The sequence below is a fragment of the Xiphophorus couchianus genome, chromosome 6 (assembly GCF_001444195.1).
Source record: "Xiphophorus couchianus chromosome 6, X_couchianus-1.0, whole genome shotgun sequence".
Taxonomy (NCBI): domain Eukaryota; kingdom Metazoa; phylum Chordata; class Actinopteri; order Cyprinodontiformes; family Poeciliidae; genus Xiphophorus; species Xiphophorus couchianus.
The window spans coordinates 12,863-585,084 of record NC_040233.1 but is presented as its reverse complement, the minus strand read 5'-3'; the positions used below and the strand labels follow the sequence as shown (position 1 = coordinate 585,084).

Sequence of the window (572,222 nt, the reverse complement as noted above, 5' to 3'; positions counted from 1 at the left end):
AGACTGTCTTAGACTTCTTGAAAAGGCATAGTTAGCAATATCTTATTATTTGTATATTTGTGTTTTTGTGAATGCTCTGGTGGACAAGTGATGGCATTTCATTGCCAATTTCACTTATGTGTCTTTGTGCAATGACAATAAAATAGGTCTAAGTCTAAAATGCTACTTTTCTTTTTGCTAAATAAATGTGTTTTTGTTACATTTCAGTGTTGCATAGTCCATATTACTGAGAATCCGGTCATCCTGAATCCTACTAATAATGGTTTATTAGTAGAGGAAGAACTAACTCGGCAGACATGGCTACATTGTACTCAGGAAACGCGCATCTTGTCCTTAACTGATGTGGTGAATTGGTTCTGAAATGGTCAGCTAACACTAACTCACTCTAACTCTCAGTTATTCTTATATGTCCGAGTGTAAGTATACCTTCCTTTAGTGGTCCTTGTTAGGTTATTTCTTTAGTCCTTCTAGTTGTTTTTATTTCAGCTCCCTCATTGTGTGTCTAGTTTTCTTATCTAGCTACCTTAAGTTTAGTTCTGTTATGTCTGCATCCACAGACATAACTTATCTTCCTTTAGTAATTCTAGTTAGGTTATTTCTTATTTCAATAATAACCTCTTGTAATTTTTTTTACAATGAAATCTACATTTTTCCCTCTTTTCCAAACAGCTCCATCATCTGCAAAAAGTGAACATCCCATTTCTTTTCCAATATCTTTAAATACATAATTTATCATAATTGAGAACAATAGTGGACTTATAATACTTATAATGCAGAGTTCCATTTTCTACTTTATATTTTCCTGAGATCACCTCACCAATTCTAACTTGTATTTTCCTATTTGTTAAAAAGTCTTTAATCCATTTAAATATTTTCCCTTTAATGCCCAACGTGTATAAATTAATTATTAATCCCTCAACCCACATCATATCATATGCTTTTTCTATATCAAAAAATACTGCCGCTACACTCTTTATTTACTTGTGCTCTTCGGATTTCATGCTCTAAACATAGCGTCCTCCCTTTTGTCTTCCCCAGCAGATCTTCTTAGCTTCCCTGTGCCACCTTCTCCCCGCCCCTACTGTGCCAACCACTCTCCCCTGCAGTCAATTAAGCTGATCAGCCCTAGTTTTGTCTAGCTCTCTACCTCCCAGTATTTAAGCCTCTCATTCGCTTCCATTCCTTGTCAGAGCCTCATGTTCACTTACCTCAGTCCTCTGTGCTTCCCTGTTTTCCTCTTGTGTCTCCTGAAGAATCCAAAAGAATAAATTCTTTTGGATTTATTTTTGTTGCAACCTTGGATTTTATATTTTTGTAAGTGCCCATCATCGTTTCTACATTCATCATTAAATCATCTAAGAACTCAGTAGCTGCTGCCGCTTCTCTGCATTTGGGTCCACCTTCAACAACCAATGTCATGACATATTGTTGACTATTTCTATCTGCTTCTAACATATACAGGCAAAGAAGTCACCTTCTATCCGTGGTGAAATATTTTTCACATTTCCTCTAAAGTGTACCAATTCTTCTATTGTGCTAATTTTCATAAGCATGTTGTCTGTAAACTTTTAATATATTAACAATTTGTACAATTCTGTAATAGTATAATGGCAATGTGCTCTTGAAAAATGTGACTATGTCGAATACACAATGTAATTTTTTTCAATTGGAAAGTGTGCGGAAAGTCCTTTTGTGTACTGGTAGCCTGATATTTTTTGCAGTACTGTAGTTTGGATGAATCATGTAATGTACAAAGTGGCAAAGAAGAATAATAAGAGATTAAGTAATTAAAAAGTGTACTTTGTTACCAATTATAATAAACCAAAGATGTAGTTTGGGCATACTGTAATCACACTACTAACATAAAATATGTAATACTTTAGAAGACATTCTAAATATATTTTAAATGTAAGTCAATCATAAAAATAGTACACTTAAGATATACTAATCAAGCATGTTATATTGCATAAAAAGTCAGAGACTTGAAGTATACAAAGTCTAACTTTAGTTGTTCCAAAAAAGCACGTTATATAACACTTTAAATTGTGATTTTCTACAATTTAATTACTATTAAAATACACTAAGTACAAAATTAGTTGTTCCAAAATAACACACTTCAAGTATACTGATGATTAGTCTGGCTTCAAGTTTGCTAAAATTTAACATGCTTAGTATGTTTATTTTCCATCTGGGTGGATCTGAAGCCAGGCTTCGAGGCATGTACCGAGTAAAAAGGGAGCCTATCAGATGAAGCCTTGCTTCGAGGCTTATGTCGGTTTGCTGAAAACCACGTGACTGTCAAAAAACAATGCCTCGCACTAAGTGGGACATGTGACTGCTTAATTTTGCTTGACGGTTTTCAAAACAAAGCGCTATGAGCCATGCTGCTTCATGGGTTGTAGGTAATTTGGTAGAGCATCTTAGGAGAGTATAGTCATCAGCAGTTGCAGAAATAAAAGGAACATTGACCAACATATTTGATGTGTATTGATGATTTTGATGATGGCACTCTTCAAAATGTAATATTTGTTACTGGTTGTTCTCAGTTGCTGACGGTGTTTTTATGACTTTATGTTTTTGTGTTCTTATGATGTAAAGCACTTTGAACTGCATTTTTGCTGAAATGTGCAGCACAAATAAACTTGATTGATTGACTGAAATGGAGTAAGCAAGAGGACTCTGACATCTGGGAATACTTTGAGATGATCGCTCTCAATAAAATTCTTAAATAAAAATAACCCTTCTACCTTCCAGTTTCTCACCTTCTGGAAATTTCCACTATTTGTAGTCCGATCAGCAAAGATATATCAGTCTTGCACAGTAGAAATAAAATGAAAGCTGTTGCAAGATTAAAATTATGTGTGTTGTTTAATATAAGTGATCAGAGCCAATTAAAAATCCATGAAAAAAAGAACTTAGAAAATGTTTTGTTTTTCAAGAAACAAGTCGAAACACAAACAATACTGTCTGCCCCAACAAGCACCACAAGACACTAAAACATCAAATGTCTTTATTGTCAAATCAGTCTATGACATTAAAAAAAAAAAACATAACTCGACTACTGCACTTTGAATTGCCTTGTTGCTGAAAATGTGCTATATAGTCACCAGGTGACTCAGAGCCCATCCAATCACTGAACAGATGCATAGAACAGATAAATGTGTGGATGTGCCAAAACTTTCTCCAGCTGAACAGAAACAAAAGTGAAGTTATTATTTTTGGACCTAAAGAGGAACAATCTAGAGTTATAGATCTAGAGTTATAGATCTAGAGTTATAGCTCTAGAGTCAATGCACAGCTTCAGTTATTACAACTAAAAACCAGCAATCAGGCCAAAACCTGGGAGTAGTGATGGACTCTGTCCTGAATCTCCAGAGCCACATAAAGACAGTTACAAAGTCGGCCTTCTATCACCTGAAGAACATTTCCAGGATTAAAGGACTAATGACTCAGCCAGATCTAGAGAAACTCATCCATGCGTTCATCTTCAGTCGTATTGATTATTGCAACAGCGTCTTCACAGGTCTGTCCAACAAATCAATCAAACAGCTGCAGCTGATCCAGAATGCTGCTGCTGGTGTTCTCACTAAAACCAGGAAGATAGAGCACATAACACCAGTTTTAAAGTCCCTCCACTGGCTCCCTGTAGCTCAAAGAACAGACTTTAAAATACTGTTGTTAGTTTACAAATCACTGAACGGCTTAGCACCACAATACATTAAAGATCTGCTGTTGTTGTATCAACCTTCCAGATCTCTCAGGTCTTCCGGTTCTGGTCTGCTCTACATCCCCAGAACCAGAACCAAACGAGGAGAAACAGCATTCAGCATCTATGCACCACAAATTTGGAACAAACTTCCAGAAAACTGTAAAACAGCTGAAATACTGACTTCTTTTAAATCTCGACTAAAAACCCACCTGTTTAGAATTGTATTTGAAATATAATCAATTACAAATTTATTTATGGAACTTGACTTAAGGCTGTGTTTTGACAGTTGACTCTATGTTGCATTGTGTTCCTGTGTTTGTAATGATGTACAGCACTTTGAAATGCCTTGCTGCTGAAATGTGCTATACAAATAAAATTTGATTGATTGATTGATATAAATAAAATTAACTACCTACCTTCTGACAGTCAACATATTCCAGGATTAGTTTTTCTACAAATCATTTTAGTAACTTAAAAATATCAAAATCTTTAAGTTAAATAGGATTTAATTGACTCTCCTGTTACTAAACATGAGTTTGACAAAAACTTTGTGACAATATTGCTAATTTGTTGAAGTATGATTTATATCTGAGTGACGAAGCTATTGCAGTTTCAGCAGCAGATGTCGCTGGTGAGGAACGAATGACAAAGAGTAATGAACCTTTGGGGAAAGCAAAGAGCTGGAAAGGTTCATTGCTTCTGGAGGCTAAATTTGGCCATCACTAGTCTTTGAAAGCAACAGTGTTTTCAAAGACCAACTTAGTCTTTAAGAAGTTGCAGTGTTACTGAGAGAAAACCATGCTTTGTATTTTCTACCTTGTCCTAAGAAGTCATTAAAAGAATCATTTTTATGACTTCATCAAACAATGGCAGACTCTTAAATATAATACCTAAATTCCGCCACTAGATGGCACCAACCGAACACGTTATTGATGGAACCAGAATGCTGGTTCCAGAATGCTGTGAAGATCAACAAACTGACATGCAACAGGATAAATAATATTATGTTCTCTTTGGAATCAATAAAGTATTTTTTATTTTGATTTTGAATATAGGTGATGTAGTCAACATGAAGCCATTATATCGACTTATGCCAGGGAACGTTTTTACAATTAAAATAACGGTTTCACATATCACAACTTTCTTTTTTATGTTAGTATAAAATAACCTCAAGTCAAGTTCGACCTCTCAAAGTGTAGCTGTGAACTCTATGTAGTTTAATGGACTCATGTTCTTATGTTTATAGAAACCCTTTGCAGCCAGGTCTAGTTTTTCTTTTCTGACTCGTATTCTTGATGTGTTAAATCTTAACAGTTCTTTGTCTTACATCTTGCAGAGCTTAAACCCCCTCTTTTTATGTATTGTGAGAACATCTCGGCGCGTCCTGCATCTGAGCCCTTCAGGAGCTTTAGTATTGTTATACATCATGGGCTGTACCATACCGTAAGGAGGTAGGGGTGGATGGTGTCCTTTACTTACGTTGGACACCTTCTGTCTCTTTGCCTGTCTGCCTGACAATGGAGCCGCAGCCCGACAGCGGTCTGGACGGAGATTGGACGGTGTGGACCAATCTTTCGTGGGTTTTTGGTGTTTGTTAGGGGGAAACAAAGCAATAGGCACCAAGCTAAGCGAGGCAGACATCCATTCTGTTTCATCGCAGAGAGAAAACGAAGTCTGTTGTGTTATCAACACACAGCGGGGGGCGGGGAGAGACACCTGGAACCACTCAGTTTTCGTCTTTGTTTCCTTTTCTGTGAAGATGTCCGCTTTGACTGGGATGTTAATGCTGCTAGTTACGTCTCTCATCATCACATCTAATGGCGCATGGTCAACATCCCGTAAGTATATTATCATTTATCTCTCTCTCTCCTTCTGTGTGTGTCTCTCTCACACACGCACACACACAGAGTTTTTCCCTGCGACATATGAAGACAGTTTTTTTGTGTGTTGAGAACAGAGCAGCGGACTATGCAGGGTGGTCCGTTGAACGAGATCAGCGGCCCAGCATCACCAACCGCGCGATACTTTCATTCATCAAGGACGAGAGAAGCAGAAGCTGCTTCCCGTAGAAAACACAGAGGCAGGGCCGGTCTTGTGCGCTATTCGGTTCCCCTGCGAAAATCTATATCGGTGTACCTCGTCAGATTTTGATGGGTAGCACAGATAGTTAGAACACCTGCTCAATCCTCCATGGCGCCCTAACGAAATTTGGTTTTGGGCCCTCTATTTCTGCTTAGATCATTGGCATACCTGCTATAAACATCCCCGACAGTGCTGTTTACATTATATCCTATAAGTATGTATCATATAGGCTTCATTTATCGGTTAGTCAATTTATTCATGATATTGTTGGATTTAATTCATTTTTGTCTCTGTGCACCACCAAGGTTCGTTAACCAGTTTCAGAACCAGACCAGAAGCCCTCAGTGTAATTACCTTGAGAAATAATGAGATTTAGTTATATATAAAAACAGGCTTCAATGCCAGGAAATGATCAAATGTTACAAGCCATACATGTCATAGAAATGGATCAGATAGAGAGTTACATTCACCGTCCAGCGAGGGGCCACAGTTAGCTCACCTTATGGATGTAACCAAGTGAGGCAAAGATTGTAGCGTGAGTTAGCTATTTATTCTTCTCTGCAATCTGTACCCTCCCTAAAGGGTAGTCTAATCAGTTTCAGTCTGTTTACATATGACTGCCAGCAGTCACACATAAACATGGTTATATAAGCTGCAGCATGTGCTGTAAGCAGATAAGAGGCTAAAAGAGACAGAGGAAAAGACAGAATCCATAACAATATTTATTTGCGGTTTCCTGAATTTTATGAAGAAGAAAGACTACCTGGATATGGACTGGGTTGAACTTATTCAGTTGATGTGTGAATAGGATAAATCAGGAAACAAAATATGCAATCAGTTTTGCCTTTTGTTATCACCTTTACACTTCTACATTCTTATAAAGTGAATAGGAAAGGTTTTTCACTTTGTTCTGTAACAACAATGATAACCTTCCAGAGTTCAGCCACTCTATTTTCTCCAGAGCCTGTAGTGTGGAGTAAGTTTTCCTTTGCTCTGTAACCAGCCTCCTTAGCAGCTCAGATATAACTTCAACCCTCTGTTTCAACAGCAAAAGACAAGCTTGAAAAAAGTTAATTGCTCAAAACTATTTTGAAAACATGTCAGAAGTTAGACTGTTTTTATTAGCCAAAATGTAAGTGTAATTTTGTTGGTGAGAAAGTTCTTTTATATTCTGATTCTAGTAACCTGAAATTTCAGTCTTTGTGATAAAATGTCAATGTTTACTTTCTTTATTTGGTGTGTAGATGATTTCTGTTTCACCTTGCAACTGCTATTACAGAATAGACAACTTACTGTTTAAGGTGATCTTTGCCTTTATTTTTTATCTTGCTGGTTTAGGGAAGTGTGATGACAGCTTGGTGACACCCCTTCCCATCAAATCCTTCAACAGCTCATCAGAATATGGCAGAGGATATGCAGCCGCTTTTGCTAAACTCAACAGAATGCAAGGTATGGCAGTGTAATGTCAAGCACTTTGCAATTCCTGATGCTGTGCGAAGATTGATTCCCTTTCTAAGAATGTTCATTCTTTATATCTACTGTTTTATTGAAGTTTTTGCTTACGTAATTGGTTTAAGATGAGGGTGTCTTTCTTTAAGTTTGTAGGGGTGATATTTTAATATTCTTAATGGATCCGAGAGCAGAGACAATTAAAAACAGTAGAGCAGGGAGCAGATGCCACTAGCCTACATCTTCTATATTTAGTCCAGTTTAATGTAAAGCTGCATAATTATTCTAAATACCATTGTGATTTCAATGTGAGTACAGCAACAGGAGGGACTGCTTGGAAAGGGAGGCTGCAATATGTACAGTAGTCTCTATACATTTCAATTCTGTTCTCATGTCATATAGTTAACTAGTTAAATGGAAGTTCACAGTTTTTACAATCATGTATGCCTAATATCAACGATGTTTGTCTTACAAAGGGTTTGAACCCTCATCCTCTTGGACCAATACCCCGCACCTCACCTGCTGCAGCAACTAATACTCAAAGCGGGTGGCAGGGACATTAGAGAAACCTGAGTAAAATGGGGGCTCATTATAATTAGTATTTTCACTGTAATATTTAACAATCAATTGTTTGCACATTGCTGAAGTCAGACATATAATGCATGTCTCTGCACTGAGTTCACTCACAGACTGAACAGTTATTGTTGCCTGCTTTGCTCTACATCTCACCTTTTTTGCAATGGCATTACGCCTTATAGTTCATAGTGGCTGTGGGTTTATTAATACCCCTGGTGGTGAATTGGAGGTACAACATTGATAGATCGATTTTAACTCCTCAGTGTTTTGTGAAACATTCCAAACACAGGATGGTATGAAATAATCCAAAGTGGCAATCCTGTATAAAGGCTTATGTAACTGGACATGGGACAGGATAGAGCTTATGTTCTGTCTAAAACATGAATGGATGTTGTATTCTCTGCCCCCTTGCGCTTTTAATGTTTTCCACTAAGGTTTGACCTGACTACTTGCAGCATTAGATCTTTAGTACTTCTGTACTACTGGAGGTTTAGTCTGTGATAAATGTCAGTAAATGTTGTGTTTGAAATTTCTATTGAGAAAACCTCAGAAGATGTTGATACTGCTTTCTATGTTTATGACTTTGATCGGTCCAGGGCAATGTTTCTCAGTTCCGGTCTTCAGGGACAGTAGTCTGAAACATGCCGTTCAGTAGAACGGCATTTCCCTACTGCCACACACCTAACTTTAATAAGTCATTCTTCTGCAGTACTTGATTGCATGCAATCATTTGAATCAGGTGATCTGGAAAAGGAACACACTTAAATATGCAAGGCAATGGTCCCTGAGGACCGGAATTGAGGAACACTGGTCTAGGGCCAGGACAGTAGTCTGCCTCACTTAAGACAAAAAAAAGCCAGAATCTACCACAGATGACAATTCATTTCAGGATCCAGTTACTAAATAATTTATCATACCATCATGACTTCTCACTCAGATGTAGACTGTTGATTAGAAGTATATATCCACAGTAAAGTGAGTTCAACAAAATATGTTTTAATTATCTGTTTCTCCATATTGACAGGAGATTTGTCATGTTTCTCTGACTTGGCTTGAAAGAAGACGCACATCTCAAAACGAGATGTTAGTGAAGTACTCAAATTGAGATTGTTTTTTTATGTTCTTTGCTTGCCAGTGGCTGGTTTTAAATTCTCCAACAAGCTTTTCCTGACTCAAAGTATTATTGTTTTGGAGAGGATAAGCCAGAGTCTCAACTTAAATCTGAGAGATGATAAAGAAGCTCTCCAATCTCTAGACCTGGAGCTTAGAGTGGTAAGTGACATATAGGTAAAGCGGACACCCCTGTCTGGAGTTCAGTTCCCAACCCTTGGACCTTTGCTGCATGGAAACTGTAAATAAAGATCACTCGTGTCAGAAAAACCACTAAAAGAAAGTGTAAATATGGTTAGAAATATTTTTTTTCCTAGACGTTATGGTTTTTTTAGCTATGTATAAACACATGGATCTGGAGCTTGCCTATTGCCAATTCAGTTTATTGTAGCCCACTCACTGGTCAATGGTTAGATTGATTCAGCCAAGGCTATTGTCAGGAGTTTGTGTTTTTGGCCTTGATTGTAGCAACAGTGAATTTGTTGAAAGCAGAGATAAAATGTTCATGAGCTCCATAGCAATGAGACTAGAGCCATTAGTTAAGGGAAGACAAATAGATTTGATAAAAACACCAAAAATCTTTGTGGAAACTGAGTCATACCTGAGTCCACTGTAGAAGTGGATAAATTATATAAAAAATTCTTCCTCCCCTGCTTTTAACATTTCTCACTCTGAACAACCCAACACCAGGTGCTGGAGGCTGGTCACCTTTGGATACAAATCGTTACCAGTGGCTGCAGGTAGACCTGGGCTCTAGGAAGCAAGTAGTTTCCATAGCAACTCAGGGGCGCTACAGAAGCTCAGATTGGACAAGTCAGTACCAGCTGCTCTACAGTGACATAGCCAACAACTGGAGGCCATATTTAAAGGATGGAAACATTTGGGTAAGATTAAAATGAAAATTTTATTTGCAGAAAAAAGCACAGTCTTGTCACACAGAGACACATGTAGTTTGAACAGTTTTATTTTAAATTAAGTTAGCTCATTTTATTGATATAACATCAAATTTACAGCAAGTGTCATCTCATTCTTTAAGCAAAAACAGGTTTAATTTAAGTGCACCCAATTAAAATCCATATTAATTCCAATTATCCTAAAATATCTCCAATTCATTACAAACAAATATCAAAAGCCATCAGAAATATGGTTCAATCATAATAACAAACAAAATAAAGTGTAGCTACTTTAGTAACTGTAACCCTCTAGCAGAGTTAACATTCTGTCTCTAAACCCCACACAATAATTATGCTGCATGATCTGTTAAACAATGTATTTTGTTCTGAAATACATTGTGTTCAAAATTATTATGCAAATTGGATTTAAGTGCCATAAAGATTAAATTTTTTGTGGTGCTATTAAATGTATAGATGGTATTGTGTGTCAGGGCTCTTTGAATCACTATAATTATTTTCAGAGAGCTGGTTGATTAGTTTGGTTGATTGAGAAGCTCAATTAAAGAAAATCTACTTAAGTAGGATGTTCCACATTATTAAGCAGGCCACAGGTTTCAAGCAATATGGGAAAGAGAAAGGATCTCTATGCTGATGAAAATGATCAGATAGTGTAGTGCCGTATGACAAGGTATGAAAACATTCGATATTTAACGAAAACTGAAGCAGGAAGGTTTTTGTTAGACAAATTCATCGGATTAAGAGAGCAGCTGTTAAAATGCCATTACAAAGCAGCAAAAAGTTATTTGAAGCTGCTGGTGCCTCTGGAACCTCAAGGTGGAGGATCCTCCAGGCAGGGGTCTCAAACTCCAGTCCTCAAGGGCCGCAGTCCTGCAGTTTTTAGATGTGCCACAGGTACAAAACGCTGGAATGAAATGACTTAATTACCTCCTGCTTGTGTAGATCAGTTCTCCCAGCCTTGCTAATGGCCTAATTATTCTATTCAGGTGTGGTGCAGCAGAGGCACATCTAAAAGTTGCAGGACTGCAGCCCTCGAGGACTGGAGTTTGAAACCCCTGCTCCAGAGGCTTGCGGTGCATGAAATTACTATTTGGCCAGCCCTAACCAGAGCTCACAAGCAGAAATGGTGGCAGTGGGCCAGACTTGTTCACTGATGACTGCTGTGCAACTCTGGATGGTACAGATGGACACAGTAGTGGATTGGTGGTGGATGGCCACCATGTCCCAGCACAGCTGTGACGTCAGTAAGGAGGTGATGGAATCAAGCTTTGGGCAGAAATCATGGGGAGAGAGAGAGAGAGAGAGCTATTCGGCCCCTTCAGAGTCCCCAAAGGTGTGAAAATGACCTCAGCAAAGTATATGGAGTTTCTGACTGATCACTTTCTGTCATGGTTCAAAAAGAAGAGCCGTACTTTCCGTAGCAAAATCATCCTCATGCATGACAATCCACCATCTCATCCTGCAAGAAATACCATTGTGTCATTGGCTACTATGGGCATAAAAGGGGAGAAACTCATGGTGTGGTCACCATCCTCCTCTGACCTCAACTCTATTGAGAACCTTTGGAGTTTCCTCAAGCAGAAGATCTGAGGGTGGAACGCAGTTCATATCAAACCAGCAGCTCTGGGAAGGTTTTCTGACATCGTGCAAAGAAATTCAAGCAGAAACTTTCCACAAACTCACAAGTTCAATGGATCAAGAATTGTGCTGTGATATCAAAGAAGGTCCAATGTTAACATGGAACTCGGTCTGTTAGGATGTTTTTGATTGAAATAGCTTTTGATTTTAATGCTGCACATTCAAATAATGAGTGTTTGCAGTTCTTTGTAAACCATAAAATGTTTAGAAAATCTGCTGTGCATAATAATTTGGAACTGCATTTTGAGTTTTTTATTTTTGAAAATAAATACTGTTCTCATGGGAGCTTTGTTCAGTAAAATTTGATTTACAGTGAACCCTCGTTTTTCGCGGGGGTTGCGTTCCAAAAATAACCCGTGATAGGCGAAATCCGTGAAGTAGTTACCTTTATTTTTTTACAGTTATTATACAGCATAATTAAATACTCTACATTGAAACCAAAAAACAAAACCTGTTTTCAGGACCAAGCATTTTTTTAACAAATAGAACGCTTTCTTACAAATAGCTACAGTAAAATAATCATTTTAATCATCAATACGAAATTCAGTAGGACAAATTGTGACTCGCGTATTTCACTCTTCCTCTGACTGTGACTCTGCGGCCTGACTCCGCTCTCTAGTGTCTTTTTCTTCTGAAGTCTGTGGTGCAGGTGTGTTTTTTCGAGAGAAGAACATAGTTATCGATAGTTGTTGTCGCTCTTTTTTTTCTTCTGGGCAAAAATATTAGCCAAAATATTTAAATACCGTAACGTTATTGGCACACAGGTAGAGAAGAAGCGCGGAGACTGTTTAGCCAATCAGGACGCAGAACACAGTGCACTGTGAAAAAAAAAAAAAAAGCTGCACAAAAAAGTCCGCAAAGCAGCGAGACCGTGAAAGGTGAACTGCGTTATAGCGAGGGTTCACTGTATACTGTAGTAGTTCATGACTTGAAAATTATACTGGCCATCATTTGCATTGACCATTTAAGAAAATCTGAGAAAATATCACTTGCATAATAATTTGGAACACCGTGTAATGACTACTAAGTGATAATGTGTAACAGAACTCTAACTGGTAACTGGTAAGTCTTTCATAAAAAAATTACTTTTTAAGAATCTAATAATAAAGAACTTTGAAATAGATGGTCTCATTTATAGTTCCAGTCAGCACTACTGTTGCAATAAAACAAAAAAGACGCCAATCATCTAATTACAAGAAATAGAAATACAATATAATTTATTGCAACAGAAACTACAGGAATAAAATATTTTACTCTATGTGGAATTAATCTACATAAAACATAAGTTTAAAATTTTGAAATTAGTGACAAAGCATTGGGCTTTTTCACTATATTCCAACTTTTATTTGCTGTGGTCCTATCAAATTTCAGAAACTTAAGAAAATATTCAGTAGTTCTTTAATTGTGGAGGATTTAAAACTAGTCTCAATAAATTAATTTCTTTTACTGTCTAATGTGCTGAGGACACCTTGCCTCAGCCAGAGATTGCAGAAATTTGAGCTCTCCGTTTACTCTGATAGCAATATTTTCTCACATATACTGCTATGTGACTGCAGGTCATAATTGTCAGTCTGATACATTACTGTACTGACTTACAAGGACCTGACGAGGGACTTTTATCACTTAGTTCAGCAGTCTCAACCCAAAAATTTAATTTTTCTAAGTCATCAAAAGGCTGGTGGATAGTTACGAAGAACCTTTAACATCAAGATTCTTGTTATTAATGACCTTGATGTCATGTAACAGAACAGTATTTCCAGGTCATCCAAGTAAAAATTTCTAAGACCTTGAAATCCTTCATCCAAAAGGAACAAAACACAAGAATGGAAATGTATTTTATTGCACCAGAAAAATGAGAGAAAATAAAACAGCCTAATATTAATCACATGTTTCAGACATTTAAGGGGAATAATAACAGTGACGATGTTGTACGTGAAGAATTACAACATGCCATAGTGGCCCGCTACATCCGCTTCATCCCACTGTACTGGAGCCAAAAGGGGCGGATTGGAGTCCGCTTGGAACTCTATGGCTGCTCATATTGTAAGTAGAAATGCACAAAGGAACAAACAATGTAAAAATTGTGAAATGTGATAGACTGAATATAATACAGTTATTGTGTATTGCTGAAAATTAACAAGGCCCTTTAATCCTTAAAGTACCTGGAGATTTTTCATATAAAACAGAACTGATTTATCAATAACTGCCAACACTCTTAGGTTAGCACTCTTAGACATTTTCTGGTTTGTGATGCCAGATTAATTCTTTATGCAAAATATTGAATTAGACTCTTTTTCCTATGTCTCTAAGGGGCTGATGTAATCAGTTTTGATGGCCATAGCATCATCTCTTATCGCTTCAGGAGTAAAAAGATGAAAACTGTGAAGGATGTTATTTCTCTAAAGTTTAAAACCACAGCCAGAGACGGTGTGCTGCTTTATGGGGAGGGACAGCAAGGAGACTACATCCTGCTGCAGCTTCACAGGGCAACAATGGAGCTGAGCATCAACTTAGGTAGGAACATTAAAAGGTGAAAGGACTGTATATATTATCTTTCAGAAATGACTTGTGGGCTGTTTATCACCTCTGTTGTTTGTGTTGCTTTTCTCCAGGTAGCAGTCAGTACAATCTGATTAAGGGTCACACCTCTGTAACCAGTGGAAGCTTATTAGATGATGGTCACTGGCACTCTGTTGTCATTGAGCGTTACCGTAGAAATATAAATTTTACATTGGACCACCGAACTCAACAGTTCAGGACTAATGGAGAGTTTGAGCACCTGGACCTCGACTATGAGGTAAACTGTCCATGAGGTATGCTGTCAAGCACCCCAGGGATCCATTTTATTCACTCTTAAACCTTTTTCTCTTTCATCATCATTAACTATGTCATATAGAAAGAATGGTTGATGTGCAGAAAATTCTATAAAGTTAATTTTTTTGTGGTTTCCTTTAGGGTGCATATTTTTTTTATCTGCATTCATATCAGAATCGGCCAACGAAAGTTGTTTTGTTCTATATTGGTATTGGTCAGATAAGAAACAAACATATGTTTGTGAGGGGGAAGGAAGGAGTTGGTCATGTGGTATTTATTTTGCTATGTGATAGTGATACAGTGCTAAATTGTGAGTTCGGGGGAGGTGTTTAACTGGTAGTTTTTTCACTGTGTCCAAATTGTACGGATTTGGACACATTTAATTGTTCATCTCCATGGCGATTTGTGAGCTGGGAATGTCAAAATGCACATTGTCCTAAAAATGTTAAAGACAATTTTTTTATTAAAAACAATCTTTTATTGTCTCAAACAAAGCATCTCAGTTTTAGAAATGTTAAGTCTAAATTAGTTGTTCTTTCATTGGAAGGACAATTCATCATTACAAGAAGTACTATCCATAAGTCTACATACTACCTGGTTTTAATCTAAACGTTCGTTGCCGTGTTTTTTAAAAGCAAAATTTACCACAGAGCACACCAGTCTGACTCTCTTCTCTCATCTTTTAATCTGTATTTGAAAGCATTGTTCAGTCTGTTTACGTTCAGACAGGTGTGACTCCAATTAACTCAAATGTGTCAAATCAGATGTTTGTGGAAGGAATCCCAATGTTTGGCCCAAGTCATACATTTAAAAAAATTGTTATCTAAAAAGCTATTTCAAAAATGTTTTTGATATTTATTTTCCTCTTTGTCTATCAACATATATCTCTGGAAAAAAATTAAGAGACTGCTGCACTGAACCTCATTAAAAACTTGTTCCACCAAATAATGATTTCTGAACTCTTCTCGAATTAAAACATTAGTATTGTTGTTTCTAAATTAATATGAACTTGTTTTCTTTGCATTACTTGAGGTCTGAAAACACTGCATCTTTTTCATTATTTTGACCATTTCTTATTTTTTGAAAAAAAAAAACACTAAATCTATGCTTTGAATTTCAGAGACATGTCAGTAGATCATAGAATAAAAGAACAATATTCATTTTACTCAAAACATATACCTATAAAAAGTAAAATTAGAGAAACTGATAATTTCAAGTGGTCTCTTAATTTTTTCCAGAGCTGTATTTAAATGTCATTTTTCACTTGTGTGGTGAATTTCACACGTTCACTGATCACACTCTTGGCATGTTTCATTTTAAATGAGTTTACACGTGTTTAGTGACTACAATCCAAACTGTGCTGTGTGTTTTCTCAGCTTACCTTTGGAGGACTTTCTGAATCTGCAAGAATGAGTTTAGGTGGCAAAGAGAACTTTGCTGGCTGCATGGAAGGCATCACCTACAACGGAGACAACATCACCAGCTTGGTGCGCAGGAAGAAGGTGGACACCTCCAGCTTTGTAAGAGTCCCTACTTTTTCTTGCATGTTTCTTGTTTAACATTTTGTTTGAAAAGCAAAAGGCAATGATGAGGTATTTTTATAGCCATATTAGGAGATATCAGCCTTAACATTTTCCAAATATTAAACGTGCTTCTCAAAATCTTTCAAACAAACCCGACAAAGTCTCTCTGGTGTGTCTAAGGTGTGAATTTATGAAAAAAAGATAGACACTTCATTTCAGTGAATATGTTACAGTATATAGCTATATAAATAAACTGCAAAGGACATGTATACACAGGAAATTGATGGGTTGGTGCTGAATGTGTAACCATTTTAAACTTCTGTCAGTGTTTTTGGTGGGGAGAAAATCTAATTTTTGATTCATTAAGATGCATATATGGACAATTTTGACTAGAATAAGAATGACAAGAAACATCAAAACTTTATCTTTATTTATGACCAAATTTCCAAAAATGGAATTCTTAAGTGCGTAAGTGCAGCACCAGGATAGTTAATGACAGTCCTGCACAGTACGTCCTCAAACCAATGCCTTAGTTTTTTTCCCCTGATCATCACACCTGAATCAAATGATGGTTCATTAGCAGGCCTCTGCAGAACGTTGACATGGAGACGTGTGGACTATTTGAATCATTTATGGTGAACACATATACAAGTTAGTCACCACTTTGCTTACTCAGCTGGCCATAAGAGGTTGAGCATCTAAATTCTTTCCTTTCCTCTGCCTACATCCCAAAGAATACTGTGCACTTCTGGATCAGAGTTCAATGAAATTATTGAACAGTTTATTGTTAAGTTGATTACATGTCTATACATATTGGTTTTTGTTGTTGTTTTTCCATTTTTTTCTCTGAAGAGTTTTTGCGGCGTTAGTGGCTCGTATTTTTTCGACAGTAGGCAGACAGGAAGGAGGGTGAGGAGAGGGGGGAAGACATGCGGTAAAGGGACCGGGAGTCGAACCTGCGACGTCCGCGTCGAGGACTAAGGCCTCCAAACGTGGGGTGTGCTAACCCCCTGCGCCACCACACCACGCCCCGTCTATACATATTGTTATTGATTTATTGCCCAGCCTTACCTCTGGGTTAAAAAAAACTCTCCAAGCTCACCACTGCTGCTCAGATGCTACCTGTAGCTGCTCACACACACATCACCGCTTTGCTGTACACTGCAGCAGGTGAAATGTCAGTATTGGAGCACCATTACACAATGTGACAGTTGCTGTGGTATAGGGTTAGCATCATAAGTCTCTAAAAGCTGCCTTTTTAATTAGTGCTGGATAATATAATCCTTGAATTTGTCCTGAGAATTTGGCACGTTTTGAGTTCCATTCGCAGGTAAAAGCCAGTTAACAAAAACATTTCCAAAACAATTTGCTTTGTGAGAGACTCAAACACTGATTTGATCCTTGAGTCTAAGTACACACGGCCGGTACAGTGAAACGGCAATGGCTCTTTAAATCAATTATGGTTCCTCCACTGTGATAATCTCACAGTGGAGTCAATTTCACATTTCACATGACTCAATCAACACATGACTTAGATGAGCGTGTATTGATTTTTATAAGCTAGTTAGAAGCAATAATGACCCGCTGTGGAATTCCTACTACTTAATATTTTGTATTGTTTTCTTTGCCAGTTGGTTTGTTTGGATTTGCAGTTCAAAATGAGAGGTATTCAGGGAGATGCATCCTAAAGGATACCTGTTCACAGTTGTAGTCAAGAGGCCTGATGGTCAGATTGACTCACTCGGTCAAAGACTGTTTTAAAAAAAAATAAAGACACGAGTGGAAGAACACTGAATCATAAGCACTTAGGAAGCAGGAAGTGGTTTGTTTTGCCTTTTATGGTTATTTCTTGCAGCTAATTTTTCTACCATTGGATTTATGTTTCACTGCAGCGTAACCTGACATTCACCTGTGCTGAATCCAGCTCTTTTCCTGTCTACTTCAACTCCACATCCTTCCTGCGGCTGCCGGGTCAGAGGGACAGTGACACTCTTTCAGTAAGTCTGTCTTTCAGGACGTGGAACCCCAATGGAGTGCTGATGTTCACACAGCTGGCTGAGGGTTGGTTGGAGCTGTTACTGATTGAAGGAAAGATCACTGTCTACATGAACGTGACACAGAAGAGGAGCACACGTATTGACATTTCATCAGGTGAGCTCAGCTCTGTGTTTAGAATGGCCTTGGAAAAACTTTTGGTTGCTTGGCTCGTGTTGCAGACAGCAAGTGGAAACAAGTGAAAGCTGGATTGATTGATTATTTTATTAAATTTGATGAAAATAGGTTTATATAGAAGATCTCTGCTAAACTATGAGATTTTGTGACTGGTTGTGCTGTAGGAAATCACTGACCAATAATCTTATGTACGGTGAGGATCGAGTGATTCTTTCTTGACAACAGGTTGGGCCTGCGGCCATTCCTCTGTGTGTTCTACAGTAGCTTTGGGCTGCAGAACTACCTCAAGATTCACTCCTAGGAAAAGACTCCTCCTAGAAAGAGTAGACTCATGACTGTTAGAGCTAAAAAGGGTCAACGGCCAGCTTTGCCGCTGTTTTCTCTCATTGTGTTGCATGTGTGTTACGGATACTTAAATATTTTACCATGAAAGTTTTATGTGGACAGATGGTGTTAAGCTTGATATTCTTAAGATTATATTACTCCACTTTCATGTCTGATCTACCAGGGCCGTGCAGAGACCTATGGAGGGGCAAGGGCTCAAATTTAAAAAGGGGGCACATTGAACAAAAACTCAGTACAGCAACATATCAACAACCCATATTAATCAAGAATCTAATTGGATCCTACCATACCATTGCCATCATGAAATGCAAAGCAAATATAGTCTATATTTTCCCCAACAGGTAAAAAGTTTCTGTTTCTGCTGCTGACAGTCCTGGAGGGGTGAGTTGATCTGAGACTGTAGCTGATAAACAGACGAGAGGAGAGAAGGTTTCTGGTTATGAAGTTATGAAATAAGCAAAATTGCTGCCATTTTACTAATTAAGCCCTAATAATATCTATTTAACCTCTAGAACAACTTGGCTGCAGACTGATTCATAGATCCAAAAAACTCAAAGGGGTTAACTCTATATAACAGTTTGATGTTAACACCTGTGAGACCTAGAATTATAAGACTGGAATATCAAGGCAAAGAAAACTCAGTAGCTGCTGGTAGGGGCCATTCAGGGGCCTCCAGACACTCAGGGGCCCCTAGAAATGGTTTAATTGTAACACAGACCATAGATCTAAACACGAAGCATCATTTATAGAGAATGACAATGTTAATACATTTTATTTAATGCATTCAGCTGAGAAAAATAAATAGTACATTTAGGATTTAATTAGGAAGTTTACTTTGTAAAAGTTTAAAGAATCATCTTGATAGTTTGATTGTCAAGATTAATTGTCAAGATCAATTGTCAAGTTTGATAGTTTGATGAAACTATCAAACTATCTTGACAATAGAGACAACAGAGAGCAGGTGGTACCACCCGGTACTGGGTGGTACCACCTGCTCTCTGTTGTGGTGGTACTGGTGGTACTGGGGCTTTGATCTGAGTTGCGACTCGCGGTGACAGTCGGTACCGTGTCTTATATCAGGATGTCTGATATAACGACAGACATCTGTCTATCTGTCAGTGGGACCGACTCAGACTGCCTGTAGTGAACCGGGCATTTAGCAGAATGATGAAGTTGAAGTCAAACGTTTTCTCTGCAACCGAAGCATTTCTGTGTTTAGAAGCGAGGCGGGTTTTGTCCCGCTATTGCAAGGATGATTATGAAAATATAAATAGAAACAGTTTTTCTAACGTCAGCATCAGACCTACGTTTTTATTCACAAACCAGTGTATGAAAAAATATTCTTGCCCATAATTTGATAGTTAGAGGACACAGATCCGCCTTCTCCTCACCATGGACCCGGAGTCTGAACAACATGGAGGCTCTGAGAGTCATTATTAGACTGAGGGCAGCCAGACTAGTTTATTTTTACTAAATTATTATATTTAGGTAAATATTATTGCTGAGGGGCACAAACAGGCCTTCTGATACAGATTAAAAATAAAAAATGTTTTGAAAAAAAATAAAAAACTCAAAAAGGGCACTAGGGGTATCAAGGATAAAAAGGGCAGGGGCTCAAGCCCCCTCGCTCCCCCCTCTGCACGTGCCTGTGATCTATGGCACTACTGGTTGCTTATATTGGTACATTTAGAATTTTCTGAAACTTCCCAGGTATACTATGGCAATGTGGCAAGTTTTGATGCTGCATGGAGATATGAGTCTTGGCCTCATCAACATTCTGTGACATAAGAAATTTTTCATTGAAAATTTTGGATCCTCAAAAACCACATGAGGAGAAACCCTTCTGATACCAGAAAAACAGAAAATGTATGCTGCAGGAATGATGGAAGCATGGACTCTTGTAGGCTCCATGCTGATTAACGCAGCATAGAGCAATGAAGGCACCTTCAATGAGCCAGACTCTGACTTGTCACCAGAATATCTGAACATAAGTGGTTATTATCAGGGGTGAAAGTAAGCCAGTACTTTTAAAAGATTCTGAGCTGGTACGCAGTACTGGGAGGACGACTGCAATAAGGCCATCATTTAGAACGACTGCACTTTGAGTCAGAATAGATCTGCTTTGAAATAGGCAGTCTAATACACAACTTAATCTGTTCACAGTTTTTTTCTCATTCCAAATTCTTTCTGAACTGTCTGTATTGCGTGATGGATCCTCTCACTCCAGGCATCTCTCTCTCTCTCCTCCACCTGCTCCCTCCCGGAGCTTGTAGCTTTTGTCACCAGCCTTCAAACCGTTCTCCGCTATGTTTACGTCTGTCTGCTGGTTACAAAATGTCCCATTTAAAAGCAAACAGTGATTATCTAGTTGTGTTTTATATTAGTTTGTTCAATTAAAACAACACAACACACCTCAAAAACAACTGCTTATTAACTTGACCGGAGATTTCATTGGTTTTAAACGATAGTGTATGGCACGCACGTCTTCTTCCAAAAGACTGTGCTTGCTGATCGGATTTGTGTGTTTGATCTATGGACTGGAACATTTTATACAAGTGGTCCACAGACATAAAACATGCTGCTCGCACTGGAACAAGATGAACAATAAATCACTTATCATTCATAAACTTTAAAATAAAAACCAGGAAAATACCTGGGGACAGTGAATTTTTAATTCAAGCAATATCAAAACCTGACAAAAGTGCAGAAAACAATAACTTGTTCAAAAGAAAAGACAGTGATGCAGAAGTTGGTTTTGATAAAAATGTGCACTTAAATACAAGTAAAGTTAGTAATATAATCAGTATGCCATGAGGTTCCAGTCAGGGTCTTCAATAGATGTCAACTATACCTGAACAATACACACGTCATGCAGGACGGTGCAAAAACTATGCACCACCCCAAGCCACAGGCTTCCATTAAGCAAATAAATAAAAATACGCCAAGTTAAACAGCAAAACAGAAATTTTACAGCAGATCCTGAGGTGGAGCAGCTCGCCAGATGTGTTTGAGGCACTTTTTAAAGTAGGAAAATAAAATGAAACCTCAGTAATACCAATAAGCAATTTGTTTGTAGAATAAAAAATAAATTATAGATAAAATTAAATATGATTAAAACTTTTTACACGTTTTCGTTTCAGTTTTCTAGGGGCTAGGAGAGAAGGCCCTGTTGGCCCTCACAGCCCAGCACTGCATGTAATAATAATTTCCTTTGTGCTGTTACGGCCATGCTCAGATCACCACAACAAGAAACTGAGGGGACATGACACCATGAATCATTTTAAGCCCTTTAAAGGCTTTTATTAAAACAATGTCTAGGGGAAGTGGGCGGCAGCCTCTGCACCCGCGTGTCCTCCTTTCGGTCTGGTCCTCTGTCTGGTACAGATCTCCCTCAGTCATGGACTGGTTCGACCCACAGGTCCCGGCATCCATTTCCAGGTACGGTCAAGCGATGCCTCTATATGCGGTCTATCCGAACTGGTTCCCACACTGTGTCAAGTGACCCACCCCTTCTGGTTCCAGCTCCACCTCTGGATCTGGTCCAGGGCCAGATCCAGGACCAGATCCAGTCCAGTTCCATTCATCTGCCATGAATGGAACAAGTGCTCCTTATATATGGTCCAGGTGGACACTTGATCATAAGCGCCTCACATCTCCAAGACCTTCTTTGAATAACAGTTAAAAGGCCACAGTGCAACACAGCAGGAGGCTGTCACAATGCTCATCACAAAGGAAATAAGAAGATATTGGTCTCAAACTATTTTTATTTAAGAGAGCACATTTATAAATTAAAAAGCAACAGAAAATGTTATGTGTATTTTTAATTGGACATTAATTTTCAATATTTTATGTCAGCTGTTTGTCCCTCCTATATAATAGTTTTAAATAACTGACTCCAAACTAAGTACCTGATTTTCTGTTTTCAGTTTTAGTCAATACAAATAATAATCACAGGTACCTGATAAAATTGACATTTACATTTGTTGCTAAAATATTCAAGTCGACAATGTCTGATATACAGTACAGACCAAAAGTTTGGACACACCTTTTAATTCAATGAGTTTCCTTTATTTTCATGACATTGTAGATTCACACTGAAGGCATCAAAACTATGAATAACACATGTGGAAATATGCACTAAACAAAAAAGTGTAAAACAACTGAAAATAGCCCTTATATTCTAGTTTCTTCAAAGTAGCAACCTTTTGCTGTGATTACTGCTTTGCACACACTCTGCATTTTCTTGATGAGCTTCAAGAGGTCGTCACCTGAAATGGTTTTCACTTCATAGGTGTGCCCTGTCAGGTTAATAAGTGGGATTTCTTGCCTTATAAATAGTCATGAAAATAAAGAAAACCCATTGAATTAGAAAGGTGTGTCCAAACTTTTGGTCTGTACTGTAGCTGTTGCCTTTCTCATACTTACAGTTAACTTGATGCATTAAATTCAGTGAGGGGTTTTCTTTTTCTCAGAAGTTAACTTGAACTAAACTTTATAGTTTCTTCTTACTCTGTCTTCCAATTGATGCAACACCATGAGATCTTAATGCAAACCCAGTCGAAAGATAAATGCTGTTATGCTGGTGTTTGATTTGAAATGGATATAATTTCAAATGTAACTGAGTAACTTTATTCAAAACAAATTCAAGTAAAAGTTCAGGTTTGGTAAAAAACTTAAAGGACAAATTAGACAAACTGTAATTACATCAATAAATGTAAATGGTCTCTAGTTGTTATGGTAACGTTTAAACATCCCTTCAAAATAAGATAAAGATGCACAACAAAAACAAACCGTTTATTTTCTGGAAAAGTTTTACTCACAATAACAACAAATTAATGAGAGCTTGTTTTTCTGCAACGAGACGGTCCCATCTGGGAGACAACGACACCCGCAGTGTTGCTTATGCACAGGGTGCTTGGTCTCTACATGGCGAAGCAGTTTGAAGGCTTCATTGCCTCATCAGCGAGCCGGTCACCGCGTATTATTTAGAGCGGGCTGGTAATGTGAGAATAACCTACCGGGGTAAATCCATTCTCCTGTCTCTTCTCTGGGTCTTTTCCCCTTTGCAAAGACATCTGATCTGTTTCTTACTCATTTTGCTGCTTGTGGGCTCAATGTTGGCGCACCGAAAGAATCTGATTAAAGGATTTTCAAAATAAAAGATCCGTCCAGACTCAAATAATACATAATACGGAAATATTTAATTATTTCTTGTGCGGCCCAGTACCAATTGGTCCACGTACCGGTCCGCGGCCCGGGGGTTGGTGACCATTGGCCTATAGGATAGTAAAATATTCATGATTTTGTTTTGGTTTGCACAATGAGCCACTGACGATTTTCGTCATAGTACTGGCAAGACTTTAAAACTACTTTCCCCCTTGGTTATAATCACAGCAGGTTTTTCATTTTTAATCCTGTTGATTAATTGTGATACTTCAATGTTCAAATAAAATCATATTTTCACCTTTTAGGTATAGGTCTGAATGATGGCCAGTGGCACAGTGTCCATTTAAATGCACTGGACAACTATGCCATGCTGACAGTAGATGGAGATGAAGCATCTACTGTTAGGACTGCTATTCCTGGCCAGATCAAGACAGGAGGAACCTACTACTTTGGAGGTGATTGATGATGATTTAAAAAGGATGATGATTTACTTTCCAGTATTTTCTCATAAGAGTCACTTCTATGTACACAGTTTGAATGTGAAAGGAAAGTAAAGTAATAGAAAATGGCACTCTGAAATGATTCAGATATGGTTTTCTGTTTTGGGTCTTTTGCTTTTGACTTTAGCGTCTCAAAATTATTACTAGAAACTACAGAAACAAAAACACAGTGACAGTGACCACAGCTAAAAAAAACTTTCAGGTTCAGTAACAAGCCAACAATTAGTATTTGATATATTTTTTAGTATTTGAATGAGTCAATCTCTCTCCTAAGTTTGGAGAATATTTAAATGTATATGATTTGTATCATTCTTAAGGATACTTAAGTGTTTTAGAATATCATTATTTTCCCCCACCTGTCAGTGGTGGGTACGTTGTAGAAAATGTTAAGCAAGTGAAAGCTGTTTTTGATTCTGCTGAAAGTAGTTTGATAGCTTTGATGCTGCATCATCTCTTTCCTTAAACCTGATTTAAATTTCAGCAGATTTGGACTCAGACTCTTGTAATAGTGCCACACTTTCAAGACCATTAGGGATGTTCTGAATGAGTTATTTTGGTGGGTTGCTTTCAGCTCTATGTTGCATATTTCTGCTCACAGGTTCACAAAGCTGTTTGTTGGTTAATATGTTTTCTATTTCAAAATTTACAGAATTTACTAATGATGGTGTTTCTCCTTTTTTTACCGTCTTCAGGCTACTTTCCACACACTAGCATTTGGTCACTACAGCGCTCTTTCCAGGGCTGCATTCAGATGATCCACATAGATGACCACCTGGTGGACCTGCGGGCTGTGGAGGAGGGTCACATTGGAACCTTCGAAAATGTTAGCCTGGATATGTGTGCAATTATAGACAGGTATATTTCTGAGAAGTACTGTAAAAATACAAATTTGGGAAATTTTAGTGAATACCTGATCACCCGGAGGCTTTAGGCTTAAAACTTGGTTAGAGCGCTGTGATCCTGCATCTCCTCTTATGATTTGGAAAGAGCAGAGTTCTTGCCGACTTCACATTATTTTCCTACTGCCATGTGTGAGGACAGGTGTGTTCCCAACCACTGTGAGCATGGAGGGAAATGCTCCCAGACGTGGGATACATTCAGCTGCAATTGCAGTGGTACTGGCTACTCTGGAGCAACATGCCATACATGTAAGTTCACACACAGATCACCTAGAACTGCATGTCAAATATTTTGTGAATTGTAATTCTGTTAAGAGATGCCTGATCCAGAATGACAGTCATGACAAAAAGTACATTTATTTAGAGGCTTTAAGTAATTAGTACACAAAACCATTGTGAAAAGCAGAGCTACTTCAGGATGCTCAACACAAAGGGCCAAAACTATTCATACCTGTGGCATATCTAGGTTAAAATATTGTCATTTCACCATGTCTCTTTGGATTGTAATATAAGAAATAGCAAAACTTGAGATGTTTTCTGACCACAAAGACTTGGAGGATTTGTCAATGTCAATTTTATTCATAAAGCACTTTAAAAACACATATTAACTGTACCAAAGTGCTGTGCAGTATTCATAAAGCGCAGATAAAACACAATAGAATTGAGTGCTGTTATGTTGGGTTCAAGTCTTTTTGCCCACATACAGAACACAATCAGGAGAAGAGGAAAGCAGATAGTTTATTTTGACAATGTTGAAATGTGAAATTGTGTGGTTCTTGTCCTGTGGATGGAAGTCCAGGTCATTGGTTCTCAGAAGACAGTGGGAGAGAGATGGTGAGTTGAAGGGGTATCGGACAAGTGAACAAATGTACTGATCTTACTTGGTGTGGTGATGCGTTTCCACCAGAGGGGATTTACTGTGATCACTGGGGTAGTGGTCTCTTTGCCTCTTTGTCCTTGAGATGTTCCAGGTTCCAGTGTGAGATCCAGACGGAGAGTTAATTGGAGGTGGATGGGAGAGGGCGGACAGGTAACTTCTTGTGAGGAGCGATCTTACTGCTGGTCTGAACAGGTTTGATTTGAGAAATGTGGAAAGTGGGATGGATGCGAAGGGATGATGGGAGGAGGAGTCGGACTGATGACCTTTTCAATTTTGTAGAACCTGGGGGAGAATTCTTTGGACATGGATTTAAGAGGGATGTTATCAGCAGAAAGCCAAATCTTTTCTCTGGGCGAATACTGTGTTCTCTTGCAGTGAGCATAGCGTCGGTTTTGTTCAGTGGTGTGATTGAGGGCGGTGATGGTTCTGTTCCAGATATTTTTGCAGCTGCGGATGCAATGTTGGAAAGATTTCACGAAGATCTCTTTTTCATCAGAAGGAAACAGTGGTAGTTGGTAGCCTAGGGAAACTTCAAAAGGAGAAAAACCAGTAGCAGTAGAAATGTGTGAGTTATGTCCATATTCAACCCAGGGGATGTACTGACTCCAATCAGACGGTTTTGTAGAAGTGAAGCACCTGAGGGTGGATTCGAGTTCTTGATTCATTAGAAACTGGGAGTCCAGTGACAAAGTCGATGGAAATGTGTGACCAGGGACTTTGGGGATCGATAGAGGTTGTAGAAGACTGGATGGAGGTTGATGGGATGGTTTATTTCTAGCGCAGAAGGACCAGGCGAGGACGAATTCTTTTACATCTTTGTGGATGGATGGCCACCAGAATCTTCGGTTGATGAGAGCGATTGTGCGGCTGTTTCTGGGGTGAGCTGAAAACTTAGCAGTGGATCCAATGGATGAGACGTGCTGGGACTGAGGTAGATACATAGATCTTTTTATGGGGGCAGGTGCCAGGATCAGGTTCAGTTTGTTGAGCTTGGCGAATGAGGTCTTCAATCTCCCAAGTAACAGAGGAGATGGTGCAGCGAGGAGGTAGGATGGTGGCAAATTCTCTCTCAGAATCAGGTGAGCGGAATCGAGACAGGGCATCGGGTTTGATGATCTTGGAACTGGGGCCATAAGAAATGAAGAGGTTATATCTATAGAACAACAATGACCAATGGGACTGACGGGGGTTTAATCTTTTGGCACACTGGGGATGGAAGAGGTTCTTGTGATCAGTCCAGACCAGCACAGGATGTTCTGCGCCCTCCAACCAGTGCCGCCACTTCTCCAGGGCAAGCTTAACAGCTAGCAGTTCACAATCTCCCACATCATAATTGCGTTCAGCAGGGGACAATCTGCGGGAGAAGAAAGCACAAGGATGGGTTTTATTGTCCGAGTCTGAGACGGGTGTGACCTATTTGCATGGGCTTGAACTCAGAGTGGTTCAGCGGACGAAACGGAGTGCTAGTTGGAGAGGTGGAAGGAAGCAATCTGACAGATGAGTTTCTCTTGTTTCTTTCCTTTGTTATACAGTAGCTCTGAATCTGTTATCTAATCGGATAGTTAAACTGATTAGTTCTTCTAACGTAGCAGGTTCGTCTAATGTGGCTAGCCCATCTTTTAAAGACTAACTGAGGCCACGGAAATAGGCACTCTTCAAAGCGGGAGCATTCCAGCCAGAAGCTGTCACTCTAATCCTAAAGTCTATAGCAAAATCTGCTACTGACCATTGGCCTTGTTTTATCATCCATAAGTCTTGGAAGTTGGATGTTTTATTGGACTCTTGACTACATACTTGCTGAAATTCTTTCAGAAAATCATTGAATGTACAACCAAAGTCTGTAGAAGTTGGAAATCTTGCTTCTGCCCAGTCTAAAGCTTGGCCTGTCAACAGTGAAATTATGAAAGCTATTTTAGCACCTTCATAGGCGAAACTTCCAGGGGAATGATTGAAAACAAGAGAGCACTGTAAAAGCTATCCCTTATATCGGTTTATGTCACCTGAAAACTTGTCTTTGGTAGGTGGACGGATTTCAGAAAAAGTGGAGTGCATCGGTGGTTCTAGACTGGAGCTGGAGTGGAGGTCTGAGAGAGCTTTGTAAAAAGATAGACAATTCTTCGAGACAACAATTTGTTTCAACTTGCCAGCTACCCAGGTCTCGTAAAGCGGAATCATGAGACTGAATGAGGGAGTGTTCTGCCAAAATTCTCCTGAGAGCATCTGCGGGACTTGACTGTTGGCTTGAGTGTTCTGTCATGTTGGGTTCAAGTCTTTTTGCCCGCATACAGAACACAATCAGGAGAACAGGAAATCAGATAAAGTTTGTTTTGACAATGATAAAATGTGAAATTATGTGGTTCCTGTCCTGTGGATGGAAGTTGGGGTCATCAGTTCTTAGAAGACCGTGGGAGAGGGATGGTGAGTTGAAGGGGTATTGGACAAATGAACTTCAGAGGAAAAAATAGACTGATCTTACTTGGTGTGGTGATGTGTTTCCACCAGGGGGGATTTACTGTGGTCACCGGGGTAGTGGTCTCTTTGCAGGGGTTCTTGAGATGTTCCAGGTTCCAGTGTGAGATCCAGACGGAGAGTTAATTGGAGGTGGATGAGAGAGGCTGCGGTGGAGGGTGGACAAGTAAGTTATTGAGAGGAAAGGCGAGGAGCGATCCAACTGGCAGCCGTGAAACCAGGAACTGTCAACGATTTTTCAGCAGAGGCGGAGAGGGATTTGGGCAACCAATGCTGGCAGCCCACTCCTCATATACGCCTAGATGATGAGTAATAGATCACAGGTGCGCTGACTCCAGTCAACAGACACGCCCTCCAGGTAGTGCAGCCTATAGGCACCATCAAGTGGATGATGAGGGAAACAACAGATGAAAAGAAAGTCCCCACAAAGAGCCAAAACCCCAGTTCCCAACAGTTGTAAAGTTAAGCAACAGTGGTTTCCAAGGATTTTGGAGGATATAAATATTTTAACATGCTATTTTATTTTTTTACCCCTCCAGGGTGTCTTTTGTGGGCTCTAGTGTCCCTTACATGAAAGTAGGCTGACAAGAAAGGGGGAAGGAGAGGAGGGAAGACGTGCGGCAAATATCGTCGGGTCCAGGAGTCGAATCCTCGTTGAGGACTCAAGGCCTCCAAACATGGGTCGCGCTATCCCCTACGCCACCACGGCACGCCCTAACATGCTATTTTTAATAAAATGACAACTAAAATGGCTGGTCTTTTTCTTCAAAATTGACACATTATTTCTTATGAATAAGAATCATGTGTTGTATAGAATGGGATGAAAAGACAAGTGGAACTGATGTGTGTCTAGAATGACATTTGTGATGCATGGCGAATGCAGTAGAGAACAAATTTCCATTATGGTTACAACCACATCAGTTTAAATAACAGTGTGAACTACAACATGAAAGTTCTGGTGCTGTGATTGAATGGTAGCCTCCCCCCTGTCAGACTGCCCTGGGCAGCTGTGGCTACAATGTAGCTCACTGGTATTAGTGTGTGAATGTGCATATTGATCTGTAAATGACTGATTCTAGTGTAAAGCGATTTGGAGTTTTTGGATGTGATAAAACGCTACACTACACTACTCAAGATCATTTAGGATTACAAACCTTTGGTTTTGAATTTTTCTGCCTGGTCAAATATTTGGACACAAGTAAATCAAAAAGTTAAATCTGCCTGGGATCTGAACATGTAGGCTCAGGATAATCTATACATTCTCATGAGAAGGTTGATCTGCAAACCTTGACAGCTTAGCTGTATAAACCACATACAGTATGTGTGGCGGTCTTCTTCTTCTCCATTCTGTGTGTTGCTTCGTCTCTCTAGCGCTGTATCAGCAGTCCTGTGAGGAGTATAAGCATCAGGGGAAGAGCTCAGGCAACTTCTGGATTGACCCTGATGGTAGTGGTTCTCTACCCCCCTTCAGAGTACACTGTGACATGACAGGTGAGATGTTTAAGATAGAATAATCAGAATTAGTACAGACTTAGTAGTAGAATAATCAGAGCACAGGTTAATGCTATCATATGACTTGTTTAGCTGTGCACAATGTAACAAGCTTACCTATGTATTTTAGTGCCCATTTAGTTCTTTGTCTCAGCATAATGTGTTTCTATGTATGTTTGTAAAGCATTGATAGATTTCTTTTCATTTTTTCTTTTGTTTTATGTTTCTTAAATTTATCATATCTTTAGCTTCTTTTCCAGATTAGTTGTTATGCATAAAAATAATTGAGCTTTTTATGGAATCTTTTAGATACAATGGTTTGGACCACTATAAGGAACAACATGTCTCCTCAGACGTCAGTCTCTGCTCCAGATGAGGATGGAAAAGCAGTACTTCCGATTACTTACAATGTCACTGATGAACAGGTATATAATGGCTGCTAAATTTAAATGACCCTTTAAGTTTCACTTACTTTAAGTAATCTCACTATACTGTCTGTTAAAGAACTTTAACTGGTGAAGTTTTTTCAACATAGATTACTGTATTTGTGTTTTATTAATACACTTAAAATGGGACCAGTGATGGGATAGTTACTTTGAAAAACAAATTTTAATCAGATTACTGATTACTCATTGAAAAAGTAACTTAGTTAGATTACTGATTACTTGATTTGGAAAGTAACTAAGTTACATTAAAAGTAACCTTTTAGTTCAGCAGCTGCTAACAACAACGCTCCGCCACCTGTGAATATTACGTTGAGCTTTGCCAATTCTTAATTGCAAGTTATTTTATAATGGTAACATCAACAATGTGATTCCACTTACAAGGTTGAACTGGAGGGGAGATTGTTTAATGGTTACAACAGTACAAAAAGAACTTTTGTAATTTGGTCATTTGTCCGTGTTTTGTGTGTTTTAGTATTGTCCGGAAGACTATAAATAGGATTTTATCCCTCTCATCCCCCGCACTAAAAGCGTCTAGGTTCTGCGTTACGGCCCTGCGTTTGGTGTCAGAGTGCAGCACACAGCTCTTCTCCTGCGGCTCCACAACTCAGATGGCTCCTGCACAGATTTGTGACACTTATCTTAATAATAATAATTATAATGGCGTTTAGTTGCACAACTTTACGGACTCGTTCATTCGTGGCTGTTTTCACAATATAATGTGAATGTTTTCACGTTTATTGCGCTGTTCAAATTAGTCTCGATGTTTGCAGTTTTCTGGAGCGCAACGCAAAGCTCGACGTAAGTCACAGGTAATATATTAACTTGACATTAACAAAGACACAGCGGGACGGATCATCCGGGAAATGATGGACATGGAGAGCCTGACTAAAACTAACTGGATGTCAGACACATTCTGGGGTTTATGTCTGTTTATTTCCCAGCCCAAAAACTGCAACCCGTGACTCATTAAATTTGCAAGCGACTTTAGATTGCAAGTCTGATTGCTTACAATAATCGGACTTGCCGAGCAAAACTCATAATAGTTCCTGTTTTTCCAGCAACAAAATGCTCATCTCCCTCTTCCCTCCATTGTATATGTTTCTGTCGCTGCTGATACTGTCGCATAGAAACGGTGGTCACTCCCCAGGACACATAGAGGAAATAAAATTAAATTACAAAAGAAAATAGTTACACACAGTAGCGCAAAGTGGTTTCGATAAGTAACTCAAGTCTGACTACTGGATTTGAAATAGCAATGCTTTAGATTACTCGTTACTGAAAAAAGTGGTCCGATGTCAGTAACTCGTTACTAAGTATCGCTTAAGTAACGCGTTACAGACATCGCTGAATGGGACATTGTAAATGAATGTGTGTGTTATATATGTCACTTATATTGTGAAAATTTGCATTCATGCAAAAATTTTCATTTTTCAAATTTCTAATATTTAAATTATCAATAAAGAAGGCTTAAGTAGTTAAATAACGCTGCAGCTTGGGACATTTTTTTCTGATATCCAGGATAATTGATTACTAAAATAATTCTCATTTGCATAAAGTCAAAAATACATAAAAATAAGCTATTTGAAAAAAATCTGACATCCCATCTGTGTAAATATTAATTCTATTTATTTATAACTTAAATCATCAACTGTGCCTTTGTGTCAGGTATTGTCAGTCACCAGCAGAGCAGAAAGGTGTGAACAGTATGTGGCTTACACCTGCCGAATGTCTCGTCTGCTGACTGGTCCAGGTAAAGTATTCATTATCATATTCTCACTCACCTAATGCTGCCTCTCATTTTTTAAGGATGTCTTTGTGTGATTTTCAGTGCTGCTTAATCACCTGATTACCTTTAGCATGGTTCAAGAAAAATTAACAAGCATTTTTTACAACATTGAAATAATCTGAATGGATTCCTCGGATTCTTTCAGGGCCCGCGGCCCTTTGAGCTTAACCCCTTTGAAACCGAGATTAGCTTCAAATCCTCCTCAGAGATTCGTTGCACATTATCTAACAGTGTATCCTTATCATGCTTTGTATTCTTTGAACAAGTTTATCGATGGAGAACAGACAACTCGTGCTCAATGAACAATCTGTCATCCATCAATTCCAGAGTTCACAGGTTGAAAGACACCGACTGCTAAGGTTGACAAAAATGTGCACAAGAAAAATAAGCAAGAAACATTTTGTGACCAAAGTCCTTAAAGACTTTAACAGATTGCTTAACAGAAGTTAGATCATGGATGAACCAAAATTTTCTTCACTTGAATCAAAACTCAAGTTATATTGTTTGGACAAAATAACTTTATTGTAAACTTAATATATTTTTCAGTTCCCTTGCCCTCTTTCATCAATCTTCTGTTAGGAATTTTGGTGTCATTTTGACAATTATTTGAAAATGGATAAGCAGGTGAGCACATACACATTGTGGAATAACTTACCATTCAACATTAGATCTGCCGATAGTTTTAAATATTTCAAATCACTCCTTAGAACTAATTTTTATTCTTTATCATTTACATAAGACCTGACATTGTAATCCAACTGTCCAGTCTGTTTAATTTATTGTGTTTTATTCTTTTGATATGTTTTTATCTATGGTTTTAAAAACACTGTACAGCACTTTGATGCAGTTCATAGTTGTTTTTACAGTTCTTTATAAATAAATTGACACTGGCATTAACAAAGTCTTAGTTAAAAAAAATTGAAGTAAACTTCATAAACTTTGTTGGATTGACTCCTAGATGGCACTCCGTTTACCTGGTGGCTAGGAAGAGATAATAAGAGACATTTCTACTGGGGCGGGTCAGGACCTGGGATACAGAAGTGTGCCTGCGGTATCGAAAACAACTGTTCTGATCCCAAACACTACTGTAACTGTGACGCTGACCTGCGAGCCTGGTGAGTAGAGCAACAGAACAACTTCATGTATGTGCTGCATTTGTTGTTTATTAGGCCTGAGCATCAAGGCACTGCAAAGGCCTATTGTAAGATTTCTTATTCTTATTTTTCCAACAAAGTATGCGGCTTTTTGGAAGCTTTAACATCCTAATTAACAAAGATGGTGCTGTTTGGTAAATGTAAGTGACCACAAAAAGCCAGGAACACTTCTACTCTGGGTGAATTCAGTTATTTAGAGATTCTGAAAGTGTAGTTTGTAAGCTTTTCACTGATGTCAAACGCATGGAAATAAAAAAAAGAAGTTGTTCTTTTCTCCCAAGTGTTGTGTGCATTAATAACATTCATGCCTATTGATAATTAGATGCACAATAAAAGAAAAAATAGACTTGAGTTGCTTTGACAGAAAAAAAAATCTTTTTCTGCACTATTAAATAAAAAAATTATTCACTCTATTAATTGTTTATTTCTTGTATTTAATGAATTTAATTTAATAATTTTAATTAAATAAAAATAACATTGATGTGTGAGCAGAGCATTATAAGCAAGCAAAGTTGTAAAGAACAAACTGAGTATCACTAACTGAGACTTGAATCAACCTTTGACAGTATAGAGCTGTTCAGAAGAATCAAATCGCAAGTGAAACACACATCAAAACTCTATTGGCTTCCTCCCATCATATAAGTAGTTTTAAGCTATTTTTAAACACAATCCGTTGATAAGCCAGCTGTACATGTTACATTTTGAGCTGAAGTCACTGCAAGTATCTTGCAAATCACTAGGGGGCGCCTGCGGACCACTAGTAGTCTGGGGATCACAGTTTGAGAAAGACTGTCCTATAGCTTTGGGGATGCAGGCTTCACAATTACTCAGCCTATGTAATCAATGCATAGTCCTGATCCATTGAAGGTCAATAGTTATCAAAATCTTTTTCATACATCAAAGCATGTGGGCATATCTCACCATATGCCATAAAACATCTAAGTGGAATAACTTCCACACACAAGCTTCCAGGTTAATCAAACTTTGTTTGTGTGATAAGAGACCAGAACTCGTCACATACACATGATCAATTGGTGACATCACCTTAGCCCGCCCTCTTTCAACAGGAAGTCACCTGTTTTCCTACTAGTTTTCTTACTTTTACTCTTTAATTCATACAGATATAAACCTGTGTTTAATGAAATAGAACAACATAATGGTAAATCTTTTTCTCAACACTGGCTGCTGGCTGGAGGATGTGGGCGTGGCAGAGTGTCTAATTCCATTCCCTCGCTGTTTGCAAACGGTTGGCTTCAAATCAGATATGCAAATTTTGTCTGCTCCAGAGTTGCAAGTTTGATTCTCTCAAAATCTTCTTCTTTGAAAAGTGCCAAAATGAGGCATATTTTTCATCGTCACGGCTCAGACGGCAAAAGGTACATGCATGAAGCAAGATGTGACTATTCACTGACTCTTCGTGATAGTGACACGAAGGGTCACTATTACCCTTCTGTCAGTATACTGCCGTATACTGACAGTATATGGCAGTATACTGATTAAGACCACTTGGCTGCTATGTACTTATATGACAGTAAAAGGTTGTCATATCGATATCCTTTTACTTTTCTAGACAGAGGGAATAGTTTGGGACCAAGTAAGATAATTTACAGTGTCCAGTCCTTTTATCAACATATTTGACACAATTTATATGTTTTGAAAAAAATTTAATGGGACAGAAACATTCTCCTATTTGTGCTGATAAAAGTACTGGGTAAATGATATTCATAGCTTTTACTGTATGGTTCCTAATGTATCGCTTGCTGTTGGGAGTCATTGTTTGCTGCTTTAAAGCCCTGAGACAAGCTGGCTGCGCCGTCTCCCCCATGAAGCTAGACACAGGCTGACTTGCACACACACAGGGGTCCCTCCGTAATTTCTGCTTTATGGTACTATTGTTGAGTTTTTTGTGTTGTTTTTTCTTTTCTCGTTTTGGTGTTATTTTGCCTAAAATTGTGTTCCTGCCTGATGTGCTTTTGTGTGACAGGATGGAAGATGCTGGTTTGTTGGTGTATAAAGACCATTTGCCAGTCAATACAGTTGTGGTCGGTGATACAAGCAGATCCGGATCTGAGGCCAAGCTGACTGTTGGGCCTCTTAAATGCCAGGGAGATAGTAAGTGTTCTTATGATGTATTCTAAGTCCTGACACTTCATCTTAGACCCCATTCACACCAGATTAAGACCACATGGCTTCTATGATCCTTGTTACAGTTTGAATGTTTAAGAATTGCAGCAAATTGAGAAAACCCTGTTTCAGAGTGACTGGTAGTCATGATGGTAATGTACTCTTAGTATATTAGTATATTATTTTTTGCCAAACAGGTTTTTCCCTGCTGCTTTCTCGGCCGTACCCTCATGCTGTGGTCAGTGGTCTGAGAACCGTTTTTTATGTTTAGTTTTTACAGTCTACCAAATTTCCCTATACACAGAGCTAAGGTGTTTCTAACATTTTGGATATATTTTGTTGTTACTGTTCTGTCAAAGCTAGCGTTTCAATAAGGGGTGGAAATTAAAATTTTTCTCCACCATCCACAGTGGCTGGTAGAGAAATTTTTTACTGGCCACTCAGACATTTCACCAGCCACTGTTTTTTTTTTTTTCCTTTCGATTACAAACCCCACCAGTACAAGCAAATTATATAAAATATATGATTTATTCTTAACTCTATGAAAACCGATTTACTGACAATAAGTTTACCATACATATGTACGTATACAGACTAATTTAACATAAAGCGTGGACACCTTATCAGAAGTGTAGTGTAATAAGTTCATCTGAAGTACGGTAATTACTAACACCAAACTTTAACTGCACAACTCTAACAATCTTGCAAACATTTCCTATGTTGAATATTTCCACATTTTGGCTACAACTTCCCCAGAAGGTATTTATTGAATATCTGTCTAGTCATATTAAAACATTTTTAAATGGTATCAGTAGCTGTTTTCTAACTCTTCAATTTGTTTTCCCTTACTTACTACATTTTCTATTGAAATTCACAGTTATTCTTATTACTAAAACATCTCGGAACATGTTCATTGTTAATTCATTTTTGCATCATCATTCCTGTGTTATCCCAGTGTTTTTCTGACTGCCTGCTAGCTTAGTGTTGGATTCCCCCTCCCAGACTCACACACACACACACACACACACACACCTGCCCTCCTGCCTGCATGGAACATTCCTTCTTCATGAACATTTCCACTCCTCCTTGCCGGGCAGCAGCTAACTTAACTCTTCCTCAATCGGTCCGTGGTCATGCTTCTCTCATCATCATCCTCCTCTGACAATAATGAATCCCCTGAATCACATATTTTTCAGAATGGGCATATGCGTTTTTTAGCTTTTGTTGTCGTAGTTTTAATGACCCCCCCCCCCCCCCCCCCCACACACACACACCCGTCTCATATGCGCTCTCACTTTTCTCGGACTCCGGTTACCTGAAATGGCACTATTTATAACCTCCGGGGGAGGGAGAGTGGGGGTGGGGGACAAGGAGGACTTAGGGGTTTTATTGGATAAGCCCAATGTCCGTCAATAAAATCAACCAATGGGCTGTCGCGGTCGATAAAAATTTAAATTGAATATACTTTTTTTTTGTTAAATTATGACAGCCTAGGGCTGCCAGATATGGACAGTAAGTGCATCAGTCTGTACTACAGTCAGCCACTCCTCGCCTGGACAGAAACTGAAAAAGAATACAGCTTTTTTTTTTCTGTTGCAAATTGTCAACCCGCCACAGTGGCGGTGCATTGCTCCAATTTACAGACCACTTCATACTTTTATCCGCATTTGACTAGTGGGGAAGCTAATTTCCACCCCTGGTTAAATGCTATCTAAACCAATATGACCATTTGTGAAAAAGTAATGACAAACCCAAACCTGATCACTGGTAGAATTAAGATTACTATCTTTGCTGAAAACATTACATTTTAAATTTCATTGTGGTCTCTTTCTTGCACAATGACAGTAAAAAGAATTTTGATTCTGATTGTGATCAACCTGCTTGTAGAATTTGAAAAAGCATCACATCATGCTACAGATCCAAAGGAATATGTCTGCTCCGTTTAGTCTCCCAGCACTTAATCATTGTATTTCAGATCTGTGCACATTTCACCACATCAGGGAATTTAATTCCAAGGTGAGCCCTGTGCAAAGCACTTTCAACATTATTTGCAGGGAGTCTATGTGTTTTTTAAATTATTTTTCCTTGAATGTTGTTTTTTTTTTGTCCTTACTTTTTCTACCCCATGGGGTTGCTGTTGGTTAGTCAAAGCAGTGTCAAATGTGTTACAGTAAATTTCTTGCAGGTCTGCCCACCCTGTGTGGGCTTGATTAGCTTGCAGCCTTGGCATGTGACCAGCAGGTAAATGACCAAACCTTGCAGGTTTCACATGGGTCACCACTTCACCAAGCCAGTTTATTACATGCAATACCAAACCCCAAATATTATACCACCATATTAAGACTTGTTAGGACTTCTAAGATGAATTCTGGATGCATCTTAGAAGTCCTGTTCAATAACCAGCATATACAGTTAATGTTCTGGCTGATTTTAAATGATGGGCTGTGTTCTTGGTCTGCTCTAAAGGGCCAAATAGATTTCTTAGCTCAATGTAAACTGGCTTTACTTTTTAAAAATGTGTGAAGATGTGAGTCATATTTTTATTACAATGCTGGTGATAACACGTCACTGACATGTTTTTTGACAGTTCTTTACCTCTTGTTTTCAATTGATTAGAAAGACAGTAACTCTTAGAGAGTTTTATACCTCTTATAGTGTGCTAAAATCTACTGATCAACTTGTTCATAAAATGAGGCAAAAAACCCAGAAGATCTCCTATGACAAACTGATTTCTATCTTGGAAGTTTTTAAATAAAGATTTATATCTTTTTACTCTTTGGATTATAATCCAGCAAAAGAATCACGTGGGGTCCGATTGCATTTGTGTCTTATTGTTCTTTTTCCTCAATTTTATTTGATATTATCAATTTAAGTGTAATATTTTAGTGTTAGTGTATATGCAGGTTTTATAAGGTATTCTGAATGGTTGGCTGTGCATGTATCCATCTATATACAAAAAATTTGTTTAAAGGATTGGTATTTATATTGGTGGAAAGTATAATGTTTCCAGTGTTTTTCATTAAATGTTTCTTTTTGCTTTAATTCTAGGAAACTTCTGGAATGCAGCTTCCTTTAACAGCCCCGCCTCTTCACTTCACTTCAAGTCCTTTCAAACTGAATCGAGTACTGATATCTCATTTTACTTTAAGACATCTTCCAAATATGGAGTCTTGCTGGAGAACCTGGGAGCCAACAACCTCCTTCACATTGAAATCCGAGGTGTGTATGTATATGTAGTACCACAATAGTAGTACCATGAAGCAGTATATATGATACAAATCACACTTCTTTGTTGGTGTTGTTAAAAAGTGGATTACAAAATCGAATTTTTCCCAAGAGCATTACTTGTGTTTATGGGGTTATGATTGCCATGACACAGTCAGTCATGCACTTACCTAAAAGGGATGGCGCTTTTTATCACTATCGTCGTTGTACTGAAACTTATTGTGATAAAAATCAAGGTTCATGTCCTCCACCCTTACTCTGAGGTGTATAGAGTGAAAAGCAATTGTGAGAGTACAGTCCTCTGTGGTGCTCCTGGACTGGGAGCCACTGGCCACTAACCACTGGGTTAGACAGACAGTCTTTCAGTCTCTCAAATTTTGATCTGTTTGTCAGGTAGTCATAGATGCAGGTGATTGTTGAGGCCTCCACCTGTGTCATCTGAAGTTTCTGACAAAACAAATCACACTTACAAAAATGAACATGATCCTCACAGTGCTGCCTGTTTTGTCCAGATGCTCGAATAGCAGTAGGAAGAAGTAAGAAACTCAGTGAAGTCCTACCCCATAAATCCATACCATATTTTCAGATGGACCCTCATTATTAAATTAAAAAACAATTTAAAAAGACATAGGTTAATTAATTTTCCATTTTATCTGGATTTACATATGGCTGTATATTATACATCCATACCCACACATACTCATATGCGTTAGCACAATAGTGCTGAATCTCACCCATATGCAACAACATTTTCTTGTGAAAATTACCTCCTTATATTTCATTTTAAATTGTATTAAATTTTGACTCTGTTTTAACTCCTCGTGTAACTTGTTCCATAATTTTACACCATGAATTGAAGTACAGGAGCTGTCTGTGCTCTATGAATGTTTGAGTAACCCTTTAAGATATCCTCCTTCTCTTTCAAAAAACATGTTCTCTATGTGCTCAGGTAACAGTTTATTTGATGCCTTAAATTGAGCAATTTTAAATTCTACCAGATCTTCAAATGTGCATTGTTGCATTGATCATTTCTTCTATTAAGTAAATTATGGCTAGTGGTGTTGTTGACCAATTTGCTCTGAATCCATTGACTACTGTTGAGTAGTGTATGTTTGTCTATTAATTTTTCTAGTCTCTTCTTAAAAAGGTTTTTCTAGAATTTTAGAGAACTGAGGGAAAAGAGAGACAGGTGATTATTGCCAGTTTTATACATTGGTATGATCCTTGCTATTTTCATGTTTCATGTTGTTTTAAAATTGGCTCGTTTGGAATGATAAATTACAAATGTAAGTTAATGGTTTAGAGAAACCCTCAATTGCCCTTTTAATTGTTTTCATGTCTAGATCATCACAGGCAGTGGATATGCTTTACTTTTACATTTATTCACGATATGAATGATTTCTTTCTTTTGTATGGGGTGAAGATACATTGCATTACTCAATGTAATTTAAATGAGTTGCTGTTTATATTGTAGGTATTTTTCTGCTAAGTGAGGTCCTATATTCACAAAACAACTATTGAATTTATTTACAACTTTCTTCATATTGGCAATATTCTGGTCATTACCTACAATTGCTACTATTAGAAGTTTTCCTGATAACACTATTTAAAATGTTCCATGTTACCTTAATAATAAAGATAATTATTATGAATTCATAATAACATTCCTTTTTACATGCCTTTATAACATTAGTTAACTTATTTTTATATTTCTTATTTGTTTTCTGATTCAGTAGTTCTGTGTTTTATAAATTCCCTAAAATGTTTTTCTTTTTACATGAGTTTTGAAGATTACCTTTACTGCCTAGACTTATGTTGTTTGAGACATCTTGAATTGGTTAGTCAACTTTTAGTTGCACATATTTTGAATTCACTTTGACATAAAGTCTATTTATTTAAATTTTAAAAATCTGAGCTGCCAGATGGAAGATGTTATGTTAATGTTGTTTTCACAGAAGGCTCAATGGTCCTGTTATCTTTTGAATTTGGAAAAAATCGGATTGAACTCACTGTTCAAACACCAAAGCCTCTAAATGATGACCAGTGGCATCGTGTGGAGGCTGAGAAGAACACCAAAGAAGCAGTACTACAAATTGATGGTCATTACAGAGAGGTAAAAGCTACCCCCCCACTGGGACACAAAGAACTGGAGTTCTACAGTGATGTATATATCGGTAAGTAACAAATTTACATTTTTATATCACAACAATTCTACTGTATTGCAGTTAAGTAGATGAAGGAATGTTTTCCACAGGGCCGTGCAGAGACCCCTACCCTTCCACCCCCTGAAAGCACTAACATGTTTAAATATAGATAAGGTGAAGTCTGTGAGAGGGAAAACAGGTTTATTGGCCGAGTTTAAAATCAATCACTGATTATTTGTGAACAAATCCAACTCAATCACAAAGATTACACCATATTGTAGTTATGGTAACACAACAATCAAACTATCAAGATGATTTTGTAAACTTCCTAATTAAATCCTAAATGTATAAAAAAAAAATCTAAGCTTGATGCATTAAATAAAATTTAACAACATAGTCATTCTCTATAAATGAATTCTACAGGTTTAGATCTATGGTCTGTATTACAATTAAACCATTTCTAGGGGCCCCTGAATGTCTGGAGGCCCCTAACAGCAGCTACTGAATTTTCTTTGCTTTGATATCTCAGTCTTATAATTCTAGATCTCAGAGGTTTGAACATCAAAAAATTATATAGAGTTAACCCCTTTGAGCTTTTTTGATCTATAAATCAGACTGTAGCCAAGTTGTTCTAGAGGTTAAATAGATATTATTAGGGTTTAATTAGTAAAATGGCAGCAAATTTGCTTATTTCATAACTTCATCACCAGCGACCTTCTCTTCTCTGGTCTGTATAACAGCTGCAGTCTCAGATCAACTCAGCCCTCCAGGACAGCAGAAACAGCAACTTTATACCTGTTGGGGAAAATATACTACATTTGATTTGCATCGATGTCAACAGCCCAGATGAGCTTAAACGGATGTCAGTTACCGAAGGGGGTATAAAATTCCCCTGAAACCACAGAAGGAGGACTTCCTAAGCTTGGTGGCCTTATGGATCCAAGACAAGGGGTCATAGAACGCAGTGGGAGATGTCAGACTTGCGCAGGCAACATGACTGAATGTCCGGGCCACTTAGGACACATAGAGTTTTGTCAGCAGTATGAAACAGCAGCTTTTGTCCAAGTAAAACTAATATGTTTTATCTGTGATATCATCAGGTGCTTTGAGTGGCCAAAGGGGCTTCCTGGGCTGTATGAGGTCTCTGAAAATAAATGGGATCTTCTTCGATCTGGAAGAAAGGGCAAAGGTGGCTCCAGGAGTGAAGCCAGGCTGTCAGGGCCATTGTAGCACCTACAAAATGCACTGCAGGAACGGCGGGAAGTGTGTGGAGCAATACAACGGATACTCATGTGACTGCTCTCTCAGTGCATATGATGGACCCTTCTGCACTGATGGTACCATCTTTCACATTTTAATATACTGGGTTATATTTAATGAAGGTGAATATTTAATTCCCCCTTTTTTGGTTGCTTCTTCTGTGTGTGGTGCGTGTCAGATGTAGGAGGATATTTTGAGGCAGGAACCATGGTGCGCTATGACTTTCTGTTGGATCATGGCGGATTATTGCTGGGCGACCCAAGGAGCTTTTCAAACCTTGCCTTTTTAGGGGAAACCAACCTCACCCAGGAGGAGCTGGTCTTCAGTTTCAGCACATACAGTGCTCCAAGCATTCTTGTGTACATTAGTTCAAGGACCCAGGACTACATGGCAGTGGTGCTGCGACACAATGGTGGGCTTGTTAACATACCTTTATTTGCCAGTAAAAACTTTGTCTGTTACATAAAATGTGTCTGCTTGTGTGTAGGCTCTCTCCAGGTCCGGTACAGTCTTGGTGGACTTGTAGAACCTTACACCATAGATATTGACCATCGCAACATGGCCAATGGTCAGCCGCACTCTGTCAACATAACAAGGAATCTGAGGGAGATTCGACTGCAGGTTGGGGCACTCATCCAGCTGGTAGCTAAAGTTGATCATTCATAGTGAAAATGTGCCAGAAATTCTAGTAAGTTGAAGATGGATTCTTGACTTGTGTTTTATAACCAAATCTTCAACAAAAAGTAATCCCTTTGAATTAGATTGAGTATGACTACAGGTAGCTCTGGGATAAGAAACATCATGGCCATCAGCCAGATTATTTGATCTAAGGTATCCCTTAAGAGCTTTGTTCAAAATCCCGGTTTACCAGTAGACCAACCTTTTTTTTTTTTTCAAAGGTTTTATTGGCTCCAGTGGCCTTTATTTGATAGTGACTTGACAGTAAAGTGGACAAGGAGAGAAGGGGAAGACATGTGGCAAAGGTCGCCAGGCCGGGAATCGAACCTGCAACAGTCGCGTCGAGGACTAAGGCCTCCATATGTGGATTGTGTTTAAACCCTGCACCACCACAGCACCCCCAGTAGAGCAACCACTTTAAATTAAGTTCTTATTTCTACTAGGAATAGTGACCAAAATTGTAAAACAAAAATCCTAACCCTACTAGTACATGCATCAAAGCTTAGCATACGAACCAAACTGATAAGTGATATGTAGCTGGAAATAGCACATCTAACAATTTTATTTAATTCAATCAATTTATTTAAATAGTGCCAATTCCCAAAAGATGTCATATTTTGCCCCCTCCAAACAAAAAAAACAAAACCATCCAAATTATGTTCAGGAATATAAAACATCAGGCATGGTGGTCGAGCAGGTGGTAGAGCACCTGACCCATAAGTCCTCAATGGTTCGAGTCTGTCTCTCTTGCAACCCATTTCCTATCAGTCTATTGTGAAATAAAGGCCACTAGAGCCAAAAAAATCCTTAAAAAAGATGTATAAAAAATCTAATAAACTTCTCCTTTTCTCTGTTTTCACCAGCTTGACCACTACACTGTGTCGACACACACCCTGCCTGAGTCTTCTGACATACAGTTCAGCTTGGTCAAAAGTATCTTCCTTGGAAAGGTTTATGGTAAGTTTGTTAGTTTGTTGAGAGTTTGTGAATGATATAAATAGGATAATTGATATATTTTTAAGACCTATATATTGGTAAAGCTCCACAACTCAAAGCTTCTGCAGCATTTGTTTTCAAATTGTATTAATTAATTTTTAGTCTAATACTTGCAGACCTAGAAAGCCAGAGTAATATCTGCTGGACTTTGGATCTGATTTTGTGCCTTGGAGGTTGTTGTAGATCATTTCAGAATGACTATTTTATCCTACACCCGCTGAGTGAGTCGACACCCCACCCAATTGAACATTTTCAGCAAGCAGACTTAGTGGTTAGAGCTCCATTTGTGTAGCTTTGTGCTGCTTTGGTTTCTGAGATATTAAGAATTATTTTTTCAGGTCATCCAGATGTCACCATCGCCCCATCTTTCTCCAAAACAAACCATACTGGGCTAGTTTTTCAGTGCTCCGTTTGTGTGGGTTTGTGCTGTTAAAACCATCATTTGTGCAGCTTTCCTTCATAATATATTAGAACAATCCCTCGTGGCATGTTAGAATAGAATAGAATAGAACAGAAGTACTTTATTCATCCCAGCAGGTTGATCAAATTGCTAACTTTGCCTGAATTCACACCACCACTGATTTATATCACTGATGTATCATCACTGATATAAATCAGTGATGATACATATGTTTTACAAATAGTCATCATTGATTATATAAATCACTGTGATGATATAAATCAGTGATTTATCTCATCAGTGAGGATTTATATAAATCAGTTATGATTTATATCACTATCATAAACAGTGTTTCTCCTTACATCGGAGCAGCCTTAAAAACATACAAAAGACGAAATACTAACCAGTTTTTATTATAGACGTTCAGCTTCATGACAGTGCAGAGTTGTCTCCGTGGTTACTAATGGTTAGATGTCTACTTTCTCCATAATGCGATATTTGATATCTTTCTAATCACACTTACTTCTAAAGTATATAAACTTTAATGTAACCTTGTAAAAAAGTGTTTGCTGCAAATCTGCGATTACACTGAGGGCTACCAGTCATATTGATTGACTTCTGCTATCGATCGCCGCTGTAACCTCCCTTGTTAAAAGTTAGGACCACTTTTGGTTCCTATTTCTGCACTTCTGCTAAATGACAAATTTGTTTTGCATCCTCGTCTGTTTGTGCAGCTGACCACCCAGGGACATAAAAAAGCTTGACAACCTGATATACTAAGGCTGGTTCTGTTCTGGGGACGACTGTGGAACCTCAGGAGATGATGTTGCAAAAAGGAGTCTTAATAAAATAAAGAAATTTATGGACACCATCCTCTTCATGAGACTATCTTGAGAAAAGAGTGTCTTCTGTTAGAGGCTTCATCAGATTCGCTGTAATACAGACCGGTACAGGAGATTTTTCCTGCAAACAGCAATCACCATCTACAATAACTCTTTGAAGTATCTGAATTAATGAGTTACAACATTTAATTTCCCTTTGGGATTAATAAAGTATTTTTGAATTTAAATTTGAAAAGAAACGTATTCGGTTCTTATTTTCTTTACAGTTACCATTTTGACTTTTAAGCAAATCTCAGGGTATAGGGGAAGAAATTTGATGTCAGTATTCCTTATGAATTTCTTATTGCATTCTTTCATCTATAAAGTCACAGCCATTCATAATCAGAGATGGTTCCTTCTGAGTAACAGCTGGATATACTGTATCTGTAATGATACCTTTATATTTATATATATATATATATGAGTTGTATATTTAAACACAAATTTGTTGTCAGTGCAATCTATACAATCCACTTTGAAGATGACAATGAACCTTTCAGAAGTTTGGACAGTTCCTTGTTAATACACAGTTTGTCAGACTTTGTGATGGCCTGAGCATATTAAAGATTCCTCTTTTTTATTGCAGAAACGGGACAGATTGACCCCATTCTAATAGAGCGCTACAACAGCCCAGGCTTTGTTGGATGCTTATCCAGAGTTCAGCTGAATAATGTGGCACCGCTGAAAGCTGCACTTCGCTCAGGCACGACTGCTCCAGTCAGCATCCATGGAATCCTGGTCCAGTCCAACTGTGGAGCCTCACCCCTAACCATTCCCCCCATGCCCCTTGCTAATGACCTCTGGCAAATAGAAGCTGGTAGAATCCCACTCAGATAATCAGAGAATGTAATGATAAAATGTCCTAGTTCAAATTGATAACATATTTGTTTAATCTGCAGGTGGAGCTGTTTTTCCCTTCAAAGACGAAAAGATTGGAGGTGATCCTGCTCATCAGAATTTTGCTGTAATTGCAGGTAAGTATTTTTTAATTTCAAATGTATTTACAGCTGAAGCCAGGCAGCCAGCTAAGTGAGAGGGTCTAGCATTCTTTCTCTGCTGGCAGTGACCAGTGCATCCCCTCTCCAACACCAACTCTCACCCTGAGCGGCACACAGGGCAGCCCCCACATGCCCAGTCTGCCAAAGAGCAGTGTTGCCCCTACTCCCTTTCCTCAGCATCCAGGTCCATGCCCACTAAATGATGCATTCACTAGACACCAGATCTGTTTGAGTTCAATGTTAGTTTTTCTTGCAGGCAGACATTCTCTTCATAGAAACATAATCTATGTTCTCAATTCACTGAAACAACATGCTTTGTCAACTAAGCAAGGTGTGAGCATGTTATGAGGAATCAAAGCAGAATTTTTTTTTCAGATCTGCCCTTTAAAGGGGTCTTCATTTGTGTGTGGTGATAGTCGAGGACTTAAGTCAAGTTTATTTGAATTACACATTTTCAGCAATAAGGCGTTTCAAAGTGCTTTACATCATAGAAACATTATACAGTCACCAAATATGAAACAAGCAGTAAATATAAGATTTTGTCAAGTGCCAGTATCAAAATCATCAACATTATATATGTGGATCAGTGTTCCAGCTACTGTGAATCAAAAACAACTATAAACAGGTGGATGTTTAGATTTAAATGAACTCAGTGTTTCAACTGTTTTGCAGTTTTCAGGAAGTTTCTTCCAGATTTGTGGTGCATAGAAGCTGAATGCTACTTCTCCATGTTTGGTTCTGATTCTGGTTCTGGGGATGCAGAGTAGACCAGAACCAGAAGACCTAAAAGGTCTGGAAGGTTGATACAACAGCAGATCTTTGATGTATTGTGGTCCTAAGCTGTTCAGTGATTTATAAACGGTCTATTCTTTAAAAAATACTGTTTTTAAAGGGATTAGTTATTAGTTATAAAAATAGACCTTATTTTGGAAATATTTATTTTAGATGTAAAAACAATATAGTAATAATGCAGAAGGTTATTTAGTTTTTATAAATTTTAATAAAATATTGTCACATTGTTGTTCAGGCTGTAATGCATTATGGGTAAATGACGTCAAATGTGGTCCAACTGCCTGGCTCCCTCCAGCCTAAACAGTGATGAGTAAAGTTATTGAGCCTTTTCGAATTGAACCGGAGTGCGCCGAAATCAATCGGAATGTAGAAAGCACAAACAGTGATGAAGATGAGGACGACCAAACAGAAGAAGAGGACAGAGTTGGCCTGAGGAGCAGATGCTTGTTGCTGCTGCCTTCAGCTTCGTAAATGAAACAATGAATGACACTTACCTCTGTTCGGAATGTGTGGTCCGGTAAGTAGTTCTATAACTCTGTGTCCGGTTCGGCAACAATTGTTTAGGTTCTGATCTTCAGCCAGTGTCAGTAATGGTTTCGCATTCAGTATCTGTGTTCTAGCTCCGTTAGCATCTCCAGTAGTAATAGCTCCTTTAGCTCTGCTTGTCTTTGATGGTTCACCCATGGGTCGTTGAATACAGAGCAAAATTTTATGTATTCACACATGTACAGTAGAGTGGAACAAAAATAATTTCAATTTTGTCTGTTGCAAAAAACTGCTTTTTTGCAATAGACACAGCTTGCTTAGTAAACATTGCCATATTTCCAACAGCAACATTTTATTGTACAATGATTGTCAAAAGTCTTAAATCTTAAAGGCAATTCCTCCTGCTCTGATTCTGTAGTGTAGCGGTGTGTCGTGTTTGGCAACAGCTGTGCTGTTAAGGGTCTGGTGTGGGGGTAATAGGTACACTGGACTTTTTTACCACCCCCGCCAGACCTCCATGGGTCCTGTCGGATCGATGGTTTCAGTAACGGAGGCTGTTAGCATTTCAAAGAGCGTCCAGTTCTGCCTGTCTCAGCACAGCATTTATTGTTAGCTTGTTAAGGTAGCGATCAGCTGTTCGAGACGTTGTCAGTTCTGCTGGTATAAATGACTCAAAGTATTCTCGAGAAATGTTGAGGGCATAAATTAGGTCCTTCGGAAGTTGTGTTTCAGAACGACAGCAAGTCAGCCACAAAGTGGTAGGCAACGAAAACTGACGAAGCGGAGTTATAGAGGAATTTTTCTGTCATAATCCAAGAGCACACATTTTCAGTCTGAAAGCATGATTTTATGTCTTTTATTCTCAAAACCTTTAACGTCCTGACAAGATAAACGTGTACCAAGTTTCATAATTCTAGGTTAAAGCAGGGCTTTGGGCTGATTTTTTTTTTATATTCGAGGGGGCGCTGTAGAGAAATTTGACCATGCCCATCAACGACTTTATGGATTCTTGTTTGGGGATGGATAAGAAGGCATCCTAGTGAGTTTGGTGCAGCTCGGCTCTTAGCACTTCCTGTTCTGAGGGTGTGGTGCTTAGATGATGTCAAACTATGACAATATAGGATCCTCAGGCATCCAACCAGATCACTCATGAAAAGTTTGGTGCAGCTCGGTCAAAACATGTAGAATCTAGAGGCAAACGTATGGCAACGGTGTTACACGTCACTTCACCACACCCACCTGCTCTATCAAAACCAGTTGGGTTTGGAATCCACATCACACCAACATGTCTTCCGTCTCTGGACACAGTTTCATGTTGACTAGGTCAAAGGGGTCAGATAGAGACCATTGACAGTAAAACATGACCATTCCTGTTCTCAAGGGGCGTGGCTTAAGTGATGTCATCATTTGACCACTGGTTATTGTAGGGGACCCAATGATGATCAATCACTGAAAGTTTGGTGACTGTGAGTTTTTGTGTAGGAGATACAACAATTTTGTGTTTCATGGCAAGTAGGCGAACTTTGACCCCTGATAACGCCCCTTCAGCATGCACGAAAACTCACTGTTTTGATAACTTTTAATCGACCATGCCTTATCAACAATCTGACCAAGTTTGAAGTTGATCAATCAAAATCCCTAGGAGGAGTTCAATCAAATGCGAAGGTTGTAAACAGCCAAAATGGGGTCAAAATTGGAACTTCAATCCAAAATGGCTGACTTCCTGTTTGACTTGCACTATGACATTAATTGTATTTTCTGTGCGTCTTTGGGAGCTCGAAGAGTGTACCAAATTTCATGTCTCTACGATGAATAAGGTTATAGCAAAGGGTATTTTGAAAGTTGCTAGGTGGCGCCATTGAGCCGTTTCTTTTGCGATTTTTGTGACGACCTTAAAATACTTAAATTTTAAACAGGCTATATGTGTCCGCCAAGTTTGTTGAGTTTTTGAATACAATAAAGTCCCCAAAAAGCCCCCTCTTTAGGGGGGCAGAATCGTAATCGTAACAGTATGAAAACAATAGGCCTTACAAAACAATAGGATACACATAGATGTGTTTGGCAGCGCTCCCCAATGACGCACTAAAAATCTGGTGCACATTGGCTGATATAGCGAGGAGATATAGCTGATGGATTAATCTAGGGGGCACAGTGTAGTCAAATTACAATTTAATGCTATTGGGCTTTTTCGAGGTGAACAAAGGTCATACAAATCCAGTTGGTTGCAAATCGGATGATGTATGTGTGATTTAGAGACGACCGTATGCTTATGGCGAGAGATTGAAAGTCACCATTAGGCCACGCCCACACGATTCAGCCAGCAGCCAGCATTGACAGAGTCCATGTCATTTTATGTCAGTTGGCACAGGATTAACCCTATATGAATCAAAGAGTAAAAGTAAGACATACAATAGAAAAAACAGATGACTTCCTGTCGGAAGTGGGTGGGGCTAAGGTGATGTCATCAGTTGGACATGACAATGTGATTAGGATGGGTCTGTGTGAGACATAGTTAGTCTGATGCAGCTGTGACCTTGCATGTGGAAGTTATTGAACCTTGATGTTTCATTGCAAATATTCAGTTTGACACTAAGCCACGCCCACATGCTTTGCTGAATGAGAAATCTTTTGATAACTTTTGACCTTCAATGCCTCTAAAGTGTGCTGAATGATTCTGAAGTCTGTATCTGAAAAACTGTAGGACGAGTTCGATCAGATATGACATCTATGAAAAAGAGAAAATGACGGCTTAGATCCAAAATGGTCGTCTTCCTGTTGGGTTTGGACCATGGCTCCAAGAAACTTCTTTGTAGATCCTGACAAGATACACATGTGTACCAAGGTTAATAATTCTAGGTTAAAGCATGGCTTGGGGATGATCATTTAAAATATTGTAGGGGGCGCTATAGAGAAATTAGGCCACGCTCACCAAAGATTTTTATGTATTTCTGTTGGGGGTTGGATAAGGATCTATCCTAGTGAGTTTGGTTCACTTCGGCTCGAAACTGTGGAATTTAGAGCCAAACGTATGGCAAGGACGTTACAGGTCACTTTGCCACGCTGCCACGCCCACCTACTTCATTGATACCTGTCAGGGTATCACAACACACCAACAAGTCTTCTGTCTCTGGACACAGTTTGACGTTGATTAGGTCAAAGGGGTAAGATAGCGACCGTTCACAGTAAAACATGACACTTCCTATTCTCAGGGGGCATGGCCTAAGTGATGCCATCATTTGACCATGGGGTATTGTAGGGCACCTGATGATGATCAATCACTGAAAGTTTGGTGCCTCTGAGAGATTTGTGTATGAGATATGAGTTTTGTGTTTCATGGCGAGTTGGTAAACTTTGACGCCTGTTAACACCCCTTCAGCATGCATGAAAACTCACCGTTTTGATAACTTTTAATCAGCCATGCCTTATGAACAATCTGACCAAGTTTGAAGTCAGATTGTTGATCAATCAAAATCCCTAGGAGGAGTTCGATCAAATGCAGATGTTGTAAACGGCCAAAATGGGGTCAAAATCGGAACAATCCAAAATGACCGACTTCCTGTCTGACTTGCACTATGACATTAATTGTATTTTCTGTGCGCCTTGGGGAGCTCTACAAGTGTACCACATTTCATGTCTCTATGATGAAGTAAGGTCATAGCGGAGGGTCTTTTGAAAATTGCTAGGTGGCGCTGTTGAGCCGTTTCTTGCACAATTTTTGCGACGACCGTAAGATACGTAAATTTCACACAGGCTGTATGCAACCGCCAGGTTTGGTGAGTTTTTGAGTATGATAAAGCCCCCAAAAGCCCCCTCTTTAGGGGGGTAGAATCGTAATAATAAACAGTATGAAAACAATAGGCCTTCGCAGCGCTTTGCTGCTCGGGCCTAATAAACAGTATGAAAACAATAGGCCTTCGCAGAGCTTTGCTGCTCGGGCCTAATAGTATTATTTGGTTCAACTTAGATTCAGACTGATAATATACACTAATTTCACAAATAACTTAAAGCTGCAAACAGCGTTTTAGGCTCTCACAGCTTTGCGCCACGCTGGCCTTAGGGGGGTCGCAGGGAGCTCTGGCAATGCCACCCACTCTCTGTTGTTGAGGCTCTCACGCAGTTCCCGCAGCCGTCCACCAGACGATGCACATTGACATATTGAGCAGCACTCCCTGATGATGCACAAAAAATCTAGTGCAGAACAGCTGATGTATTAAGGAGATGTAGCAGTTGAAATAACACAGTGGGCACAGTGGAGTTGAATTACAATTTAATGCCATTTGGCTCAGTGGAGGTTAACAAACGTCAGTCATATCAAGTTTGGTGCAAACTGGAGGATGTATTTGTGATTTAGGGCCAACCAAATGGCGATAGATTAGAATTCTCCATTCAGCCACAAGCTCCAGCCAGCAGCCAGTGAGAGATGGATTTGCCATGATGTTGTTCTACATCATTAAACACAGGTTTCAATCTGCATAAACCATAGAGTAAAAGGAAGACAAACAGTAGGAAAACAGGTGACTTACTGTTGAAAGGGAGTATGGCTAAGGTAATGTCACCAATTGACCATTTGAATATGATGAGGGTTGATCTGTAATGAGACATAAAAGTGCAGATCTGACTTTGTATGTGGAAGTTATTGCACTTTTTTTGATGGCGAATGGTCAGATTTTGAGGGTTGGCCATGCCAACATGCTTTGATGTATGAAAAAGATTTTGATAACTTTTGATGTTCAATGATTTTAAAGTCCGTGTCTCAAAAGCTGTTGGAGGAGTTTGATTAGATGACATCTATAAAAACGACACAATGGTGACTTTGATCCAAAATGGCCGACTTCCTTATGGGTTTAGACCGGGGGTTGGCAACCCGCAGCTCTAGAGCCGCATGCGACTCTTTAGCGCTGCCCTAGTGGCTCTCTGAACCTTTTTCAAAAATGTTTGAGAATAGAAAAAAGACGGGCGTGGAAAACATATTTTTTGTTTTAATACGGCTCCTGTAGAAGGACAAACATAACACAATCATTCTTAACGTTTTCCAATGCTACAAAATGTGTAAAATAAATATAAAATTTCAACATTTCTGTCAATGACGATTTGCGTCAAGGCCTGCGACACGTTTCTTTCAGTTGGGCGGGGTGTGAGGCTGTTGTAAACAAACCGATGGGTGTGTGGTGGGAAGAGAGGAAAATAGCCGAGAAGAGATTCTACAATTCTTGGATCGAATCATTTGTATTCATTGCCATTGCAGAATAATTAGCTGAATGTTTGCTATGTAGTGAGAAGTTGTCAAATAACAAATACAGTACTTTCCGTACTATAGAGTATACCTTATTATAAGCTGCACCTACAGATAAAAAATAGAAAAAAACTGGAAACATGTATATATAAGCCGCACCGGGCTATAGAATGGTTCAAAGAATGGGAAAAAAGTAGCGGCTTATAGTCCAAAAAATACGGTAATGTGGAAAGACATTTCCAGGGAAGGTACATTAGCTGCCGCGTCAATATTAAAGTTACATCTTACATACCCCATGTTGAGAAGCTGATGTCCGTAAACAGAAGTCACATTAAACACGTAAGAAACACAATCCTGTCTTAGTCACATATATTTAGTAACAAAGTGGTAGTTTTTATAAATTGATTAGTGATTTTTGTCGGTATATATTTAGAATTACACTAGTTTAGAATTACTATTGTGTTTTGTTGCTGAAGTCCGAGGATGGTTGTGTGTCAAAAGAGACGAGGATGCTATGTTTTACCATTACACTGACTTGCACAGAAATCAAACTTAAACTGTATTAATTAAATTTTTCAAAAGGCAACTGCTTTAGTTGTATAACTGCAGGTTGCGTTTTATTGCACTCCATGTGTTGCCCAGATAAGGGGCACATTATGCACGTTCCGTTTAGTTGTTTTTTTGATCACACACTTGATGGTGATTATTTACAAAGAGCGATCATTATGCAATCTGCATTTGGGAGCAGATTTTCCGAGTTCCAAAAGGAAAAAAAAATTACGCTTTCCTTGTCGATCTTCATAATAAAAATGACATTAAAAATCTGATTTCTTTATTGCATTTCTTTAATTTTATCAATGCAACAAAACATAATACACTAATATTGTAACGGAAGGTAAACTTAAAGCAACATTGTACAACAGAATAGTCACGTGGTGGGTCATTCCTTCCAGGACCCACTGCAGGGAAAATAAACATTTAATTATGAATGCTAATTATGTATACCCTTAGTCATTTTGATAATAGGCTAAACTGGCTAATATAAACACTGAAAGTCTGTTTTGTGTTCAATATAGGCCTAATATAAGGCTCTGTATTTTTTGCGGCTCCAGACAGATTTGTCTTTTGTTTTTTTTGGTCCAATATGGCTCTTTCAACATTTTGGGTTGCCGACCCCTGGTTTAGACCATGGCTCCAAGTAACTTTTATTTAGGTCCTTTCAAGATGTACATGTGTACCAAATTTCATGATTGTCACTCAAAGCATGGCTTGGGACTGATTTGTTAAATATTCTAGGAGTCACTGTGGCAGAATTAGGCCACACCCACCAAATATTGCATAACATTCCTGTCGGGACATGGACAAGGATCGATCACAGTGAGTTTGGTGCAGGTTGGCTGAAATATGTGGAATTTAGAACCAAATGTATGGCAACAGCGTGATCTGTGACTTTGCCACACTGCTATAGCCATGCCCTTCCCCGAAAACTCTTGGCACTTTAAAGCAAGTGAGACCAATTTGTGGTCTGTTTCCTGAAACAAGACCATCTTGATTAGGTCAAGGAGGTCAGTAATGGAGCTTTCCAAGTAAATAAAAGTCACTTCCTGTTTTGAGGGGCTTAGATGACGTCACACAGTGACAACATAGGATTGTCAGGCATCCAACCAGGATCACTAATGCCATGTCTGATGGCAATTCACCTTTTAATGTGAAAGTTATAGCATTTCGTTTGCTTTGGCGAGTATGCCAAGTTTGCCACTCGGCCACTGAACATACAAAGACTACATTTTTTGGATAACTTTTAAAGCCCGACCCCTTAATCCCAATAGGTTGATAGCCGATAATAGGAGTTTGTTAAATTTTGAGGTGTGTAAAAGTGAAAAATGGCCAAAATTTGCCCTTTGACCCAAACTGTTTGCCTCCCTGTACATTTTAGGGAGTACGGGACTTTTTTTCTTGATTTGGGGTTATCTACCTACATTCTGAATTTCAGATCTCTATGACCTACGGTTTGTCCTATCTCACGTTAGGGGGTACTGCAGTTCGGCCACACTCACTTGCAATTCCACAGGAATCTGAAAACCTCAGTTGAGAGACAATTTTGGTTGAAGTTTGGTGAGTTTTTGAATATGTTTAAGCCTCCACAAAGCCCCATAATTTGTCGGAAAAATAATAAGAAAACCTGAGATTGAAATAGGCCTTTGCAGCACTTTGCTGATCGGGCCTAATAAAATAAAATGTAGACAAAACATTGTATCTAAGCAGTGCAGTACCAGACATTAATTTGGCATGAACTATGTAAGAAAAAAATTTATAAAACAGCAACAAGAGATACAAATGACTGGACACATTGGATACAGCTCCCAACACAGAAAACTCCCTGTATTGGCCAGGAGATAACAGTAAATACTGAGACTAAACACATTATTAAGATAACAAAATCAAACACAGAGCTTATAGAAACAGTTATTATAATCTTAATTTTATATTTTGGCACCTTCTTAGCAACTAAATTTCATGTTATAGCTGCTATGTAACTCATTGGAAGATCATGGGAAAACCCCAACCAGCACAGATGGCTTATCTCAACTGTAAGAGTGAGAGGCAGCTGGATGCACTAATTAATTAGTGTAATTATTTACACTAATTACAAGAAACACCCGGAACTACCAACTTAGTAACAAAAATAAGGAAATTAGTAAACAAATAGTACCAGTAAAAATAAAAGATGTTCCACTGCAAGATTTGAGAATGTACACTATAATAAGAAGATCAACTTGCTGCACAAGGCCGTGTGTATTTCATTAATATCTTCACTCTGTCCTTCTATACTTCTTGTCATCTTTCAGTATATACCTCCTAAGCATACCTTTTGTTTTGTTTCTTTCTCAGGTATTATCTCCCTGGTCATCTTGACAGTGCTGTGCATCATGGTGTTCGTGATTCGCCACATGTTTCGTCACAAGGGCTCATACCACACTAATGAGGCCAAGGGAGCAGACTCAGCAAACTGTGCTGATGCAGCCATTATTGTCAATGACCCGGCCTTCACTGAAACTATTGATGAGAGCAAGAAGGAGTGGTTCATCTGAAGTCTGGATAGGCCTTGAAAACATCACACATGGACATTGGTCAATTTTTTTTTTTTCTTCCAAGCTTTGGGAGTATTTAGGAAGTGGCAACCTGTGGAACCTTAAGCATGTATGAGCCTTTATTTTTTTATAAAACTTTTCAATAGACATTGCATTGTCCATTTCTCCTAAATGAACAATGCAATGAAGTAAAACCCTTCACAGGATTGTGCCATAAAATCATAGAATGAAATTGTCTTAGAACATATCAGTTTTGTTTTTTACCATTCTGAAATAAATTTTCTATTAAGTGTCAAGATTCTTTTTATTAGCTTTGTTAGCCTTATTTATATATTTATGTATTTTTTCTGTTCATATTTGATCTCCATAAAATTTGACACATTGTATCCATCATTATGCCACAAAACATCCATAATTGTAGCTAATATTTAAATTCTTTTTGTTTTTTTACCATATTTTTAAAGATTTTTGGGCTGAGCTTTTATTGAACCCTGGATGTGTACGTTCTGGCTGGCCTGTAAGTACAGATGATGAAACACAATAAAGCTGCATTTTACATGATAGACAGCATTGACTCTTCTAGTTGTTGGTTATAAAATTCAAACTGAGGCCAATTAATCTAAACAGGTTCTTATATTTAGGTATTTTTGTATTTTTCTTATTTTTCCACACTACATTTACTTTTTAAGACGTATGAAAACCCCTGACTGGACTATGTTTTAAGTTGGTAAGATAGTTTTACGGAATTATTTTAAAAGGTCTCGTATAGCATCAGTCTCTTGAAACCAGATATTTAATAAGTTATTGCAAAGGAATGTTTATTAGTTACATGTTTAGCTCCACCTTAACTCTGGACATTTGATTGTATTTGATTGTAATGCATTTGTATTTATTTATGTTCTTGTGCAATAGTATGCTGTTTGACACTGACTTGCCCTATATTTTTTCTTTGAGACACTGTAGAACCACATAGTTTTCTTCATGTTACATGGATAAAAAAAAATCCAAAACCTACTTGTAAATTTGGTTGACTGGTTTTCTTGTATGTTTAACTTTGTAGAAAAAACCCCTGAGAAGGCACTGAGGAAGCCGCTGGTTTAAGATGAAAATGGTCCAATTCATTGTCCTTATAAGGACAATAAAGTCCTTTATTGTCCTCTTCTATGGACTCTTCTATGTGATCAGATGCACACAGCATGTTCGTTTTTGGATTTTCCACAAAGTCTTATATTTACAGACATATTTCTCTTTATTCCATATCCACTTATCTAAATGTTGACTTCCTTCATCCATCATGCTCTCTCCTCACTCCCTTATGTGTTTCTTTCTATCTTTCTTTTTTTCGTACTGTATGCTGAATGTTGTACTGCATGCTGTGTGGTGAATGGACTGATGTAAAACTTTTTTTCTAACATTTTTTTCACTTATTTCTGTTCTTTGTAGATTGTTATAAGAGATTGTCGTTTTTGTGGTTTGCACAATTATGGCAGGACACCGTCCCTCTCATTGAGAAACATAATGAGAGTGGCTCCACAGCCTCTGTGGAACAGGTGCTGTTAGCAGTTGGAGATAAAGTGGGACACGGAAACATTTCCTATGTCTCATGTATGGGTTGCTTCTGTCAAGCAGCCAGAGTTTGTTACTCAACGTGTTGAAAGTGGGAATGGAATAAATGAGTTTCAAATTTCTCCTTTAGTTGTTCCATCCACCTGGATTACATTGTCTGGATTTCCGCCCTGTTGATGATGACTAGTGATGATGGCTTATTAAAGCCAAATAAATTATAACACTGTTTAGGAACAACAGAGAAATAGTTTACTGTTACAGCGCTGATCCACTGCCATTCACCCTTAAAAGGATCCAAGATTAGTTGAACATGTTGGCCTAAAAATGTTGTAATTTTCCTAACTAAAAAAAATGCTGTTTGTGATATGCCACAGCTTATAATTTCTTCAAGAATTTTATTTCTTGTTATATTTTTATCCATGGAGGTCGCCATTTTTTCAGCTGCTGGGCTCATGATGCAGGTGTGTTTACTGTTTATTTTACAGAGCAAACACAGGAAGGCTCTAATATGATAACCTGAGTTATCATATTGCGTTTGACTGGTGTAATTTTAGACAATGCCACACGTCACTGTTGGCTGTAACTTAAAAAGAAAACAGTGAGGTGACTCTGGATCACTTCCCACATGAAAGAACGAAGAGCACAGTGAGAGAGAGTTGAACACAATGTCCGAGGGACCTACATTTGTGCTCTTAACATTTATCTCCAGAAGACTTTGATTCATTTGTACAAGGAAAACTGACAAAGGCTCTAACAGCTGATTATTACCTTTACAAGCTAAAAACAAATACCATGCTGACAGTTTTTATGCACAAAGCGCCTAAACCCCGCTGCCGCTGGCTAGAGAGCAAAAAATGCCAGGAGAAACATCAGACAGACGGCACCGGAAGCTCTTTTAAATGCTAACAGAGCTCTGCAGCAGTACTGCCGCCCTATTTACTTCCGAACCGAAGACCTGACCCTGACCATAAACTGCTGTTACCAGACCAGACACAAAGTTACAGAACTACTTACCAGATCATACACTCTGACCAGAGGTATGTGTCATTCTTTGTTTCATTTATGAAGCTGAAGGTAGCAGCAGTAAAATACCAGCTCCAACTCTGTCCTCTTTCTCAATTTGGTTCTTCTCATCTTCAATATTGCTCTTTGTGATTTCTACATTCCCATTGATTTCAACGTGCTTAATGAGTAAAGGCTTAAAGACGTTACTCATTGCTGTTTTGTCTGGATGGAGCTAACGAAGTCAACCTTTAGACGTCATTTACCCAGAATGCATTGCAGTGTGAACAACATGGCGATGTTCATGTGACAATATTTTATTAAAATTTATAAAAACTAAATTGCCTACAGTGTTATTACCGTGTTGTTTTTATGTCTAAAATAAATATTTCTCAAATAAAGTCTAATGTTACAACTAATCATGGATTCCTTTAAGGGACAACACAAAGTGGCCCCAGACAGTAGATTTCCACTCCTTTTGGCTCCTACAGAAGCTACCCCGTAAAGAGGGCATTCCCATGTGATGTCATTTCTTTACCCTTATACTGTATGTATGTACACGTGTGTGTCCATGAAGCAGCTAAAAGAGATAGAAGAAAAAGACAGAATCATTTATTTGTATCTAACAAGGTGCTAGTGCAGGTGCTAAAACGCTTCAGAAGACTGGCTTGGTGGGTTCAAGACTGTCAGTTTGGGACGTACAGATTCCAAATTTAATCATGTTCTGTCTTTGCATAGACAAGTGTTTATGTATCTGGATTCACCAACCTGGTTGTTAGATGTCTCTTTCCATGTTAAACATGAGGAGGGATATATGGTATATGCAAGCTTAAGTGTGATGAAGTGTTTTGAGTGTGGAGATGTGGGGCACAAGCAGATTAAACAGGAGGCTGAGGTCACTGCAGCAGCCACTGTAGGCAGAAGCAGCCAGGAAGAGCTGCCTGAGACCACTGCCCCTGCACCAGTGGAGCCGATGGTTTCAGTCAGCATTCCAGGTGAGAGCAAAACTGTTTCTTCTGAGGATGTTGGAGACCTTGCTGATTCTGTGGGGGCCGGTGGAACTGCAAAGACTGGGAGTGGTGTCAGAGGCTTCACAGCTCTCAGTGTTGACACTGGTGGCAAGTCCTAAAAAAATCATGACATAGATCTATCATATGTGTAACTTCCTGAAGGACTGGTGTGGACAGTCCCCACCAGGGCCGGCCCCAGGCATACGAAAACTAAGCAGCTGCTTAGGGCCCTAGGACCACTAAGGGGCCCCCTCAGTGGAGCTGATTTATTTTATTTTTTTAGTAATAATTTTTGTGTCATTATAATATCAAAAACACACAATTTCACTATTAACTGATTTGTTTTTACAATAATATATATTTGTATGTAGAAATTATTATTTTATTGATAAAAAGAAAACAAATAAATTGCTCTTGGGGCCACCTGGTGGCTGCGGTAGGTATAGCACGCTTCGCTGGTAACATGAGCTGCCGTGCAATGAGCAGAGCACATCCAAAGGTCCAAAGCTTCCGGTCAGAAGATAAATAAGCAAACAATGTCTCAAAAAAAGCTCTTATCCTTCAGGGAGGTAGAAGAGAAAGGCAGAATAGAAAAAAGCCAAGATAAAGGTTTGTTTTAATGTGTCTTGGTAATGTAATGTAAAAGACTTGTAAAGCTGCTAATAGAAAATTAGCTTGAACGGTCCAGTTCAACAGCCAACCATATATGCTAGGGCAGGGGCGCCGCCAGGAATCTTGGGTACCCTGACAACAAATTCAATTGGGCCCCCCCACGCAGCTGCTGTCAATCTGTGATTGAATTGTCATAACTTTTCCCCCCTATACGGCGCCCCTGTGCTAGGGTCTTTGTGTTTGTGTGAAACTGAGTTTGAACTTTAAATGAGTTGATTCTCATGGTGGCTCTGCATATTTCTGAGGTATTTTTGGCTTCAAAATGCCGTGTTTGATAACAATAATTAAAGCTTCTCAATGTTTGACATTATCTAGCAAAATGTTTTTACGTCAGCTACATAGCTGCTACATCAATGAGCTGCTCTATACTGTAGTTGGGGATTTGTTGTTTGCTGCTGAGCAAAATCATTTTGTGGCCAAAACAAACATTATTTTACATCAACTTCTAAGTTCTGTTAAAATCATTTGAAGGGTCAGAATCAGTACCAATCCACATTCTCAGGGGAGAAAGACTCACCTGTGTTACGGCCCAGAGAAGAGGGAGAAAGGAGAGAGGGTGGCAGGCAGACAGAAAGGAATGGGGCAGCTGGCCAGAACTTGGTCACCTGAAAGAAAAACACAATGTTCAGCTTTCTTATCATACAAACGCTTCATTTTTTTGTCTGTGCAGATGATAGTTTCTCTTTTGCCAACTGTGTAGCAGTAAAGAGTCTGCTTAAACCCATTAACATAATGCAACAAGTTTTGTGGTGGTTCAGCATCTTTCCACTCATCTCGCAAAACGGTTTCTGGCCCACACACAGTTTTGAAACAGCTGCCTGACCAAAATTGCCTCATTGCGACTCCAGAAAGGTGGAAGAAACGGCAAACATTTCATGTCAACTTCTTAAAACCTTACCATGTTCGTGCTGAGACTGTATTGGTGGATGAAATTCACCCTGTATGCATTGGTGAAACAGTGACCTCTGCTGGAGGTGAATGGAATGGCGATGGGTTGCCTGCTCCAGATTCAGCCATTCTAACTGGTCGACTTAAGAATTCTGAAGTACTGAAAAACTTGGACATTGTGCTGAGTTATTGTGACGTCCCCCTCCACTTGACGTGGAGGGATCCATCAGTTATTGTGTTTTGTCCTGAGGCGGAGCAGAGTGGGCGGGACCAGGATTCGCCAGGATCAGCGCATCATCGCTATAAAAGGGAGTCGGCTTCTCCACCCAGCAGGGCTCTACAGAGGTGGCTCTTCCCTTACCTGTCTGGCCACCCTGTTCTGGTTATGTTTTGTTTGTTTGACCTTTCTTTTCTTTTGCAGAACTTCTCCGGTTATCACTGACTTCAGAGATGCCGTCGACCACCGAGGGGGATACCCGCTTGTCGCTGTTTGGGCTTTGTTAATGTGTTTGGGTTGTTCAATAAAGAACATATTCTTTATTTGATGGCCGTGTTTCTCTGGCTTTTGTTACGGCTCACGAGTCAGGTCGTAACAGTTATTTACCAGAGACTCGGTGCTTCGAGTTGATTCAGTTGATAAAATCTCACTCTGATTTATTTGCCGATGTTCCATCCTGCACACACCTGATCAAACATGATATTGAGGTGGGTGATGCACGACCTATAAAACAGCATTTTTATAGGGTTAACCCAGAAAAACGCAAACATCTGGATGCTGAGGTTGACTACATATTAAAACATGGCATCGCTCAAGCATCATGTTCAAGCTGGTCTTCACCTTGCTTGCTAGTTCCAAAATCAGACAAAACCTATCAGTTTTGTTCCGACTTCAGAAAAGTCAATAGCATAACCAAACCTGATTCATACCCTCTACCTCTTATGAATTGACCAGATTGGTAATGCTAAATTCATTAGTAAGATAGACCTACTAAAACCCTAGTGTCATTGCAGATGCTTTGTCAAGAGCACAAAGTCAGTAACTTTTTTTCTTTTTCTCTCCTTTCCTGTCTAACAGAGTCACTTCAAGGTACCAGTTGTTGCCTTAGACCGGAAGGGATTTAAGTTTTGTTATTATTATTTTTGCTCCATCTCAGCTAGCCTGAGATATTGTGACTGCATTTAATTTTGTTTTTTCTATTTTTCTAGATGTTAATACACAGGTTGCCCACGGTTCCGGTGGGATGCTGTCTTGAAGAGGGGGCAGGGGAGGGATTACGGCCCAAGGCCCCTCCTCAACTTACTTCAGAAGATCAGGAGGTTTTAAACTCTGATTTAGCATTTAAAGAACTTACAGCTACTGTTACCACAGATGGCATTGGGAAGATTGTTAGAATTATTATGTGTTGTTATCATTCTTACATTAGTAGTTTTACATGCTATGTTGAAACTTTTGATCCAGTTACAGAATGTCTCTGCAGCATGATTATATTTAACAACAGAATGTTCCCCCGCCCTTGTGAGAAATTGATCTCACAAGAAAGGACTAGATGACCTGTGTGCAGACAAAACTTGCTTTTCCTTTTTATCTCTCCCTCCTCTGAAAATAAAAGGTTGGCAGAAGACACGGGTGAGCAGCTTGTAGGAGCGGCTCGCTGTGTCTTCTCCTTTTGCAAAAGCTTGGTTGAAAAATAATAAACGTCTGCGGTTCTTTTTATGTAGGTTGAGAAATTACTTATCAAAGATCTCCAGGCATTTCTGGAAGTGGATGGGTATAATTAGTATTTTGTTAAAGGAACACTTCCTGCATTTTGTTGGCAGAGAATTTTCCTTCCAACTGGTGTCTAGAAAGAGGAACTTGGCTCATTTAAAGAACTGGAAACAAATGACTCTTTTAGGCACAGATTATAAAATTCTTTCAAACACCTTTGAAAGAATTTTATAATCTGTGCCTACAAGAGTCATTTGTTTAAGAGACTTAAACATTTGATTGACCTTTTAGTTCCAGACAGATCTACATTGAATAATTTATTTATTATGAAATGTTTGTAAGACATGATCTGAATGAGGGGATTATCTCTATCAATCAAGAGAAGGCTTTTTATTGTTTTTTTGTTTACAACTTTGCAAGCTCTTGGTGGTTTTATTTCTTGCCTGAAATTACTGGTAACACTTTATTTGACAGGGTGTACATAAGACTGACATGACACTGTCATAAACATGAAGCAGTCTTTATTAAATTAATGTTTTTTAATTAAAAATATAGCAAATGAAGCAGAGATACCTACTTGTCAAGCAGAGGTGTGGTTAACTCTGGATCGGTTTTGAATCCTTTGAGGTGAATCCTCATGTCTTTGCCATTTCTTGCCCTGTCTGTCTGTATAGCTTATTATTTTTAAAAATTGTGGACTTTTAGAAATTGTGGTGTATTCACTATTTAGACCAATATTATACTTTTTAGATTATTATGCAGAGAAACTCCCACTAGTTCTTCCAAGGAAACTCCTTCTGTTTAGAGTTGCTTTTGAAACCTAATCATGAAAAGTTAATCAATAATCTGATGAGCAAGATGTAATATTGTTGACTGTTTTATATGACTTTGTATTTTTGTGTTTTTATGATGTAAAGCACTTTGAAATGCCTTGTTGCTGAAATGTGCTATGCAAATACATTCTGATTGATTGATTGATTGATTGATTGATTGATTGATTGATTGATTGATTGATTGATTCATTCATTCTACCTTATAAGTTATGGAGTACTTATAAGTATCTTGCAACCCAGAAAAGAAAATGGAACAAACATAGATTCCAGAGAAACTATAACTGGTGAAAAAATAGTATACTTTATTATACTTAAGTATATTTTAAATATACTCTGTTTTCTGAAGTACATTTTAGTATGCTATCATGTGGGCATACTTATTAAGACTATACTAAAAGTGTAAAATAAATACATTTTAAAAAAACATGATTCTCGTACTTTTTTTAAAACTATATTTTTTGGTACACTTTCTAAAAGTATATGTTTTATAAAATCTACTTGTAGAAGCCTAAATTCAGTTTTTGTTCATTCAGACTTTAGGATAAGTTATGTTCATATTTCTTATTATAATTTGTTTATTTGGATAAAAATGATAACTAGTTAAATCTATTGCATAGTAATTTACTATATTTGACTGCACTAAAGTCTTGAAAATGTGCATATCTAATTGCAATTAAGGATTTTAGGGTGTGGCTAGCCAGAGTCAGTTGGGCAGTTGGAGTGGAGCCACACAGTTTTTTGACCTCACTCTCTTTCCTTTTAAATTGTCGTTTCTCTTTATTTTTCGTGGAAAGGTAACCTTTGTACCGTTTTTATTATTATTTCTGAATAATAATCAGAACTAATTTCAACTATATTAAGAGGATCCAGTCCCTTTTTTTGGTTTTGTCGTTTTTGTCATCAAGTGGACCGAGTGGGAAAGACGGAGAGCATCAAGCTTATGGCTTCATTATTTAGGAAATTACACTACTTTAAATTCTAATTAAATATATTATTAAAGTTATACTTTGCATTTTACATTTTAAAAATACACTTTGCATGTATTAGTATAAATGCAAATTTTAAACGTGCATTTTAAAAATATACTACAAATATATACAAAAAATACTTTTCGGAAGTTGCCTTTTGGTAATATTTTTTTAGCTATTTATCTTAGACTACTTATAAACAGTGCAGTACATATATAAACAAACTTATGTTTGTTTCAGAAATAGGTATTTTATCAATTTTATTGTGATTATTATAATTTTATTATAACAATCATTCAACTTCATGTTATAACTGCATGGAGGATCTGCTTTCTTTGACTTAATATAGTTCTCAGTAAACTGGTTTTAATTAAGCTCAGTATCCCAAAGAGATTGTGATATTGTGAGGCTGTTGTTATAACTTGTTCATCATTGCTTTTGTCTTCATATTTTTGCTGTCTAAGCAAATTAAGATGAAAGAGGAAACCAGGGATCAGGAATTAGAAAACCTAAAGACTTTCCTGTCTCAGAAGAGGCTCTGGCTCCACCAGATGACCAACCAGTTCTGAGGATGAAGCTCCACATCCTTCCATCCTTTTTTTTTTTTACACTGAGCAGCTGGCTACATTTTTAACAACAGCAAAAACTGGTGTGTTTCTGACACTAAGTGCTTAATAAACATGATTTCATTTAAAAATAATTGGACAGAATTTATTCCCCTTGTTAATCTACCATTTGTCTCTCATACATTTTATTCATTGTTAGCTTTCAGTGTCCAGGGTGAACTCTGCCTCTCATCTGATGACTGCTGGAGATGGGCTTTTAAGGTAGCTTTTAAGGTAGTATTTCTCCCTTAAGTTCACATTTAAACCAACTTAATAGAATCAATAGATTCTATGATATTACTGACTATTTTTTCTACTTCTAACATTAACAGGCAAATAAGTCACTCAGAAATGTTTTTTCACTCCAGGCATCTGGTCCCAATCATCATCAGTTCTGATGATGTCACATACATAGCGAGTCCACAACATCCTGAAATTGTAAGTCTGACTTTTATGCCGTTTTTCTTTACTCTTTAAAATACAAGTGCTTTCTCTGATTAATTGCTCTATTATTTTATTCTTTTTTGTAGGTTTCTGTAAAGTGCAGTGAATGGGAACTGGAGTTCACTGGAGTGCAGTGAACTCCAGTGTTACTGCAGTTTGTCTGCAGTAACACTGGAATACTGTGACATTGTATTAAAACAATATTTTGTCCTTGGTGAAACATTTTTCACATTTCATCTAAAGTGTATTTGTTGTTTTATTGTACAAATTTTTATAAGCATGTTGTCTGTAAACCATTAATACTGTATATTGACAATTTATAAAATTCTCTGATAGTATATTGGCAATGTACTCTTGAAAAATGTGAATATATTGAATACACAATGTAATTAGTTTCACCTGGAAAGTGTGTTGTAATTGATCCTTCTGGGTACTGGTAGCCTGATATGTTGGCAGTTACTATTTTGTTAAACATTACATTAAGTTCCACTATAAAGATTTTTGGTTTTTTTTATTTGTCATTTTAACAAAATAGTAAAAGATTATTATGGCTTTTATTAGCCATGAGCCATTTTATTAGCCATGACTTTAATTAAGCTTTAATTCCATCTCAGTCTAGACTGAGATGGAATTTAAATCATGCTGAAATTTCAGTATATTTACTTAAAGTATACTTTTAGATAGTATATTTCTTAAAAGTGTAATGTGGTACAATTATATTTAAGTGTGTTTAAAATCATAATGTCAAAATTGGGACAAGCATGCTGTTGGCATACTTTGTATATATTTATGTAGTACACTTAATACTTAGTATACTTAAAATGTACATAAGCAAATTTAAGTATGTTTGAAATATACTAAAGTATTTTTTTCCCCCACTAGGGTAGCTACCACTTCAATGACTGTGCGCGCTAAGACACTTCTAGTGGCTCTGATTGGTTGTTTTGATTCGGGAGCTTTTTTTTCTTTTCTTTTTTTTCTAAATGCTTTTAGTGGCACAAGAAAGAGGGTCAAGATTACCTCTCTTCCATTTTCAGGATATAGTAAAAATTTTAACAAAGATGAAAATAAAGTTACTTACTGTAGCTTTAATGGTACAGAAAATTGTTGGTTTTGAAATGCTTGATGAAAAGAAATAGTTGTTTTGAAAAGCACATGAAAATGTCCAGAGACAGTTAGCAAACAAAGGAAAGATTAAAACTTCAGAAATAACACTATGATTATAGTACATTGAGTGATCTTGTTTCTACTGTCTCTGCCTGTTTTCTCTCTCTTTTTCACCTATACACATAATATCAGGGTGTGCTCATAAATATATACAGCATATTACATATTGGAGTTTCTGCAGTTATGAAAGCCTTACATTTCCAGTTCTCTTCTGTCCTGGAATCAGCAGAACACAGCTGAATCAGGATCATTGACTTGTCTCATACAGCCTTATACATTTTGTGATAAACTGCATGATGCTCTCTCTGTACATTATAAACTGGGCTACTTAAATGCATACTCATGACTGCATTTCATGTTTGCCAGCTAAGAAGCAGGCAGTCACCCTTCTGTCCCCAAACTTGATCATCCTTTTCTACTCTTAAAATTAAATGCTCAGACAAAAAAACTGAGGTGTCTTGTCTCAATACACAATTCAACTTAATTCAGTTCAAAACTACTTTATTGTTCTCAAAGGGAAATTAAATGTAACTCATTATCTAAGGCTCTTCAAAGAGTTATTGTATATGCTGAAATATGTGTTCAAAAGAAGCCTGAGGAATACATGCTATTGTTGCATAACAGTCTCATGAAGAGGATGGTCAGGGTTGTCCATAACTTTCTTGATTTTATGAAGAATCCTTCTTTGCATCATCATCTTCAGAACAGAACCAGCCTTCTTTATTAGGTTGCTGAGGCTTTCTATATTCTTCTGCAACAACCCAAACCACCTTCAGGGTTTGAGATCTTATTATAACAACTAAGGTCTTCACACTGCATCACCTTGTCAAGTGCATACAGATAAGTTTAATTAAACTGTTGGAATGTTTAAAGTCTTGCATTTACAACCTATAAAAGACATACTTCATGTTTTTTATATAAAATTTGTCCTAAACATTTTCTACACAATTAAATGCAATTCAGAAAATAATTTATTAAAAATGTAACTTAATGTAAAACCTTTAATGGGTTTAGAAGTACAAAAAAGAAGGATAAAATACACTTATAAAATAAGCTCTCACTTGACTTAGGATTTCTGTAGAGAAAATCCAAAACAAGACATAAAAACTAAATCCTAAGCGGTAAAAAAAAAAAAACTAAACGGCAAATGCTAGGCATCAGGGTTTATCAGGTGGCCAAAATAAGCAGTTACAGTCTTAAGCTTGTTGTTAAGGAAGTTCTGCTCCACTTCGACTTTCCCGCCTGGACCTGCCAAAGAAGCGACCTGTGATCAAGGAGACATGGATATAAATATTAGAAATTTTTCAGCTCATTCTAGCTGTTGCCACATGTCTGCGAAGCTCCTCCTCTATAGCTCTGTTACTGGACCAGTAAAGTTTTTATGTTATGTGCTACTGTTTTTTAAATGAATTGTTCTCTATTATTTGGTTCAAACACAACAAAGAATCATGTTCAATGTTCAGTGTACAAATTAAAAACATGTAAAAAGTCTACATATTGAATTTACATTGATTCAGTGCCAACTAGTAAAGGTCCAAAGAAATGATTTATCTAAGAGATAAAATCTATGGTCTGAAACTCATAAATCATGATTACTGATTTTCATTTTTATTGTGTCTAAATTCATTATGTTTATTAATCCAGCGATTTCATAAACATATGTTACATCAAAAGCATTTCTAGAGTTTCCCACTCAAGAAGATGTTGATTAATTCATTAATAATTCACTATCTGCACATTTCAACACTTTGGCTCTCCTGTTATCGCATGAAGAATTCATCTTGTGTTACATTGGTTGTAGCACAACTATAAGTCCACACTAGATATTATTTCTCCCTGACTGCTAAAATAATTCAATAATACCACTGTAACAAACCCGGCTTCACTATTTAACTGTGTGTGAAAGTTTCTGGTATTATGGAATTAAAAAAGAAAAATGCTTTCAAACAACCACAATGTTGAATTTTATATTAAAATCTTTAAAACATTTTTTTTTGCAATCCACTCTGCTTTATATTTGTTTTAAAATTGCATTTTTCACACCAACTGTAGGTCACATAGTTAGTGTGCCCTATCCCCTCTCTCGTTTTTGAGAGAGGGGATAGGTCAGAATATTATTTGATTGTTATTAAAACACATTTGCTCCCAATCTCCATCTCAAGGGCAGATATGGAGAAGGTTCAATCTTACAAGTGCCTTGGTGTTACTTTAGACTGGAAGCTACAGTGGACTACAAACACTGATGTAGTCCACTGTAGCTTCCAGTGCAAAAAGGCCATGAGCAGCCTCTATTTTTTACGGAAGCTCAGGTCTTTTAACATCTACAGTAGGATGCTCTTCATGTTCTATCAGTCATCAGTGGCTAGTTCCATCTTCAATGCAGTGGTGTGCTGGGGTGCTGCAATGAAGGTGAAAGACTCAGACTCAACAAACTGATAAGGTTGAGTCAGTTGTAGGGATCAAGCTGTTTTCAGTAAATTGTTGAATAGTTTATTTGAGTTGTGACCTGAAAATCTTGGGCCTATTTAATTGAAAAAGATGTGATTGTGAAATTGTAGTCACTTATGAACATTATTCTGAAGTTCAAAGGTGTGTTTCTATAGTTGAAATCAGAAGTTGACAAACTTAATAAAAAGAATGCAGGACCTTCAAGCATCTGGAAATTGTGAATTCTCTGGTGCAGCTGCACAGTTTGACTTTAACATCACAGGTCCACCTCCAATGAACTTGTGTGTGCTTAATAAGCAGTTAACCTATCAGACTTCTCCAAAGCCGTCACATCATCATCTGGGATTCTCTCATTGTTTAGAGACAGTGATCATTCTGTAAATTTATAATTTTAAATACTTTACTAAATATTTTTTTACCCATTTCTTCTCCCATTATTGTGGAATTTAACAAAGAAATAATTTTGGTAATTCTAAAACAAGAGAAATTTGATCTGATTAACTTCAGACAGTGAGAAAAAAATGTCTGTTTAGTGTATGTAAACTTCTAATTTCAACTATATGTACAACAAGAAAGGCTTCATCAGATGCAGAACTGATTTGCATTTATTTTTCACTGCTGAGGCTGTGAACATCTGCAGTGATCCTTTATCATGCCTGGTCTGGTGTAAATAAGGAACCACTTTGATACCATATACTCAAAGTGGTATCAAATTCATCAAATTTGATACCACTTTGACAATGTATTTGTGACAATGTATGCAATATTTCTGTATAAGAAAAAGGCTTATTTCTATATTAAATTCTGTAATGAATTACATAAGTACATAAGGAAAACGTATACCTGATTCATATCTGCGTTGCGGGGCAGGAAATACACAATATTTTCTGTTATCTGTTTGGCTTGGCTGAAGATCCTGAAGGTGTCGTTGGTTAAGGATGAAAACAAATCTTTATCAATAGGAAGATTTAGTTCAGTTCTTTGACAATTTTCACTGACAGGAATGTCTATTATGAATTCTGATGTTTGTTAATTCTATTATGTTGTTGTCATGTAAAAACTGAACTGGCTTATTGCTGAAATGTGCTATAAAAATAAACTTTACTTCACTTAAAAATATTCTCTTTAGGAGACTAAAATGTATTTAATGTGTTAAACAGTAAAAGAGTTTAGCCACAGCTTTTGGTACACTCACACACAAATGAACAAATACAACATTTCAACTGGCCTCACTTTAAAGGATATCCATCAGGTTCTATCATGGTCTGAATGTCAAACACATCCGCATTCAAATAGTCCGGTCCGCCCCATGGTGGGGACAGGAAGACTACGTCACCACGCAGAGTGGGCGCCAGCTGAAGGAAGTCTCCTTGAAGGAAGTCAATTTGGTCAACAACATTGTAGACCACAGAATTGTGCCGAGCCATGGCCAGCCGCTCTGCATCTATATCAATCGCCACAACTAGAAAAGCCACAGATCATAATAATTAAAAAACAAAATAATAAATTAAAATGAAAAACAAAAAAATCAACTCAGCACTTGCACAATGTAGTGGGCAATTCTGTCTTCTAGAGGGTTGACGTATCAACACAGGGAACTAACTACATGTTCCGTGTTCAGTCATAGGGGAGTTCAAAGTGTTCAGCAGAAGAATTGCTAAACTCATTGTTTTCTTTTTTATATTCTAGAGAATGTAAAGTTCCCTCCACTGGGATGTGAAATCAAGAGAGCACAAAATAAATAGTAAGCTCACCTCTCTTTCCAGTGAGTGCAAACTGGATGGCATTGCCTCCCACACCACAGAAAGCATCGATCACCACCTGGGAGTCAGCAAAGCTCTGTTCCACCCTGAGGGCAATGTGCTCAGCAATCTTCTCTGGTGTCACAGAAAACCAGCCTTCTGCAACACGGAGTAAACATCCAGAATGAACACAGAGGGTGGAGACCACCTGATGGGGAAGAAACGTCCAGAACTGCACAGCTCATAGTAGAATCTCAAAGTAGGTAAAATTCAAAGGATACAGAGCTAAGAGCATGTGGGTCCATAACATGCATGGAGTTTAGACCTGAACCATGAGAACAGAGCAATGTGACAACCTCCTGTTGTTGCACCAAATCTTTACTTCAGAGGCCTGCATTCCTTACCAAAAACATCATGTAAAATTTCTTTGAGTTCAAAATACGAATCATAGTGTTGTTGTGTTAGCCAGGACACTTTTTATTCTAAATTAGTTTTTCTTCCTGGTTAAGTAAAATAAATACAATGAATCAGTCCAATAAGAGCTTTAAAAATGCAATGAGAGAATGATTTAAAACCATTTGTTTGATATGAGTTGCATTTATAGCAAGTCACATTATAATGTTCTCCAATTTTATCGCATATCACATGTTTTTCTAATAACTTGGATCCTTAGCTTGTGCATGATTGCGTGTGTGTGCCTAGGTGCAACTTGTTTCTGTGCGTGGCTCTGATCTTACAGACGAGGCAGCTCCCTCTCAGACGCAGAACTACCTCTATTGATTAGGACTGATGCTGCATGCTTATGGAAATAATATGCCCCTTTCCACTGGTTCTAATGGACCTGACTCCACTCTGTTAGGTCTGCTTTGCGAGCGTTTCCACTAGCATTTTTCCAGCCTGGTACCTGTTTTTTCGAGAGACAGCAAGCTAAATCGTGGCAGTGAAGTGGCACTTCCTGTGACACCTGCCACCACTTGCCATGACCTGCCAGTGAACCTGCCACAGTTTTTACAGCTGCCAGTGGACCTGTCACAGCTTTATAATGGCAGCTTCTAGCTTTGGTGACATATACCACAGCTTCTGTGTCAGATTGAATATTAATGATTTTATTTAGAAGAAAAACAAAAACAGCCACAGCTTACAGTAGTAGCGGCAGCTTCCAGCTTCAATAACGTCACGGGCTTCGCAAACCTGAAATTGGTTTCCGATTGCAGCTTCTGATTTGGGAAATGCTTAAAGGCCAATTCCAACTAATATTTCACTACATTCAGCATCTTTAATTACTCTACTAAAAAACTGCAACACCAAGACTCTACAAACCGAGGTTTATTAGTTTATTCTCAACTAATAACAGAATATCTAAAGCCATGTTTGGGATTTGTGAAACCTTTATTTGATTTGTGAAACTTCAATAAAGGTTGAATTTCACCACTTTTTATGCATCGGAACCACACCAGAACTGCTATAATTCCAAAACCGCAACACCCAGACACTTCAAACCCAAACTAGATTTTATTACTCTAATAGCAAAATATTTGAAACCACCTCATCATGACACCATATGAGTAGACAACAGTCAATGATGCAGCTATCTGGGGTTCTGTTCCCTTTTCCTGCATGCCATCCCTTTCAGTTTCACCTGTCCTTTAAGTTTATTAACTTGTGCAAAAAGACCATTAGCTAAACAAAAACATTTTTAAAAAGAAATATGCTGTTTAAAAGTCCACTAGTCAGAGATAGGTAGAAATGGGTGAGGAGAAGCAGGGTCTGAAATAATATTACACCATATGTAACAACATATTAGTGTAAAAAGAAATTGAAGATTTGTAAATTATCTTTATTAAAATGTAAAGCAAATATTTGTGTTTCTAGGAAGCAGTTTTTAACATTACATTTTTAGATGTAATTCAGGCATCCATAAATGCACTGGAAAACAAAAGGTTCTAGCCATGGATGAGGCAGTGGAACAAATTGAACATGAACAAATAGTGGAGATGTAAGAGAATTAAAGTGACCGAATCAATATGAGAAACCAAAAAAGAAAAACATCATGTATAAAACACAGAAAGAATAATTTAACTGAATGTCTGAAGTGAGAGAGAAGAGATTCTCATGAAACTACAAGCAAAAATAGTTAGGCATTCAAATCTCTGAAATCAAAGAAAAGCTGTGAAATAAAAATGTTTACAAGTTTGAAGTTTGGCATTTTATCATTATATATTATTCTTCCATGATGACCGCACGTCACAGTTTTTTAACTAGAGTAGATTAAAGATGCTGAATGTAGTGAAAAATTTGTTGGAATCACCCTTTAGGCATTTCCTGAATCGGAAGCTTCAAACAGAAACCGACTACAGGACATAAAAATGAGAAATGAACATCATAAAAACGAGAGTGGTATGGCTGTATGTCTGTATAGGTCTAAAACTTACAAGTAATTATGTTTTGTCTTTAATTTATACATCAGTAACTTATAATTTTGTATGTCTGAATGGTAAGAAAATGTGTTTGTATACATTTAAAATAACACGTCAGTTTTAAATAATTCCTTCTGTGTATGTAACTGCCACATTGGTATGCCTGTGTCATTTATCTACATTCATGTGCTATAAGCTATAACATCTGATTATTTTTCCCAGGGAACAGAAGAAGGGGAACATGACTGAAATGATGACGGGAACCGTCAGCAACATGAACAGCAACAACTCCTGGATGAATCTCCTTCAGGAGGAAGCAGCTACCAGCACTGAGATGCCAGAGCTCAATGGGGAAGAGTTGAGGGAAACAGAAGAAAAATAAACACTGTTGTGCTCTCAACCAAGTCTCTTTTTTATATACCCACTCCACACATTATTGTTCATACTGTAGGTAATACAGTCCTAATACAATCCTCCCAAAAATGTGGAGAGCTTTAGATTCAGTGAATAACATTTTACATATTATATATGCATTTCATTGACACTTGCCTTCATTGGGAATTTATAAAGCTTTCCAAAAGTAAACACATACATTATTCAGCAAATCAAACATTTTGACATTACTGTTAGGGTTGCTATTAACAAGAACACAAAATACAAGGCATGCTTGTTAATTTCTACTTTGTACAATGTAATTCTATCCACTAACTGTTTAGCTATCTTCTTGGCAAATGTTCAATGTAAGAAAGTGAGGAAAATGTGTCTAAAACCTGTAACCATTACTGGATTCTGTTTTGTTGTTGTTCTTTGAAGATTATAAGTTTAAACTTTTAAGCTCCCAAGCGATTCTTAGTGACCAACATGTGAAAACATGGAAGGTTTGATCAAAACCAAAACGAGTCAGATCAGTATCATTATCAGTATCATTTTCAGTATAAATTGAACATCATATGAATCATAATTAAACATATCGACTAGTTAAAAACAACAGATTGTTAATGCACTTCAACTCTGTTAGAATATCAGGCTCAGCCACATTTTTTAAAAATTAGCAAATTTCTATCATTGAGCTCATGTGATCCCTGCTCCTGAGAGGTGAAGGTCTCCAGACATCCTGAAGGTAAACACTGATTGGCAGTCAGGAAGATGGACACTGATTAGACATCCTACAACTCAGAGGACTGCAGGAATAACCACACCGATGGTCTGCGACCGTAATTTACCAACATCTAAAACATACTGGAATATATTATGAATGTGCGGCGCCAACATAGAACAATTCACAAATCACAAACAGGGCATAAAAATAAATCAGCTCTCTCTTCTTCTTTTGTCTCGGAAAAATAACTCACGTACAGCCACGCAGTAATGAAACAGAGCACAGGTGCCTGGAGGTAGAGCACCAAAGAACTCAGATGAACTCAAGCCTATGATAAACTGGAAGATGATGATCCACTGTGAAGCAGGTTGTATATTACCCTGACTCAGAGCCTGATACCTAGGCAGGAAGCTTCAGCTTCAGAATTGATATCTTTCTGAGATTAGCATTTGCTAATGTAGACCAGCCTTTTCATTATGCTTCATGAGTAAAGTTTTAGAGGAGACAAAAAATGACATTATTTTGAGGAGCTTAGCCCTAAATGGAATGACCCACTGTCAGGCATATTGGTAGTAACATCATTCTGACACTCTGTTTGGTCATACTGATGTGTTGCTGACAGAGGATGGAGAATAGAGAACCTTTAAATTATCAATCTATGCCTTAAATAATCAATAATCTACTAAATAATAAAAAACTAGACAACTGGGTGTTCTCACAGGACAGTGATTCCAACTGCTCATTGAAACTGGTTTCTGACATGAGCCAGATGTGTAAACTAACCTCGATCCAACCTAATCCCTTCGTCATACCGGGAAAACAGGCGGTAGCGTTGAGCCCAGTATTTGACAAGCTCGGGGTCTGCTGCCATCTCTGCTGGAACCTTCGGCTTCTTTCTTCTTTTACGGTTTTTATTTGGCTTCTTCACATGCTTTACCATGTGTCCTATGTAGACATACACAAGATTAATTATTACACTGAATCAGCATTTGTTCAACTAATCTGCATGAACAATTAGAAAATGTATAGTATTTGAAGATTAATTTTACTGCTGATCAACGACAGGGCTTTCAGTAAATCCAAGATGTTTTTAAACTTTAAAACTATTTAAGAAAGCAAAAGTGAGATCTAGGTATTCTGAGGAAAATATTAATGTGATGAAATTTATGAAATTTAATAAAAAAAATGATCTCGTTTCCAAGTAACTTGTTAACTCAAATTTTTCAAATAAATAGTTCAGATACTAAAAAAAATAAAAATAAACTAAGGAACAAAAAAAGCACAGTTTTTTCAGGGTCTTGTTTTGAGTGTTGGTTTCGGGTTTTGAGTCGATAGTCTTCTATACATAGCCTCATGTAAAGTCACAGTTTCATGAACTTTATAACTAAGCCATCTTGACAGGCAGTTTCTATGGAGTTTTTTTTTAATTATTTGTTGTTTTTAAGGCTCCATAGCTGTTAAGTTTTGCTGGGTTGCAGACGTCAAACACAGATGATGCGTGAAATTCAGATGGGGATCATAAAGAGGATTTTTCTCTTGCTCTCAGTGAAGGCAGACGCTTTTTTCCTCTGCTCCCTCCCTTCCCATGCCTGCCCTGCTTGCTCCGTTTCTGTCCTGTCTTTTTCTATATTTTTGGAGGCTTTCTTTGCACATCCTCCAAATCTACAAATTATGGATCATGTTGCTAATTGCTGCTTCTTTTGATACATACCCCTGTAAACTTGGCGGTCCCGGCCTTCGACCCCTCGCCAACATGCTTGTCACAGGTGGTGTGTATCAGCGTCTGTTAGCAGAGTTCCCATGTTTAACGGTTCCCACATTTTCTGCTACCGTGGCAAAGCATGGAGTGGAACATTGTATACCTACGGTCGGTCCACCGGTTTTTGCGCGAGCGGCGCCGCCTAGACATAGCTAACTTAGTGATTGCGAAAGAGGAGTTTGCAAACATGGAGCGTCTTGGCATTGTACGGCGCTCCAAAAGTCCATGGGCATCTCTGTTGCACATGGTTCCCATAGCAGATGGGGTCTGGCGACCCTGTGGGGATTTTCAGCGCCTTAACAATGCAACTAGTACTGACAGGTACCCAATTCCTAACATCCAGGACTTATCTGCCCACCTGGCTGGAGCAACCGTTTTCTCTTAGGTGGACTTGGTGCAAGGTTACCATCAGGTTCCAGTGCATCCCTTGGATGTACCCAAGGGATGCACTGCAGTAACCGCAGTTATCACGCCTTTTGGTCTTTGAGTTTTTACAGATGCCCTTCTGTCTTAAAAGCGCACCGCAGACTTTCCAGCGGCTTATGGGTTTGGTCCTGCAGGGTGTGCCGTTTTTATTCATCTATTTGGACGACATATTGGTGGCTAGTCCCTCTGCAAAAGAACACATGGTGCACCTTCGTCAGCTGTTTGTTAGGCTCAGTGAACATGGCCTGATGGTGAACCCAGCTAAATGCCAGTTTGGACTGCCTGCTGTTGTGTTCCTGGGACACTAAGTGTCTTCTCAAGGGGCGGTTCCCCTACCTGCAAAGTTGAAGCAGTTTCCGCTTTTCCCCGCCCTCCCTCAGTGAAGCCCCTGCAGGAGTTTTTGGGCATGGTAAACTTTTATAACCGTTTCATCCCATGGGCAGTTCACCTCATGCACCCCTTGTATGAAGCACTTAGAGGCAAAAAGGGGACCAGGAGATAGAGTGGACCCCCAAGAGGGTGCAGGCATTCGATGAAGACAAAAAGGCCTTGGCTAATGCTGCGCTTTTGGTCCATCCATCTCCAGTGACTCCTGTGGCTCCAACAACTGATGCCTCTGATTATGCAGTTGGGGCATTTGGTGGAATTGGGGGGTAATCAGGAGAGTATTTCGATGGACCATTTGAAGCCAGCTCATGTGTTACCAGGGGACCCAGTTGAGTTGGCTCAGCCACCTCGCCATGGTTGTCCCCCAGTTTCTTTACCCACTCTTCCGGGTCCTCCCCTTACAGCTGGTTTGTCCCCTCAGGTGGACAGTTTGGTAGCAGTCGATCTGGAGAGTCTATTTCAATTTCAACCCCTGTTACTGTGAAAAGAAGCCGTGGTGGCCGACTTACTAAACTCCCTAGTCCAGGGGTGGGCAATCCTTGTCCTCGAGGGCCGGTGTCCTGCAAGTCTTAGATGTCTCCCTCGTCCAACACCAGGACCAAAAGCTGAGTCACCTCCTAAGTGAGGTCAAGTTCTCCAGAGTCCTGCTAATGACCTCATTATTTTGACTCAGGTATGTTGAAGTAGAGGTACATCTAAAAGTTGCAGGAGACCAGCCCTCAAGGCCTGGAGTTGCCCACCCCTGCCCTAGTCGTTACCGTTAGGTATTTCAATTGTTTTGTTTGTTGCTGCTGTTTAGTTTTTCCTTTGTGTGTGTTTTCTTTTATGTACTTGTGATTTTGTTTCACATGTTGTGTTTTTGTGTTTGTGACGTTGTATGTGTTCCGGGGGGGCCTGTGTGGCATATACAATGTATATATTTAACCCCCGACTGTATACTATTAATGTGAAGGGGGGAAGGTGAGATGAGAAGACACGAATGGTTGTACTTAATTCTATTTTTGGTTTCGATTGGAAGACATTGAGAATAAAACAAGACTCAAATTATATGTCCGTTTTTTTCTGCCGACTTCCACAAGATAAAGGTTTGTTTTAATGTCTTTGTAATGTTTATAAAAAGATTTGTGAAGTTGCTAATAGAAAATTAGCTTTATAGCGACCTTGAATGATTCAGTTCAAGAGCCAAACATTTATGCTAGTGTCTTTGTGTGAAGCTGAGTTTTATGAGTATGCCAAATGAGTAGATTCTCATGGTTGGCTCTGTATATTTCTGAGGTTTTTTGGCTTCAAAACAGCGTATTTGACAATGTTTGATAACATTTGATAACAATAATTAAAACTTGTCAATGTTTTAACAAGAAATGTTTTAATGTTTGTTGTTTTAACAAAATGAAAACATTTTGCTATTGTCTAGCAAAATGTTTTCCATCAGGCTACATGGCTTTGGGTCATGTCAAAAAGAACGAGATCACGGATACAAGCGGCTGAAATTGGTTTTCCCCATAGGGTGTCTGGGCTCTCCCTTAGAGATAGGGTGAGAAGCTCTGTCATCCGGGAGGGACTCAGAGTAGAGCCACTGCTCCTTCATGTCGAGAGGATACAATTGAGGTGGCCCAGGCATCTGGTTAGGATGCCTCCTGGACACCTCCCTGATGAGGTGTTCCGGGCACGTCCCACCCGGAGGAGGCCCAGGGGTAGATCCAGGACATACCCAGTAATATTTTTACATTTTCTGTCTACTTAACATCTTGTAATACAAAACACGGTGGACCGCTGGTGGAACACCTCGGCACCCCGACCACTGGGCTTAGCAAGTTTTCTGGGGGAAACTCTGCAAAGGTGTTGCATCCCGGAGTTTACAGCTAAAAGAAGCGAGGGCTTACGAGGTCCTAACCTAACGGATAACTCTGATTATGCTGCTGAGTGTGTGGACAATGGTCCACACACTCAGCAGCATAATCAGAGTTATCCGTTGTCAGAGCCACAGGAGCCGCTGGACATGGATGGACTAAAAGCGAAGGCCTTTTAGGCATCATCACCCTCTTGGGGGTTCACTCTATCTCTAGGTCCCCATTTTTGCTTCTACAGTCCTGCTTACGATTATTGGCACCAATAAAGTTTAAGAACATCTAATGGAATATTTACTGAAGGAATTTCATCAAGTTAAGCAACATTTTACTGCAGACAGCTTTTGTTTGATACAAAACAGCAAATGATAAAGAACATTTAAAAAGATAAACATTATGAGGAAAACATAGAAAAATGTAATGTTTCCCATGTCAATGGTATTGGCACCCTTTGCGCTGCAAATCGGCATGGAAACCCAATTCGGCTCACCTACTGCAAATCACAAATAAGAATTTGCAACAGGATCACCTGTGATAAACTGCCTCCACCCATGTGACATGAATTATCCAAGGAATTATCATGTTGGTGTTTTAAAAAGTCACCTGTTATTCCTTCTTCATGTGCGACAATAGTAAAGAGAAAGGAGCTGCCTGAGAACACCAGAAATGCTATTATTTGCCAGCACAAGACTTCCAATGGTATAAGGCCATCTCTAGAGACCTTGGTATCCCTGTCTCTGTCAACACCTTCGGCCTTGGGAAACATGTGCAAAGATGTCCAAGGACTTTTGGAACATCGTAGAATGCCAAGATGCTCCATGTTTACCAACTAGTGATGCAATGCTCCACCCCATGCTTTGCTACGGTGGGAACCATTAAAGAAGGAAACTCTGCTAACAATCGCTGATATTCATTAGCAAGCATGTTGGCAAGAGGTCGATGTTTATAGGGGCAGGTATCAAAAGATACAGTGTCTATTAAGCAGCTAATAGCAACATGCACTAATAATCTGAAAGGACACAAAAAATCTGGACCCAAAATAGATAAAGACAGAGTAGTTATCACAATGTCCCACTGAAAGTGATGTCTGTTGAAACTCAAAGTCAGCAACCTTGATCCAAAACTGCAAATGGGGATGCCATTAGCTGCATCCAGTGGGGGTTTGTTACTTTCACACAAGATATCCGCTGCCAAAAAGTGGCATCTTTTTGGCATATTTGCTGACAGTGTTTCCTGGATTCACCAGGAAACACTGTCCAGAAACCTGATCCATGATGAAAAGCAGCTTATCTGAGCTGCTAGCATACTAACTGCCAGCAAGCAAGCTTTTTTGGTCTCTCACCCTCAGCTTTTATGAAACATAAGATTTAGACTGGGTTCCAGTTTGTTTGAAACAGCCATGTATTGCGAGAGCTTAAGCCAGAACCTCCTTCCATCAGTGAGAGCAATGAAGATGGATTGTGGCTGCGTTTTCCGGCATAACAATGATCCCAAACACACCACTCAGGCAACAAAGAAGTGGTGCCATAAAAAGCATTTCAAGGTCCTGGATTGGCCTAGTAGTCAGTCTCAAGAGCTCAACCCCACAGAAAATTTGTGTAGGAGGTTAAAAGTCTGTGTTATCTAGCAACAGCCCCAAAACATCACTATTCTAGAGGAGATCTACATGGAGGAATGGGCCAAAATACCAGCTACAGTGTGTGTAAACCTGGCAAAGACTCCATCATTGTTTGCAATGACAAAGGTTATGTCATTACCTCAATGACATGAGGTAACAAAAATTATGTTAAAAAGTATTGAGCTGACCTTTTGTTATTGACCAGACACTTACCATAATTTACAAATAAATTCTTTAAAACAATTCTACAATGTGATTTCCTGGATTTTTTTTTTTTTCTAAATTTGCTGTCATAGCGTAAGTGCACCTATGATGAAAATTACTGACCTCTTTTATCTTGCACAATCAGTGGCTGACTACTTTTTTGCCCACTGTATATTATAGTCACAGATTTCCCAGTGCAGTGTGACAGAAGCAAGGTTGTCATATTTTATTAACTGAATTTGATAATGAAAATCAAACCAAAAAACAAAACAAAAAATCTGTCTACAGATACTGATTGCCCGAGTCTTGATGTTTCAATTATTTCTTATTCACAGTTGGGCATGTTTCGGGCTTGCTTACCTTGACCTTAACTTTCTCCAGATAGGCTCCAGTTTTGAATTGCAACAGCACTGGGACAGAACAGGTTTCTGGCAGTTATCAGATTGGTTCTTTTAAAATCTTTGGCAGTTCATTAGTGTTTTTTTTCTTAAAACCTAGTAATAATGTACACTCTGATCTAATTAAGTCACACCTTCACTCACTATTCACACATACCCAAATGCTTACTTGTCTAGTAATTGTGAACAGTGTGTTACAGTACTTTGAGAATAGAAACCCAAACATATTCAATTAATGAAAGAAAATTGATACCTTCAAGTGTGTGTGATGGAACAAGGTCCAGCTTCTCTTGAAATGTTAGTGATCTTCCAGGATTCTCCACATCACTTGGCTCTTCCACAGATCTTTCAATGAAGTTGGAGGAAGAGGAACATTCATTGTCCTCCATCATTTTTGTTTCTGAAGTGGATTCATAAATGCATCTTTCTTCTTCTACAGGCTTTTCCTCTTTTACATCCGTCATCTCAGCTTCCCTTGGCAAGTTTTGAAGAAAATTTTGAACCTACAAAACAGTATCCATGTATTTAGAGTTCCGTGTAACAAGACTACAAATAACTGCTCATTTTTATTTTCTAGGACTTATGGTATGCTAGAATTTCCTCCCAAATTATGCCTCCCTCATATCTTTCCATAAACCTTCTGAAGAAAGTCATCTGAATATCAGAAGGACGAGAACATACTAACAGTGTATCCAACGTGCTAACTGCAGTATCACCTGCTGCCACTATTAGCACTGTGCTTGTACAATCTCAACTTAATTAAAAAAAAAAAAAAAAACATCAAAGGTGGAAAATATTAAGTTAACGCCACCCTCGCCTGGCGTCAACCTCAATTTCATTACCTTGGAGATATTTCAATTTAAGCAAACAGCATTCTCTGTGTGCTTCGCTACACTTTCAAGAGGGGACAAAACCTGACATTAATTAAATTTTTACTGCTTTCGTTTATAGACTACCATTGGACTAACCACTGTGACTTCTCCAGTTTTTAGCTTTTGTCACCAGGAATGATTGATTGGAGAGCAGTAGGGTGGAGCAGTGTGTGCATTGTGCCTACACCAACATCAAAGAAGCATTCAGAGCAGCCCCCCGCCCCCACCTTGGCTCTTCAGACCACCTATCTGTTATGTTAATTCCTGCATACAAGCCCCTGCTGATCAGAACAAAACCTACAGTGAAGCAGGTGAGAATGTGGACTGAGGGGGCCATGGAGGCACTTCAGGACTGTTTTGAGTGCTCCGACTGGGAGATGTTCAAGGCAGCAGCCACTTACAACGACCAGATCAACATCGATGAGTACGCCATGACTGTGTCAGCCTACATCAACAAGTGCACAGAGGACGTCAGCATCACTAAGAACATTATCACCCGGGCCAACCAAAAACCATGGATGACTAAGGAGGTACGGGAAATGCTAAAAGCACGGAACTCAGCCTTCAAGTCTGGCGACAAGGAGGCACTGAGGACAGCAAGAGCTAACTTGAACCGTGCTATCAGGTTAGCAAAGCGAACCCACAGTCGAAAAATACAGGAGTTCTTCCACGACACCAGCAACACCAGAAGTATGTGGCAAGGCATAAAGGCGATCACAGATTACAATCCATCCTCCCCCCCAGTGGGTGAAATTGATGCTGACCTTCTAAATGGACTCAATAACGTCTTTGGGAGGTTCGAGGCACTGAACAGTACTCCGGCAAAGAAAACTGTTCCCCACCAGGAAGAGGAGGCACTCTACCTGGACACAGCCGATGTGTTGAAGACTCTGAAAAGAGTCAACCCACGGAAGGCCCCAGGCCCCGACAACATACCTGGGCGGGTGTTCAGGGAATGCGCAGGTCAGCTGGCTGGTGTCCTAACAGACATTTTTAACACCTCACTGGACCAAGCCACAGTGCCAGCCTGTCTCAAAACTGCCTCCACCATTCCGGTGCCAAAGAAACCTCAAGTCACCTCTTTCAACAATTACCGGCCTGTGGCACTGACTCCCATCATGATGAAGTGCTTTGAAAGGCTGGTAAAAGAACACATCGTCTCCAGACTCCCCTCCACATTCGACCCGTTCCAGTTTGCCTACCGCCGAAACCGCTCCACTGAGGACACTATCTCCTCCACCCTACACCTGAGCCTGGCTCACCTGGAGGAGAAGAACACTCATGTGCGGATGTTGTTCCTGGACTTCAGCTCAGCGTTCAACACAATCATCCCACAGCATCTGGCAGGAAAACTGGGACACCTGGGCTTCAGCACCCCCCTGCGCAACTGGCTGCTAGACTTCCTCACCGACAGACCTCAGTCAGTCCAGATCGGACAACACACCTCCGATGTCATCACCCTCAGCACAGGCTCCCCTCAGGGCTGCGTCCTGAGCCCTCTGCTGTTCACTCTGATGACACACGACTGCGTCCCCAGGTTCGCCACCAACCACATCGTGAAGTTCGCGGACGACACAACGGTGGTGGGCCTCATCAGGGACGACAACGACCTGGACTACAGAGAGGAGGTGGAGCAGCTGGTGGACTGGTGCAGAGACAACAGCCTGATCCTGAACGTTGACAAGACGAAGGAGATGATCGTTGACTTCAGGAAGAACCAGCCCAGCCACGCTCCACTGCTCATCAACAGCTCGGCTGTGGAGGTGGTTAGCAGCACCAAATTCCTGGGGGTGCACATCACTAATGACCCCACCTGGACTGTGAACACCACGTCTCTGGTCAAGAGGGCACAGAAACGTTTGTATTTCCTGCGGAGGATGAGAAGAGCACACCTGCCCCCGCCCATCCTCAAGACGTTCTACAGAAGCACCATAGAGAGCATTCTGACCAGCTGCCTCTCTGTGTGGTGTGGAGGCTGCAGCGCCTCCGACTGGAAGAACGTGAGGAGAGTGGTGTGGACAGCAGAGAGGATCATCGGGGCCCCCCTTCCCTCCATTCAGGACATTTCATCCCAGCGCTGCGTGTCCCGAGGCCGAAACATCGTCAGTGACCCCTCACACCCCCACCATGGACTGTTCTCCCTGCTGCCCTCTGGAAAGAGGTTCCGCAGCATCCGGTGCAGGTCCACCAGGTTCCGAAACAGCTTTTTCCCACTTGCCATCAGACTGCTGAACTCTTAACTGGACTGCACTTAAAATCTGGTCTCCACTTTATACCTTGCACATGTACAGAGCTAAGTAACTTCCATTTTACTGTCAGTCCTGCACTTTATATTTTATATTTATATTTATATTCATATTTTATACTGTATTTTATTTTATTCTGGAGTAACCTCACAACATTGGAAGCTCAAAACATTGTCCTGAACCGTATGCAACGAAATTTCGTTCTGTATACACCCTGTGCGTGCAAAATGATAATAAAGTCAGTCTAAGTCTAAGTCTAAGTCTAAGTCTAATTGTGCAGTGCTGGTCACAGTCTAATGAACATTTACACTTTATTTCATTTCCTTCCTTAACGAGACACATACTTCTCTATATAGACTATAATATGTAGATTAACACAACTTGAATCCAAAGAAAATGCTCAATCTGTATATACATAGACACGCATATACATATTCCTACACTGCTAAAAAAATTATAAAAGGAACACCTAAATAAAACAATGCAACTCCCAATTGGTTACACCTTTGTGGAGTCAATGTCGTCAGTTGGGTAGTAACATTTATTATGAATCGATTTCATCTGATGCTGTACAAATGGAACATACAATAAGTGGAAAAGATAGGCAGTTAGCAAGACAACCACTATAAAAGAATGCTTCTGCAGGTGGTGACCACAGAATCCTCTGTTCTCCTACTTTCTGGTTGAACTTTCAGTCACTTTTTCATTTTGTCAGTGCTCTCAGCTCACTGAAGTTGCTCAAGTAGTGCAGCCAATCCATCAAAGGAGATCCAGAGTATGGATTAGGTGCCAGGAGACAGGCCAATACACCAAGAGACACAGAAGGGGACGTAGAAGGGCTGCTACCCAGCAGCAGGACCACTACCTTGTCCTTATTGCAAGGAGGAACAGGAGGTCCACTTCCAGGGTCCTACAAAATGACTGCTAGCAGGCCACTAATATGCATGAGTCTACTCAGACTGTCAGAAACAGACTCTATGAGAGCCTTATGGGGGCCTGGCATCCATATATACAGTAGGTCCTGTGCTTACAGCCCATCACCGTGCAGGATAATTGCTGTTTGCTAGGGAACACCAAAATTGGGAGATTCATCAATAGAACCCTCTGCTCTTCACAGATGAAAGCAGATTCACACTGCCACACAGTCCTCCATGTGCTAGCCACAGGCACCATAACTATCATAAAGTAGTGGGATGAGGTCCTCAGACCCATTGAAGACCTTCTGCAGTTGGCCCTGGATTCCTTCTTACATAATTTGGGCTTCCAGCTCATGAAACCCACAAAAACAAGAATATAAAAAATAAGAATACTGTGAAGAAATCAGTCCAAACCTTTTGCAGAAAAAAAAGAAATTAAAATCAAAATATGGTACTTTAAAAATGATATGTCAATCTTCAATATTTTGCCTTAATCACTGCCTTGATGCAATGTGGCATTGCCTGGGAGTTACAGAAGCCCAGATTTCCTTGATGCTTGCTGTCAGTTCTTCTTTGTTGTTGGGTGGTTTAAGTCCTGCGAGCTGGCTGGCCAATCAAGCCCTGTGATGGTGCGGGCATCAAACCAGGCTATGGTGCTTCTGGTGGCATGGGCAGGGACCAGGTCCTGCTGGAAGATAAAATCTGCATCTCCACACAGATCCTCAGCAGATGGAATCAAAGTCCTCTAAAACATTCTGGTAGACTGTTGACCTTGGATTTAAGTCAGCAAAGTTTACCAACACCTAGAGCAGAAATTTCACCCCAAATCATGACTGTGATTTCACACTGGACCTCAAGCAGTTTGGGTTCTGTTCCTCACTTGTCCGCCTCCAAAACCTTGGACCTTGATTACCAAATTGGAAAAGAGTACCTTGGACCACTGGCCAATGGTCAAGCCTTCCTTCTGCTTGGCCCAGCTGTGACTCTTCCTACGTTGGCTCAGGTTCAGAAGTGGGTGGACCTGAGGAACCTGTCAGTTGTGGTGTTTTTTCAAGCTGTGACTTCCTCCTCATTCCACTCTTTCTGCCAGATTCTTAAATCTTCTGTTTGATAATCCGTTGAAGCGCACAGTCACTTCGTTTGCTGGTGCATCTTCTCCTGTCACATTTTGCCCTTCCTCTTACTTTGACTTGATAATGAAAGTCTTGGCCCTGTCTCGGTCTCAATACACTCTGGTCTTGACTTGGTCTCGGGTTAGGTGGTCTTGACTACAATAAACATGCAGGCTCACACAAACGCATGCACCCACCTACACACATACACACACATATACATACATACCCCAAATTATGTAAAACTAAGTCAGAGTGTGAGGAGTTCAAAGAAGTTTGGAAGTCTATCTCTATCAATCTGATTGCTGCATGACTTCACAAAGCAAGCCACACTACGTATAGTCCTGGTTAAGCTTTCCCACTGTCAACTAAGACCTACCCTGACTAATAATACACAGACAAGCTGAATAAAAAATGTCAAAACAGTTTAAACAGATTACCTTGTAGAGGGCAGGGCTAATTTGATTTGATTTAATTTCATCTTCATCCATCTCAGAGAATCTGGTGTGTTTGTTGATGCTTCTGACTACCTTGTTGGTCTTTTTAGGCCTTGGACCATTGAAATGTTTATAGTTTATGACAATTCCCGACCTGAGAAAATAATAAGCAAAAAACATGGTTACTTTTACACTTTCAAAAAAGACAACAGACCATTTTCCCATATACTGAAATTTGAAAGAAATATCTTGAAAGACATTTTTTTCATATAAAAACATTTTGTGTTTTTTACCCCTTAAGGTAAGTAATATCACACATATTGACAGCGTATTTTTATTGCTAAATCCTGAAGATTAATTTTCAGTGCGAAGTTAATCTGCACTGAAGATTAACTTAAGTACATGGCAGGCAGTTATTGTTCTACACCCAATAAGGTGTCTCTCTATTTATTTATTTATGCTTGTTCCCACACTTTGAGAACCACTGAGTTAGTCTAATAGTTGAATCTTCACTTTCCACAGCCATTTATAGATTTTGTGTCCATGTGAGTGATGAAATCTTTGGCACCCATGTCACACATGAACACATCTACCAGCAATACCAGAACGGTGCACTCCGCCACCCATTTGTTAAAACTGGATTGGTGGGGTCACATGATGCAAATGGCGGAGTAGCAGCTCGTTGCCAGAGCTCCCGCAGCTGAGTATGTTTAAGCCTCCTTTTGGTCTGAAGAAGTGTGATTATTGTGAGCCGAAGTTTTAGTTTACATCTAGCAGTACCCAGAAGAAACTCAAACTCATGTCAAAATCCACTAAATTAGGAGGGGACCAGCTCTCAAAGTGCAGCCAGGCGAACATGGTGGACTCACGGCCATTGCTGGGCCACGTGGATGCGGTCAGCTTGTGGGAAATAATAACTGTTTAGTGCTTAAAGGGGTGGAGGACTCATTTGACTGCAGATAGACCCAGTGCTAAAAAAAAAAAAAAGCTTGAAGCATGCGCATCTAGAATCACTACCCTGGATAAACTAGTCTCTAAAGCAGAGGGCCTCCTTCACAGGAGGATCTGAAAAGCTGGACCGCCGTCACCACGGTCATCTGGGTCCTGACCAGCGATCCTGGGCAGTCATGTTGAAGTTGTGTTGTCCCTCATACTTTTCCCCATACCATAGGGGAAAAGTATGACACTTTTCCCCTATACAATCTGCTGACTTCATCTCTCAGGTTTTCACCTTATTCACAGATTGGATTGGTGATAAAACAGTCATGGCTGGTGATTTCTATTGCTACTTTTCTCCTGTGTTGGTTGGTTTAGTCGCCCCCGGTACGTAACCCAATGTCCAGAAGAGCTAAAGCTATACTTGACACCTGTAGGAAATTTGATCTGATGGACACTAAGTGTGGGCTACATCCCAATGATAAAACATTTACATTTTATTCCAGTATACAAAAAACTTGCAATGGAATTGACTTTTTTTTCCCACCCCTACAACTTCAGTAATTTTAAGACTTGTAGTACTGGTGACATTATAAAATCATTCACCTACTTATACTTCTCTAATTATAGTAACCCCTGGATGTCCAATTCAACCGTGGAGATAAGGTGTATTTTTTAACCAAGACACAAAATTTGAAAAATGTATTAAAAGGCATTTAGATTATTTTTTAAGGAGAATAAGATTCGTGAAGTATCTCCTGAGTCATTGTGAGATACCAGGAAAGCATACACTCGAGGACTGAAAATAAATTCACTGAAGATGAAAGCATAAACTAAAAGCTGGAGTATAGACATTTTTTGTAAGCATATTTGTGAGCCTACCTCTTCATTATTAAGTTGAATATAATTTCTGATTTTTGTATAACTTTTCTTCAGGTTAACTTAGAAAGGAAGCTATTATTGTTACAACTTCATTTTCTAAACTACAGAAAAGTAATTGTTAGGGATGCTCAAATATGAAAAATTGGAGTGATGTTGATATCCGATAGTAACACTGTTGATTTACTAATGTTTTATTTTATCAAATTTTTTTTATCCGATTACACGGTTAATCATAAGAATAATCGATAGAATACTCAATTACTAAAATACTCGTTTACAACAGCCCTACTTTCCACACTCTTGTTAAGGGGTGAAGCATAGGTGTTGTTGAGAACCGGTTGATGGTTCTTCCTTTGTGTAGCTGAGTTGGGTCTTGCATTTGAAGATGGGAGGTAATGGTAATTAAATAAACCATTAATTATACACTCCTGTTTCTTGTCTCTTAATCCCTTAGACATTTATTGTTACACCCCCACCCATGCAACAATAAAATGTATATTTCTTTTATATTTCAGATACCCAAGAACATGCATTTGACAAAAGAGCAAAGAATTGAAAATATACCGATGGCTGGATCGGGTGGCAGTCGCATGGCTGCACGAAACTTTAACAGAAAATATGGAATGAGCATCACACATGCAAAACTTATTTGCAAGTTTCAGAAAACTGGAAATGTTGCAGATCAACCACAAAGTGGTCGAAGATGTGCAGCGATTACACAGAGTCCCACAAAAATAATAATACGTGGTTGTCAGATGGTCACTTGTTTCAGTTTTTAGACCCATATTTACCCAGGTATCTCCTGGCTCTCTAGCATGAACAGCAGACATAATCCATATCGGCTTATTGCAAATCCATTTCATCATGCAAATCTGTCCATCATAAGTGGCTAAATTGTGCTGAGATACCTCTTTCAACCATTTTCACTGTTTTGTCAGTTGGTAGCTTCACAACTTCAGTGGCCTGATTCATATTGTACCAGAAACATACATCTACTTTGTCATAAAGCATTCCACACTTTGAACAGATGTGAAGATCCAATCACAGTAAACCTTGGCGCAGAGTCTGAGACAGATGATCTATCATCAAGCCCCTCAAGTCCAGATTCCAAATCTTCAATCTTTGAGATGTCGCCACTACTTAACCCCAGTAATGTCATTACTTTTGACACAGACTAACAATCTGAAAAAAAACACCCTTGAAAAATCTAGTAAAAATCTCTGTAGATTTATTTGTACAACATGCAATATCTGCTTGTTCTAGTGTAAACTTCTAAAACCCAAAATATAATTTTATTCACACATTTTGTGACACCAGGCCCCATGCAGAGAAAAATTTAGTACTGTGGACTGGACAAGCCAAATTGTGATGCCGATATATACCAGGTCCTTGGACCACTGCTGGATTTTTTATACACTGCTGGACAAAAAATCCAGCAGTGTATAATTAACCTCCTGCGAAAGTAGGAGGTTAATTACTCCTACTTTACTCCTACCTTACTTTCGCAAGGCATACAGTTCAACCTTTGGATTTGAAAAGTTCAATAATATTGCATGCGCCTCTTTGCAGGTTTTTATTTGTTAAAAACCATCTTGGCAATAGATTATTTATTAGTGGATAATACTCAGCCTAAATCTTTTACTTAGAAAGTGTATAAAGGCCCTCAACAACCTCAATGTAGATAATTCCTGTAAGATAAAAGGCAAATGGGAAACTCATGTGAATAACTCCTTTTGGGAAAGATAAGTTAAAATCTTGCATAGATTATATATAATTCCTGAGGCCAGACACAGGATGAATCCAGCACTGTCAGAACTTTGTATTAAATGTCCATCTGCTGTTGGATTCACTCCTTGTAGAATTGCCCCTACATTCAACAGTTGTAATAGCTCAACAGTTTGATATAATTTTTAAGCGCAATTTGCTTCTGAGTGTAAGGACATGTTTGTTGGGACTAACTGAGGATCTTTCTGCTGACATCCGCAACAACAGCCCCTTACACATTCTACTTCATTGTGCTCAGAAATGCATCCTGGCCATATGGCTCAACGATAAAGTCCTGATCCTCAAACAGTAGAAGCAGACTGTGGCTGGCATCATCACGTATGAAGTGTTCTTTACAGCATTGAAGGATAAGCCCTTTTTATCCGTCAAACTTGGGATTCATTCTTTTCCTACCTAGGTGCCACAGCATCACGCAGGATGATATCAGAACTTATAGACCTGGCCTGGTATAAACATGCTGAGTGAGAGTTTGATATTGTAATGATCTCAAACTTTAATATGTTTGATATCGCTGTAAAAACTTTATTACAGCCTGGACTAGTATTTTTTTTTGTTTTTGTCTGTTTAGATTACTGTCAGATTATTCATTTATTATATATAAATATAATTGATCACTGTCTGTTTATCTTGTATTGCTGATACAGTGATACAAAAGGGTTCAATAAATATATGTGTGGAAGAAAAAAATGGGATAGTATGGAATTTATTTTCCAGTTCATACATAAAGCTATACTACAGCCCTGGAGCGCCAACTGTCTATTGGGTCGAGAACCGACCCAAAGTCGGTCCTCGAGGGCCGGCATCCTGCATGTTTTAGTTCTCTCCCTGGTCTAACGCACCTGGATCCAATGATGGCTCGATAGAAGGCCTAAGAAGAACATTGACCTGCTGAGACCAGTACAGTGCCTACTTTGCTGCACACATTGCATTTATTTGTAATTTTAACAATAATAATACTTGAGTGTAATACCAATATGTACAAAGACTCGTCGGAATCAAGTTTTTGGATTGTTTAGCAAACATTGTCATGGTTAGATGACAATGTTTGCCATTGTTAAGGATGTAGCTGAAGGTTAATATTCAAAGACATTTTATATGAATTGATTAAACTTAAAATGTCTCCAGACCACCTTACAACCAAACTAAACTGGATTGACAAAGAATGTCTTTTTCACAACTCTAAATAGAACTATCATACTCACTAACCTTTGATCAATATACTGTGAATATCATCACTTTTGGTTCATACCACAAATGTTTCTTTTGATATCATGTTTTATGATCTTCTCATGGAGGTGTAATTTGCAAATTTTAATTCAGAACAATAGAAAACGCATTGTTGAATTATCATAAGAATCATAAGATAAACCAACTTATGGTTGGTTAATATTTTGACTAGTGACACATTTTATATTGGATCATATAGCTAACTTTCTGGTAGTTGTTTAAACAAAAGCAAGCCAAATTAGAATAGAAAAATACTCGAATAGAAGGAAAAAGACTTACTGGGGTTGCTTGTGCTTGAGTCCTAGTTTGGACCAAACCTCCTTCAGTGTAAGCTGTGGACACTCCTCCACATCCAGCTCATGACTACAGACAAACAAAAAAGACAGCTTTAAGAAGAGACAATTGGTTTACAGCCAATGCCTCGCTGACTTTACAAGCCTTTATCTAGAGCAGTGTTTTACAGCCCTGGTATGCGACGCACACTGCCCTGCATGTTTTTGGCATTTCCCTGCTTCAGCACACATGATTTCAATTGATGGTTGAATAAAAAAAATTGTCACGTTTATTTGTATGGCACATTTCAGCAACAGGGCAGTTCAAAGTGCTTTGCATCATAACAACACAAAAATACAGTCAAAGAAGACAGTCAATAATTGAAACATAACATTTCGTCTGGTGGCATTATACGTACATCAGAATGTTTAACAATGTTTCATTATAATGTTTCAAAAGCAACTCTAAACAGGTATGTTATAAGTCTGGATTTAATGGAACTCAGTGTTTCAACTGTTTTGCAGTTTTCAGGAAGTTTGTTCCAGATTTGTGCTGCAGATAAGCTGAACGCTGCTTCTCCATGTTTGGTTCTGGTCTGCTCTGCATCCTCAGAACCAGAAGACCTGAGAGGTCTGGAAGGTTGATACAACAGCAGATCTTTAATGTATTGTGGCGCTAAACTGTTCAGTGATTTATAAACTAACAGTATTTTAAAGTCTATTCTCTGAGGTACAGGGAGCCAGTAGAAGGACTTTAGAACTGGGGTGACATACTCTGTCTTCCTGGTTTTAGTGAGAACTCCAGTAGCAGTGTTCTGGATCAGCTGCAGCTGGAGGATTGATTTGTAGGACAGACCTGTGAAGACACTGTTGCAGTAATCAATGTGTCTAAAGATAAATGCATGAATGAGTTTCTCTAGAGCTTGCTTCGACATTAGTCCTCTAATCCTCGATATATTCTTCGGGTGATAGAAGGTCGATTTTGTAACTGTCTTTATGTGGCTCTGGAAGTTCAAGTCAGAGTCCATCACTGCACCCAGATTTCAGACCTGATCTCTAGTTTTTAGTTGTAATAACTGAAGCTGTGAATTGACTCTGGATTGTTCCTCTTAGGTGCAAAGACAATAACTTCAGTTTTGTTTCTGTTCAGCTGGAGAAAGTTGTGGCACATTCCAATATTTATCTGTTCTAAGCATTTATTCAGTGATTGAATAGGTTTGAGTCTCCTGGTGACATCGTAATGTAGAGCTGTGTATCATCTCCATAGATATCCTAACTAATATTATTTTCTGTTATAACCTGTGCCAGTGGAAACCTATGGATATTGAATATGAGTGGTTGTAGGATTGTGCCTTGGGGTACACAACATGTGACTTCTGTCTGATTTGATGAGAAGTTACCTATTGAAACAAAGAAATTCCTGTTTTTTATGTAATATTCAACCAGTTGAGTACTAGACCGGAAAGTCCGACCCAACTCTCCAGTGGTTTCAATAATATGTCATGGTCAACAGTATCAAAAGCTGCACTGAGGTCCAACAGAACCAGCACTGTGGCTCTTCCACAATCTGTGTTTACATGGATGTCATTGAACACTTTGACTAGGGCAGTCTCAGCACTGTGGTAACCATGGAAACCTGACTGAAAGACATCAAAGCGGTTTGTTATCAATAGGAAACTATTCAACTGTTGAAACAGCTTTTTCAATAATTTTGCTGATCACACACAATGACAGGAACGACTTTCTTAAGGAAAGTTGTGGTGGTGATATTTAGTCAGCAGGAGGAAGGGCTTCATTTTATATATGATGTATTCTAAGCTTTCATGGATAAATAGTTGAAATTGAGTAATTTTTTTTCTGTATTTGTAATGTGTGGGCATGTCATTGATACTGAGTGTAATGTGGATATGCAGATTAATCCTCTAATCATTTCAATTTTCTCTGCAAAGAATTTGGCAAATTTGTTGCAGGCTGTTCGATTGGAGTTCAGATGGTTCAGTCACAGATGGGTTTGTGAGCCTGTCAACTGTGGCAAATAAAGTGCGAGTATTGTTAAGGTTTTTGTTTATGATTTCAGCAAAGAATGTTTCCCTTCCATGTTCCAAAGACTGGCTTTTTCTGAATTGCAATCATCTGAATGGGTGTGTTGAAGCAGGGGAACATCTAAAACAAGTAGATTTGTGTGCCTTGAGGACCAGGAATGGGAAACACTGGTCTAGAGTACGGCTCATACTATAGTCATTCTTATCAGTAGGCCTGTCATGATAAACAATCAATAATCGCATGATAAATTAAAATAAGCTAAATAATTTCCATTTGCATGATTTATCATTTTTCTCTTTTTTCTCTCTCTTTCCACCACTCTGTTGCTTTGGTCTCACATTTCTACTCTCCTATGAGAATATAACAAACAAGTTGGGCTTTCTTGTCTGGTCTTGGGACATCAGAGGCCTTTTTGCACAGCAGGGCCAATCCTGGCCCGGCCCAGGCCACTTTGGCCCAGCCATATTGTACTCCGGTGTTATGCTGAGAACGCATACCTGCCGAGAATTACGTGCCCTGTCGCAGGAATGCACATCCCTCTAAACTCTTGCGTATTGATGAGAAAACGGACTGAAATATGACCGAAGAGTAAAAGATATTTGTAACATTATCATGTTTCTTAACCATGTAAGTCCTAAAACAATGGGTTTTATTTTACAGATGAATTGAAATAAATCCGGTTTTGACACCTTTATTGAGACATATGAGTCGAACGTTTTACAGTCAGTGTATGATGAATATGTACTCCGCTAATGGTTTGCAATTCCATACTTTTTCTTTTAAACACCATAACAGCTTAAGTCTATTAATACAAGAGGGGATGCATTTTAATTTCTGAGCTTGTCAATATCTGCATTCACTGTCTATTGTCCTATTGATATGAAACTCATACCAGTGTCTCATAGAAGTGTGATTATGTAGAAAAGGTGAAATCCCTCTTTATTTCTCCACGTTAGCAAGGGGATGCATTTTTGGCAAAGCAAATTATTACCCTGCCAATATTTGCATGCCCTATGTATTTTCCCCAAATATTATTCTATTGATGTGAAACTTATACCAACATGCAGTGGATTTAACTCATTATCCAGAGCTGTTTTAGGCTTTGAGCATAATTTGACCTCTGTTCAGGTTGTTGAATATTTTAACTGAAAAAACATCAGCATCTCTAACAGCTTCTGTGTTAGATTTAGTGAAATCTGGGAGAGGGGGAGTAGTTTAATTTAAAACGCAATCAGTGGTAATTGCAGTTTAATAATTTGTATTTGTAAGCTCAAATTCAAAGATTAAACTCACAGCATCAGATTGTAGCTGCACAAAACAATCTTACTGTGAATATTGTTCTTTGAACTTTTACAAAGTAAACTTCCCAGCTCCATAAAATCTTACATTTAAATGTAAAACAATTTAAAATCTTTTAATTTATCTATGCTGAAAAGATTAAACCATATTTAGCAGCATTAATATTCTCAATAAACAAATGTTACGTTTATGTATCTGTGATCTGTGTTAATCTATTAGCTGCTGAGTTAATTTGGATTAAACAGAAGTGGAAATAATTGATATTCATTTTTATTGTATTTTTTTATTTGTTATTTTTAAGACTAGTTGTGGGTTTAAATAGCGTTTGACTGGAAATGTTTTCCTGTAACATTGGGAAAATATATTACATTTCCTGTAATATGTAAAATTATTACAGGAAATTTTATATTTTTACATTTCCTGTCTACTTAACATCTTTTAATACCAAAACACGGTGGGCCGCTGCTGCGCCCCGACCACCAGGCTTAGCAGGTTTTCTGGGGGAAACCCTCCTTTAACTGAAAAAAAAAAATCTCCTCTGAGTGTTGTCTCTGAGCTGGACTACCGTCCAGCTGAACTGCCTGTGGCTTGTGGGATTTCTCCTAAGCCAGATGCGGAAATCTCCTACTTCACAGTCTTGCTGACTTCTGATGCTTCAATTAGAGAACTCTTATTTACATTTTCATTAAAGTCTTTGGCTGAAGTGGAACTTGTAATCTCAGTGTAGCACAGAGAGCAGATTCATCCTCCAGATCAACTTCAAAACCCTGAGATATTTGATTATGCACAACCGATGCAGACCAGGAAGTTATGAGATTATATACATTCAGGCTTCCGCAGATGAATAGCTCATAATTTAGGTGAAAACATTAAATTTTATTATTTATATGCAGCTGGGCGGAACAAAGCCAGTGTATGATTTTTCTTTCCACTGCGGGAAAAAGTTACCGTACATATATTTATCTGCTTAATCTGGTGGCACAATATGGATCCTCTGTTCAGTTTGTTGAATATTTTAACTGAAAGATAATAACATGCCATTAAATATGCCATTATTATCATTTAAAAACTCACGGGTAAGAATAGATTATGATGGGAATTTTTGACGACGCATGTTAAAATGCAAAATAAATGCTCCTACTGACCCAGAGATCTGAAAGAAGACTGGTCTCTGTTCCACCTGCAGCCAATGAACCAATCAACAGCTGACTCCAAACCAGCCCTGTCTGGCCAGCGTGGTTGGAACAACAGCTCACAGGGCTGGAAGTACTAATGCAAAAACACTCTCCCTGGTGTTCTGTCAGACCAGCATACGCTTACAGATCGTCATACGCATATCTGTCAGACAAGTATACGCTGTCATTACCATATGCTTTTATTTAATCAGCAACATGACACCATGATGTAGAAGTTAAATCGTCATACACTTTATTAACAGCTGCATGACAGCCTGGCTTAGCAGTTAACCAGTCAGACCATCATCAAGGTGCAGCTAAATCCTGATACACTTCAAAACCACAAAACCATGTATATCTATCTAATTATTAAAAACAATTTATTGAGTTGTCTTTGTCGTAACTTGTTGCGTATGATGCACTGATAGCTCCTCTAAATGTCGCAGACTCTTAATGCACATGCATGTATACTCACTGCATTTATGCTATTCTGACAGCGTATGAAAGGGGCTGCACAGCCGGGAACACATGGACCTGGATTGAAGCCCAGTTTGTCCAGTTATAAAACAGGAAGTTAAAGAAAATGTCAATCATAAAACCCTTTGTATTCCAGTGCCCACTATATTTTTAAGTTAAAGCTTGCAGACTGAAACTGGAACCAATTCCTCTGTCCTACACAAGAGGGCTAACACAATTCAAATTCCAACTATTATTATTCATAATTCCAAGTCTTTTCACTGACCCAGAATCAGATCAGTGCCAAGACAAAACCTTTTTATTCTGCTAAGTCCACGCTTTCAGCAGCAGACACAGTAAAAGCGATCATCACAGAACTGACCTGCATTTGGTTTTCATAAATCTTCTTGGGTGCTTGTCGTCATCATCATCCTCATCATCACCTGTTCTCTCTGAAGTTTTACTGTTTGAGTCACAGACTCTCTGAGGTAGGACAGCGACTTGCTTTGAATCTGGGTGGAAAGAAATAAATGCACGTTATAAAATTCTCCAGCAGCTCTCTAACCTCAGTTTGACCAACGAAAAGATTCCAGAGCTTTGACAAACGCGCGGTGCTGTTAAAATATCTATGAAGACACTTTTACTAGTCCTCAAAGACAGCACACCTGTTGCCTTGGAATATTACATTCCAATAGCCCTGTAGAGACTCCTATTAGAATACAAGAGTTTTAAAATTAACTGAAGATTTGGCTGAGTGGACTTACTGAACTGCAGCTGAATAACAGCCTTACGTGAATTCTCTTACCCTCCCTCAACCAATTCATCTTCATCCTCATCTCTGACCTCTTCCTCACAGAATGTTTTCCCTGAATTTGTCAGTGCTTCTGTAATAAAAAATTATTTTATCGTAAGGCTTTGTAGACATCTTCTCCAGAATTGCCAGTATCAGGACTTTATTATATTCATTATACTTCTTTATAGTAAAGTATACCTCTTATGACTAAGAGCAATTCAAAGTAACTAGTTTTTTTTAAAGCCGTGTTTTTGAACTTTGAGAAGAAGTCAGGGATAAATGGTAGACCATGCACAAAAACCCCAGGCCAGAATTCAAACCCAAAACCTTCTTGCTGGAAGAGAATACCGTTTGTTAGGTGCAGATTTATTAATCAGAGCAACAACAAGGAAAGCATAAAAACATTCTGGATGGTGATTATTGAACAATAAAGGTTTGATAAGGCTCAGTTTTTATTAGGGCTGTCGATGTTAATACTTTAATGCATGTAATTAATCAGAAAATTTTAACCTGTAAATATTACATAATGCAGATTAATCGAACTACCTAGTTGGACCTAGTCTGGTAAAAACCGTCCCCTTGTGCTACACTTTGTTTCATAAGGAGGATCTGGGTTCTCGGCTATTAAGAAATACCGTATTTTCCGCACTATAAGGCGCACCACATTATAAGGCGCATCTTCAATGAATGGCCTATTTTAAAACTTTTTTCATATATAAGGCGCACCGCATTATAAGGCGCATAGAATAGACGCTACAGTAGAGGCTGGGGTTATGTCATGCATCCATTAGATGGAACTGTGCTAAAGGGAATGTCAACAAAATAGTCAGATAGGTCAGTCAAACTTTATTAATAGATTACAAACCAGCGTTCTGAAAACTCTGTTCATTCCCAAAATGAATAAACAGCTGTTTTATTATTTTCCCCGAGGTAAAGTAAGTGGCGTAGTATTTTCGTGACACAGTTTATCTTTTAACAACAGCAAGGTACAACATATAGTGGAGGGGAAGTTTTCCTCGATTCAATAAACACGTCAACAACAGTCTGATACTGTTACGGTAAATCAAACGTTAGTGCAATCACAATATATATCCACTTCCGCACCATTGATTCGTTCATGTTAAATTCTCTCACTGCTGCTCTATTCCCGTGTTCTACTGCGTGACTGATCGCCTTGAGCTTAAACTTTGCGTCATAAGCATGTCTCTTACTAGGAGCCATTTTGGGGTCTTTACACAAAACCCAGCATGCACCGCGCTCTTCTTCTTCTACGGGGGAAAATGAAGTCGGCGGCTGCTTACCGTAGTTGCAAGACCTGTTGTGGCTCAATATTGGTCCATATATAAGGCGCACCGGATTATAAGGCGCACTCTCGGCTTTTGAGAAAATTGAAGGTTTTTAGGTACGCCTTATAGTGCGGAAAATACGGTAGTTGTTTCTCAATTGCTGGCTGGAGTCATGGACTGTGTTTAGGTTTTAAAAGTTTACCCAGTTGCTAATTTAATGTGCCAGTTCGACACTATGAAGCTTACTGTAAACTGCCCGTACTGCACACAACCATTCTCTACTGCGAAGAGAGAAGCAACTGTTAATGTTAATTAAATATTTAAAAGCGCAGCCAACACAAACTGAATGGCTTCATTAACTTCCTCTGATGCCATTGCTAAAAATAAAGGAAGATTACAATTCTAATACAGTGCAGAAAATCAATGTCATCATCTCCTTCTGTTCGCTGATTCGCCCGGTCAAAAATCGACTGGAGACAATTAGAGTCAAGGGGAGAAAGCCCAGACCCTGCTGGAAGCGAGAACTTTTTTCGAGAAGAATTGCACAGTTATGAACTCTGTACATGGGAAGCGAGGAATGACAGGAAAAGGCCCCCTCCGCATATCTAAACTAAACTAAATTACCTGCTCTCTGTTGGGGGAAAAAAAAAACAAAAACAAAAAAAAAAAATACTGATATCTTACATTTAATTAGTTGGAGTGCAGCAGACGGGGGAGCTGCCCAGAGCAAAACTCCTCCATGAACATAACTGCGTGATTATTTACAATTCAAACTTACAAAGTTAGGCATAGTGATTAATCACAGCGCTGGAGTGTAATTAATCTAATTAAGTGTTTTGATCAACTGACAGCACTGTCAGTTGATTTGTTGCAGAACTGGTTCTGCAACAAATTCATTCAGTGAGAGTAATAGAAGGAACCATCAGCAATTATTGAAAATAGTGATAGGCCAATTGTACCACCATGTGCACACACACAAGCACTTGGTGAATTGGGACTGTTCTCAGTGAGCACATTTATCAGTAACATTATATGTAAATTATCCATTAGCCTTAGATATTTATGAATAACAAATGACCTCAGTGTCAGGCGTCAAAATGCCAAAGTAAAAACTATTTAATCAAAAAGCTAAGCAAGGCCGGGGCGTGCTGTGGTGGCGCAGGGGGTTAGCACGCCCCACGTTTGGAGGCCTTAGTCCTCGACGCGGACGTCGCAGGTTCGACTCCGGGTCCCGACGACCTTTACCGCATGTCTTCCCCCTCTCCTCACCCTCTTTCCTGTCTGCCTACTGTGGAAAAAATACGAGCCACTAGCGCCACAAAAACTCTTCGGAGAAAGAAAGAAAGAAAAAAAAAAAAAAAGCTAAGCAAGGCCATCTTCAAGGGTTCTTTTTACTTTTCATTGGATACATTATTAATAAGCAGCTTAGGTAATCATGCTGCAAACTGCAACATTATTTCTAAGGCACACTACCTGTTTGTTTAGCCGAGCTGTCCTGAGAGCGACCAGCAGGTTCCTTCTGATCATCCCCAGCATCTGATGGTTCCCCACAGTAAATCTCCTCATCTGACTGCTTTCCAACATCAGCTCTAAAAAACAGGAATCTGCTGGTCTCCAAGTCAACTGCACAGCTCCTGCTTTGCTCTACTATGCAGTTTTCTCTGAGCAGATTACTCATAATAACAACTTCGTTTTCTTCCTCTCGGCTCCCAGCTCCAGTTTCCCCTTCACTTTGTTCTTCTGACTGTATCAGAGCGTCAGTCTCCACTTCATCACTAGTGTTCGAGTTACACATTTGAGGCTCAGTAGTCCAGCCCAGCAATGTCCAATATGAAAATCGCTCCCAATACAAGTAGTAAGTCTCTGCAGCCAGTTGGTCCCAGAGAGCTTTCGTGTCTGGATTATTCCAGGGAGCAGTGACGGCTCCAAGATGGTCTCCAGACGGAGCACTGGTGTCTGGATGGTTTTCCAGCCAGGAGTTCCACAGCAGGTCCTGTCCATTCTTAACTTTATGGTATAGAAAACAAGAAAACAAGAAAAAATAGATTTTTAGATCCTAATACATACGTAGTTCCAGTTGAGCGGCCTCCAAGATCTTTTTTAACTATGCTAAAACTCTAAATGGTATTTTAATTCATTCTACAGCTGAAATACGGTCAGCAGGCATCACATGTAATTTTTCATAAATTATACATTGTCAACATCCCATCCTTCAAAATCCTTGTTTTCTGCTTCAGCAGTAAGTAGAGGTTATATTCTGCTCCCTAATGTGCCTATGTGAAAACATGCATATTAATAAGGATTAGGCCTGTCACAATAGCAAATTTTGCTCAACGATTAATTGTCTCAAAAATTATTGCAATAAACGATAATATTGTTTGAAGACCTTTTTACACTGATTTAATGGAAATGACGTAATAATGCATGTGATTTCCTGCCAAAGATAGATACACTTTATTTTCAAAAGAACACTTAAAACTGGAACTGATAAACAAAATAAACAAAACAACCAAAAACAAAAATAAAATGGATTCTCAGTCTCCATTAACAAAAAATGCACTTGAATAAAAACTAAACAACATAAAGCCAAAGTGGAAATAAATACTGCATTTAACCAAAAGAGTGCAGATTATGAAGTCTGTATATTATGTTGCCCTTCAGTAATAATTAGATTTAAATAGAGAAGATGGGCACATCGACTACCTGATGCAATAGTTCACACTACATGATTTTTTGTTCCTATTTTTCCCCTTACAACAATCTTAGAACGTTGGTTTTTCTAAGATTGTGTGGTGTGTTACGGTAGATCGTCGTTGCCGCTCTGATCTAAATCAGGGGTTTTCCCCGACTGGGAGCTTTAACGACACCTGTTGAATGTGACAGGTAGCCAATCAGAAAGCGCGGATTCTTCTCCGAGCTTTCAGAGGGGAAATTACGGAGGGAATCCCAAACAGCTGACACAGCGCAACCCGAAGTCCAGCGGACATTGGAGATGATATGTGGAAACAACATTAATGTTTATTCAACATGCAAAGAATATAGAAATGACAAGAGGAGGAGTTGAAGCCAAATTGCTACTGCAGTTGATAAACCCGGTAACTTTTCAGCTGTTCTTCGTTAACGTGACGTAAACAGGTTCTAATGATTTTCATTCAGTCAGGACTGACACTAGCCGCATGATTAAGCAAGCATTGATTAATGCCTGGTTTTAAAATTAGTTCACTGGACTTGTAGCCATTATTTTGTGCCCACTGTTGGACAAACACACGGCAGGAACGAACCCGTGTGTTTTTTACATCTAGGATTTCTGTCGAGTAATGTGTGATCTGTCAGGTTTTGAAACTGGGCAGACAATGGGCCAGCTCGTGTGCCATGGGCATTACACTAAGTAAAATGAGGAAGGGAGGGTCAGTGGAGAGCACTGGAGTTGAGCCCTTTTTCATTCGGTGTCATCAACAGAAAGAGAAAAGGGCCGGAAGAGACGATAATGCCGATAATTAAAATGACGTCGATAGTTTTAATTTATCGTAGGATTGTTTATCGCGACAGGCCTAATGAGGATATTTCAAAAGCTTTTAGGCTAAAAATTATTTATTTTATTTTGGATTTTTTTCTTTACATTATTCTGTTTGTAATGAACTAATTAGTAATTGACATCAAGGCATTATGTTTTGATTCATGCCATTAGGCTAAATTAGTGTGTTGTGTTCATGAAGAACACAATCTGGTAGGTTTAGCTTCAACATACACATTTACTTCTTCCATTTCCAAAAAGAGGTACAAGTACAAACATTTTTATTTCTACCCTATTATAAACTCCAATAATTAATACTGAATTTACAATATCAAAATAAAATCTAGTTTTGATGTTGCAAAACATAAAATAGAAACAAGAGTCTACTTATTACAAAACAGGAGCAACAAAAAAGCAATTATTTGACTCCAACTCTTTAACTCTCTTTTCAACTCTTTAAAGCTGCACTATGTATCTGTTTTTAGGAGTTTTTTTAAAACTGACTATTTTGTGGTCTGAGACAGATAATATGTGAACAAACTGAGCTTCTCTACTTCATCCCAGTGCTCCTGCTGATATCTGCAGAAATGCACCAACCAGAAACAACCAATCAGAGCCAGGAGAAGGGTCTTAGCACTATCAAACATACTTGTGTACGCGCTGCTTAATGTGTTAATGGCAGACAAACAACTTGATGTTACAGGAAACAGCATCAGCTGTCATTGGTGGCCATGCTAGCTAGCTTGGACATTATTGGCAGACACAGCTGTCTGGAACTAGCAGTGGTGGAGAAAGTATACAAGCAATGTATTACGGTAAGTAAAAGTACAAATAAACAAACATAATGCACTCTCCTAAAAGTAAAACATTAACATTTTAATACTGGCTTTTAGAAATACTTAATGTATTTAAGTAAAAGTACTTGCAGAATGTATTATGTAATGGTTAATACAATATCATTAAGTGTACCTATTGTATTTACTTTTAATACATCAGTAATGTGCCATTTTAATGAACAATGTTGCATATAAGGCATATTTTTATTGTGTTTACTCTCTGCAACACAGTTTAGATTTAGATTTGTGATTCTATGCATAAGAATTTCAGAGATGAACTGCATCACGCTAGTATTCCTTAAACACATCATACAGATTCATTCAAACGAGGCTCATCGGAACACATATTCTAATTTATTGAATATGACTGTAAATATTAATATGAAATGAAGATTATTCACAAGGCGCCAACATTAATTCAATAACCAGGACGTGGAGGAGTTTAACGTTACCTGGAACATTCATGTCAGGAGACGCTAAGCTCCATGTGCCCCCGACCGCAGTAATCAATGTTACTGGCAATTCTAAGCTAGCTTATAACAATTGAAGTTAAGCGCTTAGAGCAGGGGTCCCCAAACTTTCTCCTGTGAGGGCCACATAACTTGTCCCTTCTCTGATGGGGGGCCGGGGTCAGTTTGTAACAGAAAAAGTGTGACTATTGTAAGAGTGCTAAACATAAAAATGTATTGTTTTTCAGAAAGCACAATCAAATAACCTTTTCTGGATTCTTCAGAGAACAAAAGTCAGGAAATAACACTATTTATGAAATAAATAATAACCAAATAACACTGGGTTCTCCACATAAAAAAAAGGGTTAGGGTCAATTATATGCATGTATAAAATAGTTACTAACTAGTAGTTAATAATAAATAAAGTTCATTACTAAGGAACATTTATTTTATTGCAAAAGTCCAACTTATCAAATAAAAATGCACATATATGAAAATACTCTGGTATTGTTCAGGGGGCCGGACCAAATGTGGAGGCGGGCCGCATCTGGCCCGCGGGCCGTAGTTTGGGGACCACTGGCTTAGAGGTTTAACTTACCGCGATATGTTTTTTTTTCAGATTCGACTGTAAATTTTTGAAAGCTAGAAGTTCATGCTTTCAAGGGAGGCAAAGGTGATACCGAAATCATTGATTACTTTCAAACTAATGAACAAATCAAAAAAGCGCAATGTGACTTGGGTGTAACGTATAACACAATGCTTTACAGAAATGTAGTGAAGAAAGTACAGATACTTACTGTAAAATGTAGAGTAAAAATTGAAAGTACCCACAATTAAATCTACTTAAGTAAAGTTCAGATACATGAAAAATGTACTTAAGCACAGTCTCACCACTGGGAAGTAGCTGTAGCATAGCAGAGAGCACGGGGGGAAGAGTGTGAGAAGCATGTACACCAGCATGGTTTACCGCCCTAAGACTCTCTTCATGGCTCTAATTGGTTGTTTCTGACCGAGCAGGGTATTTCTGCAGATAGGACTGAGGGATGACAGAGGACCTCAATTTTCACAGATTAGGTCTGACCAGCCTGTCACAATATAGTAACAGTTTTATCAGTCTGTAGTTGTGTGTGAGAGAGAAAACAATAGTTTTTGTCCTAAATGGCCCCCCAATGGTTAAATGTTCGTGTACCCATTGTGTTGCTCTTCTTACCCCAGTAGGTTTCCCAGGAATTGTCATGGATCTCCTCTGCCACATCCATTACTTGGTGCACTTCATTCTGATGTTCCTCTTCAGAAATCACACCGTGGTCAGACAGAGCTGCTTTGGAGACCTGCTGGAAATCTTTGTCTTCCTCCTTATCTCTAGGCAGTTCTTCTGTACGCGTGATAGGCTTTCTGTTTGGCCTTCTTTTTTTCTGTCGTGACAAAAAAGGAGAAGGTGCCTCAAGCACACTTTACACTAACATGATCAGGGTTTACCCCAGTGTATTATAAGCACGGTGGGCCGCCATAATTTAAAAAATTTAAATAGTGCACGATACAAATCCGTGAAGCAGCGAGACCATGAAAGGTGAACCGCGATATAGCGAGGGTTCACTGTAGTTCATTTTTCCAGAATATTTAGAACTTTCAATACTGGGCATTATTTTTACATATTACTTGATATTAAACCATTATTAATGGTGGCACCGCTGAAGTTTTGATTTCAAACAATTTCAGAACAGAAAAAACAAAAAGCAAAATGAGATTTTAAGAGTTTTAGTGAAAATAAAACACTGCATTTGCACATGAAGTACAGATTTTGCATCACAAATTAACAATTTCAACTCTATAGAATATTACATTTTTTTCATTCTCACTTATTTGTGCAAATAAAAAACAGACTAACAGTTCAAACTATGTACAGATGTTTTTCCCCTCCCTACATTTCTCTTTATATTCCTGAGCCTTGGTGGTATTCCCAAAAGCAGTTTCTCTCCAGCTGTAAGCACAGGCCCACAGCCTGGAGACTTCACATCTCCAGGCTGTGCTTCTGTGACAGAGTTTGCAGCGCTGTTTCCCAATGCTGGCTCTCTCAGACTTTGTCTGCTTGTTGCTGACAGGTAAGTGTTTTTCCCCATGTTGAAGAAGAACACCTAGGTGGTGTGCTGCCAGCTCCTCTTGGAAACTCTAGCAGGTCTTTTGCTTCCTCCTCATTGTGACACATTGGTGCTTGTGAATCACAAACGAGTTTATCACAGCAATATCAACTAAATGATGGAACACAGTGGTGGACCACCTCTTTGTTTTACGGTGGATTGAATGTGTTCCAACCATTTGGTCCTGTGTGTCCACCCCTCCCATGTATTTATTTACTTTATTTATTGTACTCTGTCATCAGCTAACTTCTGCCAGCGCTAAACAGTGTCGCCAGTGTACACGAGGTGGATGGTGGAGCACATCGAGACCACCCTGGTATCCATCCACTTCACAAAGAGAAGCTCCCCATCCCTGTTCCACTGGATGCTGCCTTCTGGGGATCTTTTGGTGAGAGTATTTTATAAGGTGGTGGAGACACAGCCCCTTTTCTGATGATATTTTAGATTTAGTAAACCTGGAAGACCACAGTGTAGCCATTTTTATCAGCCAATATCAAAAATTTCAGGCCCCATTTTGTTGGCTTGGCTTTCATGTATTGTTTTATGCAGGGCGAGGCCAAGGCATAAGCAAACTAAGCAGCCACTTAGGGTCCCAGGGCCACCAAGGGCCCCCTCAGTAGAGCTTTTTTTTTGTCTTAGTAACAATTTCTGTCATTATAATAACAAAAACACACAATTTCATCATGAAGTGATTTGTTTTTACAATAATATATTTGATAATGTATGTAGAAATCATTATTTTATGGACAAAAAGAAAGAATATAAATTGCTCTTTGGGGCCCCCTGGTGGCCGCGGTAGGTCACGCAAGCTTCGCTGGTATGAGCTGCCGTGCAATGAGCAGAGCGCATCCAAAAGTCCAAAGCTCCAATAGAAGATAAGTTAGCAAAACAATGTCTCAAAAAAAACCTTGTCCTTCAGGGAGAAAGAAAAGAGGAAAAATAGAAAAAATCCAAAATAAAGCTTTGTCTTAATATATCTTTGTAATGTAATATTTATAAAGAAGATTTGTGAGGCTGCTAATAGAAAATTAGCTTTATAGCGACGTTGAACGGTTTAGTTCAACAGATAAACATTTATGCTAGTGTCTTTGTGTGGAGCTGAGTTTTAACTTGAAATGAGTTGATTCTCCTGCTTGGCTCTGTATATTTCTGAGGTTTTTTGGCTTCAAAACGGCATGTTTGATAACCTTTGATAACAATAATTAAAACTTCTGAATGTTTGATATTGTCTAGCAAAATGTTTTCCATCAGGCTACATGGCTGCTGCATTAATATATCAATGAGCTGCTCTAAGCTGTAGTTGGTGATATGTTGTTTGCTGCTGATCATTTAAGTGGCTAAAACAAACAGTATTTTTACATCAACTTCTAAGTTATGTGAAACTTCTGTTAAAATCCTTTCAAGGCTCGGAATCAACCCGGTACACCTCCACATTCTCAGGGGAGAAAAACTCACCTGGTGTAAATGACATTTTAAGCTATTGGAGTGTCAAGAGAAGTGGAGTTTTGATGACTACACTGAGCCCTCTGTGAAAACTGAGGATGAAGAATCTGCATCTTCACATCCCAGACGAACCTCTTCTCTTTCTAGTGGATGAGGACGGCGAACTGCAGGAGGGTGATGGACTCCCAGCATGTGAAAGGTCTGACCTCGTGGAGGGGGTGTCAAGAAAATCCGAGCTCATCCCACTTCCCCATGCTGGAGATTTAAGTTTAACAGTAATAATAAATAAAGTTATCTTTAAAATGAATCACTCAAGTGACATCAAGGCCCAACAGTAGACTTAAGTGTCAGTAAAATAAATCTGGTTGTGTGTGTTGTTTTTGTCTCATGCAAACTTTGCTTTAATTCTACTTTTTTCTATCTAATCATAAGAAATCATAGTCAGTCAGAGAAAGTCATTAAACAGGAAAAGCAGGTTTCCTGGAAAAAGAGGAAGTTTCCAGCCTGCAGATTTATAAAAATAGCTGAGACTATTCCTTAGTTTAAAGGTAAAGTTTTAAAGAATGAAATCTAAACATTATTAGTAATTGGATAAGATTCAAAGTAAAATACTTATATTAATATTGGTTTACTTGTAATAATACTTACACTTATATTTGTGGGAACACTTACAAGAAAAACAAGTAACTGTAACTTTAGTAGTAAATAATTAGAATCATGTATTATTCTTGGTTTCTTTTCAGAAAAACATCTGTAATAACTCACATTAAGATCATAATAAGAGTAACTAATAAGTTATGGTTATAAAATCATAAATGAATGATAGATCAGAGAAGCTGAAGAAAATAAATGTGATATAAGTTATGGTTATAAAATTATAAATGAATGCTAAATCAGAGAAGCTAAAGAAAATAAATGTGATATAAATGTGATTTTGACATTAAACTTGAAATGGTGTAAAAAGGTGTAACTGCAATTAAACATCACTGATATGTTGGAGGTAGAGAGTAGGTGAAAGGTTGTGCAGGCAAGGGAAACAGGAGGTTGAGCAACCCTGAGACATTAGCACAGACATCATGACATGATGTCTCTTAAGACAGTGACGGATATGAGATCATCTGTCTAAGCAGACAGATAAACCCTATAAAAGGTGGGTGCAAAAGAGGAACCTTTCGTTGGATCCTCCGGGCAGCTTCGAGCCAAGATCGAGATGGACAAAGAACTCTGCAGCTGAAGAAGAGCCGGGGCCACAGAGCCGGAGACTGTCCTGTGCATGCATGGGGACCAACCCGTCTGGCCCACAATCTGTGGCTTCGAATCGCACTTCTCTCATCGGCTGGGTTCAGACCCCAAAGACAAAGATGAAGACAAAGGCAAAGACAAAGAAGAAGAACTGGTGCCTTTTTTCCTGCCAGCACCAAGTCCTGTGTGACCTCACCATCCATGCGGAGAAGAAGTTCATCGGACCTACAGAGATCCCTGCCTTCGTCGATCAACTTCCTCCTCCTGCTGCAGCACCTTCTTCGTCGTCGTGCCAGGTCTGGGGTTCGAAACGCCAAACTCCGTCCGTCTCTCTCTAAGGTTCCTTTTTTAGTTCTCAGTGTCAGCAGTAGGGAAAGATAGACTAGATGATTGATTTTACTTATTTGATTATTTCTGCTACTGAATTAAGCTGTACTGACCCTTGCAAAACTGCCTTACTAATAAAATATTTAGCATAAAGAAAATCTAAAAGATGTTGTGGACATTCAGTTAATGAGTCACCTTAAAGTTCTTTGATGGTTGTAAAATAGCTATGATGTTTGATTCTGGAGAGGAAAAAGTGGAAAATGTTTTTAGGTTGCTGGTAGCCCAAATGTAAAACATCATCCTTGGGACTCGCCCGAGTTACTAAAACCTACCTGGTTCAATAACAAATGCAAGTTGTAAAATAGAGAACGAGCGACCGTTAACAGGTGTGCTCTGTGAAACTAGTTGGCTGTAGGCTGCTCAGTCTGGCTAATTCACAGGGGGAAGAAGGGTGGGACACCTGGATGTAGGCCATCAGATAACCAGGCGAATCGTTTCTCGAAACCAGCTTAAACAGAGTTTACTTCAGTTCTGGACAGGGTAAATCCCAGCAGATTTAGGAAACTCAATTAACCCGTTAGAAGGAGAGCTGGTAGCACATCTCCCCTCTCAGAAGAGGAAGTACGAGAGTGAGAGAGTAGAGACAGAAAGGAGGGGGGGGGTGTTGCGCAACGACAGGAGTTACGCTTAAGAAAAATTAATTTAATCATAGAATGTCATGAATATGTGTATAGGACTGCACCGATTGCAGTTTTCTGGCCGGTTACCGATCTTTAAAGAGCCTGATCTGCTGATTTTGATTTTGGCTGATACCAATTTTTTTGTCTGAAATGTCACTAAATGTAGAAAGAAAGTCACTGAGTTGGCAACAGTGGGGTGAATGTTGTTAGCTGTAAATGTGCAGACCTGACCTGGTGGGCCGGTCTATCAGTCAAACCTCTCACTGCAGAGCAGAAGGGGACAGAGGCTGATTTTTAAACCTTTGCTGACGTAAATAAGATCAGTGGATAAGATGGGCTTCACATGTAAGTATCAGCCAATCACGATCCACCAAAATTAACCCAGAAATCGACTGGCTGATAAATGTATCTTATATTATACATGCATAAGGTATAATGCAAACAGCACCATCAGAGATGCAATAAGTTTATAGCAGGTGTGCAAATGATCTAATCGTCTAACTGTTGATTCCAGCAATTCACATTGTTAGCAGAAATAGAGGGCCCCAAAACCAAATTTTGCTTAGGGCCCCATGGAGGCCCTGGTTTTATGCCAAACCTGCCTTTGGTTGGAACCATCCACTCGTCCACTGCAAGGTGCTGCCTTGGGTGGTATAAAGCACGGCACCTTGTCCCAATCATTTCCATCAGCGGCCTGACTCGGTGGAGGGGGTCATATGCTTCTGTGCTCTTTTGTTCATCATTTCACTGATCCTCTTCTGGGTCATTCATTCAAACATTGGCCAAAATGGCTAAGAACCAGTCCCTGGACAAGATGGCAGCTCGTATTTGATGACTGAAAATATTTCCAGGCGGCTGATCTCGAGGTACAACAGCATGCCAATAAATTTCTTTTCTTTCTCCTGGACTTATTTCAGTACAGGACAACTTCCTCCCTTTGGTCAGAATCCTGGCTGCCCCCTTGTTTGTATAAACATAAACTAATGTGAGAACTTATATAGAGAAGAAATAGTCAAAAATTTCGCCTGATGGTGGATTTCCAAAATTTGAAGGGGGTTGGACACCAGGAGTTCTTTTTGGAAAGAACCTTAGGGGTTGAAAGCCTGGCTTTTCAGGCTCCACATGTGTTCCACCTCAGATGATATGGGGAACTGCTGCGGTGTCTCATACTCCCAGCACGACCTCCAACAGGAACTCTGCCTCTTCCAGTTCTCCCCCTCGGAGCCAGCTGCTCTTCATCAGAAAATTTTCTAAAAGTATTAAATATGTCTAGCAGTAAATAAATAAATAAAAAATAAAAATATATATATATATTCAGTTGGTCTCAAATCCACACTAAGTAGTAAAAAAAGGATAACACTTTATTTGACGGGTTGTGAATAACACTGACATGACACCGTCATAAACATGACATAACACCTGTCATGAACATGAGGAAGTCTTCATGAATATTTATGACTGTTGTCATAAAGTGTCATTTGGTAAATCATGACATTTTTAATACAAAGTTGACATTATTCAAAATATCTTTGTTATTACAACTTGACATTTGACACCCTGTCAAATAAAGTGTTACCAAAAAAACACCAAAAAAATCATAGTAAGCTATACAGGCATACATGAAGAGTGTGGTACTGTACACTGAGAAGTGTCATATATAGTGCGCAAAAGTGCGCCCCTACACATACACAGTATAAATTGATGATTATACTAACTTATAGTATTTTTAATAGTTGATAAACTATTAAAAAAACAAAAGAAAACACAAAATAAAACTATATGTACTGTACATCTTATTATGTGTACCAAGAAAAACTATTATCCACAAAGTAAAAAGCCCCATTCATTCACAAATAAAATTCAAAACGTTATTCAATCAATCAAACGTTACCTTTCTTCAGGAGAAAAAACTGATTCGGATTCTCCAAATTCAAAACCATCCAGGAATCTCTGTGGTGTCTTTATATTCCTTGAAGGGCGTTTGCTTAACACATTTTGTTGCACTCTGCTCTTGATTCTCCGCTGTGTCACTCATTTTTTTCTCCTCACTCTGTACTTTTCGTCCATGCAGGAAGGGGAGACAAAGACTCGCATTCGCGGGCTTCCTACAGTGGCGTGTGGGTAGTTACCGTAATAACACTATGCAGACCTGAATGCGCAATTTGTTTCCTTTCAAAGACATTTTTCTGATAGGGCAAACTGTTGCAGAGTTACAGTAAGACAAAGTTGGCTTGTAAAAATGTGTCGCCAACGACACAGTCATTCTGCAAGGGTTAAACTCATAGCATCAGATTTTTGCTAGGGTAACAAAACAATCCAACTATAAAGATTGTTCTTTGAAGTAAACTTGCCAGCTTCTAAACAAAATTTAAATTGTTTAAATTTTTAACAATTTAAAATATTTTAATTTATCTATGCTGAAACCATTCAATCAAATTTAACAGCATTACATTTCTCTATCTGTGGTCTGTGTTAAAATGTTAACCCGACCACCTGGCTTAGCTAGTTTTCAGGGGGAAATCCTGCATAATGCACAAGAAAATTCATCAAGTACCACTGACCTGAACCTTCTGTTCAGAAGAGCTGGCAAATGCTACAGGCAAACCCATCTTAGCCATCAGCTCAGACTCTTCATCCAAGATTTCTACCTCTTCCTCATCTTCAGATTCTGTCAATGTAAGAAAATCTACATTTAAATTATTAAATTAATACATTTCACTTATAGCCACCTTTGCTGACACTGAAGGACACAGCAAAAATACATTAAATCAATTAAAAGATACAACAGTAAAATAATGAAATCAACTCAACAGAAACAGCAGAAGTCATCAGTCAGACAGAAAAAACAGATGTGATTTGAATTGAGGAAGTTAATCAATATTTCTGAGTTGGGATGGTAATGTGTTGCAGAGACAAGGAGTAGTGTGGCTGAATGTTCTATGACCAATAGCAGTGAGAATTTTGCAATAATTTTCTCTTGTTTACAACTTTTAACAATTATGTGTGCTGTTTGTTTTAATATTATCAGAGTCAAAGGTCAAGTTGCAAATTTGACAAATGCAATCCAAGCCATGGAAGATTAAGAAGCAGGTTGGTGTTCTCAAAGAATCATAAGACTGAGTAGCTTCAAGTGACATCATCTTAGGAAAATTCTTTCCAAAGATGAAAATTTTTCTTCCTAATTTTTTTTCTCAGAATTTTACCGGCGTAAAGCCCAGTTCACACTACACAATTCTTTATTACACAATTTTGCCCTTACAATAATCTTAGAACGTTCGACGTTCTACGATTGTCTCTTGCTTTAATCGTAACAAATCATCCTATAGTCTGTGGTGTGTTACGACTGATCGGGTCCAGGCAGAAGAACGTCGGGACCGCTCCGATCTAAAATTAGGAATATAAAACATGTTTGTCTTGGCCCAATGATCTCAGCATGTGTGGTGTCTCCCGACTGGGAGCTAGAATGCAGCCTGTCGAATGTGACAGGTAGCATGTCACATTTATTTATTTTCAACAGGAAAATAAATAAACACCACACAAAAAATTATAAACTTTTCACATAGAGTACATCTGGTTTAGAAGCTCATTCTAGCCTTAGGTTGAAATGGCGCGAGAGAAAAATTCAACAGAGAAAAATACATAAAATGTTATGTTGTGTTAATCTACTTATAGTCTAAATCAGTGGTTCTTAACCTGGGTTCGATCGAACCCCAGAGGTTCGATGAGTCGGTCTCAGGGGTTCGGCGGAGCCTCTGCCGCGGAGGTAAAGTCACACTTGTGTAAAGTCGTGATGACAGGCCCGGCTTGGCTATCACTTGCTGCAGAGGATCATGTTACATTGCTCGGCCAATCAGTGCTGCGGGAAATTTAGTGTGCGCAGCATCAGCGGCTGTCGTAGTTGTACGTCGCGTGGTTTCTTTCTTAATATTTTAATCCATACTAAATGCTCAGAACAAACTTTGCTCTGAAGATGCACTTGCCAAGGTGAAGCCACGCCTCTCTGAACTGGTCTCCCAAAAACAACAGCAGAAGTCACACTGATTTGCAGGTATGTAATTTGTGCAATAATTTATTCTGGCCCCAAAAAAGTATTTTGTGGATTCAAAATGACAAAAAACAAACTAAATTTAAAATAAAAAAAAATTAAGTTATTAAAAAATTTGTCATTCTTTGAAAAAATCCAAATTTATTTTTAAATTAGTAAAAAAAAAATATTTTGGGGGCTGAAATTCTTTTATGGGGCCAAAATATTTTTGGGGGGCCAGAATAAAGTAACACTGTAACTTGCTGTGAGTTCATACCCATGTCTTGAATTTGGAAAAAATAAATAAATTTATTTATCACTAAAGAAGGGTTCGGTGAATGCGCATATGGAACTGATGGGTTCGGTACCTCAAAAAAGGTTAAGAACCACTGGTCTAAATAGAGGAGCAAAAAAAGAAAAAAATAGGTGCAGAAGTTCATTAAACTGTGACAAGCACAGTGAGCTGCACAAATATTGCGCACGCGGCTCCAAGAGCGGTGTGGGGGATGCCAGAAAATTTGCAATTAACTCACCATGCAGTTTCAATAAATGGAGCTGGGAGACGTTACTCTTCCACAATCAGCTGGGAAAAAAATAAGGATAACTGCCATCTGGTTTTCTAAAAATGAATACTCAGGACATGCACTCTTCTAGCTCAAGCTGCTCTGATCTTTCAATTATTCAGCTTTCTGAAACAAATCCCAGTACTTGCACATATTTTACAACATCAACATAGCAAAAAGTTAAAAACTTATAATTAATCAGACCATGCTCCGTTATTATTAGATATTCAGTTGAAGTCTTATAAACGTAGTCGACCGTTGTGGCAGTTTAATACTCTTTTACTGGCAGATGAATAATTTTGTGACTTTATTTCTAATGCAATTGATGAGTTTCTGGTGTTTAATAAGAATGACTCCACTTCTCATTCACTGTTATGGGAAACACTTAAGTCCTATCTTAAAGGACAAATAATTTACTACACATCTTTGTCTAATAAAAGACATAACTCAAGGCTTACTGAATTGGCAATAGCCATTGCTAAACTTGATCAAAGGTATGCCATAAGTCCCTCACCAGAATTATTTAAAGAGGGTATAGGTGTTCAATCAGAGACTCCTTTAATTTGTACCAAAGAAACTGAACACTTACTTTTACACAGTAAAGGTTCATATTATGAATACGGCGACATGGCTGGCCGTTTATTGGCACATCAGTTACGGCGTCAGGTCAACTCTCGTATAATACCTAGTATTCAAAATACTCAACAGGTAATTACAACCGACCCCACCAAAATTAATGACATTTTTAAATTATTTTACTCTTCTTTATATTCATCAGAATTTCCCACAGATAATAATAAAATGAAAAAATTTCTTCAAAGTCTTTCCATTCCTGCTATTGATATGGATACTGCCAGGAGCATGGATATTTCACTCAGTCTTGTGGAAGTAATAAATTCAATAAAAGCGCTGCAGTCAAACAAAGCCCCTGGCCCTGATGGGGTTCCCATCGAATTTTATAAAAAGTTCATAGAAAAATTGGCACCACTATTATTGGCTATGTTTAACAAATCTTTAGAACGCAAGACTTTACCTCCAACATTAACACAGGCTACTATAGTTTTACTTCACAAAAAGGACAAGGACCCAACTTTATGTGGTTCTTACAGACCATTGTCCTTGTTAAATGCAGATGTAAAGGTGCTAGCCAAGTTGGTTGCTTCTCGTTTGGAGAAGGCCCTCCCTTTGGTTATATCTGAAGAGCAAAGTGGTTTTGTCAAGAGGTGTCAATTATTTTTTAATACGCACACCCTTTTTAATGTCATCTATTCAAAGCATTCTTCTGATATGCCCGAAATGGTAATTTCCCTGGACGCTGAAAAAGCATTTGACAGGGTGAAGTGGGAATACTTGTTTGTGGTTTTGAAGAAGTTCGGATTCGGTGATACATTTGTTTCTTGGATTCGTTTCCTTTATACAGGCATTGGATAAAAGAGCAGAGAGGGCGTGAGCATATGCTTTATTTGGTGTACTATGGAGGTGAGTTTGTTTTTTTCATGTTGTTTCCAAATATCATTCCGATGTCCACTGAACTCTCGGTTGCACCATGTCAGCTGTTTGGGATTCCCGTCTGTACTTATGTCACTGCGCTTTCAGATTGGCTACCTGTCACATTGAACAGGCAGCGATCTCGCTCCGAGTCGGGGAAACCCCCACACGCTGCAGTGATAAACTGGCCAAGACAATCCAACATGTTGACTATGCCTGATTTTAGATCGGAGCAGTTCTGACGTTCTACCGACTGGACGCAATGTGTGTAATAGTGTGTGTATTACACACCACACACTACAGGATGATCGGTTACAATTATTAGAAGCGACAATCTTAGAACATTGGACGTTCTAAGATTGTTGTAAGGGGAAAATCGGGGCAAAAAATCGTGTAGTTTGAACTGGGCTTAAGAGAACTCCAAATGCCTGGTTGACACGACAAGACTTTAAAATAGCTGTTGAATTTTCTAAACCTGAGGGAATAAAACATCTTAGGTATAGCAGGTTTTGTTGATTAGGATGTGGTGTTAAGCCACATGGCAGCACACACACAACACACAGACCAACATTCAGATCACACCTAGCAACAAGGTCAGTCAGAGCTAGCAACAGGGTTAACAAACAGGGTCAAACCCACCTCTGCAGTAAGATAAGAATTTCTGTCATTTCCTAGCACAGAGTTGCTCTCTGAAGCCAGTTCTCACTGGCAGGCCTTTGTGACTAAGACAGAGGCTCTCCAATACAACTCTGGGAGTACAGGCCCTGGTTAATTCTACAGAACATTAAGTGATAAATATAACAATATACAGTACCTGGCACTTCAGTGACTTCTCTGCCAGATGAAAGCAGTCTGTTATCAGAGCGATACAGTTCTCTGTCCCTGTTGAAAGGCAGACATACAAAGACAGTCAATGAAGACAAAGAGTCCATATACATGAACCATATCTGTGACACGTTAAGGGTTTCTTAGGTTAACTGCTGCAATATTTATAGAATAGAATAGAATAGAATAGAAGTACTTTATTCATCCCAGCAGGGAAATTACTTCGCAGTTACAGCATAGAGACGAGACACAATAACAACTACCACTGAGTAGTAGTTGTCTATAAATTGTAAAAATATGAATGTTGTTAATATAAAAAGCAACTTAAGAGCAGTCCTTGCAAAGATTCAAAAAAAAAATGTAGATATGTATATGTAAATATATGTACAGCAAGTGTGCCATAGTGCAGTTGTGCAAAATCGGACCGATTAGTGCAGAACAATGATTTAGCTTTTATTGTACAGTGAGATGGCATGTGGCAGGAAGGATTTCCTGTATCTGTCCCTACGACAGCGGAGCTGGAGCAGTCTATGTGAGAAGGTGCTCCGCTGTCTGTCCACTATGTGGTGGAGAGGGTGCTGTTTATTGTCCATAATAGATTATAATAGATATTAGATATATATCTATTAGATATTAGATAATAGATATTTGTTCCACTTGTTGTGTCACTACTCTGGATTTCTTTGAGTAATGATCAGCCAAACTTTATTTAGTCCATAGCAAATGTTCAGTCCTTTTATTAATGAATGTTTGTGTGAAATGAGCTTGATGAAAAAAAAAAACAGGAGTGATTATCACATTTGAAAAATTGGGACTCAAAGTAAACACACAGCTTACCTAGAAAGAACTGTTCACTACATGTGACTTTCCATTTTAATTACCGTATTTTCCACACTATAAGGCGCACCTAAAAACCTTCAATTTTCTCAAAAGCCGACAGTGCACCTTAAAATCCGGTGCGCCATATATATGGACCAATATTGAGCCACAGCAGGTCTCGGAACTACGGTAAGCAGCAGCCGACTACATTTTCCCCCATAGAAGAAGAAGCGCGCGGTGCATTCTGGGATATATGACTGAGCGAAGCGTGCCATTTCCATTTGTATTTGTGTAAAGACCCCAAAATGGCTCCTAAGAAAAGACACGCTTACGAGGCAGAGTTCAAACTCAAGGCGATCAGTCACGCAAAAGAACATGGGAATAGAGCAGCAGCGAGAGAATTTAATATTAATGAATCAATGGTGCGGAAGTGGAGGAAGCAAGAAGATGACCTGCGCCAAGTAAAAAGGACTAAAAGGAGTTTCGGAGGGAACAAAGCGAGATGGCAACAGTTGGAGGACAAACTCGAACAGTGGGTTGTTGAACAGAGAGCAGCAAGTATAAGTGTCAGTACAATCACTATTCGAATCAAGGCAACAGTGCTAGCACGCGAACTTAACATTAACGAATTTAGAGGCGGTCCTTCTTGGTGCTTTAGGTTTATGAAAAGACGTAATCTCTCCATTCGCACACGAACTACTGTTTCACAGCAACTGCCAGAAGACTACCAAGAAAAGTTGGCCACTTTCTGCGCATATTGCAACAACAATATTACTGAAAAAAAGATCCGGCCAGAGCACATCATTAACATGGACGAGGTTCCACTCACCTTTGATATTCCTGTGAACTGCACTGTGGATAAAACGGGAGCACGTACGGTAAATGTTCGCACCAGAGGGAATGAGAAGTCATCCTTCACTGTAGTTCTTGCTTGCCAGGCTAATGGCCAGAAACTTCCACCCATGGTTATTTTCAAGAGGAAGACCTTGCCAAAAGAAAACTTTCCAGCCGGTGTCGTCATCAAAGCTAACTCGAAGGGATGGATGGATGAAGAAAAGATGAGTGAGTGGTTGAGAGAAATTTACGTGAAGAGACCGGCTGGCTTTTTTCACACAGCTCCGTCCCTATTGATCTACGACTCCATGCGCTCCCATATCACCGATGGTGTCAAAAAACAAGTGAAGCACACTAATTCAGTACTCGCCGTCATTCCGGGTGGATTGAAAAAAGAACTCCAGCCGCTAGATATCGGTGTCAACAGGGCATTCAAAGCTAGACTGCGAACTGCGTGGGAACAGTGGCTGACAGAAGGCGAACACACGTTCACCAAGACAGGGAGACAGCGCCGGAACACATATGCCACTATCTGCCAGTGGATCGTAAATGCCTGGGCTGATATATCATTCTCAACTGTGGTCCGAGCTTTCAGGAAGGCAGGAATTGTCACTGAACCGCTAGACAACACCAGCGACACTGACTCGATTAATGAGGACTTTGACGAAGCGGAGCCGGGCATGTTGGTGCCACATTAGCCCAACTGTTTAATTCGGACACTGAAGAAGAAGAATTCGAGGGATTCGTGGATGAGTAATGAATTAATAAAGTGAGCTTTGCATGTTTATTTTGTGTGTTTACAGCTGAACTGCTGTTTACAGTTTACAGCTACGTCACTGACTCGGGGAAAATAATAAAACAGCTGTTTTTTCATTTTGGGAGTTAACGGAATTGTCTGGTTTGTAATTTATTAATAAAGGTTTGTAATTTATTAATAAAGTTTGACTGACTTATCTGACTATTTTGTTGACATTCCCTTTAGCGCAGTTCCATCTAATGGATGCATAACGTAACCCCAGCCTCTACTGTAGCGTCTATTCTATCAACACATTCTCACTCCCGACTCGTAGTTGGGACGATTTCTGACCATGAGTTGCATATTATGCAACGACTTGGGTCCTTCAGCGTCACATGTTGACGATTTGGGAAAGTTACGTGTTTTACGTGAATTATTAACGCGAAGGGTTCTCGCAACCGCTGCCGAACCTTCAAAACCCTTACGGTAAGGCATAGAGTAAAACCCCGCGCGTCAATATGTGACGAGGACAGACCATCCCATGCGTCAATATAGGATGACTTGGGAGTGAGAATGGGTTGATTCTATGCGCCTTATAATGCGGTGCGCCTTATATATGAAAAAAGTTTTAAAATAGGCCATTCATTGACGGTCAAACAAAGTCGGCGAGCAGTGATCCAGACTAGGTTACCACAATGTGCTGAAGATCAAAATATGATACTCATGTTTTCCAATAAAATAAGAATATATGTAGATCCAAAATATTAAACAATGAAACCATTTTATTCTAAAAAATAAAATATAGAATGATAGTTATTTCCAGTGGCAATTCTAGCCCTGTTTTAGGTGCTGAAACACCCCACCCCTCCCGTAAAATACTGCTAAATGTCTCGTCCCGTATTGAACCGATACATAACTATCTGATAGACAAACCTTTCACACACATAAACACTAAATGTAACAATAATGACCAAAATAAAACACAGGATATATTAAGGTCAGCTAAATTCTCGTGGCGGGAGTTAAAGAGGACCCCCTGAATGCCATGCAGAATGCTACGGACCATGGTTGCCTAGAGACGAACACTATGCAGCCGTGGTGAGCTGCTATCAACCCGCGTCTTTTTAAAATACCACCCGATATTCCACCGTCCTTACAAGCAAACGTTCTTGCAGAAATACAGACGTGAGTGAAAAGATGCACATCCCAGGCTGAACAATGTCAGTGAAGATGGATACTGTGTCTATCGATGGACAAAAATGTGTCCATCATGGTGCAGTGTGCTGCTGTATGATTTGGGACAGAATGGATCAGGAGAGACCCGTCAGAACATAAAGAACCAGACATCAGCGTCTCTTCATCCCTCAGTCCTCTCCTACATTAAAAACGTTTGTTAGGACTTTCTGTGTGTTTTATTCAGAAATGTTGATCTATTTTAAGAATTCAGGGTTCATTAGTCATTTAATGTATTATTTCACTATTATTTTATTAATGTGGTTTACCAGTTTGGATAATCTGACTTCCTATCAATGAAGAAAAAAAACATGCTAATCAAAAATGAACCAGACACAGACCTGCAGCCCAGGGGCGGTTCTAGACGGAGGCTAACGGGGGTACTGAGGAAATTATACTAAATGTGTTTTGTTAACATTTAGTGGTCGATTTTTTAACCTTCACAATTTTACTTTAACAATGCACAAAAAATTATAGTCCTGTACTTTTAGCTGCTGTATTGAGATAGGATCACATTTTCCATCTGTTAGATGAGGATCTGCAACCTGAATCTCTGTAGACACAAGTGGCTCTTTGGGTCACTTAACATATCAAATGATGAAATATATTACTCTGCTTTTTGTTTTATTGCAACTGCAAGACAACAAGGTGAAGGTTCTGGAGTGGCCCAGTCAAAACCCAGACTAACATCGCTTAGAGAATTTGTGAATAGGACTGTTCACAGTTGATCTTCCCCAACATGACAAGACTGTTTCAGTTTTGTCATGTTGGAGAAATAAATGAGCAGCTGACTGAGAGGGGTCCGCTCTGACTCCCTACTGGGGCGGCAGCCACAGAAACATCCACTAAATACCGAGTTGAAGGGGGTAAGTATTTATACAATCACTTATGTCAGATATGTTTTACTTAAATTTCATTATTTTATATAAATCAGTTTTCACTTTGACAGTAAAATCATTTTTTGTCAAAAGAATCCAAATTTTGCTAATTATGATTAAAAGCAGTAAAGGGGTAGAACATGCAAGAGGGTGAATATTTTTTACAGGCACTATATTATCCTCGAAATTATACGAAGATTAAATCGACTTAAGAACAAAAATACGAACTTTCTTTCCTACCCCCATCTCCCAGAAGCACAAACAAATGCTGTAAAACCTTTTACTGCAATTGAATTATAAAGTATAATAAGTAATAATACGTAGCCAGTAAAAATGCCTTTTAATTACATTTTAGCATGGTAATTCCACATGCACTAAAGGTTGATCTAGCCGTGTGTGCTGCGTCCTTAACGTATTATTGAGCATAAAAACAGTGTTAACACAAAAAGGTATTAAACCGTAAAACCGGAAGAGAAGGAAACTTTATGCCGTTTTCAAAAAGGGAACATGAGAAATTCTCACCCCACGAAAGCTCTGGAGCACCGAAGGAGAACAGCATCTTCCTTCTCATGTGTTTGACTGATGGAGAAAATAACGTCCGCCACCACCGTCATTTTTCTTCTTTCCAGCATCTACGCGCTCAGCTCAAAATTTCAGACGCACAATTTATTCGGCGACAAATAAAGAGACCCAACATGCAACATTGGTTCTTGTTTCTTCTTCTGGTGCTTTATGGTGGCTGGCAGAACAACTATAAGGTGCTTTACCGCCTCCTACTGGACTGGAGAGTAGAAAGCAAATCAGCAGAACAACGAAATAGATCCTTTCTAAAAGATTACTGTTTTTTTTTCCCTCCCTTCTTTCGTCGAAGATGTTTCAGGTTTAATTTGTCAGTGCATCTTTAAACTACCCCTGGTTCATATGCATTGCATAAGGAGAGAGGATGCATTCATCCTCTCTAGTTTATGGCATTAAACTACTGCATGAGAGAAGCAGAAATCACTCCTGTTCTCTCTGATTATTGGATTGTAAATAGTAACCCATTAGATTATTTGCTACTAATCTAATGTGTTAGATTAAAATAACGCGTTACTAAGTAAGGTGTTGATAACACCATTTTTGACATTTTACATCTGTCAGGTTTCTGGTATGTCCACCCTCCCATAATAAAGTTGTTCCTACACACGTGTGTGGGAATAATTGTTCCTATATGCAACATCTACACATGCAGCGAACACATATACAACATAGACATATGCAACATCTACATATGCAGTGAACACATGTGCAATATAGACATATGCAATATCTAACATATGCATCACCTACATATGTAACATCATGCAACATCGACATATCCATAAAGCACTAAGACCATAGACATCAACCAAAGACACATAGCAATGACTTAGACCAACAACATGTACACATATGACTTCTACTTATTTTTGACACAAATGGAACCCTATATATGGTGCCTGTGGGTGTGCGCCTATGCGTGGGGGTGTGCTTGTGGAGGCTTGGGGGGCTGCGTGAGCGTATGTGTGTGCAGTTTGGGTCCCAGGAGGGCGGGCGGTTGACATTCAGGGGGAAGAGTGGGAATGATGTCATTGTTTGTAGTCCTCTATAGAAGAACATGGCCGCAGCCTTCATCCTTTCTCTATCATTGCCAAATACTTAATTAGTTGTAGCTTTTGCAACAACTGATTGTAGAATCCCACCAGGTAGGATTAAGGAAACAAGGCGGTGAATATCCTTTAACGGCTGGATGTGAGATGCTCATCAATCACTCAAAAATGAGACATAGACCTAAAACCTGGGGCAACAAGCACAATGCTACGCTCAACCTGGATCTCTGGATTCATCGTATATTATGAGAAGACAGCAGAGTAAAGGAGCAGGTGTGGTCTAGAAATGAGGAGTGAAGAAACACGTAAACGAGGTTTCGACGGACTATCGCTGCGCTAAAAGAGAACGGGGGAGGAAGAGCAGAAGAAATCTACCAGTTTAATATCTTCTGATTACAATGATGGCAGCTAAGTCGGATGGGGTCTTGAAATTAAATAGGAGCGATGTGGCCTTCACGCCGTTGCAGAACTCCGAGCACTCCGGCTCGGTGCAGGGGCTGCACCTGGGACAACAGACCGACTCAGCATGCACCCTGGACGTGGATTTTCCGAACGGGGAATCTCAGTGCTGCGGTCGGGGAGGCTCCAACTCACCTTGCTTCCGTCTAAGCAGAGAACAGCAAAAATATGTGATATGGGACTGCTTGTGGATTGTTGCTGCAGTGTCTGTTTATCTGGCTGATGTGGGAACCGACGTGTGGCTTTCAGTCGATTACTATCTTCGCCAGGACTATTGGTGGTTCGGCTTGACGCTTTTTTTTGTGGTGTTGGGTTCGTTTTCGGTCCAGCTATTTAGTTTTCGATGGTTCGTCGCTGACTTCAGTACAGAGGACAACGTTGATTCTGCCGTCGGTTGCCCCCAGTTGGATGGGAGTAAGCTACTGCTGAGTGGCTCGGCCTCTCAAGGCGATGTTCCCGTTCAGCAGCACCCGGCCACACCGCAGAGGCAGATGTCAACTGCCAGCAAGAACACTGCTACTAACAGCACCGGCAGCACAGCGATGGGCAGAAGAGGCACGAAACGGTCGCCCTATTACTCCGTCTGTGTGTGGTTGTGCCAGTCTATAATACACATTCTCCAGCTGGGTCAGATATGGAGGTAAGGTGCCTTAAATTCTTAACACATTTTTTTTTCCAAGTCGATACATTTTTTGCAGCTTTGTGTCTTAGTTACATTTTTGTTTAAAAGATCTGGTTTGCTCGCTTTGATTTAGCTGGCTTTAGACACACCCTCGAGAAAGCAGTTTGATAATTAACAATTAATTCGTTTGTAAAAAAAAAAATCACATGTAAATGTGGTTGGAACTATGATGTTAGCTTGATATTGAAAACTAAAATTAGCTTCTCAGTAGAGTAAGGGCAAACAATGTCAGTAAAGTATTTACAAATCTCTGAGTTTTTCTGCAGTTTTATAACCATGGTCACCTACAACTTACTACAGTCGTCTGCTGTTGCCCAAAATGATTTCACACAAACTATTAAAAAGTTGCGCTTCTTCTATGCCTACATAAAAGAAGACTGAGTGCTGTCAGCAGTCCTGCCAAGAAATCTTTATTAGATTGTCTTTTGACAGGGCAAGTGGAGAACTGATTCTTTCAAATTAAAAGTCTCAAACAGATACATATTGTCAAGTTTAAGCTTAAAAATAGACATGTTGTCATGTCATTGTATCAATATCAAAGAATAAAAATACAAAAATAAAAACCCAAATACTACATGTAACTAAGACAGCTTATGCTGTCAGATAGAATGACAGGTCTAAGACCGGTTAGTGTTTTCTTTTGTAATACTAAATCTCAGCCTAATTTAAACAGATGCTCACTTAAACATGTAAATACAGTTTTTGCAATTTTAGACAAATAGAAAAAGTATTTACCAAATAAGCCTTGAAGTACATAAACCATGTAGACATTGTTTTGAAGTATTTTTAACAACAAAATACTGAGGATTTTTATGATCAAGACTGCTAATTGATGAAGTTTTCATTTCCTCTCTTTGTTTCATGTTGCCACAGTTAACCTCAGAAATTAGTTTTCTCTTAACAACAACAGCAATAATTTAAAAAATGATTGTTCCAGTAGCATCAGTGGTTATCTTTCTGTGTGCTCGGCAGTCATTTGGCACAGCATTGAAAGCACCCTACACCCCCACTCTAGACCACCCCGGTGAAAAATAAATATACTAACTATGTTAAATTTGAGTTACTTTAAGTCGGACTAATCATGAGTATACTTCATGTTTGCTTAGGATTAGTTAACTTAAAGTGTGCTATTTTGGAACAACTAATTTTGTGCCTAGTGTTTTTTAATAGTATTTAAATTGCATTAAAGCACAATGTAAAGTGTACTAAGTGTACTTTTACATACTTTTTTTGAGACCAACTAAAATTATACTTAGTACACTTTAAGTATATTGCTTTTTATTTAATGTAAACGTGCTTGATTAGTATATTTTGAGTGTACTATTTTTGTGATTGAGTTACATTTAAAACATATTTAGAATGTATCTTAAGTATATTGGCATTACATACTTTATATATGAGTAGTGTGATCACAGTCTACATTACACTTTTAGTTTATTATAATTGCTAATGAAGTACACTTTTTAGTTACTTAATGTCTTATTATTCTGCTTTGCCACTTTGTACATTACATGCTTCATATATTCTACAGCAGTGGTCCCCAACCACCGGACCGGTACCGGTCCGCGGACCAATTGGTACCGGGCCACGCAAGAAGTAATGAACTACTTCCGGATCTTTTATTTTGAAAATCCTAAACCGGATTTTACCGGTTACGTTTTGCGCGTCAAAATTGAGCCAACTTGCAGCAGAATGAGTAATAAAATAACATCGGAGTACTGTGAACCCTCGCTATTTCGCGGTTCACCTTTCGCGGTCTCGCTGCTTCGCGGATTTCCACCTGCATTGTGTTCTGCATTCTGATTGGCTAAACAGTCTCTCCGCTTCTTCTCTACCTGTGTGTCAACAACGTTGCGGTATAATATGTACACGTACGCAAAACAGCTAGCCATATTTAACATAATCGATGGTGGCATGTCGGTTTATAAGAATCTTTTTGCCCAGAAGAAAAAAGAGCGACAACAACTACCGATAACTATGTTCTTCTCTCGAAAAAACACACCTGCACTGCGGGCTTTAGAAGAAAAAAAAAAAACGCTACAGAGAGTCAGGAAGCAGCGGCTCAGTCAGAAGAGCAGTGAAATACACGTGAGTCACTATTTGTCCTACTGTACTTTGTTTTGTTTTTTTTCATAATCATTTTTTATTTTCTCCCGTTCTAATCCAATAATCAATAACTCGGGTCGCGGTGGGGCTATTGCGCTGATCTCCGCAGTTCGGGCACGGGAATCCGCCTTCAGTTCATTTTAAAATTATTATTTTACAGTACAGTAGTTATTTGTAAAAAAAAAAATAAAATGTTTATACAGTACTTTTTATTTGTTAAACAAATGCTTGGGCCTGTAAAAAGGTTTTGTTCTTTGGTTTCAATGTATTATGGAATATTTCATTGTATAATAATTGTAAAAAAAAATAAAGGTTACTACTTCGAGGATTTCAACTATCGCGGGTTCTTTTTAGAACGTAACCGCCGCAAAAAAACGAGGGTTCACTGTACTGCCCATCTCAACCCCCCCCACCCCCAGGTCCACAGCAAAATTGCGAAGGGCTGACCGGTCCACGCGACTAACAAGGTTGGGGACCACTGCTGTACAGTACTGAAAACATATCAGGCTACCAGTACCCAGAAGGATCAATTACAACACACTTTCCAGGTGAAACTAATTACATTGTGTATTCAATATATTCAGATTTTTAAGAGTACATTGCCAGTATACTATCAGAGAGTTGTACCAATTGTCAATATATTCAACGTTTACAGTCAACATGCTTAACAAAATTAGCACAATAAAACAATAGGTACACTTAGAGGATATGTGAAAAATATTTCACCAAGGACAGAGTATTGTTTTATACAATGTCACAGTATTCCAGTACTACTCCAGACAAACTGGCATTTCTTCTTCCCAAGAACAGTGAGGATCAATAACAGAACATTCCCATTGACTGCACCACTGCAATTTACAGAAATTTACAAAAAACAGTAAAACAACAGTGCAATTAAACAGAGAAAGCACTTGTATTTTAAAGAGTACAGAAAGATGGCAAAGAAAAAAGTATGACATTTTAAGATGTTGTGGACTCACTAAGTATTTGACATCATCAGCAGATCGGTTGATGCAGTGAGGAGATATAGCGGATGGATTCAAGTATACATGGACAGGGGGCACAGTGGAGTCAAAATAATGGCATTGGGCTCCTTTGAGGTTCACAAGAGTCAGTCTTAAAATGTTTGGTGCAAATCGGATGATATATATGTGATTTAGAGGCGCCCGTATACAAATGGTGAGGGACTAAATTTCGCCATTTGGCCGTGCCCACATGGTTCAGCCAGCAGGCAGCGTTGACAGAATTCATCATCATCATCATGTCATTTATGTCACTTGACAGAGGTTTAAAGCTATATGAACCAAAGGGTAACAGTAAGACATTGTAACGCTTGGGTTGTATTTAAGGGAGGAGAGGAGGCGGCAGACTCCTCTGGGCGATCAAAAACTCGCAACCACACTGGTACTGGGAATTCCACAGTGTTGTCTTTTAATAAACACACTCTTCACCAACCTTACAAGCCCGGTTGAACAGCTGCTATAATATCAAACATGAAAATTAGCAGAGTCCAAACAACCCGGAACATTACTAAAGAAAGCTAACATGTCCGTAGCACGTTTCTCCCACGCTTTCTACAGAGAAGCCGTGGCGCATGCTTGTGACGTCACTAGCAACACTAGAGTCTCTTAAAGAGACACTACACAATTACGGCTGTTAAAACATCCATCAGAAAAACAGGTGACTTCCTGTTGGAAGCGGGTGGAGCTAAGGTGATGTCATCAATTGACCATGTAAATGTGGTGAGGACTGGTCTGTAGTGAGACATAGAAAGTGTGATGCAGCCCTGACCTTGTGTGTGGAAGTTATTGCACTTTGATGTTTCATGGTGAATAGTCAAAGTTTGACACTTAGGCACACCCACATTCTTTGATGTACAAAAAATCCTTTGATAACTTTTGACCTTCAATGCCTGAAGACTCTGCTGAGTGATTCTGAAGTTTGTATGTCAAACGCTGTAGGACGAGTTCGATCAGATATGACGTCAATAAAAAGGACATGATGGGAGCTTTGATTAAAAATGGCTGACTTCCTATTGGGTTTGGACCATGGCACCAAGAGACTTTTTTGTAGGTCCTGATAAGATACACATGTGTACCATGTTTCATAATTCTGTGTTAAAGCATGGCTTGGGGCTGATCGTTTAAAATATTCTAGGGGGCGCTGTAGAGGAATTAGGCCACGCCCACCAATGATTGTTGTGGATTCCTGTCGGTGATTGGATACGGATCAATATCAGTGAGTTTGGTGCAGCTTGGTTTGAAACTGTGGACTTTAGAGCCAAAAGTATGGCAACGGTGTTACAGGTCACTTCGCCACGGCACCACACCCACCTGCTCCACCGAAATCGGTCAAAGTTCGAATCCATATAACACCAACGTGTCTTCTGTCTCTGGACACAGTTTCATGTTGATTAGGTCAAAGGGGTCAGATAGCGACCTTTCAAAGTAAAACATGACACTTCCTGTTCTCGGGGGGCGTGGCTTAAGTGATGTCATGTTGGGTGCTGAAACTAACAATGAATAAAATGTATGAAAGAGAAATGGTAGATTAACAAGGGGAATAAATTCTGTCCAATTATTTTCAAATCAAATTATGTTTATTAAACCCATAGTGTTGGACTTCCGGTTAGACTGCAAGATGGGGTAGATGCTTTTTCTGAGGTTCCCACCTCGAACACTATTACTATATTAAATTCCACTTTGTGTTTGTTAATTCAACAGCAGTTGTAAAGCTGTATTGGAACTGCGACCAGTTAATCAGACGATGACCAGCAGAGCAAAAAAAGGAGAGCAAAAAAAAGACGAGGGGAAACTGTACAATTAAACATGTGCTAACAGCTTTGTTAGCTGACCGCAAGAAAGACTGCTGAGAGAGACCACAAGAAATCTCTCTCAGCGGAGTTCAATGCGGCGTTCACTAAACTCGAAACAAAACTGGAGCGCTTTGAATCTATCGTTTCTACACACCACCAGCGTATTTCATCACTGGAAACTGTGGCCACTACCATGAGCGACGACATACAGGCAATTCAAGCTGAGCTAGCTACGGTGACCAGAGAGAAAGCTAAGCTAATTGAGTTGGAAGGTAGGAGCTGCCGCAACAATGCCAGATGTTGGTGGGACTTCCTGAAGGCATAGAAGGTTCACATCCAACAACATTTTTCTCTCAACTACTTCTGGTGGTCTCCGGGGAAGATAAGTTAAAAGGGCTCTGGAGCTGGATCGAGCACACCGGATGCTAACGGCAAAACCGGGCCCTGGTGAGAAACCCAGAGACATTATTGTGTGTTTTCCACAACTATCAAATCAGGGAGCTCGTTACATCCAAAGCCTGGGAGTTGCGAGGCAAGTTGAAGTATAAGTGTACCCTGTTTCACATTTTTGAAGATTACTGCCTGGAGGTTTTACAGCAGCGCTCAGCTTACCGTCAGATAAATAAAGAACTGTATAATCAGGGACTCAAGCCTGCATTGCGCTACCCAGCCAGACTGTTCATCATGACCAAGAATGGGAGTCGAAGGTTCCTGGCTTCACCTGATGACGCCAAGCGCTATATTGACTCTCTTCATCCATCCAGCCCAAGCCTGCCAGTGGAATAATTATTAGTTGGATCCAAGCGGTTTATTTGTGGTATTAAACTAGCTACTTGCAGAACTCAGACAGTTCTTTATAGTTTGTTTAATGCAAAGCTGTTTCTAGAATTTCTTTACTTTAATGTTATTCTTCTGATTAACCTGTACAATTAAAACTAGCTCTGGATTTGATTTCTTTTACAGGGACTGGACTAGAATGCTGTGATGACCAACAGACTACTCATTGAGAGCCAGCATAACTATCTTGATGTGTAGTATGCTATTATGTTGATTTTACTCAGTTATGAAGTTTTTCAGAAGTTCTTCTACAGTTACATTGGTTGAATTTGTGGTTGTCTGGTGTGAAATGGTTGCCTTCTGACAAGTGACCATTCTGATTTTGGGAGGAGGAAAATGTTAGTCTATAATGAAGGAAGTCTCGCAGGAGATAGAAGATGCCCTGCTGTGCGATGGACAATTAAATTTTTGTTATTGCTTTAAAGGGGGTTTTCGTCCAGATGTGCGTGTTTTTAAGTGGAGATGTGTATGTGAGTGTGTGTCCTTTTCCGTTTTCGCTTTCTTTTTTTCCCCCCTTTCTTCTTCTCTCTCTACAGCTGTCGGCCAACAATATGCCAAGTGCCAGTCTCCTTTCAGCCAAAACCGGACTGCCTTACTGCAATGTATATACCTCTTCGGGAATAGTAAGGTATGACCAGCACAGGTAGTAATTTGAGGGTTGTTTCTTGGAATGTGAGAAGTTTGGGAAATGCCACCAAGATTGCTAAGGTTATGGCTCATCTGCAGCAAATTAAAGGGGGCATACTCTTTTTTTTACAAGAGACACCCCATGTAATAGAGAGAGAATGTGACTTAAAAGAAGTTGGATTAGCCATGTATTTCATTCTAGATTCAATGCCAAGGCTTGAGGAACCTTGGCATATTATATAAGTATATAATAAGTATTATACACTTATTCGTAATAATATTATGTTTGAACAGCACAAAATAATAGCGGACACGGAGGACCGTTTCATAATTGTATTTGGTAAATTGCAAAACTCTGGTGATACTAGCTTGTGTCTACGGTCCAAATTGGAATGACAATACCTTTGTGTCCAGACTCTTTTCATCTATGCCTGATATTGAAAAAAAATATTTATTTAATTTTAGGGGGAGACTTTAATATGATCCAGGATACCCGCTTAGACAGATCCTCAAAAAAACAATCTCATTATCTAATGCTGCTAAAAGCCTTAATGTTTTTAAAACTCAGTTGGGACTGGTGGATCCGTGTAACCCAGCACTTGAGCAGTTTTCCTTCTTTTCCCATGCCCATCGATCCTATACAGGCATCGATTTTTTCCTTATTGGTAGACTGCTTTCTAAAATAAAAGCCACTATACTATAGCTATATCTGATCATGCACCAGCCTCCTTAGATTTAGAATTGGTCGGTCAAGCCCGTTATTTTAAATTTTGGAGATTTAATTCTATACTGCTTGCTGAGGAGAACTATAAACATTTTTTTTAAATCAGCTTTCACTTTACTTTGATCTTAGTGACTCACCTAATATATCAAGAAGCACCCTCTGGGAAGTCTCAAAAGCATATATGAAAGGTCAGCAAGATAAAATGATAGATTTGCATCATTCTATTCAGAATTGTATGCCTCCCTAACTCTGCCCTCGTTACACGATATACTTAATGATATCAGCTTTCCAATGAATTTATGAGAGTTCTAGGTGGGCGTATTACTACAATGGAGGTGCAAGAATCTATCAAGTCCTTAAATTCGGACAAATCCCCTGTGAATCTTCTGGCGCCAGTCTTGACAGATGTGTATAATGAGGTCTTCTCAAACAGGCGCCTGCATAGCACCTTATCAGAGGCTACAATATCCCTGATTCTTAAGAACGTTAAAGACCCCCCATTGTGTAGTAGCTATAGAGCTATTTCCCTTCTAAATGTAGATTTGAAAATTGTATCTAAAATTCTTGCAACGCATTCCAGCGAGTACTTCCTCTCATTATTTCATTAGATCAGACAGGTTTTATGACTGGGTGACAGTCATTCCACAACACCAGATATCCTCTCAATATTATCCATACGCCAGTTACCCTATCAACTGAAATAATTGTATCTCTTGACGCTGAGAAGGCATTTGACATGATTGAATAGGGGTTTTTATATGAAGAAATGGGAAGATTTGGCTTGATAACGATTTTATCCTTTGGGTTAAACTGCTGTACTCATCACTGGTGGCCTCAATTAAAACAAATGATTTGGTGTCTTCACCCTTTTCTCTTGGAAGGGATGCTCTCTGCACCCCTTGTTATTTGCTATCGCAATAGAGCCTCTAGCCATCTGGTTGCGTGCCAAGGAAGGTTTTAAGGGTATTCTAAGATCTGGTGTAACCCATAACGTGTCCCTTTACACGGATGACTTGCTCTTATACATTTCTGATCCTCATACATCTCTCCCAGTGCTCTTTAACATTCTAGAACAATATAGCAAGCTTTCAGGTTACAAGCTCAACTACCAGAAAAGCCAATTATTTCCCTTGTACTCTCCGGCAAGGAACCTTCCATGTTCAATTTCACCTTTTAAATGGGCAGAAGCAGGGTTTCGTTATTTAGGAATATTCAACTGTTCTTCTATGTCTAGCATGATGAATGATAACTTTTTGCTGTTATTAGAGAGCATGGAGAAAGATTTTGACTAGTGGTCCCTATTACCATGAATATTTGTACCTTTTCCAGCATGTTCCTATACTAATTACAAAGAAATTTTTTGACAAATTGGACAGGAAGATATCTCAATTCTTATGGCTTAAAAACCCCGCCAGACTTCGTAAATTGGTGCTACAGTCCCCAACTTATGAGAGCGGACTTGCTCTTCCCAACTTCAGGCAGTACTACTGGGCAGCTAATGTACATCATATCTCAACTGGAGGTATGATGCTGATGTTTCACCGGCCTGGGTGCAGATTGAAAGGGCGTCTAGCCGTTATTTGTTGTCCTCTTTGCTTTGTTCTCAGCTTCCCCTGCCTCTCTCCCTGGTAGATTACAATCCCATAGTCAGGGCTACATTAGCTATCTGGAGCCAATTCAGGAAACAGTTTGGCCTGCATGGGCCCTAAATACAAACTCCTTTAGCCAAAAATTGTAACTTTATGCCTTCAACTAACTAATTTAGTTTTTAACTTGTGGCATGACAGAGGGCTCAAGACTGTAAAGGATATTTATAGCAATATAAAGATTGTTATAGTTGAAAAGGATGAACAATACCTTTTCATTCTTTGCTGAACTTTCATCTAAATTCCAATTTCCCAATTCTCATCTCTTTCGGTTCTTTCAGGCCTGGGATTATGTCAAAAAGGTGTTTCTGCACTTTCCTAATAGACTCGACTTGTGCCCAGCATGCCTTAATTCAGTGCAAAATACTCTATAAAGTGCATTACACAAACGCAAAATTAGCAAAAATGTACTCATCAGTCAGTGACGTTTACAATAGGTGTGGACAATCGCCAGGTAACCACACCCACATGTTTTGGGCCTGCCCAAGGCTAAGCGGGTTTTGGGGTAACATTTTTAAAGTACTTAGTCAAGTATATAATCAGACAATTCTCCCCAATCCATTATCAGCTATATTTGGCATCCCTCCAGACAAAGACCATTTACGTTCTTTGAGACAGGCACTAGCTTTCACTACCCATTTTGCTCAAAGACTTATTCTACTCAAGTGGAAACTAAGCATCCCACCGTCTCTTGACCAATGGGTTAGAGAAGTTCTTTACAACCTGTACCTGGAAAAACTCTGATTTTCACTTAAGGGTTCCACCAGCAAATTTATGGAGACTTGGAGACCTTTCTTATCTTTAGTGGGTACCATGACTTTGCTCCCTGACACAGAAGGAAATTAAATTATCTGTAGGCCCTCTCATCTATATCCAGCTCTTTTGTTTTTAACCAATATATATTCTTCCTATTATAATTTTTCTATTCTTTATTTGTTATTTATGATATATTTGTTTTACTATTAATTATATATATGTGTATATATAAACAATATATCAGTGACATGCGGTGAGGTTCATAGCTGGTGAGGCACTAACTTAATCATAATCAAATTTACAAATATAGATCCCTGCATGTTATTGTTTACATAAGGAAATTTCGTGTATGCGGACAACGCTGGAGGACAAAAAGACATATACTTCTACATGTGATGCTAAGCCGCGCTGCCGCCGTAGAATAATTCCGTTAACTCAATCAAACTTGGATATGTAGATATTATTAATTTCGTGGTGTGCTCCACAGCAAAGGGAAAAACCGTTAAAGTACAACTCAAAACCACTTCTTTCTCGCTCTCTGTATCAGCGCAGCTACTGTATGGCTAGCTTGCTGTTACTGTTTCTTACTCTACCGTTGTGGAGTCACAATGTCTGAGATCATGAGCGCCCCCTGCCATGAGGCAAGAAAACTACCTGCCTCACCTCGAATCTTCTCTGCTGTTTATGATCGCTCCTCAGCACACGAAACATGTTACACACACAGTTAGTGACAAAAAGCACTGTATATTATAGACATAAGCTAAATTATGGAAAATCAGTTCATACATTAAATGTTTTTAAGCCATTTTATTGGCGACGTACAGACAGGAGGAACATGCTCCCATCAAATGGCAGCCAGTGCAGTTAGCACTCAGCTCGCTGCTGCCTCACCGGCTTCGCTTCTGAGCATTTGTATGGGAAAATGTAAAAATGTTTTAAAAAAACCAAACAAAAACAGAATTTTTTAAGCTTCTTTAAAAATAGGTTACTTTATAGTACAAACCACAGGGTGAAAATAGCAATATGATCTTATTATTATATATTATTTTCCATGATGTCAGCTGAGGCTCTGCCTCACCTGACCGCACGTCACCGATATATATGTATATATATTTTTTTCTCTTTCTCTGCCTCCTTTGGAATGTGTGTGGATGGATGGGTGTGTGTGTGTTGTGTATGTCATAGTTGTTTCAGGAATTGTATCTCTGTTGGCTGTTTGTTGTGCTTAGACCTAGACTGGGATGGGTTTGGTTTTGGGAGAAATCAGCTTGCACTTCTTTTTCTCTCGGTTATCTGTGACTACTGTATTTTTATTGTCCTAATGATTGATGCATGTCAAGCTGTTAAATTCAATAAAGAAAGTTGGAATAAACACATAGTGTTGGAAACACATCAGTTTTTGCTGTTATTAAAAATGTGGCCAGCTGCTCAATGTAAAAAAAAACAAACAGCCTTCCATCACATGAGGACGATGTGGAGGTTCATCCTCAGAACTGGTTGGTCATCTGGTGGAGCCAGAGCCTCTTCTGAGACAGGAAAGTTTTTAGGTTTTCTAATTTCTGATCCCTGGTTTCCTCTTTCATCTTAATTTGCTTAGACTGTAAAATATGTTGAGGATAAAAACAACGATGAACGAGTTATAACAACAGCCTCACAATATCAAAGTCTCTTTGACATACTGAGCTTAATTAAAACCAGGTTAAGTTTATGAAGAACATATTAAGACGCAACAGAGCCTCCATGCAGTTATAGCTAACATGAAGTTGAATGATTGTCATAATAATCACAATAAAATTGATAAAATAACTATTTCTGAAACCAATGTAAGTTTATTTATATGTGTACTGCATTGTTTACAATTAAATAAAGATAATTAGCATTTTGAAATAAACTTGCCACCAGCTAGCAACACGTTGGCAGCCTTCATCCCTTCATGATCCACATTTCATTTCCATCGGTTCTTGTCCTGTTGTGTTGTCATCTAACTCAGATTAGGACGTAACCACCTTCAATTTACCAAAACTAATAACTATTATCAAGACCCTCTCTACTTTAAGGCAATATGTGAGTAAAAAGGGTGAATTGGAACAGCATCTCTTATCTTCACCGGTTTCGTGACTGCTCTTCTTTTAATGACACTTTTATTAAAAAAGAAACTGAGGCTGTGCATTACCGCCACCATCTGGTCTGGAGTGTGAACTGAACTAATGCCTTTCACTAATAGATCTTACATCATACATCTAAAAATGGATTAGGTAAAGACAGCTTCTGTGTTTAAGTGAAAAAACTGAAAACAACAAATCATATTTGGAGAGATGTGAAACTGAAGATACCTACTACATTTAGTGTTAAGGACAAGTATTGTTTTTGTTGTCGAACCTCTGTCACTAAATGTGTTTAGTGACAGTTCATGCCTCAAAGTGTATTTTGAGGCATTATTTACTTTGTTAAACCAGATTACATTGAGTTCCTCTATAAGGATTGTTTTTTTTTCATTCTTTGCCATTTTAACAAAAATAGTCAAATATTATTAAGCCACCTAAAAAGCCATACTTCATTAGCCTAAAATATACGCTGAAATGTAATATAAAACATACTGAAATTTCAGTATATTTAATAGTTTACTTTTAAAGTAACCGTTAAGTGAATTTTAAAAAAATCTATTTTTAGCATATATTTTAAAATATACACAACATATCTTTAAAAGCATATTGTTTCATTGGTACACTTGAACAAATACATATTTTGTTCACTTAAAGTATTCTTTTATTTAATATATTTCTTAAAAGTGTATTTTGGTACAGTTATATTTAACTGTGTTTAAAGTTATAATGTCAAAATTGGTACAAGCATACTTTTAGTATACTTGGTATATATTTATAGATAGTACACTTAATACTTAGTATACTTAAAATGTACTTACACAAATGTAAGTATGTTTGAAATAAACTAAAGTATATTTTTTTCACAAGGGCACTGAATGAAAATAAGTGGAAGACGGTTCAATTATGTGCGAATTAATCACACTTGTAAGTACTGCTGTTCTGTAAATGTGTTTGCAAAACAGCATAATGGAGATCAAGGTACAACCCAAACAGATTAGAAGAGAGCAGCGCAAACATGAAATTAAAAACTGTCCAGAAAACACACCTAAAATGTATTGCTTATTCTTCAACTTGCAATAATTACAAAAACAATGTAATTTTCACAAGGGTTTCCAAAATATTATGTTATTTTCTGCTTTGCAAGTATGTCCTTATTTTGTAGTGTTTCTCATTACCTGTCTTAGAGGCTTACCAAAACTGTAATATTTTTTTTAATGTGAATGTGAATGAGGATAGTAGAAAGAGCGAGAAGGAAGAGAGGAGGTGAGGAGTCTGGCTGCAGTTTCAATTTGTTGATATTAGAGCTTGTTTGGTATGAAACATGGAAAACAACAACATACATATCTTTTCATATTTCAGGTATGAATCAATTGTAAAATGATTCGAACAAGCAGAGAAAACATCAGTAGCATTAGGCAAACAAAAAAGTAATCAGTATTTCTGTCAGAGCACTTAATTTTAAGATACACCTGATATGCAAGATGTGCTACTTGGAATTTCAATTAATGTAAAATACGTATGCAACAACCTGAAGTTTAACAACAAGATGATTTCTTATGCTTCTTCAACAGCTGGCTTAAATATTGCTTCAGTATTTAATGTTCTTTCCTCATGATGCCATCTATTTTATGAAATGTGTCAGTTCAGTCCCACAACAGGAAAACAGTCCCACAACATGATGCTGCTCCTCTCATACCGTCATGAAATGGATAGATTGATGATGGTGGTGAGGATGGACGTGGTCAGACCCAGGTTAGGTGCAAAAATGAGTTTAATGATGTCTTGAAGTCCACAAAAACCAGGAAGCACAGGTAACACAGACTGGACAATGGCAGGCAGGACATTGTCCACTCACCTATCATACACTGGTGAGCAGAGGTGTGACCAAGTCACTGTGTTGCAAGTCTCAAGTAAGTCTCAAGTCTTTGTCCTCAAGTCCGAGTCAAGTCTCAAGTAAAGACAGGCAAAAGTCGAGTCAAGTCTCAAGTCAGGAACCTTTAATTTCAAGTCATTTTTATTTTATTTTTTTTTTATTTGCAATTATACATAAAATTCAAATAATAGACCATTTGTTCGTTTTAAAATATGTATTTATCTCAAATGATAGAACATGTGTAGCTGAACACAAAGTATAAAAACATTTTTAAATTGGACCACTTTATTGCCCAGTTCTGTTAAACTTGATATTCAATAAAAAAAAGAGAAAATGCTGACATTTCCACAGCACAATACAAAGAACCATAACAGCAGTTTTTTCCTCTTTTCTCTCACCTGTCAAAACAATATATTGTCAATATAATTTCCCAACGTAGATGTCTTCAAATACACCAACCATCCTTAGATGATACTAGACCCGGCTCATCATCATGATGGGACAGAGAGACTCTGTTCCCTGTGTTCAGGTCCAGAATCTGCTTTCTGTTCCGGAGCCCCGCTCACTATCCACCGGCTTCCTGAGCTAACACGGTGCACATTATTTGTGGAGGCATTTGAAGGACCGGATTTATGGTAAATAATCACCAATTTAACCCGGAGTACACATGCTAACACGAAGTTAGCTAAAGTCAGCTATCTTACAGCAAAAGAAAAGTGCCACCTACCGATCTTTGTGAAGCTTCAAATGCCGGACAAAGTTGGACGTCGTGGCATCTCCATCCGATATTCTCTTCTTGCATGTTTTACAAGTTGCAGTTCGTTTTTTAGTCGAAAGTTCATAACCTACGTAGCCAAAAGAAATTACTCGCGGAAGCATATTCGAGCGGTTATTTCGTATTTCGTTCCCTGAGCTCTGTAGCTTTGCCGCGGTTTTTTAAACGTCCAAATCCTGTTAATTTGATTGGTTGTGCTGCAGCTACGTACACATACATACATAACGAGAGAGGAAAACCATAGTGACGGTCTGCGCATATTGATACGGAATGAGTGACATTAATTAATGACGCCACTTTATAAATAATGTGTTTTAAATTTTAAGACTTTGAGTAAAAAATATCAAGTCTTTTCAAGTAAACAGCTTCAAGTCGAGTCAAGTCCCAAGTCAATGGCATGAAAGTCAAAGTCAAGTCCGAGTCTTTCAGCATTTTTTCAAGTCAAGTCTCAAGTCGTGATTTTAACGACTCGAGTCTGACTCGAGTCCAAGTCATGTGACTCGAGTCCCCACCTCTGCTGGTGAGTATAATATACAAACCTGTGATAATCAGGGGAACAAGGAACAGCTGGGACAATCGGGGGGAAGGCACAACACTGAGGCTCAATTAACTGAAAGTAGATGCACAAAATCCAAAACCCAAGGGGTGGGACTCACAAGGTGGACTAGGAGGCCAGAGGGACCCACAAAGAGGAATTGGAAGTCGGCCTGGAGGCTGTCTGGATCCACAAGGAGGCTCTGGAGGGCTGCCCAGATGCCTGCGGGATGCACAAGTCGCCCTCCAAGGATAGCTCGGAGGGCGACGTGGAGGGCGGCTCAGAGGCCGGCGTCACTCACAAGGAGGCTCCAGAGCACCAGCAGGAGGACCAGGCTCGGGGACATCAATCACAGGTTCAGGCTCGAGGAGCTCACTGGGAGGTGTCAGGGAACAGATTGCAGATGCCGGGGAATTTCTTGGCCAGTTTACCGGGGCTGGAGGCCCATTGACCAGGGTTGGAGCTGGTAGCTGGGAGGAGGATGGAAAGGTGACTGAAGTTGTGGTGGAAAACAGAAAGAGGAATGTTGTGATGTCAGGCTTGGGTGGTATTGGGTCACCGATCATCACAGGAAAAGCTGATTGACAATCCCACTCCACCTCCTCCATTAACTCTGTCAAGTTCATGAATGGAAAGCGTGGAGACCAGTTCAGCAGGGCAATGATACAATTCAAAACATCTCTGGATAGAGCATTTGTTTGCCACTGCATCAATAAATTCCCTTACAGTTCGTTGAAGGCATGCAAAATCTTCTTGGTCCATATATTCTTAGCTTAAATGCTTCACCACAAACCTCACCGATTCTTGGCCTGATCCTTCTGTCATGAAATGGGTAGATTGATGATGGTGGTGAGGATGGACGTGCTCAGACTCAGGTTAGGTTAAAAAATTAGCTTAATGATGTCTTGAAGTCCACAAAAATCAAAAAGAGCAGGTACCACTACACAGACTGGACAATGACAGTGAGGACAAAACCACAACAAGGATCCGGACAAACACTTTCATATTTGGGACTCAAAAACCATCTCCCTCCTGAGCAGTATGATGGCTGGACATTTGTATCATGGGTTTGCGTATAATTGTTTGATCAAATGAACATGACACCTTCAAGGAACAGTAAATTGTTCCCAAGGATGAACCAGACTTGTGCAGCTCCATAACTCTCTTCCTGATATCTTAACTGATTTCTTCTGATTTTCCTATCATGTCAGACTAGAGAGCAATGTCTTTAAAGCGTTACATTTAAGTTAATTGCCTCCAATGAACTTAAATGTAAGAGGTTTGTGAAAGGAAACACAAAAGGTTTGAACCAAGTCATACATTTTAAAAGATATTCCTGACACTGACAAGTAAACTTCTGAATTCAAAGAAACAAAAAAATCTCTAAAAAAATCACTATGTTTTCTGACATTTAGCATATAGAAATAATTTTGGTACTTTTAGATAACCTTAAACAAGAGAATTTTTAAAAAACTTTTTATAAACAAGAGGATTTTAATCTGATTTAAGTTTGGTAGTGTTATGGGTGGTGCCAGGGAGCGTGGAGGTGGACCTGTGCAGGTGTGCTCTGATACACCTGCATTTCATTTTCACTCATCAAATCATTGAAGGGGTGGGCAATCCTGGTCCTCGAGGGCTGGTGTCCTGTAACTCTTAGATGTCTCCCTGGTCCAACACACTTGAATCCAATAGCTGAATCACCTCCTAAGTGCAGTCAAGTTCTGCAGAGACCTGCTAATAACCTCATTATTTGACTCAGGTCTTTTGAAGTAGAGATGCATCTAAGAGTTGCAGGAGACCGGCCCTCGAGGCCAGGAGTTGCTCACCCCTGAACTACAGTATATGTAGAGTGGGCTGCCAGATCGACTTCAGCTTATAGAAATGAAGATTCAATGGCTGGAGGTGAACTTTGAGATAAACGCTACTTGTGGAAATGAAACAACTCTTCCTCAAATCAACGGAGAGGTCATATGCCCCGCACCAAACAGCTCACCCTGGAATGCTCAGGGTGCCAAGCCAAAACAAAAGTCTCACACTGCAGATCCCATGAGACGTCTCACAGGGAGAACACCACACCTGGACGAATCAGCGTGGCCAGCTCTGAGCTGAAACCCACCTTTAACTTTGACACCTGCTCCACCAAAGAAAAATAAGCAAGCAGATGGAACCAAAACGGCTCCACCAACCCCGCTCCCAAGGTCAAAGCGACCAGCCCAAGCCTCAAAACATTCTGACTCCTTGGGAATCCCACTGAAAAACAGATTTTCTGCACTTCAGCCTGAGCCTCTGAGTGAAACCTCGCCTTCAAATATCAACAATGAGGCAAGGGCAACACATCCACCCCCCAAAGGACAAAGCGACCACCAGGAAAACAAAAGGCATGCCAAAAGTGCTTATTGTTGGTGATGAGGCAGTAAATGGAATCAGCCAAGTTTGCAATGCCACGAAAACGAGAGTGATTTCTTTCGACACTGTATCTGATTTAACTCACAAAGTACTCTCTCTAGGGGCGTGCTGTGGTGGCGCAGGGGGTTAGCACGCCCCACGTTTGGAGGCCTTAGTCCTCGACGTGGACGTCGCGGGTTCGACTCCCAGTCCCGACGACCTTTGCCGCATGTCTTTCCCCCTCTCCTCACCCTCCTACCTGTTTGCCTACTGTCGAAAAATACGAGCCACTAGTGCCGCAAAAACTCTTCGGAGAAAAAAAAGTAAATAAAAAAGAAGTACTCTCTCTTCCCACAGGATCCACCACTCTGCGTTTCTGTCAGGGATTGGGGTGTTTGGGGTTCCATTGTTGCATCTAGGTGTGTCCACCAGGAGGCATCAAGACTCTTTGTTTTACCTGGGAGAGCCTGTTGTGGCTCAGCTCACCTGAACCCAATTACCTCATCCTACCGGGAGTACAAGAGGAGATGACCACCAGTACCTCTTCGCTTGAGTGTTAGCCAGTTACGGTACCCCTGAGCCTCCTAGAGAATTTTCCTTCTCTGAGCCTTCCTCGTTCGCTGTCTTTCCTGCCTTCAGGGTTTGTTTTCCTGTGACGCTCAAGATCCTCCACAGACGATCTCCCCTGGTGATTTCTGGAAACATCCTCCTCGCGACGCCGCGGGTCTTAACCGCTGGTTGCCCGAGTCCACTCTCACTTCCTCCGTCGATCGCTAGTGGTCCTGGACTCCTTCCCCGCTGGTGGTCTTTGCTCTTCGGTCTCCTGGTGTTCCCGCTCTTACCTGTCCGTCCTCCCCCACGTCTGCCCACCTCCGTGCAGATCCGCTACGGTTGTAGCCTCTGCTTCCTGGAACATGGACTGTCAACCTACGTAAGCCCCGACTCCTCAGCCGAACCCCTTCCCTGGATTCGCCGTCTGCCTCACAAGTAAGATTAGCCCTGCTCCGCTGATCACTTCCTTTTCCCATTGTTCCCTGAACTCATCATCTCCTTTGACTGTATCGTAGTGAGCCGACTGTTCCGTGAGTCCATCCTGAGGTGTTCCTTCCCTCTATTCCTAATTATCCACCCTTGTTATAATAAACATCTTTAACTGATTCTATGATCTCCTGTAGTGTTCTGCATGTGGGCTAAGACAATTAACTCCACCATGACAGAACACTCAAGCCAACAACCTAGCCCAGCAGATGCTATAAGGAGAACATTATCCGAACAGCATTCACTACTTCAGTCTCATGAATCAGCCTTACGAGAGCTTAGCGCTTGCCAGGCCGAAACAAACCAACGCTTGTCAGAGCTGACCAATTTTTTACAACGCTCTGTTCCACAGCCGCAGTCTCCTGAACCCGCACCCGCCTCCGTTCCTGCGCCTCCCGTCCATTCCACGTTTTCCAAAGTCCGACCCCCAACTCCAGAAAGATTTGCTGGTGACTTAAACAAGTGCAATGGGTTCATGTTACAGTGTTCAATAATCTTCAATCACTCTCCCCACAGTTTCCTTCAGGATAGTGCTAAAATTGCTTATGTCCTTTCCCTGCTGTCGGGAAGAGCGCTGGCCTGGGCTGAGGCTCGATTCCCTGTTCCCGACAACTACGGATACACCTTTGATGAATTTTTAAAGGAATTCAAGCAGACTTTCAGTCAAGGTGCAGATGAGACGTTTAATTCACGTGAACTATGGAAGTTAAAGCAGGGACAGAGAACGGTAGCTGATTTTGCCGTAGATTTTAGAATTAAGGCAGCTGCATCAGGCTGGAACTCGGTTTCATTAAAGAGCGCCTATTTTCACGCCTTGAATGAGCACATTAAGGATGAACTAGCAACTCTAGAGGAACCCCAGACTTTAGAGGAATTAATTAGTCTTACCATACGGCTAGACAATCGCATTCGGTCCCGGGCTAAAGAGAAGAGCCGCCGAGATCCTCCAGTAAAGGTTTATTCCGTGCCCTCACTTATCTCATCTGTCTCTCCTCCGCAGACTTCTACCGAACCTGAACCCATGCAGGTTGGACATACCCGCCTCACGCCTGAGGAACGACATAAAAGAATGACATCCCGTTTGTGTTTATACTGCGGTGCTCCAGGTCATTTTATCGCACACTGCCCGGTGCGGTTAAACACCCAGGTCCGCCAGTAGTGGTGAGGAGGCTGGCGGACCCCACCCGAATAGAGGAGACTCCTCGCCTTCAATTACCAGCTACCTTGGTCCACAATAGACAATCTGTTCCCATGGCTGTGCTCGTTGACTCCGGTTGCGAGCAGGATCTCATTGATCTGGAACTTGTCCGACAGATGGGCATTGAAACTGTCCCTTTAAAAGTTCCCCTCCGTGTCTCCGCCTTAAATGGCGAAGCCCTTCCCCAGATAACCTGTCAGACCAAGCCGTTGCAACTATTAATTTCTGGTAATCATAGCGAGCTTATCTCTCTTTTTGTGTTCCCCACAGCCAGTTCTCCCATAATCTTAGGTTTCAACTGGTTGCAAAAACATAATCCACACATTGACTGGTCAAATAAGCATGTCGAGTCCTGGTCAACCTCCTGTCACTTGTCTTGTCTCCGCTCAGCTATTTCCCCCGATCCGATACCGGCAGAATTTCAAGAGGCTGACCCTCCAGACCTCTCATCCGTTCCTCCTGACTATCTCGATCTAGCGCCCGTTTTTAGCAAGAAGAACGCTCTCTCTCTACCCCCTCACCGTCCCTATGATTGCTCCATCGACCTTCTCCCCGGAGCTCCATTTCCGTCATGCCGTTTGTATAACATCTCCCGAGCCGAAAGGGAAAACATGGAGAAGTACATAAATGACTCTTTGGCCGCAGGCCTCATTCGCCCATCCTCCTCCCCCCTGGGTGCAGGCTTCTTTTTTGTGAATAAGAAGGATGGTTCGCTTCGACCATGCATTGATTACAGGGGTTTAAACCAAATGACTGTAAAAAACAAATATCCACTACCGCTGTTATCCTCCGCTTTTGAACCTGTTCATGGGTCCACCGTTTTTTCTAAACTAGACCTCTGAAATGCTTACCACTTACTCCGGATCCGTCAGGGAGATGAGTGGAAAACTGCATTTAAAACACCCATTGGCCACTTTGAATATCTCGTCATGCCATTCGGATTATCTAACGCCCCCGCTTTTTTCCAGGCCTTAGTAAATGATGTCTTGAGAGATTTCCTAAATGTGTTGGTTTTTGTCTATTTAGACGATATCCTGATTTATTCTCGGTCCCTTGCTGAACACAAGAAACATGTCAGACTGTTTTACAACGCTTGTTAGAGAACAAGCTTTTTGTCAAAGCAGAGAAATGCGAATTCCATAAAACATCTGTTTCGTTCCTGGGATTCATCCTTGAGGGTGGGCAGGTAAGGCCGACAGAGGAGAAGATCAAGGCCGTCCTGGAGTGGCCCACTCCCCAGACACGGAAACAGCTACAAAGGTTTCTGGGATTCGCAAACTTTTATCGTCATTTTATCCGTAACTACAGTCAAACCGCTCTGCCATTAACCTCCCTAACTTCTGCTAAGACCTTGTTCAGCTGGACGCCTGAGGCTGAAGAGGCATTCAGGAGACTCAAGACCCTGTTCGCTAGCGCCCCCATCCTGATTCAACCAGATCCTTCCAAACAATTTATTGTTGAGGTTGACGCATCTGACACCGGTGTTGGGGCAGTGCTTTCACAAATCTCCGCGTCTGATAACAAAACTCACCCATGTGCTTTCTTCTCCCGCAGAGTATCCCCCCCAGAGCGAAATTATGATGTGGGAGATCGGGAGCTGTTGGCTATTAACTTAGCCATTGGCTGGAGGGTGCTGAGCACCCCGTTCTGGTTTGGACCGATCATAAGAACTTGTCATACATCAAATCTGCAAAGAGACTTAACCCCCGTCAGTCCTGCTGGTCCTTATTTTTCTCCAGGTTTAACCTTTTCATTTCGTACCGCCCAGGGTCCCGTAATATCAAACCAGATGCTCTGTCCTGTCTTCACGCTCCAGAGGATGCCGAAAAGATTCCAGTCACCATCCTCCCCCTAGCTGCACGGTTGCAGCAGTCACGTGGGAGATCGAGGACTTGATCAAACAAGCCCAACTGATCGAACCAGCTCCAGACACCTGTCCACCGGATAAGTTCTACGTTCCTACGGCAGTGCGGTCCCGTTTTCTGAACTGGATCCATGCCTCCAAGTTTTCTGGTCACCCAGGAGTCAGTCGCACGGTCGCACTTATAAACCGTACGTTTTGGTGGTCGTCAATTCATAAAGATACCAAGGAATATGTTCTTGCCTGTCCAGTTTGCTGTAGGAATAAATTATCCCATCAACCACCGGCAGGACTTCTCCATCCGTTGCCTATACCAAGACGACCGTGGTCCCACATATCCATTGACTTTGTTTCCGGGTTACCCCCATCTAAAGGTATGACCACTATTCTCACCATCATTGACCATTTCTCCAGAGCCTGTCACCTTGTCCCGCTCAGAAAACTGCCCACTGCATTCCAGACTGCTCAGCTTCTGGTAAAACACGTTTTTCGATTACATGGAATTCCGCAGGAGATCTTGTCAGACCGTGGCCCCCATTTCATCTCATGGGTCCGGAAAGATTTCTGTAAAGTTCTCAATGTGAAGATCTCCCTGACTTCTGGTTTTCATCCCCAGACTAATGGCTTAACTGAACGTATGTACCAAGAATTAGAATCCACCCTTTGTTGCTTCACTTCTACAAATCCTGCTGGCGGGACCCATTTTCTTCCTTGGGTAGAATATGCGCACAACGGCCATGTTTCTACTGCGACCGGGCTGTCCCCATTTGAAGTTTAGTTGGGTTATCAGCCACCGTTGCTCTCATCTGAAGAACACGACATTGCCGTGACTTCAGTTAAACATCACATCCATCGATGCCAGAACATCTGGAGAAATACCATTCATACCCTCTATAATACGGCTGAACAGAATAAGCGGTTAGCCGACCAAAAACGTATTCCGGCTCCCACTTACGTCGTCGGCCAACAGGTGTGGCTATCCTCCCGAGATATCCCTTTTAAGTCTATGTCAAGGAAGCTTTCCCCTAGATTCGTTGGTCCTTTTGCAATCGAGTCCATAATCAATCCGTCGGCAGTTCGTCTCCGCCTTCCTGCTTCTTTACGCATTCATCCCACTTTTCATGTTTCACAACTGAAGCCCGTCCAGACCAGTATGCTGTGCCCTCCTTCTGAGCCCCCTCCTCCCGCCCGAGACGTTTATGGCCATCCGGCCTATTCAGTCCGCCGGATCGTGGACTCCCGTTGACGAGGTCGTGACTGGCAGTACCTCGTCGACTGGGAGGGCTACGGTCCGGAGGATCGGTCGTGGGTCCCTGGCTCTTTTATTCTTGACCCTTCGCTGATTAGGGATTTTCGTTCGTCACTTCCTTCCTGCTCTTCCTGGCCGCCGAGAGGCGGCCGTTGAAGGGGGGGTACTGTCAGGGATCGGGGTGTTTGGGGTTTCCTTGTTGCATCTAGGTGTGTCCACCAGGAGGCATCAAGACTCTTTGTTTTACCTGGGAGAGCCTGTTGCGGCTCAGCTCACCTGAACCCAATTACCTCATCCTACCGGGAGTACAAGAGGAGATGACCGCCAGTACCTCTTCGCTTGAGTGTTAGCCAGTTACGGTACCCCTGAGCCTCCTAGAGAATTTTCCTTCTCTGAGCCTTCCTCGTAGTTCGTCCTGAGTAATTTGTTCGCTGTCTTTCCTGCCTTCAGGGTTTGTTTTCCTGTGACGCTCAAGATCCTCCACAGACGATCTCCCCTGGTGATTTCTGGAAACATCCTCCTCGCGACGCCGCGGGTTGCCCGAGTCCACTCTCACTTCCTCTGTCGATCGCTAGTGGTCCTGGACTCCTTCCCCGCTGGTGGTCTTCGCTCTTCGGTCTCCTGGTGTTCCCGCTCTTGCCTGTCCGTCCTCCCCCACGTCTGCCCACCTCCGTGCAGATCTGCTACGGCTGTAGCCTCTGCTTCCTGGAACACGGACTGTCAGCCTACGTAAGCCCCGACTCCTCAGCCGAACCCCTTCACTGGATTCGCCGTCTGCCTCACAAGTAAGATTAGCCCTGCTCCACTGATCACTTCCTTTTCCCATTGTTCCCTGAACTCATCATCTCCTTTGACTGTCTCGTAGTGAGCCGACTGTTCCGTGAGTCCATCCTGAGGTGTTCCTCCCCTCTATTCCTCAATATCCACCCTTGTTATAATAAACATCTTTAACTGATTCTATGATCTCCTGTAGTTTTCTGCATGTGGGCTAAGACAATTAACTCCACCATGACAGTTTCTGAGGTCTGAGACCAGGGTCCAGATATTATATTCACACATGTCTTCCTCCAGAATGTGTCTGGTCCCCGGCACTGCCAAACAGTACATTACCTGTCCGGATCACTACAAGAAAATTTACAAAAAACAGAAATACAAAATACAGCAGTCCTAATTCAAACCTCAGACTGATCCCCTGCCTAAAGGAACCTCAGACTGATGAACTATCGGCTACCAACTCACTTAAGCTAGCTCTTTTAAATACCAGATCTCTGTGTGCTAAAGCTCTATTATTTAATGATTTCATCACTGAGCATAATATTGAGGTTATGTTTCTGACAGATACATGGTTGAATAACAATAATGAACCGATCGTACTAATTGAATCGGCGCCTCCTAACTACAATTTTTTACAATATTACAATATTTAAGAATACCATAAATACTAGTAAAATTTCCTTGGGTCAATTCATCTCTTTTGAGTACCTTGGAATTGAGGTAAAAGGCCACAAACGAACTTTGACACTAACTTTATACAAAATTCCAACATATGTTGAAAATTTCTTTACTGACTTGAATGAGCTTCTATCTCTCATATGTATTGATTATGATTGTTTAATAATTGTCGGTGATTTCAACATTCATGTTGACAACTCCCAAGACAGAGGGGCAAAAAAGCTCTTTAATATATTATAGAATTTTGGTCTAACACAACATGTCAAACAAGCAACACACACTCAAGGACACACCCTGGACCTGGTTGTCAGTAAGGGTGTGAATATTTCCAATGTCTCTGTAACTGATGTCGCCCTGTCAGATCACTTCACTGTTATCTTTGAAAATTCTTTATCTTTTAACCCACTTAGAGAAACAGCAACCATCACAAAACGTTCTTTCACAGAAAACACAGCAGAAACATTTAATCAAATCTACTCTTCTTCCTCACCCTTAAGCTGTAATGACGTAGATAAGTTGGCAGATAATTTTCAGTCTAAAGTTTCAGATATCATTGATTACATTGCCCCCATTAAAGTGAAGGTTGTGCCTGGTAGGAAGAAATCTCCATGGAGAAATGCACAAACAGTTCAATCTGCAAGACAACTCTGCTGTAGGGCCGAACAAATATGCCGTAAAACTCAACTTCATGTTTATTATGATATCTATAAAGAAACACTACGTAACTATCACTCAACACTGAAACATGCAAGGAAAGCTTTCTTTGCAGATGTCATAAACAAAAACATTAACAATGCTCGAGCTTTATTTGCAACAGTTGACAGAATCACAAACCCTCCTATGACGTTACCGCCTGAATTCCAATGTATTGCCGCCTGCAACCAGTTTTCCAGCTTCTTGTCAGAGAAAATAAAAAAAATCAGAGGATTAATCTGCACATCCACTCTAAAGCAAGTATCAATGTTGTGCACAAATAAAACAGATACAGGAAAAATGACCCAATTTCAACTACTTAATTATGAAACCCTAAAAGAAATTATAAGTCAATTAAGCTCCAGTTCCTGCTGTCTGGATGTCCTACCCACACATTTCTTTAAGAAAATCCTGCCTGTTATTGCTAATGATCTGATCCAAATAATAAACTCATCGCTCTCATCAGGCATTTTACCCCAGGCTTCGAAAACAGCAGTTATCAAACCACTGATAAAAAAGAACAATCTGGACAAATCACTACTGAATTACAGGCCGATCTCTGACCTCTGACCTCCCATTCATCAGCAAAGTTATTCAAAAAGCTGTGTTTAAACAACCGCTTTGACTCCTTCCAGTCTGGTTTCCGGTCTCACCACAGCACGGATACTGCCCTTGTAAAAGTGTTCAATGACATCCATATAAATACAGACTGTGGGAGAACCACAGTGCTGGTTCTGTTGGACATCAGTGCGGCTTTTGACACTGTTGACCATAACATTTTACTGAATCGACTGGAGAGTTGGGTCGGACTCTCCGGTCCAGTGCTCAACGGAATCTTACATAAAGAACAGGAATAATTGGAAACTTCTCATCAAAGAGGTCAGAGGTTCAATATTAGGAGCCCTCTTATTCAATATCTACAGTATATGCTCCCACTAGCTCAGGTTATAACAGGAAATAAGATTAGCTACCATAACTATGCGGATGATACATAGCTCTACATTACGATGTCACTAGCTGATTCTGAACCCATTCAATCACTGAATAAATGCTTAGAACAGATAAATGTGTGGATGTGCCAAACCTTCCTCCAGCTGAACAGAAACAAAACTGAAGTTATTATTTTTGGACCTAAAGAGGAACGATCTAGAGTTATAGATCTAGAGTCAATGCACAGCTTCAGTTATTACAACTAAAACCTAGCGATCAGGCCCGAAAACTGAGTGTAATGATGGACTCTGACCTGAACCTTCAGAGTCACATAAAGACAGTTACAAAGTTGGCCTACTATCGTTTATAGAATTAGAGGACTAATGTCTCAGCAAGATCTAGAGAAACTCATTAATACGTTTATCTTTAGTCACATTGATTACTGCAACAGTGTCTTCACAGGTCTGCCCAACAAATCAAACAGCTGCTACTGGTGTTCTCACTAAAACCAGGAAGATAGAGCACATCACCCCAGTTTTAAAGTCCCTCCACTGGCTCCCTGTGGCTCAAAGAATAGACTTTAAAATCTGTTAGTTTATAAATCACTGAACGGCTTAGCACCACAATACATTAAAGATCTGCTGCTGTTGTATCAACCTTTCAGACCTCTCAGGTTCTGGTTCTGCTCTGCATACCCAGAACCAGAACCAAATGAGGAGAAGCAGCATTCAGCTTCTATGCACCACAAATCTGGAACAAACTTCCAGAGTGCTATACCTATTTAAGTGCTATACCTGTCTGTCCTCCCACGATCATCGCTTTCTGGCATTTTCTTGTCTCTCCTTGCTGACTCACGAATCCTCTGCCATCACCAACAACACACAAGGACAGAACAATAAGCTTCCACTCACCTCTCTTTGGCGTCTCCACCTGCAGAGATCTGCCACCTGCCTTACTCCACCTGAGTAAGCTCATTTCATGTTCCATCGTAAATCTCACTTTTCATGGTTCCACACATTGTTCCTGTTGCCTCCAGTTCCTTCCAGACCATCATTAAACTCATTATTAATTTCTTTGTAATAAAATCTTAACATTTTATTTGTCTCCTGAGAGTGTCTGTTCATGTGGGTCAGAAGATTAAATATCAACATAACACAACTCTCAGGCCAAGAAGATAATTAGCCAGCACTCTCAGGGGAATTCTAGAAGACACACCTTCACTGAATCTCAAGTTTCAGCTCTCAGAACTCTCTACAAAGAGAACTCTACAATTCAGTGTTTGGACCAATTAACTGCTACAATTCAAAATTTGTCAAGTAACGTTTCTCCTCCTCCAGCAGATGTCTTTGTTGTTCTATCTCCGGCTCCCCTGAGACCTTCTTCCCATTGTGACATCAGTGCCCCCAAGCTCTGATGTTCAGCCAAAAGAGAGGGTCCATCAGTTCCAGGGAATCTGATGGACTGACTCAATTCCCACAATCATCCCTGTTTTCTACCCTCCTTCAATAACGATTCTATTAATCTAAGTGCTCTTATTGACTCTGGCTGTGAATAAACCGTCTTAGCTCATTCCATAATCAAACAGTGCAACATCCACTTTCTTTCCCACCCTTCCTCCAGTTTTATGGTTACCCATAAAACCTGCTCCAACACTGGTAATTGCGGGCGAGAAATAACGACCCTCAGCAGCAACTTTGTCACCTCTAGTTCACTTTTTAGCAAATGGTAAAATCACCTCTATCTCATTGCTCAGCGAAAAGGAAATGCTTGATTAATCATTAGCTACTCATTTATTGAGTGTAAAATAAATCTAGGAATAACTATTAGTTTACCCTTATATAACAAGGAAAATGTAATAACCTTTACCCAGTTATTAGGAAATGTGTTTTTTTAAGTGGGTTTTTTAATTTGACACACAGACACGCAGGTTAGAATTAGAAGTAGTTATTGAATATTTCTACACATATACAACTTATGTTGTCAATGAATACACACATTGACAGTATGTTTCTCTGAACAAAAATTCTATAAAATCAGAATTTAAATCAATGTAATTGTTTCTATTGTGTAGGTGTCTTGCAGCCAAGTTAACATTTTCTTTTTTTTAAGGAATCTGTTTTTTGTGTGGGTCTACCACTACACTTTAATTTTGGATTTGTTTGCAGTAAACTGACACCAAGAATCATATTCTAACACAACCAGACTGCATTCATAACTATTCTTTGGTTATAAAAGGTTTTTATCTGTACCATTTCATTTTTTAAAAAGTTTTACATTATACTTGAAATGCTACAACACAAGCTGTTTAAAAGTAGAAAGAAGTTTTTCCAAACTCATGCAGACACAAGACCGACTTCCTTCAGACAGTGATAGTTACACTAATGTTAAAAATTTCTTTTTACTGAAGTGATTTTTCTGGTGCTGCATACTTGTCATGGTATTAGTACAAGTACAGAAGGTGTCTTGATGAAAGTTTACTGTGCATCGTTGTTCTGACCTGTGATTTTGTACCCGAGTGGTTGTTAAAAACATTTTCCTGTTTTGTGCAGGTATTTCCATACCATGTATCTGGGAATACGGAGTCGTCAGAGTTCGAAGTCAGAACATTGGCGATACTACTGGAAGATGGTGTATGAGTTCGCTGATGTGAGCATGTTGCATTTACTGGCCACCTTTCTGGAGAGTGCACCTCAGCTGGTGTTGCAGCTGTGCATCATCATACAAACACACAATCTCCAGGCTGTTCAAGGTAACCCCCAACACCTTGTTACTGCTACTTCCTATTCAGTAGATTTACATACCATCAATTCTCAAAAAGGTAATAATAAAAAAGAAATCTAGCATGTTTACAAATAATTTTAAAATTTCATGTATGAATTTAATCTCGTGCAGTTTTTTTTCAGCAGCGATTCTCAAGCTTTATGTTCAAATATCACAATATGATTTTTGGATCAACTCAAAGGCCAGGACCAAGAAATGAAAAACACTTTCTTTCTATTCATTTTACTTACAACTTAAAAAGAAATTGCATTTTATGCCTACAATTACCTGTTTGTCACTCAAATTGTGATGGTAATACAAAATTACCATTACAATTACCAAGAAAATGAAAGATAAGCCAAGAATGTTTACTGTCGGAGATCAGGCAGTACATGGAATCAGTCAATTTTGGAATTGTAAGAGAACCAGACTGATTTCCTTCCCAGTGACACTGTCTGATATAAAAGAGAAAATACTCTCTCTAACCAATGACCAGCCGAATATTGAACCTCTAATTGTACACGTTGGTACTAATGATCTGGCCAAACAAAACTCAGAAATTCTGAAAAAGGACTTTACCACTCTTCTGAATACTATTGAAAAACTAAGACTGAAGTTGTTTCTCAGTGGAGTAATACTAAAAGCTCAATGGGGGAACGAAAAATACTCCAGGTTGGTCATGACAAACAACCAGCTCATAAAAGCGTGCTCTGCCAGCTCAGTGACCTTCATTGATAACCACAGGATCTTCTGGGACTGTTATCACTTTGGACGATGTGGACACCATCTTAATAAACATGTGATAAAGCTACTCACTGCCAACCTTTTTTATTTTATCAACAACAACCACCATTTTAGAAGAACAGGCTCAAGGACTTCTGATTAGGATGCAACCCACGAATTATCAGGAACAAACTATTCCAAAACAAACTAACATTCATTAAAGTTCCAAGACACTTCTGAAGAAATGTCTTCTCAAAGACCCGAGTTTCTCAAATTTACTTGTTGATGGAATGAATCAACAAGTTGTCCTCTGCACTTCTCTTCTTAGTGCTCACAAAGCAGACTTTACTTTATCTAAGCCATCTTGGCTCTGCCTCCCCAGAGAATCCACCACTCTGCATTTCAGAGGTCTGAGACTGGGTTCCAGAAAGTAGCTTTACACCCGTCTTCCCCCAGAATGCGTCTGGCTCCCCAGGACTACAAAACAGGACAGAACCTGTCTGGATCATTAAAAGAAAAATTACAAATAAGAGAAATACAAAATCCAACAGTCTGAAATCAAACCTCACACTCATCCTCTGTCTAAAGCAACTGCAAACTCAGGGGCTATCTCCCACCAAGTCACTTATACTGGCTCTGCTAGACAAAATATAATTATCACTAATAATATCGATGTTAATGTTCCTGACAGACACATGGCTGGATGACAATACTGAATTGCCTGTACTAATTGCTGTCATGGTGGGTTCACATCTTTTTACCCACATACAGAACACAATCAGGAAAACAGGGAATCAGATGTATAAAGTTTATTTTAACAATGATGAAATGTGAGAATGTGTGGTTCTTGTCCTGTGAATGGAAGCCGGGGTGATCAACACTCTTGTGTGTTGTTTAACAGTTTTCTGGACTGAACATAGCTTTGAATTAAATAACAACACCCCCCCCCCCCCAATCTAACAAAATAAAGTTAAACCAATTTTTGCTTCTTCATTGTCCTCCATCAGTCTTTCAGGTTCACATTGGAGCGGTCGTTAAATGAGTAGTACGCCTTTTGGAGGAATTACTTAGCCTCACAGGACACAATAACTGGGGTCCTTTGAAGTGCAGTATATTTTATTTCCAGTTGAGACAGATTAAAACAAAGCCGTCTTATTTCCTTACTTTTGTTCAGAAATCAGAACATATGCGTACCAAACATTAGGTAGCTACTGCTGAAATGTGTCAATCTCGAAAATAACAGAGTAAATGCACAAAAAGGAAAATACAACGTATAAAAAACAAGAAAAGAAATACAGCAGTGGCTTCTGGCTACACAAACAAAATACAGAGAGCTGCATTACACCACACTGATTTAGAGAACGTGATTGTGATATGACTTATTTATTAACACTTACATTCCACAGTAACGTCTCAGTTCACTCTTAATACTGGAGCGCATCGATGATCAGACATCTTATCATCACGTGCAGGAAATGGCCGCCCTGCACTGCACATTACAGGTTCCCTGAACCATCCGTTTCACAAACACATCATCTCATTAAAATACTGACTGCTTATTGCATAAATGAAAATGTACCGACATATTTCAACAAGTGATGTATATATTTACCGATTTTCTGTCAAATCTGTGTCCCGCAGATGAAACACTTACAGTTCACATCCACGTTCGGCACATAGCATAGCAACATAGCAAGACAACAAGATGCATTTCCTGTCCCATCTTGGGAAACAGCAATCACATTGAAACACTGCTCTCTGGTGGTCAAAATGTGCAGCACCCGAGACCAACTACCTGCACATATTTAAATATAAAGAACAAGTAAAATTACATAACTGAACCAAAATAATTCAATAGCATTGTTACTGTAATATAAAAGAAAACCAACATTTGAAACAGTACACTCATTCAACCAAACTTTACCACCCGGCTACACTCTGAAGATAATGGGAGAGAGTTGGTGACTTGAACGTGAATCGGACAAAGGAACTTCTGGGGAAAATGGAATGACCTTACTTGATGAGTTGATGAGTTTCCGCCAGGGGGAATTACTGTGGTCTTTGGGGTTATGGTTTCTTTGCAGGGGTCCTTGAGATGATCCAGGTTCCAGTGTGAAGTCCAGATGGAGAGTTCTTTGGAGGTAGATGGTAGAGGCTGCGGTGGAGGGTGGACAAGTAAGTTCTTGTGAGGAGAGGTGAGAAGCGATCCATCTGCCAGCCGCGAATCCAAGAACTGTCAATGATTCTTCAGTCAAGGCGGAGAGGACTCGGGCAACCAGTGGGTAAAATCCACGGCGTCACGAGGGGGAAATCAGAAAGCCAGGAACTCGGCAGAAATGTTTCCATACCTGGGAGGTGAATTGTGGACCACGGTCGGAGAGAATTTCTTGAGGTATTCCATGTAATTGGAAAACATGTTTGACAAGGTGTAATGCAGTCTGGAAAGTTATGGGGAGTTTTCTGAGGGGAAAGAGATGACATGATTTAGGAAAACGGTCAATGATGGCAAGGATTGTGGTCATACCTTTTGAAGTCAAGGGAGATGTGTGACCAAGGGTGCTTCGGGATGGAAAGAGGTTGCAGGAGACCAGAACGAGGTCGATGAGACTATTTGTTTCTTGCATAGATGGGACAGGCCAGGACGTATTCTTTGACATCTTTGTGTACTGATGGCCACCAGAAACTGTGGTTGATGAGAGCAATGGTGTGACTGATATCAGGGTGAGCGGAGAATTTAATGGAGTGAATCCATTGAATAAGACGAGTTCTGACGGAAGTGGGGACATAGATCTTGTTCTGAGGAAAAGAGTCAGGAGGAGGTTCGGATTGTTGTGCTTGAGATCTTCGATTTCCCAGGTAACGGAGGCGACTGTACAACTGGGTGGAAGAATGATGGCAGGAACCTTTTGTGAATCATCAGGGGAATATAGTCAAGAGAGTGGATCAGGCTTGATGTTTCTAGAACCAGGACGATAGGAAATGGACAAATTAAATCTGGAGAAAAACAAGGACCAATGGGGCTGGTGGGGGTTGAGTCTTTTTACTGATTGAAGGTAAGAGAGGTTCTTATGATCTGTCCAGACTATCACGGGATGTTCTGCGCCCTCCAACCAGTGCTGCCACTCCTCCAAAGCAAGCTTAATAGCAAGTAGTTCCAGATCACCCACGTCCTAGTTGTATTCTGCAAAGGATAATCTGCGGGAGAAAAAGGCACATGGATGAGTTTTACAATCAGAATCAGCAAACTGAAAGAGAACAGCTCCTACTCCTGTTTCTGAAGCATCTGCTTCTACAATGAATTGTTTGCTGGGATTGAGATGGATGACCACAGGGGCTTCAGAAAAAAGCGATTTGAGCTGCCAGAAGGCTGCGTCAGCTTTGGGTGTCCAGATGAATGAAGTTTTGGTGGAAGTAAATGTTATGAGTGGTAGTGTGGTTTGACTGTAATTACGAAAGAACCGTCGGTAGAAGTTGGTGAACCCGAGGAACCTTTGGAGCTGTTTGCGTGTTTCAGGAACTGGCCAATCCAGAACAGACTTAATCTTCTCCTCGGTGGGTCTTACCTGTCCGCCCTCAAGAATGAATCCCAGGAATGTGACTGATGGTTGATGAAACTCGCATTTCTCCACTTTGATGAAGAACTTATTTTCAAAGAGTCATTGCAAAACAAGGCGGACATGTCTTTTGTGTTCAGCAATGGTTTTGGAGTAGATCAGAATATCATCTAGATAGACAAATACAAAAACGTTCAGAAAATCCATCAAAACGTCATTAACTAGGGCTTGAAAAAACAGTGGGGCATTGGATAATCCAAAAGGCATGATGAGATACTAGAAGTGTCCAATGGGTGTTTTGAACACCATCTTCCACTTGTCCACTTGTCCACTTGTCCACTTGTCCCCCTGCCAGATGCGGAGAAGGTGATATACATTCCTGACGTCTAGTTTAGTGAAGACTGTTGCATCTTGAACTGGTTTCAAAGCTGAGGAGAGAACGGGGAGAGGGTATTTGTTTTTAACAGTTATTTGGTTCAAACCTCTATAAATAATGCCTGGTCTTAAGAGCCATCCTTTTTTCCCCGACAGAGAAGAATCCGGCACCAAGGGGAGATGATGAGGGAAGAATTATGCCTGCAGAGAGAGAATTTTTAATATACTTTTCCATGGTTTCGCGTTCTGGACGGGAGATGTTATATAAATGGCTGGTTGGAAATGGGACTCCAGGGAGAAGGTCTACTGCACAATCATATGGGCGATGAGGTGGAAGAGAAAGAGCTTTAGAATTACTGAATACTGGTGCTAAATCGTGATAGTCGTCTGGGACAAGCAAAAGATCAAAAGGGTCAGCCTCTGATTCAACTGCCGGGGATGGACTAGGTGAAACTACTGAGCGGAGACAAGTGGAGTGACAGTTAAGTAACCATAACTTTACATGCATTTCAGACCAGTTAATGTGAGAGTTATATTTCTGTAGCCAATCAAGAGCTAGAACTATGGAGGAGTTTGCCGTGGGAAATACATAAAAAGTGATCTGTTCTGTGTGATTACTGGAAATAATCAACTGTAAAGGCCGAGTCATGCGAATGATCTGGGGCACTTTTCACCTTTCAAGGCGGAGAGACATGGTAAGTGGAACCGTTTCTATGGACTAGGGCTGTTGTAAAAGAATATTTTAGTAATCGAGTGCTCTATAGAATATTTTTATGATTATTCGAGGAATTCTCTCTCTCTCTCTCTCTGTCTCTCTGAGTGAATGGAGATAGAGACGGCAGTGTCAGAGTGAGTGGATTTTTGAGTCTTTCTCTACCTTTTTCTGTTCGGTGTTTTGAACACATTTCTCTTCACACAGTTACTTGATTTTAAGTTTAGTTTTGGTTGTTCCAGACTGGTCCGGTAGTTTTTTGCTACTGGTTTGATTTGGCATTTGGCATCATGTCCGTTGTGGAGGGCTGTGGGGAGTTTGAAAAGCTGACACGTCAGCATGCTGTCAAACTCATACCAACAGTGAATTGTTCAGTAGACGAGGCAGCCTTAGCTGTTGGAGGAGTGGTAGATTGTGATAGTGTGAAATCTGCTTCCCGTATATATGGTGTGATTGTGATTTTTCTTGATAGTACATCCAAAGTGAATGATTTGGTATAGGGTTGTCATCATTCATGATACTTTCACATCGGTTCTCCCGCTGGTTAATCCAGCTAAAAAGATCATCATCTCAAATGCAACCAAGTTTATTAAAAATGATCTCCTTGTTAAGGAGTTGCCACGCTATGGCCAGCTGGTTTCACCCATAAAAATGGTTTCTTTAGGTTGTAAATCTGTGCTTCTTAAGCACGTCATGTTTCATAAACGGCAGGTATTTATGATCCTTAAAGATACAGCTAATGAGCTTAAGCTGTCCTTCAATTTCAAAATAGATGGGTTTAATTATATGGTTTTTGCCTCTTCTGAGAACATGAAATGTTTTGGTTGCAGTGGAGAACGTCAAATTTATCGTGCCCAGAAAAGCTCAAGAATAGACAGTTGGTGAATGCTGCTGGTGATGTTGGTGGTTCCGCTGCCGCTGAAGCAGGCCATGGTGCTGCTGAAGCGCATCACGGTGCCACTAAAGTGGGCGGCAATGCCGCCGAAGCGGGTCGCGGTGACGCCAAGGCGGGCCACGCGGCGCTGGTGGTTTCACAATAATCGGTGCGGGTCTTGATGTTGTTGGAGCCTGGGTTCCTGGTGATCCTTCTGTTGTAACTGCAGAGGAACCTGAGGTGCAATCCAGTGGTGGAGAAAGTACTCATACAATGTACTTAAGTAAAAGTACAAATACACAGACAAAAATTTACTCAAGTAAAAGTCAAAGTACCACATTATTATTTTACTTAAGTAAAAGTAAGAAAGTACAAGCTTTTAAAACTACTTAAGTATTAAAAGTAAAAGTACTTGCCGACCATAATACCTAACGGCTTATATAATGTCATTAAGTGTACCTATCGTATTTAGTTTTAATAAATCAGTAATGTACCATTTTAATGAGCAATGCTGCAGATAAAGCATGTTTTTATTGGGTTTACCCCCTGTGACAGTTTAGATTTAGATATTTTATTCTATGCATCAGAATTCCAGGGATGACCTGCAGGGTTACATGTAATTAGGCAAAATGAGAGAAATTATTATACCTTTGAAATGTTTTATTTAATTCAAAATAAACACGTTCAAAAGAAAATTGTTTCCCTGAAAAAAGGGACTTTAAACTGACCTAACAAACATCAAGCGATTTGGAAACATCTAGTCTTTCATCCTAACAAAACATGAACTTAACTTTTTTGCCAGCTATTTTGAGAGAACTCTTAACAGAAAGGGGCTGACAATAAACACCTTCCAGGCAGGGGGGGTCCGGCTGACTCTGTGGGCGGGCATGTCCGCCAATGTCGCCGGACTTGCAACAATTGCGTCTCATTGGAACCCATATTCTAATTTATTGAATATGACTGTAACTGTTACATGGAGATTATTTTAATGGCGCTAACATTTATTCAATAACCAGGACGTGAAGGAGTTTAGCGTCAACTTATATGTAACATTCATGGCGGGAGACGTGATCACGACCGCAGTAATCACTGTTACTTGCAAGTTCATGCTAGCTTATAACAATATACAGTGATCGTATTTATTTACTGCAGTCGAGTTCAACAAAAAGCTTGCTAAGATTACATAAAACTTCACTAACACAAATTAATTTAACATCGATAGCGTTTAGCAACTTAACTTACCTCAATATGTTTTTTCAAATTTGATGGTGAATTTTTGAAAGATAGAATTTCATGCTTTCGGGGAAGGCAAAGGCGGCATTGGAATCTCCAGGAAGCGTTTTTTGACCCAGTTATTTCAAAGAAATCTTTTAAATAAGGCCATGGGTGGGGCAGGTCTTCTGGAGGATGACTATCCTTGGACTCCATTCTGAGAGTTAATGATTCTGCAGGTCCTGCGTACTGTGCTGCTCTTCTTGAGGGAGGGCCTAATGGTTATTTCCCGCTTTGGATTGGTTCAGCGGACTGATTCTGCTCTCGCCATTGGATACTTTCAAACTAACGAACAAATCCAAAAACTGAAATGCGTCTTGGATGTAACGAGTAACGAAACGCTATATAGAAATGTAGTGAAGTAGAAAGTACAGATACTTGCTGTTAAATGTAGTGGAGTAAAAGTAGAAAGTATCCATTATTAAATCTACTTAAGTAAAGTACAGATACACGAAAATTGTACTTAAGTACAGTAACAAAGTACTTGTACTTCGTTACTGTACTTTGCACAGTAGGATTGCACCACCACTGGTGCAATCCTTTATAAATTGTGATCTTTTTTATGAAGTTGACATCACTGATAGTGAGATGAAACATGATCAATCTGTGAGTAGTTTTGATGCAGATTCAGGGAAAAAAAGAATTGAGGAAGTTTTTTGTGAAAGCTTTTGTGAGGATGCTTGATGAGGAATTTTTGAAACTGTCCCAGAAAAGGAAATGTTCTGAACTTTCTAACAGCAGCACTAACACTCTCAGAGCTAAGAGAGCAAACAAAGCAGGAGAGAGCAGTTTAGAGTCTGATAGTGACCTGTGTTTGAGCCAGGATCAGCAGCATCTGTATCCTCCTGCTGAAATTAAAAAGTTTTTACAAAAAACTAAAGGACTCAGACTGATTTAAAGTAGAAGAATATTTTACAGATTTAAAGATGTTTGTTGAATCCTCTTTGGTTTTAACAAAGAAAACTGGACATTTTGTTGATGATGTGTTAACAGATCAAGAAATTTATCGCTTAAAGAAACTGATTTTTTAAGTCAGAGCCCAAGCACTTACTGCTGATGAAAATGAGGATATTTAGAGAAATATTTTAAATTTCTCTGTCTTTTCTTTATTTTCATTTCTATGTGTGATTTTAAAATAAGCACATTAAATTTAAATGGTGCCAGAAATGAAGTGAAAAGGACTGAGTTTTTTATATTTGTGGCTTTAAAGAAAATTGATATAATGTTAATTCAAGAAACACACAGTACTGCTGATAATGAGAGTGATTGGAAGAAGGAATGTGGAGAGGAGTTTTTTTTAGTCATAAGTCCAGTTGTAGTGGCAGTGTGGGGATTGTGTTTTCTAATAATTTTTTGCCTATTTCTTGTGAAGCAGAGGAAATAACTGAAGGTAATTTATTGAAAGTTAAAGCCAAATATAAAAATGTGAATTTAGTTTTTCTTAATGTGTATGCTCCAACTAAAGGGGTGGATAGACTGTTTCTATTGAATATTTTAGGGGACACTGTAAATGATTGCATTGATAATGATTTGTTTTTGTACTGAGATTTTAATTGCATTGAAAATCCGTTACTTGATAGGAACCACTGAATCCTCTCCGAAGCTCAGGCAGCTGACTTCAGCCTCTAACCTTTCAGATGTGTGGAGAGCTTTCAACAGGAATCAGAGACAGTATACATGGAGTAATTCTGAAGATAATCTTATATGCATTTAAACATCATTTGAATATATTTAAGAATTGTCAAATAATTCCTGTTTTTTTTCTGATCACTGTCTGGTTTGTTGCTCTGTGTTTATTAAAAATGCTCGTATACGGAGTGTCTACTGGCATTTTAATACAGCTCTTTTAAATGATAGCTTTTAGAACAGCTTTTGAATATTTCTGGGTCAGTCATAAACAATCTAAATCAGATTTTGCTTGTGTCCAACAGTGATGGGATTATGGTAAATGTCAAATTAAGCAACTGTGTCAACAGTTCACTCGCAATGTCACTAGAGACATAACCAAATCTATGAGGGGCTTGGAGACTCAGATAGCAGAAATGCAGGGTTTGGCAGCGTCTACAGGATATCAAGGGTTTTTTAATTCCCTCAAAGATAAAAAGGCAGTTCTGGCCAACCTGTTGGGCAAAGCAGCCAAAGGAGCCTTGGTCAGATCACGCTTCCTAAGTGTAACAGAGATGTCTCACTTTTTCTTTGGACTAGAAAAAAAGAATGGGCAAAAAAAGATTGTTCACTCCCTAAAGTCTGACTGTGGTTCTACTATCTCAGATTCTTCTGAGATCAGGACGTTAGCTGTCAGCTTCTATAAAGACCATTTTAAGAGTGAACATTTGGAGAATCCTGATGTTAGCAAAGGTTTCTATGAAGGACTTCCTCAAGTGGATGCTGAAGCCAATCGAAAACTGGAGGCTCAGCTCACGCTGTATGAACTGCATACTGTCTTGATTAGCGTAAAGAGTGGTAGATCCCCTAGCATGGACGGTCTTCCTGTTGATTTCTACAAGTCCTTCTGCTTTGTGATTGGCGAGGACTTGTTGGAGGTTATCACAGATAGCCTGCAGAGAGGTTGGCTGCCTCTGAGCTGCAGACGGGCAGTTGTTACTCTGCTTCCAAAGAAAGGAGATCTACAGGATCTAAGAAACTGGTGACCAGTCTATTTACTCTGCATCTACTACAAGATCTTTTTGAAAGTCCTGGTGTCTTAGGGAAGTGATGTCTTCAGTCATTCATGAAGACCAGATGTATTGTGTGCCTGGCAGACGGATAAGTGATAATGTCACTTTAAACAGAGATATCTTGGAAATCTCCAGCTCATTGGGCATAGATATTGGTCTTATTTCTATAGATCAAGAAAAAGCTTTTGACCGGGCTGAACATCAATATTTGTGGCAAACTTTGACTGCTTTTGGTTTCAGCCCTGGTTTCATAGTCATGATGCAGGTTTTGTACCATGACATTGCGAGTGTACTTAAAAGAAATGGAGATTTAAGTGTTCCAGTCAATGTTTTAAGAGGAGTGAAGCAAGGCTGTTCTTTGTCAGGGATGCTTTATTCTTTGGCAATTGAACCTTTGCCTCATAAGCTGAGGAAAGATTTGTGTGGTGGTTCTATTCCTGGGTGTAATGTGTCTTTAAAGTTGTCAGCTTATGCTGATGATTTAATAGTTTTTGTAAACAAGCAGGAAGATGTTTTAGTCAACACCATCTTTCTTTTTGGCTGTATTTCTTCTGCAAAAATAAACTGGAGAAAAAGTGAGGCTCTAACTGTTGGAAGTCGGTTGGGGGATCAACTTAGTCTGCCTGGAGGCCTAGAGAAAAGGTGGGTTCAAATATTTAGGCGTGTTTTAGGGTAATGAAACTTTTGTGCAAAAAAATTGGGAAAACGTATTAGATAATGTAAAGGGTCGACTTTTGAAATGGAAGTGGATTTTACCTAAAATGTCAAGTTCTTGTCATTAATAATCTAGTTTCTTCTGCCATGTGGCACTGCCTGATGTGTGTTGATCCTCCAGTTTCTCTTTTATCAAATATTCAAAGGGCTCTGGTGGATTTTTGGGGGGATAAACTTCACTTCCTCAAAGTATTCTCTTTCTCCCGAGAGAAGAAGGTGCATCTGGCCTGCAGAGGTGCATTAAGTCAAGTGCCATCATTGAATTCGTAATTGATTATGTTTCAAAAGCAACTCTAAACAGGTGGGTTTTTTAGGCAAGATTCAAAGGAAGTCAGTGTTTCGGCTGTTTTACAGTTTTCTGGAAGTTTGTTGCAGATTTGTAGACACTGTGCGCTACATAATTAAACATAAAACATAAATAATTAAACATAACATGAAGCTTCGAGGCAGATAAATTTTCCTCGAGGAATTTTAATAATCAAGGTACTCGAATCATTCAAGTAATCGTTTCTCCCTACTATGGACATCCATTTTATGAAAGTTGAATCGATTAGATTCTGTTCACACCCGGAATCAATCATAACAGATAGAGAGAGTGAATTATTTTCGTGGAAAAGGGTAGCTGGTAGCAGTAGACAAGGAGATTTCTTTTTGCTTAAATGGTCCGCCAGTCTCCTCGCATCTACTGGCGGGCCGGGCTTTTGGTCGAACAGGACAGGTAGCAATGAAATAATAGGGGGATCCGCAGTAGAGAGAGATAGGAGAACGTTCTTTTTTGTCTTTCCTTTGGAGTTAGGCGGGTGTGACCAATTTGCATGGGCTTGGGATCTGTGAGATTCTGCAGAGGTGATGGAAAGTGAGTAGGAATGAAGTAAGAACAATCTGACAGATGAGTTCTTCATGCTTTTTTCCTTAGTTTGAGCACGTATTCTATTATCTAGCCAAATGGTTAAACTGATTAATTCTTCCAGTGTAGCAGGCTCATCCAACATGGCTAGTTCGTCCTTTAAAGACTCATTGAGTGCATGAAAATATGCACTTTTTAAGGCATATGCATTCCAACCACAGGTTGCTAATTTAATTCTAAAATCAATGGCAAAATCTGTCACCGATCTCTGCCCTTGCTTAATCGTCCTTAACTCACGGGAGTTGGACATTTTATCAGATTCTTGGGCAAAGACTGTTTAAACTCTTTCAAAAATTAATTGAAGGTGCAACCAAAATCAGCTGGGATTGGGTGAAATTACAAAAGCAATCTTGGGTAATGATTGGGTAATGATTGAAAACAAGAGAGCATTGTAGAAGAAATCCACCCCATTGATTAATATCACCTGAGAATTTTTCTGGAGTTAGGTGGATGAATTTCGGAAAACATGGAAAGACCGATGGATCAGAACTGGGAGAGGAGGCTGGAGCTGGATCAGAGGTCTGTTGGAGAGGACCTTGTAAAAATTTAGACAATTCATCGAGATGACGATTTGTTTCAGCTTGGTGGTCACCCAGGTCTTGTAAGTGATGTCATAAGTTTGAATGAGTGAATATTGTTCTGCCATGGTTCTCCTGACAGCATCTGTGGGGTTAGACTGTTGGCCTGAGTGTTCTGTCATGTTGGGTTCACGTCTTTTAACCCACATGACTCGACGCAATCTGTTGGGTTTCCTTAGAAAGAAACTTTTTAATCTACTTTCAATTATTTGAGCATACTGTACTGTTTGAGAACTAGCATCAGTTGAAATGCATGTAAGATTGAATTGAATTTTTTTTTCATTTTGTGAAGTGCTTTGAGATGACATTTGTTGTGAATTCTTGTTACATAAGTAAACTTAACTAAATTTAAATTGATCTTAATGTTTTTATTTTGACTGGGTTTAAAATGCTAGTGAGTTCTAACAGCATATGATATTTTTCTACTACAGGTAAAGGAATTTTACCCATAATAAACTTAACAGAAAATTACCTACAAAAAGTCCCAACTCACTTAAAACTGAAATTGCAACAAGAAAAACATAAAAGGCAAGGTCAGAAATTTAGGTGGCAGCTGTGCCAACTTTATTTATAGGCAGTTTGAAAACAGGGCAACTGACCAAAGCACAAATAACACATGTAAGTGTAGCATATTTATAAGAATAACAATATTCTATATTGCTATTCAATATTATTGGATTTTGACCAATAAGGTAAATGGCTAGTTTTTTCCTCAGAAGATAAGTAAGTATGACTCAAAAAGAGCAGATAGGCTGGAAATTGCAGTTGCAAGTTGGTTTATATTTGCAATGTGAATAATATATATACATATTTACAATATTATTGGGAACATCCAAATGGCCATTAACAAACAAAGGAAAAAAATAAATAAAGAACACAACAACAAAGGAAACTAAATCAATCAGTTGTTCCCAAAGTTTCACAATTGAAAGTCCACACCCGTTAGTCCATTCATCCCAAATTGGGATCAATTAGGGCTCTCAACAAGATAATTATGCTTTGCTTGGCTCCAAATCCGGGTAGGAAACTGAAGTCTTCAATCACCCTAAAAAGAGTGAACTCTTTCTTTGGCTCTATGCCGGTCTTCTAGCTCGCCATCAACCTGGCCAGTTCCGCCGTTTTATTTCACTCTACCGGGGTTTTTTTTTTTTTTCCAGCTCCCTTCTGGCTCACACCAGTTGCCTCCTGCAGCTCTGCTCCTGCCAATGTGTTCTAACCTTCGTGCCTCCCCGCTCCAGCTAATATACCTAGCAGGTAACACTGCAGCGGTACACGTGACCCCAATACTCAACCGCAATTGGCTAATTAATAGTCTCGCGAGAATCGCCAATCATTCTATTAAAAGCATCGCGGAGTTTGAGATATAAAAAGGTTAAAAGACTGGAAAATCGGAGGAAGAAATAAAGGTTAAAATTTACACCCGGGTTACATAAGCATTAAAACACAAATACAATAATACATATAAAAGATGTTATAAAGCTATTCCAACAAATAAACTGAGGGTCCAAAGCCAATAAAAATGATTTTTTTAGAGATTAAAAATACACATTGAAGAGGCCTGTCTGATTTGTACTGGCAAAGAATTCCAAAGCTGCCACAGAACAGAGTTGGTCTCTTTCAAGTTTCCGCTATGTCCTTAACACGGCGGGATTGCTGGATGTGCCTAAGAGACAAACGCACAAGAAAGAGCAGCTACTATGTAACAAACATGAAGGCGAGAAAATAGTGAAGTCTCATAGTCTTCGGCTTCTCTGAAATTTATAGATGATCCAAAACCTGATTTTGATGGAGATATGAACACTGGCAACAAATGCTGAAAAAGCCTTTATTATAATAAGCTAAAATAATCTTGATCCACTGATTGAACTCATGAGTTGTATCAAAATTCTATGTCTATTAATTGTCATAATAAACTTTTTATTTAGATGCATGTAAACATGTAATCTTCAAAGTTATAATCTCTTTCTGGTGTACACTTTGTTTTTTTGAAATATGTGCTAACCCTGTAAACACATTCTGCTGCCATTCTTATTCAGTATTATAAAACATTAGAATATTATACTTCCATCTATCCATTATCCAACACGTTTATTACAAGTAGGGGTTGTGAAGCCTGCTGGTGCCCATCTCTAGAGATCAATGGGCGAGAGGAGGGATTACCCTGGAAAGGTCGCCAGCCCATCGCAGGGCAACACAGAGACAAACAGGACAATCATGCACACACACACCCACAGCTAAGGAGATTTTCAGCCTGACAGTCATGACTGTGGGAGTAAGCCGGGGTACCCGGAGAGAACCCACACATGCACAAGGAGAACATGCAAACTCCGTACAGAAAGACCCCTGGCCGGGATTTGAACCCAGGACCTATCGTTGGTAGTAATAGCATACCGGCATCATAGCAAATACCCCACTTATCTTGCCTCTTATGAGATTAGGATGGGGTAATTTATTTGCTGTTAGTTGTTAGTGTTAGTGCTCTAGTGGACCATGCATCCTATCAACTCCAAGAAGTGATGACTTTGTGGGATTATTTAAAAAAATATTAATTTCAAATATAAAATGTGTAGGCTATTTCCCAACATGGTAACAGAGTGACGGTGATAGGAATTTGCCCCACAATTGGCATGTTGCTGGTTTGATACCCACTCCACATACCTCACAGCTTGCCACTGGATAGTAGCAAGCTCATACCCCATAGCTTGCCACCATCACTCCGATCTGTAGGGTGAAGTGCTTTGGGGTAAAGCCATTTACCATAGAAAGAGTTTGGGTCTGTCTGCCTGGGGCTGCTACAGCCAACAGGAATCATGTCTACCTAGGACATTAATAAATAAATGTGTAGATGGCACATTCGTTCTCATTATTATGGCATTTAGCAAATGTAAATAATTGTGGTCATTCTAAATGACCTAATAGAGAAGTATGATCTGCTATATGGTGTCTTTTGTTTGGTATATGTAAAATTCAGGTTTCAATAGTGAGTTTAAAATGAAAACATATTAGTGTCCAAGATGTTTTAATGCATTTTAATACAGTCCAATTTTAAAAAAAACAACAACTTTTCAAATTATACTGCAGTCCTCAAACGCTTTCTTGAAAATTTTAACAATTTGACTGAGACCCATGAAACATTTTTCTGCTTACTTTCTGTTTCTACTGTGTTAGAAGATTTTTACATTAGTACATTCAGAAATATGTGTGAATGATGTTTTTAGTTCAAGCATTGGTCTTTAAACTTTAACCTTCTGTGTTTCTTTCTGTCTGTTCTAGGGATGACAGCAGCAGCCTCACTTGTCTCTCTTGCATGGGCTTTAGCCTCCTACCAAAAGGCTTTACGAGAGTCCCGGGATGACAAAAAGCCTATTGGCTACCTTGCAGTTATCATCCAGTTCTGCTGGCACTTCTTCACTATTGCAGCCAGGGTCGTCACATTTGCCCTCTTTGCCTCTGTTTTTCAACTTTACTTTGGCATCTTCATTGTCCTGCACTGGTGCATCATGACTTTCTGGATTGTCCACTGTGAGACAGACTTCTGCATCAGCAAATGGGAGGAGATTGTGTTTGATATGGTGGTGGGCATAATATATATCTTTTCCTGGTTCAACGTCAAAGAGGGATGCACAAGGTGAAAACACTTATGAGCACACTCTTATCTTAACCTTGTGAAGACATATTTTTTTTAGATGGAAAGTATTTCTAAATGGAAAAGGTTAGCTTTAATTTAGGTTCTGCAGAGTACTTGTTTTAAGGCCCAAAACATTTAACCTAATTTAAGAATGGGGTGAAAACATGGCGTGGCACAGTACGCTCTAAGCACTGTGCCACGCCAAGCCCTAATATTTTGCTGTTTTAAACAATCTCTTTTAAGTCAAAGTACCGTAAATAACAAATGTTTATTAATACGAGTGGATTGCTACGGTTGGCCAGCTGAGCAAGCAAACCTATATTTAGGAATGTGGGAGTTAGCATTTTTAGCATCCATCTCTATGTTTAGCTTAGCTGGGTCATACTCTGAATTTGGTGCATTTTGTGTCTCACTGGTTTATCTCAAAGACTTTTATATAATGCAAACCACATTTTTTGAGAAAATCAATAAGTGGAAATATTCATGTGTCTCAGTAATGTGACATGCAAATATATTTTAAAAATTATGTTTTGAAAAATTTTATGGGTTGTTGAAGCATAGAGGTCAGCCAAATGAGCATGTCCCCACTGACCAATGTTAGTTTTTCAATGAATATAAAACAAATAAAATACCCAGTAACTGCAAGTTATTTCTACTAATATAAACATTTTTAGGTATACTTTAACCTAAATAAAAAAAATATGATAAAAATATATGAATTATTTATAAAACAGCACTTTTTAATCATGTCCCTCCAGTTTTGTTTAACCCCGTAACAGCATACCAATCCCTCCTTTTTATAAATAATGCCTCAGTCTAATTTCATTAACACCCCATTAGTTGATACTACATTGTTATAATTTTTTTATAATAAAAAAACAAATATTAGACTAATATTTGTTGGACTGTATGCAAAGTTTAAAGAATGAGTCAAAAATATTTTTAAAAAGCCTGGTTTAATGTTTTTTTTAAAGTGTATTTTCATGATTTATGAAAAGCGCTTTTACATCAAGTTGCCATATTCTACTTATTAGTCTAATTATTATGATTCAGAATCAAATAAAATATACTTACAATTAGTTATTTTAATCAAGGGACAGGTGATCTCAAAGGAACTGGAAGAATTAGTTTAATTGTGTTATAGAGTTATACTCATAGAGGAATGAAATTGTCCCGTTACGAACTTAGAGCAACCTAAGTAACAAAGAAATTCGTAATAATGTTTGGGATTTCATGCATAAAGTGAGGAAACATATTTTCTTGGAGGTTCAAAGAGTCCTTCAACAGCTGCAGTGTTCAAAAACACAATTTTTTGTGGGATATTTTTTAAGTAACCTGAGACTCCAAAATGAACCAAATTCAGAGAAATCACCCAGCTAGAAAGAAAACATTTAAACTGAGTAAACACATTGCATGATTAAAATGACTGTTTAGAGTTCTTCTAAAATACTGTTCATACCCTTGGCTCTGTTGCCTGATTGTATCCAAGCAGTTTGAGATTAAAATCCTGCAGAACACAGCACAATGAAATAAACCAAACAATATCAAAACTGTTTATCCTAAGCTAGCGTTTCTCAAAGGGGGTGGTAAACAGGTGTTCTGTTTATCTGTGCTACCCATGAAACTGTCCTACCTTGTGGTAATGCGCATGCGCACTTCGATGCTACGTCACATACTGTTTATTCAGGAGATTTCAAATACATCCTACCTGTGGAAGAATAGTTTCATGTGTTTTATTTCATCGGAGATTACGGTACGTTTATTTAATTTATGTTATACCTGGCTTTCATTAAGCTACTGTATTATTTCATGTTTTTAGTTTAAATAACAGGCAGCTTGTAAATATATTCATAAATGGCTTTAGTTTGTCAACTGCAATGTCGTTACTACTGTAAACAAGTCATTGTTTGGTGGTTAATCAGGACTAAATATGTTGTTTTGTGGGTTATTTTGTCGCTATACTTTAAAAATATTTTAGTTTAATTAAACTGTTTTTTTAAAATTAAACCTTGCTAAATAGATGTTGGTAGTGATACTATGTTGGATTGAAGCTGTGTAATAGCAGTGTAAAATTAGTGTATATTAAGCATATCCTAAAATTTCAGGTGCACAGTGACCTATGCAGTTCGGTGGACACATTGTGGCTGCACTGCGTTTGATAAAGTGTCATACAGCATATTAATATGCAAAAAAGCGTTGCGGTAGTTGTACATGTCTTTTTAATTTAATTTCAATAAAAACCTGTTTCACCTGTCCGATACTGTTTTAGTCTTACAATCACCTCTGTATATAAAATATTCTTTAAAAGGCAGGATGTTCTAGTAAAAGGATTAGTGCATACATCTATAGCTTTTCATTTTAAACGGTTAGGATATTCAGATGAAGGAAGTGATCTTCTTGTGTTTTGTCATGTATAGAAATTGTTCCACAGCTATGCTAAGCATAACTCCTAAGCTTACACTTCAATCCTGTCACTCAAATAATGTTATCCAATATATTTAACATTAATACAACCCGCTATAGTTTTCTGTTTGTAAATATGACGGTAGCAGTTTTGGACGCGTAGCACTGACGGATAAACATAGCTATTTATCCATGCTACTGTAGAAAAATCTGATGAGGTAGTAGAGAGAGGAAGCTTAGGAGTTATGCTTAGCTTAGCATACCTTATTAAAAATATTTTAAATGCACAGGTGTTTGTAAGAGTAAAACAGTATCAGGCAGGGGAAACAGGTTTTTATTGAAATGAAATTAAACACAGACAAATACAGATCACCGCAACTCTTTTTTGATCATTACTATGTTGTATGTTATCAAATGCAGTGGAGCCACAATGTGTCCACCAAACTGTGCAGGTCACTGTGCTCCTCAAATGATAGGATATGATTAACATACACTAATATTACATAATTATTACAGCTTCAATCTCACATATTATCGGTACCAACATCTATTAAGCAAGGTTTAGTAAAAAAAAAAAAAAAAAGTAATTAAACTAAAATATTTAAAGTATAGGGACAAAACAGCCCACAAAACAACATATTTTGTCCTGATTAATCGCCAAACAGTGACTTGTTTACAGTTGTAACGACATTGCAGTTGACAAACTAAAGCCATTTATAAATATATTCACAAACTGCCTGTCATGTAAACTAAAAACATGAAATAATACAGCAGCTTAATGAAAGCCAGATATAAATTAAATAAAGCTTACTGTAATCTTCGATGAACTAAAACACATGAAACAAAACTTCCACAGGTAGGTTGTATTAATAGGAAATCTCCTGAATAAACAATATGTGACATAGCAGCGATGCGCGCATGCGCATTACCACAAGGTAGGACGGATTCATGGATAGCACAGATAAACAGAACACCTGTTCGTATAATGGAGCAATGAACAAAATGTGAATTAGGATCAGAGAATCTGGCACGGAACAGTGAAAATCAAAAGCTTATAGTGGCAGATCAGGTGACACACATGATGGTTAGGCGGTGCAGCAGGTGTAAAGATGTGTAAAGCATGATGAGTAAAGATTACTAGTGTTAAGTGTCAATAAAAACGATAAAATAAAACTAGCAACAGGAAAGAAACTAAAGAGGACATAATAAACCAAGAGAGGATAAAACTAATCAAAGGAAACTAAATAGAAATAAATGAAGAACAAAATGCAAGAATTAACTTGCATTTTAGAAACTAAACTAAATGCAGAATAAACCTGTATGGCAAGACCTTTCGAGCAATAATTAATGCAGAGGACTGTATGGCAAGAACAAACAGTTTCCCGATAAAGACGACATAATAGTGTTGAAGTGCCATGGATTTGTTGAGATCATATATAGTACTAAAAGGAAATATATCTCACAGACGATATCAGTAAGACACTTATCACTTATTTGTTTTTAATGTTTTTATTTTATATATTTATTTCTTCAATATTATTTTACATGTCAGTGTTAATGTCATGATGCTGTTTAAGTGACTCCATGACACTTTCAATTTTACTCTTTAGGATTTGATTAACAACCAGCTTTTTTCTTTGCAATTTTTGAACAGTTAAACTACTAATCTATAAATCAATAGAAAGGTCTATTAAAAATATCATCCATGTTTCTGTCTCATATTTGTATGGCAGTAAAAGGATCTGGAACTTTTGTTTTTCCATTGAAAACATTGGTTTGCACAGTAAATGCCATGGGGGTGAAATTTGATGGATTATATGTCCCATTCTCCTGAAGGCAGCACAGAGCTGCATCACAAGAAACTGAGAGAAACACTGAAGAGAAGACGAGTTATGATTAATATAGTTGCGGTTCTACTGATGTTTTAATGTTGCAGAGCACAGATTTTTGCAAATAGTTTAAAGTTGTATTGTTCTACATCTTTTAAAATTTAGCAACTTACATATCGGAAAATTGCACAGAACAGGAATATTTTTTTGGCTGCTGATAGGTCTACCAATTTTAAGTTGAATGTCCATTGCAGTTTTCTTAGATGCCTGTAAAAATAATTTCTATTCATATTGCTTTTTTGTTCTCTGGGAAATTATTTTTGATGATAAATACAGAAACAACCATAAAAACAGGCACATGCAGGAGTGGCGGGGGGGGGGGGGGGGGGGGTTAAAAGGGGCTTGAGCCCCTGCTCTTTTTATCCTTGATGCCGCTAGTGCCCTTTTTTATTTTTTAAGTAATATTATTATTTAAAATAAATAAATAAAATTCAAGTTCTGTTCTCTGCTTCTCCTTAACGTTTCTACCAGGCGCATTAAAGCTGCTGTTGACGGGATCTGGGCTGGAGGGGAGCAGCTGTAAATAGAAGTTATTGCAGAACCTAAAGTGTTAAAGGAAGATTTGGCCCATAGCAACTGGAGTTCACAAAATAAATATCAGCGAAAATACTGTAGCAATAATTAGAACCGCAGCATAAAGCCAAACATGCCAAAATGAAATGAATCAAAATGTCCCCAAAGCATCAGCGGACTGGCATATGGGCCACCGGGGGATTCCAGGTAGATTCCAGGTAGATTCCAGGTAGATTCCAGGTAGATTCCAGAGATGCGGATCGCAGTGGCTGTTCCTCCAGGGCCGGGCCAAGGTAATATAGGGCCTTAGACAGAACCCCCTCCCTCTGGAACCCGTCCTACTAAGAACTTCAGCATCACTAACATGTTTAAATATAGATAAGGTGAAGTCTGTGAGAGGGAGACCAGATTTATTGGCCAAGTTTAAAATCAATCATTGGTTGTTTGCTGTGATGTATTTGTGACAAACCCAACTCAAACACAAAGATTACATCATATTGTAACCATGGTAACACAACAATCAAACTATCAAGATGATTCTTTAAACTTTTACAAAGTAAACTTCCTAATTAAATCCTAAATGTACATTTTTTCTCAGCTGAATACATTAAATAAAATTAAATAATTATGTAATAACATTGTCATTCTCTATAAATGAATGCTACAGGTTTAGATCTGTGGTCTGTGTTAAAAATTAAAAAAAATTAAACAATTTCTAGGGCCCCTGAATGTCTGGAGGCCCCTGCCAGCAGCTACTGAGTTTTCTTTGCCTTGATATCTCAGTCTTATAATTCTAGATCTCAGAGGTGTTAACATCAAACAGTTATATAGAGTTAACCCCTTTGAGGTTTTTTGATCTATAAAGCAGTCTGTAGCCAAGTTGTTCTAGAGGTTAAATAGATATTATTAGGGCTTAATTAGTAAAATGGCAGCAAATTTGCTTGTTTCATAACCAGACCTTCTCTCCGATGGTCTGTATAACAGCTACAATCTCAGATCAACTCAGCCCTCCAGGACTGTTAGCAGCAGAAACAGCAACTTTATACCTGTTGGGGAAAATATACTACATTTGCTTTGCATTGTCCCCACGTAATGGAAACGATACAGTAGGATCCAATTAAATTCTTGATTAATATATGTTGGTGCTATGTTGTTGTACATTGTTTTAAGATCTTGTTTAATGTGCCCTTTTTTAACTTTGAGTCCCTGCCCCTCCAAAGGTCTCTGCACGGCCCTGCATAAAAATGAAAACAACATAAAATATAATACTACTAATAAAATAATATTCAGTGCAAAGTAACCTACAAATTATTTGATGGGGACCGCAAGGGTACTTGATAGTGGATAGGGGGCCGCTGGCCCGAAAAAGGTTGAGAAACACTGTCCTAAGCCAACTTATCTACATCCAGACACTACCTCTTTTGTACTTGACTGACCCTTGAGAACCAGGGACTTTCCAATGAAGAATGGAAGCTTATCGCTTGGTCAGAGGGATGTCTCCACTAGCGGCTTTGGTTTTTTAGACCGAAAAGAAAACAAAGCAAAGATTGCATATGCCTCTAAATAAACAAGCAATAGATAAGGTGTGCTTCAAATTAGTTAACTAGCAACCAAAATAATGCATGAGACCCTCATCATTATCATGAACAAAACAAAGTATCCAGACGCAGAGAACTTCTTAATATTTTGATATTTTAATGAAGCAAAGTTAGTTGTATAATACCTGAGAGTAAAAACTAAACTGATATGGGGAGATGAAAGGTGAAAGCAGTCGAATCCAGGGGTGAATGAAAGAAGAGGAACTTAAATGCTGGGAGCTTGACTGGGTGAGGAACAGATGGCCGATTAGAGAAAGTCACAGTAATGAGGAGACATTAATGGCATAGAGGAGCAAGGAGCAGTAAACAAACTACAGAATGGGCAGAACATAATCTAAAAGGAATAATGACTATTCATTATTAACTAACTAAAATACGAACAGACTGATCTAAAGAAGGAAACAAAGGCTGATCAAAATAAGGAGAAAGAAAACAAGGAATGACAAAAGACTGGCAGAGATATAAATAATCAAAATACAAATCCTGAAAAAAATCCATAACCCAAGACAACCGCTTTCAGTTACCAGCTATTTTCTTTAGTTAAGCACAGCACTTGAAATTCAGACTTTAAACAGTATTTTCTTTGTTTTTAATCTCACTAATACTACAAAGTCCTCCACCTAATATACTTTTTTGTTATTCTATCTCATTTGTTTGTGCAGGTATCGGCTGTCAATCTATTATCTAGTGATCCTGGTGGAGAATGCCACTCTCAGTGCATTGTGGTATCTTTACAGAACACCTAAAACCACTGACGCCTTTGCAGTCCCAGCACTCTGTGTCATTTTCAGCAGTTTCCTTACTGGTCTGGTTTTCATGCTCATGTACTATGCTTTTTTCCATCCCAATGGTGCTCGCTTTGGACGCTCTGCTAGCTGCCAAGGGCTTGATATGAACCCAACAGCTCAGTTCTCCACACTACCTTCTGATGGTGGAACCAACTCACTGCGTTCCAACCGAGGAGCCACTGGAACTTTAGAGCGTGACACTGGAAAGTATTCGGAACGGGATAGCTGTATCCCAGTGTTTCAGGTCCGACACCCAGTGCCATCCACTCCTTCATCGCGTGCTCCACGCCTAGACGAGACTGTTATCAAACTTGACCTTTGTAGGAATCAATACCCAGCCTGGGAACGTCACGTTCTTGACCGCGGTATACGGAAAGTCATCTTGGCTATGGACTGTTCCATGACTCCTCCTCGTCTGATGTACAAGGATGATGCCATGGTGCATGAGCGACTGGAATATGAGACTACGTTGTAGTTTACCTGCTATGATAGCAGCAGTGCAGCATCATGTTGTTCTATAAACAGTTGGAGGATTTGTGACTATGCTTAGTCTATTTTTTCACACCCCGTATGTTTAGTCACTTCAGTCGCCTCTTCAAACTAATGGATCTAGTTGGCACTCTTGTATAGTTACTTTCATTCACCAGAGGATTTTTTCCTGATTTAAAAGAAGAGAATAAATTGATACTCTGTTTGAATTAAACAAATCCCTGTTGAAAACAGATAATGTACACCATGATATAAATGATATTCAGTCAAACATGAACAGTTCCAACATGATTATGCAGCCTTTAACCTCCTGTCACCCTCAAAACACTTACATGTTGGTCAATGGGTACATGAGGACACCAGTGTCCTTATTATAGTCAATGCGTTTTTTAAAAACGACTTTAATTTTTTTAATGTAAGGGGTAGAATGGATGATAAACACCCTGTTTTGGTAGTGCCATGAGGTTCCTGGAACTCATCTTTTAGTAGTTATTCAAAGCACAACTCTAACTTGTCAAGGATTAGTAAGTGTCTTTGTGTCTCTAAATATTAATATTTTAGGGATATCTCTATTCTCCACACACAAATAATGAACTATAGGAAGCCAGCTGTCAAAGTAGCATTTATGTCCAATCATTCCTTTGTTTATTTTTTTATTAAATGGACCAAGTCTGTCTGAATGAAGCAGAAAGGAGCAAACCAAAAGGATGAAATATAAAGAGAAATCAGCAAGTTATTTGTCTACTACACCAGTCACACAGAATCCCAGAAAAATAGCCAGTCTGCTCAGTGGAACCAATCTTTACACATCTGTGGTGGTGATCAAGGAAAATGTGTGGAATGGACAGAGGATGGGAGGAGAACATGTCATGAAAAGGGGAGCAACATGGAGAAGAAGAGAAAATGTGGGAAGGCTGCTACCTTTGTCAGAATAAACACAAGGATTTGTAGTTCTCAGCTGCAATATGAAACATCGTTTTAATTCAAAGAAAAGGTACTGTAAAAATTACCAAAGTCATTGTAATTTATTTGGCCTTTATCTTGAAGTGTATTTACTTTGAAAACCAAGTCTGTGGGGGTGTGTGCGTGTGTGTATGTGTGATTGACAGAATGCAGAGAAGCTCTGGTGGAGTAGTTGCTGCATGCCTGAATTTGCACTTTGCATTTAGTGATCCGCAGGGGGCGGGGGGACGACCGGTAGACGAAGGGACGAAAGTAAGAATGGGGACAATACGGTATATTTACGGCACCTTTGTTCACACTTAGAAACTCAACTACCAGCCAAGTACCGCCACAATGATTGTTGAGACCAGGATGATATGAAATTTATTGTGCGGTTCGTCCGTAAAGCTACATTTACACTGTAACCATCAACTACTCAGTCGCCCGCCGTGTTCAGTCTATCCGCTCATCTGTATAAATACTCCTGCAGCGCTCTTCTCGCCATTCGCTTTCAACCAGCAGGTCCAGGAGGAGAAAGGCTGCCGTACTCAAGGCATCGTGCCAGTCATTTTAAGGATGCTTATTGGTCCTCCGAAAACGATGAAAACTCGGGTATTATCATCAATCAATAAAATCCCCACAGTCCAAACGTGAAAATTGGATGTTATGACGCTAACACTTAGCATTCATCAACAACTCAGAGGTGGAAGTGAGAGCTTCGAGCCACGCAAATAATGTCCCAGCCAACAGTGTGCTAAATAATAAATCGTAAATTAACGAAGCTTCAGGCTTTCCTCTACACGTCTTGTCGAGTGATCACCGTTTCTATGCGACAGTATCAGCAGCAACAGAAATGTAAACAATGGAGGGAAGAGGGAGATGCGCATTTTGTTTTTAGAAAAACAGGAACTACTTTGAGTTTCTGTCGCCAAGTCCGATTATTATAAGCGGCCGTGGGCTTTTTTTTTTTAAAGTCGCTATCAAGTTTAATGAGTCACGGGTTGCACTTTTTGGGCTCGTTTTTGAACGTGAAGTTGCTCATTTGGGCTTGGAAATAAACAGACATAAACCCCAGAATGTGTCTGACCTCCAGTTAGTTTTAGTCAGGCTCTCCCTGTCCATCATTTCCTGGATGATCTGTCCTGCTGTGTCTTTGTTAATGTCAAGTTAATATATTACCTCTGAATGACGTCGAGCTTCGCGTTGCGCTCCAGAAAACTGCAAACTGCAATTGAGACTAATTTGAACAGCGCAATAAACGTGAAAACAGCCACGAATAAACGTGTCCGTAAAGTTGTGCAACTAAACGCCATTATACGTAATTATTAATATTAAGATAAGTGTCACAAATCTGTGCATCAGCCATCTGAATTGTGGAGCTGCAGGAGGAGTGCTGCACTCTGACACCAAATGCAGGGCCGTAACGCACAACCTGGAGGATGGGGGGTTAAAATTCTTCTTAGAGTTTTCCAGACAATAGTGGACCACACAAAAATATGCACAAATTACTATCGTTTTTCTTTTGTACTGTAACCATTAAAAAATCTCCCCTTCAGTTCAACCTTATAAGTGGAGACACATTGTTGATGTTACCGTTATAAAATAGCTTACAATAAAGTACTGGCAAAGATCAATGTAATTTTCACAGCCTTGTTGCTAGCAGCTGCTGACAGTAACTAAAAAAGTTACTTTTAATGTAACTTAGTTACTTTCCAAATCAAGTAGTCAGTAATCTAACTGAGTTACTTTTTCAAGGAGTAATCAGTAATCTGATTAAAGTTACTTTTTCAAAGTAACTATGCCATCACTGCTACACATACAACACAAATTGAAAAGACTGAGAAAGTTCAGTCTATATGCGTCATTGAACCTATCAATTTTTAGAAAAAAATTTCACTGAAATGCAAACAAGTAACTTCTTATGCAAAAACAGACTACTAGCTTACTTAGCAACTACCTTCAGTTTAGAGATATGTTTCCAACACAAAATGAGTGAAGTTAAAAATTAGTACTCTACATGTTAACCTGTGAGTCATTCTGATTTGTTACACTGATGAAAAAATCTACATAATACTGTGAATAATGTTTATAGTATTAAAGTTTTTATTTTTCTTTCAAATGAGCTAAAAAGTAGAAAGAACTTCTGTAGAACTTCTTAATAATGGGCCTGATTACTGAATAATGAAAAAATAGCTTTTCAGCTTACTATATCACATCTAAAATATTAGCTTTCCAACAAAAACAGTCTCAGTTTTTTAATAACATTTTATTCCTTTGGTTACATTAATTCAACATTTTTAAAAGTAAAAATATAGTCACCTTCTTCAAATAATGGCCTAAGTCACTTTTGCCAAAATATAAAAATATGGTTTAGGCAAAAATAAATAAATAAATCACTACCTGTTTTTGCCAAAAGACGTCCGTCCATCCATCCATTTTCTTCCGCTTTATCCGGGGTTGTGTTGCAGAGGTAGACTTAGACTTAGACTTAGACTGACTTTATTGTCATTTTGCATGCACAGGGTGTATACAGAACGAAATTTCGTTGCATACGGCTCAGAACAATGTTTTGAGCTTTCAATTGTGAGGTTACTCCAGAATAAAATAAAATACAGTATAAAATATGAATATAAAATATAAAATATAAAGTGCAGGAGTGACAGTAAAATATAAGTTATTTAGCTCTGTACATGTGCAAGGTATGAAGTGGAGACCAGATTTTAAGTGCAGTCCAGTTAAGAGTTTAGCAGTCTGATGGCAAGTGGGAAAAAGCTGTTTTGGAACCTGGTGGACCTGCACCGGATGCTGCGGAACCTCTTTCCAGAGGGCAGCAGGGAGAACAGTCCATGGTGGGGGTGTGAGGGGTCACTGATGATGTTTCGGCCTCGGGACACGCAGCGCTGGGATGAAATGTCCTGGATGGAGGGAAGGGGGGCCCCGATGATCCTCTCTGCTGTCCGCACCACTCTCCTCACGTTCTTCCAGTCGGAGGCGCTGCAGCTTCCACACCACACAGAGAGGCAGCTGGTCAGAATGCTCTCTATGGTGCTTCTGTAGAACGTCTTGAGGATCGTCGGGTGCAGGTGTGCTCTTCTCATCCTCCGCAGGAAATACAAACGTTTCTGTGCCCTCTTGGCCTGAGACGTGGTGTTCACAGTCCAGGTGAGGTCGTTAGTGATGTGCACCCCCAGGAATTTGGTGCTGCTGACCACCTCCACAGCCGAGCTGTTGATGAGCAGTGGAGCGTGGCTGGGCTGGTTCTTCCTGAAGTCGACGATCATCTCCTTCGTCTTGTCAACGTTCAGGATCAGGCTGTTGTCTCTGCACCAGTCCACCAGCTGCTCCACCTCCTCTCTGTAGTCCAGGTCGTTGTCGTCTCTGATGAGGCCCACCACCGTTGTGTCGTCCGCGAACTTCACGATGTGGTTGGTGGCGAACCTGGGGACGCAGTCGTGTGTCATCAGAGTGAACAGCAGAGGGCTCAGGACGCAGCCCTGAGGGGAGCCTGTGCTGAGGGTGATGACATCGGAGGTGTGTTGTCCAATCCGGACTGACTGAGGTCTGTCGGTGAGGAAGTCTAGCAGCCAGTTTTGCAGGGGGGTGCTGAAGCCCAGGTGTCCCAGTTTTCCTGCCAGATGCTGTGGGATGATTGTGTTGAACGCTGAGCTGAAGTCCAGGAACAACATCCGCACATGAGAGTTCTTCTCCTCCAGGTGAGCCAGGCTCAGGTGTAGGGCGGAGGAGATGGCGTCCTCAGTGGAGCGGTTTCGGCGGTAGGCAAACTGGAACGGGTCGAATGTGGAGGGGAGTCTGGAGACGATGTGTTCTTTTACCAGCCTTTCAAAGCACTTCATCATGATGGGAGTCAGTGCCACAGGCCGGTAATCGTTGAAAGAGGTGACTTGAGGTTTCTTCGGCACCCGAATTATGGAGGCAGTTTTGAGACAAGCTGGCACTGTGGCTTGGTCCAGTGAGGTGTTAAAAATGTCTGTTAGGACACCAGCCAGCTGACCTGCGCATTCCCTGAACACCCGCCCAGGTATGTTGTCGGGGCCTGGGGCCTTCCGTGGGTTGACTCTTTTCAGAGTCTTCAACACATCGGCTGTGTCCAGGTAGAGTGCCTCCTCTTCCTGGTGGAGAACAGTTTTCTTTGCCGGAGTACTGTTCAGTGCCTCGAACCTCCCAAAGAAGTTATTGAGTCCATTTAGAAAGTCAGCATCAACTTCACCCACTGGGGGGGAGGATGGATTGTAATCTGTGATCGCCTTTATGCCTTGCCACATACTTCTGGTGTTGCTGGTGTCGTGGAAGAACTCCTGTATTTTTCGACTGTGGGTTCGTTTTGCTAACCTGATAGCACGGTTCAAGTTGGCTCTCGCTGTCCTCAGTGCCTCCTTGTCGCCAGACTTGAAGGCTGAGTTCCGTGCTTTTAGCATTTCACGTACCTCCTTAGTCATCCAGGGTTTTTGGTTGGCCCGGGTGATAATGTTCTTAGTGATGCTGACGTCCTCTGTGCACTTGTTGATGTAGGCTGACACCGTCATGGCATACTCATCGATGTTGATCTGGTCGTTGTAAGTGGCTGCTGCCTTGAACATCTCCCAGTCAGAGCACTCAAAACAGTCCTGAAGTGCCTCCATGGCCCCCTCAGTCCACACTCTCACCTGCTTCACTGTAGGTTTTGTTCTGATCAGCAGGGGCTTGTATGCAGGAATTAGCATGACAGATAGGTGGTCTGAAGAACCGAGGTGGGGGCGGGGGGCTGCTCTGAATGCTTCTTTGATGTTGGTGTAGGCCAAGTCTAGAGTATTCACTCCCCTGGTTGGAAAATCCACATATTGGTTGAAGTGAGGGAGAACAGTCTTCATGTTGGCCTGGTTAAAATCCCCAGCAATGATGAAAACGCCCTCTGTGTGTGAGGATTGCAACTCACTGATGGTCCGGTAGAGAACACTCATAGCCTCTTTAGTGTTAGCACTGGGGGGCACATATACGGCAGTGATGCTAACAACAGTAAACTCCCTGGGCAGGTAGAATGGTCTGCAGTTAACAGTCAGAAGCTCGATGTCCGGGGAGCAGTAACTGGCGACAGTCATGGCATTTTTACACCAGTTGTTGTTGATGTAAATACACAGCCCCCCTCCTCGGGTTTTACCGCTGAGAGCGCTGCTCCTGTCTGCGCGGAATGTAGCGAGCCCCTCCAGGCTAACAACGTTGTCCGGTATGGACGAGTTGAGCCATGTCTCCGTCAGAATGAGAGCGCAGCAGTTCCTCAACTCTCTCTTTGAAGACAGTTCCAGTTGCAGATGGTCTATTTTGTTGTCCAGAGAGCGGACGTTGGAGAGGAAGATGGACGGAAGCGGCGATCTGTGATGGTTAGCGTTTAGCTTAGCTGTTAGTCCACTTCGACAGCCGCGCTTCCGCTGCCGGTCGCACCGCCTTCGCTTTCTCCTCCTCCGGCTAGTGCTGCTAGGCGAGTCCGCTGCGGGCCGCTGGGTCTTGCTTCCGTAGCACTCCGAGATCACGTAAACACTCCAGAGTAGTCGTATTTATGAGTCCAAAATCACTTGATGATCGCAATTCCAGCAGACGCTGGCGATCATATGCTAACTTACTGAGTGGATGCAAAGTTTGTAGCGTTTTAGGCGGCGTATTTTGCTCAAATACTCGCAAGTTGTCGAGAGCCCATGCAGCCGCAGCCATTTTGGGCGCCGCCATCTTGGAGTAGCAGCTTCAGAAGGGAGGCTCCTGTTCCAGCTCCTCCGGGAGAATTCCAAGGGGTTCCCAAGCCATCCGCGAAACGTAGTCCCTCCAGCAAGCCCTTGGTCTTCCCCGGGGCCTCCTCCCGGTGGGACGTGCATGGAACACCTCACCAGAGAGACGTCCAGGAGGCATCCTAACCAGATGCCCAAGCCACCTCAACTGGCTCCTCTTGACGTGAAGGAGTAGCCGTTCTACTCTGAGTCCCTCCCAGATGACCGAGCTTCTCAACCTATCTCTAAGGGAAAGCCCAGACACCCTACAGAGAAAACCCATTTCAGCCACTTGTATCCGCAATCTTGTTTTTTCGGTCATGACCCAAAGCTCATGACCATAGATGAGGGTGGGAACGTAAGTCGACCGGTAAGTCGAGAGCTTCACTTTTTGACTCAGCTTTCTCTTCACCACGACAGACCGGTACAGCGCCCGCTTGACGGCAGACGCTGCGCCAATCCGCCTGTTGATATCCCACTTTCTTCTTCCCTCATTCGTGAACGAGATCCCAAGATACTTGAACTCCTCCACTTGGGGCAGGACAAAACTTCCCCCCGACCTGGAGAAAGCACTCTACCCTTTTCCGGCTCAAGACCATGGCCTCGGATTTGGAGGCACTAATCCTCATCCTGGCCGCTTCACACTCGGCTGCGAACCGCTCCAGCGAGAGCTGCAGATCACAACCTGATGAAGCCAATATGACCACATCATCCGCAAAAAGCAGAGATGAGAACCTAAGGCCACCAAAACGGATCCCCTCAACAGCCTAGCTGCGCCTAGAAATTCTGTCCATGAAAGTAATGAACAGAATCGGTGACAAAGGGCAGCCTTGGCGGAGTCCAACTCTCACTGGAAATGAGCCCGAATTACTGCTGGGAATGCGGACCAGACTCTGACACCGGTCATACAGGGACCTGACAGCCCGTATCAAAGGGCCCAGTACCCCATACTCCCGGAGAACCCCCCACAGCGCTCCCCGAGGGACATGGTCGAACGCCTTCTCCAAGTCCACAAAACACATGTAGACCGGTTGGGCACACTCCCATGCACCCTGCTGAGGGAGTAGAGCTGGTAAAGTTTTCCACAACCAGGACGAAAACTGCACTGCTCTTCCTGAATCCGAGGTTTGACTAGCCGATGGACCTCCTCTCCAGGACTGAATAGACCTTGCCAGGGAGGCTTAAGAGTGTGAGCCCCCTGTAATTGGAGCACACCCTCCAGTCCCCTTTTTGAACAGGGGGACCACCACCCCAGTCTGCCAGTCCAGGGGAACTGCCCCCGATGTCCATGCAATGTTGCAGAGTCGCGTCAACCAACACAACCCCGCAACATCCAGAGACTTAAGGAACTTCGGGCGAATCTCATCCACCCTTGGGGCCCTGGCACCGAGGAGCTTTTTAATCACAGAGGAGCTTTTTAACCACCTTGGCGACCTCGTTCTCAGATTGGAGAGCCCAACCCAGAGTCCCCAGGTTCAGCTTCCTCAGTGGAAGGCATGTTGGTGGGATTGTTGGTTGGGAGGTCTTCGAAGTATTCTGCCGCTGGCCCCCAATGTCCCGAGTTGCGGTCAGCAGCACGCCATCCCCACTACAAACAGTGTTGGTGCTGTACTGCTTCCCCCTCCTGAGACGCCGGATGGTGGACCAGAATCGCCTCGAAGCCATGCGGGAGTCTTTCTCCATGGCCTCTCCAAACTCCTCCCATGCCCACTGTTTTGCCTCAGCAGCTACCCGAGCTGCATGCCGCTTCGCCCGCCAGTACCCATCAGCTGCTTCCGGAGTCCCACAGGCCAAAAGGGCCCGATAGGACTTCTTCCTCAGCCTGACAGCATCCCTCACCGACAGGCACCGCGGTCACAGCTCCGATAGGCCACCTCTACAATGGAGGCACGGAACATGGTCCATTCAGACTCAATGTCCCCAACCTCCCCCGGAACGTGTTCAAAGTTCTACCGGAGATGGGAGTTAAAGGGGATTCCGTCAGACGTTTCCAGCAAACCCTCACAACACGTTTGGGCCTGCCAGGTCTGACCGGCATCCTCCCCCACCACCGGAGCCAACTCACCACCAGGTAGTGGTCAGTGGACAGCTTTGCACCTCTCTTCACCCGAGTGTCCAAGACATACGGCCGCAGATCTGATGAAACGATGATAAAGTCAATCATTGAACTGCGGCCTAGGGTGCCCCGGTGCCAAGTGCACCAGGACACCTTTTTGCCAAAAGACAATTTAGGCAAAACACAATGACAAAACAAAAAAACACTTTTGGTAAAAAAATTGCTTCGACCATAACTTTAGGAAGTTGATGAAACATAAAATTATAGTGTAATGCAAAAAAGGAAACAATCATGTTAAATCATATTTGCAGTTTGATAAATCTGCAAGATTAAATTTGCAAGGCATATTAGATTGTTTATTTTTCTAGTCTGTGCCAAAAACCTTAAGGTATAATAGAAGTCATGCATGTGATGTCACTGTTTGCATTTCATACCGGTGTTATGCTCATAAGGTACATTACTGAGTGATACAAATAAGTTTGATAATAGTAACTGCATAAAAACATCTTAAAAACAAAATAAATGGGACAATGTTCTGTGCAAAGACTCAGCAAATATTTAGAAGTTTTAAAAGCAAGGAGTGCAGAACATATTTTTTCGAACAAGTTTAATGATTGCCTGCAGCTGCAGCCATTTCATTCTAAAAATATTAAAACCTTTTTTTTTATTATTCTAGATGACTACCAATGATTCTGACTTTCTGTGTGGGAAATGAAGGGGCAGAGGAGCCCTAATCAACAAGCTATGTAAAGAGTTTGGAAATGAATTAAATGATTTTTATCTAAGATCTTTGATAATAACCCTGTGACATGAATCTTGTGGGAACAGACAAACATATAGCAGCACGAGTGTTGGAGGAGTTACGAGAACCAGAGAAATATTGCATAATCTCATTTCTTTATTTTAGAATGTGGCTAATGGATCAGAGAATTCACAGTTCTTACACACTATGTGTGTTGTGTATTTGGATTTGTGTTTTTATGAGTGTCTTTGTCATTTTGTGCCACTGTGATGAGCTGTTGGATCAGGCTAAATGTTTTTTCAGCAGTTCTGTCTACTAGTCTTTTCTTCAGCTGTCAATAAATCTTTATATTGTAGTGCTCTTTATTGTCACTTACTTTAAAAAGTGTATATGTCTCATGTTTTAATTATGGATCACCTTAACCTTGTTGAGGTCTTAGTATGGGACAAGAGCATTTAAAAGTAAAAACAAAAAAACAGGGTGTTCACCTTTGTTCATTGGTGGTACTTGTTAAAGCAAGATTCAATATAATAAAATAACAAAAAGAAATATTTAAACATCAGGCTAGTTTACATTAAGTACTCAAACTTTTCAAAGCTAGCTGCTTTAACTATACCTTCTACAGGACAACTGTGGGAACAGCAGTTATTGATTGTTCAGAAACAAATCAATTTCTTTAAAATCTAAAGTCTCTAGATTAAAGAAATATGTTGTTTCTCAGCGTCCACTATTTCTCTTTAATATTGTGAAAATCAGCAGAAGATATGTATCTCCACTGAACAACACCAAGAGAGTTGATTAAAAGCATTAGACAAAGTTGGCATTATTGAGAGGATTCTATTTAAACTTGTACAGTCTTTGTTTTATACAGATGTCTGTTTTAAGAGTTAGTTGAAGTTGGGTGTGGAGGGTGTTCCCTTCAATTAAAGTACTTGCCTGTAAATACATGTAAGCAAACTGTAAATGCTTAAAAAAAAAAACATTCGTCTCTTCTTGAGTTCAGACTGTGAAAGGTGTCTTTAGAGGTTTTATGCCACCATGTTTTCTGTAACTATGACAATATATTAAGGACAAAAAAAAATACATGTAATGTATGTGGTGACAAAAAAAGTCGTTCAGAGAAAAAAAAAAAATTTCCCCTTGGTTGCAGGCTGTGTGAGTAAAGTCAAAAGTGCTACAACATTCAATAAAAGTATAAAAGCTCACTTTTGATTATTCTTATTTTTGTAAAATGTTATTTGGATTTAATTAGACACTCTAAGTTGTTTAATAAAGTTCACTGTGGTCATTTTCTGGCCTTAATATTGCTTGTTTTTTTTCTTGTTTGTACTGTCAAGTCTGTCTTAAATTGTGAAAATGTAAGTAATTGAAATATTTTTTCATGTGGAAATGCAACACTAAGCAAGATTTTCAAATAAACTATATGTTAGGACATTTTTATTTTATTTACAAGTATAGAATGTGTCATAATCAAAATGAATGAACCAAACATTTGAAACCAAAGGAACTTCAAGCCTTTTTACAGCCTTCTAGGCTGTAAAAAACACATGGACTTGAGCTTGTCTCTAAGGTAACATCATCTAAGTTTGCCAAGAAAGTGAACTGAGGAAGAGGAGTAATTACATTTCAGACACTTGGATACATTTTCACATAACTGGAACCTCTGAACAGGTGGAGAGAACCAGAATGTGTGGGTGTACTTGTGAGGTATATTTTATACACCTTTACTGCCTATGCATTGTGAGTAGGTATTAGATGACGCAAAACCCATTCTGTACATCTTTTAATCTGTATAGTGTACTATGGAAGATTTTGTATAATTTTAATCGTGAATTGAGTTAGTCATTTCAAAAGTTCTTAGACATATAAAGGGACCAGAAATTTTGGTCAAAGTTGACTGACAAATTGATCTCCCATTTCACCATAGGAAGAGATAAATTAATGTATCTTAGACAGGATGCTGTCAAAAATAATAATAATAATAATTTAGGTTATGATTAAAGAAATTTTACAGATGGAACTTTAATCTATGTATTTCTGACCTAAATTTAGTGAGCTTAAATTAATTTTATTATAGATTTACTTTGTTGATATTCTAAAAATTTTAGTCTTGCCAGTCCCATTTTTTTGTATTATTAATCTGTCAAATGGGATAAAGTCTAGCAACTCTTGCACACTTATTCCAGGTCTTCAATTCTTTACACCTCCAACCTGGGAAGTTTATCTATTTGATGTAGGATGTAAGGGTTGTTCAAGATTGGTGTACAATGTCTGCATAGGATTAGTGAAGACTCACTGAAAGAAACTCCCACCTTTACTTTTAAAGCATACCTGCTGTTTTATGTTTGAGCTGTCCTTTTGTCCTTTCATTATCATCATCAGCAGCTTTATTAAATACACAAATGGATCCATAGAAAGATAATTTAAGAAAATTAAAAAGAAACAATCACATAAAAAGATAATAATCACATACAAGTCACTGATTTACAGAAAGGCTAGACCGCCACTGATTCTACATTCTGGACTTAAATCTGACTGAGCTTTGTGAAATATCTGCTAGTATCTGGATGATGTTGTTGGTAGAAACATGTTACCTCCACATAAACCTGTACATAAGGTTTCGTAAGACAGCATGAAAAGAGGAGACATCAACACCAACAAATACTAACTGACTAGCACTAGTCCATCTCGGCATCCTAAGCCGCATCCTCATTCCGTCATTGTATGCCACTTTGAGTTTCTGTAAACTGCTTTGTTGATACTGTCTCCATAAGTGAGCAGTATAGAGAGGAGTGCATCATGCTTTAAAGAGACACTTTCACTGAGACAGAACACATCCTGAATTTATGTACCAGCACGTTGGCTTGTGCACACATTAAACGAAGCGCTCTGTAAATGTCCATATCATCAGTCAGATCATCAGTTATATACATTAAAAAGAAGACGAGACAAAATACTTCCCTGTCTAACCCCATTCCTTATTTTAAAAGGAACTGAAACACAATTGCCCCATCTTACGTATATTAACTGATGCGTGTACCAAAAGGACAAAATTCTAACAATAGATCTGGGAATCCCTCTGTAGTGTAGCTTATAAAATAACTTTTCATGATTAACCCGATCAAAAGCCTTTGAGGCATCTATTAAACACATTAAAATTGTAGAGTTTTGCCTATTATACAAATGTTGGGTTCTGCAGGGGAGTGGTTTCCTTCTCCTTCACAGGGTGGCAGGCTGATGGAATCTAGCTGTTACTCATCACCACCAATCTGCAAGGTCCTTAAAGAGGAGCGGCTTCACGGAGTCAGATGCCAGATTATTCTGCTTCTACAGTGGTACTCTCTAGTTGTCAGTACTGTATTCCCAGTGTCCTCCTTGTTCTGACTCCTTTTCATCTGCTCCTTCCTCTACAGTGAACCCGAGCTGAATACTCTCTGAACCGGACTCACCTGAATCCTAGCTGCTCCGTTGGGCCTTGCACCTGGGTGCGTTACGCCCGCCACTCAGCTGCTGCCTGTCCGCCCTCAATCGCCTGCTGGAACGTCCCCATCTGGAAAACCACCACACCTACTGTTGGACCCCCATGTACTCTCCTCTGCTTACCTACTCGTAAGTCACCATCAGGTTACTCCGTCATTCCCTTCATTACTTCCCACTTTAACCTCTCGCCCTTTGCAGTTCCTCCGCTGGCCCGGTTCCTCCCTGCTGTCGCAGATCGACGCTCTCAGCACATTCAGTTACTAAATAAATCTGTTAAAACTGTTTGGGTGTCCGTAGTTGTTGCTTGCCTTAGAGTCCTAGAAACCTCGCATTATGACAACAAATCTAAAATCCCTTTCAAAACAAAGACACGCATATCTGTGTCATGGTGTGATTTAAAACCAAACTGGCTATCTGAAGTAAGGAGAAATTTTTCAATCTTACTCAATATAATCCTCATTCTTTGAAATAGTCATTCTTTGAATGTGCAGCATTAAGTGGTCACATGTACTAAAATCAAAAGCTATTTCAATCAAAAACATCCTAACAGACCGAATTTCATGTTAACATTGGACCTTCTTTGATATCACAGCACAATTCTTGATCCATTGAACTTGTGAGTTTGTGGAAAGTTTCTGCTTAAATTTCTTTGCACGATGTCAGAAAACCTTCCCAGAGCTGCTGGTTTGATATGAACTGCGTTCCACCCTCAGATCTTCTGCTTGAGGAAACTCCAAAGGTTCTCAATAGAGTTGAAGTCAGAGGAGGATGGTGACCATGAGTTTCTCCCCTTTTATGCCCATAGAAGCCAATGACACAGTGGTATTTCTTGCAGGATGAGATGGTGGATTGTCATGCATGAGGATGATTTTGCTACGGAAAGTACGGCTCTTCTTTTTGAACCATGACAGAAAGTGATCAGTCAGAAACTCCATATACTTTGCTGAGGTCATTTTCACACCTTCAAGGACTCTGAAGGGGCTGACCAGCTCTCTCTCTCTCTCTCTCCCCATGATTTTGGCCCAAAGCTTGACTCCACCACCTCCTTGCTGACGTCACAGCCTTGTTGGGATGTGGTGGCCATCCACCACCAATCCACTACTGTGTCCATCTGGACCATCCAAGGTTGCACAGCAGTCATCAGTGAACAAGTCTGTTTGAAAATTAATCTTCATGTACGGCTGGGCCCACTGAGACCGGTTCTGCTTGTGAGCTCTGGTTAGGGGCCCAATAGTAGGTTTATGCACTGCAAGCCTCTGGAGGATCCTCCACCTTGAGGTTCCAGAGGCACCAGCAGCTTAAAATTAATGTTTGCTGCTTTGTAAGGGCATTTTAACAGCTGCTCTCTTAATCCGATGAATTTGTCTAACAGAAATCTTCCTCATTTTGCCTTTATCTGTACAAACCCATCTTTGCTCCTGTTTTGCAGAGTCCTAACTTTTCAAAGCCATTTGTTGTTCAAGTGGATGCTTCAAATGTTGGTCTTGGAGCAGTTCTGGCTCAGGGAGAAGCTGGTGAAGAAAAACCTGTCCTTTTCTTAAGTAAAAAGCTGTTTGACCAGGCGAAGAAGTACTCCACAGTAAAGAAGGAAGGACTTGCAATAAAGTGGGCTTTGGACTCTTTAAAATATTACCTCCTAGGAAGGGAGTTTACTTTGCAAACCGATCATAGATCTCTGAAGTGGATGCACTTCAAGCAGCATCAGAATGCACGGACATTACGTTGGTGCCTTGCCCTTCAGTTCACCATCCAGCATTGTCCAGGTAAGAAAAATCGTATTGCTGACTACCTTTCTCGTTTGCCTGAGTTTTGTGAACCAGAAGGGGAGGAAGTGAGTAAATGTTAAGAAGCAATAAGGTTTTCTGTAATGACTGAATTCTAGCATGTGTGTATATGATCCTTGGTCTTTGAAATGTTTGTTACCTTTCTGGTGTGTCCCTGCAGTGGCCATCTTGGAACCTTGCTAAGGAAGAGGCCTGCCTCAAACCCAGCTCTTTTATGGAGGAAGCAGTGATGGCTGGAGTTTGATTGGCTGGGGGTAAATTGAGAAGGTGGGGATAACCAGTATATAGGTGGACTGCTGGCTGTAGGAGGGACTGTTTGATGGGAAAGCTGCCATTTTAAACTGTGCTATGATGTTGGAGACCTAGCAAACCAGTTTTGATTATTGTACAGCCAAGTTTACTATTTTTTTTTTTCCTTCCACACCACACCTACAAGTGTAACAACAGGACAATACACTCTTTCATGGATGTCTGAGAAGTTAAAGTCTCTCAGCAACCAACCCAGTAACAACCTTTGCTTCCAGAGCCTCACCAAAACAAAGAGAAAACTTATACGAGCAGAGCCAGAGCCTGTCTGTTGAGAACTCTGATTACACAGGACCACAGACACAAAGAAGAAAAAGATCTTATACATGTCCAAACTTGGGGACCATGGGTCAAATCCAGCCCCACCACAAGTTTTGTGCAGCCATCTAAACTGTAGAAATACAATCTTTGATATGGCGATTGAGTGTTTTACTGGCATTTTGTCAATCAGCTGTTCTGAATGTATTTTGCCAAATTGGATCAAGGTGAGTACATTTTTAACCCTTTCATGCATGTTTTATGATCCTGTAAGTTTTTTTCAAAAGTGTTTTTTATTTTCTTAGGGCATAAAAATAAGTTGGGACCTTTTTTTTTTTTTTTGTACAAAAATACTTTTTTGTAGGATTTGTCCAAATGTTCACTCAGGTGAATAACATTCACTTACACCTTTTTTTAACATAACTACTTATGGACATTTTTAATTTTACAAAACTAACAATATTGAAAATCTACAAAGCACCCAGGTTTCAAACAACATATTGGATGCAGATGTATTTAATTTTATCCACATATCATTGCATATTCATATTGATCATTGCATATTGATATTTTTGGTTGCACGGAGGTAGGACCAGTGTTCCCCAGATATCAGCCTGATCTCATGGGGTGCCTTAGACCAGTGGCGTCCAAAATCAGTCCTGGAGGGCAGGCATCCTGCATGTGTTAGTTCTCTCGCTGGTTCAACACACCTGGATCAAATGGCTCATTAGAAGACCTCAGGAGACATACTGAGGAGGAAGTTACTACCACCAGACATAGAACTAGAACATGCAGGATGCCTTTGACACCAGTCTGCATTTCATCGGTGATGGGATGACACTGGCACTCTTAAGCATGTCTGGACAGAAACGTCATTTATTAGCACACAAGCTACAGGTGCCTTGAATGTAAAAGTTTCACCTTCATAAGTGAAAAAAACACTTGGTATCATGTCAAGATGAAGACCTTGTTCTGATGATCAATACATTCTTGACCTTGGGTATCTGAGGTATGACATAATTCCATGTGTATTGCCTGATGCTCTAATGTCCACCTTAGAGGTCTGTGTGCATTTATGACATAAAATTCACAAGAAATACAAGATCCAAGCTTTTACTATGCATGAAAAATATATATATATTTTGGGGGGGTGGGTCTGTGTTTTGTCGTGGCTGAACTGTTCATTCTTTCTGTGTGGATTTTTTAAAAATCATTTTTATGCCAGTACAACCACATTTGCCTTCACCTTTACAACTTGTATGTTGCTGCATACGTGATGGCAAGATGACGTATTTACGCCATGAAATTACCATATCACAATAAGGTTTATTTTCCTGGGCAACTTTTTTGAACCGGTATTATCGTGAACATAATATATCCCAGCCCTAATTCCTAGTGTTTTATTTGTAATATACATACAAAAAAAATAAATCTAGTGTGTGGTCTGCCAACATAACTAAATATGTAAAAACATATTTTTTTACATATGGACATACAAGTAGAGGGGCATATGTGTGAATATTTTGAGACTTTTCTGGGGTTTCTAAATGTTGTCACATGACTGCATGTTCCTTCCTGTGCTGCAAAGGTCTGCTGAATGGACTGAACTTGAGCCTCATCACAGTAAAAAAAAAGAAAAAAAGAACAAGTTCATGATGTACTTAGCAATTATGCCATGTCATAGGGCAAGTAAACTGATTGCATGTAATTTAAAAAAAACATCAAAAACTAAAATAAAATGCACAATGAGGACTTGTAGTACACAGAAAACTATTTTCAAAACAAAAGATAACTTAAGCACTCTGATGTTTTGCAAAAAAATTGGTTTATAACAGAATGTCAAGACAGCAATTTACCATATCTAAAGGCAGTTGTCTAAGGAATGTCTGTAGTTTTCTTTCAAGCATTACTATGAACTACATAAAAATAACAAGGAATTTTTCAAAGACAACGCAGCAGCTAAATGTGTAACAAATACATTTCTTATGCTGTTATGTCTAAATCAGTTGGAGTTTCAAAACATAAAAGAAGTTACATCTGAGCTGTATTGTAACAGCTCAGATGTAAGTGAGCTGGTGAGAATATAACCTCCCTTAAAATTTAGAGCAGTTCATCAAAAGTGATAGAAATTGTCTTCATGGCAGTCTGTTCAGTTAGCTGGAATAGGAGAGCACCAACATTAAATAACACAGTTATAGATGATTATGTACCTTTTACATATCACCACATGTAAATGTAAATACAACCAAGTGTGATACATCACCACCATCACAAACAAAAGTTTCTAATAATTTCAGCATTTGTTGAATTTATTCGCCTTCATGTGAATTTGTTTTGTCTATATATTTGTAGAGTTAAGATCACAGACCTCTAAACCTTTTCAATATAAACATACATAAAACAGCTGGTCTTTCCTGCTAAAAAAAAAACTAGCGACACCAAGGCTTAACCTAAATCAGAAAGAGTGAAGCTGATCAGTAAGTTCATTCCAAATATCAATGTGAAAGATCTGTGACAATCAAGTTGTTGAGAATCAAAGTTTTTTTTTGCTATGGAGAGATCTTTGGGTATAACATCACTTCACCGATCCACACTCCCTATAGCGGTGTTTCCCAACTCTGGTCTTCTAGGCACACTGCCCTGCATATTTTAGATGTTTCCTTGCTTCAGCAAAGTTGATTTCAATTAACAGGTGTTTGCTGAACTGCAGTCAACTGAATGAGGCACATTAAGGAAGGAAATATCTAAAACATGCAGAGCAGTGTGCCTTGAGGACCAGGGTTAGGAAACACTGCCCTATAGTGAGACCAAAACAAAGTGACAGGACTACAACCAGGTACAATTGCTCATGATGCATAGAGGTCATTCATACGGAATATTGTTACTATAATTGAAAGTACAGTAACATAAACCCCTCACCATTTTTGGATATAAATGAAAAAAAAAAAAAACACCCACTCAGTATATACAATGACATTTTGCACTTATGCATGTACAGTTCATAAAAATACTTCCCATATTCTTTAAGTTTTACCACATTTAATATGGATAAAATGTATTTTATTTTTTACAACTTAATTTTTTTTCCTTTTTCCATCCTACAATAAAATTGAGTATTGTAGAGAGAAATATTATTTGAGGGAATCACCAAGTGACATAATACAAACAGCTAATAGTACAGTGTGCATGCAGAATGCAACCAGTCATTTCCAAGTTAAAATGTTATGAATCAATCTTACAGGTATGATGTGTGAATGTAATGGGATTGGTATTGTTTTGGATTACGCAGCAGTCAGAGTCTGAACCCAAGACAAATTTCCCCCGGGACAATAAAGTTCATATTTATGAACTTTATTGTTCATAAGGTTCATATAAACAATAAAGTTCATATGAACAATAAATATATGTTAAAATATTTTTGATCAATATAAATATATAAGCCAATGATAAATTGGGTCATAAATTATGATCCAATTTATCGGATCATAAATTGGACGTATCATTTTTAATTCTGATGTTGGTAATCTTTGCGTTTTGTGTAGAATCTCTCTAACAAGGCTCTCAAGATGCTCCCAGGGATCTGCTGGTGTTTATCTATCAAAGACTGGACCGCCTGCTGCACCTGGACAACAAAAACAGTTATAAGACTTATATCAATACAACCATTAAAAAAGTCTTCAAATTCATAATGCCAGAGACACACAATTTGGATTGTCAAAATAATTGACACTTTGATGTCCTCAAAAAAAATTTTAATTGTACAAAGATACTTATTTGCGCTACAATTGGACTGGGGTAGAACCGAACCACATTAACTGGGTAGAGTGAGACTTGCCAGTGTAGAAGTGCCTAAAGTGTGACATTTTTTTAAGAATTCTTCATATTTTCTCAAGGACAAGCCTACCATGCGATTTATTTCCACTGTTAGCTTTGATTTACTTAACAATGGAAGTGTCATACAGTCTTTGGGGATAGCTGCTTTTGTCTCAACAGTGAGATTCTGCTGAAACAAGTCTCAATTTAGACTCATGACACAAACACCTACCTCAGTTTCATCTCCTTACCTGCAAGATTAATGTTTCAGGATGGAGTTCCAATAATTAATTCAATAATATCAGTAGGAATCACTAAATAATGTAATTGTGAGCAACATGGGTTTCCATACATCAACAAATATTTCTGCAAATGCTGCCTTTGATGAATTGGGACCATCTTCACTAATTTCTTTTTTGTCATTGGAACTGTGGCATTTCTGGCAAACCTATGGGAATCTCTTACCATCTTATTCATCATTTGACTGTTTATTTTATTTTTTTATTTAACCTTTATCTATACAGGTTGTTCCACTGAGAACCAAGATCTTGTCTACACCTGCTTTCATATTTTTCATGTATTTCACCAAAGCATGATATTTATCACTTAAATTCATACAGACCGAAAAAGATTTTTTTAAAAACTCACTCTTTCTGCTAGCTCAGCAGCATTGATGTTTGGGTCATATGGAATAGGATCACCAAGGAAGGTTTGAAATTTCACAGGAAATCCCCCATAAATTGGAGCTACAGGAAGACGAAATCTTTCATATAACCACCGAAATAATCCTGAAAAGAAAAATACAGGCCAATAATTATAAAGAGATTTATTGTAATGTTGCAGTCCAAGAAAATACAGGTTACAAATACCTCACATCGATGAATGTGTTCCCAGGTAGGTTCATCTCAGTTTTGTGGTAAATTTGATATTCTGACTGGCACATTCCACTGACCCAGAGAGCAAAACAGATCTCTGTCTCCACTGTACCTTTCGGTCAGTACTCATGAGCTTAGATTAACAATGCTCCTGCCATATTTCAACATCTCATGAATAGATGAGACCATGGCACCTGTATGATGCCATGGTCTAAGCTCAAGATGGCAGGACCAAGAAAGTGTTTTAATGTCCCAGGTATTCTCTCATGCCATACACCGGACTTGAATAAGTGGGTGATTAACAGGCTTCTGCAGCACTTGATGCATGAAGAGAAGTGCTGTTATGTGAATCGTGTTCTGGAACAGAGACACATCTAAAATATCCAGGGTAGTAGTCCATGAGGACTGGAATTGAGAAACATTGGGCTAGAGGTTAGCTGAGGTTGGTGATTGTGGTAAACTCAGAAATTAACTTTAGACATTATGGTGATGACCCCACTGCTAAAGGGTCTGTTTTGTTTTTCTGTTTCAGGTTGGAACCTACAACATTAGTGGCATGAGATGCACCTGGGCCAGGTCTTCTCCTGCCTGCTCATCAGGGTGGCTCCTCAGTTGAGTAGAGCGTTCACCCTGTTTATTTTTGGCTGTGTCTGGGTTTCTACATTAGATACCGTTCCACACATCCAGGTATTGAGACCAGACTGTGAGATTATTTTTTGTTCTTAGCGCTGTCAATCACTACCTACACAGGTAGGTAGTGTAGGAGCCACTCATACTCTCCCATTTGCTCTCTACTATGCTATAGTGCCTTCCGACAGTAGAGCTTGCCATGAATGCTCAGGCTAGTTAGTATGGCCACTGATGGCCTTACTAACTAGCCATGAGTGGAAACAATAAATTGTTTCTCTGAAATTAGTACATTGAGCAGCGCTTACATGAGCCAATCTTAGTCTTGATTGCCAGGACTAAGACCTTCCTCCTGGCTCTGACTGGTTGTTTATGACTAGGAGCAAGGAATTTTTGCAGATCTCTATAGTAGCTCAGGGAGGAGATGGAGCCGTTTGATTTTTTTTTCAGATTTTATGTCTCATAACATACTATCACAACAGTGACAGTTATAACAAATATGTAAAACACAGATTTAAAAAAAATAAAAGTTACATTAGCTCTAAGACTGATATGCATTAAACTGTGAAAGTATGTCTTGCACAGTAATGGCGTTATTATGCCATTACCATTATATGACTTGAAAATGGTCTCAAAACAACAATATTGTTGTTTGTCATAAAAATTACAGGGACAATTTATTGTCTAGCAAAATTTGTTATTGTGACAAGACTACCTACAACAGTGAGCAGATTATACCTTAAAATTGATAGTTTACATCATTAATCTAAACATACATGTCATCCATTTCCTTAATAAGCCCAACAAGGGGATACAACAAACTGCAACAAGAGGCAGAGGTGCAAACATATCCCATAGGATCCAGGTACCAGACCAAGAAGCATGAGAGGACAGAAGGATCCCAGGATGAAAAAAATCAACTGATAAACAAAATTGTATCTACTAGTACAAATATCATTATAATGTGAGCGAGCGACAGACAGACAGACAGACAGAGAAACATGCCATGTTTAACAAGCACAGAATCCTCAACACTTACTTATACACAAAACACACTTACTTAGTGTCCCAAGAGATCTGAAACCCTCTCGTAGATTCTGAGTAAACATTGGAATTATTGGCTGAAAAAAATACAGAATAAGCTTAGAGATATGACACCATGATCAATCATGAATTCATGCATATTGGAGTAGGCTTTTTGAGCATATTTAACTGGATCAAAAATAAACATCTCAATTGAAATCTGAATTCTCAACAGGATTTTATCAACCAAATGACACAAACCAACCAAACGCTCTTGCAGATTTCTCAAATGATTAAGCGGTAGTTGCGTCAGTCTTGGAAACTATAGGTAACAAGTGGGAAGCAGAATCAATCAGGATTTCAATCTGTTTCCATGGCAGCGGTTTTCCTCAACAGATCACTGTATTTTTATCAGCTGTACAATTTTCTTTTTCAAAATAAAGCTCATAGATGCTGTTCAAGATAAAGGACTAGTTCTTCCATGAGAAAGATTATTGAGAGAGAACTTTCAAAGTAAACCATTCGTCTACAGCAGGGGTGTCAAACTCCAGTCCTCAAGGGCTGGTGTCCTGCAGCATTTAGATGTGCCTCTGTTGCACCACACCCGAGTAGAATAATTGGGTTATTAGCAGAGCTCTGGAGAACTGATCTACACAAGAAGGAGGTAATTAAGTCATTTCATTCCAGTGTTTTGTACCTATGGCACATCTAAAAACTGCAGGACAGTGACCCTTCAGAGCTGGAGTTTGACACCTGTGGTCTACAGCATAAAAGAAACAAGGTATGTTAGATTTTCAAAACAAAGAGGTTCAAAACGGGACTCTTGTTTTGTTACTGGTCAGTCTATAGCTGAAAAAGGCTCCATATTCCAAATGACACTGAAAGAACAACACTGATGTGCAGTTAGGTTAAAATGGATTTTTACCTCTGCTTTTTCTATTCTCGATCGAGAGAGAGAGGAAGAGAGATAGAGAGAGAGAACCATTTACAGTTAACAGAAAATGTATATATCTATAAACCTATCCATCATAGATAGGTAGATGTGTGGCTACAATCAATAGTAGCCACACAGGCATACCCGCTAAGAGACAACGCACCCAGTATAATACTTTCTCATTGAAATTGGCCCTCTGTCTCTTTAAAAACTCCTGTTCTTTCTGAAACTCCACCTTCAGGAAGTCATCACAACATAACTCCTCTATTAACCCTTTTTCTTACCAGTGTTTCACTGAGAAGAAGCTAGTAAAATAAGCTCAACAGATGTGCAGTTAAAATAGGTGTTTGCTAATTGCTGGTGGCTAGTCTGAAAGAGCTAAGTGGGGGAGTCGCAGAGCAGGGCTGCTCTGTGAGGTGGAAGCTCTGAAGATTGAAAACTGCAGCTTTGACGAGGAGCTGCATGTCGAAGGCAGTGCTCAGTCCACACAGGCATTTTGCACAGCTGAATGGTTACCATGGAGATTAAAAGATTTCTCAAACATGCCTGAAAGAATCAAGCCAACACTCCAGGTATGTTTTTGGTGAGGGAATAATATTAGAACATGGTGTGGAGTTTAAAAAAAAGTAGATTTTACATAAAACTGCCCCTTGAATAATTTATCCGTTGTCATTTTACTATGCCTAACTATGAAAGAGTATGAACTTAATGTAATAATCTGAATAAAGAAAATATACTGCTGTAATCTAAGTAGTGTTATAAGGAAGTTTGCCATAACGCACCACTTGAGAGTCAATGGCAACTTGTGCAAAGCCTTTGCGTTTTCCCCAAAAAAGACGGTAGGTCTCATCACTAAACATTGCCTCCCGCACTCCTCCTGGAGAAATACCAAGCAAGTGGCCATTCCTCAGAGCCCGGACACACTCTTCCTGAGGACCGTGGATCACTGAGAAGACCTCTAATAGCAACTTGAAACCTGGAAGTAGAAAGCAAAATGGAGAAATCAGATACACACAAAGGGATATCTCGTTAAATATGATCAGAACCTTATAAGGTCAAGAGGAAGGAAGTATTATGCACACATTAGTAGGGACTTCAGACCACCAGGTGTTTGCCAATTGCTGCTGGCTAGTCTGGAGGAGCTGAGTGGGGGAGACATGTGAGAGGGCTGCTCTGTGAGGTGGAAGCTCTGAAGCCTGGAAACTGTTTTTGCTTGGCCTTGGGCTTGCATGTGTATGTTTACAATAACAAACAGCATTCTGTCATTTGATTTAAAAGAGAAAATATCTGTACACATATGGTGCCATCAAGTTTTTGCTGAGCAAACGTTTCTCACTGCAGAAAATTATTACATTTGCTTTTTAAAAGCATGAAGAATTTTAAGAAAGGAGAAAGAAAAAAACACAGGACAGCTTGTAAATTTTGTAACCTATTTATGTCATGTTAATGATGAATCGCTGAAAAGTTACTGGGTCTATCAACTGCAGTAGCAATTCCGCTCCAATTCCTCTCATCGTCATTTCTGTGGATATTCCTTGCACAAAATGTTGACTAAACAATCATGTTGTTTTCACCTATAATCTCCGATATCCACTGGAGTCTCTGATGAGCCACGTCAGCTGTTCTTTGTTTGGGATTCCCCTCCATGCTTATGTTATTGGGCTTTCTCATTGGCTACCTGTCACATTCAACAGGCTGCGTTCTCGCTCCCAGTCGGGTAACACCACACATGCTACGATAACCAGGCCAAGACAATCCAACATGTTGAAATGTCTGATGTTAGATCGGAGTGGTCCTGACATTCTACCTACTGGACCCAATCAGTCTTAGCATGCCACACACAGTAGGATGATCGGCTACGATTATCGCAAGAGATAATCTTAGAATGTCAAACGTTCTAAGATTGTGGTAAGGGGAAAATCGCGGCAAAAAATCGTGTAATGTGTACTGGGCTTTATCCATAAAAGCAACCTTTTAAATTAATTCAATTAAATTCAAAAATACTTTAATGATCGCAAAAGGAAATTAAATTTTGTTCTAGCGTATTAATTTAGATCCTTCAAAGAGTTATTGAAAATAGTGATGGCTGTTGGCAGGAAAGATTTTCTGCAGCGGTCTGTACTGCGCTGAATCTGAAGAAGCCTCTGACTGAAGATGCTTTGCCTTCCCAAGACAGTCTCATGAAAAAGATGGTCAGGGCTGTCCATAATTTTCTTGATCCTATGAAGAATCCTTCTTTGCATCATCATCTCCAGAGTTTCCATAGTCATCCCCAGAACAGAACCAGAACAGAACTAGTCTTCCTTATCAATTTGTCAAGCTTTTTTATGTCCCTGGCACTGATGCCCCAACAGATGACAGCAGAAGAGAGAACATTCTCAACAACAGACTTATAGAAGATCTGCAGCATCTTATTTCAAACCTTGAAGGATCTTAGCTTCCTCAAAAAGTCCAGTCTGCTCTGTCCCTTATAGATGCTACATTGTTGCACCTCCAGCCCAGTCCGTTGTGCAGAAGAACTCCGAGGTACTTATAGTCCTCAACCACCTCCACTTCTTCTCCCATGATAGAAATGGAGTTTGATCTAACCCTGTTTTTCCTGAAATCAGCAGTCATCTCCTTTGCTTTATTCACATTTAAGATTAGATGATTGTTCCCACACCATGCCACAAAGTGGTTCACCAGCTCTCTGTACTCAGCCTCTTGTCCATCTCTGATACACCCAACAACTACACAGTTATCTGAATATTTTACTAGCTGAGTATACAATAAGCTGGAAAGTGTCGTTAGACAGAGGGAGGTTTAGCTCTTCCTATTGAATTGGTTATCTCTGCGATCAGATCTCAGATAAGTGAAAGACAAAGGATGGATGGACGGACATGTTCAACATAGTAAAGCAGACTGCTGTGGACTAGTAACTGTTAAACTGGCCAGCAGATATGCTTTTTCTTTGTATAGAAATAACTTCAAAACACACTCAGCAATATTTCTGAATGACAGTAATGTGCCTTAATTTCCAGAACAAATAAAACAGTTGAAGTACCAGGAATCTTGAAGAGGAAATGGTCAGCTACAGAATGGCAGGTACGTCCTTTCTGAATGATAACACGGGCCAGGAAGTAATAGTAATCTATAGGTATGGCTCCATGATAGTACACTATTAGAGCTGGTCCTCTGTTGGGAATCTTCTCCATTCCATGGATCTCATAACCTGATACACAGATCATATCACAACATACAAAAATACATTATATAGATTTTTACATTTGCAGTGCTATAAATAAACATTTTATATGCTTTGGGGAGTAGTTTACATTTATTCATACCATGCCATATGGCTCCATGTCCATCCCACAGGGTAGCTAGTGTTTTTCTGGCTCCATCCCACAAGTTGTTACTATAAGCTTCCTTTAGCTGATTCTTCCTCTGACAAAAGATATCAGAGGTTCAAGAGTTTACTGAGCAAACACTTCTGACTGCATAAAAGTATTACATTTGCTTTTTAAAAACACAAAGAATTTGCTAATGAAGTTCCACTGGCAGATTTTATTAACATTTACAGACAAAAACTATTATGAATGTCATCATGAAAATGGTCTCAGTGGTTTGCCCATAGTCTCGCTTTCCTCAGAGTCTTAATCTTGTTTGTTTTTGAGTCATTCCCAGGTAAGGTGTTGGCAGTGACTACTACAACACTGTTGGGAGGCAAGAAAAAGTCTTAAGACCTTATATCATTATATAAGTGTTGGTAATGTGATCTTACCTGGTTACTTTAGGTTCAGTTAGTCTTTTTGTCTGAATCTGTGTCCATCTTTCTTTAGTGATTCTATTAGGTTATTTCTTTGTTTAGGTTTTCTAGCTCAATGTTCTTATTGTTGTAAGATCAGCCTTATTTCTGTCGTTTGGTTATAGTTTCCCTCAAGTCTTTCTCTCTTCTAGTTTATCAGGTTCTTTTTACTCTTAGTGTGTCTTCTGTATTAGAAGTATTTTCAGCTCCCTGTTTCCTCCCTTTTGTATTCCCCAGCAGATCTTCTTAGCTTCCCTGTGCCACCTTCTCCCCTCAGCTAGCTCCAGTGCCAATTACTCACACCTGCAATCAGTCATCTTCTTCTTCTTCTTGGATTTACTGGCGGTTGGCAACAAACTTTTAGTAGCATTACCGCCACTTACTGGTATGGAGTGTGGTTCGTGATGGTTTGTGTATATATATATATATATATATATATATATATATATATATATATATATATATATATATATATGTATATACTGTATATACACAGTACAGACCAAATGTTTGGACACACCTTCTAATTAAAATGGGTTTTCTTTATTTTCATGACTATTTATAAGGCAAGAAATCCCACTTATTAACCTGACAGGGCACACCTATGAAGTGAAAACCATTTCAGATGACTACCTCTTGAAGCTCATCAAGAAAATGCAGAGTGTGTGCAAAGCAGTAATCACAGCAAAAGGTTGATACTTTGAAGAAACTAGAATATAAGGGGTATTTTCAGTTGTTTTACACTTTTTTGTTTAGTGCATATTTCCACATATGTTATTTATGACATGTTTTTTTTTTTTTTTTGCCAGTTGTTTGTTGATTCTTGCGTTGTGTGTGAATTGTGAGACAGTTATTTTTTGTTTTTGGGCATGTGCACCGACTGATGGCACCCTTTGAATTTCGTTGTCCTTGTGACAATGACAATAAAGATTTATCTTATCTTATCATAGTTTTGATGCCTTCAGTGTGAATCTACAATGTAAATAGTCATGAAAATAAAGTAATATTGAATTAAAAGGTGTGTCCAAACTTTTGGTCTGTACTGTGTATATACCAAAAGTATATACACTTTTGGTATATAGTGTATATACTATATATAGTATATACACTATATATAGTGTATATACTATATATATATATATATATATATATATATATATATATATATATATATATATATATATATATATATATATATATAAATAAATTCTACAAAAAATAAATAAATCCTACCTATACATATAAATATATATATATACACACACACACACACACACAAGCACACACAAATATACATACTTATACATAACTTTGTATTCTACTCATCTATATCATATACACATTCACAAACACATCTACTATAATTAAATTCTATTAAATAATTTAGTTTTCTTTAAAACTCGAATAACTATTTGTATATGTTTACTCCCCAAATTCTTCCTCAAAATATTTAATAAATTAACCTTTTCCTTAATACATTCAAACTCTCTCCTCATATATCTTCTCTCTCTTTCATATTTATGACATTCTAATATAACATGTTCTATTGTTTCATATTTTCCACAGTAATCACATTTGCCAGTATGCTTTTGAATTTTAAAAAGTGTATAATTAAGACCTGTATGCCCAAATCTTAACCTTGTTATCAATCTTTCCTCCTTTCTATTTCGTCTTTCATTTCTTCTTTCTCCTACCATCTTCTGAATTTTATAAAACCATCTTCCTGTTTTTTCTTCATCCCATTTTTTTCTTGCCATTTTTCCATCAGTTTTACTTTTACAATACTCTTTCTCCCATATTTACTTGTTTTAACTGTAAAACTAATAGGATTTTGAATTGCCCTCGTGACCATTTTATCTGCCCTCTTGTTTCCTTCTACTCCAATATGTGCTGGAACCCACACAAATATAACTATCAAACCCATATTTTGTATTCTGAATAATGTATTAAATATTTCTAATAAAGCTTGAATCTGAACAAATTACTGTTTTTAATGGTTTTATGTCTTCTACCCATTGTAAAGCTAATAACATTTCTCCTGTGTATACTGATAATCCGTCTGTAATTCGGTTTCCAAGTTTTATATTGAATTCTGGTACTACAAAAGCTATTCCTATTTTTCCAGTTATTTTTGTTGCATCTGTATAAATTTGAATATATTAATAATAATTGTTTAAAGGTAACTGTACTGAACAACTATCTACAATGTAAGATTTATCTTGTTTCTTTTCCATTATTGTCATATCTACTGTTGCTTCTGGTAGAATCCATGGTGGTATAATTGATATTGGTGTTTGACTAATTTCTAAATCAGTCATTTTAAATTATTTTCTTTTCTTTTCAATTGTCCATCCAAAACTCCTCATTTCTTTCTTTTTTTTCTTTTTACCAACATGGATTTAAAATTTCCCAAGTTGGATGATCAAAATTATTGCCTCGTAAATTTAACCAATATTTTTTTTCTAGTTTTGTTCTTCTTAAATCTAACGGCATTTCTCCCATTTCTATTTCTATTGCTGCTGTAGATGTAGTTTTAAATGCTCCGGTACATAATCTTAATGCCTGATGTTGGATAATGTCTAATTTAACCAGATGTGTTTTAGCTGCTGAACCGTAAACTATACAACCAAAGTCTATGTTAGCTCTTATCATACCTGTTTAAATCTGTTTTAGTGATTAAAATAAAATACAATCTTAAAATATTTAAGATTTTCTTACATCTATCAACAACTTTTTGAATATGTATATTCTATTTTAGTTTTTCATCAAACCATAGTCCTAGGGTGTGCTGTGATGGTGCAAGGGTTAAGCAAAACCCACATATAGAGGCCTTAGTCCTCGAAGCGGCTGTCGCAGGTTCGATTCCCGGCCTGGCAACCTTGGCCGCATGTCTTCCCCTTCTCTCATTACCCTCTTTCTTGTCAATTCACTGTCAAATAAAGGCCAATAAAACCTTTAAAAAAAAAACATAGTCCTAAAAATTTTATACACTTGCTCTAATTTTTGGTTATATAATTTTTATTTTATTTCCTTGTTTATTTTTTTTCTAATTAAATATTATTACTTTTGTTTTTTTTTCAACTGAAAACTTAAATCCCCATTGCAATGCCCATTTCTCTATTTCAAAAATAACCTCTTGTAATTTTTTTACAATGAAATCTACATTTTTTCCTCTTTTCTAAACAGCTCCATTAGCGGCAAAAAGTGAACATCCCATTTCTTTTCCAGTATCTTTAAATACATCATTTATCATAATTGAGAACAGGAATGGACTTATAATACTCCCTGCGGAGTTCCATTTTCTACTATGTTTTCCTGAGATCACCTCACCAATTCTAGCTTGTATTTTCCTATTTGTTAAAAAGTCTTTAATCCATTTAAATATTTTCCCATTAATGCCCAACGTGTATAATTTAATTGATAATCCCTCAACCCACATCATACTACACTTTCGATATCAAAAAATACTGCCGCTACACTCTTTATTTAATTGTGCTCTTCTAATTTCATGCTCAAGACAAAGCGTTGGATCATTAGTACTCCTCCCTTTTCGAAAACCACTTTGGTATTTTGACATATATCCTTTATTATTTAAATAATATACTAGTCTATTATTAATCAATTTTTCAATTATTTTACATAGATTTGATGTTAAAGCTATTGGTCTGCAATTTTCTGGGTTTGAGTTATCTTTTCCTGGTTTAGCTATTGGTACTATAATTGATTCCTTCCAGTTCAACTGCAATTTTCCCTCCTCCCAAATTTTATTATATAATTGCAATATTATATCTTTCGATTTTTCACTGAGTTGTCTTATCATTCTATATCAAATTTGATCTTTACCTGGTGCTGTATTTCTTGTCTTACTAAGTGCATAATTCAATTCGGCTTTTGTAAACTCAACATTTAACAAATTATTTGTTTTTTTCAACATTCTCTAATAAATCTTTATATTTAAGTTTTGTATTTTCTCTTCAATTTCTTCCCTCTTCACTAATATTATTTGAACTGTGAATTTTACTAAATGTTCTTGCCAATATTTCAACTTTATCTACATTTTGTATTATATTTATATTATCTGACAACCCCCAAGACAGAGAGGCAAAAAAGCTCTCTAATATTTTAGAGAATTTTGGTCTAACACAACATGTCAAACAAGCAACACACACTCAAGGACACACCCTGGACCTGGTTGTCAGTAAGGGTGTGAATATTTCCAATGTCTCTAACTGATGTCGCCCTGTCGGATCACTTCGCTGTTATCTTTGAAAATTCTTTATCTTTTAACCCACTTGGACAAACAGCAACCATCACAAAACGTTCTTTCACAGAAAACACAGCAGAAACATTTAATCAAATCTACTCTTCTTCCTCACCCTTAAGCTGTAATGAAAAGAAATCTCCATGGAGAAATGCACAAACAGTTAGATCTGCAAGACAACTCTGCTGTAGGGCCAAAAGAAAATGATGTAAAACTCACCTTCACGTTCATTATGACATCTATAAAGAAAGACTACGTAACTATCATTTAACACTAAAACATGCAAGAGAGGCTTTCTTTGCAGATGTCATAAACAAAAACATTAACAATGCTCGAGCTTTATTTGCAACAGTTGACAGAATCACAAACCCTCCTGTGACGTTACCGCCTGAATTTCAAACAAATGCAGCCTGCAACCAGTTTTCCAGCTTCTTTTCAGAGAAAATTAAAAAAATCAGAGGATTAATCTGCACATCCACTATAAAGTCAGTACCAATGTTGTGCCCAAACAAAACAAATACAGGAAAAATGACCCAATTTCAACTACTTAATCATAAAACCCTACAGGAAATTATAAGTCAACTAAGCTCTAGTTGTCTGGATGTTTTACCAACACATTTCTTTAAGAAAGTCCTGCCTGTTATTGCTGCTGATCTGATCCAAATAGTAACTCATGGCTCTCATCAGGCGTTTTCCCCCAGGCTCTGAAAACAGCAGTAATCAAACCACTGATAAAAAAGAACAATCTGGACAAATCAATAATGCAGAATTACAGGCTGATCTCCAACCTCCCAATCATCAGCAAAGTTATTGAAAAAGCTGTTTAAACAATTAAATAGCTTATAACGATAACCAACCTCTTTGACTCCTTCCAGTCTGGTTTCCAGTCTAACCACAGCACAGAGACCGCCCTCGTAAAAGTGTTCAATGACATCCATATAAATACGGACTGTGGGAGAACCACAGTGCTGGTTCTGTTGGACCTCAGTGTTGACCATGACATATTACTGAATCGACTGGAGAGTTGGGTCGGACTCTCCGGTCCAGTGCTTAACTGGTTTGAATCTTACATAAAGAACAGGGATTACTTTGTTTCAATTGGAAACTTTTCCAAGAGGTCAAAGGTCACATGTGGGGTAGCCCAAGGTTCAATCCTAGGACCCCTCTTATTCAATATTTATAAGCTCCCACTAGCTCAGGTTATAACAGTAAATAATATTCGCTACCATAACTATGCAGATGACACACAGCTCTACATTATGATGTCACCAGGTGACTCAGAACCCATCCAATCACTGAACAGATGCTTAGAACAGATAAATGTGTGGATGTGCCAAAACATTCTCCAGCTGAACAGAAACAAAACTGAAGTTATTATTTTTGGACCTAAAGAGGAACGATCTAAAGCACAGGTGTCAAACTCCAGTCCTCAAGGGTCACTGTCCTGCAGTTTTTAGATGTGCCACAGGTACAAAACACTGGAATGAAATGGCTTCTTGTGTAGATCAGTTCTCCAGAGCCTTAATGACCTAATTATTCTATTCAGGTGTGGTGCAGCAGAGGCACATCTAAATGTTGCAGGACACCGGCCCTTGAGGACTGGAGTTTGGCACCCCTGATCTAGAGGGCTCCCATAAATCACTCTAATTTTTTTATTTTCTCCCATGATTTCTTTCTCCAACACAGTTTTTTTTACAGATATTATCCACATTTAAAGCCTTATTCTTTTGTTCTTCATTTTTACAAACTACCAATAGGTTTCCATCTCTTTACCATATCAACATCTCCAATTTTCTTTTTAATTTCTCTTGACACCACCATGGGGCTGATGTTATCCTGTTCTTCCTCGTTCTTGAGTTTTAATATTATTTTAAATTCCTCCCTCACAACTTTCCTCCTAACTATCATTTCTTCTTCTGAACTACTTCCTTCCAGTTCTCGTTTGCTACCTTAGATATCACCAATTCCCTTTCCTTCATCTATTTTATTTCTTCCACGTCCTCTCCCTCTTCCTCTCCCCACTGGCGTCCACCCTTCAAAATCCATGTCTTCCTCATTTCCTATCTCCACTTCCAACCCAACCATTCACATACCAGTTTATGCCCAAATCTGCCTTTTCCAAATCAGATATATTTATGTGTTTTGTTTTTCCCGCGCTGCTCCAAGTCCTCTTTCACCGGCTAAACCCAACCGCTCCAGACGCAATCAGTCATCTCATCTAGCTAGGCCCTTTGTTCCAAATACCTCCCAGTATTTAAGCTCCCCATCTCAGTCACAACTCGCCAATCTGTCTCATTACCCTGCTCACCAATATGCTTGTCACCTTCCTCATCTCTTCCTGTGTCTTTAGTTTGGCTTTATTTTTGGATTTTGTTTCCCTGGACTCTCACAATTTTGGAAGTTTGATTCTTTGTTGTTTTTTTTCATTAAATCTTTAAACAAAACTCCACCACATCACTCGCCTGCTGCTTTTGGATCCACACCTCAACCGCATATGAGAAGTAGAGTGACCATTCCATGGCAGGTTTACAACTATCACAGCAGAAGCCTTAGAACTGGCTTTGTGTAAATCTTTAAATACTAAAATAAGTCTCTACATTAGTTTCCCATCTGCTTAGAGTTTTTTTTTTGATAATTTTATGCTGTGTAACTTTTTCAGATCTTGTAGTCTATAAAATCTTATCAGACAGGTTTTGTGAGAGATTACTGGCAGGTTCAATTGTAAAACGTGTTCTAATTTAGTTCATTGCATTCACAAGTCTTTTTTCCTCAATTCGTTTCGAAAAACTAAAACTAGCAATAACTGTATAATCAGTCCCTAAAAAAAAGACAATAAGCACTGAGTAGCAATAAATTTCAGCATAAGTTTGATTTTCTATAAACATTTAAGTTTAGCAAGAAGAGATCAATAATAAATTCATTTGTCTTAAAGTTTGTAGCAAGTTACATATTTGTTTCATTTTCAAAAAAGTTGAAGTTTTTTTCGTAAACAGGAGTTGCATTTAGTGACGCTTTTCTCCAAACCAGCAAAATTTTTCATTTAGAGCTATAATCTCCTAATTTTATTAACATGAAATGAAAAGTTATGTTTCACAATTGACTGTTTATACTGTGGACAATATTGAATTTGTACATACCTTATAGACATGAAGGAAGAGTATTGAGAGATAAAGGAGGATAACAATGAGGAATGGCACAAGGAAAACAACAGCGAGAGGGGTGAAGACCCACAAGAGGTATTCCAGAAAGCTCAGGTAGTCCTCGAGCTGCTCCAGGCCGGCCCACTCTTCCCACACATGAAACAAACACACCTGTAGGCAAAGATAAGAGCTAAAAAACTAAGAAGGAAAGGCTGGTTTGCTATTTCCTATTTAGACACAAAATCTGTAAAAAGTTACATTGATATCTGCATATATATGTTTTCAAAATAATAATCAGCACCCTCCTACTGTTGGCACACAGATTTACCAGATCTGACAGATGCAGTTACCTTTAATACCGCTTCTGGACAGATTCATAAATCAACAAAAATACTACATCACAGCTCAAAAAATAGCCAACGGCAGACTAGTAAGTGGGTCCAAGAACTCTCAAAGAGCTGTTACATGTCACAGTTGAACCCAAAAATTACTCATTAAGATTTAAAATTATTTTTGTTCGATATAGAAGTTGTTTTTCTCTGAAAATCAGACAAGCACCACTCAGAAGATAAACACTGTAAACAGAGGTTTTATTCACATTTGGTTCATTAAAGTCATGTCAACCATGTTTCTCCAACCTGCTTAGTCATCAATGGTAAAAATCTTCAACAGCTTTACAACAACAATATCCTATTTATAACAGCTGTTCAGTTTTTTCCTAAAGTTTTAACTTGAATACATATTTAGGTGATGAGTAAGCTCTTGAAGTTGAAAGTTCTCTTTGCCATCACTCTCATTTTCAGCTCCCTCTACAGATTCTCTCCCAGTCTCTAATCAGTACTGAGGAGGCGTCACTCCAAAACATGACTATTACTTCCAGTCAGAAGAAACATGTTGGTAAAATGAAAGGATTTCTTCAAACCTAAATCAGCCAGGGGTATGAATCATTTTGAACTACAGTAGACTATCTACGTAGTTAAGCTGAAAATTACTAAAGTTCATTCAGAATGGAATTTACCTTAACAAACATGTAAATTTAAATAATAAAGTTTAGTGTTTAAGAGAGATTTTAATTATAGTTTGTGTTTTTGATAAAACATCCAGATTTCATAGAAAGACTGCAGTCTAGATCTATGCTAATCACATTGCTTAATGCAGCGTACGGAGGCCCTACACATACTGTGCATTCCTGCATCACATCAACACATTTGAGAGCCTTGAAATATTGAGGCTGCATAATATTTTGATTGGTCAAGCTCACTAATTGTGTACCTCTTCATGCCACTGTATTGGTGTTGTCACAAGTGTTTGCCATGGCACAATAGTTAGCCCTGTTCTGCGTTGAGACATTGGTTGCACTGATTCTCTCTGGGTACTCTGGCTTCCTTCTACAGATCAGAGAAATGTATGCCAGGTTAATCCAGCACTCTACACTGCACTTAGTGATTGTGTGTGTGTGTATGTGGGGGGGAGGTGAGTGCGTGTAAGTTAAAATATGCCCTTCTATAGCAAAACAAGTGATTACATAGATATGCAGTTTGTTTGATTCTCGTAGATTCTATAACTCTCATAAAAATATTCGGTTTGAGATATTTAGAAAAATCCCCAACTAGACAGTTTCCACTCATTTGCAAACTTATTACACAGTACTGTGACGCAGTATCTGCTCCTCCACATTTCCAAATTAAAATGATAAATTATTACAAAGATAATACTATTAGAATTTCATTTAAAAAGTCCAAGAAGATTTATTTTCATTAATTTCATAAAGTGAATTTTATAAATTCATTACATATAGAGAGAAATGTTTCAAGAATTGTAATTCTGTTGATTCGTTATCTGATATTCATCATCTGACATGGGCAAGAAATAATATGCTTTCATAGAATCATATTGTATGTTGAAATATGAGTGTTGCATTACTTATACCAAGAAGGACAGGGTGTCTTGTGATCCTTGTAGGCAAGACTGGTTTCCACTGTCTGCCATCCTGTGGAGCGTGACTTCCAGAGGCTGATGACCAGATCAGCAAAGCATCCAAGCAATGAGGTGGAAATCTCACTGTGGCAACATGTTTTACCTAAGGTAGAATAGAATAGCATTAAGATTGTTCCAGCATTCATTCAGGTCATTCTTACAGTCATATTCAATTGATTAGAATATTCATTATTAGGTCCGAGCAGCAAAGCGCTCCGAAGGCCTATTGTAATGGGGTCTTTGCACGTAAGGCGTTGACGTCACATCCGCATGAGCGAAATGTGCCTTTCTTGTTTCCGCTTTGAGTTACCATGACAGCTATAAAAGACAAAGTCGTATTTCAGACACAAATAAAGCAATACTATGAGCATTGTTATCTTCCAAATATAATTGGCTTTTAAGTTTTCATGGATTTCCAAATGATCCTGAATCAAGACGGTGGCTTGTAAATATTCGTCGCTATAAGTTAAAGCTAACGCGGCACAGCAAAGTTTGCAGCCTTCACTTCACACCAGATCAGCTTCTTCAGCCTAAAACTACCGGGGAGCCTATGTTATTTCCATGGAATCATTTCTGTACTCAGCCTGAAAGAGCGAGTTTATTGGAACTAGTGAGCAGGCCAGAGCCAGACAGCCGAGCAACTGATCCGCCTGTACACACTGCTGTAAACACCATTCTATTTGAGCTCTTCACAAGAAGCATGCAAAAGTAATAAAACGAAATAACACGGAGACCTTAAGGAACATGGCCATAATTTTCTAAAAGCAACCGCTTTGAACTTGATCAGTCAGCTGAACTCGAACTCTGACACCAGTTCTGCCCTACTGCGAAGCCATGGGGCTTGTTGTGCTTCTTCATGCTTCTGAAGCAAAAGCCCGAACCGTAACCCCAATACTTGGTCTCTGTTTGACACCAACGACAATAAACACACATAATATACTTGAAAAAATTTACAAAATAAGGTAAAAACATTGTCCGTTAGAATGGATTGAAATGTTTAGATACTTAAATAGCACATTTTTATAATGAAAATGTCCAAGAATATTGCCTACTAGCATAAGCTAAAGTTAATGTTAGCCACAAAGTTTAAAGAAAGTAAAACGCAACTTCGTATCTGTGAATGTATATCGAGGCATACATCTTAAAACCTTTCTCCAGCTTACTTGTTGGGGCTTCGGATCGATGTACATCATTAATTGTTACCTTGGGCAAGCCCTGCAAACACAAAGTGTAAAATGCCATTTTCAATAGACCGGAAACGATAGAGCCGCTTTTCCCTGAACGCAAAAGCTAAAGTGCAAAGGGCCCATTGTCAAGAAAATCCCACTTCCTCATGGACCTTACCACAGGGGCCACTTTTCATTGGCTGATGCCCATTCTACGTGGTCACGTGCGTGGCCGTCTCACAAACACACGCTTCCCGTTAGATAAGTACAGCATAATGGCAGCACTGATACAACTTCTACACCTTGAAGCCTGTCTGCTACATACACAGGTGTCAAACTCCAATCCTCAAGGGTTACTGTCCTGCAGTTTTTAAATGTGCCACAGGTACAAAACACTGGAATGAAATGGCTTAATTACCTCTTCCTTGTGTAGATCATTTCTCCAGAGCCTTAATGACCTAATTATTCTATTCAGATGTGGCGCAGCAGAGGCACATCTAAAAGTTGCAGGACACCGGCCCTTGAGAACTGGAGTTTGAGACCCTTGTGCTACAAAGTCTTACCTTAGCTAAAGAGATCAATATGCAATGTGTACTGTATCTGACATACACTAAAAAAATTATTTTAGGAGAAAAGGCTTTGGACTAAACTGTTACTCGTGTTAGCCACTCTAGCACCAACAGTGATGTCGGACAACCTTTTTCAGTAACCAGTAATTTAACGCGTTGCTATTTCAAATCCAGTAGTCAGACTACAGTTACTTATTAAAATCACTTTGCGTTACTATTTTCTTTTGTTATTTAATCGTATTTTCTCTACGCATCTTGTCGAGTGACCGACGTCTCTATGCGACAGAAATGTAAACAATGGAGGGTGTTGTTGCACAACAACCCCCCTCCTTTCTCTACTCTCTCACTCTCGTACTTCCTCTTCTGAGAGGGGAGATGTGCTACCAGCTCTCCGTCTAACGGGTCCGTTGAGTTTCCTAAATCTGCTGGGATTTACCCTGTCCAGAACTGAAGTAAACTCTGTTTAAGCTGGTTTCGAGAAACGATTCACCTGATTTTTGACGGCCTACATCCAGGTGTCCCACCCTTCTTCCCCCTGTGAATTAGCCAGACTGAGCAGCCTACAGCCAACTAGTTTCACAGAGCACACCTGTTAATGGTCGCTCGTTCTCTATTTTACAACGTGCATTTGTTATTGAACCAGGTAGGTTTTAGTGACTCGGGCGAGTCCCAAGGATGTTGTTTTACATATGGACTACCAGCAACCTAAAAACATTTTCCACCTCTTCCTCTCCAGAATCAAACATCACAGCTATTTTACAACCATCAAAGAACTTTAAGGTGACTCATTAACTGAATGTCCACAACATCTTTAGATTTTCTTTATGCTAAATATTTTATTAGTAAGGCAGTTTTGCAAGGGTCAGTACAGCTTAATTCAGTAGCAGAAATAATCAAATAAGTAAAATCAATCATCTAGTCTATCTTTCCCTACTGCTGACACTGAGAACTAAAAAAGGGAACCTTTGAGAGAGACGGACGGAGTTTGGTGTTTCGAACCCCAGACCTGGCCTGATGATGAAGAAGGTGTTGCAGCAGGAGGAAGATGTTGATCGACGAAGGCAGGGATCTCTGTAGGTCCGATGAACTTCTTCTCCGCATGGATGGTGAGGTCACACAGGACTTGGTGCTGGCAGGAAAAAAGGCACCAGTTCTTCTTCCTTATCTTTGTCTTCATCTTTGTCTTTGGGATCAGAACCCAGCCGATGAGAGAAGTGCGATTCGAAGCCACAGATTGTGGGCCTGACGGGTTGGTCTCCATGAACAGGACAGTCTTCGGCTCCGTGGCCCCGGCTCTTCTTCAGCTGCAGAGTTCTTTGTCCATCTCGGAGGATCCAACAAAAGGTTCCTCTTTTGCACCCACCTTTTATAGGGTTTATCCACCCCCCTGGTGCGCCTTCATTGGCTAGCACTGTTGCTGTGCTTGTTTAATTGGCTGACTGCTTAGACAGATGATCTCATATCCATCACTGTCTTACAGACATTATGTCCTGATGTCTGTGCTAATGTCTCAGGGTTGCTCAACCTCCTATGTCCCTTGCCTGCACAACCTTTCACCTACTCTCTACCTCCAACATATCAGTGATGTTTAATTGCAGTTACACCTTTTTACACCATTTCAAGTTTAATGTCAAAATCACATTTATATCACATTTATTTTCTTTAGCTTCTCTGATTTAGCATTCATTTATAATTTTATAACCATAACTTATATCACATTTATTTTCTTCAGCTTCTCTGATCTATCATTCATTTATGATTTTATAACCATAACTTATTAGTTACTCTTATTATGATCTTAATGTGAGTTATTACAGATGTTTTTCTGAAAAGAAACCAAGAATAATACATGATTCTAATTATTTACTACTAAAGTTACAGTTACTTGTTTTTCTTGTAAGTGTTCCCACAAATATAAGTGTAAGTATTATTACAAGTAAACCAATATTCATATAAGTATTTTACTTTGAATCTTATCCAATTACTAATAATGTTTAGATTTCATTCTTTAAAACTTTACCTTTAAACTAAGGAATAGTCTCAGCTATTTTTATAAATCTGCAGGCTGGAAACTTACTTCCTCTTTTTCCAGGAAACCTGCTTTTCCTGTTTAATGACTCTCTCTGACTGACTATGATTTCTTATGATTAGATAGAAAAAAGTAGAATTAAAACAAAGTTTGCATGAGACAAAAACAACACACACAACCAGATTTATTTTATTGACACCTAAGTCTACTGTTGGGCCTTGATGTCACTTGAGTGATTCATTTTAAAGATAACTTTATTTATTATTACTGTTAAACTAAAATCTCCAGCATGGGGAAGTGGGATGAGCTCGGATTTTCTTGACAAGGGAGATGCGCATTTTTTTGGTGGAAAAACTGGAACTATTTTGAGTTTCTGTGACCAAGTCCGATTAATATAAGCGGCTTTGGGATTATTTTTTTAAGTCGCTTGCAAATTTAATGAATGGCGGGTTGCGCCTTTTTAGGCTCGTTTTTAGGCTCGTTTTTGAACGTGAAGTTGCTCATTTGGGTTTGGAAATAAGCAGAGACTCATAATAAATCCCAGAATTTGTCCGTCATTAAGGTAGTTTTAGTCAGGCTCTCCCGGTCCATCTTTTCCCGGATGATCCGTCCCGCTGTGTCTTTGTTAATGTCAAGTTAATATATTACCTCTGAATAACGTCGAGCTTCGCGTTGCGCTCCAGAAAACTGCAAACTGCAATTGAGACTAATTTGAACAGCGCAATAAACGTGAAAACAGCCACGAATAAACGTGTCCGTAGTTGCCAATAATTATAATGGCAACTTAACGCCATTATAATTATTAATATTAAGATAAGTGTCACAAATCTGTGCAGCCATCTGAGTCGTGGAGTTGCAGGAGGAGCTCTGTTCGCTGCGCTTTGACACCAAACGCAGGGCCGTAACGCACAACCTGGAGGCTGGGGGGATATATGGGGGCTTTAAAATCCTTCTTAGAGTTTCCAGACAACAGTGGACCACACAACTTACTCGCGTTTTTGTTTTTGTACTGTTGTAACCATTAAACAATCTCCTCTTCATTTCAACTTTATAAGTGGAGACACATTGTTGATGTTACCATTATAAAATAGCTTATAATTAAGTATTGGCAAAGATCAATGTAATTTTCACAGGAGGCGGAGCGTTGTTAGCAGTTGCTGAAAGTAACTAAAAAAGTTACTTTTAATATAACTTAGTTACTTTCCAAATCAAGTAGTCAGTAATCTAACTAAGTCACTTTTTCAAGGAGTAATCAGTAATCCGATTAAAGTTACTTTTTCAAAGTATCTATGCCATCACTGATCACCAAGTACAGCTAGTCAATCAACCATTGCTGTGTTCAGAGAAAAGCTGATTAATAATTGAAAAATAAATATTAAGCCTGGAAACATGATATCGTAACGGACTGAATGTTATGTTTTTAACGTAATCTTTGCTCATCTTGCAGGGCGCAGGCAATTCCCACGGTAACAGGTGTGCTTAAACTACAAAGAGAGAGAGAGAGTAAAAAGGTATGAGTGGTTTTGAGTTGATCACCTGTTCGGGTTATTTTACCTTTGTTTACCTTTGCTGTGGCGCATTACAGCCGCTGTAGTTTCTAAACGTTGGACTAATTACCTCATTCGTTTGTGAGTTTACGTCATTCACAACAAACATCAAATAGAACAAATATATTTCATAAAATTTTAACAAACAAATGGCTTCTACAGTGGTAATTATGTGAAATTAAATTAATTATATCCCAACTTCAGAAGATTTGCCTTTACCTTTATAGAGCTCTTTGGTTCCTCCTATCAGTCTGTAGCTTCTCATATTGAGGTCATCAAACCAAATTTCAGATCTACCATAACTGACTGACACCTGCTGGCCTCAGGTTTGCAACCAGCTTGTGACTGAGAAACCAGTAACCTCCTCCCAGATGATGACATGAACTTGTTAGTTCCTCTGTCCATTGTAGTAGCTGATGTATTGTGAAAATCCGGTGGAAATGATGCACTAATCAAGTCATGTTTACATAGAAACAACGCACCGCGAGGCTTTGTTTGTGAGACTTGCGGTCACGTGGGTCGGTTGTGGGCGGAGCTTGGTAAGGTCCATGCTGGAGGTTTTAGTTTAACAGTAACCATACTGTTAAACTAGATTAATTTTAAATTACACAAGTAACATTTAGACCCAACAGTAGACTTAAACTTCAATAAAATCAATCAGGTTGTGTTTACTGTTTTGGTCTCATGCAAACTTTGCTTTAATTCTATTTCTTTTTCTATTTAATCATAAGAAATCATAGTCAGCAGAGAGAGTCATGAAACAGGAACAGCAGGCTTCCTGAAAAAAGAGGAAGTAAATTTCCAGCTTGCAGATTTATAAAAATAGTTTAAACTGTTCCTTATTTCAAAGCATAAAAGTTTTAAAGAATGAAATCTAAACATTTTGAGTAATTGAATAAAACCCGAAGTAAAATACTTATGTTGATATTGGTTTACTTGTAAGAGAATACTTACGCTTACACTCATGGGAATACTTACAAGTAAAACAAGTAACTGTACCTTTGGTATCAAATGATTAGAAAAATAGATTATTCTTGGTATCTTATCAGAAAACATCTGTAATAACTCACATTAGGATTATAACAAGAGGAACTAATAAGTTATGGTTAAGAATATTATAAATGAATGCTAAATCAAAGAAGCTAAAGACGTTATAGACGTGATTTTGAAATTTAACTTGAAATAGTGTAAAATGGGTAGCCGCAATTAAAGATCACTGATGTTGTATTGGAGGTAGATAGTAGATTAAAGGTTAGGGAAAAGCGGAACCAACATGAAACCAGAGATGACCAACGCCTCAGAGATTTGGAAACAGATTGTTGAACAACTGAAACTGTTGAAAGAAAAGGTTGTGCAGGCAACGAATGGAGGATGGCCTTTGAGCAAACCTGGGGCACTAGCACAGACATCAGGAGATAATGTTTCTAAGACAATGATGTATATTAGATCATCTATCCAAGCAGTCAGCCAATGAAACAAGCACAGCAACAGTGCTAGTCAATGCAAACATGTCTGTAGGGTGGATAAACCCTATAAAAGGTGAGTGAAGAACTTTTGATTGGATCCTCCAGGCAGCTTCGAACCAAGAGTGAGATGGACAAAGAACTGTGCAGCTGAAGAAGAGCTGGGGCCACAGAGCCGAAGACTGTCCTGCGCATTGGGACCAACCCGTTAGCCCCGCAACATGTGGCTTCAAATCGCGCTTCTCTCATCGCTGGGTTCAGACCACAAATACAATCAAGAAAGACCAAAGAAAAGACCAAGAAAAAGGCAAAGACAAAGAACAAAGGAAAAGAAGAACTGGTGCTTTCCTTCAGTTCTACATCTCAATGGACCAGAAAGATCGTGAGACAAGGTGAAGGGAGCTTCAGAGCTGCAAGACAAGAAGCTGAGGAACGCTACACACATGAGGAAGTCACCCTAAGACCCGAGACCTGCTGCTCTAAGTCAGTACTCTTCTTGCCAGCACCCAAGTCCTGTGTGACCTCACCATCGATGCAGAGACGAAAGCTCATCAGGCCTACCGAGATTCCTGCCTCATCAATCAGTGCTGTGAGTCTCCTCCTGCTGCAACACCTTCTTTGTCATCAGGCCAGTTCTGGGGTCCAAAATTCCATACTCCGTCCGTCTCTCTAAAAGGTTCCCTTTTTAGTTCTCAGTGTCAGCATTAGGGAAAGAGACTAGATGATTGATTTTACTTATTTGATCATTTCTGCTACTGAATTAAGCTGTACTGACCCTTGCAAAATTGCCTTACTAATAAAATATTTAGCATAAAAAAATCTAAAAGGTGTTGTGGACATTCAATTAATGAGTCACCTCAAAATTTTTGATGATTGTGAAATAGCTATGTTGTTTGATTGTGGAGAGGAAAAGGTGGAAAATGGTTTATAAGTTGCTTTTGGTCCAAAACTATATGTAAAACAACATGCTTGGGAGTAGCCCAAGTCACTAAAACCAACCTGGTTCAGTACAAAGGGTACGTTGTAATAAAGAGAAAGAGCGACCATTAACAGGTGTGCCCTGTGAAACTAGTTGGCTGCAGGCTGCTCAGTCTGGCTAATTCACAGGGGAAAGAAGGGTGGGTAGATCGCCCAAAATCGAGAAAAAAAGTCTCTGGGAGGTACACCTAAAATGCCTTAACCTAGAATTATGAAACTTGGTACACATGTGTGTCTTGTCAGTACCTACAAAAAAGTCTCTTAGAGCCATGGTCCAAACCCAACAGGAAGTGGGCCAATTCGGATCAAAGCCACCACATTGTCTATTTTATAGACGTCGTATCTGATCAAACTTGTCCTACAGAGTTTGACATACAGACTTCAGAACCACTCAGCAGAGTCTTGAGGCATTGAAGGTCAAAAGTTATCCTGCAAATTTTTGTACATCAAAGCATGTGGGCGTGGCTAAGTGTCAAAATCTGACTATTCGCCATGAAACATCAAGGTGCAATAACTTCCACATACAAAGTCAAAACTGCATCAGACTTTCTATGTCTCATCACAGACCAGCCCTCATTATATTTACATGTTCAGTTGGTGACATCACCTTAGCCCTGCCTGCTTCCAACAGGAAGGTCCCTGTTATTTTCTGCTGAAAGTCTTACTTTTACTCTTTGATTCATATAGGTTTAAACCTGTGCCAAGTGACATAAAATGACATGAAGATGAGTTCATGTCAACACTACCTGCTGACTGAACTGTGTGGGTGTGACTGAATGGGGAATTTCAATCCCTTGCCATATGCATACAGTTGGCACACATGCATCACCTGATTTGCACCAGACTTGATATGTATGACTTTTGTTCATCTCTAAAGAGAAAAATAATATTGAATTGTAATTTGACTGCACTGCACCCCCTAGCTATATCTCCTCACTACGTCAGCTGATCTGCACCAGATTTTTGATGCGTCGTCAGGGAGCACTGACGAATGCATCGATGCGTATCGCCTAGCGGATGGGTGCGGTGGTGACTATGCGAGAGAGTCGCCGGAGCTCCCGCGGTCGCCACAAAGCCGGCGCAATGCTGAGGTGCCAGGGCCGTTCGAGGATGCTTGCAGCTTTAATTAGGCCTTCGCAGCGAAGGCCTAATTATAATCGTACTGTTTCTATCTTTTTTTTCTCGGTGCAAATGAATTGGCTTTATGGGGGCTTTATCATATTCAAAAACTCACTAAACTTGGCGGATGCGTCAAGACTGCAAAAAAAATTACGTGTTTTAAAATCGTCGCAAACATTGCACAAGAAACGGCTCAATAGCGCCACCTGGCAACTTTCAAAACTCCGCTATGACCTTACTTCGTCGTACAGACATGAAATTTGGTACACTTGTAGAGCTCCCCAAGACACACAGAAAATTCAATTAATGTCATAGTGCAACTCAAAAAGGATGTCGGCCATTTTAGATCAAAATAACCTATGGTTAAATGGTGACATCACTTAAGCCATGCCCCCTGAGAACAGGAAGTGTCATGTTTTACTGTGAACGGTCTCTATCTCACCCTTTTGACCTAATCAACATGACACTGTGTCCAGAGACAGATTCCAACCCTGACCGGTTTCAATAGAGTAGGTGGGCATAGCAACGTGGCGAAGTGACCTGTGAGGCCGTTGCCATATGTTTGGCTCTGAATTCCAGTTTTGAGCCAAGCTGCACCAAAGTCACTAGGATCAATCCTTATCCATCCCCCAGACAGGAATCCACAATCATTGGTGGGTGTGGCCTAATTTCTCTGCAGCGTTCTCTAGAATACTTAAAATCATCAGCCCCAAGCCATGTTTCAACCCAGAATTCTGAAACTTGGTACACATGTGTATCTTGTCAAGACCTACAAAAAAATTTCCTGGAGCCATAGTCCAAAAACAACAGGAAGTCGGCCATTTTGGATCAAAGCTGCCATGTCATTTTTGTAGATGTCATATCTGGTTGAACTCGTCCTACAGCTTTTGAGATACAAGCTTCAGAATCACTCAGCATACTCTTGAGCCATTGAAGGGCAAAAGTTATCAAAAGATTTGTCGTACATCAATGCATGTGAGCATGGCTAAGTGTCAAACTTTGACTATTCGCCATGAAACTTCAAGGTGCAAAAACTTCCACATACAAGGTCACAGCTGCATCAGATGATGAGCCGTGCTGAGCTGCGAGGGCCGTACGACGCTGCTTGCGGCTTTAATTAGGCTCTTTTCTTGAATGTACCTGTTGTGAGATTAGTTTCTATTGTATATCTAGAGTAACGGTAATTTGGTTTTCTGAGCACTTGGGGAGCACTAGGGAACTATAGAGAAACGAGTTCGAATAAGAAGTAGTTCATGTTGTTACCTCATGCTCCAGTGAAATGAAAGAAGGATGGCTTTTCAACCCGACGATTGCTTCTCCTGTCTTTCCTCATATGGTGTCAGAATTAAGGACTTAAACACCTACAAAGAGAGCACAATGTCAAAGTTTGGGCCTCTTTAGCCATTTGATTTTACACAGCCTGCGGAGTGGCCGACCTGGCGGCAGAGACTCTGCAGCTTCAGAGTCACGTCGAAACTCGACAGGGAGAGATGGCGAACCTATTGATGGCTCTTTCGTGTTTCCCGCCGCAACAGTAGAGTAACGGTAGTTTGGTTTCCTGACCACTGGGGGAGCACTAGGAAACTATTCAGAGAAACAAGTTCGAATAAGAAGTACTTCATGTTGTTACTTCATGGTCCAGTGAAATAAAAGAAGTACGGCTTTTCAACCGACGATTGCTTCTCCTGTCTCCCCTCATATCATGACAGTACCTAATAAATCCTATAAATAACCAAATTACTTTAATAAGCAACATTAATTTGAGCTTATTGTCATTAAGCTCAAATTAATAACATTAATTACATTTAAAATTAGAATATTCCAATGTAATATTCTGTTAAATGTTTTTTGTTGTAAACATAAAATCATCAGCATTAACAGAATGTATAAATCTATGTTTCGCTGAACTAATGAAATAAATTGACTCTTCTTTATAGAATATGGCTTTGTATTGTAAGAAAAAATAAATACATGGCATCTCTCGGAAGCAACACAGAATAGATTATTTTTCTAAAAGCAGCAGATATTGATTATAAAAGCACATTACTATGAAATGGCCAGCTTTTCTCTGCACTGATTCAAACGACAACTTTGTTGTTTGACAACTTTGACCTATATAACAAGACAACCTTATTTCATCAAGCAATGTGGTTGCGTCGCTGCTTAGTGTGCAATCTGCGCGTAGAGAGTGAACAACACCGAACATAATACCAGCAGACTGGATGAAAACGTGTCTGCTGGTATTGGTAGAGCTGGAAACTGAAAGTTGACTAAGCATACATCTACATCGATCAAATTTAACAAAACAAAAATATAAAGCAATACCTGGATGATATTGTTACTCTGTGAAAAGACAGTCTAAATGGCCGCTTCACCACATTTGCCCGACCACAACCCAAATATCGGAAAGTTAACATCCATCCCAGAACCTGAGGTTTCTGTTTCTGATTCTTCTTCTTCTGGCAGAAGACAAACAACGAAGGCGCAATGCTGCCATCGACTGGTAAGGAGTGTGAACCAAGATATAAACATGTACTGTATACTGTCGTCATTAAGGCAGTTACTGACATATAACGACCTTGTAATAGCGTCATCATCGGAATTGTTTCTTTGATTAAATTGTGTCTTTGATACATTCAATAATTACGTGTTCTATTGTTTCATCATAATTTAAAATGTACCTCTACTTGTATGATGTCCCATTACCGTATAGTAGAAAAACATCCAGTGTTCCTAGTTTAAAATCTAGTGATCATCCTCCTAATTATCTAACCTATCTTTAAATCCTGTAAAACTAATATTCTTTTAAGTCAAATCATCCTAAGCCATGTTGAGGATGGATAGAGTCTTTTGTAAACGAACAAGCCCTGGACAGGCAGCGAGTGCGGGCGGTGTCAAAGATGGAAAGAAGCTCAGTCCCAATGACTCTCTAATCTGTCCTCACCATTTCCTCTATACACCATGTTCCAAATTTTTATACAAATTGGATGTAAGTGTCATAAAGATTTAAGTTTTTGTTGTTCCATTAAACTCATAGATGGTATTGGGTGTCAAGGTTCTTTGGATTAATTTCAGAGATGTGGGCTGATTAGTTTGCCAGTTGAGCTCAATTGATGGGTTGTGAATAAGACTGTCATGACACCGTCATAAACATGACATAACACCTGTCATGAACATGAGTAAGTATTCATGAATATTTATGACTGTTGTCATAAAGCGTCATTCGGTAAATCATGACACTTTTAATACAAGGTTGACATTATTCAAAATGTCTTTGTTATAACAACTTGACATTAACCAAGAAATCATGATCTGACATAAATTTGTTATAAAAGTATTACTGATTACATTTTTAAAAATATGTAGCTTCATGTTATTAAAGCTAAAGTTTAATCAGAAATACTTTTATAACAAATTAATGTCAGATCATGATTTCTTGGTTAATGTCAAGTTGTTAATATTTATACTTATCTAGTATCCCAGACGTCCAGAGGATACTTACTGACTTATACTTATCTAGCAACCAAGAACAGGGATTAAACCAGAGTATACTTACTTATACTTATCTACCAACCCTGAATAGGAGTATCCAGAGATTACTTACTTATACTTATTTAGCAACCCAGAACTAGCAACCCAGAAAAACTACCTTAGCAACTACTTTTTAGACTAATATTCTTTAAAAACTAGAAAAGGAATTAGACCAGAGGATATTTACTTATACTTACCAACAACCCTGCATGCATAAACTAGATAGGAGTATCTAGTTTATTTACTTTGGATCAACATTAGTAGTTTTTTTCTTCTTTTGCTCTTTCCTTTGGTTTGTTATTTTGTTTGTATGTCCTTTTAAATCATGTAAAGCACTTTGATTTGCCTTGTTGCTGAAAATGTGCTATATAAAAAAATTACCTTTACCTTTTCTCTGATATAGTATATGTATTTAATAAATTTGTATTGTATTGTATTATATTTGTATTGCATTTGTATTTTCTTAATATTTCTGTATGCATATGACCACATATTTAAAAGTATCCAAAGTTACACACATGTTTTTTTTAATTGGTTTAAAAATCGTGTTTCACAGATACAACTATCCAACAGATACAACTATCCAAAGTTACACACAAAGATGCTTACTCAAATTACAAATCCAGTATTACACATGCACAGGTATTTTGAGACTATTTTATGTCCATTAATACATCTCATACAATGCATCTCATGCAATCAAAATATCATTTAAGTAACAAAGTCTTTGTTAATGGACACAAAAAACAGGTGGATATTCATTCACTGCATGAATGTATTACCTTACTTTTAATTCTTTTAATTTAGGGGAGAGTGGGGGAACATGTCGAATCTCAAGTATTTTGACAGGAGGAGATGAGACATTAGATCACTGCAGGAATTACTGGATCCAGGGAAACAAGTTAGTTAGAACCTTAGCAGTTAGGCCCGAAAATGAAATTAGACATTGTTGATTTATTGCAGAAAAGTTCAGAAAGCAGATGATATCAGGCCGTATTTGATTTTTTGTATTTCTTTATGTCATGTGGTCCACACTCCTTGCCGGCTGGTGGCGGTAATGCTTACCTAACGGTTTTGCCAATCGCCAGTAAAACTTAAGAAGAAGAAGGAGGGAAGCGGAAGAAGACTGCTGTTATTTAGACGTAATCGGGAAACTGAACTGACTGGGTGTGTGAGTCACTGTACCGCTTCGAAAGCAGCAGTGAAGTATATCGTTAAGCTATGGACAGAACGTTCAGTCGGATTAAGACACAGAGTCTGAACAGGCTGGACCTGAGTAAGAAAGGCAGCGTGGACGAAGACATTGAACATGTGGTGTCTCTGCTCAACAGCTGTGAGCAGTTCTTCACCACCAGCTCATGTTCCGGCAGGATCATCCTCATCGATGGGGTCAGACAGGCTTTTAAAGTTCTACTCACTCTTTGTTAGAATCACCCAGGTCTTCCACTGAACTAAAGGTTACACAGTTTAACACAGCAGACATCTTATTTAGAAGGTGGCTGACATTCAGCTAACCTTAGTTTCATTGTAAAACATTCAAACAGAAGAACAATAAAATAAACACTTACAGGACAATTCCAGCAATCAACAGCTGTTACATCCTTTATTCATCTGTGTGATTTAACATTGTAAATCACTGTTATTCCTATAACCGCGTAAGCTAACAAACATGCTAACAACTAGCCATAACCGGCTTTAGACACCAAACTATCTCATTTGATTTACTCACCTTTTGTTCTTCCATTAGTGCAATGGAAGCTTTGGGGACTCCTCTTAAAAGTCACTTAAATCTAATGAAAAAGAATTCAGACTTTTTCTGAAAATGTCAGAATTCTTTTTTTTTCAGTGGCCCTAATCCTCTTCTGTACGTCAGGGATGCCCTGTAGCACCCTTTTTCATTTCTTCTCCTTATGCAAATCTTAGCTACTTTTATTTAAAAAAGTGATATTAACGGCATTTCAGTTGCAGGAAAAAAACTGTCAACTAGTTGATGTTACAACTCTGTTTTATAAGTCTCAAATTGATGTTCCGCTTAAATGCATTCTCAGCTTGTGGTCTTAAACTGAATTTACCTAAATGTGAGCTTCTTCCAGCCAGTAGTTGTAATAAATTATCTTTGTCCGAAATTTCTGTGAAGTCTGAAGTTAAATATCTTGGGGTAACTATACTTAAAGATCAAATAGCAAGAACAAACAGAAATTTTGATCAATTTATACTCTCTTTTCAACAAAGATTTAATCTATGGCTACAGAGAGTACTGACTGTCACTGGTCGAGTCCTGCTGGCCAAAACTGAAGGTCTTTCTTATGTTGTCTGTGCCAGTTCAGCCCTTGATTTCCCAAACTGCCTATGCACCAAAATTGATCAAATAGTTTTTTATCTTATTTGGAAAAAAGCCCCATTTCATCAAAAAGTATGTTATGATCAATAGACTAAGTTCAGGTTGTTTCAACATTCTAGACTTTAATACCTCACATTCTACTTTCAATGCAGAAAGTTTCAATGTTGAAAGTTTTGATCCACTTAACTTTGAAAGTTAAGTGGATCAAAAGATATCTGAAAAATCCAAATTCAATGTGGCATTGGAACCCTGTACACGTTTTTAAATCCTTGGGTAGTCTACACTTTTTATTAAGATGTAACTACAAAATAGGAAAACTCCCTATTAACTTATCTAGCTTCTATAAACAACTACTTTTATCCTGGACCTGGACATTGGTTTATAAACATAACTTTTCCCCTCATAACTGCCTTTTTTGGAATAACCAAGATGTTTGCTTCAAGGATCCTTAACTGGATTGATAATGATTTTATTATTATTATTATTATTATTATTATTATTATTATTATTATTATTATTATTATTTTCTTTATTTAACTAAGTACAACCATATTGATATCTAGATCTCATTTTCAGGGGAGACCTGGAGGGACATTTTCAAGAGGGACATTTGTAAAACAATTGTTTAATAAGGATGGACAAATGTTTAATAATGCTGAATTTCTTTGTAAATATAGCTTCCATGTGACTCTTAAAGAATTTGCTGTTGTTTTCAGTGCTATTCCAGCAGGTTTAAAATTTCATATCTACTGGGGATAGAGCTCATGTTAAATATTCTAGATTTCAAGAGTTATTTATTGGTAATACACATACATGCCTGCAAATTTGCCAAACACAAGCCTACCCTCACTGTTTTCAGAGCCTATTTGAGATGCTTTTTGGACTCTTAACTTTGTGCACCAACTCTAAAGCTGTGAAACTTATCATAGCCATAAGTGATGAATTTGATTTGTAACCTTTTATTTTTTTCTCATGGACGCCTAGGGATTTGTTTCACCGGCACCTCAAGCATACTACTACTGTCAGCAATTGTACATTTTTTATTTGTAAATAAAGTTGTTAAAAAAATACCCTAACGTGGGGACCCTTCATATGGTTGGCTGAAACAAGGTAGATATCTGATTGACATTTGTGGATTGAGCCACATCAGGGGAGTCTCAAAATTCACACACAAATGCAGAGAAGCCCAGAGGCCAGAAACAGCTTGTAAATCATATATATTTGTGTTTGCATATAGGCCTCTCACAGTAACAAATTTTGCTGAGCGATTAATTGTCTCAAAAATTATTGCGATAAATGATAATATTGTTTGAAGACCATTTTAAACTGATGTAATGGTAATGACATAATAATGCATGCAACATCTTGCCAAAAATGAATACTCGTCCTTTTCAAAAGAAAACTTAACACTGGAACTGGTAAACAAAATAAACAAAACAACCAAAAACAAAAATAAAATGGACTCTCAGTCTCCGTTAACAAAAAATGCACTTGAATAAAAACTAAACAACATAAAATGAAAGTGGAAATAAAAACTACATTCAACTAAAAGAGTACAGTTTATGAAGTCTGTATACTATATTGCCCTTCAATAATCATTAAATTTAGATAGAGAAGATAGTTCTATCCAACTACCTGATGCAGTAGTTCACTCGTACCTTATGCTAAGGAAATGAGGAAGGGAGGGGTCAGTGGAGAGCACAGGAGTTGAGCCTTTTTCATCCAGTGTCATCAATAGAAAGAAAAATACGCAGGAAGAAACGATAAAGCCGAAAAATTAAAATGAGGTCGATCATTTTTGTTTATCATGCGATTAATTGATTTATTGTTTATTGCGACAGGCCTATTTGCATAAAATATACAAGTATGAATCATGTTCTGTGCATGTGTGAATCCTTCTGTGCATATTGCTTTGTACACACGAGTCATCTTGTGCATATGTGACTCGTCCTGTGCACATGTGAATAGTCCTGGCATTTGTGAATCGTTTGGTGCAATATTGAAACTGTTCTAGCTCCATATCCTTGTTCACATTTAGTTAGCAAATTGAAATGAAAGGCTTAAAGTCTTCTGCATAGCTTAGAAGTTCAGATTAAGCTGAGCATGAAACTACTTGTTCCTCTGTAGGCGGCAGGCAGCAGTGATGCCCACAAACAGAACTGTGTCTGGCTGTTTGTCTCACACCAGAAGTGCACCTGTGATGACCTGGTGAGATACAGCAGGCTTGTGGCCCTGATCCAGTGCTTCTCAATTCCAGTCCTCAGCCCCCCCTGCTCTGCATGTTTTAGATGTGCTTCTATTCCAGAACAGCTGACTCAAATGATTGCATAACCATCAAGTACTGCAGAAGCCTGTTAATCAGCAAAATATTCTATCCGGGTGTGTGACAGAGGGGAAACACCTAAAATATTCAGGGCAGGGGATCGGGAGGACCGGAATTGTGAAACACTGCCCTGATCACACATGACAGTATTTCATATGTGAAAATATTGTCATGTGTCTTTTCACATGACAGTATTTGTCACGTGGAAATATGACAAATAATTTTATGTTTTCTGCATCACATTCAGTCAGTGATGCAGACTGCTTGTGATTCATCAGTCTGCATCATACTCTGATGCAGTCTGAAGAGTGTGTATTTGTGTTTTCCAGATGTCAGGTCTGAGCAGAGCCTGTGGAGATGCCGTGTTGAAGTTTGAACCCTTTGTTCTCCACGTTCAGTGCCGCAGGCTAGAGGATGCACAGCTGCTGGTGAGGATAGCACTCATAGGATTAACATTTGTTCTGGGGAAGAAGCACGAGCTGCACAGTGGTTCTTATCAAATTCCATTAAAAATGTAAAAGTGAATTACTTAACAGTGACATACTTTAAGGAGAATTTCTGTGGTAAATCAAAAATTCAGACCCCAAGAAAGTAAGAATGTTACATAAGTAAAATATAAACTGAAGTGGTTTTAAGAGTTTTCTGCCATGGGTTTTTAACTTGACTTGCCTGTGTAAGAGAGGGATTTCTTTTTCTAGATATTCTAGAAATTCTGTTATTTATAACATAAGAATTTTTAATAACTCCAGTCTGCCCAGGGTGTATAATCTAATGGGTTATATTATCAAGCAATGATCAATGATTTTATAATCTGCATGAATTTATAAGAGACATTCGGAGGTAGCTAATTGGAATAGGGTTGCACAATAAATCGTAAATATGTTGTCACCGCAATATCAGTGTTGAAAACATTCATATTCATGTTCAAACATTTCTGCCGCAGAAGAGAAATGTTTGCTTTCCAAAATCTCTGTTTGGAGATCAATAATTGTTGATATATAATATCTACACATTCTGAAGTGTTATATATTTATGCTAATGTAATATTTAGCCAGTAGGACAGTCTCACTACAGCAAAATCTCATATCAGACACACATAACATTGCCCAAAGGTCACACAGAGTAGGAAGCACAAATTAGAAAGAGAGGAAATAAGAAAAGAGGTATATATTGCACTTAATCTCGTCATTACAATATTTACCAATATTATCGCTATTGCAAGAATTTCTAATAACATTCAGACCTGGTGGGTTCTTTATCCGACTTGAGAATGAGGTTGATGTTAGCCTATATCATATTTTGAAAGAGTTATGGAGGTTTCCTGAAGCTTTTGACTGTCTGTTAGAAGATGACCAGCAGTAGCCAGAATTATTTGTTGAATTGCCTATATGCCACGGACTTCCTTTTAGCACTTAAACATTCTTTAGCCACATAGACCACTTCCAGTGCACAGGCAACAGAATGTTAGCAATGGCTCCTCGGTCGCTGCAGGACTATTAATGATGTTTATAGAATTATTATGACGTCCTCAAAAGCTCTAACAATGACTGTTGTTAAGTGTTAATATGTATCGGTGGTGTTAAAATAAATGAAGAAATTAGCTTGTTTCCATAGTAATAGGTTACCAAAAGTCTTAAAATCCCTTAAAGATCAAAGGAAAATTGCTTTTATTTGCTTATTAAAAGTAAATAAAAAGTGTTGAAGGTTGGGTCAGAGCTTTTGGTTGATGACTCTATTTAATGTATTTTTGATGTAAAGAACAGCAAAGTGATTTTTTTTCATTTGTAGGTTTAACATGCAGCTTTTCTTTCAGCATTCAGTGGCTGTCAACTCAGGCTTCAGGAACTCTGGGCTCACTGTTGGCAAGACAGGGAAGATTGTATCGGTAAGCAGAGAAAGGTGGTGATGCAGATAAGACGTAATTTTAAGTTAAACCAGGATTAGTAGCTTTTTTATGCATTTCACAAGACTTTTAATTTTTAAGTTCATCTTACAAACATAAGATATGAAGAAACGCTGAGATTGAATGTAGTTCTGGTGCATTAATGTCATTACTAAGATTTTCTGTGTGTTACAATGTTCTACTGTTCTATATCTGGACACAAAATAAATCATTAACCTTTTAGCATTTCTTAACATTACACAGAGTGATCTTATCCAAAATGCAGAACTATTGGATGAAAAAAAAATTTAATAAATTGACTTGTATGGACACCCTCCATGTTATTGTTTATATCGGGAAATTCCATGTATGCTCACATCGCTGGAGACCAAAAAGCCTATTCTTTTACATACTATCGATAGCTGCGCTGCCTGGGTGGAACAATTTTATTATCTAAATAAACCTTGGATATGTAGGTTTTATTAATTCGATACTATGCGCCACAGCAAAGAAAAAAGCACAGAAAAATTGTTGAAGAACAACTCAAACACTTGTTTTCTTGCTTTCTGTGTTGGCTACGCTACACATAGACTCATTGCCATACCTACTGACAACAACACCACATCTGTTTTACAGGATTCATCACTAAAAAACATTCAAACATTTCTCAAAGAAAAACCAGAATATTCACTTCGTTACAGTATTCTGCTTTTAGGCTTGACGTTTATTTTGCGATTATTAATAAGTGATCACTGTGGTAGATTAGCTACCTCTGCTATTAGCTATTCTAACAGCAGTGGTTGATTATATAATTGTGGTTGATTAATAATTTAAATCAACCAGGTCGTGTTTAGGTCGCCTGTTTTATTTTGCAACTGAACCGAAACACATTGAATTCAGAATCACATTTTCATGTTATGGTTGTCAAAGTCAAGCAAGAATAACTGAACTACTTGCCTTTCCCTCGCTATTGTTTGTTTTCTTAAAACTTTTTTCTGACCTTGTTATCTGGTTGTCATAGTGCAGCAAAGCTATACGTCCCTTTTTCTCATATATATATATATATATATATATATATATATATATATATATATATATATATATATACACACACACACCGTATATATCATGTGTACATTTAAGATTTAGCACATTATATTGAGAACAGGAACTAAAACTTATGGTAGTTATCATCAGCCAGCAGCTTTTTACTCTTCATCAGGAAGATGGGGGGAGATGTCACGCTGCAAGGGGTAGCTCTTTACAATAACCACTAAGTTAACATATCTAGAATCTAGATATGTTAGAAATTTATCTAGAAAATGTAGATATAACACAAGAGACAGCAGAATAAAGTATAAAAAGATGATAAAACATGTTACACTTAATCAACATCAAGCCATGTTGAACATACATGTCATCAATCTTGACTTGAAGAGACCCAGGTCAGAGGTCCACTTATTTCAGCCAGGATTTTATTTGAGAGTCTAGGAACTTGATTGTCCCAGTGCTTATATCTAGACCTCAGCACTTCCAATAAGCTCTGATTTGAGGTAGTAAAGCTGCAGTACGTAACTTTTATAAAAAGAACATCTTTTTTACATATTTGTTGAAACTGTCCCTATATCATGACAGTAAGTTATGAGACAAATAATCTGTGAAAAAATAGAGCTCCTCTCCCAGCTCCCAGTGCTAACTAGAAACAACCAATCGGAGCCAGGTAGTGCTGTGTCATGGAGATTTTCCTATTCAAAGATAAGACACAATTTCAGTTAATGACAGAATCAATAATCTTGACAGAAGATGCATTTTTTGCCATTGTATTTTATTGAAGAAACTGAAAATGGATTCCTGAAGGCTCCAAGAGGCTGAGAGCGAGCTTTCACAGTACACATATGCTTTTTATGTCTTCTTATATTTCTTTATCTTTGTATATTATGTATATACACATAACCTGCATCTTAACTCGAGTCGAGCAAATCTCAATCTCGTAATCTGTTGATGACAATGACAAATAAATCTTATCTTATCTTATCTTGCTCATGAGACAAACTTCCCCTTATAGAGATCGTCACTGAACTTCTGGAGAACCAAGAGAACAACAGAAACATCAGGCTACTGGTCACTAATGATGAAACAACACAAATTCAAAGCAGTTCAGAACCACAGATGGGTTCGGATCATTTTGACACTTTATCAATTTCAACTCAGTACCTGGAGCAGTTAGCAACTGCTGAAGCTACGTTTATTGTTGACGCGTTGAACCGAGCACGCAGCAGCGTGTTGAAGCAGGTAAGCAGAGGCATGCGCAGCGTGTCGCAGCACCTCGTGCACCTCTGGATGTTTGTAACTCGGCGCGGATCGTGCGCACCTCTGTTCACACAAACTAGACGATCTGGAAGATGCCCTTCCTGGCGGGTCCAATGTAAACCTTAACTATAAACGCCATACTGCTGTCTTGGCTCAAAAACACGCTCAACCCAAACTGTTGAGAGCGACTATAACTCAGCCTTCAGTCCCTGACATCACCGCTATACCACCGACAGAGAGAATGGGGTATGTAAACCAGGCGGCTGGGCTGATACAATTTAAAATCAGTCTACAGTTAACTCACACTTTGTGAATAATGTCAGAGTTACTACCTATAACTAGTCCGGCTCCTTCGCTGGGCTGGCAGTTTTGGCGGGTCTGAATCGCTGCCAACAAAAAAGTCCAGTTCATTTCAAAGACGAGGAACAAAATATATGTCCAGTTTTTGGCTTTTCCTTGCTCTATTTTTTCCATCCTTTTCACTTTGCCGCTCCATGGTGCTCCACTCATGTTAACTTAGTCCTTAAAAATGCTCTAGCTAGTTTGCCACCTGTTGCCAAGTGACTGATGCCGTTGGTAGACGGCTGGTGACAAGCTTTACCCAGAATACACTTGGAGACAATATGGATGATCCACTTGTAATTTTGTATGTCATAAAGTTAAATGTAAATAAAGCCAGTCATGTAGCATAACATTTTATTTAATATTTTACACCCACTATGTCACTAAAATCAGTCGGTCTTGTAAAGTTTTTAGCAACCATGACTGGGGCAGCCTACTATATAATCCTACATACATCATACTCAACAGGAGACTGCCCGCCTTCTCCAGCTTTCATCAGGCATGATAAATAAAGGGGAGTCATATTCTGTCTCCCATCCGGGCCCCCCGCCCTGACTCTCCGCCCCTGATGCTCTCATAGAATGGCAGTTAGCGAGAGGTTGCGCAATCCCAAGTGAGGCTTAGCTCGCTGCTGCCTCACCAGCCGTGCTTCCGAGGATTTGAATGGTAAAATGCGAAAATACAGCAATTTTGAAGAAAAAATAATCAAAATTGGTTGTGAAATAAAAAATAAATACTTTATAGTACAAACCACAGGGTGAACATAGCAATATAAATTATTTGATCATATTTTTCCATTGTGACAGGTGGTGTTCTGCTTCACTTGCCTCCCCTGACTGCACATCACTGAGATATATATATATATATATATATATATATATATATATATATATATATATATATATATATATATATATATACCTTATGGGTGTCACCAAGCGAAGCAAAGATTGTAGAGTGAGAGTCCTGCTTTTATCTTGTACTCTTCTGCACTCTAAGGGTTGTCGGCCAGCCTTAATCAGTTTTTGTTTGAGTGAATGTTGCCAATCTTATGTGGTTATGTGAGCGTGCAGCAGTGTGCATGTAAGATTAGAGTCAGAAGAAGGACACAGAATCATCATTGGATGACTTGCCAAAAGAAAAGGCCTCTTCTTTCTGAAATCACAGCAGCATGATTAAGATCTGCTAAGCTGTAACGCAGTTAAGCACAAGATTTTTGGAACCATGGCATTTGGACAAATGAGACCAAAGTAGAGATGATTGGCAATAATGCACAATACAAGGTGTGGAGAAAATTAGACACAGCATATCAACCCAAGCAGCTGTGCAGCATGGTGAAGGAGAACTGGTGCTTTTGGCTTTTTTGAAGCCACCGAACCTGGTACGAGGGCTGATGATATGAACCTGCTTTCAGTCATGCACTGTCATGAGTGAGTGACTGTCTACTCTCTGTCCGACACCTGAAGCTTGACCTTAACTCAGTCTTGAAACTGTCCATTGCGCTATAAACTCAACTAAATGGCTAAATATAAAAATCGTTACTTTTAATGTCACTTAAAAAACAGCTGAGTAGATAGTTCAAATCTGTATAATTTAGATAACTAGATTAAATTAAATGATTTTTTTCTCTTCTCGGCATAACTTTTCTAAGCAAATATGACACCCATGACTCTTGTCCATTTTTAGCATATTTTTAGAAGATTTGCTTTCTTAACAAAACATTGCATGATTTGATTTATTTATACACTTTTGTTGTATCTGTCATTTTTAATAGATTTTAAAATCAGCTTTCTCCCACAGTCCAAAAACATGACTGTTAGGTCAATTTTCCTTAGGTGTGAGTGTGTGTGTGCATGGTTGTTTCTTCTCTCTGTCTCTGTGTTGCTCTTGCTCATCTTCGCTTTCCAATGGAAAGATGCCCTTTGCATTGCTTGTATTGTACTTGTCATTGGGATGTTGCTTATATGTTTGCAATGATGCGCCCCTGCAGGCGGTTCGCAGCACCCACGGCCTGGAGGTTCCTCTGAGCCGTCATGGAAAACTTTTAGTTGATGAAGACTACATCCAGTTCCTGACACAAATAGCCAATCAGAAGATGGAGGAGAACCTCAGACGGGTACAGAGGTTAGCCTTTTGGTCGCTGCAAGAGAACCAACACCATCTAATGTGAGCTCATATCAGACTCTTTCAATGTGTCTGCTCCAGGTTCTTCCAGAACTTCCAGTCAGCTGTGTCAGCAGAGAGACAGCATATCCCAGACAGCCCTGGCACCCAGGAACATCAAGTTTCCCAACACACACACAAGAAAGGAAGGAGGGGAGAACAGGGAACAAATAAACAGAACCAACTAAATGTGAACAAACGAAGACATCAGCACGAGACTGTTGCTTGTCATGATTATGGGGACAGCAGCCTGCCAGAGCTGAATGACTGTCTGGACCTGTTTACATAAACAGATTCTCTGTTTAGAAAAGTTCAGGGCTGAGCAACTGTGTACTCGGCTATCCAGGATCAGGTTTAAATTGTTGAGTTGGATCAACTTTCTGGAGGTGGCTGCAGAGTTGCTGATAATAAAGGTTGTGTCCCATCTGTAAATCAGCTTTAGTTGGACATAACAGACACTTACACTGCATGAAAAGAGAGATTTCCCGCAGCTATTGACACATAATGTTGCTGCTTGCTTGAGATTGAGGACAGGTCAGCAGAAGTTGTTTTTTTTGTTGTTGTAATAGAAAACTGTTTAGAACTGTGGAGAACTGAGGTGTACTTTGTGTGTCGGTGTTACACCATTAACTTTCTCGCCCTTAGGTCTAGGAGAGGCTTTCATATTTAAAGGAAGTTGCTGGAAACCATAGAAATTCAAATCAGCTACTCAGCACTGGCCTTCCTGACTACCTCTCCTTATGCTTACATCTTAACAATGATTTGTTTACACATGATATGACTGCAAAAGTTGTAACCAAAGTTGCATTTTTATTTTCTTTTGATTTATATAATCAGAGATTCACATTCTTTGTAATTTTTTTGCCTTTTTCCATTTAAATGGAATTATACACAAATTATAATACAGGGGAAACATTAAAGCAATAGTACATTCACAAGAAAACAATCTAATATATATAATGAATTATGCAATTTTAATGTATTATAAAATTAAAACTATTGATACATTTGGGAAGGTTATGTCATCCTGGTCAGTTATCCAAAACTGATTAAAATCAAGAGCCTTTAGGGTTTCTTAGATAATGACATACTACAACATGTCATTACTGTTAAAACTACATTGTCATTGTTAAAACATTGAGATATTTGCAAGGAGATATACTGTTATTAGTGTGGATAATTAAAGTAAATCATTTCCTCATGTCTAGATTGACAGCCTGATACAGTATCTCAATCTCCCAGATTTCCACCACTGTGCAGAGTGGGATAACAACTGCCCTGCTTAAACATACAGAACAGTGGATGTGTTTACTACGCATCGTCCAGCAATGTGCTCAACATGTAGAAATGATGCTGGGAGTGAATTATCTGTTCCCTGCAAGCTGCAAACATGTACTAGCATTCTATAAAAATATGAGGCTTATAGATGAAAGATGACTTAACATTGCAACTGAAATAGAAAGATATTTCGAATTAATTAAAGAGCAGAACTAAATGCAAACTCGCACTGTGGATGAAGTCAAAACCTTTAAATGGAAAGGAAAGAAGGAATATGACACCAGTGCATTAAAAACACACAGAAATTAAAACATAAGAAAATGTGGAAGGTGCAACAGAGAACACAGTCATGCTGTAGAATACCCAGCAAAAGGAAAAAATGCAAGAAGTGCAAGAAAAAGAGACATTTTACAGCAGCAAAGAGTGTGTGAGAGCTGACAGTTAAGGAATGCAATAATAAAAATGATGAACTATTCTTTCTGGGCTCACTTACTGAAGATAAAACATTAGATGAGGTCAACACATAAGATGAGCCACTTTGGCACACCACATTGAACATTGGGAACACCCCAGTCACATTTAAAATAGACTGAGAGGCAGACATACTTCATTGATCACAGAGATTACATATGATGGCTTAAAGAAAAAAAACAAACTCAAGCCAGTCAGAGGAGCACAACTTGACAGCCCTGGAGGCATAGTGACCACTAGAGGGTAGTTCATGGCCAAATTCAGTTCTCAGGTGAATAGCAACCTGTTTGTTTGCTACTTCAGGATAGTGGTAGTAAAATCACAAGGAGATAATTCAAGTTGAGTCTTCTTTTGTTCAAACACTCTGTTTTTATTTCTAAAACAGTTTGTGGTGCTAGAGTCTTAGCTTTTTTGCCAGAGTTTTGAGTTTCAGAAGTGTCCATCTTGGCTTGGTTTATGAAAACTTCCAGTTCAGCCGCAGCTTTCAGTGCTGATTTTCTTCTTTTCTCATATTCTGTTTTCCTAGGTAGCTCTTTCTCCACTTGCTGATCCTCATTTTGTTGCTTTCCAGATATCTTCTCTTCTTCAGTAACTTGAAGTTTAGAGAGCAAAGCTTCATTTGGGTTAATCTCATTTTTGACAATGACTGTTTGATTCTCAGCTGTTTCTGTTATTGAAACTTGTTCAGAGTTTTCTTCAGAAGCTTTCTAATCAGTAATTGAGTGTTTCCAGCTCAGAAACATCTTTCATTGTCACATTTCCCTTTCGGTTTAGATTTCTTAGATGCCTCTTTCTCCTCTTGATGATCTTCATTTTGTTGTGTTTCAGAGACCATTACTTCTTCCCTCACCTGCTGTGGTTTAGAGGTCACCGTTTCATTTGTATTAGTGTCCTTTTTGAAGTTGACTTTGTGATCCTTGACTAGATCCAGGATTGAACCTTCTTGTTGTTCTGCCTTTTCTGTAGAAACCTTTGCTCTGAGACAGATTTCATCTTGTTCTTTCGCTTCGATTTCTTAGATGGCTTTTTCTCCACCTGATGATCCATCTTTTGTTGAGTTTCAGAGATGTTTCTTTTTTCAACATCTTCCAATAATTCTGTCTCGGTGTGTATTGAAATCATTCGATGTACTGGTTTTGACTGACCAGTCCCAGTCCTTGGAGTGGGGAATGTTATCATCTATTCTAAATAGAGGAATCATGTGCAGAAGTTGCACATTTACAGAATAGAGATGCTTTCTGTCCATAAAGGTGTATTCACAAAGCGGGCTGCTCGACTGAAGGATGACTGCAGCTGGCCCGGTACCGGTACCGCATAGCTCCTTCTTTAAGTTTTGCTCAGAGCTCCAGGATGATCAGTCCGGAAAATCTAAACACCAATAAACCATCATCAACATTTTCCAGCAGAACGATATGATCTCTTTTCAATCGCTCCCTCTGAATCCTTCCATTGGCAATGTTCTCCATCAGAGCCAAAGCACTACACAATTGCGTGGCTCACCTATATGCAGCTACTTATGTAGGTGTGATTGTATACACACCTTGATCATCTTAAAAATAATCAAACCTGTTGATTATTTTTAATCAGCAGGTTTGAGTTAATCTGCTGATCCAACCCCGTTTTCTTTTTCTAGTGAGAATGAAATTACCCCATGCATTCCATGCGCTTCAGCGCACAGACCAATGCGTTATATCTTTATGAGACAAAAACTGAGGAAAAGTACTATTTACATTCAAGTGAAGTTTTCATATCCTTTTATTTTATTTTCTTTATTTTGTGTGCGTGTTAGGTTATTGTCTGAGGATAAATGCGGCTCAGTTTCGTTTAAACAATAAAATATTAAAATCATGAAAAAACTTTGGGTTTGATGCTTCTTGGTCTAAATAACTGAATGCAGTCAGGTTTTAGTGTATTTTGGTGAGTTTTGACGCTTTGTAGTTTGATATTATCCACTGAAAAAGTTTGAGTGACTGCCGCACATTTTCACGGCAGGGAAAAAGTGTGGGTATATTTATTCATACTTTGACGCAAAGTTCATTTTTATACATGCCGACTTGTGCGTAAAATTTGGCGCCACATTTTTTTGTGCGTATGCACGCTTTATACATGAAGCCCCTGTAAAAGGAGGTTGAAGAATACGTGGATGCCACAGGAGAGTTTGTTGGAGTGAGGAGGACAGTTCTGGAGCAAATAAAACAAACGGAAATGGACAGCGAGCTGCAGAGTGTCCTTATGTAAATAAAGGACAACAGGCCAGATCACATTAAAAGTGCAGCAAAATCATATTTCCATCAGCATGGTTCAATGAGCGAGTTGAATGGAGTTTTGAGATACGGAAACCAAATCATTATCCCTCGCAGCATGCGGGATGACATGATCCAAAAAATCCACCAAGGCCACCAGGGGCTGAGGAAATGTAGACAACGCTACAAAAATACTGTTTGTTTCCCGGGGATTGGAAGATTCGTCCGTGAACTTATACAGTCATGTCAACACTGTAACATCAACCTGCCTAGCCAGCACAGGGAACCTCTACTCACTACACCGCTGCCATGGCAAAATATTGCAGCTGATCTTTGTGAGTATGATGGAAAAAGTTACCTGGTCATAATTGACCATTTTTCAAGATGACTGGCAGTTTTGGACCTCCCAAAGATGAACAGTGAAACATTGATTGCAAAACTGAAAAGCACCTTCAGCTGTTTCAGGATACCTCAAGAAGTATGGACGGACCACAGTTTTCTGCAGAATAGTTCGGAAGGTTTGCTGCAGTTTGATTTTCAGCATGTCACATCCAGTTTTAATTTTCCCCAATCTAATGGCATGGCAACAATCTGTCAGGACAACTGAGGCTATTCTTAAACAAAAATGATCCCGACCTAGCTCTTCTGAGCTACCGTTCTATTCAACAGAGCGACTCTCTTGCGTTCAATAGAAAGCTTGTGATAGGACAAAGCTTACACACAACCCTGCCAACCCTAAAGGAAAACCTGAGACCTGCTTGGCCTGACATTGAAGCAGTGAGAGAGAGTGACAAGAAAGCCAAACTGTCATATGAGAGACTCTATAAGTTTTCGAAAGCGAGCAGAGTCCGAGCAGAGGCCACAAAATAATTATGCTCAACAGCAAACAACATAATCCCAAGTACAGCATAGAGTAGCTCATCAATGTAGCAGCCATGTAGCCTGACGTAAAAATATTTTGCTAGATAATGACAAACACGGCGTTTTGAAGCCAAAATACCTCAGAAATATACAGAGCCAACCATAAGAATCAACACATTTAAAGTTAAAACTCAGTTTCACACAAACACAAAGACCCTAGCTGTTGAATTAGACCAGTCCAGGTCACTATCAAGCTAATTTTCTATTAGCAGCTTTACTAATCTTTTACATTACATTACATTTACCAAGGCATATTAAAACAAACCTTTATGCTTTGGCTTTTTTCTATTCTTGGTCTTTCTTTTCTCCCTTCCCGAAAGAGAAGTCATTTTTTGAGACATTGGCTTATATAACTTATGACCAGAGCTTCGGACCTTTGGATGTGCTCTGTTCATTGCGCAGCAGCTCATGTTACCGGCGAAGAGTGCGGTACCTACTGCGGCCACCAGGGGCCCCCAAGAGCAATTTCTTTTTCTTTTTTTTAATCCATAAAATAATGATTTCTACATACATTACCAAATATATATTATTGTAAAACAAATTATTCATGATTAAATTGTATATTTTTTTTATATTATAATGACATAGAAATGATTACTAAAAAATATTCAGCTCCCCTGAGGGGGCCCCTTAGTGGCCCTGGGTCCCTAAGCAGTTGCTTAGTTTGCTTACGCCTTGGGCCAGCTCTGGATGATGTGCAATATATATGTTGTGTATTCAGTGAAGTTTGTAAGTTTTTTATGCATATGTTGTTGTAGGCCTATTTTGAACTTTAGAAAAAATAAATCATAATTTGAAAACATAATAATCCACCTCTCTTTGTTTGACCTGGCCTGGCCTAGCCTTTTTGTAAGTATTGGAAGCTGAATAATCCTGGGGCTATAATCCCAGGTGGTGTTGTTGGTCATAATACAGTATTTTATAATTTAAATAGCAGATGCCACTAATGCTACATATACAAACATAAGGGAAAGGAAATGACTACATAAAGAAATGCTCTCTTTAGGACATAGTGTAGACAGAAGCCTAGAAAAGGAACCAGAAACTGCCTGGCTCCAATTTCATGAACCTCGCCATGTTGTTCATGGTGCAATGCACTCTGGGTAAATGACGTCTTTAGGTCCACTAGCTCCATCCAGCCAAAACAGCGATGAGTAACGTCTTTAAGCTTTTTCAAATTGAACCAAAGCGCATTGAAATCAGTTGGAATGTAGAAATCACAAGAGATAATGAAGATGAGGAAGACCAAACAGAAAAAGAGGTCAGAGTTGGAGCTGGTGTTTTGATGCTGCTGCCACATTTAGCTTCATAAATGAAACAATGATTGACAGGTACCCATGTGATCCAGTAAGTAACTCCGGCTGGTGCGGAAACGACTTTTTAGGGTCCAGTCTTGGTCCAGTGGGGATCGGTGGTTTCATATTCAATACCGGCAGCAATGGCAATTAGTTCTGTTAGCACTTCAAAGAGCTTGCCTACACTGAAAAAAGTGATTTTGGAGAGTGGTAAATATGATCTATACAAATCATGTAAAATTTAATTAATTTTTTCAGTCAGCCAAGGAATTATAAAATAATGGGTAAATTATACACATGCTACCCATTCGTTAACATTAAACACCATTACATAGGAAAATACAGTAAAATATACCCCCAATCTTAAGTACTGTGCTCCAAAGTTGCGCATGCGTCAGACCGCGTTTTTGAACGAGCGGGACTGGGAAGTCTGCATCCTCTCTGCCATTGAACCGTGAGCTGAAGGTAAGCTATTTACATAAGGGTGCTGTGAATAATAGCGCGAAGGCAAATTGTAATATTTGAAATGATGAGATGTTACACTTCACTTATATTCGATGTGCATCTGTGTAACATGCCATTACTCGAAATCAAAGTTTGAATCTGTCCCTGGCGCCACCATGGCAACTGCAGGTAAGTTGCAATGAAATGTTCGCGGTGTGCTTTTTACAAGATTAGCCAGCATGCATGACTGTGTCTGACCGCTGGTTTTAAGGTTAGAAACTAGTCAACGCCAGCTTTTTCTAATATATTGAATGGGCGGCTGTTTAGTTAACACATAGACTGTAAAGGGGATAGTTCAGCTTTTGCCGAGTGGTTAAGGTATAATGGTCAGTAAGTATCTGCAGGTCTCTGCTCCCACATCACGCTGCACCAAGACACAGGCAGTAAATACACTGCTGTCATTGAGGAACAATTCATTTGTGTATTTTCGCCGCACATGAGAAGTCCCGTCTTCAAATACTACTATACTAACATGTCGCCAACATATGAAATGACTGACGTGTTTTCTGTTGTTTGCCTGTTAGCTCCGTTAGCTCCCTTAACATGGCTGCTAGAGTCGGTCTCCGCCGCGGTTTGTTTAAAAACAAAATGATCCGATCTCCAGATTACCTGCATGCCTGCGTACGTGTGTCTCTGTTGTTAAAGTTTAGCGTTACTTCTCAGAGTTTTATTTTTACAATCGGGACTCTGAAGACTCATGTAAATTCGACGTGTCGCACGTCTTTTCCGGTCAGTCGTCATGGAAACAGGACGCTCATCTAGCGTGCTGATGTGGACCAGAGTGGAAACAAACATGTTGTAAAATGAAAACAAAGTACCACTGTATCCAACCTTATGTGTGTAAACACCCACTGTTGCTGCACCTAATTTTTTTAAAGGAATTGTGTGTTCAAGTAAAACATTTTAGAATTGATTTTATATTATATTGGGTATTGTTAAAACGTCAGTGCTTAATAAATATTTTCAGAATCTTGTAATATTGTTTATGAAGCATATTATATCTATGAATATGATCTATGAAGCTAATTCTATGAAGAATGAATATTAATCTATGCAATTGCATTGCCTTTATTTTAGTGAGGTAAGTACAGTTATTTCTGCACAACAGACCCTTGTCAGACAGACAGACCGCTCTGATCAGAGGAGCACAGAGAAACTGCAAAATATTTACCTTATGTTTAGTTTCTACCTTCATTAAAGAGCCTCAGACTAATTGTGACGTTAGATAAATGACTTGTAACTTGTTGGTTGTTAAAGGGAGAGTGGAGGCTCAATTCCACATCATGGTTTAAAACCAAACCTGCATGATCAGAACCTTGGACCCGGTGTCACAGCTCTCATCTCTGCGGCATCACAATTCTGGGCCCCGTAAAGCATAATCTCTTGTTTATGAGGTTGTTCATGAGGTTAACATGAAGATAATAACCTCTGAACTATACATTAGCCCTTATATATTTCTTCTCCCAGGTACATGTCTGATCATTTCTTTTTCTCTTATTTCTGTTGCAGCCAGAGTCTTTGTATGTGGACACTCAGTATTTGCCCTCTCTTCAGTTCCTCTTGTCTGTCCTCCACAAGCAGGGACTCACTGATAGACCACTCTGCTTCCAGTTCTGGGGCTGACACACTCTCCCACGTCCTCACACCCAGTGTATCCTGTACAGGTATGCAAGTTTGCTAAATAAAATAAATAACATTGACCTTAAAGGTGTAGTTACCTTAACCAAAGACCTCAGTTATGGGGAAAATGAACTGAAAATACAAGTTGTGCAACTTCACAACATCAAAAAGATTAGACCTGCTGAAACACAGCAGGCTAATGCATGGGCATTTTGGTCGAGTCCACTCCATACCCTGCCTCTATGCAAATTGTCCTTGCACCGTCAAGACATGGGGTGCATTAAGGACACATTTATCAAGGCATCATTCTCAGTCTGTCATTTAAAATTTTATTTGTGTCCTTTTATTTCCTAGATCAAGGAAGAGTTCAGACGTATCACGACAGTTTCCTTGGAGGAGACATTCCTGCTAAAGCTTGATGAGTACACACCAAGTCTTATGCAGCTTATGCGTGCTAAAGGAGGGGCTGCTGGTTCTAAGATGCACCCTCTGTTGGACACTTTATTTAACTTTTTTTCCGCAAATATGTCATTATTGATATACGTGAATTGAAAGTGAATTAATTTGTAAAGCATTGCTTTGTTGTGCACAAAGTTGAGCTCCTTACCAACTTAAACTACCCTTTGGTTTTTAAGCAATTCGGTGTTAGTGTATGTAATTCTCTCCCCACTCTCCACTAACAGTCTTTTCACTAAATTGTATATCCCTACAGACACAGAGCATTGAGAAAAATAGGGATGCAGTTGTCTGCTGCCTCATTAACTACCTTGGTGAAAGACAAGAAGATCTTTTCCATGACTGCCAGGTATGTCATTGATAACAGATGATTGATTAACTCAAGGGATCCTCTCCTCTCCATTCCTTTTCCCTCTCTCCCCTTTTTGATCACTCCCCTCTGCTCTCCTTTAGATAAGTTGAAATGTATTGAAACAGCATATTCAATAAAATTAAAAATGTGTATCTTTTTTGTTTCTTTCTTTTTAACATGTAGGAATGTGAGGACTACACAGACAAAACAATGAAGGTGATCGTGATGCACAACATCATGGCTGAGGAGGATCCATCAGATGTGTCGATTGTGATTGAGAGAAACCAAGTGATGGAAGGATGTGGAAGCCGAACAAAGGCGTGTGTACTGCTGATGGGACTGATATATGCCCTCAACCATGACTATCCAAAGCAGCTCAAGAACACATTTGAAGCTTTTCAAAAAAATTTTTTGGAACTTGATGGGGTAAAACTACTGAAGAAGATCCACAGCCTCAAAAACAAGCTCATGCAATAGACATATATTTCCCCTCTTATTCCAAGAGGATCTTTTGTCTGGACAGAGAGTTTTGATGGAGTATAGTTTTATATTTTTGTTCTCTTCCCTCCTCTGCTCCACACACAGAAATATATGTACAGATGGATACATAAGTATGTTGCAGCCTCTCTCAGTTTTTTGTTATGTATAAATACACCTGCAGATTTCAGATTTGCTCAGTCACTGTTGTGTGAGGCCGAAGAAACACAAGTAAGAGTTTAGATACAAGAAAATCTTCATATGATTGGACATCCCTTGCACCTCTGCTCTGATCACCTCACTTCTCCTTTTCTCTGATCAACTCCTTTCTTATTGAGCAGTCTGGATGTTCTAAAGCAGGGATATGTTTTATTGTCCAACATTACTGAAACAACAGTTGAAGTTGTTAGGTTATAACGCAGGTTCATTATTTGAAATGTGTGACACTGTTGTGCTGCGGTTTGTTCTGTGTTTTTGTTTTTGATGACTTTATGGATTAAAAACATTGAGAAGGTGTACGATCTGAATGTCTTTTTTGGGGGTACATCTTACCTTCTCTGAATAAGTAATGGTTATTAACTGATTTTAATTAACTTTGATTTGTAATTATCAGGTATTACCTACTAGCAAACAAGACATAGTTTTACCTAATTTAACTGAGTAAGTAGTTGTTGAATATATACACAAATATGAGGTAAAGTTTACCCAAATTCTTTAAGTATTTCATATATTTTTTGTTCAGTTACTTTATACTCAATATATGGAATTGAATTTACCCCAAAAGAGTCGATGCAAATTGTTACCTCAGATTTATTAGGTAAATTCTATAGATGAGTTTTTTCAGTGTACCTGATGTTTCTCCCAGTGTTTTCTGCTCCCTAGCTGGTGGCAGCAGGGTTTAGGCGCTTTGTGGATAAAAACTACCTGCACAACATTTGTTTTTAGCTTGTACATGCAACGATTGCTTTTGACAGTTTTGCTCATTTAAATGACTCGGTCTTCTGGAGAGAAAAGTTGAGGGTACAAATGTACCGGTAGTGTTTTCGAAGTTGTTAGGCTCTTTCTTACTGCACTCTTCTTTTTTTCATGGGAGAAATTATCCAGACTCACCTCACAGTTTTTTTTGGTTTGTTTGTTTTTTTTAAATTCCAGCCAACAGTGGCATGGTGTGGGATTATCTAAAATTACACCAGTCAAGTGCAATACACTAGTGAAATTGGCCTTTCTGTGTTCACTCTGTAGATTCTAGAATGGACCAAAACGTGTCGTCAACCCATTGGGTGAATAAGTGTCGACCTCCATAGGGAACAAATATAACAAAAGATGTAAATTTTTGAAGCAATTATGAGTTTTGGTGAATCACAAACAGCAATTTTTTAGTTAAAAGGAAATATGTCCAACTAATCTTGGATCCCTTTAAGGAAGCGTGGTGATAGACCAGCACTGTAATTAGGCCTTAATAAATTGGACTGATGACTCTTCTGGAACCTCCTACATTGAGAGCTGCAGAACAAAAAATCTCCACAAGGACAATTTAGTGGACCTACAGGCAGCTTCAAGTCAGATCCATAAACCAAACCTTTAAAATCCACTCCAGATTTTCCTCTTCAGGTCACTGTTTCTATGCACACATGTTGACATCAAACTCCACATTGCTGTTGGCTAATTAGAGGCTTGGAAGCTGTCAGTCACATGGAGCCCTGCCCTTCATTAGCCACAACCTGTGGTCTAGAGCTTCTTGCAGGACTCCATCCATCTGACACAGAGGGTCCAGCAGCAGCAGGTAGGCTGAGTGATCTGCTTTTTCACACAGAATGGAGTTCTTGTCTTCATTTATTGATTAGCTATATGGAATTGGTTGTGCCTGTTTTAGCTATTAGGGCCTTATAAAAACTATATGTTGAGTCATAAAGCTACTCCTAACTTATCTATGTTGCAGAAACGTTTCTCCCATTCTTCTGAGCTGTTAGTATAATAGTACAGCAAAGAAAACACAGGGGAAGATGATAATTCCTTAATTCAGCTTAAGCTTCAGTTTCTCTTAACTGGTGATCATTTGGAGCCTGCAGTATATAGCTACAATATAAACTTGAAATAATTCATAACTTTAGCAATTTTATCCCACCTGATATTAACTTGCGATAACTGTATTTGAAGCATACATTTAGAAGTAGATGTGTCGTAATGGTCTTTCCAGGTTTGCTGTTTCTAATTAGATTAATCTAATGTTTTTTTATGGAGGAAACATTCCTTGTATATCTTTTTAACACCATAGTTAGTGTTTATATTTGAGCACAGGCTTGTGCTCAAATATAAACACTAACTATGGTGTTAAAAAAAAAGACGAGTGCACATTGTAGGTTTATCAGGTAGGCAGACTGAGCACATGGTGGTTTTACTGATCATCCCACGTGGTGTTTAGCAAGCAGATTGTTTAAAGAGATTACCTGCCTAAGAGCAGATTAGCTTGGTTTTCCACTTTTCTATTCACTGGTTACCTGATCAACTGATGGACTGCTGTAAATCTCCCACTGTTTATTTTCTAGGAGAGAATATGGCCAGTTTTGTAAAGATATTTTCATGTGACTCTACCATGTTGGAATGATTGAATGAATTCAAACCTAACTGGGAGTCTGGTTGGATTAAATCCCTCTCGCAGATTGGCAGGGTATGTCTCTTGATGGAAGGAGTCAGGGCAGCATAATTTGCATGTCTCCTTCTACGATTGAGTGTTCCCCTCCCCTACACTAAAGAATATTAGACTAGTTCCAATATTAATGCTACAAGAAGATAAAGTAAACACAGCCTCGACATACTTCAGGAGTTAGCAATGGGAGCGTCAATAATGTAACTTGAAAATAAAATTCAACCTGCTGCCTTGAAAACCACATAACCTCAAGCCCCCATTACCTGCAATCTAACGGAGCTGCAGAAAGGGCTGTTCAGACCGCTAAGCACATGCTTAAACAACCTGACCCCTGCTTAGCCCTTATGAGTTACCGCTCCACACCGGTAGCGGCAACAGGTTCCAGTCCAGCGCAACTTATGACTGGCCGACAGATCCGCACCACTGTTCCTGTCTTGGAAAAAACATTGATGCCAAGCTCAGTCAACCCAGACCTAGTTTACTTAAAGGATGCCAAGGCTAAAGATTCTTACAGATCCTTCTACAACTGCAGATATTCAGGTCGCCCTCTTCCCGACCTTCTCCCTGGTCAAAATGTGAGAGTGAAACTTGATGGGGAAAAAGGGTGGACAACGTCTGCCAAAGTCATCAGCAAGTCCAAAGAGCCAAGATCCTATCTTGTAGAAATGGCCAACGGGAGCGTGACCCGTCGCAACAGACGTCACCTTCAGGAGGTTCCTGCGACCGATATTCCTGTAGCACAGCATTTGGCTGAGTCTGCAGTGCCACAACAGAACTGCAGATCCCCAACTACAGAGGTGGCCATTTCATCTGAACAGCCATCAAATCAGCCAGTAGCAAGCCCTCCTTCAGAATCTTCCTTCCCACCATCTACTCCTGTGAGGACAACTTCCAGGGGACGCGAAATAAAGCTGCCTCTGAGATTCAGAGACTAGAAGGTTTAAAAGGGCATAATAATCCCTATCAGGGCTGAGGGCAGTCTACCCCTGTGATGTCCTGTATTGTTTTGTATGGAATTTGTTAAGGCTGTTATTGAAAAAAAAAGTTCTAAAAACAAGAAGCCTTTGTTGAAAGAAATGTGACAGTTAAAGATTGAGTTAATTGGAGTAATTAATTGTATTAGAGAATGTACTATTTACTATCCTTTAAGACATTGAAATAACTTGCAGATTTTGCGATCTTGCAATCTTTAACTTTAGAAGAAGGGAGATGTCGCGAGATTAGTTTCTGTTGTACATCTAGAGTAACGGTAGTTACACTTCCTGACCACTGGGGGAGCACTAGAAAAGGACCCACCGAAACGAGTTCGAATAAGAGGTACTTCATGTTGTTACCTCATGTTACAGCTTTATTTGTTTTCTGTATAACGTCATCAGATGAATCATAATTAAACATATTGAGAAGTTAACATCAGCCACATTTATTTTAATTATAAATGTTTCATCAGCACATTGAGCACATGTGATCCCTGCTCCAGAAAGGTGAAGGTCTCTGGACATCCTTAAGGTAAACACCGACTAGCAGTCAGGAAGATGGACACTGATGAGACAACCTACAACTCAGAGGCTGCAGGAATATCCACACTGATGGTCTGCAGCGACAGTTTACCAATATCTGAAAACACATTGGACTATACACTGCCTGGCCAAAAAAAAAGTCGCCACCAAAAAATGGTCACACTCTAATATTTTGTTGGACCGCCTTTAGCTTTGATTACAGCCCGCATTCGCTGTGGCATTGTTTCAATAAGCTTCTGCAGTGTCACAAGATTTATTTCCATCCAATGTTGCATTAATCTTTCACCAAGATCTTGTATTGATGATGGGAGAGTCTGACCACTGCGCAAAGCCTTCTCCAGCACATCCCAAAGATTCTCAATGGGGTTAAGGTCTGGACTCTGTGGTGGCCAATCCATGTGTGAAATAGATGTCTCATGCTCCCTGAACCACTCTTTCACAATGTGAGCCCGATGAATCCTGGCATTGTCATCTTGGAATGTACCTGTTCCATTTGGGAAGACAAAATCCATTGATGGAATAACCTGGTCATTCAGTATATTCAGGTAGTCAGCTGACCTCATTCTTTGGGCACACAATGTTGCTGAACCTAGACCTGAACAACTGCAGCAACCCCGGATCATAGCACTGCCCCCACAGGCTTGTACAGTAGGCACTAGGCATGATGGGTGCATCACTTCACCTGCCTCTCTTCTTACCCTGATGCGCCCATCACTCTGGAACAGGGTAAATCTGGACTCATCAGACCACATGACCCTCTTCCATTCCTCCAGAGTCCAATCTTTATGCTCCCTAGCAAACTGAAGCCTTTTTTTCTGGTTAGCCTTACTGATTAGAGGTTTTCTTACGGCTACACAGCTGTTCAATCCCAACCCCTTGAGTTCCCTTCGCATTGTGCGTGTGGAAATGCTTTTGCGTTCACAATTAAACATACTCCTGAGTTCTGCTGTTGTTTTTCTTCGATTTGATTTGACCAAACGTTTAAGTAATCGCCGATCATGATCATTCAGGATTTTTTTCTGACCACATTTCTTCCTTGAAGACAATGGTTCCCCACCATCCTTCCAGTTTTTAATGATGCGTTGGACAGTTCTTAACCCAATTCTAGTAGTTTCTGCAATCTCCTTAGATGTTTTCTCTGCTTGATGCATGCCAATGATTTGACCCTTCTTAAACAGACTAACGTCTTTTCCACAACCACAGGATGTGTCTTTTGCCATGGTTGTTTAAGAAATGAGGAGTTACTCATTGCATCAGCTGGGGTTAAATAACTTGTTGCCAGCTGAAAGATAATCGCCTATGCAGTACTTATCCAATAGGAGGCTTGTACCTATTTGCTTAGTTAAATCCAGGTGGCGACTTTTTTTTTGGCCAGGCAGTGTATTATGAATGTGTGGCACCAACACACAATTCTGACACTTTTAAGTTATTTGCAACACCCTGGCTAAAATTAGCACATGTATATTTGGCACTGTATTAAGTTTTATAGTCACTTAATATAAACAAAATCATTGTTAGCTTACCCTGCAACGTCTCAGCCACCTGTTTTCCTCCCACTGCAAGGTGGAGATCAGCTGTCGTCCTCCCCACCATCACAGCATTTCTCCAACTGAGCATTTTCTTGAAGTCTCAGAAAAATAACAATCAGGCTATAAAACAATAGCTCTGCTCTCTCTCTTCTTTTTTGTCTCAGAAAAAACAACAACTCATGTTGGGTCGCATAGTAACGAAGCAGAGTATATGGCGCCTATACCCCGTACAGCGAGGAGGTGTCACCCTGCTACAAAGCCGAGCCAGGCAAATGGAAACGTGGTCACTCAAAATAGAGCTGAACCGGGTTGCTGAAGTAGAGCCGGTGGAAAAGGGGCAAATGGCCCCCTTGTCCCCTGGAACGTATTCAAAGTTCTCCCGGAGATGGGAGTTGAAGCTCCGTCTCACAGGAGACTCTGCCAGGCGTTCCCAGCAAACCCTCATGATACATTCGGGCCTGTCAGGTCTCCCCCACCACTGGAGCCAACTGACCACCAGCTAGTGGTCGGTGGACAGTTCCGCAGCTCTCTTCACCAGAGTGTCCAAGACATGTGGTCGCAGATCTGATGAAACAATAATGTCAATCATCAAACTGCGGCCTAGGGTGTCCTGGTGCCAAGTACACATATGGACACCCTTATGCTTGAACATGGTGTTCATTATGGAAAATCCATGAGGAGGGCAGAAGTCCAGCAAGTTCAGATCAGGGGGCTGTTCCTCCCAACCACCCCCCTCCAGGTCTCACTCTTTTTGCCCACGTGAGCATTGAAGTCTCCCAGCAGAACAAGGGCGTCCCCAGGAGGGGCACTCTCCAGTACCCCCTCTAAGGACTACTAAAAGTCCTTGGAGGGGACAACCCGAACTGTTATTTGGTGCATAAACACAAACAGTCAGAACCCGTCTCCCCACTCATAAGCGGAGGGACGCTACCCTCTCGTTCACCAGGGTAAACCCGAACGTACAGGCACCAATATGGGGGCAACAAGTATTCCCACTCCTGCCCAGCACCTCTTACCGTGAGCAGCTCCAGAGCGGAAGTATGTCCAACCCCTCTCACGGAGACTGGTTCCAGAACCAGAGCCATGCATTGAGGTAAGGCCGACTATTTCTAGCCGAAATCTCTCACACACTAGCTCAGGCTCCTTCCCCACCAGAGAGGTGACATTCCGCGTTCCAAGAGCCAGCTTCTGCAAACGAGGATCGCCAACATGCCCCACCTCCAGGCCTGGCTCCAGAGTGGGGCCCTGGTGACCCGCGTCCGGGCAAGGGAACATTGATTCCAAAGGTTTTATTCATCACAAAGGGTCTTCGGGCTGCGCTTTGTCTAGTTCCTCACCTAGGACCTGTCTGCCTTTGGTAACCCCACCAGGGACATAAAGCTCCAGACAGCATAGCTCTTAGGATCACTGGGACACTCAAACCCCTCCACCATGATAAGGTGGCAGCCCATGGAGAGGACACAATCCAACCAAAACTTCCAATATCTTTTATTTCTTTTTCTCTAACAAGGTTTAACTTACCATATTTTCCGGGGTACAGAGCACATCTCACTATAAGCCCCACCTACAAAGTTTTTTTTTAAAAACTGGAAACTCACATATATAAGCCGCATTGGTCTTTAAGCTACTGATCTCCGCCTCTCTCAGTTTTCCACAAAACTGCCATAAATCTGCTGGATTTATTAAGGTCGCAGCCGTCTGTCTCCAATGCCAAACTATGGATTCGCTCACTCCGAGCTTTGGTGCAGCGGCTCAATTTTCCTCCAGTTCTGTCAAATCGATAGCCTTCAAATTAAAAGTGGCATTATATGAACTTCTTTGTGTGGTTTTCATCATGGAAACCACACAATGAGCCAATGAGGGGGTATGAGTTTGAAGAAATTTTTCTGTCATGCCTGCTGCTAGAATGTGTTTGTTCCAAATGAAAACTAGTCATTTCTTCTTTGATTTCCAATTTTGACTTCCGATGATTCACTTCCTGCTAAAGAGCCCCATGGTGGTTGAAGAAAAATCCACAGGAAAGCCCCATCATGTGGCTGATGCGAAGGCTAGTCCAGGTTTGAAGAGTCTAGGTATTGTAGGTATTATTGGTAGATTCTTTCTACTAATAATAACAATGCTGCTGCAGTAGATGTAATTGTAGACTTGTACTCAGTCTGTTATCTGTTACCTGTTATCCATGCAGCTGTGGAGCTGAGCCCTTCCAAGATTATTTTTTAGATTATTATGCAGAGACTCCTGTTACTGCAACCCAGAAAAGGAATTGGAACGAACTTAGAATCCAGAAATAATTCTTCCAGAACAGGAACATTCAGTTTTTATTACTACTTAGAAACTGTGGAGTACTCATTACTTTTACAAATTTAGAGCACACTTAGAAAGTCCAGAGAATACTTATACTTATCTAGCAACCCAGAAGTCCAGAGGATACTAGCTTACTTACACTTATTTAGCAACCCAGAATAGGGATTAGAACTTGGAATCCAGAAAAACTACCTTAGCAACTACTTTTTAGACTCCTATTCTTCCAAACCAGAAAAGGAATTAGACCAGAGGATACTTACTTATACTTATATAGCAACCCCAAATAGGAGGATCTAGTTGATTTACTTTGGATCAACATTATTAGCTTTTTCTACTTTTGCTCTTATTGGTTTGTTATTTTGTTTGTATTTCCTTTAAAATCCTGTAAAGAACTTTGTATTGCCTTGTTGCTGAAAATGTGCTATATAAATAAAATTAACTTTACCTTTATGAGAATCCATGTTCTATTTGATTGATAAAGAATATATGTGATCCTACTTTGTGGCATATTGGGCTAATATTATGCATTTAATTATTACAGCATAAAGTCCGAACTTGTTTCTTGTTTTTTCATGCCACATGCATCTGGCTACTTAAATATCAAAAGCATTGAAATTCTCCATTATTATTGTCTGTGTAATTCCTTTTCAGAACTCATCATTAATCTTAGGATTGTTCAGTTAATAATGAAATAAAGAAATGTTTGGGATTAAACCTTGTTATGTTACAGTAAAATGTATAAAGTCAACTTCCACATCTAAGGAAGTTTAGATCTGTTGTTCTCTGTATATAAACTTAACGGTTCTGTCTTGTCTTTGACCCATTTGTCTCTGTCTTTCAGCAGCACCTGAACCAGTTATGGAGGAAGACAATCTGCTAAGGGAGAGGTTCCAAGCCATCACTGTAAATACTCCTTTTTTGTGGACTTTAGCAAAACATGTACTCAGTAAAAAAGAAAAGAATAAAGGAAAACTGAAGTACTCAGCATGAATGTTCTGAGGGTACTCAGACCATTTATGCTGCCTTGCAAAACTGTTTATAACTAATAAACCTTCACATGTTGCCATGTTATGATCACATGCAGACTTAGACTTAGACTGACTTTATTGTCATTTTGCATGCACAGGGTGTATACAGAACGAAATTTCGTTGCATACGGCTCAGGACAATGTTTTGAGGTTCCAATGTTGTGAGGTTACTCCAGAATAAAATAAAATATGAATATAAATATGGATATAAAATATAAAGTGCAGGACTGACAGTAAAATGGAAGTTATTTAGCTATGTATATGTGCAAGGTATGAAGTGGAGACCAGTTTTTGAGTGCAGTCCAGTTAAGAGTTCAGCAGTCTGATGGCAAGTGGGAAAAAGCTGTTTCGGAACCTGGTGGACCTGCACCGGATGCTGCGGAACCTCTTTCCAGAGGGCAGCAGGGAGAACAGTCCATGGTGGGGGTGTGAGGGGTCACTGACAATGTTTCGGCCTCGGGACACGCAGCGCTGGGATGAAATGTCCTGAATGGAGGGAAGGGGGGCCCCGATGATCCTCTCTGCTGTCCGCACCACTCTCCTCACGTTCTTCCAGTCGGAGGCGCTGCAGCCTCCACACCACACAGAGAGGCAGCTGGTCAGAATGCTCTCTATGGTGCTTCTGTAGAACATCTTGAGGATGGGCGGGGGCAGGTGTGCTCTTCTCATCCTCCGCAGGAAATACAAGCGTTTCTGTGCCCTCTTGACCAGAGACGCGGTGTTCACAGTCCAGGTGAGGTCGTTTGTGATGTGCACCCCCAGGAATTTGGTGCAGCTGACCACCTCCACAGCCGAGCTGTTGATGAGCAGTGGAGCGTGGCTGGGCCGGTTCTTCCTGAAGTCGACGATCATCTCCTTCGTCTTGTCAACGTTCAGGATCAGGCTGTTGTCTCTGCACCAGTCCACCAGCTGCTCCACCTCCTCTCTGTAGTCCAGGTCGTTGTCGTCTCTGATGAGGCCCACCACCGTTGTGTCGTCTGCGAACTTCACGATGTGGTTGGTGGCGAACCTGGAGACGCACTCTGTCATCAGAGTGAACAGCAGAGGATTGAGGACGCAGCCCTGAGGGGAGCCTGTGCTGAGGGTGATGACATCGGAGGTGTGTTGTCCGATCCGGACTGACTGAGGTCTGTCGGTGAGGAAGTCTAGCAGCCAGTTGTGCAGGGGGGGCTGAAGCCCAGGTGTCCCAGTTTTCCTGCCAGATGCTGTGGGATGATTGTGTTGAACGCTGAGCTGAAGTCCAGGAACAACATCCGCACATGAGGGTTCTCCTCCTCCAGGTGAGCCAGGCTCAGGTGTAGGGCGGAGGAGATGGCGTCCTCAGTGGAGCGGTTTCGGCGGTAGGCAAACTGGAACGGGTCGAATGTGGAGGGGAGTCTGGAGACGATGTGTTCTTTTACCAGCCTTTCAAAGCACTTCATCATGATGGGAGTCAGTGCCACAGGCCGGTAATCGTTGAAAGAGGTGACTTGAGGTTTCTTCAGCACCGGAATGATGGAGGCAGTTTTGAGACAGGCTGGCACTGTGGCTTGGTCCAGTGAGGTGTTAAAAATGTCTGTTAGGACACCAGCCAGCTGACCTGCGCATTCCCTGAACACCCGCCCAGGTATGTTGTCGGGGCCTGGGGCCTTCCATGGGTTGACTCTTTTCAGAGTCTTCAAAACATCGGCTGTGCCCAGGCAGAGTGCCTCCTCTTTCTGTTGGGGAACAGTTTTCTTTGCCGGAGTACTGTTCAGTGCCTCGAACTTCCCAAAGAAGTTATTGAGTCCATTTAGAAGGTCAGCATTAACTTCACCCACTGGGGGGGAGGATGGATTGTAATCTGTGATCGCCCGTATGCCTTGCCACATACTCCTGGTGTTGCTGGTGTCGTGGAAGAACTCCTGTATTTTCTGACTGTGGGTTCGCTTTGCTAACCTGCTACCACGGTTCAAGTTGGCTCTCGCTGTCCTCAGTGCCTCCTTGTCGCCAGACTTGAAGGCTGAGTTCCGTGCTTTTAGCATTTCCCGTACCTCCTTAGTCATCCAGGGTTGTTGGTTGGCCCGGGTGATAATGTTCTTAGTGATGCTGACGTCCTCTGCGCACTTGTTGATGTAGGCTGACACAGTCATGGCGTACTCATCGATGTTGATCTGGTCGTTGTAAGTGGCTGCTGCCTTGAACATCTCCCAGTCAGAGCACTCAAAACAGTCCTGAAGTGCCTCCATGGCCCCCTCAGTCCACACTCTCACCTGCCTCACTGTAGGTTTTGTTCTGATCAGCAGGGGCTTGTATGCAGGAATTAGCATGACAGATAGGTGGTCTGAAGAGCCAAGGTGGGGGTGGGGGGCTGCTCTGAATGCTTCTTTGATGTTGGTGTAGGCCAAGTCTAGAGTATTCACTCCCCTGGTTGGAAAATCTACATACTGGTTGAAGTGAGGGAGAACAGTCTTCATGTTGGCCTGGTTAAAATCCCCAGCAATGATGAAAACGCCAGACAACGTATCTTAGCATTTTATTTTCTAATACACATGGCACGTAGTTGTAAAGTAGAAGGACAATGTTATCTTCTATCCGTCCATCCATCCATTATCTTATATGCTTATCCCTACTGGGGTCGTGAGGGATGCTGGTGCCTATCTCCAGTCAACGGACGAGAGGCAGGGTCACCCTGAACAGGTTGCCAGTTCATATGAAAGCAACATGAGTAGTCACATAAGTAGTCACAGAGTAGCCAACATGCTGTCACATGAGTAGTTTGAAAACCTACAAATAGGAGTAACATTAATTACAGATAACAATGAGTTAATTTTAACATTAACTAATTTCCCAAGTAATGATTTAATAATTTACTTGTAGTTTAAAAGTGAATGAATAAATAAACAATACTCCAAACAGTGCAATTAATCTGTGTCCAAACACATGAAAAACATTGCATCAAACATTAAATCTGTTTTGGTCTTCTGAATGCAATTTGAATCACGTAAACCGTGAACAATGTCTATTTCTTACCAGTGGTGTCTTTGAGGAAGCTTTCAGTTGAGGTTCTTTGTCTGAAGAGAGATCTTTGTGTGAGCACAGGTGTGCCAGGTTACATTATAGATTTGACTGCTGAGCTTGAACAGTGAAAGAGATGGATGTGTTTGATTCTTTGCTAGGTGCATGCCAGTAGGGTGGATATGGTGAATACATTCAAAAGTGTTGGATTTACTGATTTAACTTGACATTGGTTAAGGTCAACACCTGATGGTGGATCAACCATAAACAATTATCCAATTTTAGCCCATTACCTAATGTTGAAAAGATGTCATTGAATCAATGTTGTTTTGTGGTCAAATTCTAATGAATGAAGTGCCAACGTCTAATCCAGTGTTTTTCATCACTGGTCCTCAACGCACACTGCTCTTCTAGTTTTCGGCATTCCCCTGCTTCAGCACGCATGAGTTTAATTGCTGATTGATTAGCAGGGCTTTGCTGAAAAATGAGGTAAAGAATATTATTAAAATATATATCAAGAAGAAATGGCAAGAACAGTGGGATAGAGGAGGCAATGCTAGGTTTTATTATAGTATCCAAAAAAAGTTGGGGAATTAAGGAAATGTAATAGACTTAAAAAAGAAAATGTTATATCTAGAATAAGATTTGGACATAGCGGATTAAATAGTACTCTTAAAATAATTAATAAGCATAATACAGGTTGTTGTAATTATTGTGGAAAATTAAAAACAGTACAACATATATTTTTAGAATGTAATAAATATGTTCAGGAAAGAGAGGTGTTACTTAGAGTTTTAAGTGGGAATAAAAATAAATTAGATATTAGGGAATTGTTTCAGAGATCATCTGGAGATGTAGTTTTTAGCAGTATTTTTTGTTTTCTAAGAAGAACGGGTATTATGGGGAAATTATAATGGGTAAACTTCTGATCCATACTCCAATCTGGAAGGTGGCAGTAATGCAGCTATAAGTTGTTGGCCAACCACCATTAAAAAAAAGAAGAAGGGCTTTCCTGAATTGCAATCATCTGAATGGAGTGTGTTGAAACCGATAGCGTTCACATCCAACTTATGTAAAATAATGGAGAGAATGATAAATGAAAGATTAATATATTATATGTAAAATAAGGGACTTACATCGTCTTATCAGAGAGGTTTCAGGAGAGGGAGAAGTACAATGGATCCAGTTTTATGTTTAGAGCATGAAATTAGAAAGGCTCAAGTGAATAAAGAGAGTGTTGTGGCAGTATTTTTTGATATTGAGAGAGCATATGGTATGATGTGGAGGGAAGGGTTATTAATTAAAATTAGAAGAATGGGTATATATGGTCATAGTTTTAGATGGATTAAAAAATTTCTAGAAGAAAGACAAATACAGGTGAGGATAGGGAAGGATTATTCTGAGAGTTTGAATATAGAAAATGGGACACCACAGGGAAGTATAGTAAGTCCGTTATTATTTTCAGTGGTAGTTAAAAGAAGTAGAGGATGGAATGGGATTTTCACTTTTTGCTGATGATGGACCAATGTGGAAAAGAGGAAGAAATTTAGACTTTATTGTAAAGAAGCTTCAGGGAGTAATTCAGTTGTAGAAAAATGCTCATATAAATGGGGTTTTAAACTTTCTGTAGAGGATACTAAAATAATGTTTTTTACAAGGAAAAGAGTTGATGAAAAAATAACTTAAAATTATATTATCAGAATTTGGAAAGAGTTAAACAATTAAATTTTTTGATGTGATTTGATGAGAGAATGACATGGGGTGTGCACATTAAGAAAATAATCGATAAATGTAGGAAAGTATTAAATATAATGAGGTGTTCAGTTGGAACAGAGTAGAGAGCTGATAGAAATTCATTAAAAGCAATTTATACAGGATTAATTAGGTCAGACAGTTCCATTACCTGCAGTACCATCTTGGATACTTCCTGATGCTGAAGTTGACTTTTCATTATTAGAAAAGAAGAAAAAAGATAAATATCACATTATGAATAAATATATAGTGCAAGAATACTTAAATAAATATTATAACTATATACAAATATACACAGATGCATAAAAAATACAGCTAATAGGGTGGGGATAGCATTTATTGTGCCACAGTTTCAAATAAAGGTAGGGAAAAGGATTAGTGATGGAGTATCAGTGCAAAGCTATCATATAGAAATGATAGCTTTGCTTTTAGCAGTTCAATGGGTGGAAGAGGTCAGACCATTAAAATCTATCATTTGCTCAGATTCTAGTTCTTCATTTGTCAGTTTGCAAAATAATCAGTCAGAAAGTAGACCAGATATATTAATTAAAATACAACAAACGCTTTACAGAATCAATATGATGGGGCTAACAGTAAATTTTGTATGGTTCCAGCACATCAAGGGATTAAGGGGAATGAAATGGCAGACAGGATGGCTAAGGAGAGTACCAATCAGGTAAGAATAGATATTAATGTTAGTTTTAGCATAACAGAAATAAAGGGTATAATTAAACAGAAAACAAAAGAGAGGTGACAAAAGTTATGGGTAGAAGAAAAGAAAGGAAGGTGGTTTTATAAAATCCAAAAGAGAATATGACAAATGAGAAGAACGGAAAGAAACAGGAGAGAAGAGATAATTATTTCACAACTTAGGATTGGACACACTGGTCTAAATAGATCACTATTTTTGATAGGGGAACATCAGACGGGGAAATGTAACGGTGGGGAAGATGAGACAGTGGAACATGTTATTTTAAGTTGCAGGAATTATCTGTTTCAGAGAAACAAGTTAATAAGTAACCTTAGTAATATGAAAATGAAATTTGATATTGTTGATTTATTGCAAAAGAACTCGGAAAGCAGAGGATATCAGGCTATATTTGATTTTTTGAAACAGAGTAAGTTATATAATAGGATATAGGTGGGGGAGTTGTCATGTGGTCCACACTCCTTATCAGTTGATGGCGGTAAATGCTCACCCAACGTTTTTTCCAACCGCCAATAAATTTCAACAAGAAGAAGAAGAGTGTGTGTTGTTGAAGCAGGGGAATAACAGGGATCTGAAAGTCCAATCCTCAAGGGCTACCATTCTGCAACTCTTAGATCAGGGGTCTCAAACTCCAGTCCTTGAGGGCCGCAGTCCTGCAACTTTTAGATGTGCCTCTGCTGCACCACACCTGAATAGAATAATTAGGTCATTAGCAAGGCTGGGAGAACTGATCTACACAAGGAGGAGGTAGTTAAGCCATTTCATTCCAGTGTTTTGTACCTGTGGCACATCTAAAAACTGCAGGGCAGCGGCCCTCGAGGACTGGAGTTTGAGACCCCTGTCCTAGATGCATCTCTGCTCAAACACACCTGGATCAAATAAACTGCTCGTTACAAGCCTGTTGCAGAGCTGAATGAATCCTGGTGAGGGAATTCAGACATTTTGGAGCAGAGATTCATCTAAAAGATGGTAGCTCTTGAGGACTGGACTTGGGGACCGTTGAAACATGCAGGGTATCTTGCCTTGAGGACCAGGGTTGAGAAAAACTGATAATCAATGTTGAATCAGTGTATGCTGTTTGTCGCACCAATCCTCTGTCCTCCTCCTCCTTGAGCGCTGGGTGGTAATGATGGCCAAATGAAGCTTCGCGAAGCAATGAAGCTTCCAGCCTATTGCTTTGCCAAAAGGTTCATTACTCGATGGTTCATTCATTCCTCACTAGTGACATCTGCTGCTGATACTGTGGCAGCCTTGTCACTCAGATAGACATACTTCAAAAAAATTATAAATGCAACATTGTCACAAAGTTTTTGTCAAATTCATGGTCAGTAACAGGAGAGTCAATTAAATCCAATGTAACTGTAATGTAGTTATTAAAATGATTTGTAGCCAAACTAATCCTGGAATATGTTGACTGTCAGTGGCTGTTTTCTTTCATGTTACAGACTGATTTGAAAATAAAGACATTTGTTTTAGTGTATTGGGAGTGCGGTGCTTGTTTGGGTGGTTAGTTTTCTTTGAGTTTTGATTTGGCTCCTGAAAACTGGAATTCTTCAAAACTTTTCATTTTCTTTGAGTTGGCTCTCTGATCCCTTGCATTTTTACTCACCAGGACAGGATTTTACTCTTTCAACAGCTTTAAGTCTGTTTCTGCTGTGCAGGACTGATATGTCGTTACTGATCAAAATAATAATGGAAATTTCCACAAGGTGTAAATTTTGGAGGTGAAAGGGTTGATTATTAATTGAGAATCTTGTGAATGATCATCTCAAAGTATTCCCAGATCTCAGAGATTTTCTTCTTGCTGGCTCCATTTCAATCAAGTTTACTTGTGTAGAACATTTCAGCAACAAAGCAGTTCAAAATTCTTTACATAATAAAAACACAAAAATATAAAGTCATAAAATACATCATAGTCAACAATTGAGAAAACCAGTAACAAACATTACATTTTGATGAGTGCCATCATCAAAATCATTAACACATCAATTATGTTGGTCAATGTTGCTTTTATTTCAGCCACTGCTAAAGACAAATGCTCTCCTCTGATGCACAACTAAATACAATAACCCATAAAGCAGCAGGGCTTGTCACTCTTTTATTTTGAAAACCAACACCTAAAATGAAGCAGTCACGTGTTGAGACGTTTACTCCAGACACGCACCATACATGCACGCACACACATCTACGGACACAAAGATTCTGCACAAAAGCCTTTTGTTTCATACGGACACTTTCTGTAGAAACGAAACTTAACTTTAGGTCTTCGTCTGACCACTAGGCAGTGACGTAACACACCAGCAGACCAGGAGGCGGACTTTAGGATATAAGCAAGGTGTCTTCCTTTTTTGAGCAGATGCTGTATAGATTCGGGCCTTTACACTTGACATCCACATAAGCCTGTAAGGGTAAGCGTCTCTTTCTTTTAGCGCTAAAAAGAATAAAATAAGTAAACTCTGATTGTTCTGTGTTGGCTGATTTCCTGTTCGTGTGCTCACACGTTTTGGGTCCGTCGAGTTTAATTCACAACACACGTGACCCATGCAATGTGAGACACCATTTGTTGCCAGTGACATGGTTTTCAGCACAAGTGTCAAAGTGTGGCTTCATCTGACACGCCCCCTTTTTACTGGGTACCCACCTCGATGTCTGGGAAGAATTTTATTATTGAGGGTGGGTTAATCATGCTTAAAATTAAGCACTATATGTTGAGGACAGTGGGTTGTCATTATTTCTGTACGTTTTCTTACTTGTCTGTAAATATTATTACTGACCGTTTGTGCTTTGTGTGTTGACACAAAAACATCTTACAAATCATTTCAAGCAGTGGAGCGGTCCGCCTCCCCCTTTTTACACTGGTGGCAAGTCCCAACCACACAGCCACTTTGCTGCTGGCTTGTTTGCAACCGGCTTCTGAATTGAATTCTACTCTGAGCCCTTTTGCAGTAAGTTTGGTGATATTACTTTTATCTTAACTGTGTTTATTAAAAAATAACTGCATTGTTTTATGCCAATGCTGCAGCTTGATAGGTAAATCTGTGATTATATGTCAATTATTATTAAGATACATATTCATGAACATTAATTTACATGTTGTTATTAATTTAACTCCACACTCACTTGTACACCAAGTGTACAAGGGGAACCGTATGGTTTGCTTGGTTGTTCTCAGACCTATAACCAGCACATTATTTAATATTTATGTTTTTTATTATTTTTCTAACCGGCCCAAACCGGCGCCTTCCTCACCTTTATTTTTGTGTTTTTCAGCTGCTGCTTAGCAGTTTGACCCAAAGCTGACTGACAAGAACTGCAGTGAAGCTGTCAAAAAATTACTTTGTTACTTTCCAAAGCAGGACAAAGGCATCGCAAGGAACCACAGTGACGCCAACCAGAATTAAAATTATGTTACTCCGACACATACTGTTTCCCTGGTTCCTACATGCGAGGCTTAACCTCATGGACGCTGTTTTTCCATGGACAATAGACTGTTGTTATGACAGTCAAAAATAAGTCAAATATGTTTACAGATCTATGCCTGTTTTCCTAAATAAAATGTAATATTAATGCTATATTATCATTTTTTAAGTTTGTGTACACACATTTTTTTTAAATATAGTATAGTAGTATGTCGTTTTGAACAGCATATTGTCTGCCAACAAAACTGTGTGTTTAATAACAATGAAGAAACTTTTAATGGTATGTTATTGTTGGGAAGCTAGGTTTAGGGTTCTGTGTGGGTTTGTTCCTCAATTATCCACCAGAGGGAGCCAGGGAGATGCTGTTCCACTGGAGGGCGGATCTGCTGCCTAATCAGATGCACACCTGCAATTGATCTACCTCATCTGCCAGAGCATAAGAGGAGCCACATGCCAGTCCTCTGGTGCTTGAGTGTTTACTTTAATGGTGCTCTCTACAGCTACCTGGCTAAATCACCTCTTGCCACTCTGGTTCCTCCTTGTGCCTTCAAGACTGTCTATAAAGAATTCTGATTTCATTACCATGACTGGTAATACACTGCTTCTCTTTGTTCCACGACTGCTCTGCAGAACCTGTCTGCCCTCCAGCGATTCCAGCATCACCTATCTGATTGCTTCAAGAACCATCCACTCCTGACTTTAGTATTGCTCCTCATACAGCCTCCACACACCTCCCTCTGGTGGATCATATTCATCATCCTCAGTAAGATCAATATTAATAATTTCATTCAACTTCTGGATTCAAGTTACTCACCTTCTCTGTTTCCAGTGTTCCTGTTTGCTCCTGTCTTCAGAACCCTGGACAAAGATGCATATTTCATTATTCACTATTGTTCAATAAATGTCAATGATTTATTTTTTGAAATAATTGTGTTGAAGCATGTTTGAAAAGCAATGTCTGACTTTCATTTGTTCATTTTCATAGAATTTTTATTCATTATTACCTTTGTCAGATTCAAGTTATTTTTTGTGACCATTGTGGGTTTTCCTTTCATTAACCGAGGGGTACCAACAATTTTGTCCACGTGTATGTCTGAAGAGACACATGGTGTGGGGAGCCATGGTGTTTGGCTTCAGGAATCCTATGGTGGTGGTTTGGTGAACTGTAATAGTATATTGCCATACACAGTGCCTTGTGAAAGAGATGCAACCAAGAGGCCCATGATCACTCTGGATGAACTGCAGAGATCTACAACTGAGGTGGGAGAGTCTGTCCATAGGACAACAATCAGTCGTACACTGCACTATTCTGGCCTTTATGGAAGAGTGGCAAGAAGAAAGCCATTTGTCAAAGATATCCATAAAAAGTCTTGTTTAAAGTTTGCCACAAACCACCTGGGAGACACACCAAAAGTAGAAGAAGGTGCTCTGGTCAGATGAAACTAACATCGAACGTTTTGGCCACAATGCAAAACGATATGTTTGGCGTACAAGCAACACAGCTCATCACCCTGAACAGACCATTCCCACTGTCAAACGTGGTGGTGGCTGCATCATGGTTTGTGCCTGCTTTTCTTCAGCAGGGACAAGCAAGATGGTTAAAATTGATGGGAAGATGGATGGAGTCAAATACAGAACCATTATGAAAGAAAACCTGTTGAAGTCTGCAAAAGACCTGAGACTGGGATGGAGATTTACCTTCCAACAAGACAATGATCAGAAACATAAAGCAGAATCTACAATGGAATGGTTCACAAATAAACATATCCAGGTGTTAGAATGGCCAAGTCAAAGTCCAGACCTGAATCCAATCGGGAATCTGTGGAAAGAGCTGAAAATTGCTGTTCACAAGCACTCTCCATCCAACCTCACTGAGCTCCAGTTGTTGTCCAGTTGTGCCCACACTCCCATCTTCATTCATTCTGATTGTAATAATTGCATTTCCGCTGCAAGACTTTTGAAAATGTGCAGTGTCATTTTATGTTCTTTCACTGTATTTGGGTGCTTCACCTTTAAGATAATGAGTATAAATGTCTAATAGAGTTTCCCATTCATCTTCTTGTGTGGTGAAACAGGAGAAGCATCACATTCAAGAGGACATACTTTGCAAGAAACTTAAACTAGAGGAAGAGAAGCTTAAACTTCAGCATCTAAAGGTTAATTTATTTTACCATCTGAATAATACAATGAATAGTAACCAGAGCAAATAAGCCTCTGTTAACTTTTCTGAATCATTTCAAGAACGCCTGTAGATATCTGTCCACCCATTTTACCACCTGTATTAATACTTATGTTCTGCTCGAGATTCCTGAACCTTCTGTGCTGTGGTTTGAACTTGACAGAAGAGGGCGCTCAGACAGCAGTGGCTGCTGAAGGACTCAGCTTTCCATGGTGAAAATCAGCACAGTTTTCTGTCTGACATGCAGCAGACCAGAGCTTTGCAGCTCAGCGTCCACAGGTACAAATCATACACCGCAGCGCAAACACTCACTGTGACCCACACAGTGTTATGCTAATGGGCATTGACTTTTATATTTTTAGAATTGAAATGGAGGTGGACTTTCTGGAGAGACAGGAATCCATCATTTCTACCAATGAGAGTCTCATCCTGAACAGACTGAAGGCTGTAGAGAAAAGTCCCAAGGCAATTATCACGGTAAGCTCAGCTTTTCCTCCAGACAGACCTGGAGCATTGACCCGCAGTTAGTGCTTTTGTTATATTACCTGTTAGTGATTGGTTTGTTTCTTCCAGGAGGCCCAGCACAACTTTAATGGTAAATTCTGAGCTTTGTTTTATTTTGGATGTTGTAATACACACCAAACAGGAATTTATCCTGACTGTTTTCTGTCCTATAGAGTCACTACAGGCAAACACAAATAATTTCCCAGAGCATTCCAACCCATCAGCCAAAACCCTCTCACAGCCTAACACACCATCAAAGAGTAAGATCATTTTTCTTTCACAGTTTTTTTTTTAAATGTTATTTTGGTGCACAACAGCTTTTACCTCACAAAGCATCTACATGATGTTGGTTTTACAAGAATGGAACTTTATCAATATCTTGGGGAACCCTAAGAATCTTCGATATTTTCATAAGGCTTGCACAGATGACAAAATGAGTTTTAAAGAATGAATAATCTGTGGAACATTCCAGAGAAAGTTTTATTAGTTACATATTGCCATTATCAAGCTTATAATATAAGGTGGTCCTAATGTCTAAAAAAAAAAAAAAAAACATTGAAATGTTCAGTTTTGGGGGTTTCATAAAATTGAAAACTTTAAAAAGTTTTTATACAGTTTTTAAAAACTTGGCTTTAAGGAATCTCCATTCAGTGTAGAATTATCTATCTTAGGTGTGATCAGTCACTTATTTTAAATTCAGAACAAAAGATGGTAGGGGACAGTGGGTTAATGTGAGCCATTTTTTACATTTGTTTCCCTATAGGCAAGGTAAAATGATTTATCAGTAAAATGTAAACATTTCCTATTAATTTGGGATGTTTCCTAGCTATGGAAGTTATCAGAATATCGTCAAGACAAAGGACAATGAAAATATGATTGTTTTAAAAAAAGTGGTCCTGTGTCTAACTTTACCCCTGATCTGGGGTAAAGTTAGACAGACCAGAAAAATCAGTGGGGTAAATTGAACCATTTGGGGGTAAGCTGATACACTTACGTTTTCCACTTTAATACTACCATAACACATGTTGTAACAATTTGAATCCTGACTGACAACCCAACCTTCAAAAACAAAAAATGTCAGACTAGGATCAATGTTATGGAGATTGGTTAATTATAGTTAGCACCTGAAAGTAACCCAAAGTATTAAAATGTAAATCAAATACAACATAATATACTTCAAAATGTTTTAATTAACATTCAAAGTGTGAGAATCACAACACAGGACCTTTAGCTAGTATCTGGGTGTCAAGAGCAAAGTACAAGCAGAACCAGCTAATGCACAGTCTGGGTCTCAGAACATGGACCCATAATCGGAACCAGCTAGAACACACTACAGACTGGGGCTCAGAAAATAGGATTATCATAACCAGCTAGAACAGCTCGGGACTAAAGACAGAGGCTGGACACACCTGGATTAGAACATCAGCCTCATACTCAATGACAATGCCTACTCTACATTCCAGCCCTGAAAGTTACAGGGAAAGGTGAAGAGTTGCTCTCTCCATGTAGTTTCTCCAGGCCTATTAGGCTGAGGCAGCTTTTTCACAACATCACCTTTAGGAACATGTGCCACATCATTTTCTTTCTCAGATGATGTGATAGAACCAACTTGCTTTTTTCCCCCCCCTTTCTCTGTCACAACCTGAATCAAGATAGAAAGTCTAGAATCAGTGACAAATGTACAATCAGTAGGTTACTATTGGTCTAAAAGTACATTGTATTTAATTTCATTCATTTTTCCAGCTCACAGGTTCACTGGTTATTATCACAATCACCTCAATATCAGTATGGTGCTCTCTTGTGTATCATGTGTAGCTTACCTGTCGTGGCTTTTGAACTGTAAAGACGCCGGTTTCATCTACATTGTAAATCATGTGTGGAGGGAATGTGTGCCTGTGAAAGAGGAGAGGCAAAAAAAAACAAACCTTATCAGAATTCAAAACAAATCTTACGGGTAAAGCTAACTTAAAACATTTGTAACTAAAAAAGTGTCACCTGTCCATCACTACAGCCAGATTGTCGAAGAACTCCCCTACTGTAGTTTTATTGAAGGCTGTAGCCCTTCCCAGGGATGTTGCCTCTGGAGTTCGGACAGAGAGATGGCAACGTGCAAGAAACCTCCGAAACCACTCTATTCCTAGAGAGTAGATAATTTATTATTATAAGATTATTATTTAGCTTGTGATCACTTGCACACCCTAGCATACCTGCACATTGTTTCTCTGTCCAATTGGCTGGAACAGGGATATTGTTTCTCTTTGCGTATTCAAATGCCAGTTCACGGCACTTAACTGGAGGAAGGCCGTGGAACTGGTCAGCTAGTTGTTTCAAGTGTTTAGCAAGCTCCTCCTCCATCTCATCTGTGAATATTCTCTTTGCCTCAGCTACTGCACTCCAGGCTACTGATTTTACTTGCCCCTTCTCTTTTTTCCTTTATGAATCTTTGTAGGGTTGTCTTGTCAGTATTTCTGTCCCTTCCAGCTTTTCTTAAAGACTTCTTTCCTTGCCTGACCTCAGCAGCTGCACTCTCCAATTCTGCGAGGGGTGTTTGTCCCCAGGTTGTTTTCCTGGTGTATTTTCTTGGCATGATGGCTTTTCTACAATGGTTATGACATAAAAATTAAACAGATGTAATGTAATATTACACTAAATATGTTTAAGACTAAACTTAAATTGTACTTCATGATGAGGTAACGTAAGACAGTGTATCACATTATCCCACGGCATTTGTCTCATTTAACCCCACAGCCACCATTTTATAAAAAACAACATCTCTAGCAAGTCAGGCTAATCTTGAACCAGCATCAATCACATGGTTGTATATGTTGGAAGTTCATCAACATGCATGATATAAATTTTTCTACCTGAATTAATTTGCTTTGACACAATAGTTAATTACGTTTATAGCTAGAAAATGTACTTTCACGTGCAAAAAACACATTTTTATGAAAAAAACACTTACCACAGCACCGACTTCACCTTCCTGGCAAGGGGAGAATGGGAGGGGCTTGTAAATATAATGGTCACATGACCATAATTTTGTTCCATTGCCTAGATATAAGGGGTGTCTCACATTACCCAATGTCTCACAATACCCCGCTCTCCCTATCCAAACTCAAGGCACATTGTGAAGTACCCATCTAGTATTGTGCTACTTCACATCTTGAAACAGACATTAACTTCAGCATTGTTGGCAGCTAGACAGTATTCTTTCTTGTCTGTCTCTTTCTCACTAGGTGCTTCCAGATGAAGAGCTTACGTAGTTCTGCCACGTTTTCACTGAGTCTTACCAGTCTAACAATTGATTCTGTCAATGCAACTCAAGATTGAGTTTGTTCTTATTTCAGGATAACAACTTCCTAGGCAGATATGTTTTCTATCTACTCCATCTGAAGTTCATAAGCTTACACTTTCTTTGCCAGTGGAAATTATCTTGCCATCAATTGGGTACCACTTTGTGAGACAAAAGGAACCTTGACAAGAAATATCAAGATTCTTTACAATAGCATGATGACAGAAAATCTTGTTTCACTGCTAGGATGCAATGCATTAACAAATAGAACAATTAGACAGCAAATCATTCAGATTCATCACATTGTCCTTTAGAGACAAAACAATAGTACAGATCAAGTGAAGTACCACTTGTTGGAGTTATGTCAAAGGCACTGATCACAGTAGATACATCATGTCAGCTCTCTCTGGTCAGACTACTTCTCTTCTTGTGTCATTCAGGAGATGACAGAACTGGTCAAGGCTCTTGTTGAAATCAGAATTGTGAGAAATTATATCTTCCTTTTAGCATCTGTGTTGATGGTTTCCTCTACTGTTTGGCAGCTTTGTACAAGTATTTTTACTTGAGGTAGTCAAGCTGATTGATGCAATGAGAACAGAATTTTGCTTCTTGGTATCCTTGTTCTAAAAGATATGTCACTACATTGCTCCCAGTGTAACTTATTTCAAAGATGCTGTCATCCACCTGCTTTTGAAAAAGGAAAAATAGGGGCTTCTCTCCTTGATCTACACAACATTATTGGCCACTTCTAGTCAAGTTTTCGTGCATCTCATTCTGCTAGAACATTTCCTTAAGTATGTTAAGACAACAGAAGATTATGGGTAACTGTTCTGTGCTGATACTGTTGGACCTAACCTCAGCTTTTGATGCAGTTGATTGTCAGCTCTTGGTCGACAGGATAAGAAGCTGGATTTGTGTGTCAGGCTTTTTGCAGTGGATCTTTCTACGTGTCTGATATCCCAGTTTTGTAGAAACAAATGTGGCGGGACAGTGTGATCAAAATGGGCAATTTGAATTTAAGACCACTATTTTAATAAAGGTAAGATTGCAATAACTTCACTTTTCAAGTGAAGTTATTGCAATCTTATCTAGGCTACAGATGAGGCTTGAGACAATCTCACCCAATTCAATAATTTTATTTATTGCACAATTGTTTTCAGTTTAGTCAAAAAATATACTAATTTAAAACCACTCACACATTAAAAGACAGTTATGGCTCAACTCAGAGATGCAAATCAGGGTAGTGACCTAAAAAAATGAAACAGTAAAAGAAACAGCAAGAATAAAAGAAAATCATGCAACAAACCAGAAAGAGTACCACCACCCGGAAAGTCCACCACCAACACCGTGAGCTGGCCGTTCCTGTCAAAATAAAGGAAGAGACATTCAAATTACATACATTAATTCACAATTATACAGTTCAGTCCACGACAAATCATCAAGCAGCAACAGTTCAAATTAAGGATCTGTCCTGGGACGAACCACCATGCACAGCAGACGTCACCCAGAGGGCCACTAAAAGAATCAGTCCGAACTGGTCAGAGACCAACCCAAATCAGTCACACTGGACGAGTAACAGGAGCCAGCTTTACACCGACCAGGACGGCAGGCATGAGGCCAGCAACCAAGACGACAGGCGGACCGCCAGCCAGGGGCAAACAGGACAACAGGCAAACAGCCGGCCAAGGACAAACAGCAGCGTCTATCAAAAATAAATGTCAGAAATGGAATCTGGAAGCATACAAAAGATGAGCATTTTACTTACCACCAGAGGTGGGGACTCGAGTCACATGACTTGGACTCGAGTCAGACTCGAGTCGTTAAAATCACGACTTGAGACTTGACTTGAAAAAATGCTCAAAGACTCGGACTTGACTTTGACTTTCATGCCATTGACTTGGGACTTGACTCGACTTGAAGCTGTTTACTTGAAAAGACTTGATATTTTTTACTCAAAGTCTTAAAATTTAAAACACATTATTTATAAAGTGGCGTCATTAATTAATTTCACTCATTCCGCATCAATATGCGCAGACCGTCACTATGGTTTTCCTCTCTCCTTATGTATGTATGTGTACGTAGCTGCAGCACAACCAATCAAATTAACAGGATCTGGACGTTTAAAAAAACGTGGCAAAGCTGCAGGGCTCAGGGAACGAAATACGAAATAACCGCTCGAATATGCTTCCGCGAGTAATTTCTTTTGGCTACGTAGGTTATCAACTTTCGACTAAAAAATGAACTGCAACTTGTAAAACATGCAAGAAGAGAATATCGGATGGAGATGCCACGACGTCCAACTTTGTCCGGCATTTGAAGCTTCACAAAGATCGGTAGGTGGCACTTTTCTTTTGCTGTAAGATAGTTGGCTTTAGCTAACTTCGTGTTAGCATGTGTACTCCGGGTTAAATTGGTGATTATTTACCATAAATCCGGTCCTTCAAATGCCTCCACAAATAATGTGCACCGTGTTAGCTCAGGAAGCCGGTGGATAGTGAGCGGGGCTCCGGAACAGAAAGCAGATTCTGGACCTGAAGACAGGGAACAGAGTCTCTCTGTCCCATCATGATGATGAGCCGGGTCTAGTATCATCTAAGGATGGTTGGTGTATTTGAAGACATCTACGTTGGGAAATTATATTTCCCAAGATGGCTGACGTGGTTGACGTGGCAGCAGATCGCTCTTCCGGATCTCTGGCGTTTTCCAGAGCTCGCTTAAAACCATGCATATATAAAACTATTGAGGATAAAATTATCGTAGAGGATGAGTTTTTACACTTTCTTTCTATCAAACTTAAGACTCTAAGCCAGGATGAGATTGTGTTGTTAGCCGTCAACACTTTTGACTCAGACTGGATAGAAACATCAAAGAAGACGCTGTATGAGCTCTGCACTTCTTCTCAGCGTAACATCTCGTATAAAGGAGCACAAAAGGATATCAACAATGTAAAGGCCTGCCTCAAAGTGCTAAATGAATGCGGGGATAATATTCCCAGATTTGTGTCCCATTATTTAGACGAGTTGCCTCCGGTGACTTTTACCAACATGGATGTCTGCGGCCTGCTACGCAAAATGGAACAGCTCCACGTTGCAGTATCTGCCATGAAGCAAACACTTCAAGCTCAGGCTGAAGTAAGTGAGGGTCTTCACGATGTTACGGCGGATCTGCGTAGCCGGGTGTCTGCTCTTGAACAGCGCGCTGATGAAGGATCTGTACCGGTGAAGGAGAAGGGTGTGGCAGACATGGATCTGAACACTGCCTTGGATATGGAACACCGTCTTCAAGTTCTGGAGGGAGATTCGCTATCAACTGTAAAGGGAGATACTCCTGCGATGTGTACCGGAGAATCTACGCCATCTCCGGGATCTTCTTCTAAGTGGAGCCAGGTCGTGAAACGGCACCGGCAGCCCAAAGTTCCTTCGGTTGTGAATACGACGACTCGCTCTGGCCCTTCACTGGGACGCAGGAAAGCTGGCCAAACTATTGTTGATACTGGGGCCGCAGGGAAAATCAAAATGGTGAAAACCAAACTGGTGAGTGTTTTTGCCTCTAAATTCTCACCTGACTTGGATGCGGAAACACTATGTGTTTATCTAAAAACCAAACTTGGGCAAAATGTAACATGCCAGAGAATCACTACTGTTAATACCAGGTACGCCTCATTCAAGGTTTCTGCCGAATGTAATGAGGTGGCTGTCATGTACAACCCAGAGCTCTGGCCTGAGGGAACCAATGTGAGAAGGTTTTATGAGCCACGCAAAACTATCGGCGCAAATGCTACCCTTTCTTCCATGGACATATGCGAGCCTATTGCTGGCGTGAGCACAAAGTCATAAAGAATTATGGATATTAAAGTAATTTCTTACAACTGTCGTGGCCTGCGCTCAGGGCAGAGTGCAGATGATAAAGCTCACCGGTTGGTTGTCGACCAGCTGTTGCTACATTGTGACATCTTGTGCTTGCAAGAAACATTTTTAGCCAAACAGGATTTAAAAGGACTAAACTCTATCAATGACAGTTTCCTGGGTGCCGGAGAATCTACTACTGATCTCAGCCTGGGAATTAAAAGAGGAAGGATACCAGGAGGGGTGGCTATATTATGGAAAAAAAGCCTGGACTCAGTGATAAATGTCATGAGATTAGGTGTGGATTGGTGTATTGCAGTACACGTGAAACAGCTTGACAAAGAGTTTATTATTTTAAATGTCTACGCTCCATATGAATGTCATCATAATGAAGAAGAATAGCTTAGTAAACTTGCTTATATTAGCTCTTTTATGCAAAATGAGAAGTCAAAATGTATATATCTTATGGGTGACATGAATGCAGACATCTCGGATAAAAACTCGCTGTTTGCTAAACACCTGATTCATTTTTGTACAGATTTTAATTTAATATTGTCAAGTAAAGAACTTCTGCCAGCTGCGAGTTACACTTATATAAGTGAAGCCTGGCATACTACATCTTGGTTGGACCATTGCATCACTACAGCAGATGCTCATGCTGCTTTGATATATATTAATATCTTATACAATGTGTCCACTGTTGATCACATCCCCCTCGAGGTATCAATTAGATTTGATCATGTACCCGCAACTGTAAATAAGAACAGTACTCATAATCAGACGTATATAGACTGGTCTTCTTTATCTAGTGAACAAATAGCCCGCTACTTTGCCCAAACTGATCAATTGTTATCTACCATTAATTTATCGAGAGAGGCAGTTACGTGTACAGACTGTAACTGCTCTAATATTGAACATAGAATCAATATAACTGGATTATATTCCGACATAATTGAAGCGCTACTGGGGGCTAGTCTGCCTTTTAATAAAAGTAATGTGAACATTAAAAATAGACCAGGCTGGAACACATATGTGTCTAAATTCCACAGTGTAGCCCGTGAAGCTACTACCTCTTGGGCTCTAGCAGGTAAACCTAGGCAGGGTCCTATATTTGAGCATAAAAAGCTGTCAAATTCGAAATACAAATATGCATTACGCTTCATTAGACAGAATGAGCAAACCATGAGGGCTGATTCCTTGGCAAAAAATCTTTTAGATAAGGATACAAAAACCTTTTGGAAAGAGGTTAAAACCATCAGTAACAGTAAATCCTCCCTCCCTTTCACTGTCGATGGTGTTTCTGGGGTGAATATGATTGTGAATTTTTGGCAACACCACTACAGCAAGTTATTCACCTGTGTACAGAGTGAACCCTTCCAGGTTGACAAGGTTAGTAGTGTAGAAACTATCAAAACACACGAGGTCTATCAAGCAATTCAAGAACTGTCTGTAAATAAATCTATAGGAATGGATCTTATTTCAGCTGAACATCTCAAATTTGCCAGTTCAAGGGTCGTCCCTCTTCTTGCCTTGTGTTTCACTGGTTTTATTATGCATGACTTTATCCCTGAATCCTTAATGAATGTTCTTTTACTTCCTGTGATTAAAAACAAAGCTGGTAAAATTGGCAGCTCTGATAACTATAGACCTATAGCCCTAGCTAGCACACTGTCTAAAGTCTTTGAATTAATTCTTTTGCCAAAATTTGCAAAGATAGTTATGTCCTCTGACAATCAATTTGGGTTCAAATCCAAACATGGCACTGATATGTGTATATATGGCCTTAAAGAATTACTGAAAAATTATAACAGCAAAAATTCTACAGTTTTTCTGTGTTTTTTAGACGCCACTAAGGCTTTTGATCGTGTAAATCATAGAAAATTATTTTTAAAATTGTGCAAAGCTGGGGTTCCTAAGTATATAGTAAGATGTCTGTCCTACTGGTATGCTAATCAAACTATGCAGGTGAAATGGGACAACTGTGTGTCTGCATCCTTTCATGTCAGCAATGGCGTCAGACAAGGAAGCATTTTATCTCCTATGTTGTTTACTTTTTATATGAATGACCTCTCTAAGCAGCTAAACCTGTGTAGAACTGGCTGCATGGTTGGTAATATTATTATTAATCATTTAATGTATGCTGATGACATAGTGGTTTTTAGTCCAAGTTCAGCTGGTCTTCAGGAACTCCTTAATGTCTGTTCAGCATATGGTGAATTACTTGATGTCAAATTTAACCCATCAAAAAGTATCATTTTGATCTGTCGCACTAAGGAGGACAAAAATAGAGTATTTCCTAATTTCAAATTGTCTGGGATTTTAGTGAATGTCTCAAGTGAAGTAAAATATCTTGGCCATGTGTTGACAGACCGTCTGTCTGATGATGAGGACATTTACCGTCAGGTTCGAATGTTATACACTCAGGCAAACATCCTTGTCCGTAAGTTTGGATTCTGTTCTGATGAAGTGAAACTGAACTTGTTTAGATCATATTGTACATCACTGTATTCTGCACATTTGTGGTGCAATTTTAAAAAAGCCAGTCTTCAAAGATTGAAGGTGGCTTATAATGATGCACTGAGACTCTTGTTAAATAAACCCAGATGGACCTGTGCCAGTGAACTGTTTGTATCTGCTCGTGTCAGCACTTTGATGGCTGTTTTAAGAAAGCTTGTGTATAAATTTATTTGTCGGTTAAACGAGTCTAATAATAGAATTATAATACTGTTGACTAATATCAAATATAGTGCAGTTAAATACTCATCTGTACTCTGGAGACACTGGTATGATTCCCTTCTGAATAGCTAGGAGTCGTTTTTTTTATTATTATTATTTATTTATTTTTATTGTACTTTTTATTTTTTTTATTTTATTGTATTTGTTCTCTTTTGTATGTAATCTGGACTCTGAGTCTGTAATAAAATCTATATATATATATATTGTTTTGACAGGTCAGAGAAAAGAGGAAAAAACTGCTGTTCTGGTTCTTTGTATTGTGCTGTGGAAATGTCAGCATTTTCGTTTTTTTTATTGAATATCAAGTTTAACAGAACTGGGCAATAAAATGGTCCAATTTAAAAATGTTTTTTATACTTTGTGTTCAGCTACACATGTTCTATCATTTGAGATAAATACATATCTTAAAACGAACAAATGGTCTATTATTTGAATTTTATGTATAATTGCAAATTATAAAAAAATAAAATAAAAACGACTCGAAATGACTTGAAATTAAAGGTTCCTGACTTGAGACTTGACTCGACTTTTGCCTGTCTTTACTTGAGACTTGACTCGACTTTTGCCTGTCTTTACTTGAGACTTGACTCGGACTTGAGGACAGAGACTTGAGACTTACTTGAGACTTGCAACACAGTGACTTGGTCACACCTCTGCTTACCACTGTATATGTAGTGCCTCTGGCAGAAAGGAAAATCAGGCAGCTTGTAAGGTTCCGCCTGGATATACAAGTAAAGCTGAGCTAAAGCTATGCTAACAAACATTGAGAGTGTGGGAAGCTTCTTGCCACAAGGAGGATCGATCGGCGATTAGAATGTCATTAAGCACACCATTCAAGCGTGCATTAATATGCGGCTGTTATACAGAAAATGGAAATAAATCACAAGTAATAAGCTCAATAAACGGAGATGAAGCCTGCCTTACCTAGCGTGCAGCGCCAGCAAACACCGAGGTCTGAACCGGAAGGAAAACAAGTGATGTCAACTAGGTGAGGGAGGGCCCTTTATATACAAACAGCTAGCGCCACAACCAATTAGATTCAGGCACTTGTGTGGTGCGTTCAGAGCCTACAGGGTAAGATTTCATTATTCTGCTAAAAGCAATTTCAAACACACAATATGATGAATTTTGTTATTAGGGCCCTCCATTTTTTTTCTATTTCTATAAACAACAACAAAAAAGAAACTCTTTTGTGGGAGGGCCCCCTGTCGGTCAGGGACCCTTATTATATTATTATATAAATTATTCTAACTTTTTCCCCCTATACTGCACCCATGAGTAGAAGCACCCTTTTGAGCTAGCACTGCCTTTGTGAGGATTTGTTTTTTTCTGTGTGTCAATTTAGTTCCTGTGTTGTCTGGACTGCCCTTAATTGCTCCCAGCTGTGTCTCGTGTTCCCTGATTAACCCTTGTGTATTTGATCCCACCTGTGTTCCTTGCTCCTTGTCGGATCCTTGTCTATACTGTCTCTACTGACGTGTTGTCCTCGCTGTTTTCATTCGTGTACTATGACCAGTTGCTACCACTGTCTGAGCTCCTTGCCTCTGCTCACCTGTGCTGCCTGGACTTTGTATTGTGTTATTCTTCATTAAAACCATTATATTTTGCTCAACAACCTGGGTCCACCACATCATCCTCACCACAAAAAAACCCCACTCATGACAGAAGGATCTGACTGCAAGTACAATGGTCAAGTTAGCGGTAAGGACATCAACAACATGGACCCACAGACCTGATTTTTGAAAAGGACTTACCTTACTTACTTAAGGAATTACCTTAAGTCTACCATAAAGGACTACGTTGAAACCATGGCCAAACTCTACTCAGCCTGCACTCTTCTCCCGAATGGCAATTACAATGGTCTTAACCTTAGAATACTGGGTTCTGCATCTCCCTTCATTGGGCTTGATAGAGCTGTTTGAGGACGTGAAGCAGCTCTGGATAAAATGGCTGGTAAGCCACTTCCATCTAAGGCAGAGCTGCTGAGCTCTTTGATTTCTGCAGCTCCAGCCCCAGTAAGTGGGCCTTCTACTCCTCCCGAGTACCCCAGTGCTCTGCCTGCAGCTAGCCCCTCCGTGTTCTCCAGTGTTCCACCTGCAGCTAACTGCTCTGAGTTCCTCAGTGCTCCGCCTGCAGCTAGCCCCTTTGAATATCCCTGTGGTCCATCCGAGCCTTCCATTGCTCTCCACAAGCCACCCGAGCCTAGCCTCCATGAGCCACTTCAGCACATACCTGTGTAACCTGCTGGTGCCCCGAGTCCATCTGCCAGCACTCTGGTTTCTCCTGCTGGCACTACAGAGTTTTTTCGTGGGTCTGTCCAGCTGCCTGCCTCCGCCTCTTCGTGGCTCCGTGCGGCCACCTGGCTGCCCGCCGCAGCTTCTCTGAAGGGTCTACCTCCTGCACCTCTGGACCTTCCACGATGGGTTCACCTCCTGCGCCTTTGTCGGCCTCCAGACCTGCCACAATGGGTTTGCTTCCTGCTTCATTGCTGGCCTCTGGACCCGCCACCCTGGATGGGTCCACCTCTTGCGCTGCCGCTTGCTGGAAAGTTCACGGCAGGCCCTGCCCTGATCGTGTTTTGTTTTGGACTTAGTTTATTTTGTTTTGTTTGGACAGGGTTTATTATTACTTTAGTCTTGTCTTTTTTTGGACTCTGGTCCATCGTTCAGCACGCCTTTGCCCACCCTGGTTGGGTTGTTTTGTTTTTCTTGGACTTTTTGGGGCATCTGGCAGCTGCCCATTAAGAGGGCAGGTACTGTGAGGATGTGAAATTTTGTTTTTATTTTCTAGTCAATTTAGTTCCTGTGCTGTCTTGTCCACCCCTTGATTGATACCAGGTGTGTCTTGTTCCCTGACTACCTTCCCTGTGTATTTAAACCCGCCTGTGACTTTTGTTCCCCGTCAGATCCTTGTCATATGTCATTGTTCCATTTGTGTACAGTTACCAGCTCAGACCACTGTCTGAGCTCCTTGCCTCTGCTCACTTGTGCTGCCTGGACTTTGTATTTTGTTATTCTTCATTAAAACCATCATCTTTTGCCTCTATAACCTGGGTCTACTGCGTCATCCTCACCACTCAAACCCCCACCTCATGACAGCCTAGAGTCTTCTTGGGAATGATGCCTCAAGTTTTTTGCACCTAGATTTGAGGATCCTCTGCCTCTTCCTGCTGATACTCTCCAGTTCCATCAGGTTGGATGGTGAATGTTGGTGGAGCCATTTTCAGTTCTCTCCAGAGATGCTCAATGGGGTTTAGACTAGGGCTCTGGCTTGGCCAGTCAGGAACTGCCACAGAGTTGTTCCGAAGCCACTCCTTTCTTATTATAGCTGTGTGCTTCAGGTCATTGTCTTGTTGGAAGGTGAACCTTTGGCCCAATCTGAAGTACTGTGCAATCTGGAAGAGGTTTTCTTCAGGATCTCTCTGCACTTAGCCACATTCATCCTTTGAGCAGTGCCTGGTTTTCTCCACACATACCACTTAGAATTAACACAAAAAACCTCTGTCCTTGTCTCATCAGACCAGAGAATCTTATTTCTTAGTCTGGGAGTCTTTTATGTGTTTTATGCATGCTTTCATATATCTGGTACTGAGGAGAGGCTTCTGTTGGGCCACTCTACCATAAAGACCTGACTAGTCGAGGGCTGCAGAGATAGTAGACTTTGTGGAACTTTCTCCCATCTCACTACTGCATCTCTGGAGCTCAGCCATAGTGATCTTTGGCTTCTTCTTTACCTCTCCCACCAAGAAGAGCCTTCCCCACCAAGGCTCTTCTCTCACGATTGATGAGTGTGGCTAGACTGCCAGGTCTAGGAAGAGTTCTGGTCGTCCCAAGCTTCTTCCATGTAAAGATTATGGAGGCCACTGTGCTGCTCTTAGGAACCTCGAGCACTGCAGACATTCTTCTGTAACCTTGGCCAGATCTGTGCCTAACCACAATTCTATCTCTGAGCTCCTTGGGCAGTTCATTCCACCTCATGATTCTCATTTGCTCTGCATTCATGAGAAATAATATAAACTTGATTTTAGCAAATGGCTGCAATGAGACAAAGAGTGGAAAAACTTAAATGGGTCTGAATACTTTTTGTACCCACTTGTATGTATTATGATGTATGTTGGTATTGGACCCAAATGCAGCAGGCTGAGATGTTGAGTAGAGTTTGGAGATTTAATGAAGAATGAAAAAACAAAAACTTATGAAAAAAATCCATGGAGAATACATTGAGCCAGAGCAGAACCAGGAGGAACCAGCATGAAGGACCTGAGAATTAGTTGTATATACTGGGAAGGCTAATTACAGAAAATGGAACAGCTAGCTGATTAGAAACAGGTTGCAGGTGTGAGAAGAGAGAGAGAAAGTGGCACAGGGGTTGAGGGAGAGTACACAGAGACTAAGAAATAAATTGAACACTAAAGACTACCTAGACCTTCGAAACATAATAAAATTTTAGTAACAGAAAATAACTAGGCACAAGAAGTAAACATCATAAACTACAATCACAAAGAAAGGATTGATCTAAAGTAAAACAGAAACAAGATTGATCTAGTAAAAAGAAACTAAGGGATATAAAATAAACAAATCTCAATAAACATAGGATCCTAACAATATGGTTATATTAGCTATCTGTGGTTTACTCCTTATAAAGAAATTTAAAAAATCAGGCTTAAGATCTAACCTAGTTAAATAATTTTCAGCTAGCAAAACTGGAAATGTGCTGCATATTTTCTATTTTTTATGGATCTTTTATTCAGCCAGGATTTGCTTTATTAGTTCCTCATCATGCACATTTGTTGTAATGTTGAGTACCCACCGTGTATTGCGTAAAACCATCCTTCTTTTCCCAGGTGCTAAATCTGAAGATGGAATATTCAGATTTTGATCACACTTTATGATAACACGAGGAACTAAACAAAAATCTAATCTGAGCTTATCTTTCTTTTGTGCTTTTAGCTCACTTTAGCATAGCTGTTTCCAATGGAAATGGTTCTTGTGAAGAATTTAACCACCATACTGGGCTCAAGTTTTACAATGAGGACAACAAATGTCTTCGCGCTGTCAGTCCTCAGCAGGTACTTGCACTACCAGATTTATTAAACTCTTTGAATCAACAGCCCATGACAAATACAGATATGTTGCATAGGTATAAAAATCATATTATTTCTTTACACTTTGTTCCCAAAAAGCCAGGATTTGATGCCATTTTTAAAGTGATCTTGCTCATCCAATTTCTTTAGATCATGGGTACTTATTTATTCACTTCTTGTTCAGTACTAGTACCTGATAATAACAAAATATTACACAGTCTTTCTGCTTAACGAAATGAATAAAACTGACCGCTTAACGACAAAGTAGTATCAGGATTAAAGTCATCTATTTCAGATAAGCAGTATCTTGTCAGATCTTTAGGGAGTAAATGAAACTACAGCACTGAGACACAGATAATCCTTTAGTTAAGCATCTAGTGCATATAAAGACATTATTATGCCTTAATATACATTAGTATGCTAATGACAACAGTATGTCATTATCAAGGTTGTCATAGCGTCTCCTATAGCTATACTCTAGAGAAAACACTGTTTGGACTCTTGAACTGGATTACTGTAAAATCACTGTAAGTCAGTGACAGTTTGATCTGTTTAATACATAAAATCTACGAGGTGTGTTCCAAAGGAGTAACAACCACACAGACATTTTGTATTTGTGCCTCAGAAGATAAACCATGGTAATATTAGTTTGAATAAAAAACTTGCTCTCACTTTCACCACAGACAGAAGTAAACTGATATCAATGAGCCAATGTTGAATAAAATTTAGACTAAAATCTTATGGTTGCTATGGTTTAGTTCACTATGGTAAATGTGATGGGGTAGGTTAGGCCACAGAAAAATGTCCTGGTTCCTGTATGAGGTTCTTGTAGTGGAACCATACCTTTAATTGTGTACTTTTTTATATATATCTTTTAGGATTTCCAAGCCCAAAACTTTGTTACTGAGCTGTGTGCCAGTGAGGTGAAGCAGCTGCTGAGAAGTGCTACAATATATAGTCAACCACAACACCACAGCTACCTGGAAGATATCAGTGGCTATGATGAGCCCAGTCTCTACAATAATCAAGATACGAAGGAATCCAAGGAAGGACACTACGGTAGCTACATCCACAGAGGCAAAGATAGCATAGCAAAGAAAGACATTAACCACAGGGAAAACTGGCAAAGAAGACCGCATGATGAGCAATGCTCAAGGACACATTGGGATTTAGGTAATCACTATAGCAACCATAATATTCACAACGATTTGTTTCAAATGAGAAATTGTCACAGTATTTTCCAGGATGGACCTACTAGCCCCCACTCCACCGGCAGCTTCAGAAACAGGATAAATGGAAGCAGATCCAATCACTCCCTGTCACATGATCAGAGTCAAGTGACGGCATGCTGGACGGAACAATGTCATGAAGCAACCAGATTTATTTCTGCTGTTGATGAGGACAAACGTTCCTGCTGCTACACATCAAACAGTAAAACGGAGACCAGCTCCAGTCATTGCTCTGTTCTGCACAGTGACCACATGCACTGCAGTAGGGTTCCCTCCCATCTTTATGCAAATGACACTCCTTACACCATTCTCCACACTGCAGACAGTTCAGAGCCTGTCACAGCAATGTTCATGGGTTTCCATACAGCACAGGATGACAGCAGGCAGGTTCAGGAGTTTGAGGGTTGCCTTAAGGCTGAAATTGTTAAAGTTGAGGAAGACCCTGGTGAGGATGACTGCTTGAAGGAAGTGAAAAAATGTTACCAGGTTCCAGCAGGAAACAGAGCCAAAAGAAACCAGGGAATACTGTACAGAGTCAGAGAGCAGTGGTCAGTGAGAGGGGCTGAGCCAGGTTTCAGAAACATGAGAGAAAAACAGATACCATGCTGTATGATTTGCTGAACGTCTAAATGTGTTGAACTCATCCTAGAGTTCTACATATCCAGGTTACATCCAGGTTTTCATGTCCTCAGCACATGCTTGTATTCTCTCTAACGGATTGGATTCATCAGGATTTATAGATGGATATAGCTGAGCATCAGCATAACAGTGAAGATTTAGACTGCTGTCTGATGATTTTTCCAGCTGGAAGTAAAGATATAATAAAGACAATTGGTCCAAGCACAGAGCCCTGTGCCTCCATAGGCAAGTAACCCTGAAGTGTGAAGATTTATTGTTCACGAGCAAACCGGAATCTGTCAGATGTTTGAATGCTTTCTGCACATCGCACATTTAATGTGCGATGTGCAGAAAGCATCCAAAAGTCCAAAGCTCCAGAAGAAGATAAGTTAACAAAACAATGTCTAAAAAAAGGACTTATCCTTCATGGAGAAAGAAAAGAGGAAGAATGGAAAAAAGCCAAGATAGAAATGTGTATGAATATGTCTTTGTAATGTAATGTTTATAAAAAAGATTTGTGAAACTGCTAATAGAAAATTAGCTTTATAGCGACCTTGAACGGTTCAGTTCAACAGCCAAACATTTATGCTAGTGTCTTTGTGTGGAGCTGAGTTTTAACTTGAAATGAGTTGATTCTCCTGCTTGGCTCTGTATATTTCTGAGGTTTTCTTTGGCTTCAAAGCGGTGTGTTTGATAACCTTTGATAACAATAATTAAAACTTCTCAATGTTTGATATTGTCTAGCAAAATGTTTTCCATCAGGCTACATGGTTGTTGCATTAATATATAAATGAGCTGCTCTAAGCTGTAGTTGGTGATATGTTGTTTGCTGCTGATCATTTAAGTGGCTAAAACAAATAGTATTTTTACATCAACTTCTAAGTTATGGGAAACTTCTGTTAAAATCCTTTCAAGGCTCGGAATCAACCCGGTACATGTCCACATTCTCAGGGGAGAAAAACTCACCTGGTGTAAATGACATTTTTAGCTATTGGAGTTACGCTTAAGAAAAATTAATTTAATCATAGAATGTCATGAATATGTGTATAGGGCTGCACTGATTGCAGTTTTCTGTCTGGTTACCGATCTTTAAAAAGCCTGATCTACCGATTTTGATTTTGGCCGATAATTTTTTTGTCTGAAATGTCACTAAATGTAGCAAGAAAGTCACTGATTTGGCAACAGTGGGGTGAATGTTGTTAGCTGTAAATGTGCAGACCTGACCTGGTGGGCCGGTCTATCAGTCAAACCTCTCACTGCAGAGCAGAAGGGGACAGAGGCTGATTTTTAAACCTTTGCTGACGAAAATAAGATCAGTGGATAAGATAGGCTTCACATGAAAGTATCAGCTGATCATGAACTCCCCAAAATTAACCCAGAAATCGACTGGCTGATAAAAGTATCCTATATTATATATGTATAGTGTATAATGCAAACAGCACCATCAGAGATGCAATAAGTTTATAGCAGGTGTGCAAATGATCTAATCGTCTAACTGTTGATTCCAGCAATTCACATTGTTAGCAGAAATAGAGGGCCCCAAAAACAAATTTTGCTTAGGCAGGAGTTTGACACCTGTGGTCTACACCAATATTAAGAAAGCCTTTAGAACAACCTCCCGCCCCCATCTCGGTTCTTCAGATCATCTTTTGACTATGCTCATCAAAGCATACCAATCCCTGCTTACCAGACAAAAGCCTGGGGTGAAGAAGGTGAGAGTGTGGCCTGAGGGAGCTATGTCTGCACTGCAGGACTGTTTTGAGTGCACAGACTGGGGCATGTTCAGAGAGGCCACTACGCACAACCAACACATGGACATGGATTAGTATGCAGCATCTGTGTCAAACTACATCCAGTGGTGTATGGAGATGGTTACAGTAACAAAATCAATATATTCCTTTATTTAATCAGGTAAACCCCTTTGAGATCTAGATCTCATTTTCAAGAAGAACCTGAAAAAAACTTCACTCCCCGTTGGGGAATGGAACCCCGGTCTCCCGCGTGACAGGCGGGGATACTCACCACTATACTAACGAGGAGATTTCAAAGATTTCAATAGTCACACAGGCCAACCAGAAAGCTTGGATGACTAAGGATGTATATTTTAAACTCAGGGAGCGTAATGCTGCCTTCAAATCTGGTGACATGGCCGCACTTAGCGAGGGCCAATCTAAACTGTACCATCAATGCAGCAAAACATGCCTACAGTCAAAAGATCAAAGGTTTCTTTCATGATGCCAGCAACACCAGACAACTGTGGCAGGGCATCCAGTCTGTGACTGATTATAAAACCACATCTTCATCCTGCCAAGATGACAGCTTCCTTAATGAGTTCAACAGCTTCTTTGCAAGATTTGAATCCCTAAATAAAACCCCTGCAAGGAATGCTGCCCCTCACCCTGATGAACAGGCCTTCAGGCTCGAAACATTTGCTGAGTGAAAATCCCTGCGAAAGGTTAACATACAAAAAACTACAGGTAATGACAATATTCCAGCATGCTGATCAAAGAGCGTGCAGACCAGCTAGCCCATGTGCTCACGGATATCTTTAATATATCACTGTACCAGACCACTGTCCCCTCATGTTTTAAGTCAGATATCATTCTTCCAGTGCCCAAGTAACCAACCATCACGTCTTTATGACTTTCGACCCGTTGCAGTAACATCTATCATCATGAAGTGCTTCGACAGATTTCACTTATGTTTCTTTGTGCCATGGTAATAAAAATAAGTCTAAGTCTAAGTCTCTAAGTCTAATGACATCCTGATAATGGCATCCTGATAATACTAAGCTACTTGTTTCACATTACTTGAGGTAAGAGTTAATATTAATGACACTGTAATAACACTTAATGACATCTTTATAACTGTTGCTACTTATTTCACTTTACTTGACAATAGCGTTAATATTAATGACTCTGTTATTATTGTATTTGACACTGTAATAACACTTAAAGACATCTTTAAAACTCATGCTACTTTACTTGATCTGGGTATCACTCTATTATAGTCATCCTGCCTTTTTGGATAATTTGTTGAACATTAATTATGCTCTTTAAAAGAACTCTTTATTGATAATCTTAGGACAGTTGTATTGCATATGAAGAGAATTAGCTTGATGCCTTCATGCTTCTGTGCTCATCACGGATTGTCCATAACAAACACTATGTTTAGGCATAAGGGTGTCGATATGTGCACTTGGCACCAGGACACCCTAGGCCGCAGTTCGATGATCGACTTTGTCATCGTTTCATCGGATCTGCGGCCATATGTCTTGGACACTCAGGTGAAGAGAGGTGCGGAGCTGTCCACTGACCACTACCTGGTGGTGAGTTGGCTCCGGTGGTGGGGGAGGATGCCGGTGAAACCTGGCAGGCCCAAACATGTTGTGAGGGTCTGCTGGGAACATCTAGCGGAATCCCCTGTGAGACAGAGCTTTAACTCCCATCTCCGGCAGAACTTTGAACACGTTCCGGGGGAGGTTGGGGACATTGAGTCTGAGTGGACCATGTTCCGTGTCTCCATTGTCGAGGCGGCTTATCGGAGCTGTGGCCGCAAGGTTGTCAGTGCCTGTCACGGTGGCAACTCTCGAACCAGTTGGTGGACACCTTCGGTGAGGGATGCTGTCAGGCTGAAGAAGGAGTCCTTTCAGGCCTTATTGGCCTGTGGGACTCCGGAAGCAGCTGACGGGTACTGGCGGGAAAAGCGGTATGCGGCTCAGGTGGTTGCTGAGGCAAAAACTCAGGCATGGGAGGAGTTTGGAGAGGCCACGGAGAAAGACTTTCCGCATGGCTTCGAGGGGATACTGGTCCGCCATCTGGTATCTCGGGAGTGGGGAGTAGTACAGCTCCAACATTATCTATAGTGGGGATGGTGTGCTGCTGACCTTAACTCGGGACGTGTGGGCCGGGGGGCAGAAAACTTTGAAGACCTCCTCAATCCCACCAACATGCCTTCCATTGAGGAAGGTGAGCCTGGGGACTCTGGATTGGACTCTCCAATTTCTGGGGACGAGGTCGCCAAGGTGGTTAAAAAACTCCTCGGTGGCAAGGCTCCAGGGGTGGATGAGATTCGCCCAGAGTTCCTTAAGGCTCTGGATGTTGACGTGACTATGCAACATTGCATGGACATTGGGGGCAGTTCCCCCGGATTGGCAGACTGGGGTGGTGGTACCCCTGTTCAAAAAGGGGACTGGAGGGTGTGCTCCAATTACAGGGGGGTCACACTCTTAAGCCTCCCTGGCAAGGTCTATTCAGTCCTGGAGAGGAGGGTCCATCGGATAGTCGAACCTCGGATTCAGAAAGAGCAGTGTGGTTTTCGTCCTGGTCGTGGAACACTGGACCAGCTCTACACCTTCAGCAGGGTCCTGGAGGGTGCATGGGAGTTCACCCAACCGGTCTACATGTGTTTTGTGGACTTGAAGAAGGTGTCGACCGTGTCCCTCGGGAAGCCCTGTGGGGGGTTCTCTCGGAGTATGGGGTACCAGGCCCTTTGACATGGGCTGTCAGGTCCCTGTATGACCGGTGTCAGAGTCTGGTCCGCATTGCAAGTAGTAAGTCAGGCTCATTTCCGGTGAGAGTTGGACTCTCCCAGGGCTGCCCTTTGTCACAGATTCTGTTCATTACTTTCATGGACAGAATTTCTAGGCACAGCCTAGGTGTTGAGGGGATCCGTTTTGGTGGTCTTAGGATCACATCTCTGCTTTTTGCGGATGATGTAGGCCTATTGGCTTCATCAGGTCGTGATCTGCAGCTCTCGCTGGAGCAGTTCGCAGCTGAGTGTCAAGCGGTCAGGATGAGGATCAGTGCCTCCAAAGCCGAGGCCATGGTCTTGAGCCGGAAAAGGGTAGAGTGCCTTCTCTGGGTCAGGGGGGTGTCCTGCCTCAAGCGGAGGAGTTCAAGTATCTTGGCATCTTGTTCACAAATGAGGGAAGAAGGGAGAGGTAGACTGACAGGCGGATTGGCGCAGCATCTGCCGTGAAGCGGGCGCTGTACCGGTCTTTTGTGGTGAAGAGAGAGCTGAGTGAAAAAGCGAAGCTCTCGATTTACCAGTCGATCTACGTTCCCACTCTCATCATGAGCTTTGGGTCATGACCAAAAGAACGAGATCGCGGATACAAGCGGCCGAAATGGGTTTTCTCCGTAGGGTGTTTGGGCTCTCCCTTAAAGATAGGGTGAGAAGCTCGGTCATCCGGGAGGGACTCAGAGTAGAGCCGCTGCTCCTTCACATCGAGAGGAGCCAGTTGAGGTGGCTCGAGCGTCTGGTGAGGATGCCTCCAGAACGCCTACTCGGTGAGGGGTTCCGGGCACGTCCCACCGGGAGGAGGCCCTGGGGAAGACCCAGGACACGCTGGAGGGACTATGTCTCTCAGCTGACCTGGGAACGCCTGCAGATACCCCCCGGAGGAGCTGGAACAAGTGACTGGGGAGAGAGAAGTCTGGGCCTCCCTTCTGAAGCTGCTATTCCAGCGACCCGACCCCGGATAAAGCGGAAGAAAATAGATGGATGGATGGATGGCCTTCATGCTTTGTAACTGTAGTGGGTTGAGAAAAAAAGGTTTAAAAAAATCAATAAATAAATAGAAAATACACCCCCTATTTTTCTATCGGAGTTGGTCTTGTCTTTTGTCTTTGTTTTTTTCCTGTGTGTGTAGACGTGTTTGTTGTGTGCGTGTGTCTTCTTGCCAGTGGGGGCGCTCTTCCGCCGCTGTGGGTCTAGCGAGGAGAACGAGTTTCCTGGCTCTGGGCATGCGCGGCTCAGAATAAACGAGCTCTGCCAGAGTAACATTGTTTCAACTCGCTTCCTCTGTGATCCACAGGTAAGATAGAAGGCCACTCTCATAAGCCATGTAAAATGATCTGTACATATATAAAGATTAATTTCAGAGTCTATTGTATAACTTACATGTATAATTTGCAAAGTTTTGTATTGCTGTTGATCTGTGTCGGCGTGTAGCTTGCTTTTTGTTGTTGGAGCCTTGGGGATTTTTAAATTTATTTATATCACTTGATCGGTCAGTATTGTTTGGGTAGCATTATAATATTTTTGTTTCTTATAACAGTGTATTTATTTGTGGTGGGCTTGATCTCTTTTGTGGCCGCTGTAACAGTTACAACTGACAGACGTTAAAAAAAAACAGTTGTAACTGACAAACGTTAAAAAAACAGTTGCAACTGACAAACGTTAAAAAAACAGTTGTAACTGACAAACGTTGGTGTTTACTGTGTGTTGTAGATGGAATGTTTTGTTCAGTTGGGATATGTTAATTTAGGATTAGATTTTCTTAATTTCTTTTGCTATTATGTTATTTTATTTGAGGATTTTATTTTATTTTATTTTATTTTACTTTATTTTATTTCTTTGTGGAAACTCCGGATGTTGTTGACAGCAATTGAATTGTATTGTGGTTGTGTTTGTTTAATTGAAAATGCGCGGCTCAGAATAAACGAGCTCTGCCAGAGTAACATTGTTTCAACTCGCTTCCTCTGTGATCCACAGAAATTGGTTGCAAAGGATTCATGTGCCTTTGCACCGCTTGATACTGGCTCAGATTCCCCTAGGTCTGGTGCCAGTAACAATTGGGGGCTCGTCCGGGATCCCGAGTTTCTTGCCAGGAGAGGTTGGTGTGGAGACGACGAGAGACGGTTCCTGAGGCTTCAGGGAAGGCTGCATTGAGTGTGTCATCCAGAGAGCTAAGGCAATCGGTGAAACGTCAGCATGGCTACCATCAACCCACGGCGAGCACTCATATTCAAGATACAAAAAAAACTTTGCACATTGAGTACACAGCAGCTGCAGACAGTCGTGACCTCGATTGACGATGAAAGCGCCATTCATGTTCACGATTTAAGTGAACCAGAACTGTATGATTGGATTGTCGACTTTGTTAAAAGTGAGAAACTGAAAGCGTCAGAGGATGAAGGCATGGCTCAGCTCCTCCTTTTGGATGAACTGGTTAGTAACCTGCTCGTCGTTGATATCGGTGCAACTGGAGATGACCCAACCACACTTTCAAGAACTGATAATGTGTCAGCTGGTCGGACTGGTGGTCCTGCCTCTCTTCAGCTGGACCTCATCGATTCAGGCCTGCAGACAGCTACTCCAGAAACAGACATTCCCCTCCAGCCAACACAGACAGCAGGAGGCTCCACTGCTGACATACCACCGACAGCCAGTGAAGTTGGTAAGAGGAGCCCCTCTTCCAGCATAGGAGACAAGATGTTGAGGTTAAATGATGTTGTAGCTTTATTTCCACGCAGAGAGTTTAAGCTTCATGGGGGACAAATCTCTGATTTTGGTTCTGATGTGTCATACAGTAATCTATGCAAACAAATAGATGAAGGGTTACAGGAAGGTTTTACTGAGACAGAAATAATCCGCACAATCTTCAAGATAATGAAGCCAGGTACATTCAAAGAAATGTTATCTAACAAATGTGATTTAAACATCGATGAGCTTAAGAGGTTCCTACGCTCACATATCAGAGATAAAAATAGTACTGAGCTTTTTCAAGATTTGAGTAATGCAAGGCAACAAGAGAAAGAAAGTGCACAGCAATTTCTGTACAGAATAATGGGACTGAAACAGCGTGTCCTTTTTGAGTCAGAGCAACCTGGTGCAGATTTCAGCTATGATAAGAAATTGATACAGGGTACATTTTTGCACACACTCTACCAAGGATTGAATGAAAAAAACTGTTACGTCAGGCATGACCTTAAACCTCTCCTCGGCGACTTGCAGGTTAGTGATGACTTCCTGTTAGAACAGATCACAAAGTCTACAAGTGAAGAGGCAGAGAGACTGAGACGTTTTGGGTTAGCATCAAAGACTCGGCCTGTGACTGTAGGTGCAGTTCAACTTGAAAATATTGACTCAAAGCAGGACAAAGTTGACATTGAATTGCAAGCTAATCGTGCTGCAATTAAAGAGCTGACTGCGCAGGTGTCTTCTTTAACTAAACAGTTGTCCCAGGTTGTGAAAACTAATGACAAGGTCGTGTCTGACCCTCCCTGTCCACCTAAAAATCACCTCCCAGCAGCTCCAGCTGACACCAGAGGCAGATGTAGCAACTGTGTAGAGCAAGGCCGAGTTAATTGCCCTCATTGTTTCAGCTGTGGCCAAGCTGGCCATCGTGCTGTTGGTTGTCTGCAAAGAAAGATGTCGGGAAACGCAGAAAGGTCACTGAAGAGGGGCGACCAGTGACCAGGATGACAAAGGAGGCCCCAAAGTCATTCCACAACTCTAAAACCACCCATCCTGCCAAACCTCATGAAACCTGTCAACCTCCACAAAGAAAACATCTTGCACAGCTCATTGGTAAAAGATGTATGGTGTCATGTGCCATCAATGGGGTGCCGCTTGAAATGCTGCTCGACTCAGGAGCACAAGTAACTATGATAGGGAAAGAATGGATAGAGAGAGCTCTTCCTGGTGTTCAGATTCAGCCTCTAGAGTCCCTTATTTCTAACAAGCACTTAGAAATTGCAGCAGCAAATGGCACCAATGTCCCATTTGATGGTTGGGTTGATGTTGAACTTCAGATCTGTAGTGTGAACCATGGCCATGTTACCATACAGGTACCAATATTAATTAGTCAGGACCGCCTTAACTGTCCTCTGTTAGGCAGTAATGTAATTGCAGAGATTATTAAAAGCCACACAGAAGAAAGAAATGGAGCTGATATTACTGCCTTACTTAAAGAGACTCTAAGTGTTACTGACAGAGCAGTCGAGGCTTTGGTTTCTGCCCTCCAGATTTCAACCTCTGATGAGGCTACCCATTGCAGTGTGAGGACTGGTAATAAAGGCGTGATCATCCCAGCAGGACATATTTGTGAAGTGGAGTGCAAAGTTAGGGAACGGCCAAGAGGTGGTTCAATGCTATTCCAACCTAGTGTTGAGAATAATTGCCCTGAAGGTCTAGAGCTTTTCCCAGCTCTTGTTGAGGTTCTCAGTGGATTAACAGCGGTTGTTAAAATCCCCATTCAAAACCCCACTAAACGTGACATCTACCTTGGTAAGAGAACAATTATAGGAAATTTAGAGGAGGTCATAGAAGTGAATCCAGTTCAGTACAACCAAAATGATTCATGGACAACCCCTCATCTTCCTTTAACCTCATGCACAGCACAGTTAGTACCAGAAACCAGTGAGACACAAGATGAGACGTGTCTGAGGTGGCATCCTCCTGTTGATTTGTCTCACTTGGGGAAGAATGAACAGAAATTAGTCAGGGATATGTTGTATGAGGAGTCGGAAGTCTTTGCTCAGCATGACTCTGACATTGGCTGCATTCCAAATTTGCAGTTGAAAATTCACCTTAAGGATGAAACACCTGTCCAGATGTCCTATAATGCAATTCCTAAACCCTTATATAAGGAGGTGAAAGAATATGTACAAAATCTTCTCGACCATGATTGGATTAGGAAATCCACCTCACCATATTCGTCCCCTGTCGTCTGCGTCAGAAAGAAAGACCAGAGTTTACGACTTTGTATTGATTTTAGGAAACTGAACCAAAGAACTATTGCTGACCGCCACCCACTTCCACGTATCCAAGATTTGTTGGACAATCTGGGGGGTTACTCGTGGTTTTCACTACTTGACCAAGGCAGTGCATATCATCAAGGCTTTGTTGATGGGAGTTCAAGACACATGACTGCATTCAGCACACCTTGGGGCTTGTATGAGTGGGTCTGCCTCCCATTTGGCCTTACTAATGCACCAGCTGCTTTCCAAAGATGCATGGAAGGGATCCTCGATGGTCTGAGGGATGAGTGCTGCTCTCCATATTTGGATGATGTGCTTTGTTTTTCCAGAACTTTCCAGGATCACATTGATGATTTGAGGCTTGTGCTTCGCCGCCTGCGAGAGCACGGTGTCAAACTGCGACCAAAAAAATGTGAGTTTTTTAAACGTCAGGTCAGATATGTTGGCCGATTAGTGACTGGTGAAGGTGTTCAGATTGACCCACAAGATCTTGAGGCGGTGAGACAACTTAAAGACAGAGAACCAAAAAACGTGGGAGAGGTTAGGGCCCTTCTAGGTTTCCTAGGCTATTACCGCACTTTCATTCAGGACTTTTCCAGGGTAGCTAAACCACTGTTCAAACTCATAGAAAGCTCCAGAGAGTGTAATCAGAAACCCGACTCAGCTAATTCGGAAACCCGGGTTAAGTCTAAGAATGGTGGCCAGTTACCATCCAAAACCCCAGTAAAGTGGACAACAACACACAGCAATGTAGTGTCCCAGCTTGTTGACATGCTAACAAGTCCACCCATATTGGCCTACCCAGATTTTAATGTACCCTTTGTCCTCCACACTGATGCATCAAATGAAGGTCTGGGAGCAGTACTTTATCAGCAACAGGAAAACAAGCTCCGTGTTATCGCATATGGGTCCAGAACACTCACACCTGCTGAGAAAAATTACCATCTTCATTCCGGCAAGCTAGAATTTTTGGCTTTAAAGTTCGCTATTTGTGATAAATTTAGGGATTATCTGTACTATGCACCCACCTTCACTGTGTACACTGATAATAATCCCCTTACTTATGTCCTGAGCACAGCTAAGTTAAATGCCACTGGACATCGCTGGGTTGGGGAGCTAGCTGACTTTCATTTCACCATAAAGTATAGACCTGGAAAAACTAACGCTGATGCTGACACCTTCTCACGTTACCCAGTCCCTCTAGAGAATCATCTGAGTGAATATACAGAAGTCATGCCCCCAGAGGTGGTCTCTGCAACCTGGCAGGGGGACAAAGCTATGAGAGATGGTGATATACCATGGGTGGCTGCATTAAATTTGCACCACATTGATGACGACACAAACATTGAAGGCACCCCAGTTATTACCCCAGATAATATTAGTGCGGCACAGAAGGAAGATTCTGTCATCTGTGAGGTGATAAACCTGAAAATGAAAGGGTGGAAGCCAAACAGTAAAGATAAGAGTCAGATGGGTCGAGAGACACGCAGGCTTGTAAATGAGTGGAAAAGACTAACATTGGACAGGGAAGTGTTGTACAGACAGACAGAACACAGAAAACAGCTAGTTTTACCCAGTAAACTGAAGCAAACTGTGTTAAAAACGCTACATGATGATATGGGGCATGTTGGTGCTGACAAAGTCATCCAGCTTGGCCTTTTATGCAAAATGACATTGAAGATTATGTCATTCGTCAGTGCAGTTGTGTCAAGCAGAAACAACCAAACCAGCTCCAGAAAGCACCAATGGGTTCAATAACAACCACCAGCCCTTTTGAGCTAATTTCTGTAGATTATTTGCACCTTGAACCAAGCAGAGGTGGTTATGAGTACATTCTGGTACTGGTTGATCATTTTACTCGCTTTGCACAAGCCTATGCAACTAAGAACAAATCAGGCAAAACGGCAGCGGAGAAGATTTTTTATGACTTTATTCCTCGCTTTGGCTACCCTGAAAAGTTACATCATGACCAGGGAAAAGAGTTTGAGAACAATCTGTTCCACCGACTCCAACAACTAGCAGGAATAACCCATTCTCGAACAACTCCATATCATCCCCAGGGGAACCCAGTCGAGCGTCTAAACCGAACTCTTCTTCAGATGCTTCGCACCCTGCATGAAAAAAAAGAAATCTGAGTGGAAAGACCACCTGCCACACATAGTTCATGCATACAATTGTACTAAACACGAGTCAACAGGTTACTCACCTTTCTTTCTTCTGTATGGCAGAGATCCCCGTTTGCCAATTGATTTGCTTTTTGATTTAAAATCTAAAGAGAAGCAACATTCTAGACATGAGTATGCACAAAAATGGGCTTCACGGATGCAGGAGGCATACAAAATTGCCTCAGAGAACAGTGCAAAATCCTCTGAAAAAGGGAAACAATATTATGATCGCCATGCTAAAGGGGTTGCATTACAACTAGGAGATCGGGTTCTTGTAAGAAATCTATCTGAGAGAGGTGGTCCAGGAAAACTCCGTGCTTATTGGGAGAAAAATATTCATCGAGTTGTTGACAGGATCGGTGATGGGCCCATCTACCGTGTACAACCAGAAACTGGAAACAAAACATTCCGTGTTTTGCATCGGAATCTACTGCTACCTGTTAATGAATTGCCCTTTGATCAAGATGAACAGATTAAATCCTCAAACCAAACACGAAGACAGACTGAATGCCAGAATAATGACAATCTGACAGTCGAGCAGAAATATGAAAATTCTGACGAGGAAGAAGAGTACAACTATGTCCTCAGAACTATTCCTGTTTATGTTCCTCAGCCAAATATCCACCGTAATCTCAGAGCAGGAGCTTCAGAGTTCCAGCCTGCAGGACATTTAGGACAGAATGCTGAAATGCCACATCAAAGTTCAACACAGTTGGTGGTACAAGAATTTGTACCTCCAGTGGCACCACTAACTGAAGAACTGTATGGAGAACCATTAATGCAGAATGAGGTGGAAAATGGAGGGTTGGAGGAGCAAGGGGATAGTTCTGAATCTGGCATGCGCACACCAGAAGAAGTGCTGCCAGTAAGGAGGTCAGCCAGAGCTGTAAAACCTAGAGAGGTCTTCACATATGACCATCTGGGTCAACCATCCTATCACCCATTGCAACCTGGAGTAAACCTGATGATTGCATGTCTTCCTTGCCCCATACTGTCTTACCCTGCTACATCTGACTGTATGCCAATATGGACATTTTAGGATGGTGACACTTTGACAAATGATAGACATTTCAAGCGACAAACCTGACTTTTCATGGTTATATTTGTTAATTCTATTCCGGATGTCTGGAGACATCTTTTAAAACGGGGGAGAGTGTAGTGGGTTGAGAAAAAAAGGTTTTAAAAAATCAATAAATAAATAGAAAATACACCCCTTATTTTTCTATCGGAGTTGGTCTTGTTTTTTGTCTTTGTTTTTTTCCTGTGTGTGTAGACGTGTTTGTTGTGTGCGTGTGTCTTCTTGCCAGTGGGGGCGGTCTCGCGCCGCTGTGGGTCTAGCGAGGAGAACGAGTTTCCTGGCTCTGGGCATGCGCGGCTCAGAATAAACGAGCCCTGCCAGAGTAACATTGTTTCAACTCGCTTCCTCTGTGATCCACAGGTAAGATAGAAGGCCACTCTCATAAGCCATGTAAAATGATCTGTACATATATAAAGATTAATTTCAGAGTCTATTGTATAACTTACATGTATAATTTGCAAAGTTTTGTATTGCTGTTGATCTGTGTCGGCGTGTAGCTTGCTTTTTGTTGTTGGAGCCTTGGGGATTTTTAAATTTATTTATATCACTTGATCGGTCAGTATTGTTTGGGTAGCATTATAATATTTTTGTTTCTTATAACAGTGTATTTATTTGTGGTGGGCTTGATCTCTTTTGTGGCCGCTGTAACAGTTACAACTGACAGACGTTAAAAAAAAACAGTTGTAACTGACAAACGTTAAAAAAACAGTTGCAACTGACAAACGTTAAAAAAACAGTTGTAACTGACAAACGTTGGTGTTTACTGTGTGTTGTAGATGGAATGTTTTGTTCAGTTGGGATATGTTAATTTAGGATTAGATTTTCTTAATTTCTTTTGCTATTATGTTATTTTATTTGAGGATTTTATTTTATTTTATTTTATTTTACTTTATTTTATTTCTTTGTGGAAACTCCGGATGTTGTTGACAGCAATTGAATTGTATTGTGGTTGTGTTTGTTTAATTGAAAATGCGCTGCTCAGAATAAACGAGCTCTGCCAGAGTAACATTGTTTCAACTCGCTTCCTCTGTGATCCACAGAAATTGGTTGCAAAGGATTCATGTGCCTTTGCACCGCTTGATACTGGCTCAGATTCCCCTAGGTCTGGTGCCAGTAACATAACTGCACACAAAAGTTTTACAAAACCATGTTTTTAATCAACAACAGCATTTTTGAAAAATAACATCTTTGAAAAATTTCTGTTGGAATTCACATCCACTGAGACCATAAACACAACAGTCCTTAATTAATCCTATGCATAAATTCAAGCTGTAAGACTCTCTTCAGCCTGCCGACATAATCAATTACCAAGCCTCCAACTCAGCCAACCAGCACCGGATTGTCGCTCCACCCCAGCCAATCACCACGCAAGAGCTCCTTCAAAAAGCTCCTTCCTCCTTCCTGGTTAGGAAGGAGGTGGGTCTATCCGATGGATAGGAGCCTGGAAGATCCTCCCGGCATCTTCCAGGCTCCTTTCTCTCCATGTCCAAGCCGATCATCCAAGCTCGCGGCAATTCTCAGTACGTCTTCTGCCAGTGTCCAAGCGCCAAAGAACTTTGGGCCAATACAACTTTCTAACTGCTGCTTTTTCTCTGTGTGAGTCTCTATAGATTTAAATAATCTTGCGTGTAAAATAAATCATCACAAACCATCAACACTGGTCTTATTGGACCTGAGGTTAGACTTTATGCAGTCAATCACAACATTTTCCCTAATTCACCCATGATGATAGGCTTTTGCCACAACTCGCCCTTTGAGGACATTCATGATCTTGATTTGGACCAAATTGAAAATGAGTTTGACACCTTTGGTACAGATACAGACACAGCAACTCTCAGATGATGCACACTTTATTGAACATGTTATCATCAGACAAACATTTTTTCATTTGGCAATAATAAATAACTGACACTCAAGGCAAGTTGTTCTAGTACACTTAATAAATAATATCACTGAGGAAAAGAGCAATGAATATGGGTCCATAGTATATATCCAAACAGTGGCCTTTCACAGTCAGTCAGGTTTCTTCCCCACTGAACATCTGATATTGTAATTCCATAACAAAGGAAATTTAAAAGATTAAAATTGGTGTCAGAAATTATAAAATTACAAACTTTATTGAATGAATATATATAATTTGTCCATTGGTATGAAATTATATGGCATCAGTCTAAGTAGACTAGTGTGTAATTCATGCTATCAAATAAGATGCTCATGTTTTTGCACTTTATTTCCATTTGGAATTAATAAAGTATTTTTGAATTTGAATTGTTCGAAGCAACAACGAATAGCAGAATCATTGGAGTAGATTTTTTCCTTTGGGTACATGTCCAAGTGAAATCAAAGAAAAAAAGCTGTTGGTACTCATGGAGAACTCCCAATTATCTCTGTGCTGCAGAAGCATGTAACAGTTTAGTCCCATTTCCTGTCTGATGCAACAGCAGTGTTGTGTGGGTCAGACTATGTTGCTACAAGGGCAATTTGCTCTTCAGAAAATTATGTAAGAAGTGAAATCTGTCACAAATGCGACAGTACCATAAGATCTACAACAAAGCACTTGGTTTAGATGGGAACAAATAGTTTCTTATAGTGATGTTCTGAGTTGTTTGCTATACTTTACATTTACGTGTCTAAAAAACCTATTTAAAAAATAACTTGAATAAAAAATAAACAGCAAAAAGAAAGAAATACAGGGCCTTTCATGCACATTGACAGTCATTTTGTCATGTTACACCCTGAAAGTATTTTCTTTAGATTATTACCATTTTTTTAAGTTATGGATAAAACAGAGAGCATTTAATTCATTTAACATATTTTATTTATCTAATCAATTTTATTGTTTAAAACATTGTGTCAAGTTATTTTTGTTCAGGCGCAGTAGTTCTACAGAATTTGAGCTGCATATTACTTCACAGTTGGTAACGGAAGTAGCATCAGAAGAAGTAGCAGAAGAAGAAACTCTACCATACTAGACCATGTCGGGCTGCTGTAGCGAGAACAATTCCAAAATATACATATATATATTATATATATATATATGTACAGCGTGGGGTAAATAAAGTTGCCAAAACAGAAGATAGAGTAATGACCATTTCATGAATGTGCACAGACACAGACTTCAGTACTTTTAGCAATGATTTAATGCAGCAGACAACAGCCTGGTTATAGAAGAGCCACTGAAAAAAAAAAGATATCTGACTTAATCCTAGTTTTCTCAAAAAAATAAAAAAAATCAGACTTCTGAGATTGATGTTGGAAATATTTTTAAGTTATACATACTTAATAAGAGGAAGAAAAAAAAATTATAACAATTTTTTTATGCTAACAACATAAAAATGTTGTGTGCATTTGTATTCACCACGTGTTGCAATTACAGCTCAAAGTTTTTGGGGATATTTCTCTGTTCTGCTTTGCAAACTATCAAGCTCAGTCAAATTGGGAGGAGAGGATTTTTTTCCTCAGGATTGGCCTTAGCTGAGGAAAAGCCTCCCACAGTTCAATGCTGCTACCATCATTTTCTTAGTGAGGGTGGTGTATTTACCACCCTAACATGTGTGACAGTGTTAGTTGTCTGCCACACATAGCATTTTGCCTGTAGGCCAAAAAGTTCAGTGAGGATGTAATCTGACAAGAGCACTTTCTTCCATGTTCTTCTTCATACTTAATAAGTAAAATAAGTATGAAGAAGAGCATACTTATTAAGTACTTATTTTGCCCAACTGGGCAAAAGTGGAATTGCCCAGTTGGTATGAATGTTTTGCAAGGAACTCTGTTATATAAGGTGTGCAATATTAGATTGATTATGTTTGGTTTCAGTAGGCCTCAATCTGGTTAATTTTGCACTCATGATTTAGTCAACGTACAGCCTAATCAGTGGAGCATTTTAAGTTAGATGTAATATTGACGATTTAATCAAAATTAGTCTAATCAGTAGAGTTTTTCATATTAGACCAAGTTCCTAAAAGTGTGTAGGTCACATATACTCATTTTAAAAAGTTTCAAGTTCATTCTAGCCAACATAAGCAGAAAACTAATCAGAAAATCTTGAGCGTATTAGATAGATGTTTTAATCTGTTCTAATTTACAATATCTGTTCTGTCTGAGTTTGAAAATATTATATGGGATGTGTGTTAATCGTTTGTAATTAAAACCTGCTATTTAACGTAGTAATGGCGAGAGCATGAATGCTGGACTAAAAACAGCTGCACTGATCAACCCATCACTATTTCATTACATCCTGGTGATCACTATTGATCTCGTTACAACTTTAAACTTCAGACTAACTTGAGATCATTGCAGAAACTAGCGGATAAGCTTGTGGAGATTTAATGCAGAAACTAAACTAAAGTAAGATAGTGACCAGATGGAAACATGTACACACCACACATTAGAGTTTCCTAAAAATAAACAGGACTTCACATTGTTAAACCTCATTGCTAAGGTCAGAATAAAACTTTTATAACTGAAAAGGTCTTCAGCATTTATAAGTATTGTTCAGTTAATAAACATATGCATCAAAAATACATCAATTCTCTTTTACAGGAACACAGTAGGAGATAAAAAAAAAAACTGTACAAATCTTCAGTAGACCTATTTGTTAGAATACTGGTTTCTTTAAACACTTGCTCACTTTGTAGAGCCACAGATGGACACAGTTTTACAGGCTGCAACTTTTTTTGCGGGATTAACTCAACTATCATCAGAATTTGTTTTTTAACTTCCTTTTATTTGCTTCTGCTGACGCTAGCATCCTGAACCTGAAGCATCAATTTTGACAAACATTTAAAGAGCCTTGTTAGCTTACAACTGAACACATTGTTATTCTAATTATGCTCATGAGAAAACACTGCTATGAAACAAAACCAGTCCTAAAATCTGGACATGCTTTTGGTGAGGTCTCAGGAAAGAGGTATCTGAGTGGCTAGAATTGAAATGAGGAAAAAAACCATTAATCGCTGACTCTAGCATGTGAGTACTTCATTCAGACAGTGATTTTCAAAGCCTTATACTTGAAATGCAATGGTTTTCAAAAATTACGTTTCTTTCTGCTAATCAAGTTTCTGCAAAGTTTCTACACAGAAAATGTACTTTAAATGAAAAAATTTACAGTACATTGGTACTACAGTAACAATTAAAAATTGTATTACAGTAAATTATGTTCAATAAACTGAAGAAATACATGATGGACAGGTTTTATAATCCATAACATAGGCTACTTAAGGGTTTGTGACAATTAAATAGAAGAAAAACACAAGGTAGCATAATGTAGAATATTTGAAGTTATACAAGTTTATAGCCAATGCTAGTAGAGGAATACAGAGCCGGCCACATGAAGAAGCAAATTAAGTAGCTGACTAGGCCCTCCACTCTAGATCGATCCATCTCAGAACACAGTTTTGGAGGTAAGTAATAATTACTTACTTTTCCTAAGAAGAAGTTTTCTTTTACATCATTCCTGTTCTCTTCTCAGTGAGTATTTAGCTCTCAGAATTAGAATTCCTCTTAAAACCTTCAAAAATCTTAAATCTGTTAACCATGCACAAGTGCTATCACATTATAAATCATATGGAGTGACTGATTCACACAACACACACTTTTTGTTTTGTTTTTTTCATGCATGTTAAAGAAATTTGGGGTTATTGTTAAAATATAATGATCAAACTGTGTTTGCTTTAACAAGAGATGATTTTTTTAATCAACCAAATAGCTTGTTAGATAATGTTTTCCAACATCTTCTGTTATGTGGCTTGTAAAACAGACACAAGCTTTATCAGCATGTAGTTCATATTTGATCAAAACCAGGTTGCAGTTTTTAAGAATTTAATAACCTTGTTGTATTGGACAAAGATTGCAACCTGGATGCCTTTTTGAAGTTTCTGTATTTTCTGCCCTCTTTTTATTTTTTAACATGTCATATTCTGAACTGATCAGTATGACCTTTTAACTAAATAAAGGAAAAAATTAAAAACTAAAAAGTCAGACAATTTTAAAACAACTTATAAGCCCATATGTAAAAATAAGTAAATATATTAAACTTTTTTTTATTTAGTTAGTGACTTTTTAGTAATTTTTTTAAACATAAACTGATGGACATACATGACTCCAGAAATTCAGTTTTAAAACACTATTTTATTTTTAAGCTACATATATGATTTAGTACATTTTCAAATTATTTCAGTGTTCCGTTAAATAACTTTAATTTGTTTTGACATTAATGTTTTTTCAAAAATCTACACATTAGCAGAAATTCTGCAAAGTTTTCATAATTGCTGTGATTTATTTATTTTTTACAAATTTCTAGGCGGTAACCAAAGAGTAGCCAAATTAAAAGTTATTTGGTGCATCATACAACCTTAGGCCGGCTCTGTGGAGATCTTTGAAATCTGAACAGGCCAGTATGTCAAAAAGAAAAAGAACTGAACAGTATGTCATACATCATCCAGTAAAACAATGTTACAAGCACTTTCTAAACAGTCTTTAGGGAAAGCAAAAACAGGTACATTTCCACATTTTTTTTTAACAAATCTTACTAGAAGCCACCATACATTCCTCTGCCTTTGTGCTTTTTAGCAACAGACATTTTACAAACAACAAACAGACATTGGGTTTTAACAAATATTGACATTTGACAAATACTGAAATCCAAATTTGCCGTTGGCAGACAAGTTCATTTTGCCCTAATGGGTGCAACAAAGAAAAGCAATCATGGCTTTAAAAAAAGCCAACAGTTAAAAACTCTTTCCATTTACTCCTTCTTCTGATTGGATAAGAGCGAGGCCTCCCACCGCTGTGCCATGACTTTCTGACGACGTGGAACTGAAGACAGGGAAAGGGGAAACTGGAAGGAGGGGGAAATTCAGCTAAACCACTGGAGCAAAGAGCCATGGATTAATGCATTAATGGATAGACGGACGGATGGATGGATGGACGGACGGACGGACAGATGGATGGACAGATGCACACAAGCATGGGTGGAACAAGTATGATTGAATAAAGAATGAAGGTGTAACAGGTAGAAAATGAGAAAAACCATGAACAAACTGATAATCAGTCCAACTGATTAACAAATCAGAACGTTCACAATACAGTGCAACAAGTGAATAAATGAATGAGAGGAAAAAAACTGTAACGTAACATTAAAATCTTACAACAAATAATGAGTCAAGTTATACAATAAATCAAATTAACTCTTGTTAGTTTGAAGAAGACTCTTAAAAATAGATTATGATTATTTTTGATGTTGGATTATGTGGTTGTCTGTCTCTCCAATGTGTTTGTGAGTGGGAATGGATGAATGTGACCCTAGTGCAGGGGACTTCAACTCCAGTCCTCAAGAGTGAGTGTCCAGCATCTTTTAAATATGTCTACGCTGCAACACACCTGGATCAAATGATGGAACATTAGAGGACACTGCAGAACACTGACATGCTGAGGAGGTAGGAAATGCAAGCCTCTCCTGGTTACAGTCATATCTCACAAACAGGCACAATTCATCGGCATCAATATTTGCATCTCCTCCACTACCCTTCTATCACAAGGTGTTCCCCAGGGTTTGGTGCTTGGCCCTCTACTCTTGATTCTGTAAAAGATAGCTCTAAGTTCCATCATCCGCTGCCATGGCCTCCACATCCACTGCTATGCTGACAATGTCCAGCTCTACATCTCCACCAAATTCATCAAACTGCATGTGACAGCTGACTCTACCGTCACACCGAGATGTGAATAGTAACTTAATTCTTCTTGTTTTGAGTTACCAGTTTCTTTTGGAGCTTCTGCTGGAGTGGCACATAGAAGAGTTCCAGCTGATTGTTGTCCTTATATGGCTGGCAAACCTCTTCAGTGGCCATTCCATTTGTTTGCCAGGGGAAGGGGAAATTTGGTTTTCTTTAGTTTAATTTTACTATTTCTTTAATGTTTCTTCTTTTTGGCAGTTAGTTCAGTTCTAACAGTATTTATTTAATTTAAAGATTTAGTATTGTGTTGACCAGTATTTGTATAAGTTCTTGTATGTTTAATTACCCCCTTGTGTGTCAGCAGTGGTCTCATCTGTCACTATTTAAGTTCCCCTCATGTCTTGTTTTTTTGGTCAGTTTGTGCTTGAGTTCTTTGTGTTACTACCTGAGTTGTAGTTTATGTTGACCTCAGTTTCGGGCCCAATTAATCATTTTTGAATTATTTTTGGACTTTTTAATTAATTAATTAATTATTAATAAAAATGTATAGTTTTTGGAATCCATTCAGCGTTTCTCTGGCTGGTCTGTGTAAAACCCTCAAACTGCATCTCACTCCATCCTGACCAGCTGTCTTACTGAGATAAAATTATGGTTGCACTCAAAGTTCTTCAAATTCAACTGTGACGAGTCAGACATCAACATCATTGGTCTCCAATCCCTTACAGTCTCACCACTGAGAGCACCACTTTGTCTCCCTCAACTCACATCTGCAACCTTGGAGTCACTTTCGATATCAACCTCTCCCTTGAACTCTATGTCAACCACATCACAAGAACCACCTTTTCTCATTAGAAAAATGTTGCTTGCCTCTGCCCATCACTCCCCTTCTCAGCTGCTGAAATTCTCATCCATGCCTGCATCATCTCCAGACTTGATTACTGTAACAAGTAATCTATGGTTCACTATCAAGTCTTCAATAAACTCAAAAATATTCTGCTGCTCACCTGCTCACCCACACACGCTTCCAGCACCACATCATCCAGAAGCTCCCTGTCCCTCAGCATATCCAGATATCTTATTCATAAACATCACCAACATGCTCCACCGTCACACTTCTTCCTGCAGCCTCCACTCCTCTGATGCCAACCAATTCAATTCAATTTAAATTGAATTGCCATAGTGAGATGGCAATTCACAATAAATGTCATCTCAAGACATTTTACAAAAATATAATTTTAATTCAATCACACATACATTCCCATTAATCCTATTTATCAAACAGTACAGTATGCTCAATTAAAGGATGGATGCTTGAACAAAGTAGACAAAAAAGTTTCTTTCTAAGTCTTAGAAAGAAACTTAGAATCTAAGAAAACCCAGGACATTGCATCAAGTCATTGACTTGCAACATTCACTCCTCCTGGATGAGCACGTAGTGACAATCATTAGCATTGTCATTGACTTCACAGCAATCCCTCCTACCAAGCATGTATGCAACAGTGGAGAGGAAAAAGTCCCTTTAAACAGGAAAAACATTCATGTAGACACTGTCTCACTTCAAGCAGAGATCTGCCAACACCGACTGGGGGTTTGATAAGGCAGAGCAGAATGCACAAGAAACAGATGAACTGATGTATGATGATTTTTGATGTTCAACTGCCTGTCTCCATCACATAGGACCAAGAACCGGACCAAGGGTGATAGGTTTCCTTCTCTCTTGCTGTGCCCACCTTTGGGAACTCTCTGCCCTAAAACATTTGTGACTGAACACATCTATCCACATTCAAATCTTTTCTCAAAACACAATCAACTGCTTCTGATGTATGAATAGTGTCCTGTTTTTACCCTTCTAGGAAAGAGTAAAACAATGCTATGTATTTAAGTGTTACTTTATTTAAATTTATTTTGTTTGTTGTACTTAAGTGCTCTGTTTGTAATTTTACTTGATTCCTGTAAAGTGTGTTTGATTAGTTGAGAAGGGTTATATAAATAAAATATATTATAATTTTTAACCATAAACATTTTCACAACACAAAGTCATGCCACATCCAAGTATGTTTGCTATTTCTGACTTTTCTCTAATTTTTATAGTTAAGGTGAAGGTTGTAAATCCACAGTGTTCTTCTGCAACAGAACAGGATATGCTGAATTTGCTGTGACATCACAATCACATTTTATTTTAATATTGATCATACTCAATCATCAGGGGTCTTGTTTATAAACATGTCTACACAGAAATTGGGTCTGACACTGGCGTAGGTCATTTTCCACACAAAGCTTGTGATCTATAAAAAAAACTTTACAGGCATTGGTTTTGGAGACGGTGGTTAAACTGGTGACAGACATTAAGGTGGGAAATTGAAGCCACACTGTATCATGATTAATCTCAGACATTTAAGTTAATTCCACAGTCAAACTTTTATTACAGATCAACTTTATTCTAAGCAGTACAGCAGTGTTACTTATTCTACCACTGGTGAGCCATTGCTGTACATAAAGACCATTCAAATAAAAAAAATGGCCATCAAACCTAATTAAATCTTAAATCAAAGTCCACACAACATCTCAGTAAAGTTTTCTCACTATTACCTTCCTCTCCCTGGAAGATAACCATTTGATGTGGGCTCCAGATTAACACATAAAATATGTCAAAGTCTGAGACAATCAAACCTCAGTTTTGGGGCAAATGTACACTTTTCATATAGATCCTACGCAATGTTTTATGAAGGAGACCCCTGGAGATTACAATTCATAACGTATATCAGTGCCCCAAAGTGGCCCTGGTTAAGACACCAGGCCCATGATAAGGATGAGAGGGCAGAACCACACCCTCTAACTATCAGATTATGGGCAAGAAAATATAGTTTTTCCAATATACACTGGTTTGTGAATAAAAACGTAGATCTAATGTTGATGTTAGAAAAATTGTTGTATTTATTTTTGTAATTATCCTCGTAATAGTGGCACTTTTTTTATTTTATCTCTGGTGAATGGATTAAATAAAATTGAATAGTATTGTCATTCTCAATAGACAAATGCTAAAGTTTTAGATCTATGGATTGTGTTACATATCAACCATTTATATAATGGTTGATATGTCACATATGTCACATCACATATCAACCAGACATTCAGGGAGAGGAAGTCTACTGAGTCTTCTTTGCTTTGATATTACTCAGTCTTACAATTCTACATCTCTCAGAGGTTATAACATCAAAACGTTATGTAGAGTTAAACCCCTTGAGTGTTTTTGGTCTTTAAAGCAGTCTGCATCCAGGTTGCTTTGGAGGGTAAACAGTCAGATATTATTATAATTTATTGAGTAAAATATCAGGAAATTTGCTTATTTCATCACATACTTCATAACCAGTGGCCTTCTCTCCTATGGTTTGTTTAAAAACAGATCAGAGCAGATAGCCAGACTGCAGTCCTCAAACACTGTCAGCAGCATAAACCCAACAACAGCAATGTATACCTATCGAGGGAAACATTAGACGACATTTGTCCCCACATGATGACAACAATGCAGTATGATCCAATTAAATATTAGATGTTGATTAATATAGGTTGTTGCTATGTTGTTGTACCATGTTTTAATACTGTATCTTGTTCAATGTGCTTCTTCTTAACTTTGAGCCCCTGCCTCTCCAAAGGTCTCTACATGGCCCTGGAGAGTAGTGATCAAATTGTATATCTTGCATCAGATGTAACAGATGTACATTAAATATTTTTTTTGTTTTACTTTTTACTTCTATGTTGGGTCAGCATAAATACAAGCTCTAACATTTATGTTTGTATGTGTGTGCATGTCTGCCAACCTTGTGGTCACAAGACAAACTAGAGCGTTCCATTTTCCGTGGTCTGGAAGGCGATGATGGGGAGGAAACAGATCTGTCTGGAACCACTGGCACTAGAATCAGGAATTAAATTAGAATACAAATAAGAATAAAAGAAAACAACAAATATATCTGAAAACAATATGTGGGTTCTACATTATATAAAGAAACTGTTGCTTCATTCATATATTTTACATAGACACTACATACCACTGAAAGTGATGTTTTCGTTTAGGCTTGGTGACACCAGGACAGTGTCATACCGCTCTCTCCCTGTCCTCCACTCTTCCTCTTGTTTTCTTCGCCACAGTTCCTCCCTTTGCCTCCTCCACTCCTCTTCTCTCTGCCTCACCATCTTGATCTCTTGCTCCACTAGAGACTGACTGCTGATGGAACGCAACTTGAAAAATGGATTAGAAGAGAAAGTACTCTCCTGTGTCTCTACAGGCGGAGGCCCAGAACTCAGGCAAAACTCAGAAGCACTGCGAATGATCAAATTGGAGGTCTCCACCACAATGACATTTTCTGAGGGTGCCACATCAAGACTGGGAGACCAATCAGAGAGGCCACTGATAGCAGAGGAGAGTAGGTTGTTCCTGGAGCTGGAGCCAGAGGAGTCGGGTTCAAGAATGATGACGTTTTTGGCTGTCATTTCATGATACATTGATCGGGGGAGAGAGGAGGAGCAGGGGGGGGATGGAGAGATGGACAGAGTAGGGGTACGAAAGACTGGAGGTCTTGGCACAGATCCTTCTGTCCCTAGGGTGTATAGACTGAACACAGAAAAAAGAACAAATTTGAGAAATCTGAACAGTCAATGCACAGGCTTGGTGAGCCCACATAATCTTAACCTATTTACCTTACCTAGGTATCGTCAGGCCCTGAGCAATCACTCCCCTCTCCCTTTGGTGCTGTTCTTCTCTTTCTAATGTCAGTCGGATCTCCCTCTCCACAGAATTTTCTGGTTCCTCCAGAACGCTGCGAAATGAAGAGTCATCCAAGCCTGAGTCCTCAGAACCGGGGGACAGGGTGAAGGACAGAGGAGGTTCTTTGGACATGGGGGGTTGAATTTCCCTTATACAGGACAGGAGGAAACCCCACTCAGGTTAGGAAGAGGTTTGCCACACTAAAGACGACAAATATTTCATATCTTGATGCCAGAGATATGATACAGCGATAAACTGGATAACTCACCAGTTATGAAATAAGGAAGGCAAGTTTCATTTCTAACAACACAATGACAAATTATCTGATCCACTCCTGGTTTATAATGGGAATATAAACTAAAATAAGAACACAAAAGGTTCAACTGAAAGTAAAAACTAAGCTAAAATCTTAAGGCTTTAAACTTATGATGTTTAAACTAATTCAATTTCACCTGGTTGGATGGACTGGTCAGTTGTGCTATATTCTTCGTAGTTGGAGAAAGTATGATCCTTTAGTTTTTAAGGTTTTGTTATTTATCCTGGCAGATTCATAATCACTTAAAAATATAAAATTTCCAGGAAACATTTCCAAATAATGTTTGATGGACATTCTTACTTTTTACAATATAGATATACAGTATATGGTGTATATACAGTATATATATATTGTAATGTAATGTGCTTTCTCAATAAAAATGTTAATATAAGAAAAAGAAACTGAATGGTTGTGACTTCAGAGACCAAAAATGTTATAAGAAATTTATGAGACACACTCTGACAACAACTTTCATCCCCTTTAGCCTGAAAATATTTGTTTAAAAATCATGATGATGTTGGGAATCTGGGGTCCTTGTTATTTTCCTAGAGATAATATCTCTAGGAAAATAACAACCAAATAGCTTTCTACTCCACTCCCACAAAAATAGATATTAATTTCATAATTATGTATGACGTTTTCTCTGTAGTGACTTTCTGCTAAAGAAATTCAAAATAAATATCCTGTGTGTTTTGGTTTTTTCAGCTGCAACTTCATTAATGTTTTTAGAAAGATTTTCAAAAGTGAATATTGTTCAAGAAATCTATTCCATCTTTATGTTTAAATATAATAAAATTTTATTATTATGTTGTTGTTCATGGTATCTTACAGATGTGGTCCCCCGTTTGTCTCCTAACAGTGTCATGTTCCGTGTTTTTCTGTGTGTTTATTTCGAGTTTTGTGTCTCTGTGTCTCCTTGTTGTCCTGTTCTCCCCTCGATTACTCCCAGGTGTGTCTCGTTCCCTAATTACCCCATGTGTATTTAGTGTTACCTGTGTCTCTGTGTCTCTGTCGGGTCCTTGTCTAATGTGCTCTCAGTCCTTCGTGTTGTCCTTTCGTAAAACCAGTTGCTACCGGCGTTAAGCCCTGGCTTCCGCTCAGTTGTGCTGCCTGTGTTTTTGGACTGTTTTGACTTCATTCCTAATTAAAACCATAATTTCTCACTGCATCCTGGGTCTGCTGCGTCTGCCTCACCACCCCTCAATACCGCATCTCATGACAAACAGGGGATGAAGAGTTAAATTATGATATAAACAACTTAATCCTCTATCTAAATTTTTATTCATAAATACCGCTTTCTAAAAATCACCTCCATTTTTAAATCTTAAAACATTGATGAAAAAGAAAGCTGGCTGACGTAAATTACAGATGAACTAAGAACCACAGAAGCAAACAAAACCCAAACAATCCCAGATCATGACACTTTCAGGTCAGTGAGTCTGAGGTGATGTTTTTGCTCCAAACACTGGATTTAGAATGACTACTGGTGGTGCAGCAAATACAGCTTTTTAGTTGGTACTACACAGCTTGACGCTTGTAAAACTTTTGTTAATGGTTTCAACAAATAATTTGACACCAATTGCACCTGTTTAAGTTAAACAGTTGCAATTAATACATGTAGTGTAGGACTTTTTAGCAAATAACTAAATGGTATGTCATATTCAAATATTTCTTTTAGGCAGTAAAGAAAAAAAAAAAAACCCCATAAAAATCATACAATAATTCTGGATTTTTTTATTCCAAAAAAATAAAACATTTGTACCTGCTATAAATGACAGACCTTTCTATTCTTCAGAAGTGAGGAAACTTAAAAAAGAAAAAAAATTGTGGCGTATCAAATATACAGTATATATTCCACACCATGTATACCAAAAATGAACTGATTTTATCCTTTAGTGTTTATTTAGTTATGACTCATTTTTGAAATATTTCAGAATTTAATGATAAAAATCATATTCAGTAAGGTAAAATAATAAGCATTGGGCTGAATAAAGGTCTGTAACAAGTACATTTCTGTTGGATTAACATACAGTATATTAACATACAGTATATATATATATATATATATATATATATATATCGTTTCGTTCTCATTTTTTACATTCTTTCTCATTTTTCACACTTTCTCTCAACAGAGAAAAACAAAAAACAAAACAACAAAAAAAAACAAATCAAAACCAACCAGAACTTAAATGGGAGTTGAAAATATTTGCAGTGTAGTCTGAATACCATCTAATATTGACATTACAAATCAAAACTTCAATCTGAATGATAGCAAGGTTTACAAAAAATCAGATATAACAGATTTAATATATTCTGTTCTCTTTGATCATATCTTATAGAAAGTGTCCCTCTGCACATTAACAAAAAATGTCAATTTTTATGTCAATTTTGTAGTCTCTCCAATACACAAAACTCCAAATAATTTATGATTTAGAAGATTACATAAATTATTTTATTTATGTAATCTCGGGAACTTCAGTTGTTGGAGTTTCCCATTTAAGCCATTTTCTTGTGAGGGCCTTTTGCTCCCCGCCAATAAAATGTACACAAGTTTTTGATCATTATAGTTCAATTTATAGTTCAATTTGTCCACCAGTATGTTACATAAAAATATGCATTCAAATACTGAAGGAAAATTAAATGTTATAATGTTCTGCAAATGTTCATGGATTTGAGACCAATATCGCAGGCTGTTTTGACAGTCCCAGAAAATATGTAAATAATTGGCAACATCCCTGCCACATCTCCAGCAGGTATCCCACCTTCCCTGATGTCATTATGGGGTTATGAAAAATCTTATAATTCTTTTTCAGCAAAATTCACGCCAAACCTTTGACCTTGTTGTTGTCCATGGTATCTTATAAATGTGGTCCACATTTTCCTCTGGAATAGCCAGGCTGACTTCTTTTTCCCACTTCACTTTAACATAAACAGTGCTGTCCTTCTTACACCGCAGGATGGCATTGTACAACCTGGAAATTATTTTCCCTGCTTTTGATTTAGTTAATAATATAAATGTTTACACAAATTTCAAATTTTGTAAATGTACTTTTAGATCCTGATTAAAATCATTTCTGACCTGTAGATATCTGAAAAAGTCATCTGCACATTAATCATATGTTCTTTTCAAGGTCTCAAAACATTGGATGGAACGCCCCCTTATGAACAAAAGAATAGTAACTAGTTAGGCCTTTTGAAATCCACTTCTTGAATCTATCATCATGTTGATTTGGGATGGAATCTGAATCGTATGCGCACCATCTTAAAACTCTAGAGGCATTTTCTAAACCAAAGTTTCTAATTGCTTCGTTCCAGGCAAATATCATTACTTGTGATATTGGTTCATCTGCCAAACGAATTTTGCTCTGCAATTTTGTGCCAGCTTTTATGGCTTTAATCGGTATTGTTTTGATTGTTTCCTCTTCCACATCTTTCTATCCCTCAGTGTAATCCGAACAGCACAAGCATATCAAAGGTCTCAACTGAGCTGCACAATAATATTCTTCAAACCAAGTAAGCCCGCAACTCCTTTTTCTTTCTTTAATTGTAATGTTTTGTATTTGACTCTGGCTTTTTTCCCTTTCCAGATGTATTTTGAAAGCATCTTGTCCCATTCCACAAATTGTTTTGAGGGCATGGGAACTGGCAGGGATTTAAATAAATACAACATTCAGCAAAGGATGTGTAATCTAACTGACTGAATCTTGGAGTGTAGATCGAAAAAAGATATGGCATTCTATCTTCGTATATTCGACTTTATAGGGGTCCCCCTGAAACATTTCAGCGGGACCCCTCAAACATTTTAGAGGGGTCACAATGTATCACCACTCCCAGATACCTAACACCATCTGCATCCCATTTCCATTTATAGCAATTCTTAATTTCAACTGGTGGATCATAATTTACCGTTACTACCTGCGATTTGTTTACATTAACCTTGTACCCTGAGAACAAACCGAATCCTGATAATATTTTCATTATTTTGGGGAGAACCTGCGTAGGATGAGATATAACAAGTAGCGAGTCATCAGCAAATAGTGCTAATTTTTACTCCCCTCCTGCTGTCCTTACTCCAATTATATCCTGTCTCTTTCTGATCCACTGGCTCAATGGTTCTATAAACATGGTCTTGAGAATGTCCTTGTTTATTTATGTCACTTTTGTTTTGTTTTGATTTTGTATTGTTTTTATGTTTTATGTTCACATCAAAAAGAGGACAATTGTGTATTGTTGATGTTTCAATTCTTATGTCTGATTCCTCAATAAAACTGTTTGACAACAAACATGGCAAAGAGGAGTGGTGACATGCAGCAACCCTGTCAAGTACCTTGCTTGAGTATGAATGATTCAGTAAGGTCGCCATTAATTTTGATATTGGCTGTTGGTTTATTATACAACCCAGAAATAGTATTTATTATAGATTTCTCAAAACCAAATTTCCCAAATACCTGATATTTGGACCACCTCACAGAATCAAATGCCTTTTCGGCATCTAAACTTAACACTAAAGTCTCTATTTTTTGTCTGGCTCAAGGATTTCTTATTTTGTGTATAGTCCTCTCCGCTTGCTGCTTTCTGAGTTTATACAAAAGACATTTTAGTGATTTTTCCCCTACTTCACAGTGCTGCTGCTTGTTAAAAATTTTTTTTTTTCTGTACATCAATCATGTTTAGGTCATCTAATTCTTTTTTAAATTTTACAATATCAGATCTAATGTCATTGTTCAGAGTCAAGGAGTGTTGGTGTTGCAGCTTTAGCAATTTATATTCCAAGAATTTATGTTTTTGCCAATTTTCTCTTTTAAGGTGGGTGGAAATACTAATTATTTTCCCTCTACTCACCGCCTTCAGTGCATCCCTTAATATTTCTGGTGACACCTCCTCATTATCATTTTGAACTAAGGCTGCGTTCACACTGCAGCCTGAAATTACCCAATTCCAATTTTTGTCGAATCAGATTTTTTTGCCAGGGCCGTTCACATTGCCACACATATGCGACCTGTATGTGTTCTGCAGTCTGAACGGGGCAACAACCTGACAGTGTCCTGCATGCGCAGTAGAGGGCGCAATAGCGTCAGTATTCTCAGTGATCTGCCAACTGCCATAAAAAGAAGTGCTCAGTGTTTGCGGAAGTAAATATGGATGTTAATGGTGGAGCATAGCTTGTTGTCCGACTGGAGCAGTATATTAGCAACTTAATCCTCATATTGTTGTTGTTTTTCTTCCTTTCAAAAAAATCGGAATTGGGTCACTTCAGGCTGCAGTATGAACTCATGCTAAGTAATTCTCTATTTCTTTTTTCAAATTCTCTTAAATATTTGGGTAGTTCAGAATATTTGTGTTCAACCTCCATAAGGTAGATCTATTTTTCCTTTTCAGACAAATAACAGCATAAACTAGATTATGATCAGAAATTGTACAGGGACCAATTTCACAAAGTTTTGATTTTAAACAAATCATTCTTGAACATAAGAATGTAATCTAACCTAGAATATATGTTATTTGGGTACGAGAAGTGGGTGTATTCTCTATTAGTTGGGTGGTGTTCTCTCCATACATCAATTAATCCTAAAATGCCCATGAGGTGTCCCATCCTCTTATCAATATTTCATACATCACCTTTCCCATTAGAAGAATCAAATTTGGTGTTTAATAAGATATTGAAGTCACCACCACATATTAAAGTACCCTGACTTTAAAGTACAGTGTAGCACATGCAAGGGAAAACATCTAGAAGCCCTGCATGAAGTGAATATCAGAGCAGCTACTTTACCTACACCACCAATGGAACATGTCAGTGAACTGGGCAGTAAACCATCTACTGATGTGCTCTATCTGGACCGTCGTTCAGGGTGCAGACAAGTGCTTCTGAAGATAAGCAAAGTTTTGCTGCGAAATGGGAAACACACCCTGGAGATGTTTGGCATACTAGATGATGGTTCAGAGAGGACAATTCTTCTCCCAGAGGACATTCAGAAGCTCCAGCTTCAGGGCACTGCAGAGAGTCTTACTTTACGTACAGTAAGGCAAGGACTGAGAACACTGCATGGTGAATCAGTGACGGTCAAAGTCTCCTCTGCCAGTCAACCATCCAAAACATTTACCATTGAGAGAACCTTCACAGCAGATGATCTAGGTTTGGCTCCATATTCATATCCAGTGAAAGCACTTCAGCAGAAGTATAGACATTTGAGAAAGCTTCCTTTGCAGTCATTTACCAATGCCCAGCTGCTCATTCTGATTGGATCAGACTGTCCCCACCTAGTGACCCCCATCCAACCTGTGTGGCTGGGGCCACCTGGCGGTCCAACTGCAGTCAAAACTAGGCTTGGTTGGATATTACAAGGACCAGTCCCCTCCCCTCGACACTCTGCACAACCACAACAATGCCTCTTCCTTTCAGCTGCCTCACCTCAATCAGACCTGTTTAGTCAAGTAGAAAGACTCTGGGAACTTGACATTATGCCGTACAGAAGTGAGAAGCTAGTGACATGGTCTCGGAGGGAAGAGCAAGCTATGAAGCTCCGGGAGGCAAAAACGACCAGATTGGATATTGAAGGTGTACACCGATACGCAACTCCCCTTCTGCGTGTCAGTGATATGCCTATGCTCCAAGTACCACCCGCAGCAGTACTCCCCAGTCTAAGTGGCACAGAGAAGCGCCTCAATCGAGATCCAGTGAAGGCTAAAGCTTATCAAGCAGAGATCACCAAGTTAATAGCAGCCGGCTATGTGAGAGAAGTAAGTGAAGAGAAGATGAGAGCCTCAAGAGAATTGTGGTTCATCCCTCACCACATGGTGTCACATAACGGTAAGAACCGTGTGGTGTTTAATTGCTCATTCACTTACAGAGAACAGAACTTCAACGAGCTGCTGTTGCCAGGCCCAAACCTGGGGGCCTCTCTCCTTTGTGTGCTATTACACTTCAGAGAACACTCCATTGCAGTTAGCAGCGACATCAACATACTGCCGGAAGATCAACCACTGCTGCATTTTATCTGGCATGATCTGCAAAGAGACACCCCTCCCAAAGTGTATGAATGGCAAGTGCTCCCGTTCGGAACAACATGCTCCCCTTGCTGTGCCATCTATGCACTCCAGAGACATGTCCACAATCACAGCCACCAGGGAGAGGATATTTGTGACGCCATTGAGAAGAACTTCTACGTTGATAATTGGTTGCAAAGCTTTTCTTCTCCAGATGTGGCTAAAGACGTGGTGGAGAAATTACGGTCACTATTATCAGAAGCAGGATTTGAGCTCGGGCAATGGGCCAGCAACACCCCAGATCTCATTGCCCATCTACCAAAGGAGTTAAGGTCAGAGAACAGTGAACAGTGGCTGAATCAAACTGATATGGACCCTCAAGAACCAGTTTTAGGCTTGCGGTGGATGTGTTACTCTGACACTCTGCAGTATAAGTGTAGGCCCTTAAACAGTAATCCTCCTACTATGAGGAACATCTATCAGGTTCTGGCAAGTCAGTATGACCCACTAGGCTTCTTGGTCCCCTTCACGACAAGGGCTAAAGTACTAGTCCAGCGGTTATGGGACAGAAAGGGCGAGTGGGATGATCCGCTGTTACCGAGTGATTTGCTTTCTGCATGGAGAGAATGGGAAGAGGAACTGCAACATCTGGACAATATCAGTTTGCAACGTTGTTATGTAAGCCCTGAGCTGGACAAATCTGACAGTCAGCATGAGGTTCACATCTTTTGTGATGCATCGCAACAAGCATACGGAAGTGTTGCATATCTACGGACAGAAGATGGTGCTGGAAAGGAAAAAGTTGCCTTCCTAACCGCACGTTCCAGAGTGGCTCCTAAATGCCAGTTGTCCATGCCACGTCTGGAACTATGTGCAGCCTTGACAGGAGCTCAACTCGCCAGCCTGTTGACCAAAGAGCTCACCCTACCATTATCCAAAGTGGTATTGTGGACAGATTCCACCACCGTCCTAACATGGATTCAGTCAGATTCCTGCCACTCCAAGGTATTCGTAGGAACTCGAATAGCTGAAATCCAAGAACTGACAGATAGCTGGGCTTGGCAGTATGTGACAACATCTGACAACCCCGCAGATGATCTAACTAGGGGCAAAAGACTGAGACCTCACATGTCAGTCCCGGTGGGAATGTGGACCATCATTTCTGCAGCTACCGCAGGGCCAGTGGCCAGAGCATCCAATTACACCATGCACCAACTTCGCTAAGGAGCAGCGTAGATCAGTAACTTGCTTGGTTGTAACCTCTGAACCCTGTCTGCTCCCAGATGCACAGAAATTTGCCAGTTTTAATGACCTCTTAAAAAAAACTGCCAAATGTCTTCAGGGGTCAACTGGTGACAATTTCACAGCAGACAACTTCAAAGAGGCTGAGCTTACTCTCCTGAAATCTGCTCAAAGAGACAGTTTCCCAGATGAGATCCAGTGGTTGACCACAGAGGAACCAGTTCATTCGTCCAGTCGTTTAATCACCCTGGCACCGGAATATGACAAATCACTCCAACTCCTCAGAGTAGGTGGCAGACTTAGACGTTGTAATGATTTGGAACCTGCTATGACTCATCCGGTAGTCTTGGACCCAAAACATCCTGTCACTAAACTACTCATTCAACAGGTAACAAAGATTTAAAGCACCCAGGAGCAGAGAGATTGTTTGCAGAGTTGAGAAGGAAACACTGGATTCTTAGGGGTCGTGAAGCCATAAGGAGTTAACAGCGCTGTTGCCCTGAATGCCAGAAATGGAGAACTCAACTTGTCAATCCAAAGATGGCAGACCTTCCCATTGCACGCCTTCGATTGAATCAGCCAGCCTTCTTTTCAACAGGAATCGGCTGTTTCGGTCCAATGCAAGTGAAGGTTGGTCGGCGAATTGGAAAACACTGGGGCCTGCTCTTCAAATGCTTGACAACTCGTGCCATTCATATTGAGGTATTGTCTAGCCTCACTTGTGACTCATTTCTCATGGCATTAAGAAGATTTGTCTCTCGTCGTGGTAAACCAACTGAGATACTCTGTGACCAAGGAACTAATTTTCGAGGAGGAGAGAAAGAGCTGCAGGAATCCTTTAATGCTCTACACCCCTCCTTACAATCCCAATTAGCAGCACATCAAATCACGTTTCGATTTAATCCTCCCAGTGCTCCTCACTTTGGAGGATCCTGGGAGCGGTAAATCAGATCCATAAAAACAGCCCTGAAATCCACAATAGGCTCGCAGGTTGTACAAGAGGAAATCCTGCAAACAGTGCTGATGGAGATTGAGGGAGTTCTCAACTCGAACCTTTAGGGTACGTATCTTCAGATCTAGCTGACCCAGACCCCATTACCCCAAATTTGTTGCTGATGGGGTGGCTAGACCCTTCCCTACCCCAGGTGTTATACCACGACTCAGAACTCATTGGACAGCGACATTGGAGGACCTGTCAAGTGTTATCCGATCGCTTCTGGACACAGTTCATACGCCACTACCTGCCCACACTACAGACTCGGTCGAAGTGGCAAAGGGACACTTCTCCTATCCAGTTATGTACTGTGGTGATGATAGTGGATCCCCAACTCCCAAGAGCCTCATGGCCAATTGGAGAGATCAGCAGAATATTCCCTGGAGCTGATGGCTTGATTTGGTCCGCAGAGGTCAAGGTGAAAGACCGCATGTACATACGACCAGTGAGCTGCCTTATCCGGCTACCTGCAGTACCGGAATCAGATGGACAGTGAGCTTTAAACTGCAAACTTGTGGTTGTAAGTTTGGGGGCGGCTGTTCTGAAGGCCATGTTGTAGTTCCTAGCTTTGTCACCAGGTGGCGCGGCCGTTTGTGAGTAGTATTTCTTTTTCATACCAAAACATTGTTTGAGAAGCCTTGCAGGTCAGCGGACGTGGTGTTTGAAGGTGGTTTTGTGATTTCGTTTGAGTGTGCGTCCATATGAATGGTAGGTTGCAGTGTATTTATATTTGAGTGGCATTATATGTGCATTTTAGTACTTAGAACATTTTCTGTTGTTAGATTTTCTTTTAGAATAAGCGAAGGCTAGGCTAAGCTAATTTCTGTGCTAAAATGTTTATTATGTTTAGTTGCTTTCTTTTGCTTTATTTAACTTTAATATTAATGAAACAGACAAATAATATGATTAAAATATGTTTGTAAATGAGTATCTGCGTTCATAGTGGATTGTAATTTGTATTTATTAATTTCTTTGTAGAACCACACACACACGCATACAAACTTCAATCCACGCACATCCTGTACACGCACATCCACGCACATCCACGCACATCCTGCCTGTAAACCAGTTGTCACCGGCTGATTAAAGAGTCAAACCATCACCTGGCTTCATTATTGGCTCGGGGTCATCTGGGCATCTAATTGGTGCACATTCTGCGATCACAATTTTCATTCCAAACCCCAGACGTATAGCAGCGTTATAACAATGATATTGGTTTGATTATTTGCTTATTTAATGTGTAATAATATCAGCCAAAATAATACAAATGGTCATTTGAAGAACAAATAATACAAATAGATTAACAGTAAATACATAAATATTTCCTACTTTAAAAGGTTTGTTAGTGCTTTCTGTATGTTTTATTTTGAAATGTTGATATATTTTATGAATTCATTGTTCAGTGGTCATTTATGCACCAGACATAGACCTGCAGCCCAGAGGTGGGTCTAGATGGGGACCAACGGGGTACCAAAGAAGTTATACTAAATAAAAATCCACTCAGTGGTGGATTTTTTTAACCTTCACAATTTTAGTTTAAAAATGAATTAAAATTATAGTGCTGCATTTTTAGCTGCTGTATAGGATCACACCTTCCATCTGCCAGGGATCTGCAGCCTGGATCTCTGGAGACACAAGTGGCTCTTTGGCTCACTTATATCAAATGATGAAATATTGCTCAGTTTTTTTGTTTGTTTGTTTTTTTTTCCATTCTTTTTTAAGTGTTGCCATGGAAAAACCAGCCTCCAAATCCAACTCCTTATTTGTATAAATATTTTGGTAATACTCTGTAAAATACCAGAATGTTCACATAACTTTTATACTTTTGGCTGTCTGAGGGTACATTTTGAATATTAAATCAGGTGTTATGATCAGTTACTCTGTACCTGAGTAGTTTACTAAATACTTTTTACACTTGCCTAATTAAACGTGTTTAAGGTATGCTACTCTGATTGGAGTACAATTTTTGGTACTCTAACCAACCTCTATGCATGAATGATTGCTCTATGGATCACTTTTTAAAGACACAAAACACTGCCATAAAATAATGTCTATCTCTGCAGCGGATGTCCCACCCCATGAGAGTAGGGCGACGTGCCATGGTGAGGATCCCTTATTTTGATTTCTGAAAGGTGGCGACCCTAGGTGCCACATACATAGTGAGTCCACAAAGTCTTAAAATTGTAAGTCAAAATTTTTTCTTTGCCAATTTCTGTACTCTTTAAAACACAAGTAGTTTCTCTGTTTAATTGCTGTATTGTTCTTTTTGTAGGTTTCTGTTAAGTGCAGTGGTGCAGTGAATGTTTTGTTGATCTTCACTATTCTTAGCAAGGAAAAATGTGTTTGTCCGGAGTAATACTGGAATACTGTGACATTGAATTAAAACAGTACTCTGTCCTTGGTGAAATATTTTTCACATTTCCTCTAAAGTGTAACTATTGTTTTATTGTCCTAATTTTTATAAGCATGTTGTCTGTGGATTGTTAATATTTTGACAATTTGTACAATTCTGTGATAGTATATTGTCAATGTAGTCTTGAAAAATGTGAGTATACTGAATAGACAAAGTATTTTTTTTCAATCGGAAAGTGTGTCGTAATTGATCCTTCTGTATACTGTATATGTTTGCAATATTGTAGTGTGTATGAAGCATGTAATGTACGAAGCGGCAAAGAAGAAGAATAAAAGACATTGATAAGTAACTAAAAAGTGTACTTCATTAGCAATTATAGTAAACCAAAAGTGTAATTGAGGCATACTGTAATCACACTACTAACATAAAATATGTAATACGTATATACTTAGCAGACATTCTAAATATATTTTAAGTCAATCACAAAAATAGTACACTTAAGATATACTGATCAATCACGTTTATGTTACATAGAAAGTCATATACTTAAAGTATACAAAGTATAACATTAGTGGTCCAAAAAAGCATGTCGTAGTACACTTAATATACTTTAAATTGTAATTTTCTACAATTTAATTACTATTAAAATACACTAAGTACAAAATTAGTTGTTTCAAAATAACATACTTCAAATATATTGATGACTAGTCTGACTTCAAGTATGCTAAAATTTAACATACTTAGTATATTTATTTTTCACCTGGGCAACCAGAGTTGCCCAGGTTGTGCACAGGTTGCACAAAGATTAAAAGAACTCGTCCCATAAAGCGCAGGCAATAGGCGTGTAATACAGAGCTCCCTAGATGACATGGGGAATTCTTTTTTCTTTTGCGTTACCTCACAAAACGTTTGTGCTACCTTGCAAAAGGTTTTGCGTTCTCTCGCAATAATGTACTGATCAGTTCATGCGGCATAATTGAATACTGTAAGCCTTTTCTTACGGTGGCCGTCGTACTTTCTGCTTTAAAATAAGGTTATGTAAGGTTTTTCTATGTATGTTACATCTCATGAAATATCTGAAGTGTTATATCTTTTTCTTTAGGATAGAAATGCACCACAAATCTATGATATAAACAGAAACTTTCCATAAGTAGGAAAGAAATAAAAGTATACTTGAATATTTCTGAGTTATTATCGTGGGGTAATAAGTCATCTAACAGTTTTGATTGTGTCTCTCTTTTGTGTTGGTAGCCTGAATGCCTTAAAGGGCCGTTTTCATGTGCAGTTCTGTCTTCACCTTACACAGACATAAAAATGCAGTGAATAAAACGATTTTCAATCCATTTTTTGCACCTTAATTTGGACTTAATTTCTTTCCATATTGAAATGCTGACTAACTACATTTCCTCGTGTGTTGTACTGTAATTTTTATGGTAAAATGGTTTATGGCAACATCAGATACCAGTAATTTACCATAAAGTAGATTTTTTTTTTTTTTTTTTTTTTATAAAATGCCCTGTAGTGCCGTAACGTACCAGAGAGAAATGGGAAAGTTGTGAGTAGCGTGTACACAAGGTTTATTAAAAGCACTAAGACCATCCTCCAGACTCTGACTGTTTCTGTTTGTTCTTCACTTGACAGCAGGACTATAGGGAGAAGGCAGAAGAGCTTGATTGTTTCACACATTACCTGTCTCATTTTACACTGTCATGACATAGTGATGGTATTATGTAAAAAAAAAACAACTATTTTTTTTATAAATTCTATGTACTGCTGCTTTAAGGTTGGTTGAAGTTTGTGCTAATATGACATTTGCTTTTCTCCAAACAATACCATGAAACAATGTCCAACCTGTGTTTGAGACGGGGGCTTCGAGTTGGGGGGTACAAAGAAGAATGGGTGCCTTGGAAGCTCCCCTTAGCTCCAAGTCCTGGTTTGGGGATGGGCAGACCTTTGACCTCCTCCTCCATCTTCTTCCACTGCTGGCGAGCAACCAAAAAGTCCACATGCTCAGTAGAGACTTTCTCACTGAGGGTCTCCTGTTGCACATAGAAATCTAAAGGAATCTGACAAATAAAAAAAGAAAAACGTAAATGAAGATTTCAAGATTTTAAAACAAAGCTGATATTACTGATAAGTTATCAAGAGTTTGCAAAGTAACTAAGAAAATGTGTTCTTAACCAAGTTAAAGAAGATGGTGAAGGTTTAAATCACTGGTACCTATCTCCAGCAGTCATAGAATCAGAGGCAGTGTACACCTTGGACAGGTTGCCAGTCCATCACCGGGTAACACAAAATCATACAAGTCAGACAACTGTAACCTTAAATAATATGTTAATATGTGTTTCATCAGATTAAGTGTGATTATTTTATGTTACAGCAAAAATTGCTCAACCAAAGCACAATAAATATTATTTTCATCAATGCTTTAAGATTTAAAGGTTAGTCAATTGTTTTCAGCCTGCAAAATAAAGAATAAACTTTCTGCATGTTTTAGTCCCACTGACAATCTGTGAGGAGCTTTGAAGTTTGTACACTGCTGTTTGATTTAAAACTGAAGAGATTTTTCCTAGAAGACTGCACAGCACTCTTAGTTTGTGATCAACAGACTCTTCAAATAGTTAAAGAGCTGTTCTATAGTGATGGGCAGTAGAATTTTCTTTATTGTTATAAGAATTGTTATTTGGTGGTAACATCAGTAAAGTTTAATTAACAATGAGGGCAAACCCCAAACACTGAAACGATTATTACACTCTTTTTCTACTTTTGTTTTGACATTTAAATTTGTGAATGCCAGAAGTTAATGCAGTCTGCTGGGTTTCCTTAGTCAGACACTTTTTAAACTAATTTGGATAATTAAATGAGTTAATTACTATTTGACCTTTTTTGGCAAAGTGTCTATGAGATATGTTGTAAATTAGTGCTATATAGATAAACTGTATTGAATAGAATTTGATAGTGTAAATACACTGCTAAACTAAACAAGATCACTGCATTCAATCACACTTGTCTGGAAGCACTTAGTACGGAGCTAACGGCTCATTTCCACTTAGCAGTGCAGCGTGGATCAGTGCAACCTGAGTGAAGCTGCCCCCTCTCACCACCTTCTTCAAATTTAACAAAATTGATGTCAAATGTTCGTGCAGCAAATTTTTTTATTTGCGCCACTATCATTTTAAAGATACTAATGAAAAAGTTTCCAGATGTCATCAGAGGCCAACAAACCCCCCACTCACATGTACAAAATCAAACAAATTTGGTGTCAATCAACCAGGAAAAATGTGCAGCAGAAATTTTAGTTTGTGTTTCTTTTGCTTTCATCTTTGCCAATCTCTGGTCTCAACTTTAGCTTCCAGCTCTCTGGGACACTGAACAGCAGGGGACAAGGCAGGTAGAAAATATATGAATGATGTGAAACATACCCTCCTATCAGGGTCGGTTGAGCTGGCTGTGGAGCTCACCGAAGGAGAGTGCAGGAAAAGATCTCTTCTTGACTTCATCTGTTCTTCACTGTCCTCCATGACTTTAATCTTCTCATTTTGCTTATTCACCTCTCCTTCTTCCAACTTCAACACATCAGTTTGTACTTCTTCCACTTCACCATCCTTCATGCTCTGTGCAATGCATGTGTCATCAGCATAATCTCTGTTTTCTTTTGAATGGTCAGTCTCATCACGATGAGCTAAGGCTAGCCATTGGTCCTCCCCAACATCACTGTCTGAGTACACAACAGCCAGCTCTGCTTTGAGGCGGTCACTGAGATCATCTCTGTTGTCTAAGTCATGTCTCCAGGCCTCCTGTAGTGTGGATTCTGTTGGATCTGAAGCGATAACTGAGGGTTCAGACAACAAACTTTGTGAATTTTCATTAACGAAAATCTGATCTGATGAAGCATCTCGCTTAATTTCTCCCAGAATTCCTGTTATCCATATATTTACTTTATCTGTGCCTTCTCTACCTTCATCCGCCCCTTCTATTTCTCTTTTCCCCAGAATATAATTTTCTGATTCCTCTTTTTGTGTATCTTCCCCCTCTACTCTCCCTCTGTGCTCAACTATGTTTCTTCCTTGTTGAATATCTCCTTCTAGGTCTATTCTTAGACCATCCTGTCCTTCCACTTCCCATCTTCTTTCATCTTCCCTTTCAGTTTTTACTCTCCCACCATCTTCTTCCTCCTCTTGTTCACTGTCATCCTGTACTTCCTGTACTTCCTTCTCCTCTTCAGTTATAAAATAACGGTAGTCACATTCATCTCTTTTCTCATTTCTGTTTTCTACCACTGCTTCCACTTTTGGAACTTTTGGATCTGGGAGTACCTGTAACTCCTGATTGCCACAGTTAAAGAAATTATCTGTCTCTAGGTCTGTTGCTGTACATGAGGGACTAATCTCCATGGCAACCAGATTCCGTGGGTATGCAAGCGTAGAAAAGTCACAGGCAAGATTGTTGTTGGAGGAGGGGCTGTTGTCGTGGTTTCTGTCCGTCAGTTCAGGTATCGTTCTTTTAAACCCAGCTGTAGCTCTCTGCGGAAATAAACATTAAAAAATCATTAGTATTTTTTGAAATGCCAAAAATGATCAGCTTATATTGCACACATCTACACTTGAATAATAATATTCAACAACAGTATTCATTTAGGAATAAATTAAAGATCACAGTACTTCTTACCAACTAGAGGGTCCATGATTAGAGCTTGTTTTAAAAATAATAAATATATAATCCCCAAATGAGTAGGAACGAGTTTATGATTGGGGGTGGCACATATCAGAAATCTGACAGATCCGTAAATAGCTTGAGCAGAAATGTCATAAACAATAATCTGATCCCTTCTAACGAGTAGTCAAACATATTACTATTTAAAATCCAGTAATCAGATTAAAGTTATGTATCTAAGATACTGTGTTACTATATTTGTAATTTTATAATTTGTCTTCTTATATTACAGGCACACTTGTGTCTTTGTGTGTACTCTGGTGGCCAAGCAATGATATTTCATTGCCAATTTCACTAATGTGTCTTTGTGCAATGACAATAAAATAAGTCTAAGTCTAATTTTGGTTAGTAAACACATACTGTATATTGTTGCTTTCCTCTTTTTTGTTGGGGAGTTGTGTCTCATGTGTAACAACAGCAACACAAATGTAAACAATGGAGTGAACAGAGATGCACATTTTCTAGTTGATGGATTTGTCATTGAGTGACCAATTTACTTTTTCAAAGTAACTATGTCACCCCTGGTATTAAATTAACTATACTACATACTGTATTAATCTATAAATCAATCGACATGTCTATTGAAATTTTTTTATCCATATTTCTGTCCCATTTGTATGGCAATAAAAGGATCTGGAGGTTTTGTTTTTCCACTAAAAGCACTGGTTTGCACAGTAAATGTCATGTGGGTGAAATTTTATGGATGATACTCTGATGTCCCATTCTCCTGAAGGCAGCACAAAGCTGCACTAGAACCTGACAGAAACACTGAAGAGAAGAGTTGTGGTAAAACTTTTATCTGTCCAGTTTGTGCAAGATTTAGCAACTAAAGTAAAAAAGGCACAGAAAAATAATCCACTCTGAATGGCTAATGATAGGCCTGCTGATTTTAAGTTGAATGTCTGTTGCATTTTTCTTAGACACTTGTAATTTCTGTTCACGTGGCTTTTTTATTCTTTGGGAAATTAATAATTTAGTAATGTATTTTTCTTTTAAGGATTTTTGAGGATAAATACATAAACAGCAATAAAAATCAAAACAGCAACAATAATGATAGCATTTTAATCATAAAATAATATTCAGTGCAAGTATCCTCCATCTTCTTTGAAGGGGTCTGGGTAGGGGGGCGCTGGTCAAAAAAAGGTTGAGAAACACTGCCCTAGTTGATAAAATCCAGTTCCATTATAGTTCTATTTCTTCAAGACCAAATAGAGCTCAACAAATAAAGTTATTTAAAAAAAAGTTTTAGCAGAATGAGAGCAAGTGGTGCATCTTTAAGCTGAATCTCAAGTTCTTCTGGAGATACTGGCCAGATGCCGCCATTTCCAAACAGCATCAATTAGGAGCTCTGAAACGGAGAGGTTAGGAAAGGCCTTGGGCAGTAACAGTACATTTAAAAAAAAAATCTTTCTGGATAAACTCTACTTTCTTAATGATGCTGCACAATGGGCCATGTTCACATAGAAACATTCACTTACAGATAACAGCACATAAACATGTCAATACAGAGAGCAGATTAAAATAGCCTTCATGACCTATAAACTAAAGCCTTTCTATTGTTGCCATGGCAGCGCCACATCGGCAGTGAGTGGGTATCCAGATTATTATGGTCTGTGTTTCCAGCCATGTGCTGGTGACAGATGGAACAAGTTTCTATGGTAACACTAAGTATAAATGCAGAAGAGGACAAGCTGCTAAAGTAATTTTCCTCTTAGTGAGGTCACAACTATGAGGAGAAAAATCTAACTACTCACATGTAACACTATTATTCTGAACTGAATCCTACCCATTCACTTCTAAAGTAAATGAGCTGACATCCTGAATGATGTTCTTTAAGTGCAAGAAGGTGTTTTTCATCTAAAATTAGAAACATGGCTGCATGAAAGTGTCCCAAACATTGCCAGAAAAATACATCAGAGGTGCAACACAAAATCTATGATTAAGCAACTTTTCTTTAAGCCTAAAGCAGTGTGATGCATTATTTAAACTGAACTGGCAAAGGAATACACCCTTTAACTCTAATCTTACATGGCTTCGAAACTATTTTCTTAGAATGTAATTTCTAGCAGCCATTTGAACAACAGCGTCTGATCTGATTAGATGAAGAAATTGTCTCTATTTAAAGTTGGAATTTGGGGCAAAGCAAAATTCACAAATACATACTCTCTCCTTCTATTCCTCTCCTTCATGACTTGGTAGAGATCTTCTCTACTGCTGAAATTAACTGTTTGTTTTTCAGATTTATTTTGGGAATTTAACCAACACCTGGTTATTTATTTAATTACTCCAAATAAAAAATATATTTTAATTACATATATTTAGATTTCAGAGGTGCCCCTTGTTTTCCATGAAGGAGGTATTTTTATCATTTCCCTACAATAATTACAAAAACTCAACAGAAAAAAAAAACATTTTCAAAAATCCATTCTAAGAAATGCGCCAAATGTATTTGTGAGTGAAAATTAAAAGTAAACATTAAAAGGTTTCAGTTTCACAAAATACAAAGACGGTATGTTGCATAAATGTTTGGCTGTGGAAGTGAATTTTTCAATATCGCTATCAAGCTAATTTTCTATTAGCAGCTTCACAAATCTTTTCGATAAACATTAAATTACGAATGAAAATGCGAATATACATTTATCTTGGCTTTTTTTCTTTTCTTTTTATTTTATCTTTCCCTGAAGGATAAGTTTTTTTTTGCAACATTGTTTTGCTAATTTATCTTCCACCGTAGCTTTGGAGGTTTGGATGAGCACGGCACATTGTATGGCAGCTCAAATTACCGATGAAGCGTGACCTACTGTAGCCACCAGGGGTCCACCAAGGGTATTACATAAGAGCGTGTCGGAAATTCGGGACCAGCTCATGACACGAGTACACAAGCCCAGAAAACCATGCTTTTGATTGTGCCGTAAGGTAAGAACCTTCCTCGCGCATCATTCTCAAAATACCACCAAGCGTCTCTAATTCTGTCCCCGCACACAAAAAAGGCACAGAAGTCATTACCACGCTTTGTCCTCACCAACTTCATGTGTTTCGTGGGTTTCTGTATCTACCTACCAGCAGCTTCCAGCAAAGCAGCCAAAACGAAATCATTTCCAGACGGCCACGGCGCGCGCATTCGTTTCTCCCTCTTCCCAACGGCAGCGCGAGTAGCCAGGCGGCCACTCGCTGGCGCGAGGTGGAACGCATATGAAACTCACGGCCACGGCGCGTGTTTGTGTGAGACAGAGATAGGTAGAGAGAGAACAGAGAGAGAGAGGATGTATCGACGTATGCTATTCCGCTGCAGGTGAATTAGAGCAGAAAAGATAAATCTCTATTGACAGGCTATTGTATCTCTTTCTGTCCTCGTTTTTTCTCTCACTGACGCACTACATTCCGCATTACCACCCTCCAATTAACCTTTTTCGACAAGTAGGATGTAGAAATAAAATATTTTAGCCCTCCCTCAACTATGATTTATGTTACATAGAAGGCTGTAGGAACTGCCAAAGTCAAGAAAAACAGAAATATAAATTTTGCTTTAAAAAAATGGTATTATCAAAGCAATACACCAACAAATACAAAATTAAAATTAGATTTGTTGGCATAAAGAACTTATGAGATCAAAGTTTAGTAATTATATTTGCTACAAATTTTTGTTGGATTCTTTCAACTTCCTTTTGTCCACTTCACTTTTTCCCGATACTTTAGTCGCTCCCTTATGCAACTGGGTCAATATTAATAGTTGTATATTTACACAAAATGTGTTCTTTAATGTATTTTCCGCTTATACTTGACAGTTCTTGTGTTCTTCTGTGTCTACTATAAGAGGTTTGGTCCTCCAGCTCCACCTTACTTTCTTCTTTTGTTCAGTATTCTCCAGGACTATTATAAATATTAAGTTATTAATTTCCTCTTCCCTTTTGTTATTCATTTCACTGAGGAGAGGCAAGTTTTATAATCCTTTCATTTATATTGTCCAAATGTTTATTTTTCCTTCTGTATTAATGATAGATGTTTGGATATTTTTATTTGAGTTGCTATTACGCCTTCATAACATTTTATGCATGCTAACATTATTTTGTATAGATCGGGTTGGAGAACTGGAGCACATGCTATGTGCTACTGCTAATATCTCCTGATTGACAGATTAAATAAACGGAGACCGCCTCCAAACCCAGACTTGGTGTCTTGTGGTTTGTCCGCTCACCACGTAATACACAAAACGCAGAAGTCCATCAGTAACATTTACTTACCTTTCTATTCATTCTTTGTGTAAATAAATACATTTTTCTAAAAGTAATTTATTTACAGATAACTTTTTTCATTTTCCTCAGTATTTTTAACCTACTCATTTCTCTGGCCTCTTTCTGTTTCCGTGTTATATTTCTATGATCTCATCTCCACACTGTTAAAAAAATAATAAAAGAAACCGGTCGCTAATTGTCTCTACCGGCAGCTGTGGATGTCAGAATTTTACTGTATAAATATGGTAAAGTCCTGGCAACCACAACTCCCGGTATTTTACCATATTTAATAAAATACAGAAATACCCTATTTAGTAAAAAAATACGGTATTTTGTGGTTGCCACACTGTAAAAAAACAAAGGCTCTATTTTATGATACAATACTGGCAGCTGTGGTTGCCAGAACATTACTGGGAACCGAAGAAAAAAAGTGTGTTCCAATTTCTTTTTTTGTGCGATTTCCTATCTATTTGGGCCTGAAAAAACTCCTTACAATTAAAAATTTTTTAAACATATTTTTATTTTTAATTTCACAGCATGTCCACTGTAGTGGACAACAGGATGCTTTTAGTGTGAAAATACAACTGAATTTAGAAAATGAGCAGATTATGGCTTTAGAGTGATATTAACAAAAGAATAAATTTAATTTGATCAAAAAACTAAATTCTTTATCACTCTTGGTTGTTTTCTGTTGCTTATTGCTTGCAAGGACAATAGTTGCCTGTGTATTTAGTTTAACATTGAACATAAGCAGTTCTACAGTTCTTCTTTTGGATATTTTAGCGGTGATAATCCTGGAAGCACGTTTTCCTTTTGGTGATGCAGAGAAACATCTTGCATTTGGTACACCACATGTATGTCTTGCCATTGCAGCCCTTGTTCCTGCATCTTTCTGCATGCTTGATATCCACCATCTCTGGCATGTGCCTGGCCCCTAGTCTGCGTACAGAGGGCTCTGGTTGAGGGATCCTTGTTTTGGTTGCTGTCTTCACTGCTGTCATCAAATGAAGGACTATCCAACAGCTCTTCAGCCAGGTGCAATTTGAAGTCCAGATACTGTTGGGTGTTCTTAGATCATCGATTAATAGCTTTACTGTCAGACTTGTATTGGATCCAAGCGTTTGTAATGGCAACATCAAAGAAATGAGCGATCACACGTGATGCCCATTTCTTGGTCCTGGTTGACATGCGATAAAAGCTCAGCATTCGGTCACACAGGTCTACGCCACCCATGTTGTCATTGTATTCTCGGATCACTGCTGGTCGTCGCACCTGGACATGAGCCTTTTCTTTGTTGGACCATCTGCTACAGATATCTTCTTGATCTTTCCCATACACAGTGGAAGCCATCAACACTGGTTTATTGTCAAACCATTTAGTGATTGCCAGCTCAGGCCTCCTCCGGACCACCGTCACTGATGCTCCTCTCCCTTCTTTTCGCAACTGCTTATCTCCTGGTAGCTGGCATGGCTTTGGTACTCGGTTCCTCATTATTGTTCCAGTTGCTGGAAGACCCTTTGGAAGCAAAGCATCCATGAGATCGATTGTTGTGAAGTATCGATCAAAGAATACACAGGTTCCTGTGGGAAGAGATTCAACCAATCGCAAGACTGCTGCAGCTCCAACTCCCAACCTTTGGCCCCTGAACGTATTCTTCCCTTGATACACCTCAAAATCCAGCACCAGACCATTTGGAGAGGCAAGGACAAAGACCTTTAGGCCAGTAGGGTTTGGCTTGCCTGGGACATATTGCCTGACTGGACAGCGGCCTGTGAAAGGGATGATTTGCTCATCAATGCAGACCTTGTTATACCTTGGAAGTCTGAGACAGCCTTGCCTCACACGGTCAAGCAATGGTCTGACTCTCCAAAGAATGTCTGACTCCTTTGTCTCTTCTGTTACATCCAGATCATCAACAATCTTGAGTGAGCTTCTCAGCTTGTAGAACCTATCCCTTGTCATTTTCCTGCTAATAACTGGCACTTTAGTTTTTTTAGCCCAAAACATTTTAACTCTGGGATAGCCAAGGCAGGCCATGTGTACTGATATGCCAAAGAAAATCTTGGTTTCTTGAGCAGTAGTATTTAATGACATTCCTGTAGTTTGCAGCTGTTTTTGATTTGTAAAAGCTGCTAAATCTTCAAAGATTTTGTTGTCGATGTACTGCGAAAAGTATTGGATTGGACTCCAGTGTTCTCGGATTTTAGGGTCATCTTGACAGACAGGAAGCCCAGGTAGCACAGGTGTGAATCTATTATGATGGATGGGAAAAAAACACAAATAAGTACTAAAATACTAAATACTAATACAGCAATAATCTAATATGATAATAGAATTGGATACATTAGCCTAGAACTAAATAAAACATACAAGGTAGTCCTGGCCCACAAAGCACGACAACTTTCCTGCTCCCTTTCTGGCTCTGAGTCTGTCTCCTCATCAGATACTCCTGCATCTTCTTCCTCTCCTTCTTCACCTACTTCTTCTTCACCGTCTTCTCCTGTCCCAGGCTGATACTCATCCTCATCCTCATCTGACAGCCCCAAATCTGAATCTCCCTCTACTATTCAGTATAAAATCCTCTCTGCTTCACTTCTTTCTCCTACAACAATGTTGACTCATTAAATACATTAAAATGGTCCTGGTGTCCACTACAATTGACATTCATAAAAGGACTGTTATTTCAAAACAGAAATAATTAAACTGTTTTCTGAGATAAAAATATTATTATTGACATGTTAATAAACAAGACTATATATAATTATCATGGTAAAAATAGCAATAGATAAAGAATAATTTGCTTACCTTTCCTCTTTCCATAAAATGTGGTTGTTGGTATGCCAGCCATTTTGATTGAAAAGAAAGTGAGTTCCCAGCATGCAAACCTATCACATGACACATCACTGGAAAGCCCAGGATGTCCTCTAAAGAGTACTGCAGGGCTTGATAGGGTAACTCAAAATAGTAAAAGAAAATACAGGTGAACAAAATGTCCACTATAAAGGACACAAATGAATGGGCCGGGTCTCAGGAGGATTCTGGCAACCAAAACTGCCAGTATTTTACCTTATTTACTAAAATACGGTAAAATACCGTAGGGATAAAATAGATACATCAATCTGTCTCATGACTTCATTGATGCATGTACTGTATGTGAAATTTGTCAACTGGTAGTGGTGGTCTAACACGAGCTGCAGAAGTCGGTGTGTGCGCTTTGTGTATGTGCATGTGTGAAAGAATGGGCTCTTTGCACGTAAGGCGCTGACGTCATAGCTGCATGAGCGAAATGCAGCTTTCTTTCTTCCGTTTTCAGTTACCATGACGGCTAGAAAAGACAAGGTCGGATTTCAGAAGCAAATAAAGCAATACCATGAACAATGTTGTCTTTAATATATAATGGGCTTTTAATTTTTCTTGGATTTACAAATGACCCTGAATTAAGAAGACTGTGGCTTTTAAATATTCGTCTCGACAATATTTAAAAGTGGCACAGCAAAGTTTGCAGCCTTCACTTCACTCCGGATCAGCTTTTTCAGCCTACAACTACCGGGGAGAGTGAGTTTATGGGAACAAGTGAACCAACTAGAGCCAGACAGCCGAGCAACTGATCCGCCTGTACACACTGCTGTAAACACCATTCTATTTGAGCTCTTCACAAGAAGCATGCAAAAGTAATTAAACGAAATAACACGGAGACCTTAAGGAACACGGCCATATTTTTCTACTTTGAACTTGAACAGTCAGCTGAACTCGAACTCTGACACCAGTTCTGCCCTACTGCGAAGCCATTGGGCTTTTTGTGCTTCTTCATGCTGAAGAAGCACAAGCCCCAACTGAAGCAAAAGCCCCAACCGTATCCCTGTTACTTGGTCTCTGTTTGACACCAACGACAATAAAACACACATAATATACTTGAAAATAAATATAAAATAAAGTAAAAACATTGTCCGTTAGACTGGATTAAAATGTTTAGATACTTAAATAGCACATTTTTTTTAAATGAAAATGTCCAAGAATATTTCCTACTAGCATAAGCTATAGTTAATGTTAGCCACAAAGTTCAAAGAAAGTAAAACTCAACTTCATATCTGTGAATGTATAACGAGGAGTACATCTTAAAACCTTTCTCCAGCTTACTTGTTGGGGCTTCTGATAGATGTACATTATTGTTACCATGGCCACGCCCTGCAAACACCTAGTGTAAAATTCCATTTTCAATAGACCCTTAGCGACCGAGCCGCTTATCCCCGTACGCGGAAGCTAACGTGCAAAGAGCCCATTAGAAGCCATGCACACACAGTGACCTTGCTAACAGGTCTCTTTCATAACAGGAAAACAAAAGAACAGATTGATTCACCCTGTTGGCAAAATCCATTGAATGCAATGCATTCAATGGATTTATGTATCAAAAGAACATTTTTGATACATCTCATGAACATGTTATTAGACCCATCCAGGTTAAAATGGAATCAAGTGATAGATATCTGTAACTTTAAGTCTGACCATCCATCTGTCCATCTCCTGAGCCAGCTTAATGCTGTGTGAGTTCATGGAGGGTGGCTGGTAGCTGTCTTCAGTAGTCGATGGAGGTTGAGGGCAGGGGGTCTTACACTCTACTCGATCCCTGGACACATCAATTTATGAGCTGATTTTTTGTATCCATAAGCTATCTTTTTTATTTTTATGTTCTTAATGATTGTTCAAATTCAATTTCAATGCGTGTACTAATCTTTTTCTTGGTTTTACTCAGGTTATATTAAATTGGGCAGGTGATATTTTGGTTTCCCTGATTTGCAGTACTTCTTTATGTTTAAACTCTATTTCCATTGTCTTCCATTTGTTCTTTCTTCATCACTAACGCAAGACCAGTTCAGAGGTGTAGGAACAACCTCACATTTTTCTGAAACAACTTGAATTCATCCATCATCGTCAATTAACTGGACAGGATAACTATCTCCAGCACTCTTTCAGTTAAATGAGGCCACACCATGTCCATTTGCTTTAAAACTTTTTGAACTACTTTGAATAATTCATTGAGCATACTTTACTGTTTAATTACTAGGACCACTTGGAATGTATGCGTGATTGAATTGAAAATATTTTTTTCCCCTTTTTCTTTGTAAAGTGCCTTGAGACGATATTTGGTGTGAATTGGCGTAGCTATGTAAAACTGAATTGAAAATGATTTGAACCATGTACAGGTTATCAGTCTATCACAGAGGACCACAACACAAACAACCTACACAGTGTACCACCACGAAACTGCTGATTTGTCTCATTTATATTTAAAATATCAAAATATAATTTCCATTATTCAACAGTTTCTTGTTTGAAAATTAGTGGATATAAGTAAACACTTCCACCCCTTATGCCTGTTAACATCTACTCTGCTCAAACAAAATGCCAGTTAAAACAATAAATGACCTATGAATTATATTGCAAATTAAATAAATGTATACAATATTTTAAATTTAATAATCAATTTGTGTCATCATTCCTATGTTGATCAAAAACCATCCCGTTATATATTATTTTAAACTGCTTTAGGCTTACACACCATTTCAGTTCAGCCTTTAAACTATTCCAGAGCCAAACTCCACATATGGACACACAAAAGGTTCTTGTTGCATGTGCTGGTAATACTTTAAAATTTAAATTACCCCTCAAATCATATCCTCCTTCTCAAATCTTGAACCTGGAGAAGCTAAGTCACAGAAGATACACAGATTACACCCCAAGATACGGAACAACTGGAAATGAATTAAATAAATAATAAAAGAAATAACATTTTTAAAAAAACACAACTAAGACACACTAAGCTTTTGGTCATCTTAGTGGTGAATGACTGACAGATGTAAACTAGAATACTTTTTTCCTGCATCATTCTCACCAATATTTTTGTCTTAAATGTGTAAATGAAACTAAATATATAAATCTCTGTCACAGAAAACATTCAGTGATCAAGCTAGCATGCTTAAAGAGAGAAAAACAACTTTTAAGTCAAAAAACAAATGGAACACTGATAGACTCTTACCTGCTCTTCCAGCTGTAGAATGTATGATCTCACCTGGCTCAGAATAGATTTGCTCTTTGTTTGTGCATTTCATCTTCCAATGTCATTCTCTCCTCCCCCTTTTATATATCCCACTATCCCTCTCTCTTTCCCCGTCATACACAAATCTCAGAGCCAGCGGGTACATACTGAATATGTGTAGGCAGCATCCAATCAGGAAACAGCAGCTTTGGTAACATGCGCCACACACACGTTTAGCCTGACTTGATCACATGGAAACTATTATGGGATGGATACAGGCACACATAATATTGTCTCCACCCAGCTACTCTCTCTCTCTCATTAATACACACAGCCACAGATGCTGTCACACAAGTCAAGTACAGCTGTCATTTGTGACCATTTTATCTAACCAAAGGATTAGTATTTCTTTTCCTTTTTTGCACCAAGGTTCTCACTAAAATATTGCCAGTTTTTCCCTTTTTCTTGTGCTTTATATTGCCTGCAAGCTTCTACTGCATGTCATAATTTACATACGAGGGTGTCTGAATTAAGAATGTTATGCAAGGTTTGGATGAACACATTTATCTGGCACAGATGAAATCAGAGTGCTGATATTTCCCCCTACAAAACTGCCACATTCATATTTTTCCATGTTTTGTTAGAAGTCTTCATTTACAATAATGAAGCGGACCCTAAAAACGATCTTCCTCATTCAACATCCTCAGTGTGATCAAATCAAAAATCAAATTTTATTTGTATAGCAGATTTCAGCAGCAAGGCATTTCAAAGTGCTTGCAAAGTGTGATCAGGATTTGTGGATGAGGGACGGATGAAGAACAAAACAGCCTATGGCCAAACATCATTGTTTGGCCAAACAATGATCAAAGCAATGATCAAAGCCATAGTGAACACATGGCTCTGCCACAAAACCACGTAAATATTAAGTAGGATATAATAGATATAACAATCTAGGCCTTTTATAAAACAATATTTTTTCCGTAACATTTTTCTGCTTTTCTTCAAATATAATTTAGCTGACCTATAGAACACTAATGTCACTCAGTGCAACCATAGACATTCCAACATATCCTGACTTTGTAAGGTTAATTATGCAAACATGTGTGCAGCTGTCTGAAGTGAACGGTCTTCTGGTTGGCTCCCAGAAGACCGTGGAGATGTCTGATTGGTGGACTGCTGGAGGTAATTGATTTTAAAAAAAAAACTGACATAGACTTCCTGCTATGCATCTTCAGCTTATCTTAACTGAGCACACCGTTTCTTTGCTATACACCTTTGTAAAAGTTCTTAGAGTTTGTAGGAGTGAGCTGCCATTTGCTTAGTTTTCTCATGGTTTTGCCATTTGGTTATTCACTTTCAAATAAGCAAGTTTTAGTTAATGTGGCAACACAAAGGTATGAAATAACTTGATACTCCTGCCCCTTAAAATGCATCTCTTAGGTTAACAAGGTGTCAGTGCCACCTTGGGAATTGCACCCAAAGAAATGAGTACCAGTAAGGCACTCAAAGTTTGAAAACCAATGAGAACAAGAGTTTATTCCATAAAATGTTACATTTTATTGCTCCATGTTTTGTTTAAAAGACATTTAAAATTTAAATAAGCTACAATAGGACGGGAAAGGGAAATGAGCAGCACTGAGACCTACCAGCAGGGCGAGGGCAGTCCAAGTGTGGGAAACTGGTTCCTGAAAAATAAACAAATGGAAAAAAAAAAACTACCCCAACCACTTGTGAACATGCACTCGACCATGAAGAAACCCCAACACCGCTCAGTCGCACAGCACAAAGGACCAGTGCCCCTGTGATACACCATAAAGTGGGAGATTGTAATAATCATTTGTTTATATAGTCAAGAAAATTTAAGGGTATAAGACACCACATAAATTATTAGTATTACGATGCATTATATATGTTTTTTTAGAGTGAAATTGACCAAAATACCACGTCAAATTAAAGAAGAAAAAAGAACCAAATTATAGACAGCGTTTCACCAGGAGACCTAGAGTGAGGAGCCCCGTCCCCTCGCGCCTCAGACAGAGTTTGGGGAAGAAGATGGCGGTCGTTCTTTCGTTCGCTAAAGCTGTTCAGGTTAGTAGTGTGAAGCTGGTGGAAACTGTCCCCGCTAAAATGTAGATTTACAAGTTCATTTGGTGCTGATTTTGTAATTACATGCTAGACGTGCTTAGACGTTCAAGGGAAAAAGAGTGATTTTGTTTCATAATTACGGTTTTTAGCTATAACGGTCGTAAAACAGCCGTTATAGAGAGTTTGCTACATGTATCTAAACTTCGATCCACTCCCCGACCCAATCTTATTAAGGTTACTGTTGGGTAAATTGTATTATTAGTATTATCAAATATTTGTTGTATTATGTAGCCTTGTAGTTACATTTAGATAATGTTTCTGTGTGTTCATTAATTCTGATTTCTTCCTAATCCCTCCTTGGAAGAGGGAGGTGACAGATATTCTCAGCAGGACTCCCTGTGAAGTGGAGGTGTTAGTTGTTCCTGGCTGAGTTTTACAACCCTAGAGGAAACTCTGCTTTGTTCTTTGTGCTACAAAGCCGTTGCTTTGAAGCTATACAACGTGTCCCTTTCGACGCCGTGCCTGGAGCAGGAAGGATTTAGATTGTAGATAACATGTGTTTAGTTAGTGATTGTTATTTAGCACTGCAACTAAAATGCTTTGACCCCACCCTTTTAGAGTTGCAGTGCTCTCTGTGATAGGGTTCCTAAAATCAATAAAACAGAGGAGCGGGAGATGTGTTTTTCAGAGCGGTAGGAGATTTGTAACTGAAAGCACATCTCTGTCCGTTCTCCTCGCGAGAAACAAAGAATCTAACTCTCTTGTCTTTCCTGTGTTTGTTTAAATTGTCTCTAATAGGTATTTAGACCTGACATTTATATGGTCCTTTGCAGCCGGAAGACAACATACCGAACAGATCCCAGCAGGTCTGGTCGACTCCGGTAAAGACCGTGCGCACGGCAAGTTTCTTATTGGAAACTTCTCAAAACCTGTTGAAGGGCTGGTGTCGGCCTACCTGTTGGAATCTGACGGTTGACGACTCTGAGGGGAAGACAGAGGGTGAGTGGATTCTTGTTTAAAAGTGTGGCGAATGACTGAGGGTCATTGCGCGAATACAAAACCCTGTAAATTCTAGACTCTAACAGGTAAAAATAGAGCACAGAAATCCGTGAAGGGCGTACGAAGTCCTTGCGCAAAATTTCGTTGAAACAGGTGCACGGAGCCTGGTGCAAACCTGCTGTAAAATTTAATTAATTAGGCGATAAAAAAAAATTAAAAAAAATTTTTTAGGCGATAAAAACGAGAATAATAAAATTTAATAAATTCGGAATAATAATAAAATGATAACAACAATAAAATTTCCTCAATTCGATATATAATAATAAAATTTAATCAACAATAAAAATATTTAAATCAGGCACTAAAATTGTAATTGGAACGGACGGCGGAGTCCGGCGAAGTAGGCACTTAAAGTCCGCAACAAGTGTGTGATTGTGCGAGTGCTTGGAGGTGTAAATACCACTTGGTATTTTACCTCATATAAAACAGTAGGATTGTAACCAGCAAACCTCTTGAGGATGCAGAGGTAAGAACCCCCACTCAAAAGAGTTGAAGCGTGGGTTACCTCAACAGGTTGTTTCAATTGCTGGCCTACTGAACAGAACCCCAGTTTTTAGGACTCCCTAGGCGTCGACAAACTGGGCCAAATTTTATAAATAAAAAAATTTAAAAAAAATGGGGAAAAAATATAAGTAAGAATAAGCCAACAGACAGTTTAAAAACAAATGACTGGAAATATGTTGAAAATCAGGATCCGCATAAAATAAAACATTTAGATAAATGGATAACAAACTATAACTTTGACGGCCGTCTAAACTCACAAAAACTAACAGTACTGCAGGATAAAATAAAACAAAAAACAAAGTCAAATTTAAAGAAAATGCACAAAGAAGGGTATGAGGATGTAAACCTTTGGTTAGAATTAGCACAAAAACGAGAAGAGGAGGAAGAATTGTTTGATGAATACAGCCTGAGAATGCATCAACATTACATAGGATTGAGGACTGGGATTTTAGATGAATACATTAACCACGCTATACACGCAGAAAAGGTCTCAAAAGAAAAGAAAAAGGTTTCAGGAGCCTTTTTTCCAAGATGAGGAGCAAATATTTAATCAAGAAAGGAGAGGAAGAGGAAGCTTCAGGGGTAGAGGTCAAAACCCCAGAGGACAGACAGGGAGAATGGGAAGAGGGAACTACAGACAAAATAATTTTAAACAAAATGATTTAGGATGTTGGTGTTGTGGGAAGGAAGGACACATAGCCAGAAATTGCCCAGAAAAATACACAGATCAGTCAGCATGATTAGAATCAGAAAGTTTAGAGAGTGAAGAGGTCCAATTAAATCTACAGGATTTATTATCTATGGATAGTGTAAGACCAGAAATAACTCTTTTCATGAATGGTAGGCCTGTAGTTTTCCTTTGTGACACTGGTGCATGTAGGACAACGTGCAGAGAAAACATTTCTGGGGTAAAGATTAGTGGGGAAACTGTCGTCATGAGGTCAGCTGGGGGAAAATTAACACAAGTCAATGAATCGGAGCCAGTCTGGCTTAGAGATCCACAGGGACAAGCTTGTCAGTTGTCCATTTTGATGCTCCCAGAATGCCCAGTAAACGTATTAGGCAGAGATGGCCTTATACAGCTAGGATTAGCTTTGATTCCAACCACTGATGGGCACATAGCAGTTAAAAGGCAGTCAGAAATAAAAAAGGGAGATTTCTTTGTTGTTAAGGGAAATGCAAATCCACACTATTGTTATACATTAGATGTGCCCGACAGACCCCCACTTAACTTTGCTCAGGCACTCCTGACTGAGGGGGGTAAAGCCATCTCTGCCCTGCAAGATCAAATGCCTCCTGACAATTTACATATATCTCTTTGGTTCAAGAATGCGGCTGGGCCTGACAAGAATTATGAAGACAGGCTCAACAAGGTCACTCCAGCTAAGATCACAGTGGCCTATCTGTATACAGATACAAAACACACAGCCGTTGCAGCTGTTGCTCTTCCTGATGATTTAAAATCTTTAGACAGAATGTGGACCTCCCCGCATGTATCTCTGTTTAAACAAAGAAATGAGCAGTGGAATCAATTAGGTAATCTTGTTGAGGAAGGTGAAGCAGCTACCGATTGGGTGACTACTTCCTCAAACATAGAAACTAGTGCTTCCACAGGGTTAATTAACTATTGTCGGAACTGGGTGCCTAGTTATGCAGACATTGTGGCTCCTTTAAGCAAACTAATGTATGAAAAAGATCTAAAAATGTCTTCCTCTTTGGAATGGACAGAGGAAGCAGAAAAAGCACTGTGTGAAATAAAACAGGCCCTTGTGTCAAGTGCTGCGCTCGCCTTACCAGACTATAAGAAACCTTTTTTCCAGATGGTGGATTGCAAAGGTCAGTTTATGACCTCGGTACTGGTTCAACAACATGGTGATAAAATGAGACCAATAGCATATTTTTCTTCCAAACTTAATAGTGTGGCGTGTGCCTTGCCTTACGGTGTGAGAGCCGTGATTGCTGCTTCTATGGCAGTAGACGTTAGTGCTCCTATTGTACTGTTTTATCAGTTAACATTAAAAATGCCACATGCGGTTTTAGACAAACAAATATGACTTTTTTCGTCTGCAAGGCATCTCTCCTGTATGAGCACATTATTATAGCAACTCATGCAGACCTATTAAAAGATTTACTACAAGCTGTGCAGCTGCCAAAACAATTAGCAATCTGTAAATGTGCCGCACACACCACAGGGACAGATAAAGTGTCTCTAGGGAACGCCTTCGCTGATAAGATGGCAAAAAAAGCAGCGGAGGGGCAAATAAAGGTCTTACATATGGAAGAAAAATCAAACATATGACATAAGATCCTAATAGACATGCAACAATTAAGTCCTGAAAACGAAAAAGTTCTTTGGATTAAAAATGGAGCAAAAATAGAAGATCAAATCTATAAGTGACCTGCAAATAGGCCTATCTTGCCGACAAATTTGTATAGGTGGGCTGTAATGTTGAGCCATGGCGGTTTTGCATGTCTCAACTGGGGGGATGGTAAGACAGATACAAAAGTGAATAAATAAATAGAAACAGGCTCTAACTGTAAGAGGCATTGCTCAGATAACAACAAACTGCAGTATGCAACCGATTCTAGATAGTTTCACAATCAGTCTTTTTAAACTGACCAAAACTTTAGGATAGATAAAATATTATTAAATCTACAGGAATTATGGATGAATAAGACAGAATAAAATAGAAGTAACTCACTTGTTGACTAGAAATTGATTGAATATAGAAAAAGTTTGCTACACTGTACAAAATTGTTGTTGAAGGATAATATTAAGTTAGAAATAACTTATTGGTTAATGAAAAAGGATCATATGGAACTATTGTAGAGAATCAATATTAAACTGTAATAAGAGATGATTAAATAGTGCCTACAGAAAGACGAGAGGGCTGCAAATAAAATAAGAAAATTAAGAAACATACATAAATTGAACAACACTGGAAAAAGCGATAAGTATGTTTATTTAGACATGAGAATAATGAAGCCCACGCAGGAGTTGCAACCCTCACTCACAGACATTCAGCACGGGAGAACAAGCGACAGCTGTGCTGTAACTTCTACCCCCACTAGATTCAACTAATTAGCATGTGAAGCCTCTTTGCATACCACTAATTTTAAGTGCGAAGTAACTCCCTTGCAGCAACTCAGCGGGACAGAATGGGAAGGTGTGATGTAAATCACTTTCTCTCCCATCATCTAAAAGTACCTCCTGACAAAATATCAGAATATAAATTACAATTTTAGTAGTGGAACGACAAAAGGTTTTTAAGTTCAAATTTTAAAATTAGAAGAAACTAAAACATATCTGATGATTCGAGTGTCAAAGCCTAATAAAGCAGTAGAAAAATTAAGAGTTCCTCCTAAAATCCTTATTAATTCTCTTTCCTGCCATAAAGTCGGTCCCTCTGAGAAGTGAGGGAGGGGTTTATGGTGGGCTTAAGGGTTTGTTTTGTGATCTGACAATAGAGGTTGCTCAGATTAGTGTAGATAGTTTCAACAAGCAAATACTTAATGAGCATTGAAATAATGTGGAAAATGTTAAATGTAAGTTTTTTGCATCCAATCACTGAGTCTGTGACAGCTGTCCTGACTGTCACACACAAATACTCTTGGTAATGATTTACTGTTTTCTTTTAATATTACTTTATATATTGAGTAGTGAGTAGTTTGGATTTTTATTTTTGAATTGTTTTCGTTGGTCTGACTCTTTGGTTGGCTATTTGTTGGGCACTCATTTAGTTAACTTTAAGTATCAGTGCTTTTATTTTGTTAAATATTACTAATTACTTTCTTTCATTTGTAGATTTAGTCATATACTGACCAGTATTTGTTAGGGTTTTGTGTGTTTAATTACCCCTTAGTGTGTGTTAATGGTCTGATCAGCCATTATCTAATGTCCCCTCATGTCTATGTTAGGTCAGTTTGTGTTTGAGTTGTTCTGTTACTACCTGTATTGTGTTTTTATGTTGATTTCAGTATGGGCCCAATTTATCATTTTTTGGATTTTTTTTTTTTTATTGACTATATTTTGAATTTTCTTCAACGTCTCTCTGGCTGATTTATGCAAACCCTTCACAGAGTCTTAATTGGTAAACACGCTTTGTCAAACACTAGTGAAAATTTTTGAGGAGTTTGTAAAATGAATTATCTGACAATCATAAGAGTAAAATGAGATAAGGAGCTTTAAAACTGTAATGTGAAGTGTTTTGGGAAAATAGTAATCTTGAAGATTTAAAGCATGCTAAAATAAATTGTTTTGTTTGTTTTGACGAGTTTCCCTTTTGGGAAAAAGGCAGCATTGAATTTGGTAGAATTTCTCAGGGAACATCATAAACCTGTTTCATAAACATTGTTATTTAAAGTAGTAGAAATTGTGATGCGTTAGCAGTTAATGCATCATCAGGGGGGAGAATATGTTCTAGGTTTATCTTTTATATTACTTAAATAAAATTTTTTTTATTTGAAGAACATGTTTGATCTGTGTTACACATAAAAAAGTGAAAGGAAAGATATGGTCTGGTGAAATATGTTTCTTTTGAATGGATTTGAGTCGTTCTCCATTGAAAGATGTTCTGACAATGGGCTAAAGTATTTTGAAACGATAGATAACAAATTTATAGCGATTAATGAAGCATATTTTGGTAAATTAACTTGGGAAAACAATTATAGAAATTAAAAATATTATTGTGTTAGCCATTTTCAGAGCATTAATTTAATGGAGCAAGAATGTTTTAAGAAATGTTTTGAAGAATCTGTTATTGATTAAAGTTATCACTAATCAGTAAAAGTACTCAGGTGGGATTATGGGGATTTTTCTAAACTTGATTTTGTTTTGATTTATATCCATTTAAAACGATTTTGAATAAAACTTTAAATTCAACGACAAGTAAAAGACCTAGGTAAAATTGGTATATTTTGAAAATGTCTAGATTTGTTAAGTTGACATTATAATTTCTCCAGGTTTAACTCTTTTGAATTTTGTTTAAGGAAAGCATGTTGAATGTTTTAGACAAATAACCAGTAAGATCCAGTTTGTACTATAAAAGTAATTTAAACTGGACTGTCTAATTCACATTGATATTCATTGTTTTGATGATAAATGTAAACTGTACAACTGCGGCGAATTTTAAGCTTTTGTTTATTTGTTTTGTTTTGTTTGTTTAGTTCTATTTTATAAGATTGGTTTAAGAGGAAGATCTGCATATGTTTAACATTTTGGCAAAACATTACTTTGGAAACGTGTCTTTTGAAGCTGGTGATTACAGGGTTTTGGTATTTTCCATCGGTTGGAGTTGTGATATATATATAATTGAAGCATAGATTGAATAGATTACATCCACCATTTAATGAGCAGAACTGGACAAAGTAGGAGATAAGGCTTCACGTGATGAGTTGCTCATGGCTAACTACATACAGACTGGCTTGGAGTTCTGAGCTCCAAGCCTGACTCTGAACTCTGCAACACAAGCTGTTGTCTCTGAGGCAGAGTGCCACTGCTTGAAGAAGCGGTTGCACACTTGTTTTGACGATAGCAGCCACAGAGCCACGAGCGTTGGAGAATTCACTCGGATACAGTGAATTGGAAGATATTTGTGATGACTACACAAATGAATTGATGCCTTTGGAGAATCTGATCTCTGTTTTGTCATAACAGTTTTGCAGCTGTTTTCCTGGTGCCCTGCGGATGTGGTCTCATTCAAGGTCTGCTTCTTTGATAAAAAGGATTAAAGTAATTCCCTTGATGGAAAATGACAAAGCAAATTTACTTTCTTTAAGTTAAGCCATTGTTTGATTATGCTGACACTGATGATGACGATGACACTAGAGAATGTTGTGTTGTGCTTATGTTTATGATGCTAATGAAAACTCCTGTCGATGATGTAATGTCTGTTTTAACAACTTGTGATAGGTGATGGCACAGATGTATCCTTTATTAGAGAAAAAAGTCTGACGTTGACAAAGGATACTCTGATGAGGATTCTTCTGACAGGTATCCAGATCCTGGCTTTTGGACTGGGTGTGACCTCTGAGTGTATACATGTTTGCTTTCCAAAACATGAACTCCCAGCTGTAAATCATTTGAAGTGACTGTTTTTAGAGGGATAAGGGGCATGGAACAAATATTCGATAAACAGGAGGGAAATGTTGGGTAAATTGTATTATTAGTATTATCAAATATTTGTTGTATTATGTAGCCTTGTAGTTACATTTAGATAATGTTTCTGTGTGTTCATTAATTCTGATTTCTTCCTAATCCCTCCTTGGAAGAGGAAGGTGACAGATATTCTCAGCAGGACTCCCTGTGAAGTGGAGGTGCTAGTTGTTCCTGGCTGAGTTTTACAACCCTAGAGGAAACTCTGCTTTGTTCTTTGTGCTACAAAGCCGTTGCTTTGAAGCTATACAACGTGTCCCTTTCGACGCCGTGCCTGGAGCAGGAAGGATTTAGATTGTAGATAACATGTGTTTAGTTAGTGATTGTTATTTAGCACTGCAACTAAAATGCTTTGACCCCACCCTTTTAGAGTTGCAGTGCTCTCTGTGATAGGGTTCCTAAAATCAATAAAACAGAGGAGCGGGAGATGTGTTTTTCAGAGCGGTAGGAGATTTGTAACTGAAAGCACATCTCTGTCCGTTCTCCTCGTGAGAAACAAAGAATCTAACTCTCTTGTCTTTCCTGTGTTTGTTTAAATTGTCTCTAATAGGTATTTAGACCTGACAGTTACGGTGGTATCCTGACGTGTTGTGTTATCTTTTGATAGGAAGTGTTAAAGTTACTCTCTGTTACATGTACCGGAAATCAGTTCTCATGAGTTTCAAACATTTATTATAGACGTTACCACTTTTCCCCTACTACCTTGTAATTGATTCTACTGTACTAGCTTAAGCTAGATCTAGTCATCTAAATATGCCCATATTAAATTATAGAACTAATAATATGATTACATTTTCAGAGTTATTACAATTCAAAGAAATTAGTAGCCTTAAAATTTCACTGCACTTGAGAAATAGGTTTTCTTTTTATGTAAATCTGTAAGATTTAAATTGATTGTTGAATTGTTTTGATTTGGCCCTTGGATGCTGTCACAGCTGGTAGGGGCTGATGTTGTTTATTGAAGTAGATGGAATATGGTTGTTTTGGAGCAACGGAAGGACACATGGACATGAATGCACAAAGGAATGTTCAATGTATGATTGCATGATTTCATGATTTTGACAATTTCTAATAAAGAGACAGAGTTTGGGGAAGAAGACGGCCGTCGTTCTTTTGTTCACTAAACTGTTCTTGTTTACAGGCTTCCAACTCAGAAGAAAGGAGAAGCGGAGACAAAACAAAACAAACATCAATTGTTACAACTGTTTCAATACAGCTGAGACGTTTAACACCCCTGGAGAACCGCCACCACCTTCACCTCAGCCTGGACACAAACAAATTAGGGTGGGATTAAACAAAGCAAGTAAGTACTACTACAATATAGACATGGACAAGTACTAAAATGAAGTCATCTCAACTTCAGACATATATCTATTTAAAAAATTTTAAAAAAACAAAACAAGGCTTTAATTGAGTGATATAAAAACCAAACACTGCTACCAGCAGCAATGCCAGAGGCCACACAGAACAATCCCCAAACAATAGAATATAACCCAAAGTAAACAAGTGTAGTAGTTTCGGAAAACGGTAGAATGTAGAGGAGGAAGCCATTTTCACCTACAAGAGCTAGATGACTCCACCCCAAGCAGAGTCCCTTCATGCCCAACAGCAGGATCAGCTTGCCAGTATTTTCTACATATGAACTATTGTCATGTTTTTTTACTATTGAAGTGCATGGGTGCAATAAAAAGTACATACCGGTTTTATGTTGCCAAGATTGATTGGAGAGATGAAATTACTACAGATGGGCTATCTGAAGCCAGGCTTCGAGGCGTGTGCCGAGTAAAAAGGGGGCGTGTCAGATGAAGCCCCGCTTCGTTGCTTGTGTCGTCTTCCTGAGAACCACGTGACTGGTAACACCTTACCACAGGGGCTGCTTTTCATTGGCTGATGCCCATTCTACGTGGTCACGTGCGTGGCCGTCTCACAAACACACGCTTCCCGTTAGATAAGAACAGCATAATGGCAGCACTGATACAACTTCTACACCTTGAAGCCTGTCTGCTACACAGTCTTACATTAGCTAAACAGATTAATATCCAATGTGTACTGTATCTGATATACACTAAAGATTTTATTTTAGCAGAAAAGGCTTTGGACTAAACTGTTACTCATGTTAGCCACTCTAGCACCAAGTACAGCTAGTCAATCAACCATTGCTGTGTTCAGAGAAGAGCTGATTAATAATCGAGAAATAAATATCAAGCCTGGAAACTTGATATTGTAATGGACTGAATGTTATGTTTTTAACGTAATCTTTACTCGTCTTGCGGGGCGCAGGCGATTGCCACGGTAACAGGTGTGCTTAAACTACAAAGAGAGAGAGAGAGTAAACAGGTACGAGTGGTTTTGAGTTGATCACCTGTACGGGTTATTTTACCTTTGTTTACCTTTGTTGTGGCGCATTACAGCCGCTGTAGTTTCTAAATGTTGGACTAAGTACCTCGTTCGTTTGTGAGTATGCGTCATTCACAAAAAACATCAAATAGAACAAATATATTTCATAAAATTTTAACAAACAAATGGCTTCTACCGTGGTAATTATGTGAAATTAAATTAATTATATCCCAACTTCAGAAGATTTGCCTTTACCTTTATAGAGCTCTTTGGTTCCTCCTATCAGTCTGTAGTTTCTCATATTGAGGTCATCAAACCAAATTTCAGATCTACCATAACTGACTGACACCTGCTGGCCTCAGGTTTGCAACCAGCTTGTGACTGAGAAACCAGTAACCTCCTCCCAGATGATGACATGAACTTGTTAGTTCCTCTGTCCATTGTAGTAGCTGATATATTGTGAAAATCCGGTAGAAATGATGCACTAATCAAGTCATGTTTACATAGAAACAACGCACCGCGAGGCTTTGTTTGTGAGACTTGGGTTGGTTGTGGGCGGAGCTTGGTAAGGTCCATTGCATGGGTCTCTGCTTCATTTGTGTCGGTTTTCAAAATAAAAGCGTGATGAGCCGTGCTGCTTCATGGCATGGGTTATTCTATTTGATCGCGCATCAGAGGAATATTTGTCTTCAGCAGTGGCCGAAATAAAAGGAACCTTTTATACTTCATGTATAAAAGGTATAAAAGTTTCCTTTTATACATGAAGGAACAACAATTTTCTCAATTGTTGATTATGGTATATGACTTTATATTTGTGTGTTTTTATTATGTAAATCACTTTGAAACTGCATTGTTGTTGAAATGTGCTACACAAATAAACTTGATTGAAATGGAGCCAGCAAGAAGAAAAAATCTGACATCTGGGAAGACTTCGAGATGATCGCTCACAAGATTCTTAAATAAAAATAATTAACCCCTTCACCTCCAAAATTCTCACCTTCTTGAATTTTCCACTATTTCTTTGTTCTGCAAAAATATATCAGTCTTACACAGCAGAAATAGAGTTAAAGCTGTTGGAAGAATAAAATTATGGCCTGATGAGTGCAAATGTAAGGGATCAGATCCAGCTAGAAATCCAAGAAAAAGAGAATTTTTGAAGAATTTTAGTTTTTCAAGAGGCAAATCAAAAATCAAAGAATACTAACCGCCCCAACAAGCACCGCACTCCGAATACACTAAAACAAATGTCTATTATCAAATCAGTCGATGACAAAAGAAAAGAGCCACTGACAGTCAACATATACCAGGATTGACTACAAATAATTTTAATAACTAAAAAAGATTAGTTAAATAGGATTTAATTGACTCTCTAAACATGAGTTTGACAAAAACATTGTGACAATATTGCATTTACTAATTTTTTGAAGTATGTCTATCTGAGTGACAAGGCTGCCACAGTTTCAACAGCAGATGTAAGTGAGAAATGAATGAACCACCGAATAATGAACCTTTGGGCAAAGCAATGGGCGGGAAGCTTCATTGCTTCACGAGGCTTTATTTGGCCATCACTAGAAATTACAACCAGTAGCAGCAGGAGACTTCAGACAGTTTCTAAATTAACAATTTGAGTTACACAACTGCAATAACAGCTCTTATACAAGAGAAACAATACTAAGAAGCAGGGCCGGCCCAAGCCTCCATGGGGCCCTAAGAGAAATTTGGTTTTGGGGACCTTTAGTCCTGCTAACAATGTGGACTACAATCAGCAGTCCGATCAATAGATCATTCACACACTTGCTATAAACTTATTGCATCTCTAGCAGTGCTGTTTACATTATAGACATGTATAATAATGGGATACATTTATTGGCCAATGGATTTATCGACCAGTTGATTTCTGGGCTCCAATTTCCTTAATGTTGGGGGATCGTGATCTGCTGATACTTACATGTGAAGCCCATCTTATCTCCTAATCTGATCTTCTTCAGCAAAGGTTTAAAAATCAGTCTCGGGGGCGTGCCGTGGTGGCATAGTGGTTGGCGCGACCCGTATTTGGAGGCCTTGAGTCCTCGACGTGGCCGTCGCGGGTTCGACTCCCGGACCCGACGACGTTTGGTCTTCCCCCTTCTCCTTCCCCGTTTCCTGTCAGCCTACTATCATATAAGGGACACTAGAGCCCACAAAAAGACCCCCTGGAGGGGTAAAAAAAAAATCAGTCTCTGTCCTCTTCTGCTCTTCAGTGAGAGGTTTGACTGACAGACCGGCCCACCATGTCAAGTCTGAACGTTTACAGTTAACAATATTCACCCCACTGTTGCCAATTCAGTGACTTTCTTGTTATATTTAGGAAGAAATATAGCAAGAAATTTAGTAGACAAAATTAAAACAATTCAAATCCTGAGAATGTGGACTAGTGCCGGTACTGGACTGATTCTGAGCCTTCAAATGATTTTAACAGAAGTTTCACATAACTTATTAGTTGATGTAAAATAATGTTTGTTTTAGCCATAAAATAATTATGCTCAGCAGCAAACAACATATCCCCAACTACAGCATAGAGTAGCTCATCGATGTAGCAGCTATGTAGCCTGACATAAAAACATTTTGCTAGATAATGTCAAACACTGAGAAGTTTTAATTATTGTTATCAAAATTTATCAAACACTGCTTTTTGAGGCCAAAAATACCTCAGAAATAGACAGAGCCAACCATTAGAATCAACTCATTTAAAGTTTAAACGCAGCTTCACACAATGACCATAGCATAAATGTTTGGCTGTTGACTGGTCCGTTCAAGGTCGCTATCAAGCTAATTTTCTATTAGCAGCTTTACAAATTGTTTACATTACATTACCAATACATATTCAAACAAACCTTTATCTTGGTTTTTTTCTATTCTTCCTCTTTCTTTTCTTCCTCCCTGAAGAAGAAGTCATTTTTTGAGACAATGTTTTGCTTACTTAACTTCTGACCGGAGCTTTGGACCTTTGGATGTGCTCTGCTCATTGCATAGCAGCTCATGTTACAGGCGAAGCGTGCGGTACCTACCGCAGCCACCAGGGGCCCCAAGAGCATTGTTTTTTCTTCTTACCAATAAAATTATAATTTCTACATACATTATCAAATATATATTATTGAAAAGACAAATCACTTCATAATGAAATTGTGTGTTTTTCATATTATAATGACAGAAATTATTACTAAAAAAAAATTTTTTTTTAAAATCTCCCCTTAGTGGCCTTGGGGCCCTAAGCGGCTGCTTAGTTTGCTTATTCCTTGGGCCAGCCCTGACTCCACGTTAACAAACCGGAGTTTTCCCCTGTCCTTCAGTTAGAATTCCTTTCGTGAAAAAGGGAAATGAATGGATTTTCTGAGTTAAAACCTGTAGGAAAAGTAATTTTACACACGCTCACGCCCACACACGTACTCACACACACGCACGCACACACACACACACACCGACTGTCTGCTTCCGTGCGTGTTGCACAGGGTACTACGGTAATGGTGCAACCCACCGATCTTGTCCCCTCCCCCTCAATACAGCAGCTGTTCATCCAAGGTGGAAAGGTTACTCTGCAGACTGTTCTCCTGTGGCTGTGACGAACCAACGACACATCTGACAGGTATACACAGATGGACATTAGAACAAGCTTTTGCACTGCGTTGCAGGATTCACCTGTTATAGCTCACTGTTAGGAGTGACTACCCATGCTAATAGCTGCTAGCTCGGTAGTGGTATCAGCAGCTATATTAGCCACCGGACATAGGTTGAACTTCCTCTTGCAACCTTGACTGTAACATGACTCTTTCAACGTAGAGCTCGGTAACACCTTATAAGGGCAGACAGGTTGAGGTTGGTACTTCGATTCAGCATATCAAAACTATTACCATTTTCGCCCTACAAAGTTACTTATTAGTGTTATGTTGCTAGTTTGCGGAAATGCCCAGTGCTACCTGTCAAACACCAGCACAGAATTTAGCTTCATCTTTCTGTACCTTTTGGTGAAAATCTAAACGAACAGCACCACCCACTGCTGATGATGCATGACTAACGACAACAAAACACAAACTAACCTCGCGTTAATTGAGCTTCTTTTAAATAAGTAAGGTGCAGTTGAGCCCACTTGTTTCGAATCATTCGGTAGACGGATCAAATTAATTGAAGAATTGAAAGTATGTTTTAAAATGTTTCTGACTACATTTACATGGAGTTCGGAGTGCAGCCATAAAGGGGCATTCATGTTGAAACAGGTGTTACAGGAAAATCTGTGACCCATAATTTTCTCTGACAGCAAGGGGCGATAGCGTGCAAGTACGTCTTGAAGATCAGCGTTTTTGAAGAATATTTACTTAAACTGCATAAATATTGATACAGCTGGGATTGTAAGCTTCAGGGCTCCTTAATTACAATTACATTATCGGAGAAAATATAATGTATTATTTTGTATTTGAGGCTGAACACAGTTTGACCGACAATCGCATTGAATGATTATGTGCTGTCGATAAAATATGTAAGCCAACTGCGGCCGTTTAATAAATCGATAAACGATTAAGAAATTATTCTAAGAGCTCTGGTAGTTTTCTGGTAGCTAAAATCACACTGATCAGAAATTGTGATGGGCAGAATAATTTACAGGCCTGTGACCTGACTGCACAGGCCTGTAAATAATGTGATTTTAGCTATTTGAGGGTTAAAAATGGTTAGAAATACACCCAGCTTGTAGTGAAGAAATGGTAGAACTCTGAGCGTTTTTAGCGTTTTAAACATTATACGTTTAAGACGTATAATGTTTTAAACGTTGACATTATTTACAGGATTGCGGTAACATCGGTATGCTGGTCACTTTATATCGGCATGAACCTGGTATGTGCTTAAAGACCTGAATAGTGATGAGAGCTTTATAAATAGATAAGACCAGAGTTCTTGACCTTCTCCTGATCACAGCAGGCTCCGAGTGGGGGGTTAAGTGGAGGCTCCAGCTGGGTTCAGTGACTCAGGATGCATTAACCTGCCTTGATCGTTACACAACTGTACCCAGACTGTGGGAAATTTTTCTGCCAAAATTCGAGAGCACATATTTTCAGTCTGAAAGCAGGATTTGATGTCTTTTGTTCTCAAAACTTTTAATACTTGTGCTTACATTTTTATTTTGAAAGCAGGACTTCATGTCTTTCGTTTCAAAACTTGTAATTCTCATACTCAAAACTTCTCCTCATGCTCAGAAATAGTCTGTGCTTGGAGCAAATCTTCACTTGCTCGCTTGAGGATTATTTTTCTGCCATAATCCAAGAGCATGCATTTTCAGTCTGAAAGCAGGATTTCATGTCCTTTGTTATCAAAAATTTTAATACTTGTGCTTATATTTTTATTTTGAAAGCAGGGCTTCAGGTCTTTCTTCTCAAAACTTGTAATGCTTGTACTCAAAACTTATATAGATTTATAAACATAGAATTATAAATATACACAACTTGCATGTCATTATTTACATACAGAAATTTTGCGCTTGCGTACAATGCTGGAAGGCACAAAGACTGTCATCCTCAGCCACGTTAACTCAATGGAACTTGGAAATATAGGTATTATTAATTCCGTACTATGCTCCACAGCAAAGGGAAAAATCGAAGTACAACTTGAAACGACTTCATTTTTGCTCTTTGTGTCAGCCAAGATACAGACTCGTTGCCATAGCAAGTGACAACAATGCCACTTTATGTTTTAGGATTTAACACCAAAAAATATTTTGCATGAAGAACAGAACATTCAGCCTGTTGCTTCAATATGTTTTTAGGCTTAATATTTTATTAATAAGTGATTCCTGTGGTAGATTAGCTACCACTGCTATTAGCTAATCTAACAGTAGATTGTGGATTGTTTCTTTATTGAATTCTTTACACATATAAACTGCAGCTCACAACATGCACACTTCATAAAAAACTAAACAAAAGAATGTTATTGCCTTTGCTTATTGATAATATCCGTTCATCCAAAGCCAAGTCTTTTCTTGTATACCACTCAGTTTGAGTATCATCAGTCTGTCTCAAAGAAAACCTTTCAGCTCTGGTGTTGGTCTTCCTTTAGTTATTTCCTGCTTCAATTGAAAAATCCACTTTATAAAACTGTTTAAGTGTAGAAATGTAGTCATCCATGTTGACGTTGGAGAAGAGGAGAGAACAATAAATATATCGCTGTACTGCTTTATTTATTTTACTGTATGGCTAGCTCACTGTCACTTACTCTGCAGTTGTGGAGTCACAAAACCAATGTCTGTGATAACGAGGCGCCCCCTGCCATGAGGCAAGAAACCTGCCTGCCTTACCTCTCCCGTTTATGATCGCTTCTCAGCACACAAAACAAGTTACACACACAGTTGGTGACAAAGAACCCTAAATGATGGAAAATTTGTTCATATATTAAATGTTTTTAAACCATTTTATTGGCGTCGTAAAGACAGGAGGAACATTCTCCCATCAAATGGCAGCCAGCGCAGTTGGCGAGAGGTTGATCAATCCTCAGCTCGCTGCTGTCTCGCCTGTGCTTCCGAGCATTTGAATGGGAAATTGCGAAAATTAAGCAATTTTGGAGAAAAATAATCAAAATTGGTTAAGCTAATGAAAAATAAACACTTCATAGTACAAACCACAGAGTGAATATAGCAATGTAAATTATTTTTATCATTATATATTATTTTTCCATGATGACAGATGAGGCTCTACCTCACCTGCCTCCCCTGACCACACATCACTGATCTAAATATAGATCTATATTTAGATGTATGTCTAAATATAGATGTTCAGTGTACCACGGAGCAAAAAGCTGAGGTCGTTGTTTCTCCCTACATCCAGCGGGTGGCGCAGGTTGCTACAATAAATAATAGGAGCCACACAGGCAAACCTGCTAGAATGAAACAAATGCACCAAGTACATTTCATTCTGTTGGCCGAGAGGTTGCCAAGTGATGGTGCATTTTTGTTCCAGAAGCAAGCAGAAAATGTTTTGTAAGCGACCAGAGAGTCTGAGCAGAACGCGAGGAGAAGTTTTGAGAAGAAATACATGAAGCACTGCTTTCAAAATTAAAATGTAAGCACAAGTATTAAGTTTTGAGAACAAAAGACATGAAATCCTGCTTTCAGACTGAAAATATGTGCTCTCAAATTATGGCAGAAAATTTCCCAGAAGTCTCTCACCAGATCCTGCTGAAGTTGTGGGTTAGAGTAGGAATGCCACTGATCTCAGGGACTGGAGTTCAGACCTGGTTTAAAAATGAAGCATCAAACAGCAGAGCATATTGCTGGAATAATGTTTAATTAGGCTTACACACTATGATTACACAAATTCAAAGTACCCATATTCCTTTGTAGTCACTCTATGAACTCCAAACATGTTACACACTGTTCAATTGTGGAAAAGCAACAATTGCTGCTACTTCTTCTAAAATACAATTACAAAATACAATATGTGCATTATTTATTGAGGTACACTCAATAAATAATGAGTAAATAATAATGGGCAAATTTTTAAATATTCAGTTTAAGTGCTTGTTGTGCAGAACAATACACCTTTTTCTTCCTAGAGGAATTGTGGAGGTATAACAAAATTATAGCACCAATATGAAAATTTGGGCCAATATTGATATTAAAATATTAATACTGCTATTTTGAATGATAAATTATAATTCCAAGCATTATAAAAATATTTTCCCTAAACTTTTGATGCTGTCTAAACGCAACCACACTGCGTCTCTCTTTCAGTTAAACACTCCATAATCCTGTGTTGCATCATTATCTCTGTCACATAACTTGGCAAATGCCAAATCTCCAGTCCCTTCTCCTGAAACACAAACACTAAAGGAAACAAGATAAAAATAAACATCAATTGTTAGTATCTGTGTAGTTTTTTTTAATGGACCAATCTTGATATGTTAAATAAAATAATAAACATCGTTTATCATTTTTTATACAGATGTTGATGCTGTTGTATTGTGCATCACTACTATATGACATCTGGTTTACTAGAATCTGCAGTTGGCTGGTTAACAAACGTGTTGCTCACCATCTACAGTTTTAAAACAGAGTTAGTCTTATAAAAGTAACGAGTGCTGCTTCTTTAGATTCCACAGCATGAGTGTCTGTGTTTTTTACAGCAGAAAATATTTCTGGACAGTCAGATTTTACCTTCTTGAAAGCTAGAGAAAAGGTGTAGTAGCTTTCCTTCAGCCAGCTGAGAGGTAGTAGCAAAAATGGGTGCAACTTTGGCAATGCTGTATAACTTTAGCAGTTAATCTAGCATAAAATAATTGTAAGAACATACTGCCCTGTTCGCATGGAATAAGCAATATCTGGGGATCTCAGGTAGAATAAACGACAATGTGAACATTTGCAGTTCACACTGAGCTGTGCGAGCAGAGCAAACGCTGTGGATTTAAAATGGACTCCTATCTTGATAAATTCTATAAAGCATGGCAGCCGCCAGGCCCACACTACACTGGGGGAAACTCTGAATAGTATGTGGTCCCTACTCCCCTAGGTAAATCTAATCCTGTGTAAATAGGGCATAAATGGGAATTGTTTTAAAAAGGTATATCTTGACCAGGCCCTCCTTAGTTTCAACTTAGTAGTTTGGGTTGGAGGTGAGTGAAATGGAGTTTTCCTTTTTACTGTTTTAACAGTCTACTGAAGTCATGCTAGATGTCTAACAATCAGTTAGATACATTGAAGTTCATATTGTCTGTCTGCACCAGACAATCTAGCAGAGTGTTCACCACACTAACAGACAATATAAGTGATTAAACTCGCAGGCAATATAAGTTCATATTGTCTGGTGCAGGCAGACAATTTGAACGTCACAGTCAGGACCTTTGACCTAGTAACATGGATTTGACTGGAACATGTCAAATCAGTTTGAAGCTTTATGTAGTGTTTTTCAAAGGTTGTGCGGTGGTTATGTGAAGTGTAAGACCTACTTCCTCATATTGTCATAGAAAACTTTGCACAAGCTGTATGTCTCAATCACTATTTAACTGAACTTTTCTTATCTCAATGTCAGTAAACAGTGTTTGTTCACATGCTGGATATATATTGAGCCAAAAGTCTGGACCCTGGACCTGGCCTCTGCAGTAACTCGCAGGGTCATTTCGCATTCCGCTGACATGTGCTCACTCTTCTCTGGGGAAATGGGTCGTTATTGTTACACGTCTCACCTGGGTTGAAACAATTGTAACAAATTATGTTTATTGATGTCTCCGCTTCTCTTTTCTTTTGAGTGGAAAGCCTGTAAACATAAATAGCTTCAGTGAATGAAGGAACGACCGCCGTCTTCTTCCCCATACTCTGTCTTTTTATTACAAATTCTCGAAATCATGAAATCATTAAATTATACAATGAACATTCCTTTGTGCAGTCATGTCCAAGTGTCCTTCCGTTGTTTTAAAACAACCATATACCATCCACTTCAGTAAACAGCATCAGCTCCCACCAGCTGTGACAGCATCAAAGGGCCAAATCAAAACAGCTCAACCATAAATTTAAATCTCACAAATTTACATAAAAAGAACATAAATTTCTCAAGTGCAGCAAAATTTTAAGGCTACTAATTTCTTTGAATTGTAATAATTCTGAAAGACTTAATCATGTTATTAGTTATATAATTTAAAATGGACATATTTAGATGACCAAATCTACTTAAAGCTCTCATAAGCTTTGAAGAACTATATGACTGAATGTACAGTGGTATCGATTACACAGTAGAGAAAAGTTGTAACATCTATAATAAATATTTGAAACGCTGATGAAAACTGATTACATGTAGCTGGGAGTAACCTTAGCACTTCTACATATCAAGCACTCTTCCTTTTAACAGATAACACAACACATGTCAGGATACCACCGTAACCTTAATAAAGTTGGGTCGGGGAGTGGAACAGAGCATATAGATACATGTAGCCATCTCTAATATGGCTGTTATACGACTGTTATAACAAAAATCTCGCTAACTGCAATTATAACAGAAATCACTCTTCTTTTTTTTTAACTTCTAAGCATGTGATTGCGAAATCAGTACCGAATTAACTTGTCGCTTTACATTTTAGGGGGGACAGTTTTCACCAGCTTCACATTACTAACCTGTAAACATGAATAGCTTCAGTAAATGAAGGAACGACCGCCGTCTTCTTCCCCAAACTCTGTCTGAGGAGCGAGGGGGTGGGGCTCCTCACTCTAGGCCTCCTGGTGAAACGCTGTCTACATTTTGGTTCCTTTTTTTTCCTTTTTGATTTGACATGGTATTTTGGTCAATTTCACTCTAAAAAAACACATATATAATGCATTGCAAAACTAATAATTTATGTGGTGGGGAGCGAGGAGGCAGGGCTCCTCACTCTAGGCCTCCTGGTGAAACGCTGTCTACATTTTGGTTCTTTTTTTTCCTTTTTGATTTGATTGGTATTTTAGTTAATTTCAGTCTTAAAGAACATCCATCCATCCATCCATCCATTGTCTGTGCACCCTTGTCCCTAATGGGGTCGGGAGGGTTGCTGGTGCCCATCTCCAGCTACGTTCCAGGCGGGAGGCGGGGTACACCCTGGACAGGTCGCCAGTCTGTTGCAGGGCAACACAAAGACAGACAGGACAAACAACCATTCACACACAAACACACACCTAGGGAGAATTTAGATAGACCAATTAACCTAACAGTCATGTTTTTGGACTGTGGGAGGAAGCCGGAGTACCCGGAGAGAACCCACGCATGCACAGGGAGAACATGCAAACTCCATGCAGAAAGACCCCGGCCGGGAATCGAACCCAGGACCTTCTTGCTGCAAGGCAACAGTGCTACCAACTGCGCCACTGTGCAGCCCTCTTAAAGAACATGTATAATGCATTGCAATACTAATAATTTATGTGGTGGCCTATACTCTTAAACAGATTTTCTTGACTATATAAACAAGTGATGATTAAAATCTCCAACTTTATGGTGTATCACATTATCAATAGGCATTTTTCCACTGGCACTTTGAGTACTAACCGGGTGGAGTGCAGTTCGGTTATTTTGCTATACATATTTACATTCTGGCACTTTTTTTTTTTTTAAACATGCAACCTTTTGGACTTAGGTAATGCAGTCAAAAGGTGTGAACAAATAATAAATTTCATTATTATTTTAATCCAAAGGAAAAATAAAATTGGCACAAAACTGCTGCACCATCATTAAGCTGACCACAGCTGCTCTGTTTCTCTCTCCTTTATTGCCGTTTGTTGTTCAGAGCAACAAGCTGCTAGCAGCGATGTTAAATCATTCCAAAACTTTACGCATGTGTTACTTGATTAAACTCTTATTGCTCCTCCATCCTCATCAGTTCTCTGATAGCAGATGGCATGTCTGTGGTCCACAGCTAAAGTCTAATGTTTGGAGTTTTCAGTGACGTATATCACGAGCAAGTCAAGGAATGTGGTCAGCTGTCAATCAAATGGTTTCAGTGCTGTACCTGGCTGAGTCCTGCTAGTACTACCCCTGAAGTAGGTATAAAAATCTGAGAACAACCGGGCTGAGCCACACCAGATGGCTCAATGGAAAATTAATCTGGCCGGGGTGGACCGAGACCGAACCGGTTAGAGGCAATCTAGTGGAAAAGCTCTTAATGTGACATTACTGAAACAGAGCTGGATTACTACATTTTTGTACAGATACATCTAAAGATACAATCCAAATTTATACTTAAAAACCACTGAAAAATTAGATATCTTTATAGATTATGGATCATAGCATATAACATCTCATTGGCTGTAGACAGAGAGATGTTAAACTGAAATTTTACCTGTATTAATAGTTAAGCTGAGTTGCCTTCAGAAACCCATTTACATACTAAGATGGAGCTGGCCGGTATTTTCCTCTGAGGAGTTTAAATTCCCTTAGTTTTAATTGTATTTTTTTTTTTTTTACTTCCTGAAGCGTTTACTTGCACATTGCTCATTATTATTATTATTATTATTATTATTATTGTCAATGTCAAGGCCAAATGTATTTATATAGCACTTTTAAAAACTGGTTTAATACTGCAGCAAAGTATACAAAAACAATAGCACAATAGAATAAGTTGATGAAAAGAGAAAAAAATAATAATACGAAAAATGAGTAATAATAAATAAGTAAAATAAAAATAAAACATCTTGGTTTTTATTTGATTTCTTTTATAACTTCCTGAATCATTTTCTTGCACACTGCTCATTATTATTATCATTAGCTTATTCCCAATATCAATTCAAGTAATGTAAAACTAGCAACGAACCGGTACTGATAATCAGTCCGATACTTGGCTGAACGTAGAAGCTCAAACGTTGTGGCCCAATATCTTACCAGTAGACTATGTGCTTTTAGGTTTCTTCTTCAGTTTGAGACTCCTCATTGTAATCTGTCTAATGCCTGTCTCTTTGGTAAGTTAATTTTGCAACTGGGATGTTTTATGTTGATTTGCTGAGGCTTCCTCTCTTCAAGAGTTGTCTGTTGCTCAGTCAAACCTCATTGTTTTGTAACATGTTGCTTCAGTGTATAGGCTGCTCTATTTGTCCTGCTGTGATATCCCTAGCTTTGTTGTTGCAGCTGAGCAGATCTTGTCTTATACATTGTATCACATGTTAGTTGCCTGTTGATCAGTAACATCAACAGGCAACATTGTTAATTTCAAAAAGTTATACTGATGTCACATTAAAACTTTTCACATTACTTTTTTAAACAAATATACAAGTGCATTTCAGGTAGAATGTTATAACAATAATTTCAGAAGGTTGACATATTGCTAAATTATTTCAGTAATTAACTTCTGAAAGTCAAGCTCATTTCATTTTATCATGTAGAGTGATGCAGAATGTTTATTTCTGTTTATTTGAAGGATTCAGGTTTACAGCTAATGAATAAATCCAAATTGATTCATTTAATGAGAGTTCCCATGGCTGCAGAAGGAAGGTCCTGGGTTTGGGATGTCAGGTTGGAGTCTTTCTGCATGGAGTTTGCATTTTCTCCCTGTGCATGTGTGGTGTCTGTGTGGGTATATATTCAGCTTATTCCCTGCATTGTATATCAACAATATGCATGTTTGGTTAGTATCCCACAGGAGAATGAGCTTAGATGTGTGTGTGTGTGTGTGTCGTGCATATTTGTTTGTCCTGTTATAGATTGGTAACCTGTCCTGGGTTTAACCTACCTCTCACACAGTTAGACATGCCTTTCGCGATAAACAATAAATCAATTAATCGCAAGATAAATTAAAATATCAACCTCATTTTAATTATCGACTTTATCGTTTCTTCTGGCCTTTTTCTCTTTCTGTTGATGATACTGAATGAAGAAAGGCTCAACTCCGGTGCTCTCCACTTACCTCTTCGTTCCTCATTTCCTTAGTGTAATGCCCATACTATACAATCCTAGAGCTGTCACCCGATTGTCGGCCCATTTTCAAAACCTAGGTATCCTAGGTATACCTAGGTATACCTAGGATGCCGACAGAAATCCTAGGTATAATGGTTCGATCGTGCCTTGTGGTGTCCAACAATGGGCACAAAATAATTTCTACAAGTCCAGTTAACTAATTTTAAAACCAGGCATTAATCAATGCTTTATTACAATCTACCTGCAATGCATGTGACCAGTGTCAGTTCTGACTGAATGAATATCATTATAACCTAACTGTATTTATATCACGTTAACGAAGAACAGCTGAAAAGTTACCGGGTTTATCAACTGCGGTAGCAATTTTGCTCCAACTCCTCCTCTTGTCATTTCCATATTCTTTGCACGAAATGTTGAATAAACCTTAATGTTGTTTCCATATATCATCTCCAGAGCCGACCCAAGGCATAAGTAAACTAAGCAACTGCTCAGGGCCCCAGGACCACCAAGGGACCCCCTCAGTAGAACAGATTTTCTTTTCTTTTTTTTGTAATGATTTCTGTGTCATTATAATAACAAAAACACAAAATTTCATCATGAAGTAATTTGTTTTTACAGTAATATATTTGATAATGTACGTAGAAATCATTAGTTTATGGACAAAAAGAAATTGCTCTTGGGGGGCCCCCTAGTGGCCGCGGTAAGTCACGCAAGCTTCGCCGTTATTATTAGCTGCCGTGCAATGAGCAGAGCGCATCCAAACTTCCAAAACTCCGGTCGAAGACAGTTAGCAAAACTTTATAGCGACGCTTTATAGCGACCTTAAACGGTTCAGTTCAACAGCCAAACATTTATGTTGGAGTCTATGAGTGAAGCTCAGGTTTAACTTGAAATGAGTTGATTCTCCTACTTGGCTCTGTATATTTCTGAGGTATTTTTGGCTTCAAAACGGTGTATTTGATAACCTTTGATAACAATAATTAAAACTTCTCAATGTTTGATATTGTCTAGCAAAATGTTTTCCATCAGGCTACATGGCTGCTGCATTAATATATCAATGAGCTGCTCTAAGCTGTAGTTGGTGATATGTTGTTTGCTGCTGATCATTTAAGTGGCTAAAACAAACAGTATTTTTACATCAACTTCTAAGTTATGTGAAACTTCTGTTAAAATCATTTCAAGGCTCGGAATCAACCCGGTACCGGTCCACATTGTCAGGGGAGAAAAACTCACCTGGTGCAAATGAAATTTTTAGCTATTGGAGTTACGCTTAAGAGAAATTAATTTACTCATAGAATGTCATGAATAGGTGTATAGGGCTGCACCGATTGCAGTTTTCTGTCCGGTTACCGATCTTTAAAAAGCCTGACCTACCGAATTTGATTTTGGCTGATAACGATTTTTTTGTCTGAAATGTCACTAAATGTAGAAAGAAAGTCACTGAGTTGGCAACAGTGGGGTGAATGTTGTTAGCTGTAAATGTGCAGACCTGACCTGGTGGGCCGGTCTATCAGTCAAACCTCTCACTGCAGAGCAGAAGGGGATAGAGGCTGATTTTTAAACCTTTGCTGACGAAAATAAGATCAGTGGATAAGATGGGCTTCACATGTAAGTATCAGCCAATCACGATCCCCCAAAATTAACCCAGAAATCGACTGGCTGATAAATGTATCTTATATTATACATGCATAAGGTATAATGCAAACAGCACCATCAGAGATGCAATAAGTGCATAGCAGGTGTGCGAATGACTAAATCATTCGCACACTGAAGGGCAATAATGTTGATTCCAGCAATCCACATTGTTAGCAGAAATAGAGGGCCCCAAAACCAAATTTTGCTTAGGGCCCCATGGAGGCGTGGGCCGAACCTGATCATCTCCAATGTCCGCTGGACTTCGGGTTGAGCCTGTTAGTTGTTTGGGATTCCCCTCCGTGCCCCTCCCCCCAAAAAATACAGAGGGGAATTCACGCTTTCTTATTGGCTACCTGTCACATTCAACAGGTCTGCCTTAATGCAGTTGGGAAAAACCCCTGATTTAGATCGGAGCAGCAACGATGATCTACCGTAACACACCACACACTACAGGATGATTGGTTATGAAATCGCAAGTGACAATCTTAGAACGGCCAACGTTCTAAGGGGAAAATCGGGGCAAAAAATCATGTCGTGTGAACTGTTGCATCAGGTAGTCGATGTGGCCATCTTCTCTATTTAAATCTAATGATTACTGAAGGGCAGTATAGTATACAGACTTCATAATATGCACTCTTTTGATTGAATGCAGTATTTATTTCCACTTTGGCTTTATGTTGTTTAGTTTTTATTCAAGCACATTTTTTGTTATTGGAGACTGAGAATCCATTTTATTTTTGCTTTTGGTTTTGTTTATTTTGTTTATCAGTTCCAATGTTAAGTGTTCTTTTGAAAATAAAGTGTATCTATCTTTTGCAGGAAATCGCATGCATTATCACGTCATTTCCATTAAATCAGTGTAAAAATGTCCTCAAACAATATTATCATTTATTACAATAATTTTTGAGACAATCGCTCAGCAAAATTTGTTATCGTGACAGGCCTACTTGTGTGGTGCAATCCCTTTCATTAAATCCGATGCCAGTAAATTTCTCCACTTCAGTGGAAAATATCTGATGTCAAAGGAAGCATCTCTGTATGGTTTATTCAGAGATATGCTGTGTTGGAGTCCAGTGAATACATTAATAAAGTAACTTGTTGTTTTTCTTCCCTCACAGGAGACCAGGGTTCCCTCCAAGTTCAGGAGAACTCCCATGATGCTGCCTCAGCACCTCAAGCAAATCAGAGTCCTCATGCTTAACGAAAAGGAGAATTTAGAGAGAACTTTGTTCAGACTTGAACAAGGTAATTATTCTCCTGCTTCATATTTATCTTAAAATTATGGACATCTTTTTTTAGAGATTTTGGTGACACTTTCGTCAAGTAAAGTGTTACTGAGATTTTACATGTTGCATGTTGTTGAACAGTATTTTATGTGGGATGTTATGACTGACCTATGTATCCTATTCTGTACCCACATTCTCTGCCATTAAAACTGATCTGCACCTGCTTTTTGTGTTTACACAGAAAGAGAAGCTCTCGCAAAACTCCACACATCGACACTCAGTGACACATACACTATATTGCCAAAGGTATTCGCTCAACTGCCTTGACTCACATATGAGCTTAAGTGAAATCCCATAAAACATATTTATGTGTTGGAATGGCCCAGTCAAAGTCCAGACCTTAACCCTATTGAGAATATGTGGATCTGAAAACTGTTCACAAACTCTCTCCATCTAATCTGACAGAACCTGAGCAGTTTTGCAAAGAAGATCAGTGCAAAAATATCAGTCACTACATGTTTGTAGAAGGAAACCCAAAAAGTCATAAAGACAGCTACCGTTGATACTGACTAAATTTATGTAAACTTCTGAATTCAAAGAATGTTGCAAAAAAAAAATCTAAAAAATGTTATTGCCAAGTTTTCTGACATTTAGCTAATAACTAATTCTAACTAGATAAAACAAGAAAAGATTGCTCTAGTTTAACTTCAGACAGTGAGAAAATTTTTTTATTTTTATTCTGTGATTGTAAATATCTAGTATTAGTTGTGCTGTTTTGCATTCAACCAGATTCACTAAGTTTAGATTGTTTGAATTATGTTATAAAGTAATCTGCAGAACTATAGAACTGCATAATTTTTTAGTGTCCTTATTAATCTTTTTTTTACTCTATGAAATTGTCTCAGTGCCAGAGGTTGCGCTAGACATTTTCATTATCCATCATCTTGACCGACATCATTAAAAAAAATCGGTCATGTACCATTTTTACCTGTCAATTTATAATCATATTAGCATAGGCGTCTTAGCTGCATTTTCATGCTGTTTAGTTAATATTCACCTAGTTGAACTGTGAATCCAGAACCAATCACACATAAAGCAGATAATTGCATCTAAATTTTTCTCTATAGTGCTGTTTTGTACAAACTCCCTCCAAACCTGCTCAATATCCAGGTATGTTGTGATGAGTGAGCTGTAGAGCATTTGAACTGAACATGCTTTCCCTTGGTCATAAATAAAATATTTCTTGGTAGTTTGTATGTATCTTATATGTAGTTTCCAAGAAGTGTTAAAAGCAGTTATTGGCATTAATAGAATTTGTACTGTATTAAAATGTAATAATAAATTAATTTTACACAGTCACTTAACCAATTTACTTATTTAATGCATAATTATTTCTGAAAATTGTTCATTTTAACAAGCAAATAATAGCAGCTGCTTTACGGTTCAGGACTATTATATATTTTAAATATGTTGAAAAATGAATCTATTTTTCCTATTCATCTCAAGTCCTGCTATTAAAACCCTTTCTGATGGAGCAGGGGCATACATACATTCCGTTGGTAATTCCTTTATGTTTTACCATGACAATGGAAGCATAAAGGTGTTGTGTGTAGGGCTGTTGTAAACTAATATTTTAGTAATCGAGTAATCTTATCAATTTTTGATAGATTGACCGAGTAATCGGATAAAAAAAAAAAGATAAAATAAAACATTGGTAAGTCTAACATAAAAGCAGTAGTACTATCGCACATCATCATCAGTCCAATTTTTCACATTTGAGATTCCCTAACAATAACTTTTCTGTAGTTTAGAAAATTAACCTTTAACAATAATAGCTCACTTTCTAAGAAAAGTTTTGCAAAAAACTGAAATTATATTCAATTTAATAATGAAGAGGCAGGCTCACAAATACACTTGTATAAAAAAAAATTCAATACTCCAGTTTTTCGTTTATGTATTCATCTTCATTCAATTTAATAGAACTCTCACCTTGCCCAGACATTTATAGCTTTTGTGTTCATTTTAGCGACAAGATTTGACACCTTTGTTCGTCACATACAGAAACATCTACCAGGTATGTAACGTCACAATGAGCTCTGCCATCAATTTGTTGAGACCTGGATGATAAGAAATAAATTTTCCGGTTCGTCCGTAAAGCTACATTTACGCTAATCAAATAACGCTCACCCGCCATGTTCAGTCTATCTGCTCACCTGCATAAATACACCTGCAGCGCTCTTCCTCGCCTTTCGCTCTGAACCAGCTACCAAGTAGCAGCTCCGGGAGGAGAAAAGCTGACGTACTCCATGCATTGCACCAGTCATTTTAAGGATGCTTATTGGTCCCCCGAAAAACGACAAAGACCTGGACATTATCATGAATCAATAAAATCCTCCCAGGCCGAACTTGAAAACTGGACGTTATGCTGCTGACACTTAGCTTTCATTAACAACTCAGGCGGAAGTGAGAGTGCTGCGCAACGCAAGTAATAACCCTGCCAGAACACGGAAGACTAAATAATAAAATATAACCAAGTTTATAAGACGGAAAAAGACCACTTTCATGAGGCAGTGTGCTGTACCCCAGTTGTACCCTGAATCTATGGAATATATTCAGGCACGTCTTTATTCAGTGAAAAAAGATGTGCTGCATGCTGGCTGCAGTTAACTGACCAGAAAAGTGTGCCTCTTGACATTTACAGCTATCTGAAACTGGCAGGGATTTGTGAGCTGGCTGTAAATCTCAACTATATATAGACTAAACTATGAAGGGCCAAAATGGCTGCAGATATCCAGTGTGTGCTTGTTTCAGAGCTGTGAGATTCTCTCGTATCTCTTCATACCAGGAGTGAGATTAAACAGGCTTCTATTTTAGGGAGGGAATGCAGTACTCGTGTATTGTTTTTTGTTTTTTCACTTGTAGTTCTGATGCAAGAAGGTAAGCAAAATTTGACAGGAAAAGTTGTGTGTTCTAAGTGTGTGCTAAGTATGATTGTGGAATTTTTTGCACAGATTTAAATAATACATTTTGTCCAAACTTCATGCCATGGTTAAAACAGAAAGATAAAGACTAAGACAAGATCTACAAAAGTTCTGTGCTGGTTCTTTCTTAGGTTTAGCTTCCCACAATGCTGCGTAATAAATGGAAAGCTGTTGTGTCTCCTCAGGTTTTGAGCTCCAGTTCCGCCTGGGTCCAAGCCTTCAAGGAAGGAGAGTCATAGTTCACACCAACTACCCACTTGATGGACAGAAGTTCATTCGAAACAACTTCCGTGTTTTAGCCTGGAACTACCCAACAGGAAGGGAGGATGACTCTGATAAGTACTGCTCCCTAGAGCTCAAGATTGCTGGATCCTACCAGTACTACTTTGGATATGCGTAAGAGTGACTCATATTGCAATTGTTAAAATCCATAATTGTAAAATTGTGGTACAATTAACATTGCTTTGGTACATGGACTTTTTTTAGTTGTCGACAGAGAAAAAATTGGGGGGAAAAAATTACTAAATCAATTTTGAGTTGTAACAAAACCTGAACACAGTTACTGTAGCTACGTCTCCATTTACCATATAATTGCGCAGCTATTTCAAAATTAAATTTACTGAATGAAAGTACAGTAATGTTGAATAAAAACTCTTGTTTTTTGATTAAAACGTTTTGGGGCCAGGACAAGGTGTGTTTTGGCCCTATCAAAATTGGTCCATTTCACAAAACTGCAGTGGAAACACCTTTTTTTGCATCATATGAATCACATGATCAACAAGCAGATGTTTCCACTGGCACAAACTATGAAGAAAACAGGAAGTAGTAGCAGGATGATGTTGCACCATGGTTTTTATTGACACATTGTGTGAACAAACTTATTCACATGTGATTTTTAATTACATTTCTTATTTAATGGAAACACAACAATTGTGTTTTTTTGTACACTAGTGGAATATTGACAAAGTTTTGTGCACATTTGCAATGGAAACACAGCTAATGTCTCATGGAGTCTCATGGCTAAAGTATAACACATGCTGTGCTATTTCAAAAGTCTTAGAGGATTTTAGGGCCATGTAGTCTGAGCTCTATGGTATCTGTAAAAAGTACTCACCCCCTTTTATTACTTTTAGAAATTAATCATGATCAACAAAATTTGGATTTTTTTGACAAAAATTATTTTACTGTTAAAGTGAAAACTGATTTCTACAAAATAATGACATTTAAGTAAAAAATATTTAACATCAGTGATTGTATAAATACTTACCCCTTTCAACTCAGTATTTAGTGGATGTTTTTTCTGACTGCTGTCCCAGCAGAAAGTCAGAATGGATCCCTTTCAGTCAGCTGCTCATTTGCAGCTGCAGTTTTTCTCCATTCTTCCTGTTAAACTGTTCCAGCCCTGTCAAGTTGGGGGAAATCAGCTGTGAACAGCCCCATTCAAGTCCTTCCACAAATTCTCTATGGGATTAAAAAGTCTGGGCTTTGACTGGGCCACTCCAGAACCTACACCTTGTTGTCATCTTTGTGTAGCTCTAGATGGATTCTTCGGGTCGTTGCCTTGCTGGAAAATAAATGTTCTCTGAGGACATAGTTCCAGTGCCATTGTTCTGCCCACAATACATGTATGGCACCAAGTTGCCAGAGGGATACCAAAAAACCAGGCTTATGAAAAATCATAACTCGTTTAAATAAAAAAAATATGAGACATAAGCCATACAAAAGTATTGTAATCTTTAGTCCAGCCTTGATCTGAGTTTTTGTCAACATTGAGCACCCAGACAGCAGTTGTTCCATGCAGAGACTCTCCATCTCAGCTGCTGAAGCTTCAGTGTAGTCGGACGTGTCCTGGGGCCTCATGTATGTACACACAAGATGACATGTTTAAAAATGAATGTGGTATGAAAAGTTCCACGAAGAGTGAATGCTGCAAGGGAGTGACTCCATGCAATCTGTAAACATTTCAAACTTCTGTAATGAAATTACATCAGACAGCGCTTTACATAAAATCTTTCATTTTCATTCATGCACACAAGCACAATATAAACTAATAGTATTATGACAATATAATATTATTAAAACTACTTTTGCTATTGTAAGCAGGGACTGTTGCCATGGATATTTGGACATGTGGTGGCAGCCTTCCAGGTATTTATACTATCTTATGTATTTGTGAGTCAGTGTCAATTTTATTTATAAAGCACTTTAAAAACAGATATTAACTGCACCAAAGTGCTGTACAATATTCATAAAACACAGATGAAATGCATAAGAATAAAACATAAATTAAAACAGACAGGGCAAGTAAATTACAATGTCAGAAAAGCTAAAGAATAAAAATTTGTTTTAAGAAGTGATTCAAAGTGTTCCAGACTGTGGGCAGATCTAATGTTAAAAGGTACGTTCCACAGATCAGGAGCAGTGAGAGCAAATGCAGACTGAAAAGCAGAACCAGACTGTTTTTCAGTCTGGTTCTAGGAATATGTAAAAGAAATGTATTATTTGACCGAAATGTACTAGAGACGGAATGGCTATGAAGAAGGTCTTGAAGGTAAGCTGGAGCTAGGCCATGTAAAGCTTTAAAAACCAATAAAAGAATTTTAATATCAAGCCGATAAGAAACTGGCAGCCAGTGCAGAGAAGCCAATACTGGTGTTATGTGCTCTCATTTCCAGGTTCCAGTTAAAAGTCTAGTTGCGGCAGTTTGAATCATTTGGAGATGCTGTAAAATTCAGCTTGACTTAAGGCAGAACTCACAATACACTCAAGGGGGATCGGTACCAGGAAATCAGGTAAAATATGTTACACCATTAATTTGATAGAAAAATAAATAAATAAATACCCAACCACTAAATAAGAAATTTGTTGATTTTTAGCATCAATTATTTATTCAAAAAGAATTACAATACTAAGAAATGATGATAGTTATCTTGATAAATAGATCAATAACCCAGAAATCCCTCAAAAAATAATTATGTTAGACTTAAATCACTCAGTTTGTATCAGCCAAAAAACCTAAATAATTAAATGTCCAAAATTTGCCTGTTCTTTTTTCAAAAAGATTTATGCCCACAAAGGAGTGCCATATCCTCGAAAAAACCAAAGGCCTGGAAATATTTCCCCGTTGTAATCCAAAGTCCTGATCCAAAATGAAAATCCCAAACGTCAAAACCCCCCAAAAATAAGAAAAAAGAAAAGTAAAGTCCAGATCTCACCAGGAGAGTCTTTCTTTCCCCTCGGTGGCGTCTTCTCGCGCTGGCGGCGTCCTCTTGCACCGGTCGGCCTTTCCTGGGTGCAAACTCCGATCCAGTTCCTATTATATGATCTGCGGCACTAGGGCGAACTTTGATCGCTGTTTTATGTCTTTTCTTTGATTTTTACTAGTTTTAAACAATCGATAAAGACAAAATCCCGCTGCACAGATCTAACAGTGAGCATCTTCCTCTCCGGTTGCGCGCCGACGCACCCGCCCCTTTTTCAATCACCAATTTCACACACACCTGAAAACCGCATGATGTTTCACCCAAATCAGTTATAAACAGTGGGAATTTGGAATGCTTTTTAATAATGAAATCACTGCAACTGTTCTACAAGACAGTTTGATACATTTACTTTTTAATATATTCAGAAAACAATTTACATAGTGGTTATGTTACAACGCTGTAGAGAAGATTGGTCCATATTTTTGTATAATGAGTTGCAATAGTCTAAACATGTAATGATGAAGGCATGGATATGTTTCTCAAAGTCTTTAAGACAGAACCTAGATTTAACCTTTGCAAGAAGGCACAGATGGAAAAAAAGCTCGATTTCACGACATAGCTCACCTGCTTATCCAATTTAAGACAACTGTCAAAAATAACACCAAGATTCCTAACAGAAGACTGATAAAAAGGAGCAAGGAAACAAATAATTTTGATACTAATAAGGCTCTTTTGTCCAAACAGAATAATTTGAGTTTTATTTTGATTTAAGTGAAGAAAGTTTTGGTTCATCCACTGGCTAAGGTCTGTTAAGCAATCTGTTAAAGACTGTAGGGAATCATCCTGATGTAGTTTCTTGAGGGGCATGTATATCTGCTCATCATCAGCAAAGCATTGAAAACAGATATTAAATTTCTTAAAAATATTTCCAAGAGGCAGCAAATACAAAATAAATAAAATGGGGCCTAAAATTGAACCTTGAGGTACTCTGTAATTTAGGGGTGCTGCCACTGTGAACAGTGATCAAGATGAACAGAAAGACTTCTGTCTTTCAAATACGATGAGAACCAATCTTGGGCTGCGTTCACACTGCAGCCTGAAGTGACCCAATTCTAATTTTTTGACGTAATGCGACCTGTATTTGATCTTTTCATGATAGTCTGAACAGCACAGGTTGTTTTCCTGTTCAGACTGCAGAACACATACAGGTCCCATATGTGTGGCAGTGTGAACGGCCCCGGCAAAAAAATCCGATTTAACAAAAAATCAGAATTGGGTCACTTCAGGCTGCAGTGTGAACACAGCCTAAAACTGTATCCTTAAGACCAACACAGTGCTTCAATCGAAATAAAAGGATGTTGTGGTCAATGGTATCAAACGCTGCACTTAAATCTAATAACATAAAACCGCAATGTCCCCTGAATCAACTGTTAGATCATTAAATACGCTAAGAAAGGCGGTTTCTATACTGTGTCCACATTTAAAACCAGATTGGAATTTCTCAGATATATCATGGTCTGTTAGAAAAGACTGGAGCCGAGTAAAACCAATCTTTTCTAAAACTTTTGATAAAGATAGTAATAGAAATAGGTCTAAAATTAGCAAGATTACCGTGGTCTAAGTTCAGTTTTTTTTAATAATGAGTATACCATGGCATGTTTGATAGCAGCCGGGACATGTCCGATAAAGAGAGATATTTATCAAGGTAAGGATATATGACCCAATGACAGGAAGGACATAAGCGAGAAGGGAGACAGCCCAAGGGACAATTTGTTGGCCGCAGATGTTTAACTACAGTGGACAAGTGGGACAAAAAACTGGCTCAAACTGTTCATAGCTGGCACCACCTAGAGATGTTTCCAACACAGGCAAAATAGTAAAGCCCCTAAGACAGTGGTGCCCAAAGTCGGTCCTCGAGGTCCGGCATCCTGCATGTTTCAGTTCTCTTCCTGGTTTAATGCACCTGGATCAAATGATGGCTCATTAGATGGCCTAAGAAGAAAATTGATATGCTGAAAAGGTTGTCGCTACCACTTTGGGCACCCCTGCCCTAAGGGCTGACATTTTGTCAGTGAAAAATTTTAAGAATTTGTTACAAAGATCAACAGAAGCTGTATAAGCAGGTGCATTCGGAGGGTTAATAACTTTATCTGAAACTTTAAGAACTTGAGGCCTATTTTTGTTTGAGGAAACCAGAGCAACCAAGTATTTTGATTTTTCAGATTTTACTGAATTATTCTGGTAATTAAGTAAACAATTTTCGGAATGTCAAAAGAAACCTGCAACTTAATCTTTTTTCACTGCCTCTCGGCTTGCCTTCTGTTTCGCCTGAGAGCACAGGTAGTTTCATTGAACTACGACTCAGAAAATCTATTTGTTCATTGACATCAAAATTGCTGTTGATGTGTGACACAGGTGATAACGTATCACCAATGGCTGCAGAGAACTGAGAGGTGGTTGACGAGGTAATCCTACGAGAAGTAGTAGATCTTGTACATTTTTTAACCACAGTGGTTGAAATAGCGATAGTGAACAGAACAGTTGATTGGAAATGCAAGTTTGACAGACTTCATTGATATTTAAACAAAAGCCATGAGATGATACAAGGTCCAAAGTATGGCCTTTTTGGTGAATTGGGCCAACCAACAAACTTTTAATTGAATAAAATTAAAGGAATCAATCAAGTCCAGGAAGTGCTTTACTAATGGTTTGTCATCACAACATACATGTATGTTGAAATCTCCAATAATTAGTATCTGATCATGGTAATCCCAGTCAAGAAATCCGAAAATTCAGAGATTAAGTCCTTATCAAACTTAGCAGGGTGGTAAACCACTCCACACAGCAATGAAGGAGTTTGTTTAATTTCAAATTAAATTAAACATGCAAAGTACGGATTTGCAGAAATCTGTTGACAGTGAAAGCTAGATCTAAATATGTCACTAGGCCTCTGCCTTTACCAGTCTTATGTGGGGAGTTAAAATAAGCACAGTCTGAAGGAAGAAGTCCTGAGAGTGGGTGTGTCATGGTGAGAGGTTACCAGGACTCTAAGGCAAGCAACAACTATGGACACCAAGCGCAGTTTAACAGATTTATTGAATAATGAGTGCAAATGGGGAGAGAATAGAGAGGCGTTGATCTGCAGCAGCAGGGAGGAACCGGGCCAGAGGAGGAACTGAGGAAAGGTGAGTGGTTAAACAGGGAAGCAATTGAAGGGAATGATGGTGTAACCTGGTGATGGCTTACTGTCTGAGGGTTAGGATGAGCAGAGGTGGGTACCTGGGTTTTCCAGCAGTCGGTGCAGTGTGGGATTTCCAGGTGGAGGAGTTCCAGCATGAGACTGAGGGTGGACAGGCAGCAGCTGGCTGGTGGTCGTGGAGGTATCCTGGAGCTAGGTTTAGCGGAGCAGCGAGGATCGGGTAATTAGGTAGTCTGAGCACCAGGGGGTGATCAAAGCTGGTTCTCTGAGGAGGGAATAGATGAGAGAGGAATCAGAACAGTTAAACACAGTAACAGAGAGCCAGAGTGTACCACTACTGAAGCAAAATCATCTGGCGTCTGCCTCAGGGAAGCCGCTCCTATTTAAGGCCTTCGCTGATTGGTCTTGATGAGCACCAGCTGGATCCTGTCAGCCTGCCACCCTGTAAATGTAGAGAAACCACTCCCCTGCAGAACCCAACAGGGTAGGCTTAGGGTGGTTCATGTGGCACCAGCAGTTGTGTTCCATTTCACGCAAATTGGGTTGTTGTGTGTCTTGTCTCTATGCTGCTGTAACTGCGAAATAATTTCCCTGCTGGGATGAATAAAGTAATTCTATTCTATTCTATTCTAAAGAAAAGTTGCAGAAATCATCTGCGTGCGCATGGTTTTATATGTCTGAATTTTTTGTGTGCTGCACTTTTTAAAATTTGTCACTACACCAACTTTTAGAGTGAAAGCTGTGCACTCATTTATATGAGGCTCTTGGTGTCCTCTCTGTTCTCTTTCCTGCACGGTCACTCGGTGCAGTAGGATGGCATGATCTAGGCAGATATACACAACCACATTAATTCCATTTCTTGATGTTGGAGCTGAACGCCAGGGGACGTTTAGGGCCTTGTTGTATCCATCCTCTGATACTTTTCAACAACCTTTTTGCTGATTTGCTTGGAGTGTTCTATAGTGTTTATGCCATAATGGTAGCCAGGAATAACAAAATGGAGCCTCCAGACACATGTATCTTTATACTACAATCATTTGAGATTGTAGTATAAAGATAAAGATTGTAGCTGATCTCCATTCCGCTCATTGTGAGATGACTGTCACCAGTTGGCTGGACTTTTGTTTAATTAGATCAATTCCTTTAAAGGGGTGAATATTTCACTTATTTGACAACGTAGTTTATTTGTCATTATTTTGTAGAAATTTGTTACACTTTGATATTAAAGATTTTTTTGTGATTTTCTTCTTGACCATCATTGATTTTAATTTAAGGAAAAAAAGACGTGTTTGTTTGGAATCCAACAGACTATGGAAGAATTAATCATTATTTTGCCTCATTTTTATCTTTTCTGATTTGCTTTTCAACTTGTGCAGTCAACATTATAGAGTGCTCAAAGCTAATGAAGGTTGTCTCTCTTAGCCATGCAAGTTTTAGAAAAGGCAACATGTCTGTTATACTTTGGTTGACCTGGATTTGTAAGAAAAACAACCCTTCAGGTTTTAGTTCTTGATAAATCTACTACATTTCAAATTCATAAGATAAGATAAATCTTTATTGTCATTATCACAAGGACAACGAAATTCAAAAGGTGCCATCAGTCGGTACACATGCCCAAAAACAAAAAATAACTCTCACAATTCACACACAACGCAAGAATCAACAAACAACTGGCAAAAAAAAAAAAGAACAGCCACATTCTCACATACATCATTTATGATGATTAATGGTTGTTTTTGATTGCATTTAGTTTTGTTATTGCTATCGGGTAGAAACTGTCTCTGAGACGGTTGGTTCTTGTTCTGGTTGCTCTGTATCTTCTGCCTGAAGGCAGCAGTGTGAACAGATAATGTCCGGGGTAAGAAGTGTCCTTTGTGATGTGTTGTGCTTTTCTTAGACAGCGGTCACTGTGCAGGTCCTCCAGTGAGGGGAGAGGGCAGCCAATGATCTTTTGGGCTGTATTCACAACCCTTTGGAGAGCTTTCCTTTGAGCCCTAGTGCTGCTGTTATACCATATGCAGATACAGTAGGTCAGTATGCTCTCTATGGAGCACTTGTAGAAGGACACCAGCAGCTTCTCCTTGATGTTGTTCCTCCTGAGAACCCTCAGGAAGTACAGTCTTTGCTGGGCCTTTTTTATCAGCTCGAACGTGTTCATGTTCCATGTGAGGCCCTGCTCAATGTGGACCCCCAGGAAATGGAAATCAGCTACCCTCCCCACACATTTTCCCCCAATGGTTAGTGGTGTAATGTCCGTTTTATCCCTCCTGTAATCTATTATGAGTTTTTTTGTCTTTGAGTTGTTGAGGAGCAGATTGTTCTCCCTGCACCACTGCAACAGCCGCTCCACCTCTCCCCTGTAGGCGGACTTGTCGCCTCCTGAGATGAGCCCCACCACTGTGGTGTCATCAGCAAACTTGATGATGGTGTTGCTGTGGTGGGCAGAGGTGTAGTCGTATGTGTACAGACAATAGAGCAGGGGGCTCAGCACACAGTCCTGTGGAGAGCCAGTACTAAGGCTGAGGGCAGTGGATGTATGTTTTCCCACCCTAACTCTCTGCTGTCGGTTGGTCAGGAAGCTCAGAATCCACATGCAGGTGGAGTGAGGGAGGCCCAGGTCCCCCAATTTGTCCACCAGTCTGTGAGGGAGGATGGTATTAAAAGCAGAGCTGTAGTCTACAAAGAGCATCCGCACATAGCTCCCCTGCTGCTCCAGATGTGACAGAGCAGCATGGAGGGCCGTGATCACAGCGTCCTCTGTGGATCTGTTGGCTCTGTAGGCGAACTGGTGGTGGTCAAAGCCAGGAGGGAGAAGTGCTGTGATGTGGCCCCGGACCAGTTTTTCAAAACACTTCGTCACCACAGGGGTTAGTGCTACTGGCCGGTAGTCGTTGAGGCAGGAGATGTGAGGTTTCTTGGGTATGGGGACTATGGTGGAAGATTTCAGGCAGGATGGGACTGTAGACAGGGCTAGGGACTGGTTGAAGATCCTGGTGAAGACTCCAGCCAGCTGATCGGCGCAGTCTTTCAGGACACGTCCAGGGACGCCATCAGGTCCAGCAGCCTTCCTTGGGTTGACAGCCCGCAGTGTGCGCTTCACCTCGTGCTCCTCTACAACGAGGGGTGTGGTGTTGTGGGTCGCTTGGTGTAGTGTGGCTGCCTCTGTTGGCTTCACCTCAAAGCGGGCAAAGAAGAGGTTCAGCTCCTCTGCCAGCGTGGCGTCGCCTTCCGCAGCTGCGAGGTTGGTCCTGTAGTTGGTGAGATGCTGGATTCCCTGCCACACCTGCCTGCTGTTGTTGCTGTCAAGGTAGCCCTCTATCCTCCTCCTGTAGTCAGACTTAGCCATTCTGATGCCGCTCTTCAAGTTAGCACGGGCTGTACTGTAGACGGTCCTGTTCCCAGACCTGAAGGCGGTATTCCTGGTCTTTAGCAGTCGCTGGACCTCCTGAGTCATCCAGGGCTTCTGGTTTGGGAAGACCCGGATGCGTTTATCCACAGCTACAGTGTCAATGCAGTTCTTGATGCAGTTCTCATCAATGTCAAGAAATACTAATGGGAGCATTTTACTTCGTCGGGTGCAGATTCAGTATCTAGATGATTGAAGATGAGCCAGACCTGGCAGGAAGAGTGCAGAGTTAGGTTTCCTGACACATTTAGGGTAACATTTGAAACTAGGTTAAATCCCAGCATGGTTGACCTCAAATCATATCTTCAATGGCTGATCTGTTTTTCAGATCAGCTGAAAAATATGTTCAGCCGATGTGAACATGAATTTACTGTTTATAGCTTCAACAAAAAAATTTAAAAATATTTTAATTTCAGCCTTTGGAAGGGTGCAGTGGTTTTGTAGGCGTGAACATGATTTCTAGCTTAGAATTCTTGCATATGAAATTGTCTCAGGATCTCTGACAGACTTAAGACCTTTGCTCTAAGATAAGACATGGAAGCGACATGTTTAGAATGACATATGTCAGTGTTTGTGCTGAATGTAATGCTGTTCTCACAGAGGTGTGGAGAGGTTAGGAGGAGGCTACATCGTCGTTGATCCTATTCTTCATGTTGGAGCAGACAACCATGTCCTTCTGCTGGACTGTGTCACCATCCAGACGTACTTGTCCAAATGTCTGGGACGCCTTGATGACTGGCCAGACAGACTGAGAGTAGCCAAGGAGTCAGGTAGGTGTGGTCTTCAGATCCAAATGCAAACATGTAAACATCCCATAGAGGTTTTATAGATCATGTTTTTTGCCTTGACATATTTAAAATATAAAGGCTAACATGTTGTAAAAATATAGCTGCAATGATTCAAGTTTAGCCACATCTCTTTGTGGAGTAAAACAGCAGTCCCTGCAGCTAAAACTATTATAAAATACATATCTGACTGTCAAAATAGAAGTATCTCCATTAAAACCATATCAATTTGGCTATTTCAGTTTACTTCTTAAAAATAAATAGTTAGTCTATATTTCTGTTTCTAATCATAGTACTGTGGATGGAAATCCTAACTATGAGCATGTGATGCATTTGTAACCAATTTGTGTAACTTACAACCAGATAGTCGAGAAATTTTGATTTCAAGTGTTGTAGTTACAATTAGTCTTCTTGCTAAGTTCAAAAAAGGAGGATAATAAGCACAAACAACCATATAGTCAAGAAAAATGAACAGACTGTTTAATACAAAATTAAACAGAACATTGTGGTAACATTTTTTTTCCAACAGAAAGTGTCCATCCTTATTATATCAGGTAGTGTGTTCAATTTTAGTCCAGATTTCTTATTGTTTAGTTCCTTTCTTTAGTTCAGTATTTGAAATTTAAGTCAGTCAGTCAAGTCTTTGTCAAATTCAATGGCCATGTATTTCTTTGGATCCAAAATCTTATCTTAATCCAGTGCAACGCAGGCAGCAGATCCAGCAGTCCCAGGTTTTGGGTTGAAACCTGGCGCTCAGCACATCCAATCCAGGCCTGCGGTGGTGTGCAGCTGGACAATGTTCAAATATCACTGTATGCAAACCATTATAAGTTTGTATATAACAAAAATGCTATACAGTGAAAATCACTCTAATATTCCAATGTTACACATTTCTCCGATTGGTTTTATGTTTCTTTTATTTTCTTGTCGAAACATATGAGCAGTAATGCCTGTGACGCCATTTAGCATTAGCTTCATTTCAGGTTGCAAAAATACATCTCAACACTCACCGGAGAAAATCACAGCAGAAAGGGATTTAACTGCAAGGATCAGGTCACTTATCTTCTCTACTGTAAGCCGTCACTGATATTCATCAGAATTTATCATATAACGCGTTTTCTTTTATCTCAGAGTGTAATACGTCAGCACAACGTGCTGCAGCCAGCTATGGTTCCTTCTTCTTCCCCTACTTTTTCTGCTGTCTAAACCAGAGTGTAAACTCACAAGCCACCTACTGGCGGTTTCTGGTAGCAAAAGAAAACCCAAATTAAAATAGAAACCGATTTACTAGTGCATAAAATTACAAGACAAAATCCAATAGAAACAAAACATGTAAAATACTACTAACAATAATATTACACACATATATGGGGGTTACACATTTGTTTTTGAGTTTTATGTTAGTATTTTATGTTAATGTTTTCCAGGTGTTTTTGTATGAATATTGATTTCATTTTTCGTGTTTAAATGTATGCTATTCATGTTGCTTGCAAGACAAATCTACCTATAGTATAGATTACACAGAGATCCAGCCAGTTGTTTGCACACCTCCAGTGATCGGAGTCTCTGACACTGGCACTGGCAGAGTGGAACGTTACTGGAATGACCCGTGTGGAGGTGTGAAAATCCATGGCTGCAGGGTTTGTTCCATCAATTCAAGGGCAGATAACAAAAATAATAATAATATTTTCTGTACATCCTTGTCCCTAGTGGGGTCTGGAGGGGTGCTGGCTGGTGCCTATCTCCAGCGAACGTTTCGGGCGAGAGGCGGGGTACACCCTGGACAGGTCGCTAGTCTGTCGCAGTAACAAAAATAATGACGGATAAAATTGTATTTGTGTTATCAGAACTTCTGATAAGGAATATCAGATGACTGTAGGCCATTTAATTTCCAAAGTAAATGTAAATTTTACTTGTATCTGAAAAGAGGACTTTTGTCCATTAAGCAACAATCAAATTTTTTTCTTCCTAGCTCCAATAAGATTTCTGAAGCCTTCTCTGGTTCAGAACTGGCTTGAAACAGAGAAGGCCATCATTATGTATTTTATGGCACAATCAAATAACTATGATCCTTTCAGTCTTTATGATATTGCTGTTTATATCAAACATGACTTAAATGAAATTTGAATTCACAATTTAAAGCTGCAGTATGTAACTTTTACAAAAGTGTTTTTTGCATATTTGTTGAAATTGTCACTATATTGTGACAGGATAATATGAGACAGATAATCTGTAAGAAGATCGAGCTCCTCCACTTCCTTTTTGAGTTACTATTGCCATCTGAAGAAATGCACCACTTCCGACCAAGAACAACTAATCAGAGTCAGGAGGAAGGTCTTAGCATTGTCGTCATGCTTGTGTATCTGCTGCTCAGTGTGCTAATGGTGGAGAAACAACTTAACGCCGGCCATCATTGGTCGTGCCAACTAGCCAGAACATTCCTGGCAGGCTCCATTGTGGCGAATCAGCTGTAGCACAGCGAGAAGCGTTTCAGGTTTTAGCTCATTTCTGCTACCGCTAGTCTGAAAGAGCTGAGTTTGGGAGATGTGGGGGAGGGGTACTCTGAGAGTCGGAAGCTCGGCTTGGAAACTGCAGCTCCACCGGGGACAGGGTTTCCTGTATTATAAGCATGGTTGACCACCAGGTGCTACTTGTCCCTCCTTCAGAGTAAGCTTGTTTTATTTTAAATAGGTTTTTTATGCACCTGCAAACCTGATCTGCACATGTTCTTACAGAGCAAGTTTACCTCTACAAGCAATATTCTGAAAAAAAAGTTATGTGTGGCATACATTTTATATACTTGCCCAGTACGTATTCTGGCACGTGCTTGGCTCTGCAACTTGATAAAGTTAATGTAAATGAAACGCCATCAGTGAATCACAGACAGGTCTTGTCTTTCAAGACTATTTCTTTCAAATACTGCATTAACTTGGATAAATGACAACTAATTGCAACCAGCAGATCAAAATATTGTACCAAACTAGACATTACTCAACAGAGAAAATGTAATACAAGAAATATTTGAATTTTGTACCTAAAGAATATTTAGGTTAGCATACAAATACTTGTCATTGTCCATTTTATTCATTTTTTCTGTTATTTATTTTATTTTTAAATCAGACCAAGTCTTGCCCAAGATTTTATGGGGCCTTGAACAGAATTTGGTGGAAATTCTGGGAGAGGGGCACAAGTTTAAAAGCAATGAGTGATGACTTCCGGGGAGCATTTCCAAGATGGCGGGTTAAATCTGTAACCTGTCCTGATCAGCGACAAGGAAAACTCCATAAACTCGATTAAAAAGATTCAGTTCTTCTTCAAAATGATATATAATGCGAGGAGTTGGATCGAAAAAGAGACCGGGGGGTGCTGAAGATCACGGCCGGGCAGGGACTGAACTAACAAGCGTTGAAAGCAAGGCTAACATGATGCAGGCCTTGGACCCTAGCAAGGAGAACAAGCTAACGACTGCTAAGGCTATCCAGAATCTATGCAACAATATCAAAGAAATGCAAAATGACATCATCGCTATGAAAAACGACATCAAACAAGACCCGAACAGCTTTAAGAGTGAAATGAACAAGAAATTGGAAGAGGTCAGCTCGGACATTCGAAATCAAGCTGCTAGGCTAACTGAAGCGGAACAACGGGTGAACGAGCTGGAGATGGTGAATATGGACTTGAGAGATTCTTTGTCTTACTGCCTCAAACAGCAGAAAACTCTCCTGGACAAAGTTACTGATTTAGAAGGAAGATCCCTACGCAATAATATCCGCATTTACGGCTTTAAAGAAGAAGCTGAAGGCAACGCCATGCAGACGTTCATTGAAAACCTTCTGAAAGAGCAGCTCTCAATCAACCAAGATTTGCAGATTCAACGAGCACATCGTTCACTGGGACCAAGACCTCGAGACGCATCAATTTCAAGATCCATACTTGTCAACTTTCACAGATACGACATAAAAGAGAAAATCCTTAAAGCAGCGTGGGGAAAGAAGATATTTTATGATGGCAAACTGATCTCATTTGCGCACGATCTACCGACCGAGATAAATAATAAGCTTAAGGAATACAAGAACATCAAGAAGAGTCTCAAAGAGGGGAAAATACGGTTCCAAACACCTTACCCGGCTAAGATGAGGATTCACTGGGACGACGGACCACACCTGTACGCGAGTGCTTCAGAAGCAGTGGACGACATGAGGAAGATTGGATACCGGGTCGACATGCCGCGATCTGCCACTGCAAATGAAGAACCAGCAACTATCCAGGACGCACACTGGAATAAAGCGGGCACCTCGATTTCCAAACGTGTGCGAGAGTCGCTCCGAGAATTTCAGCGAGAGCAAGTATAGAATAGCCTAACGGAAATAGATTTTACCTATTTTTCTCCCAGTATTTTCAAGAATAGATATTTTCTTTGTTTTTAAGAATGATCGACATAGACTAAAAAGCTGTGATATCGGTACTAGAAATTTGTCAGATCACTCGCCAGTATACTAAACACTTAACCTGGATACAAGACCAAAAAAAACATATGGAGACTAAATACAAGCTTGCTAAATAATAAAAATGTTATAAAAGAAATAAAAACAGAAATAAAAAATTTCCTAGAATTGAATGACAACGGGGAGGTCAACCCTAATATTTTATGGGACACATTGAAGGCAATTATAAGAGGCAAGTTTATATCACTAAGTACTGCTATTAAGAAAGAGAAGGAAAAAGAACTAAATAAATTGGGAGACCAAATTAAAAGAATTGGAGAGCTTGCAAATCAAAAATCAACTTGATTATACCAATGCACAAATCCAAGAGACAAGGAGTAAAATTTTGGATATACGTAAAAGAGAGGAAGAAAAGAAATATAAATTCCTAAAACAATCATTTTACGATGCTGGGCCAAAGCCAACAAAACTACTTGCAAGAAGAATTCACAAAAAACAAATAATGCACTCAATTTGTTCCATAATTGACCCACAGACAGGAATAGTAGAAAACAGTTTGGATGGTATTGACAAAGCTTTTCAAACATATTATAAAGAATTATACGCACAACAAGAACAAAGCAAAATAGAAGATGTTAAAACATTTCTCAATTCATTGGACTTGCCAACGATTGGAGAATATCAGAACAAAAGTTTAACTGAGCACATCACTGAAAAGGAACTGATAATGGCGATAAAAAATATTTAAAATAATAAATCACCAGGTACTGATGGTCTTCCAGGCGAATGGTATAAGATATTTGAAGAAGAACTATCCCCTGTATTATTAAAATCATTAAATTGGACATTAGGGAAAATAACAACACCGCCATCATGGTCCAAAGCAATTATAATGGTAATACCAAAAGAAGGAAAAAACAAAATATTATGCAGTTCATATAGACCGATCTCGGTCCTTAACCAAGATTATAAGCTATATGCGTCTATCTTGTCCAAAAGGTTGAACGCGTTTGTCTCAGATCTGATTGACGGGGACCAAACCAGGTTTGTCTCTGGCTGACAAACTCAGAATAATATAAGACGCTCACTTCACATAATTCAGAATATTCAGACAAACAATCATACATCAGTAATGGTGAGCTTAGATGTGGAAATGGCTTTTGATCCTCTGTCAGTTGGGAGTACTTATTTCTAGTTTTGGAACAATTTGGTTTTTTACATACCACATCAACATTATACGCATCACCCACAGCTAGGATCAAGATAAATGGCCACTTGACAGACACAATAAAGCTGGAGAGTGTCATAAGTTGGTGGTGTGAGGTGGTGAGGCAGACGCGATGGAACCAGGTATAGCAGGAAAATGATATTTTAATGATGAAAATAGTCCAACATAATCCACAAAACCAGGCGGCATGACTGAGCGGAAACCAGGGCTCAATGCCGGTAGCAACTGATTAAACGAATGGACAACACGAAGGACTGAGCGCACATTAGACAAGGACCCGACAACGAACAAGGAACACAGGTGGAGTTAAATACACAGAGGGTAATCAAGGAAACGAGACACACCAGGGAACAATCAAGGGGAGGACAGGACAGCACAGCACGGAGACTTAGAGACACAGAAAACTCTAAATAAATACACGGAAAAACTCGGAACATGACAGAGAGATCCACTCGACAAGGCTGCCCGCTCTCCCCAACTCTTTTTGCACTTTATATAGAGCCTCTCGCCCAGGCAATTAGGGAGAACAGTGATATTCATGGTATATTAATGAATTCAAGAGAACATAAAATAGCACTATATGCTGATGACATCCTTCTATATCTCTTGATCCCGGAGCAATCCATCCTGGCCGTTTTAAAGTTACTAGACATATTTGGCACCTACTCAGGATACAGACTTAATTTGGATAAAACACAGATTATGTGTTTTAACTATTACCCATCGGTTGAGCTTAAAGATAAAATCCCTATTGACTGGTCTAAGAAAACAATCAAATACTTGGGTATATGGTTGACTTACCTTCTGAACGACTTGTACAAAAAAACCTTTGAAACTGTAAATATGAGAATTAAACAAGACCTCACACAGTGGTCGGGATCTATAATTGACTTTAATTCAAGAATTGAGGTAATTAAGATGTCAGTATTACCTAGGTTATTATACCTATTTATTTCTTTGCCTATTAAAATCCCTCATTCTCAGTTTTGTGAGTGGGACAAATTGATATCTCGTTTTATTTGAAAGGGACAGAAACCCAGAATTAGATACAGTACTCTTACAATAAGGAAAGAAAAAAGGGGGTTGTCATTCCTAAATCATCATGATTATTACCTTGCAGCTCAACTCAAAACAGTAGTACAGTGGTGTGACCATACTTATGAGGCTAGATGGAAAGAATTAGAAACCAACTGTGGAAACATTCCAATACAAGCTCTGATTGGAGATCGGAAACTTGCAGCAGCATCCATCCATCCATCTTCTTCCGCTTATCCGAGGTCGGGTCGCGGGGGTAGCAACTTCAGAAGGGAGGCCCAGACTTCCCTCTCCCCAGCCACTTCTTCTAGCTCTTCCGGGGGAATCCCGAGGCGTTCCCAGGCCAGCCGAGAGACATAGTCCCTCCAGCGTGTCCTGGGTCTTCCCCGGGGCCTCCTCCCGGTGGGACGTGCCCGGAACACCTCACCAGGGAGGCCTCCAGGAGGCATCCTGGCCAGATGTCCGAGCCACCTCAACTGGCTCCTCTCGATGTGAAGGAGCAGCGGCTCTACTCTGAGTCCCTCCCGGATGACTGAGCTTCTCACCCTATCTCTAAGGGAGAGCCCAGCCACCCTACGGAGAAAACCCATTTCGGCCGCTTGTATCCGCGATCTCGTTCTTTCGGTCATGACCCAAAGCTCATGACCATAGATGAGGGTGGGAACGTAGATCGACCGGTAAATCGAGAGCTTCGCTTTTTGGCTCAGCTCTCTCTTCACCACGACGGACCGGTACAGCGCCCGCTTGACAGCAGACGCTGCGCCAATCCGCCTGTCGATCTCCCGCTCCCTTCTTCCCTCATTCGTGAACAAGATCCCGAGATACTTGAACTCCTCCACCTGGGGCAGGACACCCCCCTTGACCCGGAGAAGGCACTCTACCCTTTTCCGGCTGAAGACCATGGCCTCGGATTTGGAGGCACTGATCCCCTTCCCGGCCGCTTCACACTCGGCTGCGAACCGCTCCAGCGAGAGCTGCAGATCACGATCTGATGAAGCCAAAAGGACCACATCATCTGCAAAAAGCAGAGATGAGATCCTAAGGCCACCAAATCGGATCCCCTCAACACCTTGGCTGCACCTAGAAATTCTGTCCATGAAAGTAATGAACAGAATCGGTGACAAAGGGCAGCCCTGGCGGAGTCCAACTCTCACCGGAAACGAGCCCGACTAACTGCCGGCAATGCGGACCAGACTCTGACACCGGTCATACAGGGACCTGACAGCCCGTATCAAAGGGCCCGGTACCCCATACTCCCGGAGAACCCCCCACAGGGCTCCCCGAGGGACACGGTCGAACGCCTTCTCCAAGTCCACAAAACACATGTAGACTGGTTGGGCGAACTCCCATGCACCCTCCAGGACCCTGCCGAGGGTGTAGAGCTGGTCCAGTGTTCCACGACCAGGACGAAAACCACACTGCTCTTCCTGGATCCGAGGTTCGACTATCCGACGGACCCTCCTCTCCAGGACCCCTGAGTAGACCTTGCCAGGGAGGCTTAAGAGTGTGACCCCTCTATAATTGGAGCACACCCTCCGGTCCCCCTTTTTGAACAGGGGGACCACCACCCCGGGGTCTGCCAGTCCAGGGGAACTGCCCCCGATGTCAATGCGATATTGCAGAGTCGCGTCAGCCAACACAACCCTACAACATCCAGAGCCTTAAGGAACTCCGGGCGGATCTCATCCACCCCCGGAGCCTTGCCACCGAGGAGCTTTTTAACCACCTCGGCGACCTCGTCCCCAGAGATTGGAGAGCCCAACCCAGAGTCCCCAGGCTCAGCTTCTTCCATAGAAGGCATGTTGGTGGGATTGAGGAGGTCTTCGAAGTACTCTGCCCACCGGCCCACAACGTCCCGAGTCGAGGTCAGCAGCACACCATCCCCACTATAAACAGTGTTGGTGCCGTACTGCTTCCCCCCCCTGAGACGCCGGATGGTGGACCAGAATCGCTTCGAAGCCGTACGGAAGTCTTTCTACATGGCCTCTCCAAACTCCTCCCACACCCGAGTTTTTGCCTCAGCAACCACCCGAGCCGCATGCCGCTTCGCCTGCCGGTACCCATCAGCTGCTTCCGGAGTCCCACAGGCCAAAAAGGCCCGGTAGGACTCTTTCTTCAGCCTGACGGCATCCCTCACCGAAGGTGTCCACCAACGGGTACGAGGGTTGCCGCCGCGACAGGCACCGACAACCTTGCGGCCACAGCTCCGACCGGCCGCCTCGACAATGGAGGCACGGAACACAGCCCACTCAGACTCCATGTCCCCCGCCTCCCCCGGGACGTGTTCAAAGTTTTGCCGGAGATGGGAGTTAAAGCTCCGTCTCACAGGGGATTCCGCCAGACGTTCCCAGCAGACCCTCACAACACGTTTGGGCCTGCCAGGTCTGACCGGCTTTCTCCCCCACCACCGGAGCCAACTCACCACCAGGTAGTGGTCAGTGGACAGCTCCGCACCTCTCTTCACCCGAGTGTCCAAGACATACGGCCGCAGATCCGATGAAACGACGACAAAGTCGATCATCGAACTGCGGCCTAGGGTGTCCTGGTGCCAAGTGCACATATGAACACCCTTATGCCTGAACATGGTGTTCGATATGGACAATCCATGACGAGCACAGAAGTCCAACAACAGAACACTATTCGAGTTCAGATCGGGGGGGCCGATCGGTGGGCAGAGTACCACTGCCCACCGATCAGTGGTGGGCAGTGGGGGGGTTTTTTTGGCATGCAGAAGCATGCCAAAAAAAAATTAGATCCCCTAGTGTCATTTACCCTTTTGGCCTGGTTTGAAGTGGTTAAGGAATTAAACTTGGATAACCAAATACAAATTCTAAGATGGGCCGCCTTTGACTTAGATTTCACCCCTAACAAATTAGATTCCAGTTTTAAAAATTGGTCACAGAAAGGAATAACTGCTTATTGCAGGATACTGGACAAAAATACACTACCAGGTTTCCACACACTACAACAAAAATATGATTTAGAAAAAGGGGACTTCTTTAGATATTTGCAATTTAGACAATATCTTTTTTCAAACATTAAAAGACTACAACTCAGAGTCTAACGAGATAATTCAATTGGTTTCACAGGCTTACTCCACGCCTGGTAAGATCACCATCTCCAAACTTTATCAGGGATTGTTGAGAACCAAAGGAGTGTCAACAGATTATGTTAGGAAAAGATGGGAGGAAGAGTTGAATGCTGAAATACCACAAGAACAATGGGACAATATGTGTGAATCCGCTGCTTCAACCTCCTCCTCAAACTATTGGCGTGAGTTTAGTTGGAAAAACTTGTTACGTTTTTTTAGAACACCAAAGCATCAGTTTTATAGAAACCCAAATGCTTCTAAATGTTGGAGAGGATGTGGAGGCAAATCACTCCCATATTTTCTGGTTCTGCATAAAGATCAAGTCTTATTGGAAAGACGTTTTGGAGAAGTTTGAAACAATTTTGGATCTTAAACTTCAACAACCTACCATGTTATTGCTGTTCGGAGATGTTCCTGAGAGTTTGAGCATGAGTGACAAATATTTATTAAAAATCTTCCGTGCTACAGCCAAAAAATTGATCACTCGGAATTGGCTTCAACCTGACCCACCAACGCTAAAGAACTGGCTGGTACTGGTGGACGAAACCCACAAAATGGAAAAGTTAACGTTCATGCTGAGACTGCAAACGGACCTTTACAAAAAGAGAAAACAATAGCTGAATCAGGTCACTTATACTGTCACTTTAAATGCTGCTCCAAAAACCCAAAAATTGGGATGTAAATGTGCATGCTGTTTTTCATCCTGTACTGTATCTGTTCATCTTTGTCAGAATGTAAGTACTTCTTCTTGTCGACAGTTGTTCCGCTCTGTGTTCTGTATGTGATTGATAAATGAAACACAATCAATAAACATAAAGTAAAAAAAAAAAAAAAAAGCAATGAGTGATAATTGGTTATTATTATTTTGCTGAAATGACTTTGTGAAAACACCCAGCTCAAACACAATTAAAGCTGCTACTCTGGCATCTTTGGCACCAGAACGATGCAGGATATTTTCCACATCACATCTCAGTTTTATTTGTTTGCCAATGAAGTATAAGTGAATTTAATCTATAATAATTTGCTGAATACTCAGCTTATTTTCATGCTTTTTTGATAATCTTCTTTCTAAATCTTCTTCACAAAGCTATCAGCTACATGTGTAAGGACACTTTTTTTTAAGCATTCTGAATTGGATTGATACATGGCTCAGTACGTATATATTCTATATATTGTCAGTGGGGTTAACAGAATAGAATATTGTGATTTGATGTATGATAAGCATTTTTAGCAAAAACACATATCCTTCTGTCATGTTATATCCAGCCCTAACCATGTTTTCCTATAGAGTCCTGGGTGCAGTGAATCCCCTTTCTCTTTAAAGTGGCTTGGCATGTTTTCTGGGGGAAACCTTTTGTGGTGTTATGTTTATTGTGTATAATATTGCTAGTGTTATTATTAGTTGAAATACGCCACCTTGTGGTCACTTTAAGTTATTGTTTAAGTTAATAGTAGAAGAAGAATATGGACAGGAAGTGCTTTGCCCAGAATCAAACGGCCGCTCCACACTCCTCCTAGTTCTTTCTTGGTGTTTGTTAAAGCATTGTCTGTGAGTATTACTTGGTAAAAACATTAAGACACTTGTAATGTTACATAATACGATGGTATTGTGTAAGGTTGTATGTTTATAGCCTGTTATTATTGTGCTAATGAGTCCGTTTTCATATGCTAATCTTTGTTGCTAATCGCTAGCTAACATCCTCATTTCATTGAAAGTCAATGTCATGTTGGTCCTTTATTTTATTTGTATCGCTCTGTAAAGCCTAGATTGTAATACATTGCATTTCTGTATGTTACAGTTTCACAAAAAAGGAAGGAGAAGAAAATTACTGAACTATCACTGAAGTAAACTTTATTAACCAGTCATCGCCGTCAGGATTTTCTTCATCTTTCAAGATTGTTTAGCTGTTTGGATAGCTAGTGCGAGTATCTAGTGAGGCCAATAACATGTGGGAAGGTGGAACTTAGCGAAACAAACGTTCATTCACCGTCAATGGTTGTTATGGGAGATTCAAGAATTTCTCAAATATCCATTAAAGAATCAAAACAACTGCATGTAAGTTTTTGATGAGGGAATAACATTAGAATATGATGTAAAGCTCAAAAACGGAATTTTTACATAATATGCCCTATTTAACTTGAGAGATTCGACAGTGTATATGGGACTCTCTGATTTCAGCTGAAATCCATGCCTTGTGAATCTCCATCAACTCTTAAATAGATTTTTCTTCTGTCACCCCTGTTGATAAACACTTGAAATCTATCACTTTAGGTGCAACTTATTTTATGTAACTGTTTCAGACTCTGGACATATGTGCATGAACCACATGAGATCTTGTACTTTGTCTTTCCTTCAGGTTACAACATGATCCACTTCACTCCTCTGCAGACTTTGGGAGAGTCTAGGTCCTGTTACTCCTTAGCTGACCAGCTGACCTTTAGCCTGGAGTTCAGCCCAGATGGCAAGAGTTGCACCTGGGAAGATGTGGGAAGACTGGTGGAAAAACTGAGGATGGAATGGAATATGGTATCAATCACTGATGTGGTGTATAATCACACTGGTGAGTGGATCTAGTCGCTGTAGACATTTTTTATTCCTGTTAGTAAACTTTTGGTTTGCACCTCTACCAAGCAATAAAACAATTAATAAACTGTCCTGATGAAACAATTTTTATTGTTCTTCATAAGACAGCATATTCTTTTTTTTTTTAAATTTGCAATAATATGTACAACAAGTTACATAAACAGTAACTAAAAGAACAACAAGGCTTAAAGAAGGTAAAAGAGCAAAAAATACTGGCAGGAAAAGGTTACAAATAGGAAAAGGTTACATGCAGCAAATTAGGGCAGATATAAACATGTTTTACATGAGAAATTCTTTACAAATTGAAGTAGTCTTTAAAGCTTTAGTATTGATACAGTATTTCAGAGAATGCAAATATAAAGAAACATAGGCACAAAAAGCATTCAATTTGGGTTTCAACTTAAGAAATTTGCAGCTGTGGATATTAAAGTTTGATCAAATTAAGTTTATAACAAAAACTTAATTTTTTGGATTTTTTAAACAGAAAAAGTGAATATAGTTTTAAGGTTAAACGGTATGTCTATTTCCAATTTTCTTTTTAGGAGTAAAAAAATATCTTTCCAAAATATTTGAATGTAAGAGCAGTCCCAGAAAAGATAAGTGATGGTTTCCTCAGAATTGTGACAGAATGAACATAGAGGGTGTAATGTTTAAATATTTTACTATTAACAGGATAACATCTATGTAGAAACTTTAGAGACACTTCTCGAATCTTATTAGTTATAAGTATTTCTTCAGCAATAACCAAACATCTTTCCAGCAAATATCATTATTTGCTGGAACAAGATATTGTTCCAAAAAAGTAGAAGCTGGTTTGATAATATTATATTATAATAATCTCTTGTTATTTTATAATAATAAGAGATTATATGATCTCTTATTATTAGTTCTCTAATACATTTATTATTAGTTTTTCTACATAAAAACGGGTCAGAGTTACTACTCTGACCAATTATTCACAGAACATGAATAATTGTTCTGTTAAGTAAACAGTATGGGGTTGAACAGAGGATGACAATAACATTTCCACTCCAGAAAGAATGGCATCAAATACGATTGCAAATTCTTTAGGTAGTACAGGAAAATTACAGTGTATGTGGTCAGAAATTCATTAAAGGTATTCATCATTACCTTCTTTGTTGAAAAGTTGATGTACACAAACAATGCCTTTTTCAAACCATTTTTTAAGAAAAATAGATTTATGTTTAAAGGAAATGTCTTCATTATTCCAAATATAGTATTTGTGTGGGGAAATGTTATGTTTTTGTATTAAATTCCGGCATAGCAATAGCTGTTTATGGGAACCGGAAAGTTTAACTGGGATTTTTTCTTTTTTTAAAATATTTATTTATTTATTTTTCAATGATCAAATATTGACATCAACATTTTGCATGGCATACCTCACAGACAAAATTTGTAGGTATAGCTTAACCAAAGCTATGACAAGTAAGCATGGTTCATATTGAAGTCTATGTGTATCATTTCCTTCTGTCTCTATCCAGGTTTTGTTTGTGGGAACATACAAGGAATACATAGAAAGAAGAAAATAAAAAAACAAACTTACAGGGTCAGAGAGTGTAGCTTTAACGGTGTATCAATATATGAAACTGTAAATCCACAAAACAATACATTGAATCAATGAGTTTTGTTTATAAAGTGCAAGCTAAAGTCAGGTGGCATCCTTTCATATTGAATTATTTTCAAAAAAGTTTAGTTTCTCTCCAAAAAAGCTAAAAAAAAAATATGTGCATATAAAAACAATCCTATATTATTTCTGACATATACTGTTTGAGATATTTTTCCCATTTATTCCATTATTTTAAAAAAATCTATTTTTAAATTAACCGTGAAGGTTATTTTTTCCATTTTGTAAATATCTGCCACTATTTGAGCCCATTTTCTAGCAGTAGGTTCTTTCTGTACCATCCATTTTTTTGTAATTGCCTTTTTTCCAGCTGCTACATGTATATTCCACAGGTATCCATCAATTGATTTCATTTTGGAGGGTTTGCATCCTAAAAACATGGTTTTGAAATTTGATGGAATGTTGATTTGAAAAATTTAGTTAAATGCGACATCTATAGTGGCCCAATATCTTTGGAAAGTATAACAATCCCAGAAAATATGATAATGATGTGCATTCTGACAACCACAGTTTCTCCAGCATTGACAATTTCCATGTGAGAAATGGGAGCTTTGACGTGGGGTGATAAAATAATGAGACATACATTTCCAACTAAATTCTTTCCAAATGTGAGATTTTGTGCACCTCCATTGTGATATACATATTTGTTCCCATTCTTCATTAGTTATAGCAAGACCCGATTCCTTTTCCCATTTTTTTTATACGGTGAACCCTCGCTGTAACGCAGTTCACCTTTCACGGCCTCGCTGCTTTGTGGACTTCTTTGTGCAGTTTTTTTTCACAGTGCGTTGTGTTCTGCGTCCTGATTGGCTAAACAGTCTCTGCGCTTCTTCTCTATATACCGTAACGTGCCAATAACGTTACGGTCTTTAAATATACGTAATGCAACTTGGCAAATTTTGGCAAATATTTTTGCCCAGAAGGGAAAAAAAGCAACAACAACTACCGATAACTATGTTCTTTTCTCGAAAAAATACACCTGCACCACATTCTTCAGAAGAAAAAGACACTAGAGAGCGGAGTCAGGCCGCAGCGTCACAGTCAGAGGCACAGTGAAATACGCGAGTCACAATTTGTCCTAGTGTACTTCGTATTGATGATTAAAATGATTATTTTACTGTAGTTATTTGTAAGAAAGCGTTCTATTTGTTAAAAAAACAAATGCTTGGTCCTGAAAACAGGTTTTGTTCTTTGATTTCAATGTAGAGTATTTAATTATGCTGTATAATTGTAAAAAATAAAGGTAACTACTTCACGGATTTCACCTATCACGGGTTCTTTTTGGAACGCAAGTCCCGCGAAAAACGAGGGTTCACTGTATACTGCTTTGAGAGGGTATTAAAGTTTGATATGATCTTGTATATTTTCGAAATTAATCCTTCTGACAGTTTTGATTTATAAGATTTTATTATTAGTTCAATCATTGGGTTGTATTGATCTGTGTTTTGTTTGATTTCCTGGTTGTAATAACCTCTTATTTTTAGATATTAGGGATGCTCCATTCAGGTTTTTTGCTGCCGATTCCGATACCGATCACCCATGAGGCCAATCTCTGCTGATCACCTGGATTGGCTATAAAAATTATCTGGCAATAAATTCACCTCATTTAGACATAAAAGATGCAAAATACTTGCAGGCTCAATACAGCAGCTATTCAGTCAAAAGATCAACTGAAAAGCCTGCAATCAGTAAAACAATTTTTTTTTCTCCCCTCCAGGGGGTCTTTTGTGGGCTCTAGTGTCCCTTAAATGAAAGTAGGCTGACAGGAAAGGGGGAAGGAGAGGAGGGGAGACATGTGGCAAATGTCGCCGGGTCCGGGAATCAACTCAAGGCCTCCAAATGTGGGTCGCACTACGCCACGACAGCACGCCCAGTAAAACAATATTTAACAATAAGGCTCTCAACAACCTAATTTATACATAAATCAAATAAATCTCATAAGACTGCCTATGTCAAATAATATGAAGTAAGAAAGGAAACATTCATTCAATGTTAAAACAGGTTGCATCAAAATAAACAATCCTGAGTTACTAAATCTTACTGAGAACATGGCTGTTTTGTCCTGGTTCTTATTGGTTGGTTCTGACTGAGCTGAGTAATTCTGCAGAACACAGGAGGAGGCAGAAGAGATTGATTATTTTTTCAGAGATTATCTGTCTTATGTTAGGACATAGCAAAAGTTTTAATACATATCCAAAATATTTTGTCTGTTTAACTTGCATGTTGCAGACGTTTGGTGTGAGAGTGGGGTGGAGCAGAAGCGGCGCTCCGTCTATGAAATATTACTACCAGTAGCGCGTAGCAACGGTCCAACAATGTGAGCATAACCAGTGTCTTGCACCTCTAGCTTGTTGATTTAAATTATTTTTCAGGTTATTTGTTTAGTTTTCTGACCGTGATGCTAGTACAGGTGAGTGTTAGTAGTTGTCCCCTGCTTTACCTGCTGTCTGTTCGCTTTTTTCCTGCAGTGAGCCTCGATGTAGCCAAACTCCGTCAAGTTCTTGTTTTTTAAATGTCATATTAGATTAGTTGTGTTGATTCATTTTGACATGCTTCACACAAGAGGTAATTTTCTGCCGCAAAACGCAAACGTCCCCATTCACTCTGAGAGCGTTATAGTTCCACTGTGACATCGCTTAGGATTTGTTGCCGCTCGCTTGCATAATGGGAAGGAAAGAGGAGATGAGCTGCACACGCAGGTTGCGAAGTGAGATACAGGTGATCGGTTTTGGTGATCAGCAATAAGAGGCCGTGATCGGCGATCATCGATCATACACTTTTTCACAGAAATTGGCTGATTTTGATCGGTGGCCGATCAATCGGCACACCTCTAGTAGATATCTATAAAAATCTTCTTTTTCCAAATTATAATTTTCTTGTAATGTGTTGGAGCGTTGTACTTTATTATCTTTCACAATCTGGAAGATTACTTTTATACCTTTTTTTATCCAGGTTTTGAATCTGGGGTCGATGCTGTTTGGTAGAAAACTTGTCATATGCTAACCAGTTTAATACCTTCATTTCTTGGTTTAGTTTGTTTTTTTTTACAACTGCCCTCCATTTTGTTAGTATTGATTTAACCCACTTATTTTCCAGTTCGTCTATCAAATCAAGCCATTTAGTGTCTATTATCACCTGCAATGGGACATCTGAGAACATACTACATTCTATATCCTTCCAGTTTGCTTCATAATTTGGATCGCACTAACAAAGTAGAGTTAAAATTTGAGCAGAGATGAAATAGTTTTTGAGACTGGGGAGTCCCCAACCTACTTTATCCTTTGACAATTGTAATGTTTTGTAACAAATGCTAGGCCTCTTCCTTTCCATATGAGTCTGGATATATCTTTGTCCCATTCAATAAAATAATGGTTTGGGATAGTTATTGGTAGAGTTTGGAAGAGATAAAGGAATCTTGAAATTACATTCATCTTTATGATTTCTAGTCTTGCTTTTAAGCTTAAATGGGGAATGAGATTCCATTTTTCCAGGTCATTTTTAACAGCTGAATGAAGGTGACTATAGTTTATGTCCATAAACATCTTTATGAAGTAATACTCCTAGGTATCTAAAGGATTTGGTGTTCCATTTACGAGGGTATTTCTTTGTAAAATCTTTGGGTGCTCACCGATAGGAAATAGTTTCTGTTTATTTAATTTGTAGCAAGATATTGGGCCTATTGTTTCTAGACTGTGCATCAGTTCTGGTATTGAGTTTTCTGGGTCCACTAAAAACAAAATGATATTTTCTGCATAGCATGCAATTTTGTGTTCTTTTCTATCAATTGTAATACCGCTGATTGTTTTTGTTTGTTCTAATATGTTGGGCAAGTGGTTCCAGATACAGGGCAAAAAGTACGGTAGACCAAGCACACTCCTGCCTTACTCTTTTCCCAGTGTAAGTCAATCTGTTAGGTAATCGTTTATCCTTATTTTAGAGGTTGGATTATTATAAAGCTCCTTGGTATTATTTATTATTTGGTCACTTGTTTGAAACTTCTTTAGCACTTTAAACAGGTAGGACCAGTCAACTGAGTCAAAAGCCTTTTCAGCATCTACTGTACAGTAGACTGATAATCATTGCCTTTTCTTTATGTTTTTGTAAATAACTCATTATGTGCAGAGTACTTCTAATATTATCCTGGATTTTACTTTTGTTAATGAATCTTGTTTGATCATTATTTATCAGATTTGATATAATATTCTCCATTCTTTTAGAGATTATTGAGATGTGATAATCCACATTGAGTATTGAGTTTGGTCTGTATGACCCGCCCTCTAACCTATCCTTTTGCTCTTTAGGTATAAGAGATATAATAGCTTCTTTCCAACTTGGGGGAATCTGTGTCTTTTTTAAGTGCCCAGTTGAAAGTTTTTAAAAGTAGCGGAGTGAGTTCTTCTTTAAAAGTTTTAGACCATTTGGAGCTGAAACCGTCATTCCCTGGCAATTTGTTATTCTTTAGATTCTTAATTGCATATTGTATTTCGGTTTTGGTTATTTCAACACTAAGTTTATTTTCCTCCTCGGTCATTTGTGGAAGAGCAAGTGTGTCTATGAATACATCAATTTCCTTTTCTTCAGCCCTTGTTATTTTAGAAAATATTTTTTTGTAAAATGATTCAAAGGTGGATAGTATGTCTTCCTCTTTAGTCTTTATTGTATTACTATAATGCCACAAATTTTAAAAATGGTCTTATTTGCTTGTTGTTTCCTAAGTTTCCAGGCTAATAGTTTAGAAAATTTTGCACTGCTCCCATAATACCTATGTGTTCTTTTTTTATTATTTATTTAACCCTTTAACAACCACACCAAGAAAAAAACCTGTGAACATTTTTTCTTTGCATTTCTTTTACCCTAGGGCGGCTCATATACACAATCAATATTTTCTTTTTCAACAGACCCTGTGGTTTTCAAAATATTGATCTCTACCAAACAGTGGAGATGTCACTTAATGGTTTAAGTAATAAAAATACCAAGTACAGTAGATAAATTAAAATAAAATGTTAATTTATAAAGAAATAAACAACAAAAAATATTGGATACATTTTATTTCTGTCAAAATGCCACAAAACACTAGTTTTAATTTCAACCAAGGAAAACATTGCGTCGAACAAGGAAATATTGCATTTTTAATTTTCCCATCTTGACTGTATCTGTATTAAAGTGCAACAGCACAAAATTCTCACATTCAATCCACTTCTGATTATAGGTAACAGTGCAAAACATTCATTTTTACATTCAAAAAGGAAAATAAAATACTGCAGAACAATAGAAACATTTGCTGCTTTTATATCTCAGCACACCCTTTTTGTTTTGGTGCAACAGCATGTATTTTGGGACACAAGTGTCACGTATCTGGAGGATTGATTGAACTAGTGTTACTTGTTTTCATTTAAACTTTGAAAAAACATGGCAAACACAGAAAAACATTACCAAACATAATAAAACATCACATTTCCAACCTCATCTATGTGTCTGCAAAACAGCATTTTTTTTGTGCATTAGATGCACTTTACCTCAGGTGATATATCTTTAAGCATTCCTGGTTTGCATTCAAACACAGGAAGACATTGCATTTCTCACATTTCCACCTGGACACTCCCTTTGGACACAGATTGCATCTCCCTCGCTTTTCACAGTGAAGAGGCCAGTGTCCCACGTTGTCGTAGCGCACATCTGTTTGTGGTTTTGGTCGTGATGGTCTTGGGATGTAGCCTGTCTTCTCTGGTGGTGGAGAGCTGGAAGATGGTCGGCCAACTTTGGATGCTGGCTTACTGAACTGGTTCAAACTGTGGGCAACTGCGAGGCGGAACCGTTTGAGAGACATGGGTTTCTCACTCAGGAGGCCACTGTCCCTTTTGTAGAGTAGCCAGGAATTTGCAATGCAGAGGTCCAGGATGTATCCAAACAGGGGAAGATACCATCTCCTTGACTTGGCCGGAGTCTTGTACAGGTGTACTAGCATGTCAGACAGATCGATTCCTCCCATATGCTCATTTTAGGCAGAGATGAGTGATGGGCATGGGATGGTGATCTTTGCGCGGGACTCTTTGCTCCAGCGTTTCACTGTTGAAAAGGGCATGATCCCACAGGCATTACTAAGCAAGTTGACACATTTGTTATCAAACCACTTCACTGCAAGAACCCCTTCAGCAGCCCTAAAGTTACAGGCCCCACACCCCCTTTTAATCAGGTCTTTGGAGCTCCACCAGTGCGGTTCGGTCATACGGTGCCAATGCACTTGACACCAAGGGCAGTGTGCAGGTACTGAACCAAGTTGAAACTTGTAAAGAAGTTCTCACAAAAGACAACAGACATCTGGGGCTCTTTTATGGTTTTGCAGAGCGTTGTCACCACTTTTGCTCCCAGAGGCAGGGCCTGCTACTCTTCACTGAGAGCAACATTGAAGAACGCGGATGCCCCTTGATAAAGCAGCAGGTCGTGGATGATGCCGGATGAACTTGCTCGACAGAATAATTTAAAACCCCACTTGTCTGGCTTGTTGGCGATGTACTGGCGGAGGGTACCAGATCTTGTGCCTTTATATGCTACCATGACCTCATAGACACTGTGCTTGTGAGTGGATGGTATCAGGAGACACTGCTCACGAAGCATTTCAAAAAGGGCACGGATTTTGTAAAATCTGTCCCGACTCTCACTGCACTGCTGATTATCATTGAAATGAATGTATCGCCGTAACAGCTGGAATCTCCTCCTTGGCATGATGTCAGTGATCAGGTCGAAGCGTGATTCATGGTGTCAGTAGTCCTCCAGTGACAGGAAATCGAAAACACCCATAAAAAGAAGGATCGCTAGGAAATGCTCTATCTCTTCAGGGCTAGTCTTGATTGGATCCCCCAACTCTTGAGCAGAGTACAAATTGGTGTGATGTGCGATATGTTCAATCATCTCATCAGTGAAGAGCATTTTGAAATACTGGAAGGGTGAGGGCACAGCTTCAGGGGGTTCAAATCTTGAATTAAGAACCTGGAACTCATCAATGTCTTCCTGCTTCCAGATTATTCTTGTGTTTTTATTGGGGCTTGGGGTGTAACTTGGGTCAGCGTTGTCATTTGGCTTCTTCAAGGGAACAGTTTTTAGTGTGTGTTTCCCTTTCCTGCTCTTTTTACGAGGTGGCTGTGTAGAAGATCTGCTTTTTGAGGGAGCCTCCTCTTCATCCAGGGATTCAAAAGAGCTGTCTCCAGTATTATCTGCTTGTGTGGGCTGATAATCAGGATCTTCTACTTGGTCATCATCGCTCAGATCACCATCAGATTCTTGAGGATTTTCTGGTACAAGGGCGAGAAGAGTGTGTGGCCTCGCACCATAGAAGGATTTTGTCATGGTGGAGTTAATTGTCTTAGCCCACATGCAGAACACTACAGGAGGTCATAGAATCAGTTAAAGATGTTTATTATAACAGGGGTGGATGATGAGGAATAGAGGGGAGGAACACCTCAGGATGGACTCACGGAACAGTCGGCTCACTACGAGACAGTCAAAGGAGATGATGAGTTCAGGGAAAAATGGGAAAAGGAAGTGATCAACGGAGCCGGGCTAATCTTACTTGTGAGGCAGACGGCCAATCCAGGGAAGGGGTTCGGCTGAGGAGTCGGGGCTTACGTAGGCTGACAGTCCGTGTTCCAGGAAGCAGAGGCTACAGCTGTAGTGGATCTGCACGGAGGTGGGCAGACGTGGGGGAGGACGGACAGGTAAGAGCGGGAACACCAGGAGACCGAAGAGCGAAGACCACCAGCGGGGAGGGAGTCCAGGACCACTAGCGATCGACGGAGAAAGTGAGAGTGGACTCGGGCAACCAGCGGGTAAGACCCGCGGCGTCGCGAGGAGGATGTTTCCAGAAATCACCAGGGGAGATCGTCTGTGGAGGATCTTGAGCGTCACAGAAAAACAAACCCTGAAGGCAGGAAAGACAACGAACAAATTACTCAGGACGAACTACGAGGAAGGCTCAGAGAAGGAAAATTCTCTAGGAGGCTCAGGGGTACCATAACTGGCTAACACTCAAGCGAAGAGGTTCTGGCGGTCATCTTCTCTTGTACTCCCGGTAGGATGAGGTAATTGGGTTCAGGTGAGCTGAGCCGCAACAGGCTCTCCCAGGTAAAACAAAGAGTCTTGATGCCTCCTGGTGGACACACCTAGACGCAACAAGGAAACCCCAAACACCCCGATCCCTGACAGATTTAGCATCCATCTAGTGGTGGTTGAAAAGTTTAAATTAGTTAGTAGTTGTGAAAATTATGATTTCCCCACATTTATTCTAAAATTTTACCATATTTGCTAATATCAACTCAGAAAGTCACAAAAAGTATTTTGTAAGATAATGTTATAACCATTCTTAGTGTATAACACTGTAATAACACTTATTGTTTCATATTTACACCAATAGATGAAAATGACTTTTGATTTTATAGCAAAAAAATAAATGTTAATTACATTAGCTTAATTTGCAACATTTAACATAAAGTGACAAATAAACCGTTTGGTCAAGCGTATTTAAAAAAATTATTAGACCTTTAATTTAGCTTTTTAGGTGGTATCAAGTAACATAATTCTGTTTAGTAAGGTCTATAACACTATCATATGCCAGAAAACTATTCCTACCTTTCAAGGTTTTACCACAACCAGTCTTTCTGACAGATTTTTGTGTTTCTGATTTCCTGGTTGGCGAGGGGAAGAAGAAGAATACTATTTAAAGAAACAGTCCCCTCTAGTGGATTTCTTTAGCATATCGTACCTCAACCAAGTGGCAGAGATGGCTCAATCAGGTTAAGCTAAGTTAGGCATTCCTCATATTGAGATATAGAGACCCAAAATGTGCTAAACCATTGTACAGCAAGGAAACAAGTTTCTTGCATGAACCTGACTTCAACAAAGACAAAAACACCTTAAAAAATCCAGGTTTGGATGTTTCCCAATTGTCACGTGTATTTTGATTGAAATAGGCCCTAACCTGTAGATATCTAAAGAAGTCGTTCCTCTCCAGCCCATTAGATCTCTGAAGCTTCTCAAAACTCTGAAACACCCCCTTCTGGGTGGTTAATCCTTTTTGGATCCATCCTCTAAATCTTCTGTCAATCTTGTTCATTTTAAAAGCTGAATCAAAGGCACACCGTCTTGAGTATTTTTATTTGGTTACCCAATCCACAAATTTTAAGTACCTTTCTCCAAGAATCCAGCATTGTGTGTAGCATTGACTCATGTGGTATACTCAGCCCCTCTTGCAAATCCTTGTCCATTGGCACTGATATTAAAGGTATTCCTTCCACTGTTGTTTTTTCCAAATCTTTCCACCTTGCATCGTAGGATGGAGAGCATAGACAGAACACTGGTCTTAACTGAGCTGCAAGGTAATAAATCTGTAGATTGGGAAGACCCAGTCCACCTTTCTCTTTCTTTAACTGCAGCGTTTTATACCTAACCCTTGCCTTTTCCCCTGCCAAATATATTGAGATATTAATCTTTCCCACTCTATGAAACGCCTTTCTGATATCACGATAGGTAAACATTGAAATAGATATAGGAAGCGCGGGAGAATGTTCATTGTGACCGACTCCACTCTGGTGTGTAAATTTGAGAAAGGGATCAGATTCCACCTCTGTATGTCAGATTTCAGATTTGAAATTAGGGGCCCATAGCTGACATAAAAAATCCTGGAAAAATCCTTGGGCAATGTGACCCCTAAATATTTTATGGATTCTGCTTCCCAGTTCCAATTGCACAGGCTCCTAATATTGTTCTGTGGGTTATAGTTTATCGTTAAAACCTGAGTCTTGGTAATGTTTATCTTGTAACCAGAGAGCGAACCATATACCTCAATCGCCTCCATAAGTACAGGTCGAGTTTGAACTGGGTTTGTTATGGTTAACAATAAATCGTCCGCGAACAATGACAACTTTTGTTCCCCAGATGTCATGTGAACTCCAGCTATGTCTGTCCTCTGTCTTATCCACTGACTTAACGGCTCTATGAAAAGGGCGAAGAGGAGCGGCGAAACACAGCATTTCTGCCTTGTACCCCTTTCCAAAGTAAAGGGATGAGATAGGTCTCCATTAATTTTTATCCAAGCCGATGGTTTATTGTATAAAGCTGCAATGACGTCTATTATGGTCTGGTGGAACCCGAACCTGGACATAATTTTGTAAAGAAAAGACCATCTGACCGAGTCAAAAGCCTTCTCCGCATCCAGACTCAGTACAAGAGTCTCTATTTTTTGTTGAACTACATGATTTAGAATATGCAAGGTTTTTCTTTTGTTATCCTGTGTCTGTCTCTGTTTGGTCCTTATGGATTATCACTGGCAAGATATTTTCCATTCTCTGTGCGATTAAGGCAGTAAATAATTTATAATCAATATTTAGCACACTTATTGGCCTGTAGTTTCCGCATTCCAACTTATCCTTTCCCTCCTTAGGAATTAGCGAAATAATTGCATCTCTCCATGAGGGAGAGATTATTTTCTTTTCCATTACATTGTTAAAAACTCTTAGTAAAACAGGGACTAACTGATCTTGCATTTCTTTGTACCACTCGGAAGTAAACCCATCCGTTCCTGGAGATTTCCCCCCTTTCAACTTTCTGATCACTGATTTTAGTTCTGCTTCAGTTATCTCTGATCTTAATTGTTCGTTTTGCTCGCCTGTAATGTTGGGCAGAGAGAGTTGGGAAAGGAATGTATCTATTTGCTGTTCATTGTTCAATTTGGGTTGGGAATATAGGGTTTGGAAAAAATCTCTAAACATTTTTGAATCTTTTCTAGGTTTGTTTCAACCCTATTTGTGTATATATTCTGTATTTTGTGAATAGTTCTATCAGCTCGTTGTTTTCGTAATTTAAATGCTAGGAGCTTCAGAGATTTTACCCCTGCTTCATAATATTTCTGTTTAGTAAAGATAAGTTTCTTTTGTATTTCTTGCATGTTTAAATTATTCAGTTCTTTTTTTATTATCTCAATTTTAGCTCTTGTTGCCCTCTTGAACGTTTTGGAGTGCTCTTTCTGAAGTTTTTTTAGTTCCACTTCCAATTGAGTTTGTTTTTGTTGTCTAATTCTCTTTTCATTGGAGGAAATGGCTATTATTTTTCCCCTGACTACTGCCTTTAGAACATCCCAAAGTATTGCCGGACCCACCTCTTTATTATCATTCTCTTCCAAATATCTTTTGATTTCAATTTTCATATTCTCCTTAAAGATTGTACTATTTAATAAGTTTGTATTTAGCCTCCAGAGCGTGGATCTGCTTTTTTCAGCTAGCTGAAGGGAGATATAGATTGGGCTGTGGTCTGAAATTGGACTATATCCGATCTCCCAATTTTCTAATCTTCACATCTTTTTTAAACATGAAGAAATAATCTATTCGGGAATATACATTGTGAGAAGAGAAATAACGTGTGTAGTCACGACTGGTTGGATTCTTATCCCTCCATACATCCACTAATCCCAGCTCGTCCATCATATTTTTCAGTCTTTTACTAATATTTTTCGAGTTTGTTTTCACATTTGATGAGTTCAGATTTGGGTTTAACCTAATATTAAAGTCCCCAGCACATATCATTACACCCTGACTTTTGGTTGCTGCTAATTCCAGTATTTTCTTGTAAAATGACCAGTCCCTACCAGGTGGGGCATAGACACTAACAAGACTTATCATGATGCCATCTATTATTTCTGTAATTAAAATATAACGACCCTCCCTGTCTTTATTTTCTGCAACATGTTCATAATACAAGGAGCTAGATATTAAAATCGCAACCCCTCTTCGCTTCCCGGAGTTGTGGGAAGAAAAATAGACAGATTTAAACCCCATCTTGTTCAGTTTGGCATGTTCAGAGTCATCTAGATGGGATTCCTGCAGCATCGCTATTTGAACTTTCTCTTTTCTGAGTTTAGATAAAACTCTCCATCTCTTAATTGGATTATTTATGCCATTTATATTGAAAGAAACCACCTTTAACTGTGTCCTCCCCATTTGTGTAATTTTCTCTGCCATGTCACAGATGACCCTGAAGATCCCCCACCACTCACTAGAACTAGTATAAACAGAATGTAAACAGGTGAACCAGAAGCAAACATGTAAACAGGAACCATGAAAAAACAGAACATGTTCAGCATCCAAAGCAGGGGTCTGTTGACTAGACCCTGTTGGGCCTCTTGGAAGCAGCCCAGAAGGGAAAAACCTCCCATATCTTTAAGGAGGGCCCTTACAGGTGGCAGCAGCCCAAATAAGAGAGAACCCCAAACAAACCTTTTTTTAAAATCCCATCATTCTTAAAACAGCCCTTTATACACTTATCTCTGAGAGGAAAAACCAGGGAGGGAAAATGATGTATCCTTCAGTTCTCAGGTCACAGGTGGAGATGTTCTTCTGAAAGCCCGGAGCCTCTCTTTGTAATTTTCTCCTCTTGTAGAACCGGAGGAGCCTTTCTGTTTCCTCCCCTCCTTTCTGCTCCAGGACAGCCGCTCAATCTGCTCCTTCAGAGAAGCTGGAGATCTGATGACTTTAACTTTGTAGCCCCTTTTAGCCATGTCCTCGGTGGTTTCCTCAATGGTGTTGTAGGTTCTGGACACTTCTTTATGTTTCACTCGCAGCCTCGCAGGGAAGAGTGTCTGAAACAGAACCCCGTTCTCTTTCAGGACCCTCCGAACTTCGGTGTACTCTCTACGCTTTCTGAGGATGGCTGTTGCATAATCATGATCCAGATTTATTTGTTTTTCACACCAGACAAATCCCTTGCACTGCAACAGCTCTTTATATTTGAAACTCAGAAATTTCACAACAATGGGCCGTGGCGGCGCTCCCTCCCGGTGGCTGTGGTCCCAGCCCCCGATGTGCTCGCTCAATCTGCATGTCTGGCCCGCTGTCCTCCAGACCGAGCCCCTCTTTAAGTAAAGTTTCCACAAATGCAACCACGGATTCACAGTCCTTTTCAGCCCCCTCTGGAACACCATAGATCCTGATATTCTCTCTCCTGGAACGGCTCTCCACGTCTACCAGCTTATCTTCCAGACTCATGTGTAGCTTTAGCAACTCTGCTACCACTGCTCTGTGTTTTGAGTTCGTTCCTCCATCTTCTCCAACCGCTCCTCTACTTCACTTATCCTTGTGTTTGCTTTTCGTATTTCCTCTTTAATAGTCGAGAGTTTTGGTTGGTTTTCTGGCGGAACCCTCTCAGTTCTTCTAATAAAATTTCTAGGCTAGCCATTCCGTCCTATTAGCTTAAAGCTACGATACGTTAGCTGTTCATGAAGTTTTTCGTCCTCCCTCTTCTAATTTTATTGTTGTTGGGGCTTCGTTGTTGTCTTACCCCCTCTAAATGGCTTTCGCAAGGCAATATTACTCAGCTGAACGGGAGTATTTCAGTAATTTCTCCGGTTGTCTGGGGAGTATATCTACTGAGCAGCCATCTTTATAGTGTTCCGGCCGGAAGTCCTATAATACCTATGTTTTGTGAAAAGCATCTGTTTTATTGTTTCTTGGGTAGTCAAATCATTAATGTCATTTCTTATCTTTCTAATCTCTTGTAATGTTTGTTGGCTTTTATTTTGGGCATGTCTATTTTCAAGGTCTTTTAATCCTTCCTGCAACTCTTGCAGTCTTTGTTTCTTTTTAGCTGATGCTATGGCTATAATTTTTCCCGTAGTACAGCCTTAGCTGCATCCCAAAGGATAAGTGGAGAGATTTCATCATTATCATTCTCATTAATGTATCTTGATATTTCTTCCGATGTTTTCTTTTTAATTTGTGTATCATTTAGAAGGCTGGCATTAAGTCTCCATAAAGTGCCTCTTTGTTTTTCACCCAAAGCCATTGTCAGATATATAGGGACTGACTTTGAATCTGACTTGAAACTGACTTGCCCTTCCCTCTCTCTAGAACAGGATTCAAATATTTGGGAATCAACGTGACACTTTCTTTTTCTGTTCTGTTTGAAAAAAAAATTTCACCCCTCTGCTTAATAATCTTAAACGCGACCTCCAGAAGTGGAGTGTCCTAAATTTATCCCTAGCTGGCAAAGTAGCATGTATTAAAATGAACATCTTGCCAAGATCTATTGATCCCAGAATCAATAGGCATTTTTTTCAGAGACAACGAAGAGAAGGGTATGGGCAGCAAACCTACAAAAAGTAGTCTGTTTGCTCCAACAACCAGATATTGACTGGTGCCAATTAGAACTGAATGCATGTAAGCCATTATCATTCCCTGCATTAGTTATCTCAAAGCTTCCTCTCTCTCCTACGCAACATTCTTCATGCCCAGTTGTAATCTCCACCCTAAAAAGGTCACAATTTAGACAACACTTCAATATGCCAAACTTTCTACAGTCCCATGTGTTATAACCATGTTTTCTGCCATCCATATTAGATCCTGTCTTTGCCCAATGGCAGAGAGAGTAAATTTAGTGACCTTTATATGGATGCTGTTTTCGCTATCTTTGATGCTATTTCCTCTAAATTTAGTTTACAGGGTTCCTCCCTATTTTGATATCTCCAGATTCGTGACTTTGTTCTTAACAGTAGTCCTTGCTTTCCCAATTTATCCCCAAGGGGAGGAATAGACATCATTTTGCGCACTCCTACACAATGTAGAGGTCTCATCTCCAAAATTTATAATGGCATCTCATCACTCAGTACAGTAAAGCTCAATGAGATCAGAGCAGAAAGGTAAGAAGAACTTGGAATACACATCTCTGATGAGACTTGGAATCACGTAGTACATAGAGTAAAGGGGTCAACATCATGCGCTCGACTTGGACTAAGGTCCTTCATAGGGTTCATTACAGTAGAGGCAGACTCTCAATGATTTATTCTAAAGTCAGTGAAACCTGTGCTCGTTGCCATATAGCTAAGGTAAATCTAACTCACATGTTCTGGTCCTGTAACAAACTGTGCAACTTCTGGTCTATAATTTTTCAGATCCTATCTGAAGCTTTTGAAATAGGTATCCAACCCAGTGCTGAATTGGCAATATTTGAAGTTTCAGGGGAGGGTATATCATTAACACATGATTATAAAAATGTACTGGCTTTTTCAACTCTCCTTCCCCAAAGAAGAATACTATTAGCGTGGAAATCAGAACACGCACCCAAGGTTTCTCTTTGGTTGAAAGATCTGACCCTGTTCCTTAGGTTAGAGAAGATCAAATTTTGTTAGAGATTCGATCCAAAAATTTTATAAAACTTGGGCCCCTCCATTATTTTATTTTGAGAGACTGGATGCCCTCCCTCGAGCCTGAAAGTCACACAGGAGCTGGCTCTGCTGTGTGTGTGCCTGTGCCTCGGCCCAGCGGCCTCAGTGGTTTGTAGTTCTGGCTGACAATAACAGCGTATGAACTGATTCCTATCTGTCATGCCATACCTTGTCATTACCATATGGTTTTATTTAATTATGACGTAGAAGTTAGATGGTCATACACTTTGTTATTAACAGCTGTATGACATCCCCACTTAGCGATTAGCATGTATTACTGCATGTATGCTATTCTGACAGCATATGATGAACATGCAAACTTCCCCATTCACTTTCAGAGCATTATTGATCTGACAGAACACTGCCGCTACTCGCTACTGGTAGTAATATTTCACAGACGCTGCTTTCTGCTCCACCCGTGTACTGTCACACCGAAAGTCTGCTAAAAGCTGCAGCATGTAACTTAAACAGACTAAGTATTTTACATATGTATTAAACCTTTCGCTATGTCCTAACATAAGACACATAATCTCTGGGGAAAAAAATGGAGCTCCTCTGCTTCCTCCATGTGTTCTGCAGAATTACTCTGCTCAGTCAAAAGATCAGAGCCAGCACAAAACAATACCATGTTCTCAGCAAGTTTTTGATTCAGTAACACAGTATTGTTTATTTTGATGCAAACTGCATTTGACTTTGAATGAAGGTTTCCTTTTTTACTTGACATTATTTGATATAGGCAGTGTTGTGAGATTTATTCGACTCATGTATAATTTAAGGTACTGGGAACCTTACTGTTAAATATTGTTTTACTTATTGCAGGTTTTTCAGTTGTCTTTTTGAATGAATAGCTGCTGTATTTTGCCTGCAAGTATTTGGCATGTTTTATGTCTAAATTAAGTGAATTTATTGCCAGATCATTTTTCCATTTTGCCAGATCACATTGTAGCATTTATACCTAAAGCAAAAAATTAGCAGGAAATCCAAGTGCTCGGTAGTGATCGGTTATCATCAGTGATCGGCAGTGATTGGCCCTCATGGGTGATTGGAATCGGCTGCAATAAACCTGATCAGAGCATCCCTAATTTTAAGAATAATGGGTTTGTGTGCTCACAAAAACTGACATTATGGATGATTGTAATGGCTTGTTTCTGTACAATACTCAGTGGTTGTAAAGAGCTTTTGTAATTAATTCCCCACACTTCTAAACAATATGTTAAATATGGCAAAATCAGAGAGTTATGTAAAATATAAAGTGATTTATTATTTAGAATATGTCTAGCTTTAGCCTGGACTGATAGGCTTCTATTTATTTTATTCTGTAAATGTTTAATATGAGGTTACCAACTAATTTTGTCATGTATTATTACATTGAGAAAATTAATGTATACCCTTTCTAGAGTTACACCATCTATCTGAACTTGAATTAGAGCAATTTGGAACAGTTTCCACAAAACATGAATTTAATCTTGTCCAAATTTAGTGATCATTTATTATTGTCAAACCATTTCTTTAATTTACTGATTTCTGATGCGACTATGGAAATAAATTGCTGTATGTTTTCACCAGACTAGAATGTTGTTAGCAAATAACACAAAGTTTAATACATTAGACACTTTGCTTATGTCGTTTATATACAAATTAAATAAAACTGGTCCCGGTACTGACCCTTGAGGTACCCCGTTCACAATCTCCAGTCAAAGTCAATATCTCCCATCTTCACAAATTGTTTTCTGCTTTTTAAATAGCTCCTCATCCAGTTCAAAACTACTCCCCGAATTCCATAACGTTCTAATTTTTTAATTAAAATATTATGATTTACTGTATCAAAAGCTGTCTTTAGATCTGTGAATACCCCTAAAGCTAATTTCTTACAGTTGTTGTATTGGTAATTTCTTCTATTAAGTCAGTTACAGCTAGTGATGTCCCACAGTCCCATGGATTTGTTTTCAACAATGGTGTACTCCTTTGTCATCTCCCATTAAGTCCACTTTGGTTCAAACAAAGTGGACTTAATGTTGGATAGTGCGATCATGTCATCAAACAGCACAGTGGTTACTTGTAGCCCTTTATATAGGCCCACTAACTGATTACAAGAATGTAGACACCTATGATGCTAATTAGTCGGCACTCTTTGATTTAACATGTCCCTTTGGTCACATTATTTTCAGGGGTACCATCCTTTTTGTCCAGGCCTGTTTCATGAGTTTATGTCTTTAAATAATTGTGCTGAAGCACATTTGAAAAGCAATGTTTGACTTTCACTTGTTCACTTTCATAGAATATTTATTTGTTATTACCTTTGTCAGATTCAGGTTATTTCTGTGATCATTTTGGGTTTTTCTTTCATTAACTGAGGGGTACCAACTATTTTGTCCGTGTGTGTATTATTGCAGGGGAATTAAACTGCATATTAGACAATAAAGTACAAGATAATAGATACAGTCTGCCAAAACAAGACTCCTCTTCTGGGTGTCTGGGATTTCTCTTAGAGATAGGGTGAGAAGCTTAGTCATCCAGGAAGGACTCGGAGTAGAGCCGCTGCTTCTCCATGTCGAGAGGAATCAGTTGAGGTGCCTCAGGCATCTGGTTAGGATGCCCCCCTAGTGAGGTGGTCCAGGCTCGTCCCACAAGGGGCAGACCCAGAGGAAGACCCAGGTCACACTGGAGGGACTAGGTTTCTCAGCTGGCCTGGAAATACCTTGACATTCCCCTGGAGGAGCAGGCCTAAATGGCTGGGGAGAGGGTAGTCTGAGTCTCCCCTCTGTGAGCTGCTACCCCAAGACCCGACCCTGGATTAAGCAGAAGAAAATGGATGGTTGGAGGGACTGGCTAAGCTGTATGTATACCTTAGGTTTAGGTTACATAAAGTAACCTAAATCTAAAAGGAAGTTTTGTTAGAAATTTCCCTCTTGTTAAACTGTCTACTGCAAATGACCAAGTAGCTCAAGTCAGTATTGTTAGTTTCCCTTGTTTTTCTGATGCCCGTTGCAGAATTATCCCTTGTTCTAATGTCCCTGGCTCCTTAGTTTCTTTTTGGGTCCTTTATGTTTCAGCAGTAAGTGTGTAGCAACCTCTGCATCTATGTACTTATTGTGCTGTCCTAAATTAGCACTGTACGTGTGCCTACTGAATCGCTCTCTAACCTTCTCACTGCTACTTCCTTTTACTCCAAGAATAGATCAACGTGAAATGAGACAGCCTGAAAGGTTAAATATAGAGGTTGATTTACTGTCTTTCAAAATTCCACTGGAACTTTACAAAGTCTGTAATAATCACAGTTCAGTGAGACACTCAACAATTACTTGTTCTTTGCTACTGATTCTTTTTTATTTTACTTTTTGCAATTTTAGTTGAATAGTTTTATCGCCATCCCCAAGCACAAAGTTTGAAAAGTAAAAATATTAATAATTCATAATCTTAATATCTGAAAATTTGTTTTATGATCAACCAATTCCTGTCAATAATCCAGCCTATCTGCTTGTGTTTAGCTGCAAACAGTGTGTGGATAAAGGAACATCCAGAGTGTGGCTACAACCTGATGAACTCTCCTCATCTGCGTCCTGCCTGGGTCTTGGACAGAGCTATCTGGCATTTAACCACTAGGGTAGCAGATGGACGCTACAAAGAGAAGGGACTTCCTTCTGACATTACCAACGAGTGCCACCTAAATGTGAGTGCAGAATACACCTTGTATATTTAGACAGACAAATTTATTGGAAACCATGATAAAATTGTGTAAAAATCCTTAAATGAAACAGAATTTTGCATTCAAGTGGCATAATTTCACACTAGTATATTTAGAAATTAAATCAAACTTTTATTTAAGTCAGTTTATTCAGTGGAGAAAAAAAATTCCAATTTAAATTAAAGATTTGCCTATGTTAAATACACATGGCTCATGATTTCTATAGCAACCCAGTACTCCTAGAATATTACCTCTTTAGTGGAGATTCTCATTATTCTCCCTTATAAACAAATTTCCCCATCTTTTTGAAAGCACCATCCTAACTAAAACTAACAATTAATAAGTGGCCATTTTCTTAATAATTTGTTTTCTTTTTAATCTATAACATGAAGTACTATTTTTGAAATGAATTACATTTTTAAAAAGAATTGAATAATTATATTTACAAAAAAATATGTTGTATTAAATACTGACTGAATGTTGCTCACATTATTAAACTTAGTCATATTTAGAAAATTTAACCCAACAGGAACCTCTTAGGTAGCTTAATAGAAAAGAAAGAAATCTTTGAAACACTTAATTCCCCAGGTCACAGAGATGTAAAACTGTAATGATTTTCTGTCATCACATCATTGCCTTCATAGCAATGATGTGATTGTAGTAATTTTTGATGGAGAGATTAACCCACATTCATAACTGGATAGAGCTCATGAACTAATCTAACAGCTGAACTGTTAGATCCTGTTGTAGCGTCCCGGTTGAAAGGATGGTCTCTCAAACTGATGGTTCACAGTCCTTTATTGTACAGCCTTTGTATGTGAACACACCGTAAGAGCTACAAAATATACAAATAAAATACCATTAGTAACTCAAACAGTGTTGTTCTAACCTTTTACCTTAACATATGAATCTTTTACCTTAACATATGAATAACATACCTTATGTAATTTCTTATGCTATAATTATGTTTTACAATACACTTATTTATTAAACTCTAACATCCCTGTGTCATGAAATAAAAGACAACGTATTTCAACTGTTGACCAAAGAATATTAGCACCATCTAATGGCAAAACATAACCGTCACACTCAATAGCGAACTACACGTTCCGCAGGAAAACTAAACATACATTTACACAACAAAACACTCACCTTGTTCCCTCATCAACCAAGCACCAATTAACTGATTGTCTACACCTTAATTTGAACTATTCATTAATTATCTCCCTTTTGCTCCGACCCGTGGGGGCGCTCTCTCTCTCTTTATTGTAGAGAGAGAGACCAAGCAGTCTACAGTTTGACACCTTTCCGTTCCAAGCCCTTTCAAAATAAAAGCCTCGACTGTCATGTCAACAAATACTCCTCATTCACATGAGGAAACACAAAATACTAGTAAGGTCATTTACACCTGTTGCTGGAGGTAATGTGAACTGAAGTCCAAGCTTCACAGTTTCACAAAAGTCACAGTTCTCTTCTCATTTATGACTGAAATTAATCAATACTTTCTGAGATGTTTGATAAAGGTTTTTGATTAATATGAAAAGATTAAGTGGTGTTACAATGATGATTATGTTTTGCTGCCTCTGTTAGGCTCTCCGCAGGGTGTTTTGGGAGGACATTTTTCCTCAAATCAAACTTTGGGAGTTCTACCAGGTCAACGTGGAAAATGCTGTGGAGCAGTTCAGAATCCTGTTGCAAAATGGTGTGTATATCTTTGAAGACTGAAAGTATTGCTCTTCAATAATGAAAATCTAATAGCCTTTCTTTTAAGTGAAAGAGTCATATATTGTAGAATTACATAAATTTTCAACTGTCAACAAGATACTATATATTCTAGTCTACAAAAGAAATAAACTGTATAGCATTGTTAGGATTTTTCCCATTATTCATAATGAAATATTCATTAATTTCACTGTCCAAGACCTACGTTTGGGCAAATTAAGACAATAATTATGTGGTGTAAATTTTAGGCACAAAGCCAGATCACAGCAAGACTGAAGGAAATAAAGGCTTAGAGATCATTCAAGACCTCCAGTGCTGTCGCTATGGCAACAGAGTAAACATGGACTCAGCTTTGGAGACATTTGTACCTCACAGGTGAGACCCTGACATCACACCTTCCAAGTGTTTCATTTGGTATCTTTAAAGCACTAATACACTGCTCAAAAAAAATAAAGGGAACACTCAATTAACACATCCTAGATCTGAATGAAAGAAATATTCTCATTGAATACTTTGTTCTGTACAAAGTTGAATGTGCTGCCAACAAAATCACACAAAAATCATCAATGGAAATCAAATTTATTAACCAATGGAGGCCTGGATTTGGAGCCACACACAAAATTAAAGTGAAATAACACTAAACGCTGATCCAATTTTAATGTAATGTCCTTAAAACAAGTCAAAATGAGGCTCAGTATTGTGTGTGGCCTCCACGTGCCTGTATGACCTCCCTACAACGCCTGGGCATGCTCCTGATGAGGTGGCGGATGGTCTCCTGAGGGATCTCCTCCCAGACCTGGACTAAAGCATCCGCTAACTCCTGGACAGTCTGTGGTGCAACGTGACATTGGTGGATGGAGCGAGACATGATGTCCCAGATGTGCTCAATCGGATTCAGGTCTGGGGAACGGGCTGGCCAGTCCATAGCTTCAATGCCTTCATCTTGCAGGAACTGCTGACACACTCCAGCCACGAGGTCTAGCATTGTCCTGCATTAGGAGGAACCCAGGGCCAACCGCACCAGCATATGGTCTCACAAGGGGTCTGAGGATCTCATCTCGGTACCTAATGGCAGTCAGGCTACCTCTGGTGAGCACATGGAGGGCTGTGAGGCCGCACAGCCCTCTCCAAAGAAATACCACCCCACACCATTACTGACCCACTGCCAAACCGGTTATGCTGAAGGATGTTGCAGGCAGCAGACCGCTCTCCACGGCGTCTCCAGACTCTGTCACATGTGCTCAGTGTGAACCTGCTTTCATCTGTGAAGAGCACAAGGTGCCAGTGGTGAATTTGCCAATCCTGGTGTTCTCTGGCAAATGCCAAGCGTCCTGTACGGTGTTGGGCTGTGAGCACAACCCCCATCTGTGGACGTCAGGCCCTCATACCATCCTCATGGAGTCGGTTTCTAACCGTTTGTGCAGACACATGCACATTTGTGGCCTGCTGGAGGTCATTTTGCAGGGCTCTGGCAGTGCTCCTGCTGTTCCTTCTTGCACAAAGGCGGAGGTAGCGGTCCTGCTGCTGGGTTGTTGCCCTCCTACGGCTTCCTCCACGTCTCCTGGTGTACTGGCCTGTCTCCTGGTAGCACCTCCAGCCTCTGGACACTACGCTGACAGACACAGCAAACCTTCTTGCCACAGCTCGCATTGATGTGCCATCCTGGATGAGCTGCACTACCTGAGCCACTTGTGTGGGTTGTGGAGTCTGTCTCATGCTACCACGAGTGTGAAAGCACCACCAACATTCAAAACATCAGCCAGACAGCATAGGTACTGAGAAGTGGTCTGTTGTCCCAACTGCAGAACCACTCCTTTATTGAGTGTGTCTTGCTAATTGCCAATCATTTCCACCTGTTGTCTATTCCATTTGCACAACAGCAGGTGAAATTGATTGTCAATCAGTGTTGCTTCCTAAGTGGACAGTTTGATTTCACAGAAGTTTGATTTACTTGGAGTTATATTGTGTTGTTTAAATGTTCCCTTTATTTTTTTGAGCAGTGTATATTTGTGTAGAGTCTTGCTATGTTCTGCCAAAGTATTCAAACATTTTGAACTTATTCATATTTTGTCTAGTTATGGCCACAAACCTCATTGTGTTTTTATACTAAAAAATCCAAACCTATATGAATCTGTGTGGAAAAAGGGATTGCCATGTCCTCTCTAGCCACACAGCGTTAGCTGATTACTGCTCAATCAACACATCATTTAAACAGGACCTGCTGGATAAAGTGAAGTACAACTAATGATCGTCAAAAGCTAGACATTATGCTGAGACCCAAAGAAATTCAGGAACAAATGGGAAAGTAATTGAAGTCTGTAAGGCTGGGAAGGCTTATAAAGCCATTTCTAAAGCTTTGGGACTCCAGTGAACCACAGTGAGAACCATTATTCACACATGGAGAAAACATAGAACAGTTGTGAAGCTTCTTAGAATACTAAGAAGCTTTTGGATAGCTAATTTTGGCTATCCAAAATTAGCCCAAGCTCTCAGCAATGAATGATCCAAGAGGTCACAAAAGACTTTACAATAACCTTCAAAGAATGCTTTGAATATATATTTTTTTATGTGTATGTGTGTACCATTTTTGTGCATTAAATCTAAAACATATTTAGAAAGTCTTCCAAATATAAAAGCATTAAACTTTTGGTTAATTATAACTGCTAATGAAGTACACTTTCTCGTTACTTATCAATGCCTTTTGTTATTCTGCTTGTTCACTTTGGACATTACATGCTTCATACACTCTACACTACAGGCTACCAGCATACAGAAGGATCAATTACAACACACTTTCCAATTGAAACAAATTACAATGTGTATTCAGTTGTACAAGACAGTACTTGTAAAAAATTAAAAAAAATTACACTTTAGAGGAATTGTGTAAAATATTTCACCAATGACAGAATATTGTTAATTCAGTGTCACAACATTCCAGTATTTCTCAAGACAAACTGACATTTCTTCTTCCTAAGAACAGTGAGGATCAACGACAGAACATTCCCATTCACTGCACCACTGAACTTTACAGAAACCTACAAAAAAGAACAATAGAGCAGGCGTGCTCAAGTCCAGTCCTTAAAAGCTACCCTCATGCAACTTTCAGATGCATCCTGCTCCAACACACCTGAATCAAATGAATGGCTCGTTACCAGGCCTGGTCAGAGCTGAATTCATGCTGTTGAGGGACTTCAGCCATTTGATCCCAGTCTGTTGGAGTAAAGATGCATCTAGAAGTTGCAGGACAGTAGCTCTCAAGGACTGGACTTGAGCACCCCTTCAGAGAAAGTACTTGTATTTTAAAGAGTATAGACAATTTTACGATGTTGTGGACTAGGGATGTATGTGGTGTCATCAGAACTAGTGTGATGATGATTGGGACTGGATGCCTGGAGTGAAAAAACATTTCTGGGTGCCTTCTTTGCCCTGTATGTTAGAAGTAGAAAAACAGTAATATCATGAAATCAGTTGATGCTGGCATTAACTATGAAGAGTGGTTTAAGTGTGGACTTAAGGGTGATAAACTACCTTAAAAGCTATCCATCCATTATCTAACACACTTATCCTTGCAGGGTGGTAAGGGGGGCTGGTGCCCATCTCCAGCAGTCATCAGATAAGAAGCGGGCTTCATCTGTACAGGTCACCAGTCCATCACAGTGCCCTGAAAGCTAACAATGAACAAAATGTATGAAAGAGAAATGACAAATTTAAAAACGGGAATAATTTCTGTCCAATTATCTTCAAATAAAAACATCTTTAATAAGCACTTTGTAGTGATGGAAACAAACCAGTTTTTGATGTTAAAGATGTAGCCAGGAAAAAAACAGGCCCTGTCTTAGGGCCTCTTCTGACACAGAGAAGTCCTTAGGTTTTGTTATTCCTGGCTTCATCTTTCATTTTGATTTACTTAGACTGCAAAAAATATGTTCAAGATGAAAACAATTCTTACAAAAGCATCCTCATAATATCAAAGTCTCTTTGGCATACAGAGCTTAGAACCAGGTTACGTTTATGTAGAAAACTACATTGTACATATGTATGTAGTGAGTATGTAAAGTAATTAGACCCCTTTAAATTTTCACTGTTTCATCGCAGCCATTTTCTAAACGCAAAAAAGTTAATATTTATCTGGAATGTACACTCAGCACCCATCTTGATAGAAAACTCCCCAGAAATTTAACAACTTTATAAGGTCACCTCCCACAGAAACATCACATGGTCATAAGTATTCAGGGGCCTCATGCATAAAGCGTGCGTGCGCACAAAAATTGTGCGGCGACATATTTTACGCACAAGTCGGCATGTATAAAAATTAACTTTGCGTCAAAGTTTGAGTAAATATACGCACACTTTTTCCCTGGGGTGAAAATGTTTGGCAGCTACGCAAACTTTTTCTGTGGACAATATCAAACTACAAAGCGTCAAAATTATCCTAAATACCAGTGACATGCGGAGAGGTTTATAGCTGGTGAGGCACTGACTTAATCATAATCAAATTTACAAATATAGATCCCCTGCATTTTATTGTTTACATAAGGAAATGTAGCGCATTAGGACAATGCTGGAGGGCAAAAGGACAATTCTTTTATGTCATGCATAGCCATGCTGCCGCCGTAGAATAACTCGGTTAACTCAATCAAACCTGGACATGTAAATATTATTAATTTCGTGCTATGCTCCACATCAAAGGGAAAAACCGTTAAAGTACAACTCAAAACCACTTCTTTTTTCTTTTTTTTATTGCATCAAAATGTCAATACAGTGTATAGAATGGGGGAAAACGGGGGAAAAAAGGCCTGGGGTTTCTAGAAATAAAAACAATATAAAGTATAATACAAGGATCACAAACAGTGATAAGACAGTGTTTCAGGGAATACAATTAAAGAATTTTAGGGCTTCAAGAGTCTTTACAGCTTTGGGATTGGTAGAGGGCTGTATAGTTACAGCACAGTGTTGTAATTCAGATAAAAACAGATAAAATAGAGGCTTTTTGCCAGAAAATTTGGATTTTATATATATGTTTTTTATATAAACTGCTTTCTCGCTCTCTGTATCAGCGCAGTTGCGCAGACAGTTGCCATAGCAACTGACAACAATGGCACAAAAAAACCCACACTCAAATATTTGCCACACAAAGAGCAGAACATCCAGTCTGTTGCAGTGGTATGGTTTTAGGCTTAATGTTTATTTTGCAGTTATTAATAAACCATTGCTGTGGTAAGAGGAGAAAACTATGAATATATCGCTGTTCTTGACTGTATGGCTAGCTCCCTATTACTGTCTCTTACTCTGCAGTTGTGGAGTCACAATGTCTGGGATCATGAGCGCCCCCTGCCATGAGGCAAGAAAACTGCCTGCCTCACCTCTAATCTGTTCTCTGCCTTTTATGATCGCTCCTCAGCACACGAAACACGTTACACACAGTTGGTGACAAAAAACACTGCACATTATATACATAAGCTAAATTATGGAAAATCAGTTCATACATTAAATGTTTTTTAGCCATTTAATTGGCGACGTACAGACAGGAGCAACATGCTCTCAAAGAATGGCAGCCAGCTCAGTTAGCCAGAGGTTGCACAATCCCAGGTGAGGTTCAGCTTGCTGATGCCTCATGAGCTGCGCTTCCAAGAATTTGAATGGAAAAATGCGAAAATTCAGCGATTTTGAAGAAAAAATAATCAGAATTGGTTAAGCTAAATGAAAAATAGGTACTTTATAGTACAAACCACAGGGTGAAAATAGACTTAGACTTAGACTGACTTTATTATCATTTTGCATGCACAGGGTGTATACAGAACGAAATGATGATCCTGTGGAACGGGTCAAATGTGGAGGGGAGTCTGGAGACGATGTGTTCTTTTACCAGCCTTTCAAAGCACTTCATCATGATGGGAGTCAGTGCCACAGGCCGGTAATCGTTGAAAGAGGTGACTTGAGGTTTCTTTGGCACCGGAATGATGGAGGCAGTTTTTAGACAGGCTGGCACTGTGGCTTGGTCCAGTGAGGTGTTAAAAATGTCTGTTAGGACACCAGCCAGCTGACCTGCGCATTCCCTGAACACCCGCCCAGGTATGTTGTCGGGGCCTGGGGCCTTCCGTGGGTTGACTCTTTTCAGAGTCTTCAACACATTGGCTGTGTCCAGGCAGAGTGCCTCCTCTTCCTGGTGGGGAACAGTTTTCTTTGCCGGAGTACTGTTCAGTGCCTCGAACCTCCCAAAGAAGTTATTGAGTCCATTTAGAAGGTCAGCATCAACTTCACCCACTGGGGGGGAGGATGGATTGTAATCTGTGATCGCCTTTATGCCTTGCCACATACTCCTGGTGTTGCTGGTGTCATGGAAGAACTCCTGTATTTTCTGACTGTGGGTTCGCTTTGCTAACCTGCTACCACGGTTCAAGTTGGCTCTCGCTGTCCTCAGTGCCTCCTTGTCGCCAGACTTGAAGGCTGAGTTCCGTGCTTTTAGCATTTCCTGTACCTCCTTAGTCATCCAGGGTTTTTGGTTGGCCCGGGTGATAATGTTCTTAGTGATGCTGACGTCCTCTGTGCACTTGTTGGTGTAGGCTGACACAGTCATGGCGTACTCATCGATGTTGATCTGGTCATTGTAAGTGGCTGCTGCCTTGAACATCTCCCAGTCAGAGCACTCAAAACAGTCCTGGAGTGCCTCCACGGCCCCCTCAGTCCACATTCTCACCTGCTTCACTGTAGATTTTGTTCTGATCAGCAGGGGCTTGTATGCAGGAATTAGCATGACAGATAGGTGGTCTGAAGAGCCATGGTGGGGGTGGGGGGCTGCTCTGAATGCTTCTATGATGTTGGTGTAGGCCAAGTCTAGAGTATTATTAAGGAGGAAATTTATTAGGTTAGCTTAAATTTTGGAAAAAGCATGGCTCTCTTTTCCTCCTGTTAGCCCGGGTCCCGAGCGAATGTCATCACGGCTGGCAAGAAGACGGCGAGGCACAATGACGTCACAGAGATACAGAGTTTAATTCAATAGAAAACACCGTATGAATTTAACAAGAAAACTTCAGAGTACACAGAAGTACATTCTTTACCTGAGACAAAAGAATTAAAAGAAAAAGAACAAAGGCGCCTTTGGAGATAGCTGATGCTTAACAGCAAAACAGGGCAGCTGTCTGAATTCTTATTATTGAGCATTCCCTTTTCTAGTGAAGGCGTTTCTCTTTGTTAATATATGCAAATAGGGCGTACCCCTGTTTTGACCAACCAAGAGCTACCTTGGAAAAACTTAAACCTTCCCCTGAGTTTTAATGACAAATATCAAGAGTCATTTTAGTTATTAAAGTTATAAGTTATTTTCACAAAACCTATCTTGCTCCTCAGCAGTCAGCTTCTCCAAAGATTTGAATCTTTACGTTATCACAAACAATAATGAGATAGAAGTCTTTTTCAACCTGTAAAACATAACATTCAAACCATTCTCTTTTGATTCCGATATTGTCATAGTTAGTACATTTTCAAATACATTCCATTTACTAGATTAGTACTTGTAACTTGGGTAATATACTTTAATCTAACACACTATTGCTATCAATATTTAAAAGGTGTATCAGAAATTAAACCTAAGTGTTTCCAAGATTCCTAAGTTGTGATCAACTCCAGATGCAACTCTGAGCTCCTGGGAAACCCCCGACCTCTGACCTGTGAGCCGGGGAAGATATTCTTTATGGCCTACTAATTTAAAGCCTTTCAAGAGCATAGTGTTTTATGGCTGCTCTAAGTTACAGCCTTGCCAGGAGAATGTTTATCTCTGAACTCCTACCTTGCATCAGCTTGTCCAAATAGGAATGTTGATCTACTTAAACGCACATGGCATTAGCTTAACTATATTAAACAATCAAAAATAGCCATATTTCCTTAACAGTATTCATTCCCCTGGTTGGAAAATCCACATACTGGTTGAAGTGAGGGAGAACAGTCTCCATGTTGGCCTGGTTAAAATCCCCAGCAATGATGAAAATGCCCTCTGTGTGTGAGGATTGCAACTCACTGATGGTCCGGTAGAGAACACTCATAGCCTCTTTAGTGTTAGCACTGGGGGGTACATACACAGCAGTGATGCTAACAACAGTAAACTCCCTGGGCAGGTAGAATGGTCTGCAGTTAACAGTCAGAAGCTCGATGTCCGGGGAGCAGTAACTGGCGACAGTCATGGCATTTTTACACTAGTTGTTGTTGATGTAAATACACAGCCCCCCTCCTCGGGTTTTACCGCTGAGAGCGCTGCTCCTGTCTGCGCGGAATGTAGCGAGCCCCTCCAGGCTAACAACGTTGTCCGGTATGGACGAGTTGAGCCATGTCTCCGTCAGAATGAGAGCACAGCAGTTCCTCAGCTCTCTCTTTGAAGACAGTTCCAGTTGCAGATGGTCTATTTTGTTGTCCAGAGAGCGGACGTTGGAGAGGAAGATGGACGGAAGCGGCGATCTGTGGGGATTAGCGTTTAGCTTAGCTGTTAGTCCACTTTGACAGCCGCGCTTCCGCTGCCGGTCGCACCGCCTTCGCTTGCTCCTCCTCCGACTAGTGCTGCTTTGCGAGTCCGCTGCGCTGTGGGCCGCTGGGTCTTGCCTCCGTAGCACTCCGAGGTCACGTAAACACTCCAGAGTAGTCGTATTTATGAGTCCAAAATCACTTGATGATCGTAATTCCAGCAGACGCTGGCGATCATATGCTAACTTACTGAGTGGATGCAAAGTTTGTAGCGTTTTAGGTGGCGTATTTTGCTCAAATACTCGCAAGTTGTCGAGAGCCCATGCAGCCGCAGCCATACAGGGCGCCGCCATTTTCAGTTTTAGCAATATAAATTATTTTATATTGCTCTGACTCACCTGCCTCCCCTGACCATATGTCATTGTAAATACACTGAAATCTGACGACATTCAGTTAAGAAGCATCAAACCCGATGTTTCTTTCATGGTTTTAATATTTAATTGTTTAAACGTAAACGATTAAACTGAACCACATTTATCCTAACATAACATGCAGACAAAATAAAGAAAATAAAAATAAAAGGACATGAAAACTTCACTCAAATGTAAATAGTACTTTTCCTCAGTTTTTGTCTCATAAAGATGTAACACATTGATCTGTGCGCCGAAGCGCATGAAATGCATCTATGGGGTAATTTAATTCTCACAAAAAAATGAAAACAATGTTGGATCAGCAGATTAACTCCAAATGGGTTTGATTATTTTAAGGTGATGAAGGTGTGTATACAATCACATGTACATAAGTAGCTGCGCAAAGGGGCACACCTTTGCGCTTTGCCACAATTACACTGCACAACCTAATTGTGGAGTGCTTTGGCTCTGGTGGAGAACATCGCCAATGGAGGGAGCGATTGATCAGAGATCATATTGATCTGCCGGGAAATGTTGATGATGGTTTATTAGCTTTTAGATGGCCTGGACTGATCATTCTGGAGCTCCAAGCAAAACTTAAAAAAGGAGCCGTGCAGTACCACTACAACTGTAGCCGCCCGCTTTGTGAATGCACCTTTGTGGACAGAAAGCATCATTATTCTGTATATGTACAACTTCTGCACATGACTACTATTTAGAATAAATGTCCACATTCCCACTCAAAGGACTCTCTGACACGCTGTCATTCTTTAAATCCCTGCTGGATGCACTACTGTTCTAAAAGGCATTTGCACAAGCTCTTTGTTTGTTTGTTTTTTATATGATCTTAATTCCAGCAGACGCTGGCGATCATATTCTAACTTACTGAGTGGATGCAAAGATCTATTATTAAGATCTTCCTCACATTTTTCGGTCCTTAACTACTTCTACTAACTTCAACTAATTGTGCTAATTTATATATCAAAACGTTCTGCTTTTTCTGGACATTATTGCTATGTCTTTTGCTAAACTTCACTATTGTACTTTTTGAAATATTTGTGCTTAGTGCAAATTTCAGCCCCATTGAAATACATTGAAATTCTACAAAATTGTGCTAAAATCTTTTGCTTTTTCACAGCTTACTACTTCTGCCTACTTCAACCTAGAAATTCCATTCAACTTTTAAACAAGTCACAAGACTTTAAACTATATTCAAATGTCTCTTACAGTTTTTCCACACTTGCGATTTAAGTTTTATTCAAATTTTTGATTGTTTTCAGGTTTACAATGTAATCCCATGGTGGAATTCTCTAACTGTTGTCAGTTGTTAGAGTGTACACTAATAACTGACGATTTTTGAACTTTCATGGTTTTTGACAAACAAAACGATGTTGTTCATACACATTTAACTGTACAGGCATAATTTATGCATTAAAACGTAACCACGAATGTTTACTTTAAGGAACTATTGCTATCATTGCTACTGGTCTTACAGTTTTCTTCTGGAGTACAAACATGTCACACCTTCTCCTATTCCTTCAATGTATTTCTCTGTTGTGCTCCAATTTTTCTAGTTTGGATTTATTTTTCTTTAAAATGTATTATTTTTGTTTTTGTGAGGTGACCTTGTGCCCTGAAAGCACATTTTACATAAGATATAGAATTATTATTATTATAACTATTCATACTGCTACAAACAAGGACGTTGCCATGGTTACTACTTCAGGTGGTGGCAGACTTCCGGGTATTTATTTATTTATTTTATTTTTTTAAAGGTTTTGTTGGCTCTAGTGGCCTTTATTTGAAAGTAGTTTGACAGGAAACAGGGCAATCAGAGAGGGGGAAGACATGCGGCAAATGCCGCCAGGCTGGGAATCGAACCTACGACCACCGCTACAAGGACTAAGGCCTCAACGTGGGTCATGCTTTGCCCCTGCGCCACCACAGCACCCCGACTTCCGGGTATTTATACTAATTTACATAAGTATTTAAGGGTGGCAACAAGGCGGACCAGCAGCTGGGCTCTATTTTCCTTAAATTAGGATTTATAAAGGAAAGGTGTGCAGCCATGTGCGTGTACACGGCTTTATACATCCGATTTTTTTGTGCGCCACACTTTTCTAAATTTTTCCATACGCCAAATTTTAGTGTGAAAACTCCACACTCTTTTATGCATGAGGCCCCAGAGCCTTTGCTCAGTATTAAGTAGACACACCCTTTTGAGCTAGCACAGCCATGAGTCTTCTTGGGAATGTTCCCTCAAGGGTTTCACACCTGGATTTTAGGATCCTCTGCCTCTTCCTGCAGATCCTCTCCAGTTCCATCAGTTTGGATCTTGAACTTTGGGGGAGCCATTTTCAGAGATGCTCAACTGGGTTTAGGTCAGGGCTCTGGTCAGGTCAGGAAGGGTCACAGAGTTGTTCCAAAGCCATTTCTTTGTTATTTCAGCTGTGTTCTTCGTGTCATTGTCTTGTCGGAAGGTTGAATCTTCTGCCCAATCTGAGGTCCTGAGCACTCTGGAAGAGGTTTTCTTCAGGATCTCTCTGCACTTGGCCACATTCATCTTTCATTTAGGTGCAACCAGTATTCCGGCAGCTGAAAAACACTTCCAAAGCATGATGCTGCCACCACCATGTTTCACTGTTGGGATTGTATTGGGCAGGTTTTGAGCAGTGTCTGGTTTTCTCCACACATACCACTTAGAATTAACACCAAAATGTTCAATCTTCATCTCATCAGACCAAAGAATCTTATTTCTCTGTCTGAGACTCTTTTATGTTTTTTGGCAAACTCCGGGGGGGTGGAAGTGCTGGCGGGAGGTATGCTAGGCTATGAATAGCCTAGCATATGCAATGGCACGTCAGCAGACCAACGTGGATTCTCAGCCATTGGTTGAAAAACAATGACATCACAATTCATCACTGACATGTGATTGGTTGGTTGATGTGTTCTAACTTAGGGATGCACACTTGGTTACATCCCTAAGGTGAGCTAAGTGTGGCCGAGCGCTGGTTAATGTCACTCTGTATTTGTTCCATTTTTATGACTTGTAACATTAGAACATTTTCGGTATTAATGCCTGTTTTATACTTAACCGAATCTCATTATTTCTCAAGGTAATAACACTGAGGGGTTTTGGTCGGGTCCTGGAACTAGTAAACAGACCTGGGTGGTGCACAGAAGGGAAAATGGGTGTTGCTCCTGTTGTACGATCGACAGTCAGAAAGGCTGGTGTTCAATAGTTGATTTGCATTTGCATGGCTCCCAGCAACTTCTTTTAAATACGAAAGCCTCACCTAGGCCCAAGGGGAGGGGGTGGATAGGGCAACACGGACACATACAGTTTTTGACGATTCTTCGCAGTTCCCTACAATTTCCCATTCTGACAAAAAAGTCTTGCTCATAGCCCTCAATCTCTAAGCACACTGCAGCACTAGGTGCCAATAACTGTCGAAAATCCCACTTTTTTTCTGGTGATAGGCCCCAAACCCAGTGCATGCTGGTCCTATACCAGTCCCTATACTTGTAGAAAAAAAATTGACCTACAGTACTTCCTGTCTTACTTAGAAAATAAATAACAAAAATAATTAAACAAAAAATAAATAAAAACAATTATTAACCTACAAATAAACTCTGTAAATAATGCAAAAAAATAAATAAATAAATCAAGTAAACTAAGAATAAACTAACAAAATCGTAGTTGATAAAGAAATAAAGCATAAATAGCTCCAACAAGCATTTTTAAGCAAACTTGCCACCAGCCAGCAACACTTTAGCAAGCCTTGTCCTTTTGGACATTTTATTTCCATCCAGTTCTTGTCCTGCTGTGTTATCTAAAATTGGACTACGAGTTCACCAGCTTGAATTTACCAAAACTATTCACTATTTCCGAGGTGCTCTCTACTTTTAAGGTAATATTGTGCAAGTAAAGAATAGCTTCATAAAGCAATATCAGAATTTATTTGGGCAGGCAGAAAACCTAAAATTAAAACTGAAGTCTTACAACTTCCCAAAACCTTGGGTGAATGGGGCCTGCCCAAGGTTTAGAACTATGTACTGTCTTCACATGCAACAATTATTTCACTGTGGGCTACCCAAAGGCATGCTCATCCGTGGCTTGAGATTGAGGAAAGTGTTTTTTAAACGCTATCACCCTATAAATCTTTTAAACAAAACTGGGAACTCCCAGTCATTGTCAAAGATAATTTTCTAATTACTAATACTATTAAGGCATGGGGCATTCTGAGGAAAATGTTTGGACAGAATAAAAAATTTTCATCTTTGACAATATTGGTAGACAACCCGGATTTGACAGTAGAGGGCGCTGGTCCTGATCTTAGGTCTTGGCAAGATGCTGGTATTACTAGGATACATGATCTATGGCATAATGGAAACTTCAAGACATTTGAGGACTTAAGAATACAATATGACATTGTCTCCAGGGACTTTTATAACTATCTTCAGCTAAGGCATTAAGTTAAGGCAAAAATCGACTCACTAGAGTTCCCAGGGGACTATGATATACTTGAAAAAACTATTCTTGATTGTCATAAACATAGGAAACTTGTGTCAAGATTCTATGCTGAATTACAAGCCCTAAAGAAAGATAGTATGGAGAATTTAAGATCAACCTGGAACATAACTCTGAAAAGCACAATTGATTCGGAAGCATGGGAAGACATTTTGACTCTGCCTTCCAGAATCTCAGTATGTAACTGATATAAAGAAATGCAATATAATATTTTACACAATGTATACATATCTCCATATATATAGCAGGTAGACACCAGGAAGTTCTTCAAATTGTCCCAAATGTAAAGTAACCACAGGGACTAGAATTCACTGTTTATGGGAGTGTAAAATTATAGAGGCATTCTGGCGAGCAGTATGTCGAGAAATTAGCACTGCTATAGGACAGACACTTCTCCCTAGCCCAGTCCTGTGTCTCGTTGGGCTCATAACCAGTGACCTGGATACTCACAAAGAGACTGTGCCAACATCGATTTTCTGATGTTGGCCAGAAAGTTGATAATGCTTAAATGGGTTGGTTGCAATGCTCCTTTGATCCAGCTATGGAAAAACTTAATTTCTTAAGTTATTGTATTAGAAAGATTGAGATACTGTCTTAATGGGAAATTCTACGCGTTTAAAAAGAGATGGAAATGTATTCTTGAATATTTAAAAATTAAAAGACCAGTAATGTGAACCCGAATGATGTATATCTTTCAGTTTATATATAAATTGGTTACTTTTCTCATATAATTGCTGTAACTTATGTACATGCCTCCTGTTTTTTGTTTTTGTTTTCTGTATCTGTGCTGTATAAGTTTTGTCCTGTTGTTGCTCTTTTTTCTTTTCTGTATACATTTTCGAAATATCTAATAAACATATTTAAAAATATATATATATTTATTTTACATTAATATAATCTTAAGTATATCCACTTGATAACATACTAAAAATGTATTTCAGAAAAATACAGCATATTTAAAATATACTTAAATATATTTTTCCACAAGGGTTTCTATGAAGAACATCAGCACCACAAACAGCATTTCAACAAAGATTTAGTCAAATCTGGGAGAGGGGCTCTAATTTAACTGACCACACTTCAAAGCAACTGGTGATCATTGTAATTTGCTGAGAGCTATTTGTTGCACCAACCAAGCTCAAACACAAAGATTGAACTCGTAAGCATCAGATTGTAACTATGGTAATGAAACAATCTAACTATGATTTTTACAACGTAAACTTGCCAGCTCCTTAAAATCTTAAATTTATATGTTAAACAATTTAAAATCTTTTAATTTAGGGTTAGGGTTAAGGTAGGGTTCAATCAAATTTAACAGCATTGAGAGTCTCAATAAACAAGTGTTAAAATTCCATATGTGCTCTTCGTTAAAATATTAGCATTTATGGAGCCCCTGAAGGTCTGGTAGGCCAAAAGCTGCCCCCGATTTAATCTATGCCTTGGTTTTGTTTCTAAATATGACCAGCATTACATAATGTTTTGATATCCACTGGCTGATTACTTAATTGGCATTCAACAAAATGCAAAAATTGATATTTATTTTGTTTGCTGTTTTTGAGACTATGGTTGTGTGTTTAAGAATTGTTAACAAAGCCTTCCAATAATGTAATTACCCAGCAATATTTTTACACTTCCTGTCAAAGTAGCATTTTTTAATACAAAAAACACTGTGGTCTAAAATCTTGCTACAGTTGGGGAAAAGTATTTAGTCAGTCACCAATTGTGCAAGTTCTCCCACTTAAAAAGATGAGAGGCCTGTAATTGACATCATAGGTAGACCTCTAGTATGAGAGACAAAATGAGAAAACATATCTAGAAAATCACATTGATTTTTTTTAAGGATTTATTTTCAAATTATGATGGAAAATAAGTATTTGGTTAATAAGAAATAAGCAAGATCTCTGGCTCTCACAGACCTGTAGCTTCTTCTTCTTTAAGAGGCTCCTCTGCCCTCCACTCATAATGTCACCTGTTTGAACTTATCGGTATAGGAGACACCTGTCCACACCCTCAAACAGTCACACAGATCTTAGATGTCTTAATAATTACAAAAGTATAGAGCAAATGCTATGCAGTGTGGCAGTGTGGTTGTTTTAAGAAACTTTGAGAATTATTCTTTGTAATCCAATCCATATTGACATGTACACATTTTTGTCTGATATTGTTGCTTCATTCCTATCCTCTTGTTCCATCTCTCTCCAGCTCCTCTCCACAGCACATTGAAGAGTGCTGTGGTTGGCTGAAACAGAAGTTGACTGAGATGAATGAAGAACAGTACCACATCATACACCAGCATCAGGAACAGGTAAGGTTAAAGGCAGGACAGCTTACACACAGAAGAATTTATCTGACTGATTGGATTTCTATATATCTTAATTTGTTTGATTAATTTAAATATGAAAAGCACATCATAACACTTGTACATTGGGTTGCTTCTCTCTGTAAGAAAACCCCCAAAAGTTCTGGGGCCTCATGCATAAAAGAGTGCGCAGTTTTCACACTAAAACTTAGCGTACAGAAAAATTTAGAAAAGTGCAGCGCACAAAGAAAATCGGATGCATAAAGTCGTGCGCACCCACGTGGCCGTGCAAAAGAGATCCTGCAAATGCCTGTTTGAACAGTAGCGTGTTCAGTTGGGATTTAAAGACAGACAGCGTGTCAGAGAGTCCTTTGAGTGGGGAATGTGGACGTTTATTCTAAATCAGGGGTCTCAAACTGGCACACGCCAACTGTGGCCCTCGGGACGATAGTTTGTGGTCCCCGCCTTAATATGAAAGTTTAATGTTAGTGCGGCCCGCGAGTTTGATATAATTGGCACTTTTCAGTGTTGTGTGCGGAGCTGAACGAACTTACCAATCACGGTGGAGTATGTTGCTCTCGGGGGCGGGACATCGGCCGGGCCTATTTGCATTTTCTATTTGTCATTATTTGCATGCGGTACATGCGCAATTTCCGCGGCCGCTCCCGCTTCACGTGCTTCAGCATCCAGTCTAGACCCGGAAGTTGCTGATCAGTGTAACGTAATTAAGGTTAGGCGCTGTAACGCTTGGGTTGTGTTTAAGGAAGGAGAGGAGGCGGCAGATTCGTCAGGACGGTCAAAAACTCACAACCACACTGGTACTGGGAATTCCACAGTGTTGTCCTTTAATAAATACGCTCTTCACCGACCTTACAAAGCCCGGTTGAACAGCTGCTATATTATCAGACATGAAAATTGAGCAGCGTCCAAACAATCCATAACATTACTAAAAAATTAGTAATGTTCTCTCTACAGAGAAGCCGTGGCGCATAGTTCTGACATCATTAGCAATACTAGAGTATCTTAGAGAGACACTACACCAGGGGTGGCGAACACGCGGCTCTCGAGCCGCATGCGGCTCTCGACCAATAAGAATGCGGCTCTTTGCCTGTTACCATATTTTCTATATACTGTGGCTCTTTCCTCGTGTCATGTTTCTTTTCTTCTTTTTTTTTTACATCTTAAACACACTTAAATCCATCAGGGGTTATTAAAAACAAATAATAATATTTTAAAATTAATAAATTAATTTGACAGATTGGGTGTTTTTTATGAGACGTAAGACGTAAGAGACGTAAGTGACCGCCAATCATATGCGCGGATTACGTCTCATGCCGGGAAATTAGGTAAACATTTTATATGCATGCAGACCGCAGACTTACCTTCTTTGTAAAAATGGCAAAATGCAAAGCTAAACGAAAATATGACGATGAACACAGGACATTTCTGGAAGAATGGGAAGATGCTTACTTTTTTATTGAACGGAATGGCAAATCGCTCTGTTTATTATGCGATACCTTGATATCACATTACAAGGCTTCAAACCTTCAGCGTCATTTTAGCACACTCCATGCTAATATTGACAAGGATTTCCCCAAAGGTACTGAACTACGGAAGCAAAAATTGAGCACATTGAAAAGCCAGGTAAAAAGACAGTCTCAAATGTTTCAGCAATTGACCAAGCGTGGAGAAGCTGTGACACTTGCATCCTATAAAGTGGCATGGAATATTGCCCGTGCTAAAAAACCATACAACGAAGGCGAGTTTTTAAAACAGTGTTTTGTAGATTTAATTGACCTTTTGGCTCCAGATAACAAACAACTCAAAGATTCCATCACTGATCTCCAGATGTCACGACACACAGTTGAAACCAGAATATCAGACATAAATAATGCACTTGAATCTGATCTACATGCAGACCTGAACGCATGTGCTTATTTTAGTGTAGCATTAGACGAGTCATGCGACATACAGGACAAGCCACAGTTGGCAATATTTGTACGAATGATTTCTGAGGACTGCGTGGTGAAAGAAGAGCTTCTCGATATTGTCCCATTAAAAGACAGAACTCGCGGCACTGACGTAAAAGAAGCAATGATGGAAGTATTCAAAACAGCGAATATGTCTTTAGAAAAACTCACCGCAATAGCCACGGATGGAGCGCCATCGATGATTGGTTCTGTGAACGGCTTTGTGGGCCTTTGTAAGGGTGATGACCTCTTCCCCGATTTTTGGAATTTTCACTGCATCATCCACCGGGAGCAACTCGTGTCTAAAACACTGAATTTAGACCACGTCATGAAACCTATGATGGAGATTGTGAACTACATCCGCACGCATGCCCTTACTCACCGACAGTTCAAAAATCTCATTGCTGACCTAGACGGAGACTTGCCAGGTGACTTACCACTGCACTGCGCTGTAAGATGGCTCTCAAGAGGTAAAGTGGTTTCACGCTTTTTGGAGCTTTTGGAACCAGTAAAATTGTTTATGGCAGAAAAGAACAAAAGTTACCCTCAGCTCTCAGACCCCAAATGGCTTATGGATTTGGCTTTCTTAGTGGACATGCTTTCACACTTGGACAAACTAAACCTGGACCTGCAGGGGAAATTAAAAACTCTTCCTGATCTGACACAAAGTGTATTCTCCTTTGTTAACAAGGTGAAGCTGTTCAAAGTGCACGTTCAAAATGGCAATCTGTCCCATTTTCCTTCATTGCGCAGCGCCCAGCAGAAGGCTGGCATTAGAATGAATATGGGTCAGTACGTGAAAATGCTTGCGCGACTGTACGGGAGCATTACTTCGCGTTTTGAGGACCTGCAGCAGAAAAGACCACAGATCGCTCTTCTCATCGACCCTTTTAATGCAGAGGCAGACTGCCTCAAATCCCCGCTTGTCACTGATGAGGCAGCGAGTGAACTGGAGATGATTGAGCTACGCGAGGATGACAGACTGAAATCTCTTTTGAAAGAAGGCCCTGTTGCGTTTTGGAGAGTTGTGCCAACTGAAAAATACCCGTGTGTAAAAAGAGCCGCCCTCAAACTGCTGTCGATGTTCTCCTCAACATATGTCTGCGAATCCCTGTTTTCTACCTTGAAACACGTGAAGTCCAAGCATTGGTCCGTTCTGACTGACACTCACGTAAAGGAACTGCTCCGAGTGGCTACAACTGAATACCAACCTGATTTGCAGAGGATTACTAGAAACAAGAGATGCCAGAAATCCCACTGAGATTATCACCCCATCACCTCCAGCAAGGTAAGAAACTCTGTGATGTAGTTTGAAAAAAATACCATCTTACTAAACATGCCTGTGTGAATATTTCAATATTGATCAATTTACATTATACAGGCCCTATCTATGTATCTGAAGTGTGTTCATTAGTTGCGTGTGTCAGAGCGAGGGATAGAGAGAGCAGTGCCTGTGTGTGTGTGGAGAGGGGGGTGTCTGACCTCCAGGGTAGTTGCTGTATTACCTCTGGCTAAGCTGCATTTGATGTGTGTGTTGAGGGTGGACACTTGAGGGTTATGTTGTAAGAAGAGGAGTGTGTTATTAGAAAAATATATGGTTTTAATTATGTGTGTTTGTGTGCGCATGTGTGTGTGTCTGTCTTGGCAGGTCAGCGCGTGGTGTGGCTCTTGGACTTTCACAGTTAAAGATTTCGGCTCTTTGTGTCTAACTTGTTCGCCACCCCTGCACTACACAATTACGGCTGTTACAGCGCCTGACTATGGCCAAATATGGTAATAGGCAATCAGAAAGGTTCGGCTGAGGAGACCGTGTGTGTGAATGCGGCCCAGCCTCACCTAGACTCTACCTCCAGCGGCCCCTGGGTAAATTGCGTTTGAGACCCCTGTTCTAAATACTAGAATGCTTTATGTACGTAAGGCGCATTCACATAACGGGCGGCTCAACTGAAGGTTGACTGCAGCTGTACCTCACGGATCTTTCGCTCAGAGCTCCTGGATGATCAGTCTGAGCAATCTAAATGCTCATAAACCGTCATCAACATTTCCCAGCAGATCAATATGATCTCTGAACAAACGCTCCCTCTGAATCCTTCCATTGGCGATGTTCTCCATCAGAGCCAAAGTGCTCCACAATTACACAGCTCACCTTTACGCAGCTACTTACAGTATATACGTGTAGCTGCGTATCTGTGTATTGCATACACACCTTGATCACCTTAAAAATAATCAAACCTGTGGATTATTTTTAATCAGCAGGTTGGAGTTAATCTGCTGATCCAACCCTGTTTTCTTTTTTTAGAGAGAATTAAATTACCCCATAGATGTACTTCGGCGCACGGACCAATGTGTTACATCTTTGAGACAAAAACTGAGAAAAAGTACTATTTACATTCGAGCGAGGTTTTCACATACTTTTATTTTCTTTATATTGTGTGCGTGTTAGCTTATTGTCTGAGGATAAATGTGGTTCAGTTTCATCGTTTACGTTTAAACAATAAAATATTAAAATCATGAAAAACACCGGGTTTGATGCTTCTTGGTCTAAATAACACCGAATGTAGTCAGATTTCAGAGTATTTAGGTGAGTTTTGACACTTTGTGGTTTGATATTGTCCACAGAAAAAGTTTGCGTGGCTGCCGAACATTTTCATGCCAACAAAAAAGTGTGCGTGTATTTACGCAAAGTTAATTTTTATACATGCCGACTTGTGTGGAAAATATGGTACCGAACATTTTTTGTGTGCACGCACGCTTTATGCATGAGGCCCCTGCTGTTCATAGGAACATGGGTTTTATGGTTATATTTGGATGAAAAAAAACATGAGAAAAACTGTGGCCTTTATTGGATTTGAATGTCTGTGTGATTGCAATGCACCGGCCTAGGCCGCTGTAAAGTTTGAAATGGACACTTATGGCTTTTTAAATGGTCAAAATGAAAATGCTAGACACACTGCTGTGTCTTATTGGGAATTCCCATGACTTTCTGTCTTGTGATTCCTTTTGCTAGGCAGTCAACTGCATTGTGGAGAACATAGTGTATGAACGTCTAGCTGACCACGGTCCTAAACTGGGTCCAGTTACCAGGAAAGAGCCTCTTGTCACCAGGTAATGACTGATGGGGAAGGAACAGAGTACATGGTAAGCAAAGCAGGAAGCATTGGAAAAGTAGAATGGACATTTTTGTCTGTTGGAGACGGTTTTGCATTACCATTAATGTGTACATCATTATGCTAGAAACTAATGCTATTTTACTTTTAAAACTTTTAAGATTAAAAGCTAATCATCTTGTATGCATTACTGTGTTACTGTATTGGTAACAGTGATGTGTGGTGAGGTTCATGGCTGGTGAGGCACAGATTCCACCAGCGTCAGATGTACAAATACAAAATCCAATATAGAAGCTATATTTTAATTTTGACCATAACTAATTAAAGCGCCTAACAATACAATTGCAAGAAAGATTAAAAAAATATTTAATAAGGTCATATTTTTTAAATTATTTGAAGGTTTTCTTTGGCTGATCTCTCTTTTCTAAATTGAAAATCGTGTATGATCTTACCTTTATTTTATATGACGTCCAAAGTCCATGTAGCTATCCTTTTCCACAAATATCTCTCATTCTGTTGTAAAAAAAAAAAGTCTTTGTTTCTACTTTCCATTCATTTTCAAAAATTGGTCAGTCAGAGAGTAACCTTGAACAGTTCTGCTGTATCTTTTTCCCCTAAATGTTTTGAGTCTTTTCAATGTGTAGAAGAAGAGCACCTGTTGCTCGTTGTGCCTATGGGCCATAGCAGTGCCCTTTATTAGTGAGGCACAGGTACTTTCTCCCGCACACGCCACATTTTCACTGCATAGTGATGAGAGAGACTAAATAGATCACACACATAGATATATCAAAAAGACTCTGACATAAAAAAAATAGAAAATGTGTAATGAAACAAGTACCAGTAACAAGTACAGCGGTATCACAGGGGTGGGGCACTGCATTGCCTCACCCCAGTTTTTATTCATGTATTTCAACAGGCAATGCATAAATTTTGCAATTTTGACCATGTAAATTTTGAAATTACCAACAAAAAAAGCAATTTATAGAAAATTCAAGTGGACAAATTGATTTTCTCTCATTGTTGTTGGCATCTATTTTACTTCTCATGTGCTTATTTTTACTTAACGGGATCACAAGTGAGGCACTGCCTCATCTGCCTCACCTGACCACATGTCACTGATTGGTAAAAGCTTTATGTAACCAAGATATGTGGATCATCATACCTCTGTTCCAGGTATTTCACCTTCCCCTTTGAGGAAATGACTTTAGAGCAGGAGATGGAGTTTTTAAACCAACCAGATAAGATGTGCCACTTCTTGGCTCACAACGGCTGGGTGATGGGTGATGATCCATTGCGCAACTTTGCTGAACCAGGTAGAAGTCACAAACAGCAACCTAGAAAATAGAGGTTGTTTTTGGTCAAATAGTGAGCAGTATTTTAGGGCTGTTGATATTTCTATTTTCTGTGTAGGATCCAATGTGTACCTGCGTCGGGAGCTGATCTGCTGGGGGGACAGTGTCAAACTCCGCTATGGGAAAGGACCTGAGGATTGCCCCTACCTGTGGGCGCACATGCAGAAATACACTGAAATTACTGCCAAATATTTCCACGGAGTCCGATTGGACAACTGCCACTCTACGCCCTTGCATGTTGCTGAGGTACTGTCAACTGTTGATCATATTATTACAGAAATACTTCATCCTAAACTTATACTGTGTTACAGTTCAGTAAGACAATATTGTAATTGGGGATGTCCCAAGTCAGAGTATTTTAATTTTGGGCATCAGCCGAGTCCCGATTTGATACTTCAAAAATACATTTAAAAAGTGAAGAGCAAAGAAACAGATCCCTTATTTTTTTTATTTTATCCACCTCATTTTTCATTGAGTGCCATCAGCCGATGGCGCTTTTGTCATTCTGCCACAAGCCAGCTGCAGCTACAATCCAGTAGCTTACCATCATCAGCTTGTGAATGTGCTTTTGAGATTTCAATTGGACATACACTGCCTGGCCAAAAAAAAGTCGCCACCTGGATTTAACTAAGCAAATAGGTACAAGTCTCCTATTGGATAAGTACTGCATAGGCGATTATCTTTCAGCTGGCAACAAGTTATTTAACCCCAGCTGATGCAATGAGTAACTCCTCATTTCTTAAACAACCATGGCAAAAGACACATCCTGTGGTTGTGGAAAAGACGTTAGTCTGTTTAAGAAGGGTCAAATCATTGGCATGCATCAAGCAGAGAAAACATCTAAGGAGATTGCAGAAACTACTAGAATTGGGTTAAGAACTGTCCTGTGGTGTTTGAGAACTCATCATTAAAAACTGGAAGGATGGTGGGGAACCGTCGTCTTCCAAGAAGAAATGTGGTTGGAAAAAATTCCTGAATGATCGTGATCTGCGATTACTTAAACGTTTGGTCAAATCAAATTGAAGAAAAACAACAGCAGAACTCAGGAGTATGTTTAATTGTGAACGCAATAGCATTTCCACACGCACAATGCGAAGGGAACTCAAGGGGTTGGGATTGAACAGCTGTGTAGCCATAAGAAAACCTCTAATCAGTAAGGCTAACCAGAAAAAAAGGCTTCAGTTTGCTAGGGAGCATAAAGATTGGACTCTGGAGGAATGGAAGAGGGTCATGTGGTCTGATGAGTCCAGATTTACCCTGTTCCAGAGTGATGGGCGCATCAGGGTAAGAAAAGAGGCAGGTGAAGTGATGCACCCATCATGCCTAGTGCCTACTGTACAAGCCTGTGGGGGCAGTGCTATGATCTGGGGTTGCTGCAGTTGTTCAGGTCTAGGTTCAGCAACATTGTGTGCCCAAAGAATGAGGTCAGCTGACTACCTGAATATACTGAATGACCAGGTTATTCCATCAATGGATTTTGTCTTCCCAAATGGAACGGGCATATTCCAAGATGACAATGCCAGGATTCATCGGGCTCACATTGTGAAAGTGTGGTTCAGGGAGCATGAGACATCTTTTTCACACATGGATTGGCCACCACAGAGTCCAGACCTTAACCCCATTGAGAATCTTTGGGATGTGCTGGAGAAGGCTTTGCGCAGTGGTCAGACTCTCCCATCATCAATACAAGATCTTGGTGAAAGATTAACGCAACACTGGATGGAAATAAATCTTGTGACACCGCAGAAGCTTATTGAAACAATGCCACAGCGAATGCGGGCTGTAATCAAAGCTAAAGGCGGTCCAACAAAATATTAGAGTGTGTGACCATTTTTTGGTGGTGACTTTTTTTTTTTTGCCAGGCAGTATATAAATGACATAAATAAAATGCAGGTTTTTCTTTTAGGTGCAACAGTTTCAGTGAAAAAAAACAATGGGCCACATGAAAAACTATATTTATGTTATATTAAATGCAGAGCGTAATCACCGGCAGCTTTGCACATGCATGATCTTGTTGCAATGTGCAAACACAATGAAGTGGGTCTTCTCTCTACAGCAGTATGCCTCACAACCAGCCTGCTGTCAGTCAGATCAAGTGGTTCCGAGGTGGGAGGGACAATCGGCAGCTCTCACCGCTCGCTGTAGCTGTAGGACTATTGGTGCCTTCTGATTTTGTCACCAAAATCTTCAGTAAACCAGATAAAGTTTCTATATTTGTCACTAAATACAAATATAGCAATGTCATTAAGTTAGCAACAGTCCTCCCACTGCAAGCTGTATTGATCTGAGACTGTAGTTTTTAACCAGACCATAGCAAAGAAGGTCACTGGTTATGAAGTATTATGAAATAAGCAAATTTGCTGTGATTTTACTGAATAAACTCTAATAATATCTCACTGTTTAACCGTCAAAGCAAGTTGGCTGCAAACTGCTTTAAAGATTTTAAAAAAGACCTCACAAAGTTTAACTTTACATAATTTATGTTAGAACCTCTGAGAGATCTAGGCCTCGTCCCAATACCAATGAGACAGTACGCCCCTGTGTCGTAACTTCAACATCCAAAATGGCAGGACTGGTCAGAATGAAACAAAAATTATTTCAATACTTTACTTTTGAAAACAGATTTTCTTTTTCCTTTTTTTTTGCGACAGAAAAAAAAACTGTGAACAGTGCCATATTTCCAAGGTGACAAAAAATACACATTAAAATGTACTAATATTTAATTTAACAGTTTGCAATTTGACTAACTATAGACACGATTACATATTGAGCTGTTACTCAGGAAACCATCTCTTTTATCTGGCTAAAAGTTAGTTTGGTAAGGTGGAGCTAATGTGCTATAAGAAAGATCAAGTTAAGGACAAACATATGGCATATATAGAAAGAATAGGAAATAAGACCTGATGGGACTAATTAAATTTAGGATTTAATTAGTCTTTTTATTGTGAAAAATAAAAAGACTAATGGAAGTACAATGAAACTATGAATGTTACTTCATAGACCAAAATTGTCACAAGAAATTCTGCAGAAGAAATTGTTACAAGGAACACTCTGACATCAGTTTGTGTCCTCTCTGCCTTGAGAAGAAAACATTTGTTTAAAAATGTTTTGTCTCAAGATATCTCTAAAGAAAATAATAACCAAATAGCTTTCTAGTCCCCCCCCCCCCCACATAAAAAACATTATTTATTTCATAATTATGTTGGAAACTTTCTCTCTAATGACTTTCTGCAAAAGAAGTAACTATCAATTCTCGTGGGTTTTGTGACTGAGATTTTGAGACAATACACCTTTTTTCAGCTGCAACGTCATTAATGTTTTTAGAAAGATTTTCAAAAGTGAAGTACAAGAAATCTATTCCATCTTTATGTTGTAATATAACAAAATTTGGTGTTCTAACAGGGGATGAAGAGTTAAAATATATTAACAATTTACTCACAAATACTGCTTTCTAAACATCACCTCCATTTTTAAAGTGAAATAATTTTATTTGAGAGTCCTTAAATGTTGCAACATCACAAAAGCCCAATTTTTATACCTATATGTTAATACTGTAGCTTATTTTAATATTGAAAATTCCTCTTGCATTGTAACATTTTGTTTTACTTTCCTCACAATTAGTTTGTGACTATTCTTTTTTATTCTTTTTTCGGTTCAGTTTATCATATCAAGCTTTTTTGTTACTAAAGTGTGCCTTGTCATAATATTTTCTTTGAAGAAAAAAAATAAACCATTGCCACAATTCTGGCTTTTAACTGAAAACATCATATGCAGCAAGGAATTGTGGGTAATACACTTTGCCAAAGTCCACATAAATGCGGCCTTATCGTAAGAGCGGAAATAGGACCCAAAAGGGGCGCACCCAAACCCTTCGACATGAACATGCATTTGAGGGACACAAGAGCGGAACAAGTGTGGAAGTGCGAGTAATGGAACCGGGCCCTGGAATTGTAAGACTGAGCAATATCAAGCAGGGTCAGCCCAAACCTCCATAGGGCCCTAAGCAAAATTTGGTTTTGGGGCCCTCTATTTCTGCTAAAAATGTGGATTGCTGGAATCAACAGTTAGACGATTAGATCATTCGTACACCTGCTATAAACTTATTGCATCTCTGATGGTGCTGTTTGGGTTTCTGGGTTAATTTTGGGGGATCGTGATCGGCTGATACTTAATGTGAAGCCCATCCACTGACCTTATTTTCGTCAGCAAAGGTTTAAAAATCAGCCTCTGTCCCCTTCTGCTCTGCAGTGAGAGGTTTGACTGACAGTCCGGCCCACCAGGTCAGGTCTGCACATTTACAGCTAACAACATTCACCCCACTGTTGCCAACTCAGTAACTTTCTTGCTACATTTAGCAACATTTCAGACAAAAAAATTATTGGCCTAAATCAAAATCGGCAGGTCAGGCTCTTTAAAGATTGGTAACCGGACAGAAAACTGCAATCGGTGCAGTCCTACACACATATTCATGACATTCTATGATTAAATTAATTTCTCTTAAGCATAACTAAAAATTTAATTTACACCAGGTGAGTTTTTCTCCCCTGAGAATGTGGACCGGTACCGGTACCGAGTTGATTCTGAGCCTTGAAATGATTTTAACAGAAGTTTCACATAACTTAGAAGTTGATGTAAAAATATTGTTTGTTTTAGCCACATAAATGATCAGCAGCAAACACCAACTACAGATTAGAGCAGCTCATTGATATATGAACCCTCTGATGCGTAAGTGGGTCCTTTTTGACCCAGTGAGTTCATCTTTTTGCAATATCTTTGTAATGACAAGTTTTCATCACTTCATATTCCAGGTATTCCTCAGAAAATATGTTACTGATGTCATGCAATTCAAATTTTTAATTTACCTTTTATACATTTTAAGAAATAGCATGTCTTATATTACTACCCCTTTCTTCCGTGAGTGGGTCAAAAATGACCTGCATTCATTTCCTATGAAATTTAATGGGAATCTTTGTTTCTTACCAACTCTGACTGTCAGGAAAACATATTTTTGTGAACCATACACATTGAGTCCTAAGTGTCACCCCTGAGTAATAATATTTTACACAGCAAGAACTCTTACATATAAGTATTATCTTTATTTTTTACCTCACAAATGTGTGTGTGCGTGTCAATCATGAGTACTGTGACAGAGTTGTCATGAATCAACATATTAGCCTTCTTCAAAGTTAGCTAACACTAGTTGTCCAACCAACTAGCTAACATTACTGCCTATACTTTATTGTGCATGTGTATTATTTGTGTGTCTGTGTGCGTGTCTGACATCCTGGATAAGAAAACCAAGAGAGAGAATGTGTTGAATGGCATGAAAAAACATGTTGATCCTTGTGTTCAAGGTTCTTTCTTTTATCATCTCAATTAATAAAATAAAAATTCATAGCTATATAACTAAATGCACATATAAATGATCTGGAAAAGAATAGAGTGCCTTCTCCAGGTCGGGGAGGATGTCCTTCCCCAAGTGGGGCAGTATCCCCAAGTGGATCCCAAGTATCTCGGGATCTTGTTCATGAATGAGGAAAAAATGGAGCGGGAGATCGACAGGCGGATTGATGCAGCGTCTGCAGTGAAGAGGGGGCTGTACCGGTTTGTCATGGTGAAGAAAGAGCTGAGCCAAAGAGTTAAGCTCTTGATTTACCGGTCAATCTACGTTCCAACCCTCATCTATGGTCATGAGCTTTGGGTCATGACCGAAAGAACGAGGTCACGGATACAAGCAGCCAAAATTTGTTTTCTCCATAGGGTGTCTGGGCTCCCCTAAGAGATAGGGTGAGAAGCTCGGTCATCTCAGAGGGACTCAGAGTAGAGCCGCTGCACCTTCACGTTGAGAGGAGCCAGTTGAGGTGGCTCGGGCATCTGGTTAGGATGCCTCCTGGACGCCTCCCTGGTGAGGTGTTCCGGCAGAGGCCCCAGGAAAGACCCAGGACACGCTGGAGGGACTATGTTTCCCAGGTGGCCTGGAGATTCCACCGGAGGAGTTGAGGAGAGCGAAGTCTGGACCTCCTTACTTAGGCTGCTATCCCACAACCCTAGCCCAGATAAGCAGTGGATGGATGGTGGGTGGATGGTTGGATATTGTTGTTGCGCAACACCCCCCCCTCCTTCTCTCTCTCTATTCTCTCACCCTCTACTTCCTCTTCTGAGAGGGGAGATGTGCTACCAGCTCTCCATCTAACGGGTGAATTGAATTTCCTAAATCTGCTGGGATTTACCCTGTCCAGAACTGAAGTAAACTCTGTTTAAGCTGGTTTCGAGAAAAGATTCGCCTGGTTCCTGACGACCTACATCCAGGTGTCCCACCCTACTTCCCCCTGTGAATTAGCCAGACTGAGCAGCGTGCAGCCAACTAACGGTCGCTCCTTCTCTATATTACAACGTGCACTTGTTATTGAACCAGGTTGGTTTTAGTGACTCGGGCAAGTCCCAAGGATGTTGTTTTACATATGGGCTACCAGCAACCTATAAAACATTTTCCACCTTTTCCTCTCCAGAATCAAACATCATAGCTATTTTATAACCATCATAGAACTTTAAGGTGACTCATTAATTGAATGTCCACAACATCTTTTAGATTTTCTTTATGCTAAATATGTTATTAGTAAGGCATTTTTGCAAGGGTCAGTACAGCTTAATTCAGTAGCAGAAATAATGAAATAAGTAAAATCAATCATCTAGTCTATCTTTCCCTAATGCTGACACTGAGAACTAAAAAGGGAACCTTTGAGAGCGACGGACAGAGTATGGTGTTTTGAACCCCAGACCTGGCCTGATGATGAAGAAGGTATTGCAGCAGTAGGAGGAAGTTGATCGATGAAGGCCGGGATCTCTGTAGGTCTGATGAGCTTCTTCTCTGCATGGATGGTGAGGTCACACAGGACTTGGGTGCTGGCAGGAAGGAAGGCACCAGTTCTTCTTCTTTGCCTTTGTTCTTTGCCTTTGCCTTTATCTTCATCTTTGGGGTCTGAACCCAGCTGATGAGAGAAGTGCGATGTGAAGCCACATGTTGCAGGGCTGACCGGTTGGTCCCCATGCGCAGGACAGTCTTCGGCTACGTGGCCCCAGCTCTTCTTCAGCTGCAGAGTTCTTTGTCCATCTCGATCTTGGCTCGAAGCTGCCTGGAGGATCCAACCAAAAATTCCTCTTTTGCACCCACCTTTTATAGGGTTTATCCAGCCTTTTGTTGCGTTTGCATTGGCTAGCCCTGATGCTGTGCTTGTTTCATTGGCTGTCTGCTTAGACAGATGATCTCATATCCAACACTGTCTTACAGACAGTGTTGATGTCTGTGCTAATGTCTCAGAATTGCCCAATGGTCCTCCTATGACCATGGCCTGCACAACCTTTTCTTTGAAACATTTAATCTACTTCCAAATAAGGTGTTGATCATTTCTGCTCTCCTGTTAGTTTCCCTTTTCCCCTAACCTTTCACCTACCATCTACCTCCAACATATCAGTGATGTTTAATTGCAGTTACACCTTTTACATCATTTCAAGTTCAATGTCAAAATAATTTATAATTTCTTTAGCTTCTCTGATTTAGCATTCATTTATAATTTTATAACCATAACTTATTAATTACTCTTATTATAATCTTAATGTGAGTTATTACAGATGTTTTCTGAAAAGAAACCAAGAATAATCCATGATTCTTATGATTTGATACCAAAGTTACAGTTACTTGTTTTTCTTGTAAGTGTACCCACAAGTGTAAGTGTAAGTATTATTATAAGTAAACCAATATTAATGTAAGTATTTTACTTTGAATCTTATCCAATTACTCAAAATGTTTAGATTTCATTCTTTAAAACTTTCATGCTTTAAAATAAGGAATAGTCTCAGCTATTTTTATAAATCTGCAGGCTGGAAACTTACTTCCTCTTTTTTCATGAAATCTGCTCTTCGTGTTTCATGACTCTCTCTGTCTGACTATTATTTCTTATGATTAAAAAGAAAAAGAAGTAGAATTAAAGCAAAGTTTGCAGGAGACAAAAACAACACACACAACCAGATTGATTTTATTGACATTTAAGTCTACCGTTGGACCTAGATGTCACTTGAGTGATTCATTTTAAAGATAACTTTATTTATTATTACTGTTAAACTTAAATCTCCAGCATGGGGAAGTGGGTTGAGCTCGGATTTTCTTGACAATATACACTCACATGCATGGTATACTGTACATAGCATAATAGAATACAGACAGTAATGTTAGCTTGGTTAGCTAGCTAGTTTCAAGAAATGTGCTCTTTCGCACCCCCTTCCCTATGCTCACACTCACACACACATAATGGATGTTGACATTGTCCGTTATTGACATTTCATCATTGCTGTTGTAAAATTGCTGTCATTTTGTTTTAAAAATGTTCTACAAATTGTTTTAAAAACGTTTTAAAAAGTGAAAAATGAAAATATTTCAAACATGAAATAATTCTTGTGTGAAATAAAACACAGTAGATTTATACAAAACATTACAAAACATTATTTTGAATCAAAATGACAAAAGTAGCATTAAAACACAATGATTGTAACCCGGGTCAAAAAAGACCCAATCACGGAAGACTGGATATTCAGTCACTCACGCATCAGAGGGTTAATGCAGCAGCCATGTAGCTTGATGGAAAACATTTTGCTAGACAATATCAAACATTGAGATGTTTCAATTGTTGTTATCAAATGTTGTCAAACACGCCGCTTTGGAAGCCAAAAAAACCTCAGAAATATACAGAGCCAAGCAGGAGAATCAACTCATTTCAAGTTAGAACTGAGTTTCACCCATAGACGCAAGCATAAATGTTTGGCTGTTGAACTGAACCGTTCAATGTTGCTATAAAGCTAATTTTCTATTAGCAGCCTCACAAATCTTCTTTATAAACATTATATTACAAAGACATGTTAAGACAAACTTTTATCTTGACATTTTCCTATTCTTCATCTTTTCTTTCTTGCTGAAGAATAAGTCCTTTTTTGAGACGTTGTTTTGCTAACTTATCTTCTACCAGAGCTTTGGACGTTTGGATGCACATTGCACGGCAGCTCAAAATACCAGCGAAGCTTGCGTGACCTACCGCGGCCACCAGAGGGCCCCTAAGAGCAATTTATTTTTTTCTCTTTGTCCATAAAATAATGATTTCTACATACATAATCAAATATATCAGGGCCTGCCCAAGCCTCCATAGGGCCCTAAGTGAGATTTGGTTTTGAGGCCCTCTAGTTCTGCTAACAATTTAACAATTTGCTGGAGTCAACAGTCAGATGATTAGGTCATTCAGACACCTACTTTAAACTTATTGTATCTCTGATAGTGCTGTTTACATTATATCCTATGCATGTATAATATATTTTACATTTATCGGCCAGTCAATTTCTGGGCGCCGATTTCCTTCATTTTGGGGGATTGTGATTGGCCTATACCAGGGGTCGGCAACCTTTTCTACTCAAAGAGCCATTTGGGACCGCCTCCCTATAAAAAAAAAAGCACTCGGAGCCACAACCCATTTTGACGTCATATATATAAAACCTATATGCTATGTACAAAAATCGATCCTATGTCGCGTTTATGAAATCAACGAACTGCTGCAGAGAACACAAAATTTTATTTCTGCATGTAACAAAACGCATTTTACACTTTGTTGATGCTCAATTTCAAACAAAATACCCTCTGTCTATTTGGGTCTTTGTATTTAAAGCAGCTAACACCAGTTCTACAGCATGTTACAGCAGAGCAAAGAGAGACATCTAGAATAGTGCAATCAACAACAAGCAGCCAAATCCCGAACCCTGGGGCTGCCCTTCCTCCCTTAATGTTACAGGAAACCCCAGAAGCACCCAGTGTTGAACCACACACACCGTTTACTGCAGAATTGGAAGTAATTCGGCAAAGGTTGCGTAATGCAGGCCCATTCAACACTTCAGCCATCCATGATTCAACTGTTAGGCGTAGAGTAGGAGACATACATCAGCGCTCATCTGCGGCACATCCTATTTCACAGGATGCATATGGAGGATTTGGCCAGACTGAGAGTCGGCATGAGGTGACAAGGCAACCCCTACATGAAGCAGTCAAAGTTAAGCTGGCAACATATGACGGCAGAGAAGACTGGGACTCATTTTTGCTTCCCTTTGAACGTCGGGCTCGTAAATGTGGATGGAGAGGGGCAGAGAGAGTAGATAAGCTTCATGAATGTCTCCGTGGAATTGCAATACGTTACGTCTGCTCCTTACCTGAACACATCCGTGAAGACTACACTCTCCTTAAAGAGCAGCTTACTCAAAGATTTGGAGTAAAAGACCCCCCCACCACTGTTCGCAGGAAGTTGGGAGAGCTGCGTCAGTGCAAAGAATCACCAGCAGAGTTTGCAGAGGAAGTGCGACGCCTGGTGAGTTTGGCATATCCAGGAACAGATTTATTACTCCAGGATCAGCTGGCAACTGATGTCTTCCTGAAAGACCTAAGGAACTAAAAAGTAGCTTATGAAGTAATGAATCGTGACCCTCCGTCATTGGCTGAGGCACAAAAGCTCGCTGAGGCCCACGAACACAATTTTAAAGCAACTCTGGGTCGTGAGGCTGAGATGAGAGCGGGGAGGGCCCGGCGTATTTCCTGGGCTGATGAGGGCGAAAATGTTCCTGATAACTTTTGCCCCACCTCCAGACGCCTCCAGAGCCCAAAGTATGTAACAGAGGATCAGTTTAAAATGCTTATGGACAAAGTGAAGCAGCTAAATTTAAAGTTAGAATGCCTTCAGACCGTGTCAGCTGATTGTGGAACTGCTACGTCAGTCTATACCAACAGAAAACAAGAACAAGAAAGTGACCAGATGGCATCAGCTACCTGCTCAAAATTCCCGAGCCCGGTCACCAAGCCCAAGCCAAATGAACAAGCCCATCTGTTTTCGTTGTGGTGAAGCTGGGCATATGATGAGGGAGTGTTCAAGATCACCGATTCCAATTCAGCGCAGAAACAATCCCAGGGAGTCTACCTCTGAATCTCACAGGGGCGTCGAAAGTAAGGAGGCTCAGCACTTCGCACCACAACTCGGACGTACAAGTAAAAGGGGTCCTAGCTTACAAGTTGAAATGACTGTCAATGGCCTACCTGTTAAAGCGGTTGTTGACACTGGCGCAGAAGCCACAGTAATTTCAGAAGAAGTTTATAACATGCTGCCACAGGAAGCGAAGAAGCCGCTCAAGAAAACATCTCTCCGTAATGCGGGAGTGGGAAGCAATATGCCTGCCCTGGGTGAGTTGGAGGTGACATTAGAAATCGGGAAACACAAGTTCAACTGGATGGTCTTTGTTGGGCAGATTCACGATGCCCTGCTCCTAGGCCTTGATGCAATGCAGGCAGCCAAGATGACCGTCTTTGCTGGTCGCCAAGTATTTGTGGGTAAAGAGCCACTCCCAGCTTGTGTCATTGGAGGAAGTGAGGGTGACTACTCTGTGGCCCGTGTGCTCCTGGAGGACAATGTCACACTACCACCAGAAAGTGAATGCATTGTCTGGGGAAAAGTTGATAAACCCAAACCTGGGCTTCCAGCTGTCCTGCAACCACTTAACATAACAGAAGCTGTCTCATCAGGAAGTGTTGCCATTTACATGGACCCCAGAGTTCCAGTTCGACTTTGTAATTTCTCAAATACCAACGCATCACTGCCCTGTGGAGTGTGTGTGGGCACTCTAGTTGAAACCTTCCCGGATGACCCCCTTATAATGCTGGATTTGGATGATAAACAACTACCAACCATGGCAGTGGAAGAGAACAGCCACACAGATAGCCCAAAGGTTGGAAGAGTTGAGAAAAATGCTCTAGATCTACCAGAACACCTTCAAGCCCTCTATACAACATCCAGTGAGGCGCTCAGTGAAGATCAGCAGGTGAGACTAATTGAGCTGCTCTTAAAGTACCAGTCTCTCTTTGAGGCCAATGATACAGATCTTGGCCAGCTCTCTGCTGTTACTCACAAGATAAACACTGGAGACGCAAGACCTGTACGGCAGCCAGTCAGACGGACACCATTAGGATTTCAAGGTGGAGATGAAAGGCATCTCAAGGACATGTTGGAAGCTGGAGTAGCGGTACCATCATCTTCTGAGTGGGCTTCACCAGTGATACTCGTTCGTAAAAAAGATGGGGGGGTGCGCTGGTGTGTGGATTATCGACGCCTAAATGACCTCACTCTGAAGGATGCTTATCCACTGCCGAAGATGGAAGAGTGTCTTGATGTGCTGGGAGTGGCTACCATCTTCTCTACCCTCAATCTTCAGTGTGGGTACTGGCAGATCTCTGTAGACCCAAATGATCGCTGTAAAACAGCATTTATCACCCGCTATGGCCTCTATGAATATACCAGGATGCCCTTTGGCCTATGTAACGCACCTGGCACCTTTCAGAGAGCTATGGGGCTTGTTTTGCAAGGGTTTCAGTGGAAGATCCTGTTTATCTACTTGGACGACATTATTGTACTGGGCAGAGGTGTAGAACAAAACCTGCAACATTTGGCTGATGTTTTTGAACACCTTTATAGCTACGGTCTAAAGTTGAAGCCAAAAAAAGTCAACTGCTAAGAGACAAAGTTCTCTTTCTTGGATATGTGGTCCTCCCTCAGTGCCAAGATGTAGTCCCATTACCCAAACACATGACCACTTCCCCTACACCAGCAGCAGATGAGCCTGGAAGTGACAGCGAAAAGAAAGCTCTGGTTGGGTCTCCGAAACTGCTGAGGAAAAAGGGCAAGCGTCAGGTTGCAGCCCGTAGAAGAAGGTTGGCTGTGCAACATCGGCAGCAAGATGAACCACATACCTCTGGATCTGAAGGAGATAAACAAGAACCCTGTATTCAAAAGACTCTTAGGGGTCGAGAAATAGGGCCCCCGCCCGCTATCAAAATGACTGGACTGAATAATTATCCTGCATTAAGAGATGAGTTATGTTAAAGTTCTAATGTTTGCACTAGTAATGTTGCAAATGTGCATCTGGTTGTAAACTTAGCATGCCATAGTAGTTTGATGTTCTTTGAAAAGGGGGGTAGTGTAGTACTTGTATGTTTCTGCTTATGCCAGCAATATTTTCCATGCTTGCTAGGTCGATCTGAGTTTAGGTGCGTTAGGTGAGTTTAGGTGCTGAGTTTGTGCATTTATCTCGTTAACGGAACTCTGCATGCAGTGGGTGTGTGTTCCAGGGGAATGTTTTGGTGGTGGGACTGTTTTGCTGTTGGATGCTCGCTGACTCTGGTGTGGACGTATAAAATTCGTCTGCATCGGCGTTAGAGCACCTGAACCACCCAGCAGTACTCCTGTTTGGTTATCATCATTAAAGAAGGATTAACATTATTCCCTCCTGGAGTGGTTATTATCCTGCACCTTTACAATCCATCCGCGGGCCCCGTTAACAATATCAAAGCAAACCTTTATCTTGGCTTTTTTTTCTATTCTTCCTCTTTTCTCCCTCCCTGAAGGATAAGTCTTTTTTTGAGACATTGTTTTGCTAACTTATCTTCGACTGGACCTTTGGATGCGTTCTGTACGTTGCACGGCAGCACGTTACCGGTGAAACGTGCGGTACCTACCGGGCCACCATGGGGCCCCCAAGAGCAATTTATTTGTTTTCCCTTTGTCCATAAAATAAGGATTTCTACATAGATTATCAAATATATGGCATTGTAAAAATAAATCACTTGATGATGAAATTGTGTGTTTTTGTTACTTTAATGACATAGAAATCGTTACTAAAAAAAAATAAAAAAATCAGCTCCACTGAGGGGGCTCCTTGGTGGCCCTGGTGCCCTAAGCGGCTGCTTAGTTTGCTTATGCCTTTATACTAGAGGTGTGCCGATCGATCAACTGATCATCAGTGTATGATCAGTGATCTCTTGTTGCCGATCACCAAAACCAATCATATTTATCTCACTTTGCAGACTGCCTGTGCAGCTGATCTCCTCTTTCCTTCACACCGCGCAAGCGCGCGGCAACAAATCCCGTCCTGTGAAACTTTAACGGTCAGCGTAAATGGGGAAGTTTGCGTGTTGCACCGGAAAATTACCACGGGGGTGAAGCATGTCAAAATGCATCAACACAACAAATCTAATATGGCATTTAAAAAACAAACACTTGACGGAGTTTGTCGAGGCTCACTGCAGAAAAAAAAGTCTTCGATCTGGCGATGTTAGACACTGGGATCTGCTCTCGTTCTTGGACTGCCACTACACGCTACTGGTAGTAATATTTCACAGACATAGCGCCGTTCAAACTCCACTATACAGTGAACTCTCACACTGAACATATGCTTAAAGCTGCAGCATGTAACTTAAAAAAAAAGATTTTAGATATGTATTAAAATATGTCTAGTATGTCTATCTATATTAGGTGAATTTATTGCCAGATAATTTTTCCATTTTGCCACATAACATAGTATCATTTATACTTAAAGCGAAAAATTAACAGCCATTCCAAGCGATTGGCAGAGATTGGCCTCATGGATGATCGGTATTGGAATAGGCAGCAAAAAACCTGATCGGAGCATCTAATTTAAACACTATTAGTGATGATGATGTTCTTAGTAGGAAGGGTGCCCTAAATCACATTCTGCCTAAGGCCCCATCTTACCATAGACTGGCCCTCTATAACGACCTAGAGCCACTCTGCTGCGCATGTTTCTGCTGGATGCTCACCTCATGTCCTGTCAGCAGCTGTACGAACCTGTCTGGTGGCAACGTTAGGTTAAGGTGAAGCAGAGAGCGAACAGTGAGCAGGTGGTACCGGTGATACCAGATGTACAGGTACGTTGCGGTGACAGTCACGGGACTGTTTTTTTTTTTAAATCAGGATATCTGATTCTGATGCAAAATGGTGGGACCAACTCAGGCTGCCTGTATAGAACAGGACATTTAGTCTGGCACTGGGGCAGCATGATAAAGTTAAAGTCAGAAGTTTTCTCTGCGGCCAAACCATTTCTGTGTTTAGGAGCGAGGAGGGGTTTTGCTGCTATTGTGAGGACAATTACAAAAATAAGTAGACAGTTTTTCTAATGCCAACATCAAACCTACGTATTTATTCACAAACAAGGGTATGTTGAAAAAATATAAAAAAATCTTGCACATAAGCTGATTGATAAAGGGCGCAGTTCTGCCCCCGCCTCCTTACCGTGGGCTTGGTGTCTTAACAACATGGAGGCAGAGGCACTGAGAATCTATCCAGTCATTATTAGACTGAGGACAGCCAGATGAGGGCACAAGCAGGCCTCGTAATGCACAGATAAAAATATTAAAAGAAAAAAACTCAAAAAAGGGCACTTGGGGCATCAAGGAAAAAGGGACATGGGCCTGTATGTATATATTTGATTCCTTATCAGAATGGAACGCCTGATTCCTATCGAGTCTGAAACCATGTGACTTCCAATCATGTGATCATTCCTAATTGTGATAATTTTGTTTTCTTAGTGAGGATTTAACTTCTGAATTTTTGATGATGACACTGTTATTAAATCAAGCTATTGTTTAGAACTTGAAAGAAATGGGTCATTTATGTCGGTAGAAATTCTAATTTAGCCTTAGCTGGGTGAATAAATAGAACAAAAATGGATTGTGCCTTCTTTATTATTCTATTATATACAGTTGTGGTCAAAGGTTTACATACACTTGTAAAAAACATAATGTCATGGCTGTCTTGAATTTCCAATAAGTTCTACAACTCTTATTTTTCTGTGATAGAGTGATCGGAACACATACCTGTTTGTCACAAAAAACAGTCATAAAGTTTGGTTCTTTCATAAATTTATTATGGGTCTGCTGAAAATGTCACCAAATCTGCTGGGTCAAAAATATACATACAGCAACATAAATTGTCAATTTTGGTGATGTAGAGAGTTGTGTCAATCAAATTAGCTTCATGTCATGGCCTCTTCACTTCTTGTAAGTGATTCTGATTGACTACAGCTGTTGACTTCTCATGAGCCCATTTAAATAGGGCTCATTAGACTCAGCCACAAAAGCTACAATGGGAAAGTCAAAGGAACTCAGTGTGGATCGGAAAAAGCGAATTATTGACTTGAACAAGTCAGGGAAGTCACTTGGAGCCATTTCAAAGCAGCTACAGGTCCCAAGAGCAACTGTGCAGACAATTATTCGCAAGTATAAAGTGCATGGAACAGTTGTGTCACTGCCACGATCAGGAAGAAAACGCAAGCTATCACATGCTGCCGAGAGGAGATTGGTCAGGATGGTCAAGAGTCAACCAAGAATCACCAAAAAGCAGGTCTGCAAGGATTTGGAAGCTGATGGAACACAGGTGTCAGTCTCCACAGTCAAGCGTGTTTTACATCGCCATGGACTGAGAGGCTGCCGTGCAAGAAAGAAGCCCTTGCTACAGAAAAGGCACCTTAAGACTTGGCTGAAGTTTGCTGCTGATCACATGGACAAAGATAAAACCTTCTGGAGGAAAGTTCTGTGGTCAGACGAAACAAAAATTGAGCTGTTTGGCCACAACACCCAGCAATATGTTTGGAGGAGAAAAGGTGAGGCCTTTAATCCCAGGAACACCATGCCTACTGTCAAGCATGGTGGTGGTAGTATTATGCTCTGGGGCTGTTTTGCTGCCAGTGGAACTGGTTCTTTGCAGAAAGTAAATGGGATAATGAAGAAGGAGGATTACCTCCAAATTCTGCAGGAAAACTTAAAACCATCAGCCCGAAGGTTGGGTCTTGGGCGCAGTTGGGTGTTCCAACAGGACAATGACCCAAAACACACATCAAAAGTGGTAAAGGAATGGCTAAACCAGGCTAGAATTAAGGTTTTAGAATGGCCTTCCCAAAGTCCTGACTTAAACCCCATTGAGAACATGTGGACAGTGCTAAAGAAACAGGTTCATGCAAGAAAACCATCACATTTAGCTGAACTGCACCAATTCTGTCAAGAAGAGTGGTCAAACATTCGACCTGAAGCTTGCCAGGAGCTTGTGGATGGCTACCAAAAGCACCTAGTTGCCGTGAAAATGGCCAAGGGACATGCAACCAAATACTAATGTTGCTGTATGTATATTTTTGACCCAGCAGATTTGGTGACATTTTCAGCAGATCCATAATAAATTTATGAAAGAACCAAACTTTATGACTGTTTTTTGTGACAAACAGGTATGTGTTCCGATCACTCTATCACAGAAAAATAAGAGTTGTAGAACTTATTGGAAACTCAAGACAGCCATGACATTATGTTTTTTACAAGTGTATGTAAACTTTTGACCACAACTGTAACCTGTTTGCATTTTACATTTTTCAGTTTCATTGTAGATTTATAATACCTTCCAAATCATTCACAAATTTGAACTTTGTTGGAATTTTATCACACTGCAAATGAAAACTTTAAAGTATTTTAGTGGGTTTTTACATGGTTGAGGAACACAAATTAGAATAATGGGGATGTGATATGATGGATGAATTATACAGCAATAAAACCACTTTAAAGTGGTCAATGTTGTTGTTTTTCATTAACTTTTTAAATAATCCTGTGGAGTCCAGTGTTGTATAGTAACGAAGTAAAAATACTTCACTACTTTACTTAAGTATATTTTGGAGTACTTCATACTTTCCTGGAGTATGAAAATTTTTGATGACTTTCACTTTTACTTCACTATATTTCCGAACTTAATTGCGTACTTTTACTCCGATACATTTTCAATGTGTGGTTTAGTTACTCGTTACAAAAAAGCGAGAGAGAGAAACGCAAGTGTTTTGACCCCACCTACTGATTAGCAAGTAGCAAGCAGGCTACCGAACAAAGTCCGTAGCCTGCTTGCCTGGGTGTCAGGATCTGTGTTTTTCTGTGTTTATTTAGAGTTTCTGTGTCCGTAAGTCTCTTCGTTGTCCTGTCCTCCCCTTGATTGTTCCCAGGTGTGTCTCGTCTCTGTGATTACCGTCCCGTGTATTTAACTCCACCTGTGTTCTTTGTTCCTCGTCGGGTCCTCGTCAATGTTAGCTTCTGTGTCGTCAGTGTTTCCATGTGCCTGCTGCTCGTTGTTTGGATTAAGTTTTCTCATTAAATCTTCATATTTCATCATACCTGGGTCCGCTGCATCTGCCTCACCACTCTCACCACCCGCTCTTCGTGACAGAAGGACCCGACCAGACCAAAAGGTGAGGCTGCTATGTTGGACCCAGCTGGAGTGAGGTTACCGCCTAAAGGGCAGAGTGGCCCGTGGCGGAGGTCCGGCAAGCAGGACAGGGAGCTGGCGGAGGCTCTCGCCGACTTGCAGCGGGATCTTTTCCGGGGGACGAGACTGGTGTTGGCACCCCCCGGATACGGCCCCCGTCGATTCCTCCGTCCGGGAGGTCAGCGACGTGAGCCGCCGGCAGACCCGGCCCCTCGTCGCTTTCCGGAGCCGCTACCTCCGCTGCCAGCTCGGAGACAGCGACGTGAGCCGCCGGTGCACCCGGCCCCTCGTCGCTTTCCGGAGCCGCTACCTCCGCTGCCAGCTCGGAGACAGCGACGTGAGCCGCCGGTGCACCAGGCCCCTCGTCGCTTTCCGGAGCCGCCACCTCCGCTGCCCGCTCGGAGACAGCGACGTGAGCTGCCGGTGCACCCGGCCCCTCGTCGCTTTCCGGACCCGCAGCCGTTTCCCAGGCTTCGCTCCGGCTCACCTCCGCAGCCGTTTCCAAGGCTTCGCTGCGGCTCGCCTCCGCAGCCGTTTCCAAGGCTTCGCTGCGGCTCACCTCCGCAGCCGTTTCCAAGGCTTCGCTGCGGCTCGCCCCCGCAGCCGGTTCCCAGGCTTTGCTCCGGCTCGCCCCCGCAGCCGACCCCGAGGCTCCGCTCCGGCTCACCTCCAGCCGGCTCACCCGAGGCCGAATCAGCCGGCGTTCCAGCCGGCGCACCCGAGACCGAGACCCTCAGTGTTCCTCCCGAGACCGAGACCTCCTGCGTTCCTCCCCAGACCGAGACCTCCTGCGTTCCTCCCCAGACCGAGACCTCCTGCGTTCCTCCCGAGACCGAGACCTCCTGCGTTCCTCCCGAGACCGAGACCCCCTGCGTTCCACCCGAGACCCCCTGCGTTCCACCCGAGACCCCCTGCGTTCCACCCGAGACCCCCTGCGTTCCACCCGAGACTCAGACCCCACAATGGTGGGTTGTTTTTTGTTTTTTCTGGACTCTGGCCCCCCGTCCAGCGCCCCTCCGCCCACCCTTGTTGTGTTTTTGTTTTGTGGGCGTCTGGTAGCCGCCCTTGAGGGGGGGGGTACTGTCAGGATCTGTGTTTTTCTGTGTTTATTTAGAGTTTCTGTGTCCGTAAGTCTCTTCGTTGTCCTGTCCTCCCCTTGATTGTTCCCAGGTGTGTCTCGTCTCTGTGATTACCGTCCCGTGTATTTAACTCCACCTGTGTTCTTTGTTCCTCGTCGGGTCCTCGTCAATGTTAGCTTCTGTGTCGTCAGTGTTTCCATGTGCCTGCTGCTCGTTGTTTGGATTAAGTTTTCTCATTAAATCTTCATATTTCATCATACCTGGGTCCGCTGCATCTGCCTCACCACTCTCACCACCCGCTCTTCGTGACAGAAGGACCCGACCAGACCGAAAGGTGAGGCTGCTATGTTGGACCCAGCTGGAGTGAGGTTACCGCCTAAAGGGCAGAGTGGCCCGTGGCGGAGGTCCGGCAAGCAGGACAGGGAGCTGGCGGAGGCTCTCGCCGACTTGCAGCGGGATCTTTTCCGGGGGACGAGACTGGTGTTGGCACCCCCCGGATACGGCCCCCGTCGATTCCTCCGTCCGGGAGGTCAGCGACGTGAGCCGCCGGCAGACCCGGCCCCTCGTCGCTTTCCGGAGCCGCTACCTCCGCTGCCAGCTCGGAGACAGCGACGTGAGCCGCCGGTGCACCAGGCCCCTCGTCGCTTTCCGGAGCCGCCACCTCCGCTGCCCGCTCGGAGACAGCGACGTGAGCTGCCGGTGCACCCGGCCCCTCGTCGCTTTCCGGACCCGCAGCCGTTTCCCAGGCTTCGCTCCGGCTCACCTCCGCAGCCGTTTCCAAGGCTTTGCTGCGGCTCGCCCCCGCAGCCGGTTCCCAGGCTTTGCTCCGGCTCGCCCCCGCAGCCGACCCCGAGGCTCCGCTCCGGCTCACCTCCAGCCGGCTCACCCGAGGCCGAATCAGCCGGCGTTCCAGCCGGCGCACCCGAGACCGAATCAGCCGGCGTTCCAGCCGGCGCACCCGAGACCGAGACCCTCAGTGTTCCTCCCGAGACCGAGACCCTCAGTGTTCCTCCCGAGACCGAGACCTCCTGCGTTCCTCCCGAGACCGAGACCTCCTGCGTTCCTCCCCAGACCGAGACCTCCTGCGTTCCTCCCGAGACCGAGACCTCCTGCGTTCCTCCCGAGACCGAGACCTCCTGCGTTCCTCCCGAGACCGAGACCCTCTGCGTTCCACCCGAGACCCCCTGCGTTCCACCCGAGACCCCCTGCGTTCCACCCGAGACCCCCTGCGTTCCACCCGAGACTCAGACCCCTTGTGCTCCGACCGAGACTCCCTGTGCTCCACCAGAGACCCTACCTCGGGGGGCTCGTCATCGCCGTCTGTGGGCGGCCCCCGGGACTCCCCATTGCCACCTCCAGCGCCGCGGACGGCCCCTGGACCGCCTCCGGGGTTCCCGCCTCCTGCGCCGCGGACGGCCGCCGGACCGCCTCCGTGGTTCCCGCCGCCGCGGACGGCCGCCGGACCGCCTCTGTGGTTCCCGCCTCCAGCGCCGCCGCCGACCGCCGGACCACCTCCGTGGTTCCCGCCGCCGCGGACGACCGCCGGACCACCTCCGTGGTTCCCGCCTCCTTTGCCTCCGCCCACCCTGTGGGTAGTTTTTTGTTGTTTTTGGACTCTTGGCCCTTCCTGTGTTTCCGCCCACAATGGTGGGTTGTTTTTTGTTTTTTCTGGACTCTGGCCCCCCGTCCAGCGCCCCTCCGCCCACCCTTGTTGTGTTTTTGTTTTGTGGGCGTCTGGTAGCCGCCCTTGAGGGGGGGGTACTGTCAGGATCTGTGTTTTTCTGTGTTTATTTAGAGTTTCTGTGTCCGTAAGTCTCTTCGTTGTCCTGTCCTCCCCTTGATTGTTCCCAGGTGTGTCTCGTCTCTGTGATTACCGTCCCGTGTATTTAACTCCACCTGTGTTCTTTGTTCCTCGTCGGGTCCTCGTCAGTGTTAGCTTCTGTGTCGTCAGTGTTTCCATGTGCCTGCTGCTCGTTGTTTGGATTAAGTTTTCTCATTAAATCTTCATATTTCATCATACCTGGGTCCGCTGCATCTGCCTCACCACTCTCACCACCCGCTCTTCATGACACTGGGCTTGTTCATCACCTCCAATAGGATACACCTTCTTCTTCTTCTTTTCTATTATGGCGGATCACAAGCAACTTTAAGGTGCATACCACCACCTACTGTACATGAGTGTGTAGAAGCATTACTTCACATCTATTAAATTCTATTTTTTAATTTTGTATTCTTAAGATAAATAAACAATGCTTTCCTTAATTTGTGAATATCTGTTATGTTTTCTTCATTTCCTAATATACCTTTAAGATTCCATTCATGCCCTATATTTCTAACTATTCTCTTTAATTCTTCCCTTTCGAGTTCATTTTACTTACAGTTCATCAATATGTGTTCTACATTTTCTTTCTCTCCACATCTCTCACAGTTATCATTATTTTTCTTCCCTATTGTATAAAGCATGTCATTTAAGTAGGTATGACCTACTCTTAATCTACTAATTATTATTTCTTCTCTTCTGTTTCTTTCATTAATGCTTCGAATTTGAACTGACTTTTGTACTTCATATAATCTTCTTCCTTTCTTATCTTCATTCCACATTTTTTGCCATTTCTTGATTTCTTTACTTTTAATTAGGATACACCTGTTTCACTTCTCCCATTAAACACAAAGCAAGTCTCGCAATCAGTAGCAGTCACATGGAAATTCTATCTTACAAAAACTCCCCGTCCAACTTGAAGAAACACATCGAGGTAACGTCTTATGAAATGGTTATAATCCTCCTGTTTCAGTAACTATAGCTTGGTCACTAGACACTACTGTATTGTGAAACGTTGACCATAAATTAACTTTGTTTGGCATTGTTTCAGTTCCACACGTGGTGTATTTAGCTTAGGCTTAATGTTGACTGTAGCAGGCTACCTAGACTCCTCTGTTCAAGGGGGGACAGAAGCCATAGCGATAGCAATTTAGACTAAATTTAACGAATATAGGAAAGGCATGCAAGTTCAAAACCAGGTTTACAGAGATGCCAATAAGCTGCATTTCCCTCCCAATTCTTTTTTTCTTTTGCATAATGACCAGTTGTGTGCACCACCTACTGACTGTAGCATTGACTGATTCACTGATTTGTGAAGTAGAGTAATCGTAACAGCTCTTTTTCTTCATGTTGGCCGCATTTTCTGTACTATTTATTTTTCTCATTTTTAGCACTGACCTTACTTGAAGGGAAAACTTAAGGCTTACAAAAACTTTGTATTTTCTGTCCTGGAGGGTATACTAAGAAGCTGGTTCAGTTGTAAAGCAGGTTAAGTTAACCTTGTGCTATAGGTAAAGCACCTAATTTTCTTAACTAAATGATGCCTGCAGGTATATCTATTAGCAGGTTTAATTTTGCCTGCACTTGGTTGTGTACATTATTTTAAGTGTATTTGACAAGTTTACCAAAATATAAAAAATGTCATTCAAACTGCATTTGCTTTGTTTTACTTTTTACTTGTACTTTTCATTACATTACTTGAGTACATCCATTTTTACAGTAATTTCCATACTTAAGTACAAGAAGTTTCCGATACTTTAAGACTTTAACTCAAGTAACATTTCAGTCAGTGACTTCGACTTTTACCAAAGTCATATTTTGGAGAGGTACTTGTACTTTTACTTGACTCTGAGATTTCAGTACTTTATACAACACTGGTGGAGTCATTTGAGAATATGAAAGGTTTCTATTACTTTGGAGTTGTTACAAAATTTAAAAATGTGTTGTAGGAGAATTACTTGTAATCTTCAAAGAAGGTAGTGTCGTGGAAAAAATACTATTTCCAAGCACTGTTCAGGTGAAATCACTCAATCAGGTTTATTTATATATTGTGCACAATACAGAGAGCTTGTAGGACAATCAGTAATGAAGCAGGTCTGGATGAAAAGCTCTGTCAGGCAGAGACAACACATGAGTTTTATACCAAAGATAAAGAATTAACAACAAGGGGCGAGACAGTCTGGTTCTGATGCAGCTGTAGAAAACAACTTCCAACCTTCTACATGTAACCCAAATAGTTCTTTTGGTGAGAGTTCACAATCATTCATATAACATGACTAGCAGATGTGACCTTAATGTAATTTTTCCATCACAGTAGGAAACCATCTCATATGTTGTGAAACATTTTGGACTGGTTGAATGCTGCAGATAGCTGGATTTGTACTTTACCTTATTTTTCTCCATTTTCTGTGATGTTTACATTCAACTCAATGTTGATGAAGAGACAAGCTTCACACTGAAACATGGTGGTGGTAGCATCGTGTTGTGAGAATTATTTTTTAGCAAGAGCCAGGGAAGCTGATCAGAGTTGATGGGAAGATACGTGGAGCTAAATGAAGAGCTGAAAAAGAAAAGCTATTAGAGGTTCCAGTAGGCAGAAGACTGTGGTGGAGGTTCACTTTCTACTGGGACAACTACTCTAAAATGTACAACCAGGCCTGGAACAGGAAGGACTTGGATCAAGTCATATGTGCTGGAATGGTCTGATCTATCTTTAATCATGATTCCATGGAAGGATTATGATGACAAAAGATGTCCACAGAAACTCTACATTGAGTCTAACTAAAGCCTAAGTAACCCCAAACCCAGTAAAATAGATGAGTTTATTTATAACTTGATAAATCTGTTTGTTATAAGATGACTTTTTCTAGGCATTTCAGTTTTAAGATTTTTTTTAGACAAATTAATACAGCCAAGGGTGAAAAATAGAAGAAAATCTTGTTTAGTTTGGAGACAATTGTGTTGTGAGGATTTTCTGACGTATTTAACCCAACTTGATTTTCATCCAGATGATTCTGCGATAACAGCAGCCTGTTCTCTCTCTCTCTGTGATGCTGTCATGTTGTCTCATTTAGTTCATGTTAGATGCCGCCAGAGAGGTCAGACCCAACCTGTATGTAATAGCTGAGCTCTTTACAGGCAGTGAACTCATAGACAATCTGTTTGTTAACCGACTGGGAATCAACAGCCTCATAAGAGGTACATGCATATATAAATTAACTTGTCCTTTTGTTTGTCTTTTTCTCATCACTGCATCCTTTTGCATGTGACCTCTCCATGCCCTTGGTGTTTTCCATTGTTTTGTTTCATTAACTATTCTGCTGCATGTATTACCTCTTATGGCATCTATTATATCAAATTGGCTGTTTGTCCCCCACAATACCTGCACAACATCCTCCCTCTCTCTTTCCCATTTCTTCCTACTTGTACTTCCTGCACTCTGGCTCTGCATTCGTCCTGCTGCTTTGCTTTGCCTTGCTGTTTCTAGTTCATGTTGGATGTAGCCAGAAGCCAGTGTCCTAACCTGTACGTGGTGGCTGAACTGTTCACTGGCAGCGAGGAGCTGGATAACATCTTTGTTACCAGACTAGGGATTACATCCCTCATACGAGGTACATTACTATGCATGCTCAATATATGCAGCTTAATGTATAGGCAAACCTTTGATGTGTACTTCATTACTTCAGTTTAGCAGATATTTATGCACCCCATCAGACTAATAAGTCCTAATAATAAAAATAAATCAAACTGGTTTGCGGAAGGAAAATGTGTGTTTTAGTGTTTATACTGACTTTTTACTTTGAAATATATTTGCTAATCGTAAAGTTGTCTATGTAGCTATAAAGAAGTACTATTTGTGCATAAGTTCTGATAGCACATCCTGTTTTAGCTAACCCTTCTGATCCTCTCTGGTCCTGCTGCCAGAGGCCATGTCCGCCAGAGACAGCCATGAAGAGGGCCGGCTGGTCTACCGTTACGGTGGAGAGCCGGTCGGAGCCTTTGTTCAGCCCAGCCTGCGTCCTCTCATGCCTTCTATTGCTCACGCCATGTTCTTGGATGTGACCCATGACAACGAGTGTCCCATTGAGGTGGGTCTGTGCTCTTGTCTGCTTCATATAAGTCTCTACTTACTGTGGGGCCTCACGAATCTTGGCTTAAATTCCCCTGTGCTTTAATTTGACTGTTTTTGACCATAAAGCAGATGTCATGTCAGCTTTATTTTGTTGGTCTGATTGTGTTTCCAGCTGCGGTCAGCTCTCGACTCGTTGCCCAGTTCTGCCATCGTCTCCATGGCCTGCTGTGCTACTGGCTCCACCAGAGGATATGATGAGCTGGTCCCACATCAGGTTATTTTAGATCACATGCTCAGATGCACTTTTTACTACCTACTCTTTACTTATTATTTTTATTTTAGCCTATAGTCAGTAGTTGGAAAGCTGAATGTGAGGATGTCTCAATTAGGGATGCAAACAATTGATCAGCTTATTGTTAATTGTCAATTTAATGGTTTTGATTTAGATTAAAATTGGTTCCATTCAAATAACTAACATCATCAGGTTAGACATCCTTTTTGTGTTGTAGTTTGGCTGCCCCCAGAAGAAAGCATCCGTAAGCAGAACCAGTTCATACAGAATAAATGTGTTTTTTAAACTGTCATTATCTCTTAACAGTACAGTATGAGACAGATAAGTTCAATCAAGCTCTAATGGCTGCTCCTACTGTTCCTACTGCCATCTTCAGAAATGCACCGCTCCCAGTCAAAACAACCAATCAGAGCCAAGAAAAATGTCTTAGCAGTGTCATTCATTGTGTATGCAGTGCTTACACATTCCATGTAGCATGTTTAATCTCAGTATTGTTAGTGTGCTACAGCTGTGCTAATGGGGAAACAACCTACAGTTACAGGAGAATTGTCAGTTTTTCACGTTCATGGCTGGAACCGAAAGGGGGGAGGGAGTTGTAAGGTGTGAAACACCCTCCTGTAGCTTTAAACCTAAGATATAAATACATGAATTAATAACAGAATTTACTTTCATATCTGTGTCTGTGTGAGAACAGATATCTGTGGTGAAGGAGGAGCGTTTTTATCCCAAGTGGAATCCCTCTTCAGCTCCCACCTCTACTGGTGAAGTTGGCTTTCAAAGCGGCATCATCACTGGGAAGCTGGCTCTCAACAAGCTGCACCAGGAGCTGGCTGCCCAGGGCTTTTCACAGGTCTGAGCTTGTAGTGACACCATGCTGCCTGTTCCCAGCATCATGTCTAACTTTCTCAATTTTTCAGGTGTATGTGGACCAGGTCGATGCAGATATTGTTGCAGTTACTCGTCACTGCCCCAGCACACACCAGTCTGTGGTAACAGTGAGCAGGACAGCCTTCAAGAACCCCAAAACTCATCAGTACAGCAACAATGTCCCACCTATGTTCATACCTGGTAGGATTCTGTCATGTTTGTTAGATATCAAATATGTATGTGCAGGTGTTTTTGTGCCAGTTCAATTTATGTACAAATGTTTGTTTGTGAAACATGTTTTATTTATTCTTCCCTCCTCAGGCAAGATTGAAGAAATTGTACTGGAGGCAAGGACAGTGGAGAGAGAGGCTAGGAGTTACAAGAAGGATGAGAAATACATAAACGGCATGCCAGAATACACAGTGGAAATAAAAGAGCATATACCGGTAAAAACTGTTGTGTACACTGAAGATGTTGTCATTTTTTGTTATTGTTTTTAAGTTTTTTACCCAACTGTAGTGGCCTTTATTTAAGACTAGTCAGATAGGAAAGTGCATTAAGAGAGGGGGAGGGCATGTGCCAAAGGTCAACGGACCCGGAGTAGGGCCTGTGACAGTCGCATGGAGGACTAAAGCCATCGTCGCCCCCTGCTGATGATTTCCTTGATGTTTTCCGTTTCTACCTCTAGCCTGATGCCTTGGCTGAAGAAATGTGGAAGAAAAACAATCTTCAACATGTTTTATTTTCTTATCTGTAGTATTCAGTTGTTTAAAAAAATATATTGATTATCTTTATTGCTGTAGACTTATCTTTATTGCATGCAGCAAGCAACCATAATTATTATAATAGGCCTGTGAAACAGACATATGTTTCATAGTAAAATAATTCTGCTATGTGTACAGATGGAGGAGAGTGCAGTGGTGAAACATGCTGGAGTGACATCTAAAGGCCGCTCAGAGTTTGTTCAAGAAATTCAGTTCCAGAAATTGACCCCTGGTAGCATCATTGCCTTCAGGTACATCTCCCACAGTTTCTGAACTCCTTCAATTTCCTGTGCATTATTACTGCTTGTTAATTCAACCTTTATTGGTAATTACTAAAAATTGACTTTTTATACTCTGTACAGAGTCAGTTTGGATCCCAAAGCACAGAAGCTGGTGGGCGTGTTGAGGTTTTATCTGTCCCAGTTCAGTCCAAAGTACAGGAGGGGCAGTGTACCTGATGAGAACCCACCAGAAGTGCTGCAGAAACCCCTTACGCAGTGAGGATCTCCTTTTTCTCATATTCATTATGGTATCTAAATAAACTGAATTAAATAGTATATCTTTATTTCAGAGAAAAAAGTATTCCATATTATATATAAAAGAATAAAAATAAAATGAATCAAGTAAAAATATTTAATATATATAAATATAGTAAGAGAGTGGGAGGGCTAGTTTTTTAAAAATATATATTTTAAAAAGACAAGGATTTTGCAGTTGAGATCAACTGCAGAAAACTAGAATCACTATGTGTTGCAGTTGTCGGAGGTCTGACAACTGCAGAGTTGAGTTGATTGATAAATCCAAGCGGCACTTAAAGTTATACTTGAAATTCCTCAACAAGGCATGAGAAGTTGGTACGTTATTCATGACAAACATTTGACTTGCAGATGTCCAACGTGGAATTCTGAGGAGAATTCTAAAAGGGTCCTGATAGGCTACTTGCAGTTTCTTCATCATAGCCTTACTGTAGTTACACCACAGGTGCCGTATAAAACGAGGTGCAATAAGTTCAACAAGGAGACACTTTAACCTCATCTATACACATGCAAAATTTTCGTGCCAGCGTATTGGCTTGCATGTACAACTTACAAGATTGTCACTTCATATCATCATCATCACAGAGATCACTCCTCAGAATATGACCAAGATATTATACATTATTAACCAAACTCAACACTTAATTTGCTAAATAAAAGGAAGGGAAATTCATCTTCTGATCCTCTTTAGTTGTAACAATCATAACAATCTTTTTACAATTAAACATTATATCAAACTAGAGACCATATCTATCATATATCCAGCACTGCATGCAGCAGTACGCAGACATTAACTCATTTAATGTCTATGTACATTAAATTATTTACAATATGATTACCCACCATACAGCCAGTCTTATAATCACTTAGTTCAACAGACAAAGCATCAAGATACAAGTTAAAAAGAACAGGACTCCAATAGCTATAGAAAAGGGTTCAGAAACCTCCGAGCTCCACTTAACTTGCATAGACTGATGAATAACAATAATGTAATATCCTGATTAAATACGCAGGGATTCCTCTACTTTGCAGCTTAATAAATAACTTATGGTTGTTAATTCTGTCAAAAGCTTTAGATACATCTAAAAAAAACACATAAAAACAGAAGTCTTCTGTCTCTTAAATTTACTTTCAGATTCCTTCAATGAGTAAGTGCATAAATCAGTACTAAGCTTATGTTTAAAACCAAACTGATTATCAGTTGTTGTTATGAATTCTTGAAGGTGATTGTCTGTAATTGTCAATACTTGATATTTCCCAGTTTTTTTCTTTTACTACTGGCACTAAAAGTACATACTGATAACATGGAGTCGGGTAAAATGCCATGTCTTAGGAAACCTGTAAAGCACAGTGAAAGTAACACATGAACTCTTTGATTAGAGTACCTCAGGTGCTCTGCAGATAATTGGTCAAGACCGCATGTTTTATTTAATGGCATTTTCTCAATAGCAACACATACTTCATCTGGTCATACGTCATCATACCATTGTCAGTAAGATTGTATGTAGTCGATATTTCTAACACTGAACCTCTGACTATTTACCTACAGTAATGCTTCCTCCATATTTGCACAATTTTCTTATTTCCAGTAACCTCTTAAATATTTGGTGGCAGCAGAAGCTTACTGCCATTAATGAACTTTATCTCCTCCCAAACCTCAGACATATTATTATACTGGAGTTTATTTGCAAATGATCCTCCGATTCCTTTTTAGGATGCAGACAGCTTTCTTAAATTTAGCATTTGCAATTTTCTTAAGCTCTAAAATCATTACAGATCTTGGCTTCCTTGTAGCAACCCAATCGTTATAGGCTGCTCCAGACTCAGCATGAAATGCAGAGGCCTACTCTGTCCAGCCTGGTACTGACGCATAATTTGTTTACCTTTTGTGGGGAAGGCACCTGCTGTCATTATTAATGCAATCAATAATCTGAAACATAACACACTTTTATACTCCATATGTTCACAGTTAGTATTGCCACACAACAAAGTTTCCCTATGTATAATAATAGTAATATTGCTCGGACTTTTATATAGCTGCAAGTACAAATATCCTTGTCAGACACTGTACTCCAAATCAGCTTCCTACTACATATGCTATTCTCATAACTGAGCAACTCTGGCACTTTCACAGTTTAATTCCAGATACACAGGAATGTGATCAGTTGTTGCCAAGGAATACAAAATCTCCACCTTAGTTATGCATTCATGTGTGTCAGCAGTACATATACAGTGATCAAGCCATGATGTTGTATGCCTTGCTTCACTAATATCTGTATGGCTGTCAGCTAGCAGCTTCTATTTAGTAGATAAAACCCTGTTATTGTTTAGACAAAACTGAGCTAAATGTTGCCTGAAATTTCTTCCAACCCTGCTGAGAACCTTGCTCCGAGGTTCTCATAAAAGCACCTTACGAAAATCCCTTCAGGCCAGAGCTGCGGGTCACACAAGTCTGTCACCTCATTGCACTCAGCAGATATTTTGAATGAGTTGCATTAACTCGATGCAGTTTTTCTTTCAGATAATCTGCCAGTAAGCCAGGCGTTAACTCAGGGCAGAATTTTGTGGCAAACACACCAACTTTGTTTTTACTGCTTTGATCCTTCCTTCAGCATTGATTCCCACGACGATATGTAAAGAGAATGGTCATGGTTGTCCATAATTTTTTTGATTTTATGTAAATTCCTTCTTTGCATTACTATCTCCAGCGATAATTACTAATACTTATTATTATTTTTAGAATTTTCTGAAGTGGTTAAAGTTTAGGTTCCAAGCTGCAGTGTTTGTCTTTTTTTATTTCCTTTATTTAACCAGGTAAACCCCATTGAGATCTGGATCTCATTTTCAAGAGGGACCTGGGCAGAAGTCTACAATACACAGCAACCTGGTTACAAAATAAAACTAATGAATACATATGCACAAGTGTAAAACAATAGAAAACAATTTAAAAGCAATGACACTGTTTAATAGAATCTTGTTGCCTGTCTTGGTATTTAGGACTTTTTTTTTAAAAGCTGTCCAATGTTTGAGTGACAGTGAAGTCCTTCAAAGTAAAACCAAAATAAACTGATGTGATTAATAGACTACTGCACACAACACACACATATGTTGTGACTTTCCACTATATATACGTATATATAACTGTGTTCATTTAAAGTGAGAGACATGGATCAATCAGGTACTTGGTAGTCCAATAACTCCTGAATCTAAAAAAAAACATAACCTTACTTTTCCAATTTTTGTAGGGAATAATAAAGAGTTTGTGTTACTTGATTGTATACGTATGATGGAGTGACCTGGTGTTTAGCTTAACAACTCATTGGCTGAAAACTTATAAACTTAATGGAGATACAAAATCTTGACCACTGAAGCAAAGCAAAAATACAATGGAATAGCCTACAGCAGGGGTGTCAAACTCCAGTCCTCAAGGGCCATTGTCCTTCAGTTTTTAGATATGCCACAGGTACAAAACAATGGAATGGAATAGCTTAATAACCTCCTTCTTGTGTAGGTAAGTTCCCAAGAACCTTGCTAATAACATGATTATTCTGTTCAGGTGTGGTGCAGCAGAGGCACATCTAAAGGTTGCAGGACACTGGCCCTTGAGGACTGAAGTTTGACTCTTGTGGCCTACAGCAAGTCTGTGGGACTGTGACTTACAGCTTGCTGCACACATTGGCACCATCTTGTCATATAACAGTTTCTTCTCATGACATCACAGTGGTTTATGTCAGTAAGTCTTAATATGGAGAAAAATAATCTCTTTGACTTCGATAGAGTTGCAATATAGATTTCTTCCTGTCTTTTCATCACTTTGGCATATTTTCATAATTAATAATACAGGATCTGAGACTTCCCTGTCATCTTGTGACAGATATGGTGTTATATTATAATTATTTAAAGCTGCAGACATCGACTATTTGATGCAAAAGTTGTGTTTCACAGGTTAATGTCTAAACTGACGCTAGCCGACATGAACATCTTGCTGTTTCGCTGCGAAGCAGAAGAACAAGAGGACGGTGGAGGCTGTTACAGTATCCCAGGCTGGGAGTGCCTGAAGTATGCAGGACTACAAGGTTCATGTTAAACAGACACCATTCTTTTCTTACTGAGTCAAGTTCAACAGGTGTACACAATGTTCCAAAAACGTTGTACCATGAGTGTTACGTCCCTTGCAGGTCTGATGTCTGTATTGGCGGATATCCGTCCCACTAATGACCTTGGCCATCCCCTGTGTGCTAACCTCAGAGAAGGAGACTGGCTCATAGACTTTGTCTCCAATAGGCTGAAGCACAGAGATGGACCTCTGGCACAGGTAAGCTTTGAATGAGGAGTTCATCATGCTATAAGCACTACAGTAGACCTCTCTATACACAAAAGTTCGATTTGTACTATATGTTTGCAATGGGTTTATTCTTTCCACACTTCCCTAGATGTCTGATCTGCAGAGTGTGTGACTAATTGAAAACTAATAACTGTCCTGTTAGCAGATTTCCTCATCTGAACAGTGCATAGGGGAATCACTGTCTCTGCAGCTTTTCCAGATGTATTTCAGTTCAATCCTATTTATATAGCACCTATTAACAACAAATGTTATCTCAAGGCACTTTACAAAAAATAATTAAAATTCAATCGCACATACATTTCTATTGATCCTATTTATCAAATATTACATTTCTCTCAAATAATTATTCAAAGTATTTAACCCTTGGGAATTCTTAAAAAAGCTGCGGGGGGAGAGGAATCAGAGCCTTGCCTCTGCAAGTGTGCCCTAAGCAGAGGGCAGTCTCAGTACTGCCCTAATACTGAGTCTGCAGTCAAATCAAATAATACTGATTTGTTCTGTCTCACAGAAACCTAACTGCAGCAGAAGGATTATGTTACTAACTGTGCGTATGTGTAGCCTGGTCAATACTGAGACCAAGAAAGATGTGGTTTTGAGTTGTACTTCAACGTTTTTTCCCTTTGCTGTAGAGCATAGCACGAAATTAGTAATACCTACATTTCCAAGTTTGATTGAGTTAACGGAATTATTCTACCGCGGCAGCGCGGCTATGGATGGTATGTAAAAGAATTGTCTTTTTGCCGTCCAGCGTTGTCCACATGCACGAAAATTTCTTATGTAAACAATAACATGCAGGTGATCTACATTTGTATATCTGATCATGATTAAGTCAATGCCTCACCAGCTTTGCATCTCACCGCACCTTACGCTCCCAACAGAGCACTTCGCTCTCAGATTGCAGATCTGCTCATGGTTCCTAGAATTTCTAAAAGTAGAATGGAAGAAAGACCCTTTAGTTATCAGCCTCCTCTCCTGTGGAACCCGTTCCCAGTTTTAGTCTATGAGGGAGACACCCTTTCTGCTCTTAAGATTGTTGTAAAGTCAGTGACACAATGCAAGTGATTGTCACATGTCACTGTGTTCGTGCAGTAGGAGAGAATGCTGAAAGTAACTCACTCCTAAGGAAAGTTACTTTCCTTACACTGAAAAAAATAACTCTTTGGATGAACATAAAAAAATTATGGAAAGGATTTCCACCGGTTTACTTTGCTTTATTTCAGCACCATGTGATTCTGTTACTCCTATTTAAAGCAAATGTGTTAGGTCAACTTAATATATTAAGGTTATTCCGATGTAAAGCAATTGTGTTGGCTCAACTTATGTTATTATGGTTATTCTATGGGTGATTCTAAATGAAACGTGTTGGCTCAACTTAATATATTATGGTTATTCTAATTTAAATAAAATGAGTTGGCTCAACTTAATTTATTATGGTTATTCCAATTTAAAGCAAATGTGTTGGTTCAATTTGATTTATTAAGGTTGATTTAATTCATTTACTATAGTTGGACCCAATGTAATTTAAAAGAGCCAGCCCAACTAATTTGCAATATCTTGGACCAAATATATTGCAAATTAATTGGGCTTGGTCCAATCTTAATTGGACCAATTAAGATTAATGCAAATTTCGAAAATTGCATTAGTTGAAACCAACTTTTTTTTCTCCGAAGAGTTTTTGCGGCGCTAGTGGCTCGTATTTTTTTGCGACAGTAGGCAGACAGGAAAGAGGGCAAGAGGATATGCGGCAAAGGTCACCGGGACCGGGAGTCGAACCAGCGACCTCTGCGTCGAGGACTAAGGCCTCCAAACGTGGGGCGTGCTAACCCCCTGCGCCACAGCACGCCTGAGAAGCCAATTCATGTTACAGTGGTACCTTCACACTACTTGATTAAGTTGATCCAACTTATGAAAATTAAGTTAGCTCAACAAACATGCTTCATGCTGAAAGAAAGCTATTTAATTGTGTGGAAATCCTTTCTATGATTTAATTATGTTAATTCAAAGACATTTTTTTAAGTTAGATCACATTAAATGTTTTAAGACAGGACAGGGTGAAAGGGTAGAAAGAACACTCAACAATTAGAAAAGGTACAACAGAACTGTATTTTCAAAACCCAGCCACCTTACTGTATTTTCATGCTGTAGTTTTTACAGCCATTTGTTACACTGCAGTTCTTAAATGCCAATAGTGCCCTGCAGAGAAAACAAATATCTATAGTTTAATGTGTAACTAAAACCGCTTTGAAGTTTTCCCAGGCGCAAAACAGTTATGTTGCGTGAACTTCCATAATCTCACCTGATCCCCTGGCTAGACCCTCTTCGGAGGGAGAATCTCACTAAATTGAATCACGTAATCAAAAAATGATTGTCTCGCGTGGTCTTGTGTGATATTCCGTGATTTCCCATGATCTTGCATGAACTCGCGTGATGTTCCTTGATCTCACTCGTCGTCTTCAGCACAAGATCAGTCTGACTATAATGAATCATGTTATCTCAACATGATTAAATTTCATAAACGTCAAGTTGTTGAATTTCTTGTTTATCCAACATGATTTTATCACGTTTTCGTTTCAAACATCAAATTATTGTGTTAAAAGTACATGATATTCTTTTGTTAATGTAATAACCCTTGAAGTTCATTTTTTTCGGCGGGAGATCAATCTGACTAAATTGAATCACGTTATCTCAACTTGAATACATTTTATTCAAGTTGAGACAAAAAATCGATTGTCTCACATGGTCTCGTGTGATATCCCGTGATTTCTCATGATCTTGCGTGAAACATGAAATTATTTAGTTAAAAGTACATGATAATCTTTTGTTAATGTAATAACCCCCTAAGTTCATTTTTGTCAGTGTAGAAAGAAACTTTAACTGCTCTGAAAAATTAATTGGGCTTACTGTTTAATAACTAGAATTGATTGGAATGTATTTGTGATTGAATTTTATTTTATTTTTTTAAATGCCTTGAAACAACATCTGTTGTGAATTGGCGCTATATAAATAAACTGAATTAAATTGTTTTCGAGAGGTAAATTAGAGACTCCAGACTCAACCAGGCAGATGACCTGAAAGCAGCTATCATAGTTCTAATAGACTTAGAACTAGATCCCAATCCGCAAATCCCCGGTTGTCTCAGTTCTCCATTAGAAGGGGTTCTCCCAGCCCAGACTCATCCAGTCCTCCCGTCCAGAACCTACTCGAACCCATGCAGTTAGGCCGAGTCCGGTTAACCCCAGAGGAACAGCAGCCCCTTTTAGCCTCTGGTTGTTGTCTTTACTTATATTTCTAAGTCTATTATGCACTGTGGCATAGAGGCAATCAGCCTGTGCATAATAGATGCATTGATGAAGTAATTCTTGTAAGGGGAGGCCCAACCAAGTATTGAGTGCAAAGAAATGTTCAAACTTTTCCTGATGTTTGTGTTTTAAACATCTGCTTTTGATTGGTCTAATGTGATTCTCTAATTTTTCTCAAACACTGCTGAATTATTAAAATCACAAAAACTAAAAACTTGAAATATTTGGTTCTATGTGTAATGTATTTTTATAAAATTACCGTTTCACTTTCTGAAATGATTGTCAATAGGTACTGCACTTTTATGCAATTTTCAAATTTGTTGAGATGTAATAGTATGTAACTTTACTAAATGTTATCAATAAAGTATATGGACCTAAGAGCCTCTGTAGCAGATTACCCTTTGCATCATTGTTTCTGCAGGTGGGTCAGTGGTTGGGGGCCATTTTTGACTACCTGAGGCACTTTCCTCGATATCTCATCCCCTGTTACTTTGACGCCATCTTGGTGTCAACCTACACAACAGCTCTGGATGCCACGTTCAAACTCATGTCGAGGTAAAATCTATTTGTGTTCTATCTATTTTGCAGGAATCCTTAAATCCGGTCTTTGAGGGCCAGTGTCCTACATTGTTTTAGATGAGTCTCTACTTCAACACACCCAAATAATGAGGTCATTAGCAAGACTCTGAAGAACTTGACTGCACTGAGGATGTAATTCAGCCATTTGGTTGAAGCGTGTTGAACCAGGAACACATTTAAAAGTTGCAGGACAGCAGCCCTCAAGGCCTCATTTTGAGGACCCCTATTATAGTGTTTTAAAGTTTCTATGGATAGGCCTGTTGATAAATGATGGAATCTTAAGCTACAAAGTGATACTTTAAGTGAACATGTTATATTTAAACAGCTTCATTGAGCGAGGTTCCACGTTTGTCCGTCACCTGGCTCTCGGCTCGGTTCAGATGTGTGGAGTTGGACGTTTTCCGGCTCTGCCTCCCATTTCAACAAAAGTGCAGGATGTCCCATGCCGCATCAGTCCTATCACTGGGGAAAAGGAGCAGTGTTGTGTCTCACTGGCAGCAGGTATCATAGCACTTTGTTCATAGATAAAAACAAGCCTGGCAACACGGGTGGGCATTTTGGACATTGCCAGAGTCAGCCATGCCCCCCTCGACTGGAAGCTATTTCTTTCATTTTTACCTCATCGGCGGTAGGGCCGATCCCAAACATGTCGAAACCCAGCCTATTTATAGACGGTCCAACAGCGCCACAAATTAACGAGACAAAGTTAATTACAAAAAGGAATTATCCAAACTCCAAAGTATATTAAACAAAAAGTAATTTAACTAAAGTCAATACAAAACAATCTAGAAAGAAAAAAATAAACAAAAGTAATTATAATGTGCCCAAAGCACATAACAGTTTCACAAATCACAAACATGGTATTTGAGCAGGATAGTCTAGTTCAGGTTTGAAAAGTTTTGGTGTTGTAGTTTTTGAATTGGAGCAATTCTAGTGTGGTCCAGATGCAAAAAAGAGCTGAAATCGCCCATTGCTGAAGTCTCACAAATCACATAGAGATATCACAAATCACCAAGTTGGTTTTAAATATTCTGCTATTAGATTAGAATAATCCAATCCAGGTTTGAAGAGTCTAGGTGTCTAGTTTTTTTTTTTTTATTAGAATAGATTAAAGACTCTGAAGGGGAGTGAAAAATTAGGTGGAATCACCCTTTAGCTATTTCCCAATTTGGAAGCTGCAATTGGAAACCAACTTTAGCATTGATATGGATAGTGAGGAGATTCACTGTGAGAAATGGAAGGATAGCGGTCTCCTTTTGAGGCCATTTTTTTCTTTTCTTTTTGTCTTTCTGTTCTATTATTGGTGCTTTGTTAATTTTGTGTTCATCACACTCCCCCCTTTTTTTCTCTTCCCTATTCCCTTTATAGGCTACATGTTGGATTCCACATTTGCCGAGTTCTGTTTATGTATTCTGCAAATGATAAGGCACTAACCAATACCACTTTGGTGTGCTGGAATGTCAGGGGATTAAACCATCCTGTCAAGCTCAACAAATTAGTCTCTCGTCTTAATAAGTTGCAAAGTCGCATTGTTTATTTACAAGAAACCAATTTGCTAAATTAATGTCAGGGTACACTTAGCAGAGGAGGCTTTATACAATATTTTCACTCTGATTTCAACAGTAAGAGCAGAGGAGCAGCTATCTTAATACATAAAGATGAAGTGTCTAAAAGGGTTAGGGACAAAAATGGCAGGTATGTCATCACACAAGGCAATTATTTTAGTAGAACTGTTGTTCTCGCTAATATTTATGCCCCTAACTGGGATAATGTGGATTTTTTTAGCAATCTTTTTTTCCCTCTTACAGGATCTTGAGTCACACAATTTAATACTAGCTGGGGACCTGAATTGCACTTTGAACCCAACATTGGATCGTTCCAGCCCAAAAGTTGTCACGCTTAGTAACTCAGCCCATTGTATTAATATGTTTCTTGAAACATTCGGAATGGTGGACCCCTGGAGATTCAAATATCCATCATCCAAGCAGTTTTCTTTTTTCTTATTTAAATAAATTAGAGTAACCAGACACACTTTCCAAATCTTTGGTTGAAATGGCACATTTAATTCCAGTCTCCAATACATACAGAACAGAGAAAACTAAAGAGAATGCAATGTTGTGCTAATCCATTTATAGTCTAAACAGAGGAGCTGGCAGTTTATCTTGAGAAAATAAATAAAGGTGCAGAAGTTAATTACACCGTAACATGCGCAGTTGCTGCACAGCTAATGCGGACGTGGCAGACGTACATCTGTCCGTTTAGGAGAAGCGAAACCACACAAAAAAAATTTACGCTCGCAGTCTGAGCGTGCGTAAAAGTGCACGCCCAGACTGCATACAGGGTAAAAAGCTCGTGGAGTTCAATTGATCAGTTTGATCAGACCGATCCACCTGACTGATGTACTAGCTCAGATTTCTCCGCAGATGCGGACCAGGAGGAATTTGTGAGGCGCTGTGCGTTCAAACCCCAGCAGGTTAAGTTCTCATAAATAAAATGCACTTGTTTAATTTCAGTTATTATAAGTTATTGGGGCCACAGTAAGTGGTATTTGTCACTATGGAGAAAAAGTTAGATGCGTTCAACTTCTTTCTGTGTGATGGGATCTGGATTCACGTTTCAACTAGGTGAATATTATCTAAACCGCATAAAAATTGGGCTAAATAGTCTACGTTAATATGACTATAATTTGACAGGTAAAAATAGAACATGACCGATTTTTTTTTTTTAATACTGTCGGTCAAAATGATGGAGAACAAAAAAGTCTATTTCGACCTCTGGATTCGGCCCAGTTTTCTGTTCTTGGATCACCATTTTGTACACAGCACCATATGTGTCAGTATGAACAAATAAGGTCACTTCTAGCTTCTTTCATCTTTCACGTTCTCGACAAGGGTGTCCCCTGAGGCCCCTTTTCTTTGATATTGCCATTGAACCTTTGGCAATTATGATAAGGAACTCAGGTAATTTAACTGGTGTTCAGAGAGGTGGGCATGTAAACAAATTGTCCCTTTATGCTGATGAGCTCCTTCTTTTTCTGTCTAAATTCAGTACCACAATACCTATTGCTCTAAATCTAATTGAAAAATTTGGGCAGGTATCTGGGTATAGATTAAATCTATCAAAAAGTGTTAAATTCCCAATAAAGAAAAAAGCGTGTCAAATGACCTTCCATAGTTTCCTCTTTACAGTCAGTAAAAATAGTTTTGATTATTTGGGCGTCTGTGTAACATATGACTACAATTGCTTGTTTAACAAAAATTTCACTAAGGCACTGAATAAGGCTAAATTAGACATGGAGAAGTAGTCAAAACTCCCTCTGTCTCTTGTAGGAAGAATAAACTCAGTCAAGATGACAATCATTCCTAGGTTCTTATATCTGTTTCAAACCGTACCAGTCTTTTCCTAAGAAGTTCTTCAAAGAATTAAGCAAACATATATTTGTGTTCATCTGGAATAAAAATATCCCGAGGATTAGAAAGGAATAGTTAGAGAGACAGAAAGAGGATGGTGGACTTATTTCTAAGCTCCTTCTTCTCATAAGCAGTGGGTAGAAGATGTCATGTTCCATCTGAATTTTGTACATCTGAAACATACAGTCAGCGACTCCGTTCAACAATACAATATCACCTGGCAGCCATTTTTTGTACTTTGAGACAGAGTTCTCCTGAGTATACAGCCCTTCCTCCCTCCCCTTTTTCCTCTTACTAAATGTGCGATGTCCACACCTGTTGTCATTTGCTTTTGTCTGTTTCATTGTTATTCTTATATGTCTAAAACAAATAAAAAGATTTGAATAATAATAATTTGAGTTACCGTTGCCGATCTATCAGCTTGAACCAGTCTGGCCATTCTCCTCTGACCTCTGACAACAACAAGGCATTTGCACCCACAGAACTGCCGCTCACTGGATATTTTCTCTTTTTGTGACCTTTCACTGTAAACCCTAGAGATGGTTGTGCGTGAAAATCCCAGTAGATCAGCTGTTTCTGAAATACTCAGATCAGCCCGTCTGGCACAAACAACCATGCCACGTTCAAAGTTACTTAAATCACCTTTCTTCCCCATTCTGATGCTCGGTTTGAACTGCAGCAGATCATCTTGGGCATGTCTACATACCTGAATGAATTGAGTTGCTGTCAAGTGATTGACTGATTCAACATTTGTGTTAATGAGCAGCTGGACTGGTGTACCTAATAAAGTGGCCAGTGAGTGAATGTATTTATATTAAAGTAAAACCTTGTTTACTCTGCCCCCTGCCACCACCCCCCGCCCAAAGATAAGCCAATGCCCCCCGGCTAAACGCCTCTGGAACCAGGGCTGGATAAAAAGCATATTTATGGTCAGAAGGAATTATTTTATGTCTTTGTTTTGGCTGTATTCCAATTTTATAGTCATAGTGTATAATTAAAACAATAAAATAATGTAATGTTTTTTCAGTTTTACATACCTGGTATGTCTTTAGGTCTTCCTCATTTTTCTGCTGGGATTTTCCGTTGTTGGGGTAGAGATACTTTCATCGCTCTCAGAGGACTTATGCTTATAACAGGGAGACACACTGAGGCACGGTATGTGTGTGATTTGGACTAACACCTAATTTAAATAGGAGTCATTCAACTGAACTTTATTGCAAACTATTCTGTCTTGGTATCCATAGCAACATCATCCTGGCTTTTGCTGGAACCCTGCGTCACGGTTTAATCCCCAACTTGCTGGGAGAAGGTCACAATGCCAGATACAACTGCAGGGATGCTGTGTGGTGGTGGCTGCAGTGCATTCAGGTACACGAAATGTGATGATAAAAACTTACTGAACCTCTCAAACATTTTTAATCCGAAATGTTCAAAGGACTGTGCTTCTGTCTTTTTAAACCAAGAAACAAAGGTGATTAATTTATTTATTTCGAACATGATAGCAGTATAAAATAACAGACATGAACAAGAAATGCAAAAGACATATTTTTGTACCACAATTATCTTAAAATGCTCAAAAAGGAGTAGGAAGAAGTAAAAAAGTGATGATGCTGTGAAACAATTGCTTCAGACGTCATTTATAACAGAAGGTTTTTGTCAGTAAATATTGAAACAAAAAACTCTTAAACACACTTTCATAGGGTTTCTATACCCTGTGAGTAAATGTGGTAAATAAATTTGATTTGAGTGTTAATAAAGTGAATGATCAATAATAGTTGGGGGTTTCTGTTTTTCTCTGAAGGACTATACCAATCTCGTTCCTGAGGGACATGAAATTCTGCATTGCCCTGTCACCCGCATGTACCCCACAGACGACTGTGAGCCTTGCAAACCAGGGGAGGTGGTACGTGCACACAGTGAAAAATTCTTTGTTTTAATTCTGGTCTTCTTGGTGGCTGCTATTGTTGTACCTCCACTAGTGGTTTTATACATTACAGTCGCACATGATGTTTAGATTCAAGTATGAAGAATCATGTATTTGAGTTTGCCTCTGTGCAGGAACAGCCATTGTATGATGTCATCCAGGAGGCACTGCAGCGCCATCTGGAGGGTATTTCCTTCAGAGAGAGGAATGCTGGACCCAAGATAGACAGGAACATGAGAGATGAAGGTAACGTAAGAGCAGTAAGACTAAAGAGATCATTTACTACATTAAAGCAGTTTTGTATGTTTGTTTGCGTGATGGATTATATGAAATATTGCTTCATCAGTAAATGACTGTTGTGGACTGTTCATTTGACATCACTGTCACATAACATTGTTTACTTTAAATGTGACCACAACCCAGTGGCGGGCCGTGCATTTCACACCTAAGCCTTCAGTAGTGCTCCCTCTGAATCAATCCAACCCTCAATAACTATTTTATGGCTATAAAACTGCTACTGCAGGTACAGCTGCGACACACATAAAAAAAGCATCAAAAATAACCTGCTAAAATTGCAATATTATTTAGGAATATAGCAACATTTTACTCATCAAAAATCCTGATTATTTGTACACAAAATACATCCTCCTTTTTTTCCTCAAGAAGATTTCAATTACTCTGTTGTGCAGATTATCCGTGCGTTTCAGTTCCATGAACAAGTCCTTTTCTATCGCCATCGAAGATAATAAGTCGAGCCTGCTCTGTCGTATTTCTGGCATAAGTTTTAATTCGCTTAAGTGCTGAGAATGTCCATTCAACAGAAGCAGTAGACACGGGGATGGTCACCGCCAAACACACAAATGTGTATAGCTGCCTCATGCTCTCATTCAGATTTTTCTGCTGAAGGAAGTCAAGGAGATCAGTAGCAAATAACAAGCACTCCCAGCAATACAATTTGCAGTGTTCCTTGGAGCCTGTGAGCCAGGAGTACCGATCGTAGTTAGTAGACTGAAAGTGGTGAACAAATCCTTTTCCCGGTTGTGACAGGCTTGCTAGCTTCGGAGTTGCCCGACCTTGCTTAACAATGTCCAGCTTTTTTTTGAAAAGTCCATCTTGAAAATGCCTTTGACAGTAAATCTCCAACCAAATCAATTTCTTCTCCTTCTTCACCCATTGTGGGTTGACAAAACAGCTATTAAATCAACACAACAATATCTTTGCTTGTGCAGCTCACTACAGATGCAGTTTGCTAGCTCTGGCTAGTACACTCTTTGACTATCCAATCAAAGCGTGTGAATACGCTGACGTTTCCGTACGCCTGCTAGAGGGCCTTGGTTGGCCTCTGATTGGTTGAAGCAACAGTTTGATCGACATTTATTTTATGCTACAGGGCCCGCAGAACTGATTGTGAAGGCCTCCAGGCAGATTTCTTTGACCCTGGCAACAAATAATGGCTGAAATGTGATTGGTTAAATGCTTAAATATGAAAATACACGTCTGGAAGCAGCGCAACCAGGGGGCTAGCAATGAAAGGAAGCGGACAGACCATTTGGAATTATTTAATATGTACTCATGGACAAAATATAATTAACATCAGTCTGTGATTCAGATATTTTTACGCCAGCAGAGAAGGCTTTGCAGGCCCTGACGGCCCACCACTGCCACAACCTATTTACAGAATAAATAGGGCTGCATGGTAATGTGTACCTCGTTCATTTGTTTGCTGTATACTTGCCTTTTGCTCAATAAAGTTTCTTTTAAAAAAAAAGAGAATCTACCCTTTCCAACTACTTCACTAGTGATGGGTAAATGAGGCGTCATGTATCGTTTCGACCCATAGCAAAACTGTATTGATACTGCGTCAATACTGTGTCACTGAATACTGACACCTGCTGGACATTAAAAATCCATACAGGCAAAGTCTACACAATAAGATTTAAGTCATTTTATTTTATTGTATATTATATATTGTATTATGTCATATCTTCAGTTAAAATCAAAATATATTTGATATTCTTTGATACAGTCAATAAATAATGTGAACATGTACCAAGTGATGAAAATGAAAGTGAACGTGTTTGGAATGAGGATGCTTGTGGACTGTTTTTTTTTTTTTTTCCACAAATTTTCATTAAAAATAAGTTTTTCTAATATTTTGAAATTTAGTCTGTTCCGTTTTTTTTGACACAACTTCTCCCGCTGTAAAACAGAAAAGAAGTAAACAATACATTTATATGAAATAATTCATAAAAAGCAACTGAGTAATTTGTAGAATGGCTGTATACCTGAGTTTATCCAGGTGTATCTGCGACTTCATTCTGATGCCCTATGCCTCAGCATTGAGTAGGTGAATTTATTTAAATAAAACAGATTTTAGTGACACTGTATATTGTTCACATAACTTAAATTTTTTCTTTTATATTTTGTACGCTGATCTTTATCGATGTGTTTTGCTGGAAATGTCTTTTTTGTATTTATTTATAGCGGGATTGTCTTTATTTTCCTTTTTTCTGCCTAAAGATTTTTATTTATGGAGGGTAATTTAAGAATAAAATTATGAAATGTATAATTTCAAAGGAGAAACTACGGAAGCCTGTTTCCGCCACTCTGTTAAAAAAAAATTATCTCATTATAATGAGGATAATTTTTTTTTAACAGAATGGCGGAAACGGGCTTCCATAGTAACGGGCTTCCATAAGAAACATATGCAAAACTTAACCTGCAGAACATAATATGAAAGTAAACTAAGAGTCAATTTCAGCTGAATTTGGATTCAGATAGATCGAGTAGAAACTGAAAAGAACCGGATGAAACAACTACTAAGTGACAACCAATACTTTATTTTCTGACGTAAGATTAAAATGGTCCCACACTACGAAACCTTTCGTTTGCCTTGAGGCTCCATAGTTGACGCTGTACCGTAAAAGATCAAGAATTATTTTGGCAAATGCATCCCGTTGACAGATTCGCTTCTATATATACTGTACACAGTTTGGCGCACCAGTGTCATTTCGAAACAGTTCCTGTATCAGTCACGTGACTTGCTGAAAACAATACGCGCACCGACGTGGGTTTTGGTCTATGAGATTGACACATGCGCCGACTCATGGTGTTGCCGGACCCATCACTATACTTCACTTAATCATTCGAAGCACCATGATGGACAAGTGAGGGACAGGAGTATTGAACAGAGCGACTGAAATTGTTTTCACAAGTTGTTTTTGCCAGTTTAGCCATGGCAAACTGGCGTCTATTTGTTCGAGTTGAGCTAATTTGTCTGTGAATGTAACACACCTGGTTGGGGCTCATAGATAGGGGGATTTACAAAGATTTGAAATGGCTAGCTTAGAAACCAAACCATACCTCTGCCTCCTGATGTGTTGATCAAATTGCTGAGTTTACCTGAATTCACACCACATGATTTATTTAACTATAGCATAAACAGTGTTTTCCCTTTCACAGGAGAAGCACTTAAACTTACAAAAGACGAAATGCAAACTATTTTTTTTCCATACATGTTTGGCTACATGATGATGCAGAATTGTGTTCATGGTTAGCAATGGTTAGACGTGTACTTTCTCCATAATGCAATATTTGATATCTTTCTAATCACATTTACTTATAAAGTATATGAACATTAATCTTGTTACCTTGTAAAAAGTGCTTTCTGCAAATCCGTCATTACACTGAGGACTGCCATTCATAATGTTGACGGCTGCTATCGAGCGCCACTGTAACCTCCATTATTAAGTTATACAATAAAATGACAAGTTTGGGTAAACGAAATAATTAGCTCCACTATTCTCGCACAAGCACATTAGCGAAGTGTGCCCACTACTGCAAACTTATTAACTAGCACTATGTATGTGATAATTTTTATGTATTATACTTACTATCAACTTTCACTTGTATGCCTACATAAGTGAATTGGTTAGAAGTTAATTGATTTAATATTGTATTTGTTAGATTGCAGTAACCTGCGTATGAATTGGACTGTTGAGTGCCTTGAAATCTGTTGAAGATCTGTTGTAATTTGACAGAAATTAACTGCAGCTTTCTGTCCTTTTAAGGGTTCAATGTGGTTGCTAAAGTGGACCCAGCAACAGGTTTTGTTACTGGAGGAAACCGCTTCAACTGTGGCACTTGGATGGATAAAATGGGGGAGAGTGACAGAGCGAGGAACAAGGGGATGCCTGCAACTCCAAGGTACTTCACCCAGACGCATGTCTTGAGTCACAGAGAGGTCATTTGTCTGATGTCTGATAACTTCCATTGATGGCAGATTTTGAACCTAAGAGCCTTTGCAATTATCAACAAAAAGCTGGTGATTCAAATAACAGTGTTCACCTGTGTTGTCTTTAGTCTCTTGTTACCTCATTTACTGATTTTCTGTTCCGACATACCCTGGCCCAGCGTCTCATTTTATGGCACTGTGACACACAGTTTCTTTTGCAGGGCACATATTTCTAGAATGCTGTAGTTTTCCAGATTTGCACATTTGTTTTCATTTCTTTTTTTTTTATCTCCTTGCTGCTTACTGTGTTGTGGTTTCCAATGCATGTATCTATGGTTTACCTCCTCCACTGATCTCACCGTGTCGCCCCGTTGGCTCACCTGAACAGCCACCTCTTTACATTGTCTGACGGTCTATATCGTTTGAGCCAAAGACAGACTCGCCATCAACTGCTGCTGGCGGGAGAGTTCTTTATCCTGTGTCCTGACAACAATGAGGTCTTGGATGTTCTCCTCCCTTTTCTCCAGGGGAAGAAATATTTCTTAAACTTTCCCATAACGATAAGAAAATCATCACGGTCCTCCTCTTGAGCGAAGTGAAAGAGTGATAAATCTCTGCTTCGTTGCCCATAGCATAAATCAGGTAGCTCAAATGCACTGGTCCATCATCTTTATCCAGTTTGGTGGCTATTCTGTAGCATTCAAACCTCCGTTTCCAATCAGTTTATTTTGTCAGCTTCAAAGGAAAAGTTCTCCGGCAGTTTAAACTTTGCCATACTGTTGCTTCTTTTCACAAGGTGATGTAGCTGTCTGAGTCATTCTGACACCATGTAAGAATAATAATAATAATAACAATAATAATAATGCTTTATTGAACCCCTAAGGGGGGAAATTTTGTTTGTCCCAGCATAGTACACAATACATCCATCCATCCATTCATCCATTTTCTGTAAACCCTTGTCCCTAGTAGGGTCGGGAGGGATTCTGGTGCCTATCTCCAGCGAATATTTGGGACGAGAGGCAGAGTATGTCAGTATGTCGTACACAATACAAATCAAAATAAATAAAGAAAGTAATAAGAATAAACAAACAACAATAATAAATAACAATTAGCCGTAATAGTCCTAAGACACACACATATTGCTCAGTACACCACTGCATTGAAGATGGAACTAGCCACTGATGATTGATAGAACATGAAGAGCATCCTACTGTAGATGTTAAAAAACCCTGAGCTTCTGCTCATGGCCTTTTTGTACAGCACATGAGTGTTTGTAGTTCACTGCATCTTCCAGTCTAAGGTAACACCAAGGTACTTGTAAGATTGAGGCTGCTCCACATCTGCCCCTGAGATGGAGATTGGGAGCAAATGTGATTTCTTACTGCAGAAACTGACAACCATTTCTGTTGGGTTTATTTTGGTTCCCAACCTGCAAGAAATCGACCAGAGACATAAATTGCTTTTCTGCAGAAGAGGGGAGCAGAGCCAGACGCGGAGAACCGCTGTCAAACACTGTCTGGGGTCAACTTCGCCGGCTCTCAGTCCCCAACTGCCTTTTATTATGAATACAAGGAAAGAGGTTGGGTTTTTTCACAGTCACACAATGTGTGAATGTGGCACAATGTGAATGTGTCACATTCACATTGTAACAGTTGATCAAAGACCTCTACCACAGGATGTTCTGGAACCTTCTGTGGGCATGCCCTTACAAGGGCACAAGGCTGACAGTTATAAATCAGCTTCAGAGGCAGCTGATAACACAGGAATGTGTAAACGTTTCTAACCCCCAAGCAAACATCCAAAACAGTTAATAATGTACCACAAAAGAAACTAGCCAAGTAAACAACACACAGAATAATAATATGAAAACATAACCTTTAAAATAAACTCATAAGTAAATGAACTTAGATAATAATTTTTCCAACAATTTCCTTGGTCTTGTTTACATTAAGCAGGAGTTGGTTCTCTCTGGACCTCGTCACAAAATTGTCCAGAAATGTCCTGTGCTGCACCTCCTGTCCCCCTTCCACACAACCCATGATAGCCTTGTCGTCTCAGTACTTTGGCAGATGGTACAGTTTGGAAGGGTACTTAAAGTCCGCAGTGTAGGTGGTGAATAGAAAGGGAGACAGCACAGTTCCCTGCTCCAATGTTACATATCAACAGCGCAAACCCGCGGTCTGACTTGCATCTCTGTAATCTTGCATACTGAGGTCTGGTTGTCAGATAGTCAATGATCCAGGTGATGAGTGATGCATCTATGTCCATTTTAGCCAACTTCTTGCTCAATTATCCTTGCTGGATGGTGTTGAAGGCTGATGGAAAGGCAAAGAAAAGGATGTGGACAATGGTGTCAGGTCTGTCAAGGGGGAAATATGCCCTCTGCAACAGGTGTATACTGTAATTGCTGCAGTTTGCATACCATTATTGGTATGCAAACTAGAGAGGGTTTTGGGCTGCATCCACCTGTGACCTCAGATGTACTAGAACCAGCCTCTCCATAACCTTCATAATGTGAGAGGTCAGAGCTATGGGTATATAGTTGTTCAGTGTTTTTGGAAGTATCTTTTTTGGTACTGGGACCAAGCACAATGTTTTCATAGAACCGTAGTTACATACGTAACTTTCCTTCTATTTCATCCCTACTGACCGCCAGAGAGCGGTGCTGAAAGCACTGAATGACTAATACCAGTGATGTCACAAGGAATCCCGAGCACATACCTCACTGAGAAGGCCCAGAGGACCCTTGTAAAAGGACCTTGTCCAGAGGATGGGAGGAGGCCACATTCACATTGTAAAATCTAGTGAACGTGCCCAGAGAAGCCCATGATGCAGCAGCACATAGAGCTTCCAGTGGAACTCCTCTCAAGGCTGACCTGGAAGTGGAAACGCTCCTGGTAGAGTGTGCCTTCACACCGACTGGCTGGGGGCAGCGCCCTGCAGCGTAGGCGTGGCAGATGACATCCACAATCCAATGGGAGAGACGCTGTTTGGACAGAGGACAACCTAATCTAGGGCCCCCATAACACAACAGCTGGTCTGAGCGTCTTATAGCAGCAGTGGCTGCAATATGTGCCTCCAGTACCCTCACTGGGCACAGTAACTCAGAACTATCACCAGCTTCCCCTGGCGTAGGCTGAAAACGCGCCAATCTCAGTTACAATGAGAATGAGAAAACACTCTAGGGACAAACGCCGGGTTTGACCACAAGGTAACTCCAGAGCCATCTGAACTCCATCTGAGACATGATGGGCTGACAGAAAGAGCATGTAGCTCACTGACCCTCTTAGCTGAGACAATAGCCAACAAAAAAGCAGTCTTGCATGACAACCATTTGAGGTCTGGCTGAACCAAAGGATCAAATGGAGGGTGGCACAGAGTACCGACGACCAAAGACAGGTCCCAAACTGGTGCTCGCGTAACCATTGGCAGGTGCAGTCTACAAGCACCATGCAAAAAAAGAAACCAGATTGTGGCTTCCCAGTGTACATCCATCAATGTCAGCATGACTAGATGATATAGCCGCCACATATACCTTAAGCGTCGAAGGAGAGTTGCCCTTATCAAGGAGAGACCAAAAAACTCCAAAATAGTGGAAATATAAGCCTATCATGATGTAGTTTTTAAAAATTTTTAAGTTAAAACACAATGAAAACTTGTTCACAATTATGCATTTATTTTTTCAGGTTCTCCTGCCCTTTCTTGTTGCTTACATTGAACTAGCAATGAGGGAACCTATTTTATACTGATCCATCCACGGAGTTCATCTGGTGACCTTAACTTGTTTTAGAAAAATTCTGAGGTTCATTTAATAAACAACTAATTCATAACCAAGACCATTTAGCAATTAATTTTTCATAAAGCAATACAATTTACAATATGTAATATACAATATATCAAATATGACACTTCTTGACCGTAAAACATTTGTTTTAGAATGCAGTAAATGCATCTTCCTTGTTTGTTTGGAAATGTTGGTGGATTTTTTTTAATAATCAATTTAACAGCCAGCTTATTGAATAAACTGAAGCATAAAACGAACAGCTTTGTAATTAATTGTAATTGTACTCAAGAATAAAAACCAGGATACTTGCTCCCTTGTTGATTTGGTGTGTTTTATTGTTTTCGCAGAGACGGCGCGGCGGTGGAGATCGTTGGTCTGAGTAAATCAGCAGTTCGTTGGCTTGTGGAGCTGCAGTCTAAAGAACTGTTCCCCTATGATGGAGTTAAGGTGCACAGAGATGGTAAGGAAATAATGTCTCCACATATCAAATGCTCTGCTTGTTCCTACTAATCACCTAGGTAAAATTCTTTGTTCTGTCACAGGAACAGATGTGTTCATCTTGTACACTGAGTGGAACAAGCAGCTTCAGCAGTCCTTTGAAGTTGAATTCTGGGTGTCTGGGGACTCACAGGACCCCAATGAGAAGCACCCTGATTTGGTGCATAAAAAGGGAATTTATAAAGATAGTTATGGAGCTTCCAATCCCTGGTGTGACTACCAGCTGAGGCCCAACTTCACCATCGCAATGGTGGTGGTATGCAAAAGCAGTGTTCATCTTCCACTTTTTGGTTTGTAAAAGTATCATCAGTTAGTGAAGACCTACTGTGTTTGTGTGACAGGCTCCAGAGCTGTTCACGTTAGAAAGAGCATGGAAGGCTTTGGAAATAGCTCAGAAGAAACTCTTGGGACCACTGGGAATGAAAACTCTTGACCCAGAGTAAGGCTTCTTTTTCTATTCAAAGACCTCAAACATTTATTTTATTGTATAGCCACTGGATTCATGTTAATTTTTAGATTAAGTTATGGAAGCCGGCATAAAAATTGCTTCTTTTTTTTGTCTGTGATTCTGTTGGGTATGGTGTTTGACAGTGTCTGTGTTTCCATAGTGACATGGTCTACTGTGGTGTTTACAATAATGCACTGGACAGTGACAACTACAACCTGGCCAAGGGCTTTAACTACCACCAAGGACCTGTAAGTAAGCGAACCCTCTACTGCAGTGTTTGTACCCACACATTGAAAAGTTCATTACAGGAACTCAATTGAAAAGTTTCAATAAACTCACAGAAAGAAACAAAATTACCTTGTTTCTTTCAGTTCATTTTGCAGAATCTAATTTACAAATAATCAACAATGATTAGTTTTCTCACAAACGAAGAATATTACTTGAGAGCAATAGGATTTGAATTTAGAAACGGAAGCTTGCTGAAAAATATGTCAATGTCCTATATGGTGTAAATACACTCTGTAGTACTTGCATACTGTAATTCAATAATTCAATTTTCAATAATTTCAATAATGTAATTCAATACTGTAATAATGTAACAATATATCAATCTACATTGTTATGTTCATTAAATTATTAATGATCCAGTTACATCAATTGAAAATACAAATATCAATCCATGTTGCCAAATTGAAGAAATTTTAAAATGTTTATCTGTTGGGCTGATGCAGGTAAGAGATAAGAAAGAAAAGGATCAAATCATGGTTTAGTTTTTTTGTGATACCAACAAAAATTCTACTGTTATCCAAGCAAATCAATATAATATCTAACACCGGGATTTTAACACGTTAATTTTTATTAAATTATATTGATTTTAATGTGTTGAAAATTTTAACGCAATTAGTTGCATTTACACAAAAGAATACAAAGGTTCTAGGCAGAACATTTGTATTTAGGGGTGCACCAATTTATCAGCCAGCCGATTTATCAATTTTGGGAGATCTGTGATTGGCCGATACTTACATGTGGTTTTTATAAAGATAGCTATAAACACACTTTTATAGCTATCTGAATTCTGGGTATAAACACACTTTGTGCCAATCTGATGGTTGAATAACCTAAATAACATTTAAAACAACAAATGTATTTGTTGTTGTGCTCATTTGTCAATTTATTCAATAGTTTAGCAGCAGAAAGCTTTTTTTAATTGAAAATGTGCTTATTTTCTCGCTATAGAGTGTTTCTTTTTTGATTTATTTAATTTGAAGTATTTAAAGGCAGATGATGGAGAGTATTTAAAAGAGACGACAGACAAAAGCAGTCCAACAGCAGCAGCACTTAGAACTGGATCTTTGTTGACAGGAGTGGCTGTGGCCTGTTGGCTATTTTCTCCGTGCTAAGCTCTACTTTGCCAAGAAGTTAGGGGAGGAGGCCTACTCCAAGACCGTCATTCTAGTGAAAAATGTTCTGTCACGACATTATACCCACTTGGAGAGGTAATAGTTTTCAATTTCCATCTTCAGGTTTTTATTCTAGTCCAATATTATTCACCCCTCATCATATTGTATGTGGTTTACATTATTAGTTGTTTCATCCTGTGCTGCCTCAGGTCTCTATGGAAAGGCTTACCAGAGCTGACCAATGAGAATGGCCAGCATTGCCCCTTCAGCTGTGAGACCCAGGCCTGGTCTCTGGCTACTTTGCTGGAGGTGCTCCATGATCTGTAGAGATCCCATGAACCTGTGAGCCACTCCCCTCCTCTGACTCATTTTCTGTCATCACAAAACTTTCTTGTAGTATCCCCAAAGAATCCAAGGATCAATGACATCGTCAGCCAAGTTTTCCAAAACAAGTATTGTAAGGTAACCAGGTTATTGTATCAAAGCATTTTAAGGTTAACGCCTTTTTTTCCCTCTCTCTGGCCCTGTTTAAGGAATCAACAAAATGCCATTTTGATCCAGTTGATCTCAAAATGTAAAAAGGTTTTCACTGGTTGCCACGTTAATAAAAATTTAGACAGAGATAACACTGGAAAGCACCTGGGCTGTGTTGAACACGTACCGTTCAGACCAACACACACTAGACCAGCTGATTATTACTATAGTAAAGGCTTAATTTAATGAGAACTCAGGACCCAACAGCTAGAAACAATTTTGGTTCCTTTTTAGGAACTGTACATGTTCCTCAAAAGGAACAGTGTTCCTAGTGCTCCTAGCTTCAGTGAATGTTGTTTACTCCTGAATTCTTACTTTTGCTATATGTTCAGGATGTTTAATTGAATCATGATGGTACTGACCTGAGACCTCCATCAGATCAGGTCAGGTGTTTGCGATGTTAAAGCGCAAGATAGCTCTGCTAACTAAACACTGTGGAACTGGGTACCATCTGCTAATAAAGGATCTAGAATTGTTATCTTAAGTCTTCTAACCTGGTGATGGAAGCTGTACTTTTTTGTCTAATTTCTTGTGTATTTTAGGAAAATAATTTTAACAAATTGAGTTAAATTAAAACGTAAATAGCCTGAGTAGTATAAAAAATCGATGTCTGTTGTTATTATTATTATCTGTTGTTATCAGCCTTCATGTTTTATGAAAACTGTGATTCTATTGTTGAATGTCCCTATGGAGAGCTTAGCTAATGTTCTCTCTATGTTCTTCCACACTGAGACGTTTTAAAAGGCTAAACCGTTATGGTGTTAACATTTCAGAAAATGTATACACTCTTCTGCTGTTGTGTGACCACATACAGTGTCTATTTCATGAAGTTGTGCAGTGCATGTACTGTAACTTTTCTCTAACAGTGACACATTTAAACCACACGTAATCATAGACTATATTCAAGGGTTTCTATGGAGAACTGCTGGATGCTGTAGATGTTACTGTTGCATACATCTGGATGCTCAGTGTTGTTAACTGTAAACTAGATAGAAACATGCTGAATAAACTGTTATAAGACTAAAATGTGTGTATTGATAATTACAGTTGGCGTTTTTAAATATCTGAGCTGTTGAAAGAAAAGGCAAAGGTCAAATGAAGTCTTGTGAAGCAATGAACCTTCCAGCCCATTGCTTTGATCAAAGGCTCATTACTCGGCAGAGGTGGGGACTCGAGTCACATGACTTGGACTCGAGTCAGACTCGAGTCGTTAAAATCATGACTTGAGACTTGACTTGAAAAAATGCTCAAAGACTCGGACTTGACTTTGACTTTCATGCCATTGACTTGGGACTTGACTCGACTTGAAGCTGTTTACTTGAAAAGACTTGATATTTTTTACTCAAAGTCTTAAAATTTAAAACACATTATTTATAAAGTGGCGTCATTAATTAACGTCACTCATTCCGTATCAATATGCGCAGACCGTCACTATGGTTTTCCTCTCTCCTTATGTATGTATGTGTACGTAGCTGCAGTACAACCAATCAAATTAACAGGATTTGGACGTTTAAAAAAACGCGGCAAAGCTGCAGAGCTCAGGGAACGAAATACGAAATAACAGCTCGAATATGCTTCCGCGAGTAATTTCTTTTGGCTACGTAGGTTATGAACTTTCGACTAAAAAACGAACTGCAACTTGTAAAACATGCAAGAAGAGAATATCGGATGGAGATGCCACGACGTCCAACTTTGTCCGGCATTTGAAGCTTCACAAAGATCGGTAGGTGGCGCTTTTCTTTTGCTGTAAGATAGCTGACTTTAGCTAACTTCGTGTTAGCATGTGTACTCCGGGTTAAATTGGTGATTATTTACCATAAATCCGGTCCTTCAAATGCCTCCACAAATAATGTGCACCGTGTTAGCTCAGGAAGCCGGTGGATAGTGAGCGGGGCTCCGGAACAGAAAGCAGATTCTGGACCTGAACACAGTGAACAGAGTCTCTCTGTCCCATCATGATGATGAGCCGGGTCTAGTATCATCTAAGGATGGTTGGTGTATTTGAAGACATCTACGTTGGGAAATTATATTGACAATATATTGTTTTGACAGGTCAGAGAAAAGAGGAAAAAACTGCTGTTATGGTTCTTTGTATTGTGCTGTGGAAATGTCAGCATTTTCGGTTTTTTTTATTGAATATCAAGTTTAACAGAACTGGGCAATAAAGTGGTCCAATTTGAAAATGTTTTTTATACTTTGTGTTCAGCTACACATGTTCTATCATTTGAGATAAATACATATTTTAAAACGAACAAATGGTCTATTTGAACTTTTTGTATAATTGCAAATTATAAAAATAAAATAAAATAAAAACGACTCGAAATGACTTGAAATTAAAGGTTCCTGACTTGAGACTTGACTCGACTTTTGCCTGTCTTTACTTGAGACTTGACTCGGACTTGAGGACAAAGACTTGAGACTTACTTGAGACTTGCAACACAGTGACTTGGTCACACCTCTGTTACTCGGTGGTTCATTCATTCCTCACTAGTGACATATGCTGCTGAAACTGTGGCAGCCTTGTCACTCAAATAGACATACTTCAAAAAATTAGTAAACGCAATATTGTGAATTAAATCCTATTTAACTGTAATCTTGTTTAGTTATTAAAATGATTTGTAGCCAAACTAATCCTGGTACTGTATATCTTGACTGTCGGTGGCTGTTTTCTTTCATGTCACAAACAGATTTGGCAATAAAGACATTTGTTTTAGTGTATTGGGAATGCGGTGCTTGTTGGGGCGGTCAGTATTCTTTGAGTTTTGATTTGCCTCCTGAAAAACTGGAATTCTTCAAAACTCCTCTTTTTTTTATTTCTAGTTTTCTCTCTGATCTTATCCCTTACATTTTTACTCACCAGGACAGGATTTTACTCTTCAAACAGCTTTAAGTCTGTTTCTGCTGTGCAAGACTGATATATCTTTGCTGCTCAAAATAATAGTGGACATTTCCAGAAGGTGAGAATTTTTTAGGTGAAAGGGGTTAATTATTTTTATTTAAGAATCTTGTGAATGATCATCTCAAAGTATTCCCAGATTTCAGAGATTTTCTTATTGCTGCCTCCATTTCAATCAAGCTTATTTGTGCAGAACATTTCAGCAACAAAGTTATAAAAACATTGGGAAAACACAAAAATATAAAGTCATCAAATACACCATAATCAACAATTGAGAAAACCAGTATCAAACATTACGTTTTGATGAGTGCCATCATCAAAATCATTAATACACATCAAATATGTTGGTCAATATTCCTTTTATTTCAGTCACTGCTGAAAACAAATACTCTCCTCTGATGGGCGACCAAATACAATAACCCAGAGGTGGGCAATCCAGGTCCTCGCCGGTGTGCTGCAACTCTTATGTCTCCCTGGGCCATCAGGCTTCAATCGAATCACCTCCTAAGTGCAGTCAAGTTCTTTAGAGTCCTGCTAATAACCTCATTATTTGACTCAGAAGTGTTGAAGTGGAGAAACATCTAAAGGTTGCAGGACAGTGGCCCTTGAGGCCTGGAGTTGCCCAACCCTGCTATAACCCATGAAGCTTGTTACATTTTTATTTTGAAAACCGACAAGCAAAATTAAGCAGTCACGTGACCCATGCAATGTGAGGCAGCGTTTGTTGCCACGACACAATCGTCGAAGCGGGACTTTACACCCCCTCCACCCTTTTTTTTTTTACTTGGTACATGCCTCGAAGCTGGCTTCAAATGTCTCATCAATTGACAGCCATGTGAAGTACTGAGTTCTCCATGCATGGTTTGCACTATCACTGTGGGGTGCCCACAGGAGAAATTCTGACCGCTTTCTTTAAAAAATGACAAAACATTTAAAGAAGAATAAGTGACGTTGGGCTAAAGACCAGGGTTGTGCAGAGGTCTTTGGAGGGGCAGGGGCTCAAAGTTAAAAAGGAGCACATTGAACAAGATGTTAAAACATCATACAACGTGGCAACAACCCATAGTAATCAAAATATAAGGCTGTAAAGTGCGAGTATTGGGAAGACTGAACGATATCAAGGCAAAGAACACTCAGTAGCTGTTGGCAGGTGCCTCCAGACATTTTGTAACATAGACCATAGATCTAAAAATTTAGCATTAATTTATTGAGAATGACAATGCTATTAAATCGTACATGTTTAGCAGAGAAAAAAAAATTGATTGTACATTTAGGATTTAATTAGGAAGTTTACTTTGTAAAAGTGCAAAGAATCGGGCGTGCCGTGGTGGCATAGTGGTTGGCGCGACCCATATTTGGAGGCCTTCAGTCCTCGACGCGGCCGTCGCGGGTTCGACTCCCGGACCCGACGATATTTGCCGCATGTCTTCCCCCCTCTCCTTCCCAGTTTCCTGTCAGCCTACTGTCGTATAAGGGACACTAGAGCCCACAAAGGACCCTCTGGAGGGGTAAAAAGAAAAAAAAAGGTGCAAAGAATCATCTTGATAGTTTGATTGTTTTGTTACCATGGCTACAATATGGTGTTATCTGTAATCTTTGTGTTTGAGCTAGGTTTGTTCACAAATACATCACAGCAAAAATTAGCCAATAATGAGTGATTTATTTTAAGCTCAGCCAATTAACCTTGGTCCCCTCTAAATCTATATTTAAACACTATTAGTGATGATGATGTTCTTAGTAGGAAGGGCGCCTAAAATCAGATTCTGCCTAAGGCCCCATGTTACCTTAGACCGGCCCTGTATGAAGAGCTAGAGCTGCTCCGCTGCACATCTTCCTGCTGGATGCTCACCTCCATCGTATCCTGTAGGCTGCGGTGCGAACCCGCCTGGTAGCAATGTTAGGTTAAGGCAGGGGTGTCAAACTCAATTTCACCAAGGGCCACTTCAGCATATTGGCCACCCTTAACGGGCCACATTGACGGTATAAATCAGGAATGCCCAAGTGCAGTCCTCCAGACTGCAACTTTTAGATGCGTCCCTGCTAAAACATACCCCAGACAAAAAGTTGACTTCCCTCATTAGCAGCAACTCAGTTCTGTAGAGGCCTATGAATGAGTCAATGATGCAGGTGTGTTAGAGAAAGAACGCATCTAAAGTTGCAGAGTGATTGGTCTGGAAAACTAGACTTGGGCAACCCTAGCATAAATGTATGAAAATACAATGTTAAAAATAAATTAAACAACACCTTATATTGTTAAATAACTGATTTTATGTGTTCAAGTTTTAAATATTACATTTGAGTTTGCATGGATGTAAAATTACAATATTTTTAAACTAAGCAGTTAAAAAAATATGCTCAGTATTTTTAAACTGCTCAGCTAAACTTTGCTCTTTAGCTTGTTGATGTTTCAGTTTTATTTGCTGGGAAAATTAATCTTTGTCTGCTTTAAAGATAAGCAGACAAAGAATAAAAACACGTTTTGATATTAACTCTCAACTTCATTCACAAAACTTTTTCGTTATTTATTACACAACGAACATGTATTTCACATAAGAACAAAACAATTAGGTGATGTTGCCTGTCCTTGAACACAAAGCTGATCCCTCTTCACCCTGTTACCAACTCACACACATCCTCATTGTGATGTGTTCTGTAAATAAACACAAAACAAAACACAAGCAAAATCAATAAACTATATACATATTCCAGTATACTGAGTTTTGGTTTTACATTCATTTTATTTAAATTTAGTTTGTTCGTACTTACCAATGTTTTCTGGCCGGATGTCTGGCACCGTTTTCCCCTGGTCAGTTCGTCGATGTTAGTTCTTGCGCTGAGGAAATCCGCAAAACGGCGTGTAGGTTTTCGTCAGTAATGCGCGATCTGTGCTTGGTCTTGTTTAAATTCATTTTTGAAAACATCTGTTCGCACAGATAGGTGCTTACAAACATGGACAAAACACGAGCTGCATGGAGTCGAAGCTGTGGCATCAACTCAGGGGGCAGGAGACGGTAAAAGTCCTCGATTGAAACATCACGGGACTTCGCTCTTTAGCTTGTCGATGTTTCAGTTTTATTCGCTGGGAAAATTAATAATCAGCTTGAGGTGACTCTGCTGCACTCTAGTGGCGAGAAGCCGTAATGTTGGCTGGTAACAATCGGAAGGCATTATGGGAGATGTAGTTTGTAGTCAATTCGCGCTCAAACCCTATTTTAAGTCAATCAATGGGGCTGTAAAACGGTGGTGGGGGAGAGGGCCACATAAAATGACATAGCGGGCCACATGTGGCCCGCGGGCCTTGAGTTTGACACATGTGGGTTAAGGTGAAGCAGAGCGCAAAAACGCACTTGGGACATCAATAAAAAATATACAGCCACTAATGTCTAAACCACCAGCAACAAAAGTGAATACACCCGTTAGTGAAAGCTCCTTAAGTGTCAATATTTTGTGTGGCCATCATTACTTATCAGTACTACCTTAACTCTCCTGGGCAAGGAGTTCACCACAGCTTCACAGGTTGCCATTGAAATGCTTATCCACTCTTGATGACGACATCAAGGAGCTGGCAGCTATTCAAGACTTTGCGCTCCTCCACCTTCCGCTTGAGGATGCTCCAAAGATGTTCTATTGGGTTTAGGTCTGCTGACATGCTTGGCCAGTCCGTCACCTTTACCTGCAGCCTCTTTAATAAAGCAGTGCTCGTCTTAGAAGTGTGTTTGGGGTCGTTATCGTGCTGGAACACTGTCCTGTGATTCAGTTTTGAGAGGGAGGGGATTATGCTCTGCTTCAGTAGTTCACGGTACATATTGGAGTTCATGAAATGTTACTCCCCAACACTTGCTGCACTCCTGCAGTCCCAGACCATGGCATTCCCACCACCATGTTTGATTGTAGGCATCAAACACTTATCTTTGTACTCCTCACCTGATTGCAGCCACACATGCTCGAGACCATCTGATCCAAACTAATTAATCTTGGTCTCATCAGACCACAGGACATGATCCCAGTAATCCATGTCCTTTGTTGACATGTCTTCAGCAAACTGTTTGCGGGATTTCTTGTGTGCAGACTTCAGAAGAGGCTTCCTTCTGGGGTGACAGCCATGCAGACCTGTCTGATGTAATGTGCAGCGTATGGTCTGAGCACTGACATGCTGACCTCCCACCTCTTCAATCTCTGCAGCAATGCTGATAGCACTCCTGCACCTGTCTTTCAAAGACAGCATTTCAATGTGACGCTGAACACGTGCACTCATCTTCTTTGGATGACCAACGATGACCATGTATGTATGCATGTGTAGGCGTGTGTGTGGGTGGGTGTGTGTGTGTGTGTGTGTATGTATGTATGTGTATATGTATACATACAGTATATATATATATATATATATATATATATATATATATATATATATACATGTACATGTATATACATATATACATGTATATACATATATACATGTACTATATACATGTCATCATGGAAAAATTACATACAATGATAAAAAAATGTATCTTGCTATTTTCACCCTGTGGTTTGTACCATAAAGTACCTATTTTTCATTTAGCTTAACCAATTCTGATTGTTTTTTCTTCAAAATCGCTGAATTTTCCCATTTTCCCATTCAAAGTCTCGGAAGCGCAGCTGGTGAGGCAGCAGCGAGCTGATCCTCTCCTGGGATTGCGCAACCTCTCGCTAACTGTAAGGCTGCCACTCTATGGGAGCATGTTCCTCCTGTCTGTAGGTCGCCAATAAAATGACTAAAAAACATTTAACATATGAACTGATTTTCCATAATTTAGCTTATGTATATAATGTACAGTGTTTTTTGTCACAAACTGTGTGTAACGTGTTTCCTGTGCTGAGGAGCGATCATAAACGGCAGAGAACAGATTAGAGGTGAGGAAGGCAGTTTTCTTGCCTCATGGCAGGGGGCGCTCATGATCCCAGACATTGTGACTCCACAACTGCAGAGTAAGAGACAGTAACATCGAGCTAGCCATATAGTCAAGTGCAGCGATATATTTATAGTTTTCTCCTCTTACCACAGCAATCACTTATTAATTATCGCAAAATAAGCATCAAGCCTAAAACCATACTACAGCAACAGACTGAATGTTCTGCTCTTTGTGTGAGAAATATTTGAGGGTTTTTTTTGTAGCGTTTTTGGTTGCTATGGCAACGAGCCTGCGCGCAGCTGCGCTGATACAGAGCGCTAGAAAGAAGTGGTTTTGAGTTGTACTTTAACGGTTTCTCCATTTGTTGTGGAGCACAGCACGAAATTAATATCTACATGTCCAAGTTTGATTGAGTTAACGGAATTATTCTACGGCAGCGCGGCTATGCATGACACACACACACACACACATATATATATATATATACAGTATATATATATATATATATATATATATATATATATATATCATTTTGAGACGTCAGTAGATCCTTCGGAAGGTTAAAAACAGAAAAAGATAGGAATAAAGCAATTTAAAATATGGGTTCTGATCCTGAAATCAGGATATATATATATATATCTTTAGCTGTGCTATCGGTGGATATTCATGGCCTTCATTTCCCAGAGTGCATCGCTTGTATCCTTTCAGCCATATTGCTTTCACCTTAACGCGTTTGGCTACATCAGGCCGTTCTTACAACTGAACATGTAAGTACATGAACAATAATATTTTATACAGTTTGGAGGAATCTTTATTTAGTATCCGAATTCTCAGATGAACCACGCTTCTGGAACGAGTTCTTATCTGTATAAAACTCTAAAATGACGTTTGGAACCCGCAGTGCAGACATGCGGGGTATCATCGAGAGCCTCTTTTCTCTGTTGTTTTCTTTCTGTCACATTACACCCACGACTTCTTCCTTACACCAAGGACCTCAATTCAAGGTACATCTTCTTGCGCTCTTTAGACTGAGTTAAAACAGAACATTTGCGCCTTTCCCCATCTCAGGCTTGTTTTGTTCCCATTCAGTTTTAACGTTCCAAAGAACAGCCACAGCATCATCTGGAGCTGGATGCTAGCTAGCTTTAGCCGAACTCTAAAGCCTCTCCTGAAATTTGTGCGCTTGGACTATCTCTTTTAAAAAAATCAGAATGAATGCGCCATATAAACTGGATTTATGTTGTTTTTTGGATTAAGATATCAACAGGCCGACGTCTGCATATCCTTATATTTCAACCAGCGATTAGAGCTCATTGGATTTTAATTGTTGACATCGACAGATAAAATGAGAGAGAAAGCATCATTTATATCTCTCCTTTTGTCTAACTTACAAATCTGTCAGATTCGTGAGGTGTTGAAAACTACTACCAAGACTTTGTTCTTCAGTCTGTCACATGTGTGGCAGCATGGTCACACATCTCCACTAGTCTGCACAGATCTTATTCACCCACATTCAGATTGGTGTACGGCGTCCGATAAACGATATGAAATAGCTACTTTTAGTGGATCTTAGGTCAATTATTTTCAAAGTTCATAAATTCATAACTAGATGGGAATAAAATGATGGGAAGCATTTTGTCCTAGCAGGTTTGGCGCCCTGTGCAAACAACAACCCTAACAATCCACTCTCCCACATCTGACAACAGTTTCAACTTTGGAAAACTCGTAAATATTTCAGAAATGTCTCTTAATTTGCACCAATTCAATTACAATAAATAACAGTATCATTATTGTATCATTATCAAACATTTAATTCTATGTATCACAATGGGTATTTAATATGTTGTAGTGCACCCATTTTTTCCTCTGTGCACCACCCAGGTTTGTTTACCAGTTTCGGGACCGACCAAAACCTCTGTGTCATTACTTTGAGAAATAATGAGATTTGATTAAGTGTAAAACAGGCTTTAATGCGGAAAATGATCCAATGTTACAAGTCATACAAATGGACCAGATACAGGGTTACATTCACTGACCAGTGCTGGGCTCCATTCAGCACACCTTAAGGATGACAGCAAGCAAAGCAAAAATTGTAGAGTGAGTTCTGCTTTTATCTTCTCCTCATTTTCTGCCCTCTCTAAAGGCTAGTGTTAATCAGTTTCATTTTGTTAATAAGTTAAATTTTTTAAGTGTGACTGTCTCCAGTATATAATACTGATATAATAGTGATATGGTTATGTAAGCATGCAGCAATGTGCATGTTAGCAGAGAAAAGAGACAGAGGAAAGACAGAATCATTTTATCCGTAACAATTATTAAGGATGCACAATATATCAGCATTGGCCAGTGTTCACTCATATTATAGTGATAGTGATGCAGCACAGGATTATGTGGTGTAACTGAAGCAGAGAAGCAATGAAGATATTGCGGTCACATTTACATTGCATCTAAAGTGTAGGAATAAAAGTGCATGTGTATACAGATGTATTCAGAATGAATGACATCTGTAAATGTTAGTTATCTGCCATATCACTATTATTAAATGGGTATCAACCTGTCTAAGCAGAATGCAATAGAGTAATTACAGCAGGCTAAAAATACTTTCCCAAACATTGTGAGGTTATTAAAGCTGCATTGTGACTTTTATGAAAATATCTATATATTTTTTACATATTTGTTAAAACTGTCTCTGTCATAACAGTCATGAGACAGACAATCTGTGAAAAACTTTAGCCTCCTCTTCCTTTTCCCAGTGCTTTAAAGTTGACAGGAAATTTGAAAATATTACGTGATAATTATGTGTTATTGGAAGATTAATGCTTGAATACCGACTATAATGTCTGACAAAATGCAAAAATTTTTTAAAAAACTCAAATAAATAAGCAATCCTTAGACTGGTGGGGGCCCAAATAAAGCCTGGTGGCCCGCCAGGCTTAAAATACTTATCAGGGCCCGCCCACGCCTCCTGGGACCCTAAGCAAAATTTGGTTTTGGGGCCCTTTATTTCTGCTAATGATGTGGACTGGATGCAATCAACAGTCTGATCATTAGATCATTCACACACCTAGTATAAACTTTTTGCATCTCTGACAGTGATGTTTACATAATATTCTATATGCTTGTATAATATAGGATACATTTATTGGCCAATTGGCGCCAATTTCCTTAATTTTGGGAGATCTGTGATTGGCTGATACTTACATGTAAAGCCAATCTTATCCACTGATCTGTGCGTTGAGCATGCTGTGAGAAGGATACTTCTTTGTGAACAAAACATTATATGCGGCATGTGCGTTTATGTTTCCACAAGCTGACTCTGTCTGCGTTTTATAACGTACGAGTTCCCAGTTAGCCGGTGCGTTATGGACCAGTAGTTCAACCCGTGGAGGATCTTTCACCCTCACCTCATGACTAGCGCAGCATGCTGGTTTGTTTTTATTATATTTTATTTTTTTGCAGCAACACAATTCATATCAAATGCTTTGTATACTTGAAGGCAGAGTTGCTGCGCGAAGATCAGAAAAATTCGTTCCATAAAGCTCAGGCAACCAAAGCAGTGCCTGTGACGCTTATTAAAAACTCAATAGACACGAAATAGAAGAGCTACTAAAACCACATAAATTAAATCTTCGGTTTGTACCTCTTCATCGGCGCAGCAGAGATGCGCAGTGCAGCAGTCCTAGCTCATCCTGCAGGGCCGGTCCAATGTTGAATGAGGCCTTGAGCAGAATTTGATTTAGGGGCCCCTCTTCCTGTTGAGAATATCTGCAGCACTAACAGCATTTCACCATGAATTTGTGAACAAATAGCTAAAGGGTAAACAAAACAATCTATGAAGGTTCTTCATAGGTTGTTCTGAAAAAGAGACACTCTTAATCAGAGTGTCTCTTTTACAAAGTAAAATTGCCAGCTCCTTAAAATCTTAAATTTAAATGTTAGAACAATTTAAAATCTTTTAATTTATACATGCTGAAACCATGAAATCAAATTTAACAGCATTGATGTATTCTCTTAGTTCATTTATGCCTTGGGCCGGTTCTAAATGTGATCAGCTTTACATCGTGTTTTTAGATCCACTAACTAATGATTTAATTTAGATTTAAGTGCAAATAATTATGTATTTTAATTGTATTTTTTTATTTGTTATTGGTAAGATTCTATAGTTGTGAGTTTAAGTATTATTGGCAATGTCTTCCAGTAACATAATTACCCAATAATATTTTACATTTTCTGTCAACTTAACATCTTTTAACACAAAAACACGGTTGACCACCTTGGTGCCCCAACCACTGGGCTTAGCAAGTTTTCCGGGGGAAACCCTGATTAGTCTATAGCAGCATAACTACAGAAATAGTTCAAGATATCCTAAGCTAGTCTAACTATTAACTTTATCAGAAAGGAAAGTTTTAATTCTTGTCTTAAGAGATACAAACTTTTAAAGATTAAGACTTTATTTATTTATCTATCTATTTATCACTGAGGGTACCACTCCAATTTTGTTATGTTCTAGAAACATAATGACGGATAAAACAATCGTATGTCTTAAGTCTTAAAATCTTATTCAGAGTGTCTCTTTCTCATGGACTAGAACTGGAAACTGGATCCACAGGAGAGGACCCTGAAGGATCTGCCTCCCATTGTACTTTTAGAAATGCTACAAACCTGCAGTATGAGAAGGAAGTGCTCTTCTAGGAATATATGACCAGGCGCGCTGTAAAGGGGGGGAAAGTTGGGACAATTCCAAGGGCCCCTGACCGACAGGGTTTTCTACCCCCAAATATATATATATATATATATATATTTATATATATATTTATATATATTTTTTTCTTCAAAGAAATAGAAAACACATTGGGGCCTGTCAATTACAAAATTAATTATATTGTTTTTAAAATTGTTTTTATCAGTAAAAAATAAATGTTACCACTCAAAAACTAAAGCGCACACATGCATATTTACACTGAACACCCCCTGGATCTGCATGGAATGGTTCGTTCCTGCTTGGCGCACTTGACGGTGATGATGTTCAACAGCAGTCAGTAGAAGACAAGAATGACTGTGGCAGTTACTATGCTGCTAAGAAAAATAATAGTCAGGTTTTCAAAAAGAGAGAGAGAAAAAACAAGAGTGTCAATTTGTAACCCAGTCTTTCTTCAAGAGGTGAGTAGACTGAGAATATCAACCATTTTAGGATAGTTAGCTTAGCTACAGACTGTTTGCCCGCCATTTCACTAGCATTTAAAGAACGAAGGGAAAAAAATCTACCAACATATTCATATATTTAAGTTGCACCTGTACCTTTTACCACACTTAACAGATGAGTCAGTCAGCAGCAGCTCTAACCCCGTATCAGAATAATCCCTCCCTCTGTCCCAGTGAAAAAGGTGAGGAACACTGTGTTCAGTGACGAGCTGGTTAGCATCATTCCAGGGAGTCTGTAGATTTTTCCTCTCACTGCTCTTTTTACAATTACACAATAAAACAATATATTTGTGACAGAAATTCAAACAATCTTTATAAGATTATAATAAAAAACAGCCTCTTGTCAGTCCAGATAATCCTGTCTTAGCTTGCATTTAAATTACAGATATCTGTTGCCACGTCCCTTCTGACCTGTCCCCTCATAAGTGAAATTAAAGCTGCAGTATGTAACTTTTATTAACAAAAAACACATATTTGTTAAGACTCTCAATATGTTGAAATATTATCTGAGAATAATTTAATTCCTCTGCCTTCTACCAGTGCTCTCTAGAAACAACCAATCAGAGGCAGGAGGTAGTGCTATAAATCACAATCCTTAGCTGTCAATTGTAGGTCAGAGAGGAAGCTGGAGGAGATTAATTTTTTCACAGATTATCTGTCTCATAACAAACTGTCATGACAAGAAAGCAAGGCAGTTACATGCCTTTAAAATTGTGTCGCTTTTTATGGGTCAAATAGACTCAAGAAATTGTAACAGCAGGGGGCCCAATTTAATTTTTTGTCATGGGGCCCAAGTTTCTTGACAGCGCCCCTGTATGTGACCCAGTCATTAACTCATGTATGATGTCTCTCAGTGCTGAAGACTGTTTTCAGGTAGAACCTACAGTTTCTCCTCAATGTATTGTTGATTTCTACTCTGATGTTTAGAGACATTCAATTGGGTCATCGGCCTTTCTTTATTTCTATAAACCTCAAAAACCACATAATATTGATGAGGAAGATCTGACATGCTTGTGTTTTGAATTCAGTCTGGGCCATTTTATTTTTCCATTTGTAAGTAAACTAGGATCCATTCTTTGAGAAAGACCAAACCTGGCTTATCTTGTCCACATCAGCTTCAGATGATCATGCCACTGCCATCATGATTGTACAACGTTGCATTACAAGGTTAGCCACTCTGTCATTTATTTGCTCAAAAATTAGGTGGCTGAAAAAGTTAGCTGAGGGAGAACCTGGAGAGCAGTTCTCTCATTGGAAGGTCTAATTTTCCTGGGATGAGGCATGAGTAATGCTCCTGTAAGATAAAACAGAAGTTGGTTTAGCCTCCTCTATTTTAGTCCGTTTAGTGTGCATTTGTTTTTGTGTTTCAGTGTTGCAGCCATGACTCAGACACTGCAGACGAATGGGGTCCAGTCCCTCAGCAAGACTTGGGAACTAAGTCTCTATGAACTACAGAGAACACCACAGGTAAACTCTCACCAAGATCACTTTGCATATATCTGTCAGTTTTTTTTGTTTTTTTTTATTGAAACGTATCATAAATGCAAAAAGGTGATCATCTCCCCAAACAGCACTGCAATCTTATGCCACCCCAGTTAAGGGGTGTGGCATATTCTAGACTTTGCTTATAAAGGACTATCAATTAAGGAGCAACGTGACTATGCCTTCATATGAAGACACGCTAAAAAAAATACAAAATGACACATTTTAGAGCTGTAATGACAATACTGTGACACCACAAAACCGTGATATTTTTGTCTAAGGTTATTATACTGTCATAAATTTATACTGCCCATGCCTAAGTCAAACACATACCTTCCTGCTAATTTGTGCAGGTAGGAGCCGATTGCTAGGAACCCCACACCACCTGTAATTGTACAGGAATGGCGTGGTTCTGGTGGGTCGATCTCTTTAATACTGGGCCCAGTCCAGCACAGATATCCAAGAGTAAAACTTTAGGGAATCTAAATAGTCTTATTAGCCAGTCATTATGAGGCAGAGGAGCTCGATGAACCCTGAACAAGTTCCCTCCTGGTTCTTCCATCAGCACTGATGCTTTACATGCGGATGTCACAGCGGTACAGTGAACCCTCGCTTTTCGCGGGGGTTACGTTCCAAAAAGAACCTGCGATATCCGTGAAGTAGTAACCTTTGTTTTGTTTTTTTACAATTATTATACAATGAAATACCAAAGAACAAAACCTTTTTACAGGCCCAAGCATTTGTTTAACAAATAAAAGAACTGTATAAACGGTTTTTTGTTGATGTTTTTTTACAAATGACTACTGTACTGTAAAATAATATTTTAAATTTTTTTTTACCCCTCCAGGGGGTCTTTTGTGGGCTCTAGTGTCTCTTATATGACAGTAGGCTGACAGGAAACTGGGAAAGAGAGGGGGGAAGACATGCGGCAAATATCGTCGGGTCCGGGAGTCGAACCCGCGACGGCCGCGTTGAGGACTGAAGACCTCCAAATATGGGTCGCGCTAACCACTACGCCACCACGGCACGCCCGTAAAATAATAATTTTAATCATCAATACGAACTGAAGGCTTTAAATTGCGGAGATCAGCACCGTGACCCGAGTCATTGGATTAGAACGGGAGAAAATGAAAAATGATTATGAAAAAAAAATGCAAAGTAGAGTAGGACAAATTGTGACTCGCGTGTATTTCACTGCTCTTCTGACTGAGCCGCTGCATCCTGACTCCGTTCTATAGCGTTTTTTTTCTTCTAGAGATTGCGGTGCAGGTGTGTTTTTTCGAGAGAAGAACATAGTTATCGGTAGTTGTTGTCGCTCTTTTTAGCATCTTCCTCTGCCTTTTGGGCCCGACCGCAAGTGCCTTTGTCGGTGCAGAACGTTTTGTTGACATTATGGGTTTTAGAGAAACTTGAAATTGCAAGAGAATTTGCAAACTTAAATTTGGCACGCTGTTTTACATACGTGTACATATTTAACCGCAACGTTATCGACACACAGGTAGAGAAGAAGCGGAGAGACTGTTTAGCCAATCAGAATGCAGAACACAATGCACGATGCAAATTCGTGAAGCAGCAAGACCGTGAAAGGTGAATCGCGTTATAGCGAGGGTTCACTGTATTTAGATGTTTTGAAGAATCACTTTGAATGCGTCACATCTTGTCATAATTTATGCTTAATCAGTGATAAAAAATAAAATAAAACTATGGTACCTCTCATAGTGGTGATCATCAGGGAGAGGATTGTGATAGTAAGACGTTAAATGAAACATTTAAATGTTGTGCAGACATTGGTTTAGGATTTAGGCTGAGGCTGCCTTACAGACCTTTTTTGTTTATTTGACAGTCCTCATTTATAGCTGTGACTCACCAGTGCAAGCATATACCACACTGTATTTTTAAATGCTTATGATAAAGTTTATCTATGGTTAACGTTTAATATGTAGTTAAAGATCTGAAGGAATCATGATGCAGTGAGGCTTCAATTCCCGACCTCACAATCTGTGTCGCCATTTTTGTCCTATTTCCGAAACAAGCTTGTGTGTTCTGCATATATTAGGTTGGCTTAAGGGACCACACATTTTCACGTCAAGTTTGTGTTTTATAAATCAGAACCTTTACATGGAAAGTGGTGTATGCAGTTTTCAGGCCCCTGGTAATTGGTGGGTCTAATGTCTGCACAACCAGGTTTGAATAAAAACACCCTGATGGTGGTGATCCTCTGAAGACTTGAGAAACTATCTGCCATTTTAAAAGGAGAGAATTATATGTTGCATATCTGCAATATTTGACATGACTTTTATTGCTTGTATAAGGATTTTGGTTTATGCACCATTTAATGTTTCATTTTGTTATTGTTAATCCAGGCAGTTATGGACATTGGTGCCCATCTCCAGCAGTTAATGCAGTGTTTCTCAACCTTTTTTGGGCCAGTGCCTCCCTATTCATTATCCAGGTCCCTCACCACTCCTATGAAAGAAGATGTAGGCTACTTTGCACTGAATATTATTTTATTATTAATATTACTATCACTATTTTCTTTATACACACATACAATCTGTAAATTTTATCTGCCATTATTAGGCCTGTCGCGATAAACGATAAATCGATTAATCGTATGATAAATTAAAACTATCGACGTCATTTCAATTATCGGCATTATCGTCTCTTCCGACCTTTTTCTCTTTCTGTTGATGACACCGAATGAAAAAAGGCTCAACTCCGGTGCTCTCCACTGACCCTCCTTCCTCATTTCCTTAGTGTAAAGCCCAGCGCAGACAACACGATCTTAGAGCTGTCAGCCGATTGTCGGCCCATTTTCAAAACCTGACAGACCACACATTAGCCGACAGAAATCCTAGATATAAGGGTTTGATCGGGTTTGTTCCTGCCGTGTGGTGTCCAACAATGGGCACAAAATAATGGCTACAAGTCCAGTGAACTAATTTTAAAACCAGGTATTAATCAATGCATTACTACAATCTACCTGCAATGCATGTAGCTAGTGTCAGCGTAAAGTCCTGACTGAATGAAAATCATTAGAACCTATTTACGTCACGTTAACGAAGAACAGCTGAAAAGTTACCGGGTTTATCAACTGCGGTAGCAATTTCGCTCCAACTCCTCCTCTTGTCATTTCTATATTCTTTGCATGTTGAATAAACATTAATGTTGTTTCCACTCAGCTGGACTTCAGGTTGCACAGTGTCAGCTGTTTGGGATTCCCCGACATAATTTCCCCTCAGAAAACACAGAGGAGAATCCGCGCTTTCTGATTGGCTACCTGTCACATTCAACAGGCTGAGTTAAAGCTCCCAGTGGGGAAAAACCCCTGATTTAGATCAGAGCGGCAACGAGGATCTACCATAACACACCACACAATCTTAGAAAGACCAAAGGTCTAAGATTGTTGTATGGGGAAAAATAGGAGCAAAAGTCATGTAGTGTGAATTATTGCATCAGGTAGTCGATGTGCCCATCTTCTCTATTTAAATCTAATTATTACTGAAGGGCAACATAATATACAGACTTCATAATCTGCACTCTTTTGGTTGAATGCAGTATTTATTTCCACTTTGGCTTTATGTTGTTTAGTTTTTATCAAGTACATTTTTTGTTAATGGAGACTGAGAATCCATTTTGTTTTTGGTTGTTTTGTTTATTTAGTTTATCAGCTCCAGTGTTAAATATTCTTTTGAAAATAAAGTGTATCTATCTTTGGCAGGAAATCACATGCATTATTATGTCATTTCTATTAAATCAGTGTAAAAAGGTCTTCAGACAATATTATCGTTTATCGCAATAATTTTTTGAGACAATTAATCGCTCAGCAAAATTTGCTATCGTGACAGGCCTAGCCATTATTTATCTTGTATTATATTATATACATATATAATCCATTCCCTAACATTCTTGTATATTCTGTATAATCTGTGCATATAGATCCCATATTTATATTTATACACAATATCTATATCTCTTTGCTATAACCCCTTATAGTCCATACATACATAGTCTTGTACATCTGTAAATAAATATTTATATCTCGTAGAGCACTTCTGGATAGATCCAAACTACATCTCGTTGCTGGTACTTGTGACAGTGCAATGACAATAAGGTTGAATTCTATTCTATTCTATTGTTGATGTTTAGATTTTTATGGTTGTTTCTATATTTATCATCAAAAATAATTATCCAGGGAAGAAAAAAGCCATGTGAATAGAAATTATTTTTATAGGCATCTACGAAAAATGCAATGAACATTCAACTTAAAATTGGTAGGCCTGTCAGTAGCCAAAGTGGAAAAAATATTCTTGTTCTGAGCCATTTTCTTATGTTAGTTGTTAAATATTGCACAAAATGACCAGATAAAAGATGTACAACAATCCCAGTTTTAACTTTGAACTATTTGCAAAAGACAGTGCTCTGTAAAATTAAAACACGGATAGAACTGCAACTATATCAATCAGAACTCTTCTTCTCTTTAATGTTTCTGTGAGTTTCTGGTGGAGCAGCTCTGTGCTGCCTTCAGGAGAATGGGACATCAGAGTATAATCTATAAAATTTCACCCACATGGCATTTACTGAGCAAACCAGTGCTTTCAGTGGAAAAACAAAAGTTCCAGATCCTTTTAATGCCACACAAATATGAGACAGAAACACTGATTATATCTTTACCTGTCTATTGATTTATAGATTAATACTTTTACTGGACAGAAATTACAAAGAACAATGCTTGTTCTTAGTCAAGCATGAGTTAAAAGTATCATGGAGTCATCAGCCTCATGGCATTAACACTGACATGAAAAATAATACTGAAGAAAAAAAAATCTAATCTAATTAAAAACATAAATAAATGATATGGTCTTTACTGTTATCGTCTGTAAAATATATTTCTTCTTATTACTAGATGTGCTCTCAACAAACCCATGGCACTTCAACAATATTATCTTACCTTTTATCTTAAAACAGAGTCTGTTCTTGCCATGTAGTCCCCTGTATTAATTATTGCTTGAAAGGTCTTGCCATACCAGTTTATTCCTCTGTATTTACTTTAGTTTCTTAGTTTATTCTTGCATTTTGTTCTTCATTAATTTCCATTTAGTTTTAGAAACACGGCAGGATTAGTATTATCCTCTCTTGGTTTATTATGTCTTCTTTAGTTTCTTTCTTGTTGCTAGGTTTATTTTATCGATATTGACGTTCACCACCAGTAATCTTCACTCGTCACCTGCTGCGCCGCTTAATCATCATGTGTTTCACATGTGTCAATATGATTGACTTTTCACTGTTCGGCGCCGAATTCTCTGATCCTGATTCACATCTAGTTTGTTGCTCCATTCTATGTCACGATACTCCTGTTTCAGAGGTTTCAGAGGTGTCGTGGTTTTTTTTTTACCCCCTTCTGGTGCGGAGTGGTCGGGAAGCATATTGATGGAGAAAAGCAGACTTACGTAAACCTTTTAAAACAACTGAAAAAATCCCGGTATTCTGATGATTAAAATTCAAAAGTGCTGTGTTACTACCGTTTCATACCGGATCATTTACAACACCGATGTTAACGCTATAAAGTAAACGCTCTCTATTGTGGTATCACCCATAGAGGGATTTCTTTATTTAAATTGGTTCATTTTTCTGAGGGATACACAGTGAGAGTATTGTGATTTTAGTAATTACATGTTTATATACATGTAATTACATGTCCATTGTCCTTCCATTGAAGCGGACAGCATCCAGACAGCCAATAAAACACTTTTTGCTTTGACATGTTCACAGCACTGCCAAAACATATGTACAAAAATCCTCAATAAAACATAAAATATTTGACAGACATCAGACAAGTGAATCACAGCAACGTCATCAGCCGGTGTTAACGCTGAACTGATGCGGTGAAGCTACCATTAGCAGGAGCGGGAGCTGCGCCAAGAAGCTAATAAAAACACTGAAGAGAAGACGAAGAGCTGCCATCGATACACTTGCAGCATGTTTTAATGTTACACAATACAGTTTTAGCAAGTAGCTCAAAGTCTAAACTGGTATTGTTGTTCATTTAACGTGTAAAGTTTACTTTCGACCAAACGGCCCAGAAAGTAATCTCAGCATGTAAGTGGGTGAAAGGCACCCACTAACTTTCACCCACTAACAGTAGTTAGTGGGTGAAAGGCAGGGTACACCTGGTCAGGTTGCCAGGCCATCATAGATACAAAATAAACAACTATGCAATCACACACACATACTCCTATGTCCTAAACCTACCACAAGCAAAAATACTTCTTTTTGTAGCCTTTTGGCAACATAAAGAGCAGGCGGTCCACACAATGTAGTATATGTTAGAAAAATGGTTCTGACAATGTATCAAATACAAAGCACACACAAATCTATAGGTCACTTTAAAGGGACCAGTTAAAATAACAATCCTGTTTTTGAAAAGTAGAAGGAGGATGTTGTATCCTGAGAGAATGCATTCACTCAGAAAACATTAGTGTGCTTTAACCTACCTCTGAATTTTTGTCTGTCTCAGGAGGCAATAACAGACGGACTGGAGATAGCTGTGTCACCCAGGTCCTTACACAGTGAACTTATGTGTCCTATCTGTCTGGACATGTTGAAAAACACGATGACAACCAAAGAATGTCTGCACCGCTTCTGCGCTGATTGTATCATCACAGCTTTGAGATCTGGGTAAGTTTTTTTTTATTTTGTTTTTTTTAGGGCGGCTACGTTCATGTCCTGGTTTAAACTACTGTATCTACATTTCTACTTTTGAAATATAGATACAGCAGTTCTTATCTGAGCCTCCTGCTTGTTCTTTAATACTGAAGTAGGCCCATCTTCTTTATCTTCTAATGGCTTGTCTTGTGTTTATTGTGCTTTTTAAGATGTCTTTGATGTTTACAAACACCACCTACATGTTATTTATAGAGAGAAATGTCTGTTCCCTGGCTACCATTCCCAATAAGTCAGACCTACTTTCAGTCTTTTTCTGTCACTGTCATACTAACTTTTAATATTTACCATACTAACTGAGGGTCAGGGACTAGAACACTGAGGCATTGTGCTATTCAGAGTGCAAGTCAGGTCTGTATTGACTAGACTCACCTGCCCACCAAGGGTGGCTGATGCACATCATTCTCCTTGACGTCTCCAACATCATTGGCGGCCATCATTTCAGCTCAGTGTGAATTGACTTTCATCAGAGAACATCACTCAGAACTGGGGGTACACCGATATATCGGCCAGCCGATTTATCGGTGCCAATTTCCTTAATTTTGAGAAATTGGTAATCAGCCGATTTAAAAAAAAAAAAAAAAAAAAAAAAGTATACTCTTTATTTAACATTTTTCATTACAATGAAACATAAAACACACACAGAACTTGGGGCACTGATACATATATAAATTTAAAAACAAAAAAATTACAAGATGTTACATCTATTTATGCTTCCTTGTTCTTGTATGACAGCCATTTGACCAGCGTTTGTTGTAAGAGTGTCCTTTTATATGTAAAAGATATGTCAGTTTTTCCATTGAGTGAATCTCCTCCATGACTTCCCGCCAATGGTCTAGCTGGGGAGGGAGTTTCTTTAGCCAAGAGCGTGTAATAGCTTTTTTGCTTGCAATTGATAGAACTTTAAAAAGATACTCATCTTCTTTTTGAAATACTTCTCCAGATATCAGCCCCAGCAGAAAAATTTTGGGGTCTTTGGGGATGACATACCCCAAAATTATCCCGGTAGTCTGACAGATTCCATCCCAGTAAGGTGCCAACTTTGGGCAGGACCAAAATACATGAGAGTGATTGACGTTCTGATGGCCACATTGTCTCCAACATTGCTGTTCTTCTCCTCTATGTCTACTAGTAATTTGAGGTGTAATAAAGTATCTAATTAAGCACTTCCATCCAAATTCCTTCCATCTTTTAGAACTGGTAGATGTCTGTTGTTGTAGATGTCTGTTGATTGAAAACCAATCACCCTCTGTAACTTTTACTCCCAATTCACTTTCCCATTTAGACTTAATATTCAAGGTGTTATTTCCATTATCTTTCTGCAACCCTTTATATAGTTTAGAAACAGTTTTACATGGGAGGTGAGTATAAGCATTTGTAAAAAATGTTAAAATAGTATTACCTTCTGGAGGAACACTTTTTTTTATTTTAGTATTGTAAAAATGTCTTACCTGAAAATATTTAAATAAATCTCTGTTCTCAAGATTATAACCCCTTTTCATTTGCTCAAATGTTTTAAAGGTGTTCCCTTCAACAAACTGGCACAAAGCCACAAGTCCTCTATCTTTCCAGCCTAAAAAAGAGAAATCTCATTCTCCTGGCCGAAAGTTTGAGTTACAGAAGGGCCACATCAGGAGTCCAGTGACATCTGCCAATTTGTACCTCTTTCCAGATTAACAACGTGTCTTCAACTATACCATTCCCATTTTTGTCTGTAACTATTTTATCTCTGTCGTGTTTGGGGTTGGACCCCACCTTGCCTAAGTTCAATCTGTCTCCATCCAGTCTCCATTTCTGAGGAGCACCAGCAGACCATAATTCTCATCTGAGATGCGTAATACACTGCCTGGCCAAAAAGAAAAGTCGCCACCTGGATTTAACTAAGCAAATAGGTACAAGCCTCCTATTGGATAAGTACTGCATAGGCGATTATCTTTCAGCTGGCAACAAGTTATTCAACCCCAGCTGATGCAATGAGTAGCTCCTCATTTCTTAAACAACCATGGCAAAAGACACATCCTGTGGTCGTGGAAAAGACGTTAGTCTGTTTAAGAAGGGTCAAATCATTGGCATGCATCAAGCAGAGAAAACATCTAAGGAGATTGCAGAAACTACTAGAATTGGGTTAAGAACTGTCCAACGCATCATTAAAAACTGGAAGGATGGTGGGAAACCATCGTCTTCCAGGAAGAAATGTGGTTGGAAAAAAATCCTGAATGATCGTGATCGGCGATTACTTAAACGTTTGGTCAAATCAAATCGAAGAAAAACAACAGCAGAACTCAGGAGTATGTTTAATTGTGAACTCAAAAGCATTTCCACACGCACAATGCGAAGGGAACTCAAGGGGTTGGGATTGAACAGCTGTGTAGCCGTAAGAAAACTTCTAATCAGTAAGGCTAACCAGAAAAAAAGGCTTCAGTTTCCTAGAGAGCATAAAGATTGGACTCTGGAGGAATGGAAGAGGGTCATGTGGTCTGATGAGTCCAGATTTACCCTGTTCCAGAGTGATGGGCGCATCAGGGTAAGAAGAGAGGCAGGTGAAGTGATGCACCCATCATGCCCAGTGCCTACTGTACAAGCCTGTGGGGGCAGTGCTATGATCTGGGGTTGCTGCAGTTGGTCAGGTCTAGGTTCAGCAACATTGTGTGCCCAAAGAATGAGGTCAGCTGACTACCTGAATATACTGAATGACCAGGTTATTCCATCAATGGATTTTGTCTTCCCAAATGGAACGGGCATATTCCAAGATGACAATGCCAGGATTCATCGGGCTCACATTGTGAAAGAGTGGTTCAGGGAGCATGAGACATCTTTTTCACACATGGATTGGCCACCACAGAGTCCAGACCTTAACCCCATTGAGAATCTTTGGGATGTGCTGGAGAAGGCTTTGCGCAGTGGTCAGACTCTCCCATCATCAATACAAGATCTTGGTGAAAGATTAATGCAACACTGGATGGAAATAAATCTTGTGACACTGCAGAAACTTATTGAAACAATGCCACAGCGAATGCGGGCTGTAATCAAAGCTAAAGGCGGTCCAACAAAATATTAGAGAGTGTGACCATTTTTTGGTGGCGACTTTTTTTTTGGTCAGGCAGTGTAGTATTCCCTCAAATTTGGAAGGGCCAGACCCCCTTGGTCCCTATTAATTTGGAGTGTTTAAAATTTTATCCTTGGTCTTGCCCAAGCCCAAATAAATCTTGAGATCAACCTGTCCCAGACATGAAACTGTGCGCTAGATATTCTAATAGGCAATGACATGAAAAGATATAAAAAACGAGGAGGCAGATTCATCCTCACTATTTCCATCCTAGCCGTGAAATCCAGCAGTAACCTTGCCCAAGCTGTCAAGTCTTTTTTTATGGTTTCAGTAAGATTACCAAAGTTCAAACTAAATAACTAATCCAAATCTCGGGAAATAAGTACTCCTAGGTATTTTAGCTTTTTGGCATCCCACTTAAGTCCATAGGTTTTTCTTATAGATTTACTAGGGGAATAGTTAATTGTCAGAACTTGTGTTTTTGTGATGTTTAGACTATAGCCTGACAGTTGACCGAACTCAGTTAGCACTGACATAACTTTGAGGAGAGTTGTATTTGGGTTTTGGAGGTATGTGATTATATCATCTGCAAGAAGGCCAATTTTGTGTTCTATATTTGCAAAACTGACACCTTTTATCCCATCATCCTCTCTAATGGCCTGTGCCAAGGGTTCAATGAATATTGCAAAAAGCGATGGACTTGGACAACATCCCTGGCGGGTTCCTCTGTGTAATTGGAAGCTATTTGTAAGGTGCCCATTGATTTTTACCCTGGCCCGTGGTTCATCATAAAGTGACCTCAAACAACTAATAAACTGATTATTAAAGCCCAGACGCTCTAGTACCCTATATAAAAAAGTCCAGTTGACCCGATCAAAGGCCTTTTCTGCATCTAGGCTAACTAATGCTACGCCGAGGCCCTGCTTTTTGGCTTGATCTAATATATGTAATGTTCGTCTTATGCTGTCCTGAGTTTGTCGGCCTTTGATGAATCCCGTCTGGTCTTCGTGTATTAGATCTAACAAGTAATACTCCAATCTCCGAGAAATTATTGATGTAAAGATTTTATAATCGACATTCAGAATTGAGATTGGGCGATATGATTCACAGTATTCAACATTTGTTCCTTCTTTAGTTAGTGAGGACAGATATTATAGCCTCTCTCCAAGATGGTGGGATCTCAGCTCTGCTCAATGTCCAGTTCAAAGACTCAAGCAGGACAGGGGAAAGCTCCTTCCTGAACATCTTGTACCATTCATTTGGAAACCCATCACTACCTGGGCACTTATTACTTTTCAAATGTTCAATAACTGTATCTAATTCTTTATGGGTAATGGGAGCAGATAAAGCTTCGTTTTGGATTAATCCAAGCAAAGGTAGGTCCAAAGCTGCCAAATAATTGTCAATAGCAGTTATTTTAACTGGTTCTGGGGTAGAGTATAATGTTTTAAAAATAATTTTCAAAGGTCTTATGTATTTTATCCATGTCATAGGTTAAGTTACCAGTTGAGGATTCTCTAATTTTGGTAATCGAATGCTTCAATTGGTGTTTACGAAGTTGCCTAGCTAAGATTCGTGTAGCTTTTTGGCCTGATTCATAAAATGTTTGTTTGGAGAATCGTAATTTTTCCTCAAGTTCCTCGAGTATCATATCATTTATATTGTTTTTAGTTTCTGTTATTAGTTCTGAAAATTCTCCATTGTTAGTCATTTGCTGTTTTAATTCTAATTCCCTCAATGTTTTTTCCAATTCATTGTATTTTAATCTTTTTATTTTTTTTAATATAAGCAGTTCTAGAAATTAGTCTCCCTCTCATTACTGCTTTGACCGTGTCCCAGACTAAGGTGGGATTTACCTGCCCATTATTATTGTCTTTTACACATTCCGTTATTTCTTTTCTAATCTCCTTTGTTGTGGTTTCATTATTAAGGATACCTATATATTAAGCGCCATAATGTTGTTTTAGGCCTATTAGACAAACTGATGGACGAATAGATAATGTTGTGGTCTGAAATATCAGATGTTCCAATTAAGCATTCCTTCACTTTAGATCTATCAATGGTGTTCATCAGAAACAGATCGATCCTGGAGTGGACTTTGTGTGCAGGAGAGTAATGAGTAAATTCTCTTTCTTTATTATGGAGATCCCTCCAGACATCAAACAAGCCCATCTCCCGGATCAGGATATTTAAATCTTTTGACCTACCAGTTTTTTGTTTCTTATAGCTTGTTGTATCTAGAGCATAATTAAGGATTGTGTTCCAATCTCCAGCGCAAACAAGAACTCCTTCACTAAATGAGATAATGGTGTCAAAGAACGTTTTTAAGAAAGTCCTGTCGCTCTCTGGCGGTACATACAGTACAGACCAAAAGTTTGGACGCACCTTCTCATTGAATTCAATGAGAAGGTCTGTATTGAGTACAGACCAAAAGTTTTTTTTCAAGTGAGTTTTTTGTTAATGGAGACTGAGAATCCATTTAATTTTTGTTTTTGGTTGTTTTGTTTATTTTGTTTATCAGCTCAAGTGTTAAGTGTTCTTTTGAAAATAAAGTGTATCTATCTTTGGCAAGAAATCGCATGCATTATTACGTCATTTCCATTAAATCAGTGTAAAAAGGTCTTCTAACAATATTATCGTTTATCGCAATAATTTTTGAGACAATTAATCGTTGAGCAAAATTTGCTATCGTGACAGGCCTAGATGTCATAATGAACGTGAAGTTGAGTATTACTCCATTTTCGTTCTGCTCTACGGCAGAGCTGTCTTGCAGATCTTACTGTTTGTGGATTTCTCCATGGAGATTTCTTCCTACCAGACACAATCTTCATTTTAATTGAGGCAACAATTAAACACAGCAGGTCTGTTTGTGCTGATATGAAAGTGCATATAGGTTTCAAAGGTCTGATATGCACCTGGGTGCTTCTCACCTCCTTTAAATATGTCAGGAGTTGAGCTTTTTGGGTTTTTTTTAACAAAACAGCTGAAACACAGAATTTCTTCAAATCTAGACTGCTTAGAGTTGCTTTTGATCCATAATAAATGAAACAATTACCATTTTGATGTGTAATGATGGCACTTAGCAAAATGTAATGCTTACTCATTTTCTCAATTGTTGACTTAAATGACTTTGTATTCTTGTGTTTTTATGATGTAAGGCACTTTGACCTGTCTTGTTGCTGAAATGTGCTTTGCAAATAAACTTGATTAATTGATTTTTCACAATGATCAATCAATCATTTATGTGGGGTGTGATCACATAAATTACACAATTACATAACCATTATCAATAATTGCTATGATTGATAATTGCCACTCCATCTGGGACCAACCAACTTCTGATGTGAAGCATGGCCTTATCTCCTTGCAGGAATAAAGAGTGCCCTACCTGCCGTAAGAAGCTTGTTTCTAAGAGGTCACTCCGTCCTGACCCCAATTTTGATGCTCTGATTAGTAAGTAACCACACAGAAAAACAACTTTGTATCTTTAATTCTATTTGAATAACACATCTTAATTGAGTAGAACTAAAGGTGTTTATAAAATGATTTAACCATTTATTTTTTGACATTCCTGTTAGATTTTTTTTCTTTCTAAACAGCTTGTCCTTTTATATGTATTTTGTATTTAATGCATTGATTTATTATGCCTGCAATATACATCTATTATTCATTTAAAACAGAGAACTTTGTTTTTCTCAAATCCTGCAAGTTGAATGCACAAGGCAAGTTATGTAAACTTGAATTGTGCCAGTAAATCTCAGTAAATCAACCCTTCAAAGGCTCATGTACTTTAAAAAGTTGGAAATAAACTCACAAAAGAGCCCAAGTTGTTTCTGGATACCCAAGGTGCAGCAGCTTGATTAATGACCATTAATACTTCTATTTAAAATTCTGACTTTATGAGAAAAAATAACTTTCTAATACCCTTATATACCTGCCACATTGTCAAACACTTGTTAGAATTGTAGTGTATATTTACATAAGGAACACTGGAGAAATTTGTTAGTTCAGCTGATTAGCTGCACAAAACTCCACAGGTGCTACACCCAAGTGTAGCACATTAAACAGGTTCTTGTTTAATTTTAGGTAAGATTTATCCCAGCCGAGATGAGTATGAAGCCCACCAGGAGAGAGTTTTGGCTCGCATTAGCAAACACAACAATCAGCAGGCTTTGTCCCACAGCATAGAAGAGGGGCTGAAGATACAGGCAATGACCAGGTAAACACAATCCCTGAGACAAACAGAGCACAGAGATGCTACATGGTGGGTACTAGGTGTTTGTCTCCTTGTCAGGCTACAGCGTGGCAAGAGGCACACAGTGGAAAACGGTAGCGGAGCTGAGGACAACGGAGACTCCTCTCACTGTAGCAATGCGTCTGTCCACAGTAATCAGGTATGTCCTGGCGTACAACAATAAATGCGTATGAATTAAATGTATGGCATGTGTTGTGGCATAATGGTTGCAGTATGTTCTCCAGTCACATGCTGTGTTTTATGTATTGGTATAACTCGTATTGGTTCCCCAGGAGGCAGGACCGAGCATTAAGCGCACCAAGACTAGTGATGACAGCGGTTTGGACATGGACAATGCTGCTGAGAATGGGGGAGGAGACTCTGTGATTGATGGAGGAGCCAGTGAAATAGAGCTGGTGTTTAGGCCACACCCCACCCTGATGGAGAAGGATGATGGTCATAACAGGTGTGTTCAGCACAAAACAGAAGCTTGAAGCTTCTAAAGTTGGTGTCAAGCACACATTTACATCTGATTGGTAATTGTGATCTGACTGTGTCTTTACAGTGTGGAGTTTGTTCCTCGCTACATTAAGACCTCTGGTAACGCCACTGTGGATCACCTGTCTAAATACCTGGCAGTCCGGCTGGCTCTGGAGGAACTGAGAAGAAATGCTGAGGCCAGTCCTGTTAACGTTGAAGCAGCATCAGAGAAACAGTACACTATCTACATACCTACTGCTGGAAACCAGTTTACTGTGAGTACTCTTATGCTCAGGATCATCTCTAACAAAACAGTTTGAAACCTCTTTAAGATCAAATTCTAAATATTGCTATATTCTTTCGTTGTCCTGATCCTAACACAGAATAGGTTTAGGTTGGGCATACATGGCACACAACAACATAAAGACCACAACAGAGAAATGCATGTTCCCTTTAAAAGAACATGCATTTCTCTGTTGTGATCTTTAGTGACCACAGCACAGACATTTTTCATCAACTACAAAAATGGTCAACCTCAACCTCCCATTCTATGTTAGGATCTTTCAACTGATCATGCATCAGGTCAGTCCTGGTCTTATTCCTTTGTATCCAGTGAACATGAAGCCTGTGATCTTACCAAATCCACCCCTGTAATAAAAGTAATAAGATAGTAAACTTTTCATGAAAAGTGATCTGCCTAAAGGAAAACCATTCAAATTTTGCTCAGTGTGTTTGGATTGGTTGTTTTGAGTCTAGAAAAAATTTTGTTTGTTCTCTGCAACAAGGACCAGTTATGGTTGCTCTTTCTTCAGAAACTGTTGCTGCATGAATGGACATGTGGTATTGTTCGGGGTCTCGGGTGGTAGAGCTGGTGCATCATATGTCTAACTGTTCAACTCTGTTCATAGGTTCTGAATGGTTCCTTCTCCCTGGAGCTGGTCAGTGAAAAGTACTGGAAGGTCAACAAACCCATGGAGCTCTACTTTGCCCCCACTAAAGAACACAAGTAAACATACATAAGAATACATAACTCCATCCATTTTTGCATAAACATACACACTTGTTGGAGGTGAACAGATGGACATGGAAACAGCTGTACACAAACACAAGCAGAAGAATGTGTGTCTGACAGAGACCAGGGGGTTTGGGGAAAATTTCAAATGGACTCTCCTATGAATAGAAAAAAACATTGTTGTTTTATATTTTGTGAATCTTTGTCTCCTGTTAGACAGCAGCAGATCAGTACAGCATATCACACCTCAAACAGCAAGTGTAGAGCTTTCCCAAAAATGGGCTTCATGCATTGGTTGAATTGGGAGATTTAAATGTTAAAGGAAAAAAATTACTGCAAATCTTTCCCCCTTATATTGTGAACTTTGTTTTCAGTGACACACATGGCAGTGTTGGTAATTTTTTCATGTCTATAAACATATTTGTCCAGAAGGTAGAGCATATTTCATTATGAAACTGCAGTTAAGATCCATGCCTGGAAAAGGAAGAAAAAACTGGTGAAGACACAAATTCTGCTCAATTATCCAAATACTCTGTTTCCAAATTGTATATGTGCATGCAAGATGCATGTTAGCTGTATTTAATGTCTGTACTTTGAAAAGAAGTACAGACATTACTTCTGCAGTGTCTGTATTTTTTTTTCTTTGGAAAAAGAATTCTGAATATATGCTACTTGAAGTCCCCTCTTAAAGACCTGCTTGACAAAAGATTCTTAGGGAGAATCTGTCTCAGGAGATTATTCCATAACCATATTATGATTAAAATGTTCAGAGTAAAATTTAGAATCTGAAATGGGATTAGTTAGAACCCATGAAAACAAGTTGTTCCTCAATTTTAATAATTGGGATGTGAAATTTAGGATTTGATTTTTGCTTGAGTTTGACTTTTCTAGAGGGAAATTTAAAAGACACTAAAAAAAATTCAAACAAGGTCTGCTGAAGCAATGATTTGGAGCTCCATTGATTTTGGTTTGCCTCTTTTGTTACATGTTACTGTAAAGTTTGAGAAATTCCAAATGTGTGAGGTCTGACTTGATATTTATCATCTGGAAAGGCTGACTTGTTTGAGTGTCCTCCTTTCTGTTTTGCTGATCTGTTGCCATAGAAACAAACTGTCTTTTAAATTTTGTGGCGGCTCATCCTTTTTATAAATGTTTTGTAACAGAGAGGAAGCTGTGTGTATTATTCAAGGGGTGGGATGGTTTGGGGAGTATTTTTGTTAGACCACTACAGTATTCATTGTCCACAGAAATTTCCACAACTTTTGTTGTTTGTTCAGCAGTTACACAGAAGGTTCTCACAGAGCAACATTCTGTGTGAAATAAAGGATTTCCTTTTTCGAGGAAGTTCTTGAAAAAGAGAATTTAGAAGAATTCTAGTTTGTCAGAAAGCAAGGGACACAGGGACTTCTCCACTTATCTAAGAACGATCTAAATTTATTTTCTTTATTTGCTCAAAGAAGGAAATCTGGTTATGACTTCAATAAATAAGATCCAGCAGGGGGTCCAAGTCTGCTGGTCCATATAGGAATCTGAACCACAATCAATTGCAACAGGATGCGCCACAATGCTTTCAAAATGTCTGGCAAGTTGAGAGTTGATCATTTCAATGATTGTACCATAATTCATGGAATTAATAGGTTACAATAATGCACGGGTACAAAAGTCCATAAAATGGAAGTGAAGGAACTTAAATGAAAGAACAAATTAGTGAAATGGCAAATTGACCCAGTTCCTTCCAGAACCATGAGCAGGGAAGCACTGCAGTTTTGGGGAAACACTTTTTCAGCACATTGGAAGGTAATTTTGAAGAATCTCTGCGCTGATGCTAAAATTATCTGAGCACAATGAAGGCACATACATTTCAAGTTATACACTTAAAACAATGCAGTTTCATAAATAAAGCAACAAGATGTTGCTAGCTTGTATTTTTATTACTAATACTAATTTTGACTTGTCAATCTAGGAAAACTTTTTTAGGCAACATTTACGAGCATAGAACTTTTTATTTTTGAGTTAGTTGGGCTTGGATAAATGAAGCCCTCTTTGCTATACCTTTCACATTAAAGGACACCTGAATTTTGTACGTAACCCAACAGTTCCCTTCACTGTAGAATTTTAAAATCAACATAGCCTGTTTCTTGCAAAAAATGTATCTGGGTGGCTTTTCCTTTTCACAAATGTCAGGAGATATTTACGAACATCTCCCGATATTTATGAGTGCTGGTCTGTTAAGACACAAAGTGTGATGCGACAGTGAGTTTCTGATATCAGAACAGATATCAGAAATATATTTGCGGAACAGAAAATATGTAATATTCTGTTTTTGAGCTTTCAGACTGAAGACTAAAAAGGAAGATTTTTTTTCTCTGCTGGAAAAACTACTTGAAAGTGGATCCTTACTGTGGAGATTTTATTTTCATCCATTATTGTGCCAACTGTGAACCCGTGAGGGTTACCGCCCTCATGAAAACTGTCTGTTGTGCTTTATGAAAGAGAAAATGTGCTTCATTCTTGTTAGATTTGTACCAGTGTGTCTGTGTGTGCATCTGTACTGGTTCTTTTCTGGTTGAACAATAAAATCTCATCTGTATGTTTAACATAAAACTTAATGCTTACTGTCTAAGAGAAGGCAGAGACTGGTAGATGGATACAAATCTGAGATATTCCACATGTTGACTCATTTTCTGATTAAGGCTTAAAGCCATCTTAACTATATTCCAAGTTAAGATGGCTTTGTCATCTTAACTTTTCCCTAACTAGTTAGAGAAATGTTTGATTCAATACCAGTTTAAAGTTTGAACAGCCTCACAACATTTCTGCTCATTTCATTCATTAAAGGTTGTTCCAAGTTGCTGCTGTGTATCTTTTAGAGTGTGGCATCATTTCTGCCATCCATTCTTCTGAATGAATGGCAGAAGAATGGAAGTGGGTCCTTCCATTCCTCTGCCATGGAGAACTGTCTTCCATGGTTCTCTATGGAAGCATCTATAGCGACTGGGAAATCTTAATATATTTAGATTGTTGTTAATAACAATCTAGTTTTAAATACTCTCTAATTTAAAACTAGTAATGATCTGACTAAGTGGATTAAAAATTATTTGAAATAAGCAATTATTCAAATTTGAAATATTTCTGATTAGTCTGAGGAGGATTACAATGGGATATCGCTTGAAAATTATCAGGTTTTGAATAAATTAAACTACAGAAAAAAATAATGTGCTAATGGAAAACAGCAGTAGTCTGATACATTGACATCAAGGGGGAAGGTGTGTTTTGTGTAGAATTAGATGGTTGAAGACATTAAAGCAGCTTCCACAACATTGTGTGCTGGAGTGGGATGAGTTATGTAATGGAGTAACGTTCACTTTCTGGTGAGATGATTGGTGAGGACTTCCTTCAGTCTCACGCCATGTGTGGTTATTTGGGGTTAGTGGATACAATGTAACGCTTAGATCATATGCAGGGAGGAGTCACGTAATAATCTTGAGTGGGCGTGGCTTACATGGACCTTACCAAGCTCCGCCCACAACCGACCCACGTGACCGCAAGTCTCACAAACAAAGCCTCGCGGTGCGTTGTTTCTATGTAAACATGACTTGATTAGTGCATCATTTCCACCGGATATTCACAATACATCAGCTACTACAATGGACAGAGGAACTAACAAGTTCATGTCATCATCTGGGAGGAGGTTACTGGTTTCTCAGTCACAAGCTGGTTGCAAACCTGAGGCCAGCAGGTATCAGTCAGTTATGGTAGATCTGAAATTTGGTTTGATGACCTCAATATGAGAAGCTACAGACTGATAGGAGGAACCAAAGAGCTCTATAAAGGTAAAGGCAAATCTTCTGAAGTTGGGATATAATTAATTTAATTTCACATAATTATCGCGGTAGAAGCCATTTGTTTGTTAAAATTTTATGAAATATATTTGTTCTATTTGATGTTTGTTGTGAATGACGTATACTCACAAACGATCGAGGTAATTAGTCCAACATTTAGAAACTACAGTGGCTGTAATGCGCCACAGCAAAGGTAAAATAACCCGAACAGGTGATCAACTCAAAACCACTCGTACCTTTTTACTCTCTCTCTCTTTGTAGTTTAAGCACACCTGTTACCGTGGCAATCGCCTGCGCCCCGCAAGACGAGCAAAGATTACGTTAAAGACATAACATTCAGTCCGTTACGATGTCAAGTTTCCAGGCTTGATATTTATTTCTCGATTATTAATCAGCTCTTCTCTGAACACAGCGATGGTTGATTGACTATACTTGGTGCTAGAGTGGCTAACATGAGTAACAGTTTAGTCCAAAGCCTTTTCTGCTAAAATAAAATCTTTAGTGTATATCAGATACAGTACACATTGCATATTGATCTGTTTAGCTAACATAAGACTGTATTGCAGACAGGCTTCAAGGTGTATCAGTTGTATCAGTACTGCCATTATGCTGTACTTGGCTAACGGGAGACGGCCACGCACGTGACCATGTAGAATGGGCCAATGAAAATCGGCCCCTCTGGTAAGGTCCATTGTCTAATTTTTCATAAAATCAAGAACGTTATGGACAATCCTGACCACCTTTTTCATGAGACTGTCTTGAGAAAACAGTATCTTCTGAATTGAATTAAATAATATTTGCTCTTCTCCAGCGTTCTGAAGTCAAATTCCAATATTGAAATTTTTAGAAGTTAATTATGTATATCCAGTTTGGCTTTAAATAACACTAGCATCTTCCAAATTAAACCAACCGTATGCAAACGGCATAGAATTCGGCTTCTGCCATGCCCACATGCTGCAGGCACTAGTCTGTGTTGAGAGTAGAATTCAACATCATGTTGTATGTCATCAGACAGGTTGTGAATCATCTGTATGAATGATGATTCCCAGCACCAAAATGTGACTTCCTGCTTAAAGGGTGTGGGACTAAGGTGCTGTCACCAATTGACCTTGTGAATGTACCAGCATCACTACAGCTACAAATTCTTTGCTGTATTGCTGTTAGGCAATTGCTGTTAGAATTGCTTTCGCTGCTCAGGGCTAATTAGAAACTATCCATCTGTCCAACATAAAACGTTAAAACATCCTCTGCACAACTATGTACTGTTTTGGTTTTCTTGTGACAGATTCAATGAAGGAAAGGTTCTATTTCTTTTCTCATTTGTGTCAAAACTCAAAGCTCCACCCTATAAGTCATTGGGATTAATGACCAATAAATGACCAATCAGTATTCAAATGTAGCTCTTTATTTTGTTTATTACAAATATAAAAAAGCATTTACACAATAGTGCCACATGGAAGTGGTTTTTGTGAAGAGAGAAGTAGAATATAAAGGACTGAAAGTTGTTCAAAGTTTACCTCAAACATTCTAATCTGAGGTAAAATGAAGTTCAGTCCCAGCATGCACTGGGCAAAAGGCAGGGGAAAGGTGTCAATGAGAATCCGTCCACCTTTTCCATTCCTCTCATCTTAAAGAGTCAGACCCACAGAAGAGTAGAGTTGAGGACAGGAATAGCTGGGGGTGAGTTAGAATGACTCAGTGATGTAGCTGATCAGATGACAGAGCAAGGTGCCGTTTTGTGTTTAAGAAAAGTGAAATTCTGTACTGCTGGCAGAGTACAGTTTGAGGTGCCAGCACCTTCTGAATCGAAGAGTGAAAACAGATAAAAAGCAAAGTGATGCATCAGAAAGACACACAGCTCCAGTTTCTTAAAAGGACACCAGCCCTGATGACTTGGACAAACACTGCAGATTATGGGGATCAGACAGTCTTCCTTGCAGTCAGGACTCGGACGATGGAGCCAACCCCCCCCACTGCCAGAGCCTGAGGAAACAGTCAAAAGGAGAACAGAAACGGGTCAGCATTCTGTCATAGGCACAAATAACCAAAATGTTTTAAGCAGTTTTCACTGGAACAACAATTTAATTCCAAGTTTTCTAAAAACTGGTCCTCCCAATGCTGATAGCATTTGAGAGTCCAAACCTACATTGAGTATTGGTTTGGAGTACAGGTTTTATTCTGTACTCATAAACAGTAAACACACAATTGCCTCTAGTTAAATTAGTTTAATTTACAGTACCGTAAATACCCTGAAGCAAAGCAATACATAGTGTTCTGCCGTATTAAGCTTACCATCTTAAAAAGATGGTAATGCACCAATAAAATCAAGGTTTCGTTCATCACATCAGCCTACCACCCAGTGAGTGGTATGATCCATTTTTACCTCAAATATTGTAACAGTTGAGGTAAAATTTAATTCCATTTACATTCCTCTCTACAAAATGGTTCAGTGAAATCTGGGAATCGGGGCTGATTTATCGGCACACGTCTAGCACTGACATTTCTTGGTGGTTTAGAAAATGAAATAAAAAAGAAATAAAAGAATTTGTGAACATGGGATCAGTCAGGATATCATGTTGGTGTCTTGAATGAGGCCAAGAAATTGACTCACCAATGAATTTGGGCTTGTGATGTTGAAACTACCATGCATAGCTTCTAAGACAAATTGATTTGATGGCATTTAAGCCCATTCCCACCCTTCTCCTGGGGACCCTAACCCTAACCCAGACGACAGCAACCTTGGCACATGCACCAAGCAAACAAGATGACACACTGTGTAGGTCAGGGGTCTCAAAGTCAATTTACCCAGGGGCCGCTGGAGGTAGTCTGGGTGAGGCTGGGCCGCATTCACACACACGGTCTTCTCAGCCGAACCTTTCTGATTGCCTATTACCATATTTGGCCATAGTCAGGCGCTGTAACAGCCGTAATTGTGTAGTGTCTCTTTAAAATACTCTAGTATTGCTAATGATGTCAGAAGTATGCGCCACGGCTTCTCGGTAGAGAGCGTGGGAGAAACGTGCTAGACAGACATGTTAGCTCCCTAACGTTTTAGTAATGTTACGGGTTGTTTGGACGCTGCTCAATTTTCATGTCTGATAATATAGCAGCCGTTCAACCGGGCTTTGTAAGGTTGGTGAAGAGCGTATTTATTAAAGGACAACACTGTGGAATTCCCAGTACCAGTGTGGTTGTGAGTTTTTGACCGTCCTGACGAATCTGCTGCCTCCTCTCCTCCCTTAAACACAACCCAAGCGTTACAGCGCCTAACATTAATTATGTTACACTGATCAGCAACTTCCGGGTCTAGACTGGATGCCGAAGCACGTGAAGCGGGAGCAGCCGCGGAAATTGCGCATGTACCGCATGCAAATAATGACAAATAGAAAATGCAAATAGGCCCGGCTGATGTCCCGCCCCCGAGAGCAATATACTCCACCGTGACTGGTAAGTTCGTTCAGCTCCGCACACAACTCTGAAAAGTGCCAATTATATCAAACTCGCGGGTCGCACTAACGTTAAACTTTCATATTAAGGCGGGGGCCACAAACTATCGTCCCGAGGGCCGCAGTTGGCCTGCGGGCCGCGAGTTTGAGACCCCTGGTGTAGGTTCACGTATCACTTTAAGGAAAACCACATGACTGATACAGTTCTTGTTTCGTTTGGTTGTGAATGTGCCAAATTGTATTTATGAGGGAGAAAATGTAGACACATACTGTATGTGGGTTTTGTTGATGGAGATACTTTTTGTCCTTTGAATACCGGCATGAATCATACCGGATGAATACTATGATCCGGATCCATGATCCGGATCATAGTCCTCTTAGTCCAAGTTAGAGGAAGTCTTTTCCCGTGTGGGATCATTTTGAAGTGATTAAATGTAAAGTGATTAAAACACCAGACTTTTACAATGCAGACAAGCTGAGGGCATCTATGGTGCCTTGCGAAAGTATTCAGCCCCCTTGAACTTTTCAATCTTTTGCCACTTTTCAGGCTTCAAACATAAAGATCTAAAATTTTTATTATTTTGTGAAGAATCAACAAGTGGGACACAATTGTGAGATGCAACAAAATTTATTGGATATTTTAAACTTTTTTAACAAATAAAAAACAGCAAAGTGCACCTTTACTTTCAGTGCAGCAAACTCACTCCAGAAGTTCAGTGAGGATCTCTGAATGATCCAATGTTGTCATAAATGACTGATTATGATAAATAGAATGCACCTGTGTGTAATCAAGTCCCTATACAAATGCACCTGCTCTGTGACAGTCTCAGGGTTGTGTTCAAAGCGCAGAGAGCATCATGAAGACCAAGGAACACACCAGATAATAATAATAATGATAATGTACAACTATCAGTCGTACATTGCGCAAATCTGGCCTTTATGGAAGAGTGGCAAGAAGAAAGCCATTTCTCAAAGATATTCATAAAAAGTCTTGTTTAAAGATACCGTTGTGGAGATGTTTAAAGCCGGATTTGGATACAAAAAGGTTTCCCAAGCTTTAAACATCTCAAGGAGCACTGTGCATGCGATCATATTGAAATGGAAGGCGTATCAGACCACTGCAAATCTACCAAGACCCGGCAGTCCCTCTAAACTTTCATCTCGAACAAGGAGAAGACTAATCAGAGATGCAGCCAAGAGGCATGTGATCACTCTGGATTAACTGCAGAGATCAACAGCTGAGGTGGGAGAATCTGTCTATAGGACAACTATAAGTCGTACATTGCACAAATCTGGCCTTTATGGAAGAGTGGCAAGAAGAAAGCCATTTCTCAAAGATATCCATAAAAAGTCTTGTCTAAAGTTTGCCACAAGCCACCTGGGAGACGCACCAAACGTGGAAGAAGGTGCTCTGGTCAGATGAAACCAAAATCGAACTTTTTGGCCACAATGCAAAACGATATGTTTGGCGTAAAAGTAACACAGCTTATCACCCTGAACACAACATTCCCACTGTCAAACATGGTGGTGACAGCATCATGGTTTGGGCCTGTTTTTCTTCAGCAGGGACAAGCAAGATGGTTAAAATTGATGGGAAGATGGGAAGACCTGAGACTAGGATGGAGATTTTTTTTTTTTTGAAGAATATTTTTTATTGAATTTTATAACATAAAAGAAAGAACAAGTGACAGTGATACACTTAACACAGATTCTCATTAAATAACTTGGTCCCCAAAGCAAACAAACACAAAACAATAATGAACAAAGAGAAAAAAAAAAAGAAAAAGAAAACCCAGCAATCTCTGCACAGTTCTCTTAATGTCCTTTGTAACGTTTCAGAAACTCGGTCAACGGTGACCATGTCTTTTCAAATTTCGCTCCTTTTCCTCTGACAATATAAGTGAGTCCCTCCAGAGCCATACAGGATGACATCTCCTTCACCCACATGTGATTTGATGGTATATCCATTTTTTTCCAGTATAGAGATATTAATCTCCTGGCCAGCAGGAGTCCAAAGTCAATCAATTTTAACTGTCTGGAGTTAAAAACACAGTTCTCTGAATAAATACCCAAAACACACATTTTGGCCTCAGCAGGTACATTCACTCCAACAATCTCTGACAAAGTTTGCGTAACCAAGTTCCAATATTGTTGTAACTTTGGACACTCCCATACACAGTGAAAGAGAGTACCCCTTCCAACCAAACATTTACAGCAGATATCTGGGATGTTAGGTGCCCAGTGGTTCAATGTGACTGGAGTTATGCAAGTTCTCACCAACCACTTGTACTGAAGGAGTTTCATGCTGGTATTGATTGATTGCTTTTGGGCCTTTATGCATGCAGTATTCCAGTCCGCTACTTGTATCTCCTCTCGGATGTCAGCTCTCCATGCATCCAATTTATCTGCAGTGGATTCCTCATCGTGCTATGTAAAATAAAGCTATGTAAAATAAAGAAATATGACCTCTCCTCTCTAAATTTCCTAGCACAATATTCTCTAGGTATGATAGTGGTGGTTTGGATTCAATCGTTTTGTTTTGACATAAAATGTTTAATTTGTAAATACTTATAAAAGTGTTTCTTTGGAATGCTATATATTTGGCATAACTGCTCAAATGTAAGAAGCCTGTCATCCTTATAAAGATCTGCCAGTTTCTGTACACCTTTATTTGCCCAGATTTTGAAACCTCCATCAGCTGTCCCTGTCTTAAAATATCTGTTCCCCCAGATGGGTGAGAAAGAGGAAATGGAAGGGGTATCTCCAATATATTCATGGGTCCTATACCAAACATCAATTGTGTTTTTCAGAAAGGGATTTTTTGTCATTTTTATCAGTTGCTTTGGTCTTGCGGAATACAAATACAGATTTAATCTAAGGTTTGTTATTAATTGTTCAATTTTTATCCATGCTGGGGGTGATTCGGTTGAGAAGTAAAACATAGCTGAACGTAGCTGGGCGGACCAATAATACAATTTAAGGTTAGGAAGTTGCAACCTCCCTCTCTCATATGGCAGGTACAACAGGCGAAGTCTTAATCTAGGTTTTTTATTATTCCAAATAAATCTACTGAAAATACCATTTAAACCATCAAAAAATTGTTTTGGAAGAGGCAAGGAATTGTCTGAAAAAGATACAAAAATTTTGGCAATATATTCATTTTAATCACATTTATTCGCCCAATCATTGATATGGGCATCATCATCCTATTATTCAGTGACTCGTTTACTTCACTGACCAGAGGATCATAGTTTGCTGATACAATTGTTTTAATGTCTGAGGTGATCTTAACACCAAGGTACACATTGATCTCTTGCATTGATAAAGGGGGTTTGTATAACCGGGTTCAGTCTTTCATCCCTGTTCAAAAATAGAATAGAGGACTTTGAATCATTTATTTTGTAGCCAGAAAACTGACCAAACAACTCTATTTGTTGCATTAAATTTGGGATGCTAATGGACAAGCTTGTCAAAAAAACTATCAGATCATCAGCATACAATGCCAGTCTATGCTCTTGGTTTCCCAACTGAATGTCAAATAGATCAGTTCGCATTCTTATCATCATTGCCAAGGGTTCTATAGCTAAGACAAATAACATCGGAGATAACGGACAACCCTGGCGAGTGGAACGTTCTAATATGAAAGGTTTGGAGGCTAAATTATTTGTCCAAACACTGGTTTCAGGAATTGTATACAAAGGTTTAACCCATTTGAGGAAATTGCAACCAAATCCATACCTCGGAAGAACGTTAAATAGATATGACCATTCAATTCTATCAATTCTATTCTATGCTGACGGGCATCAAGTGATAATAAAGCAGTATCTTTAGCGTCAAATTTCTCATGAATTATATTTAGGACTCTTCTTATATTGTGAAACCCTTGACATTTTGGTATAAAGCCATTTTGATCATTATGAACTAAATACGAGATAAAGGGGTCCAGTCTGTTTGCTAAAACTTTGCAAAGTATTTTAGTGCCCACCCCCATCAGACTGATTGGTCTAAATGAGGAGCACTCCTCAGGGGGTTTACCAGGCTTTAACATCAGTGTGATCATTGCATGTCTCAAAGTAGGTGGGAAAACTTCACTTCTAAATGCTTCTTCATACATATTAAAGAGCGGGGTTATAAGTTTTTCTTTAAAGGTTTTGTAGAATTCAATAGGGAAACAGTCTGGCCCAGGAGCTTTACCACTGCTGATACTTTGTATGGCCTGTGATATTTCTTCAATCGTTAAATTTGTATCCAATTCCTTTTTTGTCTCTTCTGTAAATGTCTGAAACTGAAGTTGATCTAAGAACATATCTTGTTCTTCCGAAGCGTGGTGGCACTCCGATTTATATAGATTTACATAAAATTGCCTAAAGCTATCGTTAATTTCAGCTGGATCTACTGTTACCCTACCAGAGGGGGTCTTTATACTATTAATTGCTCTTTCACTTTGTATTTTCTTAATTCTCCACGCCAATAATTTCCCAGCTTTCTCGCCTTGGTCATAATAAGATTCTTTTAACCACATTAAACTTTTTGCTGCTGCTTCATAAGATAATTTATTATATTCAGTTCTCAAACGTAACAATTCACTCTGCTTTGTTTGGTCATCATTGGTATTTAAGTCTAATTCCAAGAATTTTATTTGTTTATTCAAAATTTCCATTCGCTTCTTTTGTTTGTTTTTTGTACTTGTATAGCTAAGAATTTCACCTTGAATATATGCTTTGAATCCTTCCCATCTCACTGAGGCGGACGTCTGACCCGTATTTAATTCAAAATAAGTATCTATCTTCTCCCCTATCAATCTGACAAAATTTTGATCTTGTAGCCATTTTGCTTGAAACCGCCAACAAGGTGAATTATGCACCAAGTTTTCTATGTGAATATTCAGTGAGATAGGTGCATGATCACTGATCACTATGCTGTCATACTGACATTGTTTGATCATTGATAAAAGTTCTCTTGAAACAAGGAAATAGTCTATACGTGAGCAGGACTTGTGTATACTCGAGTGACAAGAGAATTCTATTTTATCAGAATTTTGTTCTCTCCACACTTCCACCAAGTTGATATCCAATATATATTGACTTATTAATTTTCTAGTTTGCTTTTTATAAGCATCTGGGCCAATTGATCGGACAATATTTGGGTTTAAAGTGCAGTTAAAATCTCCTCCAATTACATACAGTCCTTTAAGAGTAGATATAGTAAGAAACAGGTCTTCAAAAAATGTTGGCTTATTTTCATTTGGACCATATAAACTCACTAAATTTAAAGTAAATGAGAAAATATTACCCTGGACAATTACATACCTACCAGCTGAATCTTTTATTGTTCTTACAATTTGGAATGGTATGCTTTTATGGATCAAAATAATTACGCCTCTTGCATAATTATCATATGATGCATATATCACCTGGACCGGCCATCTATTTTTAACAGACTTTATCTCACAATTTGTTAAATGTGTTTCTTGAAGAAAAATTATCTTTGATTTAAGTTGCTTAATCCTGTTTATAACCGGTTTCAGTTTAGTTTGATTCCGAAGACCTCTCACATTCCAACTTGTAATTTTTATGTAAGAAATGTGAGTATTAACTTGTTGACTAGGATGGAGATTTACCTTCCAACAAGACAATGATCCCAAACATAAAGCAAAATCTACAATGGAATGGTTCACAAATAAACAAATCCTGGTGTTAGAATGGCCAAGTCAAAGTCCAGACCTGAATCCAATCGAAAATCTGTGGAAAGAGCTGAAAACTGCTGTTCACAAGGGCTCTCCTTCCAACCTCACAGAGCTCCAGCTGTTTTGCAAGGAAGAATGGGCAAAAATTTCAGTCTTTCAATGTGCAAAACTGATAGAGACATACCCCAAGCGACATGCAGCTGTAATCGCAGCAAAAGGTGGCGCTACAGAGTACTAACGCAAGGGGGCTGAATAATATTTGGCCCCTTGCCGAAGGGGGGGCGTGCAATATTATTCAGCCCCTTGTGTTAATACTTTGTAGCGCCACCTTTTGCTGCAATTACAGCTTGCTAAAAAACACTTAAATATCCAATAAATTTCTTTCCACCTCACAATTGTGTCCCACTTATTGTTGATTTTTCACAATAAAACTTTTAGATCTTTATGTTTGAAAAGCGGCAAAAATTCAAGGGGGCTGAATACTTTCGCAAGGCACTGTATGCTTGGGCTTCCAGAATACCATAGACTTCTAATGTAATGAATCTACGAGTTCCCATACTAATCTGTGTTGAGATATATACACACATACACACACCTTACCTTTTCATGCCACTGCAGCAGGACAGCGCTACTGTTGTCAGATGGTTTCTCAAAGCCTCTGTAGATGTATTTCATCAGCAGGTCTACTCCTGCTTTGTCCAGTGAGCCCACAGCTTTTTCTATGTCACTACTCTTAAAACTGCTAAGAACTTTGACCACCAGCAACTCCGCTCGTTCCTGCCACACAGACAGAGAGGGGGGTAGGCAGGCATTACCAGCCAGTTAGAAAAAGATTACATAACAGTTAAAAGCTGTGTTTTTACGGCATCTATCAAGTTTGATATGCACAGCAGCCATGTTGGATTTTGAGCTCACATGTGGTGAAAACTACTTAAGTTGAAATATTTACACTAAAGGTCATTTGGAGTTGAAATTCCAAATTTAACTACAAATGGGGGTGGGGTTAAATTAAAAATGTAAAAAAATAAATAAATACATAAAAAATGTCATGTTTTGATTATAACTTACATGGAATGAATGAGACTTCATTCCATGCCAGGACATAAGAATAATGTTTTTCTTAAGTTGTCAATACCAGTTGTTCATAGATGTCTAGATACAGATGGCACAGAGCACTGATTTTCCTCAGCGTTCCACCTAGCATTAAGGTTATGCATAGATGTTCTGTTTGAACAAGAATCAAGCTCAGAGTTTTTTGAAATTTATGAGCTTCACATTTGTCAGGTGGATGACCTGTAATACATCACTGCTCTGGTAGACAGCAGAGTGCACAGTATCACAGATGCCACCTCTGATTTATGAGCAGGTGCTAAATGAGTTCAGTTTGTTAAAATCTTCTCTGATGTGTCTTCATCCTGCAGAGCAAAGACCTAACCAGTGCTACCATGCTCCGTGTTCAGGCAGCTGTAGGGCAAAACACAAGTGATCACAGAAGGGGAGCAGAGGCATGTCAGATGTTCATACCTTAGCATTCTGGTTCTTGGTATTGATTGGAGGGTTCTTCAGTACAGCATGGAGAGCTCCAGTCATGTTCCCTTTGCAAGGATTAGTCAAGAATCACAGAGACAAGAAATACACCAGCCGGAGCATGAGAGGAGCAAAGTAGAACAGGATGATCACCTTATATGGTAAAGATCATCATAGCTTATTCTTGAACGTCATGAAGCTGCAGTAAACAAAATTCAATCAGCTCAGAATGAGAACCGTTTACTCACCTGAATAATTTTGTCACGTCCTGTTTAAAGTGACTAAAATGTCTCAAGGGTTTGTTTATATATATATATATGTATATTGAATTCCGAGCAGGAACAGGTTAACTTGTTTAATTATTTTCTGTAACTAAAGTTTATCTATCAACTTCACAGAGAATGTTAAATCAAACGGAAACAACGGACAACATGCTGAGAAAATAGTAAAAGAATGTGGTAGAAGTGTGCGGGAACCACACCCTCTTGTCCCTTTCAGCCGGAAACACCGCCTCACAAAAGTCTAACAAACTGAACACTGTTACATGCTGACGGACACCCGAGCTTCTTCCTGCGGGACACCTCATTGCTTTAACCACTCCCAGTTAACCCCACCAAAGTCGTTAAATCGCCTCAAAGGATATTGTCTAAGAAGGGAGTCCACTTCTGCTTCGTCTGGACCTCCTTGGTTCTCGCCGCCGTCCTCCTCGTCCACAAACTTGTTTTCGTCGTATTCATCTACATCTACTTTCCTGAAGCGGTCAGAAACGGTGTTCTTAGACATTCTGGATGAAACGGAGGCAGCAGCGCAAATATAATGTTAGGGAAGGAAAAAAAATACCCTTTCTGGCCAAAGAGGACCCAAACAGTTTCTGATGTACAAAACACTACTTCCTCATCAGAACACTTCCGCCTTGTTTGTCTTCTTCTATTTTTATGGCGGTTGGCAAACATCTTAAGGTGCATTACCGCCACCTTCCAGATTGGAGTATGGATCAGATGCTTCATTTACTATAAAATACCCGTTCTTATATATATATAAAAAAATACTGCTAAAACCTAAAAATGAGATCTCCAGATGATCTTTGGGGATCATCTTGGAATCCCCAAAGATCCCCAAAAATTGGGATTCTTGTACAAGTAAATAAAAAATTTACTCGTATTCTTATTTAAATTTCTAATTAAATTAGTATGTTCTTTCATGAACATACTTATTACCAGGGCCGGCCCAAGGCATATGCAAACTAAGCAGTCTCTTAGGGCCCCAGGGCCACCAAGGGGCCCCCTAAGTAGAGCTGAATTTTTTTTTTAGAAATGATTTCTATGTCATTATAATAACAAAAACACACAATTTCATCATGAAGTTATTTGTTTTTACAGTAATATATTTGATAATGTATGTAGAAATCATTATTTTATGGACAAAAAGAAAAAAAATAAATTGCTCTTGATTTTGGCTGATAACAATTTTTTGGTCTGAAATGTTGCTAAATGTAGCAACAAAGTCACTGAGTTGGCAACAGTGGGGTGAATGTTGTTAGCTGTAAATGTGCAGACCTGACCAGGTGGGCCTGTCTGTCAGTCAAACCTCTCACTGCAGAGTAGAAGGGGAAAGAGGCTGATTTTTAAACCTTTGCTGATGAAAATAAGATCAGTGGATAAAATGGGCTTCACATAATCAGCCCCCAAATTAACCCAGAAATCATTATACCCTTCTTTGGGGTTGCATAGGGTATAATGCAAACAGCACCATCAGAGATGCAATAAGTTTATTGCATCTCTGATGGAATAAACTTATTGCATGTGGGAATGATTTAATCGTCTAACTGTTGATTCCAGCAATCCACAGTGTTAGCAGAAATAGAGGGCCCCAAAACCAAATTTTGCTTAGGGCCCCATGGAGGCTTGGACCAACCCTGCTTATTACCAGAGGCGAAAGTAGTTTTTTAGTGAGGACAGAGAGAGAAGGACTACCGCTAGAGCGGGAGACCCATCGTTTTCTGTGATGCAGGGGGCGATGGCGTGCAAGTACGTCTTGAGAACAGGTGTTCTGTTTATCTGTGCTACCCATGAATCCATCCTACCTTGTGGTAATGGGCATGCGCACCTCGATGCTACGTCACATACTGCTTACTCAGCAGATTTCCTATGGACCTACCTTCTGACCTCTTCCTTCTGACCTACCTGTGGAAGTTTTGTTTCATGTGTTTTATTTAATCGAAGATTACGGTAAGCTTTATTTAATTTATTTCATACCTGGCTTTCATTAAGCTGCTGTATTACTTAATGTTTTCAGTTTACATGAAAGTAGTGATGGTGAGATGAAGCCTCATGGGCATTGAACCACTTGAGCCAACTGGTTCGAGAAAGGGTTCATTTCTTGAAGCTTCATGTGTACACGAAACCACCTACTGGCCAGGTGTATAATCACAGCCAGCTGTATCTTAACACGTGTGATGCATTGAATTTTTGTCTATTATGGCTCTTGGGAATGACTTCACAAAAGGTGTAGGATGAAATCATTTGTCTACATAAATTATGTATACACATATGTGTATAATAAAATATTGTTTGAATGTATTCTCTGTGTGTAATTATTCCCAAAATAGTAGTGTCATGTGATATGACATGTTGTGTAATAATGTTTTTCTGTGACTCTAGAAAAATGGCCTGGGCTTAATAAGGCAGAGGACAGTGAAAGTGCTTGTGGAACTAGGGAGGGGGTAGTGAATAGGCTAATGCTTGTGTAACTTGGATGATTTCATGCATTTTTATTAAGAAACAACAATTTCTCCACAGTTTTTGGTTTCAAACAATTTCTCTTTTTTGACACTACATGGATGAGGTGTTATTATTGTACCCCAACTCCTTGGAGCACAATAAACACCTCACCTTTACAGAAATTAAAAAACAGTGAAAAATACAGTTCCTCATAAGCAAACCTAATGCATCTGCATCAACCTTGTTAGGGCTTATCAAATCAAAATGTTCCCACATAGGGGAAATCCTCCTCTTTCTCGTCGGCTCCATCCTACTCCTATCCTGTCCTCGCGCTCCTAAATCTCCTATCTAATCTATCTATCTATCTATCTATCCGTCCATCCATCCGTCCGTCCGTCCGTCCGTACGTAAATAACCACTATCCAAACTCTGCTATCCAAACTATCAAAACTCTATCCACTCTCTCAACTGACCGCAACTCGCCTACAACAACCCACATTTTGAATGGAGCCTGTGGGGTTTCTAAAGCTGTCAAACCCCGCGCCAAACTCTGAGCCACTTCCCGAAGCAGTCACGTGGTACAGCAGGGCAGCGAGGCTTCCGACGTCATCGTTTTCGGCTCCTCCCCTAAATGAAGCAAGCTTCGATACGAGCTTTACGGAAACGCTCCCTCCATTACTCGACACACGCCTCGAAGCCTCGGCACATCACGTAACATCACTACATGAAAGGTTACTTGTAAATATATTTATAAATGGCTTTAGTTTGTCATCTGAAATGTTGTTACTGTCATGATGTTGTAACCGCCGTAATTGTGTAGTGTCTCTTTAAGATACTCTAGTATTGCTAATGACGTCACATGTATGCGCCACTGCGTACTTGGAAACGTGCTAGACGGACGTGTTCGCTTTCTTTAGTAATGTTACGGGTTGTTTGGACTGCTAATTTTCATGTCTGATAATATAGCAGCCGTTCAACCGGGCTTGTAAGGTTGGTGAAGAGTGTGTTTATTAAAAGACAACACTGTGGAATTCCCAGTGTGGTTGTGCATTTTTGATCGCCCTGACGAGGCTGCCGCCTCCTCTCCTTCCTTAAACACAACCCAAGCGTTACAATGTGGTGGTGGAAGATGGTGAGGGAAACGCAGCAGGCCCGTGATGAGACGAGTAAGTTGGTTTTAATAATGAATATCCAGAATTTCACAGTCCAATAATGTCCAGAATACCGGGCAGCACGGCCGAGCGGAAGCCAGGGGACGCCGGTAGCAACCGACAACACAAAGGATGAGACGACGGACTGGCACACAGATGACAGAGACTAGACGCCAAATGAGACGAGGACCCGACAAAGACACAGGTGACACTAAATACACAGGAGGTAATCAGGGAACGAGACACACCTGGGAACTAATCAAGAGGAGACAGGACAACACGGAGACTCAGAGACACAGGAACTCAAAATAAACACACAGAGAAACTGAAATCACGACAGTTACTACTCTAAACAAGTCAATGTTTGGCGGTTGGTGGTTGCATTTTGTTAATCAGGACAAAATGCACAGTTTTGTGGGCTATTTCGCCCCTATATTTTAAAATATTTTAGTTTAATTATACTGTTTGTTTTTTTTAGTTAACTTTGCTAAATAGATGTTGGTAGCGATACTATGTGGGATTGAAGTTGTGTATTAGCAGTGTAATATTAGTGTATATTAAGCATATCCTACCATTTCAGGTGGACAGTGAGCTGCGCAGTTCGGTGGACACATTGTGGCTGCGTTGCATTTGATAAAGTCTGTCATACAACATATTAATACGCAAAAAAGAGTTGCGGTGATCTGTATTTGTAGATGTCTGTTTAATTTAATTTAAATAAAAACCTTTTTGCCCTGTCTGATACTGTTTTATTCTTACAAACACCTCTCTATTTAAAATATTTTTTAAAAACTTAGGACAATCTAATAAAAGGATTAATGCATATGTGGTGGGATGGTGTTCCACCCTCACCACTCTGCGCACCAGGTGCGGCCATAAGCGCACCGTTGATTGATGGGCAGGGCAGATTGCTTTAAAGTTGGGCAGGCCACTGCAAGGTGCATGTGTCTTTGTTTTTCCCATTACGTGTCATGTTGGCTTGTGTTGTGTGGCTGGGCTTGTCGTTGGTTCTTGGGTGCTACACCTGCCGTGTGTTTCTGCAGCATTGCTCTGCTGGCGTTACTGGCTGCGGCTGGTGGTTGTTTCGGCTACCATCTTAGTCCTCACCTGCTGATCCGCACCCCGCCTGGGTAGGCTGTGTTTCCACTCCTGGGTAAGCTACCTGCTATTTAGATTTTAATTCATTTTCACTGAATTCATAGTTAATAGGTTTTCTGTTTCAGGTACGTGATTGTATTATTTTGGAGCTGCAAGCGCTCTGGACACTGTCTCGGTGTTTGTTTGAGCTGCTCTCAACTAAACCTATAGAGCACATGTGTCAAACTCAAGGCCCGCGGGCCACATGTGGCCCGCTATGTCATTTTATGTGGCCCTCTCCCCACCACCGTTTTACAGCCCCATTGATTGACTTAAAATAGGGTTTGAGCACGAATTGACTACAAACTACATCTCCCATAATGCCTTCCGATTGTTACCAGCCAACATTACGGCTTCTCGCCACTAGAGTGCAGCAGAGTCACCTCAAGCTGATTATTAATTTTCCCAGCGAATAAAACTGAAACATCGACAAGCTAAAGAGCGAAGTCCCGTGATGTTTCAATCGAGGACTTTTACCGTCTCCTGCCCCCTGAGTTGATGCCACAGCTTCGACTCCATGCAGCTCGTGTTTTGTCCATGTTTGTAAGCACCTATCTGTGCGAACAGATGTTTTCAAAAATGAATTTAAACAAGACCAAGCACAGATCGCGCATTACTGACGAAAACCTACACGCCGTTTTGCGGATTTCCTCAGCGCAAGAACTAACATCGACGAACTGACCAGGGGAAAACGGTGCCAGACATCCGGCCAGAAAACATTGGTAAGTACGAACAAACTAAATTTAAATAAAATGAATGTAAAACCAAAACTCAGTATACTGGAATATGTATATAGTTTATTGATTTTGCTTGTGTTTTGTTTTGTGTTTATTTACAGAACACATCACAATGAGGATGTGTGTGAGTTGGTGACAGGGTGAAGAGGGATCAGCTTTGTGTTCAAGGACAGGCAACATCACCTAATTGTTTTGTTCTTATGTGAAATACATGTTCGTTGTGTAATAAATAACGAAAAAGTTTTGTGAATGAAGTTGAGAGTTAATATCAAAACGTGTTTTTATTCTTTGTCTGCTTATCTTTAAAGCAGACAAAGATTAATTTTCCCAGCAAATAAAACTGAAACATCAACAAGCTAAAGAGCAAAGTTTAGCTGAGCAGTTTAAAAATACTGAGCATATTTTTAACTGCTTAGTTTAAAAATATTGTAATTTTACATCCATGCAAACTCAAATGTAATATTTAAAACTTGAACACATAAAATCAGTTATTTAACAATATAAGGTGTTGTTTAATTTATTTTTAACATTGTATTTTCATACATTTATGCTAGGGTTGCCAAAGTCTAGTTTTCCAGACCAATCACTCTGCAAATTTAGATGCGTTCTTTCTCTAACACACCTGCATCATTGACTCATTCATAGGCCTCTACAGAACTGAGTTGCTGCTAATGAGGGAAGTCAACTTTTTGTCTGGGGTATGTTTTAGCAGGGACGCATCTAAAAGTTGCAGTCTGGAGGACTGCACTTGGGCATTCCTGATTTATACCGTCAATGTGGCCCGTTAAGGGTGGCCAATATGCTGAAGTGGCCCTTGGTGAAATTGAGTTTGACACCCCTGCTATAGAACTTTGGAACTGACGTCACTTCGTGTTACGTTTACGTCTCGCGCAGTCGCTCGACGCCTTTTTTGAGACCACAGATCAAAACAAACTTTATTCCGGCGTTTTCATTGTGCTACCAACCACATCAAAGTTGATTTCAAGTTGGATATTGGATTTTCGTGCTCCGCGGAGTAAGGGGCGTTTAGCTCAAGGTTGATCCGATTTATGAACGCTAATTCCGGCCAGCTGTTCTCTACCGCTCCCTCCTCAAGTTCTCGGAGTTTCGGGGACAGTCAATTTCCGAACCAAACACTCCTGTAAATAAATGCCTTGCCTGGTGATACAACTGATACAAAAAAGTGATAATTCATGCTATTACACAAGAACACTATCCTCTATTAAAATTTGAAGTCATATTCAATACTTTAAATAATTTTAATATTAAATGTTTTCTTCAATAGTTTCCAAATCGTGTGCTTCATTAACCCAAAATCAGTGTGAAATTGTACTACTGGACTGTAGATGAAGTACGCTCATCTTTATTACATTTTGACCCCTTTTTTATTTTTTAACTAATTTCATATTTTAAAAAAAGTTTAAAATTGATTTTTCATCAAATGTATTACCTCAGATGATCATCACATTTGTTACCTGCAATGTTCAATTACATAAAATTCTAGGACAGGATCTATTTCATTACATGTTCACTTCTTACCAAAAATATGTTAAATACAACAAATATTTACTTAAAGTGTCACCTTTATTGTTTACTCTGAACTGTTTAATTACACATTAAACATTTAAAGATGGGCTCTTTCATCTGGTTTGATTGTTACATTAAATGTTTACTGCAAAATGTCTGATTATATAATTGTTTACTTTAATCACATAAAATGTTTATTTAAAAATATAATATTTCATTACATGTATGTTCCCCACCAGAGAGGTGACATTCCACGTCCCAAGAGCCAGCTTCTGCAACCAAGGATCGGACCGCCAGGGGACCCTCCCTCAGCCACCACCCATCCCACTCTGCACCTGATCCCTTTGGCCCACAGGTGGTTGTCCCATGGGAGGGGGGACCCATGTCTCCTCTTTGGGCTGATCTCGGCTGGGCTCCATGGGTAAAAGCCCAGCCACCAGGCGCTCGCCATTGTGCCCCACCTCCAGGCCTGGCTCCAGAGTGGGGTCCCGGTGACCCGCGTCCCGGTGAAGGAACACCAAGTCCAACCACTTACAGTATATTTTACGACTATATAAATATAGTCGCAAAATAAACATTACGCCTAAAACCACACTACTGCAACAGACTGAATGTTCTGCTCTTTGTGTGGGAAATATTTTAGTGTTTTTTTTCTTTTGTGGCGTTGTTGTCAGTTGCTATGGCAGCGAGTCTGCGCGTAGCTGTGCTGATACAGAGGGTGAGGAAGAAGTGGTTTCTAGTTGTACTTTAATGGTTTTTCCCTTTGCTGTGGAGCACAGCACGGAATTAATAATAGCTACATGTCCAAGTTTGATTAAGTTAACAGAATTATTCTACCGCGGCAGCGCTGCCATGGATGACATGTTAAAGAATGGTCTTTTTGCCCTCCAGCGTTGTCCGCATGCGTGGAATTTCCTTATGTAAACAATAACATACAGGGGGTCTATATTAAATCTGATTATGATTAAGTCAGTGCCTCACCAGCTATGAACCTCACCGCACGTCACTGATATATATATACTGCTCAAAAAAATAAAGGGAACACTTAAACAACACAATATAACTCCAAGTAAATCAAACTTCTGTGAAATCAAACTGTCCACTTAGGAACCAACACTGATTGACAATCAATTTCACCTGATGTTGTGCAAATGGAACTTTGTACAGAACAAAGTATTCAATGAGAATATTTCTTTCATTCAGATCTAGGATGTGTTATTTGAGTGTTCCCTTTATTTTTTTGAGCAGTGTATATAGATAGATAGAAACTTTATTCATCCCTTTGGGATTTACCGTCAGGCATAATTAAACTAACATTTCTAACAATTATCATAGTCATTTATTTTCTGTACAATGTCCATTGTCTTGCCATTTCCAAGACATTTATGTCTGATATATGATATAAATCAGACATAAATCCAAATCAAGTGCATTAGAAAACTGCTTTCCCTTTTCTGATTAGCAACACCTGAACAGAATCACACTTGACCTTAAATAACCCCATCCCTCTTCAGACTGGTGGCACTGACATCACATCATTGGGGGAAAATGTGTGGAGAGGGTAGCTGATTTCCGTTTCCTGGGGGTCCACATTGAGCAGGGCCTCACATGGAACATGAACACCTTCGAGCTGATAAAAAAGGCCCAGCAAAGACTGTACTTCCTGAGGGTTCTCAGGAAGAACAACATCAAGGAGAAGCTGCTGGTGTCCTTCTACAAGTGCTCCATAGAGAGCATACTGACTTACTGTATCTGCGTATGGTATAACAGCAGCACTACGGCTCAAAGGAAAGCTCTCCAAAGGGTTGTGAATACAGCCCAAAAAATCATTGGCTGCCCTCTCCCCTCACTGGAGGACCTGCACAGTGACCGCTGTCTAAGAAAAGCACAACACATCACAAAGGACACTTCTCACCCCGGACATTCTCTGTTCACACTGCTGCCTTCAGGCAGAAGATACAGAGCAACCAGAACAAGAACCAACCGTCTCAGAGACAGTTTCTACCCGATAGCAATGACAAAACTAAATGCAATCAAAAACAACCATTAATCATCATAAATGATTTGTGAGAATGTGGCTGTTCTTCTTTTTTTTTTGCCAGTTGTTTGTTGATTCTTGCGTTGTGTGTGAATTGTGAGACAGTTATTTTTTGTTTTTGGGCATGTGCACCGACTGATGGCACCCTTTGAATTTCGTTGTCCTTGTGACAATGACAATAAAGATTTATCTTATCTTATCTCTACATACTCAGAACACAAAATAAAATACGCCCCCTAGTGGTGATAAACACAAGAAAAGATACTGCCTCCTACAGTTCTATTGTCTTTTTATTTTTCACAATGTAGCATCAGGCCTTTTTTTCCTCATTTTCTTTATATATGTTTGCCTTTAACTTGATCTTTGTTAGCATATTATCTCCATTTTATACTAAAATAACTTTTAACCACATAAAAGAGATGGTTCCCCCCAAGTAACAGCTGAAAATCAAGCTCCAGACTGCTAATTCATCCATCCATCCATTTTCTAACACCTTTATCCTTAGTGGGGTTGGGAGGGGTGCTGGTGCCTATCTCCAGCTAATGTTCCGGGCGAGAGGAGGGATTCACCCTGGACAGGCTGCCAGTCTGTCGCAGAGTAACACGGAGACAGACAGGACAAACAACCATGCACACACACACTCACACCTAGGAGAATTTAATCAAATTCTTGATTAAGTTGATGATAATTAAGTGATGTTCACTTGAACTTTTTTATTCAGTCTAATGTTTTATATTACAGTGAGAAAGGCCAGAGTCTAGGTTTAGCAGATGGTTAAAGGCATCTGATCCACACTTCAAACTCAGTACCTGTTTGCTTTACGGCAAAACTTTGGTAAGGTTAAATTTAGTCTGCTAAAGAAAGTCAGATAGTTCATTCTCCAATGTGAGAAATCCCTTGAGGTAGTCAAGTTTCTTGTTTGTTCAGATCTTGTTAGTCATTTATATAGTATGATTAGTAATTAACAGTTTATTCTTTTGTGTCTAGATGCAATGTAGTCATTCAATTCACAATTGAAGTTTTATTATCGGGATTCTTGGACAGGGTTTCTAATTCAGTGTTTCAAATGTTCCAGCAGAGACATTTATAGTAATAGGTTCTTTTGTAATATGACTTTTCCTTGCTCTGAGTTTTTCTTTTTTTTTTTTGTAGTGTATATCACCATTATTGATACAGGTACAGGTTTAGGGACCCCTTTTAGTTTTTGGGCATGGATTATGTGGGATGTAGGCTGCTTCCTGCTTCCAGGAACTGGCAGGGAATAAGGTGCCATTTTCTTGCAGCTTCATCCTTTGTAAAGGATGATGCTTCAGTTTCAGTTGGACTTTGTATATCCATGACAGCCAATTACTGTGATTTATTTATTCATTTATTTATTTATTTTCTGTTATGGTGATAATTCTGCACTTTAATCACTTTGGTCAAAATTCAGCAGGGGTTGGTGTAACAGAGGGAATAGTGTGTATGTACAGTTGTGGTCAAAAGTTTACATACACTTGTAAAAAACATAATGTCATGGCTGCCTTGAGTTTCCAATAAGTTCTACAACTCTTATTTTTCTGTGATAGAGTGATCGGAACACATACCTGTTTGTCACAAAAAACAGTCATAAAGTTTGGTTCTTTCATAAATTTATTATGGGTCTGCTGAAAATGTCACCAAATCTGCTGGGTCAAAAATATACATACAGCAACATTAGTATTTGGTTGCATGTCCCTTGGCCATTTTCACGGCAACTAAGTGCTTTTGGTAGCCATCCACAAGCTCCTGGCAAGCTTCAGGTCAAATGTTTGACCACTCTTCTTGACAGAATTGGTGCAGTTCAGCTAAATGTGATGGTTTTCTTGCATGAACCTGTTTCTTTAGCACTGTCCACATGTTCTCAATGGGGGGACTTTGTCAGGACTTTGGGAAGGCCATTCTAAAACCTTAATTCTAGCCTGGTTTAGCCATTCCTTTACCACTTTTGATGTGTGTTTTGGGTCATTGTCCTGTTGGAACACCCAACTGCGCCCAAGACCCAACCTTCGGGCTGATGGTTTTAAGTTTTCCTGCAGAATTTGGAGGTAATCCTCCTTCTTCATTATCCCATTTACTTTCTGCAAAGAACCAGTTCCACTGGCAGCAAAACAGCCCCAGAGCATAATACTACCACCACCATGCTTGACAGTAGGCATGGTGTTCCTGGGATTAAAGGCCTCACCTTTTCTCCTCCAAACATATTGCTGGGTGTTGTGGCCAAACAGCTCAATTTTTGTTTCGTCTGACCACAGAACTTTCCTCCAGAAGGTTTTATCTTTGTCCATGTGATCAGCAGCAAACTTCAGCCGAGTCTTAAGGTGCCTTTTCTGTAGCAAGGGCTTCTTTCTTGCACGGCAGCCTCTCAGTCCATGGCGATGTAAAACACGCTTGACTGTGGAGACTGACACCTGTGTTCCATCAGCTTCCAAATCCTTGCAGACCTGCTTTTTGGTGATTCTTGGTTGACTCTTGACCATCCTGACCAATCTCCTCTCGGCAGCATGTGATAGCTTGCGTTTTCTTCCTGATCGTGGCAGTGACACAACTGTTCCATGCACTTTATACTTGCGAATAATTGTCTGCAGAGTTGCTCTTGGGACCTGTAGCTGCTTTGAAATGGCTCCAAGTGACTTCCCTGACTTGTTCAAGTCAATAATTCGCTTTTTCAGATCCACACTGAGTTCCTTTGACCTTCCCATTGTAGCTTTTGTGGCTGAGTCTAATGAGCCCTATTTAAATGGGCTCATGAGAAGTCAACAGCTGTAGTCAATCAGAATCACTTACAAGAAGTGAAGAGGCCATGACATGAAGCTAATTTGATTGACACAACTCTCTACATCACCAAAATTGACAATTTATGTTGCTGTATGTATATTTTTGACCCAGCAGATTTGGTGACATTTTCAGCAGACCCATAATAAATTTATGAAAGAACCAAACTTTATGACTGTTTTTTGTGACAAACAGGTATGTGTTCCGATCACTCTATCACAGAAAAATAAGAGTTGTAGAACTTATTGGAAACTCAAGACAGCCATGACATTATGTTTTTTACAAGTGTATGTAAACCTTTGACCACAACTGTATGTGTATGTGAATTTTACCCAAAATAATAATAATAATAGTATGTATTTTTAATGAAATTTTTACGGTAGCCCTGAGGTGCAAACCACTACAACATTAACGAAAGCATTACACCACAGCACATTAAATTATGGAATTGTGTTAATATGTTTATCACTGTAACACATTACTGTAAAAGGTATGTGTGTGTGTTCAACAATAAAAATGATTTATCAGAACCAGCTGTATCAAATGTAATTATTGTGCGCCAAAACAATGAAATAATCACATCAAAAAGTTCGAAACGTTGTCCTTTGTTGGGTTTTTTTCATTCCTATATAATAATGTGTGAGGTTGTGTCAGCGGCATTCATTCCCTTGAAATATTTTGCACAACGGCACTTTACGAAGTTCGGTCCATTTACTTATATTAGCTTGCTGGTAGATAAGCCACTTTCAATATGGCGGACGCCATAACGTATCGCAACAACGGGCCGACCCGTTCAAGCGATAACTTCCGGTTCAAAAGCACTGTCGTCCTATCAGCAATTTCTCAGGTCTCCAACTGGGACATACCCTTTCCGTTCTGTTAATGTTGTAGTGCTTTCGTTAATGTTGTAGTGGTTTGCACCTCAGGGCCACCGTAGATTTTTAAACAATGCATATGTTTAGAACCACCTAGTGGTGTGATGACACACCACTTCCCCCGCCAGAATTCTGAGGAATGCTGGTGGAGATAGGTGCAAGTGAAGCAGCTCTTCACTACTTTTTTTTTTAATTTTTTACTTAGGGTCATATTTTTCTAGTTCAACAATTAACAAAATACTGTAAGATCATTTAACATCTACGAATATAATTTGTAAAGTTTTCGTGGTGGGCTGGGAAAATATGACCCAATGAGTGGAAGCTCACTAACTAACTGTGTCTTTTATTTTTCAGCTGTGGGGCCACTTGCATGCAGTCAGAAGTCACATTGTGAAGAATGTGTCATACTAGGTGGGTTCAAAGTATAAATTAATGATTTTTTTTTTTTTTAAAGATGTGTTTTGTGAATATTGTAACTGTTAACTGCTATGGCAGTTGTCTGTTATTTTACTATTTTGTGTTGTTGGATGTTATTTTTGGAATAAGAATGTTTTGTTTTGAGGAATTGTCAACTGTTTTAAAAACTATAGATCACATCTGAGAAAAATAAGGAATTCTGATGGACCTGTGGGGCCACTTGCATGCAGTCAGAAGTCACATTGTGAAGAGTGTTTCATTCTGTGTCATACTAGTGAAGGTGACAAATAACCAAGCGAGGAAATCTACACTGGTGCCGTGACAAACGAGAACGGTTACAATGGCAACATTCCCGACAGACCGTGTTCCCTGCCTGCCCCTGCCTTTAAGCACTCTGAGCCCTTCAGAGGGGGCGGGGGGTGGAGGGAGGAAGCGCTGTGCTGAAGGCGCTGTGGTGCGCCTTCAAAACAAAAGCACGCGAGTGGAAGATTTCAAAATCAAATATTTTTGTCAACTGCAGTGAAATTATTGGATGGGACACATGAGCCTGCCTCCAATATTGGGGGGTGGGGCGGGGACACGTCCCCCGTTATTACGCCTATGTTTGATTGTATAATATATTTAGTTTCATCTATATGAATCTATGATGGATTTAATTCTGTTTGAAATTTTTCAAGGCAGCATATGGAAAGTTTCAGAGGAAGAATTAACCGTTTTTTTTAGTCTTTTATAACCCTTCACTCAGATAAGGGGCGTTTCCCTAGCAGCACTTGAAGGCAGCTTAGTATAAATAGAGCTCATTTCTGTTCCGCCTCAGGCATTCGTAGCAAACAACTACATAGAGTAGGGTGGCGAAAATGAAGGACAACAGCCTGCCCAGAATCGTGGTGATTATCCTGTCTGCAGTTGTTTACGTCGCTGTTCTGGTCATAAACGCCTTGGCAGGAGCGGGCAGAGGTAAATTCAGCAATCTGTCTCATCTCGATGCGAGCTTCTCTCTACGTTCATATATAGAGTTTATCTTTTAAGTTGTACAATGTGGGAAAGTGGATCCGACATTTTAAAAAAGTGGTTTATATTTTCATCTGCACCCTTACCATTACAAAACGTATCGAGAGTGGGGGAAGGAATTCTGCTTTTGTTTCTGGCAGCTGCTTCCACTGATTTCCTGTTTCCCAAAAACACCAATGGTTTCTATTTGTCACTGACCAGAAGTCCATGTTAAAACTATGTAGCGTTTAATACTTTCTAATTCTACAAACGCATTTAATGACCGGAGCCATTATTTCGGAATATTTTTGGCACTTTGAGCGAAATGATTTTAGAAATGGAAATGAGTTAGTTCTTCCTGTCCTGTCCCCTCTACTCCACAAGGGTACTGTGAGAAAATGGCTAACATTCCATCATCTGTTGGCAAAAAGTGTGGCATAAAATCCAAAAATGTGGAAGAAGACTTTCTTTCTCACTTTACTGTGGCGTGGACAAAATTGATCGAGTATGAAAAAGATAAGCTGGATAAGGGATACTGAGGGGTTTAGAGACTTCAGTTTGCATGGTTTTATTTATTTATTTGTTTGTTTGTTTTTGTCTCTTTATTTTAAAAAGAGAATTAAAAACAAAAGACACATCAGAATGTAAAAGTGTAGGTTAGTATTTGGTGTATGTTAGGACTAAGGCCGGTAGTCCTAAATTCTTAAAGACTAAAGGCCTATTTGAAGCCTGCCACTAAAAAAAGATACTGTCATTCCTAAGGCATGACTGAGTTTCTCAGGCAGTTTGCTCAAGATCTTTGGTAAGTGTTCTTACATCTGTTCCTCATCTGTGTGAACCTGGATCCAATAATTCTTCAGACGATCTAAGTCAGCCTATTGACACAGATGGAGCCAAATGTTCAGATACAGAAGGTGGAAAAGATACAAAGAACCAAATGTTATGATGAGTTTAAAACTAGTAGGCATCTAAAAAAACTGAAAGAAAAGGAGAAATTTGCCTCCCTTGTTTCTGATTAATTTTGACAGCTGAGTCCTGGAGCCATTTGTTGGATGTTTCCTTAAGATAACTGAAGAGACTATTGCAAAAGTCAAAACTTTATAAAAAGTATAAAAGGAAAACTAAGAATAAAGAGTTATTTAATAGTTTAGAAGATCTTGGTGTGATCTCATCTAGTAATGTTTGCTGCATTTTGAAGTTCGGCTTCTAGAAAAAGGAGTTTTATAAAATGCTAGTTGAAAGTCGAGAATAAATGCCTGTCTGGTTCAGAGATGTGAATTGTAGAAATCCCCATCAGCAATTCACAATATTCAGTGAGGCCACAAGTAAGGACAATTTCTTCTTTAAAATATTGTATTATTATTATTGTATTGCATTTGGATGAAAGTTACTGATACTTTCAGGCTTGAAACTTGTGTTGATTTTGCTGAAGCTGAAAAACAACTTTTGAATGTTAGAGTTGTCACTTGTGGGGGGTAAGGTGCATATTTGCTGACAAAGCAATTTGTTTTATAACAAATTCCTTTTAAACATTTAGTGGTGTACTTCCATTGTCCAGTAACCAGGTGGGAATGTAAAGAGTGCAGCCAGTGTGCAGCAATCCATGCTTTACATTTAAGCTTTAATAACTTTTTTTCTTCTGCTTCGCTTCTTGAATATTTTACTTAACTACAGGATGACCGATGTTTGTTTTGATATTCTCACTGTGTAATTATCTGCAGAGCTTATAGATGTACATGTTTGCCGGTGCAATACTGTCACCTGCTAATTTTACGTAAAATCAAGAAAATTATGAAAAACCCTGACCATCCTCTTCATTAGACTGTTTTTAGTCAGAGGTTTCTTCGAATTCACTGTAATACAGACTGTTACACAATTTTTTTTCTGCCCACGGTCATCAGCATCTACAATAACACTTTGAAGAATTTTAAATTGCATTATAATGACATTTCCCTTTGGGTACAAAATATTTTGGAATGTGAATTCTAGAATTCTGCCACTCAGGGTGGCAACAGCTCTGTTACTCTCATTAACATTTCATCATTTTTCAAACTTTGATTCCTTGCTTTCTGAGGGAATTTTTGCTTTTATATTTAGCTATGCTGAAATCATCAAATCAAATTTAACAATGTTGTCATTCCAAATTAACAAATGTTAAAAATGATATATCTGTGTTAGAATGTTCTGTTATATTCAGAAGTACGCTGATGACACTGCCATCATGGGGTGCATCAGACACAGGAGCCTAGTGAGGGATTTTGTTTCTATGGCACTAGTAGGTGCCATAGAAACAAAATCTATGGCCTATAGCAGCCTATAGCTAAACATTTCCAAGACAAAGGAACTGGTCATTGACTTCAGGAAGGACAGAGGCAGTCCGCAACCAGTTCTGATAGGAGGGGAGTAAGTAGAGGTTGTGCAGACCTATAAATAAATATCTTGGCCTGTGGCTAGACAACAAGCTGGACTGGACAAGCAACACCAAGCTTATAAGTACTACCTGAGCTTTATAAGTAAGTTCAGACCAGGATGTATTACCTGAGATACCTGAGATGTATTGAACATCTGTGGAAAGCTGCTGGGGTTGTTTGTCTGTTGTCTCCAGCGTCCTGTTATATGCTGTGGTATGCTGGGGTGGAAGCATCTCTAAGGCAGACCTTTCCAAGCTGGAGAAGCAAATGAGACGAGCTGGCTCAGTGGTTTGCACAAGGCTGGACTCTGGTGGCAGAGAGGAGAACATTACAGAAACTTAAGGCTATTATGGACAATACCAGCCACCCTCTGCACACTGTCATCAGCAGCTGAGAAAGCAGTGGGGGACTGCTTCTTCCAAAGTGCAGGACCAACAGACTGAGGAAATCCTTTGTCCCTTGTGCAATGAAACTCTTCACTCCTCACTAGAGATTGGAAGGAGGGCTAACAGGAGTACAATAGAAACAGAGGGACTATAGATTGGGCTGTGAATGTAAAAAAAAAAAAATTGTAAGTAGTTCAGTCTCCCACACAGCACCAACACATCGATGTGTTGGTGCTGTGTGGGAGACTGAACTACAATTTCCCTGAGGGTGAATCCCAAAGGGATGAATAAAGTTTTATCTATCTATCATCCATCTATCTCTCTAAAATGTTAGCATTTATGAGACCCCTGAAGGTTTGGCAGATATGCATGGTTACTGATGGTGCTCGTCCAACATTGATACACGTTTGTCTTTCTGAAATGTATTCAATTAGCCATATTTCTCTTTCTTATAAGCAAGGAAGACACAGTGCTGCATCACTCCAATTTCACAGAGGGTGAAAACTCTGATCATCCTGATGATCTTGCTTCTCTATAAAGCAAAATGACTTAAAATGTCTAAGCAGTTTTTAAACGTATGTTTTCTACCCTCAGTTTACCCTGAAAGATATAATTGCGCGATACCTACTTACAGGTGACATTTTTTAAAAGTTATGATCAAACTGGGTTCTGTTATTGGCCGTGAATATAACTGTTGTAACTGGATTGAACCAGATTTAAGTTAAGGGCTTAAATTGGGCCTGTTTAATTTTATATTTCTTCTGGTGATTTGGGACTTTATAAATTAAACTTTGGATGTTAATATTGACCGTCGTTTGTCTTCAGGTCCCTTTCACTTCAGTACAGGCAATGTGTCGGCCCGCTATGATACAGGCATCACTCCAGCTGGTTGGACCTTCTCCATCTGGGGAGTTATCTACACATGGCTCACCCTGATGGTCATTTACGTCACTTCATATGTTTTCAGAGGGTATGTAATATTGTAAGCGTTTTACTGAACATTTAAACATAACATAACTGAGCCTTATCTTTTTTTGAATAGGTCTTGGGCTCAGAGTCTGCTACCCTATGCCTTTTATTTCTCCTGGCTGTCCAATATGCTGCTGAACGTGACGTGGCTCATGCTGTGGGACAAGGAGTATGTCTTCTGCTTACTACAGCAGCAATGAATAGAGCACACATTCTCAAAATGTTCTAAAACTGATTCATACTTCTAAAATACACTAGTTAGAGCTTATCAAATATATTTTCCAGAATAACCAACATTGTCAATGTGAAAGTCTGATTCCATTTTGTATTAGCCACTCTCAATAAATCTGTCAAAAGCAGCTTTTAAAATCTATCATAATAGAGACCCCAACTGCTTTTACAAGCAGATTTTTTACAAGCTGGGTACAGCTATGGCTGTACCCAGAACCTACCTACCAGAACTCCTGAGACCTACAGTTTGTATGTGTGATAGATGTTTTCATGTTATTACTCCTTTAAAAAAAAAATCAGCATTCATCCTTGGAAAACAGCTATCCATCATATCACTGTGACCACTGAAGTGAAGTGAAAACCATTACTTAATATTTTGGACCTGGTAGTAGGTAGGACTGATAGATTGACGTCAGAGAACAATACATTTAGGTGTTTATTTCTGTTCACTTTAATGGTGCATTACAAAACACACACTCGTGTGTGTTTCTAAAATAAAAAATTATGTTGCATGATTAAAATCATTGCCATGTTGTAACTATAACATAACCCTACAGGCCATCAAGTTTAGAGGTTGCTAATCTAATCACGTGATGAAAGCTATTCATTTTCTACTTGTCTTGCAGGTTAATGCTCGCAGCTTTGGTTGTGTTGATCCTGATAGCCTTTACCAACTACAGTACCTTGTTCTTCGTTTGCTTTGCTACAGATTACTATGGACTGTGGTTACAGTCATACCATAGTAAGGATCTGGTCTGCCTCAGAATCCTGGTAGGTAGTGAATTCTCCATACGTATTCAAAGATTTTGAGGTTAGCTGTGTGTGATCTGAATTCAAATGTTTTTGTATCTGTTCAGGTCCAGAACGGCTTGGCTGTTTACGCCACATGGAGTTCTATTGCCTCTCTGCTCAATTTCTCTGTGGTTCTTCAACTCTGGGGTGTTGACAAGAGCACAGCAGCAACCATTTCTTTGTGCATTCTTTTTGCAGAGTTGTTGGGATGGTAAGAGTCTCTCTATCCACAGCTGTTTATAGTTTGGGGTGACAGTGGCTCATCGAGGAGTACTATTACTTATAATTAGAAAGGTGGGGTTTCAGTTTTATCTTCCTTCCCTGATGTTAATGTGTGCTTAATTCTAAGACCCCTTGAGTACAGCTGGGTGAATGTGGTAACTAAGTTCAGTCCAGCTGCCAATTATGTGTGACTTTCCCAGAAGCTCAGTTTAACAGATTCTTTTAGTCCTCAGAAGAATAAAATTAGATTTAAGAAAGCACAGTAAGCTTTGCTAAACTTTAATCATCTTCTACTCACTTATTTCTGTGTAGGTTTGTCCTGGAAAACTGGGTGCTGGACCGCTGGGTGCGCAACATTCTGACAGTGTATCCTGTGGTTATCGTGGCTCTGGTTGGAATCATCTACAGGCATTTTAACCCGGCTGACCCCACTCCAAACACTGTTTTTATGGGTGAGTTTTGTTTATGTTTTTGTAATAAACCAAACCCTATGACTCTCAAGCAATGAGATAAACTAAGCAGCACTTACCCATTTTGCTGCTTGGCAAAATGAGTAAGAAACATTTTGCCAAGCAAAATGTTGGCAAAATGAGTAAGAAACAACCGCAAGACGTAACCGAGAATCCGGTTGAAGGATTTTCAAAATAAAAGATCCTCCAGACTCAAATAATACATAAAACGGAAATATGTAATTATTCCTTGCGCAGCCCGGTACCAATTGGTCCACGTACCGGTCCGGGGTTTGGGGACCACTGGTTTAATGGTTTTAGAGCCAATTCCAAGGTTAGGATGGCTAGAGCTGTGCCTTAGCAGGGTTTCCCGCCAGGCTAAGTGTAAATTGTTTTTATTCTTAGGAAACTAATAATAATAATAAAAAAAAATTTTAAATCTTTTTTTTTAAGCCGGATTGCAAGCGTCTCTGTTCTGAGCATTTCACTGGCGAAGCAGATTTATTCCAAAAAGATGGGTTTATAGAAGTTACAGGTTGATGCATTTATAGTTGATGCATTTAAAGCTGGGAGAGTGGACCAGCTTTAAACGCATCAGTTGGTGCCTCTCCGGGCTCGGAACCCTAATGAGCACATGGGACACAGTTTGTGTTACTCCAAAATCTCTCAGCTTACGAGAAACAGCAGGGCAACAGGCAACTCAGTCTCCATGCACCACTTACTGGTGAAACACTCTTACTACACCCATTGTCATTAACCCCTGTTAATAGCAAATAAAATAGCTTCTTATCATAACCGCATAAACATTTAAAGAAACGTGCGCTCTCTTTTTTCTTTTTCTTTTTTTTCCCTTTTGTGAGCACACATCACATCTTTATGGATGAACCAGTTTAACAAGCTGATTTTGGTGGTTATTCAGGCTATTTACATGACACATCTTGAAACGGCGATGTTGAAACAAGCCTGTCATTCCTTTGTTTTCACACAATCACTGCATAATTTGTGTATATATTTTTCTGAGATGGATATGCTTTTCTCAATGAAGGTAATCTGTAGGGTTTTTCCCCAGCCAGCTGTGGTACAGTTCTCAGATGAGGAAGGCGCAGTGCTGTTACCTTGAGGAAAATTTTGGGAGTTTTGAAAACAACTTTTTAAAACTTGTTTATGCCTTGATAGCGAAGCCTGAATCATGCCTAATTTATATTGATCATATCTTAGATAAAAGTGATACCCTGATGTTGATGTAATTTTAACATTTTTTGTTTTGCTTTGTTAGTGGTACAACTGGTGATAGCCTGCATCCTGTTTGTTTCACGAGTCTGCTCAGTCATCTGGAGGAACAAGTGGCGGCCTCTACACTCATCAGGTTCAGCCCGACTAATGGTGTCCCCACTTGATGGCCACAAGTTTGGGATCTTTAACTAAGGAAACTCTTTTTCAAACAATCTACTTCACCTGACAATGCCTTCATCGGAGATAAAATTGACTTTTGCTTGACTTATTTTTTATAAACAGCTCTTCTTTAGCTCCTGTTAAATATTAAACTTAATCTTAATCAATCATTACTATAACCGTAATTACTCTTCCAACATTTTACAACATGTATCACTTTATAATGGTTTTGAAGGCATTTATATAATTTGATCCAAATTATTTTACACATAAGACCGCTTTATGTATTACACTTCTAATGTTTTCATGTTTGTTTCTTTATGTTCTCTATAATGGAATGGAGTTTAACAATATATTAAGTATTCAAGCTTTTTAGAACCATAAAAAACATATGTTTTGTATGGGCTTTAAGGTTGATTTCTATTGTACAGCATTTTGTGATTTTATGTCTATTAAAAGCGCTTTATAAATAAACTTTACCTTCTTACTTTTCAGCCCTTTTTGATGTATCTATTAAGTTATTTTGTTAACTTATTTTGCTATCGGGTTGGACATTGAAAGCCAATTCCACAAGCTTTATTAATAGCCATGAGCCTTTATAGTAAAGGTTAAAAACTTCTTACTACTTCTTTTTTAATTTGTACAGTGTATGTATTTTTGTTTTCATCGTTGGAGATATTTCACTTGTTGAATACAGAGCAAACTTCAACATAATCACACATGCTCAGTAGAGTGAAACAAAAATAATTTCAGTACTTTTGAAAATTGATTTTTTTATTTTATTTTTGTAGTGCTGAATATTCATATATTGTCACTTTTACACTTCTCTAACTGGGATAAAGTGTTTTTGGTCACTAACATTCAAAACTCAAAATTTAGACTTGGTTCCAGCTTCAAACATCCAGAACTACTGCTTCTCAGCATTTCTATGCTGTTCTAAAGCTAATTTTAATTTTTTTAAATTTTAATTCAACATTCAATTTTCAGCCTTATTAGCTTTGGAACAGCATAGAAATGCTGAGAAGCAGTTGTAACAGTTATGGGCTAAGCAGCTAACTGCGGCTACAAAAGCAGCATCAGAAGAGTGGCCTTTAAGGAGCCTGAGGTGTGAAAAAAACAGGAGGCAGTGCTTTTTAGTTTTGGTGAATATATATTAAGTGATTTGAATAAAAAAAAACATACAATTGCAACAACACAATGAGACACACGAGAATTGACTCAGAATAAATTGATTTCCAAATCATGAAGTCCATAGTCCATTCCTAGCTCGCCATCTTTCGATCCAGATGAGGATCTGATCCGACAGGGGGGGAAAAACAACCTCGACCTTTTTGAAGAGAGTGGGGCGTACTTAGCCACAATCAGCACTAACAGAATCCCGGTGACGGTCCAGGTAAACAATGCCAGTGATTCCAGCAATCAAATCAATAGGTTCAAAGATTTTCGGAGGAATTCTTGAGGAAGATGCCAACAGCAAGCCACAATCACAGTGGAACAGGTGAGGATCTTTTTCTGCGCACTGGAGGCGGGGCTTTAAATAAGTTAGCAGAGTTTGGGCAACACAGGAAGTGGGCCCGCAAAAATAAAAGTCCTTTACTAATTGCGGGTTACAGGTTTCCCCCCTAAACTCATGTGCGGCCTTGTACATGCAACCGGCTGGTGACACACCACACTGTCACATGATGTAGAGGTCACAGAGGTCTCATCCAGTTCCGGAGCAGATGTAAAGATTGTACTAAGTCCTTGAAACAGGGTCTGGATGCTCTGCAGAAGTGGATGACCAAGTGTTGAATACTGCAGACGAGTTGGTGGCTGACGTGTTCGGGTTGAGCATCTGACAGGTGGTTTAGGATCTGGGCTGGAGAGTTTTGTAGCAGAAGAATCACTTAACATGCTGGATTGTCCTGGAGAGGATGCAGATTCTGGGTGAGGAAAGACAGGTCTTGATTGAGAGGAGGAACTTTCCACGAGAGGCTCTGAGTCAGCAGAATCTGTTCCATGTCCAGTTCAGCAATAGGTTCAGGTCCAGACTCAACTTCCTTTTCTTCACCAACCTTTACTTCCAAAGAGCTCTGGGGATGCTGGCCAGGCGGATCCACAGGCATAGGAGCCTGTGGATCCTGCAGGAGCAGGCCTGTGGATCCTGCAGGATCAGGTAAGTCAACCTCAGTTGTAACTCTGGTGACATAGGAGCTGGAGAAATCAGGTAAGTCAGATAAAAACAGTTCTTCATTTTCAGGGTCTAAAAGATCTACATTTTCTGAAGTATCAGGTGCAATTGCTGTTGTTGGCTTTATCTGTTCTGGTTTAGAGGCTTGGGACAGGTAGCCACAAGGCAACAGCAGGTCACGGTGGAGGGTCCTGATGGGACGATATTTGCCTTCTGGTTTGACTGTGTATACTGGAAGAGTGCCGGCTTTCTTCTGAATGATATACACGTCTGATTCCCACCGGTCTGCGAGCTTGTGCTTGCCTCGTAGTTTGATGTTTCTAACCAGGTCTGGTTCTATTGAGAGAAAGTCCATGCAGACAAGTTTGAGTGGTCTTGAGGTTTTAATGTTAACAAATGGTGCAGCTTTCTCAGACTGTGCTTTTCTTCGGATGCATCTCTCACAGTTCTTGAGTTTGTTACAGACGTCAACTGCCATTCGTGGCCAGAAGAACCATGATCTGACGAGGTCCAGAGTCCTTTCTGTACCCAAATGGCCCATCTGGTCATGAAGCTGGTTGAGGACCTCAGCTCGCCATTCCTCTGGAAGTACAAGTTGGTAAGTAAGCTCACCTCCAATATTCCTCCTCCTGACAAGAACATTATTATGGAGCTCCAAGCGTGTACGCTCTCGCAGGAGTAATGGCAGATCAGGGAGCTGTTCCCTCAGAAATGGTGGTGGGTTTTCCCCTCGTTCCAACTGAGCGATGATGTGCTGAATGACTGGATCGGCTCTCTGTTTGTCAGCAATTTCACCTTCAGAGAAAGATGGCACAACAGGTGAAGTGAACTGTAGATCATTAACAAAACTGTCTGGTAAACTGTCAGTGTTAATGGAGAGGGTTTGCACAAGAGCAGCAACCTGGTCCAGGTTGGGTGAGCTGTACACCAGTTGACTGTCACATATTGCTTGGACTGAGTGCTGGTCAATGGAAATACAAGATGGATGTTCCAGATGTTGTTCAGTGAACTTCAATATTCTCTCTTTCTCCTTAAGAGACAAAGGATCAGCCACCTGTTCAGCATGAGGTCGCCGAGAGAGACCATCAGCATCCACATTTAACCTGCCAGCCCGATAAATGATCTTAAAAGTAAAAGTTGAAAGAACAGAAAGCCATCTATAGCTTGTAGCATCCAATTTAGCAGAAGTTAGCAGATATGTCAATGGGTTGCTATCTGTAACCACAGTGAAACCACAGTGAAATCGGATCCAGTCATAAACTTTTTCCGTGACTGCCCATTTGAGGGCCAAAAACTCAAGTTTATGGGCAGGATATCGACTTTCACTGCGGGACAGACCTCTGCTGGCATATGCAATTACCCTGTTCTGCCCATCCTGTTCTTGGTACAAAACTGCACCAAGGTCAGTAGAGCTAGCATCTGTGTGTAATATGTAAGGTTTACCTGGGTCTGCAAATGCAAGAACTGGTGCTGTACTGAGCTTCTGGATTACCTCTTCAAAGGCCTGCTGGCAAGCAGTTGTCCAGCAAGAAGCAAAGGGTTCTTTGGGGTCAAGGTAATGTTGCAACTTCATCTGTTTTGATTTTTTCTGACGAGGTGGATATCCAGTTGTTAACTCATTGAGAGGTTTGACCACTGATGAGAACCCTTCCACAAACCGGCGATAATACCCTGCGAAACCAAGGAATGATGTGAGCTCTTTTATATTCTGAGGAACCGGCCAAGATGTTAAGGTGGAAATCTTGTCTGGATCTGTCTCCACTCCGTCCCTTGAAACTACATGTCCAAGGTAGCGAACAGATGTCTGAAAGAAAACGCACTTTTCAACTGACAGCTTCAATCCAAATTCTTTCAGGCGTTGAAGAACTTTCTTCAGCCGAAGTTCATGCTCTTCTAGAGTTGGTGCAAGCACTATTAAATCGTCAATGAAAACAAGCACTTCTTTTAAATTCATGTCTCCCATGCACCGCTCCATGAGGCGTTGAAAGGTGCTAGGAGCATTAGTTACACCTTGAGGCATGCGGTTAAATTCTTCAAATCCAAGCGGACAGACAAATGCAGTTTTATTTTTGTCTGATTCATTCATCTCAATCTGGTAGTAACCAGATTTTAAATCCAATGTGGAAAACCATGTCGAGCCAGACAGTGCTGAAAATGTGTCCTCCAGCTTTGGCAAAGCATATGCATCCCTGATGGTCTGTGCGTTCAACTTCCTGTAATCAATACAGAGCCGTACTGCACCATTTTTCTTCTGCTATGGGGGAAGCAAAGGGTGAGTTGGATTCACGTATAACACCAGACTGCAGCAGTTCTTGAATATGTTTACGTACCGCATCCACATCTAGGGGGTGGATGGGTCTTAGTCGCTGTTTAAAAGCAGTGGGATCTGATAGCTTGATCTCATGCTTGACCTGACTCTGTACGACCAAAATCAAGATCATGCTTTGAAAAAACATCTGACATACTGTCGAGCATGGTTGCTATACGTTGCTTCCATTCAGTTGAGAGCTGCGAATCTCCAAAGTTGTAGTTCAACTTGGTTGGATTTGGCTTGTCAAGAAAATCCGAGCTCATCCCACTTCCCCATGCTGGAGATTTTAGTTTAACAGTAATAATAAATAAAGTTATCTTTAAAATGAATCACTCAAGTGACATCAAGGCCCAACAGTAGACTTAAGTGTCAATAAAATAAATCTGGTTGTGTGTGTTGTTTTTGTCTCATGCAAACTTTGCTTTAATTCTACGTTTCTCTATCTAATCATAAGAAATCATAATCAGTCAGAGAGAGTCATTAAACAGGAAAAGCAGGTTTCCTGGAAAAAGAGGAAGTTTCCAGCCTGCAGATTTATAAAAATAAATGAGACTATTCCTTATTTTAAAGCATGAAAGTTTTAAAGAATGAAATCTAAACATTTTGAGTAATTTGATAAGATTCAAAGTAAAATACTTATTTTAATATTGGTTTACTTGTAATAATACTTACAGTTACATTTGTGAGAACACTTACAAGAAAAACAAGTAACTGTAACTTGGTATCAAATAATTAGAATCATGGATTATTCTTGGTTTCTTTTCAGAAAAATATCTGTAATAACTCACATTAAGATCATAATAAGAGTAACTAATAAGTTATGGTTATAAAATCATAAATGAATGCTAAATCAGAGAAGCTAAAGAAAATAAATGTAATATAAATGTGATTTTGACATTGAACTTGAAATGGTGTAAAAAGGTGTAACTGCAATTAAACATCACTGATATGTTGGAGGTAGATGGTAGGTGAAAGGTGAAACGTTTCAGAGAAAATGTCGTGCAGGCAATGGACACAGGAGGTTGAGCAACCCTGAGACATTAGCACAGACATCAGGAAATGTCTGTAAGACAGTGATGGATATGAGATCATCTGTCTAAGCAGACAGCCAATGAAACAAGCCCAGCAACGGTGCTGGCCGGTGCAGGCGCACCAGGGGGGTGGATAAACCCTATAAAAGGTGGGTGCAAAAGAGGAACCTTTTGTTGGTCCTCCGGGCAGCTTCGAGCCAAGATCGAGATGGACAAAGAACTCTGCAGCTGAAGAAGAGCCGGGGCCACGGAGCCGAAGACTGTCCTGCTCATGGGGACCAACCCGTCAGCCCTGCAACCTGTGGCTTCGAATCGCACTTCTCTCATCGGCTGGGTTCAGACCCCAAAGATGAAGACAAAGACAAAGGCAAAGACAAAGAAGAAGAACTGGTGCCTTTTTTCCTGCCAGCACCAAGTCCTGTGTGACCTCACCATCCATGCGGAGAAGAAGCTCATCAGACCTACAGAGATCCCTGCCTTCGCCGATCAACATCTTCCTCCTGCTGCAACACGTTCTTCATCATCAGGCCAGGTCTGGGGTTCGAAACGTCAAATTCCGTCCGTCTCTCTCAAAGGTTCCCGTTTTTAGTTCTCAGTGTCAGCAGTAGGGAAAGATAGACTAGATGATTGATTTTACTTATTTGATTATTTCTGCTACTGAATTAAGCTGTACTGACCCTTGCAAAACTGCCTTACTAATAAAATATTTAGCATAAAGAAAATCTAAAAGATGTTGTGGACGTTCAGTTAATGAGTCACCTTAAAGTTCTTTAATGGTTGTAAAATAGCTGTGATGTTTGATTCTGGAGAGGAAAAAGTGGAAAAGGTTTTTAGGTTGCTGGTAGCCCATAGTAAAACATCACCTTGGGACTCGTCCGAGTCACTAAAACCTACCTGGTTCAATAACAAATGCAAGTTGTAAAATAGAGAACGAGCGACCGTTAACAGGTGTGCTCTGTGAAACTAGTTGGCTGCAGGCTGCTCAGTCTGGCTAATTCACAGGGGGAAGAAGGGTGGGACACCTGGATGTAGGCCGTCAAAAATCAGGTGAATCGTTTCTCGAAACCAGCTTAAACAGAGTTTACTTCAGTTCTGGACAGGGTAAATCCCAGCAGATTTAGAAAACTCAATTAACCCGTTAGAAGGAGAGCTGGTAGCACATCTCCCCTCTCAGAAGAGGAAGTACGAGAGTGAGAGAGTAGAGACAGAAGGGGGGGGGGGGGGGGGGGGGTTGCGCAACAACAGGCTCGGAACTATGGGAAGGTTGATGCACACTCTGCTCTTTGTGAAGAATGGTTTGGATGGTACTGACTTCAGTGATGGCTGCTCTGGCTGGAATCACAATGTCATGGTCAGATTCGTTAGTAATCACCACTGGCAGAGAAGCAGGCTGTACAGGAGGTAGATCAAAAAGACTAGATTTTACTATCAAACCACCCGGTCGAGAGAAAGAGGTTGGATGCTGAATAACTACTTCTTTTTCACCTTGCAGTAATGGGCAAATAAGAAGAGCATCCAGCACAGCAGTCTTCTGTGCAGGAACAACCTGTCGGATGGATGACTGCATTTTTAGAATGCCATGATAGTCATCAGTTGTTAGTTTATGCCTTATCTCCAAAATTTTATGCACTGCTCTATATCCAAAAGGCACAGGATGGAACTTAGACTGTGACTGACAGCACTGGTTATACACAACATCCAAAGTGTTGGTGTCAATCAGAACAGGGGGTTGTGATGATCGCAGGTCTGGAACAACCAAGGCCAAGGTGTTTATGTCCATCTCTTCTCCTGTGAACTCAGGGGGAAATGTCAAACAGAGTTCCACATATCTGATATAAGGCACCCTCTGACCATTTGCACCTTCTATCTCCAAAAGATCATTTATTGGTTTTATTTTGTGATTTGCTAGATGGGTGTTATAGAAGGAATGTGAAATTGTGATGACTTGGGAACCTGTGTCCAAGAGGCAATGAAAATTGATCCCTTTAATCTTCACCTCACCAGTACTCCTTGTGCCCACTAATCCTTTAGGTAATGAAAAATATGAAAATGAGTCTTTAGTGTGAGGACATTCACTGGTTGCAGCTCCCACTTGTCCCTCAGTAAGAACTGCTTCTAGTTTAATGGCTTACTTTTGTCCCAGGACTGCTGTTTGTGTTTGAGCTGGCGGTGTTTTTCTTCAACTAAGCTGGAATTTGGCTGACTGGAACAGTTGGGAGCAATGTGACCATCCTGTCCACACTTGAAACAGAACCAGGGCTTTGGCCTATTACTGGTTTGGCCAGGTTTTGGTTTCTGTTTTTTCACCTGGCTTTCTGGTTTATCAGAATTGGAGTCCTTAGACAGCAGGGCTGACATTTGACTCTGCAGCTTCAGCATTTGCTTCCTCAAGTCTTCGATAGCACCTGAGTCTGATAGATGGCTACATGAACATGAACTGGTAGTGTGAGCTTGTACATTGACACGATGCTTGACTGATGGAATATGTTTTTTCATTAACATCTCTTTTGCCAACTGTCTGTCTTCTTCTGTTCTGAGTGTTAATAAAAGCTCTGAGAAGGGAGGTGGTTGGTCTTTTTTCTTTTCTAGTTGAAGTTTGTTAATCATGCTATTATCCCAGCAACCTCTAAAAAATTGTTTTGACAAATATTTGTCAATGTCAGTGGCTGGAATCCCACCACGCTTCACCACTGTGTTGAGAGCCAACTGGAGTCTCTGCAGATAAGAAGATGGTCGTTCCCTATGGTCCTGAAGCGTGTTTAAAAATTTTGCAAACAATTCTTCTCCATCCTCAACAGTGGCATATGCAGAATCAAGCATGTCAAGAAAATCCGAGCTCATCCCACTTCCCCATGCTGGAGATTTAGGTTTAACAGTAATAATAAATAAAGTTATCTTTAAAATGAATCACTCAAGTGATATCAAGGCCCAACAGTAGACTTAAGTGTCAATAAAATAAATCTAGTTGTGTGTGTTGTTTTTGTCTCATGCAAACTTTGCTTTAATTCTACTTTTTTCTATCTAATCATAAGAAATCATAGTCAGTCAGAGAGAGTCATTAAACAGGAAAAGCAGGTTTCCTGGAAAAAGAGGAAGTTTCCAGCCTGCAGATTTATAAAAATAGCTGAGACTATTCCTTAGTTTAAAGCATGAAAGTTTTAAAGAATGAAATCTAAACATTTTGAGTAATTTCATAAGATTCAAAGTAAAATACTTATATTAATATTGGTTTACTTGTAATAATACTTACACTTACATTTGTGAGAACACTTACAAGAAAAACAAGTATAACTTTGGTATTAAATAATTAGAATCATGTATTATTCTTGGTTTCTTTTCAGAAAAACATCTGTAATAACTCACATTAAGATTATAATAAATATAATTAATAAGTTATAGTTATAAAATTATAAATGAATGCTAAATCAGAGAAGCTAAAGAAAATAAATGTGACAAATGTGATTTTGACATTGAACTTGAAATGGTGTAAAAAGGTGTAACTGCAATTAAACATCACTGATATGTTGGAGGTAGATGGTAGGTGAAAGGTGAAAGGATAAGGGAAAAAGGGGAACTAACAGGAGAGCAGAGATGATCAGCGCCTTATTTGGAAACAGATTGATCAACGCCTTATTTGGAAACAGATTGATCAACGCCTTATTTAGAGAAAAGGTCGTGCAGGCAATGGACACAGGAGGTTGAGCAACCCTGAGACATTAGCTCAGACATCAGGAAATGTCTGTAAGACAGTGATGGATATGAGATCATCTGTCTAAGCAGACAGCAGGCGCACCAGGGGGGTGGATAAACCCTATAAAAGGTGGGTGCAAAAGAGGAACCTTTCGTTGGATCCTCCGGGCAGCTTCGAGCCAAGATCGAGATGGACAAAGAACTCTGCAGCTGAAGAAGAGCCGGGGCCACAAAGCCGAAGACTGTCCCGCTCATGGAGACCAACCCGTCCGGCCCACAATCTGTGGCTTCGAATCGCACTTCTCTCATCGGCTGGGTTCAGACCCCAAAGACAAAGATGAAGACAAAGGCAAAGACAAAGAAGAAGAACTGGTGCCTTTTTTCCTGCCAGCACCAAGTCCTGTGTGACCTCAGCATCGATGCGGAGAAGAAGCTCATCAGACCTACAGAGATCCCTGCCTTCGCTGATCAACTTCCTCCTCCTGCTGCGACACCTTCTTCGTCGTCGGGCCAGGTCTGGGGTTCGAAACGCCAAACTCCGTCCGTCTCTCTCAAAGGTTCCCTTTTTTAGTTCTCAGTGTCAGCAGTAGGGAAAGATAGACTAGATGATTGATTTTACTTATTTGATTATTTCTGCTACTGAATTAAGCTGTACTGACCCTTGCAAAAATGCCTTACTAATAAAATATTTAGCATAAAGAAAATCTAAAAGATGTTGTGGACATTCAGTTAATGAGTCACCTTAAAGTTCTTTAATGGTTGTAAAATAGCTGTGATGTTTGATTCTGGAGAGGAAAAAGTGGAAAATGTTTTTAGGTTGCTGGTAGCCCATATGTAAAACATCATTCTTGGGACTCACCCGAGTCACTAAAACCTACCTGGTTCAGTAACAAATGCAAGTTGTAAAATAGAGAACGAGCGACCGTTAACAGGTGTGTTCTGTGAAACTAGTTGGCTGTAGGCTGCTCAGTCTGGCTAATTCACAGGGGGAAGCAGGATGGGACACCTGGATGTAGGCCGTCAAAAATCAGGTGAATCGTTTCTCGAAACCAGCTTAAACAGAGTTTACTTCAGTTCTGGACAGGGTAAATCCCAGCAGATTTAGGAAACTCAACGGACCCGTTAGACGGAGAGCTGGTAGCACATCTCCCCTCTCAGAAGAGGAAGTATGAGAGTGAGAGAATAGAGAAAGGAAGGGGGGGGGGAGGGCGGGGAGGGTTTGGCGCAACAACAAGCACCTGCAAAAATGTTGCAGGCAGGGCATCAGGCCCCAAACCCTTCACTAGGTCAGCAGCTGGAGGGAGTAAACCTTCCAAAAACAGCATCAGAAGAGTAGCCTTTAAGGAGCCCGAGGTGTGAAAAAAACGGGAGGCAGTGCTTTTTAGTTTTGGTGAATATATATTAAGTGATTTGAATAAAAAAAAACATACAATTACAACAACACAATGAGACACGTGAGAATTGACTCAGAATAAATTGATTTCCAAATCATAAGGTCCATAGTCCACTCCTAGCTCGCCATCTGTCGATCCAGATGAGGATCTGATCCGACAGGGGGGGGACAAAACCCGCGACCATTTTGAGGAGAGTGGGGTGACGGTCCAGGTAAACAATGCCAGTGATTCCAGCATTCAAATCAATAGGTTCAAAGACTTTTGGAGGAATTCTTGAGGAAGACGCCAACAGCAAGCCACAATCACAGTGGAACAGGTGAGGATCTTTTTCTGCGCACTGGAGGCGGGGCTTTAAATAAGTTAGCAAAGTTTGGGCAACACAGGAAGTGGGCCCACAAAAATAAAAGTCATTTACTAATTGCGGGTTACACAGTAGATGTGGATGTTTGAAGCTGGAACCAAGTCTAAAGTTTGCGTTTCATGAGTTTTGAATGTCAGAGACCAAAAAAGCGTTTTCTCGGCGAGAGAAATAAAAAGTGACAATATGTGGATTTTCAGCACTGCGTTCAATTTTCAGCCTTATAAGCTTTGGAACAGCATAGAAATGCTGAGATGCAGTAGTTCTGGTGGTTTGAAGCTGGAACCAAGTCTAAATTTTGCGTTTCATGAGTTTTGAATGTCAGAGACCAAAAAAGCGTTTTCTCGGCGAGAGAAATAAAAAGTGACAATATGTGGATTTTCAGCACTGCGTTCAATTTTCAGCCTTATAAGCTTTGGAACAGCATAGAAATGCTGAGATGCAGTAGTTCTGGTGGTTTGAAGCTGGAACCAAGTCTAAATTTTGCGTTTCATGAGTTTTGAAAGTCAGAGACCAAAAAAGCGTTATCTCGGCGAGACAAATAAAAAGTGACAATATGTGAATTTTCAGCACTGCGTTCAATTTTCAACCTTATAAGCTTTGGAACAGCATAGAAATGCTGAGATGCAGTAGTTCTGTTGGTTTGAAGCTGGAACAAAGTCTAAATTTTGAGTTTCATGAGTTTTGAATGTTAGAGACCAAAAAAGCGTTTTCTCGGCGAGAGAAATAAAAAAGAAACAATAAGTGAATTTTTAGCACTGCGTTCAATTTTCAGCCTTGTAAGCTTTGGAACAGCATAGAAATGCTGAGATGCAGTAGTTCTGGTGGTTTGAAGCTAGAACAAAGTCTAAATTTTGAGTTTCATGAATTTTGAATGTTAGAGACCAAAAAAGGGGTTTCTCGGCGAGAGACATAACAAAGTGACAATATGTGAATTTTCAACACTGCGTTCACTTTTCAACCTTATTAGCTTTGGAACAGCATAGAAATGCTGAGATGCAGTAGTTCTGGTGGTTTGAAGCTAGAACAAAGTCTAAATTTTGAGTTTCATGAGCTTTGAATGTTAGAGACCAAAAAAGCGTTTTCTCAGCGAGAGAAGTGAAAAAGTGACAATATGTGAAATTTCAGCACTGCGTTCAATTTTCAGCCTTATGAGCTTTGGAACAGCATAGAAATGCTGAGATGCAGTAGTTCTGGTGGTTTGAAGCTGGAACAAAGTCTAAATTTTGAGTTTCATGAGTTTTGAATGTTAGAGACCAAAAAAGCGTTATCTCAGCGAGAGAAGTGAAAAAGTGACAATATGTGAATTTTCAGCACTGCGTTCACTTTTCAACCTTTTTAGGCTTGGAACAGCATAGAAATGCTGAGATGCAGTAGTTCTGGTGGTTTGAAGCTAGAACAAAGTCTAAATTTTGAGTTTCATGAGTTTTCAATGTTAGAGACCAAAAAAGCGTTTTCTCAGCGAGAGAAGTGAAAAAGTGACAATATGTGAATTTTCAGCACTGCGTTCAATTTTCAGCCTTATTAGCTTTGGAACAGCATAGAAATGCTGAGATGCAGTAGTTCTGGTGGTTTGAAGCTGGAACCAAGTCTAAATTTTGAGTTTCATGAGTTTTGAATGTTAGAGACCAAAAAAGCGTTATCTCAGCGAGAGAAGTGAAAAAGTGACAATATGTGAATTTTCAGCACTGCGTTCAATTTTCAGGCAAATAAGCTTTGGAACAGCATAGAAATGCTGAGATGCAGTAGTTCTGGTGGTTTGAAGCTGGAACAAAGTCTAAATTTTGAGTTTCATGAGTTTTCAATGTCAGATACCAAAAAAGCGTTATCTCAGCGAGAGAAGTGAAAAAGTGACAATATGTGAATTTTCAGCACTGCGTTCACTTTTCAGCCTTATTAGCTTTGGAACAGCATAGAATTGCTGAGATGTAGTAGTTCTGGTGGTTTGAAGCTGGAACAAAGTCTAAATTTTGAGTTTCATGAGTTTTGAATGTTAGAGACCAAAAAAGCGTTTTCTCAGCGAGAGAAGTGAAAAAGTGACAATATGTGAAATTTCAGCACTGCGTTCAATTTTCAGTCTTATAAGCTTTGGAACAGCATAGAAATGCTGAGATGCAGTAGTTCTGGTGGTTTGAAGCTGGAACAAAGTCTAAATTTTGAGTTTCATGAGTTTTGAATGTTAGAGACCAAAAAAGCGTTTTCTCAGCGAGAGAAGTGAAAAAGTGACAATATGTGAAATTTCAGCACTGCGTTCAATTTTCAGTCTTATAAGCTTTGGAACAGCATAGAAATGCTGAGATGCAATAGTTCTGGTGGTTTGAAGCTAGAACAAAGTCTAAATTTTGAGTTTCATGAGTTTTGAATGTTAGAGACCAAAAAAGCGTTTTCTCAGCGAGAGAAGTGAAAAAGTGACAATATGTGAATTTTCAGCACTGCGTTCAATTTCCAACCTTATGAGCCTTGGAACAGCATAGAAATGCTGAGATGCAGTAGTTCTGTTGGTTTGAAGCTGGAACAAAGTCTAAATTTTGAGTTTCATGAGTTTTGAATGTTAGAGACCAAAAAAGCGTTTTCTCAGGCGAGAGAAGTAAAAAAGTGAACAATAAGTGAATTTTCAGCACTGCGTTCAATTTTCAGCCTTGTAAGCTTTGGAACAGCATAGAAATGCTGAGATGCAGTAGTTCTGGTGGTTTGAAGCTAGAACAAAGTCTAAATTTTGAGTTTCATGAGTTTTGAATGTTAGAGACCAAAAAAGCGGTTTCTCGGCGAGAGACATAACAAAGTGACAATATGTGAATTTTCAACACTGCGTTCACTTTTCAAGCCTTATTAGCTTTGGAACAGCATAGAAATGCTGAGATGCAGTAGTTCTGGTGGTTTGAAGCTAGAACAAAGTCTAAATTTTGAGTTTCATGAGCTTTGAATGTTAGAGACCAAAAAAGCGTTATCTCAGCAAGAGAAGTGAAAAAGTGACAATATGTGAATTTTCAGCACTGCGTTCAGTTTTCAACCTTTTTAGGCTTGGAACAGCATAGAAATGCTGAGATGCAGTAGTTCTGGTGGTTTGAAGCTAGAAGAAAGTCTAAATTTTGAGTTTCATGAGTTTTGAATGTTAGAGACCAAAAAAGCGTTTTCTCAGCGAGAGAAGTGAAAAAGTGACAATATGTGAAATTTCAGCACTGCGTTCAATTTTCAGTCTTATAAGCTTTGGAACAGCATAGAAATGCTGAGATGCAATAGTTCTGGTGGTTTGAAGCTAGAACAAAGTCTAAATTTTGAGTTTCATGAGTTTTGAATGTTAGAGACCAAAAAAGCGTTTTCTCAGCGAGAGAAGTGAAAAAGTGACAATATGTGAATTTTCAGCACTGCGTTCAATTTCAGCCTTATGAGCTTTGGAACAGCATAGAAATGCTGAGATGCAGTAGTTCTGGTGGTTTGAAGCTGGAACAAAGTCTAAATTTTGAGTTTCATGAGTTTTGAATGTTAGAGACCAAAAAAGCGTTTTCTCAGCGAGAGAAATGAAAAAAGTGACAATATGTGAATTTTCAGCACTGCGTTCAATTTTCAGCCTTATAAGCTTTGGAACAGCATAGAAATGCTGAGATGCAGTAGTTCTGGTGGTTTGAAGCTAGAACAAAGTCTAAATTTTGAGTTTCATGAGTTTTGAATGTTAGAGACCAAAAAAGCGGTTTCTCAGCGAGAGACATAAAAAAGTGACAATATGTGAATTTTCAGCACTGCGTTCACTTTTCAGCCTTATTAGCTTTGGAACAGCATAGAAATGCTGAGATGCAGTAGTTCTGGTGGTTTGAAGCTAGAACAAAGTCTAAATTTTGAGTTTCATGAGTTTTGAATGTTAGAGACCAAAAAAGCGTTTTCTCAGCGAGAGAAGTGAAAAAGTGACAATATGTGAAATTTCAGCACTGCGTTCAATTTTCAGCCTTATGAGCTTTGGAACAGCATAGAAATGCTGAGATGCAGTAGTTCTGGTGGTTTGAAGCTGGAACAAAGTCTAAATTTTGAGTTTCATGAGTTTTGAATGTTAGAGACCAAAAAAGCGTTATCTCAGCAAGAGAAGTGAAAAAGTGACAATATGTGAATTTTCAGCACTGCGTTCACTTTTCAACCTTTTTAGGCTTGGAACAGCATAGAAATGCTGAGATGCAGTAGTTCTGGTGGTTTGAAGCTAGAAGAAAGTCTAAATTTTGAGTTTCATGAGTTTTCAATGTTAGAGACCAAAAAAGCGTTTTCTCAGCGAGAGAAGTGAAAAAGTGACACTATGTGAATTTTCAGCACTGCCTTCAATTTTCAGCCTTATTAGCTTTGGAACAGCATAGAAATGCGGAGATGCAGTAGTTCTGGTGGTTTGAAGCTGGAACCAAGTCCAAAATTTGAGTTTCATGAGTTTTGAATGTTAGAGACCATAAAAGCGTTATCTCAGCAAGAGAAGTGAAAAAGTGACAATATGTGAATTTTCAGCACTGCGCTCAATTTTCAGGCAAATAAGCTTTGGAACAGCATAGAAATGCTGAGATGCAGTAGTTCTGGTGGTTTGAAGCTGGAACCAAGTGTAAATTTTGAGTTTCATGAGTTTTCAATGTCAGATACCAAAAAAGCGTTATCTCAGCGAGAGAAGTGAAAAAGTGACAATATGTGAATTTTCAGCACTGCGTTCACTTTTCAGCCTTATTAGCTTTGGAACAGCATAGAATTGCGGAGATGTAGTAGTTCTGGTGGTTTGAAGCTGGAACAAAGTCTAAATTTTGAGTTTCATGAGTTTTGAATGTTAGAGACCAAAAAAGCGTTATCTCAGCGAGAGAAGTGAAAAAGTGACAATATGTGAAATTTCAGCACTGCGTTCAATTTTCAGTCTTATAAGCTTTGGAACAGCATAGAAATGCTGAGATGCAATAGTTCTGGTGGTTTGAAGCTAGAACAAAGTCTAAATTTTGAGTTTCATGAGTTTTGAATGTTAGAGACCAAAAAAGCGTTATCTCAGCGAGAGAAGTGAAAAAGTGACAATATGTGAAATTTCAGCACTGCGTTCAATTTTCAGTCTTATAAGCTTTGGAACAGCATAGAAATGCTGAGATGCAATAGTTCTGGTGGTTTGAAGCTAGAACAAAGTCTAAATTTTGAGTTTCATGAGTTTTGAATGTTAGAGACCAAAAAAGCGTTTTCTCAGCGAGAGAAGTGAAAAAGTGACAATATGTGAATTTTCAGCACTGCGTTCAATTTCCAACCTTATGAGCCTTGGAACAGCATAGAAATGCTGAGATGCAGTAGTTCTGGTGGTTTGAAGCTGGAACAAAGTCTAAATTTTGAGTTTCATGAGTTTTGAATGTTAGAGACCAAAAAAGCGTTTATCTCAGCGAGAGAAGTGAAAAAGTGACAATATGTGAATTTTCAGCACTGCGCTCAATTTTCAGGCCTTATAAGCTTTGGAACAGCATAGAAATGCTGAGATGCAATAGTTCTGGTGGTTTGAAGCTGGAACAAAGTCTAAATTTTGAGTTTCATGAGTTTTCAATGTCAGATACCAAAAAAGCGTTTTCTCAGCGAGAGAAGTGAAAAAGTGACAATATGTGAATTTTCAGCACTGCGTTCAATTTTCAGCCTTATTAGCTTTGGAACAGCATAGAAATGCTGAGATGCAGTAGTTCTGGTGGTTTGAAGCTGGAACAAAGTCTAAATTTTGAGTTTCATGAGTTTTGAATGTCAGAGACCAAAAAAGCGTTATCTCAGCGAGAGAAGTGAAAAAGTGACAATATGTGAATTTTCAGCACTGCGTTCACTTTTCAGCCTTATTAGCTTTGGAACAGCATAGAAATGCTGAGATGCAGTAGTTCTGGTGGTTTGAAGCTGGAACAAAGTCTAAATTTTGAGTTTCATGAGTTTTGAATGTTAGAGACCAAAAAAGCGTTATCTCAGCGAGAGAAGTGAAAAAGTGACAATATGTGAATTTCAGCACTGCGTTCAATTTTCAGTCCTTATAAGCTTTGGAACAGCATAGAAATGCTGAGATGCAGTAGTTCTGGTGGTTTGAAGCTGGAACAAAGTCTAAATTTTGAGTTTCATGAGTTTTGAATGTTAGAGACCAAAAAAGCGTTTTCTCAGCGAGAGAAGTGAAAAAGTGACAATATGTGAATTTTCAGCACTGCGTTCAATTTTCAGCCTTAATAAGCTTTGGAACAGCATAGAAATGCTGAGATGCAGTAGTTCTGGTGGTTTGAAGCTAGAACAAAGTCTAAATTTTGAGTTTCATGAGTTTTGAATGTTAGAGACCAAAAAAGCGTTATCTCAGCGAGAGAAGTGAAAAAGTGACAATATGTGAATTTTCAGCACTGCGTTCACTTTTCAGCCTTATTAGCTTTGGAACAGCATAGAAATGCTGAGATGCAGTAGTTCTGGTGGTTTGAAGCTGGAACAAAGTCTAAATTTTGAGTTTCATGAGTTTTGAATGTTAGAGACCAAAAAAGCGTTATCTCAGCGAGAGAAGTGAAAAAGTGACAATATGTGAAATTTCAGCACTGCGTTCAATTTTCAGTCTTATAAGCTTTGGAACAGCATAGAAATGCTGAGATGCAAGTAGTTCTGGTGGTTTGAAGCTAGAACAAAGTCTAAATTTTGAGTTTCATGAGTTTTGAATGTTAGAGACCAAAAAAGCGTTATCTCAGCGAGAGAAGTGAAAAAGTGACAATATGTGAATTTTCAGCACTGCGTTCAATTTTCAGTCTTATAAGCTTTGGAACAGCATAGAAATGCTGAGATGCAATAGTTCTGGTGGTTTGAAGCTGGAACAAAGTCTAAATTTTGAGTTTCATGAGTTTTGAATGTTAGAGACCAAAAAAGCGTTTTCTCAGCGAGAGAAGTGAAAAAGTGACAATATGTGAATTTTCAGCACTGCGTTCAATTTTCAGCCTTATAGCTTTGGAACAGCATAGAAATGCTGAGATGCAGTAGTTCTGGTGGTTTGAAGCTGGAACAAAGTCTAAATTTTGAGTTTCATGAGTTTTGAATGTTAGAGACCAAAAAAGCGTTTTCTCAGCGAGAGAAGTGAAAAAGTGACAATATGTGAATTTTCAGCACTGCGTTCAATTTTCAGCCTTATAAGCTTTGGAACAGCATAGAAATGCTGAGATGCAGTAGTACTGGTGGTTTGAAGCTGGAACAAAGTCTAAATTTTGAGTTTCATGAGTTTTGAATGTTAGAGACCAAAAAAGCGTTTTCTCAGCGAGAGAAGTGAAAAAGTGACAATATGTGAATTTTCAGCACTGCGTTCAATTTTCAGCCTTATTAGCTTTGGAACAGCATAGAAATGCTGAGATGCAGTAGTTCTGGTGGTTTGAAGCTGGAACAAAGTCTAAATTTTGAGTTTCATGAGTTTTGAATGTCAGAGACCAAAAAAGCGTTTTCTCAGCGAGAGAAGTGAAAAAGTGACAATATGTGAATTTTCAGCACTGCGTTCAATTTTCAGCCTTATAAGCTTTGGAACAGCATAGAAATGCTGAGATGCAGTAGTTCTGGTGGTTTGAAGCTGGAACAAAGTCTAAATTTTGAGTTTCATGAGTTTTGAATGTTAGAGACCAAAAAAGCGTTTCTCGGCGAGAGACATAAAAAAGTGACAATATGTGAATTTTCAGCACTGCGTTCAATTTTCAGTCTTATAAGCTTTGGAACAGCATAGAAATGCTGAGATGCAAGTAGTTCTGGTGGTTTGAAGCTGGAACAAAGTCTAAATTTTGAGTTTCATGAGTTTTGAATGTTAGAGACCAAAAAAGCGTTTTCTCAGCGAGAGACATAAAAAAGTGACAATATGTGAATTTTCAGCACTGCGTTCAATTTTCAGTCTTATAAGCTTTGGAACAGCATAGAAATGCTGAGATGCAATAGTTCTGGTGGTTTGAAGCTAGAACAAAGTCTAAATTTTGAGTTTCATGAGTTTTGAATGTTAGAGACCAAAAAAGCGTTTTCTCAGCGAGAGAAGTGAAAAAGTGACAATATGTGAATTTTCAGCACTGCGTTCAATTTTCAGTCTTATAAGCTTTGGAACAGCATAGAAATGCTGAGATGCAATAGTTCTGGTGGTTTGAAGCTGGAACAAAGTCTAAATTTTGAGTTTCATGAGTTTTGAATGTTAGAGACCAAAAAAGCGTTTTCTCAGCGAGAGAAGTGAAAAAGTGACAATATGTGAATTTTCAGCACTGCGTTCAATTTTCAGTCTTATAAGCTTTGGAACAGCATAGAAATGCTGAGATGCAGTAGTTCTGGTGGTTTGAAGCTGGAACAAAGTCTAAATTTTGAGTTTCATGAGTTTTGAATGTTAGAGACCAAAAAAGCGTTTTCTCAGCGAGAGAAGTGAAAAAGTGACAATATGTGAATTTTCAGCACTGCGTTCAATTTTCAGTCCTTATAAGCTTTGGAACAGCATAGAAATGCTGAGATGCAGTAGTTCTGGTGGTTTGAAGCTGGAACAAAGTCTAAATTTTGAGTTTCATGAGTTTTGAATGTTAGAGACCAAAAAAGCGTTTTCTCAGCGAGAGAAGTGAAAAAGTGACAATATGTGAATTTTCAGCACTGCGTTCAATTTTCAGCCTTATAAGCTTTGGAACAGCATAGAAATGCTGAGATGCAGTAGTTCTGGTGGTTTGAAGCTGGAACAAAGTCTAAATTTTGAGTTTCATGAGTTTTGAATGTTAGAGACCAAAAAAGCGTTTTCTCAGCGAGAGAAGTGAAAAAGTGACAATATGTGAATTTTCAGCACTGCGTTCAATTTTCAGCCTTATAGCTTTGGAACAGCATAGAAATGCTGAGATGCAGTAGTTCTGGTGGTTTGAAGCTGGAACAAAGTCTAAATTTTGAGTTTCATGAGTTTTGAATGTTAGAGACCAAAAAAGCGTTTTCTCAGCGAGAGAAGTGAAAAAGTGACAATATGTGAATTTTCAGCACTGCGTTCAATTTTCAGCCTTATAAGCTTTGGAACAGCATAGAAATGCTGAGATGCAGTAGTTCTGGTGGTTTGAAGCTGGAACAAAGTCTAAATTTTGAGTTTCATGAGTTTTGAATGTTAGAGACCAAAAAAGCGTTTTCTCAGCGAGAGAAGTGAAAAAGTGACAATATGTGAATTTTCAGCACTGCGTTCAATTTTCAGCCTTATTAGCTTTGGAACAGCATAGAAATGCTGAGATGCAGTAGTTCTGGTGGTTTGAAGCTGGAACAAAGTCTAAATTTTGAGTTTCATGAGTTTTGAATGTCAGAGACCAAAAAAGCGTTTCTCAGCGAGAGAAGGTGAAAAAGTGACAATATGTGAATTTTCAGCACTGCGTTCACTTTTCAGCCTTATAAGCTTTGGAACAGCATAGAAATGCTGAGATGCAGTAGTTCTGGTGGTTTGAAGCTGGAACAAAGTCTAAATTTTGAGTTTCATGAGTTTTGAATGTTAGAGACCAAAAAAGCGTTTTCTCAGCGAGAGAAGTGAAAAAGTGACAATATGTGAATTTTCAGCACTGCGTTCAATTTTCAGCCTTATAAACTATGGAACAGCATAGAAATGCTGAGATGCAGTAGTTCTGGTGGTTTGAAGCTGGAACAAAGTCTAAATTTTGAGTTTCATGAGTTTTGAATGTTAGAGACCAAAAAAGCGTTTTCTCGGCGAGAGACAGAAAAAAGTGACAATATGTGAATTTTCAGCACTGCGTTCAATTTTCAGCCTTATAAGCTTTGGAACAGCATAGAAATGCTGAGATGCAGTAGTTCTGGTGGTTTGAAGCTGGAACAAAGTCTAAATTTTGAGTTTCATGAGTTTTGAATGTTAGAGACCAAAAAAGCGTTTTCTCAGCGAGAGAAGTGAAAAAGTGACAATATGTGAATTTTCAGCACTGCGTTCAATTTTCAGTCTTATAAGCTTTGGAACAGCATAGAAATGCTGAGATGCAATAGTTCTGGTGGTTTGAAGCTAGAACAAAGTCTAAATTTTGAGTTTCATGAGTTTTGAATGTTAGAGACCAAAAAAGCGTTTTCTCAGCGAGAGACATAAAAAAGTGACAATATGTGAATTTTCAGCACTGCGTTCAATTTCAGTCTTATAAGCTTTGGAACAGCATAGAAATGCTGAGATGCAGTAGTTCTGGTGGTTTGAAGCTGGAACAAAGTCTAAATTTTGAGTTTCATGAGTTTTGAATGTTAGAGACCAAAAAAGCGTTTTCTCAGCGAGAGAAGTGAAAAAGTGACAATATGTGAATTTTCAGCACTGCGTTCAATTTTCAGTCCTTATAAACTATGGAACAGCATAGAAATGCTGAGATGCAGTAGTTCTGGTGGTTTGAAGCTGGAACAAAGTCTAAATTTTGAGTTTCATGAGTTTTGAATGTTAGAGACCAAAAAAGCGTTTCTCAGCGAGAGAAGTGAAAAAGTGACAATATGTGAATTTTCAGCACTGCGTTCAATTTTCAGCCTTATAAGCTTTGGAACAGCATAGAAATGCTGAGATGCAGTAGTTCTGGTGGTTTGAAGCTGGAACAAAGTCTAAATTTTGAGTTTCATGAGTTTTGAATGTTAGAGACCAAAAAAGCGTTTTCTCAGCGAGAGAAGTGAAAAAGTGACAATATGTGAATTTTCAGCACTGCGTTCAATTTTCAGCCTTATAAGCTTTGGAACAGCATAGAAATGCTGAGATGCAGTAGTTCTGGTGGTTTGAAGCTGGAACAAAGTCTAAATTTTGAGTTTCATGAGTTTTGAATGTTAGAGACCAAAAAAGCGTTTTCTCAGCGAGAGAAGTGAAAAAGTGACAATATGTGAATTTTCAGCACTGCGTTCAATTTTCAGCCTTATAAGCTTTGGAACAGCATAGAAATGCTGAGATGCAGTAGTTCTGGTGGTTTGAAGCTGGAACAAAGTCTAAATTTTGAGTTTCATGAGTTTTGAATGTTAGAGACCAAAAAAGCGTTTTCTCAGCGAGAGAAGTGAAAAAGTGACAATATGTGAATTTTCAGCACTGCGTTCAATTTTCAGCCTTATAAGCTTTGGAACAGCATAGA

General features: G+C 39.4%; 11 protein-coding genes and 7 long non-coding RNA genes across 41 annotated transcripts; 9 read left to right on the top strand and 9 right to left on the bottom strand.

The window, feature by feature from the left end:
* Positions 1 to 5,166: 5,166 nt before the first annotated feature.
* On the top strand, positions 5,167 to 57,117 carry cntnap2b (contactin associated protein 2b). The gene is made up of 25 exons (XM_028020616.1): positions 5,167 to 5,547; positions 7,130 to 7,240; positions 9,617 to 9,810; positions 13,371 to 13,518; positions 13,786 to 13,989; positions 14,088 to 14,272; positions 15,666 to 15,809; positions 17,705 to 17,963; positions 23,801 to 23,950; positions 24,688 to 24,850; positions 25,037 to 25,143; positions 29,615 to 29,734; positions 30,044 to 30,159; positions 31,846 to 31,930; positions 32,925 to 33,081; positions 35,105 to 35,232; positions 38,293 to 38,463; positions 40,425 to 40,643; positions 41,714 to 41,950; positions 42,052 to 42,285; positions 42,361 to 42,494; positions 43,415 to 43,508; positions 45,415 to 45,645; positions 45,728 to 45,802; positions 55,230 to 57,117. Exons 1-25 carry the CDS (start codon positions 5,469 to 5,471, stop codon positions 55,427 to 55,429), a joined length of 3,945 nt encoding a protein of 1,314 aa, XP_027876417.1. The 5' UTR covers positions 5,167 to 5,468; the 3' UTR covers positions 55,430 to 57,117.
* Positions 57,118 to 60,140: 3,023 nt separating this feature from the next.
* LOC114146031 (uncharacterized) lies at positions 60,141 to 61,107 on the top strand. The gene is made up of 2 exons (XR_003595829.1): positions 60,141 to 60,912; positions 60,989 to 61,107. It is a non-coding gene; the product is annotated as an uncharacterized LOC114146031 (long non-coding RNA).
* Positions 61,108 to 66,198: 5,091 nt separating this feature from the next.
* Positions 66,199 to 121,129, bottom strand: tgs1 (trimethylguanosine synthase 1). 4 transcript variants are annotated; one of them, XM_028020898.1, is made up of 14 exons: positions 120,927 to 121,129; positions 115,894 to 115,961; positions 111,566 to 111,690; positions 104,385 to 104,589; positions 99,849 to 100,382; positions 96,679 to 96,808; positions 91,331 to 91,414; positions 86,225 to 86,375; positions 80,891 to 81,140; positions 74,782 to 74,943; positions 70,495 to 70,641; positions 69,986 to 70,202; positions 69,584 to 69,662; positions 66,199 to 67,556 (listed from the first exon to the last, which is right to left on the bottom strand). In XM_028020898.1, the coding sequence occupies exons 1-14, from the start codon at positions 121,034 to 121,036 to the stop codon at positions 67,443 to 67,445; spliced, it is 2,376 nt and encodes a 791-aa protein (XP_027876699.1). In that variant the 5' UTR covers positions 121,037 to 121,129; the 3' UTR covers positions 66,199 to 67,442. The 4 variants fall into 4 exon arrangements, with proteins under 4 accessions (XP_027876699.1, XP_027876698.1, XP_027876700.1 ...); XM_028020897.1 differs by having other exon boundaries at positions 104,364 to 104,589; positions 111,566 to 111,672; XM_028020899.1 differs by having other exon boundaries at positions 111,566 to 111,672.
* An 839-nt stretch (positions 121,130 to 121,968) lies between these two features.
* Positions 121,969 to 177,230, top strand: xkr4 (XK related 4). Its single transcript, XM_028021193.1, has 4 exons — positions 121,969 to 123,131; positions 151,328 to 151,527; positions 167,199 to 167,553; positions 174,619 to 177,230. Exons 1-4 carry the CDS (start codon positions 122,431 to 122,433, stop codon positions 175,217 to 175,219), a joined length of 1,857 nt encoding a protein of 618 aa, XP_027876994.1. The 5' UTR covers positions 121,969 to 122,430; the 3' UTR covers positions 175,220 to 177,230.
* LOC114146808 (uncharacterized) lies at positions 169,555 to 172,157 on the bottom strand. The gene is made up of 2 exons (XR_003595968.1): positions 171,898 to 172,157; positions 169,555 to 170,930 (listed from the first exon to the last, which is right to left on the bottom strand). It is a non-coding gene; the product is annotated as an uncharacterized LOC114146808 (long non-coding RNA).
* Positions 177,231 to 192,357: 15,127 nt separating the features above from the next.
* Positions 192,358 to 222,317, bottom strand: tmem68 (transmembrane protein 68). Of its 8 annotated transcripts, none has more exons than XM_028020865.1 (13): positions 222,188 to 222,317; positions 221,299 to 221,446; positions 221,126 to 221,223; positions 212,155 to 212,206; positions 210,944 to 211,094; positions 210,287 to 210,402; positions 209,012 to 209,185; positions 201,153 to 201,252; positions 200,870 to 201,037; positions 198,609 to 198,802; positions 196,930 to 196,990; positions 195,016 to 195,155; positions 192,358 to 194,176 (listed from the first exon to the last, which is right to left on the bottom strand). In XM_028020865.1, the coding sequence occupies exons 4-13, from the start codon at positions 212,182 to 212,184 to the stop codon at positions 194,060 to 194,062; spliced, it is 1,251 nt and encodes a 416-aa protein (XP_027876666.1). In that variant the 5' UTR covers positions 212,185 to 212,206; positions 221,126 to 221,223; positions 221,299 to 221,446; positions 222,188 to 222,317; the 3' UTR covers positions 192,358 to 194,059. The 8 variants fall into 8 exon arrangements, with proteins under 8 accessions (XP_027876666.1, XP_027876668.1, XP_027876669.1 ...); XM_028020867.1 differs by having other exon boundaries at positions 221,362 to 221,446; XM_028020868.1 differs by lacking the exon at positions 212,155 to 212,206.
* Positions 222,318 to 224,490: 2,173 nt separating this feature from the next.
* On the top strand, positions 224,491 to 236,507 carry tyw3 (tRNA-yW synthesizing protein 3 homolog (S. cerevisiae)). 5 transcript variants are annotated; one of them, XM_028020579.1, is made up of 6 exons: positions 224,491 to 224,782; positions 227,862 to 227,942; positions 228,387 to 228,485; positions 229,871 to 229,942; positions 234,582 to 234,707; positions 234,797 to 236,507. In XM_028020579.1, exons 1-6 carry the CDS (start codon positions 224,615 to 224,617, stop codon positions 234,926 to 234,928), a joined length of 678 nt encoding a protein of 225 aa, XP_027876380.1. In that variant the 5' UTR covers positions 224,491 to 224,614; the 3' UTR covers positions 234,929 to 236,507. The 5 variants fall into 5 exon arrangements, with proteins under 5 accessions (XP_027876380.1, XP_027876382.1, XP_027876379.1 ...); XM_028020576.1 differs by having other exon boundaries at positions 224,496 to 224,782; positions 234,582 to 234,715; XM_028020578.1 differs by lacking the exon at positions 227,862 to 227,942 and having other exon boundaries at positions 224,494 to 224,782; positions 234,582 to 234,715.
* A 27,778-nt stretch (positions 236,508 to 264,285) lies between these two features.
* LOC114146485 (uncharacterized) lies at positions 264,286 to 282,470 on the top strand. Its single transcript, XM_028020575.1, has 7 exons — positions 264,286 to 264,408; positions 264,595 to 264,710; positions 264,794 to 264,908; positions 265,005 to 265,026; positions 265,109 to 265,195; positions 279,758 to 279,876; positions 280,770 to 282,470. Exons 2-7 carry the CDS (start codon positions 264,673 to 264,675, stop codon positions 281,739 to 281,741), a joined length of 1,353 nt encoding a protein of 450 aa, XP_027876376.1. The 5' UTR covers positions 264,286 to 264,408; positions 264,595 to 264,672; the 3' UTR covers positions 281,742 to 282,470.
* Positions 282,471 to 287,432: 4,962 nt separating this feature from the next.
* Positions 287,433 to 288,499, top strand: LOC114145994 (uncharacterized). Its single transcript, XR_003595809.1, has 2 exons — positions 287,433 to 287,556; positions 288,237 to 288,499. It is a non-coding gene; the product is annotated as an uncharacterized LOC114145994 (long non-coding RNA).
* Positions 288,500 to 296,303: 7,804 nt separating this feature from the next.
* Positions 296,304 to 334,354, bottom strand: LOC114146161 (uncharacterized). 6 transcript variants are annotated; one of them, XM_028019997.1, is made up of 7 exons: positions 333,779 to 334,354; positions 322,222 to 323,322; positions 320,651 to 320,865; positions 306,843 to 307,052; positions 306,189 to 306,751; positions 305,961 to 306,052; positions 296,304 to 301,307 (listed from the first exon to the last, which is right to left on the bottom strand). In XM_028019997.1, the coding sequence occupies exons 2-7, from the start codon at positions 323,191 to 323,193 to the stop codon at positions 301,215 to 301,217; spliced, it is 2,145 nt and encodes a 714-aa protein (XP_027875798.1). In that variant the 5' UTR covers positions 323,194 to 323,322; positions 333,779 to 334,354; the 3' UTR covers positions 296,304 to 301,214. The 6 variants fall into 6 exon arrangements, with proteins under 6 accessions (XP_027875798.1, XP_027875797.1, XP_027875793.1 ...); XM_028019996.1 differs by lacking the exon at positions 333,779 to 334,354 and adding an exon at positions 326,573 to 327,663 and having other exon boundaries at positions 306,843 to 306,956; XM_028019992.1 differs by lacking the exon at positions 333,779 to 334,354 and adding an exon at positions 326,573 to 327,659.
* A 7,107-nt stretch (positions 334,355 to 341,461) lies between these two features.
* Positions 341,462 to 354,909, bottom strand: LOC114146164 (uncharacterized). Its single transcript, XR_003595854.1, has 3 exons — positions 354,899 to 354,909; positions 353,340 to 353,341; positions 341,462 to 342,830 (listed from the first exon to the last, which is right to left on the bottom strand). It is a non-coding gene; the product is annotated as an uncharacterized LOC114146164 (long non-coding RNA).
* On the top strand, positions 344,736 to 485,550 carry agla (amylo-alpha-1, 6-glucosidase, 4-alpha-glucanotransferase a). 4 transcript variants are annotated; one of them, XM_028019990.1, is made up of 36 exons: positions 349,443 to 349,539; positions 358,286 to 358,341; positions 362,047 to 362,173; positions 365,321 to 365,531; positions 375,544 to 375,713; positions 387,885 to 388,088; positions 408,447 to 408,628; positions 410,234 to 410,345; positions 410,614 to 410,740; positions 425,960 to 426,062; positions 431,034 to 431,131; positions 432,307 to 432,446; positions 432,544 to 432,731; positions 457,026 to 457,149; positions 457,463 to 457,626; positions 457,783 to 457,884; positions 458,597 to 458,752; positions 458,820 to 458,970; positions 459,091 to 459,215; positions 459,672 to 459,784; positions 459,896 to 460,030; positions 464,015 to 464,145; positions 464,248 to 464,384; positions 468,135 to 468,268; positions 468,618 to 468,793; positions 472,755 to 472,857; positions 472,947 to 473,070; positions 473,504 to 473,605; positions 473,761 to 473,872; positions 477,697 to 477,832; positions 481,992 to 482,104; positions 482,187 to 482,398; positions 482,484 to 482,581; positions 482,751 to 482,838; positions 483,953 to 484,086; positions 484,200 to 485,550. In XM_028019990.1, the coding sequence occupies exons 2-36, from the start codon at positions 358,327 to 358,329 to the stop codon at positions 484,315 to 484,317; spliced, it is 4,665 nt and encodes a 1,554-aa protein (XP_027875791.1). In that variant the 5' UTR covers positions 349,443 to 349,539; positions 358,286 to 358,326; the 3' UTR covers positions 484,318 to 485,550. The 4 variants fall into 4 exon arrangements, with proteins under 4 accessions (XP_027875790.1, XP_027875789.1, XP_027875791.1 ...); XM_028019989.1 differs by lacking the exons at positions 349,443 to 349,539; positions 358,286 to 358,341 and adding an exon at positions 344,736 to 344,883; XM_028019988.1 differs by lacking the exon at positions 358,286 to 358,341 and having other exon boundaries at positions 349,418 to 349,539.
* Positions 368,739 to 373,147, bottom strand: LOC114146165 (uncharacterized). The gene is made up of 2 exons (XR_003595855.1): positions 371,585 to 373,147; positions 368,739 to 371,513 (listed from the first exon to the last, which is right to left on the bottom strand). It is a non-coding gene; the product is annotated as an uncharacterized LOC114146165 (long non-coding RNA).
* Positions 396,911 to 397,945, bottom strand: LOC114146166 (uncharacterized). Its single transcript, XR_003595856.1, has 2 exons — positions 397,324 to 397,945; positions 396,911 to 397,243 (listed from the first exon to the last, which is right to left on the bottom strand). It is a non-coding gene; the product is annotated as an uncharacterized LOC114146166 (long non-coding RNA).
* A 7,445-nt stretch (positions 485,551 to 492,995) lies between the features above and the next one.
* On the top strand, positions 492,996 to 517,345 carry rnf2 (ring finger protein 2). 2 transcript variants are annotated; one of them, XM_028019998.1, is made up of 9 exons: positions 492,996 to 493,082; positions 498,888 to 498,984; positions 505,517 to 505,677; positions 512,139 to 512,221; positions 512,855 to 512,987; positions 513,063 to 513,162; positions 513,296 to 513,468; positions 513,568 to 513,757; positions 514,391 to 517,345. In XM_028019998.1, exons 2-9 carry the CDS (start codon positions 498,898 to 498,900, stop codon positions 514,490 to 514,492), a joined length of 1,029 nt encoding a protein of 342 aa, XP_027875799.1. In that variant the 5' UTR covers positions 492,996 to 493,082; positions 498,888 to 498,897; the 3' UTR covers positions 514,493 to 517,345. The 2 variants fall into 2 exon arrangements, with proteins under 2 accessions (XP_027875799.1, XP_027875800.1); XM_028019999.1 differs by lacking the exon at positions 492,996 to 493,082 and adding an exon at positions 493,194 to 493,319.
* A 2,378-nt stretch (positions 517,346 to 519,723) lies between these two features.
* LOC114146844 (actin-related protein 2/3 complex subunit 5-like) lies at positions 519,724 to 529,923 on the bottom strand. The gene is made up of 4 exons (XM_028021236.1): positions 529,639 to 529,923; positions 528,993 to 529,065; positions 528,069 to 528,245; positions 519,724 to 520,319 (listed from the first exon to the last, which is right to left on the bottom strand). The coding sequence occupies exons 1-4, from the start codon at positions 529,776 to 529,778 to the stop codon at positions 520,257 to 520,259; spliced, it is 453 nt and encodes a 150-aa protein (XP_027877037.1). The 5' UTR covers positions 529,779 to 529,923; the 3' UTR covers positions 519,724 to 520,256.
* Positions 529,924 to 543,147: 13,224 nt separating this feature from the next.
* LOC114146995 (uncharacterized) lies at positions 543,148 to 550,726 on the top strand. The gene is made up of 7 exons (XM_028021502.1): positions 543,148 to 543,347; positions 547,003 to 547,147; positions 547,220 to 547,315; positions 548,004 to 548,148; positions 548,235 to 548,380; positions 548,704 to 548,843; positions 550,117 to 550,726. The coding sequence occupies exons 1-7, from the start codon at positions 543,248 to 543,250 to the stop codon at positions 550,263 to 550,265; spliced, it is 921 nt and encodes a 306-aa protein (XP_027877303.1). The 5' UTR covers positions 543,148 to 543,247; the 3' UTR covers positions 550,266 to 550,726.
* A 677-nt stretch (positions 550,727 to 551,403) lies between these two features.
* On the bottom strand, positions 551,404 to 552,059 carry LOC114147010 (uncharacterized). The gene is made up of 2 exons (XR_003596004.1): positions 551,560 to 552,059; positions 551,404 to 551,526 (listed from the first exon to the last, which is right to left on the bottom strand). It is a non-coding gene; the product is annotated as an uncharacterized LOC114147010 (long non-coding RNA).
* Between the last annotated feature and the right edge of the window lie 20,163 nt (positions 552,060 to 572,222).

Excerpts from the sequence above, each read along its gene's own strand:
- cntnap2b (XM_028020616.1), top strand. The coding sequence starts at position 5,469 with ATGTCCGCTTTGACTGGGATGTTAATGCTGCTAGTTACGTCTCTCATC. Across the intron at positions 35,233-38,292 it reads TCTTAAATGCCAGGGAGATA|GAAACTTCTGGAATGCAGCT; the intron begins GTAAGTGTTCTT and ends CTTTAATTCTAG. Across the intron at positions 45,803-55,229 it reads GAATTTTGCTGTAATTGCAG|GTATTATCTCCCTGGTCATC; the intron begins GTAAGTATTTTT and ends TTTCTTTCTCAG.
- tgs1 (XM_028020897.1), bottom strand. The coding sequence starts at position 121,036 with ATGCTGGAAAGAAGAAAAATGACGGTGGTGGCGGACGTTATTTTCTCC. Across the intron at positions 100,383-104,363 it reads TAAGAAGAGCAACACAATGG|TTAAGAATGGACAGGACCTG; the intron begins GTACACGAACAT and ends TATACCATAAAG. Across the intron at positions 86,376-91,330 it reads CTCAAGCACAAGCAACCCCA|GTCGGGAATTGTCATAAACT; the intron begins GTAAGTCTTTTT and ends TTATTTTCTCAG.
- xkr4 (XM_028021193.1), top strand. The coding sequence starts at position 122,431 with ATGATGGCAGCTAAGTCGGATGGGGTCTTGAAATTAAATAGGAGCGAT. Across the intron at positions 151,528-167,198 it reads CAATCTCCAGGCTGTTCAAG|GGATGACAGCAGCAGCCTCA; the intron begins GTAACCCCCAAC and ends TGTCTGTTCTAG. Across the intron at positions 167,554-174,618 it reads GTCAAAGAGGGATGCACAAG|GTATCGGCTGTCAATCTATT; the intron begins GTGAAAACACTT and ends TTGTTTGTGCAG.
- tmem68 (XM_028020865.1), bottom strand. The coding sequence starts at position 212,184 with ATGATGTACATCGATCCGAAGCCCCAACAA. Across the intron at positions 209,186-210,286 it reads CAATACAGTGGCATGAAGAG|GTGTGTTTGTTTCATGTGTG; the intron begins GTACACAATTAG and ends CTTTGCCTACAG. Across the intron at positions 195,156-196,929 it reads CAGATCTCTTGGGACACTAA|GATTATTTCGGTGGTTATAT; the intron begins GTAAGTGTGTTT and ends TTTTCTTTTCAG.
- tyw3 (XM_028020576.1), top strand. The coding sequence starts at position 224,615 with ATGGACAGAACGTTCAGTCGGATTAAGACACAGAGTCTGAACAGGCTG. Across the intron at positions 227,943-228,386 it reads AGTGCACCTGTGATGACCTG|ATGTCAGGTCTGAGCAGAGC; the intron begins GTGAGATACAGC and ends TGTGTTTTCCAG. Across the intron at positions 229,943-234,581 it reads AGACAGGGAAGATTGTATCG|GCGGTTCGCAGCACCCACGG; the intron begins GTAAGCAGAGAA and ends GCGCCCCTGCAG.
- LOC114146485 (XM_028020575.1), top strand. The coding sequence starts at position 264,673 with ATGCAGCAGACCAGAGCTTTGCAGCTCAGCGTCCACAG. Across the intron at positions 264,909-265,004 it reads GTCCCAAGGCAATTATCACG|GAGGCCCAGCACAACTTTAA; the intron begins GTAAGCTCAGCT and ends TGTTTCTTCCAG. Across the intron at positions 265,196-279,757 it reads GCCTAACACACCATCAAAGA|CTCACTTTAGCATAGCTGTT; the intron begins GTAAGATCATTT and ends TTGTGCTTTTAG.
- LOC114146161 (XM_028019993.1), bottom strand. The coding sequence starts at position 326,704 with ATGCGTTCCACCTCGCGCCAGCGAGTGGCCGCCTGGCTACTCGCGCTG. Across the intron at positions 307,053-320,650 it reads AGCCCCCGTCTCAAACACAG|GGAAATTCAACCCCCCATGT; the intron begins GTTGGACATTGT and ends GTCCTGTATAAG. Across the intron at positions 306,053-306,188 it reads CGAAAACATCACTTTCAGTG|TGCCAGTGGTTCCAGACAGA; the intron begins GTATGTAGTGTC and ends TCCTGATTCTAG.
- agla (XM_028019990.1), top strand. Across the intron at positions 408,629-410,233 it reads CCAACGAGTGCCACCTAAAT|GCTCTCCGCAGGGTGTTTTG; the intron begins GTGAGTGCAGAA and ends TGCCTCTGTTAG. Across the intron at positions 460,031-464,014 it reads CTGCAGAAACCCCTTACGCA|GTTAATGTCTAAACTGACGC; the intron begins GTGAGGATCTCC and ends TGTGTTTCACAG.
- rnf2 (XM_028019998.1), top strand. The coding sequence starts at position 498,898 with ATGACTCAGACACTGCAGACGAATGGGGTCCAGTCCCTCAGCAAGACT. Across the intron at positions 505,678-512,138 it reads ATCACAGCTTTGAGATCTGG|GAATAAAGAGTGCCCTACCT; the intron begins GTAAGTTTTTTT and ends ATCTCCTTGCAG. Across the intron at positions 513,469-513,567 it reads AAGGATGATGGTCATAACAG|TGTGGAGTTTGTTCCTCGCT; the intron begins GTGTGTTCAGCA and ends GTGTCTTTACAG.
- LOC114146844 (XM_028021236.1), bottom strand. The coding sequence starts at position 529,778 with ATGTCTAAGAACACCGTTTCTGACCGCTTCAGGAAAGTAGATGTAGAT. Across the intron at positions 529,066-529,638 it reads GTGGACTCCCTTCTTAGACA|AGGGAACATGACTGGAGCTC; the intron begins ATATCCTTTGAG and ends TAATCCTTGCAA. Across the intron at positions 528,246-528,992 it reads CCAAGAACCAGAATGCTAAG|GAACGAGCGGAGTTGCTGGT; the intron begins GTATGAACATCT and ends TCTGTGTGGCAG.
- LOC114146995 (XM_028021502.1), top strand. The coding sequence starts at position 543,248 with ATGAAGGACAACAGCCTGCCCAGAATCGTGGTGATTATCCTGTCTGCA. Across the intron at positions 548,149-548,234 it reads TGGTCTGCCTCAGAATCCTG|GTCCAGAACGGCTTGGCTGT; the intron begins GTAGGTAGTGAA and ends GTATCTGTTCAG. Across the intron at positions 548,381-548,703 it reads TTTGCAGAGTTGTTGGGATG|GTTTGTCCTGGAAAACTGGG; the intron begins GTAAGAGTCTCT and ends ATTTCTGTGTAG.